Here is a 576,716-nt window from a genome sequence, read left to right on the forward strand (position 1 = left end):
GGCGTAATGGCTCGATCGAGGTATCGAATCGGGACCTAATCTGCCGGGCTTCCTCGCTGTTAGCCACTTTAGAAGATAAATTGGTAACTTAAAGAATTTATAAGAAATTGTAAAATTGTATAAGAACGTAGATAACGTTGATCGTTCTGATAAATCTGTCAATTTTCTATCCGTACGTAGTGTCTTATTTACCGATGATAAGATACAATTTTTCTCGCGAGTGAAAAGATTCGGTCTTCCGAAGGATTTAATAATTACATTCACATAAGAAAAGCACGCGACTATTCATATGTAGTCAATAACGAGACAAATCTTCTTCACGCCTGATACGTATAATTTATAACAAACTTCATTCTTCTCATTGCACTTGATAATTGGACAAATTTAATAAACCGTATTAACCCGCGAAATTCGAACTTCATAAAAACGGCACTTTGTAATACCATTGTAATATAACCAATTTACTATTACCTGAAAACGTAAACCTTCCCATCTTTTCGTACCAAATTATGATTAGACTAAATTCGAAAAATTTGATCAACTAACAGCAGTGACAAAAAATCCCTTTCATTCGAGCAACGGACCACCCGGAACCACGAGCACGTTCGAGAGGCGTTCCTCGCGCGCCGCTCAAATTATCCTCGAAAACATTTACGGGCTTCTACCTGCTGTTTCTTTTCCCTCGGCTGGATCCGCCATCGTCATCGTCTTAAGCTCCGAAAAGAGGCTTACGCTGATTGACGGGGAAGTTAGCAGAACTGCTGGATCGACGGTTTATACGGCCATTCTCCCGCGTATTAAGGCCGAGTGATTTTTTCTTTTGTCCAGATCTCCTCTTCCACCGTCGTCTCGCCAGCATTCGACGCGGACACGGAATCGCGTCGAGCTCCGAACACTGTATCGTGATGTTGACCGTGTAAGCCTTCTCTATTCGAAGATTTAGAAAGCGATCCCTCCATCTGCCAGTCTCGTTCCGAAAGAATCGAGACCGGTAAATCCGATCGATCGTCATCTCTCGTGGAATTAGAGATCTTAAACGGGGAATTAGAAGTCGACTCGAAGGTTGGATTTGAAGAAGTAAGAATTATACGGGTAGAGATTTTAGGCCGTCCATGTTTGTGACGTGTAAGGTCTTTCCTTGTTGGGTGAAGGTTCTCAGTCGGTGAGGTTCGGTGATTCTGTTGGAATTTTAAATGAGAGTGGATTTGTGTCATCGATCGGAACTCGCTTTCTAGGTTTAGGTGTGATGATTTATCTTTGATTTTAGTAGGATGCTTTTAAAAGCTAGGTGCCGCTGATAGTAAGCCTAATTTGCTTAATAAAAGTCTACAGATTAATGTATTAACTAATAGACATTCTGTGTAGCTACTTAAAGAAGATCGAGAGATAGAAATATTCAGTGCGATAAGCTTCTTAAGCGTTAGCCGTCAAAATTTTTTATTTTGAATCTTTACGTTTTCTATGTTACAATAATTTGCGTTATGGTTTTTTCTTTAAAAGTACATCAGTGAGCATTAGGTGTTTATTATCGTAACATCGTGTCAGATGAAAGAATATTGAAATCCTGAAATATATAACTTATATTTAATAGTTCTTAATTTAAAGGAACAAGACTGAAGAAACGATTCACCCTACATTTTGCTGTATAATCTCCGAATTATAGACCACATCTGTTGCTTGTCATTATAGAACGAGGTTAAGCACACCTCGTTTATCATATTTATACAATTACCTCTCATAATTACCTCATTAATACCTATATATCTACTAATTACCAACCATTATACATCATTTACAATTCAAAGTCAAATTAATTTGAACCCTAAGGTATAAGCAACCCTAGTCCTATCGCCCATCATACGATACCATCTTTCGCGTGTTAATTATCGCAATTATAAAACTCTAACCCTTTAACCTTACAATTAATTTCCAGGCGACAGTTGTCTGCGATCAGTTGACCCAAAATCAACAAGCAAAATTGTCCACGATCAAATTGACAATCAAGTTTCGAAAAAGCTTGTTCACCAGAAAAGGACGTTTTAATCAACGGCTTCTATTTAATGTTAAATGCCAGATTGGACATAGAACAATCGAGAACTGTCACGATTATCATGCTGGATATAACAGCCCCGCCATGTGACCCGATAACTTCCGCATCTCGCGATTCGTATCGCGAGAATCTCGGCTAGCTGATGCGAGATTAGAGATAACCAGCGTTTATGGCAGAGAGGATTTCAAGTTCGACTAGGCTCTAGACCAGAGCAAAGCGAGTAGCTCTCGTACCAGCCTCTGTTCACCTTCTCATCCTCCCTTAAAGCTCTTCTTCCATCGAGCCGCCTCCGACTCGCGGCTTGCAACCAGAAGCAATTATGCGACAGCTACCACTCTCGTTTCAACCGCATGCTTTGTGTCACACGATTCTTGTAATAAGTAGGGGATGAGAGAAGCTCTCTAGCGATACTGTGAATAACAAGGAAACCTTCCGAACCTGAACACGTCCATTTTCATGTGATTTGCACGGAAAGTAATTTTTGAAGAGATATTTGTCAAATATGTATTAGGTTGTCCGAAAAGTTCCTTTCGTTTCATAAGATGATAATAGATGAACAACAATTTCTGTTTTATATTATTTTATTGAATTAGGTATGATCCATTTCGTTCTATTTCTATTATTATGTTCGTGCATAATTCGATAAACTAATATAAAACAAAATACATTGTGCGTCTATTATTTCTTATAAAACGAAAGAAACTTTGCGGACAACCTAATATCTATTATTATTTGGTATTCCTTCTGTTCAGTAGTCCTAAACGGAGGGTGAAAACAGTCTTTAACCCTGGAAGGCGAAAATGTAATTTTGAAAATAACTTGCAATTAAAATTGTAAAACACTTGTCGTCGATGAAGTTTTACAACGAATAAATTTGGTGTTTTTTTTTTCTTCGACATATTTGTTGAGCATTGTGTGAAGAATAGTGTTTGTATGAATGAATATTGATTGTTTGGTTAATTAATTATAAAATTACGCGCTAGAATAAATGTATCTTAAGGTTACTCGAGAAAAAGAGTTTTGGATTAATTTGTCATATTTTGTATCGTTTTTATGTACATGTCACTTTTGTAACTGGTGACGAGAAGATAGGGGTGTAATGAGAAATACATCTACTGATTTGACCAGAATCAGTTATTGTTAATAGTATTCAAATTTGTTCTTGTTATTTTAAATACTCTTTTATATCTGTACATTTTAATTGTACAAAATATAGGTTATATCTCATAGTCTATACAAACTTCAGTAATAAAGTTTTATTAAAAAGAACCCTTCACAAGCATCGGTGGTTTAGTGGTAGAATGCTCGCCTGCCACGCGGGCGGCCCGGGTTCGATTCCCGGCCGATGCAATATGGAATTATTTTTGCATTTTTCTCATTAAAACAACCCTAATACTTAACCTATTTCAACTAATTTTTCGTATCCAATGAAAACGATTTTCCAAGTGAAATATAATAGAATTGTAGCAAAAGCATTACTTTTTACTGTTTCCAATACCTTCTTTCATTCCTTAAATATATAAATCAATAGTAATTGCTATAATATTTTACCCATATTTTCATAGTTCAACACAATTTTTGTATTACACAAATTATTCTATGAAATTGGTGGCTTAACAGATGATTGATCAATGAAAAATGAATATGGACAGATTGTACATTTCAACGAAATGGTATGGAATAGTAAGTAGCCGGCATTATAATAAAACAAAAATCTCCGGGGGAAAAGATAGAAAGAGAATGATAAATTTATGAATGCCCGACAGTAAGGTAGCCACATCTGGCGAAAACCAGAGGAAAATCCCACGTTCGATACGCTCCTACGGTAATACCGCAGAACATATGCTACGGATTCGAATATGTTTTATACATTGCATGCTCGATTCTATGTGACTTTAAAAATTTCACCAAAAACGTCCGGACAAAAAAATTGTTGCAACCCGAGAAACTTGAAATTTCTTATCACAGAGGTCTTCCACAAAATCAAAGAAAATTCACGTTCGATCGCATTCATTTTTGTACAGCCAGAATATTACATCAAAATTAATATAACACACTTAAGGTATGAAAATTTTTTAATTTCTATTTATGTTCATTGTTTATTTGTAAATTCGTTTCTTTAATATCTCATAAATGAAGGAGCTTTTCTACTGTATAACTAATTCAATTCATTATAATAACGCATATAAATCCTAACAGTTTCATATATTTATTAATCAAAATATATTTATAAAAATGTATTTATAAAAATCTCGGAATTTACAAGAGAGTTCTATATCTAGATACGAATCTTGTTACGTTTCCTGCAATTAACTCGTTTCTGGAAAAAGCACACATGTACTATTTTTCTACCGAGTCCCTCAAACGATCTTCCAGCTTAAAAATTACGAAACTACAAATAATCTTCGTCACACCAAAAATTAACGAATATGCATCAGAATCCTAAATTAGAAACAAGTTTCCACAACTACACCACATCCATGATATCGGTTGCACTAAATATCACAAGCTACTATCCACCAATCCTTAAACCAACATGCCTAAACTTTGTCAAATAGTAGTTACCAATGTTCAACCATGTATTCAGAGACCTAAACTTCGACCTATTTGTTCAACGGGCCAAAACATTACGGCACTTTCCAACTCTGTGAAACGTTCGCCAAGCGATCGTCAATGGAAACGCAATTGCACGAACGAGACCGCGACAAATATTTGCACATTTGCGCGTGACGAGGATCAGCGTGGTTCGCGCTTTATTGTACGCATACCGCGAAGAGGAAACGGCCAGATCGGCCATAAGGCGGCGTTTTAGCGTGACACGATTTGCCACGGCGTAATCAGCCGTGGAACCGGTCGAACGCACGCGAACAACGCGACGAACCACGATCCAATGCTTTACTCGCGAGTGTTTTTTCAAGCTTTCACCCTCTAGCCGCGCCTTTTAATCTCGCGACACGTGTCGTCAGACGTCAGGTTACTTTTGTCGCTGACGATTGTAAAGTGAGAAATTATGTGTATTTGTGATGTATTAAAAATATGGAGATTTGGGAATTTCAGACTCTTAGGACAAATTTTTAATTATCAGATTAATGATCGACAATTCTAGGTTTAAAGAGTTTCTTTTGGAATACGGAAATTTGCTATGTTTTTTTTTTCATTACAGTTGACACCATATCTGACAATAATTTCTTTCCTACTAACTTCTATATAATATAGTGATGCTAAGTAGGATAATCTGTATACAGATAAACGCAATAAACAGGATACAGAGTGTCGTTTATAAGAAAACGAGTGAGTTTATAACAAATTTAAGATAAAGAATATCCGAGATATTAGTATTACTGTAATTTTAGACATTAGAACGAGTATAATGTTTAGATAGCTTCGAGTAATTACATTGGTACGTATTCGTCATGTAATTTGCTTCCTTCATATCATTTATCTTATTTAAAACATATTTTCGATACGATACGCATACGAAATCATACATTGCACAAACATCCACTATCTCCTAACTAACCCATTCTCAAAAGAGACATAATTCTTGCCAACTATTTTAATCTCTTCTAATCTGTACCACTTGATATACCGTTTTATATTCGACATTTCAGATTACGATTTTCATACATCCATAGCAACGTAGATCTTTTTACATGTTCGATCAATTGCCAAAAGAGACTTGGAAGGATATTGCGTAAGTTCTCACCCGTTTAATAACATTCTAAGATGAATAGTAAGCGTACGACTGGCTTTGTAAGTCGCGGATCACCGTGTAACAAGGTTTGCCTTATGAATAAGTGATTGTTCGTTGCGAAAAAGTCGCATGAAGTTCCTTTCTGATGTTAAATTCGCGGAGACGGAACGGTTAACTCGACGATTACGCGATAATGAGAATGCGAAACGCTCGATAAGATTCATTCTGTGCAGGCAAAAACGGTCTTCCGTGATTAAATCGATCTTTTTACTGGCCTGGATGGTCGATGCCCTACATCTCGTAATTCTCTTAAAACGGACACTTCAGCTGCTCGAGTACTGCTTATCGAAGTATAATAAATACTTGAACGAAATTGATTATGAAACATGCAGGTGCGGTTAAAGAGCGAAACAGTTTTGTCCAAGGTAGATTATTGGTAAATCCATAATTTTCGTAATATTTGATACTCTCGGAAATCGAAGTTCCATTAACATAGTTTTGTGTGAAATATGAGAAGACCTTTTTGTCCGTAACAAAAATATTCATGAAGAATGAAAAGTTAATTATCACGATTTTAAAAAATTTTTTAATTTTAGTACAAGAACATATGATCGGTTTTTAATTTCTCAAAGAAACAAAACGATGAACATTGATGAAATTTGACTTCTACGTAGTTCGGCCGACTAACTATATTATCAGTAAAGTATAGTTTCCATTGGTACGGTTATTGAGAAATGGAAATATTTCTAACTTTAATTTGAAGTCGTATATTCAATATTGAAATATGGTAAATATTTGCAGCGTGAGAATTGAGTATAAAACAGATATATATATAGATAACCACTAACTGTTTTAAAGGCCAATTCAATTAGCAGATCCTTCGGCAATGCTCACTGAATCGAAACGAAACAAGAAAATCTGGTTTCGTTTCCTTTGTTTTTGCTATCAGTCTAATTATGAGCAATCCAGACCTCGTTTCAATGATACACGATCATTTATCTGTCAGCATTTTTAGCTTTACGTTGAAATATACAATATTTCGTAAATTAGAAATACGTGTATCTTTAGTTTTCACTTGAATACGAAAGTAGTTCCACTTTAGTTTTACTTCGTTCGCAGATCACAATTTGCAGAACCCAGTTCTTTACTTGTTTTCAAAGTAAAAGTCTCCAAACTCTGTTTCTAATAATCCAAATATAAATTTATAAATCCAGGCATATAAATTTATAGATCCAGATTTTAATAGCATGATGATTGAGATTAAAAGCGAATTTAGTAAATAGAATAGTCGTCTTCCTGTTTCCACTAATTTCATTCAACATTAAATACACAATTCATCGCAAAAACAATCGTAACGACGTGAAAAATACAATTTGCTCGTTATCGAGAAAGAAAGCTTCAGATAAGCCAATTTTTATGAAAAATCAGAAGAAAACTTCCTTGACGCAGGAAATCTTATGAGAGCACGATATCTTGAGGACGCGTCTATTTCAGAAAAGGTAACAATGCAACGTGTACCGGGTATGGAAGAATCGTAACGTCCACTCGAAGCAACCACTCACGAAACCGGTAATTCCGTAATCCACTTGGTGAGTTGCGACTCTTCAGGCTTGGATATCATCGGCCTACTTTCCAACAGCATCCAGAGAGCCACGTAAATCATTATGGTCGAACGTATAAACTGTTCCTTGAGCCGAGTGTTGCCAAAGACCAATGTAGCAGTGTTTGAGATTGAGAAATACGTAGATCAATTAGGTTTTGTAATACTTTGGAGGATAACTTGTCAATGCTCAACGGAACTTGTAGTAATTCGTTTAAGGAAAAGCGAGTTTAGAATTTCTTCGTCAAAAATTTATCGAAAGAAAAGAGGTTACTATTTTCGAATGTATCGATGTTACCAGCGTATCAAGATAACTGAAAGCGAAGTTTTGTCATTTCCATGTTGTATCTCGTCCCCTCGTAACTATGTCACTATCTTTTAGGTCTGTGTTCGAAATGCATTGACAAAGACGAGGTCAGAGCAAACAAACCGTAAACGAGTTTCGAGAGGACGAATCGTCTATGGCGAGGAAACCACTTCAGTTTCAGCTGGCGCTAATCGCAGGATTATATTTTACAGCGGCGTCAGCCTGTGTCATATGCACATTTGCATCTTTATTGTCACAACGTTCGTGCTGATGACAACGTTCGCGGCGAACAATAGACGGCGAGATCCACCAATCTTTCTTTCTTCGAATCATTACTTCCGCGTGATAATCGCGCTCGTACAATGGCAAGAAAAGATCGTTTGTGTAACAAAATTTTCTGATCGCTAATTTTTTGTATCGCTCTAGATGCAAATTATCTTAGTAAGATACTGAGGTTTATACATATAACGTATAAGATTCTTATTTAATGATCCGTATAATTAGATAAGATCTTATCGAAGATACCAAGAGAAAGTAGAAAACAAAAAAAAATTAATAACTAGTAAAATTTCAAGATCTGTCTTCGTCTAATATTAGATACTCTGACATAAGGCAATTTATCCAGACATAATATAAAATCTAAAAAATAACGATGTGATCCCGATACTGCCTGAACAAAATATAAACGAAATGCATATTGATCAAATTCGACTTGCTTAACACATATGCTTACACTATGGGATCTATTTTACAAGTCATAATCACGGCGAAACCGCAAAGCAACGAAAATACAAAAGACAGACCGCGTCTTTGATTTCTCTAGGCGTAAAGGATTATATTAAGTAATTAATTTTGATGGTAATTAAATTCATCTGTAATTACAAAATTCAATTATCCTAGGGCGATCCCGTCGGTATATCGGCGTTTACAAAAGCCAGGGAACAACGAGTGACCTGTGCACGCAGATCAAAGGAAACCGAAATGTGTTAGTTTATGAGCCGGTCACGGGATGCAGCCACAAGAGATGCAACAGAGCGCGTTACTTTGCATAAAGCCTGTATACCGGCTCGCATACGCATTTGCATCTTTATCATCGTATCATTTGCAAACAGCGGCCGCATTTCTAGTTGATGTCGATGTTTCATGACTTGTTGACAGAGAAATACGAGACTATGTCGCGTTCGTTTTCAACGATATTTTTCATTCGTTTCACATCACTTTTCTGTTCCCTACACGCCCGTTCAAAAGTATCACGACACTTATGGAAAAATAAAATACACCTAAAAGAATTATTACTTTCTCTGGAAATGCCATATATTTAATATTATAAGGGAACTCTCATCGATTATGTACGATAGAATTATATCATTTTATGCACAGTTGCTTACGAAAATATTCGATCATTTATAGAAACCTTTTATGAATATATTACGCGTGTGAAATATTTCGAAATTTCATTAACACTATGACGAGATTTATTATCACAATTACATTGGTAAAGTTTTTCCACAATGTTTAGACTGTAAATTGTAAGAGTGAACACATAATTTTTCATTAGTTTAGCTTTCGCATGTCTTTGTGGAACATTCCAAATTTTAATTTTACATGGATACAAAATTCAGACTGATCAATTATTTCTCTGACAATTTCGATTAATAATCATGTTTCTTTACGAGACAAGTAGATGTCTTAATACTTGTGAACGGGAGCGTGTACGTTCTTCTTTATCGGGAATGAGAGGATGGGTGATAAAGGTTGGAAGATATTTTTATAAGTACTTTCTCGAGGGTCTTCTTCTTTTTCTATTAGCCAATTCTGGAGGGAAACAAGCAACAGTACTTGGCCCGGTATTTTCATGCACAAGGAACGTACTTTACGTTGTACGAAGCACCACTCGAGACAACCCATGACCCGAGTGCCACCCCCTTGCGTTCTACAGTCGCTTTTAAGGCCCCTGAAAACCTTCAGTCACGATGAAAATGTCGGAAGAAAGGGCAAAGCTCTGCGCGAGAAAGAACTCGCGACACATGAGAACGTACAGAAAGTAAGTGTTCACATGAGAAAATGGAAAATTTTTTGGTATCGTGTTACGTATTTCTAAGTTTGTAATAGTACGGTGAAACTTTCGTCACGTTAGATGTTCCAGAGTTTTATGTCTGGATTTTAAGATGGAGAATTTAAAAAAACTGCAAACTAATTTTCAAATGCACAAAATTTATTTACTCTGTGCAAATTTTCAAACGTTCACATTTTTATATTTCAACACTTTTAAATGTCCAATCTTCCAAATTTTCAGATTTTTTTCACTTTGAAATATTTAGGATTACCTTTTCGAATCTTCGTATCTGTCGATTTTAAATATTAAACATTTTTAAGCTTTCAAACTCGCAAACTCTCAAGCGTTCAAACTTTCAACACTTCACGAACTCACAAATTTTACAATTTCCAAATATTTTCGGAACTTTTAACTTGCCGATTTTCAAATGCAGTTCAATTTTAAATAATTAAAATTACACGCGTGTAAAATTGCAGAGTTCCTACTTCGTACAATGTAATTATCCTGCGAATCTGCACAATTTCTATTTCTATTACTTATCTTGCTAATAACTCTTCCCTGCGAATTATATTATTATATTAAATTACACGTGAAACCGAGTAAATTTACAATAAAATTTCATACGTTTCCCATTGCCTTCCAACACTTCTCCGTATAATATATCCCAGGATGCATTTATCTTTTAATATCTTTGCGTGGACGTGGTTTGAAAATTTCCTTTAGTCTGAGGCTTGAAGCACATAGCTACACACGTATAAATATGTACGTATACTACGTTTCGAGCCAACTAAATGTGTGCGTGTCACAAGTTTCAAAAGCAATCATCATTTTGCAATAACGAATTCCAAGTAAAACTGCGTCGCTAATTGCAACGAAAGGCCAAGTATCACGAGCACAGAGAAACAGAAAGAGAGGAAAAGAAGGTAAAAAGAAAAGAAGGCAAAGAAATTGGTGAAATTCGGAGAAACGGCTGGATGTGCAAGCACTATAATTTCCTGAGGACGAAATCCAGGAGGAGACCGCAAAAACGAGCAGTCGAGGGGAAGAGGATCGAACGACGACGTTTCGAGTGATCGTGCGCTACATTCACTGAAGAAATCCTTGGAAAAAAGGAAGACGCGAGGCGTCCTTTATCTCGGTCGATTCGTTTTATCGGCGTCGTTCAGTCGAGCCGGATGATGAGTTTTCCTTTATTTGTTTTCATCCAGTAAGCGAAAGACACACTTTCCCGTTTCGTCGTTTACGGGAAATGTTCCTCAGGGACCTGTCCCACGAAACTGTACCAAACTCAAGCCTACACATTCGTTTCAGTCATCGTCGGCATATAGAAATTTGTCCATGCTTTTACGTACTTTTCAGACTTTATGGCAACATTGTCGGAGAACGAGGAAGCGATAAATGAAGGAATTGTCGCGAGACTGTCTCAAATTTAAGACTAGCTTCTTCGGTTTTAAACGTCATCAGTAACCAAAAATTCTGTCTATGCTATGCTTCTAGAAACTTTTCAATTTTCATGGAAAAATTGTTGGAGAATGAGGAAGTGGTTGTTGAAGGTTTCGTCGATGCATTATGTTTGGACAGGCAAGGCAGAAAAATGGGAATTTAGGAAATTGTTATTGAAAATCGTAGAGAAATTAATAATAGGATTGCGAAGCATAATAGAGATATTTTAAATTAAAGCGAAATTCAAATTATTGAGGACTACTAATTACAAACGAGAAAATAGGTAAGAGAAGAAAGATGACACGAGATCAAAAGCTATTCCGATCGAGAAGTTTCCAGCGAGTAATCGCGGAAGTCTCCTTAAGAAATGAGAATGAAACCTACACAGACCAACGAGTAGAGCGTAATTATCTCGTTAATTAACACTAACTTAAAAAAGAAAACTTAATTAGTTCAAGAGAATTCGTCGTGAAAGCGAGGAAACTGCTCTGACCGATTGATCCGACAAACCTGTTCACCTTATTTGAACAAGGATCGACCGATTGGAATTCGACAAATACGGCAACAAGGAAAATGCGGCTGCTCGTGATTAAATATAAAATGCAAAAAAGCAAGCAAGATTTTTGTTACATAAACTACAGTCGTTAATTTCTCATATGTCGCAAGAAAATAAATTCATTTTTCTTATGAAATTCATCTTTTCAAAAAATTAAACGGAGAAGTTCAAACATTAAAATAAATAAATAGATCAAATATTTAAATTACAATAAATTTTAATAAATTTAACGGAACCGAAATGGAATCGATTGTTTGATAAATCTGTTCGATTCGTTAAATATTAAATATTTATTAAATATATTTGTTTAATAAATATATTCGCGAGTACAAAAAGAAGCGTGTAAAATGGTTGATTCAATATCTGATATTTACCATCTACGAAGAAATTTGCCCACCATCACAGCAATGAAACGCCGTGCTCGGGGGATAATACTAAGTTTCCGCTCACGAATTGCATGCAGATTATGCAACGATATTCCAGCCAGTATCATTATTCGTCTACGCATCCAATGGAGGCGAGTAATAAACTTCGAACTTTAAATCCGCTTACGTAATAACGTTGCACAGGCAAGAACAAACTGCTTCAATTACCGCATATTTCCTTATAGAAAAATTATAACCCCGAATGCGTTAACCGTAGATACTTGATGTTTCGATTTTACGCATTAAAATTATTCTAACATGGCTTTAATATAGATATTATGGTTTAACATGTGAATTTTCGATTTCCAATAGGAAGAAAGCTCTCAATTTTTAAACGATCTACAGAAATAAAAATATTTATATTAAAAAGAAAAAGATTTAGAAAAACGCTACAATTTAGCGTAATTTTATATATATGAAAATTTCATTTTCAGTTTGTCAAATTTGATATTAAATAACATTAAAACACGTAGCTTAAAATGTTTAAATGTAAACAGCATTCACTGTCATACGTGTGTCGTGCACGTTATAACTCACGTCCCGCTTGTCACATGCATATGATGTAAATACTCAAATATTTGTTATAAAATTACCATACGAGAGTAAAAGTTTTGTAAAACATTGCTATAAATAATCAAATTTATTATTGTAATTTCTAAACCTATTATGATTATACTACGAACTTTTGTTGTCGAGAGGAGAAGAAGAAATTTGTGCAAAATCAAATAAAATCAAAATAAAACAGGTTAAATTAATTAGCACCTTTTCAACAAATTACCAATAATTCTTCTTGTTCCTAAAACATCTTTGTTTAATAAGTAGCTTAAGAATTTTTCGGAGTTAATTTACTTATTTATGAATTTATTTTAAGATAGTCCCATTAACAATAAAATCATTAGCGACCAAAAATATCAATTTTTGATTACATGTTTACCAACCTAAATAATACTTAGTTACTTACATGGAACCGACTAGATTTGTCCGTTTAAAAAACTCTAATGTATTACGAATGCTGAATCATTCAGACTTCATGTCGACTTCGACGTTGTAACTATTTTTTTCACATGAAAATTTGTAACAATTCAGTAAAATATGCTGTACGATAATAGGTGATCCATAAGATTGGCAATAAGGAGGTGGTTGTTTTGTTATTAGATGTTCATGGATTAGTTTAGAACGGCCGGACCTTAGCACAGTACTGCGGTGTATTTCGACGAATCTTTCACACGCAAAGAAGACGTAAGAAGATGTATACAATCGCGCAGAGCAGAAGAAAGTTGGTAAAATCTGCAACGATAAGGTGTCGAAACTTCATTTTTCGATCCTCTGCGAGAGCCAGCTTGCGTCTGCTCCTTCTTCCTATGCAAATGCCGAAGAAATCAGCGAGGCGTGAGCGAAGGAAAAAGAAAAGTGAACTGGCCGTGACATTGCAACGAAAGCATCGAACATGGGCTAAGATATCTCGTATGCGCCGTCTGTAATTCGTTTTGGCCTTTCCATTCGCGGTCAAGTCGGCCAGCGATGCGTAAAATTAGACTGCTCGCTGGAGACATCGACTGATACCGATCCTAAGATTTCCCACGTGACACTGACTCGTGATAGGCTTGCTACTTGCCGCGAATTTCTTTATTCACTACAGCAACACCTGATCATAAGTTGCCGTGAACGCGTGTATTGGCTGGCTTTAATTGAAGCAAATCGAGGATAAGCGGTTCAGAATTTCCATACGTGAGTCAGGAGGTTAATTAAATCGATTGTGAGTGTTCGTGACAGTACTGTCTCTGCTCCAAGAATCATCTAATTGTGTCACACGGACTCAACAAGACCCGATATGTTTAAAGACGTTTCAAAAATAAAGTTTAAATCAAATTGGCGGAGATCTTCTAATTCGTATTTCAAGTCGTAAAAGATTTTACGACATTTTTTCGGTCCCAATGCTTTCAGAAATTATAATCTCGAATTAAAAGTTTCAAATATTTGCAAAATTCCGAAACCTTCAAGTTTGAACATTTTTAAAGTTCTAAGTTTGTAAATCTTCAAAATCTTGAAATTTAAAAACCATAAGGAAGGATTATGTTTCTTATTCTGCAAGATGCGAAACATTAATTAATAGTTTATAAGACATATTATTAATTTCTTTTTGATCTTTCTATCCGTTTCGATTACTATTCAATAGATTTGGATGCACTTTAATCCTCTTGAAATTCTTTTAAACCTTTGATTTTCTTTAACGCTCTTCTAATTCTTTAGATTCTTTCAGCTCTTTTGAACTTCTTTCAAAGTATATCTCAATCTTCCCCAGCATCTTTTAATTTCTCCTTTACCTCCCATCAGTTCCTTTTAACGTTTCAAAATCTTTCTCACAATCTTTCTTCTATCTGCTTCAATATTTTCCAATCCTGCACGTTTTTCTTCAATATTTCTCACTATTTTTTGACTATCCATCTTCTTTGATCTTTACCGTTCCTCTCGAATCACCTTCAAACTGCTCCAACAATATTTCTCAGCGCCTTTTAATCTTCTTTATCTATCTATAATACTTTTCATCATTTTTTAAGCCCTAGAAGCCTCCATCTTTAATTTCAAGCAGGTTTAATTTTTATAACTCGTCTTATAAATCCCATTCAATCTTCCTCACGCCTTTTTAATCCTTTCAAAGTTCTTTAATCTGTATCAACTTAATCTTTCTTTTGGGCTGGAATTTTCCACATGGTACAACTTTTATTTACAAGACACAAATAGTATATATTTAACAGCTACATGAAAACTTCGATTTCAATATTTTTAAATAATTTCTCAAATAACATTCTTTAATCGTACTTTAATAACTCTCTAAGATTCTCTAAATATTTTTCAATCAATTTTTACGATTTTGACTTATTGAAGTTTTAAACTTACATAGATTCGAATTTCTTATTTTCCGAATCTCTAAAATTTCAAATGCTCAATGTTTACAATTTTTCAATTCGAGCGCTCAAACTTCGATTTCGGTATCTTCGATCTTCCAATGTTTATTTCCTAATAATTCTCTATGAATATAATTCTTGCGGTCGATCCTCGTGAATTTAGATTTCGGATCGGTATTTCCTATTTCGCGAAATGAACGCGGCGAACTCGAGGTCAGTGCATCGCTTTAATTAAGGCTCTCGTATCAGTCCGTCCATTTGCGTGCAATTTTCTCCGAGATAAGATAAGGAAATGAATTTCGGTGGCCTCAAGAACTTTCTCCACGCTTGTGCTTCTTGCAATTACAAGCGTAAAAGCTTTTAATGATCGAATCTCGAGTCACGTTGAATTTTCTCCAATTAGAGAGACCGATTTTCGTCAGATTACACATTATACACGTGCATATAGCGCGACAAATTATACGAGAATCAAGATATACTTATGTAATTCGATTGTCTGTCTGGGAAGCTTGCGGCTAATTCCATTCGCTTCGATTGCTATTAATAATTTCATCGAAACGCCTTTGATCAAATGATAATTCATTGTTTATGAGAATGTTGTTACCACAAGCTTTAGAAAGTCAGATATTATTCACGTATTATAGCATCGTTGATACACCCAATAATCTATTTTCAGTGAAAGATATATAAGCACAGGTTTGGCTTGATTGATTGACTGATGGTTTGATTAATATAAATAGAAACACAAGTACATCGCGATTGAATGGTTTCGATTAAACAATTGAATTTAAAAATTAAATAGAACGCTAATATAAATATTAGAGTAGTACTTTTTGGTTCAGAAAAGTATAATTTGTAATCAATTTTAGTTACTGTGATTGTGATTTTTATCAAACAGCTACTTTTTAAAGATCAAATTATAATTAAATAAAATGAAAATTAAATTTTGGATTATAATACCATAATATGTACTTCGTGTTTCTGGAGAGAATATTTTGAAGAGAATATGAAAGAGTTATGTTTAAACGTGCATACAATAGCTTGCTCGTATTTAATTCTAGTAATGAATATTCGTGGTGTTTCCAGTGATTTTAAATATTGACATTCAACGAAATGAAGTTGTAGAAACGAAGTAATAATACATAGGTTCGGTTTCAGTAATTCAATTTCTTCGAAATTATACATAAACTCGCTTCAATTTACACCTGCTATCTCAAATCAAACTTCGTACACCTGTCTCGGCTGAGGTTATTTAAGTAATTTTATCCATTGAATCGGAAATTAAATTGTATATTTGCATCTTTTCATGGGACACGTTCTATTACATTTATAAATTCGATGCATGAAATTTTCCTCGGAATAGATTTACACGAAAGAAATTCTATACAGTTTTACCAGAATTTAAGAATAGAAATGATTTTTATAACTAAATTTATATTATGTATATCCATAAATAAATTGGAATTTTATTAAAAAACGCATCAACGTACCTTTCATTTACGTTTCTAATATAAGAATTTTCTGGTATTTTTTGCTTGAAAGACTTAATATCATAGGTTATTCCTCGAAATAACGTCGAAACGTACTATCAAGCACTTGGATCAGTATTTGTCGTTGATTAGTATATTCCGACAATTTCCGCACGCATACGACATAAGCGTCCCGAATCGGTAAACGCGAGTCCAGGATTTTTCTTACGACAGTTTCGCCGCAGGGGAATGATCCTGCGTTTCCTCGAACTTCGTAACCATTTATTACTTGGAAATCGAGTATCGTGCGCGTAATTATTTCCACTTTATTGTCGTCGACTCCCAATCATAACATGCTAATGCGACAAAAGCTAGTACATAAATGACATCTATCATTCCTTATTGCTTTAAGATACAATTTAGATAACCGTTTTACATCTCAATATTTTATTAAATTCTGTGTTTGTAATTACGATATTTGTAATTACGGTTGAATTCAGAAAATTCTGTTAATTCACATATTGCGTATTAAAGGTAACAAAAAAGATTATGTTTAGAAAAAAAAAGTCATAATATAATGATAAAATCTAACGTCCGGTTGAATTTAGAAATCACAATTTCTATCAATAAATTTTCTTTTAATACTCTTGTTTAATTTATGTCTCAAGCAACGTGTCACAATGTGGCAAAACCTTTCCACAGCCAAAATAGTCCAACGACTCGCTTAAAAATGTCTATGTTCATTTTCTTTCATTTTTTCATACTGAACTATGATAAAGTCTAACGTTCGGTTGAATATACAAATCATAATTTCTATCAATAAATTTTCTTTGATAATAAAATACTCTTGTTTAATTTATATCTCCAGCAACGTGTCACAATGTGACAAAACCTTTCCAAAGCTAAAATGGTCCTACGACTTGCTTAAACATTTCTACGTTTATTTTCTTTTATTTTTTCATACCTAAGTGTCTCAATGGTATGGACCGAGGCGTATACACCATGAAGCGGTGCAACATAAGGACAGTTCGAAACAACCGAGAGTCCAACGCCACATTATAGAAGTTCGCGACATTCCTCAAACATTCTCTCGTCGAGGCAGCACGGCTACGAATCCCCAGTCTTTGGTATCCGACAAATGTAACGCCCGGCTAAAAACATAGTTTGGCGTTTCTTATTCACCCTCGTTCCTCTTTCTCTTCCTCTGATCTTCTGATCCCTGGTGTTCGTATACAGTTGCGAGCAAATTCCACCGGAGTCGTTTTCGCGAACTCTGCACCATCTGCTAATCGCATCCAGGTACGACATGTTACACAAACTCGTATACACAGGTATTTCTATCAAATACTCTGTTTAATTGCTTACACTTTTTTTAACTGACGATTGATAAGGCGAGGTATATGAAAATAATTTTTATAGCATTTATTGTATTACAAATTTTTGTGCAAATTCATATGTCTGAAAATGTAATTAAACAAGTAAAATTTCGACAGAAAAATTGTTTTATATACCAAGTATTACGAAAAGAATTATAACTTCGTAACTAACAGTGTGTATGAACCATAATATGCACCACCATAACTCAGAATTTGTGAGTTTCTGAACAGTTTCATTTATTTCTGTGATGAGATGACCATTAGCCCATTCAAAGAAAGCAGGTGAATTTATTGGAACGAATTTGAGCAATTGCGGTTGACCAGTGTTTCAATTTCTTTAATTAGATTGACTGAGAATATTTTAATTCGTTGTAAGCAGAGAGCCAATTGAGTGGATGCGTAGCGTTTCGCGATTACCGCAGGGTGGCGTTAGTTGGATCTGGTTTCGGGATGAATAAAGGGATTAATCACAGAGAATTATGAGGTGAATTTTGGTACAAATTATAGAACGCATGGTAAATGGGTAATCCTTGAATCAAGTTGTTTCGAAAGGATTATGTACTGGCCGAGAAATAATAGAAACTCATCCACTTGGAACTTGGTTGTAGTGTGTGTTCCAGGGATAGCCATCGCAAAAAGAAAGTTTTACGTGCTAGTAATTTATCTTTGGTTTCAAGTTGATTCATGTTGTTGCATTTTTGGAGACAATCACTGTTTAAATAACGATCGTTTTATACATTCTATACAATCGAGATAAGTAGTAGAAACAGGAAAATAATATAAACAATTTGAATCTCGTGTTTTCTAGAATCATTTTCATTGACCATTTCACTGAATAATTATAAAAGATATAGTTATATTTGACCATATTTTATTTAAATATTTTTCAAGGATCTAGAATAAAAGTTACGATAAAAAAACACGATTAAAGATTAAAGGATCAACGATTATAAGAAAAAATATTCTAATACTCCAAAAACAGTATCTACGTCTTACTTATCTCGATCTTATCACGATTAACACCACTAACACCGAAGATTAATTCCACTCTTCGTTACTCGTGTAATCTATCACATCTCGACCACCATCAAACCGTACTTTTAAAAGGTGGTCGAACAACGCGCCTTACATGCGCGCACCACACCCCATTACCCTCACCTTACACCGTGTCTCCTATCCCAGCCGTGTAAACTATCGCAAAGAATCCTGCTGACTGATCTTATCCCGCCAACGCAGCAGCCGAACATCAAAAAGACGATCGAACAAGTCCCTCGACACGGCGCGAACCAAGAAGAACGGAACGTTAAGACAGAAACAATTTCGAGCTACAAAGAGTCGAACGACCGTCGAACCTGGAATAGCCAGGGATCCAGAATCGTTGCGAGAGGGGGCCAAAAGGATAGCAAGAAGCGCAACAATGCAGCAGAGAAGCGTTCGTAAAAGCGACAGGAAGGTGGACAGACATCGAGAGTCCAGTACAGGTAATTATCTGAAGTTCCAGGTTTAATAGACGCCCGGTATTTCGGATTGGTCCTAATGACGGTGTTTACTGAATTTATATCGTCGTGCCACCGCTTAGGTCTCAAATTACCCCCCGGTCGGATTATTCTTCCCTCTCTTTCCAGTCACAGTCTTCGTGTTTTGTCTGTCCTTCTTCGCTCGGTTTTCGAGGTTATCCTTTTTCGCCGTGTCGTCGAGCCTCTTTTCCCCTTGATGTATGTTCAATTATCTGTCCACGTGGTCGTAGATGCTTGGAAACTGGCAGAGCTCGGCGGTACACGGTTCGGGTCAGACAAGACAGAGAAAGACATTTATTATCCTGGCTCTCCGGCAGACGGTCCAATAGGAATCTTAAAAAGGATCATCCCGAAAGGATCGCGATGATACGCGTTTTGGACAGCTAGGCCGGCATGCGACCGCTGGAAAAACGCGCGCGACCGGAACAAAGGGGGTAAGAGAAATAAGCACGCATAAGAAGACGCGGGTCGAAAGACGGGGTAGAGATCGGGGGACAAGCGGCCAAGCACAAGCGGACTTTGTTAGTGGAATTTTAACAGCGTCAACCGAACGCTGAACCATGGGCTACTAAGGTTTTTGTGTGTGGTTAAGGTGGTTATGGATGGAAGGGGGTTCACAGGGGGTGAACAGGGTGGATCTGGGAGACTGGGAAATTTGTGGTGAAATTCTTTAATAGATTTGTTTAGATCTTTACGTATACTTTGTCGATCGTAGATTTGCAAAAATTTAGGAAAGTGATGAAATTGTTTAGTACGTTTATTTGCATCTTTGAATACCAATAGTTTTTAATTGTGAAAGTTATAATAGGGGGAGATTCTTTAGATATAAGGTTTCGATTTTGCAGCTTTATTTTCGTACGTAGAACAGAATTACTTTCTAAAGGAATTCGATGGTTCTTCTTAATATCTTTGGTGCACGTTGTAAGACCGTAAAACTCTTTCAGTTTTCAGTTATCTTTTAAATAACTTCGATCGAAATCTAAATGGGAAATCTGAAAATTCTAAAAGTCTCCCACTGATATACGAAACAATGACATAACGAATCAAACAACCAATCAATCATTGAAAACCTACGACCTGGCAATTTGAAGCAATTACTCGGGCATTAAACTCGCATTATCCATTCTCCCACGCAAAACAGAAGCATTCTTCTCCCATAAACCTACTCGTTGGAAATCACCATATGGAAATGGTTTCCGGGGGCAATTTTCATTCCCCTGGTGGCAGGTTAGACCCTCCTATCTGTCGAATCGAATCTATCGAAGTTGCCGAATGGCTGAATGCTCGCGTCGTTCAATCTTGCCAAGACCGATAAACAGGGATCGCCGCGAAACGAAACGTGGAAACTCGACGAAACTCGTTTCTCCGTGCTCGCGAATTGCAAGAATCGCGGTGATACCCCCAACCACGATAAGGAACAGTACTCGTCTTCCTTCTCTTTTTTATAGCTTGTACGATATAGCACGAGGCAGACGATCTTACTTGCTGCATCCTGATACGCTCACGGAGAGAATAAAAGTAAGAGCAATAGCCCATTCGAGAGACGATATTACCGTCACCGTGAGAGCTCGATGGATAAGCATAAATTTCCTAGCCGACAATACAATCGGACGAATTACGGACCGATTCTCGAAAATAGATTCGACGTCTCACTGGAAAACATAATCGGATACGTTCGCTGAGCGGTCCAATAGATAAAAATGAAAATGTTTCGCTATAATGGGGCTTTGCGCGAATGTCGATCTTCTTTGGCCAACTGCTATTTTTCGAAGGGTTGCGTATATCTGTTCGACTTGAGGAAAAAGCAGAGTAATTTTTTAAATGGATCGTTTCTTGTGCAAGATGGAAATGTTATTCAGTAAGAACCATTCACAAACCAAAGTGGTTAACTTCAGTTTTTCAACTTTTGCCAATTCAATGCAAAAGCACTTGTGCGATTGATGCTTATCTTATACCATAATTATCTACTTTTAATTTTGTCGAATGCAAATTGAACTGAAAAATGAAAACAGATTATTTTCTACAATAACAGAAACATCTTATGTAATTTATTCGATGATGTGATAATATAAAATCCAAATACAGGAATTTACTGAAGGATTTTTATTTCCTTCTTGAATAATTCCTTTCGTAAAACCTTGATCTGCATGAAACTTTCACCTTACAGTATCAAAGTGGTAACGAAACGATTGTCATAACTGCTGGTACGATCCTGTTTACACTCAGTATAGTTGAAACCCATCAAACATTATTTCTTAATATTAAAGAAAATAACGTATTTTCCTACCTTCACAGAAAGATTCTTTCGAAATTACTCGTCAGTCACTGGTAAGGTGATTTCCAACACACGCATAAGCAGAATATATTGCGTGCTTAGCCAGCACATTCAAACCATTGGATCAAAGAATGTTTTAGGACGAAGGAACAATGTATTTGCCGCTTATATCCACTTCCTTTTCTCTTTCTCTATTTGCGTCTGCATCAGACCTTACTATCTTCTGAATTAAATTCACCGGAAACACTATTCGGTACCGTCGCGTCGTTTCAGCGGCAGCGATAAACAGAAATCGCGAAAAAACGAAAGAAACGTTTCCATCGTTTGCGATGTCGGTCCCGAGAAGATCAGAGGAGGAGAGAGACGATAAGAGACACTTCATACTTGACGCCTAGCAATAGTAGGAAAAACAGTGCAGAAAAAATGAGAGCAATGTTCCATTCGGGGGAAATCGCCGCGCTATTACGAGTTGAATAGTTAAATATAAATTGCAAAGTTTTCCGAAAAAACATTTTGTCCAATGGGCTTTTTATTCAAAAACTTTCTCAGCTGTCTCCACAAAATATTTTTTCCTTAAAAATCTTTTAGCAAAGATAGGGCTTTAATGTGAAGCAGATAATTGAAAATCTTCGTGCTTGTACTTTGGCTTCGAGTCATTGTTGGTATGATACAGAGGCGGATAGTCTGACAGCGATGCTCGTAGGGATAGCTATGATCAATGATCTACCGTCATCGGTCGTGATCTTTCGTTGTTTCTGAGTGAATTATTATTAGCTCCTTTTTACGATTGATTCTTGGTAGATACATGGAATGATTGTAAGCAAGATCATACATGGTATAAATTAATTTTATTTTATCCTGGCTTTGGTTTGAAATGGATTGTGTTATAAAGTATTATTGAATTATATCGCAATCTTTTCTACTATGAAGTTCCTTCTATACAACTGATCAGTAATTTCAGTATTCCTGTATCGTGAAGCTTTCTGAAAAATTAAATTGTTACGTCTTGAATAAAGAAGATTTTGTTTAAAATTCCACACACTCTTCATTTATTCATATATTAATTACATTTAATATACATAAAATTCCTCACGAAATCCGAGCAAGCCTCGCATCAACCACAAATGAATTAACAAAAATAGCAATTTGCACAGAAAATATCAGCAAATCCGATACCGCTAAAATAACAAATCGATATTTCCTCGTAAAATAGATCAAATCGTTGAACCTATTCTGTTCGTGTCGCCGGTAATCTAAAGGCGGCGTCGAAATGTTAATACACCCAGCGAAGAACATTATCCATGTGCAGAGAGAAAAACGGGCTAGGCACGAGTAAGCGTCCTCGTATCCAACCAAGGGATCGCGGTACACAAAGGCCGACCGAAGGATCTGTTCTCCGGCTTTGTTGGAATCCCGTGAAAGGGAGGCACCGTGTCAAGGGTGAGAGAACGAGCGGACCACGACGACACCGCGCGGTCATCGTGGTCACAGACAAGATCCGCAGGAAGTCTCTGGTTGTCACGAGTGAATCCCAGGAAAACGATCCGCGTGTGTAAACTGCTCTCGGTGGTTGGATGGGCTATGGCGGGCGATTCCCCCTTACCAATGGGGAAGGAAGAAGGATCTAGTAATTAACGAAGCTGTTGCGATTGCAATCTAGCGCACGAATCGCCTCAGGCAGAAGACAAGCCGCGGAGAAGCAGCCAGAGAGAAGAGGAAAGTGAGAACGAGAGAGGCCTGGCGCCGCATGCCACGAATATTAATGTGGCGTCCCTCATTGTCCTCGAGTTCTCTTTTTAGCCGGTCTCTATATCCTTTTCTAGCGATCATCCTGCCACTGACCCGCTTCCATCCTCCCTCGTCACACTTTCGAAGCCACCAATAACGATCTCGCGTATTTTTGTTTGCTTCTTTCTTTCTTTATCGAACCTGTACACCAGACTGCTTATTAACGGTTTCAATTCTTCAGAAACGAAAGTGGGATTGCAATCGAGGTGCTTGAAGAGGGAAGATAGAGATCTGGGTATGTTTCAATTGCCATCGAATTATGACTGTGAACCATTGTCATCGACAGGAAGATCATTCAAAACGGTTGACCTATATTAACAGTGATACCGTTCGGTTTTTAAAGGGATGGTTTGGTGAGGCATGGAATTAGGAATGCTAAATGGAAACGATATAGCGCGGTCGTAAATTGGCTTTAATCTTCTAAGCATAATTTCCAAATCGTTCCTCTCGATGAAAAGAAATGACAAAGCTAAATATAATATTATCAATGGAACATATGTCATCAGTTATTGACGACATCCGTGACGACGTCATCCTCATTGACGCGTCACACAGTATGTATCTTGTAGAAGTAATTTGAATCTTGGATTGCAAAATTATTCGTACATTAGTGTTAATTTACATACCACTTATGTAATCTTCTCGTAATAAATCAGTGTATGGAAATAAGTGATTTATTTTTCGAGAATTGCATATTAATCGCGTACCAATATAATAAAATAGAGAAATTGCTACAAAGTGGAGTTGATCAATTTTGCTTTTGGTAGGCTCATTTATTACATTATGTACATGATTTGACATTCGGAAGCGTGCGACCATGCTATGTCGTATCCACCTACAGTATCCTTCTTCCTGTCCACAGAGAGAATACCCTACTTTATTCGGTGAAAACTGAAGATAGAAATTAGAGGATGTATTCGTACAGGAGATACAAGAGAGAAACGATCTTTCATAAGCGCAGAGGGGATATTAACAATTCTAATGAGAATTTACTTGTTGAACAACGTACACCTATCAAACATCTGTCCAGCCTGCGCAACAGATAACACAGGGAATTAATGGTTAACGGAACACAGCGGCACGATGAAAAAGAGTTATCGCGAGCGATTCTCAGTCGACATATCCAACGCGTTAAAGACAGAAGAGCGCGGCGTCCCGAATATTAATGCGACATTCCGCCATTGTTAACGAGTACTCGGGCCCTTGTTTCGCGACGTTGATATATGTCCCGCGCGATCTAGACAATAGCCTACTTCTCCGCACCTCGTCATTACCTCCTTGCGATGCGGCAACCGGTGCTACGCTGCGGCGTGAAATAAACGTCAAGCCAGAGATTGGTATTCTTACGACAGGATAGGTATAATCCTTCGAGAAGCAGAATCAAAAAAGGAGTATTTCTTAATCAATTAGAATTTTGAAGAATCGGACAGTCCTAAAAAGAAGAGACATTTGTCGATATATTTTGAATCAATCACGAGGTGATCGATATAATTTCTTGCAAAGTTTGTAGAGTTTCAGAGACACATACCAGGATGGAATATAATTGTTTTAACAAAAACAATTAGAAAATAGATAATTCATAATCGTATAAAATTCAGAAGAATTTGACAATTCTGAGAGAAATGACGATTATCTACGTTCTAGATTTGTATTCGATCGTTATAAGATGATCAAATTTTCTCGCCAGAAGCAATCAAATTTCGGAGATACACGCCAAAGTAGAATAGGTTTAATCGTTTAATTAGTAGAAGAAGAATTAGGAAATAAATATCTCTTCGTTATTTAGAATTCTAGAGAATCGAATAGTTCTAGAAGAAGATACAGTCTTTGTCGTTAAGTCTCAATATATTTTGAACTCAGTCACGAGATAATCAAATTTTCCTTACAAAGTATACATTTTCAGAGAAATGCATAAATGTCCGCCGTCCAGTCACCACAGCTTGCTATACATAACGCAATTACGTGCCCAAAATCCATTTATTTCACGAAAAAAGGACTTGAAACTACCTGCATCGAACGATAAATACGCGACTAACCGAACAGGGAATTCCTCCATTATCTCCGGAAACCGCGTTACCTACCGCATCGTCGTCAGAATCTCTACACTTCCCTTGAATGCACCGATCGGACAGGTTTCTCTCGCGCGGCGAGCCAGCGTCGAACAGGTGTTGTTTCCACGCAGAAAAAAGCCGCTGGGATAAAAACAAAAAGTGGATACACGTCGAAGAGACCGTCTCTCGTCCTTTCCACGATTCCTTTTCGACCTGCCAGTTGAAAAAGAAACGACGGAGCTGTCTGTACAGATGAGGAGAATGAACTCACGCGTGCATGTATGTATATCGTTAGTTACTAATGGACGTCCTTTTAGAATCGCGACGATTCTAAGTTGAATGCGTCGAAACGCGTGCAGTGCCACTACGTCGCACTTCCGAGCACTTCTGGGTGCCTTGCACCGGCCGGATTAACGAGTTCCACCGGACTATTCCGACCTCTTGAACTCTTCTTTCGTTTACCTGGTACACAAACGTAATGACGTGCTGCGCGGCCTTTGACTGCTGATTTCGTGCCGTGTGCATGGGAAAACGTCTTTCATGCTCCCTAATAAAGTGGTGGACGCGATTCCGGACCAGGTTACGACTCGGGTACAGAAACGGGTGGCTCCTTCGTGTATACTGTGCTCCTATGGAACTTCGTGCCTGTACTTTGTAATTCCACGTAATGCGGCATATTTTTATTTTTATTTTCAACTTTTGCTACCTGACTGCGCTGCGGGATGAATGCACGATTTCTTTGAGACCCACCGAATGGAACTTCGTAACGTAATTTAGTTAGACATGTTTGAAAACTGATTTCCTTTGTGTTTGACGATTTTTTATTACCAAGTTCTTTGTGTGCTAGAGATATGCAGTTTGAATGCGTGCAAGTAGTCTAGTATTATGTATACCGGAGGTGAATAAGGGCTGATTAGTTCGGTCTCATTGAATATACCTATTTTCTGTTATTATGGTCGAAGGTTCACTTGGTAATAAATCAGAATTTGGTATTTCGATTGCTGCTCCCATGATATGTGCGATACAGGAAGATTCGTCGCCTTTCAAGTGGCAGATATTGTGACTGGTTGAGCCTTACGTTGAATGTAATCAGAAAAGTCATCAATCTAGTGAATGCGCAATTGCTCCTATGCATCTTGCGGACAAAGGTTTTATAATTCTGCTTACGGTTTTGATTTCCTTCAGATTTTTCAAATTATCGTTACTCTAGGTAAATACAATCACCATTTCGTTAAATATAATTACCATAAAGAAAGTAAAATACGCATAACGTTACTACAAACCGATATTTTATTAAAAATACCAACCCTTGGAAAAATTGATAAAATTTCGATACTATATTCATTTCTTTAACTGTGTGTCACTTCTCCCGTACTTGCCCTATGTTTTTAGGAATATTTTTTATAATCGTCGTTTGATATAAAAACAATACTAGCATTTTTACACTTAAAGTAAGGAAAAGGAATGATTTTATCTCTCCTTTTATAGAATTTTTGTGTTAAGAGCAGCACTAGTCTTTTATCGCTCAAAAAGGAGGGGAAGATTTTTCAAGCACGTACGATAGAATAGTACAATTAATCCGCCGGGAAGATCATAACTATCTGGAGCAGCGATTATGAACTCTCGAGAAAATTCTTTTTATTGAGTGTTAAGGGAAAACGTGATTGGAATCTGCACCAAAATTTAGTTGGCTCGTGTTTGTTGAAGACAACGCATTCCATTTAATTATTCGAAAACGTTGTTTAAAATTACTAATATTACACAGTATATTACAGTAATTTTAAAAGTGATTTTATTTTCTACGATTGTTCCAATCCCATCACCATTCGCGAGGTACTGTTTTGAAGTAAGCACCAACTCTATATCATTTTATCCGACAGTTTGAAAATACTTTTCAAATATAGAAAATTATCAATATTCTAATTGCAGATCATATTGCGTTGCGTTTGCACCAAAAATACCTTGCTCTGAAAAATTATTTTTTTCTTTCTTTACAAGACACGATTGTGAAAAATCTAGCAGTTTGGGCAGACACCCTTTAAATTCTCGAAGACACCAATATTCTATTACACCCACGGTTTTACACCAAGAGTATAGTTTGTAAAATTATTCTGATCCTCTTATCGTTCGCGAGACACGGTTAAGAATTTAACGGTAAATCGCGTTGCGCTAGCTACACGGCGAATCCGGGCGAGTTCTCATTAAAATTTATGTAGAACTCGGCCGAGGAGAGTCGCGTTATTAAGGCGGAAATAACGTCGTCGAGGAAATTTATTGTAATCGTGTAAGGAGGCGAGGACATCGTCGGGGAAATACGTTGAACGTCCCGCGGAAACTACCTTCTCCTCGAAACTTCTTTCCCGATCCGGCCACGGAGTCACGTACCGGAAAAATGGCTTAATCCCAGAAGTCCTCTCACCTAGTTCCATGTCTTTGACGGCCTGTGCTCCCGACATGTGCTCGTCCCTTGCATTCTCCTATCCTGTCGGTCCCGAATATTGGACGACCCGTGACCTTTGACCCTCCACTTTTCGCTCACATAGTAGTTAGAGTAATCGGAATTCGAAGGGAGTTGTAGGCTGATCGATCTGCATTGGAATTGAGGCGGTTTCATTTGAATTATTCGCCAAGTGGTAGAACTTGTAGTTCAGCCAATTAACACGCGCAATTATAACATAACACGAAATAACTTACAATACAAGATAGTTGCAGAAAATATTGTGGAAGTAAACGATGCATTCTAGAACATTTGTTCGAACACGTATACGTGTCTTTTCCCATGAATTGCATTAAGACGACAACGTCGTCTGTACCATTCTTTTATTAAAATAAGAAATACGTTAAAGATCAAATATTAGAAGGACAAGCATAATTTGAGAATACCTATACAAATACATAGATCTTTGTGACAGAAAAAATCATAAGTAGAGACTGAAGAAATATTTTTCCTTTTGGAAAATTCTAATTATTTAACCAATACACCAAACAGTCATAATTTCTCAAGCAAATTAGTTGTGCTTCTACGAATAGTAAATAGGATTTGCAAACAACACAGGATGGGAACAATACCGTTTCCCGTAATACCGCTCTCAGGTACTGAAGAAACCGTAAATCAGAGGAAAAACTCGCAGTTCGCTGCGCACGGCAGGGAAAAACCAGAACGCTGAGCGTCGCGTTTCCTTTTTCTATCCGGCTGGGGCAAGAAGGAAGACAAGTAACCGGTAATAACATCGGGACAGCATAATAATTCTTGCAAGCGAGCTGCGACAGAAGCGACGACCAGCCGGGAAGTATCTCTCGCGCGGACGAACCTCTGGGGCCAAAAGGGAAAGGAAAGAGGGTTCACCGCGGCAAAAGAAAAAACTTTTGCTCGGCTACGATGCAAACAATGCCTCCCCGTAGTTTATCTTCGCTGGTCCGCGTCACGAGCTCGAAGCGTCCGTCTTTTTCGACGTCGCCCCGCGATGAACCGCGCGGTTCCCCTTAGCGCCAAAGGACATTTTTAAACGATACTTGTCCCTCGACCCTTTTTTCCTCTCGCAAGGATTAAACAAACCATTTGAGCTCGATGCAGACTGAAGAGGTTGAGCCTCAAGTATGGATTGTCTTTTATGGTACTTGTCAATATCGGTAAGAGTGCTATGAGTTCGTTTGTGGTTTGGATCTCTTTTTCGTTTCTTTGTGGAGATTATGTATATATATATAATTTTAGTGTAGTAGCAATTTTGGGGGGTAGTGGATACGATATTTATGTAGTGTATATTGTTCTTTCTATATCGTTGAGGTATAAGAATGATATATTTAAATTCTGAATTCTTATAATTCTGAAAGTATAGCCAATGATAAGAAAAACATATTATATAATAGATATAATAATTCTTAGTATATATGTATAAAATGAAAAAGAAAGTAAATAATTCTTAAACGTGTTATAAAATAGTTATCAGATTTGTTGAACACTAATTAATGCCTTAACAATAGTAACCTATTATAATAGTCAAATCGAATGTCTTAACAACATTGGAAATGTGATTCAAACTATGCTGAAATATCTATAGTATTAATAAATTGAATTAATAAATTAATCTAGATTGAATTAGGAGCTAATGTACCTACAAATAAAAGAACTTTGTGTATCTATTTAAACTGTAGAACGTGGATTACTTCACTCTGTTTTATCTAGAGACGAATATAAAATGAATAGGAATATGTACTAACTTCTATAGAGCGCTATAAAAGCATTGTAGTCGTCCTAGAAGCGAAGCACATTGTTAAAATGAAGTTTAAAGTGTAAACTATCAAACAAACAATACAACAGTGCAGCAATATAACAGCATAATAACTATAAAATTATTTATCTCTCTTTCTATAGCACGCTCTATTTCGAAGAAAGCTCTAGTGTAACTTCATGTTCGTGACTTGCGTTATCTCTGTTCACGTGCAACACGTTTTACCCGTAAAATTTAACCATTTGACGCAAATAGATAATTATGAAATAAACCAAGAGCATTCGTTCTTTCCACGAAACGGTAAACATTCTTTTTGCTCCTTTAACAGGAAATGTAATAATATCACGGAATATCTTCTTTTTCCACTCTCTAATTACGTGTGTGGATTAACCTCTTTGCAAACGATTCGGCGAATCGTCATTTAAACTACTGTCTAGTTTAATTAAAGCCCGAGCAGAATTGCATGCGATAATACAGAAGCACATGATGTTTGCCTCTGAGACCGCCTCAGGTAAGTAAAGCGAGTTCTCGTATTTCGTAGATATGATAGCCGACTAGTTGATGGGTTAAAATTTAGTCTAAGCAAACAGGACCAAAAACAAGCTGCAGCGAACCTCGGCCAATCCATTACGCGATACCTAACCTGTTATTAGAGCATTGCTTGAAAAATCTTTGCAGAAATAATGGGAAAATTCGTGATTCTATCCAAATCTTTGGTTTAAATGATGAAATGTAAACACCAAGCATGAAGAGATAATTATTAATTCTAATGTTGTATTTTATCTGCCCGAAATATTTTCACGAATTTTCTCATGGATTTTCTTTTTGAATTAATGCGACAATTAAAAAGTTTTACCCAAGAAGAGGGTACACATTAACAAGAGCTTAACATTAAAGCATTTTGTAGGTTACATATAAAGATAAGAAGAGCAGAAAACAAAATAACATGTAAAGAAATTGTAAAAATAGCCACACAGAATGAGTCAGTCTTAACATACGGAGTTATTTTACGTTAAGATGACATAAATACATAATCGTAAATATAAAGAAACATTTCTTAGAAATAATATATGACATCATATAACATCATTGTTACTCTTTATCTTTCAATATAAGGAACTGATCATAATGACTGCCTATATCGCAGCAATAAAACCCAATCCCATTTAGTCCTCTAATACCTGAAATCCCCCATAACCTCTGAATGAACTCGGCGAACTTCTTTCACCCATCAACCTGATTAATTAAAACAACTAACAGAAAATCCCAGCTACCTCAGATGACGTAAGTTTGAAAAATGTTGCGGAAAATTCGTGGCGCGGTAGCGGAGGTGGCGGAACGAGATTTTAAGAAAGTTCCACGAAGAAGGAAACCCGCGGTTCGTACAGTGCAAAAGTGCTTCCGCTCGCTTATATCACGAGCATGCAATCCTACCAAGTGAAGTAATTTCTCCGACCGTCTCCGGAGAAATTCGGCCGTGTCAGATTTCTTTCGACGGAAGACGAGCTTCAGCCAGTCGCGTAATTGCATTTCCACGGAATCGACGGATGCCTCGCGTTATCGTCGGAGATTTCGTCCGGTAATCGGCGTGAAGAAAACGCCCGATTCAGCCGACGAGTTTAGGTAAATTAAGACAATTGTTCGACGAATCTCTTGCCATGCTAATCGCTTGGAAATCTTCCTTCGAAGATGTACCACTGTTACTATGTTTCTCAATGTATCCTTCCGAATAATTTGGATAATTAATGGCAAAATGAGAAAATTTGATAACGGACAATTTATACGACTTTTCCATGGCTGGTATCTGAGATTTTTCAGTGATGTGAATAATGAACGATAGAAGAGTGAGAAGTTGAACAACAGAGGAATGTTATATACAAATTCATATTTTTACGAACATTAGTAAAAAAATCTACATGAGAATCTACATGAGAATTTTTTTCACCTACTAAATATTATAATTGCACGAGTACTTTGCTTCAGACATTTCGTATATATTCATGACACATATCTCAAATTCGTACAAAAAATATTCACAGAAACGTGAATATTCATTCGCGTGTTCAAAACACGATATGTGTCAACCTATTTCAGAAAGAAAAAGATACATCTACGTGTGCTCCAACTCCCACTTAACTTTCTTTAGTTAACTTTCTCCCTCTACATTCCACCCACATTCTCGGACACTTACGCCACAAACAGAAATGCACAATACGTTTGCTAGACACGGGATCGTCGGTGGCCGGATTTTCCCCAGCAGCGAAATAATTTTTTGCGATAGGCGAGAAACGTCGAGGAAGGAGAAACAAGCGACATTCCTCGAGGAGTCTCTCGGATGCTTGATGGCGAGGTTACCAGGGGTCACGTCGCAGTCTTGCTCGTCCGCTTTTGGCCGCCATTTGTCACGTTGACGTTTGCAAGCGCGCCCCTCGCGCGTCCACCGACTTCGGATCGCAGTGTGCGCGAGGTAATCGCGCGAGGAGATGTAAAACGCATTCGTCAGGCTCCGGGGACTTCCGTGTGAAATCCTTCGACAGAAACCGCGACCGGTATCAGCATTGATCGCGGTAAAAATCGTCGATCCTTTTCTATCTGATAAATAGACGATCGTCACACCCTGTACTTGAATTGATGGAAAGATGGGGAATCGAAGATGCTTCTTCGTGAAAAGTGGGAAGAAGCATTATTGCGCATACCGTGGGATAAAACTTTTCTGTTTTATTTGCCCAAGGAAATTGAGAGAGTAGAAATAGTGGGAAGAATGAAATGATTATCTTAAGAAATTGGAGGAAAATAATAACTATACATGAATGAAGTAAATGTACTACATCCTACTCATAGAATTTTACAATCTGTAGAAATCAGATACAACAATAAAACTGGAGAATTTTATCTGTGAGAATAAATATCATGAAAATCTCTCAACAGTCCAATCGTATACAGCAGAATATAAATCAAAAAACACTACTCCGTTTAATATCAAATAGTACCATAAAATTTCCCATAAACGTTATTAAAACGTCTGATCGCCTAAATAACAGCTTAACATCGACTACACGTCCACGTAACGCTCCAAAGTCAAAACTTATTTCCCAATTTCCACAACCTATCAATATCAAACACGACAATAAAGCTGTCCACAAATATGACTGAACCTCTTAACAGCTCGATGATGCATAGCATTGAAGATTGAGCAATCAAGAAAAATAGTGGGCCCAGTCAGCAGATGTCCGGGAGATTCTTAGCCCTGGATCCGGTCGAGCGGTCCCGCGGACATTTATTCGAAAGGGGTTCGATCGAGTGGACCGGTGATTTCGGTGAAAGAGACAAGCGAAGTACGTGCAGGAATGCTCGGGTTACCTCGTCACAGGCACCGACTGTCTGTACATCACTCGGCCCGTGATTCAGGGCAGCACTTAGTCCACTCTTATTGGCCTTTCAGTCGGTACCATTAGCCTTCCACCATCGGATAGGCATCTTGTAATTTCTTGTATTCCCGAACAGCCTTCGATCGCAGCCCGTTTCGCCACCCCGTACGACGTACCAATCGGACATTGAAGAACGGCTTGGACATGGTTCCCCCCGGTGTTCTTCTGCCTCACCGAATACACGACGTTTCGAGCAGGTTCTGATGTACGAACACGGCCGCGCTTCGAAAAACCGTCAGCCGAACGCGGCTTCCCCGGATCCTGACAGGGTAGACGGACATCTGTTTCTAGCGTTCGATTATTTTGCAAGCATGGATAAACTTTACGCGATGCTACATGATATACGGTTCTAGCCGAGCGTATGGACAGATTCGCAATGCGTTTGGATGATGGCGAAAGATAAAAAAGGTTAGTAAAGATTCAGAGTAAAAAATATATGCTATGATATTCTGCATGCAGAGTGGAATTGAACGGTGGTGTAGTGGAACCTTGATTATCTTGATTAATAACGGCATACGATATTTAGGCAATCGAATATCTTCGCTTTTGCATGAAGGGAATTTTGCAAAGTTTTGCGAGTATTACCAAATGGAAAAAAATAAAAATGTAAGAATCTTTTTCATAACCATTTCAAGTTTTAAATCTTTCTTGCAAGGGTGATCGAAATTTTGGGTTAATTAATGTTTCAATAATTGACCGTTCCCGATCAAAATTCCTAAAGAACCTTCGATCGCAGGCCGAAATTTACAGCGTGTCTTTTTGTTCTTGATAATCATTTAATTGTTAAAACATTTCTAGATAATTAAAATGTTAGAGGAAGCACGATAACTTAAAAATCCATGAATTAATCAACTCTTTGTTACTCTATCAAAAAGATACTATTTGATACACTTTCCCTGTTTCTCTACTAAAAAGATACGGTTTCATAAATACCTACATAATAAAGTAACTCAAGTTCCATAATGTAAAACCAACAATGAAAGAAGTTTCAGTCTGACATATCTATGTTCTTAAAATTTAATAACCTCTTAAACGAATTTCTATAAAACGTTACATTTATCAGAACACCACAAAATTCATCTTCCAAAATCCCTCGTCTCCAAAATTCTCCCCGTTGTTTCATTTATTCCCAATTATTTCACGAAGCCAGAATACTCGTTAAGTTAATTTCCCACGGTTGACCAGAGCCATTTAAACGCGCTTATGGTCGGCACGTCGAGACTGTCCCTAAATATTCGGCGTGAATAGGAGTTCAAAGGGCGTCGACAGGCACGATATTCCGCCGGAAGGGATAACCAACCAAAATTCGTAAACGCGTTCTAAGCTACAGATGTCTGGTGTATATGAGGGTACGAAGGTATCCAACTACGAAGCGACGTGTCCGTAGGGTGAATGAAAAGCCAAAGGGCAGTCAGTGTAGCCCTATAACACGGTAACCCTTACGCTACTGCAGGATTACGCGGCGAAACGTGCCAGAGCCGCCGTAATCCAATAATGGCCGCCCCTCTACCCTTACGCAGCATCAAGCCAGACCTCTGCTGATTCGAGAGACCTCAAATTCCGCCCTTTCTCCTCCGAATCCTCCGCTTTTTCCCATTCGAACCAGTGCTTTGATTTTTGCTCCCATTCCAGTTCCTCCTCTTCCTTCTCTTTCTACCCATCACGCTAGCCACGCTTTTCTTTAGTTCGTTCTAGTCCCGGTTTCCTCTGAATTGCATCGTACCGCTTCTTCGAAATCGAAGAAAAGGAAGAATTCGAATTACAGAACACGGACACTCTGTGATTTCGACGTGGATTTTCGAGGCTCTCGTCGCTCGCTCGTGTAAAGATTTTCCGGATCTGCGGATTTCGAGCTGTTCTTAGGATCTTTGAAACGTGTTACGGTAGTGGGGATTTTGAGATAGAAGCGTGGAATAGAAATTTTTGTAAGAACCAGTGTGTTGTTGCGTTCAGTATGTTCCTTTATAATTCTGAATCAGTGTATCGTACACAATCGTAGATGTACATACACGTATCGTTCGTTTCTGTTGCGATAGTGGAGATGTTGAAATAAAAGTATAAAATTTAAATTGTTGGGAATTTCTTGTTAATTATTTCAATAGTTCTAAATCAGTGCATTGGAAGAAGAAACACGATATTTGCTTCTGGTACGGTAACGTGGATCTTGGAATAGAAATAAGAAATGAAAGTTATAGAGAAAGTTGCTAGGTTCCTAATAATTCTGAATCTGTGCGGAGTTAGTTCTCTCGAAAAATGTCTCTTTATTAATCTACAACGATATTTCCCAACCCTTTTTGATTATCCCTGACTTACCTTTTAAAATAATCAAATAACTATTTATTTTTATTTAATACGACAACACAGCAAATAATCACAGCAATTTTCCAGAAAATACTTCGCAACTTGAATCGAACATCCCGAAGGACGAAGATTCTAAATCCAATAACGTTATATACTCCTACTATGAAATATCTCGTAACTTTCTACGACTCATTTCCTATTTACATCGAAAATTGCGAAACTACCCTTCACTCAAGACATCCACTTTATACTTTATACGTCAACTTTGCTTACAAAATCTCATTGTACTCCAAAGGAAGGATAAAAAATCTAGCTGCGAGGAGCAGTTTCCATATAGAAAATGCTAAGCCGCCCACTCGATCTCGATCGCCGTGGTCATAGCACTGTTGGTTGCCCATTGAATAGTTATAATGCTTGCACTGGTCGTTCTTCGTCGCGCTTCTAGCATCGACCGATCGCTTTCCTGAATGCTTCAAGCTAGACGCTATATTTGTATAGCTCGGTTATGGACATTGCTCTATAAACTCGGTCAGGAACCTAACCTCGACGTCAGGCTAACGTTGGTCACTTCTCGTGCATATCTTCTGCCCTTCTCTACCACCTTTCGCCATACCGTCTCCATATCTAGAGCGAGTAAATCAAGTATATCGTGGCCAGTCGTACCACGAGACGTTTATTCATAAGCGCTGCCTCTTGAGATACGTTGATCCAGACCAGATTTCGTAGGTTTGCAATTTTCATAGGATTTCGTGAATTTCTCATGAACGTGGAAGGTTCTGGCATGGGAGAATCGAAATGGACTATATCGATGTTGTCAAAGAGTCAAAAGGGTGTGTTGTCAACACGAAATGGATTCATTAGACGTGGACAAGATTTTTAGTAACAAGTACCATTTCTTATCTCTTTAATCCAATTCTGAAGTATTGAATATAGAAATTAGGAATCATCCTTGAAGTACAATTGTAAGAGATATTATAGAGACAGTTTTCGAAACTTTTTATTAGATCATATTCTGAAATTGTTTTTCTATACCAACTCATTCATTACGTTAGTCCAACTCTTGCATTAATTTATGTAGAGAATATAACAATTCTTCAAATTTTTTACTGAATTATATTCTGCAGCCGGGTTTCTAAGAACGTAGAAGTATCTCGTCGACAAAATCTTCAATATTTTCATATTTAGGAATGTCAACTAAAAGACGTTAACGTCTAAAAATATAGAAATATAAAAATAGGAAATAATAACATACGACGAAACATACCTAATAGTCGAAATAAACCTGTATAAGAGTGGAAGAAAACACGAAGAGCAGAACACGAAGTGAACGGTACAATTTCCTATTTTTAACGTGCAGTCGACTAGCGTCCCGGATCCGATTAAAGTTAGAGGTACGAACGCGAGAAACGCGAGATCGAGTGTCGCGCGTGCAAGCTAAAATTGGTTGGATCGGTAGTTCGTTAACTCGCGTGGAAAATGGAATCGGTTCGAGGCGATAGCTCATAAAGTATCATTACGAATAGCCACTTAATCACGGGTTATCGAGCTCCGAAGTACTGCAGCAAATCCGCCACTTGGTCTGGACCAGTTGCCCTGCTTCTGTACTGCCCATTAGATTTGCCCCTTGCAGTTCCAAACTCGATAGCCCGTGATTAGGTCCGTTTAATGGTGTTTCTCTCTTCATAATTTACAATGGCAAACTGTCTCCGCTGTCGATACGTAAGAGAACTATTTTTTCTTCCTTTTCTTTACCCGATAAGAATACTCGTTTGTAGCGTATTTATTCCTACAAGTAAATTGATGACACAAAAGCAATAATTTAGATTTACCAGGAAATTCAACAATATGAGGAAGATTTGAAAAGTTTAAAGTTAATTAACATATACTTGGATATCTAAGGTATATTATCTAGTCATCCGTTTTCATACCATAGTGGATTATGAGAATTTCGAGGATGCAGAAACACCATGACTGGTTATTACCATTAGAAATTATTAATGCAATAATTAATCTGCGATATCCGTGTCGAACGAGAACACTGTTTTCGGTGATCAGATTGCAATCTCGGTATAAATTTATCCGCTTACGTAATTAACACCTATTTCGAATGATTTAGGTATTACGCACGCTGATATCGCGAGCAGCGGGAATCTAATTCAGACCATGACGAATCACTTGTTCGTGGTAACGAGTTCCCTTTTCTCGCGCCTTTCAAGAATCAATTAAATCTTGTCTGGCTATCGATCAAGTTTAATTAAAGCGATAGCTTCACCTTTTTTTATATTAATTTCATAGAGAAATAAAATAATATGCTTACACCGAGATAAAAATTGTCATTTTAAAATAAGTTACACTTATTAAAACATTTCACGTACTACGAAATCATTTTGCAACAAGATAAAAAAGTTCGCTAAAAGCTTAATATATTATCATCTGTTAAATCGCTTAAAACATTACATCGGAAAGGAGGATAATGGAAATGTTAATCCTACGAATTAATCGTGGGCAGAGAGACGTAACAGGAAATCAGTCCGCCGCAGCTCTTAACTCGTTCTAGGTTGTTCGGCTGTTTCGACATCAGTATAAAATGCAAATTAAAACATGTTTCCACAATTCTATCGACCTTAAGTCTGTGAGAAGCTGAATGTAATGAAGGCCTTGGCTCCATGGCCGAGACTTTCGTGACCGATGTGGAAATTGTTTGAAACATTAATTTGAACAATCTGTATTTATCAGACAGCTTCGTTTAAAAAATAACGTAACGACGAAGCAACCCGAAAAAAAATAAAAAAGGAAGGTGGGAGAACGAAAAGAAGAATTTCATGCTGACAGCATGATAAATTACAAGCCTCATTATTAACACCTTCGTTTTTCTCGTTCAAACATTTTCACCTCGCATCCAGCCATCGATTTTATCCTGTTGCTGTTCATTAAAAATAACTTCGTTGTTTTTCAACGTGTTCGTGAAAAAAACTACTGACCTGTTAACGCGAGATACTCTTCAAGGCTCTGGTAAATACGAAACGAAGCAGCTGTCTGACATTTAAATCCACGATCAAGCGATTTGATCCCACTATAGAGATCGTTATCTCTATAGACGAAATTGTTACTTTATTCTTCAATATTGTTATCTTTTCTATTGTTCGGTTCTATGAACTGAAGATATTGAATTCGTATTTTTCAAAAGTCACTGTGGTCTTTCAGTTACATTACTGTATCATATGAATCTGAATCAGATTCAGAGTGTTCGAATGTTCATAAATCTGTCAAGTCGTTTGATTCAGACACTATAATATTGCACGAGTATCTCTGTGCTTCTTGCTTCTTATTTTCTTACTTCTCTGGATTTCTTTTATTAATTGCTCTTTTTCCTTATTTTTTGCAGAAATAAATAAACGAAAATTAAGTACCAGATAAATTACGTAATAGAAAAAGTTTTGTTAATAAATGCAAAGGATATCTAAGCTAGAACTCTATAATATCAGACTCTGCGACATTTAACAAATAAAATAAAAGAATGCCTCTTTCATCTTTCCATCTTTTAATTCGTGATCTTTAAACGTACATCTCTTCGATGAAACTTTCATTTTTCATCTAGTTCTATAAGAGTTATATTACGTTCGCTATCGTAAATCATCGATAACTCCCGTGGTATAGAATTTGTCATCCAGTCAAGCCATCAAGGAACCAAAAAATATCATTTCAACCGTCCTGTACACCGTCTCGAATTTCCTCTGTTGCGGTTAATATAGAATTAATTGCCGTTAAATTACAAGCAGCCTCATAAAATGTCTCGACGAATTTCTAACAAGCCATGGCAATACTAGCGGACATGGAGAGAGAACAGCATGGCTTCAGTTTTCCCGAGTTGTCCCACGGCTCTCGCTTTATGTGTCCCCTTAGACCGCTTACAGCGGCAGGATATTAATATTCCAGTCAAAGAGGGAAGCTCGCGTGCCATCAAGTCGCTATAGAGTCCGTAGTCTCGGTGTCCCGGTGCCATCTTTGGAATATCCGGCGTCCCCATGGAATGGACAACCGTAGAATAACGGATGCACGGCGGACGCTGTGTCCAGAGATCGAAACTCTCGTAAGATTCAAAATGTTGGACGCATAAATTGCACGGAATCTGTTTTCGAACTACTCGATGGAAATGGGCTTTCCCGCGTGGCTGTGGCTGAGTCGTCGGAAGATTTAAGAGCTTGGACTATTTCACTTTTTGTATAACGATGGTGCGTATTTCTTATGTAACTTTCGAGAGTCGAGTAAGTTTATGGCACTGGTTTATTTAATTAGGATATTTAACCAAATCTGAAATTGATAGTTTTAATGGCTAGTTTTTCTGCAACGAAAATGTATGTATTTCTTATGAATAGTTGCCCTCAAGACTTGGAAGATTTATGGTTCTGGTTCTGGCGCAATTAACATTGTAGAGGTTAAATCAGAATATCTGATCGAAATAATGTCTTTCCTTTTCGGTCTCTTTCTCTCCTATCATCACAACTTCACAATATTTCAAAAAACATGGTACGAATTATGAATCATAAATTCGTAGTTATTATATTCTTCATTTTCATTCTAGAATTTCGCACAATAAACAAAGCTGGTGATTTATAACTAGCGATATTTCATTTAAAAGCAGAAAAAACTACGAATATTAATTGCTATTTCAATAAACTGAAAAACGACAAAGAGAAACTGTAATATAAATATAAATTTTCACTTTAATATACTGTTGCTCCTAAATTAAACATTTTTTCCATACGACCCTGGCTGAGATTACAGACGTCCGTATTTCAATTAATTTCTTTATTTCGACAGTCGGAACATGATTATTTTGATTTATCGATCAATCTTATCATTTAATTGTGTCATAGTTCGTAATATAATAATATCTTACAGCAAACTGACTTTAGTACCCAATTAATATTCTATATATCCTACTACCTTTCCATATTCATACCAGAACAATTAGAATAATAATTCACATTTATGAGTATCTTCCATAAGGAAGGTTTCATTTGCCAGGTAAGTACATCTCTAAACATATTCAGGAAATAATCCGTTAATCATGTAAAACCTCATTATTCATCAACCTTATCCACTCAGCTCTCCTAGACACAAATTTACACGCTACAAACTCCCTTAGACATCAGTTATACCCCAAAGTGCAGACTTCCATCGTGTTTAACCCACTCCACACACACCACTGCTGCCATTACTAAGTTACGTTTAACATAACGTGACCCGGAAGTGGTTGGTTCGCTCATCGTTGTTGAAACAACCTATTGAATAGCCTTGTAAAATTTCCTAATAAATAACAAACGTACTTCATCCTTTTTAATTATTCTCACCGAAGGGAGCTTTAAATTCATTCGCCAGAATTTACCTGTCTTCGTTAATTTGAACAGATCATCGTTGGAATGGCTGAAGAAAGATTTACACTTCCATCTATAAATCACGACAGATTTACTAATTTCAAACGTAAACTACATTAAAATATAGATTTATACTAAAATCTTCAAAAAACATACTTTAATTCTAATATCACATGTTTCGTTTTGTAACTATAACATTCATTTACGTCTATCTTAAATGTGCTAAGTACGCCCCCTAACATATGAAATTTATTTCGAATATGACTTACTCGAATACGACTGAATTTTGTAATAATAATATTCATTTATTTCTATCCGAGATATATCACGTATCTCATTCGCTACAGACATTAGCGTATCCTACTAACCTCTTAGACTTTCCTGGTAATTTCTTAAAATTCAATGATGAATTGCAACTGATAAACTCGTTATCCCATCAACTAAATATTCCTAGGCAAGATAACGAATTCGTTCGCCAGACATGCCATCTTTCGAAGATGCAGCGTCACACAGGAAATAAGTAAATACCATCAGCAATGGAAGACGCGTCCTTCGCGGTTCGCCACCAACAGTCGGTAAGAACTGGAGGCGAGAAAGGTCGCATCCTGAAGGCTCTTACGATACGATATTCTAGGTATGGAATCAACGGTGCGAGAGCGAAAGTACGAATGTACGGTACGTGGTATCGACAACGAGCGCCATCTTCGTGGATCGATCATTCCACGTTGCGGAGGCGGTAATCCGAGCCAACCTAACGGAATGTTCGCCTCCGAAAGCGAAAGTGTTGCATGAAACTTCCGGCTCCTCGACCAGAATTAGGTCACACGCAAAATGTTGTCGTGCTTAGCGATTGAACGAAAAAAGAAAAAAAGAAAAAGAAAAAAAAAAGAGGAACGAAGCGTCGATTCGGTTGCAAGAAAATCTCTGATAGAAAAAAATCCTTCCATATAGGATGAGTCATGAGTTGAATCATCGGTTCGTTCACGTTTTGTTAAATAAATGTGATAAAATCTATCTAATGGAGCAGTAAGTTATTTCCTTTCTCTATAAATACATATCTCCTATCAAAACATTCAGACAGGCGTATTTTGTGTTCTTCAAATAAGACATAAATAATCAAGCCAATATATAGCTTCGTTTCGTTTATGATTTTCTTCGACCAGCCTATGAGAGTCTAATGGAAATGTTTCGACATCTGCATTTGCTGCTTTTGTATTGACACTTGAATCTAATTTTCGTTGCATTTGATGCTGGCTCTGCTCTCTTTAAACGTGCTGGTGCCAAGTAAGAGAAAATTAAGAGGGCGTGACACGGCCGAGAGGTGATTACGCTGCTAATTAAGGGTAAATACGAAGATAATTCGTGACACTATTTTGGGTTTCTGAATAGGCTGAATAGAGGCTCTTGACTGAAGGTCTTTTGGGTCTTTGAATTATCTGTCTATAATCTACTGGTATATATGAAGCTTTCTTTTAGATATTTCTTGTTTGGATTAAGTAGAAGTTCTAATCGAACGTGCTACATAATACATGCATATGGTTAATTAACATTTCAATCTTTTCAAAACTATTATTAAGTAATTATAGAATTAATCAAACTATCAGGTTGTAAGATAACAGGATGTACGTTTGAATGCTTCAAATCGAGATATTCAAAATATGTTTCGTATATATCTAGTTCTAAATATTTATTTTAAATTCGGAAGATTCGGATTTCATTTTCAGTCCTTACATTTCGTTCCATTCGTTTCAATTTCAATAGGTTTTGCTGAATCATTCCTAGACTTTTACATGTATATCTCTTTTCTTAGTTCCAGAGGCCAACAAAAAAACCGTAAACATGTTAGACGTTTATTATCGCGTTCAAATATAAAATGCGTTGCTGACAATCATGATTAATGGAAGAAATATTTGATTAAAGCTTTGAAAATGTACGCAAGTGCAAATACCGTAGCATTCCATTTTAGTTCGCGGGTCGATCCGCTAGCCGAAGGAAATAAATGAATGACATAGGCATAATTGTGCGGTTGAGATTTCGGTTGCCAACATATTCATAGCCGACAGCAGGATAATAATACACGAGCTGAATGGACTCTGCGGATTCGGCCAGTTATTTTCACGGTGGCCACACGAAATGGATTCAGATCGTGTTGTGGTCCGGTCTAATTGCGCCTCGTAATATGATTTAACGACAGTTAATCTGTGCATAATTCTAGCGATCCGAGTAATCGTTGTAAAGTGACTTGAGCGTGTGCAGAGCTGAACAGCTGCAAATCATACCAATTCCAGTGGGCAATCTATGAACGCACGTATTCACACTGGATACGATCCTTGTCAAGTAAAATAAAATAAACATAGAAGTAAGCAATTTGAAGTCTCTCAAACTTATTAATTTCTTTTATTTTTATGTTTATTAAAAATTTGACAGAAGAACATCCATTGTTTTTTAGAAATTAAATATGTAAATGTCTTGGCCACCTTTCTAAATACTTCAGAAACATTAATTGTTACAAAATTAGCTACTACACCATTAGTTTTCATATAAAATTTCGTGGTCTTATATAACAAATTGTTGCTTTAATTCTAACTTTATACCAAAACCTACTTCCTTTCTTTCGCTATCACGTTTTTCTCACGTGAAATGATAAGTGTCCTCATACTTTTGAAAAGGAATATGCTTCCCCTTCATCTCATTTCTATTACTCTGCTAGACATCAAAGTATCTCCATCAACAGAAAAAGGAAGAGGCCATTCTAATTCCACGGCAAACAATTTCTGATGCTTTCGCTCGACAACGTTCGCAGCATAGCGATCTCGGTGCAAAGGTAATCTTCGATGTAATGTTCTTAACCGCAAATCTGCCCAGAGATAAACATCATACCGTCGAGTCGGGCTTCCGTGAAAAATGAGGGCTTTCTCCGTACAACAATATTCTAGCCGCGGAATACCTACCTAGCGCGGTGAAAGAAGATTCTAAACTGGCTACTTCAGGGAAGCCGAAAAATGCGAAATTCCTCGGCCAGACGACGAGCCGTAGCGAGTAAGAAAAAGACGAACTGAAAGGCTGCCTATTAACTGATAGTCAGGAGGAAGACTGAAAGATTGCCACTTACGAACGACGATGTTTGCGACTTGTTTGCGCTCGATCGCTTGTTTCTCTAGCTTTCTCGAGTCAAAGAGTTGAAATGCTAAATGATATCTTCTAATATATTACACACATGGTTAGTTAGGTTGGTTATTTTAGATATAAATAATCTTCTTTTCCCTGTCATTTCATTTTTGTCATAATTTTAATACCTATAAGTGACTATGTTTTGCATACACGATTGTATAGCCAATGTGCAAACTAATTCAAACTAGCATGAATCAGAATATTATGCACGTTATTTTAGCGTATAACGGATGATTGATAAGACGATATAAGCCACATTATTCGTTAAATAATTCTACATCACGACACTTACTATCCACTTACACAATTATAATGGAACTAAAATCCAATAGAATACTACAAGCAACTACCATAATTACGTTTATTACAGTTTCTTTTTAAATTAATTCAGGCATATCGCAACTAAACAAGCACCTACGAAAACTCAGAGGATAATAACAAGGGACGTAACGCATCGAAAGCTGTCCGGAGAATATTTGCATTTAACAGGCACGTGCCTCTGACCTGCCTCGCCTTTCCTTTGTTCACCCTAACTCTCCACGTTATTTAATATCGATCATTACTGACATTTCGTACGAACGTGACAACCATGGGAATGAATCGAGAATCGTGACGTATTCAACGTGAGAATTATAGTCAGCGATATTCATTCTTTTATCGGAAACTTGTAGCCTGTCCATAACGTCGCTTGATTATTCCGCCGTTGTTAGTGAATTTTTTCCACGTACAATTCCACGTTCATTAGCGACGTTACGTCTGTTGTTCGTTATTGTGCAATTATCAATACGCAAGATAAGGTTCGTTTTAAAATTCACAATGTGTTCGTATGGTAATCATAAAGCTTGTTACCGCAAATTTAGGCCAAAAAATGAGAACACGTATCCTGGTCGCTATTAGGTAATAAGTGTCTTTGAGAAATGTTTCTCTTTATTTAAAAAAGAAACAAGTACGAATGAAAATGTTCGATCGATCGATTCTTTCGATCGGAAATTCTATAGAAATATTTAGTTCAACAATATCTCAACAAAGTCCAAATTAATTTCTCGTGAAAAAAATTTAATTTGGATAAAAAGTAGAAACATTTCAGGAATATTTTAACAGTGATGCATTCATGAAAGAATCATTAAATGAACTTTAATGCAAAAATCATTTAAAGGATCATCAGTTTGCTTTGGATAAAATATGTTTTTTGACAAAATATATCAGACAAAAGATAATTTCTACATGGGAAAGAGACTTTTAATATTTACTGAGGCAACACAAGGTCTGTAGTTTTTACTAAAATAAGAAAACGCTTTATAAAATCCGATAAAATTCAGTAAACTGATTGTAACGCATTTATTCACCCTCACAAGCATATTCTACCAAAACTCACATACTTTCCTTTACATAATTTACAATCTCTACCACGGCTCTCCGATCATTTAAAATTTTAAGTACACCATATTTTACCATATTATACCATGAAAATACACGACGAAAGAAACAACGATACAATAAATATTAAAAAGCCTGCGAACGTTGTCAAACATCGCCAACGAACCGAATAAAACAAGAAAACACCAGCGTTTACGGAATTTTAAGCGAGGTCGACAAGAACCGATGCCGACGGAGAAAACGTCTGGCAATCAGTCGATAATTAACGCGGTCGAAAGCGAACGAGTTTCGTTGTAACATTGAAGGGAAATTTCGTTCGAATCGCAGACGCTTCGATGCAAATAATCGCGTGAGTTATTAAAACGCGGCCACGCCTCGTTAATACGAAATTCCGACGATGCGACGCGAAATTTTTCGCTCTATCCGTCCCATGTCGCCTGTTTACTTCCCTTCGATTGTTTGTACGTCGCCGACAGCATCGACGAAACGGCAACGATTGAACGAAAGCGGAATATTAAAAAGCGTAAAAATCAACGGGTTAAGGGATGGTGGAAAGAGTGCACTGTGTACAGTGGCGCGCGAAAGTATATGAATATTTCTCATAGCAAACTTTTATCATCAAACGTTATGAAATTTCATTAGTATTATAACGAAACACAACTATCACGATAGGTAATATTATATTGGTAAAATCTGAAACCAATCTGGAAGTGTATGCGAAAGTTACAAGATATTTATTGCAAGGTGTATGTTCAATAAAAAATTAGAATACGGTATGAATAGGCAACTACGTACAAGAGAAGTGACGCAACAAGTATTAAAGATAACATTAAATATTGAACTCCATCGATAATATGTAATATATAATGGATATTTGACTTTAAATACTTTTATGATGTCTGTGAAATATACATTTGCATTATATATCCGGTAAGCTTCTACCATACATTTTCAGGTTTGTTTCAAACTTTATCAGTACAATCCTCGCATTGGATATTTTGTAACTTTCGCGTACATATGTTCGAATTGATTTCAAACTTTACTAATATAATCACGATGGTCGGATTTCATAATAGAGTTAATGAAATTTCAAAATGTTTCGTGTACACGCGATATATTCGTAAAGGATGTCTGCAAATGTTCGGATACTTTCGTAAGCAACTGTACGTACCCGAAAACGTGCAGGAACGCGAAATATCTATCTGTCAATGATGACGCTAAAAAAAGAAACGAACTAGCCTCTGGTGGACGTAATAACTCGAAACGCTCGATATTCAAATTCGTTCGATGTACTTCGAGCAACCGAGCTTAATCAAAGAAGTTATGCATGCCGGCCGCGATGAAAAGAGCGCGCAATGCTCGTGCGAAACAGTCATAATCCACTTTTGTTTACGGATTTATTCACGCTACGTTACTTTACTGCTGGAGACAATATGAACGAGCAATACCAGAGAATAAACTCCTTTTTTCCAATCCATCATTCTTGCACCTCTTTTCGGGAGCATGGGGACGATTATTAAATCCTCTTAATTGTTACAGTGAGATGGAAATACAATACGAATTTTAATTCAATTTTATAAGTTGTAATTAGTTGAATAAGTCACGATTATAAGGTTTGACGTAATTGAAGATTACTGAGACACTTTGTGTCATATACTGAGACTTGAGAATTATGATAATATTCATATAATATCTAGCAAGATCAATTAAGAATTTAATTAATAATTTATTATGAAGGATAATTGTTATTTCATATCCTAGGAAGATATTTAATAAATTGTTCGTTGAATATATGTTTGAAGAATATGTAAAATCTAATAGAATTTATTGGCGATTTTCACAAGATATTTACAGACATTTCTTGTAATTAAATAGAGTTCTTATATTTCTGATTGAGACTGAAAATTTAGCTTATTTAGGAATTGCTACTTAGGTTAAATTACGTTCTTCGTGATAACTTGATGGGTCGTGTGTTTGCACTAGAGTTGCTTTGAGGAACTAATGATTAGAGACTCTCGTGATTAGATATCGAATAGCACACGTTTACGCAGTCACTATATTTACTAATACAAATTTGTAAAACGAATCTATACAATGTAAATTCATGACGCGATTGAAAATGCTTAGAGCACACTGCTGATATAAACACATAATATGTGAGCAGATATTATTCATAATAAAGTCCGGATTCTTTGACTCCTTCCTTTATTCCCTATATTAATATCAATATGTATAATAATTAATTCCCTATATCCCATCAAAACATACTTCAAATTTCTACAAAAAATGATATTTACTTTTAATTTAATCGATACGACATAAAGTACAACTAATACAATCCTTCCTAATCACAGCTGTCTGTTCCACCATGAAAAGGCGAACGATCGAATAGGGCGGAAAGCACACAAAAAATAGACAACAGAACAGACAACACGAAAGAATTCACTGGGAGCAGAAAAATCTGAATATATCTCGCTTGCTGGTCTCTCACACCTCACAGACCTTTCCATGCTTTCTCTTTTCCTCGATACCATGCTACTTGGACTTCCATTTTTCAAGTCCACGCGGCGCACGGCAGATCCTGCGAAATGATTACAAACGACCCAGGATAACGTCCAATAAAACGTCTCCATCTCGTGTTCCGTACACGTACAGATGATACGCGATGCTCGTCGAGCGAGTCGATATCGGAGAACGCGTATGTCTACGTGGGCTTCACTGCTGTTATATTGTAGTCACGACCACGTGTATATCGGTGCACGCGCGGAAGAAGAAACCATCGTAGCAAGCATTAAAATCGCTTTTATGCCCTTCCATCGACGCGATATCATCCGCGATAAATTCTTGCGAATCCGCTCGAGATTCGTCTCGCGCAGGATCTAATAAAAATTGACCTGGGTTTTATAGTGACGTTGCTGGAAAATTTATAACGCCTAACCCGTTTGTGGGCTGAGTTGTGGCTGTGGCGTATGAGTGTGATTTGAAAAAAATTTATGATTGATTTTCAACTGATTTATATTTCTCTATTGGAATAGGGAAATTGATTTGATTGTTTGATTGTTTCTATAAGGATGTTATTAAGGATTGTTAGGCATTGATTTTGATTGATAAATTGTCTTTTTAGCAATTAGTAATAATAAAAACAATTTATTGGATTATTTCGTAAAGAAAAGTGAAGGTGCAATCATTCGTGAGAGGATTAATATAATTATGACTAAAAAAGCGAAAAGGTTCGTTCTATTAATAACAGTTGAATTTTATAAATTCGTTAATACTAGAAAATTCAATGGAAAATGTATTTTATATCTCACAATAATTCGGTCACGTAAAATTGTAATGTTATGTAACGTTAATGTAAAAGATTGATATTTTGTACGAAGTGTTAATGGATCATAAGTAGGGTGTATAAAATTTCAATCAGGTTTTTACCTACCCCGAAAGGCACATTACAAAATATGAAAAATTTTTAAAAGTATAAATCTGACCGCATGTAATCACTTAAGAGTCGATAAAGTATAGGGTTTTAGCTTTCTCGAAACGCGGTCGACGAGTTCCGCTGGCAATGGATGCTCGTTTTTCTGTCACACTGCCAAATAAATCTTAACCGGTTTATACTTCAAGCATCGTAGCATCGAGAACACACGTGTACGTTATAGTATCTTTACGTTGTAAACGCGCACGAACATGAAGAATTACATAAATACTTGTATGATTGTTACAACACAGCCATCGTTTCGTACTTGAATCTCAAATACCACTTGATAGCTATCTTGTAACCCGTCGAACGGAATTTTTCTAATTACACATAAGACATTACTTACATGCTTGTCAATTAGCAAAGATATTTGATATTTTGCAGATTTTTAAAGAACATATCACAACATATAATTATTATAACTTACTGTATTATAATTCTTACTAGTTGCATCGTCTGAACAAATATTAGCTAAAATTTATAATATATGAAATATAAAAAGACACCATAAGTTTACAAAATGAATTTATATCTAATAAGAACAATGAATAGCTATAATAAGTACCACAACATAGATGACTGTCATCAACGTAATAAAAATCTACTAAAATTCATAGCCTCAATGTTAAACCTTCTTTTATCTGCCACTGTATATTGCATCGCAACCCTCCACGAATATTATGTCAAATTGTAATCGATGAATCGTTTCGTTAGTACTTTAAATTAATTGTCACGCTCCATGTGAAACCAGGAAATGTCCTAACACCTATGAAAGAGAATACATACAGCTTTAATCGTTTCACCCACTAACTATCGTAGATAAAAATCTGATTAAATTTTCGAAATTACCAAACATTATTTATCCATTACAACATCGTCAAGCTTCCATCTTAAGCATATCAAAAATTATATCTATTTACCATACGCCAAAAACCACGAGAGACAAATACCATCATTGCTCTAAAGTAAACTAACGACTAACAATAAAGTAAACGCATACTGACAGTATCAGAGCAGTGGTTATTTCGCCAAACAGGTTAGCGTGATCAAGACGCGTTCAGGGCCGTACAAAAATCAAACTACCCCGTTACGAGTTTCCAAAGTGAAAGTGGAAACGAGTGGTTGATCTATGACGCCCCGATGTGTCGTGACTGTGCTGCATTATAAGACACTGTTGCACGCGAATGAAGTGGCAAGAGGGCTTGATTACGAGGTAATAATCAAACCAAAATCGCGATTCAGCATTGTATAATCACAGGAAATATGCGTGGTGCGACGTAGTTTTACAGATTACATCGGACCTTCTTTTTCACTCTCACTAAAACGCATCGTCAAACGAGGTTTGCAGAGATTTCACGACGGTTGCCGCTTAGGCGATTGGTCGCGTGACGTGGAACGATTACGCGTTCGTGTATTGACGCGTGTCGTTAACAGATCCGTGAAATCCCGAAGGCAGACCGTGAAGAACGAGCGAGCGCGGTGAGATGGAAATCAATTGCCGACCATCACAATTCACGCCTTTCTAAGTAGCAGGGATTGAATAGACAGAAATGATGGATAAACGACACAGAAGAAAGACAGAGGAATGGTATTGGCGATTTCTTTGAATGGTTAACTCCCTGATCATATCGAAATGGATTTTTTTTAAGAGCAACCGAGATAATATTCTACTGAAAATAATCGATTACTTATAATCAAAATAAAAATAAAATAGATTCGAAATTGTCCTTTTATTTATAGTCCTTTGCAAACTAATTCAGAATACATTATTCTATATATTTGTTAATAATTAACTTAAATCAGGTATTTAAGAAATTCTGTATAATAGTTTGAGTAGACTTGCGCAAGATTCATAAGACTAATCAAATTAAATTAAAGAACGAATTAAATAGATTCTTTTTAGTAGTTGTATGTTACCTTGTACGAAATAGCACGTAACCTAGAAACGATTCTGCATTTTGTCACGCACACTTAAGACCAAGTTCGGCACGCGATGAATAGAAATGTATGTGAACACGTAGCACGATAATATGTGAAGTTACCTTCGGAACACATAACTGAAATGAAAGCTTAATTAAATCGAGTTTGCAATTTAACTTTATGACTAACATAATGTCTATGCTATTTTTAAATGAATTAATTTTGATGTTATTGAATTTATATTGAAATAATACGTTACAATCGACAAAACAACCGGCTAATCAGAAATACAATCGGTCTTCCAAACCATTACTTGAGTCATCATCTCCACCACCTTCCCTGCACGGCAATCAAACAATTCACCCAAGTTTACAGCGAAGCTTCAGCAATAACAGTTGCCCAATTACATCATCCCTACCATTTCCATCTATTATACTCTAATTGGAGCAGACATGCTCAACCATTTCGCTCAACCATTCGCAATTACGAAAACTTCCACCAAAACTCTCGTTCAGGCAACCGTAAAGAAAATTCATTTTGACAACTCGGATACTAATTCAATTCAAAGTTAGCGACTGGTAATTAATCACATAACCCGGCAGCTTGTATTTAATCTAAAATCGTGACAGATATACAACACGGTTATGGACACCGTGACGATCTAACTCGCAACAAAATCTCATAAACGTTTCTTACAAATATTTCTTTAAACATGTTTATAGTCATCTTCCGAAGATCCTAATCGTTCCGATAGTTTCAAGGAAAATCTTCTGCCCGATTTTCGTGCGTTTCATTTCCAAATTCCCATTTCAACGTTCCCATTTTCTCTAGGCCTTCCGAAATCCCAGAAAATAAGACGATCTAAGTTGCGCTTCGAATATTAAGAAACGCGCAATTAAAACACTACAAAAAAAAAAGTAAGAGTGGCGAAATATGCGAACAACGATCAGGAGAGCATACTGGCTCGTTTAGAACGAGACGCAACGTGGATGATAACGTGATTGTCGCATTTGGCTACGCGGCGATATTGTGTGTCGTTACAACGAAAGGATATCAATACACACCATACGCAGAGGGAAATTGCGGTATATTCAACGGGCGAAATATTCCAAAATAGGTTGTAGGTCGTGCACCGCTTGCCGGTGCGTGCACGAAACCGCGTGCAACCGGTGAACGGGGCTCTCCTCGCTCGGAATTAGATTGCGCTCACGTTACTCGCGGCAAAAGTTCACGGCACCGTGCGGTTAACGGTTCCGCCGTGTTCCACGGCTAGGTCAGGCATACGTGCCGCGAGCTCGCTCCGATGTCGAATCGAATTTACGTGTCACGCATCACGAGTACCCTCTAGCCGTTTGTTTCGAGTTATTCAGTCTCCGTTTCAACCCGTACGAGCATGCGACTCTTCCAACTGCGCACGATTCAATCACCGGCGGAGATAATCGAGATTCGATGAAACATGGAAATTATTAACACTTTATACGCAGCCGATAGAGAATATTCCGTGTTTACATTTGCAACGCTTAACTGTAGCCAAGGGGAATATTCCGGCAACTTCGTACATTATGTGAAGTTGTAACTATTACAGTCGAGATCTATAAAGGATATGTTGCGACAATTGTGGCTCAGATTAGACAGTTAAAGTTCAGAGTTCAGATTGATCGACAGAGTTCTCTTTTAGAGAAAGAGAATAAGAATGTATTTTTGTATCAGTTATTAAATACAGTATTATTTCATTCGACCTGAGGTTGAATGAGAGTGAGAATGAGAAAGCTATGTAAATCAATCTCATTTTGTAGCCGACAGGCAAAAATTAATGGAAAAAAAATATATATACATTACTTCATTTGACATTCTAAAAACCGAAACCCAACCCAACTGCCTGCAACTCGACGTTCCTACGAAACGTTGTTAACAGAGGTATTGTTGAATAACATATGATCGATCGAAGTTGCCAATTTTTATCTACATTGCATCGAAAGAGAGAACTACGTGTCGGGATCTAATTCCGAAAGGATAGTGAATCGGTTTTCCCGAGTTAGAAACTTGTCCGACGTTCCACGTTGCATGGCGCCACACCTAACGGTGTTCTTTATAGAACATCATGCTTGAACTTTCGTTTGTGATTGATCTTAATCTCTCGTACATTGCATTGTATTAACATTTCAAAGTGGCGTTACCATAAGATCATTATCAGCTGAAATCTTTGTGCAATCAGATATTAATGTTACATACTTGCATAATTGCTGCGAATATTTAAAGATCTATTCTTCCTTTCTCTGAAAACATTACTTTGTTCAGGATACATATCAAATAACCTATGGTAAAAAATGAACATCGGAAAGTATTTATTTGAAAATACATACGGATATCATTAATGAGCCTCCATTAAAGAGTATCAGAAACCGAGCACATAGAAACGAGAGACGCGTTCAACGAGCATATAAATCGAGGTTGCGTTCGAAAAATACACAAACCAATTTAAAAAGATCAGCGTCGAAACGATTCGGTGGTGTTTTTTTTTACGGTTTTGTTTCCAACTGAAAATACACATCTCCTCGGGGCAAGGTGAAAAGGCAAATTGATTCGTTCGATGGTACGTTACGAATATATGTATATTCAAGCGAGTGGCGTACGCGTTGTCGATACACCTTCCTCCCAATAAAAACATTAACGGCGAATTAACGATCCAGCAGCGGAAAATACGTGCGAATTTAACAAGCTGCACGGCCAAATGGATCGCAAATACGTGAACGTCCTGTTTACTGAGCGTATTTTTTAAGCTTTTCGCTCGAAAATCGAATATTCTTATTGGATTCTCCGCGGATAAGTCGTTCATTCTTTAAAGGGAATCGAGCGAAACCTGATTAAATCATCAGAATTTTCACTTCCTATTGTCACACTGAAATAAGTATATTGAATATTCAAGACAACAAACAGAATGTAAATGCGATTGAATCGCGGAATGTCTGGAACGATGTTTTGCGGTATATGGCATTGGAAATGTTCCACGTATTCAACGGAACTTAAATCTGAAGCATAAATAGATTCTTACGTGAAGAGGGAATAATTTATCATATATGGAGCTTAACAGATGCTCTTTTAGGTTTCTCAGTTGATAAAGTTCTTTAGTCTTCGTGTTTTAATTGATCATGGATGGATAATTACGAAAGACTCCAAATTAAAGATATCGTTATAATGAAGGATCGGAACAAAAAGGAATTTAAGAATAAAAATAATTAAAGGATCGATATTTCTTTCGTAATGTTAATTAGCAACTACTATTATTCGTAATTTATATCGTAACTTATAATTCTATGTAATTTATTATAACATTTATTATAACCTTTTACTTTTAATTCGACTTTGGTTGTTAAAGTCACGCGATGTAACGACGCTACTCGAAGACTAACTCATAATTTAATATTTCTAATATTTTTTAACAGACTTCAATCTTCAGCAGTAAATTTAATACCAAAGATGGAGAGGGAAGCATCAGTCATTATCCTTTAAGAAAAGAACGATTTCCTAGTACATCGAAGGCTTTGGTATCCTTCTTTTTCAAGAGGATGAGATTGGTCGATCTCTTATTTCCAATTACTCCTGACAATAATTCGCTAACAGCTAGCAAACCGGTCTCTATCGATCGGACAGCGATTCAACGCGTAAAACGCAACGAAACGCGCGTTTCAATCGCCACCACCGGGCCGATTAGGACACGAACATGATTAGCGTCATAAACTTTTCACAGGGCCGCGTTTAATTCCAACAAGCGGAAACGGTTCACCGGAATGGGAATCGGAATTGACGCGCCGATAGATTCGATGCCGCGGTTTACGTGTAACCGATTAAACTACACCGAGCGCCGACTCATCTGCTTCGAAAACCGGATATGTCTCTACGAAGAGAGAATTCCGCTGTCGTTGCAGCCGGAATTGAAACTGGAATTCCCTCCTGGTGGACTGTTGCAGCTTTACACAACCGCTCGTTTTTCCACATTTTCAACTTTACAGGTCTCCATACATTTTTAACCTACTACTGTTAAAATCTTTTCAGTTCGTCTATCGACAAAAACGTGATACGATAGCATCCTTTTAAAATGAATTTTGACACTTCGACCTAACACATGGTAAGATGAGTTTAGAAGGGTTGGCAAGTGACAGAAGTTAATCGTCAGATGTTTGCAACAAGTGAACTGTCGTCAAACGGTTAAAGTTTCTCTCTTCTTCTTCCAATTACATAAAGTAGAGAATTTAACAAATGTTAGATTTAGAAAAATATATTTTTGAAAAGCCTTATCGAGAGATAAAAGTCTGTTATCATTCACTCTTACAGACAAGCACATTAACGATATTTTTGCAGATGATCAATTTTCAGTTGGACTGTAACAGCAGCCGTTTTCATAAGTATCATGATAAAAACGATGTTATCCAAATAAAAAGGAGAAGAAAAGAATTCGAAACGTATTTCAGCAGTTTGATTACTCTGTCTTATGTAAAAGTAAATGTTCATTAAGCATTCATTCAGTTAGACCACCGAACTTCATCTTCCTGTAAGATCTTCTATATATTCTACATGCATATTCCAAAGATAGTTTCTTACTGTTACAGGAAGTACAACAGAGTTCGAATAGGCGCTTAATCGACTAGACGAATTTGTGACATGAAGTAACTGCCACTGACACTAACTAAGTACCAAGAACGTAGGTTTTGGTTATATATCTACATAATAGAGCATTTAACGAGGGCGCGGGTTGACCTCAGCTCTTAGTTACTAGATGAGTAAGTCAAACTTCGCGCGAGATTGAACTCTGGAATAGAGAGTGTAGGTACTTACTGGACGATGAATAATACCTTTGGAAAATCACCACTGTGGTGAGTTTATCATTCGATCAAATTTAATGAATCGTAATAGAGAAATGGTGGGACATTGGACGTTATTTATCAGACGCAACTATGCTGGTATAATCGATCTCAAATGCAACAATATCGCGCATTAATCTGAGGAGATCGTCATAGGATAGAAGAAACTGTAACTATTCTTGAACTTGAAATTAGTAAGAAAGAAATATAGAAATTTCATTCTTTTCAGGATACTTTCAAAGTACTACTTGAAATAATGTTTTATTTGAAAAACTACAAACATTAATATAAAAAATTGTAATACAAAGGCTAATTTCTTTATGAAAAAAATCCATACAAGAAGACGACGATACAAATTATTCTATTTTCTGCTCTCAAATTTTTCGTTCCGCTTTCAATCGTTATTTCCGACTTCAATTCAGTGAAAGTGAAATGCCATATGATATTTCTTCATTTTACTCGTTCAACGTTCGGAGTCCAAGAGTATGAGATATTTTACTCATTTTTAAAGGGACAAAAAACTTTCGACTTTCTATCGTTAAACGTGTAATTTATCTTTCGCGCGTCACCTGAATTTCTTGCTTCCGAAATATTGCATGCTGCTCACGTAAAAGTTTCCTGAATGAGAAAACGTTAGAAGAAATCCACTGAAAGTTTCTCGACTAAATAAACCGTAGACCGTGGCCTCCGGTTCAAAATTTTAATCCTTCCGCAAGAGCACGAACTCGAAACTGCAACTTCCACGTTTCTTAGAAAAGCTGGCTGTAACTATAAAAATGTAATCCACTCGGAAAATCAGCGAAAGTAACTCGCGAAAAACGATTTTCTTATATTATTAAGGAAAAAGAAATCGAATTAACAGAACTTTTTATACAGCTTATTGCTTTCTTTAAAATCCTAAGAAGCTTTCTATCAAAGTTCCTACCATAAAACAGTTTCCGGAATAATTAATAAATACATAGTAATAATTGAGGATCACAGAAGGAAGATCCAAGTCCGATTTTTTAATTTTTTTATTTGAATGTTATTTGTCCAGTTAAAAGATTGTACTTTATATATTCTTTGAAAAGAACCCATAATCTAAATTAATGAAAAGAACAATTTTTGTAATGTGTGATTTTTTGTCAAGGTATTGAATTCCAATTTAATTAATTTATTAGATTTAAATTTGTCTTTAATTGTCTTTAATTAGATATAATACTTATATTATATTATATGCGACAAATTATGGGAGGTTAATTTACTTTATTTTAATTTAAGTTTACATTTTAAAATGTTACGAATTTGTATTTAAAAAATTAAAAAATTAATCCATCGCAAAATTAAGAATTCAGTTCGAATTCTCTGCTGGCAAAATATTCTGTCAACAATTATGGGTATGGCTAGAGAATTTCAAGACGATTGCAGATCCATTGATGCGACAACGTTCGCATATTTCCACGTGTACAACAGTTCATTGAGCGATGAACAAGCAGCCGTAATGAAAGATAAAAGGAACAAAGCTAGATGCAACTGCGGCCTTGCATTAGCGAATATGTGTAGAACCGATTGAATTTAATTACCAGGCGAGAAAACGCCGCATTGTGTGCATGAAATCATTGAAACGAGCCTGTGCGCGACTAACTAACAAAAAATATCCCTTTCTACGGTATAACGAATTATTCGAGAGAAAGTAAAATCTTAGAATGATCTGTATGAGCTTTAAATTCATCGTATTTCTATACGTATACATAAATTCATAAGTTAGTCGGTTAAATATAATATTACGTATAAAATGTAAGTGAAATGAAATATGGGGAATATAATTAAAGGAAAGAATAACGAATATTAGTAATTGAAAAAAATTGTAGAGCACCAAATTTAATAAAGCGTGGCAATTTAATAAATTATACCAGAGTGTATGGCGATATGATGAATATGAAATTACCAAAGAGAGTTAAGTACATATAATTAAATAACTAAAATTTATCTTTAACTTGCCTACAAGTATATATCTAGAGTAAGTCGAATAAATCAAATATGTACTACAACACGGTAAGATTGCTATCTCAAAAGAAATATGCAAGATAAGAAGTTACAACTACTTATGGAATTATTTTATCGCGAAGCTCTTAGCTTTATCTTCATGATTCATCACTTCAATCATCACTGATTGATTTTTAAGCGATAAATGAGATAAGAAAGATTTTGTATGGTAATGAAAAAATAATTACAGTTTGTGTTCATAACGAATTATAAAATAATGATAATTTGCCATTACTTTATTACTGAAACATCTTCAAAGATATGATATGTATATAAATCATATAATCAGATTCGTAGCACGCCAATTTCAGTTTAAATTGAGAATCGACGAAGATATACCTAGTTATGTACTTAAACATCTCGCTTTAATATCTAATAAACATAGAATCATATATAAATAGTTCCTCGAATTGTCTTTAAATCTTCATACGTTACAAACATCTCAAATATCGCTTTACACAGAAAATACAAATTTTCCAAATGGCTCGCGTTACACATAAAAGTCAACTTTCAAAGGAAATAGATTCATCCCATAGTTTTAAAGCACAAAGTACGATCTCGCTTGAGGTATCGAATGAGAGCCTCCTATTGAATCGGATCAATTGGAAACGCGTCATCAATTTTAGAAAGTGAGTAGAAATGTGTAGCTCGTACAATCAAAAAGAGAGAGGGAAAAAGGGAATAAAAGAAAGAAAAATATTCGTGAAAAAAACAGGTTAACGAGCCGGTGGCAATGCACAAATCTGCGAAATCAATGATCCATGATATTTCTGCGATACGATGACGTTAAAAATCGACGATGAAACCCAAAGCGTTTATTTACACTGGAATGGCACGAAGCGTTTAATAGAGCGATAAATAGATAATAGCGCAGCAAGCCATTCATAAAGCATGAAAATGAGCGTCCTACCGGAAATTCGATGAATACGCGATCGATGAACAGACCTGATGCTTTGCAGAGACGAGAATCGTCGTGAAAAATTCACCGCTTAAAGCGGATCGGGGTTTGAATCGACGAAATGTCGTTTATTATAAAGAGGATTCGTTCGATGGAGCAGCAATTTAAAACCCGTTACGTGGACCAAAAACAAACCAATCGAAACGTTCGTTTTTCGTCGATTGAAAATATACAGGAACGATCGTTGTATTGAAAGCAACGAAAATCCTTTTAATATCGCGGATAACAATTTATAGAATGATTATTACACTATTCTAGAGAAAGTAATAGTATATTATTACATACTCCTATGTTTAAATAAGTTGTATATCAAGAATTAGAATATGAAATTTTGAATAGGACACGTTGACTACGTTAGTCTTTTGGTTTTATGGATAACATTTTACGATACTACGAAACTAATGAAAAATGCTCATAGTGATAAATAATCCCTCAAATGTTAACGCGTGTAAAATTAAAAGAAACTCGTATTAAAACAGCCACTGGTAACTTCCAGTTAAGATAAAATACTTAAAATTCTGTAACTAATACATCATTCAAAATACAATATGTTTCCACATTCAATAGCATGATGTATCTTCCGATTGTTTGTACGTTCCATTATTTGCTTCGGTTCGAAAAATAGACTTTGAAAACGCACTACGTTTTCCAGGACGACCTAATAAAAAAGAACAATTGAATTCGCTTGCAATACTCTGAATTCAGTCAGAGAAAAAAATAACTTCGGCCCGTTAAACGCTCGTTTCGGTGTACACGGGAGAATTATGCGAATTGCATGGCTGATGGATCAATCTCGATTCCACCATACAATTTCCCACGAAAACAAAAACAACCGACGAATTCATGCAAATTACAACGCGAAACGAGTTACATTGTCCGTTTCTGTTTTTCTGTTTCCTTGAAAATTTATGTCGCATTGAAAACACGTCGAAGTCTATTTTCCAACATATTCGCGTACCGCTTAACGCCTGGCACACGATGCGGTGTGCTAATTTTATTTACCGATTTTCCAACGCCAGTGACAAATATACTCGAACACTTGCAATCATCTTTCATGAGTACATTATGTGTGTTACACGGAACATTTTGACATTTAATTAGCACTGTTATGAGACGCAACTATCATGATTACATTGATAATATTCAGAACATATCTGAAAATATACCTAAGAGCTACAAGATATTTAGTGCAAGTACGTATTTTGTAAAGATCATAAAATAATTAAACAGTTAGATATACATTATATTAATAAGTCTTAATAATCAGTTGAACCATATTTAGCGCTCATTATACGTTTAAGATGGCTATTCATATTACACACATGTTATATGTACATATGTTTCCAATAGATATCTTGCAATTTCTACACACATTTTCAGATTGGTTTCACTTTTTATCAATATCGAAATTACTGCACATTTTGCAGAAATATGTAGATAACTAAATAATACAAAATTACTAAAAAAAAAAAACAAATAATACGAAATATATTTAAATCGGTCGCGTTGACATATATATATTTAATACCAGAAGTATTAATATTATTACCTCATATACCAGAAAAATTTAACAGATTATTCATCGAAGAATTGCGCATTTTTATGCACTTATAGAAAATTTGAAGATGCAGAAATGCACAAAATACACACAATATGTGAAAATATATAAAACACTAAAAATATAGTACTCGTTACAATATTTAACAGGTGGCACAAATTTCTGAGCCTACATTACATTTTTAATTATGTTTGTAAAAGTATAGCATAAATGTCCGCAGCCTATTATGGAACGAGCCAATGCCTTGTTATTAAATGAAAAAAAATACTCACCTCTTTCACCTTGTTCCTTCGTTCCCTGGCGATGGGGTCTTTGTCTTCTCCACCGACCGTCAAAGGAAGTTTACTCGCAGACGCAGGCGGCACGGTTTCCAGAACGTCATCCTTCCGGTGAAGCACTAAAGACGATGAACTACTCGCACGCACACGCGAATCACCATTCACTTCCGGTTTCTCCAGCGTCTTCTGTTGCTGATACTCCTCGTCGATTTTCGCCTAAAAATCCGGCCGGATCGAATTGCGACTCGAGATTTTTCGAACGACGGTTTTTTAATTGATCGAATGCGTGAATTTCGAGGACAAAAATCGAAAATCGATAGAAAACCGATGATCTCTCGTTGAGCTAGTCTCTTTATAGAATTCACCGATCGAAAGAGCTTGTCTTCTCGATATGAGATTCGATTGTTTTCGAGCGTATTTAAGGAAGAAACTGAATGTCTGATTTTCTAATTTATGAATTTGAAACGACCAACAGGGCGGAACGAATACAAAACAGGGAATGATGAATAGAGCGATAGAGGAGAAAATTGAGTGAAAAGATGTACTTCGGTTCAATGTTTGGAATAATTTGAGATTGCGTTTCTTATTTATGCAAGTAAATGATGTTTATCTTAATGGATCTTGCGTACAATTGATTGTTCTTGAAAGAATATTAATCAAAAATACTGTTCAAGCAGACATTCCATTCTTTTATTTCAAGCTACAAAAACTAATGAAACAAATTGTAAAATTGGTATTAGCCTGAGTTTCTCTATTAACGTGAATCTTCTTTTATGTAGAGAGCGTTCTATCATAATGTATCCAGATGTCTATTTTCCGAATATTCGAAAAAATATTTTCAGTGAAATTTATTCTGTTCCGAAAAAGATATTCGTTTTATATATTCAGAGAAATCTCATCCTTATATTTTTTGGGAGTACTTGTATTTAGGGAAATAATTGTATGACAAAATTATAATAAGATACCATGCATATCTTAAATAACGAATTGTTCAGTTACAAAGCTATTTGAACGGCTGATTCTCTAAACTCCAAAGGTATCAAACACAAGCGTAGTGTAAACATATTGAACATTAACTCGAAACGTAAAAGAAATAGGTATCTGATCAAGCGTGTAAAGAGATGAAAAAGCAAAGTTCCGAGAAATTCGTTCAATTTTCATAAATAATTAAATATATTCAGCATTAACTCGTAAGAAGAAAAGAGTGGATATCTGATCAAGAGTAAAAAAGTAAGGCAAATTTTCGAAACAACGATACAATGACTGGAAGAAATATTAGAAAATTTTCACGAAATGGAACATCGATGTCAATTATTCAAGGTACGGGATGCTTGAGTTGGAGAAGAGGTCAGTAACATGCGACACAGTCTCTTTGAATCATGAAACGTTCCCATTTATTCAACAAACGATTCCATTTATTTTCCCAGTCGTTTACAATACAGTTTATCAACGTGCGCTCGGTCAGATTACCCATTTTCCCGGTTTCGAGCGACGTTCACTTGTGGTTTATACAAAATTTTCGTCTTAAGAACGCGAAGAGCCGTGATACGCGCCGCTCCAATGAAAATCAAATTTTCCCAAACCGCTCGAATGAAAATCAAATTTTTCCAGACCGCACGAATGAAAATCAAATTTCCCCAGACAGCTCGAGAGATCTTGGACCGCGCATTTATTCGAATACCGCCATCCGAACGCAATCTCGGCTCGAACACGCTTCTTTCGCTTCGCTTCTCTCGGATAACGTTGCTCTCGACAGTCTCGAACGTCTAGTCGTCGTTATAACAGAACGAAAGGTGAAACGTTGCAATGTATAACGCGACACATTGTTTCGTTTTCGTTGCGTTCCGATTAAACGCTTCCAACGCTAACTGTATTGCACCGTTTGACGTGAAAAATGGTTTTAATTCAATTTGTCGTGGTGTTTAAACTGATGAAAAATTATCTTAGTTTCTGTTTGAAAAGTAGATGTAATTTTAAATAATTGTTACAACTTCGAATGATTTATAGATTGCTCATCTTCTGATTAATTGATGTTAATTTGACCCTCTTGCATTCGTTCCATCACTTTCTTTATCAAAGATTACGATCCTATCCACCATAAAAATAACATCGAATACATTCTATATTACACCGTGAAATTCTTTTACGTAGCGTAAAATCTGTAAAATTCTAGTATATTAAATATGAATTCTGCCTGTAAATATAGTTATACCTGGAACGTTATTCGTACGAGCACGTGAAACGATTACGAATCAAGATTTACCTTATCTAAGATACCATACTGTTTACAAATCCAGAAAAGTGTGTTTTTATCAAATGCCAAAAACACAACTTTTCCTCTACTATGCACTATGTAGGTACTCGTAACAGTCTATTAACAAAAATATCACAAACAGAACTAACACACGTGCATGCTTGTAACTTACGTTAAATAAAATTCCCTATCGTAATTCCATATTTCCATTAATTATACGTATAGCTTAACCACATTCATTACTTTGATTAATAGTTACTGTTCCTTTTAAATTCTCGCGTATCTGCGAAATAATTTACGTTATGTACAAGCATTGTAACTTTACGTCAGACGAAGTCAATATTTCTACTCTGTATTTTAAATAACAATAAATATCTAGCCTATTTATCATTTCTACCTTACTCGCCAATTTCTACTACTTCCTTATTTAAGTATTATTTTACCGAATTTCTTCTGTTATATATCATAGTTATGTGACAGTTATTTTATCAGGCCTCGGTTTCTCGCTCGATAATATCGAATCAATACAACGGATTTCATCGACTAGCGAACAAACACTCTTTATCTACTATCATCATTTAGAGAAAAATTACACTACGGCGATAATTTTCCTCCATTAAATTAAATTTGCACAATGTTTCGAGATACGAGATTCTTACATGAACATATCGAAACGTCAAGTATATTCACTGCGTTAAACTTGTTCGTTATCTGGAAAGTTACGTAAAAAGTTGGCATGCAAATCAACAAATCCTTGAAACACAGTGTAACTTATCTGACAAATATGGAAAATACAAAAAAAACCTAAATAATTTCATTTTATGAAACTAGAAGAAAGTTATTTTCCGAAGCGATAAAAAAACATTTCTTATTTCTTATCAAATTATTTAAGTTCATCGAATTTGTCCAATTTTGTACCTGGCTTTACCCATATAGATTCTATTTATTAATTTTATTGAATTTCGCAAATCTTAATCATATTTCATCTTTATGTAAGCAATTACTTTCAAGAAATGGCGAACACTATAATTTTCAATATATTTTCAATATATACACTGTAATTAAATACAAACGCCTAGCTCTATTGTCGTATTTATAAAATAAAAAATATCTATTTCAATATTACATTTAAAAAATGATAGACATCCTAATTTTCTAAATAGTTGAAAGGATACTTTTTTAATGCTCCACAATCCGTGGTAATTAAAGAACGTTCTTCATCTAATAGTGGTAACTTAACATTGCAATAAAACGTTTGTCATTTGATAATAATATCTAATATAATGTTAGAAAAGTTTTGAATTTTATATCTGACTACCTAATCAGATTACATCTTTACTAAACAAATCTTAAAGACCAGTTATAGGTCTTTTCGTTCTTACCAACTGACCTACATTGAATTCAGTTACTACGCTGTATCGTAACCGTGACCTTACTATATCGTAGCCAATTATTGCACAGGTAAAAACACACAGCAAGGCTTCATTATGCAAATTAGACTTCATAAACGACGCGTATTAATTGGAAAGATCGCATGTAGATAGCGAATCGATGTGAACCTTACATCTGTAACAGTAGCAGGGAATTGTCTGATTGAAAAGTACACGTCGATAACATAATACACAGGTGTTCGGTTTAAAATCCCGTATTTTTGCAATCATCAGATCGATCGAATTGAAAGCGACAAACAAACTTTCCAGAATAAACACATACATTTCTGACGAATCAATTTTAACGCTACCTATTGCTCGATCATCGATCATCAATAGTCACGTGTGACTATTAAACCTGTTAAACTGGCGAGCGACTGCTGAATTACAGTCGAATTACTCTAGTTCTACGATGAAATTATCATCAGAATCGCGCTTCAATTTCAATAAGTCCAACTCATGAACGACCGTTGGTCAAATATCCTGCGATTCGTGTTGATATTACATCCTGTATAACTATTTAACATAACATGAAATTTTCAACGACTAAGAGAAATTTTAAGAAAAAAATTTAACCATATTAATAATATCATATATCGCATAAGAAATTATTATTTTTAATTTATGGTTCATCATATAAAAATTAAACATACATTGATATTTATTATATACTGAATTGTGTTATAGCTCTAAAAATACTAATTTCTTACTTCATTTCTATAAGAACATTTTTCCTCCTTCCTGTTTAGCAGATGTTATTTATCCTTAAGATACTGAACTTTGGCTTTTTATATTACTTCTCTACGCAATTGCACATTTTATAAATAGATGGATATTTATGCAAAATTCATAGTCTTATCGATGCAATTAAGGAAATAACATCTGAATCAATTTTTCTCAGCTACTAGAAATTCTAACAAATCCACTATTCTAGACATTTATATATTTTCGCGTATTGCATGTATTTATGTGTATTTTTTCTCACATAAATTTCCCATAAATGCATAAAAGTCCACGATCTAGTTGTAGTAAAAGGTAATAACACACGAGCAATAATACGGCCATAATTTTATAATAATTCTAGCAATATAATAACCTGAAAACGATAAAGATATATTTTATAGAATAAATTTTCACAAAAAATTATTACGTTTGAAAACTTGACGTTCACGAACGGTCACGTCTGTAAAATTTCGTTCGCGAGGGAAAATTTACAATGAAAATCTGGCAACGGTTATCGAGAACGGTGCAAACAAAGTTTACACGGAGCAACGCGTTTCGCAACGTTAAACATTCGTCGAACGTATGTCCGCGACGCGATTGAACGCGAATCCCCGATAAATTCTATTATTTCACGGTAACAAGGGGCGTTGGCGTTTCAGGCAAATGCAAAAACGGGCACCGATTCGCGATCGGCTCGTAAATCAAGCTGCAATCTAACGCTCGTCAACTTTAATTAGCCGATAAAACGAGATATGTCTTTCGGTTTCTCTCGCACCGATTTTGATGTTTTTTCTTTTTTTAATATCGCTTTCACCGCGTTCTTCAACATTCTACATATGCCATGTAGATTTGTAACTCCCAAACGACTCCGCCCCCGATTTGTACTCCCAACGAGTAAATAAACACCGTGGGACGCTCTTGAAATGTTAAAGGTACACATGGGTATCGTAAACTGTGACAAAAGTTTGTTGTAAGCATAGTTTATATCAATATCAAGTTATTATACCGTGTTTAAGCTACAACTATGCTGAAATAATATATCGTATCTATTTAAACTATAATTTTGCTTAAAAAATGTATCATGTCTATTTATGTTACAATTTTTCTTAAAAAATGCACCGTGTTAAATATTAGTTGAAGGCAGAAAAAAGAGAAAAGAAGTAAATTAAAGAATATTTTTCTTGTTTGTTTCGTTACTCTACTTTCGATTTTCTATAATTTCAATCAATTGAATCGACAATGTTACTTTGTTCCTGTATTATCCTGTATATCATATAATTCAACTTCTCTCTAATTTTCTATGATCTGTAATTTTATTTCGCTACATATTAAAATCAATAACTATAACTTTAATATCAGTTTAATATTAATAAGAGATCTGTTTCTCCTATCTTAAACGAGTTGCGAAAGAAATGTGAAACAGAAGTCATCTTACGTCATTCGATATAAATAAATAGATATTCTGTAGTTTCTTGTATCAAGACTAATAATTATAATTCAATTATCACTCTCTTAATAGAAAACAATTTATCCTCCTACATTTAAAATTAATTGACTTACACGCTACTCTATCGCTTTAATGTCATCATACTTTAAAGTTACTTTATACACGTATATCGCGATGTTTTAAAGTAATAAACTAGAAGCAACATTCGGCCCTTAAGTACGATAATCAATAAACAGCTTATATCTTCATGTATGTTTTAAATGAGGTTAACCGTATTCCCTTCTTTTTTCTCTTTTTCGCTTCTGTTAGAAAATTTCTTAAGCTTGAGGAAAATAAGAAAGAATCGTTATCCATAAACGTGATATCTCGTTTTAACTTTACGCTTTGTTAACTCGATACAGACCCTTTAATCAATAAAAACGAAGATGAGATTAAGAAACAAAGAAATGGAGGATCGTAACAGGATTAAAAATAAACGACACAAACATTACCATTTTGTTACGCGTCATGTTACATATGTACGCGGCGATAGAAGCGAAGTGTCTCAACGAGGGTCGCGCCGATGCGTCGGAAATTGTGCTCAGAAATTTTAGGGCGAGAGTCTATTAACGTTGATAAAACTCGTTCTCGCGACCGCGGTACCGACCCGCAGCTCGACGAAAAATTAGATAATTCAATCCCGGCCAATGCGTTTCACACAGCCGTGTTTCACAATGCGCGTAATTTGCTCGCCGTTTAGTACACACGATGCACACATACACTCAAACTATACTGTAATAATATAATTTAATTTCCCTTGTAATATTCTATTTAATTTTAGATAATAGATATCAACTGTATTTTGCAATTGTAACATGCCTACAATGCCTACCTCGTAATAAGCGTTCCATGATTTATGAACCATAGTGTACATAAAACAGCGACATACGTTTCTCGGCTTAGCCCTGTTTCGTTCTTGCGGCCATTTTGAATAAATTTATTACTTTTCTAACATTAGAAAATATCTTCAGTTTGAACATAGTATGAAAAAATCTTATTAACATTCATGACTTCTCGATTTGATTTTATGTTAAATGTCTTTTTATAACATTACAAATCTTGTTTGTTTGGTAATGCAAAGAACAAGGCTGAGATATAAAAATTCAAAGACCGCTGCAGGGTTAAGAAATCCCGGGCGATAGAATACGATCGAGTCCATCGATTCGGACTTCAATATTCCACTGTACATAAATATCCGGCCACGCAAGACGTTTGACGCATTTCGCATGTTACGATACAGATTACAGCGCAAAAGGAACCAAAAAAGGAAATCACAAACGCGACACGCGGAACTTTAACGAAACGGAGCTCCAAACTCCATAATAATTGCGATTCTCGAAGTATCGACGTATCGATCATCGAGTAAAATGGACGATGCCTAGCATCATGATGGTTAATGAGTATATACCTCGAGATCGAAAACACGTTAACAGTTACCGTTATTACGGGAACCAGGTCGAATAAATAACGGAGAAAGACGAAGCTGTGAATCGATGGAAAATATCGGAAATCATGCACCGTGCGAACTTTTGCTCTGTTACGCGTGCTCACGTGTACCCGCGATACGTCATAGCAGCATGTAAACAAACGAATCGGGAAAGCGTGTAACAGCTGAAAGAACGGAGCACATGGAATAAAATTAAGAAACAAGAACAGCGTAGCAATAAAAGTCGTCGAGTTAATGTCAAGGAAGGTATCACTCGATTATAACCAAGGCGAACACGATGACAGACGAGAGACAGAGAGCGCGGCTAGGTTTCAAATAGGCTAGGTAATCGAAAGTCGAATGGAATCGAGAATCGAAAGAAGCGAAAGAAACGTCGAGGCATGGACACACGCGCGGACCTGCAGCTTTTGCTTGTCCTCGAGAAGATGTACATCCTGATGATCGATGCCCTCGTGTCCAGGTGGCACAGCATTCGGATGACCCATAGACCCCTTGAGGCCCCCTTGCAGACGAGGTGGCGCCGGTATTAGCAGCTCCGGTCCCGCTTTTTGCATGTGTTGGTACACACGGTAAACACTGTTCACTGCGACGCCGCCGGTGCCCGCACGGAAATCCGGCAGAAAGAAGAACGTACCGAAACACACGACACCGAACGTCAAAAACACCAACAAGATCACATACTTTTCACGCGGGCGGAACGACCGTCTCGAGAACAAGGGCACCGGCACACCATTCACGAACCGCTGATACGACGGCAGGATGCTCGACGCCGTTGTCATTTTCACGATACTGTCACGTCACGCACGCACCAACGCACTTCCCGTTTTTACAACAGACGAAAACTCGAACACTCGTGCGCGTTGTTGCCCTTTTCCTAGCCGTCGCACGCCATTACGAATGCGGTGGCACGCGAGCACCACCTGCTCGCCAAACTTGACACTTCGTCAAGGACCAAGCGCCAATCAGCTGGCGCGACACATGTGCCAACTACGTGCCGCGAGCCACGTGAAATCGATGCCCCAATTGGTCGGCACAATACCGACACGGTTTCGCGCACGCTTCCACGGTCGATAAAATGCGTGTTTCCTTTCGATGATAATTTTGAGTATAACAAATGACGATAAGAGGCTTGTAATAAAGATAATAATTAATTAATTGTTTAATATTTTTCGTAATTTACTTTGCATCTTTTATATAATATTTAACTTTCGTTTGACTACTTTTTATATGCAATTATTATATATCTCAACACCAATTTAGATTAATAATAGTCAGATAATAAAGTAATAAAAATTATGAGAAGATTGATGATTGACACTATTCTTCAATGATATTTTCTTATAATTTCTCATACTTTGATATGGAAAAAGATATAACAATATGAGCATATGATTTTACATGCGTAGTGCATCCTACATATTTAACTACCGCCAACAATGCCAGCATTGTTGATGAGAAATTATTGTAAATAAAATATATGATCCTATGGCTCAATTCCACTTCGTGCCTTTGGCACTTACGTGTCTTTAAAAGTTAAAAATATTTCAATTACGTATTATAAAAAGATATTGATCACGTGTATATAAGTAGATATTTTAATCAATATTTCAAACTAATAATCGTTTTTAAAATAGCCCATTTTCCAAATTATATGCTTGAAAATAATGTAGCACATACATTGGTGTATCAAATATGGTAATAATATGTAAATAGTATGGCAATTAATTGAAATTTGAGTAGAGAAAAATCTAGTGCACATATCATTTCTTCTGTATTATATGCAAATCGCGAATAAGAAACAAGTCATTGATATAATGTCAGGGACAGTCTGTTTCAACAACGTAAACATGTAAGTTTTTCTATTCTATGTAAAATAGAAAGAAAAGGCCAGCTTCCGCAGTATATCCTTATTCTACTAAAACTTGAAAGTAGAATAGGTTGGCAAAAAGTTTTTAGCCGATCCAGCATACACTCCCTCATCTTAAATGTAACCTTTTATTTTGAATTGTTACTGAATAACGTATGACCAGTAACAAATCATAAAAAAGTACAATCAATTTTTGTAACTGCAATTATAAACAAATACTTTAACGCTTACTCGTGTCATGAAATATATACATATCTTTTAATTACGTTATAATTCTAGAATATTAAGCTTACTTTTAATAAAATATATTTAGTTCAGGATTTCTAATTTTCCATTTAATATCTTTACATACCGTTAATTATGCGAATTTTACAATAATGTGGAAATCCAATAAATGGAAAGAATCCCTGTTTTAAAAAAGGTGACTCTAGAGTTATAAGGATTCATCTTAGAAAAAAATCCTAAATTGTGACAAATGATAAAGGAGCCCTCTGTCATAATTAATAGGTACTTAAACATATATGAAACAGAACGATTCATCGCAGGAGACGATAATAATCCAATAAATTAAAATTTTATGTACAACTATTTGATTCGGTTGAATCATTCCTATTTATTATCCGAATATCAATCCGTGACAATCATGAAATAAGTTATTTCTCACATATCTAACGATAGCTTATTTCCTGAAACGTAATTCATAAATTAGCATAGTGATTGGTGTCTGCGAATTCAAAAGGAGCGCACGAGGTGCTTCCACGGGAAAAAGCCAGCTGCTTTAGCGAGTTTTGGACAGCTTGTTACCACGACGGATACATCAGTCTAGTATTCCACTCTCTTGAAAACCATGCAGCTCCTGTGGCTAATGTAAGTAAGCAAGCGCGCAATAAACGAACAATTCATTTATCATCCTAACGAAATTACAAATCAAATCGCGTTTTAAACAACAATTACAAAAAAAAAAATTATGTGGCTATGTACGAGCTAAATAAATCATCTTCGTTTATTTGTCGGTCAAACGATAGAAATATAGTTCGGAAATGTCTGCATTTAAAAAGCAAATATCAGTCGTAGGTACCATCACTATGTTTCATCGAAATGAAACATCAGTCGGAACTACCTAATTTGAAGCTATAATATTATAATTATGATAATTGTAATTGTTGATACTATAATTTATATATTTTACTACAATGAACTGTAATATTATAGGAGTGCATCGCAAAGTAATATCAGCGGATCATGCAACAGACAGTAATCATCAATCGCATCAAAACATATTTTTCTAGACTCTGTCACGGCATCCTTTTTCAATCATTTATTACTGAATTGTTTATAAATTGTTTATCTTGTTTATCTGTTGCAGATGTCACTTGGCAGTCGTTACTGCGATACCACTGCTTCCTTCGTCGTCGTTCATTCGGACCCGAAGAACGGCGAATACGATGAATGACACGAAAGCAGATCCGGATGAAAATCAAAAGCCACAAATTTGTGAGACCGCGCACTGCCACGAGATCGGTACGTTCGTGCTTTCGAGACATAACATTTATATAAATAGTAATTTTCTTGTAAATGAGTTACATTATGTAAGTGAACAAGCTGTGTTCTCTACTGTCGATACGTTATCGAACGATAACGCAAGGAAAAGAGAAAACGAGAAATCTTTAAATCTGCAGATACTCTCGAGAAACGCGCAAGGCGTTATAAGAGTGAAAAATCATCTTATATCACGTTTTCCAAAGGTTTCTTGTAATTCTCTGTTATTTACGACATCTGTATGTTGGCGTATAGCTAAAGGAAGTTAATGTGTTTTGACGGTCATTTCTTTCTTGACTGTTTCTTTAATTTGACCGAGTAATTCCTTTGGTTGATTCGTTCGATTTCTTCTTTTAAATTATTGCACTTCCATAAAACTAATATTTAAAATACATTTTTTCTTTGTTTTCAATTTAATGAAAGTTCTCCTAATTAAAATCGTCTTATTGGTTTCATAAAATTCTGTAATAAATTTACAGTTGTAACGTTTGGGAATCAAATGTCATTAAGTAATTAATAAAAACTCGAACACGAATAATAATGGAGAATAGTGAAATTTTATTTATATTTTGCTTATTGATTGCTACTTAAGATAACGATATTCCGGTTCGTGTTTCTATTTTTCCTACGTTTTTATTACACAGCGAAGCGAATTCAGCAAAACATAGATACTACCGTGAATCCTTGCGAAAACTTCTACCAGTACGCTTGCGGCTCATGGGGCAAGAACAATCCTGTACCAGAGGGCAGGGACACGTGGTCTGACAATAACATTGTCTTCGACAAATCCAAAAAACGAATCAAAGGCAAGAAAATATTTTCTCGACTTATTTTAATGTTAGAAAAAGCAGATGGAGAAAATATGATTGCTTCGCTATTGTTTCAATCTACTGCTTTGTTTCATAATGCGCATATTCATATATTTTTAAATTTTCTCTTTGAAGAACTCCTTGAGGAACACATCAGTTCTACCGATATCCCGCCTGTTAGAATGGTTAAAGAATTTTATCGTTCCTGCATGAACGTAGGTAGGAAAATTGCAGTGCTGTTCGTTTGAAAATTTTCCTTAGCATGTGCGTAATTATTCGAAAGAATTCATAACGTATTTATACAAATAGTATCCTTGTTGATTTCAAAATTTGCTTCGTCATAAATAAATTCGACGAAATAGTTAAAATATTCGGAAAATTCGAATATCTTCAAGGTATAAAAATTGCAAAGAAACAAAGATGCGTAAAAAAATTCTAATTAACAATCAATAAATAAACTTCGAATAAATAATCGTTTTTCTAATGCTTGGATTTTTTACGATAGCAGAATTCTGAAGGATTTTTTAGCATTCCCTCCGGGAAATATAATTGCTTTAACACAAGGAATAACTAATTCATTGAACTACAAATTCGAATAATTATGAACATTATGGTATCGTATTGCATATAATAGCAAAGTAAAAGTAAATAAGTGAAAATAGTAACTTCCGCCTTCAAAATATAAGGAAAGTTTTTCTGAAAATATCCTGGTAGATGCAATTGAGAAAAGAGGCTTTGAGCCAATTCAAGGGATCCTGAATCGTACTGGAGGATGGCCAATGGCGATGCCAATAAACGAATGGGATGAAATGCCGTGGCAAAAGATTGATAAGGAATATATATCATCAATGGAATGCGAAGCTTTCTATTCTGTTGGATATGACATTGATCCGAATAATAGAAAACGCTACATATTGAGGGCAAGATATGAATATAATTACTTGCATTTTATAGCACATTCTTTAGATCATTTTCGAAGCAATAGCATTTTTCCAGTTGTAGAAAGTCTTAAGCTTGAAGAAAATACGAAAGACTCGTTGATATGTGATATTTTGCGTTTCAATCGTATATTAAAGTTTTCTTTTAAATATTAAATATCTTTTTCTTTTTTAGATAAGATTTAATTAATGTCTGAAGAAATCTGCATAATTAAAGAACTATTATAAACGAAAATTATTTATAAAACTTTCCAAATCAAAATTCATAAGAATACTTGGAATTAATATTTACCAAGAAACTTTGTATTGCAGATAGATCCAGTTATCGATAATCCTCCCTCCAAAAGAAGGGATCCTATCGAAGCATACATGGCTGATATAACATACATAGCTAACACTTCTGCAAGACAAAGTGGTTACACTCTAGATGAAAATCAATTAACTTCCGATGTAATAGAAATGGTTCACTTTGAACTTCTACTTACAGAAGTAATTATCTTTTTCACTTGGAGGAGCTATATAAATAATTTTATAGTTTGAAATAAGTACAAGAAGAATAAGGTATAATAATAATAATAATAACAAAGAATATACCTATTCTGTTTTTATAGATTACAGTTAAACAGCTAGACAGCGAGTATTTCAATAATAGCAAAAGAATGACGATCGAAGAATTGCAAAAGTATTATAATAATTTTAATATTACTGCATCTTCGACGAAGGTAAAATTGTTATTTTTTTTGTGATATCATTTAAGTTAAATTTATAACGAAAAGTAATTGAAATTAAACAGGCTTTCGAATTACAAAATGAGAATTTCCGAAAACATTTCAACAATAATACGAAATTCTTTTTAAGTCTTTTGTATTAAGTAATTTTTATATAAGTTATTATCCTATGTAAGTAAAAACAATAGGTTTCTAAAGCCGTCACCTCCTAATCCTTTCTGCTCTATTTAGTGTTAAAGTCAAGTGTCATTTTCTAAATCATCAATGTTGCACTGACATACTTCTTTACATAACGTAACTATTATTTTGTTTTAACCCTTAACGCTCCAAGTGTACCTCTCAAACACTACCGATGTGCGGCGCTTTACTCCAAGTGTACCTCCCAAGCATCACCGATGTGCGGCGCTCTATTCCAAGTGTGCCTCTCAAGCACCACCGATGTGCGGCGCTTTACTCTTTAAAATCTGATACTTAAAAACTTGCAAGTCGAAGTATGATGAGAATAAGTTAGAGTTACCGGTTGATATTCACAATTAAAAGTCGGAGCGTTAAAGGTTAATTTCAACTATACTACTCGTTTCCCGCATATCAATAACCATTCTTCAGTTGTAATTGTATTCAGCTACAAACATTAATAATTGATAATCGCAATTAAAATCCGCAATAAATGATATCGGATAACAATCTGGTATAAAATATTTGCAGATAGACTTTTTGGAAATAATACAACATATATGCAATGAAGCGAACATTCACGTAAACTCATCTGAACCCATTTTAGTGTACGATCCCAAATTCCTGCACCAACTGGCCACCTTACTTGGAAACACATCTCAACGTACGATAGGTAACTACAGAAACTTTATACGAATACGTGGTAATTTAAAATGTTGTTCGTTTTTATAATCACACTGTAATTACTTGATAACTTAAGATTTCCTTTGGACACGTGATCTCTCGAAATGTCACTTTTTACGTTTATCATTTCCTTTGTTTATAGTAAATTACGTTCAATGGAATATGGTGAAAAAATTCATGTTATATACCACGCAAGAGATGAGGAACATAAGGCTTGCCACGTCAGACAACTTTACCGACACTACTCCTCGGTATATTCTTTAGTCGTTTTACTTTTCTATGATGTTATATCATGTGGATAAACGAATATTGAAGTGTTTTCGAACTTTTTAGAATTCTGATAATTTGAATTTAACGATGGTATAATTATCCGAATTGATAATAATCGGATTTTTCACTTATCTTGTATCGTTTCCAAATTATTTATTTTGTATCATTTCGTAAATAAATTATTATTTGAGAAATATTATTTGAACAGGAACTTCAATGAAAATAAAATAATTATATATTAAAGATAAAAACTTCATTTAATGATATTAATCATCTTTTTCAGTTCCTAATTTTGTTTTTTAATCTTCCTTACAAAGTAGCAGCCCCAAACTTTTTATTAATCGATATTCTAATAATTCTGCTGTGCAAATATATGAAATGTTTATGTAAAAACTTGAATAGATTCTAGCGATTGAAAGATATTATATTTCGTCAATTTTCAGATGGAAAACTTGTTTGAACGATTTGGAAATGAAGACCGCAATTTCCTACATGTTCGTTAAAAGATATATGCCAGACGACGTTATTTATGAGGTAAAATCTGATTTACATCTCTGAGTAACACAAAAATAACGAATACCACAGACCTAAAAATTATTATTATTTTACTATATTTTTCGAAGGTAACGAAAATGGTTAAAAACATGAAAGAAGAATTAAGAAACCACCTAGAACAAACACATTGGCTCCCAAGTTCTATAAAATTGGACATGTTGCAAAAGACAAATGATTATGGGATAGAAATTGGATATCCAGAGTGGTACAAGAACGATGATGCAGTTACTCGATATTACGATGGGGTATCTCTTTGAAAATATTTAAAGTTGTAGGAAAACGCAAACTATTTGTACACACATAACACACATGTAATTATTCTATAAATTGTTCTCAGCTTTCCATTGGTTCGGATTACTTTCAAAATATCTTAAACGTATTAAAAAAGAAATCACAAAATGTGGGAATACTAAGGCAGGTTGTTAAGAAAAGCCAGTGAGTTTTTTCCATAGAGTTTTAATTATTTGGAAAATGCTTATAATTTTGTATTTACTCTTGATTGTATCATTTTTCAGTTGGGTGGATTATCCTACGTCATATAATGCATATTATAATGCAGAAACCAATACAATTTGTGAGTGTTATAAAAATAAAATATCTATTTTTCATATCCTTTTACTAATGAACTAAGCTTTACCGAAGAGAAATTAGAATTTTCTTGTTGAATATTAATTTTTTAGTTCTACTAGCGACTCAACTGCAAGATCCTTATTTCGCTCCACATTTACCAGAGTAAGCTCCACATTATTTGTAATTTAAATTTATCGCGGTAATGTATTTAAATTTAATTACATTTAAATCATATTAATTATATATCGATTTATATAACTAAGTTAAATTCTGTTTAAATTAATTTATTAATAAATGTATGAATTATCAGCGCTGTCAATTATGGTCGCGGATTTATATTTGGACATGAATTAGGCCATAGTTTCGATAGAACAGGTAGAAATTAAAATTATCTAAAATTATCTAAATTAATTGCATTATTATATTCACAACTATATCTACTACATATTATTTTAATTAGGAATAGAGTTTGATAAAGACGGCGAGAAAATTCCATGGAAATCTCATAACGCGTCAAAAGAATACGACAAAAGAGCGAAGTGCTTTGTCGATCAATATTCTAACTATATCCTGCATATCTCAAATGATACTAAGGAGGACATTAAGGTAAATTCTTTCGTCAAAACAGTTTTGAAAGCTTTTGATTAACTAAAATAATCTGAATTGTTTGGTGGAAAATTACTTACCTCGTACACTGCGTAACTACGCAAATTACGCAATTACTTTGAAGATTTTTATTGTTCCTATGACAGTCTGTAAAATACATGCAATATTCTGATTGCTTTTTATTCTCGTTTGAGTAAAAAAAACTATATACTAATAAAGCATAATTGGATTTAGTTAAATGGAACTAACACCAACAATGAAGACATAGCGGATTCAATTGGTGTGCGAATTGCGTACTCGGCGTATAAGAAAGTAGAGAAGGAGAAAATTCAGAGCAAATTACCAGGTTTTGAAAATATTTCCAACGACAAACTTTTCTTCTTATCTTTGGCAAATGTGAGTTACTGTATATATTATACATAATACGTCCATTAAATTCGTCGAATATTGACACCTGTAGGATTTTTAATTATTAAAAATATACATATTGGAAATTGTTGGCGAAAGAAACAGGCTTTGGTCTGTTGGAATAAAAAATTACCTAATTTCCAATATGGAAAATTTACTACAGTAATTAAGTCAGATTCGGACTTTGGTTTGGATTCCGGTGAAAAAGTGAAAATTGGAGGGGAAAAAAGGAAAAGAAAGATAAAGGGGAAAGAAGAAAGGAAAGAAAAGGGTGAAAGCACGAAGAGAGGGTATAAAAAGTATAAAAAAGTGACAAAGAAGACAGAGAAAGTGTGGAACAGAAAGTTAGGAAAGAAGAGGTTAGGTGGACGAAAGTATAAAAGGTAATTGGATAAGAAGAAGACAAATGGCGACAAGAAGCAGGCCGAGGATAACGGACAAGACGGGAGAGGAGGAGGAACGCAGAAACACGTTGGAAAGGTACAGCGTGACAGAGAAGGATGCAGTAGAGATAGAGAGAGGCAAAGAAGCATGGGCCGAGAGGACGGAGAAAATAAAGAGACGGTTGGAGGTGATAGTAAAGCTAGTAGAGGAGTTGAGGGGGGATAGGGAAGAGGAGAGAGAAAGATGGGAAAAGGAACAAGAAGAGGACAGGGAAAGGTGGAATAAGGAGAGGGAGGAAGAGAGGAAAAGATGGGAAAAGGAGAGAGATGAAGAGAGAGAGAGATGGAGGAAGGAGAGAGAGACAAAAAGAGAAAGATAGGATAGTGAGTGGGAAGATGGAAAAGAGAGATGAGAGTTAGAGAATAGAATCAGGAATCAGATTCGTTGAAGTATCGAGTATGAAAATTTTTACTGTTTCATAAGAATATTTTAAGTGTCAACAGTCGGTTAAAAACAAAGTTTTAGCCAAATATCATAAAACAATGTTTTGTCGTCTCTCTATTGTTGAATTTTAATTTTGTCTCTCAAGAAATACCACATAAATGTTTGACGACTAATTAACACAATTTCACTTTACAGTACTGGTGTTCCACGACGAAGTCAGGATATGACGAACATATAGAATTTGACAAACACAGTCCTGCCAAATATCGCGTCGTAGGAGCCCTGTCGAATATGGCCGCGTTCTCCGAAGTCTTCAATTGCCCACAAAACAGTTCCATGAATCGACAACACAAGTGCAACTTGTGGGACTAATTGTGAAGCACTTGTAGAATTTGTACAAAGTATGGATTCAAATGACATGTTATTTTTTAATGTTGGTTTGCAATACAAAGTAAAGGTATCCTTTTCATTATTTTACTATTTATAAGCAATAAAGTGAATGTTGTTTTAACGCAAAAAGATTTTAAAAATCTTCTCCTATCAGTGGAATTTTCTAGAGACTTTGAAGAATAACAAAAATTTTGTAGATATTTTTAAAAATCTAGAATATCCAGAAAGTCTTCACTAGATCTAAATGGTTATCGTTGCTGATAATATTAGTGAAAAATGATTACTGAGAGTTGACATGAAAATATATCAAATGCAAAAAATTGCTCATCTTCGTTTATTTTTTCAACTTTGCAGATTTTTCCTTTTAAAATTTTTCCCATTTTCATAAATAAATATTTAAAATCTCCTTTTCTGTTCCATCGTCACATTTTTCTAGTAATACTGGCTATTCAGGTGTCAAATGAATCCGATTGTGAAACACGTGTTGAAATATTTCGACAGCGCTTTATTCAATGTCATTCGGGAGGAAATCAAGTATTTTTAAAACAAAATACTTATACAAAACGTATAAAATCGAGGGAAGGGGGTGTGTGGATTTGTACATCGATCTAGTACACATAGACAACCGTTACAATACAACGTAACCGTTAAGTACACAATAATTATATATAACATCAACACCTATCAACATAAAATATAAACTTCACGCTTTCATCAGAGATCATGTTCCCTCCACGCTTCCTCTATTTCTCACGATTTTGTGCGACTATCCGTATCGTTTCGTCGTGATACGGTTCCTAAATGTTTAACGATAAGACTCTATGTAGCATGGCTAGTATCACAATTCTGACAAACTGTCTCCCGAACGAAAATACAATCGCAGCGTTTTCATACATGCGTATGCGTGAAAAACAGAAACGCTTCCTCGCAAAGCTAACCCTAAGAGAGTTACATCGACATTTTTTACAAGAAACTTAAAGACTACATAGAAATAATCTATGTACAACAGAATCACGAGGAATACGAATGATACAAGATTTGAGAAACATATCTGCTACGTTAGCCTAACGTACAAACCACGAAATGATGTTACATAAGAACACGACTGATACATATATGAGACCATGCCTCCTTCTACATATATGATTCACTATAAATTACAAACGTCGCTAAGTACACGGTCAGTGGTACATGAATACATCTAGTTAGTAGCTGCACGATGAAGGTCTTCCATTACATCAAATCTACGACTAACTTAACTTTGTACAAAAATGGAAGGGCGCGTTTCACCCCTATTATATCATTAACATATCAAAAAAGAAGTTTAGTTTAGACAGTACTATCCTACGCGTTAATTGTAGTTCGTCTATACATCTCCTAGAAAGAACATGCTACCAAATCGACTCGTCGATTCATTAATATGTTGTCTATTAACATGTATGATAGAGACCTCAATTTTTGGGCCGGAAACGAGACATGTAAAAGTCGCAGTCTGAACAGTAAATAGCAGGTTCAGACACCTGTTTCTTCCGGCAGAGATGACACGGTGCGGTTCTTGCAGTGCCACCAACCGTAGGCTTTTGTAACGGAGACGTAGATTGTGTCACTGTTGGGTTACCCTTTGACGTAGGCACAAAATGCATTTGTTTGCTCTGTTTAGACACAGGGGGATGTTGGTACGTGGGATACTTCATATTCGACTGAATCTGGCCATTTTGCAATGCATTAGGATACGTTTGATTTGGTGCCAAAATATTTTGTTGATCGGCCTTCTGCGGTGCTCTCTGATAATTATCGTGTCTTTGTTGATAATTCTGCATGCTCTGTTGTTGTTGATAGGAAGTTGGAGGATTGGGTGGTGGTTGATACTGTGGAAGAGGTTGGTTTATTCTATTCTGCTGAGGAACAGATTGGTAGGGATAGCCTTGATAGGAACTGTGGCTGTATTGGTTCTGATAAGGGCTTGGAGATTGAGTTGGTGGATATACAAATTGCTGCTGCGAATGCTGAACAGTTATGGGACTTGCATTGTGATTCGTAATCCTCTGGTTTATGTTAGGTTGCTGTTGCTGAGACATCTGCTTGTTCATCTGATTATGTTGTTGTTCTAACTGGTAATAAGTCTGATAGCTGCTCTTTTGGGACATTCCTTTCTGTTGCTGCACGTTGTTCTGTACATACTGAATTTGAGTGGGGTAAGGACTGGCTGGTTTCTGGGTTTGAGACAGAGGAATGCCTTGGTTTCTTAGATGAGACGTCTGTGCTTGGGGATACGTTGACTGAGACTGCAAATATGGCATGTATCCATTCTGAGAGTATCTTATCTGTTGCTGGAGTTGCGGAGAATACGATGTAGGTGGTTTGGATACATTGGGAAGTCCTGAGTAGGTATCCCTGACAACATCCTGCCCTTCATTACCATAAGAACTACATAATTTCTTGTCTGACAATGATCCCACCGACTCGTTTGAATTTTGCCTTCCAAAAGTAGGTTTAATCGTGTCTGGTATAGGTATAGGGTTCACGCTTCTCAACTGATCTTGATACGGAGTTGCAGGAACACTGTCCGCTTCGCTTTTCAATGGCAGCGTCTGCTGTTGGAATTTGGTGGCAGTGCAATTCTCTCTATTCATCTCCGCTTCCTGAAGACTTCTAATCTCTCGAAGGACTTGAGCAGTTTCTGGCTTGTTCATCGCTGATCGAAGAACCCTTTCCAGAATCGGATTAGGTATATAAGAATCTTTCTCGTCGTCCTCTGCAGTTGCAACGAGAACGACTTGGTCACAGAACGATACGCTCTTCTTTTTTCCTATTCGTCGTTTCACTTTCCTCGGCGCGATATCGTCCTCACTTGGTAGAATCGTCGTATTCTGTATGGTATTCTGCATAGCAACTTCGCTGATATCATCCTCTGGATAATCAATAGGCAAGCCGTTTTCGTGTGGCAGCGTAAGAGACATCGACATGATTGCTTGATTTAATCCGCTCTGCTGTATTTGCATGGGATTATTCGGGGCTGTAGTGGAAATAAAACTGTTCTGACTGGAACTAGATTCGAAGCTCGAATTCATGATCGACTGACTCGAGGAATTGTCAGTTTTAGTAAAGTTCGCCAGATTTTCTGTAGATAGCTTCATTGGCCTCGATTCTTCCACTTGTACATCCTGAGGAGCATCTAATAGTGGAGAAGGAGAAACACAGTTCACATTTTGCTTCATTAGAATTTTCTGGTCTGGTTCTGTTTTAGGCACTGGTTGCAACTTAATTTGCTCGAATCTAGCAGCCATGTCTTTAACAGAAGAAACGACCCTTGGACAATCGGGCACATCCCGACTGGACTGATCGTAACTTTGGCCAAGACTATTCATCATCAAATCGCTCGTTCTCCTGGCGATCGTTGGTCCTGAAATTGTTGGAGCAGACGATCTAACTTTTGGAATATCTTGTTCAAGAGGACCCTGCTTCTTCATCCTCCTCTCTGCCTGTTTTGCCTGCAATTCACGTAACCAAGTCTCTCCAGACGATTTCTCTTCTTCCTCCTGTTCTTCGGATCTCTTTTCCTCTCTTGAAGCTTCACAGGCTAAAATTTGATCCCTTTTCATCTGCAACTGGGACAATAAGCTACTAATATGCTGATTATCCAGCTGCTGTTGACGCTGCTGCATATGTACGATCTGTTGCTGGTGCTGGTGTTGTTGATACTGCTGATATTGTTGTTGCTGATACTGATGTTGGTACTGTTCCTGATACTGTTGTTGATCATGAACATGGTTAGAGCTTTCATCAATAGGAGGTGGCGGTGGTGGAAAGTCCTCGCTAGCTTGTCTCGAATGAGATACAGAATGAATAGAAGGATATGGCGGAGGGGGGAAGTCTTCGCTGGGTTGTCTCGAATGAGAAACATTTCCACTTTCAGGATATGGAGGCAGAGAATCCACTTGATTTTGCTGTTTTACAGGACTCTGTTCATTGTGCACATCCGCTCTGGTAACCACAAACGTGGGTTCATACAAGATTCCATTAGCATACTGTACCACGTCATCCTGAATTCTAGGTTTGCTGTTATAATTCGACGGACAGGACGTTGGTACATTCGCGCTATTTTGTTCTATACTATAAGAGGGTAAGAATGGAAGAGAATGAGACTCGGACGAGTAATCGGCGTAATTAGACGTTCTATTAGCTCCACCAGCTGAATTTGTCGCGTTTACATGATTCCAATATGTTCCATTCTGATCTTGAGGTGGATTAGAAGTACATTGACTTTCTGATGTTGGATAGACCGATTTTTCAGATTGCTGCTCGTTGTGCACTTCGCCCGAACACTTAGACTTGCTAAGTTGAGAAGTGGTCCTGAGCGGAGGAGGCGGAGGAACCTTCGCTACGTGTAACACTTTGCCGGCGCTGCCGTGGAAGCTCTTCCTCATTAGACGACTTCTCTCCAAATTTGGATTACTAGTACTGCCTGGGCTACCATTACTATTTCCAGTAAACTCTAGGTGTCCTTCTGATAAATAGCCGCTTAGAGATTGGCACACCTCGTTGCCCTTTAAACCAACGCTTGAATCGTCCACTGACTGCTTCGGTAAAGTGTTGGAGGTACCCTCCACGCTGGCATTTGCTTGTCCATCCTGGCCTTCTCGTAAATCTGGCATGCTCCTATTCTTCCTCTTGATCAACCCACTCATCAATAATTTTCTTCTAATTTTGTGTTGCTTTTTACCTTGTTTTTGTTCACCATTGGCGTTATTCGGTTGAGAATTTCGTACATTATTGGCAATCGTGTCATTTTCTTTAGATTTTTCCACTTTAGCTCCTTTCGGCGAGGGAGAAGAACGGGAGGGAGCAATGGAGAAGTCTTTAGAGACGTTCTTGTTTCTTTCTTCACTTCGAGCTCGCTTCTTGTCTTTCTTATCATCGTCACAACGTTTGGTACGACTGAATAATCCTGTCCTTTGCATTGGTCGATCGTACAACATGTACTCCTCATCCTCGATCACATTCACGGCTGTTGCCTTGCTGCGTAAGGTCTTCTTTTTTGGTAACGTGGCGTAGATCTCGATGCTCTTTGTGGCAGGTTTGTCGGTAGTTGTAGAGGGAGGATTTACTAGGAGTTCTCGGCTGTTTTGTCGAGAATGATTTCCTTTGTCCCTGGAACTCTGTCGAGAGTGTTGGCCAGATTTGCTGTTCTCTCGTGAATGTCTACCTTCTGGTGCTCCTTCTGAAACATATATATTTATCCATGTTATAAATAAATTCTCTAGATGATTTTGTATAAAATATAATATTCTATCATTTTTTTAATCCTAGCCTAGGATCAATGGTCTTTCTTACACTGCCGAGAAACTTTTCTTTGAATTTTTCTCTTAAAAGTTAATGATGATAAATCAATTTTCATTCAGTCAGCCGTTTAGTTCTTATAAATATTTAACAGAAATGAAACTAAATGCACAAAATAAAACGACTCACCTTCCTTTTCTCCATTCGCTGTTGCCTGCTCCTGCAACATTCTTCTGTGGAGACTCCTGGTCCTCATCACGCAAGTATTGTGCTTCATCCTTGCTGTTCTGATAGTGTGAGGATTGTTGTACGGTGCATCCATGGCGGCTCTGGCTTTGCTGCTGGCTGCACTGCACAAAGCGACCGCGGTGCTGAGGTCGCCCGCGTCCTCAGCAGCTCGAGATTTGTCCAAGAGTGCATCGGTTTCTTTGCAGAGGCGCTCGCAGTCGTCGCCTGAAGAAGCTTGGTAGCCTTCCGGAATCTGGGCAAGCTATGTTAAGTAAATCGATTTAACTCTAAGTTCCCTTCCGTTAATAATATTACGGTATTGGAAAAATATCAGATAAATTTGATAGAATAAAAAAATAGGAATTCGAAAACAAAGGAAAACGTGAAAAAATTCTACGAGTCGAGTTATTAAATAAAAATATCCTAGCAATCTTTTACCACAGTGTACAGAGTAATCTTAGAAAGAGTAATATACAATGTGAAAGAACAGATTTCTTATGAAAAACTAAATCAAAAGTGAAGATAGCATTTGCTACTAATATTATTTCAATATTGTTGAGAGTAACACGCACCTGCAGGTTATGCTTTAGCCCTTGTTGGAGCGGAAGGCTATCCGTGGACGACAAAGAATACGAGTCGTATCCAGCATCGTAATGGCCACTGCTACTACTTGAGAGTTCTCCAGATTTGCTGGTCGGGCTTTTTGGCACACCCGAGTTCCTCTGCATTTTATTGACGATGTACAAATACGGATTATCCATCGTGGTGGAGGAACTCGAGGAAGCGCTGTTCCGGTCACCAGACCAGTTTCCAGAATCTCGCCTCCGTGGTACGTTCAAGTGGTCAGGAATACTGATAGCATCCTGTGGTGTCGATCCTGCGCTTAGACTACGTGTCAGCTGCATTTGCTGTTTCTTCTGCTGTTGCATCACGTTTTCCACGGCACGTCGACTGATATACTTGGATTCCGCCTCTCCATCGACGGTATCAACACCCTTCAACAGAAAATAGAAATATATTTTTTTTATATCGCGAAAATACAATTAATATCTTTTACGTTTTAATATATTTTGGAATAGAGTCAAAATTTTATTGCAAAAGTAAGAATATCTTATTTGTACGAGTTCATACAATCGTTCCTTTTAATATCTGGAAGCATACAGATTCTATTATAAAATTTATTTGTATTTGTAGTGTTCTCAAATTAAGGATTCTTCTCAACTCCTTCATCTCAATCATTTAACATGCAAATGATTCATTAAATAATCTCGATCCAACATTTAGTCTTTGACTGTAGATCATTCGACTTTAGACCGTCATTCGAGTATCATAATGCAATAAAAATATTCCAAATATTCCAACATTTAAATATCTATATACTTCCAATTCTAAAAAAAAAGGAGGCTTTATCAAAATCTTTCCGTTGGTCAAAATTATTGAATAAGATAAATATATTACACCATTTTTCTACAACACTGTAATTTAATAAATAGACTATCCATCTCTAATTAAGGATAATTAATAATATAGCGATCGATATCGTATATCAAAGTAGAAAAGTTACCTGATTTCCAAAGATGTTGTTCTGAATGTCTGTCAGATTCTGATAATCACTATAAATCCTGCGTTGCGTGTAAGGGTGAGGAGGACTATCAGGATTTGGCGTGATGGCACGTCTGGCGGTACTGTTGATCGATGGTTTTTCCGGGCTGGGCGTGATCGATCGTCGAACATTATTCTTCGGGGGTGTCTTCAGTCCATTTCCGTTCGGAAAAGGCGTCACGGTTTTCGGGGCATTCTCTGTATTCACCGGAGTTCCTCCAGGAGTTGCGTACAGCAAAAGCAACGGCTGATATCTGCCTCTTCTGCACTTTTCTACCACCTGTTCCCACCGTGGTCCAATTTCTTTGACGGTTGCGTCGTCAAAGTAAATCCATACCTGAGGCAAAATGACCAAGTTTTTGTTATTGATCGAAGAAATCGCTAACAAATGACATTACTTATCTGTACCTTCGTTCGAAAATTAACATTATATACACATTTCATATGTATCAATATCAACGTTACTAATACTAATCGTTTCATGTTTCGTTAAAAAGCACACGTTAATTCTGATAATTATGCTCTATTTAAATTGCAAAATCACTTTATATGTACGGCATCAAAAATTAGTTCCTCCGTAAACGAGAATTAAGTTGATCCATTTGCATAATGAAGAGAGTGTATCGTGCAATCTATACTATTATTAACCTTCAGTTTAGTGTGAAAAAAGAAGGTGGAGTAGTGTTTCCCGTAATATGTGACGACTCCAACGAGATTGTGCACGGTCGAGGCACCCCATCGAGAGTCCACTACACTGTGGAAAACATCGCTCAATCTGAGGGACGTTCCCACGGTTGCGAAAACGTCCATGATATGCTCCAACGACGGCCGTTCGCTATCCCATACAACTCCGACGGAAACGATTTCCGGTCGGTTCATCAGGGTCCGACAGATTTGGATTTTCGCACCACAGGAGCTCTACAAATAGAAAATAAAATGTTTCATAATTCTGTTTGTAATTACAATCCTCATTTGTCATTGGATGGTAAAAAATTAAAATGACATATTATTACAATATCCTGGTTGAAAGTAATTTACGCGCTTTTATAGTTTTCAAAATGAAACTCTTTTTGATTGAAATTCTACATTTTGTTTGGTCAATATTAAAGTTTTAAAAGGAATAACTATCAAATTCTAGATCGATACGGTTAGTTAATAAATACAAAATTCGCTAATAAATAACTTGATAATTAATTTATGAGTGCTCCAACGCGGTAGTTGATTTGATTAATAAATACATAAATATCAAAACAGGCAGTGTGTCATAATATTAATTATAATATTATTTAACGATATCTTAATCCACCACAAAGCAGAAGAACTGCAGTAACTATTACTCAACAGCAATTATAAAAGTGAACGATTAATTGGTCTAATTTTTAAATCGTTCGTCCTATAATTATTAACCATGACCCATAGTATTTGTTAATTGCTTTGTCGTAAAAATCCCTGCAAATGACAGAGTTTCTCGGTAGCATCGGATTCCATCTGAATCCGCAGCTTCTCCATACGACCGACCAAATAGCCCACGGCGCTCGAACGATCCACTTCAAAGAGAAAGTCCGCGGCATATTATTTCCAAGAAAGGCCAAAGGAGAGTGTACCTGATCTCGTCAGACGGATGAATCAAACGCGAGTCACCGGAACTGTTTTAAGGTGCAAACTTGTGAATCGTTCGAGAGAAAATGATTCATAAAATTGTAAAAACGCGGATATAGGAAGAAAGTCGACTTTTAAGTGAAAATCGAAATTACTCACCGGACAGTCCCTGATGTCGCCCATGCCTCCGGCTTTTCGCAAGAGCTGACCGAAGAGATCCGGACTGTTTCGCGAATTCGGAGGTGTCTGTCGAGCTTGCGACGTCAGTGCCGACGCTGACACGTAATGAACCATCTGAAAACAAATTTCGATTCGTGATTGTGTGTATTAGGAAGACGAATGATTTGTTGGAATTAAATGAAAGGGAAAAAAGTAAACATTAGTATTATCGGATTTAAATGTCGAGTATTAGTAACTGAAATTAAATGTTGCATTTTGTTAATATTGAAATAAGAATATTCAACATGATCAATGTGAAAGTTTGCGCTAATGGATCAAATATTAAATCCTACAGTTAGTTCTAATGACTATTGAATTGATGATTTATTAATCAATGTGTTTTACGAATAAACCTTTATTTAAATAGATACACTTCTGTAACAATTTTCGTGATGGCATAAATACACGAATATCAATTTTGTTTTTGATTCATGCCATGATAACCTTTGATGGATAATATTGATTATAGAAACCAAAATTTGAATTAAACTTGATTGACGTATGATTATTAATCTGCATTAATATGCATTTATGCAAACTTGTATTTTTATGAACACAACCAAAAAAAGACCTAACCAGAGATTTCTTTCATCATATAGAAATTACTTTGGTTTAGATAGATACTTTAGATGTATCACGTATCACGTACATTTTGCCTATTTCTGTACATTAAAATTCTTCATAAATTCTCTATTCTGATGATTATACAACAAATGAAATTTTTCATTATTTTGTCGAATATTGTACAGAATATCTAATAGCAATTTCTGATCTATGCCACTCTTGTATCCATTATTCTCTAACAAAGTAAAGGTTTCGTATACATGCTCTCTCCTATGTTATACAACGTTCCATCGAGTTTGAATAGTAGCCAGCTGGTAAAAGCGATCGGCCATGACCGATACCAGATTGCAATGAGTTTTGCGTTTTTACAATTACAGCCGACAACAGCCGATACGAAGGGAGAACCAACTCCACCCACGTGAACTGTTCGTGGTCTGTGCTCGATTATGCTCACAATGCGCTCTGATCATGCTTTTGTTCCTACCCTGCATTAAGAAACGTCCACTTTTCATGTTATTCTGAACACAAGATTAAGAAACACGTTAATTCGATTTGTCCTGATATATTACGCAAATTTCAATCTTTCAATGAGTTTCGGATTTTATCTCCTGTAGCTCGATTTAGTATGGTTTGGATATGATTTTCGTTTGCAATGCCAGAGGAAAATTCTATCATAAATAACGTACGCGGTTAATGGTATTTGGCTAACAGTAAGTAGAATTTAGTTAACGTACACAAATATTTATTAATATATATTTAGTAGGAAATAAATTGGGGCAGTCGTTCAACAATTTCTTATTGTTGTTTTTATTCAAAAAATTATTGAAAAAATGCTTTTGAGATTAATTTTACTACGTTTCAAATTTGTAACATTTGCAACACTTTGATGAATGTAAATATATGAAATATATCGTGTATGAAATCGTAAATTAAAGTCTTGAAAATTTCGTAATCAAGTGCGACATAAGAGTATGAGTGTTATTGCAGGAAGTGTATTTAGTGAGTTAAGAACATGATTTTCATAAAGCGAAAAGCTCTATAGCTCGTGAAAGGAAACAGATTAAAGAATTTAATCACCCGGGTTGGTTTAATGAAAGGGAAAACAGGCGGCGTACGATGAAAGCACAACGAAGTGTGAAGTTCCCAGAAAATTATATAATTTTATCATAGAAACGGAGTAATTACGAAGTACCGTGAACGAAATACGACTTTCGTTATTGCATTTGTTCAGGACCGCGCTCTCGGTCTTCCCTTCTTATCGAAACTTTGCCACAACTAATTCCATGTTGCTAACTAGAAATTTAATTAACTCTTCCATACACCGTGAGATATATATTCACTCCCACGATAAAGAACTTTTTGTGTCCGCTTCTTCTACTGTTCTGTGTTAATTCATTTAATACATTCATAATCAATGAAGTCGTTTAAACTAGAAATTAATAAAATAATAATTTCTTATGAATTATCATTATATCGGGAATTTTTATATGTTTATGGGAAATTTAACGGTACGAAATGCATATAACGTTTAAAAACATATAGAATATTCGAAGTAAAGTTATTCGTAATTTACCAATTGTATTATTGTACATTTTGTATACAGAACAATAAATTTTAAGAAGAAAGTCTTCCCCGTATTAATTAAGATCAGCTTTTAGGCCTTTAAGGGAAATATATTGAAAGAAAAAATATGCTGCATGCATTATGCAACAGAAAATCTTATTTCAATCAATCTATGGAGATTATTTCCTTATCTAACCTGTCCTATACACCTGTCGCATAATGGAAACAATTTACCAACTATATTTCTTATTCCATAAATAAGCGGAAGCGTTTAACTCGAACACGTTTTCGAGTGAAGCAAAGGTTGCAAATAGCCCAGCGTAGAATGCGAGTGACAAGAACGGAGAGAGGAATAATCGAGAGTTTCACTTTCCTCGTCGAGGCGGAAATAATCAACCTCGTCGAACAAGGGGGCAGTTTATGAGAAACGCAATAACAGTTGCACGGGCATACGTTCACGGTGATTAAATCTGGCAAAACCGTGAAACTTAGGGCAAAAATTTTTCCCCTTCTCTTTGTTGTTCGACATTCTTCTCCGTAATTCATTTTTCTCATTAATTAACACTATCTTCGAACTTTTATGCCACAGTTTTCCTCTAGTTTAACCAAACAAAAAAATTCTTAATATTTAAAAAAAGAAGGTTATAATAAGATTGAAACAAGAAATCATACAGCGGTATCTGCTAATAGGTTCCTTGTAATCTCGCGGTTCTTCTCTTGTAATAAAAATTATCGTTTTGCGCATGCTGATCAAGCTGTTCGCGTAATGTTACGTTGGTTAAATTTGTTTCGATAGCGTAGCAGCTGTGCTCGTGCAACAGACAACTGACTTTGAATAAACATATAATATTAAAGATCATAAATAGTAGGAAATTTGAATAAAATGGAAGGAATTATTACAGTTTTCAACGGTTTTTATTCAAGTTTGTGAATTTTAAATAATTCTTGTTTCTCTTGTAAAATATTATGAAGATTTAATTATTTATAAAATTCTTCAAATAGGAGAAATATTATTACGAAACTCTCTATAAAAACCTTTTTTCTTCGTTCCCTAATTTTTGGTACCGCAGATTATAAATATAATTATTTATATGAAATTAAGCATTAATTCCCTTATTAACCCTTTCTCATATAAAGTAGTAGTTCCAACAATTAGTAATTAATTCCAATCTACGACAAATCCTCATTTCACATCAATTACAATCCCTTCGACTTATTGAACAGAACATTACCAACTCCAAATGTTCTTATACCCTTCCAATCATATTGCAAGTATACTGGGCGAAACATTATACTCTAATCCACCCCTAAAATCCATCCCTTTCCGTTCCTGTTCATCGTTCGTGACCAATGAGCCGCCAAATTCCGATCGGCTAATCCGTTTACACGGCGCGACTCGATCGTTCGTTCAGTTTCTCGACGCGCTAAGGTTTCTTAGCTAAGTCGCTTAAATCTCTTAAACCTAGCCAAAGAGGCCAACTTCCGCTTGCTTCCCCCGTTTATCAGCCTAAAATACCTGAACCACCCTCAAACTCATCGATTGCCTCGTTTTCACAGAAACACAATAAGTACGGACTGTATGGAATTCTACTATCAATAAGCCAATATCACCAATAAACTTATTCGAATTCTAAACCATCGCTGAGGGCATTTACGTATTTTTTGGAAAATTGGAAAGTTTAAAACTTTACAGAATGCGTATAACATGGAAAAATATAAAATATATCCAAAATAGAAGGTTAATTATAATATCTACAAGGTGAAACAAACTTCTATTTACGTTCCGTTATTTTACTTGAGTTTGTAATACAATAGAAATATAATAGAATTATTAAAACATTATAAAATTACTATTAAAAAAAATAATGATTAAAATTACTGAATATTACAAAATTCTAGAAATATCCGTAGTCTAGTAATCATAGTAATTCCAATTCTTACTACAAAAATTAAGAAACTAGAACCTAAATAAATAAAAATCCCACTCCACGTCTAAAATTCCAAATTCTCAACCTGATCCTCAAAAAACTTCTCATCCCCATCTATTTACCTTTAAATTTTCCTTCCTCTATTTACGAACCAACCCTAACCTGTCCCAAGCCCTCAATTTGAAAAATTCTACCTGAGCATATTTTTTCTCTGGGTCCTTTCTATGGGTCCACCTGCGTGGGCTACGTGAGAAAAGTAACGTTGAATGGTAAGAAAATATCGTACGGTCAGATGGATCGGACGGTTGAAGCGAAAGAGGAAACTGTTCTCTGGATTATCCTTGAAACGTAATGGAACGTTTCGCAAGAAACACGTTTTCCGCGAACTACACGCTATCGACAGATTCTGCGTTACGTATGTATATGAGTGTGCTTGTTATGAATGTCGTGTTTTTAAATGCGGAGAGAGAATTTTAGAGACGAGTGGTCGATGATAATGATCTAATGATCGAAGGGAAGTGATGATGGAGAAAATTGTTGTCGGTGATCTTGCGAATTATGATAAGAATGACTTGGAAATATAATTAGGATGTTGTGAAGACACTACTGTTGTAGTACTATTGTTGTTTGTGTTACGTATGTTTACGAGAATTCAACCTTTTTTTGTAGGTTTCTCTCCTGTTTTTGTAAATCGTGAAGATAAGATTACAATTGTAGAAAAGCGATCTTCATTACCTGGCCTGTAGAAAAATAGATCTTAACTATTGATGATACTTGATTTTAAATATCTTGCTCATTAAACATAAAAACTGTCAATGTTATTTCTATCTTATACCTTTCCATATATATTCGTAATTCTAGTTTATAATTACTTAAGATTAGAACTATCAAGCTCCTCAAGATAACAACGAATAACAAATTTTTTCTTTCTTATGCAATTACTAAAAATGTTGACTTTTGTTCTCACACAAGCATGATCACAATCAATTTATTTTCAGTATATGATTTTAATTCTGTATATATACTTTATATAATTAATATCCAGATACATATTAGAAATTAAAACATTCTAACATTGAAAAAGCATTTAACTCTAAATTCATCTACCAAAATCACTTCTCTGTTGAAGTTTTCTTCTACCTCCAACTCTATCCAATTATGTAAATCTCAGTTTAACTAAAAGTCCCTTGAAAGTTGATTAATTGCAACTAAAGCTTCGGTCGTTATTTGTTCAGTGGGCGGTTCACTGGAAACATCGATTCCCTTTGAGGAAAGTGTCAGCGATTAAACTGACCTGTGTAAAAGGCAGAGGCTCCGAGGTTGCGCCGCAAGCTCCGCAAACGCTTTGCTCGACCAACGTCATGGCGAACTTCTGATGTGGCACGCAGTGTCTCGCGCTGCACATGTCTTCCGCCTCTCCGCTGGCTATGTGAAGATGTATACGCAGAAGAATGTTTTCCTGAAACAACACGTTCCCCGTAAATATGTCTCCCGTTATTAGCGTATCCTCGATGATACACCGCTAGAAATAGAAGAGTCCTTGGTAATCAGCCATCGATTATTGTAATTTCAAAACGTAACTAGCAGGATGTGCATTTCTATACTTGCTTGATTTATCGCGCCTTTTTAATCGTTCTGTAAAAAATTGTAATTTTTTCTGTATAAAAAACTGGGTTTTTATGTAAAATCAATTTGTTGTCAGTAGCTTCTTGCGAATCTCTTAGAACAATGAATAAAGTGAATCTCTTAGAATAAACACCCACTCTATTTTCTGTGAATGTTCCAACTTGATTGGTTGAATAAATAGTTAGCGTTCATATTTCCCCAAAAAAAAGAAAAAAAAACAGAACAAAACTTTGTGAATATCTTTTTAAAAATAAATAAATTTATTTGTAGAAATAGAGATCAAATTTTCGACAGATAAATGATTTATATTTCGGTTCTGTTTATCGCAGATAAATAGCGTAAAATAACACCCGAATTAATGATATTGTATGCGTGACTATTAACAAATGAAAGCTAAATATATTATTCGAGAGGAAAATCAATATATCAAAACTCCAACCAAATGAAACCTAAAAAGCAGTGAGTCGAAATCATAAAAAGCAACCGCGCAAGCCCAGAACGTCGTATATTATATTCTTCTCTACGTCATTCTTCGAGGTACTGTTGCTGGAAGAGGTATAAAGCCAGTCGTAAATTTAGGCAAATGTCAAACGGCAGCAGGTCTTGAAACGTAAGCGCTCCGTATTGGAAATTTAAAGACATAGCCAGAGATATAAGTAATGGGATGATCAGTATGGTTAAAATTCATGCGGTTCTAAATCAGCCCTCAGACTCCATTTTGCAACATTTCTTATACACCGCTCGTATCGAGACTGTAAATAATAATTTTTTTTAATACCAGAATTTACAACTCGCTTTCTATTACACAAAAAGGCAATCTTAATCCTTTGGTAGAAGAAAATTAGCTAGTGAGTATTAATATTGTGAATTGCGAACAAGCAACAAGTGCATACATTTTGACGTAACTAAAATTTACACCTTTTCATTCGTCATATGACACAATTTATGGGGCTTGTAGCTTTTAGTCGATAGTTGTTTAGCATAATTACCATTTGCAGATCTACAAGTAGATTAGGAATGCACATCCCTTTCATATAATGATATACATCGACTAAGATCGATCTTTGTATTTTATTTAGTTTAGTGTGAAAAGTTAAAAAAAGTCATATAAAAATGTGCAATTTTTATCATTTTTGTGTATTTCCACTTCGAAACATATACTTTATCGATTGATATAATGAAAGAACTTGCATGTTATCAGTACTAACAGTACCAACAAGATCCTCTAAATGAATATGGATGTTATATATCTCTTTTTTATATTCGTCACGTTTGTAGGAAAAAGTGTACTTGTGGTACTTTTCTATTGACATTAATTCCCTCATGCATATGTTAACGGCTTTGGTTTCGTTCTCGCAATAGGCAGATAACCATCGTTTTAGTTATTTATTCTTTTAATAGTAGATCAACTGTTCGTGTTCAAATGACTGCAACAAAATAACTTTGCTAGATAGATAGAACTACCTAAGTGTACCTAAACTCGTTCTCCGCAAACTCTTCTATAGCATCCTTTAAACTCTGCATAAGTAAATTGGTTCATTTCTATGCAAGTATAATTTTATTTATTTTTCTAGTCTTTCAAAAAGATGTAAAAAATTCTAGCATACCTATCGATATATCTACTAGTCCTTTTTCAATTAATTCAGCTTAAGGGATTCTGTTCTTTATCACGAAAGACCCGATAATTTAGTGAAATTTGAAGAAATGGAAGTATTGAAATATTCAAAATTTATCGTGCGAATATTCGAAGGCCAGGGACTCTAAATCGTCAGTGTCACGATCGAATCGCTTAATTACCGCTGACCGCGAAACATAATCCAATCAGCATGGGTACTTGGAAGTCTAGAACGCTCCAGATAGCTAAGTAGCATGCTCGCCGAGTCTTTACATCTATTATACCCGAGGACTGCATTCGCGACGTTACATTCATTTTATCCAGCTCCAACTGCGTGTCGACATACGCACGCGTACAAACGGCAGCCGGCTAAACGTGACTCCGGTGTAAACGAGAAAGTGAACACTACCGAGTGTGTATTTGCTTAGGCTCACCTACGAACACGTTACGGCAATCCGCGATAGTTGGTCACTGCGTATAGTACGCAGACTACGCAGACGGAGGAGAAACAGAGAGGGAAAACTGGTTTGCAGGATGGAATATTCAGGATCGTAAACCACTTGGAAAATCGAAGGAAACCGCGACACACCGGCATGAATGTCGAAACGGAAAGATTAATGCGACTGCCATCGTTATAGTCGCTAGTAATGGCTAATCGTTCTTATGAATGGACAAAAACAACGTGAAAGGTTGCTGTAAGATTTGTAAGAAGTATCGAGACTTTGGTTATGATCATTGGTACTGGAACGTTTATAACTGGGCTGCGCATGTTTATGCGAACTTAGACTTTCTTGCATTTTCTTTCAAATTTTTTGTTAAAGAAGTAGAATCTAAAGAAGGATTTGATTCTTTAAATAGTATGTGCACATTCTATATGTTTCTACATTTTTAAATGTCCTACAGGTATGTAAATATCCGCTGTCTGTTTATCGCCAATAATCCTATTCGAAATTCATAATCTTCCAAAATCTCCATAATCGTATTACAAAAATTAAGACGCATAAGATTAAAAAACGCCTTTCCAACGATTCCAGATTTTAAAACTTCGAAAGTGCAACGTAATCACAGCTACTTTTACCTTTCGTTTCATCCCTTCATCCCTTAACTTTCCTTCTACATCCACCCTGAAATAAAATCCCTCCAAATCCACCCACCTTTTTTCGTTTTCTAATTCTTTCCATGATTTACCTCACAGACTTTCAACTACCCTCATCCCTCTACTACATGAAATTCACTTCAAAAAGCTACGAATAACAATGACAATTTTAGTAACATTTTTATTATTATTTAACAAGATACTGAATTTGAAAGTTGTTTCCGTATCAAAACTACGAAATATATGCTTATGCTCTTCCCTTTTGATCTTCGTACCGAAAGGATTCTCATCTCCAAAGGATTAAGATCGCAAAGCACCCGTGTACAAGTAAATTGCAAACTCGTTTCGCTTAGATTCAAACTCTCAACTCGGCTCATAGCTTGGCTGATCGCGCGCGTAACAGGCCAAAGGGAACTAGGTAATCGCCACTTACGAAACATTCCGCAGCGTCGTCCATGAATCCGAGCTGGAACCTTTGCTGGTCGAGAAAGCTCTCGGCCAGAGCGCGGCGCAGCGTGTCGGGCGGCAGCGCGCTCTCTTGCGAAAACTGCAGCTGCGAGAAAAGGTCCTGTAACAGACAAGATGACGAACGAATTTAATGCCAACCGATCGGAAAATAGGGGTTCGAGAAGGAGAGGGTGAGGGCGGCCGCTTTTGTCTTCGAGAAACACGCTCGAGAAATTGTTTAACGCGTTCAGTGATTAATGGCGTCTCTCCAATGTCTGTTTGGATCATATCGCCTTAGCCTTTCGCTAGGATATTACGCGGCACGAACTAACGAGATATTAGTATACATACGTTGCTATTGTGTCGTTGAAAAGAATTGTTTTATGGCTAGTCGTACTCCCATAGAGTTTTTGTGGTTGATTGTCGAAGTGGCTCAAGGTAACAGACGTTTCACTGCTTTGGAGGATTAGCGCGATGCGTGGAGGAAACGTTAGTGAATGGGTCGGAGCCATTAGAGGATCGGAGCTAAGATGATTTTGATGTTCAATGAAGAGTTTGATGATTTAGGAGTTTTTGTATGGCTAATAAATGTGCCATTTGTATCATCGTTTATATAATGCATCTGTTTGTGTATTTTATTGTTCATTGTGATGTTATTGTTAAATGTAATTAAATTTTGTTCGCTTGGCGAATGCTTGTTGATGTGATGATACGATAATTGAAAAGCTTAATTGAGACGAATGTGCACATCCGAGCAAGTCTATGATGTAATTACTTGTATGTTACTAATAAATTGTTGCATATGGGTATTGGAAAAGACCTACAAGTGAAATAAAAAATTACCAAAGAGAGCCTAGATGATGAGTAACGTGATCGCTTGACTAAAGTGTTACACTACATAATTTCTTTAAATTAAACCAAGAGACGTTCTCCTTTAGACTGTAAGTATTTCAACATATTATATGACGAAGTGTTTCACTACCATTAACTCGAGTATTCAATTCTCTGGTGACATGGCGTTAAACGATGGAACATTCTGATGAATAAGAACGTTCGAGACAGGAGACCAGTCGCTTCGTGGACAGAATAGGACATGAACAGTAGCAAAGAGCCTGGCATGTGTCGCGAAGACTGTGTAAATATCTCTGTTTGTAGGACACACGTATCGCGTTACCGATGCAGAAGATGCACTGGCCAGAAGGCATGAAGAAATATTGTGCAATATCGTATGAAACTTTTGCCCTGCAGCATCGGATAACAATTACGGCACAAATGTCATAAAAGTATAGGCAACGTTGTGCAACGTTATTTATAAAATTGATATCGCGACTGTGCGAACAGTACATAAATTTTATGCAAATTGATACTTTAGGGTCTGAATTGCTAGACTGATTATGATAAAAAATTGAAATCTGTATAAAATTATTATGTGCATAAAATTAACATTTTAACATCCGTTTGTTATCCAATGCGATTTATCTTTTACAAACGAGAGTTAAAAATAATACTTAATCGTTCGAGTTCAAAATAATTTTTTAAGGAAAGAGATAAACTGTTCGTGGGTAAAGTAGGCCCCGTCAAAGAAATAAATTTTCCGCTTTTTGGTAGCCATATAAAAGACTCATTTTTTTCAAGTCATTTATTATTATTCATGAATTCGGACCACAAATTTCCATACTAAAGTAGCTTCGTTTTGGCGACAGGTTCTCCTCGCCTTTCTTTCTTCCCTGTACCTTAATTTTCATACAACTTCACGGAACATTCGTATGCGTCAATTGACTGTATTCAATTATTCAAACAGACTATGTCGATTAATTACCCAAACAACATGTTCTAAAATATTCTAATGACACGCAATCGATCAATGTTGTTTTTCAAATGTCCGTATATCAAAATATATACGGTTGTGAATCCTAATTAGAAAGATGCTTCAATACAAATCTTAATGTACTTTCTTAAATATCCTGAATAATATTGAAATATGCCCTTGCAACAGGACAGGAAGTTTAAAATTGCTGCGAGAAAAATAACAAATTCTATACAGTTCTATACAGTTCTATAGGCAAATTCTAATCAATTTTACACTCTGCCTTAAAAAAAATAATTCTATTATCACAGAGAATATATTACATATTATACAAATACTTTACCTCACGAGAATAATTCTATTGCCACGCAGAAAACACAATACAAATACATTGTACAAATATTAATTCACGCCACCACTTTGTACTGTCAAATACTATATTACGTTCAACGCAACGTTACTGTTTCACCAGCAAAATACGTCACAAGTATCATGAGCAAACGCAGAATTGACGAAAGTACAGCACCAAGTTGTTCCACTGTGCATCAAGTCCCGAATGGCGAATGTAAAAGGAAACTCATAACGCCCACGCACTCTCAATTTCCCGTTACGTAAACGTATGCAAATCCCGTGTATGTAAATCAGATCGGCAACCTGAACGAAATCCTCGTACTTTTAAACGATCGTACGAGCGATCCGTTTCTTTACCCTAATCAGCATATCACCTCGACATGAATGAAGGAACGAGCTAGAACCGAATTTCGAAACGTTCGCTGCGAACGTCTTCGGTCATAGAGAGTCATCAATTGCCAATTTTGGCGAACTCTTTTCCACACTATGCTTGGGTATATACGATTGAACGCGTGCAAGCCAAATAGAGTATAAGTAGGAGTACATAGTTGTTTATGGACTAAGAACGTTTATGCAAATTCGTATTTTCATGAATGCAGCTAAAGAAACTTATACGAACTAAATGAAGACTCGTTTAGATTTCTAGATATTTTACTTTGGATATCTCATCTACTTTTGCATGTTACATGCATTCTATAAATTTCTGAACATTTAAATTCGCTAGAAATTTATTATGTATTTACTTGTTATCGTTTCTTCACGACTTTCAAACTTAATACCGCTTATTTATTAATCTTGATAAAGAAATGACATTTCTTAAAAATGTTGTAAATTGTAAATGATCGTGTTAAATTGTGAGTGCAATGTTGCATTGTGCGTTCGCTCGTGTTTCGAGAAATATCGTGGAAACAAAAATTTCGAAACGTTGAATATTCGAATTTTAATAAATTCGGGTAGTTTCTTATTTAACGTAACATTATGGCATAGTACACCATATCTTGCCACTTTTTTCATTATCTTAAAACGTAGCAACAGAAATTTCCAGATTCCGATACACAAGTCATTTCTATGCCACATGTGATATAAATTTTATAAATACGCGGTAAAAAGATTCTCATATTAGTAAACGAAGCTTTTTCTCTAGACGCGTCAGTAAGTACGTTACGAAAAATGTTTTAGCGCTGAATATGTTAATCGCCTTTTTTGTCGTGTATGTGTTGCGTATCCAAAGATGTGTTCTCTGAAAGATTGTGCAAAAATACCGCGAATAAATGGCGATTTCGCGCGAGACTATGGCAAACGAGTTAGTTTCGTAACTAATCCTCGACCGATTGGTGGTCATACGTAGAAAGTTGGCAGTACGCACCGCTTCGGGCTGCTTGCTCAACGCGTGCAGCACTTCCAGACGCAACGACGAGAAAAATGTTAACGAAAGGCAAAAAACAAAAAAGCAAACAGCGCTACGCAACCGTGTAATAGCTGCGTAGCGTAAGATTCTTTGTGAGGGATGTTTGTGATCGATCAGCCGATTGATCATTTGGTTTCGGATGGAAAACGATATCTGATATGTAATAGCATGAATCGTAAAGACTTCTCATTACGAAGTACGAAGATAAATATATTTATAAATTGGATAAAAAGTGTTACGATCTTGATGTGTTGTATTAATTGAAATGAAAATTAAGAAAATGCATCTATAGATTTTGTAAAAATATTTTGTAAGCTTGATTCATAAAAATAGCAGAATTTAATCTTTATATCTTTCTTTTATTTCACAAGAAACAATTTGATATATACATTAGGCTTTTTATCTAATAAATTTTACTTTAATTTTCCTAATCTTTGAATCGGTCCACTACATACCAGCAAACCAATGATTCTGTTACTTATATTTATGTAGTTATTTCATTCCAATTCTATTGCACCTAGTTGATAATAGAAACAAGAACGTAATCAACATTCTATTTCCCAGAATTTCCTCCCCTGTTCTTCTCACTATCTACTAAAGATCGAATAATTGTTACAACGACTAACATCCATTAGTATGAATTATTACAACTACATCAACCAAAAATGGTTACAAATGTAGAAATAAGGAATCTTTAATATACTTTCAATACATGATAGAAACCCAATCATCATCATAGAAATCTTATAGAAAATCGAGTTCCAATGAAATCTACTATTGCGGTTCAAGATATTAACTATCCAAGATCCGGCACAAAACTAGTTATTAATCAGGAGAAAGCAAACCTTGTCCTTTAACTGTCACTCCTACTCGCCCCAAGAAAACTCGATGCACGCGCTATCGTCAAACCCAAAGAACCGCAAATGCCTGGTGAAATTTTTCAATGAAAGTCGTTCAATGAGTATCGAGTGCCGCGAGAGGAAGACGGCGGTAATGGAAGTGACAGATATGGTACGACTCTGCTTACTTTGGTCGACATAAAGACGACGATAGTCTGTCTGGACGTCCACCACGTGCATCGACAAAGGTATCGTACCTGTTGGAAGCAGGTTACCTGTTAGTCTGGTACGTCGAAAAAAAACTAGCCCGCTCGCTGAAACTACTTTGCCGCGTCAGTGAAATCGATCAATGAAAGCGACACTGTTCTAAGATTTATCACGTAAATTTGATTTATAGCAAATAGATGGACTAATTTCATTCCCTGTATTTCTCGATATCTGAAAATTGTTTTAATTGTGATTGATCGCATAGTCTGGTGAAAACGAGTTGTTAGAGATTGACTTATAGGAAATCAATGGACTAATTTCGTTCGGAGTGCTTTTTGACACTTGAAAGTTGGTTTAATTGTGATTTATAGCTATGGGAATGAAAGAATATTGAAAATTCTTTCTGATGCAATTTCAAAGCAACTATTGATGAGTATAATTAATAGAGATCCAATGCGAGCTTGATTTACAGGAAAATGGCACACTAGTTTCATTTGATGTGCTTTTTGACACTTGAAAGTTGTTTCAATTGAAGTTCATAAGAGTACGAGTGGAAGAATGTTGAAAGTTATTTTGAGTCCGATTTGAAAGAAATTATCGATGAAGAAGTTGTTCGTTTAATTTTATGAAAAGATGGCATTCGTATTTAATACTGCGTTTAGAGAATTATTGTATCAAAAGTAGAAATAAATAAATGCTCCCTTTTGAGTTGAAAATTCTTACGAGTTGAGGTTTACTGATTATCCCATTTTAAATATTTCAGTTAGACATTGCCCAATCTCTACATCGAATCTTGACGAAAGAAGACAGAATTGTGAATGGTATGGGAAATCTGTTCAAGTGCTAGGAGCACAAGAAATCGAACGCTAACGACATTTTAAAGAGGAGCCATGTGTATTGCTTCGAATGCTTCCGTGCACAGAACCACTAATTCTTATCTTGCCAGTCTTAATGCATTTTAAAGAAAAAAAGACGTGTCCATTAACTTTCTTTAAGAAGGTACAAAAAATATTGACAGATCCAGACCTAAGTTACGTGACAACATTTCCAGAATATGTATCTGTGTCGTTGGTGCGATGAAAGAGTGATAATTTAAAACAAAGAGAATTTTTTCATGACTAGATGACTGAGTTATTAATCTTTTTCTATTTCCAACTTTCTATTTCAAATCGAATTCTTCAGAAATTTACATCTCCTAGTTGTGTCATCCTTCTGACAAATCGACGATGCATTAAGAAAATAACGATCATAAGGAAACGCAAGAGAATTGTGAGAAAATCAAAAATTTGTATGCTTTATCTTAACAAAGAAGTTTATAAATTTGCATATTTTGATCTGCAGCTATCAACAGGATAAAAGTTGAAGCCAATTTTAGTTTTTTCCAAGAAGTGGTGACAAAATAATGTACGGGATCTTTCAAGGAAATGTTGCGTTAATTATACGATTTAGCATACTTTTCGTAGATCGTTCAACTCGATGTTGGATGGCGTATCCTCCCTTTCCATTCCACTGTCTTCCTCCTCTTCTTTCGTCGCTTCTTCAACTTCGACCTTTGCCACTACCTCGTCTTTCTTTTCGTGATCGAGCGACGTCGGCGTCGCCGACGCGTCCTGGCGAACTTTTATCCACTTCAACATTTTCTTCCGCAATATCTCTCGACCGCAGAAACTGACTACAAGTGTCTCCGTTTCATCTTAAAACGTCACCTCTCAAAATCGTTTCGAGTCTACTCGTCTCATCTTTTACTAAACGATGCTCAAAGAGCACCCTCGTTTCGATATTCTTCCAGAAATCCTTTGAGATTAATTATACTTTCTTCTGTGATGATCAATCCGCAAAACGAAACGTGATCTTCGTCGTTTCATTTTAAAATCACCTTTTTAAAAATTTACTAAGTCTATTTTCTTTAGTCACTTCTTTAGAATGTTCACGCATTCTTTAGTCGAATATATTATACGTTCTTTAAATTGCTATTCGTTCAAACATTTAATAGTAATTTGTTTTTCTCTTTTAGTCACTTCTCATTTTTATTCCATTCATACAGTTTTTTAAATTGCTTTTCAATTATTATCTTCTTCTACAACGTTCAGGATAAGCAACTACATTTCTCACAGTAATTCTGACAAAAATCATTTCTAAGAATAAAATTCAGAAAATAATTCTCTCTAATTATCGTATGTGTCGTGTAAATAATGAATCTTCAAGGTATATCGAAATTAAAAAAGTTGTTTTTCTGCCAACAAAACCTATACGATTGTCTCTGGTAAAAATTTTTGCTGAAACTCAACGCACAGTCAACGAAATTCTTCTAGAGTTCGCAAAGCACACGGAATCACGTAACGGTGGAAACACACCCAGCGCGAAATTGCGTTTGAAAATCGAGATAAGAGCGACGTTCGGGCCGAGTGTCATGCCTCTACGACTGGTCACGAGCAAATACAAATTCTCACTCTGCCGAGTTCCTCTCTCTGATCCTCTCGCGGAGAGATAGTTCTGTTTGCAGTGTCTACACACGCGATTCGTTAGTCCGCTTAATCCGCTCGTTGCACTTGCCACGCAGGACCTTCTCTTCCTTTTGTGTCCCTCGTCGATCCCTTTTTTCCTCTCGATTCCAATAACACCTTGTAATTCTTCCTATTGACTTTCTACCTCTCTTCTAACGTTATTATAGTTTACAGCAACACAAGATATATATAAAAGTTTCATGTTGAAAATAAAATCCAAGTTTCATTAAAACTCACACTTTTTAAATATTCTTGATATCACTTTAGTAATCTTCTTTAGTAATCTTTAGTTTAGTATCGACTTACTGCAATTTTTCGCTCAATTTCATCAAGATTTCCACTTATGGTGGGTACTATCTTAATCTTTTTAATATTTCCTATTTTATAAATTGATATATTTAAATTAAAATCGATTTGATACAACTTAATTATATTTTTTATTCTTCAGATACTTTTAATACTATTTTAGCTTCTTCAGCGTCTCTCAATTAAAAATGACTTACTGCGACGTTTCGAGTAATTCAATTATTAATTCTCTACCTTTTTCAGATATTTCGAGTACTATTTTACTTTCCCTGATATTTCTTACTTTAGCATCGTTCCATAAATTAAGAATAATTTCGGGAAAACTTAATCAAAACTTCCACTTCTCGGCTATTCTCGACGCTACTCCTCGCTAGTAGCTCTCAATTTAGTATCATCCTATAAATCAATGTTCTTGCTGCAAAATTTGGAACGATTTAACCTTCTGCTACGTGTGGGCCAATGTATCAAGCGATATTTAAATTATCGGATACGATATTGACGAGAACCTCCGTAGTCGCTGAATGGCACGAGGCTGGTGCTTTTTTACGGAAGGAAAGGCAAGAAAGAAACGCGTTTACAGACGGGAAATAGGTGGCCACGTCGTGAAAGGGAGCCCGGTAGATGATCCTCCGCGAATACCCAAGGAGGATTCGTATCCAGCAATTGCATGCCGGATGTACCGAGGGAGAACCCGTTGCCAGACGAGTCGTAGACTCGATTAAAAACATAAACTCGTTTGGCAAGTGAAGTCACCGCTTCGATCTACGAAGCTTAGTGGTCTTTCACACTCTGAATAAATCCCGCATAGCTTCTTTCCCCTTTAGCTTGGGAACTTTTCTTCCAAGATAAATATTCTTCGAGGGAGCGTGGTAGATTCTCTTTGATAAAACTGTTTCTCCGCTCACGATAATACGATGTTTAATAATTTTGCATTTTTTTCTAATTGAATACAGAAAATCATCGAGTATTGTATTCGTAATAACGAGGAAGCGTTTTAGAATATTCTACCTGACTCGGTAGGAAACCTCTCTTCCGGGCGTTAACGACTCGTTGCGTCTCTCCCCCGATTCGTTCGTTCCACTTCAGCGTGCCACGTGCTCCGTTCCTTCCCCGACATGGTTTCTTTAAAATTCTCGCTGGCACGTCTCGATCGACACTCGAGAATTCATAGATTCATAAGAAAAACCTGTATTAAGTATCCAACTGTTTATGTTCTCTTCAAATGTAAATGCCCCTTGATGAAACTTAGGAACGATAGTAAACGTCTATAAATCGATTAATAATCTCAGATTCACAAATTCTTGAGAATAATTATTAACGTATTAGATATTTGTCTGTCGATCTTCTTTAAACACAAAGGACAATCTACATCTTTTTTCAGATACAAATTCTCTTTAATAGAAATTAGAGAAGTGGTAGATTATTCATTGAACGCTTCGTCCACGTCAATTTCGCTTTACAATCTTTATAAAAGATTTATAAATTGACGTACAAAGTCCAGGAGAGATTTTAAAAAGCCAGTTTCACGCTTAACGTTTCAATCCTACTGTCTCTTAGCTGCGACGCATCAGCCTCGCTCTAAACAATCTAAGACGCACTTGGCAGCGATCAAGCTACTTATTCAAGAGATCTCCAGCGTTTCCTTCGTCAAACCACAGAAAAATCGCTGCCTCCGTTAAATTGCAGCCGACTCAGCTCACGTAAACACTATGAAACCACGATCAACGGTAACTTGTTCCTTCGCCAACTTCCACAAAACATCCACTCTGCCATTACAAAGATCCATACAATAACATCAACTTCTCCGAAGACGTTTCTTTAAATTCAATAGTCTTTTGCACGTTGAAACTTCGTTTTTATCCTTCATCGAGGAGTATCCGAAGCAACCTCGCGATAGGATGAACGCACGGTATCAACATTCCACGCAACAACGCTCTTCCATGCAATGGATTTTTAAATTCTTAGATTCGCCAGTCTTTCACGCGTTGAAACTTCGTTTTTATACTTCATTGAAGAAAGTAGCCGAAACAGCCCGCGATACGAAGAAAGCACAATACCACCGTTTGACGCTTCAACACTCTTCTATTCGATGTTTTCAGTATATGGAGTATATGGAATATATATGGAATATGAAATATACATTTGGATATCGCGAGGGTTGACGTTAAAGACCGAGAAATCGTGTTGAATCGGGCGGAAAGGTTCGATCGCGTCGAGAAACGTGGAGGACGAACACGAGACTACCTGCACGCGGCGCCGTGCGCTCGTACCTGAAAGCAACGGCTCACACTGTGCCGGAGAACAACTCCCACCCTTCGTTTCGTCTTTCTTCCTCTTGTTTCTCGCCACGCTGGCCCCTCTTCTTTCCCCTACCGACGACACGGGCCCTACATAGATCCGAGAAGCCAATGACGTCACCTGGTTAGCTGTCCTACGTTCACCAACCTGGCCGACCGCCGGCCCAACCAGGACTGTATTCCTGAGGCTCTTCAGTGGCCTCATTTCTTCAGATTTGTGCTCCTTTCGAGAGATGGTTCGATGATTCGACAATTCTTGTTTGAGCGATTCCTTTCGTAATTATTATTTCGGCAAGAGATTTTGGAAAATTTGGTGGAATTGTTCGAGTGATAGTTTGATTATTAAAAAATTCTGTAAAAGGTGGTTCGATGACTGGATAATTTTTATTAAAAGCACTTTTGCTTTTTTTTGTTTGCTATGTGAAATATTTTAAAGATTTTGGCAGACTTCCGGATCGAGGAACTATTGACAATAGTTTTCACGTATCCGTTTTGAATTATTTAGTTTCTGAATTGGTTTAAAGATCGGAAGATTTTTAATTGGATGAAAGAAGGATTTTAGAGAGTTTGATAGAATTTTGAATAGATAAATTGGTGTTGAATTCAGCGATTATTTAAGTTTGGGTTTGTTTAAATTCGCGTTGAATAAGCAAAGAATTATTATCTCTCACTGTGTTTTATTGGCATTTCACTTAATCGAAGTTTTCAAAATGCGAAAAGCAGGTAGCAAAATTGTTTTGTCAAAGAAAAAAGTTGATAAAGGGAGAGTGAATTTGTAATAAAATTTTGTAGTAACCTGTGTCTGTACAACGATGATTCTTATCGAAGAATATTCTAGGGCCAGGACATATGTTTAAAAAGAGGGTTGGGAACAGGTGTTGCCGCGAAGGTTAGATTAAAGGATGAGCTCTAAAACACAGACAGAATCAAGCTAATTTTCAAAAATTCAAGCAAATACGCTTTATCTAACTGGTATATTAAATAGAAAATATACTGAGTATAAATTTTACAAAAATGAAAAGCAATCTAATTATTCACCAAGGAAATGTAGCAGCGAAGTGATTCTTGGCAAACGCGTACGATTTAGGTAACTTAAACTAAACCTGAAGAATTACATCATCGGAGAAAGTTCTAATCACCGAGGCGTTGTTATCAAAGCACATAAAACAGGCTGACACAATTCCTTATCTACCACACGTAACCTACACGTGCAAAGAACAAATAAATCCAGCTCTTGGACAATTAAGTAATCCCCTTTATAAATCTCTAAAACAACTATTCTGACCAACATGAACTATACTATCAAAGAGTACCTGTTCTTCCAAGAATTTTTAAACTACATTACCATTATCCACTTCGACATACTTGAAGTACAAAAAAAAAAAGACTTAATAGCCCGTAATCCTAACCAAAGAAAAAGAGGCCATCACGTTGAGAATTATCATCGTTATGTTCCTTTAAGTTTTATTCCTATTCCCCCATTTTTATGTCCAAATAACAAACTCTAATATTATTAACGCAAAAACTTTGTAACTCTCTGAACAGGGCAGAATATCGACCTATCAAATGTTCATACGTTCATAATCTAAAATTACTATATGTTTAAGAAAATCTGAACAGTTTGCTTGCAACATTTATGCAAATGTAATATGACATTTAGTTCTAGATAACGACACAGACGTGCAAAAAAGGAGACGACTCGCCCCGTTGGGTCAGGCAGTTTATTTGCATGAGAGAGCAAGCTCTGTGCTCCAGCTTCTACACGACCACGCGTTGAAATTACTCCGTACGCCCCTGCCTGCGGTCCACCGCTCCTCTCGTAGAACTACTCCAGTCACGAGGAACGGTTCCGTGTGGTCTTGAAGGTGTACGTGAATCGTACGAGAATACGAGAGACCCGTACTACGAGTACTGGGACAAAAGCCAGTTCTACGTATCCAGGCCCTGATGTACAAGATACGATTGGGCCCTGTGTCACCAACACACAAAGGAACGGGGCCTACGAGAGCCTCGACACGAAAAAGTATAGCGGACGGAAAAGGTGGTCGCAGCTACGCTTGAATATACCTGACCGAATCGCGTCCTCTCGTGGTGGTAGCATTATTCTGCCATTGATCGTTCATTCAATGATTTATAAATCTTTGAATTTTGAAATCTTCAGATCTCTGAATTCTTCAATTTTCAAACTTTGAAATTCTTAACATGTTGAATTTTCAAATATCGATATCTACAAAGTTTCAACTTTCCCAATATTTAAATTTCCACTGTCTTCAAATACTCGGATTTCTGAATATTCAAATTTCCAAGTATCCAAATTACAAGTTATCAAACTTGTACAAACTTCCGAATCTCCAAATATTTTAATTTTCGTCTACTTCGATTAAAAAATATCCGAGTATTCAAATTTTTAAATATTCAGACGTTCAAACCGCTTGCACTGAGCATTTTTCAAAATATTGAAAGCCTTTTTTATTCGCTGAGGCAAGAACAAAATTGGAACGTGAAAACTCGAAGATCAGGACAAGATTAAAGACCTAACGTTGTTATTAACGTCTGGAACAACGAATTTCGTGCATATAATAATAATAATAATCCACGAAAACAATAAATAACAACAATCCACGAAATCATCGTGAAGAAATTCTCGAGAAGCCGATAAAAGCGAGCGTGGTTTCCGGCGACGATCGTCGAGATTCGAAGCGTAGGAAGCATCGTTTCTGTTTAAATATTCATACAACAAGCGTTTCGTGCGGAGACTTCGTTTAATATGCTATTTTGTTTAGGAAGAAGGAAATACATACTACGAAACCTACGCGTCTCAAGCGACTACTTGAGTTACGCGTACGAGCGTGGCTACCCACGTTTCGTGGTTATTAAATAATAACGAGAAGTGAATAGAGCTGGATAAGGAGACTTTCATTGTAAGATACGAGTTTAAAATATTGGAACGAGCGAACTTGTTTGCGGAAAATGATACAACGCCTACGAGTACAACGTGCGCCTTAACAGCGGAAATTAATTATCAGGTTAGCGCAAAAAAGAAAATACCAAAAAAGGAAATTCATTTATACCGTTTGATTTTTCTTTGAATCATAAGTGGTTCCCTAACTTTATGAGTGAATAATACTTGCTTCTTGATAAATAGATTTACCAGTTTATTATGAAATGGAGCAAGTTATGAAATTTTCTCCTCCGTGTTATTCGCAGATATATTATCATGGTTATTATCAGTAATATACAGTCAGGAAATTGGTATGTTGTTTTAAATTTGCGAAATTTATTACGTATAATTACTAACATGATACTATTAATATCGTGATGTATAATTATATTCACGTACTCAAAATCAAGCTTATTTAATCATTATTAATGTATTATTCGAACCATGACGAAATTACAAAGCTAATAGGACGAATACCGGTATATGCCTGCAAAAGGACAAGATTTACACATGGAAGCCACGATTTTGACAATTGTGTGATGCTAGACCACGATCTTCGACCATGAACTTTCTAAAAACTGACCCACCTTTTACTCGCAGAACATCAAAAAACCATTAGCCACCGAAAACAGGAAGAATTTATGTGCTTCCTTGAGATAGAAAACACCTGTTCAAAAGCGTCCGTTAATAGCGACAAAAATCTCAGTAATACTTGATCATGTACCATGAAAACTGTGCCACTGTAATATCATCTGACCAGCGATAAAAACAAAAGTAATGTACTGCAACGACTAAGGCTCTTAATGATCTAAGGTTCTCTACGATAAGTTAATATTTACTAATATTAGTGACTTCGCAGAAGTTAGAAATTCATTTTCCGTGCAAAAGAATCTATTGATACTGATAACTCGTAACTCATAGAATTTTTCGAATAAAATTACTTCGATTGTGCAACGGCACCCGAAGCTGAAGAACCAAGTGGGGAGGATTTTCTGCAGAGTCAGAAGGTACAAGTTCAATCATTCGAGACGTCCGGAAATAAAGTTACACGGTGTTAGTAACCAGTGCGGCCGCAACGCCGCACGGCCACAAATCCCGAGGCTGGACAAAATGAGAGCAAATTCCATGGACTCTAGTGTTACGTACAAGGGTCTAGCAGAATATAACTGTTCATCTAATCGACTCTAAGAATGACCGTCTTTGATAATAGTTCCCAATGGCTGAAATGACTGGCCATTATCCTTGTCCTTGATGACAGTAACTGCCATAGCCCTTAATCGTTTTTCTCCCAGATAGCATCGATAACGGATCGCTCGTACTGGCATAATAAATAAATTCATTAGCATAATGCGATCTATGTATTTAGGTTGATATCGAATGTGATTCCACTTGCTTGATAAAAATGGTATGCGTTTAAGCATTATGTACCGTGATAAGTTTCAGAAGAAAGTTGACGTTTAATGGAAATATCTGTGTGGATAGTTGGAAAAATTTTAGACAGTGATATAACACCGACGTTAGGTTGGACTTTTTATTTAAAGGGTACGATATTTTTTTGAGATTAAATTGCAAATGAAAATGATAATTATACTGAAATCTTCTAAATTATTATTTTTTCCTATTTTTTAGTCATATTTTATTCTTCGTGAATTAGGAAATTTGTGTTAGTCTGAGATTAAAGTTTAGGAATCGAGAAACAAATAAAATGAAATAATATTTTACACGTGCACTCAATTTCGTTAGAATATGAGATTGTTTTGAATAAGTACCTCATAGCTTGAAGGCAAGCTGTGGTCTAATATCGTTAAATAATCGTTTGTTACAGTAATAATGTTTATGCCTTAGAGGGGTGAGATGTAAGTATGTGAGGTCTCGGAGTCGTAAAGTCAAAGAAGTAACGCAAATGTTGAGTAAAGGGTCGTCTCGGTTCGTATTAACCCTGAAGAAGTTTCGACCCTTCGAATACGTTTCTGGTGAATCATCGTGAGCTATGTCAGGTCAAATTCTTGGATGGTACACGTACCCCTTCTCTGGTATGCAGGGATACTTCCTCTTCTCAGAAGAAACTTTTATATTTGATGCTTGTGTACCATAACGTGACAGGACTGCATGACTTCCTTTTTAATTTTTTAACCTAGAAATTGTGGGTAGCTCGTGTGCCACACTATCAATACTCTAAATTAAAACCTTCGATACACCTTGGAGACTTATGATTTAAAAGAAGCATCTTGTTGCTGATTTCACCCTAACTTTTAGAGCATGTAGTAGGTGTCTTCCTCTATATAAATCATATGCGAGTAACGCATATACAAAACATTACAAATATTTATAAATTTATTTATAGTATTTACAGTAGCCCTCTATCCCTTTCCACTTTTTATCAATAGAATCAATAAGAGAAACAGTTATCAAATTATCAAATTATAAACAACACCAATGGGATATAAGCAGAGTAAATGGTAAAAACGAAAATTTTTGCACGAAAGTTCCATTAGTCCTAACCTTCACCTTAAACTCTCTCTAATATTAGTCCTATCTTCAGAACCCAATCATTAACTGTCCAATTCGCTATTTCTGTTGCCTAACGATCGCTTTCTAATCTTCTAACCCATCGTTTAAAGACTCCCAAAAAAGGACCAAGAAACGATATAATATATCAAACCTAGCTTCAACATGTTACTGGATTCAAAATCACACGGAACAAAAGAAAAAGAATATGGCAACAAAGAGACACACGAAACTATACAGCGCTGCCAAGCCGAGGATAGCCTACATGTTCTCGCGAACTTGCTTCGAAACACGGTACCCTCTGGCTGCCGGCAATTAACTCACGAGATTGCTAATTAACCCCGTGAGAACACTTGGGAGGTTCCAACGCTTTGGTTTTCACGTCCTAACATCGGACGCGACGTTTCGGTTCATGCATAGGACGAGGGTTTCCAAGAAGTGTTACTCGCTGTACGTTTACTACAATGAACCTGTAATGACGTGGAGGGGCACTTTCCGCTCTTTCGACCAATCACGGAACACCTGAGAACGTGTTTCTCGCAGGAGAAAGGTCTGAGAGCCCGTTACGATCGCTGCCTCTGTCGAAGTTCAATTGCACGGGACATGTGCAAATATCTTTCGATCACGTGAAGATTTTGACGATTTATTTGCGATTTATAGAGGCGGTTTGATACAGTTTGTTGGAAGTTTAATCCTTTCAGGGCAGTATGTTCTTTTGGCATGCGAGAAGAATAAAGTTTTATTCATTGTCGTTACAATGATGCAGGAACTGCTCAACAACTTTAAATCTTTCTTACAATTTCCTAGTAGAACTAACAATTACTCTTTAAAAGAACCAGTTTCAGTCTACCAGTTTCACCTTCGTACTAATGAACAAACAGGTTTCATCGGTGAGCCCAATGAGAGACTACAAAACCTAGAGAACCGCAACTCATTCGTGTTGAAACAGTGAATATACGTACGTATAGTAAGAGATTATTGTTATCCAAAAATAGAGAGTACGATCAAGAAAGGCTAATGTCACAGCACTTTACTTATAAAGTATTATATTTTCCCACATTGTGATGATCGTCGTCAAAATTCAATGCCTACGTATCGTTAGTAATACCTTTCCCATTTCTGCAAGTTTTCGCTGTAGAAACCTTTGAAAATCAATCTCGAATCAGCTATCATATTCTTTTTCAACTTGCATCGTGTCATCGGCCAATATCATTGAATTCTCTCTGACAAAACTAGAATAACAAGCGACACTACGGTCCTAAAAAAAAAATCTCGACGAAATCGATAATCAATTATTAAAAAATGCAACAACGTTATTAGTCGTCCTCCTCTCCATTCACTAAAGATTAAGATCTTGTTTGCAATCTTTTTAATCTTTTTTAACGAATTTTTTTGGTACAACGAACAATCTCAAAATTTTCCTTAAAACGTCTCTAAAAGCTTTTCTAAGAAATGCTACAATTATTTCCAAGATGTTTCGTGTTTTATGACAAATGCCACAATGTGTACGACGTAAACATCAACCTTCATTCTGCGGCAATAAAACCGAGAGAGGTACTCCTTTTCTTTAAGATTAGATTACCTACGGGAGATAGGTGCTGTAACATGAAGTGGACACGGTACACGGCAACCGTAAGGCAATCCTTATTCGTCTGAAGCTCTCGAGAGAGCTTCGGAGGCTATGCAGTATGCACTTTTATCTCGAGCGTCCCGTTTCCTCCCTCTCGGCGCTTTCATTATCGTCGTGGGAGCCAGGGAATCGCACGAGCGACATCACTCGATGCGACACAGTCTCTGACACGCCGTTGCACGCGAAAACCACTCAAGGCTGTCCGCTTTTGTTGGCGAACCATCGAAGCTCATCGATACGTAAAGATGTCAAGGCAGTTTTTAATGAAACCGAGATCTGCCTAGGATTATCATCGTCTTTGTTAGATTGATCTATGGATTGTGTGTCATTTTGAGGATTTTGAAAAGATCAATTAATATTTAATTGAATAGAAGAGTTTAGTTTGGATGAGTCAAAATTGAAATCTTGCTTCTGAGAATGTAGCTTTATAAGGAAGATTAATATTTGTGTCTATGTTTAGACCATTCATGTTTTAATTCGGTTCAAAGGATATACGTAAATAAAATCTTCAATTCGAGATAATTAGAGAGATAAGCTAAAGATAATTAATCTTTAGGAAAGATTAAAGCAAATGTGAAACTTATAAAAGAGACCTATGTATGCTTTCAAACATTAAAAACCTAGATATCATTATTATCACAAGATACCATGTGTACATTCGTTTTTGAAAACGTAGCACTTATGCAAGTATAATACTTGCTTCTTTATCGAGCCCTTCCTACTCCCCATTTTCTATATCTCTACTTAAGATTAGCAATAATAATTAGTAATTTCTCCTTGCGATATATAGAAATATTTTAGCTCCTACTTCAGACAAAAAAATTATTACAAAATTATAAATGAGCACCAGAGACATAAAATCTTGTATGACATTCAAAACTACTCGATCGCCTATTACAAGATATAATCACGATCGTTCCAATCTACGACTCAAAACATAATTATCAATCTCATAAATCTATCTTCGAAGAAAGCATTCATTAACACAAAACATTAAACGCAAGAATTTCTACGACTTGCAATTAACTTTCACATTAATATACAAAATATAGTTATCGATGCAAGATAACAACTTAAGGCACTAACAATATAAATTCAATTCGACGCATTCTTGCTACCAATTCTACAAATAGGCCAACGTAATTTTGTTCCATTGGAATAGATGCAAGGTAAATAAGGAACGTTCAGAAAAATACTTTTTTTCACGGACAATTTGTTCGTTTCATCACGGGCTTTAGTAAATAATATCCGGTGACGAGAGACAGCCTACTATCCAGGTTCTTTCACAAGGAACGCATTTAGCCATGTCCTACGATCTCGGTTCTTAATGAGATTCCCGCTCTTTTTCTCGTTTTAATGTTGGGAAAAGATCCATCTGGCTTACCTTGAGGGCGCAAAAGATGCAGGATTCTCGCATGCAGGCGTGCCCGGAAAGCTCCCTGAAACTGCGCCGGAAGATATCGAGGTGCCATAACACCTGAAACAAGAGAAAATGAATTTTTAAAGGCGTGTAAAATTGAGCCCGCGCCACGGCGATAACTCGTACACGCTGACAAAATATCGTAAAGCTCTGAGAAAATACCATAGCGAGGTTTTCGCTCTGAAAACTAGATATTTTATAGCTGTAAAGTATATTTTCGTGGATTTTCTCCTCGAGCATTGTAAACAACGGAAGTTTTATAGTTCCGTACGTTCTGCAATAACCTTTTTATAGTTCAATAGGAATACCGTTCTATGATTCAATTTATAGTATTTCTGTTTTATTGCAACCATATTGGAATTGAATTATTTTATTTTCTGTCATACTTTCTATATTTATTTATTAGTTGTATTATATGCGTACTTAATTTAATTTTAGTCATTTAGTACCTCTGTTTAAACAATTCAAATTGCAAGTCATCACCGATTTGATGATAATTAACATTTTGTATCTGCTAATTTCAAACAAAAGAGGTATTCTTTATATTTCATATACATCAAATTAAAACAGTTCAGATCTAATAATCTTTAATCAGTGTTGAAAAAACGAAGGTCGTGTATAATGGAAATTTTTCCTACGATTATAATATTATACATTTTTGTACAGAATTGTTTTCATACCATATCTCATACGCAGTTTTTGTACATCTTTGCAACTCCTTTTTATCGCGATTTAGTAACTAATAATAAATTTCTGGGATCCGGACATATCGAACAAATGAAAAATACAATGGTGTGGATGTCCATGCAATATAAGGAAGTAATATGTAAATACAACAGCATGCTGTGTGATATGCGACTCTGACCACGCACGATAGTAGTCCACAGTATCGTGAGCACATTATTATTCTGAGGGAAAGTAAATCACAATTTCCGCGGCCATGTCCTGCAGCATAGCGGAACATTATTTTCGCCTTTCCGGTCTGGGAGGCTAAAATATCCGGTATGCTCCTCAAAATCATACACCTTACGTTTGGTAAATTATCAAGCAATAAAATGATGAAATTAATATATCACCTGACTGTATCGTGTATCTGTTAAAATTAAAATTATTAAAATCAAAATCGAACTTCTAGTAATAATTCTCTGTGTAAAATCGTAAATGTACAAAAAAATCTAGTTCACTTTAGTTATAATATTCTTTCAACATTAATTAATTAAATAAAATACATTTCTATCTATACTATTTATATGATAAAAATAAAAGATGTTTCAAAATTATTAAGCAAGATTTTGTGCAACGTTAAAGTGAAATATAACAAAAACGAGGAAACATTGTGATGGCCTAATAACGCGATATTTTCGGCTAATAGCTTCAAATGATAATTTGTTGGACGAGCGAAAAACACGACGAAAGAAATTGCCTTTCATGCAATTAAGTTAATTGCAGAATTCGAGATCGCAATAAAGCGCGTTTATCGCGATATCATGGATCCGATTTAATTAGCTGTAATGTATTTTTGCGTGGAGGAAGAAACATGGGACTGGAACGCGGCTAGCTACCTACTTTTGTGAGTCGCGTTCCCTCCGAATTTATTGGAAGTTAATTCGATTCGAAGTTCATTTACGAAACTGTGCTAATTCAATTAAACACGGAGAATCGGCGCGTTGTAAATTCCAATTAATTTTTTCCTCAAACGTCTCGATGCTCTGGTTGAGTCGAGGACAAATGTTAAGCAAAATGTAGAAATGATTGAAAGTGTGCTTGCATAATTCTTTAAAAATATTTACTTAAGAACAAGTTTTGGTAACATCCTTGATTCCTTGAAATGAAGAGAAAAAGTTAATTCAGATTCTGAGATTTTAAACTCTTTAATCTGATCTTGTTCGTTTTACTGCAGAAATTTTTATGAGTGTGTCAGAGATAATGTGGCAAATTGAGAACATCAAATATTGGTTTATTCCGTGTATCTTGCGTTTCAACGTACGATATTTTTGGAAAATATTCTAAATTAATAATATTTAAGCTAGATAATATAAACAATGTTTATTTCATTCCTCATTTTAAATATTATAGCGATTCTACTTTGAATATTCTATTCTATATTGATATAACATTCTATTTGGAATATTTCATTATATCTGGATATTATATACCTTTAAATTTGTCAGAAATACATTAATATCCGCAATGTATTCATAAATAAATAATTCTAACAAATATATTTCAAATAAATATTTTATAAAGTCACAGATTAAATATAATATGGATAAATAATGAATAAAATATATAAGAGTAATGGCTGATATTATATTTTCAAAGGATCTGTATAACCTAAGAAATCCATTGAACCCGCCTCATTCATGTTCCGTATTACGAGATCCATGGCGTTCTCTTTTTTCTCCAGCGTTATCATAAAAGGAAGATCCAGAAGTGGTGTGCACGTATATGCGGGAAAGTGTTTTCATTGAATGGAAGTGTTTTGAAAGACTCGTGAGACCCAACAGGTGAATCAGGGTCCTTCCTCGGGTAGGAGCGTATTAACATGACTTCCAGGTCAAGTCAAAATACAGTGCTCGAGAGACAAGTGCACGATTTGGTTGTTATAAATCGTTTCCCTCTTCAATGCGCCTCTTCATTTTTTCCCCAGTCAAAGGAAGACGAGTATTTCGACGATGTAAAATACGAATGGCAATTTATCCGTAAAATTAATATTTAGATAAAAATTATATAGCAAAAGCTATTTAAGCAAATAGAATAGTTCTGTGAAACTTTTGTGACATTGCCATTATATCAATTTTATAAGATTATACATATACGTCCTCTTATGTTTAATTTTCTTTTTCACTTAAGAATACAAAAAGAAAATTATTTAGAATTTGTAGAGATAAATCGTTGAAAAATGAAATAACTATAGGTCCGTTGTTTATAAAACAACGGTAATATTTACTGGTCTCACCTCGATACATATTAATTGACAACTAATCAATGTGTGAAGCAATTAGTGAGGAAACGTTACGGTAACAGTTACTCATTCTGTTTGTAGAGATGACTGTCGTTCTGTTACAAAAAAATGGATAATTCATTGCGAAAGTCATCAATCAATATCCTCTTACTTAATGAAATCTGATGCGGTATCTTTTAACGTAGCGTAAAAGCGTCATAAAACCTTTATCTCAAAATTGTCCACTTTTACAATTTTCCAAATTTTCCATTTATGCCTTTCAACTGATCAATGAAACTTCTATTTATATCTTTATACTTTCCCAAATTTTTTCAAGTTGTTCTTAATTGAATCACGCGTTTCTTTTTATTAATTCGTTCCGGCAAAAGGAAGTCTCATAGAAATTACATTAACTCTTTACAATTGCAAACTGTGCTAAATACCTAATTATTGTTGCATGACTCCGAAGCATTCGTTCAGGACTGCTTCATGAAACGCACCGGTCTTGAGGAGAGAAACATGTATTCCTCTACAGACTTGCAAACTTGTTAAATTTTCTTTTTTCAAGTTATGCTATAATTCAATATATACCGTAAAATGGAATTTCATTGCATACAGATTAATCTAAAATAAAGATACAAGTAACTGGAAACTTGCATTCTTCATAAATTAAAAAGACACTCTTGTGCAAATTCAATCTTTGATTTTATCTCTTTATAAGAAAGCTTGTCTACCTTTCTATCGTTATCAATCATTTTCTTTATTAACTCTTCATAATCGTATTAGCCAATATAATGGATTATTAGTAACAACATAATATTAAATATCAGCAACACTATTAAAAATCGCAAAATAAATACAAAATTGTTTGTTTTCTTTTCTTAGATGAATTAAATGTTTTAATCAAGCTTTTAATTACTGCTTATTGTTCTTAACGTCTAGATAAAAGACTCGTATTAAACGAAACAAAATTATCTTGCAATCGTTCTTTTGAAAAAAGATGATAAATACTTCTGAATTAATATTAAAGCGTGATCTACTAGCGGAAAATTTTTCTAACAATACACTGATGCGATATAACAATGCAACAGCGATTTCATCTTTGTATCAATTATTATTGGTCATAAATCAATCCACGTGATGCCATGCGAATCATAAGCGACCCACAATATTTGTAAAATTGCTTCATTTTCGAGTCGCTGCTTACATTTAATTAATCGTCATAATATTACTCTTCTCACCCGATTCCCTTCACTTCTTCAGAATCCTACAAAAAAGTCTTTAACTTCACATAGCGGCGGTGAGCGTATTGTATATAAGTCATTGATTTCATCACGAAAGTGCCTCGTTTCCCACCGGCGTATCTGATTTGCATGCGTAACCGACAATTTCACGCGATTTCCATACGCGATCGACCCCATACACGCGATGGACTAATCGCTAAAGTATCTAAATAGAAAAGCTGTAGTGGCGCGGAAACGCGTTTGATCGCATTGCTCCAGAAACGCGTTCATTCACAGACGACGAGAGGAGTGACAGGAAAACGAGAGGAAAATCGATCGCGAGTCGCCGCATAGTTTCAAGTTTCTTGCGATTCCATGAACCGCTGCTGTTGCCCACCGCTTATGCTATTATCGACAAACCGCACGAATATTGGCCACTTCGAAGTTTTAATCGCTCATTTCGAAACAACCGCCGCTACCGGGCTCCATTAAATGTATGTCAACTCGAGTTTTCTCCATTTCGAGAGTTGTTCACACGTGACAACGCCTCGTTTGGATCGCGAGAAGTTGGGACACGGTGAAACTATTCGGAATTCTTGCATTGTTTAAGGTATTCGGCTGATTTGAATAAGCTGCTATTGCAAAATTGGGATATTTTGATAGCCAATTAAGACCTATGTTGAATACTTCGATAACACGTGTATAGATCGTTTGTTTATTAGTAGATTACAAATTAGGACCTACATAATTTTTGTCATGAAAAGTTCGGAAGTTTTGTCATGAAAAGGAATTAAGCGTAAGAGAAACTTTGTAAAGAAAGCTTCACGCATCCATAAATAGAAATTTCTAAAAGACAATATCATTTTTATGTGTATTAACGGCGATTCAACGATTTATTATCAAATATGAAATTTTATTGTTGATTTTGTAACTTTAGATACTTCCAGCTTAAACATTGAATATATCGATGGTAAAATAATGTCAATACTCGAACATTTTACGGACAAAAATAAATCCCAAAATACAACAAACATCTCGGCGATACTTGAAAGTTTGAATATATTATACCCCGAATTTTACCTGCCGTTTCATCTTACATTTCCACTCCTCTAAAAATCCATCACGGTCAGACCGCTGACCACAACCACAACCTGACCCTCTAGTTCCATCCCTCACGTGAAATTCCTGAAACCTTAAAGCCGCTACACTACAAAACGCATCTAGACAACAAATCCTCCGGGACGGAATACAAGCAAGCCCCGTATACACGGCGTGATTTAAACGAGCGCGACCAGACATCGAATCAACAGGTACACAGCCTCGGGATCGAGATACATGTAACGGTATATGCGTTATTCCAGCGTATCGAACTGCATCCGAGAAAAGTTGATCTTAACCACTCAGATATGTCTACACGATCTACGGTCTATGATTGCAAAATTAACGATAACGTAGTTACATAGATAGCTATAAATCGCCATTAGTAACGAATACGTTGTCTAGGTGTGCCGCAGGTTCTACATATCTTGATTTTGATAATTCACAGAAAGACGCAAACGTACTGTATAATAAATATACTTTAGGCAGCGTCCTCGAACTCAGTTTTTCTGTGTGTTTTATTCTCTTCGTCACAGTTATCGCATTACTTGGTACGACTTCTGGATTTTGTAATATTTAGACCGTGAATATTTACAATTGATATATTTACTATATTACCAAAAATACGCATCTTCTCGATTAAAAGAGAGCAAATATAGTATTTCTTATGGTATATAGCGGGTGAACCAAACGTCTACGAGCGTTATATTTCCCTAGCTGTTTTTATAAAGGTACCAATCTGCATAAACATGCGCAGTCTAATAACATTTTTCGGGAATCAAGGGCAAGTTAGCGAACAAACGATCTAATGCGATATTTTATGAAGTAACGTGAAAAAGGATCAAACCTTAGCGATCTGGAAAAGGGCTTGCCTCCTTGGTCTCTGCTCTTGCTTCATCCTCGTCCTTTCTCGGCACGGTGCCAATACGAATGATCCTTCTCTGGGCGTTGCGAGACGTCTCTTTCACTATCCACCGATAACAACTCCTTGAGATCATCCACGATCGATTTTCAATGGATTAAGGACGCTAGCACTGTACATGATTTAGCCGTTCTTTTTGTTTTTTGCTTCTTTGATGAACAACACGAGAGCACAGGACGATACACAAGGGTCGCGCGTGAAGCAACAAGTACTCTCTTAGCCGGGCGTCGGTGCAACAATGCCCGGATAGGGCTGGAACCGCACCGCGCCGACAGCAGCGCCCATGGGACTCCTGCGGACAGGTTGGGAAACGCGCCAAACCTGGTGATCACCACTACGGACCTGCGTTCGTGCTACGAAGCTACAGTCACTGTCGTACGAAGTATAGTAAGATCGTAGTACGCTATAGTATAAGAAGTTTCTGGATGGAGTTGGAGACTCCAGGGACGCAGGCTCCTTGAGTTCTGTTTGAGAGTCCCAGTTTACATATTGGGTGTACATTGAGCATTTTACGGTATGTTTTAGCATTATTTAGCACGTTGTATAATCGTTTCTTTTTTAGGGCGGAAGATTGGTTTGAGAATGTTTGAATGGGTTTGGAGATTTGTTTAGGGAATTACTGAGATAAAGATAAACGTGTATTGGATGTTTTTAGCGTGTTATGGAATCGTTTCATTCTTGAGGGTGGGAGATTGATCTTGGAACGTTTGAATAGGTTTGGACGTTTGTTCAGGGAATTATCAAAATAAAGGCGTGTCGTTGGTGATTTTAATTGATAATTTTGGTGGAGACAAATATTGTGTCTTTTATAATGTAACATTTATTGATATTTGTCTTCGCATAAAAGTCGGATATGCAATGTCCTTTGATATCCCTGTGCTTGCTTTTAAACGTAAAGAATTAGGTTTCCAGCGTATGGATAAGTTTGAGAACTGGCAATTAGAGAACGATAAATTACTTCTAGCTGTATGATATACTTAAAGCCCGCCATCGATGATCCTTGCTCGTTTTTTATATGCCAAAAACATCACACGCTATTAATACGTATAATAAAAATATGGATGCAATTTAAAGTTAATTTCTACAAAATATTAAATTTCATTTAAACTGTAGATATTCTAATACTTTAGACAGACTAATTCTTTCAACCTAAAAAACCATAAAAAATAAAACATCAACCTGAATAAAGGCCCTAGGAAGAATCTTAGCAAAAATATAGGAGGGTGCGCCCCTGTTGTTTACTACAGTCTACACACAGCCATCATTTTTACTACGAGGACTGCAGCGTGGGTGAGAGGGCCGGGGTCAGTTGTAACGTGAAAAAGAGAGGGAGAAAAGGGCGGTTGGGTAGGGAGAATCGGGTTTTCGAACGGACGGAAAGGGGAAGTGGCGAACAGGGCCACAGAAAAGACTCACAATGTGGTGGGGAACAGGGAGACGCCGATGAACGTATAGTCGTATAGTGACACAAAAGATGAAGGAAGGGGTGATAAAGGGGTAAAGGGGAAGGGAAGAAGAGTGAGCCCATCACGACACTGACAACGTTTTACGTTACGCTACGATGCTACGAGATTGTTACGCAACTTGATTCGGGAAAGAATGAGTAATTTTGGGAACTCTTTCTCCTTCGTTCGTTCCCTTCCTTTTTTTCCCTCGAGGGCTATGTCGATTCGTATCTACCTTCAATTTCTACGTTTAGCGTCCCGCGGCAATTTGCACCAGGGACTTGTTCCTTTGTGGGCGTGTGAATCGTGAACCAACTTTATTAATCGTGTATACGAGATTTTTCTGTGTTCGTTACGTCGGTGAATGGGCGTACTATTTGCGTACATGTTACTACATTAATATTAATCAGAAAGTGTGTTCTTCGGCGAAATGTTTTAACCATCAATGAAATTAAATTTCTTGGGATTTGGTACATGGTTTTTTATAGATGATATTAGTCAGAAATTGAAGTTTTGTTTTCACAATGATTTCAGTAGTTTAACTCTGTTATTATGTTTAAGTGTAGGCATACGTAACTCGAATTTTAAACAATTTCCCTTTATTTCCTTATTTGATGTGTATTTGAAAATGTACGTGTCTAGTAGATTGAAGATGAGCTTCAAAAGAATTTTCTTTTGTTCTTTTTTATTACAAGTGTACGATTATGTAACTTGAATATTTTCATCCCCATTTATTTAGAAATTAATTTTTATTATTTTTCAACGAATTTGATCAATTCGAATTATATTGTTTTTATGTAAGTTTTCTATAAAAAGTTTCCATGTCAAGAACGAGGCAAATTAACATCTGTTTTATAGAGAGCGCTTTCCTTACCACAGTAAAACACTGTAATTTTAACCCATTACCACAGTATTCATAAAAGGGTATCATTTCCAAAACACCGTTCATAATGTCCAAAAGACACAAATTTGTTCCATTTGTTCGTAACACATGACTATCCAAAGGACTCGCATTATTCTCTCTACAGGCCGTATGTAAATTCATGTGGCGAATCGATAAACGGCAGCAAATTTTTCTGAATACTCATAGAACGTAAGGAAGGCTAAGAATCATTGCGTTACTGATTCTTGCAACAGAGCTCATTCCATTTGTCCATAATCGTAAACCCTTCGGCGCGTGAAACGCTGGCACGTGTTCAATAGAAGACAAAATTGATATTTTTAAAAGTAGAGGATTGAAGACGTTGTTGTCATTCGCGTGATTCACGATCCATAAAGTGTTTGGAAAAATTTAAGACCTTAATTCGAATAAAGTGGTTAGTGGTTCAGAGAATAGAGAATGGAGTTGAGTTGCTTTCAAGCGTCCTTTCGTTTCAAACTGGAAATACAAAACAGATTTAGCTGACGCCCTCGCAACCGGTCTTTAGATTTGCATGGCGCCGAGCTTCAGATTCAGGATCGTTTCTGCGCGTATTTAGTCTCCAACAAAATAAAGCTAAGTTTAGAGTCTGAGAAGAATTTATATGAATCGAAAAAGACGGACAGCAATTTTGTTTCGTAACTTATTACGAAGCATTATAATTATTTAAATATGGAATCTAAGAATTACGACAATCACAATAGAAAGTTGAAGTGAAATGGAAAAATATTTGTCAAGAATAATTTACGAAATTCTGTGATATTCTATACAAATTTGAGAATCATATAGGAATTTATGATACCATATGTAAAAAGTTTAAAGGAATTTTTTATTCTAAACAGATTGGCAAATTTTGTTTTTTTAATGCAAATTATATGTATCTTCGATTTAATGAATTAGCATGTTACTTTTATTATATGATAAATCACACGTAATGTATATTGATATCTATAAAAAATGCATTGCATTAAATAGTTATTGCAAAACGTTTGATAAAGGTTTTAAGAACAATAACCACGTAAAAACTACAAGAATAATATCGAATAAATGCCCTGAAAAATTTCCAGTAATTGCTCTAATTTAATTTAATGGTCCACAATGTTATAAACTAGTGTACGAAGTAACGTATGAAATTGGAGATAATTGGTAGAGGTACCGTTTCGTACTTGGCGAAGTGAACGGATCCTTTACGGGAAACCTCGTTTCTAAATATCTTTACGTGAACAGGAAAGTAGTAAAACACATACTATCTAGATAAAAATAGAGTATAAAGATAAACAATCGAGTATAAATGAAATTCTAATACTTTCATGCCTAAATCCCGTTCTTTAGAAGTTTTCCCCTTTCGAATAAATATTATTATAGATAATATTCACGTGATAGTGGAATAGAAATAAAATTCAAATACTTCTGTATAAAATTCCTCTTTAGAAATTTGATTTCAAATCCAAATTCCTCCCACCACAATTAATATTAAAATATTAATACAATATTTATAGGGTACTAGAATAAAAATGGAGTTCTAATACCTTCGCATGAAAGTTCTCCAATTTCTTTCTTTTTTTATTATTATTTAATTTATACTTTACAATTTATCTAGCTGCACATTTGGTAAATTTTTCTAACAGTTCTCAAATCTCTTTAAAAATTCTACTTCCCATTCAAATTTTTGTCTAATATTATAATACATATATAATGGGATAAAATTTCTCGAGATAACAAAGTAGAAACGTAATTTCAATGTTGTAATTCCAACTTTCCTAAACTTCTTCAACAATTCTATTTTTAAATTCGAAAGTGCACATTTAAAACGCACCAAAATGCAACCACAACTGCGGCAGTATATTTCCAGTGATCTAACCGGAGGGTGGTCTTTTCAATTAGAAGATGATATTCCTAAGTACGTAGGACGCCGGCTTTTCACAGATCTGGCGCTGGGTTTGAGGATTTCCAGACACCACTTGTTGGGTCCAACAACAATGAAAGACTTTCTTTTCGGGAGAGTAAAAGGAAGAACGATAACAAAGAGACTGCCGGTCTCACGGTCGTGTCAGCCTCTCCTCTCCTTACTCGGATATTTTGCAGACCTCCAACGCTGGTCTTCCAGCATCATAACGATATCCAACGGACAATTGTCTTAAGTATTGGACGAACTTCTGAATGTTTTTTTTGTTTCCGTAGGATAACGTGTGTTCTGCTTTTCGTCACTAAAGTTCCGAGTTTTACGGGCAATGTACAAAAGAAGTTTCTCCAAAGAGAATATATAAAAGAATATATATGTCGGGTTAGGGTTGGAATTTTGGGCGTTTGATGAACCTTCACTCGAATTTACCATTGCAGTTATAGCTGATATTTATTGATACAAATGTGGTTATTACAAGAGGCTACAAGTAATAGCGGCGATCGGATGGTCGAGATGTTGATGACGACGAATTCAGGTTCGATAACGAATCCACGGTCAAGGGATGACAAATGCGATGTGATACACGCATGACTCAACGTACAAGTAAAACTTATCTGAATGAACTAACTTGCAGTCCAAGTGGAACTGCCCTTACATATTCTTCTTCCCACCTCTCGGGTCAATCTTAGTTTTTAAGGAGAGCTATATAATTATTCCATACCTCTGTCAGATACAAACTGGAGTCCTTTGACAAAATTTGTATTTTCATTCATTTAATTTTTATTTTAAGAATTAAACTTTTCATACTTGTAAATTAAATAGTAGGAAACCTTTAGATTTTGTCAAGATTCAATAAAATTTATCAAATGTCCAGCTGAACAAATTGTAAAGCACAAATTAAATAATGATAAAAAAAATTCAATAATACAAGGTATTTTATTTTATCAAGTTTGAATAATACAGAAAAGCTTTTATCGATTGAAATTGGATAGCAAAAAATCATTTATCTTCAAAAAAAGTTTTATGATTTGAAGTATATTATATAAATTTAGATAAACAAAGATCTTATTTAGATCTACGTCAATTTTACCAAATGTCCAAATCTAAAAGATTATAATAAAATTCAAGATTTTAGGTTGCCTGAAATCACAGTTTATCGCATTATAATACGAACACGTGGCTTCATCGAGCGTGTAATATTTTCCACGGGAAAGCAACGTGGGCGGTATGTGCAACAGCAATAGTCTTTGTTCGAGACGCGCGAATAGTTCGAAGCATAGATGATGGACCGATTGTAATGTCTGTTTGAGAATGTCATCGAGAACCGCGTGCTTACGAACTTTACGCGCAACCCACTATCCTACTTATCGACACTCCCCCAGATTCTTTGCAAATACATCCCAAAGTATTTACACACCTATGCCACTTAATGTTAATCTTAATTGTGTTTGCAACTATTGTATACATTCTTCTGTGTTACCGCATACTTTGGTGTGTTATGTGATTTGTTGTGTAATTATAGAACCTTAACGCACCCTAATCTGTAAAGAATAAATTTGAGTAGAGTACGATGCAATGTGTGCTTTATGAGGTATAAAGCTATAAAATTATAATTTCAGAATTTAAATTGAATTGCAGAAATGTATTATACAATCAGATAAAAAAGAGCAATATATGGAAAGATAGTTCTTCAGAGCTCAATAATACAAACTATTTCATCGCTTTAAAATTGAACAGTTTTTTTTTCTTTTATTATTTAATTTGTACTTTACAATTTGTCCAGCTGGACATTTGGTAAATACAAAATTCGAACAATGAAAGAATTTTTATTCTTTGAAGTTGAGAATAGCATAGAGTTTCTTCAATTAACAAAATTATAACTGTAGTATAGATATTTTTCAAAGATCTTGAGATATATACGAGAATTAGTTGTCAGTCTGCTGAAAATAATTTTCTACTTATTAATTCCAATCCTTGACTGGTCGTCAATAAATTCAGCAATAAATCAAATCCCTTGAATTTGTTCTCTCGTTCTAACAAATACAGATACACGATACGATTTTATAAAATGTCAGAAGTTAATCACAAAGGAACAAGTCCGATATCAATTGACCTCGGCTATCCATGGTGTATTATTCAATTTCGAATCAGTACGATTTGAAACGCATATTGCGGTTGTATCGCATTGCTAACAGCGCGTACGACGATCGTTTATTCATTAGCTCTTGGTACACAATGGTAATATTAAAACGCGATACGCAATAGTAAGAAGGTATAACAGTACTTTCTAACGCGAACGATATTACGATATCCGATGCGTGAAAGAATCGACGTGCAGGGGTGTGTTGATGAAACTAACAAGCTTCGAAATTTGATGAAGGAAATGTCATGTCATATGTATCAGCTGACACGATTAGTATTCCAAGTGTCACGACATTGAATTGTAAATGAACTTTTGATGATATTACATTTTTATATTTAATTCGCTCATTGACAATGTATGTCTTAGTGTACGTACATCAGAATAATGTGTGATATAAAATGTTGCATTTTACGCTACACTCTCACTTTATTGTATATTTTAACTTTGTGTAAACTGATATTTAAGCTTTGTGTAAACTATAGATTTGATAAATAATTATCGAATAATTATCAAAATGTTTTCTCATAAATATTTAATGATATTCAGAAGTCACTTTGAAATTTATATATAAAATAATACAGAAATTTATAAAATTTCTTTTTAAAATAATTTATTAATTTTCACTCAATTTTTTCATTTTCTCTCATTAGATTGTTCTCGAATAGATGACACAACAGCACGTTTTGCCAATAATAATAACCGGGGAAAAAATATATTTAATCAAATATGGTAGAAGAAGTCATTGAAGACCTCTAAAAGAGATCGAAATCTGTTCAAAATTCTTCACTCTGAAAAATACCATTCAAGCAACCAAATACCTTGTCACCGAGTTCCTCGCCAGTTGGTGTCTGTTTTGTACGAAACGCAGCCGCTCGCTCTTTTTTTTTTCTTTTTCATCGATATTATAGCTAAATACGTGGCACGCACGTTCCAGGCGGCAATTCAACTGGCTCTCGATATGTGCACCCCTTGCAGGGTTTCACTTGCGCATCTGTCGCCATGCAACACCCTTCGATACAATGCAGGTGGTAAGTGCGTGTCCTTCGATTGAAGTTTCGTCCCTTTCGCAACTTTAGCATTTCATTTTCCACGTAACGATAGCACGCGAATTGATACTATATTGTCTGTGATAGCAATTTCATGAATTTTTTACGAAACATTCGTGTGTTCTTGTAACATAAAAAAGATGGGTGGTGTAAAAAACGAAATATGCCCTAATTTACTAGAAAGCTACTTTTAAATTTAATATATGTCCTACGGAACGTAGAATCTATTTTTTAAAAATGGAAGAGCTGCTCGTATTATTAAATTGTACATTAGACCATCCTTTCTAGTGATTCTCGTTTCAACCTCGTTTCAATGATTAAATTTGCAATAAAGAATCACAGATACAGGTTAGATAGTGTTACAAGAGATGGATTTTACTTTTAGAGAATCCAAAGGTTACTCATGTCGCTGAATTACTCTAGCACACTCTTAGAATAACAAACTAAACTCAACGCAAGTAAAATTTCACAAGAATAACATCAGTCTTCTAAACAAACTGGCCTATTCAATCACTACACACTCTGCAGCAGTTGCAAACTTGTTTGCTGATACTTTCAATGATAGAGGCACTCTATATAATATAGCATAAGCTATAACGAAGAATTTGTTACGAATTGCAATTCTAGCTCTCAGAAATTTCCTGACTGACCTACCAATCAGACAACACTTGGAAGCGAATATTTCTATTTCAACTTCGTTTCAATAATTAAATTAAAATAAAAAGTATACCTCTCGTTCTGTCAAACGAATGAATATCTTTAAGAATATTCCTACAGTGATTTGTATTTCAATTTCATTTCAATAATTAGGTGTATAACTGAAACTGAAGCTAGAAAAATTTACCGAATGTCCACCTGGACAAATGGTAAAGTACAAATTAAATAATAACAAAAAAAAATATGTTCTGATCTAGGAAGTAGATTCTACCTTTGAAAAATGTAAACTAGAATTTTCTAAAAATTCTAATAATTCTAATTTCAATTTTATTTTAAATAAATTTACGATAAAAATTAAAGATGTAGCTAACAGATTGTCTCTATAAAAATCGATCAGGAATATTTTATTTTATATAAAAATTGGAGAAACGAAATTTTCTACAACCTGTGAGATCGACGAAACGCAGGTGCCATAGAAGCTTCGTCAGGTTCAGCAGTGCCAATGCATTGAATAAGGGGAGCACAGGTTCACCGTTGAGGTACAAAGGGAGACCGGTAAAAGTTTTTCAAGCCGGTGCATAGGTGCAAGGGTCGTATAATCTACCTAGAGCGTTTCAAAGCACGTCCCAGACGAATCATTCTAACGTTCAGGTATCTCGGCCGAGACTATCTTCCGTTCGTATCTACGATCTGTGACTTCTCGGTTGTGACGTTAATCCACATCTGAGGCCAGATATGTGGAGGTCCTCACCGCGTACCCTTAAGAACCTCAAGAACCCAAAATTTAAAAAAATTTAAAAAAAAATTTTAACTTTTAGTTCATTAATCCTGTAAGTGTAATTGGTTTATGGATGGTCCTTGGAACAGTCCTTAGATATATTATACGTCCCTACAAATTACGGGGGAAAAGCGGGTATTTACCTAAGAGGAAAGTTGGCTTTCGTCATGAACAATGTCACCAACGAGCTCACTTTTCCTAACGAAAAGTGTGAATAACGAATCCGCGTTGTTAGTTCAAAGGGCACACCCACACCGAGCTTTCCTCCGTAATAATACGAGAACACCTCGGGACTGAAATTACAAACTCTCATCAGTCAACATCTCTCAGATCAGTCGTCTAAACTGTGCTTATAAAGTTGTGTTATTTAATAAAGTTTGATAGAAAAGAAATATAAAGTTGTGCTACGGCTCAACCTTCTTGTCTTTAAAACCTAAGCCTTAATTTTACGTGACACGGTAGTGGTCATCTCGATTTCATCTTATGCGACCAACATTTACATTTGAAACGATATCCATGTAGCAGAGTGGAGATCCAGTTGCTTTCAGACGTTCGATGAGAACTGGAGATGTACTGGAAGCTAGACCTCTCGGTTGTCTGGTTAATGTTCGAGTTCTATGAAAAGCATCGTTCTCTGGATCCTCGTATAGCATCTCTAAAAGCGACTTTTATTCAGGGATCTTTCAAAGAGCTGCTGATATTATGAAACTAAACTTTCGTGAAGTATAAGACGTTTTTAAGTTGTAAAAAAATTTGTTCTTTTTTCAATTCTTGACTGATGAGCTCTTTCAGTTTGATTTGGATATAACTCAGTTACACTATCATCTATTCTACCTTTTATAACATTCTCTCGATCATGAAAACTGTATATTTTTCAAAAACGAATTTACTGCTAAGTAGTATGAAGAATTCTTCTAGAAAATACTTCGCTACTTTAATAATTATTATATTTCCAATTTTATAAAAATATATTTTCTTTCCTCCTTCTTAAATTTCGCCATGAACTTTCTTATCGACTCAGCATACACAGGAACCTAACTTCTTGTTCGATCTAATCTCTACAATCACGTAACGATACCTAAGAGGTTACAAAGACGTACAAGACGAAGGGATAGCGTATTTGGTTGGACACGTTGCATGCGAAACTCATTCCTTTCACCGTGATTCGACGACGAACACCGGGAATGCGTAGCGCTTCTGCTCCTACGTTGACATTTATTCCCGACTCGATGACCCGAGAACACCTGCAACGCGGCTGATTGACCTCGAGTCCGGCAACGAATCGCGTATCTGCTGGCATCGTAACGAAGACAAACTACACCGCTGCGTTAATCAAAGTTGCCGCATCAATGAGCCTGGTCGCGTGTTCGAAGTATGTACCTGTTAGCTCAGGTTTGTTGAATTATGATAATCAATTCAGAGGGGTTAGCCCAGTCAACGTGTTCAGATAAATGATAAGAACTGATAATAATATAGTTAACCTCATTGGTCTATTTAATTTTCTAATCGTAATAAATTTAGATTTCTTCACTGACTTTGTTCTAATAAAAATTACTCTACAGACTTCCAAGAATATCTATAAATTCGTTATTTGTCAAAACTTTGTATAATAAAGGAAGTTCTAGAACGTTTTTGTTGAAATTAGATGCTGTACAAATACTTTTTAGACTAACTATAAATTCATATCTGCATAGATAGTTCAATTGTTAAGTTATATTGTTTCTAGTTTTCATTTGTAATCTAATAGCTTCTTCACTCGCATCGTTAAAATTCGAATCAAGAAATATAAAATCTTGCTGTACGAATTCTCCTTCTCTCGATCGAAATTCTTTTTATATCATTTTATGTGTCCTTCGAGCAAAGAAAAAATTGAATGTATAAGGCCAAAGCGTTAAGATGAACCAATCGTTTGATCAAAAGATTTAATCGACGATTCGATAGATTAGAGGTGCGGCGACGCAGGCCACTGACATTTCGACTTCTTGGACGTGCGCACGTGCTGTTCGCTGGCGAACAGGAAGAAGCGGTAAACCGAGTGCATTGATATCAGCCTGGCCACCGTGGAGAGAGAAGTGCAATCGCTGGATCTGCGTGCACCTGCACCTGAATTGCTTTCAATAAAATTTTACCAACTCTGAGCAGCCATAGTGTCCTCCAGAAATACAGATAACTTTAAATCGAACGTTTGAACATTATCGTGGACAGTACTATCGTAGATTAATTCATTGACTTCTAATAGCGATATAAACGACTCGACTGACCTTTCGAAGTATTCTATCGTTGAATATACATATGTATATAGAGATGTTCACGATCTGCGTGCACGTTGCGTTGAATACGACGCGACGGCAGACATGATTTATCAGTATTAGTGATGCATATGATTCTTGAATTATGATGTTAGTAACCGTGGATTCTGTTGATTAAAATGTTAAATTAAAATGTTAATTAAGTGTTAGAGACGACGTTGAAAATAGAAAATGTTGATTTTCATGAGACGTTTAGTGTGTTATAATTTTACGGCATCTAATTGTTTTTTCGTTTCTCTCGATCTATTTTAGCAATATTTCTGCTCTATTTTTATTAACGGTACATGTTTCTTAAATTTATTTTACGATAATTAACTGCTCTTGAAAATATAAGTTAGAAATGCCAACAACAAAATACAATGTACATAAATATTCATAAATTATTAGAATAACTGGCATTCATATTGTACGTATAACTTAATCAAACATTTTTTAACAACATTCATCTTCCTCGAAGAAAGCTCTCCGGCGTTACAATCCACTATGCTAGCTTTATAAACGTAAATACTATGGCACCATACCTGTCAGACGTAGCATTCAGCAATGTAACATATAATCATCTGCAAACCTCTCTACCCATTAAACCAACGTCTGAGATTTCTGGAAACATTTGCCAAGCAGAAAGAGGAAAACCATCAACGATAAGCTTTTCTCCATATTGTTCTCTGAATTATCTACCATCAACTTTGACGTTCATTAGTCTAACATACAAGTTTCGTATCTAAATTTATCTACGTATTAAGCCGATTTTTTAAACTTCCTAGATATCTCCTAACGAGGAGAAGATGGATTTTGTTTCATATTTTCTTTTGAAGCAGCTATCATTAAATATTTAATATTCGTTAATCTAAGATAGAACTTACAGTATCGTTTCTAAGGTACTCTAAACATTAAATAAATCTTTCCACAAAATCTTCTGAAAATTTCTTAAATAAAGGAAAAGAAATTTTATGCGTTTTCTTAATTACCTAAAACTCAGTTGTTTGACTCTAAACGATAAACATTAGCGCAATTATCGTATTTTTGTTCATATCCGTTTTAACTCGGAGATTTAGAAAACAAGCAAAATGTTTGTCAATTTAATCGATTAAATCAAAGAAGTCTGCGATGGAAAAGACACACAGTAGCAGAACTGCAGTAGCTATATTTTGATGGTAACAAATACAATAAATCACTGTAGACATTCAAAGGACTTCTGAATCTTCTGAAACATTTCTTAAAAGAGAAGGAGGAAAACCACGTAAAATTCTTCTTATTTTTCTCAAAATCCAACGTTTCTCGTTGCTCGTTAATTTATATGATTACCGTTACGGTTGCGCAATCATGAGTAGACCTTTCACCGAACACACAGCACAAGCAGCGATCTCTGCTCTTTTCGCGATGTTTTCACGATTCTTCGTTCATCCTAACGCGATTCGTCGTTTATTCTGGCGCGATTCGCACGTGCGCCTCTCACCGATCGCAAAAAGCAAAAGGAACCAGGCGAAATACGACGCAGAAACAGCGCGTGGAGATAAATGATCGCCTTTCGAGGGGATAAGATTCGTTATAAATAGAGCAAACCGAAGCATCGTTTTATTTGAAACTGGCTACCATATCACGAGACCACGACGTTCTTCTTCCGACGGAGAACGTTCATTAATTATTTCGCGGATGCATTCGTCTGGTACTGCGAACGCGATTGAAAATATCGCGGCATTCCTCCTGGCTATTGAACGACCTTCAATGGATGACAAAGTGATTTCATAGAATTAGCATCGTCAATAGCATTAGTATTTGTATTATCAATGAAATAATTCTTTAAAATACTCTTACAATAATAAGTCTATTACTACAGATAACAGTTGACTATGAATTTGTAACATACTTCGGAAGATGAGTCGATTTTTATTGATTTTGAGTTATTTCTCGTCCATTGAAATTTCTGGAAGATACGCTTCAACTTCAGGTTACATCGGCATCTATCAATTTACCTAATCAAACGAAATTTCTGTGAAAAGTTCACCAAAACCGTTATGTTCATTTTCATTAACATAATTCAAGCCAATCTTTCAAGAGTGGAATCTTCCCAGAAAGCCTTCCAAATTTCCACATCCTAACATCTCTTCCTTACCCTAAGCGTCAAAACAGGTTCTAACAGAGGACTCGAATGCTTTCGATCTCGAACAGAAATCAGTCACAGCATCCCGCGCCTCGTCTTTCGCTTTCTTGTCCCTCTATCGGAGGCTTCTAACTCTCGGTTGATCGAGGTGCTGGTCGCACGTGCGCCGCTCGTCCCAGCAAAAGGAAGAAAAACGATGATGGAGAAAAGAGAAGGAGGCAGAAGCAGAAACAGGTTTCCCCCGAACGATGTTGCGGCTGCTGGTTCACGAAAAGCGTCAACTCGCGCACGTACGCGCCAAGATTACTATGGTAGATGTTGAAATATCATGGAACGAGCCCCCGTTCTCTACCATCGAGTAAATAAGCGTTAGTTACCCCCTTTGCGCTATAATATACAGTCACATTAATGACGTAAATTATGGCTCGGCTGTGACAAACATGAGTTGTGCTGTTGATGAAGCTTCATTTAAATTCCAAATTTAATTTTCATGTGTAAAATACATTTATAGAGACAGTGTGCATAAATTGTATTATAATCGATTCTATACTTGTTAAAGTTAATTATGGAAATTGATTGTTAAGGTTGATTATAATAGAGTTTATTAAAATAATTGTGTTCTTTCGATTAAATTTGTTGGTAACCAATTTTATTCCTTAAAAATCTTTATATTTACTTTAATTATATATTTCCAGAAGAGTATCTTTTAACCTTTACTTTTTCAATATTATATTGTCATTTATTAAACACACTAGTGCAAGCTTGCGTTTAGAAAACTATGAAAGTATGTAACGAATTAAAAAGACCATAAACGTATAAAAATGGGCGTCCATGATGACGTACATATATTCATCGCTGTCCCAGATATTTAAAACCTGAAGAAGAATAACTGTTTTCTGAAGAGTCATCATTGGATGATTCATAAAAAAATCTAAGAACCCTTTAAACGGTATTTGCAATACATTCTGAGATAAATTGTTTCTGGGTTAAATTATAAACGATATTTTCGTATCTACCACAGATTATCTATTTGATAATTTTATTTATTACAAATTTCTGCGTTATATAAATATTAACCTAATATAATTATTTGGTAAAATCTTCCTACAATTGAAATCGGTAGAAACATTTTCTACTGGATTGCAACGATAAAACAAAAATTCAGACTCGTCGTACACGTGGGTGGTCTCTAATTGGAGGTTAAAAGAAACTTTAAGTCGAAAAACTGTAAAAAAGATCATTCTTGGCACTCTAGAATCTAGTTACTTGTTGAAAAAGTGCATTGAATCATGTGGAAAATACTTTAACTAACCACACGATGTTATGAAGAAACTTCGTACGGTTAAAGTTTTAGTGGAAAGAAGAAACGACAAGAAACAAATGCTACGTAACAAAGTATGCAACAACCCATCAGGAGCAGCGTGTTCGTACACTCGTCCAGCATGCAACAATCGATTCATAAACGCAAGAAACGGTTCCGACCGAGCGAGCATAGTCGTGCAGAGCAGCGGAACTTGCGCAAATGAAAAGCTATTTTGCAATCCTGCCGACAGCTTGCAATGAATGCCCGGTGAACGTGTGTCCAGATCAGAAGAGATGGGATTCAGAGTATCGCGGGTAACGTCATGCACGATGGAGCCGATGATCTATGAGCACTGAAGGAAATGGTTGCTCTCGAGAGCCATCGAAGTGCAAGAAACTCGAAGAAGCGATGGTTCGATGATAGAACTGGGATTCAAGAAGTCGCAGGAGTCTTCAAAGCGTAAAAAAGTGAAATAATGGAGAGTGCATATATTATTCTGGAAAGCGGAACTAAAGACAACGAGAAAGCTTATGAATAGATTTGATTTTTAGATGAACAGCTTGTTTCGAATGTTCGAGATTTGATCGTAGATTTGGAGAAGAAATATATGCGTGAATATATATATATATATATTTTTTTTTTTTTTTTTTGAAGAAAAATTATGTTGCTCGTATGTAATAAAATATTAGAAATATATTGCTGTTATTTAGACACGAGATAACTTATATAAGCAAGGTACCAGAATTTTATTTTTAAGAACAGTTTATCCTTCGTGTTACATTGCGCAACTTTCTATGAATACCTCAAACGAGAAACGAGATCAATTGTTTACTCCTGAGCAGCTCTGCAAAGCACTGGAATGATAAATATATGCTGATTAAAGAGATATATTCAGTATACGTTAGACTAGATTCCATCGTTGCTAGATTCCATCTAGATATAATAAATCAGAACGTTGATCAAGAAACAGGTTTATACAAACACCACATTCGTATATTTTATTAATTATCAATCTCTAAGGACGCATTTCTTAAGCAGTGAGCTTCCGGAAGGAAAGAAAGAAAGGATGTCAGGGAAACATGTCAGCATTTCATAGCTGTACTTATGTATAAAGTTAATTAATTGGAAAATATAAGTTCTACAATTTATATACGTTCGCACTTAATTATTATTAAAAATAAAGGAAAATTATACATACGTATATTATTAAATTGCTACGAAACAAGAAAATATATGTTACTAATCCCTTGAATTCCCTCTATTCCTACAGAAAAAAAACAACTACATTCTCAAAAAATAAACGACCTAATAAATTAAAGATCCAATATAAACATCAAAGCGCTTCCAAAATGCACAGTCTAGCTAACTGCAAACTTTCAGAGTCATCAACGTTCATAAACCAATAGCACCATCTTCACCATCATCTTCCACCATCAACTGCCAACGATCATAACCCTAACTCCCTCGATCAATCTTCCGACAGGGCTTAATTGCATCTACCCGTCGTGTACCATGGAAAAGAAAATAGAGGACCAGGGGAATCCTTCGCGAAGAGAGTAAACGTAAGTATGACGCGTTTGGAAGACAGTCAAAAGGAGTTTGTCCGTGATTGGAGCCAGGGAAACCCGTTGGCGCGTTGTTTTCGTAGCTCGCAGGAGGCCATGGAACTTGAGAAAAATCGGGGAGACGGTGACGAAGAGAGGGAATTCGTTGAAGGAAGACCGAGACTTGAAACCGGTTCTCCAAGGAGCACGGTGACCACCACGCTGCTTACCAGAAGAGGAACGGTGTGTATCTGCTGCTAAAGGAGGCTAGCGTGGCCTGTTACGAGAGAGAAAACCGGTTCCACGATACAAACTGGAGTAAAAGTGTGCTGCATACGAGCCGAATCGGACCGCGTGCTTCCATGTTTATGACGCGGCCGATGTTGATATGAGCGGAGCCAGCGATTGATAGATGTGCCACATAGAAACGTAGAGCGTAACTCAGAGAAGGATACTACTTTTGGTAGAAAGTAGATACGCTATGTACACTGCAGACCGTAACTATTAAGATAGAAGATATAAATTGAAAGCTTTTCACTGCTTTTAGTTCCTAACTATTTTATTATAAATTTACTGTTCTATTTGCATCGTACGTCGTCGTATAATAAAATATTAAATAAAGTCAAGTTTGTTTGCTAATTGGAACTCTATAAATGAAAATCCTCGAGAAAGTTATTCGCGTATGTTTGAATTTATATTCACAAGTTATGATACGCGGAAAGCAATTTCTACACGGTACAGAGCATCCAGGCTATCGATACTCGCAATTTGCGTAGGTCGGAAGCTACATGTGGGAGTTTATCCTCCTTCGCATCCTTTGAAACGGAGCGAGTAATTCCTCGAAACAGGATTACGTCGAGAGATGTTTCTACAGACAACAAAAGCGACTCTTTGTCATCCATATCAAGAAACCTTTGTCTCCGCTAAGAATACCACTTAGACTCAACGCGCCACTAACCTCCGCGACAGAAATCTTATCGTACCGCAACTACTATTTTTCAAAAACCTTCTTCCTTCGACTTGCGCCATAATATCCTCGGTTACTAAACTCTTATTCTTTCACAGTGTCCGAAAAATAGTAAATGTATTTGAGAAAAATTACATAGTAAATATATAATAATAAAAATAATAAAGCCTCTATCGCTTGACAAAGCGTTCTATAACGTCAGTAACTAAGATAAGTCGGAATGATCACACACCTACGCGACAACTCGATTGGTATTTGCTCGCCGTTGGACGTTCTTGCACAAGATAAGAGTAAAAAGGAATTTAAATGCAGCGTTCAAGGGCGAACACAGTCAACGCGGGAAATGTTTCCATTGGCTCGTAGATGCCGCGATTTCTCGAAAGGTAAGTCCGGAGATTTCAATGCCGCGGATTATGGCGGGAAGCGACGAGGTACCGGCCATATTGAAACCTCGCCACGAGAATCAAATCTCCTTGCAAACATCCCTCTTCCCGGAACCTATATTCTCGAATGCCAACGATCCCTAAGGCGTAGCAAGAAACACTGAATTGTTATGCTATATAGTAAAACCAACCGTAAATACACGCAAGCTACGCGGTACGGAAGCGTGGTTTCTTCAGAAAGATAGGTTTCCTCAGAAGCAACCAATCGTGAAAATCATACGAGCTATAAAGTTCGCCGACCGTGTTTGTTCGCGTGTTCCTTGACTATTTAGTATCTTTTAGACAATTTTAATTCAGTATGCAAAATTAAAATTAAAGGGATTTTCTAAGTTCCTTGCAAACAGATCTGCGTGTTCCTTGAGTTTCATCTTAAATAAATATCTGTTAAAACTCACTGTAAGAACCGTTACAAGGATTTTCCCTCGATTTCGACTTATTATTTTGTCGTTGCAAAATTGTACACTTCGCCAAGGATATTTAACATTCTCCAAATCACTCCACAGATACATTTTCCGTTTACTGTTACAATCTCGCTAAGCAAAAGACTTTGACTTCGTTCCTACTGCTTCCATTCCATCGACCAATCCTATAACTTTTCCCTCGATCCAAATAACTAGATACTTATAGACAGTAGTACGTGTCTTATGTCTGTTCAATCAGCTGACTCAACCACCCCCACTTCCCATTCTATTCGTCAGCTTTTTATGTCTGTCGGAAAACACCTATTTTATCAACTCGTAGCTGTTTCTAAAGGGTCTCAAATGTTAAACAAAACCAAGTAGTTCCCGTGAACCGTGGAAACCAGTAGCAGCGTGGCCCTTTGTTCTTTCGACGACGGTTGAAGCCGAGGTCAAGCGAAACGCACGCGTGCGGTCCATGGTCGTGGCTGAAACCAGTTCCCATTAAAAAGGCTTTCAGTGGCGCCTTCCCGCGGTGTTTCCCCGAGACTTGGCGCAGGATCGACGGCGCCGTTCTCCAACTAGCCAGGATATTGACCCGACCGCCGGTGCCATCTTGGATCACGGTTTACGTGATCGTAGTACTACTCACAGCTGACACGTACGTGTTCCCGGTAGCCCCGGCAAACTCGCGATCGCTTTCGAAAGACTAAACTGTTCCTATCATGTTCGAGTTAAGTGACTGGTCTGAAACCTTGACTGGATATATCTTGATTTATTCGTAACTTGACTCCTCGTCGTTTATGGAAGATGGTAAAGACTGTGATCCTATTATTGCTTTCACGTGGTACAGTGATGTAAGATATTCTTCATTGTATTTGAAATTAGAAGCTGTAGTTGTTTTACGGTACTTAGTTCTTTGTAAATTAGATGATGTTATTATCGTTAATACGAGGATCTGTATATTTTAAACGTAGGAAAGGATGAAGTTCAGATTTTATGTTTCGGATTCATCTCCGCGACATCCGAAGTTTTATTAAAAGATACAGCGAATTAAAGTAGTTCATATTTAATCATATTTTTCGTCCAAATTCTCGATGACATTATACACACATTTTTCAGAATTTTGGTAGTTACGTCAACTATGATCTTGGTACAGAAGCGTATAATACGTTATAATGATCTTTCATCGATGCTATCTTTCGTTTACTGTATAATCATTTCTACCTCTGAATTATAGCTGTGACCCATGTTATCCACCGTAATAATTTTTCCCTAATTTATTAACCCGACTATTCCAATAATGAACTCTCAATAACAAACTGAACTGAACTCTTTTAAATTTCATTTTATCCATGAATAGACCAAAGGTTCGTTGTAATTGAACTTACTTAGGGTTACTACAGAGTGTGGGTACATAAACAAAGGAATATTAAGTGGCCACTGAAAAATACAATCGCTCATTTATCAGGATGATTTATGATCGTCAGGTATTGTTTACGCGTGCGGGGTGTGGTTACGTGCGTGCGTAGGCGTAAATCAGCATCGGCATTCTCTGTTTATTATTCTATCGCGGCTAGATCGCGTCGAACATCTTGAAAGCTACAATAGAAGAATATCTTCACCGATGGATCTCTCGACTGTCATCACAACTTTTCGATCGGAGATTCGATTCTTTCCTCCCACTGAACAATAATGGAAGGAAACAGTAATTGCAAGGCGGTTCGTAACGTAACGTGACTGATAGTGAGAAAAGTACGAATTATGAAGCTCATGCATTATTTATTCCAACAGAAGCTATGTTACTTCTGTTCTCTAACGTGCATTTAGTGTCTCTGGCTTTGTTCGACATGAGTTGAACGTTCGTATGTTGTTCGAGCAAATTTAAGAGGAGCTTTTATCGAGAGAGTCTGCTACTGACATTTCTCTTTATGAATGTAATAGTACTACGGAATAGTGTTATCGTTTATTCAACGGCGGTGAAAGGAAAGACGCCTGAAAAATTTACCGCGGCCCGCAAGCGTATGCGGTTTGCATTGCTACAGGCGCCTTTACGATCGATGCAATCGTGAATTTAGATACAAATATTAGCGCTTTCTCGTTGATTAAGATGCTAAGACATTTCGCGATTTGTTCAATTCGTTTCAACAATAAGTTACATCGTTTGAAATAAAAAATTTGTAGTTTGCGATATTTTACGTTCTGAATACGAGTATTATTGACCTGGATTTTTATTATTTATCGTCCTACGTATCTACATATTAATGTACCTGTATTATTTGTTATATTTATGTATGTTGTATGCTAATAAATAGTTTTCATACAAAATTTAGTTATATATGGTAAATCTCATATGTCCTATACATGTATAGTTACTATAGAAATAATTAAGTTATAATTATAGCGTTTCTTTTCAATTCCATGATTTTTAATTTTCAGTGTGTAACTTTGAGAATTTTAGTCCGAGGTTTTCTGTTACCGTTCGAATCGGTATCGTATGACGTATCGATATCATCAAAATGTATCCCTCTTAGACCCAAATCACACAATAAATTTATTAATTATTTGTTTTGAATCAAACGAATTGTTTGAAATTATCAAAGTAAAATTACAAATTTCTGTCGTAGCATTTAATTACCCTAAAGATAATTATCTTGAAATTATTTTAGTTCTAGACATTTTACAATTAGAATTCTAACGAGGTTCGGCTAATAGCGTAGTGGCAGAGATCGATACCGATCGACACACTCTAATTTATGTTTCCTTTGTTTTTCACCCAGTGATCTAGAAGTAAGAAGTAGCTTAATTTATTTCATTTAAAATCGTTCACTGGATTTAAAAGTATATGAATGAGTGAAATCTCTCCACGTGATTGAATCGAATGTACCCTCTAGCAACTATTACAAAACTACTCGTTGAACACCTGTCGCAACTCTATCGAATGTTCAACTCACACTCTTCCGCAAGATTCTTTTAAATGATTTCACTTAACCTATTTTATTCATTCATACCATTCTCGAACATTTTATAGAATAATTTTATATGAAATAATAATTCGTACAAGTAGACTTTGCTTGATATCACAATTGGCAGTATTTCGAGTAAAATTTTAATACAAATATGTTTTGCATAATTATTGTGCATAAAATTTGTTACAATATTAATTGAAAGTAATATATTTCTTACAGTTTTATCTAGGATAACAAGCAAAACAAACTTTTTAAAAATTTATTTAAATCCCCCAAAAATTTGTATGATTGAAATTAAATATAAATTAAATTTTTAATTGAAATCGGAATAATATTTCCCAAACCTATAATTCAGAATCTCGTCGAGAATCTTTCGACACGAAAAGAAAATAAACTATCGTATTACAAGCATTTAGAAACCTTTAGCAAATTATAGTTCAAAGAGTGTCACGCTTCAAAGGGAAGACCTTTACATCTCTGTAACCTTTCAACGCTCGACGAAACACACCTGAATTAATTCATGGCGTTTCCGATAGATATACGCGTAGTATACTTTTCATGGGCCATTACTTGCGAAATCTTCGATTCCTAAAGGGGTGTGTTCTCACGGGGTGGTGCACGCTCGATCACCGGAAAGGACGAAGGCGTAAAAATCGACAACACTATATAGGTAGGATCGGAAATCCTTTATGTCTACCTTAGATAAAGCCGAAGGAAATAAAAACTATCACTCTTAAAGCATAACGTTCAATTGGTCGCATACTACTCGTCTTCGAAGAACGCGTTCAAGGTCTTTTTAAACGCTTTAATGTCACTTAAGTGTCGGCCTGTCCATTGAAAGCGAAGGATGCACGAAGCGCATGACAAAGAAAAATATTTCTTAATAAGTAAATGTAAAACGAGACCGACGTTTCTTAAACTTAGTTCCTTCATAGGAGATCTTTTGAAATATGTCATCCGCAAAAATAACGATTACGTACTTTAGAAATTGCGCCACTTAACTGTTGTCCTTTAACATGACATTTGTACTTCGATTTAATCTGAATATTCCACAATATAATGCGATCAAAATATTACTATTTATTAATATTAATAAATATACATTTTTGTATTTCCCCGATTTTCCCATAAATGTACAAATATCCACAGTCCAATCATCACAGTACAAACTGAATGACAAAATTCAAGGAGGAATTGTTGATTATATTCTTCCATTTTCTCAATATTATTCTAAATTTCCACATGACCGATATCCAAGCAAAAAGTTCAAAGTTCAGAAACACCAAGAACATTACAATGTCGGTGCGAAAACGTTTTTTTATCTGATGCGAGCACCTGCACTGACACGAGGAAATTGCCGTGACCTCCAGCCCGGTGAACGTCGACCATGTGAATCTACGTAGTACATAGAAGTTGTTCCGGTGACGGCTTCCGGTTTAACCTATACCCTCCTTCGCCTTCCGTCCTGTGACTTCGCGGTCCCATTCAGCCGACATCGTTTCTATCTTGCGGCCACTTTACTATACTATTGCTCGCCACGTGGTCACGCTCGTTGAACCACGTGGGACCAGTAAGTTCACGTGTGTCTTCGTGATATCATTGCCCCCTCCCCTCAACCTCCTCCCAAGTTCCCGCTCGATTCTCCTTTCGCTTATTCGCCTTAATCCGACGAATAATAACCTTTGCTTCATTTTGTTCCACCTCTTGAACATTTTATTAATATTTAGTAGATGAATTACAATATTTCTGGTTTATTGTTAATTCATCATTTTAACTTTTGAGCGACATCTGTATCTGTATTTGTAAAAATTGTTGTAATTTCAGGTAGTATCGTAATATTCGAAAATGCAATTATTGCACGGACTGTTTGATGATTTGTGAAACTTACTTAACGTTCTGTTTTCTGGGCATTTTATAAAAATAGAAGTAACGAAACACCTAGTGGAGATTATTGTCTACAGTACTGATTCTGTTCTTTCACAAATATACCATATTACAGATGTATAAAAATAAACCTGTACAGGTAAAGTATTATAAATACGCGTTTAATGTAGAGCCATAAATGAAATGAAAGAGATTTTTTTACACACACGAACATTCTATTCTATTAAATTAACGTAAATTTCCTAATTGATGTACCTGCTTTTATTCGAGCCTTGTTAAACCGTATATCAAGACTTTCATTTTCACTTATCTAAAAATGAATCTATTCGCGTGCAAAGCTAAAAATAAGGTTTATTTTTTCATCCATTATGTTATCATTAAAGCAGATAACATTGGTTCTTCGTCTAGCGTGTAAAGAGTTCTAGCACGCTTATTTACTACGAACAGGGTTGTTGAACAACGTGGGATCTGGCGCTTCGTATACACGATGCAACTAATTAACATAATCTGAAGAACTATACTTTGGTTAACCTTTCTTTTTCCCTTTGCTTACTTACCATTTAATTGTCTAGATGCTCCACTTACGAGAAAACTGCAATTTACATTACCGTAATATGATTCCAACAGTAAGTATGTATAACCAATTATGTTATTTTAACGAGAAAATAGAATTTATCATTTCAACGAATGTCGATCTTTATATTTATATGTGCTAATCAAGTATTTAAGAAAATAAAAATCTATATTATTAAGGTTTTCGCCAACAAAACTTTATTACCTCGTCAGTTTATAATTAGAATGCATGTTGCGATAATATGAATTCTATGTAATTATGTGTACGTAACATATATGCATATGGAACTAAGTTCATTGCTTTTGTGAAAAACTGAATATCAATCACGTAACCAGATACAAAAATGAAGAAATTTACTGAAAGTAAAATTTCAAATATTACCAATACTTTAGCGGATAAAAGTCGATTATTCCAAAATTGATCAACCTAGATCAGGCTATCGTTAATCATCTCACTCAGTAGGAACGATACCAGTTGAAAGTTACATATGTTTCCATGTCAATTCAATAGTTCTTTTACACCATACAAACAACTATAGATATACTTCCTGTAGGCTAACAATCCACATACGCAACCAATGCCAAAATTGTATTACTGAATATCTTCTCGTCATTGAGCGCAACATCAGAATGGAAACATAGTTGGACATATAATCGTAAGCATTGAAACTTACAAAATATTTTTTAATCCATATAAAAATTTAATTGAATTATTTCATCTATATAAAAATATTCAGTCTTTACCACAGTATTTACCATAGTATTCTACCAGACAGGAAGATTTCTATCTCAACCTAATAACCCTTTTACAGCTCTAAACCCATATATAGCTCACAATCGCCTATGGATATACTCTCTGCATACTAAGAATCATTACGTACACATACATCTAATATCAAAATTATATTACTAAAAACTCAAACTCTTAATCAGAACAGGATGATGATCTGGTACATAACAAACGTATGTGTAATCAGACGCGTAAAAATGAAAAAAATATTCAGTCTACGTAAAAACATTCGATATTCGCCATACCAGAGTATTTTATCAGACTGAAAGGGTTAAACGAGGTTACAATCGAGACAAATTAAGCGGATTAAGTTGTGAGTTTAATGAACGCGTTGTACGAGAGTCGTGATCGAAGATCGACCTAGAGGCGCCAGACTTCTTCGAGACGACGCGCCGACTCCCACGTGACGCAGCTACCATGTCGGTGGCAGGGCTCGTTATTTCTGGGCTCGATTAATTTATAATCGCGTGTTTCCACACGTGAACATAACAGTGTATGAGAAACAACAAAGAGAGAAAGAGAGAAAGAGAGATCCGGTCGTCAAACTCAGGACTAGAAATGAACTTTCCATGTTTTGTATTAATCGATTCGTATCGAATAATAATTAGGAACATGTCGATGCTGTTTCGCCGTTTAATTGCGATTTAATTTCACTTTGATGGGCTTAAACAGGTCCCCTTGTTGCGTACCTCTGGCTCGCTAATTGGAAACATCGTTTGTTGAATGTTGCAAACTGTACGGAGGCGTATATGTGGGATGAGTGTGGCGATTAGGTATGTTTGCTCGAATGGCTCTTGAATTATAATCCATAGAGTAATAAGGTTTCTTGCAAGGCGTAATTGAAGATGCACGTAGCTTTACGATACAATTTTAGTTTATTGGGAAATTCTTTGGAACTTTTTAAAAATATTCTGCTGCTAACGATCACAGGGCTAATGATGTAATGCGTGAAAATTAGTTACATTTTATGTGTTTCTTGTACGTCGTTTTGGGACCTGCTTTATGACGAGATTATGTGTTACAATAATTTCATTTCTAGCTCTTACTGAATGCAACTAGGGGCAAAATGAAAACGTGTTGATTGCATTGTTTAGTGTTCGCTTTATGATGCATATAGATTCAATTTCTAATGAAAAGTGTATGATTTATAAAATTAAAACGAAGCTGACGAAGTGAAATATTGATAACACACTCGAGCATTCTGGTTATACCGACGGATCTAAATCTCTTTCTTTTTATTTCTGAACTAAAAGAACAAAGTGTAACGAGTCTAATCTAACTAAAAAATCTAACTTACAAAAAAGGAAAGAAAGAAGCTACTTAATACTGTGTTTACCTTTTATTTTACAAATGTGTCTTAGCGCGTACTTGTTTAATTTCGATTCGACAGAAACATTGTCCAGTGTCGATCGATATCAACATCCTTTGCATAAAAGGAAGACCATTTAAAAACCGTGCAATTTTCTTGCCACAAAACTCATCTTGTCTATCATCGTATCGAAACTCAAGAAAAGGAGAAGTTCGATTATCTCCTCTGTATGACAGCACGTTTTATCGGACGACCACACGCGATGACGCATCTTCATCCAGACGATTCATCCAGACAAACGAAACCGTTCATTCCACGGCGAGAATTCAGCGTGTAACTGGGAACAAGTATCGCCGCAATGAGCGAACCAAGAGAATAAGCGCGATAATCGACGAGTTAAAATTATTTCACGCTCAGTTTCAGACGAATTCGCAGAAAGGTTCGATAGCAATGCTTAGAAATAAAACTCATCGTTTGACGTGTCGACGTTGTTGCGAGTTTCTATTTGCGAGTGCGTGACTTGATTCATTTATGTTTGAAGATCATACGAGAAAAATATGGTTAAATTTGACTTATCAATTTGGATTATTGATTTCCTGATTTTAATATCTCGTGATTAAACAGAAGAACATTGATATAAAAACTGCAGGTAATAAACATAATAACACGGTACGAGAGATTTCCCGTATTTTATAGAAAGTTTCAAGATTTAACGATATCCTTCTCACGAAGATAATTTTAATTAAATTAAACTAGCATAACAACTAGACTGGATTTTTATCATTTATTTCTAAAACACTTATACCTTCGAATTTAATCGAGTTACCTTTCTTCGAGCAAATATTGTCCCAATTACGCGATACGCATCGTCGATACGAAATCGCAACGCTTTGAGCCAACGTTTCGTCGCTCGTCGTTCGACGGCACAAAATCCTACAAACCGAAGAATAACTTTCATCCTGCTTTCTGTTTGCGCAAAGTCGTGGACAAAACCGCGATGCAACTATGCAGTTAACGACGCTAAGATCGAAATCGCGGCACATTAGCTTACCAAATCGTCTCTGACGGCGAAATACGTCGCGCGAGCCGTGAGAGCAACAAAATTACAACAATCATTACTCGTCGAGCCGTTAATTCAGCCGCTAAAGGATTCTCTCAGCCCCGGCGATTCCCACGAAACTGTGCGTGTGTTCGCCTCGTATACGCGTGGATTGTGCGTTTGCACGCCCACGTGCAAAAGCGATCGTTCGCTAGCGTCGAGAAGATTTCGACCTTCCGTTCGCGCTTTTATTTTCTTTATCTCGCGATAATGAGACACGTCCGCGACGCAAGGTCTCTTCAGCTTTCAATACAAAGCGGCCGTAGTTACCGGAGACAGAGGGGAATTACAATGCGAACGAAAATGAGGAAAAAGAGTTTTAATGATTTCGAGAAACTTGGTGGTGAAGTAGCGCGAGTCAGAACACAGCGTGTTCTCACACTGACTGTAGGTTTTGAGAAGTAATTTTGAAAATCTGAGGAAGTCCATTGGTGTCGTCCGGGTTTATTACCGGCGTGAGAGAGTCAGGGTAAAATTGTTGTTAGAGATTAGGATTACGGCTCGTTCGAATATTTTCTATGTTATTACGGTAAATTTTGTTAATTCGAGGTTAAAAAGCATTTAATTGGGATCGTATCTCCGCTTAAAAATCTCGAGATAGTTATTGTATTTGAAAAAGCATCCTGGAATAATCTCTTATAAAATCGTTTCTTAATATACATGTATGTATCTCTTAGGAAGAGATCGTTCAGCTCGATGCTCTATATGATAAAGAAGATACATTAACAACTCCGCTGGAAAATTCATGCTATTTAAGATTTATAATCCATATCAAATATCAAAGTTGTATTAAGAGCGAAAGGTGTATTAAAACTTTTGAGCGAGAGCGTGAGTAGATATTGTTCGAACGCAAAGTGAAAGAGTAATTTAAAAGTAGCATATAACAGAAGTTTAAAGTTTACCGCGATAATTTTCATTTATGTATTTAAATTTACGCGAAGTCAATACGAAAAACAATCGCTATATATTCCAATATATATCCCAATTTCACGGTAAAGTAGTTTAAAAGCATCCAACCACTATTATTCATACAAAACTCTCCGTTTTAATCCAATCAAACCAAATTTCAAACGATCTTTCACTTAACACTCGAACTACTAAAATTAATTAAAAATGACCGGTCCATAACTTTTCATAGAAATTTTACAAGTTTCCAACGTTGCGTTTTTCCTTAAGAAGACCGAACGACTTGCTGTAAAGTGTATTTATAAAGTAAAAACTTGTTCTTCCCCTTATTATATATTTTTTCATACTCTTTCATTTTCATTTCGTTGCTCCAAATTTTATGCTTCACCCGGTAGTAACAATACTACGACAGCGAAATGTATATTTTGTTGCTCATTTCCTGGTAAAAGACACCGACACGCGAAACTGTCAGTGACGACTACACAAAAGCTTTGCGGAAGATCGGCAATGATACGGTCGCGCGAGGAAAAACAGGATTCTCCGTGTCAGAGGAATTACTGATGTCTCTTCGATGTTTCCCGGCCGGGGAACAAGCTGCCACTAATGACAACGGTTTCGAGCGTTCTTCTAAAGCTCTTAGCTCGTGCCAGCGATCCCTCGTTTGTAATTTCTGGTCGATGGATGCCGATTTTTTAGTACCGTCTCACAGAGCATCTATGCTCGTAAACCACGCAGGTAATGCGCACTGTCCAGCCGTTTCTTCGTAGGATCCCTTTAGTTGGAACGTCTCATCGTCTCACTGGTTGTTTTTTCTTCGTGTATAGGAAACGTTTTTCAGAGTCTTCCTGCCACAGTCATCGTTACGAATCTGGCCTACCTCGAAGAGCAACTGCGAAGATTTGTACGCGAGTCTGCTCCACGGAAATGGTAACGCGTTCGTTTCGTGGAAAGAAATTGCCAAGTCGATCTTATATATAGGACGATGTAGGTATCATGTATATGTTACGTTTGATGTTCTCGTAGAAGATGATGAGAGATCGAGGGGTGAGATTCTGACTGTGCAATATTCGAGATTGTGATTTTGTGATTGTACTTCATTTTGTTTCTGTAATCTCAGAGAGTGACTTTCTGCTTGTGATTGATCTTTTCCATGCAACTTTCCAAAGTGATTTCGTAATGTGGTCGGTTTTGTCTATACAATTTCGAGGGATAATTTCGTGAGTTTCTGAGATGTACGTGGTCTTTCGCAAACTTCATTCGTAGTGGTAACATTAAATCGATGGCGTCTTAATTGTGGAATACTATAGCTTTAATTTTTTTTTATCAAATGGACATTTCTTTGCTGGTATAGTAAACTACGAGTTAAGATAATTTTATGGAAATCCCAGCAGGATCCAGCTGAGTATTAATCAAGTTTGATTTCTAAAAGCCAAAATAGCAAAGACATATTTTTATTCTACATTTTATTTCTACATGCATATATACGAGCATTTAAAGATTCATAAATAAAGTTCGATCCACTGAATAAATTCTCCGACTCGATTTAACAAGTATAGTACATTCTACTCTCAACACACATCCTTTAGAACGAACAAGAAATTCCACTATTTCCGCGCACCATCTCTTCTAAGCTACGGCCAATTTAATCGAATTCGAAAGTTATAATCGTATTAGCGGAAGTGTACTAGGAGCGAATCGAAGGAAGAAACAAGTCGATGATCGATAAGTCAGAGTTTCACAAATCAGAGAGACTTGCGCTTGAGGATGAGATAGGTGAAATAACGTTCGTTGAAAAACAACGAGGCAAGCAACATCAGGATGCGTGCATCTGCGAGTGTAGAGCAAGAATATTGCTTTCGAATCCTAAAGGAATGCATCGAATAACCGTGAAACAAGAAGAACCGCAAGGGAACCGTGCTACGCCTATCAAGCAGCAACTAACTACTGGTTGCGCTATTTTTCTTTTTCTTCTTTCTACGACTCTACGCTCGAACACGCGACCGCACCCACAGTGTACACGGACGCGGATGAAAATACCGCGTAAACGTTAGCTCTCGTTGTTAAAAATCTACTTTTCGTCTCTTGCACGCTAATTACTTTGTTGCGGAAGTTGACCAAAAGAAGAGAAGAAAAAAACCTGTGGCATAAACGTCTTAAATAGAATGATTACAGAACGTCATTTCTTGAAATGAGATTCACGAAATCTCTGAAAGTTGTTCCATTGCGTTCAGCCGAACAATCTTTTCTTTATTTTGGTCTCAATCCAATAAAAGATTAAGATAAGCCTCTTTTTAGACATTTGTGAACCAGCAAGTAGTACATTTTAATTAGCATGTAGTTTTGGCAGCATATTATATTTTTTGAGAACAGAAAGAATATCATATTTAATTCGTCAAATGAAGGTAATTAAAATTTATTGATCTCTATGCAGATTTAGAAGGATATCTTTGTAATTTTCAGTAAAACAAAGAATTGAATTAAATTAAAAAGAAGACACTAAAACATTTCTGATTGATATCAACTTATTCCTTACCCTTCGCTGACATATTATCAAAAAAAAAATGTTTCTACCTTAATTAACTTTATTTTACGGAAGATTTATCAGAGCAATTACTTCAAAACTCAATCAAACAAAACAGGAATACAGTACTTGAAATATAACTATGTAAACCGATTATCCGAGTCTAATTATCAGTAAGGAAATACCTTGCATCGTTTTCATATCTTTTCGTTTCCATTTCGCTGCGAGATAATTTACACCTCAATCGTCGGCAGTTCTACTCTTAATTGCAGAGGCTCGCGGTTCTTCACTTTTATGTTTCGTTAAATCACCGGGTACAAAATGTGTTAAGAACAAGAACGTTTCGCGAACATTAGGGGTGATTGCAACTTCGAAACGAGCAACTCGGCGCACGTTTTCCAAGATTCAGCTCTCCGAACAAAGTGGGGCGATCCAGTTTCGCCAGGTCGAGATGCAATCCTCGTAAAACGTGACTCGATTCGACCACGTACAACCAGGTCTCTTCATAGAATGGCAAGGGCTTGCTAACAGCTTCTGGTAATCGGGTAGGCGTGGGCGTGGGATTACGCGGATACGATGACATCATTGGTAGCAGTCAGCGTGCATTGTACTTATATACAGGTATAACATCCACGGGAATGAGTTTGTTCAAGAGATACAAACTGAATTATCGATTAAAACGAAACGGGGCAGAACCTCGTTAGAAACGTGCGCTCTGACCTCGACACGTTTCACCATGAGTTCTTGTTAGGCCAAAGCGATCGGAGACCGTCGCACAATGGACTCGACAAACGTTTGTTACTTACATACTTTTGGAACTAGGCCGAACGAAACGAGTTTCGAGCGCATTAACCTTTCGATTCGTTCCGCTACACCCTTCGCTTGGTATTGCACGTGATGACGAAGTCTGATCTACACGATCGACGTGATGATTTATATGTTTGTTGAGTACTTTGCATGAATCATTTAGGAGAACGTACGTAGATGTGTAGTCGTAAATATGGGATTAGATTGAGTTGCTCGGTTTGAATTTATTTGATAGCGAAAGAAATATAGGCTGTTTAACGCTTTAACGAGTGAGCTATTTCAGTTTGCGAGAAACATCGTTTTGTATTAAATATCGTCTAACAGATATAATTTTTCTGGCTGATTTTAGGCGCGAATTTCTTCCAGCTTGCGAAGAAAATTATTTTGAATTGATTATCAACGGTAGAGATACATTTCGATAGGCGGTTTTGTAAAAAAAGAAACAAATTAATTTCTAATCGAAAGATAGTATTTATTAAATAACCAATTCGTGAAGAATTAATATAAACTTTTACAATTCCTTCAACACACTATGTTCTGCCATGTACAGGCAATAAGAGTACATTATTGACTTAAAAAAAAATATTATACCGTACTGCCTTTGTCCATTGAATCAAGAGGTAAAATCTCACAATTAAGTATTTATAGGCACAAAGAAATTCGTTTCACCCTTTCTTGCAGTTACTGCCTTTTTGTATAGGTAAGCAATATATCATTTGTCAGGAGGAATTACATGTATATACAACTTGATCGAATATAGTTGAGAATGGATAGAACATGTGTATATAATGAGAAGCAGAAATGAAATGTATGGAATATTCACGCACATGTGAATATTTTAAAGCAAAAAGTATCAAACCGCTCTTACAGGAAATAAGGTTTAGTGTTCTTTATTATACTTTCTCATAATCTTTCGTTATAATGAAACATATTTCCTTACGTTTGTATATTTCATATATTCTCAGACCGTTTCCTATATTTATATATACTGTACTGTACTTTGCCTCTAATATCATAATCTTTTAATATTTAATTGGCAGATAAACAATTTCGATTATGTTCCTCTGATAGAATTGCTCTAATGGATCTTAGATTGGCGATTTAATAAAATTCAAACAAGTACTATCGATTAAAGTGAAATCGACAAACAAATCAATAGCATTCGTATCAATTTATTTTAATTTCCGTTTAATATTAGTGTACCAATAAATAAAGATTTGATAGATTAAATCCAATTTCCAGTCGACTCTTTGCAAACAAATAAAATACTATGCCGCTTCGTTTACACGGCTTGTTAACTCGGCCAACTCAAGTAAATAATCCTCCAATTATTTCAAGCAGCGAATTAAATCCCGCAACCAGCCTTTAGCTATCTGCTGGATGACGTGAGATGACGCTAACTGCTTATTGTAAATATAAGCAAAACGCTGTTAGTAATCGTTCTTTTATGGAACTCTGATAAATAATAAAAATAATAAATAAATCTGATTAAAACATTTCGTTTTCAAGATTGGACAGTAAAGTTAAGAAATTCCTCTTCTGTCACGCTTTCGACACCCAAAATCAATTAGAATATGCCAGGTTACTTTCCCCTTGCTATTAAAAGCAGCTCTATCATCGTCAACTCTTTCAAGTTTCTTGTGTTTCTAACTTTTTCTAATTACCAGAAGAAGAGCACAGGCACAGTAATGAATCGATCGTTAGTCATCCGTCTAGATTACGTAATGCTGTTCTAAAAGTACGAAAGGCAACACAAACCACCTATAAGGAAGTACTTATTAATTAAGTATAATAAATTGTAACTACCTCGTACATCATAGCGAAAAAAATATAATAGAGGAGATAATGGAGCGTTGTGGAGGAAGAGTCTTGTTGCACGTTAAAGTGAAAATGGAAGTTGAACGAGCTTTAGTATCGATAATTTAACACTAGAATTATTGAACTTGATGAAGGATACTTTGATTAACGTTATTGTCGATAAAATCGAATAAAGAATAGAATTCAATAATACTATATAATTACAGATGTCGAGAGTTTGATGAACAATTTAGCCATTTAAACAACCAAATAAATTTTAAAAAGATACTCTCTATACCTCTACAGAATCGTAAAACAAAAGAAATATAATACTACAAGCTTGTATTATACTATTTATTTACCTATCTATTCATGCATTTCCCTAATTATATCGTATTCTTCAAACATTCAAAACAACTGTATGCCGCTAAACATGTCCAAACCATATTTTATTAGTTCTCGAAAGCTGCTGTCGAAAAATCGGTCACCGTAGATATCAATGATATACGAGGATTAGACGCGCGTATTACGTACACGATATACAAGATCATCGACGACATTCTCACAACCTGAGATCAGTGAGACAGTTCTGGTCCGCTAAGAAATGGAGGAAGGTGCGAAGACTCGCAGGAAAGATTCTCTGGGAGTCGTCGAAGCGTCGAGAGCGTTAGATTTCACTGGCTGATCCGCGCAAGAAAATTCGCTGAAGCAAGAAGATAGGAAGAGGGATTTTGTGAAAAGACAGTCGAATTAACGCGGCAAGCGTTGCGTGAGTTGCGACCTAGAAAATTTAGAGCTACGAGAAACGCAGCGAAGGAGCGAGGGTGGAATATCGAGTTGCTGAACCAAGTCTCTGTCAGCGAGACGACTATGAAAAGATAATACTGGTACATGATGCGTGAACTTGGAATTTTCTATGGGTTGCTTACAGTACGTTAGATAGAGGCTTGGCGTGAATGGACCTCGTCCGTGAGAAGATTAGCTGATACGCCGTGAAGAAGTGAAATTTGTCGGTACGGTAATCGTATCCGTGTTAAGGAATTAATGTCGAGGAAACTGCAGTAGAAGCGTTGACAAAGCGTAAGCGATAATAAGAATTGAAGTATACTTTTGTACTTATAAGTGAGAGATTAAAGGTCAGTTTAATTGCTACAATGTATGATTCAACGTATATATGTAACAGTTTCTATAAAATCAATGTCATTTACAGATTTACAAAGAGTTAAAGGAAATATGTCATGAGTTTTTTTTAATATAAAGTTGTACTGTAAACAATACATTTTACCATTGTACCAACTAATCTAACGAAAACTTTTAAATAAAAGATATAACATTTATGTATATATTTCATAATCATGAAATTGCAATCTATATTCCCAGTATTATCCCAGAAAACTATTAGTTATGGGAGAACAATGATCGAATTCAATTTAGTGTCAGTAATGACATCATTTAACAAAGATATGTATTATGATTTACATGACATGATGACATGGTGACCAACCAGTTTTAGATAGTTGAAATTAATAGCGGTAGCCTTTCTATCAGTTTAAAAGAACATTCTTTATCTCATTCGCAATTTGTAATTTAAATAACCCGAAGACAAAGAGCTCGCTGCTACGCAAATCCACAAGGTTTGATAACTGCGAACACTAACGTACAAAGAACGTATAAACAACGAATTCGTTGCGGATCCGTTCGTTCGCAATTCTGCAATTAAAAAATAAAATAAAGAATATAACCAAGGATTTCTATATATTTAAACAATCTTCTAAGTCACTAAAAGCAATAAAATATTTCTCCCAAAGGTTAACAAATACATATTTAAGAAATTTCAGAATCAACTGCGAAAATCTTAATCTCTAAAAGTCTTATCCTTAAAAAAAATATAAATATATATACACGTATAGTACGTATAAATATACAGTACATATGAGAAAAGCCCAACAAAACGTTCATAGCTGTAAACCTCGATTGAATTAAAAATCGTAACACGACTCATTCGACTGATTAGAAAAATCAATCAAGTGGCACGTTCACCGGCGACTGGTTGTCGGGGTCGCATAGGAAAACGAAGATAGGCGAACAACGATACGCATGCGACTCGCGTGGGTGTACAGTGTATAGTATACGGGATCACATCGACGAACACGCACTCACGCACGTGCGAATTCACGATCGAACGCACGCGTTTCTCAGTCTCGCATCGCGGAGTTTTCCCACACGCGGTTCGTAGACGAAGTCACGGTTATTCTTCTCCCTTTTGCCAGAGCACACCGTCTTAGCCCCCTTTCCACCACTTGTATATTCCTCTTTCAGCTCTTCCGCCTCCTCTTCTGCTTCTTCTTCTTATTTCTCTCCTTGTTCCCCTCCTAACACTCGAGTGGGCTACCGTTGTGCAATCGAGCCTCTCGAGTTTTATTGTTCGTACGTATCGAACGTACAAAATGTACGCTGCCAGAAAATTTATAATTTTTGCTGCTGACGATAGACGTAACGTAATCTACATGGGTTTGCGAGCTGTTGCGGAACGACAAATATAATAGGGAAATTTCGTATATAATTTTCGATACTTCCGTTTGATTTTTAGAGCGTTTAACGTATCATTGGATTTAATTGAATTACAGAGAAATAAAAAAAATCAGTTTTAGAGATCATGAAAAAATATAAAGCAATTTATAAAATATCTGATATCGAGTAACTCGGTCAAATAGATCAACAATCGAATCAAAATTCTAAGAAGGAAAGAAAGAAAAATAGGAAAATTACAGAATAATTAAGTTTGATTTATTAGCTGCAATTGTCTTCCTTTGGACAACGTACGATATACGATTGGAATTCTACGTATAGAAATTTCATAGTAATAATTAAAGTCTCCAAACCCATATATTTTATTATATATAAAACTGATCGAAATCTATAGAATTACACAAAAATTTTGGAAAAGGAGGCTGATGTGTAAAATATACATAAAAAGTCACCCAAACCCTTGCATTTATAAAATTTTTACGAAAAATTATGTATTAATCATTTGAAACACCGTTTAGTTTCAGCCTTAAAATTAGACCACAGAAGCTACAAAAGAAAAATATATAATGTAACAAATGGATGAATACAAAATAGAAACCACACAATCTAGAAGCTAATTAATCAATGCGATACAGTATCCAAATTAATTCGATTATAAAAAGATAACGACTGTTCCAATGGTTGTCTCGAGATCTAAAGCATGGATAACGAGGAAAGCACTACTTTCAGTCCCCATAACGTCTAGAAGGAACGGTTCGCCTTCTGTGCAGGAGCTTCCGGTTCCTTCCTCGCGCCGCGGTAGACATCACCTGGCGATGAGTCAGAGAAGTAATTCCCTTCCCAGACACCTGCTGCCCTGAGAGGCCGAATCGCGTACGGCAGGTTCCATCCGCCATTAACGATGCACGCGTTTTTTCCTCGAGGTCGGCAGCCACGGGTCGACAGAAACGCAACTTCTTCGCCTATTGTCCCCCGAAACGAGACCCGGATTCATGGGCCAGCGATTTGCGACATCAACGGGACCTTTCAGACCCCGACATTCACTGATTCGTTGTCACAAAAGGGTTCGTTTCGTACATCGAGTCACGAGCAATCAGATTTTCCTAAATCGTTTACGAAATACGTAGCTCACTTCTTAGAATAATTTAAGTGTTTATCAAAAGGTCTATCAGAAGGTTCTGCGGGCGGATTTTTCTCGAAATCCGAAACGAAGGACTATTTTACAGCGATTTACAGATGCCGTGATTTTTATATAGTTTGTACGCTATCTTATATACTTTAAAAATATCTGGATATTTGCTGATTTTCGACAAGGTGTACTTTAATTGCAGATTGTGTAATAGAATACTGTGATGTGGTTTTTAATTTATATTCTCATTGGGAAGATCACTGTGCCTATGCCTTTTCATAATGGAAGTACAAATTTAATTTCAACTTCAATATCGGTAACTTTTGATTAAATATACGAATTAAACCTGATCCAGACTACGTCGAAATATTTCATTAATTTTCATATTAAAGTTGACATACTACTAAAGATGAAAATTTTCAATGTTTAATACTTACCAAATAAAGATATATAATACAATCAGCAACAAATAAGGATTAACGAAGACAGCACATATCAAATAAAGGAGAAAACAAGAAAAAATTGCCCTAGTCTTTAATTAACAATGATTAATCGTATCACGGTACTTTGAAACATAAATCAGAGATGAGAAAAAATAACAAAGGACCCCGTCATGTAGACAATGATTAACAGACTTCACAATGAATACGAAATTGATCTCGTTTGCGTAACAATGATCGGGTGGGCGTAGTGGGAGTGCACGAATGGCACCGGGGACCATCCAAAATGCCAACAGATCGTCTCCGAGCGAATCTCGCTGCAGAACGAACATGTGCATGTGCATCTAACTAGGCAGATGTTTCAGAAAAGGCACGCGTCGTTATTACTGCTTACACCAATGTTTCACCAATCGCACGACTAAATCCTGAAGGAAGATTGGGTCAGGTGCAGATCGGCCACGTGCCACCAGATGGATAGCCAGGTCGTCTTTTGTTTCGAATATTTTCGAGAAACGTTTTCTTGATCACGAGGAACGTGTGGCTTGCAAAATTATTTCTGGTATTTGCTGGCCACCCTGATCGTAATTTTTGTGCTTTTGTTGTGTAATGTAATATATTGATGGGGTTTTGATGTAAGGATATAACAGAGGAATTGCGTTAATGATTTGAGGCAAACGCGGTTGCAATGTGTCCACCGTGATAATTAGAACAGGAAACCGAAGCGTAGGACTAATTGAAATTACGAGATTGCGTGGGATTTGTAACCAAACGGAAATAGGCCAACCAGTTCTCCGTTTCGGACGAGTGACTCACGATTTAACGCTAAAATTTCATGCTAATACAATTTGTATGGAAATCTTCTTTATGTTATACATGAAATCATAAGAGATCTACAACATATCTTAATAACTTTCACGTTAAATATATAATACGAACATATCAGACCACTTTTTTTCACAACTGTTCCATCTATAGAGTGATATTACTTTTCTATTCGATTGTTAATATCTTCTTACTTTGTGCAATCTTTTTGCAAAATAATTGAAACTAAACTGCTGGTACGTTCCCATTACTTCATTCAGTTACTTCACTAGTTACAAGTCCAATATTAATTAGAATTCAATATTATGTATAAATCGGAAAAATTTATATTATTTGACTTATACGTAAATTAACGTTATTATTATTAAAATATGTAGTTCTTTATCGCATAAAATTCAAATTACAGAGATGGAAAAAATAATATAATTAATTTTAACCGAAACTGTCTAAATTTATATATAACTTGTAATGAATTTCTACGTCTTATCAAACTTAGAGTTCTTCGCTCTCGAACTCGTTGCATTCAAGCAACAGCTGCAACAAAGGAAATCTACAGTGTCGCCCTTCGTCTCATGACGATCGCGTCAATTTCTCTGCTTAAAAACGCGCAGCTACACAAAACTACGATTCAGCCGACGAAGCAGTCGTGACAGACAGAAGAAAAGCGCATTGTGAGCCGTGCGATAGAGACGATTGCTTCACTAACGAGACACAAGAGCTTCATTTAAACGCGAGCATGCTCGTTTACGGAAGCAAAACGATTCTTTCCTGTTTCGTACACTTTAATCTGAAACTTTGCCCAACATAGTCAATCCGTATTCAGCAGCACACGATCGTTTGCACTCGCGAACTAGTTTGAAAATAAATAAATTTGTTGATTTTCTACATAATTTACAAAAAAAGATATGAGGAAGCTACCGTAAATCAATACGTCGAAATATGAATTAGCGATTCACGTAATATACGATAGCTAACGTCGAAAATTTACGACAATGAATATTATAGTTCCATACATTATGCGAATATAATAATTCCATCGAATATTCTATGAAGGAAGAATCAATTCGAAAAAATGAATAAATTCTCTAATTATTTGTTAATCGAAGGCGCGAACACGATGAAACAAATTTCTATTTAGGTTTTCATTGCCTTAATGACATTCATAAAAATATAAAGATGCAGAAAAATCCGCAGCCTGATCTCCACTGCGCTCCATCCTCATTTCGTGGCACGAAAAAAAAAAGAACGAGAGTAAAATCAGTGTCGTCGTAAGTTGAACAAAACACGAGGCGCAATTGAGAAATGCCCATTTAATTCGAACCACCGAGGTGTCGACTGGGGGGAAAGGGAAAAGTACATTGTACGGCGGTACGATGGGAGCGACAGTGTCAATAACACCCAGAAGACGAGCCTGTGAGCAGGTGTAAAGGGGTGTTGTAGCTACCCACTTCGTTCTTTCCGGCTTGCGGCTAATTATAATAGGAAACTGATTCATCTCGTGGCGCTAATTACGAGCAGACTGTGCCACAAACTAGCTCGACAACGCCCTCCCATCCCCCTCATCAGCACACTATGCTAGATTTCTGAAAGGTGGTGGGGATATCGATAGGAAAATCGCTACTGCAGTCGACTTTTTACGCCAGGATGAGAATGAAAGGGAATCCTCCGTGGTGTGCCGACACGAGGGAACCTTGAACCCTAAGGATCGACGTGACGCGAGTTGAAGAACCATGAATATACCGATGTCACCACCTCGGTCCTTCTAACCAGTCGAGACACTTTCTTTTTTCGTGTTTTTTTTTACCTGGCGTTAGCTTGGCGAGAACAGCGAGGTATTTTGTGCGGTGTATGGAAAGAAAAGACCGTTTTGTTTGTTTTACACGGTGTACGCTGTCGAAGGCGCTATTGTGTTCAATTTTTATTCTTCAAGGTAATTAACGAATACGGTAAGGTCGAGTGTGCACGGTTTTCTAAGTATGTATTTGTCAAATTTTTATTTTTCAAGGTAGTTTATGAATAGGGTGGAATTAAGCGTGCATGCTAATGAAAGTGGATGTTAACGAGAAGACAGAGAAGAGGATGAGAATTGAAATTAAAGTGGGAATGAAGAATTTAGTAACACTAAGAAGCATAATGCGCTTTGTACAGTGTATGTTTCACTGCGCGATTCTTGGAATTTTATCGTCTATTAACGAATTATCTTGAGAACTTCTGTAATGATATACTTTGTTAGTCATTTTTTCATTCATATTTTCTCAGAGCTTTAATGGAGTAGCTTTTTTTTATTGCGTTTTGAAGTATTGCGTAGCAGAAATAGCAGAAAGAATATTCTTATTGCACCGATACGGCGAAATGTTGCTTAGAGGTGAAATAAATCATTCCTCTTAACTTCCGCATTTTTCTTATTCCATATGATTAGTGAAACATCATAGTGATATACCATGCGCATAAAACGCAAACCCCTTTATTCATATTCAACTGCCTGCAGCAAGAATACATTATTTCACACAAATCATAAACATTAGGAGATCTAAATTTTGAATCTCATTCAGATCTTATGTTTCGTCAGCAATTAAATCATAGCATCTACCTAATTACACGACAATTTATCGACCAGTGGTATTAATGAATTAACGTGTTATAGTTTACATGTTTCTCTTTCACAATTTTACTACTTTATTACAAACAGAGTAATCATCTGACTTGTAGTTTACAAAATTTCCTAATAAAACCTCTTGCTATTATGCGAGAGAACTTATTCGATAATTTGCAACTTGTGACTTGTAAAATTTCAGGAATAACATTAGACCAGTTATGGGTGAGTTGCCTGGTCATTTCGACTACCCTGGAGATTTTCAAGAGTAATAAAAAATCCAATCCACTCTTTCGACACCATTAAACATGCTGAATATCCGCGTTTCCCTTCTTTAATCACTTTTGCCTTTCGTTGACTGTAAAATTACACGGTGCAAATTACAAGCTTCTCACGGCTAAGAAAGCATGTCTCGTGCGACTGGCCAGCTCTTTTTTAGTTCTCGAGTAACTTTAAAAAACGACGGCAAGCACACGAACGGAGATTAAGGTAAAGTAACGCGTTACCTAATCTTCGTCTTGGATACCACCAAGTACACGTTTGCTCTCAGCCTCATTTCGACGAAACGTTATCTCGTCACAAGCGGCAAATACGCGGACATCGCCGTTGTGTGTCTTTAGATAGCGCAAAACCTAGCTCCATTAACCGATACAAGTCACCAGATAGCGTTTTAACTGGCGATGGAACAATACAAAATACAATACGTTCCTTATTTTCGCTGGGCTAAAAACGTTGCTACATTTGTTCCCTGGTTCTTTGTTTATCTTCGAGTTCAGTTACGTTTCTAACAACGTTGACATAGTGTGATGAGATATGATGAAGATGCATTAGTAGAATAGATAATGAGATCTACGACGAAGTGGGCTAATTTTGCAGGTAAAAGTGGATACAGATTATATTAGTGTCAAGTTTAAGAATATAGGATTTTTTATATTAAATAAATTTTAAACATACCATTCTCACAAGCATGGACATCTACTTTGTAGCTATAAGAATTCAGAATTAAATATCGTTCAAACTTGATTTTATTTATATTACGGTATTCTAATTATTTGTACTTGTGACAGTCTAATTCTATCGAATGGCTCGATGAATAATCAGCAATAATACACCCTCGATAATTTTCCGTGCCTTTCAAATGACCCTGATTCTTCGTTCTTTCGTCTCTTTTAAAGCATCTTGAACCTTCTTTCAAATGACACGACCTCAATGGCCCCACATAGCTTCTATATGGCTTTAACCTTTAATTACACAACCTCGATGACCAATTCTAACCTTCAAATGGTTTTGAATGTCAAAGACATGATCTTAATGACCCCTCCCTCCCCCGCCACGCGACTAGAAATATAAGTTCTCTTCAATTATGATAATATATTATCCTAAATACATACATGCATACATGCATACCATCACTAAACATATTTTAGACTGTCATATTAATATCTTAAGACTGTTTCATATAAAGAACGAAATGGACGCGTCTGTTGCCGAGACAGATGAGTAAGATGATTGATCTAATGGTTCTGATTTGAAGTGTCATTGACTTTCATGTAGTCGTAGAGACCAGACAATGTCTATCGATCGTTATGGTATTTAAAAAGGAACATATATAGATTTGGACAATTTTTTATTATTCAGAAATGTTGTAGCTTGTTTCAAAATTTAATCGATCAGAATTTTTTTCTAGCAATCACAGTGAAGTAATGGGAATGGCTTTAATTATTTTCAGCCTTTTAATTTCCATTCGTTTGAGTTGCTTCAAATTCTTCGTTAACTGTATAGACACAGTCCCTCCGCGACGAACCAATCGCCCAGTGAAAAGTGTCTCCAATTAATGAAAAACCTAACAGGATAGGAATGAGAGGAAAAACAGTTAAAAAGAGACACTTAACTACCTTTACCCAATCGTTTCCAATTATCCAAAAAACTGGGTCGCAATTCCAGCTCCTTATCCGACTTACTTTGCTTTAATTGGATTTATCAATAAATTAACGGTGTACAACGAGTACCGTGCAGGTTCTAGCAAAATAAATCGTAAAATTAATGAGACTAAAAATTGATAAATACGTGATAAATTGAATAATGTTTAATACGGCAGTCTTCATTTGAATCAATTGATATTTTCATATTTAATTGTTGTATTCAATACGCAAGCATTATTTAGAATCTATTGAACGAATTTATAATGATTCTTTTAGATTATGAAATAATATGATTTAAATGATTATCATATTTTTACATTATTAATGTAGTAATCACCTGACAATTATTTGTTATATTTTGCAGCTACTTTTTCGTTAATGGAATTTTAAAAGAATAGGAACTATCCGTTGTGAAGGAAATATTAAAGGTTTTGTGTAACATCCGATACAATTTGCTTAAAACATTTCAATGCATGCTATTTCTATTACAACATAATTCCCATTAAATCACTACATTATTTTAATTATTACAACTATCTCTATTTCGCTCAACATTTTTTTTCAAAATATTCCAAAATCTCATTATCAAATAAAGAGATATTTTTTGTTCAAAATCTCATTATCGCTCCGTTCTCTCTCTCTCTCTCTCTCTCAACATGGACAAACTAATTCTGCTCATTTTATAATACATTAATTCTCGTTCAGAAACACATTTTCTCTGAAATCTCGAGCGTTTCCCTTCGATACCATTTTTATGGTAAAGAACAGGAAGAAGACACATAAACAGAACATAAAAAGGTATATATCGACGAGATATTACCTAAAATATAATTTATGCGATCCTGGTAGGGTAGAATGATAACGAGAACGTTTAACCATTTATCAGGATCGACGACGAAAGTGGTCGATGGACCGTTAGTCCCAAGGTGCCATTATAGCGGGCCGAAAACGAGTTTTATATCATTAATTCGTTCGTTAGCTCTGGCCGGCTAATGAAACAGTTTCGACGAACGAACCCTCCAGCGATACACTCCTGAGTTTCATTAATCCACGTTGCTAATTTATGGGACGATTAAATCGCACCGATAAAAATTACCATTTATCGAACGCTGCCCCTACAAATACAGACCGCGATTGTTTAATTTCATCGTTCACTGGTGAGCGAAATTGCAAAACATTAATAATATAAGAAACAATCGAACGAGAAAAGTCATTGCTGTAAAATTACAATGAAAACTTGAAAATAGAACGACGTGCCGGAACCGATTGAATGGTATGCTACTTGAAACACTTAGATAGAGCATCGTTTTCTTAGAAGAATCTTTTAAGGGCTTACCAAATTTACGGACTGTTTAAAACGTTTAAATTGCTTTTAGTTAATTATATATCGTTGCTCAAGAATTTTAGTATAAATATTACAGTATAAAAATTGCAGAAAAGTTCAGATAAATACAACTTTTTATGTTTGTGTGAATTAACGAAAACCATTAGTCTCGTAATGATTTAATGACGAGAAAAACCATCGAATATGCAGACAGCCATAATTCAAGCAAACTGAAACCAAATTAAGGTCGAAATTAAATTGAACCCAGATGAGGGGCGGCTGGTTTGGTGGAATGGAAAGTGGAAACCCGCGAAATGGAAATATGCGTAACTATGGGCAAAAAAAGAAAAGAGAGAAAGAGTAAATGTGAATAAGAATCTAAATATTAGGATATAGTAATGAATAAGCTGGTTTAAGTTAAAATGTTGTTTATGTAGATATATATTTGTGTACACATGTATACGTATGTTATTATATGTTGTATATTACATAGAAATTACTCTAAATCCTAATGCAATCAAGAATAAACAAATAACAAGTAGCACCATTCCTTAAAGAATTACTTAAAAAATCAAATTTTTTCTTCTAATGTTTCTATGTTACAAGACACGCAGTAACTTTCACTTAAACAATTCAGCAAAGAACTTGTACAGTCTATTGTATCGTAAAAAGATTCCGTAGGAAAACCAAACAATTTAATTTTTAAAAAGCAGCAGAAATTACTGCTACAATAAATTATATAAAACAACAAATATTTCCCAACTTATACACACATATAATCTAAAAATGTAAAAAGCATAGACCATTGATACTCTCTGCAACATCCCAATGTAGCTTATAATATATTTGACATAAATCTAATTACAAATTATAAAAACGCGCTAAAAAGAACGAACTTTCCAACTTATCCCGCAGCAAGATTAACTATGGAATACAAGCAAACTGGTTAAGTAGTTACATCAGCTAAATGATAATTTACATAGGATTTACACGGTGCTGTGAATCCAGCATATTCAAATTATGTACCGAGTAACCCATCGATCAACGGGAACAGGCGAACGTGGCTGGCTACGAAACAGATTAATTTTCAAGGCATAGGAATCAACGCTAGAGAAATACACACGAATACGTTACGAAGAAAACGACGGTTCTAATCTAATAAAATGATCGTACTATTAGCTATCGATAGTTCGTTCGGCATGAGGTACGCGTATCCAATACCTCGATTTACGTGACACGTGATACAAGTGTTTTAAGCGTAAAACGTGCACGCAGCCAGGGTGTGGTAACTCCTTTGTCTCGTGTCACGAATGAAAAGCGAACGTCACCAGGGAGAGACCAAAGTAGCGTCGTTGCAATGCGACACAATCGCTGCATTCGAGTCTCCTATTTCCTGACAACGATGAACATCATCTCGTACACCGTTTAATTGACGCGTGTTATACGATTGCATTTTGAGGTTTCGTTTCTTTTTTTTTTGAGATAGTTTTAGTTGGAGAATGGAGTTATTGGAAACGTGAGTTGTATTGCTTGGTTATAATCGTTGATTTTACTGCTTGGTGTATGTTATGCACTTATGCAATTTATGACACGAAAGCTTCAACTCGAAGTTACATGTATGTTACACATTTAATGCTCTTTATGAACATCAAAAATTATTTTATATCGAAAACCTATAACATATATTGACATTCCAATTAATGGCATTTAATTAACCTAAGAAATTCTAGAATTCTCAGACAATAGTCATTGTGACAGGAAACGAACTCATAAAAATCTAGAAAGTCAACCAGTTTCCAATAACGTTCTTACGGCAAGTAGTGCACTCCAATCACTATAATTGCCAAACATCCAAGCGACGAAAGCACATAAAATACTTTCAACACTCAAGGAATCCTATTCACACACAGTGTCTGTTGTACGGTCAGGGTTCTCTTTGTCACGAGATAACAATCGGTTCAAGAGCCTTCGAAAAAGAGTTACGGCGTTAACCAGAAGCAAACAAGATTCTGACCTTTCAGCAACGTAATCGTGAGCGAGAAAACAGCAGGATGTATTTTTGGAGCTGGATATTAAATAGGAACCGGTACAAAGCGAAAAAAAGATACGCGAAACGATAGGAAAGGAGTCGAAAGGGAAAAAGAAAACGAGCGTCGAACGAGGCGATGAAAGAGGTTGAGGAGAAGATTCTCCACGTGTCCTGTCGCTTATTAGGTATGAATATTTACGTCTGACTGGAAGGCTTTCGAAGATAGCACGTCTTCAAGATTTGGTGGCTACTCGTGGCTATAAACTATGAATGTACTAGCTCATAAGCGTCTCGCCGTTAAGCTGTTTCAGAAAAACTCACGAATTCGCGTTTCAAAGAGATTTAGAGACTGAAGGATAGAGATACGATATTGGCGTGGATTATACCTGCTCTATGTTGCTGCGTTCGTTTGAGATTTGCGAGCTTCCTAAATCGTGGTTGACAAATGGATTCCAGTAACGTATTACTTTGGATATATGCATGTACATATTTTAAATTGAGATTTCTAAAAAAAGGACAGAGACAAAACAGTGAATTTGGCAAATTACGTGACATGAAAGTTCTGGTTCTAGTTTTTCAATATTAGCTGTCGTTTAATTGATAATTATAATCTTAAAGAACTTCGTAATTTTTATTTAGAAAATGAATTAGGTTTCATGATTCGACTAAGGTCGACTGATACTAAATATTTTATAGCTTCTATTCTAAGATATTTTATAATATTTTATAATGCACGTAATATGTTTATGAAAGGTTTCAAGAAGTGCTCGAATCTTTTCATGAGCTACAGTACACTTTTACTACAAGCTTTTTTTCAAAAAGCTCAACTCCTTCTCAATTTATATCTACTGACTTTTGTGTGGATGATAAGGTTTGCTTTTCATATCGATCTTGGGTATCACAAACGTATTCATCTGTAGTTTTCGGTGCACTATTCTTTTTCCTTTACGGTAAATGTTTTGTTTTGGGCTTATCTGCATCGCTTCTAAATTTCTGATCAAACTGCTAACGGATAGAAGGGAATGTTTCGAAAATGCTGAAATGCACGCTCGGTTATCTGGTTGCATGCGGGAAGGTGCATAGCGGCCTTCGCCGAGGAATGCAGCTCGAGAAGTGCACAAGCGATATTGAAACGTAAACAGATTTCGGGGAAAAATGAAAAACAAACTTTGGTAGAAATATCGGGGATTCGATGGATAACGAAGTTGAAAGCTCTGCCACGAAAAAAATTCCTTTCGTCTGACGCTTGTTAAATTACTCTTGATTAAATGGTCGAAATTTGTTATAAAAGTAAGATAACCTTTCACAAAGTTATATAAAATATTTAACGTTCCCTTTTACATGAACTTCAAATCTATATTTGCCAATTTGCAGTAAAAAATTGAAATTAATAGAAATATGAATCCAAATATCCAATAATGCCTATACAAACATGCAAAAGTGCAGATGCTTTTGATATAATTAACATTGATTTTTATTCAGATAAAAGAGACATTATTATAATACCTATTTATATTTAACATTTCTTTACTTATCCATGATATTATTTCTTGAATTATTTCTTTAATTATCCATGAGTTGAATATTTATTTGCGTAGCATATTGCAGATCAATAATTTTAACTGTAAATGAAAATTAATGTTGCTTATATGATATCAAAATATTTAATTAACACTTTTCCTCCAAAAGAGAAAGTAATAATAAGATTCTTTAACTCCAGTGAATTTATCTTCTCAATCAATTTTACGTGTCAAGCGTATCAATTTTCAAACTCGTAACATTTCGACTATCAAATCACGGTTCCCAATGGTACGCAAAAGAAAACAATTTCAACCGTAGGACAAACAAAATGCGATCGTATTTTCGCACTTTAGACACGCGTACACCTCGAATCGAGCCACTACTCGAATTACTAAAGAGCGCTAGCCCGGTTTCTGAATCGAACGCGTTTCGCGCGATTAACGTTACGTAATCCCGTTGAAACGAGAAGCTAAAGCTTGATCGGGTCCTCCTTTGTCTCGGTCATCGAGCGTTTAGTCCAACCGCGGTTCCGATCGATTGTTCTAATCGAGACAGGCCGTGTGTAATTGCTTCCTGCGGATATTACGATTGCCGCCACGATCGAACACAGTCGTGGTCTGTACAAAAGCTGGGAAAAACAGTTTTGATCGACATCACAAATTCTAACGGTACGTGAGAAGACTCCTTTCCATCGCGCAGCCGAGAATTATTTCCATTCTTGAACCTTGCACCACCTTCGCGCGAGTCGCGATCGAGGCGCGCGAAATTCAATTTGTATTGATCACGTCGAAACTAGGAAAATTCAGTTTGATCGATGATGCGTGACAGACGACAGTGATGTGGGTAATTTCTGAAGCAGGATGTTGATCTTTTGTCGTAGTTTACATTATTCGAGGATCTTTTTCTTTCTTTTTTCTTTTTTATTTTTTGAATACGTGTTTTACGAGGGCAACGGAAATGTGTAATTTGTAAATGCAAAATTTTATCTTGTCAAAGTATAGAACTGTTTCAAATTAAATACTGGTTGAATCATTGTCCAAATTCATCATCTTTTCGTTGATTGTCTTTTTACACTAACTCCATAATTATATTATACGTAATATCTTTGATATAATCGTAGAAATTGTATAATATTTTTCGTTGTATAATTTTATCTATGCATTTAAGAATTACTCAGAAACAAATATATTTTCACCGCTTTAACACTTGGTTTCCTATGTTTTAGACAGCCAAGTACAAAAGAAATATCGTAAGAATGTGTCTCACAACAACTCTAAAAATTGTTAAAGAATCATATTCCGAGACTATGAAACATTCAAAGCAATCATTCTTCCATTCCATAAAAGAGATTCATCTTACCTGAACAGCGCTGTTGAGAAAACAGTTGTTTTGGCCAGGTCCATTGAGCAATCCTTTCGTGCTGGTAAAACTGGTATTATGATCATTGGACGGTGATTTCTGTGTAGATTGGATCTGTCCATTTGTCTGACTTCCATGGACTTGATGGCACTGCGTCGATTGCAAATACCCAGTATAATCCACGGTATCTTGGGATGCAGCTGGCTGCTGTAACCCCATGATGGAAGCCATCTTCGATCAGCTACGTCAGTGTCATCTGCATGAAAGGGAAATTGATATTTCATTACTCGATTCCTATCAAATACATTTTAGCGTTATTTAATATTTACGACGCTACGTATTTAATATATATGTCGGAGAAGGAGTCAGGAACAGGGTTGTGGGCGTTTGATGGACCTCCCTTGGAGTTGGCCATCGTTGTGTGATAACGAAGATACGGCCTAATGCTACGAGTATGGACACCACTGATTCGACAATCAACAGCGGTGGTTGGGCACTTGCGATGTTAGTGACGTTGGTCTTAGGTTCGATGACGAATCCACGGTCAACGGGATGAAAGATATACTTGCTCTAACTCAAACTTACTGATTGTCAGGCGCTGCTCCCTTCGTCGGTGGGATCTCAAGAAAGAATGAATTTTCGTCGCAATGATGCCACAGAGGAAAACTATGATGGGGTGTGTCCAAGGACACGAGATCATCGGATTCGTCGGGGATAGCCCTCGTTCCGAAAGTAAGGGAAATTGACGTCGCTGTCAATTGGTCAGTTTGGGACAAAGACTGTCTGTCCGTTTGGAAAATCTTAATTGCCGGAAAAACCCAGGTTTTATAGCGGGTCCTCGGGCTAACTGGACTTGTGCTGTGTACGTGCCTCAACATCAGGTATTCATTGTCCGAAGGAACCGTTGGAATGTTTTACTGTCAAGTACCTCTATTGGTATTTCTTTTAATGAGGGTCATACCATAATTCCACACCTTTGTTAGGCGAAGCGCCCGTCCCATTGACCGCAGCTACGTTCGGCGACTGATGGTCGCCTTAAGCCCAAGTTTATTATCACAAATCGCAAACAAGTACAATTGGGCAGGATGACAGCAAATTGTTTAATTACGACTGTAAACTTTAATTACAATTTTACGCATTTTCCCGAAGTTCCAGAGGGAAGGCTCCGGTGTCCTTTCATCTCCGACATATATATTAAAATTGAGAAGTGGAAATGGCAAACAATGTAAAGGATAAAATGTTTTCAACACGTTTCTGTTAATTTTACCATTTATATTACTTATCACTTAAACACTATGGAATTCCAGCGTTTAATAGTTTTAGAAATTTGAAGGAAGAATAAATGGTGAAACGTGCATTGAATCAGTTAAATTTATTTATTTGTGCATTATACTTTAAATTTTTCCAACTGAATTATAGTTAGCATTTGCAATTACAGTTAAAAGCTAAAACAAATTATTCTAGTAAAATATTTAATTAATTGTAGCAAATTATTCTGTAAATGTTTGTCGGAGGCAGGTTGGCAGTTTGGGGCGTTCGATGAACCTTTACCGTCTTACTTTACCGTCGCGAATGTAGCCGATATTTATCGGTACGAATGCGGACGCTACAAGAGGCTATGAGGAATGGTAATAGGATGGTCGAGATGAACGAATTCAGGTTCGGTAACGAATCCACGGGAAGACTCGTATCAACGTGCTACTCGATTCGAGTAACTTCCCGATAACTCAATCGGCAATTCGTCCAACGACTCACTAGCTAACTGACTAGCTCTAACTCTCACTCTAAGTCCGTCAATCCAAAAGAGTCTGCCCTTATATACTCCTGTCCCCGCTTCTCGGATTAATCTTTGTTTTAAGGAGAGCCATATAATCATTTCATACCTCTGTCAGGTATATGTCCCTCCCGTGACCGAGGCTACGTCCGGTGATCTGCCGTGTCACTTCGAGCCCAAACCCATCGTCATAAAGTCAGATTGGAACATTAAGACTATTTCTTATTTTTATTACTTAAGGGCGGCTATAGTAAAAGTCTGGATTAGTGTATTGGGGTTTGTCCCAACATTCCAGACGGGAAATCCCGCTGTCTTTCCTTCTCCGACATGTTAATGTAGTAAACTATTCTACCATCTATAATTGTTTCACTCTGTCCTTAGAATTCGTATTTATAGAATTTACATTCTTTTGCACTGAAAAAATTGTTTCTTACTTTTATGGCACTTATATGATTTACTATTTCAAATTTTCAATTAAAGAATCATAGCAGTAACTTCTTTAAAAGAAATAACTTAATTTCTTTGAATAAAATTTTTCGAAAACTCGTGGTATTTTTAAATACTCGTGGTATTCTACAGTCTGCTATTTTCATAAATTTGATTTATCATACGTATTTTGTAAACCGTGTAACGGTTCGTATTAATTTAAATGGGATAGAATAACATTGGCGGAAATAAGATATGGAAGATTCCCTTCCGAATTTCAGGAAGTTCTAGGCACATTTCATGGCAACGCGTCTCTTCAGTGGAGAAAATATTTTTTATACCTCCCGGCAGAATGTAGGTAAATTGCAGAGTAGAAAATGAGAGGCTCATAAAACCATGATCATACGGAAGTCTCGCTACATAATCGTGGAACAAATTTTGCGGAAACAATAAAGAGGACGACAATGGTCATGCTTTATGACCAATTTTCTTAGACGGATTAAGGCAAATTGCAGAAAAATGTGCGAATAGTGCCGAGGCTAAATTCAACGTGCATAATATTATTCGACAGTTAGCATGTAAGCTCACATTAAATGAACGTGCCATTTCATCTTAAAGCCCAATAACGAATAAACATCAAATTCATCACAACGTTCATGTTGTAACAATAATTATAAATAAATAAATAAATGGATCTACAACTATCTAGAAGAAATTAAATACACTTTGGTATTCTTCCTTTTAACATTCGATATGAATAATTAAAATCTAACAAAAATGTTTGCAAAAAGAGAAATTTATATTTTTTAGTATGGTCAAAATAATAAATTCATAATTTTTATTCAAAAGTTTCTAGACTTGCAATACTCGATTCGATTAATCGAATCATTTTTCATAAAGATTTGTTCTGTGCCTTGCCTTATGCATCTTTTCATGTACCTTTCAGTTTAGTCTCTGTGATACAACTGCTATACTCGAATCATCGTTATTGTCATCGTTAATTGCTTGCTACTAGAACAACGGTTTCTCGACTGCATTGAAAGAAACGTAATAACAGTATCAATGTCAACACCACAATTCATACGACTTCAGTTTCATACGTTTCATATGCATTTAGTGTATTACACGTGAGGGAACGTGATCGTGGGGCGAACAGTAGCGTAATACGACGCGTATCAAGCGATAGTAACAATACCAAGAAATCGTGTTCAACGAATTAATGAATATCGTATCGATATTCATCAGCCACTCTCCTCATTCCTTAACGTTATGCCGAGTAAAACACGGCCTTTACCCGGGATCTTCAAGGTAAACGGCATAGCAAGAACACGTTTCTAATTGATTGTAAGTAAGTAAGCATAATTTGAGGTATCTTTTATACTATGACTTCATTCGTGAAGAAAGCAAGCCTTGGAGTTTCATAAAGGAGTAGCAAGCTTTAATAAAACTTTACTTGGTTGTTTACTGTCTGATGACTTCTAGATACCATACAAATCCTTCTAGATCCTTCGTTACAAAATTTCAAAAAATTTTCAAATTTCAAGGTAATAAAATTTGATAACCTAGAAGCTTTTAAGTTCCAAATGTAAAAAATTGTTTAACTTTCTGGAAATAGTAGATTCAAATATTTAGAACTCGATATGTTGAAAATTTTAAATTTTTAAAGTCTGAAAAATTTAAATGTAAGAAATTTCAAAATTTTAAACGATAAAAATGAAAAAATTATCTAAGAGAAAATGTCAATATTTCATAATTTCTAGATTTCTATTCTTTAAAATTTCAAAATTATTATAGCGTCGTAACAATATTTTTTCAATATTATATCATCTATAGTTATTTAATATTTTTACTGTTATCAAGCGATAATCTATCATCAGTACATTGATTACAGATTATTTCACAATAAATTACCTACATGCAATTAACGAACGTTCAAGCAAGAAATCCCTAATCTATCTGGCAATATTAACATCCTATTCTAAAACAAATCAATCACCGCATACTGGTTAGGAATAATTTCCATAGAATCCTTTCACCAGAGTCTAGGTTTCACCGCAAATCTCGATTTCTAGAAACAACCACGACAATGACAACTGCGTATTTAACTCGACAACAGTTTCTCCTCGAAATATCATAAAGTAAACTAAAGTTTCACGAAACGTATAAAAATTCCGTACGAATTGCGAAGAAAAAGCGGGATACCACTTTTGCGTGAGGATTTACGCGAGTCACACGGGATCATGGTAACGGTAAACACGTAACACACGTATCGGCTCCGGTAATTTCTTTGCTTCGCACTCTCTATCACGTCCCCTTTTTGTCCACGAACGAACAATATTAGCTTACGCTTGTCTCGGCACCGTTATCCTATATGAATTTGAAATACGAAGAGGAAGAGAGAGAGAGACAGAGAACCGTCTCTGCTCATTTGCTTCGTAAGAAACAGGATGCAGGATGTAAACCATGTACTTTCCCGAGGTGTGTAATTGAAACAGGGTTCTTGAAAATGATTGCAATCCGATCGGAACGTTGTTTGCTTCCCTCTCGCTATATCAGTAGCTTTGTTTCATAAGCGTTGCCAATACAGATCGTTAAAATTTCATCGCCGAAGTATTGCGAGCATGTATACTGGCTGTTAGAAATAGTTACACGACATCGTATCTATTATAGCATTCAGAAACAACTTCACGCTATGAAAATGAATATGATACGTAGAATATGATAAGAAAAATGCTTCATTGTAGGGTAAGGATACACGCAAATAGTCTTTTACTTCTATGGGAGAAAAAACGCGAGCAGATTGCGGATTTTTATGTATTTAGGGGATTTTACTACGGATTTTTATAATACGCGAAAATTCACAATGTGTACGCGGTGCGCGAAAATAAATAAAATATGCAAAATGGAATAGAAATAGATAAAATATCCAAAATAAGATAAAAATGTATAAATTATCCAGGGTAGGATAGTTGTTACAAGATTCAGTAGATGAAACAAATTTCTGCCTCAGGTTCTATTTGTTTAGCCGTGTTTAAAGATTAAAATATAATTATGGAAATGTAAAGTCGTGGATAATTGAAGATATATATATATGTGCAAAGTAATTTAGGTTGCATGCATGAGCGTGAAGTCGATTAAAAGTAGATTATAATCGTAGATACTGGCGTTTGATACCGTTAACATTGCGCTACGATCACGTTGTTATTGGAAGATGTATATTCGATGTAGGAAACGTAAATTTAGAGATAGTGGAAATAACCGTAGTTTATTGGATGAGTATGAATACAGTTATATCAGTCAAAATCAATGAGATTGCTCGACTACAACTATCAGACCTGTCAAAATGACAGATTTCAGATTTTTTACTTCTGTGTTTTTGGAAAGATCAATGTTGACTTTTATTGAGGTTGAGACAATTTTATATAGTACATCGACTTATTTATAATAATCATACCAGCAGTTTCTTTTTTCAAACGATTCCTTTCATAATATATTTATATTTCATATATATTAATATATATATATCTATTTCTCTTATAGTTATTATTAGTTATCAAACACCATACATCAACAGATTCAACATTTATCTAGGTTTAGGATAAGCTGTATTATTTAAATTGAATTTGAGATACGACACAGAACCCGGGCGGTATTTCAGATCGAAGAATTTCTATTTCCTTTTGTTGCAATTTTGTAACAAATATTTATATTTATATAACATTTTATTCTCTTATTTATATCGACAGAATTAGATTGGAAAAATGGAACATTTTGCGCAATACATTTAGATATATAACAGATAGAACAAGGTTGTAGCATTAGGATTTTGTAGCTTTTGTAAAATAACGCGTGCTTTCTTGCTATAAGAATTCGTGGAAAATTGCAAAGAATCGAAAATGATATCGTGAATATTTATTTTCTTGAAAAGTCGGCCAACATTGTGACCTTTTCGCTGATTCCATTATAACTCCAAAAACAGCACAGAAATATCTTCCCGAACTCTACGTCGTAGAACGCCTCGTCATCTTCGACGATCATCAAAAATAGGCTTCTTCCATACCAGTAAAACGTCTTGCCGCCGTTCTCTTTCTCTCGGAGACTCGGAAATAAACTTCAACAGGCTACGCGTTGGTTACCATCTTTCCGACTAAAACCATCGTCAAATAAACTTCCACGATATATGTACGTCACAGATGCAGACATTCTTATTAACTCAATAAAAAATTTCCAGTTTTTTCAACAACCGTATGCTTGATGTCAGCAACAAAGAACAGGAGTCTTAAATTAAAAGTAAGAAGAGAAGGTTGCTCTTTTTACATGAAATCCTTTACGATATATCCCGCTGAACTAAGTTAAAGCACTTCAACAGCTCGCAAAAAATATTGTTAAGCCAATTTGTAATAAGAATATCCATTACTGCAAACGCTAATCATAAAGTTAATCTACCCTTGAAAAAGAGATAACCATCTAGCTAACGACTTCTAGAACCCGCAATCATCAAGATAAACATCTCTAAAAAGAATTTTATCTCCCAAGTCATCTCCTTCGATCATCGTGTTAGGTACATTTCAAAAGTGATACAAACGAGAGATTACACAATTATTCCGAAATTCCACGAACGAGCAGCAAAAAATACGTTTGCCATATATAGAAAAAGAGATTAAAGGGAAAGTAAAACAATGATAGTGAATACGATGTAACAAAGAAAAGGCTACGAATAATTCAAAGCTAAATATACGTACATGTATATAAACATTCTTCCTTGTGTAAAAAGGAGAATTAAAGAAGAAGAAAAGGTATATCAAAGACCTTATAAAAAATGAAGGATCACAAGTAATGCAAAGTTAAATAAGAAGAAACTTAGACCCCTTCCAAGCCACCCTTTCCATCATTCACTTGCAACGAGAACGGAAAGGCACATTTTTTCACGCGTCGAAAGGAGAATTACAAAGAGAAGAAAACGATTGTATTGAGAAAAGATGATATACCTATCGGTGGCGCAGAAAGGAAGGTGTAGGACGCAGAAAGAGTATGGCCGGACTGGCATAGCCCGACACGCTAAATGGTACCGGCTGAGTGGTCGGCGTTAATTTCGAGGGGCTAAGAAAAGTGGTTGGAGCGAGTACGTGCTCGAGTGCTAAAGCTGGCGTCGCTGTCTTCGTGGTCGCTTTCAGGGTTCGGTAACAATGCGACCACGATATTTTTCGCTTGTCAAGGGGACCCACGCTAACGTAGGCAACTCGATACGCGTTACGTTTCAGTATAGCCAAGGTTTTAGAGGGTCGTTTCTTCAACAGAGGGAGAGAGAAAGAAGTTGAATCGCAGGAAATCGGACTGGATTCACACGAGAGAGATTCAGGTCAATCAAGCGATTACGCGTTCATACACCAGCCTACCGGCTCTTTTATTCGTTGTTCGTGCTTATCGTTGCTGATGAAGAATCCAGTTCCAGCGATAACGAGTGGTTGAACGTTTTGCATCGAAGTGGAGGGTGGAGATTGGCGGGATTATGGTATGAATTTGTATAATTCTGAGGTTGCAAACTGATTGAGTAAGCTGAAGAGATTTTGCAATTATACGAGAACGAAAAGATGTAGGTAAAATTGTATGTGAGATGAAATTGAGTGGAAAAATTAGAAAAAAATATGATAGTACCTATTAGTGTGATGTATTTTCTGGTTGAAAATATGGATTCATACAAGTAGTATAAGCATTAAGCTACGTATATTGGAAATGCAATTTCAGTTGGAAGTTATTAGCGTGTATCATTTTCCGTTTGATTATATTGATACATAAAAATATAAATCTTATTTTGTATATATCGAAAGATGAAATTGAAACTCTCTAGGAATAAAAATTCACATATTTGAATCTCTTTGATATAAACGGTATTTATCTATAGTTATAATTACATATGATTTATGTACTTTGTGTACAAAATTAGTAAAAACTCCGTGCTTAATTAAGACAGGATCAGTAAACAGATGCAGTGTAGAAAGAAACAGGAACGTTATTGAGACAACAAGTCATAAGCAGCCAAGAACTACAATACACAGATGAGAACTATAGATAGCGCACTCCCGTCTTCTTCAGATTCGATTAAATGGTATTACACAACACCTCTTAACCAAGACTCATTCAGAAGCTTTTCACGTTTTCACTAATCAAGCGTGAACAGTATCGGAGCGACACGGAGCCTTGAAATTCACATTCACCAATTTTCCGCTCCCAAACTAACCATTGTGAGTCTCAGATTTAATTTCAGATTGCGTTATCATAGCGAGGCATCGTGGCGTGCATATCAATACGCTTAAAATCATTTCCATCCACTATGCAACAGATTTTGCAAATTCAAGGAAAACCTTCAAACAGTTTGTTCTTCAGAAATGGCAAAAGCCATACGGAATCTTATTTTATTGAAATGATACTGAATTTGGTACAGGAACAACTAACGTTTAATACTGACACCTGATTTTATCGCAAAAATTAGACCTGTATGAATGTTATCTCAGTGATATATTATATCGCAAGATGTATCTATGCGTAAAAACTAAACAAAAAAAATTAAATTCCGGTACCGGGAATCGAACCCGAGCCTCCTGGGTGAGAGCCAGGTATCCTAGCCACTAGACCATACCGGAGGACGAGAACTACTCTTATTCGATTTCCTTAAATACCAGAAAGAAAATTAATGTGTTAAATAAATATTTATTATAAGTATACTTAACAATATTATTATTATTAATATTAATATTATGAAATAACATTTTTTCATGAAGGTAATAATCCTAAATGTGGAATGAAATGATTTTTCGTGTAACGAAGATGAATTATTTTTAACATTTTTCATACATTAATAATTATATATTATATTATCGTTATTATCATATATTACGTTTACCATAACATCAGATGTATCTTAAAATCCCACAAAAAAAACCATAAAACATAATTAGTTCGATCGGGATTGTTGTACGTATTATTAGCTATTGGAACACCCGATCTGCTTTAATATACAATTGCACTGCTTTAACTTCTCTTTTATTAAAGCAACCTCTTTTTTTTATTATTACAACACCAGTCTGTGATTTATGTTGGACAAAAATTTTCAATTCCTTGTTTGAGAACCTCGGAAATTCGAAAAGTTTAAGCCTTCCTACCACCTCCGGCGCATTATTTTCCTTCCAAAACTATCTTGTACGTGTTATGCGTACCGACATAACGAGCCTTCCTCGTTCTGAATGACAATGTACGCAACCGTATTTATAGACGACCGCCATCTACACGACAGCCGAGTTTCTTTTCGTTCCTTCGCTTGCGTTAGCCGCTTTTTCAAGATTTCTACGGGACTCACAGCGACTCTAACGGTATAATGGGTAAGTTCTGCAATCAGACTGAACGCAAAACATACACATCCAATGTCGAGAAATATTTATCTTTCTCGAGCAAGAATTGACATTTCATCGTGGTGAACTTTTGTAATACTTCCAACTGTCTTTTCTAAATTTTTATTCCCCGTATACAGAACACGCAGTATTCAGTATAGTAATTATCATATTGACAATTATTTCAAATTTTATTGTTTCATGCATACCTATGTTTTAGATTTATTCTATTTTCAATATCCGCGAAGATTGTCTGACATTTTCTTTTCTTTCTATAATTTCAAGATTCCAAAAGATACAATAAAATAACACAACTTTTCTCAACGAAAAAGCTAAACCACAACACGGAAGAATTACAATTACCTGAAGCTAAAAAAGCTATACTGCCAACAGCGTTTAACACCATTCCATTTTTGGCGACTCTAAGATTCTCATAGAAAATCAAGTAGTTTAAAAAGAAGCGCCGAGGCCGCTTCCGGAGTCTGTATACGGTACCGGGAACGATTATCGTATTTTCTCGCAAAATACGCCTGAAGACGACGTCGCGATGGCCGAAAGGAGGAAAAGAAAGGAAGAAATCAGAGGGGACCGAGCGAAAAACGGAAACGACAGAAGGGGAGATCGTACGTTATGGCGTAAACGCGGACTGCTATCGCGAGGTTATTTCCGTTTCAACGCACAAGTTGACGCCCGCGAAGAATAGACCGCGGGAGGCGTCGCGACGCCGTAACTCGTTCAAATGAAAACTGAGAAATTGCTAGCTTCTGCTAATCATTGGTCCTGTCAATGAAAAACTTATCTCGCGTGTAAAATTCATCGCTTTTTGCAATAAAAAACGACGATATAATAGAAGCTAAGGACTATTAAGAAATCACCTATTTGGAATTCATAAAATTTTTTTACGTAAAAATTTATATATCTTGAATTGCCGAAATTGTGAATGTTTAGAGAATATTAAACATAAATTTCATAGAAATGTGCTTTGCTTCGCTATACAGATACATGAAAAAATACTTTTGTAATATAATTTATCTGTTACAGTATTATCAAAACATTGCGAAAGTATTACATTACTCAAGTTTAATATCATATTAAACTCAAATATAATTACTAGCAATTTTAAGAAACGTATATCCCATAATACACCATGTAATTTTTATTGTATATGCATACTAAATTCTAGTTAAATCTATGTTAGTCCATGCTACTTAAGTAAATCAATATTTCGATGGACATTAGGCGAGTAATGTTATTTACATGTTCCTACGTAATAATGCAGAGTTATTACAAATTGCTACTATCAGTATAATGATACTAGAATCTCACGCTGCTACAGCCATGAAAATAAAATTACTTTGCTATATAAACGGGCCATAGTACATACTTGCTACTGGTATAACCCCTGACAACGTAGTCATAAAGTTCATTAATAGCTACGTTTACTGTTCTTCGAACTATCTACTACCTACAGTTGTTAAAACAGCCATCCTTAGACGAAAGTCATTTATGCTACTTGGTTTCAAAGGATGCTCCTGTATATTTCGTTTAATATGCAAATTACAATAACTTAAGGTACCGATTCAATCAGTGAAAAGATAATGAGTGCTCTACTTGAGGACAGAATTAATTTATCTTTGCGTTAATGCCCTGCAAATTATTTTACCTAAATGATATAATGTTAATAACGAAAAATAAAAAAGTCCAAATTGTTGCATTTATATAGAAATCGAACTTTTTCCTATGAACAATACACAACAACTACTTGATAATTTATCGCATATTTTCAAATTCACCGATGCAAATTTAATCATCAATTACCATATCATTTTCGATTTAGCGTGACTTTTAAATGAATACTCGTAAAAGTGTTCCTAACTGAAAGTTGCATAATTTCTACCTCCCAAAGCCATCAGCCACATCTACATGACTCATCGACTATCATATCACTTTCACAATTATCAGTCGTTGCAAGTCCATTACCAACAGCGACACTTCCAAAGCCATGGTCCTCCATCAACCTCATTTATTCAACGTCGCACTAAAAGACCTTTTGCTCGATCGACCCTACCAATGAATAATACCAGGTTATATCAACACGAAGCTTGTTCATCGCCATATGCAGAGTTCCAATTTTACGCGTGGTTCGCGTACACGAAATTTTCGAGCATAATTAAAACACGTGCCGCGCGCGCGGATCGTTATCACGAACACGACGAGGAATGAAATGAAAAATAGTATTTCCTGGTCGAAGATATGGCGAACACGGGCACTGACGAATTTATACGCGTTTCGCCGCAATGCGGAGTTGCGCGGCCGTAGATGGTATTTCTTCTTTCGCGATATCGCAAACCGCAGCCGCTCGACACGAGCGTAAACAATTACACGAAGACGCAAGAAGAAAGTTGGCAATGCTCCTCACTGAGAGGAGAATCGTTGACGAAATGGAAAAAAAATTTAGCGCCTGCTGGCCGTCAGCGTAAGAGCGAGGATTCTTGGACGCGGTTCGAGAATGAAAAAGCGAAATTTTAAGAGAGTTGGAATGCATGCTCTGTGGAAGGTCATTCTCTTTTTTGATGCTGAGTGTTAAAAATTTATTTGGAATCTTAATCGTTCCTGCAACGAAGGCCAGGTAATTGTAGACACGAGAGAGTTGAGCGTTGAATGTTTTATTCTGTTACGATAAAACGAAAAGCCGTAGATAAACGCTATTTACTCTCAAGACCGAAGATAAAAGAACAATTCTAACAGTAACTCTAGTGTGGATTTTTATACATTTATATTGTAAGAAATTTGAAAGTGCAATTCTGCGAAAAATGCGCATAATATTAAAAGATATATAAAATACTCATGAAAAGTATAATGCCTTCTATAGTAGTTGGTGGGTAATTGACTCAGAAAGTTGTCCCAGTTTTCATTCATCGAGCATTAATTGAATACCGAGATTGTAGTAATATATTGGAGAAAATTTATTATCTATCATTTCTTAAGATGGTTGATACAGCTTGGTCTGAATTGAGAAAAAGGTAGAAGAAGCTTCCATTCGTTATCAGGGTAAAAGCGAGATTTCTTGGATACGTTTGGAAGGTAAGAAGATGAAAAAATGAAATTTTTATGCAAGCGTAGTTGAAAGAGATTCTGTGGGAGGTTATTTTTTATCTTGGTATTGAGCGTTAAAAGTTTAGTTTGAGTTCTAATTAAAATTGTTAAAATATGTTTGAAGAAGAGTATTTTCTATGCTTTTTCGAGGTGTATTCTGCCTTGAATTAAAGAATAGGACGAAAAAGCGACCAGAATATGAAAAGATGAAAGGGTAAAATTGTAAGAAAAATGTAGCCGAAAGAAGTTCTGTGAGAGACCGTTTCCTTCCTTAATAACGAGTATTAAAAATTTATCCTGAATCTTAATTGAAAATGTTTAATATATTTGAAGAAGATTATTGTTTATCATTTTGTAAGATGGTTAGTTGAATTTATTTTAGAATTAATAATTATTTGAGAACGATGATGGGAAGTAAAACTAATTAGATTCTAACTTGCACTGAATTCACGTATATCCATCATATTAGAGAATCTTTTGTGTAAAGCATCTTTAATATACAGTAGATTAAAAATTTCGCGAACATTATTCTTTAGAAACCAATTTCTTACTTATTAATTGCCTGTTTAAATCTCCAGTCTAATTAATTAAATTATTATGACTTAAAATATTAAATATGGACTTTCCTGATTAGTTTCAAATCTATATAATTCTATACAGCTTTCGTCAATTAATGAATTAAGTAATGAACGAATAAGAGAAGAAAAGCAAAGCTTGATTTGGATAACGAAATATGAGCCCATAAAAGGGAATATAAACGAGAATAAACTTAGGAAAATGTTATTTTCTCCTTACGTAAAGAGAAACCATCAGAAACTTAATATCGAACCTCGCTTTCGGTACATTGTCAACCAGTGGCATGAAAACACGATTAAGATGTGTAAGTAATTCGGACTGAGATCGGTCGAATGCTTCGCAACGAATGAATATAAAATGGAGATGACAGAAGCAGAGAAAGAAGATAGCGAAGTGTGAAAATCGGAGGTAAGGAGCTTAAAATTCGCGGCGTTCCTCCGATGAAATGGAGAGAATGAAAATCAGTGAAATAAATCATTATGAATGTATTTGTTCGACAGAAAGATCGCAATAATCAGAATACATACATTTTTATTTAATAAAATATAAGAAAAGAAAATGATAAATACCAATTAAATAAATAATAGATAACAATCTTTTGCTGTAAAACCACGATTATCAGAACGTCAATTAATGAAACAGTCTTTTGTTGAAATATTAACGGAAGGCTACATTTCTATCCGAAAGCTTTCGTTTCGTATCGGAGATACTCGATTATAGTGTGTACATTATTGTACATTCGCCGAGAAGAATTTCAATGCATCAAGTAAGATTTTAACCCTTCGTTCAGGAAAGGTGATCGACGTGGTAATTCCAGGTTTGGTGGAGCCATTTTTCGCCTCGGGGATTTAAGGATTTTCCACTTATATGAGCACGCCTCCGAAACTTTCCCCGCCGATAACACATTGAGTGGTTTGTAAGCTAAAAAGTTTTCGAGCATTCATCACGTTCCAGGGCCGTATCGATGGTTCCATTAAAGGGTAAGATTAAAAAATGTTTTCATTCCGATAAAACTGAAAGAGTTTGATCTTCCAGCGAAGAAACGTAAATCATCCATAACAAATATAGACTCAATGATTGTTATTGATTTTTACCTTATTTCTGCTAACACGGTGTTCGTTACTAAATTTTTATTATAATAAATATGGGATAAATTACCTTATAATGTCTACATTTTTATTTTAAAATAAATACATTACAATTGAAAAACTAAATGGAGGGACGAAATACTTTTTTATTTTTACGTATTTAATTAAGTAACGTAAGCTATATAGAAGCATCAATCATGAGATTTTCCTTTCTATACGACCATGAATTAGCAGGTTCCAGCTCTAATCTTTTAGCCTTTGTGACGCTTCTGTACGAGTTTACGTTCGAAAGCGTCGATTACTATAATTTTATCTACAGATGTTCTTTTATTAGAAGTAACGTTTTTCTGTCTACGAAACTTGCTAATCTCAGCTCAGGTAATAATTAACGTTCCGAGAAAAATAACAGACAATATCTATAGCCGCTTCCTTGTGGTTCTTGCGGTTTCAGAATTGCTAGATTATTAAACTAAATAATTCTATTACATAAGGTGTCTTCACAATAATCCTATATAATAATGCTAATCTATACACATAAATTTCATTTTGCAGATACTTTCGCTTTTACTTTTATGCACTTAAAGCTCTTTACTTTAAAATAATTAATACGTATATTTGTTTACCTACTAGTAAATTACTTTACGCATAAAAATAATACAAATATTAATAATATAAATCTCTATAAATTTATTTTCCTACTATAACCTTCAAGATAAGTTCATTTGCATCAAACGAAAAAGCTTCAACCACTAAATTATCATATTTGTCAAAATTGTTGCTAAAATTATGTAGCAACGATAATTAATCATTTCTTCTATTAATTGCCTCGTTATTCTTCATCTCTACATCACAACATAATTATCTAATACAAAAAAATACCTGTAAAACGATAAGAAGTATTCTACATCGCTATTATTAAGCTTCAACCCCTTCGATTTCTCAAGGGATAATAAATCTAACGCAAACACGTATCCCAATACACAAACAGTGGGCTAAAAGAGAATAGCAAAGAGGTGTCTGTAGGACACAGCCAGAGATGGCATAAGCTCTATCTTTTCTTGTGGGACATATCGTGTCTCGCGGGATTACGCGCGTTTTCAAGGGGGTGCGCTCGCGCGAATTTTTTGACGATGCACCTGTGCTCCGAGTATCGAATGTTGGCCAGTTGCGCATCGCGATTGCGATCTTCGGGAAAAACTCGCCGAACCGGTCACGCGTAAAATATTACGAGCTCTTCTGACAAGAGGACCAAGCGGCGGCAAAGTGGTCGCACCAGCATGAAGTTGCGGTGACGCGGTCCACTCGCGATCGATCTTTCTTTTGTGATATCGAATGCATAGAAACGTTTTGTGCTCGCGACCAACGCACGCCTCGCATTCCTCTAGCACGGATAAACAATTTCATTCGCGAGACAATGTTGATACTTTGTGACACTGGATCGTCTTATGGCGGTTCTTAGCATTCTGCGGTGTTTTTAGGAAATTTCAACGCTCTAGGTTGTAGGGAAATTAAAATTTTAGGCAAAATGTGTAGAGTATATACAGAGAAATATGTATTGTACATTTGATATAATATTATTATACATTTGATAAATATGTTTGATAAAAGAGATTGAGATTTTTTATTTCAATCTTCAACTCTAGCATCGTTGGGCCATAACGATAATTCGGACGTTTTTCTGTATTTGGGTCGAATTAGGATGTAATTTTGGGATACTTTGTTTATGTACATACTGACAATGATGCACATGCAAATTTTCATCCTTAAATTTCTTTGCTAAGAATTTTTATTTTTAGTGGAAAAAGTTTTGAATTTTCAATTCGATATCTTAATTTATCTTATATAAAATAGAGCGAATCAGATGATTGATTCATTCCGTTAACGTGTCTTATCGGTAATTGATATTCTTAGGTTCATATGTGTTATTATATTATCATAATTGACATATTAAATTTCGAAATTCGCTTTTCGTCGTTTTGGAAGCGAATTAGTTAAAATTAGATATTAGATACACCAAAAGACAAGCAAATGCGTGACAACTAAATGATTGACATGAAAAGTACTAAGTGATATTGCATTCGGTATGTCATCGTGCACGCAATAATTCAGCATCGCGTAGATTAACTTTGCACGAAACAGGTCAAACAGGTGGAATAAGTAGCTTCGAGCGTGCGTGATGTTTGAGTAAAGACCGCAATCAAGCTACGATTAAACCTACTTAGTGAAAATGAGCTTATATTCTCATTCTATAAATTACGAAACTTGTAAAAACAACAACGAACACTGATTTTTAATACGTTCGCGAGGATTTGGTTATTTAGTTATTTTCAACTTCATTCTACGTTCTTCTGACATAATATTTAATTAAGCCAAGTATTGCATCTTTTAATTAACTGGAGAATACATTAACGTATTTTAGTTCGATTAATGTTACCCTAAGTGTCATTATTAGGTAATATACATTTCATTCTATTGTTCGAGAACGTAGACCAAGCTAGCCTGTATCTTCCAGTTGATCATTCACAAAAAAAGAATAGAGCTAGTTTCTAAATACCAGGTTATTCTTCCGCAGTACCATACAATTTTCTGTCTTCTTATACTACTTTCCTTCCTACACGAAACAGTGAAAAAATAAAAAGTAAAAATAAGATCCAACAAATTGGACCAATCTTTAGAACATCCTTCTCGAGAAAAGAAACGCTACATTTTATTTAAAAATCTACATGATATTGATAAACGTATAATGGTGTACTTATAAATAGGGAAACACGTACATATAAATTCATTTAATTCTATTATGAAACACGTTACATTTTTTACATTTTGAAGCACTCTGAGTAGAGATATACTTTCAAATTTTTGTTTCGTGCAACTAAGTTAATGTGAATTTAAAATAAGGACTTTCCCTATTTGCATGCTCACCGTTGTTTATTATCTACAATCAACAGAAAAACATGCATCGAATGCTAATACAAAGGCGACGCCCAGTTTTGACTGTACAAACACATACAGACAACAAAATTCAGTCTAAATTCAACGCTGACCGTAACGTACTACGCTTTTATAAACCTGACGATGATAGTACGAAAGAATGCTGACGTTCGTGATGATAATACACAGCCTCCTGATTATCGTGCTGTCCGAAGGCTCCGCGAGGTCGCTTGAGTTACGTCGTAATGATGGCCAACCAACGAACCGGTTGTGGCCCTGGCCCTGGCCCTGCCACTGCACTTATTTGGCCCCTAACCCGATCCAACCAGACGAAAGCAAGGAGAAAAAAAACATGGAGGAACCCACAAAACTGAACCACACACCTGGTCCAAGGATGAAAGTGCGAAACGCGCGAGAGGCCAGGCATCGTGAACACAAGAACGCCAACACGAAATTCGTAATTTACGAAACGACCATGAAAGATTCTGTAATCGCCGACTATCGAGGGAAGGTTCGAGCGTTTTCTGGCGTGAAGCGAAAAGGTGAGAAGGGTCTTCCAAAAATCGACGACGAAATGATTGGTGTTTGATTTCGAAAAGACGAAGTGAGGTTAAAACGATCTCCTTTGAAGTAAATACGAAGTTGTAACGAGTCACGAAGTTGTTACTACATCGTGGATACTTACGCATTTATGGGAAATTTGAGGAAAAAATTCTTTACTTCTATCATACTTAATTATTGACAGAAAAGGCTGACAAAAATACAGCAAAACTACACGAGAAAATGTAATAAGCACTCGATGATCGAAGTAGGAAAGGTTTAAATGCTATATATTATACTTCAGAGTATAACATAAAACGTACCCTAAGTACGTCTACAAAAAAAGTAATTCGCAAAGTGCGGGGTACTTACTTGATAAAAAAAAAGGCAATGAGGTATTTCTCCTTACACTGCAGCTACTATAATTTTTATATCAGAAAATAAACATTCCTAACGATATCCTATAATTTACACCTGGTTATAAACGTAACGCAAGAAAAGATTAGCATTTACCTAACTCCTTTCTCTCACGTATCTTCCGACCTTGAATTCGACGTATCCTTTCACGAGTCGCGATTCAAGAAGAGCCTGAGCATCCCGCGAACTCTCCTTTCCTCGCGAAAATGCATCCATTGTTAACATACAATAGGTGAAACAGTCAAATCGTCCCACTTTCGAAGGAAAGATCGTCGCGAATGTTCTTCGTGTACAAATTCGACGACAAATCCATCAGGGCCAAATATTCACCGATATTACACACATGGCCATTTGCCAACAATGAGAGACAGCATCGGCTCTCCTCTCTTCTAAAGACATCTCTTATTGCAATATGCAGTCGAATGCGAGGCTATATTTTCTCTGTCCCGTTCTGTTCGGCTGTACGATTCTCTTTCTCTCAACGGATAAATGTGTCGGACGAGACATGATTTACTCGTGCAGAACTATTTTCGTCACTGGTTGTCGAGTCGTTACTGGCAGGAGAACGAATCTCCTCCAGTCGCGGTGTCAGGGTCAAGGGTTCCGCCGCGGTATATTCTGCGCGATGAACGCTAGAACGCAATGGACAAAGCCGACTCGATGATACACCGATCGATATTTTAACGAAACATACCGAGAAATGAACATTTTAAAATTAAACGAATTAATTTCATTTTCTAGAAATTACTCGATTTTAATTCATAGCATGCGATGAGCGCTAGACTTTTCAGAAACCACACTTCGATCAATATCGCGACGATATATACCGTGATACGAATCAGTTGGAAGTTAAACAGACGAATTCGATTTTTTGTAAATTTCCATTTTGAATAATAGTAAAACACGTAGCGTTTTATTAAGATCCTGTTACACGAGCACTATACGCTAGTAACTTAATGGCTTTTAAAAGAGCATAAAATTCTAGCTCTCAGATTGTATACCATTCAGCACGCAAGTCAACAGCAAAGGAATAATACCTACTCTTATGTATTGAAAGTGAAGCTGAAAAATAAGAAGAAGAAGGAGCTTTCTAAAAACCATGCAACTGAAGAACTGTGTTATACGAGGATCATCGCTGACTCTAATTTTCGACCACGTTATACGAATCTTCGTGTAATACGAGTAATTCGAAGAATATTCAAGAAATATATATAATGTTACCAGGATAACTGAATAAATTGCGACTATATGGCAATTTCTGGCCACGAATCTTCGCGTGATACAAGTCGATATAAGAAAACTGAATATATCAGATTTCTGGAAGTCAGTGTGAAAATTTAAATATATCAAAAGCTATAGAATAAACTATATCACAATTCACAGTGGACACTAAACGGTAATAATACCACGTTTAATTTCACCTCAGAAACAAGGAGCACTTAATAAAATGAGAATATCGCGTGTCAACCAACCTCATGGTCAATCCACAGCAGCTCTCCCATGTTGTCTCTGAATAGTAAATTCCCAAGTGGGAGTGGACGTGAAAAATATTAAAAACGAGACCTCTATCTACTGTTCTTCCTGTTCTTCAGTGTTAACTCGACTCGTGAATAGACGCATATCCGTTGATTTCATCCTCCAAACATCGTGTTCGAACAACTCGCGAGTGATGAAACTCGAAAAATCCCGCCATTTCTTAACAGGCACGTAATGACGTTGATCAAATTTTAACAAAGTCAAGTTAAGCCTTCAGTTTCAAGCAAGTTTCACGTACAAACGTCGAATGACAGAATAAATGGAAACACCAAATTTGTCGCATTTTCTAAACGTGGAAGTAATTCCTGTTATGACCACGAAGTCACCAAGGGGAAGCCCCACGAAAATCAATGTCATCACTCTAAGTATCCCGCTATCTGACGCACGACTGATAAATCTGATATTATTAATTCTGGGAACCAGTCTGAATGTTTTAATTATACTAGTGATCGTTTCTAAATCGTCCACGAGAACGTCTCCGAATTTTTACATCATAAGCTTTGCATGTTCAAACATGGTGATATTAATCGAACCACTGGAAGAGGTACTTAAATGGTTCTTCGACATAAACATGAAATTAAACATGGATTACGTGCTAATGATCAGCTTTGATGTTTCTATTATCACATTTTCGGTTTTGGTATTCATGTTGTATATTAGTATCTTTCAAGATCACGTCTATTTTGGACACGTGGTATTAAAGAAAAAAAATGCTATTAAAGGTATTGTGTTGATTTGGTGTTCGTGCATTATTTCACTTGCTATTGGGCTCCATATATATGACTTTTTTGAAGAGGATATGGCGGATATTTACGTGTGTTTCACGTTCATGTTTATCACTATGCCGTTGATCGTATCAATTGCTTTAGGCTCTCTAATTATTTACGAATTGTATATATTGAGAAAAATCGAGGGATGGTGGAGAATGAAGAAGCTAAAGCACTATATTATGTTAGGTCAGTAAATTGGGTGTCAGGTTATAATTCTATAAGTCAATGTAAAAATTGTGAGAGACGAAAGATTGAAATTTCAGTGTCTAATTAATCGTAAATTAATTTTTTTCACATATTTAAAAGTAAAAACAAATCTTTTCAGTGGTTATCGGAGTCGCTTTCCTGTTGATACGAACGCCATATCGACTGGCTAGAGCGATCAATTTCTTACTGCCTAAGGCATCATGCTGCACAGACGACAAGAGAGAGGGACTCTATTTCATGGCCAAGACGTACCCCACTATTTTCTCACTAATCTACATTGTATTATCGAATGAATTTCACGAAATCTTTGAGGTTTGTTTCGTTAACATGTTTAAAATTATAATTTATTAAACATCTAGATAAAAATTTGGAATATTTAACAATCTAAATATTTTTAATAACAGGCGATCCGAAAAAGTCGATGGCACAAATCATCCAGAGAAACTATTCATGAAGTTGTTGCTTAACTAACAGGAAGGTTATCATTATTATTATTATATCATGGTATTTAATTTGATAAAATTAAATAAATTTCAATACATGAACTTATATCTTTTACCATACTGTACGTATATATTCTCTCTTAATTCGAATAATAGATTCGTAAATAGGAGAGCGTAACGATCTATTTGTCGGAGCGAAGATTAATATAGAAACGTCGTGTTTGATATTTTCACCCGAGCTAAGTAACACTAGCATCAAAAAATTTATTTATAGTACACACAGTGCGTCATTCCTGCGTGAATTACTCAAAAGCTCAAAGTGCTGCTCTCAAATATGAAAGACGTGCTTTGTGTACAAAGTTGGACTTAAAACATACGCCACGAGATTGATACTCATAACACAGTGAGAACAAGAGTACCTCCAAACTCTTGAATATTAACTTACACCTAGCAAAAACATGCATCATGACCAAATTAAAAAAGAGTAAGGATCTTATAGCATCTTAAAACGTCTTAGAGAGCAAAGAAAAACTCGTAGTGACACTTAAGAAATTTGAAGATAATGATGATTCAAAACAAATAAAAGAAAACAATTCTTTTAACGATTAATTCCCTCAAGCAAGTGTTGCAAGCTTACAAGTGAAATTGAAGATTTCAGCAAACATGAAAAACGAAATCCTAACGGAACGAATAATACAATTATGGAATCATTACTTTTCTCCTATTAAATCTCATTTATTCAAATAGAATTCGAGAAAATTATAAATCTATTTCAACATTTAAGGATCCTAAACTTTTTCGATTGCATATTTTTCATCTGTAACCTTCATTGGCAAGGGCTAAAGCTCATATAGTTGAAATTAATGTGTCTTTAATGATTTTTCACTTCGTATTTATATGTGGAAGTTCCTGATTCCTAAAGGAAGATCCGATTAACAAGTTGAAGTAATTGACAAGACAACCATCGATTCTAAGAACATTTTCTACCTACTACGCAAAGGAGCAAGCAAGGGTAGACGAAATTTGCGCTCACGTTCTTCGACAGGACAAGAGAAGCTTTTGTGTCGCAGTCGCAAAGTCGTGAATTCATTGCGCTCTCTGTATGCAAATTCGCTTCCCTTTGGGCGCGTCGAGTGCATAAGTCGATGGAGAGTTGCACTTACGTGTTCGGCTCGAACAACTACATGCGCTTTGTATCTGCCAGATTGTCGAGAAAAAGACCCGCGAGTACCAACCATAATCTGTTGGTCGCGCGCAATCGTTTCGAACGTTTCGATTGTTAGCCAGTTACGATAGCGACACGTCCAAACTTACACGTTCTGTTCGTTTAAATGAACACGAGCAGACGGTTGAATGTGTATCACATTGTACGCTGTATCGAACATTCTGCGTCATTCCTTGTAAATTTGTGAACTTTTAGTGTACAAAATGAGTCACTTGAAATCGTATGTCTTTTATTAAAAGAAAGGTATTTCAAGAAGAATCAAGCAAGTGAAATTTTATTTACACCAAGGTGTTTTGGATATTGTTTCATGAAAGTGTACCACTTCCCTGTGTACATGTATACGTATCGCAAGTCAGTAAATTTGCTTGAAATAAGCTAAACGCTTAACTAAAGCAAAATGTATAGTTCCATTTATAAATACAAAGATCGCCTTGAAATCATGAAGATATTTCCATATAGACAAGACTTACGCCCATAATAAAATGTCCTCTTTGAAACAGAGCTTTTATAATTCATGTATCTTTTAACATACTACAGGAATAAAAAAGATGATTGTATAAAAAGATTTTAACGAGACATCGTTTGATATACATTGTACCGAATGCTGGCATTAAACGAATAATTATTTCTAATTTCCAATATGAAAATTTCAAGTAACTTATCTATTACGTATGTGATACACTATAACATTACTATCGGGAAACGAACTTTAATTGCAAAATAAAACCGCACTTGGAACAAATTATACAAATTATACAAGATATTAATTAGAAAGTATTACGATATAAAAATGCATCGTTGAAAAAATTGAACAATTTTTATTAATCTAATCAACAGTAATAAAATTTAACTTACATCAAGAAGGATGATCCTATATCACAAAATGCAAAGGCAATCATTTTATCTTTGGTGAAAAACTGCACGTTTTGTGAAAATCTTAAGCTTTTTCTCGTTTGTCGCTCATACCACGCAACAACTCGTGGAGAACACAGCAGACATTCTTGCAACATAACCAGATGCAACTTACTATAGTTAAATTCAATTAAGCGGAACGCGGTAAGTGTTTGAGAAAATAGGACATCGTTTGTCAAATCAAGGATAAATCCGATTTCGTAGCCACAGGATTCACCTTCTCACAGTCCCCCGATAATTAGAAATTCCTCTCACATCGCGTTTCCTATTCCAAGCTTTAGTGATTCTGCAGCTATATCGAGACAAGCACAGTCGGTGTTACACGTGTGTACGTGTGCAGTTATGTGTGTAGCAAATACACGATTATCGAACGCGAAAGAAACTACATACCTACGAATGGAGATGCAGCGTACGTGTCGTCGGTACCGAAGAAAAAGAAGACCTCGAAGAAACAGGAAATCAGTGGAGCGGAAAACCATCCTACCAGACGGCACTTCCGGCACGGTTTTTCGGTCAACTTAACGCCCCTTGCTAATCGATATTGATCGTTTGGCGTTGATTATAAGTCTCTCTTACTGGCAATGAAAATGTAGTTTAATAAAGAATTAATGTGCCTAATTTTGAGATTAGGTTGGAATAAAATATTTCAATATTTTGAAAATATGTTCTTTAAATTAATTTTATATTGGGTACTATGATTTTTGGTCCACGGATAATATTCAAGGCAAATATTTAATATTATCTTATGGAAATATGGAAATTTTGAAGAAGATTAATTTGTAAAACTAATCGCTTTGGGTGTATCATTTTAAAATATTTCATTGGAAAACATCCTATTAAATCAGAGAGAAGAAACAAAACGTGGATACGTAGATGTTTACTACGGTAACTCGAGATAAGAAACATAGAATTTAACAAATTTGAAAATTTTTTTAAATTAATATTACTTCAAGTGGCACAACTATGTTAAGTATATTCAAAGATAAAAGTTACGTGAAATATTTGATAGTATTTTTAGAAAACTTTAAAAAAGATGAATACGTAAACTCAGAGATCTGAAAATGTACTCGATGTTATTTTTTGATATTCGATACTCTGCCTTCATACGAAATTAATTTGCAAGGTTAGTCGTATGGAGCTCGTCATTCCAACTCCTCGCTTCATTGGTAAAAATTCCACTAGTCAAAGAAAAGGAACAGAACACAGACGAGTGTTTACAATGGACGGAATGCCGCGTGCGATGAAAAAATAACGACGAACGAAGCTAGCTGTTTGTCCCTTCAATGTTCAACGATAAACGTGTCTCGAAAGAACAACGTGGTGAAGCTTCGAAATTTATTTCTCAATAACGATAAGTTATATTCTCAATAATAATAAGTTCTATCTAAATTCCATTGTTCCAAACTTCATTTTTATGCAAGAGGGAAAACAATACATATCTATACACCGGTGACGAGAGAAAGATCGTTCTTAAGGAGTTACATTAGTAGCTAATTTCACCGAGTACTGTACGATCTCACAGTTGATATATTTGTGAAGATCCTACAAAGCGCATAATAAGAGAAGGCTAGGAAAAGAGTTCTCCATAACGTGAGATACTCGACCTAAAGAAAGTTACACTTTGTAATATAGGTCAGTATTTAACTTTCCCCTGTGGCTCTTCCTATTTACTGGCAGCGTTCGAAATTTTAAATTTGGCTCTGCCAAAATATTTTGAAAAAGTAGACATATCGAATGTTCATTGTGTAGAAAATAAGTGTTATTTATTTAACGTGACAATTTCTGTTGCTAATAATCGTACAATTTAATTTTTAAGAAAATATTATCAATCTTTTTGCAAGATTTCATTTAAAAAAAAATATATAATCTTGAAATAAAAAATTTAGGAACTTCTAACGTAAAAAATAATTCTATTAATATTTCTAATAATTCTATTTTTCAGCTAATCATAATTACGCTAAAAGTGGTACACGGTCGCATTCATTTTCTCTCGATAAGATCGTATCAGTACTATTTTACAAATACTTCTTTAAAGAAACTATTTCGCTGTAAAAATAACTTTATAACACCGATATTATTCTATAAAAAAAAATTTGAAATTATCTTGAAGAATTTTTACTGAAGTTGCTATATGGAACAAAGCGATATCACATAGGCGTTCCGACCTCGAGGAACACCATACGAAAGAAGTAATGACGCGTACGTTGCATACTTACGACGCGGCGATGCGGTATCATGAAACAAATGGTATATCGATACGACAGCGCGGTGAGTTAAACGCATCGCGTTAACGTGTGAATGAGATGGTCAAGTCGGTGAAACGCATACGGATAGAAACTTCATTCATGGCCTTCGACGGAAAAAGCATCGCCACCACGTCGATTACAATCGCAAGGAGAGAGCCTCGAGGGGATCGAAACACACGCATCTTTGTCGAACTTTTTACACCGCGAGAAAGTTGAAAAGTTACACGATACAAAATTCAAACGCTCCGCAATCTCCGTGATCGGAATTCAAACTTATTTTTCCATCCCACGTTTCATTTCCGACAGACGAAAGCATTTCGTCGACGTGGAAACTTTTATTATATATACGCCACTGATTTCTTCTCCTTATATCCGTTTCTTTTAACTCGAATACAGAGTTAACAATTTTTATAAAGTGAAAACATCGTGTATTATATAATGACTTGAAAAGAAAAATTCGATTCTGATATCCTGATATTAAGAACATAATTTGATTTACCTATATCGGAAGACTCTTTTAGCAAAGATTACAGCTTGTATCAAATATGAGGGACACAAATCCACTGTGCACACCTTCGTGCCGTAATTTAACCCACCCTTTGTTTGCATGCTGGCGCAGTTAAACAAGCATGCCTTGATGTATGCGGATCGTGAGAAAATATTTTGTCAAGTGCAAGTACCTATCGTCTCTTGAAAAACCGATAAACATTACATATATACAAACTTTCTAAATGAGTACATTCACATAGATTATATAGATTACATTAAAAAAAGAAAGAAACTGTAACAACATTTTCATCGATAAACTTGATAAAAAAAAGGTTCATTCGATTTAATCATACCGCGCAAAATAATAATAAATAATTAGCCCGTGGATATGTTTCGACGTGAAATGATGTTTTCCAATTCTTTCCCACACATCTAACTTTCGATTATCGTAAAAATGAGTATAAATTCATCGCCGATATAAACGATGAAGAGATTTCGTTCATAAATGTAAAACACCTTTCATATCTGCAATTTCAATCTACGATTCGTGATTACATAGCGGAAAATGAAAAGTCAACGCCTATGGGTTCGATTATCTCTTTTACCACATTCAAGGTTCATATTTCGCTATGTAAAACAGAAGACATCGATTGTCGGATCTCAAAACGAGCGTTTCAGTACCCGGGAAACGTGTTTCCCAAAAAAGTAATGTTTCTGATTGAAACGTTAATTCCTGTTCGAAGCACGAAGGATCGTAAATCGCGGTTGTCTCGCGAAGCGACGAGGAGATCGTGGAATACGAGAATGTTCTGAGTTAAATCGTGAAATGGTCGCGCTATGCTAAGCTCTATCGTGAAGAAGTTTGGACGAATCGGATTATCGTCGGTGGATGAAAAAAGGTGAATTAGTCTTCTTGCAACTTCTTAACCGTGTACGGTTGCTTTTATGTAAAACCAGATGAATCAAGCTGATCATATGACCGAATGAAGTTTGTCATTTGCCACTATCTCTATCTCGAATATCCATATTGCTGATTGTTGAAGCTTTAAAATGAACTATATTCCGGTTTATTTATGTATATATTTATAAAGAATAGCAGCTTTCCGTTTGTAGCTTAAAAAATTTGTAGCTTATTAATTGTCTCACTACATGTTATGAAATAAAAAAGGACTTGTTCACTTGTTCATAGCAAATGCGTTCTTTCCGGTAAGAACGTAGCAATAAACTCAAATAGAAGGAAATTGATCACTAGATAATCAAATTTTCTAATTTACTCAACACAACGAACACTTTTAAGTAATAAATCGACTCCTAGGTCAATTGGCAAAATCAATAAAGAATATCAAAATTAATAAACAAGATATTAATATCATTAGTATCCATATTCAATCACTCTATAACGCGAAACAATTAAAAGTTACTGATTTCTCCAGCAATGGGCGAACAACTAAAAAATCCATTCACGACAAGCACCAGCACGCAAGTTAATTTTTTACGAAATAACCGGCTTTTACGCGGTACTTCAATTAAAAACTAGTCACCCTTCCATCGGCGCGTACATAGAAAATAGGGTTGGTGAATGAGATCGAGGAGTATTCTGCTCGGTCGCTCGAAGGCGGTTGAATAATATCGCGTATTAAAATCACTCCAGACCTATCCCACGTGAAGGGTTCCAGAGGTCGTGTCTTCCACAAAGCTCTCGGTGCGACGATCGATGCACTTTCACGACACCCTATATGCAACGGCAGCCGGAGGCGATGCCGCGATGCGTGGGTGGGCGTCTCGCAACGAGGGAGCACAGGCGTCTCGACAAAGTCGGGGTGAACGTCGGTGGAGACCCTGCGCGGATTCTTTGCCCAAAACAATCTCGTCGTTGAGTCAGAGCCCTGTTTGGAAAGTAGAACGGACGGGCCTAGTTACCTCGACTATTTAAACACGACGGTGCGCCGTGGACGCTACGCGTAACCCTCTTTGTGTGCCCCATAAGCCGTACCACCGTGTATTCGACTGTGCTCGTGATTTATACGTCGTTGGGGATTTTATTTGGTCGAGTTTATTGCGTAGGCTTATAGAAAGCTAAAGGTTGAAGGCCATAAGTACGTGGTTCATATTTCAAATATCCTGGACTTTCCTTAGTGAAATGTTAATTCCGGGAACTCTTGATTGTAACTTTAACGCTTTACAGCGCCACGTATATAAGGTATGAAAGTTGTGTGAATTTCCCAGAAGCCGAAATGATCAACCTCACTTTCTATAAATTTCGCGATTTCATTGCTCGCATTAATGTTCAATTCTCAGAGAACTGACTTACTTCCACAAGACTGTTTATTACAATGTACGTAGCATCGATAATATTAAATTCTGAAATAAATTTTAAAATTAATATTGGTAATTTTAATAAACAGTATTATAGCATCATAAGGCATACAATCGACCTTCTCTGGAATTGAACAGTGTATTTTTCAAGGAATTATTTTATGTACTTGTTATCGTAATATTTTATCAGAGTAATATATCTTTTATTTATATTATTATATTATTGCCTGTACAACCCGTTTGTTACAACTATTAATTCCAATTCCTCTTATCAAAATCGAAAATGATAATTAGCAGTGATCTATTTTTGTCGAGTAAAAAATCCAGTTATAGAGGGTCAATGATAAGAAATTCGACCTACAAAGAGCGTATTCGTTATCAATGGTACTTGACAGGGATTAATATCTTCGTTATTGAGAAGATCAATAATAATAATGGATAAAAGAACAGGTTTGGCAGACTGGAGGTTTATAATACCAGCTATACTAGCTTTTTTATGGAAGATAAATCTCGCGATAATTATACCGTATGCAAAAGTGCAGAAATAAATCTGCGTTCAAAGCATTTAAGTATGACTATTTCTAACCATGTGCAAACTTCCAACAAGCCACGTAATCTTTTTCACATTTCACGGCGCCAATGTTGCAATAATTTGATTGCGCGTCTGTATTGGTACACCAATGGTCATTTTACCCGTGATCCAACTTGAAATAAATGAGAAATACAATTTTAAATCAAAATAACCTACGATATTGAAATACTCACATAATATTGAATTTAAGATAATCACGATAACATACATATACCTGCGATAAATACATATACTCTGGTAGGCCTACAAAGAAAGGAATTATACGTACAAGTCGTTTAATCTACATCTTAGTACGCGTGCTATCACACAGAGTATTCAACTTCTCCCAGAAGAGAATACAAACTTATCGTAATCTGAATCAAAACGTTCTCAAGGAAATTGCAAACCAGCTGTTCGCCATGCTATTTAATAATCAAACGCTAGTCAAGAAGGAATGTCCGCCACAAAATGTACGCTCTATCTCTAATAAGGAGAAATAACCAACATTTAAGTTATTCATACACTTGGAGAAACGTAACGTACGTTTACTACTTCGGTTCATTTATAATTGATTTGAACGGAAGTTGAAGTATTATTTCCATTTTTATATCGTGAGGTATAACCTTAGTATTAAGATGAGCAATTAAATAACAAACGATGAATTCGATAAAAAATCTGCCAACTAATATGTCCCAAGCAGATTACAGAAAACTGTAACCTTATTATACCAGACCCTCTTGCGCAATAACAAGTTTAGTAAATTAGTAAATTAAGAGATTATAAACTGCAGGTTATAGACCTTTCTATTATTGTACAATTTTACATGAAATAGGATAATCAGCCGATTGTAACTTTTACTATTTTTATTACTAGAAGTCCATTTATTATTACTATAACGCAAAATAATTTATTGATACTGAGTCGTAACTTCGGTCTTGTAAAACGCAAATGTTAATTTTGCCACCAACTCCCGCGATATAGTCGTAAATATAGAGAACGACCACGGCATACAAATTGGGGGTTGCCAAAAAAAAATGAGCACGATGTAAAATATGGGTCGCGTGGGTACAGAGCAAAAGGGCAAGAAGCAAAGTCGTGAAAATAGCGAACAAAGGTTGTACAGTCAAAACGGCGAAGATAAAGAGGAGGCAGAGGTCTGAGACAGACTAATAAGAAAAAATGCGACGAGGTAATGAGCAAGACAAAACTATGGTCGCTGTTATTAAAAGGGCAACAATGCGGAGGGCGCATAAATATTGATAGTAGAGTTTGCACGAGGGTCACGCAAAAAGAAAAAAAACGTGAACATCGTGAGTAAAAGGAAGAAGCTAGGACTGTTGGTAGCTAAACGAGAAAACATGGTCGTCGCAGCGTCGGAATTGAAACCAGAGCAAGGAGCAAATAAAGGGTAATGGTGGTGAAAATGATACGCGAGAAACGAGTATTAAAATGATTAATACATCACGGACAAATTTCGAGAGAAACAACACGGAATGAAGCAACGGGATATTCCGAACTGCTACGTGGGAGGACGAAGAGGACGAAAAAGAACTGCGATGAAAAATGATGGCTGTAAATAGGTTAAAGGTATAGGGCGTTGAGAAAGTTTTTTCGTGTCTTGTATCTTAAGGAGCATTCAACAGGACAGATCAATTTATTGTGTTATATCATGGAACGTTTCATAAGTAACGTTGCATATATGTAACGTTGATATATGTAACTTTGAAAAGTGTCAATTTTATCATATTTTTTTAATGAATATTGTGTATTATCTATCACTTTTTGAAACTACGTTCGTTAATATTAATCATTTCTGTATTAATGCTACTTGTAATTTTCCTAATTTTAATTGTAGTCCTAAAACCAAATAAAAATCCAAGTGACGTACTGAAGTTTAAAACTGCATCGCTATAAAAAATGAAGAATGCAACTTACTGTGTTCTTGTAATCTCTGATTGTTTTATCGAATATTGAGATAGAATAACGATTAAAGAAATTATTTTATCTTCTATAGTATATATAAAACCGAGAATTTTTATATCGAAGTATTTATATCATTATATTAATGTATTGAAAGCATTTCTTGTCGGAAATTTCAAAGTTTAATCTTGATTTCGGATCATATTCGGCTTTTTACTAACAGATAAAGAATGAGTGGATACATAAAATACGAGTGTAAAGCTTGAAACGAGCGCAAATATTGAAATATATTTTTCCCCGAAATTTTTCCCATGATGTATTTTATCATTTTGTATTAAACAAACAATATTTCGATTAATTTCCGTTTCATAAATTGAAAAACTTTCTTCATATGTTAAACGGCTGCAAATCTGTATCTCAGAGAAATATCATTTTTATTTCTTTCAAGAGTGCGCTCTATAAGTACCGAGAATTTCGAATACGTACTTCCTTTCGAATTTCTATTCCTTTGTACCTAATAAATATTATTTAACGTTACTGTCAATGGAATGTAATCTACGATATGACATTTACATTTTTCTTATTTGATAGAAAAATCTCGCTTGGAGTACGCTTTTTGTAATTTAAAAGTTTGCATATTGCCGATTTTCGTTTGCTTTAAGATAAGTTACCTGCATTATTATCGATATGATTCATACACATATAAACGTGTGCATCAGGGAATGTATAAACAGATGCATCGTATGCAGATAGAGGACGTTTTTCCCTTTCGCGTTTTGTATGCACGTGCAACAGAAAAAATGCAGTGTCGAACATGGCAAATGGTTCATTGTTCTCGCAAAGAGACAATAACGTGTGGGTCTTTCGGATCTCGTAGCTGACGAAATTCGTCGTTTAACAATGGAGTGGAAAAATTGAAAAACACTCGCGCCCAGAGAGATGATTAACGTTAATCTCCTTCTTTTTCGGAAGCATTCTCCTTCTACTTCGCATAATTGACACGAGTATTTATTAAGCGTGGCTTAATCATACGTTCGAGATACAATATCTTAAATAAATTTACTTCCACGTTCTTTGTTTACGATAAAAAAAATTTGCAAATATACTTGGGATTATTTCATTACTATTTACATTAGGTTTAACATTATTTATGTTGTATTAAGTTGATTCCTTATTATCGTATCAATAGAATTCCAAAGAAAAAATGAAGTTGGGGTTGAGTTTCTAACAAATACAAAGCTTTCCATACATTGCTCAACAGTAATTTAATAATTATTCTCTAGAAGGGCGCTCGAACATCGAATTGTCATTAAATCGATAAAGACTGTATGCGGGTAATGAACAAATTGAACAATGACAAACGAAGTTAATCAGCCTGTTAATTGCAGCGCGTGGACCAATGGTATTCTCTTCACTAGATATATAAATTCGTTACCAGTATGTATTTGTATTTGACTAACTTCGTCAAAGATTAATTGCACGCGCGTGTATCGACACATGAATCGACAAAATGATATTTACATACTTTGGAATAATTCAGTTGTAAATTTACGATATCTCAATCTAGAACGATGAAACAGTCATATGGCATAATTACATACAACTATTCTCAAAAGATTAAATAATAAACAATACGTATATAACAGAAGACGATACCTATAAAATTCGTGATCAATTAAATGATTTTATCATAAATTTTCAAGCCTTAATGATAACACGTTTTAATGTTTGAAAGCAGATTTTACAGATTCTTCTCTTAACTCTTTCGAAATAACTTTCAAAGAAGCTATCGCTTGTATAATTTTTCCTGCCATTTACTAAAACTAAAAGATTTATTGAAATATATAATCCTATTAAAAATATAATTCTACTGAATTACGTATTTCCTTTCCTTTACAAATCTGAATGTATATATATTATAGTGTACACTATCATCTCGTTGCTTCCAATACAATTACAATATGTTGTCCATTGTTTCAAAAAAGAGGGGACTGTGTGTGCGCGTATTAAAGTTTAATTTTACCCAAGTTTCTTCAAATCTCCTTTATAGCGTCTTTTCTCACAATCTTTCGTAATCAATGAAAACGATCAATATCAAATAATAATCATCTTATCCATAAATCAACGGCTAATTTTTACATAACAGCAAAAGCAAAGCGAATAAAAAAGTTGATAGTACTAGATGTAGTGCTGCAAGGTTCAGTGACCTATCCGACAAACAAATGATGCTGATAGCGTAATGTCAAGACTACTATCACTTCGAAAGTCGTAAAAAGTGAGATGTCAATTGCCGCTGAACAAGAGGCGCAATAAACGAACGACACGAAGGTACCTTGGCGAAAGTGCAAGGTTAAATCGAATAAGATCGTCCCGCTGCACCAAATACTAGACGCAATTACGCGTCGCTTGTACGACACGCTTTCTTTACTGCAAAGATGTCAGTGCCACGTACCGTAACGAAGGCCGTTTGTCAACGAGGAATACTCGCGCAATTTACAAACTGTTTGTGATGTAATCCCTCGAATGTTATTCAGATCTCAATCAATGACAAGAAATTGTACGTAATTTGATGATAAGTTCTTGTGGAACTTTTTAACAGGTTATACGGTGATTTAATATTCTATCGTATATGATATATTATATGAAATATATCATTATTCGAAACGTCGTATTATTTAAAAAAAAGTTAAGGTGTTGATTATCATTTTTCCTTATTTTGATGAAATAAATTTGCATAATGTGTAATATCATTATTATTGTCCACTGATTTGAAATTTTAATATTTTTACATGTGTTAGATTACATATTCTACGTGTTAATTTATTTTATTATATACGTCACATGAAAATGTATAGAATATTTTAATCATAAAAGGTTTCATAAACTATACGTAGGAATGACATAAAAAAGAAGCTAGCTCAATCTGGTTGATTGATTTTAATGTCACTAAGATAGCTGGAGATGGGGCAATTTGTATAATTCGAAGATATCTCCTAAAAATACACGAGAAATCTATAAAACTTCGTAAACAAACAAAAGTTTAATATCGTAATAGGTGACACCTTCGAAATGTTTAATATGCTGCAAAAATACATATCTACTGCTACAAGTAAGTAAAAAGACAGTTTTAGTAACGTGTAATTAATTAATTAATTAATATATGGTCTATCTATATCAATTATCTAAAATGAGTTAAATTAGACAATACAAAATACCTTTACATACAATGCAGCTTGAATCCAGCAAAATTCTTTCAAATCTCCTCTTCTAACACACACCTCAGTGTTTATTAACGTCAAACGTAGTCTGTATACAATCACAACGCGAATTAGATATTAACACGCGACACACGACTATTATCCACAATTTAGTAAACTCAGCCTTGAAAAAGACGGTTCAGCTAAATTCTTCTAATAAGGAAGTCGTGTGTATGTAAAAAAAACACGTTTGTCTTGTCATCCGACAACGAATGACAGTCACGCGGTCTGTTCTTGAAAAAAAAGGGACGAAGAGAAGCAGAAGGTAAACACACGCGTTGTTACGGAATTGACGATCGACTGTTGACAGTCGCAAAGTCGAGTCACATAAAAAACGATCGACTGGTTGGTCCCCGTGGAATGGTCGCGTTAATTTTTCAGCGATAAGAGAAAAGACACGGACCTGCGGTCACAATGGAAAGTCACGAGGGCCACGAGGCACAGAGTCAGTCACGGCTCGGCAGTCGGCGTACACTGCAAGCCGAACGTCGCCGCCACGCGACTCCGAACTCGAAAGCAGAGCCGCGCAAGATGGTCGACGCTGAACCAACTCTTTCATTGGCTGTTCGCGGCGCTCAGGTATACGCGCGCCTGTTATCGTGTGGCAAAACGCGTTGTGCCGTACTCGAAACCTACTGATAACAAACCGTGCGACTATTTTGCATTCAAACCTCAAAAAAATGGAAATTCGTTCGGTAGAATTGTTCAAGAATTCTTAGCGTTTTGTACAGTGGCTCGTAAAAACATTCGAATATTTATAGAAATCTTTTATGGATATATTACGTGTGAGTTTTAATTTTCTAAACCATTTACTTTCTTCAGTATATATATCTTTATTTTTGTAGATCATTTTATCATCTATTTTTAAATTGATTTAATTTTTTTAATTTAATTTTTTTAATTTTACGCACGAAACATTTGTTCTTTTTTTTTTAGATCTCGATGAAGTATAGGATCGTTAAAAATCGGAAATTTAATATGTTACGACTTATAAATGTAGAAATATTGTTTGTTAAATTTATTTTAGAACTTGCTATTGTTTATATCATCTCTTTATAACAAATAAAGTCGCAGGAGTAACCGGTTTTTTGAAAATCGATCGTTAATCATGTATTTGGGGGATTAAATTAGAAGGTGGAATTAATTAATTTGGATTTTGAGAAACTCGTATATATATATAATGATTCAACTCAAATTTGGTATTTTTGCAATTCAGAAGTCGATGAACGTTGGATGAATTCAAACGTAAGATACGTGCGATTGCAACCAGTGATATAATACAAATAGTTCATTGTTCTAATAAAGAATCATATCGCAGTCTTGCTTGACTTGAATAATTTAGATCTAAGATACGAATAATTGCAATCAATGATACAATAAAAACATCATTCATTTCCCAAGAATGAGTCATATAGCAAAGAATCTATAAGAAATCGTATCTGTACTAAGGAATTCTTACCGAGCTTTCATAATGTAAGTGAGGTATTGTTTGGACAAATACGAGTGGTACTATAATTATGATGACGCTCTACACGCAGTTGAGGAAACAGAAGATTTTTAGAAGAACTGGCCTTTTTGTCAGATTTTAGAATTTAATTTTTACATTGTAACATTGTAACATTTTATCATCTGATTGACAAGGTGTTATTCAACCAGATACAGATGTTCTACTTTGACGTGCTGCTTTCCAAACAGGGGGGAAAACTGGATTCTATAATTAAATTCCTGTCCGCCTTTCAATCAAGTTATATTTTTGTTCCAAAAAATGAAAGTCAGTTCCTCTGACATCAGAGAACACGAGATATAATTACAAACTTCGTAAATTTGTTAATCCTATTCTTCCCCCGTAATGAAAAATGTAATATGTGTAAACGTTCGCGTGACATCAAAAATCTATGATTGGAAAATCACAGAAAAAAATGGAAAATACTCAAATAAATGTCTAATAATCTTTCGATCTAATAAGAATAGACAAATCGTTAATATCACATTTATCTTAATCGCCCTCCTACATCGACTAAAACATTCATAATTAAAATCCAATTAGTCTTCGAATCGAAGCCAATCGGCGGCAGAGTGAAAATTACATTTTCATTTGGAAAGGGGAGCAATTAACGATCTAACGAACGAATAGAGTTATCCCTAGGTTAGTCGACCCTGCAAGGAATGCAACTAACTGCAAATTTCCGGTGGGTCACATTCTAGGTAAAATGAACGTACATATGTATGTACAAGCGAATAACATTTTATCAGACGTTCGTTTTCCAATTCCCTATCGTTACCTTCGTTTAACGCCTCTACTGAGGATCCTATCGCACACATAAGCCTCCACAAGGTCATTGCATGCCTCCCTTTCCCTTCCGCAGCATTGTGGTGCTATACGCGTGATTATGCAAATTCTCTTGGCCGGACGAGCAAACAAGGAAACGCTTAGGTACACGCGCCTTCGATACTATAGTAAGATTTTGGATTTCCACATTGGTTTTCTGCATTGGCGAAATATTTGACTGGATGTTGTATGAATTAAAAATTTAATCTTCTTTTACGATTTTGAATGTTCGTACTTTTAATGAAGATATCGCGAACTTGAGTAATTACAAATTGATAGCAAAAATTAGCGTTAAGTTAACACAAAATTTTACTTGCAATCTTTCCAGTCAATTTAGATCATCGAATTCTAGCTACCTCCGTACATACTTAAATTTTACGCATACTTCCAGACAATTCTCATAACTGTAACAGTATGTCTACCAATATGTCCAGCGCAGAGCGCTAAATATAACAATTTAACAATTACCGACTTGCATAAAGAATAGCATTAGATAGTGAGAAACTACGAAAATGTTAGTTGCCACGTCTTCCAAGGATACGAATAATTTTTCTCTCCTAATAGTGAGGAAATTTTGCATTCGTTAGCGGTCGTTTTCTGCCAGAGTTATGCGAGGATCATTAAACAAATTGCAAAAAGACCAACGATCCAGGATACGCGAGTTTACGAACGGCAGTGCGTGCGTGCCGCACACCGTGATTTGTAAATACAAGCACATCCTGCGCTCATGCTATCGTTCTACGTGCGTTCACATTTCGCGCTTACTACCCGTGTTCGAACGAACCTAACCAGGAGGCTGTAAATATATCAGCTGTTATCGTTAAACGTCCCCGAGAAGTAAGTTTCGTGTGTATTTGTTACAAGCCAAATCACGTTCATATCGGCTGATGAAAATTTACATTGTACAGTGGCGTGAATTGATGAAAGGAACGAATCTACATAATTAGTTACGATTTCTGATACATTGCATTAGATATGCAAATTAGATCAGTGATCTGTTCTTAGCTAATTGAACTGTCATTAAATTTCTTGTTTGCGTCAGAACCCGACTGTGATCTTGTATTTTATTCGTATCACGAATCGCAGTTGCGTTAACCGTTTTAAAATTTTCCTTCCACTTGCTTTCAAGGTTTTCACATATGGTAATAATCCCCTTGGCGTTCTTATATATAAATAGTATGATGATAAGAGAAATATAATTTCATGTTACACATAGATATTCCTAATGCCAAATGCCAACGAAAGTATAAGCTGCTCATTACGTGTGCTCATGAATTTAACTTGTAGCGAGCAATTGCCATTTTCAACACGCCTCGAGAATTGGCAAGCTCGATCTTCGCTTCGTGATTCAAGGAAAGAAGGTCTGGGGAGCATCAATACCTAACCACAAAAAAGGTATCGACATAGCGAAGGAGTTGACCACGAGATTGTGGTACATGGACGGATGACCCATGATCAGACAATGGATGCATTGCATTTACGTATTTACCAGTACGATGTTCGAAAAGTGAATAATACAACAATAGAACCAATTTTAATGGACGAATACAGATAAAAGGTTACGAATTATTTTGGGGAAAACCGTTATGAATAAAAAATTGATAAAAAATGAATAAAATATTATCACTACAGACTGATTTATAATGATGAAGACTGACATAATGATTTATGACCATATTGACAACACGAAAATTATTTCTTATATCGATGAAAAATGGAAGAGAGAAGAAAAATATTTGTAACTTTCCTCTTTTCGAAACGAAAGTTTTTGTTTCAAAAAACTTCATTGTGAAAACGTAAGAAATGTTTAGAATGGGAACGATTAATAAATATTAGAAATCACATGACTGACATTTTTGTGTTTAAATAGTGGAAATATGGAAATACCGATGAAATGATAGTCGCATCCCATTAAATCACATCGTTGTTGATATTTTATTTGTGACAATCTGCTCTAGCTCCAACGTGATACATAAGCGCGAATGAATGACATTCCATTGAATCGAGCTGCACACGCCTAAATACAGGGTTAAGTTCTAATCTAGCACGCAACCGGAAACACGAGTGCTTTGCCAAACAATGCTTTCGAAAAAAAAGAGCATAACAATGGAAAACAATAACGACAGACGGTGCGTGCAATATACATTCACGCAAGGGAAGCTTTGGTCAGTATTTCCCTGCTTTTGTTCTCATTGTGTCAATTTCCTAGATACATCTTTCGAAGAATTTAATTTTTGCACGAATATTTCAGCTCGTCTTCAAATCCTTTCATCTCGTATAAAAATATGAAATTCGAATCTCAATTGGAGGAGAATTTTTTGTATCGTTCTAAGAATAGCTAGCTGATGAAATTTATATTTAAATTTAATTAAAAGAATACTAAATTTAATTATAATTTAAAAGAGTACTAAATTTAGTCATTCGATATAATATACCTAAAAGATTGTAAAAAAAAGATTATAATTCGATAAGATAATTTCTTAGAAATATATACCTAACAAATTTTAAAATAGATAAGTTAAAAGATAAATTGACATATTTTCAATCACAAGATAGTCATCTATATATCAAGATCGTTACACGACTTAGCGCTTTCGACCAGAAAATATTTTTAATTAAAATGATCTCAATCGCTCGAATTATAAATGGAATTTGCCCACTCAATTTACTAATTTTTTTATGCTGTTATTATAACAAGATAAAGAAACACGTGTTCACTTTCAACCATCAGTAATCGTGGGTATACATACAAATACATATTTTCTGTAATTTACTCGCCACCGTTGAGGAAACGTATTTCTTTTATGCGATCCAACAACAAAGGCCGTTCCATACAAAGGTATGCACGCGACGTGAAAGCACCGTGAAAACGGATTGAACGTTTCGCGGTGTTACATATGCGTTAAGCTTTATACACCGCGCGTATATATATACTCAAAGGAAAATTAATCCGCGTTCTTACTCCGGTGGCAAGCAAGATTGCAACTTTCTTCCTTTTTCTCTTTTTCTTCCCCATGCTCGTGAAATTCGACGCGACTTTGAATATTAAACAGAGGCTCGATGAAGTCGAGAATTCGCAAACAGCGCGCGCGCTCGTTTAATCAGAATATTATATGCAAATTTTATTGATTGTAAACCTTACGCAACTTATTATATACCTCTCCTTGAAACAAAACAAAAAGCAATCAAGATGATATGTTTACGCGAGATTGCCTGTTCTTCGTTTTCGTTCATTTGAAATTTAAATGAGACTGGTTTTGTTAGTAACTCCTTGAAATTTTGGTGTAAAAAAACGCGAACAAATAATATAAAAAAGGGGAGAAAAAGGAAAAAGATGTAAACGAGAAATGATCTAATCTGCATAAACCTAAGCGTAAGCGTACAGCTTGATGCTAACGTTGTACCGTTACAGAAATTATTATTCCATATGCCTATAAATATTATCGAGGTGATGTCCCAAACTGGTTTTAGGTATTTGGTGCGGGACACAAAACATGGCCGTGGACCAGCACAGCTGCACGATCAACCGGTTTCTCTGATTACAGTCGACTGAATGTACAGTCATCGAATATAGGCGTAAATACGTAATAAGTATTGTATTCCATATAAGTGTTAATTGCATTAAAATGATATATCGAGTATACCACCATTTGCTATTTATTATTAAAGACAAAGGTGTATACATTTTTTACTATTGTAATTTTCTTAATTTTCTTTGCCTATTATTTCACTATTTTACATTATCGTATTTCATTCATAGCAGAATAAAATATATAGGTTCTTAGATTTGTCTAAAAATTAATTTATGGATTGCGCTAATAAAAAACTGAAATTTTGATAAATGAAATTAATAAATTGAGTTACATTAAATTTAAAATATGTTTTGGAACTTTAACATGCCACAGGAGCGCCACTGACTAATTGTATGGTTTTTAAATAGAATGAGATTCGAATGTGAATGCGTCATTGATGATACCATAAATGCACGTAAGTCAAGAACAAGAGTACAGTTGCGTAGCGTATCTCATTGTAGCGAAACGTGATCAGCTGTTAATCACAAGTATTCTAACATTAGAAGCGAAATCCATCACTTAACGATATTAACTCTATCAACCTGACAATTTGCATAGCGCAAATTAATTCTTTTGCACACGAAATAATATCTTAAAAAGAATCTTACATCATGGTAAGCACAGAAAAACTTTTTTAAATAGAGGTTATGTCATTTTGAACATTTCTGGTTCCTAATAAGGGATGCCATATATTGCAGAATAAAAATTAAAATAAATAATTAAATAAACTTGTAATGGTCGAAATGCAATAAAGCATAAGATAAAATATAAAAGATTTTCATATTATTTTTCAAGTTAGTTCTTAATATATAAACTAGTTAACCTAAATTTATTAACACAGCAAGATCCAAATGAAGATACAGAGTGGAATGACATTCTCAGAAGAAAAGGAATTATACCAGAGAAAGAGAAAGAAGTTACGGAAGATCAAATCGTTGACATTGTGGAAAATACTATAAATGAGAAAACTGGGCGTGGTAATTGAATGTTTATTTTATTTGTCTCATGTTGATACAATTCCAAACTAAAATTTATTAATCTAGATATTTCTTATTTCTTATAGCTGCCAATGATTTAGAAAATAAGACGCTAGATGAATTGGATGAACTAGAGGACGAAGAAGATGAAAAAGTTCTATTGGAATATCGAAGAAAGAGAATAGCAGAAATGAAAGAGTTAGCTAGCAAATCTAAATATGGTGAAGTTAATGAAATATCAGCAAAAGATTATGTTCAAGAAATAAATAAAGCAGGAGATGATGTTTGGGTTATACTTCATTTATATAAAGCTGGGTATATATAATACACCTCTATTCTTAGATATTACATACCAAAATTCTTAATAGAGATATTAAGAGAATCTTATCTCTTTACAATTTTTGTTTTAGCATTCCTCTCTGCTCATTAATAAATCAGTATTTAACTAACTTAGCAAAAAAATTTCCTGCAACAAAATTTTTGAAAAGTATTTCTACTACTTGCATTCCCAACTGGCCTGATAGCAATCTTCCTACAATTTTTATCTACCACAATGGAAATATGATAAAACAAATTATTGGCCCAATAGAATTAAGAGGCATGAAATTAACTGAAGCAGGTATATATAATTGGAAATTTAATGAAAAATCTATTCTGGTAATTTGTCACAATTCTATTGGTATTCATATAAACTTATTATATGTGTTATTATAGAACTGGAATGGATGTTAGGACAGGCAGAAGCTGTACCAACGAAAATTACCAAAGATCCCAAGCCAAAAGTCAGGGATGTCTTATTTTCTGTATTAAGGCATGAAAGTAATGACAAATATGACGATGTTGCTGATAGTAACGATTGGTAACCCTATTTATATTAGGTATTCACAGAAGCTGATCTACTGTTTGAATACCATTACTAAGCATGAAATATTTTATTTATTTCAATATCACACATATTTTATCACACACAACTCATCTTTAGTTACTTTTGAAATTTTATTATTATAAATAATCTTATTGTCACAATAAAATATTTTATTATCACATTATCAACTTAAAAATTATAATTTCTACCATTTTTCTACACCTTTATCACATTACACTTTTATAAAATAATCATTATTACAATATTGTAGAATATAACACACAATCTACCTCCAAACGAAAAATTGCAAATTTAACCTTGTTTGCATTTTGAAGATTTGAAGAAGATTCTCAACAAAGCAACATAATTCTACACTATCCAAATTTCTCTTTTAAATAATATATATATTTAATTTAACTTACAAGAACGTATGGTGTGTGCCATTGTCGATACAATCTGCATTTCATTTCATGATCATTGTTGTTTCGAATTTCGAAGCCTTTGTATTTTTAATTTCTTGATGAATTTCGATAAATCTATATCAAAGATATAAAAGAAATAATAAATCAAAAGATACGAAGACTTAAAAATTAATGGAAGCTTACTGAAAAAAATACTAACCACACGTACATATTTCTAATCCTCGGAAGTTTTAAGTTTTAATTTCTTAGGGATGTTTACATTCTATCGTTCAAGGACTTCTCAGGTTTCGTTCTTCTTATCTAAGCACAACTAAAGTTTCTTTATAGGATTTCATGGAGCGTAGTTTAGTTTCTGTCGCCAAACGGTACGGTTTGAAACGTTTCATATCTGTCACATTAGTTACATATATATTTTTTGTCGTAATAATCGGTATATAAGTGTTGGAAAGGTGATGGTGTTTGTATTTGTGATTACAGTGTTAAACATCGTTTGAACTATGGTCAGAAAAGCTAGGTAAGTTTTTTATGATATTCGGCTTATTAAAACAAAAAGCAACTATTTATCCTCTGACAGAAATATTTGCCATCGTTTTAATATTACAATTATCTTTTTATGCTTTCTTACTTATTTAATTAAAAAAAAATTTTATCTTATAATTTGTTCCTTTTCTATAATGCTTATTTTAAAAAATGTAATGAATTTATATCTTTTTTTGGTATTTATTTTCTATTACGAAACATAAAAACTATTTTGTTATAGAATTTCTGGTATATCTTTTTAATTGTTACTTTTTATTACATTTTTTAGCTATAATGAATAGTACAATATAGTCATAATATGTAAATGAAAGAGATGAAAAGATTCATTGGAATATCTAAACAATATTATTAAGAATGTACGAAGACCTAAGTAATTTTATCACATTTGACTATAATACCATTTGGAATATGCATAGTGAAAGTTCAGAAAATATGTACCAAAACACAGTTTTATTAGATATAATGCAGGATAATGAACCATCTAAAGAAATTAATACGAATGAAGAAAAAGATCATTTTGAGGAATTAAATAATTTTGAATCTGATAACATATTACATAATAAAATATCACATAATACTAGTACGAAACAAGACATATTAATATTGAATAAGACACATCGCACAGTTCCTAATATTTTAAAGAGTAGTTCAAGATCACATAGAATATCTGAAGTAGATGCAACAAAACCAAATTGCTTCTTTGAAGATATAGCAAAAACAGAGCAACAAGTTTTACTTGTTCCTGATGCAGCATCAAAGCATATTCAGTCTGAAAATACATTTGTTAAAGAAGCTAAATATAAAAAAGTATCAAGGAGAAGAAAACAAAAGTTTAGCTATGTGAACGCCTGGAACATTTGCTCCTTTGTTGACAAGGAGAAGGAAATATTGGATAAAAACGTTTGTATGTCAACAGAGATAGACAGTTCTGCACAAAAAAATAAGTTGAAGCATTACGCTAATAAGCAGGATAAAAGACAAGGAATATCTATTCTTAAAAGTGAACAAGAAAGACTTGTATCTTCAATGTCTGAGAACGTATTAACAGATTGTACCTCCAAAGGTCAGGCCCCTTCATCTTTGGAAGAAATTGAATCAGATAATTTTCAAGATTCAATTGATTTCTCAAGCAATGAAATATTTAATACATTTTATTATGAATCTTATGACAGCAATAAGTTAGATTGTTTTATAGGGTATACAGAGAATTCTGATGATGCATATAATTCTTTTAGTTCAAAACATAGTGATTATCAGGTAAAAGAACTTGATATGAATTATAATGAAATAGATACATATGAGACAATGGCAGATTGGTCCTTAACAGACAATGAACAAGATGAAATAGATATTTCAATAAGAAAACCTGTAATGTCTCCAGATTATTGGATCGAAGATCTCTTCAGTGATAGAAAATCAAAATGTTCATGCTGTGATTATTCTTGCCATGAGGATTATGCTCCAAATTTGATTACAACTAGTGAAATTAATACTTATACAAAAGACAGACTATCAACAGAAATTTTTAATGGTGATTCACAAGCTAATTTGGACAATACAGATTTATATACCTCTAATAGTACATGCGTAACTGATAATGTTTTAAGTGAGGACAGCAGTAGAACATGCTCACCGCTTATTGACATTGAGAGCTCTTTGCAAATTACTGATGATATTGACTCAACGTTAATAAAATTTTTTAATTATTCATGTCAAAAAGATATTGAAGAAGGAATATCTAAACAATTTACATGTACACAAGAACAACAAGAAACATTACAAATTCAAGACAGCAACGAATATAAACATATTACAAAAAAGAACGAGTAAGTTAATTTTTTCATGTTATTTCCAGTAAGTGTGAAAAATTAAAAAAATATTATTTTTCAAATTGCATTTTCAAAGCATTCATTGAATAAGCTGTATGGTATGAAGGAGTTTCGAAGATTTCTAGGTTGCCTTTATTTTTTTAAATGATATGTTATGCTTTTATATTCTTAATAGTAGAGCGGACATTTGAATTCGTTTGAATCAACGCGATATTACAATCGTTATATTTTTTACGTCTGTTCACTTATCATTCCGGATTGATTGTGTACATGCCACAAGACCACAATCATTCTTTGTTCCTTATCTCGCGCTTGGAATACACACTATAAGAATAAAAGAATTTCTAATAAATTTTTAATAACATAAGTGTAATAAAATGCAACAAATTGTATGTTACAAATGTATATATATATATTAAAAACCAGTAAAACTGTTTGAATATCTGCTATATCATTAGTAATAAAGAAATATAACAATTATTTTAAAAAATAAAGGTAATCTGGAAGTTTTCGAAAATCTTCAATCTATAAAGCAAAATTATCACTGTCTGATGTTACAGAAAATTATTATATGTTACGGTCTCCTCTGTATGACACAGTTTTTGCAAATAAAGTTTTTTCGTATTTCTAAAAATAACGAGCATTTAGGTTAATCAAACTTGGTAGAACATCTCGTCGCATATCGTATATCATACTATAGCGATAGTTTTGTAAAAGAGATTTTTACAATGCAAAGACGCATCTAAAATTTTTGTTGTTGTCTTAAATTTTGTATTTTATGAGATACACATGTAGGTTTCAGTGTTCATCATGTTTATTATCGTTCGCAAGCGCGCGTACAATGGCAATACATCAAGCTGCAGCGCATGGAGGTAAATGTACTATTTTATCCCCAATAAAGTATGGTGTTTGTCATCGAATTTCTTTTCAGGTATGTACATAATACTTTGCGAAAGTTGTGGTAGGCTTTTCAATCGAAAATATCATTTCAATAGGCATTTCATTCATTGCCACCGTATGAAAGAACCTTTCAATTGCGACATGTGCTTTAGAAAATATAGGTAAAAAAGGGAGATTAAGATGTATAAAGTTTCCGAATAAGAGCTTTCAAATCTCAGGATTTGTTAGATTTATTCATAGAAATTTGTTTTCAGACACAAGTCGTCTTTACTTCACCACTTAAAAGCAGTGCACCAGGTTCACTATACTCGTAGTCGTTCGTCAACATTCACTTGTGAAGTGTGCCAAAAAGTTTATAGCAAATTTGGTGCTTTTGAAAATCATGTGAAAACCCATAAAAACGCTTGGTAAGTTTATCTTACTGATATTTTCAAAAAAACAAATATATCTAGCAATTATATTACTATTTAAATATTTCAAAGTTATTAATCTAATTAAAGTAGATATTATTGAAATGTTATATTTATATTTATTTTTTATTTGCTGACGTTACCTTTTTGGAAATATTATTTTAATGCTGTTAGGATAGCGTTAGATATAACTATAAAATAATTCTTACTACGATCTAATATAAGATAGCAGAAAAAGTAACTCAGATTATTTATATACTTGGAAATATAATATTTTGTATCTTGGTTATTTTTATATTTTTTATTTGTTTATACATTTTTACTAGATTATATCCTGTTCTGTTATGTACTTATAATACCTTTATATGTATTCTTATTTATATCGACAAAAGAATAGCATCTTAAATTAACTACTTTTTTTACATGTAATCGGTACGAAGTGATACGTAAATTAAGATTATAGTATTATATAATCCAGATTTAACAGCCGTAAAAATAAAAATTTTCCTTTTTCATTTTTGAGGCTGTTATGAAATGTTGAAATGTTTTATTTTTGTATATGTATTTGATGAAATTGTAATACATGAGATGTAAAAAATGTGATTGTAAAATTTGTAATAAAATACTTAACGTGAAAATGTTTTACTTGATAATGTATGTTTAAGTATAACAATAAATTGAATTTTATTTTCAGAGATACTTTTATTTCATCCAAATAAATGTAGCTTTGTAAATTCTATCAGAGTGAAAAATAATCTATGTGCAATACACGAAAAACGTTAAAGAGAAACAAGTGATGACACATATATTATCAGATATTATAAAAAAGAAATTATTCTAAGTCAAATCTCTAATATTGTGTCACATAACATATACATGCATTAACATATATATTACATATATAGCATTTCAAACTCATTTTATTGAAGGGAAATGAATAAATTTTCGTTTTGTATTTATAAAAAATAAAATAAGAAATAAATGTCTAAATAATATAAATCGACTTAAAATATTTTTGTTCTTACCTTAATTCGGTAAGTAGAAACATTTCAATCAATTGTTGATCACAGTTTTCGCGATAATCATTTTGATATGTGAGAATTTTTACGTGAACCGACACGTTGATATGGATGTAATAGTCTATTACCCCATTATTAACTTTCCACCTAAGAGTGTTACCATGTATGCCATTAAAGAAAAGCAAAAAATTGACGTCGTAATAAAACCACAAATCATTTCGACGAAGAAAAGCATTTATTGAGTTACTATAAATCCAATGGTTTCAAGCTTCATTGATTTATCTTACATAATAAATAATGTAAGTAACAACATATATCTAATTAATTGACACAATTATTTAATAATTAAATTAGTTATGAGGTCATATTACAAATTAGGATGAAATAATTTTCACAAAAATATAAATTTCGATATAACAACGTAATACATTTATATAATAATAATAAAGTAATATATTTATTTCCAAGTTCAATAATAAAATTATAAATCTGCAAATTGTGAGAATTCAATACGTTATCATATGAATTATTAGATTACGTTGCATATGTTTTATTTAGTTTTTTCTCTTCAATGAAGAATAAGCAATACATATCTGCTTAATTTACATATAAATAATATCTTCTTACCAATAATAACAAAATAATATAAATAAATTGCATGGTATAACTGTTGCTACACATGATTAATGAAAGTATCTACTTCAAGATACTAAGAAATACCTTTTCATAACTACATACTGGAGATTAGAAGAAAGAAATAAAATAAAAACTAAAAGCAGCTCCTTGTGGCTCACGATTCTAGTCACGGCGTCGTTCCTCGAAATATCGACGATTCCTCGCTATTTATATGTTGGCTTTCCCTCGTAAATCGTAAAAAGGTTCTGTCTCGTATACCTTAGAATATACCGACGAACGTACCGGCATGGCGCAATGGATAAAATACAATTCTGTCGGTTTTACCGCCGCGCAATTTATGCAGTTCAATTGAAAAAATTTTACCTACCCATAAATTTTCTGCTTTCTTTAGTCATTTCAGGTCTTAGAATAAGAATAAGTTCTTACATCATTTCTAATACCTATGACTCTTGTTTAATACACTGTTAATTTTATCTTGTTGATTAACACGTTGACATTTTCGTTGAGAAGAGTAAGCGGAAATGTTAAAGGTCTAATGATAAAGTTCATGAAATATTCTTTATTCTATGTTAAATTGTAAAGATTATGCAGGATATAAAATACTGTTTTTTAAGTATTAATCCATTGCACATTTTTAAATGACAGTTTGTTGATATGATATTGAAATGAAGAATTAATAACGTGTCATTTTTTTAATAACTTATTTTATTACTTCGTATTGTTCATATGTAAAAAAGATGGCATATTAGCGCTCATAAGACGAACAGAATTATTCATAGAAATTATTCAAATACAAGAAACTGTAATACCAAAAGTAGGAGACATTAAAATTGCTTTTTATCATTTCCACAGATTTCTTTCAACTCTATGGAAAAGTTAGAGTTATTTTATCTTTCCTTAGTAATATAATAAAATTCTACTTCTTCCTCTATTCTTTATTAACGTAATATAAATAAGCGAGATTTTTATTAATTAAGTATTCTACGTTTAATACAGAATCACATCTTTTGATTTAGAACTAGTCAATTTTTTATTTTTTGAACAATCAAGTTGCCAAAATATATGTTTCCAAATCAATTAAAATTAAATTTCATAGATCAAAAAATAAAATGAACGATACACTATTAACAGACAATTCGTAAAAGAAGGGAACAATCATCCATAATCAGGAGGAGTGACAGCGGTAAATCGTGGAGGGTGGTGCGCACCATAGTGAACCCGTTAACGAAAAGGGATAATACCAGTAGTGGCGCCGCTGTCGGTCAAAATTCGAACGAATGGTTGTGCCGGAACCGCGCAGATCGTCCTCAGTAGTTGCCCAGACGCTGTCACGGGCGTAGCTGGATGCTGGATTGTCTCTCTCTCTCGTGCGCGCGCGTGTCGCAGGGAGGTGCTTCCTTTTCTTCTTCCTCTTCCTCCTAACCTCGTCCTACTCGTCGCTTGTATCGGTCGACGAACAACGCCGTGGACGTCACGATTTTTCGATGCTGCGGATATCGTGCGACTCGGTCACCGGTTCACCACCTTAACGAGAAGAAGAAAAGGTGCCGGAGAAAAGGGAGGCCGACGAGGTTTCCTGCCGGTCGGTGAGAGAGAGAGATAGAGGGTGAGATAGGGGTTAGATAGAAAGGTAGAGTGAGGCAGTGAAAGGGGATTCGACAAGGATAGGCAACCGAGAGAAACAACGAGAGACCGGTAAAATAGAGAAACAAAGATGGTGTGAGGGAAATAGACAAGTAACGAGGGGAATACGGGAGCAGCGAAAAAAGATTTCGGAAGGAAAGCTGTCCGGGAGGGGTAGAGATGTGTTGAAGTGTGTTCTTGTGTATATATATGGTGCAGTGCGGTGCTGTGCTCGAGAGAGAGAATGGCGTGGTCGGATTTCGCGTGTACCTCGCCGTGACGTGGAAAGGTAAGAATCCTGTCTAACCTTTATCTTTTTTCTTTTACGTTTATTTATAGACATCGTTTAATATTACGAATGTCACGATGTTTTGCGACCCCTATCGATTAGCCACAAAGATCGAGTTTCTTATTCAATTGACAGTGTACCCGCCGAAGCCGATAATTGAATTTGATTTGAACGATGATCTGTCTGTCGGTCAGTCGCCGGTACCGCGTGCGCCTCTATCGCCTGGCTTATCCTCTTTGCTACTACTATGGAGCTCGTTGGCATGCCAGACGGAATATCGTTCTTTCGTTCAATCATCTTTTTCTCGTGTGTGCCGCGTGACTTACAGATCGTCCACGTTATTTGTACAACGAGAAGTTTCGTTTTTGATTATGAACAGACTGCGGATATTTATGCATTTGTAAAACGTACATGATACAAGCATAGTACTCTTAATATTTTGTGAATGAAATAAAATATATTAGCAAAAATATGAAATTAGAGGCAAGAAGATAATTGACACTAACAATGAGTAATAAAATTTAGCGTGGTCGTATTGTATTATAAATGATTCGTATTCTGATTGGTACTTATCGTCTCTACCGGAAGTGTTATATTGTGTTTCGTATTTCGCGCGATATTAAACTTGTTAATTGAAAAATTGAAATATCTTTAGATCTTTAATGATTTTCTTTTTCTATTTGTTAATATAATATGTTAATGTATATATGTTAATATAATTTGTTAATATAATATGTTAATATAATGTTTAACATAATCATATACAATAAAGTCCATTCTATGTTTGTATTTAATGTATAATAATTTGTCGAAAATTGGAAACATTGTTCGATATTATGATCAGGGAAAATTGAGTTAAAAGTGTTCATATTTATATGCGCGTAGTATATTGAAAGATATCAGAAGTTTCATTTTGGATTATGCATTCCTCTTACACGTTGTTTCAAAATGGAAGATATATTGTTTAAGTTCGTTCTTGTCGCAGTAAAAACTTTTGTATTCAAATTTCACTTCGTCATATTACACTCGATGGGTTGGGTTGTGTTATTTTATGCGATGTGTTATTCTTAAGCAATAATGTTGTTACTTGTAATTATTAATTAGTTCAACATATTACAAGTTAAGAATTACAATTGCATTTATCAATCGAATATTTCAAATTGGAATACATCAAAGTTGAAATGAAAATAAAAACTGGATAAAAAACAGCTTATTTTTAAGAATAAATAAAATATTATTATAGGTTATAAGATGAATTACTATAAGATATTTTGCTTTGTATCATTATTAAAAATTACAATAACAAAACTGTTGGTATATTTAGAAATTGAGATTACTGACATAACTTGAGGTATACATACATAATATAAAAATTGTTCTGTTTTGACCATGAGATAAACTTCCATTTTAGTTGAACAAGGTGGAGATAGAAAGTAGTTTCAATGCTCCACGTGTGGTGTAACTCGATCCCATATGAGTCATATTGTGAAATGGTCTGCGATATTAAAGCTATCACATTGTATTACTTACAAAATGGTGAAAACACAGTAGCCTTGTTGGGAAGGAAAGTACTTGTCTGCTAGTTTTACGGGTTTAATTTCAGTGCATTATGATTAGTTTTCCAATAAAGTTTGGTGTTTATGATATTCTTTAATTTTTCTTTTCCATAATTGAGTAAATAATAGTGTAAATAAGGTTTTGTTTATTCCAACCTTTCTTCTTTTATTCTTCCAATTTAAACGTTTCTTTGTATAATTTGAAATTTTCCACGAGAAACATTAACATTTATTATAAATTCAATAGTTATAGCAATTAAAATTTTTTTTAAAAAGAGAATCAATGACAATCACTACTGTAGTATCTACTTTACTTCAAAATTGAAACAACCAATTAGTACACTATATCAAAAGGATGAAATCAAAATTGAGGGCTGAAATTATAGTTTTTGAAATATCCTTAAAAATCTAGAATACAAAGTAATATATTTTATATAGACTAATGGCTTATGAGAATTGACTTCATTATCAACGCTTCTTCAACTTATTTTAATGCGTTCCATCCGTAGTCCCTCTGATAACTCCATTACAGATGTCAACATCTCGGACGTATTCGCATATGTTCTAAACTACGTCCAGGGATGCACCCTAACTGCGTTATCACCATACGCTGACTGGCCGTTTGTGACGTTGATAAGGACGTGTCAAGCATAGGTTGTGGCACCGAATCGAGAAGCTTGTTAGACAGGTCTTCGTGAAGGATTCAAAGCATCTCATCGTTGATGCTTTTAGTGGGCCTGAACGAAATTGCGTGTCCCTTCAACCGAAGGAAAATCGAGTTCTGTTTAAAATTACATTGCACTTTGACATAGCCATTTACAAACACACGATAAACGAAATCTAAAGAGGTATGTTTGTCATGTACCAATTTACCTTTCGCTCTCATCGTATTGGTACGATGGGCACTTCATGTTCGAAATTGTTTCTTACATGGATATTTGGTTTTATCACTTGTTGTTTTATAATAATAGAAACGATATTTTCGGGAGATTTGTCTTAAGTAATTCTTTTGTACTGGAGGATTTATTTAAACATTATTTGAAATACATACGATAATTTACTTACTGTTTATATCGTTATGTTATGAACTCACATGCAGGAGAAGTTTGTTCTTAATATGTTCATAACATTAGCATGAACTTTTTTTAAACTTTGTTGTACGAGGGGATGTATCGAACCACGAAAAAAACAGCTTTGAACCTATTTTAATATTGCAAAGAAGGATATATTTTAAGAATCTTAAAATAAACCGATGGTGACCTTGGTTCTATATACATGTTAAGTTTGTTCAATAGAACTATTGAAATATTGTATTTGTTAACACGTTCGTTGTTTCGGGACTTAGTCGTGCGTTTCACTTGAAAGTCATGTGGAATTTGTTTCCAGAGTTTTGAGTTAAAATTCATTTCAAGAGAGAGGATAATATTCTAAGTGGTATCAGACTGCGTACGGCCAGACAGCAGTAGTTCGAGTCCAGTATACAGTAGCCAACTTTAATCGTTACAAAGTACTGTAAATAACACGCAGGAACAGGTTAATAAAAGTTTCAAACGTATCCATACGTATATTACATAGGTACAATACGTCGAGTTAGATTGATGGGAAAAATTCACGAAATAAAAATCACGTTTTGTCACATTTGCGGCGCTTCGCTGCGAAAAATTGAAAGAATGCTATCGAAATCGAAATTGTTTCTCGTTCACTTTAAATTCACTATTTCCCGTTTAATTCAGGGGGTTGTCGTTGAATCGCGTGGGTTAAATAAAATCGAAATTTTATTTGTCCACGACAAAATTGTATTTGAACAAAAAATCTACCATGCCTCTTGTAGCTACCTTGTTTTCGCTTTTCCACTTTCGAATTCGATCAACCGTTTCCCTCTTTATCCTTTCAAATCTACTGTTCGTTGCTTCGTATATACTTGAATATACTAATACTTGGAAGAACTTCGTGCATCGAAGTTTCACAAGGTCCTGTTTTAAAAAATGGATATAGACTCGTTCAGATTAGCTGAGTTACTTGAATTCGAGTAGCTCGAATTTTGTCTTAATATAAGTCACGTTGGTTGGTCTGAAGTCGTTCCTGTTGAAGTGACCTAAGTTCAAGTGGAGAGCTAATAAAAAATAGGCACAGTATAGTAAAATAGAAGCGCTCATAGTGAAAGTGATACAAGCGACGAAACTTATAATTCCAGACTTTTGGTTTGATAATGTATATTTTCCTACATTTATCTTGTTCTAGGAAAAAGATATTCTTCTACTATTCTCCTACTAATATATCTCACATATTTTAGAATGTCTGTAGACAAATTTAGTGATTTGTATAATATGAAGGAACATAAAATTTCGAGAAAGGTCGACTTCGTTTAATAAACCGATATATTTCAAGTACCTAACCCAAATATTATCATTGTAAATAATATTACGTTATCAAGAAACTGTTGTTTCTTTCAAGTCAAGAAATATTCGAAAATATTTCAACTTCACCTAAAACTTGGACAAATACTTCAAGTTTACATTGTAATAGAGTGTTTCGAATCATTCAAATTTAAGCTGTACGAAGTCAAGTAGTTTGACTAATGAGAACAAATGTAGAAACGTAGAAGGATGTTCCGGAGTAAATAACAGCTTCACGGTGTGCAGTAATAGAAGGGTATCAAATTGCTTGAATTTAGGTAACTTGACAAATGTAAGGCATTCCAATAAATTACGTAGGAGGCGGCGGTATGTTAGGCAAGACGATGAAAAATCTCGAAGATCGCTTTGAAATTAGCTCGTAGATCTTTCCTCCATCATGTGCCACTCTGGATTCCCTTGAATGGTAACCTCTCTTGATATCTCCGTCTTTATCAAAACTTTCTTTCTAAATGAGTACGCCCATATTTAGAGGCCACGTGACTACAGAGCTAAATTGCAAATTCTTAAGACGAAGGAAAAAGTAAGTAAAAGTTAGGAAAAAGTTTATATCGATTTTGATAAAAATGTTACACGAAAAAGTTTTGCTCGAGAAGTAGAAAAAATTATGAATATATAAGATGCTATCGAAAAGTGGCTTTCTTTCAATAACCAAACCGCTTAGTGTAAGTCTTAGTACCTTTTAAAATAAGGGGTTGCGTCTTACTGATGTATACATCTACATACTTGTACAAGATAAATCTAATTTTTGCGAGCTGCTTCTGTGTCCGTAATTTTTATTAGAGATATTATATCATTATCATGTGTATTTAAATTTTAAAAAAGTTTATTACTTAAATTAATCCAAAGTTTGATTATTCTTCTATATCGATGGACAGCTCGATTAAAAAAGAGACAATGTTGTAAAATGTTTGATCAACGTTTTCACGCGTAATCCTTTGTAATTTTGTTGTAACGTTTAGTCGTGGAGGGGAAATTAATTTTTAAGTCCTCTTTCCAGCGAGGCGACCGCGGCAGGTCACTGGTCTTATTGAAAAGAACTTACGTTAGAAAAATAGTTTGCAGAGATTATCGTGCGTTGTTGTAAAACTTTACTTTCGTTATCAAACTTTCTTTAACCGTGTTGAATTCAAAACGGCGGCTATCCTTTGAACATTATTTCCATTCCAAAAGTTTCGTCACTGTTGTTAACCAACACGGATGTTTAGCTTACCTCGAACATATTTTCCTTGGTAATCTTCTAAATTTTCAACTAACGCTCGCATTTTTTCTAATGATTCTGATAAAAAGTTGCAGTTTCTATTTATGTTGAAAGAGAGAAGATATACGTTTTACGTTTCTATTCTTTTTCATAACGTAAGCAACTATTTTTAATACATTTTTTTTTAATTACAATTAATTTTTCGTAATATAATATTTGTTGCGATAGTAGTATTTATTTAATTGTCACCTAGTATTGTTCAGTCATAGGTGACGCTTTGGATTAGATTTAAGGGATCCATTTCTTTCATTTTTAATATATAAAGTAGATTTTTTGTATGAAATATATTGACATAGACATACTATTAGTTACAAAAATGTATAGCCATTGCGAGGTTATGAATAACCTCCGAATTTAATCTATCAAGCGAGAACTAGTTGCGATAAAATGTTGAATGTGATGAAAGTCAAATATTGACATGTTTGTGAAATCAAATTTATGTTTTGATCATTTTTGACCTATGATGTTCGTCCAAAATTATGCGGTTTATCTTTCTAGGACATACTTACTTTAAGCTCCTTTGCTGCGTGAACATTAAAGAGGTTAAACCTCAACTAATGAGGTTACTGATCCATATGACTCTGTGTGCAAGAACATACTTAGTTTTTTACCTAAATACACAAGTTTCTTATCCTGTGCGGTTTAACAGTTATTTGTTGCTAATGATCATCTTTGTAACAATTAGTATAATATTTCGTGACGCAGACGAATAATTGAATATTATTATTCACTCATTTGATATCCTTTAAATTAATAATTTTATGTAGATATATATTCAGCTATAATTTGCACATATTTTAAACGAAGCAGATAGATGCAACATTGAGCTTTATGGATTATTGAACTAGAAAATTCTGATTGAATGTTATCGCGTATTTATCAGTTATAGTTGCGTTCTATCTGTATCAATATTGCATGGATCATACGTATATTCGGCACAATTGTATCTCGAATTTAATTACGAAATTCATATACAATGAGAGAACATTGTAGATATTGTACATATATAATATAAACTTGTCCTTTATTTTTTATTCCAAACAGCTGCAACTTTATTCTTCCCGTTTTTATCATACTTCAAAATTAAGAAACTTTTTCGATAGGACAGAATAGTAAAAATTTTGTTTATGGCATAAAACAGAATCGATGGATGAATTAACTTTTCTTTTTACTGAAAGCAATATCTGTGCTCATAATCAAATATCCGTTAGAGAATAGAGAAGCTTGCTGTTACCATGAAATATAAAATATAAATTTGGTTACTTGATGGATGCTATTTCGAAAATTGAAAAATGGCAAACAAAACTGAAGGCAACGTGGAATATACGTAAGACAGATTGATCGTTGACACAGCTTGTACCGTGTAAACTGGCAGTGAATTGATATTTACTGTCTACGAGACGGTAGCAATAGTGGAGTCATTCTGTTTGACGAGCACCTTTGTTCTATCGGTCCACAAACAGCCGAGCTATGTCGAAAAGGGGTAGAATTTATAAACGATGAAATAAGTGAAGCGCACGGACAGTCTCGAAATTCGTTGTTGAATTGTACTTAACACAGCTCGTCCAAATGAATGTAATTCTCAACTTGGCATCGTGCCTCGTTTGTATGCAGCCATAGCCGTGAAAATGAAAAAAAAGCGGTTGGATGTACGTTCGTCACATCGTCTCTTAAAGATGTCGAAATTTTATACGTCCGAATACTTACGCGATTAAGAATAATTTGCGCGACGAATACGTTCTTGTAGTTTCAGAAGCTTTCACGCAGATCGATCCATTCCCACGTTAAATGCGATTAATCGCTTGTTGAGAATCGTGCAGCTCTTTTGTTCCCTCTTTGAGTTGGTTTGACCTTTTAATTATGTAGTATAGCTTTTTATTACGTGAGCCAAACAATGTCAACCAGGAGAACATTTTAACAGGACGTAAAAAGAATATTAGTTGCACAAGGCCAAAAATTTTTAATTACGGAGGGCTAGGTCGCAACTTTTTGGGTTTATACATTTTTTACTATATCGTAACATAACTAATTCATTACCTTACGTCAAAATAAGTTACTTAAAAGAATTATTAATTTTAATTAAACATTTATTAAATAACTTACATTGTTTACAAATTTTTGTATAGTTTCCATGATAAAAATCACTGTTGGAGGTAATTTGTTTTAAGGAAATACTTTCTGTACTATTCTAATATTTACAAAATAGTTAAATATGATTGAAATGCATGGATATAAAGTTTCGTTACGGGTTACGAATAAATCCACTCGGTTAAAAAATCGTGTGGTTACAAATGGTGTGATAGGCGTCTATCAACAGACGTATTTGCTGTTTTTTTTCTATCTGAATAAAGCTGTTTCTCATTGGTATCCCTCTATTTCGAGCTTATTCTTCGCCATTCCTTTCGTTCTAACGTCATGTTTGCTTTTTGGGTCGTCAGGTGCATTCGTTATGTCGCTTGAACGACTTGTCGTTTCACAATCGATGGATCGATTCATACCAAACGTGATTAATGAACATTCGACATCGAATTTGTAGTGACCTATATTTTTAGCATTACGCCGAATGTATTATATAAAGTGCATTTTTCTTTGTTCTCTTGTTCTTCTACTATTTTTTAGTATATTCGTTCATTATTTTCAATATATGTGGTTACGATATTTCTTAAAAGACGTTAAGAAAAAGTGTGTTAATTGCTTATGCAATCTTTTATTCAAAATGCTGTGTGTTAAAGAATTTTTAATTACCAACTTTTAAAAATTCGTGAAATGATATTTTATCGATATTTTTGATCAGTTTCGTTCAACTAATTTTGTAGCGAATATTAGTTTCAGTAGAATATTTGCATCAGAAGTTAGTAGATGTGATTGGTCTAGCGAAAGCAATGTCTGATCAGATGCAGTCCGCTACCAGTTGTACCATTTGTCTCTTTCTCTTACAATCGACTATTTTGTTATCTCTTCCTCGTATTTCAATCGTGTAATCGCTTATAATATATTTTGTTCATACTTTTACGAATAAGAGCGTAAATTGATTAGAAAATTATTCCAAACAATTTTATACGAGAGCACAGATTCATCAAGTTACTTTATTGCTTGTTTTATGGAGGGATTAAAATTTTCCCTGCGATGAACTTTGAAAGCACTTTTAATACACCGGGGTTAAAAAACAAATTTATTCGTTGTTATGAATATATCAATAAGAAATTTCTTTTGTCACAGTAACGAAATCATTGTTTTATTACAATCCACAGAATAATTATCTCATTATATCATTTTTGATTAAATTAGATTCCGTGGACGATTTTAATATACTTTAACTCATAATTCGCATAATATTTTATATAAATTGCATATTATTTTGTACTTTTTTATTATAAGAGGTTCTAGAATAAACGACGTAATATATTTAAGTCAATCTCGTTCTCGCAGAATGTATGCTTTTAAATTTTCTTGAATCTCACATTTATAAATTCTGTCAGATCCTTCGAGCGAAAACAGATATGGAGGTTGTTGCAAATTAAAATAAGAAATAAAATTTCAAATCTTAATCACATTTTTAACTTGCAAGGACTAAAAGATCAACCTGTAGAATTGAAATTGATTTATCTATATTAATTTTTAATTGCGTGGTCACAGGAATCTCTGGTTAAAGTTAAATATTCATCGGACTAAGTGTATTAATGTAATTTTTGCAATTAACACGTTTTTGTTATTAAATAATATTCTCGAGAAATATTTTCGTGCGATTTTATCCTATAAAATTCTAAGATTTTATTCTATAAAATCTAGAATTCTTTTAGGCTAATATCGTTAAATAAAAATAAATAGTATCTACATGTAAAAAAATATACGAATGAAAAATGATGTTTAAATTCACAAGGGAAAAAGACTTGAATTTCGTGCATATTCATTGCACTGTTACAAAAACGAATACTAAAGGTTTTTCAAAATTGTTTGCAAAGAAAAATGCAAAGACCGACATTCCATTTTATGCGAACTGTATTAAAATGATATCACTACTAATAATATAACTAATGATATGTCTACTTCTTGATACAACCCAAGTAAAAGATCTAAAGTACTCGAATATTCCATATGTTATAAGTTAAGAAGAGTCTAAAGTTTCTGGTTCGATACTTCTAAATATTATGACATAAAAACATTTTATGTATAGTGGGTGCTGGTTGTACGAGTCTATTAAGGCTGTCTCACACAATATATTCATTCGTGTCTCTCTGAATTACCTTTTGGCAAGGCTTTGTACCTCCATGTAGGAAGGGTGTTATCGCGGTTGAAATCCTGCCAAAGACACGGTTTAGTCGATTCGGTTACAACGCCGTGACGGGATTCAATGTGATATTTTCGAAAATATGATATACAAGGAAGGAGGTATTCATTGGATACGGAAACTCAACCATTGAAATGGCTTGATTAACCATCTTACATTGCATTGCTTGGATTTTAACACGTCTAATAGCTCGTCTAATAGAATCGTCGATTTTCTCTTCTTGTTTCGCGTTCGTTCAATTAGGGACTCGTTCTTTTGACTTGCTATCAAGTCTACAATTATCGAGCGATGAGCTGCGGAGTCATTTGCATAAAATTTCTGGTAAAATTCTGTCGTAATCTCTATATGAATCGGGATCTTCTGTTAAAAAATTTCTATTAACAGACTTCAATTGTAGAATTTGATAACCTTTGTAGTAGAATTCCTCCAAACCCTTTAACGGTAAAATTCTCAAAAATAGAAAATTTGACTCGTTAAATAAAATAAATGATTTTTATGAATATAATCGGCGTTTGAATTAATATATCGGTAATCTAAAATTAAATTGAGAAAGAATCTTACATTCCACTCATTTTTATTCCTTGGAAACATCGAAATGCGGGAACAGAAATAAGAAAAACTAAAAAGGAGTCTAGAGAAGCTTTTCCGGATTACGTCGAACCATCCCCGTGAACCCGTGTTCCGAATAGAACTTATTCTGGGCACAAATTGAATGTTTGTCATGGTTTAATCGACTGTAAAAATCCTTGCATTGCTCGGACCACGGAAAAATCATTGCCAAATTATCCGCAATTCGTGCGTTATGTGATTGTAATTCCGTGCCAGCTTCTACTATTTCCACATTGAGGATATTATTACACATGTGTGTCGGCGCTTTCAATCTCGACACCTCGTTCTAGCATCAGCTACGTGCCTGCAATTCTGTCACTGAATCAGCTACTTCTAGTACATATACGTGTGTGTGTGTGTATGCGTGTGAATGAATTTGGTTGTTGATTAGGATAATAAATATTGAGACTGAAGACTTACGTTTCCTGTATATTGGATATAGATATTTCTGTATATGATATACGTATGAAGAAAATCTTTGGTTGTTCGTTTGACGAATAGAATTTGAGCAACATATGTTTTCCGGTATTAAATAACTTGTTTATTCATGTACTAACATAATGAAGGCCACCGTTGTACTATCTATTTGGCTTTTATTAATATAGTCTGGATCAAACACTATGGTGTATTTATAGTATGCAAGTAGGTTATGGTCAAATAGGTCAATTATTAATGATTATAAGGAAAGAAAAATTTTTTGTATTTATTTCAATTAATAATAGTTAATAATAATAACAGTTAATTAATAATGATATAAGGTATATTTAAAGGTAAACTCCTCATACTTTAATTCTGAATCTTGTGGATTTCTACGTTGAGATTTAATTTAGTCTTAAGGTCTTTTGTCACTTTTTAAGTAACATGCTTGTAATATAACTTTTGTCAAGTGCATCTCACAAGAGAAGGAACGTAAAATAATACACGATGCCAGATTGCTATAGAAGACTTGTTGGGAATCTACAGTTCCAATTGAGGGAATATTTTTTAAACTTTTTAAAATGTCTACCTTTCTCCTTTTTTAAACTTTTACTGTTTTTACTGTTAAAACCCCCCTATCATGAATTTTAAATACTGTTTAGTCAGTCCTCATCCGAATTGAAATTCCCGTATCAATTTCAGCGCTTCGAAAGTAGTAATTTAATTTCCTGCCCGTTCGCTGAAAATGCAGGGGAACATTCTTCTTCGCAATCAATTAATACAAAGCACGCTATGTTGCGGAGATCACTTTCGTGAAATATTCAAGAAACGCGTATTATCGTTCCCGAGACCGAATATCTGAGTACTATGGCACTGTTGCCTATAGACATGTATTCATGATGATTCTAGATGGTAAATCGAGCATATACTTGTCGAGGGATGGTAGAAGTAATACGAGCCAAGGATTTGTTTCTTTCATCGTGTATGCGTTTGGCATACGTGTGCATGATTATCGATACATTCGACTTCCGATATTATTGAAAATAGAACCGTACCAGTCTCTGCCTTATGATTCCTGCATCTTATATTTTCAGGACAAATTCAAACAGAAGTATATCTTATGAGACGTTCTTTTTATTATATGGAACGCGATCACATGCATGTTATGACTCGTGCAACTATCGATCCCTTTGTATCCTTTTATTTATTGTATTAGGTTAATCGGAAGTTCTGTTGGCTCTGTTCTTTCAAAGGAGGAGGTCGTTTGTTTGAACTTAAATTTTTATTAACTAGTCTTCCATATAATATTTCTACTTATTAGGCAATTCATTCATCTCATTGCCGTTGAATTTTTCATTTATATCATTTCAGTTCACTTTTAAAACACCGAAGCTTGAAAATAACCGAAAAAGGTGTCTATGATTTTTACAACTCGGATTTTTACGTGAACATATGCGTTCCAGATGCAGAAATTTTAATTTCTATTACATACGTATATTATTGTTTCATTAATTCGTCTCTAAATTCCTTTTACGATTGTTAATATATTTATACATGTAGTTGCCTCGTATATTACAGTTTTAAAATACGTTATATGAATACTTTTAGATAATACAATTCGCAGTTCAGTAATAAAACATGTTTTAATTAAATAACGTTAAAATAAATGAAAGTAAGGAAATTAAGGTATTCAAGCATAAATAACGTATGAAATATAATCCTGAAATTTACATGCAATGTAATAAATACATCTTTCTAAAATACTTCTTTCGAATCTCATTATTTTCTTCCTTATTTCGAATAAATACGAATTAAATGTTTAAAAATACAGCGTTTCGCGTTTTAAACAGATTTGCCAACTATCCCCTACATTTCGAGTTATTTTCATCGCACCTGTCTTACATTCAGCTTATCGCGAAAGTTCTCACGTTAGAACGAATCAGCGTAGATCGTTCTCACCCGCGAGAAGCGTTTCGCGAATTAACCACGAATTTCTCGGGAAAAGTGGAACGAGGATTTACTTGTCCGCCAGATAATATCAGCAGCGAATCGAGCGGGATTTATTTAGAGTCGACGTGTATGGTATAAGGAAAGAGGAAAATAGTGGAAATGGATGTTGGTTGAATTATGGATAAAATAATTTTGCCACGTTCTGTTGGTTCGTGGACCAATTATAATTGATGATAATATTGACAGAAATAAAGTTTCGAGTAAATAAATGCATTTACTGCTGTATCGTTTAAAATAGAAACAACGAGATATCAAAGTGGCAGAAATTTTACATGAATTTTTATTTGAAAGTAAAATTCTGACGAAAGATCTGTCTTTTTCGGGACACGAAATATTTTAAATAAATTGTTGGTCATTTCTCACGCGTAGTGTCACTATTTTTGGAAGAAAATTGTCTGTATTTTACCTTTATTACTATAATTCATTAGTTGTTTTCTCAAATGGAGATGAGATGGAAATGTAACGTAAGGAAAGCTCTAGGAAGGAAGTACAATTTATATAACGCAATAAGGTTCACTGTTCTTGTTTGAAGATAAATTAAAAATCATTCAGATGAAGGAAATGCCTTTTTCTTATTGGAAAGGAGACTGTCTGATGTTATTTTACATGAGAATAGGATTCCATACTATGAGAGGTGCTATCTCTTTTTCCAATCTCTTTGATTGAATATTCTAATATTGTAACTTCGTGTCGATATCTTGTGGAATTTAATGTTCTCGGTGGTTTGATCCTATGGCGAAAATGGAATAATACGTTTAAGAAGCTTGAACAAGTTTCGCAAAACATTCTTACAATATTTTTTCAAGGATATCTTAGGATTTTTAACACTATTTCTTTTGAATTATATTTCTCGCAGCTTGTTGAAATTACTTTATGGCTTAGATTACATTATATCAAGCTTTAAACAACTTAAAAAGATTTCTTTTATGTGTTTTCAAGAATTTGCGAAAATATTTCTATCATTTTTTTAATTAAATTTTTTAGAACATTGTCATTTTGCGTTTATAACTTTTTCGGAACGGGATTAAGGATTTACATAATATTGTTCTGTAATTATACCATTAAAAATTTTTCAAGAACTGAATTTATGGGAGGTTTTTTTTCTTTTAAGACTGAGAAGTTTATTAAAACGCCGGGTAAAGTGAACCAAGAGTCACCATTTTCTCAATATTCCTCAACTCTGTTTTGCCACAATATTTTAAAGTAACGATAAATATTTTCGTGGAAAAATACTATCTTGACTCTACCACCGCTTCTTACGAAAATGTATTATAGTGGAAACTTCCTTGGGTAAACTTGGAAAATAATCTCACTGTTTTGTTCAATAACTGGAACACTAACGAATTTGAATTGTTGGTAAAGCAAAGTTACTAGTTTCAGTTCTTTCCAGGTTAATGCCACGGAAACTTGGAATCCCCTTGCGTTTAGTTTGATGCGTGATTCCGAAGTTCGTAATTATGGGCAACTTACACTCTGCAATAACATTCCGGTATACTAACAACGACAGAGTCAATAACGTTTCACTATGGGCTGCATATCTTGATTTATACGTTTGTAATGTTACGTATAATTTACTTACATTTCTCTGAATATATGAATTTCTCAGTGGAATGCGGTTAAGCAAAGTTGTTTCAGCATTTCTTATATTTTCTACAGAGATAAAATTGTAATTTAAAAATCCTAAATAGGTTCTTCATCCTTCGAATAATTTATATTTAAAACGATATTTAAAATATTTCCATCTTTTTATTCTTATTTCTACTATGTTCTTTTTTTTCTTGTCGATAACGTACTTCGATACAAGAAAGTTTTGAAATTTTTATTTGGGGTAATGATTCCGAGCTAAATTTTGTTGGACTTTCCAGCTTGTCTGACCATGCACACCCCTTTTCACTTACGCTTTACTCTGCCTCTTGTTCTGTATATTTCGTTACGATTATTAATTCCGTTATTTTCCGTTACTATTTCTTTACATGAATGTCATTGCAGTTTTTGAATTACAGAGTGACGATCAAAGAGATTAAACACATTCAAATCAGTGTGTGAAAATAGGAAAATAAGTAAGACCAAGGTATTAAAGTAACTTCGCGGTATCCCATGTTATTAGAGAACAATTGTTAGATAAATCAAACACATATTTAGTGAAAACTAATCAAATGTTGAAGATGGTTAATTATTGAGTCTTATTTATATAATAATTGTTTGCTCAAATACTTCGATACTTTGAATATGTTTATTAACGAATCTTCATTTGGATTACACATTGTCCTTATGTAATAGAGAAGACATTGACTAGTGCAAATACGATTATTACAGAATTTGACAAGTAACCGTGGTAATTAGATACTCGAGAAGCTAATGACAATGATCCTAGGTTCAATAACGAATCCGCGGTCAACGGGATAACAGGATGCTCTTTCTTCCAAAGCCCAAATCGTACTCGACTTGCTTGGCTACTGTGGAAGTATAACTAAACTAACACTTTGTTAAAACGTGGAATATCCACCGAGCGTAAAGACGCCAAGTAACTTGCTAATACGACCTCACGAGAGAATGACTTTCCATCGCGATGATGCCGCAGAGGAAAACTATGATGGGGTGTGTCTAAGGACACGAGATCATCGGATTCGTCGAGGATAGCCTTCGTTCAGAAAGTGAGGGAAATTGACGTTGCTGTTAATTGGTCAATTTCCATGTTTGTGGCTATAAAAGGATGCTAGCCGTCCTTGAGGGAAGGTTGCTAGCGGGAAGCGTCGTTCGTTGAAAAATAGATCTCCCCTAACTTTCCGTAGTTGGGACAAAGACTGTTTGTCTGTTTGAAGGACTTTAGGTAACTAGATCTTAATGTTTATAACTGCCCTCCGGCTAGCTGAACATGTACTGTGGAGATGCGTCGGCATCTGGTAACCATCATATCCGAAGAATAAGGTCTGCGTATGGCGAACCACGGGACAGAAACCGTTGGAATGTTTACAGTCGCGTGTCGCTACAAATATTTCTTTTAAGGAGAGCTATAGAATTACTCCATACTTTTGTTAGACAAAGCGTTCATCCCCTGACCGCGGTTCGTCGACTGGTTGTCGCCTCGAGCCCAAGCTCATTATCACAAATCTCGAACAAATACAATCGGATCGAATGACGACAATTGTTTAATTACGCCTATGATAGAATCTAGATTACGGTGTTAAGGGATTTTCCCGAAGTTCCAAAGGGAAGGCTCCTTTCATCTCCGACATATATATATATATATATATATATATATATATATATATATATATGTATGTATGTATATACATATATAACTATATATATTTAACTATATATATATATATATATATATATATCTTGCACTAAATATCTCGTATATATTTTCAATTTGTTTCAAACCTTACCAATACAATCACGATAATCGAGCCTCGTTACAATGCTAATGTAATTTCAAAATGTTTCGTGCAATACCCATAATATATTTATTGAAGGTATTTAGCTACAAGCGCTCCAATAGAATTTGTGAACATCGAGATTCGATGAGACCAAATCCGGCGACACAAACGACCTCGACGGACGTCTTTCTGCTCTTCTATTTGTTATTCACGCACCCACGCTTATCTAATCGTCCCAGTCGATCTGATCGACTGCTTAATGCCGTAACAGCCACAATTAGCATCGGTAATTTCGAACAGAACCCTCTAACGGGTACAATTTCCCGGAACAGCGCACACGAAGGTGGCTTTCTCGGTGTCGAGTGGTTGCGCCGCGCCACTCGAATGGGAACAACCTAGCGGGAAATGGATAGCTGGCATCGATACCGTGATGACATTTCGACAGCCGACGAAACGAAGGTGTTCACTGTGCTCGACGCGCGAAATCTCTGCCACGGATTGAATGGCGGGTCGAACCGAATCACCGAAGATATCTCTGGCCGAGAAGGGCAATGATTTGCATAATGTATACGGGATGCAAATTTCACTGCATTCGCACTAGTCTGGGACCCGTCAAATTGCGTCCCGGACGCCTTGGGGCTAGCTGAAATTTTCCGTGGAAATTTCCAGACGCTGCGAGCGTATCCAGTCCTCGTTGAATGTGAACTAGACGCCTAAGGAGATATTTTACTGTAGATCCTTGAAAAAGATTTTTTCTTTCTTCAATTGTATTCTCATGAAAACTATCTTTTTGTTGAAATTTCAGAAATACGCAAGTGCAAAGTCCTATGTTTCAATTTCGAATATTAGATTTGTTTCGAGGATCGTTACTTCTAATTGTTTGCTAGAGTCGCAGCGATATAATAAATTATAATAATTATGTATCGATCCTAAATTTAGATTTAAATCCTACAGACCAAGTTTTAGTGTGAATTAGATACGAAGATGCAGAAAATCTGCCGAAGATCTAAATTTAAATCTGTAGTGTAAAAGAAAAAATACGGAAATAACGTGAATGCAAAGATTGATCAAAGTGATGATCGAAAGATGCAATATATATAATACATAGGTAAGAGGGGAATTAATTTCGTTGTACCAAATTGATGACATTATTATTACATCGAATATATGGGTCCTTTATAGCCTAACGTTTCAAATGAAAGAAGCATTTTTAAAGGTTTTGATAAATGAACTATATACACAATGTAAACGTACATACATATTATAACACATAGATTATTACATGCATACATATATTGTATAAATAAGAGTCATATATTTAAATATTTCTAATTTCATTAGCATATCTAACTGCAAGATGTAAGCGTTTCGTAGAACGCTAAGTTTAGCGCGATGAGTAACACGAGTGATAGAGAATTCAAAGCTAACTATACACATCAGCACCAATAGTAATTGTCTTATTCAAAATGCAAGCGTTGGTCAAGCCTAGTTGGCGGTCACAAAGGGCGTAATAGGATCAATTTTAATTACTCCAGCATTAACTCATGCGCTCCAATTGTACCCGACAATTCAAAATTATTAATCAGGCGACGATGTAAACGCGTAAGCGCGCCGCGATTCAAATTGTATTATTCAATTTAATAGTCCGCCAGGTCGAATGTTCATCCGTCTTCTCCGCGTATATGTATTATATTTCGATCTTTTCAATTTTTCATGTTCCAAGTTTCTAATTTTCTTTTCGTCTACAAAATTGTGGCTGATGTATATTTCCAGATATTTTAAATTACAAGTTGACGAAGATAATTTGAAAAATGTATCGAAGTCTTCCGAAATTTATTTCATAAGAAGTTAACATTCTCTTCCGTTCCATTTTTTATCATTTAAATAAGTAACTAAATACCGACAAATATTATAAAATATGCAACGTTTCATAATAAGAAATGAAATTACTAGAATATCGAATACGAAATTATTCAGCACAAAGATCTTTGGGTTGTAAAGGTAACCCGCAGTCTGGAAATTTAATATTACCTCTGATTCCCATAAGTGATCGTAAAGTGTAAATGCAGAAGAGGAAATGGTATATACACTGTCGACAGAATAATGAAATTTTCGCGAACAATAGAACACTCTCGACTTGCAGTAATTGGTCAATAGGATTTAGAAATTTCGAGAAACTACGGAATGTACGATGGTCAGGTGTTTCGGAAGCTACATCTAACTCAGTTCCACGATTCCTGTTGAACATCATCTATCCAATAAAAATCTGTCGAACTTTTGCTCTTTGCAAAATAACACGATTGCATCGCAATTTAACAAAATTTCATGAATACTAATGTCCCTACCGAACATCGAATTGTTATCCAAACATCTCTATGAACACCAATAAAAAAGTCCAAGTTCAACAGAGGTTTGTTTTATTAAATTTTAATATAATTGTTATACAAAAGGGTAAAAATAGTTATAATAAAGGGTATACAAATTGTTATAATAAAGGGTAAAATAAATATTACAACGAGTACTGTACTGTAGATATTTTATGTAGGAATTTTCGTCTATTGCATGCATTCTATGTATTTTCGCGCCTTGGAATTTCGCATAGATAGTAAATACATAATAATCGTTACACATCTTTCATTTCTCGCTCTTTGTTTCGTATCTGTTTAATAAAATTAATCAATTAAAAGTGGAACTAATCGAATCGTGAGAAACATGTCTCAAACGTACGATTGCCACTATTCAATCAGCGTTCGCGTAAACACACTAAAGTTCAAAGTGCAACTCGAAACTGTAACTTCAAATTATCACGTTTTATGTTACTTCCACGTAATGCAACGTAGGAGAGGATATTCGGTACGAATGTTTATAGGTAGCAGGTAGCGGAATTTAGAGTTACTTGGAATTACCAGGTTTCAAACAACTCTTATCTCATGCAACGCGAAAAAGGGAATTTGGTGCGCATGTTTATAGCGTGTGGCCGAGTTTCGGGAGATGCGAGGAAAAACCGAGCGAGGTTGGAATGCAAAAGAAGAGTCTATAGCTACCCAAGGTTTTAGTTATATATGCAGATGTGCTGTATCCTGCAAATGTCTGAGTAGTTTGCCTAGATCGAGTGAAAGAGATTGTAAACTAGAGAAAAGGAGAATGTGTAAGTGTACGTAGTTTTGCGTGCGTTGTGTGAGAGACAGAGTAGTTGGTTGCTGTTGAATGATACAGCCGTTTTGTTCTCTTCAAATGTATTGCTATATTGAGTTGTTGTATATTTGAGAATTATATTTTAACCCTTCGGCAGTATAATAAAATGACGAAGAATTTCAGAATCGTTCCTTTATGTTTAAGGTTTCCTGCGTCTTCTGGTATCAGGCACAATGAATACATAAAAATGTTCTACAATAGATGTTCGTACCTGTACTTACAAAAATTTTTTACCAGTATATCACGTGCGTTATATGATACACTTTTGTAGTTAGATAAATTATATTGGAAGATCTTGAAACAAATCTGAATATATACATGGAAGTTACAAAATGTTCAGTATTTTGTATATTTCGTAAAGATCACAAAAGTATTTAGTACCTATTTAATACTTTTCAATTCTCATATACATTGTTCGGTTAATGTTAAATTTCAATTTACAATTTTTACTCATTGTAATACTGATAAAATGCCAAAATGTTTTACGTAATCCGTACAATGTGTACATAAAAGTTTTTCATGATAGGTAAGTGTTCAAATACTTTCGTGTGTGCCACTGTAAACGCAAATCCAAATACGAACATAAATCGCAAACGTGACTGAAACACGCGTAAACGTTGCATGGCAAGAGTTTTCTATGAATCGACCGCGCGTGAATGCACCCTTAGCCGAGAAGATGCAGAAGATGGGTAACGATCAACACGTAAAGTTGTTCGGGCGCGTGCGCGTGCTCCGTGACGTCATCAACGCAACCCCCAAACGGACCGAAAGGGGGATGCTTTTCAATATCATTTTACGATAGCTATAAACCCGCGTCACACTCTCTTAGCTGGAACATTGGCGTGATATGCATTGACACGCGCGCCGGTACTTCCTGACGAGTGCTCCGCTTGTTTCGAGACACTTTGCCAGAAGAGTTTAGCCAAATCGTTGCATAAATATCTGCCCGGTAAAATTTTATGCAAAACCAGCCGCTCGCAAAGAGTTTCGCATGCATTTAGATTATGAAGCTCGATCGCTGCGACTCGCGGCTAAACCGAGAGCTTTTCTTTGTAATTTCGGAGCCACGTGAGTCGCCTTCGACGACTCTTCCTTTGAAAGACTCGCTTCCGAAAGTCAGTAACGAAAGTATGTCAATTAACGTGGAATTTTGTTGATTTCTTCCATGGAATATTCTTTTCGAAATGTCGATGAAAAGTTATAAATTATAGGGATTGTCTCGGAAGCGATATATAATTAAGGAAAAGGCACTCGGGCGTAGAAAAAGTAGTTCGAGGAAAAAAAGGAAGAAGTTTTTCCTGAGCTCGCAGATATTAGCAATGAATATCATCGTACGGTTACCAGACTTCCCCCTCATCGTTTACTTCGACGTCCCTCCGCATTTTTCCCTTGAATTATAGCTGTATTTCTCATACATCATCGCGATTCCTTTGGGATTGTGTATATTAGGAACATCGAACCAAAAGTCGGTCGAATATCTTTTGTTTGTTAGATGGAGCTAATACAGTGACAGGAACAAACGAAGATATATGTATTTTTGTCTCGTATATATGTATTTTATCCACTATTACATATTTTTGAATAAGTTTAGCTTCAACTTTACTTTTAAGTCGATAAGTAATTAGGGATAGATCGCAATTTTTAAGAACCTTTGTTTCTTTATTACGATTTAAAGTGGTTTAAACGTTGATCGAATACAGGGCTCTGATATTGTATGATTCTTATTCCTTACTGCATTTGTTATTAAATAATAATTTTACGCGAACATCTTACTTTTGACATTCTGCGTTTTTCAATTTTACCTTTTCAAATTCGCGAGGTCTTCAGACTTTCGCGCAGACGCGCAGCGATTGCGTTGGTAGGCGAAATCGTCCGAAAATGACCGAACGTCGCAACGCTTCTGCGATCGGAAACGCGCGTAAATACGCGAACGTTCAAACCTTTGCTTATGTCGTAAGTAATTTATTCGCAGTTAATTGTTGCTTCTTTCGTCGAGAATAAAAGACATTAAATTATTGGATGATAAAGAAGTAGGGATTCATGGAAATTTGTTGGTTTGGACTTAAAAGTGTTGCGGAAGTTTGTAGAATATTTAATTTTAATATGATTCTATCCATGTACGCGAGGATACACATTATTTTCAAAACGTATTGTTCAACTTCGTATTATCTCTATTTATAAAATATTTATCATATATGACAAAGGTTGTTATTACAGCAGTCAAAAATCAATTTGACATGTGGTTGATGAAGGTTATTATTTTCGCTACTAAATGTAATTATTTCTAATTTTTTCACATTTTTGACTAACAATCATGGACGATGGCAATGTATGTGCAAAGATCGAATGTATCGTTATATTTGATAACAACAGAAAGATATAATAATAGAGAAGTATAAAATTCATTACACGTTATATTTTGCGCAGTTTAATAGATAGTATGATATCAGTTACGCGTTATTATTATATATGCAATATAGCAATACGCTATATTGTCCATATTTCTGTAAAATTTAATTGGCGTGATTTACAGTCACGAGTGACTATAAATGTGTTTATAGGATTTAGCATGATAGCAAAGTAATTTCTAATAATTGTTTCTACTAGGAAGATGACGCATAAAAGACTTGGTATTCGTAGTATATATTAAACAGTTAATGCGTTTACGCGGACTGCGTTTTCGTGATGATAAAGGTCTTCGCGTTCGCGCTAAAAGGAAACAGGCCACTTGGCACGTAACAAGAGCTCGTTCTTTTAACAGCACTTTAAAAGAACAGACACTCACTGGGGCAGTAAACCAGCGGCTCCTGTTCAATCACACAAACACAATGTACACATCGATCTTCTTTGCTTCGATCACGCGTACATTTTCGACATAAAATTTATTTAATCAAAATAATTTCTACATGTGTAATTCTTTGCGTTTTTATCATACACTGCGTTATTAATTTCTTTATTCTAGATTTTTTAAATTTTCAATAAAAATTTTTCGAATGTTGAGTTTACAGTTACTTTAGTTTGAAATAATTTCTTTCTAAGAAAATTGTCCATTGTCTACCTAAATGTTGTAACAGGAATAAAAATATATAATAGCACATAAAATGTAAAATACAAAATAAATCATAAGATTATAAAACTCAAACATAAAACATATAGAATAAACAGAATATAGAAATATATTGATCATAGAGTTTGAGGAATGAACAAGGATATTTTTTTAAATATAAATTTTCCAGTGACTTGTTTCTGAATGAACTTTAATGCAAATGTTTTACTGTTGGCAATTATTCATGGCATAAGATGATAATTATAATCGATAGAGATACTGTAGGGAATATACACTGCACGTCGCGTCGTACAAGTGGTTAATTCGTCATCGTACGGATGCATAAGATTAGGTTTGAAGTGGATGGATGGATGGTTCATCGTGTTTAATAGATGGTCCTTTGAAGATCTAATATCTAGAGCCTCTATAAACCATCTTTTGAGGCTAAGTACTTAAGTTTTTATATTTCAATTTAACAAGGCAGATTAATTTGTCGTTGTGCATCAATTTCGATTACGTAATATTTCTATTTTTTTATAGATAATAAAAATCTTTCTTTGGAGACAATATAAAAAAAAAAACGTTTTCCAACAAGTAATATTTTGACGTTTGTTTAGAAATAACAAAAAAGTTCTTCTTTGAAGATATAATACAAGTGTAAAGTATATTCCTGGATAAGCAATATTGTAAAATATCCTTTTGGAACGTAGAATTAATAACAACATTGAAGACAGCAGTAAGAATAAGACTTTGAAACTTAAGAAAAGTGTTGAAATTTTCTAAAAAATTCACAATCGTAATGTAAAAATTCTAGAATGTCTTACTTATTTTCAAGTTCATTCACTGTTACCTTCCCTGTTTACATTTTGACACCTTGCCAAAAGTTCTTTCATCACCGGCTTAGCAAAGAGAAAAAAGGCAAAATCTGCAACCAATGTGATTTAATCAACGACCTAGAAGCAAGAAAAACGTGAGACTCGCGTGCTATCTCGCGCTGCAATTATCGCAGCTTTTCGCCATTGCAAAGAATAAATGCAGCCAAATAAATTTTCAAATGTCTCTCCGTGGCCATTAAGGTATTCTGTAGCGAACGATAACGGGCGTTAATATTAATCGCAGGTGCGTTTCCTCGATACGGTTTTATTGCCTGTGAAGGAGGCACACAGCGAAGTAAGAAACTCGATCTTACGTAATGAACAGTTGTTACATCGATGATAAATCTCGGTTCGTTGAAAATTATACGAGAGAGAAAAAGACGTCGCTTATGGCCCTCTCTCGTTGCCTCGGTGTAATTAATAATGCGTCTGGACGACGCCGCCTTCAAATAATTTATTCCACATTGCGGACGTTCTGATCGGACCTCACCAACGCTGCTCGGAAATTTTGATTTATGTTTTAGTTGAATCGAATCGATAGAAGGAAGAGAATGTATGAAGTAATTTGGCGAACGATTGTTGAATAGTGAGGCGGAATGGAAAAGGATATTTTAAGTTAAAATATTTATAGAAATATTGAAATGGGAAATTATAAAGAATTGCTTTGTTATAAAATCTTTATTATAAAGAAAGTCCTATTTATTTGGTCCAAAATTTATGGCTATGGATAGCCCGTGAAATTGCGTTGATGTAACTGAAATAGGAGAATTTGAGTTCATTATGTGGCCTAGGTTAGTACTATTTATAGCAAAAATTAAATTGTTATTGAAACACATTTTTATATTTTACGAAGAGTAGCGATAGTTAACTGTTTTACACTCTATCATTCTCTTGATAATTATCGTAAAGAAACTTAACAATTATTGAAACTCGAATACGAAATACTAACAAATTATTATAATAAATTATTTAATCGAAGGTAAATAATATGGTGATTTTTTCATTCAAAGACCATTAGTCACCATAGAATGGTAGAATATTTGTAAAATTAGTATTTTGCATGATTTATAATATTTATTTTTTGTACGCTAGGTAATTTTCGGCACTAAAGATGATAAATTTCACGTATGAAGCAGTTTCTGTGTTTTTCCAATCCACGACCTCGTTTCGAAATAGCCAGCCATTTAGCTTTGACAATTTACAATTTTTCATTCGGCATAGTATGGCTTTGATGGCACCAGTTAATGTTTTTACCTCGGTCATACTACGGCGATTTACCATACAAGTAGGTATATTTCACTGACATTTGAATGGAAACTTTGGTATAAATAGCGCCATACGAAATTACTCCTACCTACCTAAATCTATGCAGATTGCACTCTATTAATTGTCATTAAAGTAATCCAACATAATTTAACCCCACGATTATTCTATAAATCTCTAGAGACACGAACTCGAATTATTTAGCTTCTAGAACTTATATCGGTTAATTTAGATTATTGACCAATCAATTTCATTGCTGAAATTTCTAAAATTTCACGATTTGACTAAACACGAATTATTTATATTTCAAGACATATAATTAAATTAGTGAGTTTAGGTCACTGAATAATCGATCGCATTGATAAAATTTCGAAAAATTAAACGTATATCTGAACACAAATAATTTATATTTCAAAAACTCCTAATTAGATCAGTGAATTTAAAATTGGTTACTCGATCTCATTAGTGGAATATCTAAAATTTTACAATGTAGCTAATACGAATTATCTATTTTCAACCCAATAACTGTTCGATAAAGATAGCTCTCAACTATCTGGTTGCAAGCTCAAGCTAGAAATTTCCTAGTCGAAGGCTGAATAAAATTATCCGGACGAAACTGAAAAGCGAGTGTATCCGGGGAACTTCGTCGCAGTTGATAAACTCGCGTTAAACAGAAGCCGGCGTAGATTATTTCACGACAATTAAGAAGTTTTCCTCTTAGCAGAAACGAAAGTCTCGTTTCAAACAAGAAGTCTGGAGTTAGGTGTACAGTCACGGCGGAAGTTTGCGGATGCAAAGTGTCGGGGAAAAATAAATTCACCGCCGTGGACTGAACAAACGCGAGACATGGCTGCCGTGTATCGTGTGTACCTACCGCCAACTTTTAATAAATAATTCAGCAACATGGGACGTGTTTTTGCAACTCGTGTGCTTCTTACCGATTAACTATTTCGTTTATAAGTGGAGCTTGCCAAGTAGTTTCTCCCTCGTTTCTCTATTTTCTTTTTATTTTCTCTTTTTCTTTCTACGTCTAAGTACGTGAAGATTCGTGTTTGAAAACTTTTTATTGAATGGTTTTGTGAAAAGAGGTGTTTGAATGTTTGATTATTCTTAGAAGTAAATTCAGAAAAACTGTTATTAATACAACGTGTATTTCGTGATGCTCAATATTTGTTTGAACTTTTAAATTATATATTGTTCAAATTATTGATCCTTTAAAATCTGACAAGCTACTGTAGTATAATTCTCTGTAGTATAATCGGAATAAATGTTTCAATCCATTGATAATTATTTTTTTGACTGTTTATGCAAGAGCGCTTTGGAGTTGATAATTAGATCGCTTGTTAAATGTATAAAGAAATAAAACAACGCAATAATATGTGTAATCAAGCAAGAAATAAATTGCCAGTCAATATAAATTCATAATAAAATATATTACCAGTAAAGCATATACGCATGTATATATATGTTTATACACTGCTTTTAATTAAAATATCCTGTCTACCATTTCTACTAAAGTTTCGTCATTCTCTTTGCCCCATCTTCGTTGTTCTCCGTTCAATTAAAAATATTTGGTTGTAATCGTAGAATAGCCTGATCGTAAAAATTATCTTGCTTAAAATTTAGAAAGATCGAAGTAAAGATAAAAAATCTTCAAACGTATTAACATATTATGAAAAATGAAAAACCGTTAAATAGAACATTTTAATCAAACAGAACAGTACACTCCGAAGTTTTATTTACGACTTCAGCAGATTTTTATCTAGCAACCCCCGATATGTATTCAGAATATTGAACACATAACACGTATCTTTCTGGGAAATGGGGACGACGGATACGAGATATCCGCGGAATTCCAGAATTTCGTGTCGTGAAATATGAAATCTTAATTCCGTCGCTGGAAGAGAAACGATCCGTTGATCGTGACTTTTCGTTTTCCCCGGGTATCATACGACTGTTCCGAGATTACTCGTAGCTGGATCTCGTCTCTCAGTAAACACTCTTTCCTCCAGCTAGTCCTCCATTTCCGTTTCGGTGCTCCTGATGTTAATATTTTTCTCATTTCCGTTAACTCGCTACGAGGCAACAACTCGACTTATCATTCGCAATCTGCTAGATAGATTTTCCAAATAGTTTGCAGTTTCTCCTGTTTTTCGTTCGTTCTCGGTGTTTTCGTCCTTTTGGTCGCGATCGTTAAGCGAAGAAGGTGACATTTTGGTCGGCGAAGAAAGAAAGAAGATTGAAATTTGTCATTGTCCGTTTTGGATATATTTGTTGTGGTTATAAGTCTGGATATTTTGGAATTTTTCTTTTAGAATATTTTCTCCAAATAATTGTACCCTTTCTTAGGCGTTTTAGTCGAATGTACTGATTAAATTTTCTTATTGCTATTTATTGTTTATTCCAATCGTTTGATTCGATTATTCCAATTATGAATTATTCGTAATAAGAGAACAATTTTGGAACAATGTGATTAACCTAAGATGTATAGACATTTTTTGAAACATACATAGCAAAATAATGCAACGTGTTTCGTGAATCTGTCACAATGAAATATGTATCTAATGTAGCAATCTGTTTTCCACACACCACGCGTGTCGAATGCGGTAGAATTTTAATTGTATATTTTGACAAACTTATTGTACACTTAGAATTATCGAATTTCTTCAAGCTTCAGAACAATTCGAAACATTTCTTTTTCGATATGTCCAACAACATACTATTTTCAGAGATATTTCTAAAGCCCAGCTGCATCGTTCATCTCCATCTAATCCGATATATCAACAACACTTCGCAAAACCTCAAATCCCTCGTTCGCTAAGAACTACCGATTTTCCATAAAGCAAAACGAGGAAAAAACAATCGTAATCCCATTCGTTCCCCTTCGAAGCCAGCCAAGCTCGAGAGACGGGTTTCCTTTCCTTCTTTTTATTTTGCCGCAACAGGTGCCTTCGCGAATTCTCCGATTTGTTCCAGCAAATACCCAGCAACGCATGTAATTACATCATTCTATCTTGTTTATGTTAAGGTGGTAAACAGGAACTGCCTGTCCGTATAATTGCAAAGCACTAGCTCGTATCAAGAGAATTTATTTGCCGGAATTCAACGCGTTTTTTAAGTCTAAGCGTTTATACAATCAGTTTTAATGCTACAAGACTTTTGTGTTATATCTACCGTTTCAGACGTTTGCTGTGATTTGTAATTATTTCGAATAACGATTGTTAATAGCGGAGAAAAGAAATAAAGGTATGCGATCTTTATCTATTGATATTATGGAAGTTTCGTTCGAAAGAAAGAAATAACGATACTTTTGCGAGGATTTTCAACGTAACAGCTTAGGAATTCTAATTTGTGCGTTAACCCATGGTCACGATTCTGACTATCACTCGTGATACACGATTCTATTCGTGACGGATTCTGTTCTCTTCTGTAGAGAAGAAATTTCGATTGATCGTTGAACAGGCATTCCGTTTGACGAGTTGGTCGGCTCGAAATGGCCTTTGCCTATCTATCAAACCTAACTGGGAGTGTACGAATGTCAACAGGCCTCGCCCAGTGGAACAAACAGCGTTCAAGGCTTTGCCTTGCTTTACCCTGTTCCAGCTTCTCAGCTTTGGCTCGAGCTTGTTTGATTAGGGTCTTGTTAATGCTACTGCCCCCACTATAGCGTGGCATTTGAACGAGGATTTGGGATAAAAATCAAAATTCACGGGGCAGGTTCGCAGGTAAATGCCCACAAGTTCCCACATTCCACAGCGCAGCATTTGAACGAGGATTCAAGACAATGTTTTCTTGCTACCCGATATCAGGGGATTCGACGCGAGTAAAAGTCTGTTTATCAAGTCTTTATTAGCATTTTCTCGACTCCCTGGCGCGGTTTAAATATCTTGAATATTTATTTCTTTGTTTAACCGCATACGGTAACGTTTAACTAAGTTGTGCCGATGCCGAGAACGATCTTTCCATCGTTTCGTAATTGTCATGCAGAAACGATTTATGTCTTGACTTGAACTTTTAAAATTTTCTTGGAATAAGCGTGAACAATGAAGTTGGATGTAAAATGAAAATCAAACTTTCTTTAAACCACAAATGTACTAACAGACAAACGAAAAATCTAACTAACTATTTCTGAATTAAAAGAATTTCCAGCTATCAATGTAGAATTAACTAATTCCATACGTTAAAAGTAAAATTACCAGAAATTCTTTTTTTGTTTATGATGGAAGTCGAGTATTGTTTATATAAGCTCATATCAAATGTATAATCAGTTTATGTATAATTTTCAGATTTTAATAATCGTTCCACGGAAGTCATGTTTGAAAAAGTTGTTTGGCCAACGAATATGGGCAATTGCATTGAAAGCAGAATTCGGGTTTTATCGTTGCTAGGAAATATCATTTGTTATTTTTACATATTACGAATGTTATTTTCATGATAAAATTTTTATAATTTCTTTAATTACATTTACAAAAAAAAGACAGAAATCTGTAGAAATCATTAATTTCTGAAAATTATTTTCATCCATTTGATACAATTTTTACATGTATTAGGTTGTCCGAAAAGTGTCTTTCTTTCACAGACACGCCCTTTACAACGACGCATCTTTATACAAACATGAAACCTAATCTGTCTGATCTTTATTTTGATAGAACAAAGTGGATCATACGTAATTCGATAAAATAATATAAAACGGAAAATGTTGTGCATCCATTATTTCCTTACAAAACGAAAGAGACTTTTCGGACGACCTAATACTAGAAAACCAATAGTTGTACAGGATGGTTGGTAACTGGTGGTACAAGCGGAAAGGGGGTGATTCTACGCGAAAAAAGAAATCGAAAATATAGAATAAAAAAATTTTTTTTAATTTTTTTTTAATTTTTCCATTGAGACAACGATCTACAGTGAGATCCGTTATAACGAGACGTGGTAAAGTGCACGCGTACCGAGCGAAAATTCAAAGTCGATTTTCTCGAAAACAAAGCCTCAAACGAAAAATTTTTATTCTATATTTTCGACTTCTTTTTTCGCGTAGAATCACCCTCTTTCCGCTTGTACCACCAGTTACCAACCACTCTGTATATTCATGAAGAAATTACACTGTAATCGCTTCTCTTTAAAGCAACAACGTTTCAAAACATCCCGATTATAGACTTTTACAGCTGGGGAAATCAGAAAAAATGTCAAGTCTCGTAAAAGTTCGCTGGTAAGGACGAGACGATGAAAACAAATTTTTACTGCCACTCGGCTGCTGTTTCGTTGAAACGTAGGCAACTTTCGAACACAGAATTCACGGCCATTCACTCGAGACTTGTTTGTATTTTGTCACCATTCGCAGTGGTTACGAGCCCTCGTTTCCTTCACCCTAATGACACGCTTCGACAATCACTCGCACGAACGTCGAATTGTTATTGTACTTACTGTACGGTTTTCTGTATGGCATAATAGTTTATTCGATTTATGAAAGTTTACGCTTCTGTATTCAATTAACTTTTTCGCACAGACAGGTTTATTCGCATTTTCAATAATCTTTCCTAAAGATATTAAAGGAAATAACTGTTGAAAATGTATATTGTCGAGGAGTTGAAGATTGCGTAGAAAATATTCTTAAAAAAGATTAATTATATCGCTGATTATAATTAAAAGCTATTGTAAACGCAGATGGGAAGTGCTAATTATTTGATAATAAAAGAGCCCTTCAAAAGTAGAAAAATACGTAGAATATTACAAAAAGGAATATGATAACGCATTTATAAATTGGCAAGAATACGAACTTTGAGACAAAAAACAGCTAAAACCATGAAAACGATATCGTTAATAAAATAATAAAGATAAAGTGACGAAATAACAATAATAGAAGAAATTTAACATTGAAAGCGAAGAAATATCACTATCAAAGCGAAGCGCTGTTAATAAACTAACAAAAGTATGTATTTTTCTCGTATGTGCCTAGAAAAAGCAGCAGGAAACGTAAAGTAAAAAATTTATACATGTATATCGATGAACATTTCTTCCGAAATTTTCTTTCTGACGAACGCGCAACGAACGAAATTTTATTTATACAAGCATGATTCTGTCTGATTTACGTCATGCTGGAAATATCAACTTTTTACCATTGTTATTTATTCGCCCAGGTACACGAAAATTCAGGTATTCGTTGCATTACGGCTTATGGCTGTTATGACGAAGAACAGCTTGTCCCGTATAATGTGTTTGACGATGGTATTTATACAATAAAATATTCATGTAGGTAAACACGTACTCGAAGGTGTTTTGGAAAAGATAAAAATGGGAAACATAATTACGCTTTTTTCTCAGAATCGAGAGATATCGTTATTGAAAACACTGATGAAATAAATCAAGCGTCCCTTTAATTACAAAATTTGCACGCGCACCCGTGTGTACGTTTCCCGGAATATGTGTTTCCGGTTTAGAATATTGTACGTTGTTTCGCTGTGTAAAATGGTGAGGAATGTAGGTTAATGTTTACATTATTCTCGACGTGTAGAATGGTCTACAATCTTTTGTCATTTTTCACAAAATTGCGCAAGCTTTTAGGTCGAATGGCGTATGGAGGTCACACATGTTCGTCAATTTTATCTGTTTACCTTATTTAGATCTGAACTGTCGACACAAAAAAATTTTCGTTCATAAGTTTCATTCCACGAGTTGTATTTCAGTGATATTAATAGCGTAAAGGTGTGTTCTTTTTATTGTCTTCGTCGATATAAAATGGAAAAGGAGGTATTTACTGTGTAAGTTATTTTATAAACATTTACAATTTTCTGTGTATATCATAATTGTATTAATATATAATCGATAATTGTAGGAAATCGAATTGATCGAATTGAATATGCGCGGTAACAGTAAAAGATTGGAATAAGAGCACGAGGTAGTTTTAACAACTGTTACAACCTACGACGGTCAGGAAATTGAAAGAAAAATTTGTATGTATTCCTCTATTCTGTTTTATACACGCTCTTCGCTACATATTTCTTTATTCCTGTTTGTACCAAATAGAATCGAAGTACGACCGGATTCCGTGCTTCCGCATTCGAAGCCTGGAAAAATATTTTACATTTTCTGTTCGTCATGATTCTGCTTGGCATTAGCATATGTTTGCATAATGATCCTGCCGGTGCAATCCGTGACTCTCTACGTGTCCCCATTATATTCGTATCGTGGAATGTTACGCACATGCGAACGAGATCGAGCAAGTTCTCAACGCCGAAAGTAGTAAAACAGGAGAAAAACCGAGGATCAAAGGGTGACTAGAAAAAAGAAACAAGGGGAAAATTTATAAGTTCGTGTATTCCTGCCTTTTGTTCTTAGTTTTTTGCAGGCCAACATTCAAGATGAGACGTCTTGTTGAATTTATTTACCCTCTTTTCTTTTTATTATCTTTCAAGTATGAGAATTTTACGAGTAAATTTGCTTAGATTTAAGCTTAACTTGGATCTTTAAAGAACTAAATATTTTTCCTTTTGAAATCTTCCGCGATTTACGCGTTTTCGTAATTCTCCGTGTATCTTCTGACTGTGAGATGAAAGAGTTGAATACATCTTTATTATTACGTTAACTGTTATTTGTCACAATTTTCTTCCTTTTCCATATTATCACAAAAAGGCTTTATGTATTAAATACCGCTAATATTTAGATATATAAGATTATATACCAGATATACTGGGTGTACTACATATAAGCATCGAAATACGTAGAAAGTAGTACGAGTAAAAAATAATACAGCCCGTTAGAGAGAACGTTCTAAATACACGTTCGTCAACGAAACAACGGGAAACGTGTTGCTCATCTTCGAAAGTATCGGTCCCTTTTCAAAACTGTATCGAGAAGCTTCAGTCGACGAGCTCGACACTTGACTTCCCCGATCCTTCTTTTTTTCTCAGCATCACGGGCCTCGTGCCTGCCGCTCGCTTTCCGTCAAATAAAGATAGCTATCGACCCCGGAGTGTTGTGTTATCGAGTAGCATCCTCTCGAGCAGTTTGATCAGCTGCTTTTTTAATAATACGCGATACACCCGATGACGCGGCTGCGAGTAGAAAAGCGGGGCCATATCGTGGCCACTTTTACCATTTACTCGCTGCAATCCTTTTCTCGTATGCGGATTGATGGCCACCGTCGACGAATTTATTCGCCTTATGCTCCGATATTTCATTTTTGTGTAGAATAGTTAGTCGTATTTTATTTCTTATTCGCAAATTATTTTGTTTTGTAATTCATGAAATAATTGAGGAGATTTTCGATACAGGAATTTATAGATCGATGCCAAAGATGTAAATATTTCCAGTGAAATAAATTGTTGAATTATTATGAAATTTCTATTTATTTTATAAATGAATACTGCAAAGTAAACTACGTTTTTATCGTTGACATTTTGCAAAGCAAAATTCCATGGATTTATCTCCACTTTTGAGAGGCCTATTATTTTTAAATAGTCATAATTATTAACTGAAACGTAGTTAGTACGAAAAAAAACTAGGGCTAGAACTTGCAATACAATTTATTCGATTCACCATTTCGTCTTATGAGCTCTTCTTTCAGAAAGCAGCCCAGTTTCATGTACAATATCGTACTCGAAACAATCGGATACGAAACGGATAGAAACATTCAGTTAAAGTATGAAACAACAAATGAAATATTTATACTTTCTTTATACCGAGAAATTGATATTCGTTTTAGAAAATTTACCGAGTTATTTTACAGAAATGAGTGACAAAGGAGTCGACGTAGAACAAAGAAATCCGTTTTACCTCTCGTATAAGTCAATATCGAATGTTCGAAACGGAACAAAGTAATACGCAGCGAATGGAAATGATTTTCGTTTGTGCATTTAATATCGAAGTGTTCTTCGCGTTTAATATCAGCGAGATAAAGCATCGGAGACAAAGGAAGATTAACATTCGATAAGGGATCACAGGAATACGAGCTGTGCGAGTGGAAACTTTCTCTCTTCCAGTAAGGAAAAGTCAACCCGCGATATCTCCCGGCACTTCTTATATGTTGAGCGTGAAATGGGAAAAATATTCGGTGAAATCTCAGTTTCGGCGTTCGTCTCGACTTTCGTCGTTCGTTAACACCGCAAAAGGAGCCAACATCACGGTGTCGGTCGTTGGCATGATAGGTACATTTTATAGGATGACCATGCGGAAAATATTTATTGGTCCGCACCAGACCCGCCATTGAACGCGCCAGAAGGCTTTCTTTGTTCGTTGTATTTATTACTTCGCCAGCTATGCCACGTCGAAAGCCGATAAGGATTTATCGTTTGTCCTGCCGGATCGTACAACCTCCTTCGGCTTCCTATTTTCCTTAATAATTCTCTCCGCTTGGCACATTGTGAATAATGTTTTCTGACAGTACGGCGAAAGTGTTTCGAGTATATGGAACGACGATTACATGCAAATAAGGATAATGTTGTTGCTATGGGATGAAGTAAAATCGTAAAATAATGGGAGACTGAGGATAGAAGATGTTACACAAACATATGTGAACAAAGTTCTTTGTAATAGCGTTTCTCTGCCTCGATACTTGTTGCAAATCTACGGTACATTTTACGATACATTCGTATTAACGATACTCACATTTTGTGAATTCGTTGGCGTAAGTTCGGAATTGCTCTGTCAACTGTTGCGGTACTTTTTTACATAGCAAATTTACGAGGAATTTTTTTAATTGTAAGTACTTCGGCAAAAAGAGGAGGAGAAAAGAAATTTGCTGGGAAGACTACAATTTCTCGGAACATTAGTCTCTTTTTAGCCGAGAAAATCGAATTAGTTGACCGTTTATAAAAAATATTTACAAAACGAAGCTGCTTCGTAAAATTATCGACATCGTATTCCCGACGACGTATAAATAAAAAATTCTTTGTAAGTAAAAGTTTGGTATATGAAGTTTACGATTACGAGTAATTTGATTTCAAAAAAGTGCAGGGAGAAGAAATTGAAAGCCTTCGGACAATACATAGAAAGATAAGTTACCAGCAAATATGTGGGTACTTTGGAACGATTTAATTTTTTCATTCATGAATTGTCCACTGATTTCGACTGTTGTTCCACTGTTTTAATTGGTTCCATTCGCGTCATCGATCAGCATTCCACAGATGTAATTACCGGAAAACAGGAAGATAAGCTTCCGTGAAATTAGTGTGGTTTTACTGCAAGACTCGCCAGTATTGTTTGCTGCAAATATTCGATACACTGGCACTTTTGTAGAATTCCAAATTTTCATTGTGAAATATTACAATTTCCGAAAGTCGAAATGAAGAAAATACTTTCGATTCGTGAACTTTCGATTGAGTTTAACGAACAAATCTAGCATATAGAAATCCTAGTCCAGCATCAAAATATCCAGAAAATGTTGACAAATTCATACCGTAAAGACAACCGAATAGATGCTCTTGCTGGTAAGCATAATTAATTATTGTCACTGGCAAACTGGCTGTTCCAATGATTTCATTAATATTAATATATTCAATCTGTGCAACGATCCGTTTCCGTGAAATTGACCACTTGCTCGAAATTAATTACGGGCATCGTTAATTCGAGACTCTATTTTTTACGAGATTCACGAACTAGTTAACCGCGTATATCTTCTTCCTTCTTTAGCGTTGATTCTAAGAATTTTCGTATGAAATTTTTTAGCCGTCCTCTTTCATACTTAACTCTTTCTTGCGTTAAACTCTGACTGGAACTTGCAAAATGGCAATTATAAATTCGCTTCTCGATTCATCTCGATTCAAAATTATTGCGTTATGCTTTTATATCACACAAATTTTCATTGAAAATCCCACTTAAATCCTTCGAATTATGCAATTTAAATCGATGTTCCGTATTTCACACAGTTATACGATGTGTCTTCTATATTATTGATATACGTTACTTCCATTCGATACGAAATTTCCTCTGTAACTATCCAAGTTATTCGAGCTTCTAAGAGTATTTTCACTTCGTATTTGGAACTTTTGGTCGTCGATCTTTTAAATTTGTCAATTCTTTCGTTATAACGAAGTGGATATTCGGAGCGATATGTGTCCAAAGCGTACGTGAATTTTTTTCCCTCTGCTCGAGAGCAACGACAAAAGATGCAAAGAAGCGCCAAACCGGTACACAATTTTTAACGTTGTTGACCATCATCGAGGTAGATCAGACAGATATATCGGTTTGCGAGCGACTTGTCGTTTGAAAACGCGGCTTTCAGCTAAAAGCTTTGCTTTGCAGTTGCGTGCGCGGCATAAAATGCTTTTATCTAAAAAACTATATAAATACGGCGCGCATGAATAGAAGTCGATACTTCTGTCACTGGTGAAACGGTCTATTCGTTGTCGCTTTTCACGCTTTCCGTCGCGAATGCCGAAGACGAATGAGAATAGAGGCTAAGGCTGAGATTTTACCATTCGTGAATCATATTCGATTGAAATTCTGAAACATTCTTTAACGTTACGTCGATTTCCTAATTTTTCTCTTTCATTTCTATTCTATCTTCTGCTCTCTATTTGCTCAATTTTCAATTCTTATTCTTCTATGAAATTTTCATAATTGAACCTAAAGTCTACTTTAATTTATTTCTTTTTTTGATCTTACGCTTTCCGATGTTTTCTGATTTTCTCTAGTACCCTTTCGTGATCTTTCATAAAATAACATTTTACTGGACTATCTTTCTGGTAGAAATTGTATTTTCTCGAAATGTCGAGATACTAGCGATAATGTATGACATTGACTGTTGATCTGAATATGAAATAATCTCACTGTATAATTCATTGTAGGTAAATTGACCTTTTAATTCTTTTAGAATTTTTTAAGCATTTGAAACTGATTGTTTCATTTTCTCATTAGTCTGATTGTATTTGTTTTCTGTACGAATTAAGCACGTCACAATCGTGTTCAAAAGCTACCAGAATCTAGCACTCAAATAAACACGGATCAATGCACGCTCTTCCCTGGCCATCGCTAATCATCGTGTTGTATAAATAAACTGGAATACAGCAGTCGATGAATATTCATTAAAGCTAGATCGTTTATACCTCACGCTACTCTTATTTGCAATACTTATCCATATTTTCTCGCGATGTACCACTTCTTGCTAGAAAAAGAAAAAAAAAACACGATATTGAAGCGAGAGAAAAATAAAAAAAAAACTACCTCTAATAAACGAAATTGAACAAAATATGAGATTCCATAAAAGAAGTGTGTTTACTTAAACTTTCATTTACATTTTTATTTATTTTGACGAAGTAAAAAAACATTGTTTAATACTACGCTTTCTTAATAAAAGTATATTAGTCTCTCGACCAAAAAATATCTCAAAAATTTTAAATAATGTAACGAAGGAAACGAGAGATACTTACAATTATCGTAGTATTTATTTTTACATTTATTCAAGGTCTATTCGAACTTGGATGAAGATATTTGAACGAAAAATGAAAGTTAATGTACTTTTGGAAGACACGTTCTTCGCGAAGTTTTCGAAGTTGGCAGAGAAAAAAAGGCGGGCGGAAGGTGTGCGGAAACAATGCTTCCGGAGCGCTCCAAATTTTTTTCCTCTCGTTACCTCTCTCTCTCTCTCTCTCTCTCTCTCTAACGAAATTCATTTCGTTTCTGCAGAGTCGACTTCCCAGCGAGAAGAACGACCGTTTCGCCGAACGAGTTGTCGAAAGGTACGAGCGAATACGGATCGATAGTCGGGGATCCAACGCGACAAAAAATCCCTCGCTGAATCCGGTGGCCGGTACAGGAAATCGAATCGCTTGCTGCGAGGATACCGATCGCTATCCAATAGCTTTCCCGTCGAATCGAGTTATGCAACGAGCTTGCCATATCCGTAACTTGATACCCACTTTTATTGTTTGTTGAACATTTCAACAGCTGTTTAAAACGCGACATTATGATAATTTCGAATATTCTGGTTTATGCTTCTATTAGTCGAATTTAATGGATTATCGGCGATGATAGCGTTGCGTATTTTTAGTAAGAAGAATATCAGTAATTGAACGTTATAGAAGAGGAATATGATGAGTGTATATTTTTTGATTTTCTGATTTTAATACCATTTTATGATTAAACAGGGGAATTTGAATATGACATAATTATAATCGAAAACAATTTGCCAGATTCAAAGATGTACGTAGGTCTTTCGAAAATAACTGGTGAGTTGACACAGTTTTGTGGAAACCAAAGATATACTTAGTAAGATCAGTAATATTTTAATATCATCTGCTCTTGCGAGCATTAATTTCAAAGTTACGATTGACAAGATGTTCTTTAATAGTGTGTTAAAAAATACGTGTAATAATGAAGAGACGCATATATACATATGTTCGAGTATAAATATTTATTATTTGCATAATCACACATCATAAAACCAAGCTCTCATATTCTCACACTTCAAGATACCTTTTCAAAGACGAAAACAAGATCAATATAACGCAATGTTCCGCTATTCCAGCACCTATCTTCGTCAAATAAATCATTCTTTTTAAGCAAATATATATATCATTTCGTCGACACGAACTGAAATACAAATTTAGGCCGGTTAACGATTTTAGAACGAGGCAGGCGTTCCGACACGGAGATCAATTTTCGCCGTGGACTTTGATGTGAAAGCGGCGGAGAATTTCTGCATCGGTAAGGTTCAATTCGACGTTTCGTCGTCGATATTTTCTCCCACGTCGAGTAGTCGATGCCAAGGTTCGCTCGAACTTTAAAAAATGCCACAGGAAAAGGTCAACGATAGGTCTAAATCGATATACGGGTAGTATTTGTAGAGTTAGATGCGAGCGGATACGATCGCGTCGGCATGTTCAAGCAACGATGGGAATTCGCTCGATCTTCCGCAAGCGAGATCCAGTCGATGGAACAATAAGCGGTAAGATTTCATTTCGTAATACTTGCAGCACCTTCTTCCTACGTCTTCGTTTGCGTATAAATTTATTTGATTCTTCGTGGATATTCCTGACGGAGAACGGAGGAACTTGAAAATTCAAAGAAGAGACTATTTTGTTAAAAAAAATAGCAGAATGGTGCTACAAAAATTGGTAAGCTTAATATTTTAGATTTGAAAGCTTGACGAGTGCTCCAATTTCAATAGCCTTACTCGTACGTTACGTTTTCTTTCGACGTTTCGTAAACGTTCCAGGTTACTTCTTCAATGGTGTCGGTGTCAGCCGAGACGTTCATTTTCTCAACCTGCAAATTTCAGGTTTACCCGGAAGAAATAAAGTAGAATGTTCACGACGCGTCGGAACAAAGTACAACGTACTAATAACGCGACTGAGACGCAAGGGACCGCAAATAAATTGAATATACTTCATCGAACCACTGCATAGAAATTTAATAATGAACGTGACGGTATACTAGTACAGGCTATGATGCGTTCAAATTTAAGTTTCCACGGTATTAAATATTTCACGCGATTTCTTAAAACAAGGAACTTCTCTTGCAAGATTTTTTCGCGAAGGAGAAAAGGAGAAGAATTTTTGAAGAGACCCGCCTTTAAAAAGTAATAAACTACAGAGAGAATTTTTGAGCGAACTCTGTGGAGTGGAATTTTTTGCGAAGAAAGTTTCTGGAGGATGGAAGAAAGCTCGAAGAGTGGATAATTAATAAGGAAGAAAGGATCGGAAATTACGATTGGTAAAACGAGTGCCGGTGCTTCATTGATTCGTGTAACGACATAGCCAGCAATTGATTAACAAGGAATGACAGTTTCGTGTCAAAATACACGGAGCTGCGGTTAAAATAAATCAATGGCCTTGTAAGTGGGACGTATATCTCTCTGTTCCGCTCCGTTTGACAAACCTTTTTGTCATAAAACATCCAATGATTTCGGCGATGATAAATTAAAGTCTCGAAACTGCGGTGAAACTCGAACAGCAAATTCGAACGGCCTTTGGTATATCACTTATCGTTAATCGTTGAGAAATTAATTGCTCGAACGCGGGATGAATAGATCGAGCTATCTAGCTCGTGTGTGATAGTTGCAAAAATTTGACGTATCATGAAATATTCACGAAAATGGAAAGCAAAGATCGAGGTATATCGAATTGTTTCAAACGAAACACGCACAATGTGCAGTAACCTATTAATTGATTTGTTTAATTTTTATTTGCATATTTTGGATGATACACGAGTGTTTGGGAACAGTTAGATCGATGTTGCAATTATTCTATCGTATTAATATCGAAGAACGAATTGATACGAAGTTAAGGTAATTTGTGTTTATTATAAATTCTTTAATGCTATCGGTTATTATCTTCTCGACTAATGTGTAAAATTTCCTAAACGACTCATATCATTTATTCGTAAAGCTTCCTACTATTAAGGGATTGTTTTTCATTCTTTACAAAATTCTGTTTGATATTGACCAAGAATAACAAATTTTTGCATTGAATTTGAATGTTTGTCATTATTATCGCTGATGTAGTAGGTCGGACACTATGTAACGTGATGTAACAGAAAGTTTCAAAAAATGTTTAACTTAGAATTTTGTAGTCGAAGAATATAAAGAAAGCGATAGAAGATCGGAGAAACGAACAAATAACACTACATCACGCTTCGCTGTACTTGAGTGTATTTTAATTCTTCGACTCTTCAATCTTGTAGTTTACACTTAGCGAATTAAAGTCAATTATTTTTTTTAAGAGGACATCCCTCTGCAATTAATCTCGTAACAGATCTTCAAATTTTTTTAAACGAAATCAATCGATAGTCTCGAGTATTCTTCAACTTCCTATGCTTTCAAATATTTCTCCTAACAGGGAAAAGATTATTTTAAAAAGAAATTGCAATTAAATCATCGTGTAACTGTGATACGATAGTATAAGGCGTCGTAGATGATATAATAAGAAGCTATGCCACGATCAAAGATAAATCGAAGATGCAGAAGACAACCTTTTTTCGTTTGGAGCTTCGTTTTCCAGGAAATGGAGTTTAAAGATCTATCGAGTACACGCGTACTCAGCAAAATCAGACGATCGAAGGCGTTTGCTGCTGCTTTTGACGAAGTATATCGACAATTGCTGCTTCAAACTAGATTTTCTCGAAAACGAGACAAATCAAAAAATTTTATTGTACGTTTTCAATTTATCTTCGCTGGTAAAGTATATTTTCTTAAATCTTACTTCCCTTTCCAGCCGGAATTAACCAAATATACGTACATTCGATAGATTTCCACGTTCGACTTTATCGAAAACGAAGCACCATATTTGTATTCTATACTTTTATTCTATTAGATTGTTCGAAAAGTTTATTTCGTTTCATAAGGTGATAATAGATGAACGACAATTTCTGTTTTATATTATTTTATTGAATAAACGAAAGAAACATTTCGTACAACCTAATATATTTAAATTTTACATTTTCTAGTTCGTAGAATAATCTTCTGTGTGATTACAATAGCTTTATCCAGTCGAGAGTCAGTTAAGTACATGTACACTTAATAAATCTTTAAACTCATTTTTCTAAAAAAAAAGTGGCTCTAACTGGAAAAATTGTTGTTCTACATATTTCACTTAGCTTTGCTTTTGGAATAACACATACTGTTGTATGATGATACCAACTTTATTAAATTGCTAGTTAACCACCTGCGTGTGCCACATTTTCAAATTAGATTTTCTCAAAAATAAATAACGAAACGGAAAAATTTTATTCTGTATCTTCGTTTCATTTTTGCATGTAGAATTACATTCTATTCTATTATACGATTTTAATTTAAAGACAATCGTCGAAATTAACAAAAATGTAGATGTACAAATTACAGTGACATGGAAAATAATCTTCCGATCGTTTCAAACAACGTAGCATGCAAAAAGATCTTCAAGTGATACAGGTAGCACTGGCCTTTACGAGTTACATAATTGATTCCTGACAACCTCAAAAATAGTGCTATCATCGAGAATCATGTTCGTGAGAAGGAAGATATAATGCATAAAAATAGCCAAAGATTTACATGTAAGACAAACATGAACGCAATAATGTAAAATAAAAATTCGTAAAGCGAAAATTTATGAAGCGAGAACTAGCTGCATCCGAAAATTAAAATAGACCGTAAATAGCGTGAAGTCGCGAGAATAGTTAAGAAAGTACACACATTTGCATCGCAATAGCGGCTCGAGTTCGTCTATTTTCTTTGCGTCACACCGCGAAACGCCTTTTGACCGGTATATTCGGTTCGTGCCCGTTTTTTCAACAAACCTCAGTGGCCGCCTTCTTCTATGAAAAATGCAAAGTGGATTTTTCTGGTTTCACGGCACGCCGCGAACACATTGGAATATCAATCGATTTCTTTCTTCTTTTTTCCCTTTCTATCCGTCTTCGCTATCTTCTGATCTGAAGAAGCTGTGCGTGCGTGTGATGCGTACTCCTCCGCCACAGGTTGCCTGTAAAAATTGCAGAATGCCATCGGGAATTTTCTAAATCGAACCGCAAAGACGTCCAGACGGCGCTTCGATTATCAGATGGAATAGCGTGGAAAAAGTAGGATAAGAAATAGTGGAAGAAGAAATCGAGATAGCCTCGTTCCTGATCCAAATTGCGTTGTCTCTGTATTTCCGGTATTGTGAAATTTCCTATTGAACGTTGCCGCGGCTTCTTGTTAAAGGAAATATGCGGACCGCATGTGAAATGTCAAGACGTGATTTCTTCGTTATTTCTGGAATCAAGAATCTATACTATATTTCCTCGGGTTTGATTTTCTCGCGAATATTGTAATTTATCGAAGATTTCATTAAGATTTGAATTTAAATCAGGTACTGTTTGAAATTGCTTTAAGGTGATTGAACGGTGAGATTTAAGAGATCGTTGAAATATGAAATATTGAAAATATGAAATTGGAGATAGATATTTTTGGTAAATGTAGGAATCTCGACAGATAAAGATTAACGAACGTAAAAATAATTATGAGACGTGATTCGCGATTATGACGGGAAAGATTCAACTTTTCTCTTAAATTTTGTCCCATAAATTTAAAAATATAAAAACACACAACATACAGAATGCGCATAATTTATCAAAAAAATATATAAAATATTCAAAGTAAGAAATTCGTTTTAATATCTTGTGGATGGAACAGATCTCGAGATAATCAATTAGTTTTAATTACGTATTATGCATATACGTACGTGTATTGTATTAGCATTTTTATTCAAAGCTATGTATTACAAATTTCTAGCAGTTGCTCTAGTAAAACACTTAAAGCTAAAGTTCTCGTTCGAAATTCTTCTCACTATGGATTTCGTTGGCTGAATTACAGTGGCACGCGGTTCCGAACGAAGTAAATGAGCCAGTTGAATGTCTAATTAAGTAATATACTTCTGTACGCTAATTGGTCACTGCCAATTAATCGCACGTGACGTTCCTGGAATTTGTGTATATCAAACTCGCGATGTGTGGAAAATGCATGTAGAAATAATTATCACTCTACTCCTTCGTTTTAACGCCTGCACTTTTACCAATAACGTTTTTTAAATGGGAAACATATGCGATATTAATGTAAGAATTATATTTCATTTTCTTACTTTAAAAATCTTATCTTCTATAATAAGAAAAGCCTAGCTCCGTTTGAAATTATAATTATAAAATTGTATCTGATTATTCTTTTATCAAAGGGATTCTCAGAATCGAAACGTGCGCATTTGTTTAATTTTACAAATTTTGCATATCGCTGTTTGGCATTGTTAGGGGTACAATTTAAAAAGTTTCAAATTTTCTTTTATTGAATATCTTTATTCTTCGTGCATATTCCTCTATATATACATATACTTATATAGCTTTGTAGAGGATTATGTTTCTATTTTTATCATGTAAAACGGTATATCTATAATTTTACCAGTTTTGCGTCGAGATTGTTATTTATACCGCTGTCAACTTGGCCTTGGCTGTACAACACTGGATCATCTTCGATTGTTTTGTGACGCTATAAATGGATTAAAAAAAAAAAGGTTGTACTGCTTTCAGTGTCATATATTGTATTAAGTGAAGCTTATAACGTCGTTGAGACTACTCAAGAAAATTTCATTATAAATTTGTAAAAGTATCTCCTCCAAAAATTCACACTTTTTCACCACCAATTGCATCAATGGCAAACACCGACAAGTTTGGTATTTTTAATTGCGTATGATTCACGAAACCTCAATTTCTCTACTATTTATTTAAATTCCACTTAGTCGATGTGTGATCTTGAAACTTTCTACAAGGACAGGTACTCGACAAAATAACTTTTGATAGCTTCCTACGTTGTTTTAATTCTAGAACCAAATGCAAATGACTTCGACAGTACAGCAACAAATTCGCGCTATACTTGTATTAAGGAAAGCGTCAAGTTGGCGGTGTCATATCTCAGTTGCGTAATTCGATTCACTGACTGCCTAAGTGCTGTGTCGTAAGGTCAGTGCAAATGTCAAACGTCCACTATAGGATCCATACACGTGGCTTTTCAGGTAGCGTTTCCGTGTGCCACTGGAGCGTATCACTCTTCCTCTTTTCGGCTCTTCTAATTTAAGAAATTAGACGGTTGACCTATTCTTTGCTGACGGTGATCGAAATTGGAAAGAGCATTCAAGTTTATTATCGGACACTTTGATTTTATAAGCAGTGACACGAAGCGATGGGATAATGTGTATCTTTTCTAGGATTTAGGATAAGCGGTAAAAGAGAAACTAGGAGAAATTAGGTGGAAAATTTGCAATTGGCAAATATGTTGGTTATTCTATGGCCCATTTAAATGAGAATATGGAAATATTTAAATCTTTAAATCTAAAAGTTCCAAGATATTCCAAAATTGAAAAATTCCCAAGATCGAACATTCGGGAATTCGAATATATGAAAATTGACAAGTTCCAAAATTAAAATAGCTTGAATTTCTAAAGTTCAAGAATTCGGAAATTCCTCTGGCCTAACTTTGAACTCCGAAACTTCGAAAATTGAAAAGTTAAAGTTTATTCGAAACAACTACTCCCAGCCACATCTTTCTCCCTCCGTGTTTCTCAACTGTAACGTCGACATTGATCCTCGTCTTCTTTAAACCATGGCTTACCGAAACGTTCGGCGACAAATGCTTCTCGAAATTCATTTAAACTGGTGGGAGGACGCAAGATTGGAAAAGCACATCGGCATCGTAACGCCAAGGGTTAAATGAAAAGGCCGCCGGTTGTACGGAAAGAGGGAAGCTACATCCTCTGCTCGCTCCTCTACGCTACCGTAGAGTTCCCTGGTTCGGAGTTTCCTGTCGGCGCAAATGTCAGATGACCACGTTATGAGCCATACTCACGTCCTTTCTCTCAAAGAGGAACACTCGAGCGAAGAGTGAGAGACAGAGATAGACAGAAAAAGAGAGAGTGGGAACGAGTAGGTAGGGCGAGAGAGGCGTCTTTTCCTCGCAGCTTTCAAGCCGTCCTAGAAGGTTAGGGGAACGTTGGAAAAGGGGCGAAACGACGCAGTGAAAGAGGGCACAGAGTCGAGGCGTAGCTGTAGGAGGCCGAATGGCGCCCGTGTGGATGCTGCCTCTTCCCTGTGGCCTGATATCGACCCGAGCATAACCGACCAATACTAAAGGAAAGCTAAGGTCGCGGTTACGACCGTGCAGAAACGGTAAGATATCGAAGCCACGCTCGTAACTCGTCCGCTTCCTTCGTTCCACGTCGCGATCATCTGACCAAGGAACTTCGCTCTGGCCAATTTTCGCGTTACCTCCTTTTCCTATTTAGCTATCTTCGTATCTCTCCTCTTGGCATCTCTCCTTTCTGCACTGAATTGATACGAGCTTTCGGTGGATGTACGCTATCCATCCGCGTATCGAATGGACGTTGGGGAATTTTTTGATTAGTGCAACGATGGATGTTGAGTTATAGTTATAGAAATATGGATAGTGGGTTTGTAAACCGATTTATCTGGAAATATCGTAGATAGGTAGATCCAAAGAGAACATCGTACGATAGTAGATGAATTTTGTTATTGGAAGAATATAATCGAAGAAGAAGTATCGTGTTAGGATTTCTTAGATGTAGAGTGAAATGATATTATCCGCGATCATTGCGTTGTTTAAGACCATGGATGTGGACTTTCGTATCAATCTCTTTGACATTGCCTAAGAATAAAGGGATTCTTTAAGGGAATTTTCTTTGGCGACAGACTTTGTCGACATTGAAGAATAATTGTAATGTTTCACGCGTGACGTGAAATAGTATTGTGGATGATTATTGAATTATATTGGAGTATATATGCATGTGTTTTGACTTTGATTTGGTACTGTTCAGGTGTAATCAAGTTTTAAAAAAAAAGGTTTTCTGCGATAGCGATCAAAAGAGTAAAGGTTTGAAGGTTCATCGAGTAGATGATCATTAAGTTGTATATGTAGAAATACTTGGATCTTGTAGCCGATTCGTTTGGGGGCTAGATATAAAATATTTTGTAAAAGAGATATTTTAAATGTGAAATGACATTCTTGTCGTCATCAGACGGAAGCCTGTGATGAAAAAATTATAAATGTTTCTCGTAAGAATAATAAGATAACATTTTAGAGTTAAGAATAAGATTTTTTCTTAACTCGAAGTAGAATTAAATATTCTAGAAAAGAAGATCGAGTTTGAAAAAGTGTTTAATTTAATTCCTCGTCTGTGCTCGAATATTATTTACGTAAACATTTCTTTTTAATTTCTTCGTTGTTGTATGACGCTCGGCGTTAGCCTTTTATGCGCGATAATTGAATTGTTTAGCTAGGTTCGCGGTGAGTTGTTTTAATTAATGCACTAAAAAACCGAAACGCGGTTTCTTTGTTGTCGCGTTCAAGACGAAACTGTGGGAAGATGAAAGGAAGGAAGCGTGAAAAAAACGTAAAACCAGAAGAATGTAACTGTTCCACAAAGAAAAAGGAGGTCAGACTAGCGTTTATGCAAAGGGACTGTATGCAAGGTGAAATTCTTAGCTTAGAAAAAAGAGCCTTCGTTGAAACGGTAAAATCGCGATATTTCCAGACCTCCTTTGAGAACTCCTTCTCTCGGTACCGTGAAATCCCGAAATATTCAGACACGCTATGTACAACAATTCTACGAAGAATGTGAGACAAAATTAATATAGTACATCCTTTTCCTATTGCCAGTTCAATTTTCTTCAATCGCATCATCGTCAAAATATCTTCTTCCAATTTACTTACATTCTTCTTTCTCTTTTCATTTCGTTATTAAATTATATTAAATCATTTCCTACGTCAACAAGAATTAAACGGTTAATATTTAGATACAAAGAAACTAAATTTTTATTATAATTTCGTGATAAACGATTCATACTTTGATTATTATCATTGCGTTATCCAAATTTATCCACCGATCGCAATAAAAAAAATACATAAAAAATAAACCTCCGACTTTCCACTTTAAATAAAAAAAGTCAAATCACCGCTAAAGTAATCAGGGAGCAAACGAAGCTTCTTAAAAGCTTGAATTTTCTTAAATATTTACAATTGCCTATCTTCCTCATCGCGTCTCATTCCAATGCACCCTTCTAAGCGCCCAACCTGGCTCCACCCCCTAGCTATTTACTGTCAGACGGTCAATTTCAGACGAGAAACGCTTTCTTAATACATATTGCGGCGTCTTATTGTTGGTGGTGATTTAAAATCTACAGAGAGACGAAGGAGAAGTCGTGACGGAGGGAAAAAGGGTGGAAGGAAGACGATATGCCGGGACCTCGCAGAGGGTCTGTTTCCACTCTTGTTTCGATGTAAACGAAAGCAAGCGTATCCCATTCGTCGAATCGATCCCTTTTCCTTCTACCTCGTCGGAAGAGGCAACAGCGCGATGCCATAAAGATTTTTCACGACGATCTCGTTTTGTTTCACGGTCACCGGTACACTGTTCCGGAGTTGTTGGCGATTCCACGCATCCAAGTAAATTTATATACTCCTTTGAGAAGTTCTAGGAAACCTTCGGCCCTCCGCCGATTTTAGAAATTGAATATCCGCGTAAGTTAAAGATCGAGGATAGAAGAAAATCGAGTTTCGGTGAAGCATCGTGTGTGTTTTCAATGGAATTTTTGTTAGTTGTGTTGCCTTTTAATTGGATTGAGAAATTTGATCGAAAGGTTGGTTTGTATGATTTTCGTAGGATTTAGACAAATTATTTCGAAATTTTAGAAGCAATTTTGGAGAATTTTGTATTCAGGAAATTAGGAAATTTTAGAGAAAATACATAATCATGTTTACTCATACATATACATATATATGTATATACGATCTCGTTTGGTTCACAGTAACTAGAACTTTGTTCTAGGGATACCGGCAATTTAATTCCTCTATAATGCAAATTTATACATTTCATTACGAACCTTCTGCAAATTTTCATTTTTATAAGAGCAGAAATTAGATAATTCGTGAATTTCAAGCTAAAGAAAATGAGAAGTTGATATTCGTTGAAGAATTTGTAAAAAATTTTATTCTGTTTAATTGATAAATTTATTTATAATCAATAAAATTTATCTATAATAGTTATTTCACAAGAACATTGTTATTACAGAAATTGGATCATACATCAATATAATATTCAATATTTTTGTTTTGTATTGATTGTATTTTATTTAAAATTATAATTTCTATATAATTTGAATATAATATCCGACGTCTCTACATATAGAAACTCAAGAATCAGAAGAAAATCGGTAATTTTCGACAAGCAGCGTAATTCTAACCGTCCACTTTGTCAGTGAGACGCGGTGAAGATTTTTCACGACAGAATCGTTTGTTTCACGGTCAGTAGGGCTCCTTTAGGAGGAAGTTGACAAATTTCCTTCTCCTCTGGTCAGTAGAAGCTTGACGATTTTGGCGATTTGTAGCTAATGTCTTTGTCGTTGGACCCTAATCAAGTCAGTGAATAACGCAGACGTGCGAATTTGTAGAATATATTTCCTTTTAGTGAGACAAAATAATGGGTCGCGATAAATAACAGAATAAAATGATTACGTTACTTTCTGATCGAACGAACTTGTAGTTTATCGATTCGAAGTTTCTTGTCATTTCGTTAGGAAGTTTTAATACAGAAATGACGTTCGGGAATGAGTTGGGGAATATTTAAGAACTGTCAAACTTTACAAGCATTCCGAAGTTGTTTCCAACGAAGAAACGATCGAATACTACATTCTTGATACGTTTTAGAGTATTCTATCAAACTTTCATAAAACATACTTAATAGAATCGTGTAGTTTATATTGTATATTGTGTAGTTTATATTTTAATCTACAAAACATATAATATTTTATAATTTTCATTAATTTTTTCTTATTTCTCTCAGAATTTATTTTTTCCTCAATCAAATAAGTCTCAAAGTGACCATTTTTGGACACATCTTATAGATATCCAATACAAACATCCACCACAAGGTTTGCTAAAAGAGTAGTATACTTCAAAAATCATTAATTTTTATGCCTGTAAGAATTAACTGTAAATATAAACGTATTATTGCATGTAGCAAAATTACATTATTTAACAAAACGCGTCACAGATCACAAAAATTGTCTCATTCCATATCTAATAACAGGAAAACAGATAGGTAATAATTTATTAAAAATCTTAATTATTCCAAATAAAAGGTAAGGTCAGCTCAAAGTCAGCTGTAAAATTAGCTAAGTAGCAAAAAAGAATTTGTTCGCTAACGAATGTTCAATAACTTTCCATTCCATATCAATTTCCTAAAAACTCCTCTTAATTCTATCACCCTCCTAGCATATCAACCACATAATCTCGCAAACTTCCATAAAATCTCTTCCAAGAGACATCGTCCAAAAACGTAAGTCCTCGACAAAGCGAAATCCCCGAAAAAATAACTTCTCGTCTCGCGAGTAATCCACATGAAAACTGTTCGAAATCGCCGCAGAAACTGTGACAAAGTCCATCGGCTGAACTTATCAATCGGTAGATTCCCTTTCGTACTCAGTTACTTCCCGTGGTTAGGATTATGAAAGGCAGAACCGGGAGGAACGAGTTCTCGAGTTCTCGTCGTGAATTATCAAAGGGATGAGTGTATACGACGCCAGGCCAGTGGCCATTGTCACGAAACTCTCGATATTCCAGAGACTGAACTTCACCCTCTTCTTCAACCGATCTGTCCAGCCTCCCATTTCGATGGTGTTCATATTCCAGGGTCTGCCTCCTCCGAACCTCCCCCGTGTCATTTAAGCGAAACGAAACTCTCGCTGGTCGATGGCGCAAAGACATGTGCTTGATCTACGCACGCGTCAAACGCAACTGCTCCGGGGGTTGAAATAGATTTACGCAATTTAGGGGACCCGTGGCAATAGTAGACGTTATTAAAAGTAGGATTAATTGTTTTGATGATACACAGCGACTGTGGAAAGGGAGAGTCCTCCTTTTTTCTTTTCTTTTTTTTTTAAATTTGTGACGGAATATGAGTAAACTATGGACGTTCGTGAAAAGTTGTATTTTTAATGATTTGTTTGAAGATTTCGAAGAAATGGAATGGAAATAGTACTTTATTTTGAATACTTCGCTTCTGGCGATGGTGATCGTGGAAAGGTGTGGTTTTTTTTTGAACTCGGAGATTATGCGGCGGAGTATAAGTAAACTGTTAATGTTTATCAAAATCTGTATTTTTATGAACGTCGAATCAAAGCAGAGATTTATTTCGTTATTATTGTTAGTTTTCTATATTCATTGTTACTACTAACACGAATACCATCTTTATGGGGGTAGTAGTACTTTTGCAGTCAGTAAATTAAAATCTTAAAAATGTACGAAAAATTGATCGGGGTTTCGTGACGCTTTATCGCATACATAGTTGCTGGGTTTACCCAGTGCGATCGTAATTTGGAAGCAATGGTTGGTATTTCAATCAGTTGTGCAGGAATGTCGAGTTATAAACAGATTTTAATGTTACATACAACAATGAAATCAACAATGAACAACGTTTGAAGTATGGAGCAATTATATAATGAAAATGTCTTTGAAAATTTGTGTAAAACGTGCAGGTTTCCTACGATGGACAAGTATGTAAGAAGTTTCTGAATTGAAATTTATTAATCGATAATGCGTGAATTTTGACTATACCAGCTTTATGTCAATATGTTAAGTTCTTGTAATTACCGTCGAGTAAGCAGTAATGAAACATGTCATACTGAATACCACAATTTTGCTGGTTATATATTAGTTGGAAGAGTTAGGCTATTTAAGTTAGGAGCTCGGTAGATTGAAGATTTAATAGATATAGAAGATGGAATTTCCAGTGGTGAATTGGTTTCTAATTCGGTGCTCGGAACATCTCATAATGCTAAGATTTGGTAGATAAAAATAAAGACAGAAACTTCTACTACAATCTAATTTTTTAATCGGTATTTAATTGATAAGATTAAACTTTTAGAAAAATGTAAAGCTTTTCTGATAATTCGATATTAATGCTTGTTACGTAGTAGGTCTTTTTTCATCCAGAATCGTATAGTTGCATGCATGAAACGATTAGCTAGTGACAATTGTCTGAAAATGACGAATGGTATTGTGAACATTCATCGTTCCAAAATGCGAATTTAATCGTATTGTCCGATGCGTTGCTACAATGCTACAGAATGCAACAGTGGTAATGGCACCTTCTGTTGTAATCCATCGAATTTCTTTTTATTATTCCGCAAATTTTATAAAAATCCAGGAACATGTTCCTGATTTGGACAATAAAAAGTTTGATCGTATCTGTACCAGGAATATATCGAACCTTTCTCTTCTGCCATAAATCGTCGTTTAACGATTCTCGATTTAGAATTGCTACGTTTGATAAAGAAAATTTCAAACTTTTATCGATCGATGAAGATATACGTTAGAAACGAAACTCTACCTGTTATCGAACGCGAATTAAAATTAATCGCTAAAAACGCTTAAATTACCCAATTGCAATAAATTCAAATCGCAATATAACTTGGAGAAACTGTGGCAGAACTGTTCGTGACGTATTCGAAAGCGTCGAACTCTCGTTACGATGAATTTATTCGGCGCTGTTTTAGCGTTTTAAATAACCTGACGCGAAATAGGAAAAGTACATCTCACCGCGGCGGATTAATGTTCGCGTACACAAGTGGAGGGATAAACCACTTGGGAATTCAAATTCCTGCCACTCGGCACAGTGAAACGAAACGGTGCTCTTACGTTGATAATAGATACATAAATATTAACAGCGTTAATTGCATCGATTTTCACGGTGAAACCAAAAATACTCGAGCGAGATTGAATTTCTCGTCGAGATCGGTATTTAAATGGTGCCTACGGCTCAACGATGACAATGAATCTTTCTTTGAATTCTTTCGGCTAAACGACGTTGATGAAGCTTGGAAATAAAGCATTCAAGATTTACGTCGCTGAGCGAACCCTTAAAATTAAGTGGCACTCTTACCGAGAATGAATTCAGCCCTAACTTCATTAGCAACCCTGAGGGGGCAGGGGAGGGGGCAATTGGAGCTTAAGTTTCCATATAAGGTTAAACGGTGAATTTCTTCTTAACTTTCCCGTTAATGGGTTTGTCAATGGTAGTAGAAACGAATTACCTGGAACTCGAGTTTTCGCCGATTACAGTCGGACTAAATGTCTTACGAAAACGGCGAACGTTCCCCCTTGATCCTCCATGAAAGCCAGGAGATCAAGCCCACGCAGTTTTACCGAATTTTAATGCATAAAATGATTTATTTTTTTCTTCTTTTTTTATTTGAGATGAGAACGATTTTTCTTGCTGAATGAACAATTATATCGATGAAGGAAATTAATTTTTTGATAACTCGATTGATAGTTAGTTGTGCAATAATTTAATTTAAATAATAATTTAATGATTTAAGTTGTGAAATGATCGAGCGTGGTCTATGATCAACTATAAATGATCGGTTATAAAAGAAGCTGGAGATTTCGAAATTTCGTAGATTTTCTAGAATCCTGTAGAAATTTTTGGGATTATCAATTTCGTGATCCGTGCAGTTATAATTAGTTCTACTATCGAATGAGAATTATTTGAACTGAAAAGATCTCTTTTCAACGGAGACGAATAAAGAGAGTGATTCTAGCTTGGTGTACTAAGGATTAAGGTGACTTACAAAGATGGAAATTTTAGAATTCATTAATTTCGTTGACTCTACAATCGATAGCTTTCTAGTTGGAAGTTGTAATATCTTCTAGAACGAAAAATATTCCTTTTAACGAATCCTTTCTAAAGGATTAGAGGAATTTGCGAGGGTCGGAATTTAAAAATTCGTCGATATTGTTGGCTCTGAAATCTGTGGCTATTTCTGGCAGAGGATTGCAGAATTGTTTGGAATCGACGGAAGATTTATTTCTTCAAAAGGAGATATACCGAGGATTAAGGTGGCTTACAAGGGTAAAAATTTCAAAAGTCGTCAATATTGTTGGCTCTGAAATCCGTGTCCGTTTCGGATAAGAAATTGTACAATTTTTGGAATCGAAAAATGACATTCTTCCTCGGAGAAGAACGAAGTTTCTCCATCTTGATATACCGCGGATTAAAGTGACTTATAAGGACGAGAATTCTGACATTCCTCAATTTTATAGGCCATGTAATCCGTGGTTATTTCTGGTAGAAACCTGCAGGATTTTTTCGAACGAAGACAAATTCTTTTCAGCGAAGAGAAATAAACTGACCCTATCTTGATATGCTGAGGGTTAAGGTGACTTATGAGAATGGGAATCTTGGGGTTTGCCAATTTTCTAGGTTATGTAATCCGTGACCATTTCTAATAGCGATTTATAGGGTTCTTTAGAATAAACGGAAAAACTCTTCAACGTAGAAAAAAAGATCATTTTACTCTGTACTTCTATGTCTACATATAAAACTCTTAGATCGTTTAGAATGACGATCTTATAATAGTAACCATAACCTAATTCTTAGGAAATATTTCCACACTATATTATCATTAGAAACATATTTTTTAGAAATATGTCGTTAAAGAATCCCACATTAATTAATGTAAATTGTATAATAAAAGGACGTAGGACAAGTCACGAGAAGAAAAGAGATCAGAGTGGCGAACCAATTGTTCAAAATAACAAAATAGAAAATACTAAAAAAGAAAATATTAAAATCCAAAGCTCCTAATAATATATTAAAAACAAATGATATACTAATAGTTAAAAATATTAAAATACTAGATCGAAATTTCGTATGCAAATAAGTTCAATCAACGGAGGAAGAACTTAACACATACAGTCAGGAAGCGGTTTTGCTCCTATGTGTTTCCTGGTACTACAGATCTGCTTGATTCGAGGCCGATAAAATCTAAGTCGTCGAGGGTCTTCGATGACCTCGAGGGTCAAACGGAGCAGAAGCCATCTCAGGGTTAACTACTGTCGCCATAAATCGATGTAGAAGCGCCATACTCACCACCGTATACGTTCTCGTTGTTCGTCATTAAATTCTATACCATTTTCAATATGGTGAAAATTATTAAACAAATCTCTCGTAAAACTCATCGAGAGCTATTCAGAAGTTAATCATTTTTTTTTTTTTTTTTTTTTTTAACTTTTCACGAGTATCCTAACACCCGTGAACAGGAATATATGTCACTATTTCCTTTTCATTTTCTATCAGACATTTCTTTTAAAATCCAATTGTTCCAATTTAACTATTGTGAATTCAGGTAACTTGTAACTAATGTGGAAGATGCTTCACGACGATTTCCTTCATTGTCCCTACACTCATCGATAGAACGAATGATCTCGTAAAATTGACAAAGCGACAGAAATCGTTTCGTATGAATAAGGGTTGCGTCTGAAGATAACGTCGTATTGAAGATTTGCTGATTCAGAGATGAAAGAAGAGGAACGAGAATATTACAGGCTGGATACGTCAACTATTTTTCGTTGGGAAGGTAACAGTCAGCAGGAAAATTCACGTTGAAAGAAATTCGATCGGCCGAATAGGTGGCTTGTGAACATTTCTCTAGCCAGGAGAAAGATAATTCCACGATCTCTCTAGTTTGTCGTATGCACAGATTTTTGAGTGAGAAATACAACTGCCACGCGAACCATAAAGAATTACACTTTGAGAATTCGCTTGGTTTAACACTGCTCAACACGGGCTCCACGTTACTAATTGGCTCGGCTGCAGGTTATGTACTTTCTTTTAAAGCAATTCAGGGGAGTTTCTTCGTTATACGCCTTGTTCGATGAATTATAGCCAGTAGTATAGTTTTTCTCAGTATTATGAGAGAAATAGATTTTTCAAAGTTTTAAACAATATCGATGATTCTTTTGGCTATGAATTAATTAGTAATTAGGAGTCGAAGTAGAAAAGAAATTTTGATGTTGAAATTATCAATTTAATTGAATTATTTTAACAAGTTACGATAAGAATATTTGTAATGGAAGGAAACATCTTTTCTTTATAGTAAAATCTAATTATTATTAACGAATTGCTGCAACACAAATTTTGACCGTACGTTATGTATTTTTCTTTGAAAGCAATTCATAAATTATGGTCTGTGATATACGTAGTTATTCAGCACCGAGTACCTATAGTACAAACAAATCTGTTGTACAAATTTTTAAAATTATTTCCATTTGATGTTATGTACACTTTGTAAAAATGACGGACATTAATCGAAAAAATAATTGATAATTATTTCATTTTCACAGAATTAAAATTGGAAAATCAGTGCAATTATAAAACTTCTCTTAACAAGCTGAACCTTTAGTCAAAACGTTTTATCGAAACATACGTGAGTCTCACTAAGAAATAATATTAAATTTCGGTATTAAAACTTATAAAAAAATAATAGTATAGAAAGAAATCTCCTTATTTTTAATTCGCAATAGTATTCACAATAGTATTTCAAATATTCACTCCTCTGGCTAACATTTAACTTGAACAATTGTGACATTGAATCAATCTATGTCGTTGTTTGTCATTTACTTACGACATAACTATATATCATAATATTCTACAACGCGTAGTTGTAACGATCCTGAACAATAAAATCTACACGGATCCTTATGTAAATAATTTTCTACCGAAATTACATTCTTTCAGAAATAATTTATAAATAAAAAAAAAAAAATACTCGCATACCATTAAATGTGGTGACGAAGAAATTGCATAAAACCGGCGAGTGATCAATTCCACTGAAAACGCGAATCGAACGGATCGTCGAAAGGAGATTTCTCCGATATTAGGGTAAGTAATAATAGCAAAACGACGGTCGTCGTAACAATGGAGGCAGCAACGAGATATCGGAAGTAACCGATAATGGGGTGGAACTTAAATTTCCGCCGCCCCCTCGGTGCATAGCGCTTCGGGCGAAGGAAACCAATCCTTCGTGACTATTTGCAAATGAAACGGAAACGTTTAGACGAAGGCACGGCACTCGTGAGAGGGAAAGTGGATTATTAGCGGCATCCACGGAAAACGCATGCTCGATGTAACGGGCCACCGACTAATTGGAACTTTCCATTAACGTCGTAAACAACGAGGATATTCCATCGGACAGGAAACATGGCGTGTCTTAGAATTAATAAACGCACGCTTAATTGATTGATATATCGTGTGAAATAAGAGGAAACAGGGTAATACATGCTTGTGACAACGAGCTGTGTTATGCCGTAGTTCGATCGTGTACTAACGCATGATTTTACAAAGCAACGAAATTCTGTAATTTCAAACCTCGATGCAATGCCGCAGAGCTAAATTCTCATCGATCATTTACCGTTAGAACAATTCCACGAAAAATGTTTAATACTCGTAGTTTAAAAATAGAAAAAAAACGCAATTCATCGTTTCTATCAATCATTCGACTTCTGTGATTGATAGTTTGTATTTTTAAATACCACACGTTGATTGAGGAAGAAATCAGTCTTGTGAAAAAACAAATTGAGATTTCAGTAATTCGAAAATAATTGGAACTCGCAATAGCAAATACAATATTTTACGAAATTCTGCAAGAGTGCGAAGGATAAATATTGATGCGACGTTAAACGCTTGGCGTGTGAGTTATTAGAGAACATTATTGATTCCTTTATTAAAGAAATTGCTGTCCACAAAGCGTTATGGAATTAAACTCGATTAATATTTGCGTTTACAAGTCATACAAGAACAATGATAAAGCGATTACGACTCCACAGCTGTGCACGGCTAAGAAGATGAATTAATTTCATTAGATTATGCATGCAAAACCTCAGTGGGAATCAACGCACGATGTTCTTCCTGTATGTACTTGAATACCTTAAAATTAAGTTTCTAAGTGGAACATGACTGTGATGTATAATATTAAAAAGCAAAGCTCGCTTTTGAATTTAGAAATATCCTCTCCCTCTCTCTCTCTCTCTCTCTCTCTCTCTCTCTCTCTGCTTTTCATACTTTATTTGGAATTCTAATTACTTTAGTTTCTTAATTTGTATATGATAATTATATTTGTATTCTTCTGAACCCTGATTTTATTAAATTATGGAACTAGATTGAAAAAAGACAGGTAGATTGCATATATAGTTTTATTGTCATGTATTAAAAATACAAAAATTTGCAGGATGCATGTAATATGCAGAAATATATATAATATTTACAACATGGTATTTACAATGTGATACAGAAATTTTTATTGGTCGTTCAGATGTAAAAATGATTGTAACGAACGGTGTAAAGGAACGATGTTTCGATGAATGAGAATGGGAGGAATGTTTTAAACGATCGAAGGAAATCAGGATTTTTAATACGTACAGAGATAAAAATGGGAAGGAACAACGTGGTACAAAATGAGAAGTTGAAACAAAGGTGAGAAGTTGAAATTAAAAGGCTGGTGTCGGAAATCGGACTGTTACAAGTGAAATACATAAGTGAGAAACATACGTTTGAATGAAAGCACTCGTGGCTTTACAGCCACTGCATTTTACAATGAATCTTCACTCGATGCGAAAGCACTTATCGCTGTTGCTAACTTTATTGTCATTGTATTTCCCTAAATTCGAACGCGTTCGCACGACAACGAGCAAAAATACCAAAAAATACATTGTCGGTGGAAAAATGGTTGATCCAAACGTCGAGCACACGAGCTAAGCATCAGAATAAATAAAATGAGTTTGCTGCACCCGGGATCGAGAGGTCACTTGTTTTTCCTGCTTGTAAAATAGTTGTCCAGTTCATTATGGTAGCCGTTTTAGGTGTTTACCGTTTACGTTTCCCCGTTAAAATGTAAAAAGCTTTTTTAAATGTAAAAAGGTTTCTATAAAAAAAAAATTTTCTTGGCGGTTATCTGTGGGAGATTGCAAATGTTCATACATTTCCGGAAAATTTCAATGTGCAAAAGAACGACTATATAAAATATCCAAAGTAGGATACAGCAGGATAATTTTTCTTAATCCCGTTTTAATTTCTTAATTCCATTATTCAGCTACATTATTACGATAATGTTCAACTTGTTAAAAAACAAATGATTTATTTACATAAGTTCATCCACCGAAAGAATATGATTTAAACAATAGAGAATTTTTCTAATTCAAATATTTGTAATGTCATCGCAATATATAATTCTGACTCACAATCTCTTCTAATAAATAATTTCCACGCCTGCGTCACCAACGATAACGATTGTCCAAAAATTTCAGCAATACTATATTTCCTAAACGAAACAATGCAAAGAGAATAAAAATTCAGTTACAACGCGTCAACCGACAAAGAATGTAAAACTGTTAAAAAACCAAACGGAACGTCAAATGGAATTAACACACAGTAAAAGAACTAGAAAATGAAACAAATGGAATGAAAATATATACGCGAACACGTCAAGAAAAAAATATCATGAAAACTGAAACAAATACGAATCGTCTACCTTTACCGTTACAACGTTGCATCGTCGTTCGACTTTCTATCAGTCTCTTTCCACCTCTTGTCACGTTCACTGACAACACTTCCTTTCTCCGACGAGACGCGGAATTAATGAAACGCATTTGCATGGAAACATTCGCACTCTTAGTAAGAGAGTCATCGAGCTTTCTTTGAAGAAAAGTAGTTGAGTCAAGATCGATGAATTCATCGCGGTAACGAGACGAAAATCAGTCAAAAACTACGTGGATATCCTTTTCAAACCTTTAGTCCTTCGTCCAACAAAAATCAAGGACACGCCCTGTCGAAGATTTCCATTGACGTACACGTCGATACAGTACGGATGAAAGCAAATATTTTCTGGAGATTATACGAATGACGAATGAAAAACGTTGCTTTTTTAGAGTGTAATATACACAGTCGGTCATAAGTATTAGAGCACCTACTGATATTTAGTATAGATTAAATGCTTTTATTTTCTGGCTTTTTTATTCGCATTGTATATATACATATAATACTTTATAATAGCTAATGTTGTTGGTTTTTTCAATAAATATAACTAGTAGGTGTTTTAATATTTTCTAATAAGTGTATTAATATTATAGTGCACAGTGTATGAGTGTATGTTGAGATATAATGGATGAACGCAATTTTTTATTTATTTAAGAGTGGGTATTTTTGCTCCAAAGTATTTTGCTTTACATTGTGAAAAATAATTGCATTCGTCAATTATTGATATTATATAAGTTAAACACAGGTCTCATATAAGTTAAACACCAAGTAAATAAAAAAATAAATGTAGGAGGAAGTTTGATTAATAACGAAAGGGATTTTTATACTGAAATTGTTTTGTATCTTTTGTTGCACAATAGTAAATGCAAAAACCATTATTTTATTAACGATGTAATTAAAACGTCGAATCGCTTATTTTCCTTTACAACACAGAAAAAAGACGAAAAAATATTCACTAAGACGAATATTGAATTTCACTAAATCCGTCTATAATCGATATGTTCTTTTTTGTGAAATATCAAGAACAAATTTTTTAATTACTTTTAGCGAAATAAGACTCGTCTTTCACTTTGTTTTACCTTTCATCTCGTGTTTGAGCGAGTTACGAATTGCAGTATCGTCAAAGGCGATTTTAAATATTTTCGAACAGAGCGCATTCTTCGCCCCCAAAGAAGCAAAACGAGACAAAAAGCAAGGGAATTGGAAGCTTTCGGCAAAATAGAAATAGTTTCGGAAAGTTATTTAAACCTGTGGCAATATTGCGCGTTGCTAAAAATCGATGTATGAAATCTTTGTCTTCTTTTTATACTGCAACATTGATAAATCTCGTTACACCTTAAATTGAAGAATTTGTGTCAGAGTATTAGAAATAAACATAGACTTTGTTTGACAAGTTTTTATTACGGTTTTCTTTATTTTTGTTTAAAACAGTTTTCGAAAATGTTTGAAAAATTGAGCTAGAATTCATTGAAAATTAAAACGTATGCTACTTTTATATATAAATGATATCAAATTACAATAGGTATACTATTTCAAAGGAATTCTTCTCGACTCGAAATTGTTCCACGCATGTGTCGAAATTTTTTATTCATTTTTCAGAGCACTTTATTTTACTCAGCGTTTGAAAATCACAGTTTGGCGTGTGTTACTTGAAACTTCAGCTCAATCTGAAACCTAACCAGGATGGGTCGTTCGTTAACAACGTGTGTACGCCATGCGGCTTGCCATAGATCATATTCTTCACTGTCGGTCGCGGCACTATAATGTCACAGACGGATCGTCGCGGCTGCCCGGCAAAATAAACATTGTAGTGGCAAGCGCATGGTTCATTAAGCAGAGCGACCTCCAGAAACGTCGATTCGTGGCCGTTATTTGATCTGGTGTAAAAGACGGTGGCGTGATCCGAAGGTAGTGGGGGTCGCCTTCCAGAAAGAATCAGAACGTTTCGAGAAGCCAAACAGTCTACACATCTTTTGTATCGCGCATTCCATAGTCACATTTCTTTTTGTTATTCCATTTAGATTTTCTAGTTAATAAGTTGTGCAATAAACATTAATTTAGTTGTGTTGATTCTGTGAGATTTCATTGAACTACCCTTATTATCATAATCGAAATAAGGGAATCGATCAGTTCGTGGCGTCGATTGTTCAATCGTAACGAGAACTTACAACTCTCGTTGACGTGATATCTCGCGATCGCGTCTCTCCGCGAATGATCGAAACATTTTGGTCCTTCGAGCCGGATCACGTGCCAGTGAAGAGTGCACTTACCAGTGACCACACAGTGCCACGTGACTTTATCAAAACCAGCAGCGGAAGCAGGAGCATCCACTACAGCGAAACCAGTGACGTCAGGCGCGTCATCTTCGAAGAAGCACATCCCATTGGCAAGGGAACGCAACCACGCAGCCTTCCGTCGCAGCTGGACAATCATCAACGCAACGAATTTCACAACTTAACATACACGCGACCTCACGCCGCACGACAGTAAGGTAAGCTCGTTCCTTATTTCAACCATCTCCTATCCTCGGCAACGATGACGAGCGAAGACCAACTCATCTCCCTGCGTCGGAGACGAGGCTATTGTAGCGGCCGATTGACATATTTATCGAATCGACTGGACGAGTACGAGCAATCTGAGAGTCAGCAAAATTCCTTATTAAAGAATTACGAGAAACAACTGACCGAAGTTGCGAGTCAATTCGAAGCGATTCAACTCGAATTAGAAGTATTGGACGAGGAGGAACAAGCGCGCGGCTTCGAAATAAGGGATCAGTACGTCGCGGTAGACACAAGGCTACAAAATCTTCTGAGGAACGCGCAAACAGCTTCGCCGTCGACATCCATAAACCCTCCAACCTGTGCATCATCCGCAAGTTTAAATCCGATATCCATTAAATTACCAGATCTTCGGCTCCCTACCTTTGACGGAAGCTTAGAAAAATGGAACACGTTTTATGATACCTTTTCCTCCATAATCGATAAAAATCCTAGTCTCACTGACATACAGAAATTCCATTACCTGCAGTCCGCCCTGCAAGGAGAAGCAGCCGATTGTTTAAACGCGTTACCCCTTAGTAATGTAAACTACAGTCAGGCTATTGCCGTTCTCAAGGAAAGTTTCGAATGTCCACGATACACAGCGTTCAGTCACTGCATGGCAATAATTGATTATCCAAGGATAACCAAGGAATCTCCAACGGAATTAAGGCGCTTAGTCCACACATTTAAACAACACATATATGCATTGAACAAATTAGGAGAATCCTACCCCGATACCAGTGCTATGCTCAACAGCCTCATCCTCTCGAAAATACCACTAAGTATCCAAAAGCAATGGGAAATGACGCTGCCCAATAACGAGGTGCCTCCGTACATTCATTTACTAAACTTCCTAGAGAGATTAGCACGAAGCTCCAAACCGATCACCACAGTCAGACAAACAAGAGAATCACCGGAACAAACTACTCCTGTCCGTCAACGCGCATCACGAGGGCATGCACTTACGGCGACACAGGTTACTCCAGCATGCCCCACCTGTCAAGGACCACACCCCATTTGGAGATGTGACACCTTCAAAACCAAATCCCTTCGCGAACGCATTCGGGAGGTCAAAAGGGCATCACTATGCCTCAACTGCCTCGGGAAAGGGCACACAACGAAGCATTGTTTCGCAGGATCATGTCGCGTATGCGGAGAACGACATCATACAATGCTGCATAGGACAAAACGCCATTCAGGGTCTCGTTCCAGCACGTCCAGCCCGAAATCTTCCCCATCAAATAGCCGATCCACAACACCTTCTTCGCCACCCTACGTATCACCCACTCGTCGCAAAAGGCACACAACAGACCACAGATCGGAAACACCACGAACAGCCGCGTCTGCAAGTCCACCGCCCAGTGACAAACGAACACACAACCAATGACGCCGACGATCGACGACTCCGTTCATGACCGAACATATCAAACCAATAGCGTCCGAATTACTGTCCAATGATCTAGTCATCACAGCGCAGATTAATATTTTGAATGATAAACAGCAACCAATCCGTTGTCGAGCGTTGCTCGACACCGGATCCAGTATGAACTTCATTACCGAGGAATTAGCAAAATCGTTAAGGATAAGGCAAAACAAATGTTCGGTCCCGATCGGAGCTCTAGATACCTTGACAACGACCTCTAAGCGACACATCACGGCCACGATCACTTCCACTGACGGTACATACACGCGGACATTAACGTTCCTTATCATTCCAATCATATCAACCTTAATTCCCAGCGAACCCATCGATCGTTCGACACTTGAGATACCAAAAAATCTCAAATTGGCCGATCCACGATTTCATTTACCAGCTCCGATAGATGTACTATTAAGCTCAGGTTCAACACTCGCGTCGATGTGTGTGGGACAAGTCAACCTCACGCAGCCATACGAGCCTGGACTGCGTCTGCAAAAGACGCGATTCGGATGGGTAATCGGGGGGAGTCCAACTTCCCAAACCGCTACAAACATATTTCACACATCCACGACGACTTTACAAGCAGACCTCGCGCGGTTTTGGGAAATCGATGAAGGACCCTCAATTAAACATATCTCAGAGGCAGATCGACGATGCGAAGAACACTTCCAAGCTCACACCCGACGCACCAGCGAAGGACGATACATCGTCGCTCTACCTTTCAACGATCAGCTTCAGTCACTCGGATCCTCTAAAGCGCTGGCGAGTAAACAACTCGCCTCACTCAATCGCCGATTCCAGCACGACAAACGCTTCGAATCAGAATATCGAACGGTAATACAGGAATACCTGGCGTTGGGACACATGACGAAGGTCAATGACAACCACTCCGACGACAACGGATACTATTTACCCCATCATGGCGTGACCAAAGCATCGAGTCAAACCACCAAACTCCGTGTAGTTTTCGACGGATCGGCACCAAGCACTACCGGAACCTCCTTAAACGATACACTTCACACAGGACCCAAGTTACAGGAAGATTTATTTTATATATTAATTAGATTCCGCGCTCATCAATACGTACTCACCGGCGACATCGAGAAAATGTATCGGCAATTCCTCGTACGACCAGAGGATCGGAAATATCAAAGGATATTATGGCGCAGCGCGAGTGGAGAAACAGAAACATATGAGCTTAACACTGTAACGTTCGGTTTATCCGCAGCCCCGTATCTAGCTATTCGGTGCCTCAAGCAACTGGCAGAGGACGAAGGACATCGATTTCCACGTGCAGCACAGGTACTGCAGCGGGATTTCTACGTCGACGACGCTCTCACCGGAGCTGAAACGAAGGACGAAGCCCTCACGCTCAGAACAGAACTCACCAATTTACTTCAACTGGCCGGCTTAAACATACGAAAATGGGCGTCAAACGATAATGACTTATTACACGGACTCTCCTTAGAAGAAACAAATCACCAACATTTTTTGGGCGACTCGCAAACCTTGAAGACGCTGGGAGTGTTATGGAATTCATCCGACGACTCTATTCTTTACTCGGTCGAAGTCAAACCCACGCCGTCTCGAGTCACGAAACGAATCATCAGCTCGGAGATTGCAAAAATTTACGATCCGCTCGGTCTGCTCGCACCGGTGATTGTCCGGGCCAAGATGCTACTTCAACGAATATGGTCGTCGAAAATCGATTGGGATGAATCACTTCCGATCGAGTTACATACAGAGTGGGAAAGGTACTATGCCCAATTACCCTTATTAAACAACGTCAGGTTCCCACGCAAGGCAATAATCGAGTCCGCAATGGAAATTGAACTGCATGGTTTCTGCGATGCCAGCGAAAAGGCTTACGGAGCCTGTATTTATCTTCGAACCCTTAACACCAACGGCCGTGTTTCGACCCAACTTTTAACCGCAAAATCGAAAGTCGCCCCACTCAAGTGCCAGACCATTCCTCGGCTCGAGCTGAGCGGAGCACTCCTTCTTACGTCCCTGATGTCGACAATACAACAAGCCCTATCCCACAAAATTACTCGAACTATCTATTGGACCGATTCCACTATCGTCCTCCATTGGCTCAATACATCACCTCACACCCTTAAAACATTCGTCGCTAACAGAGTCTCCGAAATTCAAACAAAAACCAGCATCCGTGATTGGCGCCACGTTCCTACCGACGACAATCCCGCGGACTTAATATCACGCGGCCAAACACCCGAAGAGTTTCTGCGCCCAACCATCTGGCAGCACGGTCCTGCATGGCTCTACCAGTCGGAAGGCTATTGGCCGACATGGGCGCTAACACCGCAAATTGAAGTACCGGAGCAGAAGGGGGCGATTTGTCTGTCCACAAACCCCGCCGATTACTGTTTGTTGCAAAGGTATTCATCCTGGCCCAAGTTGATACGAATCATAGCTCGTTGCCTCCGTTGGAAACAGAAAAGGAACCGAGCGGCACCCCTAACCGTTACTGAATTACGCATAACGCACAATAAACTGATAAAATTGTTGCAAAACATCCATTTCTCCGAGGAAATTCGCACACTCCAAAAAGATCGGAACGCGGCGATAAAGGGTAAGCTCACGCGACTCAATCCGTTCATAGACAAGGAAGGAATATTGCGAGTCGGGGGTCGACTCAGTCATTCGTCGATGACCTTCGCCCAGAAACATCCCATAGTATTACCTAAGTCATCCGTTACAACACGCATCATAGACCACGAGCACAAGATCCACATGCATTCCGGAACGCAGGCTACGTTATACGCAGTAAGACAAAGATACTGGCCCGTTGACGGTCGAAGTCAAGTATGGCGGGCGATCAAAGGCTGCGTCCGCTGCTGCCGCGCTCAACCACCGCCGGTAGAATACGTGATGGGTAATCTGCCGGAGGCGCGAGTAACGGAATCTCGCCCATTTACAAACGTCGGCGTCGATTACTGCGGGCCGTTCCACATCAAGGAAAAACGAGATCGTAACCGTCGTCAGATAAAAGTATACGTAGCCATTTTCGTATGCCTAGCAATTAAAGCGGTACACATCGAGCTCGTTGACGATCTCACTAGCGAAGCCTTCATCGCCGCTCTTCGCAGATTTATCGCTCGACGAGGCTATTGCTCCACCATCCATTCTGATAACGGCACCAACTTCAGAGGAGCAAGCAACGAATTACGAGAGCTTCACGATTTATTACAATCGGACGATCACAAGGAAAAAGTAACCGCATTTTTAGCCGACAAACAAATCGAATGGCGCTTCATTCCCCCTCATTCGCCGCATTTCGGTGGGCTATGGGAAGCAGCGGTGAAGTCATTTAAACGCCACCTCAGGCGTGTAGCCGGCAACGAGTTACTCACCTCTGAACAATTGAATACTCTTATCATAGAAATAGAAGCAGTCCTCAATTCCCGCCCGCTAACTCCTATCTCCACCGATCCAAACGATCTCCTAGTCCTCACTCCCGGACATTTTCTCATTGGCGATTCACTAATGTGCTTACGTGATCGAGATTTCAGAGACATTCCATCGAACCGACTCTCCAGATGGCAGCATATCCAACAGCTTAAACAGCATTTTTGGAACCGCTGGCATAAGGAGTATTTGAACGAGTTAACCAACCGCAATAAGTGGAGCAAGGGTGGACACGGCATCCAAAAAGGCACAATCGTCATCCTCAGAGAGGACAACGTTCCCTCCATGCATTGGCCTCTGGGCCGAGTTATCAAGGTTCATCCAGGCGCCGATGGTGTCATCCGGACAGCTACAGTTCAGACGGCAAAGAGCGTTTTGGATCGGGCCGTCAAAAGGCTTGTCCCACTGCCAATTCAACCCGATCTCGAGAAACCCGAACAACTAGCCACCGAGACGAACTAAGATGGGAACTTCAACCACATCTCGCTAATTTGATCGGTACCCTCTCAACGGGGGGAGGATGTTACGCCATGCGGCTTGCCATAGATCATATTCTTCACTGTCGGTCGCGGCACTATAATGTCACAGACGGATCGTCGCGGCTGCCCGGCAAAATAAACATTGTAGTGGCAAGCGCATGGTTCATTAAGCAGAGCGACCTCCAGAAACGTCGATTCGTGGCCGTTATTTGATCTGGCGTAAAAGAAGGTGGCGTGATCCGAAGGTAGTGGGGGTCGCCTTCCAGAAAGAATCAGAACGTTTCGAGAAGCCAAACAGTCTACACATCTTTTGTATCGCGCATTCCATAGTCACATTTCTTTTGTTATTCCATTTAGATTTTCTAGTTAATAAGTTGTGCAATAAACATTAATTTAGTTGTGTTGATTCTGTGAGATTTCATTGAACTACCCTTATTATCATAATCGAAATAAGGGAATCGATCAGTTCGTGGCGTCGATTGTTCAATCGTAACGAGAACTTACAACTCTCGTTGACGTGATATCTCGCGATCGCGTCTCTCCGCGAATGATCGAAACAACGTGCAAAATCTGCACTCTAAAAAGGAAACGAAACATACAAACTAGTACTCGTCACGGTTTTTCGTAAGCGAAATAAATCACTACGTAGGTTCTATTTCTTTGATTCTCTTTATAAAAATGTAAAATAACATGAACATCTGCCGTCTACCTCTAAATAATCAATCATCAAAATTCCCGAGAAGTCGTCGATCGGCAATTATAAATCTGCGAGCGAGTAACGAATATTGCAGTCCGTGAGCGAGTCTGTCTACCCGTCATATTATTAATCAGGAAATAAATAATTTGTTTCGTGACGCATTTTTCTTCGATTGCCTGCCCACAGCATCAACACGAGAATAAGAAAAAAATCGATAAAGAGATTGTTAATCTCTACGACTACAAAAATCGTCCACCGTTCTCACCGAAAATTTTCTTTGATACGCGCAAGGATGGAGACGAATCGTGAGTGTCGCTCTTTGAAAAATACCAGTTCGCTCTTCCCCTTGCACCGTCCGATGGTCCTCAGCGACTATTCTTTGACGTGCCGTGGTTTCGTCTTTCCGTGTTCGTTCGCCTAACGAGCGCTTTCGCCCTTCTCCGTCACGTGTCTTTGCCGCCAGAAAACCATCATGTACAAGCATAATAAACTTTCTTTACCCTCGCGTACCCCCGTTTTCAAGTCTGTCGGACTATTTTCGGCGCTCCACTTTCTTTGTATCGCGAACACAGGGAAAAAACGCGGAAGCGTATGGACGAAAAAAGAGAAGAAAAAGTGGTCGGTTGAAAAAAGAGAGAGGAATTACGGTGAACGATGGCGAAGGGTAGCTGAATCACGAGGATAACATATAGTTGATATACTTTATGTGATAACGGTTGAGATATAAATAGAGAAAGTTATAAAGGTGGAAAGTGGATAATTCAGGGAAATAGGAAAGGAATGAGTAGAAATTGACGGGAAGGGAAAATGCTTCTGGGAAAGTTCTTTGTCTTTAATTTTATCTTCCTTTTTTTAATATTCTATGTTCGCTAGGTGATTGTAGTACGAGTGTATTCGCTGTTTCGCAATGAAACCTTACTGTTAGTCGTTTCATTTCTAAGATTATTTAGTAGCTACAAATATTTGTCTGTTGTTTTTGTTAGTTGTCTGCGATTGTCTATTACGAGGTATGAAAAAATGGTAATTGAAATTGGATATTTCGATACATTGCAAAAATATTCTAAAATTGTTGAAATAACCTTCTTTTCGTGATATTGAGCAATTGAGAAAATGAAAGTTTCCTGTACAAAGTTGTTTTTTAATTTCTAATTTTATTGCTACGGTCGTAATCAGTATCTCGTGGCAATAATTATAACAAACACTATTCTTCGTCTATAATTTTTATTCTTTTATTCATTTCTCTCGTCATTACAGAGCTTCCTTGTTCGTGAAATTCGTTCGTTTTACAGCTCTGATTCTTTATGCTTTCTTCGCTGTTCCTATTCAAGATTTCTCCCTGAGTGGCTCGTGATATGCTTTTTCTTAACTTTCTTATAATTATGCTGGAAAGAATACATTCTCACCACATAACGAGTATAGAATTTATAATGTACGTGAAACTTTAAGAGGATTGTTCACGAAGAATGTTGAGCTTCGGTTGAAAACTAATATACAATGTAAAAAGTAGGTAAAAAGAACGTGTCAAGCAAATTTACCCCAAAAAGCTGAAGATCACGCAAATTTCGCTACTTTCGTTTCCTTAGCACCTTGTTTCGGTGTTTTTCTTCACAACCTAACACCCTGTTGACACGTTAATACAGGTATAGGTAATATACGTTTCAATTTGACAGTTGGCTCATTTTACTCTTTTAATTAAATTATTTTTTTTTAATAGAACTTTGGTAGAAAATTGTTTACTTGTCAAATATTATAGAAAGCGCTATACTTTGGATATTTTATAATATAGTGCTTCTTAGTATGTGCGTTCCGTGCAATTTTACACTTCTTCAAGAAACTTTCTGGAATCCACTTAACAACGACAACAACATTTTCTACAAACACAAAAAAACCAACAGTCTAACCGTGACGAAGACGACAAAAAGGATGAGATCAGAAACGACGGGTGGAAACAACCAAACGGTTTAATAATCGTAGAGCTGAGCTAAGGAAAAAAGAGAAGAAGACGTAGAGCAATTAAACACGGCACCGCGAAGGGGTATTCTACGTAGAATGCGGTAAAAAGGAACAAGAGGAAGCCAGCGTCGCGACGCGCGAGGGATAGAGCAACGGGGTTTGGCACTTCAATTATGTCGTTAAGTGGTACAAGCCGCATTAATTTTCTTTCGTGCACGGATGCACGACTCGTCCGTTACCTCACTGTGCCTCTCTGTCTCCGCAAATTGGATCATGCAAGTGGCGAGCTTTTGTGTACGGAGAGAGAAAAGGACAGGAAGCGGCGTAAGTGAAAAGGGAGAAAGTAAGATAGGAACGCGTGGTATGAAGACGCGTTTGTAAAGCCACCTTTACGTCGGACAATTTCTCATCGAACAATTCGATCGAACCAAAGTTCTTCAATCGAAGGAAGGTTTATCTCAAGATGGAAAAGTTTTCGATAACGGAAGTTGTACATGGTATGCTATTGATATATTCTATTAATTTACCAATACGTTCTATTAATTCGTTAATAGCTATTTTTGTCTCCTTCACTTCAACTACATTGTAGTGCGAAATGTGTGACGATGGATGTATGTTAAAAGATCATCAATATTTTGTTAACATATCGCAAGATTAAACTACATTGGGAAATTACGAGACAACCTGCATAGTCATTTGATTCAATGTTATTCGATTACTGTTTATTCAGATCGTTGTAACAAAATTCAAAGCCCGTGTAAAAGTCGGTACGCAAAATAATTGTCGAAAATTATTTTACGTCGAAATAACGAAGTTCCTATAAGGAAAGGATTAGAAAGCTCATAGAGCGCCTGGAGATCGGCAACGCAACATGGACAATGAGAAAGATACGGTGCACTTAGATTCAGTTTATTATAAGATATATTACACACCTAACGTGTTACGATAAACATAATTGGACGTACACATAACGTAATCTGAATTGGCATTGTCTGCAGAGAAGCGTAACGTAATGATATACGTTTGTTAATTATGCTTTGTATTTTCGAATAAAAGGCGTGCACGCCTTCTAACAAAATAATATAAATAATTGTAAAATTCAAGTTTGAATCAAGAAATCACAGTTGTTCCCACTTGATTAAAATTTCGTTTGTACAATTTTGAACGACTTGATCGACCAACTAAAATTTGATCCGTCAAATGTAAACGTGCTTTGAGAAGAAAGATGTGAAAATCTCATGTTTCCCCTTGATTCCTAACTCAAAAAAGACGTGCGGTCTGGAAGGTCGAAGGTCTGATGGATCCCTAATCGTTTTCAAGGTACGTGTGGTGGGATTAACTCGAGATTTCCACGAGGCGATAACATTGATTGGATCAAAGTCTTTTAATTGGACGACGAGGATCGTGGCGTTCGAATACTCCAGTGTATTTTGGTAATTTTGCCGAGTCACGCTCGTTATCTACACTTGACATTGGGCCATATTTTTGCACGGAAGCGACGTGCTTTACTCGTACGATATTAATTGATCTTGATTAAATTTTTGGTCGATGGACAAGCGAGATTGATCGCCGCCGACCTATACCGGAACCTGCAGTTAACGGTGATGTTGATAATACATTTTTTCGCTCTGATTTATTCGATAAAAAGCAAGATCGATGGTCGCCAGTATGGAACATTTTCGGAGTCGAAAAATGAGGTTGATATGTAAACTGATATGTAAACTAGTGTAATGTAATATGGTTACAAATTGTAACCATATAATTGCGCTGAAAATTTACGTTTATTTAAAATCTTTTGAGAAATTCTGATTTTACTTAGGAGCGATTGATGGTCAAGGAATGGATGTTTTTGAAAAATTGAGACCTGAATAGGGACTTGTTTCTCTCTTGAAATACCAGAATGAATATTCGCATGTTATATACCTTTTGCAGATCTAAATTTCTCAGGAATGCGTAAATATCTACAGCTAATCAATTCACGTCATGAGACTTTTGTCGTTTTTAAATTTATTATGTTACACTCAATATTTGTTGATAATATCGTAGACTTTTCAATTGCATATAGAAATCGTTAAAATGTTCAAAAAAGGACGATGAGAAATAGTGAAGGGAACTAATAGAATGTACAAGTAGTATAAGTCAGTACATCATCAGACAAAACGTAATCCGTTATCGTTCCCCATTAACGCTACAATTTATGATTAAATATTGCCGAAAGAAGTTGTATCATTTTATGAGTGAACATTAAATTGATTATCATGTGCCAATTATTGTTTCCAAACATCATAAAAGAATATGATAATATACGAACCTGAAATCAATAACAGACGTAGTAAACACAAAGAAACATTAACTTACTTGTCTTTAATCATAGTCATAGATAACAAAAGATACTAATTATGTTACATCTGCTATATTAATTACAGCGATTATTATATAAATATAGTCATCTTCAATGAATTCTATGAATTATACTGTTCACTCTGTAAGTACTCTATTCTAAGTCCATATTTCTCTAAATTACAAAGCTCGGGATTTGAAGTGAAAAATAGAATTATAAATGAACTTTGATGACTACTTTTGATCATAATGAAAATTCGCCATGCATGATAATAAAAAAAAAAACGATCTTTTTCCGTCACAGGACATGGTTTCCACAGTTTCACACATTCGCATTTGCATTATTCAAACATACGCGGGTAGTGGAGATCAGTTTCCTCTTCAGCGACGATTTAAAATCTGAAAATGGACCACTCTGAAACGACGTTCGTAAGTTCTGGATAGGAATTAGAAGCGCTTCTCTAAACCGGCAGAGGTTTCGACTCGTTAGTTGGACGAAAATTTTTTAATAAGTAATACGACGGACATGCAGACATGCCGCGTTCGACCGAATTTTTCGAACGCCACGGTATTTTAACAGTCGCCTGGCTTCCGACATCCCTCGTTAGTTTCAGATAGTAATTCCTCTTGAACATCGATTCGATGTGCAATTGATCGTTTCCTTTTCGTGTGGTAAAACTAGAAATGAAAATTGAACTATAAATAAAATTCTGTGGTTATAGATCATTACAATATCGTTATAATAATAATAATAATAATTAAATAAGAAGAGATTGGAAGAGAATGATTTCATAGTAAAGAAAATTTCAATCTATATTTTATCCATTAACAAAATTAGTATCTTACCTGTGATTGATACTGTAATGTCAGTTACAAATTGATCATTAAGAGTAAAAACCTCTCTTGATTCTTCTATGGGGCGCTTTGAATCAGGCCAGAGCTATTCAGGTCAATGAATTAGCTACTCCAAGATCACGTCAAACTAAATTTCATCGCATTCGATGAAGCGTAATAGTCTCCGGATTATATTAGTCATCTATGAGCAACTATATGTTCTTTCCTACATATTAACCCCGTAATAAATAGAATAAAGAGATTCATAAATCAGAATCGCTGATAATATCACTATAATAAGGAGTAGACCTTTCAATAAAGTCAGTAAATTTATCTTTCTGATCTTTCCTTCGTCATCGCTTTTAGTATGGCAAAAATACTGTCACGTTTATTATTATTAACGTTATTCTATGAATATCGATTTCCAATTTTTGTTCATTTAATTTAATTAAACTTCACGATACTTGATATTAAATTACGTGAAACCGAGAAGAATATTGAATTACATTCTTTTTTATAAAACAAAGAAATTCATGTATCGTTTTCGCAGAACAGAAATTGGAGGAAGGAAGTAGCATCGCTTTATTCGTTTTTCCTTACAAAAACAGGACAATCGAATTTAATAAATTGCAAACATGTTGCAAAATGCAATCACATTTCAAATAGACGTCTATTTATATTCGAAATGCATATATTTCTGTAAAAATATTGAGTTTCAGACAAACTTTACGTGTAGAAAGGATAAGCTATTATGTTTTAATAACAATGTAAATGTTTCCCGGTGTTCAAATATCTTCCACGAGACTTCCATTTCGTCTTAGACAATTCTATTCTCTTAAAAACTCCCAATTGTCTCGTGCCCGCATTACTACAACCTCGAATTTTCTGTATATCTCCCTATTCTTATTCTCTCTCTTTCTATTTTATTCGAAAAATGATTATCATTCTTGTATTTTATGCAAGTTATAAAAGATATAAATAAACGCAATTATAAAAAAGAGCGAAGGGAAATATCTTCTTGACTAAAGGGGGAAACGAGATTTCACGAATAAAGAAGTTTACAGAATAGAAACGAGGGTGATTTTGTATTTGCATGTAAACAAAAATTCAGACCAGAGTCTGATGTAATTTTTACCAGTCCGTGGAGGCGGCGAAGGAAGTTGAAAAGCATAGACGAAGGGAAAGAATGGCCGGCGCTAGAAATTCCCCAGGGTCTAGTAACCGCTCAGTTGAAACTTAGTCGCAAGTCAAAGCCGGTTTGAAAACTGGAATTAACAAGGGAGATAATTAAAACGGGTTGAAAAGGAATTAGCGTCGATGATAGTCTCGAAACACTGTAAAGACCACGAAGATAGATAGTACTTTCGACGGGTCAAAGGCTTTCACTTCCGATTTAACGATGAACAGATGTCCCATGATTAAAGCGATCTTTGATATATCGCTCGCTTTTTGAGAATACAAGATAAAGAATTTTAACTTTCTCTATTTTTTTAATTAATTGTACAAAGAGGTTGACATTGGAAAATATTAAATTATATTCTAAAATGCAATAACATTAGATTTAGAAAGTTATACACAGTAGTCAGAGAATGGACGTTATTTACGTGTCATATTAAAATTGAAATATTTTTATAAAATTATTTCGGTATGATTATGCTTGATAACTCTGTGGCGCCAGATGATGTACGTGACATCGTTGTACATTCTAACACAGCAAACGTATGATGTACTACATGTCAAATAAAATAATTAAAGGAAGTTTAAAAGATACTTAGGTATTTCTTAAGAACAAGGTTGTATATATATAAAAGTATATTATATATTATAAAATATATTAAAAAATATAAAGAGATCAGATATCGCTGATAGTTATTTCTCTCGAGACATTGATATTCTTTTCGCTTGTTAACACGAGACTGAAGTTGAGATATCAAAATTCAAAGATCTTGTATTCATCGCAGAAATCGTTAAATTGTTGGAAAAATAACGGCAACAAGTAACAACGGAATGCAATGGAACGTATCAGTAGTATGAACTACGCATAGTCAGACACAGCGAGATTCGCTTTTATGTGTCATTAATTCGAAAAAGTATGAGCGAATGTTGCATGTCAAATATAATTAGACGACAACTTGCGTGAATTTGTGGTCCGTTGACCAGACGAAGAGATCATCCATAATGCAAAAACTCTATCGAATAACGAAAGATTCAAGTATAATTTATCAACGTAATGACTTAACTTATCAGTCACCAGGGAGACACCGTATGAAATGCAATTTAGTACGCGACCAAAAGTTTTATACAACCATCACGAAACACGTGGGGTAGTAGAAGTGAAATGTGCATTCACTGACAGGAGTTGGTGGTCGAGTTTATACTCGGAACAAGAGATCCATCCAAGTCTGGCGCTCTCATGATCTCTTTTTACGTTTTACATCGTCGATTTCTTTCTCGTCGACGTTCTTCCGTCTCTTTTTTTTCAATGGTAATTAGACTCGAACGTACGTCTTCATGGTAGTAAATTGTATTTTCTTATAAATCGTGAGTAATGGAAAGGAAAATGTATTACGGGAATATTAAAAGAAAACGTAATAAGCTTATCATAGTATGAAAAGTATCTTACAAGTTAAAACTTAGACGCAAATAATCATGAAATTATTAATTGGTGCACGAGAGCATTATGGAAACATTATACGTGTATACATACAAATACTTATACAAGGAAGAATGTGTTTTATTTTAATAGAATTAGCGTGTTCTAAATTAATACAATACGAATTGTATCCGACTATATTTCAGCTACATTTAATAACCAATAGTCAGCTATTAATATTCAATGATCAAAATACATACATAATTTTTACCATACTGTATCGCCAGTTTGACTAGAACGATTAATAACCTCAATTGGAATCTTGTTATTTATCGGCATAAATCCTGTTTATGTAATAATAACGATATCTCGATATTCAAATAAACCGACGACTAACAACGTTATACAACTGTTATTAAATCACAATAAAATGCATCTGTTATTAAATACATTTGTATCTTACATTTTTGTAAAACTATAAAGTAGACAAATTTCTCCTTTATAAATAATCATTTAATTTTCTTTTCAGCATGAATACACGCGCTTAAACATCAATGGTCAATAGAACATCTATCATACAACTTTCCCAACAAACTAAGACAGTCTCGCATTCCAGGGATTCAAATACCTTTCCAAAGATCCGAAATCGAAACTCGAACTCATAACTCGTCAGTCCAAACTTGTTAATCCTTCGCCAAGACACAAATTCCTTCTATCTACATGTTTTCGCTCAAAACTGTAACCAACCAACACCGCGCTATCCTCTGTCGTTTGTTTCAGGCCTTCCTTTTCGCTTTTATCACGTCAAAAGTGAGAAATAGACACGCGATCGCGAACCATCTTCGATCATCCCTTCGAACGCGTCGCGAGCATAAGAGAGACAAATAAAGAAGAAGACAAAGGAGTCGACGATGGAAAAACGGCGACAGCGAGAAGGAAAGTAGCTAGGGTTTTCAACGGGGCCGAGCAAGTTTCCATGCTTCTCTGGGCATTGTTCGTCACCTTAGCTGAACGCCTTTCGGCGTTACTCACCCCCTTTTTCTTTCCTTTTGCCCGCTTCACGGCCTTCTTCCGCGTGACAGGCCGAATATTTAAAGATGATAAGGAGGCCTGACTTCCTTTTCTACCGTCGTTCCCATTCTTCTTTTTTGCGTGCTCCTCATACACGCTTCACCGACGAATTGACATCGCTGGAATAATATTTCGACAGCCGGGCAATGTGATCTGCCGTGTTTGAATTTGGCGCGCGCCGGTGTCTTAGTTGTGTGTGTATCGGTTTATTCAACGATGAACATGTCGTTTCGTATATAAAATTAATACCTTTGTAGATGCTTTGAAAGTTTAAGAAAAGTTCAGGAACGTAATTGCCATTGAAGATCTCGAATGAAAAACACGGAGAATCAGGTTTCTCGCGTTTTATATATGGAAGAGCAATTTCCAAATTCAACGTAGTAGCAATCAATTTCACATGAATCCTATCTTCCCATTTCGTTTTGGGATTAAATATCTGATTTTGTACTTTTCCTGGAACATTTAAAAAATACTAATAACATTACTTACATGCAGACTTAACTCGGTTAAACTATCATAATCATTAGACTAATATTCGATCTGTCAGGTTATAAAGACATAGAAATCAGGAAATTAACGTGATCTTAAATTATCACATTCCTGTGTATATACTTGTATCATTCGACGATAAGACAGTTCCTTGTACCTGTTCTTTTTGCAAAAAGGCACAGCTTGTGGCCGTAGCTTTATTTTCTTTTTCTTGCAGACAGTCGAGAAGACGATGTTCACAGTCGTCTTGTTGTTCAAGATTTTAGTCATTCGTGAAATTCGAATCTTCCTTCAATATCGGCAAATGGGAATCAAACCGAAAGAAATAAGTTTGTGCTATCGAGAGTGTTCATTGCTTGTTTGCGATCGTCACGGTGGCTGATGCGAAATTGTTTTCGCTGGCAAAGGATCGATTTCGCTGGATAAAGAAGTGCCCGCAGTCGCTACGATGGACACTTGCTTCTGTGGTTTCGGTAGATATTCCGTAGGGATACTTGTTGAAAGAACAGTGGAGAAGTGTATTACATTACTGTTGGGATTTCTCAGACTATCTTTTTTTAAAGTTATTTTCCGAAGAAGTTACGGTATTACGTAGAAAAATAGACTAGATTTCAATTTGCATTATTTCTGTTTTTTATTATTTGTCAGTTGGGGACTTATTTTGTTCAGTGCGTGAAACAAACCGTTGTTCTGCATTTGTTCGTCTGTGATAATTATTCTATTCTCTCTTCTTAAGCTAGATTTAAAGAAATATCATTTAAATCTCTCACTCGTTCGATTTTTTTCTTATATTTTGTTAAACGAATTTTAAAACTCTAATGGACAAATCATTTATATTTAAGTGACATTGGTAATCGCGTATGTATCAAAAGATATATAGATCAGTACAGTAAATAAATTAGAATCTACATATATCTAAATTAGAATTTTCTGTTGTAAAGAAAAATCTGATAACTTTCAAACTGCGAAACAACAAATTTATTCAAAATTATAAGAAACTCCTCTGCGTTACAATAAATATAATATGACGTGAAATAACTACGTAAAATACAATATTCTAAAGAGAAGTCAGCTGCACGTCGTTAGTCTTATCTGATCTGGGACTGGGTAGAAAAGCATCTGTATGATCATTTCAAGTAATCACTGCAAAATTCTTCGTTGCTGTATACACACATTTATCTATACGATATTGCGCTTGAAATTTTCAGAAAGATTCACTGAGCACATTTGTTAAAATTCGATCGACAATTCGTTGCCAGAATCATGATTGGCATTGTTAGCTCGATCCACAATTTCCTAACTTCGTATGGAGCTGGTTCGAATCGAAGGAAAATCACGCCACGTCGATTCGATTGTTGAAGCGTGAACGCCAGGGCAGACATGGCGTTCAGCCGAGCAGAAGAGAAAGATAAGTCGTTCGTCTTTTCGTTCGTCTCATCCGGGTCCCTGGAGTGAACCCGAACGAACCAGTCCCTTAAGTGATGCGAGTTCGGTTAGGGTGTGGAGTAAACAGGAAATGAGACTGGTTTTGTTCTCTTTTGTACCGTCTCAGAACGAATTTCCACGGTAATACATTTTTAAAGACGATAGGAGGCCTATGAATCGAATTTTTAGGGAAGAATTATTTTTGAATTAGTTGAGATCATAAGTTGAGATTTCCTTTTATGAAGATTCGATAACGATTTAATAATTTGCTATTTTATAATGTATTTTAATTCATACAATATGACTTTTGAGTAAGGTAGTTATTTATAGAAAACTGTTGTTTCTGGTATATATCGTAGACCAAATATTTTAAATTTTCCTTGTACATATTTTTTACATATTCAAATCGTATTTTAATATTATTCCCCTAAAAAAACTAAGGTTTGTCCTTTCCGACACTATTAAATTATTCGAATAGATTTCCTCGGGGAAGCTTTCTCCTTGAAATGGGTCGGAGACGACGGTCTCGCCGTGTTTCGCGAAGCGACAACCCCGGAGGATTTTCGCAGATCGATAGATCGAAGATAAGAGACGTGGCGTTTTATTCATATTCGACGAGATAAGGTCGCGCTGCAAACTTGTGAGTTTCCGGGAATGACAGGAGAAAATGAGCGATGATTGCTCTCGTTAAGGCGCAATCGGCCGTAAGAAAAAGCGGCTAAAGACTTCCTTTGCTCCCTGAAATTCGTGCCAGTCAGCTAGCAGCTGAGAAATAACAACCTTCGCAAAGTTGCGCTTGAGTTTACTTACGAACGTTCCTCAGCCAGTTTTGTCCAGATCCACTGTTAAAAGAAATGGCCGTAGCTTCTCTTCAGACCTGTTAATGCGTTGCTTTCCCCTATTTCCTCTATATGAAGTGCCTATTTCTTCTATATGCTGTTTCATGTCAGTTGTAATCTCGTTCGAAGAGGTTTTATTCCTGGATGAATTGTTATATCTTAAGTATGTAGGTTTCGTTGTTTGAAATTGGGAGAATAATCGAGATATTCTAAAGATATTTTGATTTTTTAAAGTTGTTACACACGAAAGTTTCACAAGTCGTTTTAACCTTTCGTGGATATTAGTTAGTCAATGTTGGGATAATGCAGTACATACCTACATATCTACTTGAAAGATAATTTAATTTTATTTTTTATACAATAATTTGTGTTCGATATTGTCTAATAAAAAAGCTACGAAATTTAATAAATAAATTGTGTACTTTTTTGTCGTAGATATTATTAATACTTTCTTATAGGATATAAAGATATATCCGAGATAACGAAAGTTATTATTGCTCAGATAAAGACTGCTACAATCTATCAATTAGGACTACTGCAAAACGGATTTACTAGTTTATCGCTTCACTGGAAGCACTACTTACGATGGACTTATAATACGTTTTTCGAGGCGGAAAAAAGCAAAATTGCCGAGCTGTTATACAGCTGACGATGAACTTTGCCTAAAACGCGACAAATTTTGTCGAAGAATGTAGCAAAGTTGATAAGGAAAAAAAAAGAAAAAGAGGTAGTTTCCTGGTTCAGGCAGTAACTATCCTATCCTTTCCATAACACCGACGCAAGCGAGAATTTTAATTTCGTAAAATTTGCACCGGTATGCAACTTGACTGTTTTTCGCTACGATCATCAGAATAAATTCAACCGAGTAATATCATTACACCAGGACGTTAATTGCTAACATTAAATCAACGATATTTCCACCGGTTTACACGGCGAATTTCGTTTCGAAGCCGATCCACGTAATGCCCATAAATTACCATAAACTTGCCAGAAACAGTAAAAAATTGATCAGCCGAAATATCGTGTGTAGCATCGTCGAAATATACCGGGTGTTTCGGTGGGAGTAGTACAACCGGGCAATAGGTGAACTCCTTATGAAAAAGATAAGTAATAAGTGAAAAACATAGAATTTTTGTTTGCTGTTTCTGTTCTTGAGAACATCAAGGTATTTGTAGCATAAATTGACTTTGTTACAATTCCTTTGAAATTTTGACGATACGTTATTTGGTGTAGAATCTATCCTTACCGAAATGCAGATATTCATCTTCAAAGTTGAGTGTTTTGACGTGTAATCGTCACAGTAAGCCGCTGAAAAAAATGACTTTTCGATAAATTACAAAGTTGTCAAAAAACCAATATGTTAGGTAAAACGGCTAAGAGAATCGTTTTTTAAAAATCAATCCACCTCGTCATTTCCGAGCAAGAGTAATACGAAATATCCAACATCGAAGTCCTAATCGCCGTATACATTATGACGTGAAATAGCTGTTCTGTCCATTTCTCGATTATTTGTTGGTATGTGCTTGTAAAAAGTACAGGCAGCTGAGAGATCTTTCTTCCGAGAGATAGAATCTCAGACATGCGCCAATAATTTGGCTTTGGTGTCTCGGGGTGTTTTACTTTTGATGGATATCGTTGCGCTACAAATACGTTTACTTGGATAATCCTTCGTGTACGTACGACTGCAGGTCAGATGTACGTCTGATGTACTTTGTGTACGTGGTTTGACACATTGCATTACAATTAGTATCTTATTTAACGCCCTGTATAAATTGTCTTCGATGTCGCCACCCCCTTACACTCTCTCCCTTTCTCGAATTAATTTTCCTCCGGGAAATATTTCGGGACTGAATCAAAGGCATGACCCACTTGCAAGTTCACTCAATGTTTCCTCGACATCTGTGCGAGCAGTCATAATTAATTCAACGAGGAGTGCTTAACGGACGAGACCGACGCGCCGCGCCGGAACCAGTCAATCAATAGGATCACTTTGCAGAATTTAGTCTCATTCGATCGATTAAGCTCGTTTACTTGCATCTATCGTCGTTTTGTAAAAATAATGCATTTTAGATGGGACTCGCGAGGGATGTTTTCAGAGGAACCTTGTTTGTTGTTTTGGTAAAAATGGCCAGATCTTAGGTTCGAGAGACGAACGTATTGAACTATCTTGTGGATGCCGTACGATCAGACTGCGGATTTTTACATAAATTTATAGCCACGTAGGAACAATTGAGAAGATAAAACGTAAGCAAAGATTTCTTTCATTGTTCGCTATTAAATTCTACGAAGCATTTTACTTTGTATATTTTATATATTTTTATGCATTGTATGCATCCTGTGCAATTCTACACCTCGAAATGTTCTATAAATGCATAAACATTCGCGGTCTATCTATCACTTTGATCAAGTTACAAAGTATGTGTAATTATATACGGGTATATTTAAGAGGGGAGAAGATATACAATTTAGAAAGAAAAAGTTCTACAAAAGAAGCAAATACTTATCGTTAAAAAGTGGCGAAAAGTAGGAGAGAAAATGTGAAAGGGAAGAAGAGGATTCGGTTAATGCGTCATTGGGTAGAAGATCTTTCTTTTGGGGAGGATTGAAGAAAAGTGATAATTAATCGAGGATTTGCATGCCTTTGTGCCTCGCGTTCTTTCTGATTAAACGCAAACTACCAACGTAATTGGACAAAGAAAATTGATTTCTTTTCAAGGAAAATCGTATATAACGTTATACGTTAAGTGAATATTCAACTTTTATTTTAATTTTTGTAATAATATATAGAGTTTATCCAAAGACTTCATATTTTATGAAATACTGTGTTAGAAGGAACATTTCGTTAATTAATTTTAATTTAAATTTCGTTAATTAAATGAAAATTGCATTAAAACCAATATTACTATTATTTAATGAAAATAAAAATTTGCCGCGGAAAAGCTAAAACGAGTGGAACTTCTTTTTCTACGAACGTGTTTCAACTCCTCAGGCATAAAGCATAAAGTAGATATGTGCTTCAGACGTGCTTTCGTATGTTTTTGATCATTACTTTTATTATATTTCTGTCAGCTAGAGTTAGAGGATTTCATTTTATACCGATAATGATAACTTTCTGTGATACGAGTATTGATCAATCACCCACGTAGAAACGCATCAAGCAACACGATTAAAATGTAAATGAAAGCTTCTGTTGGCCGGAATAATAACGAATAGCGGAATAGGATGGTTATTTCGATAACGATGAAATTATGCACTGAATGATACTCGCGAATTTTCAATTGACTTCGGTAATAGTAGTAGTTTCGTATAAAGTGAAACACAATCTATACGTGACTGCAACTAGATCTCGTGATTAATAATAATATAAATAATAGTTTCTCAAAAGATGATTATTGATCTATTAACTTTCCACCGTTATTGTAAATATATCTATGTAGGAATGTTATATTATAAGTTTATAAAAAACAGTATGATAAATACAATATCGTTGCACTCACACGAAATCGAATATAATACCGCGTTTCGCGTATTCGTTTCTCACTAATTCTACGACACAACAACACAACGAACTTCACACGACCACGATAAATTCAACTCTCACAGCATTTTCCATGCTCATTTTTCCCTTAACATACCTTGGTAACGCTCACAATACTCCTTGACAACATTAACATATCTTGACAACGTTAATAAACAATTACCCCTCATGCCACGTCCTTCCCTGACGTCACACTATCCCACATCTATTCTTATTTAGATATCCAAATTTATTTGGAAAATATTTAATTAAGCTGCGAAATAAGGAAGCGAGTCACGAAGAAATTTTGTATAACTATGTAAGCAATGGAAGCTTCTGATCGTCTGTTTTTGATTTTTTTAAGTTTAATAAGTCAAAGATTATTTGACATTTCTGTAGCACAAAAATTCACAAGTGTAATTATTATACGTTATACCTAGAGATTCATAAGTACAATTACACATTATCAAGCAATTAGCATTTCATTTAATTAATCTCAATCTAATCCTCATTTTCATTAGGCGAACTGTTTCAAGCTTTTAAGAACCAAGTATGTTCTCTTAAAAGATTTGAAATTATAACTTTGAAGATTAAATTTAGATACAAGAAACTTTACGAGGAAAGATTTATAAATTTGTCTTATCTCTTATAATTTTCAAGAAAAAAAAGAAATATAAGTATACACAGAAAACTGTCTTGTCACTGTAAAAAAAATAGTCTTTCAAGAGTATCGTTTCAATCCCTTTTTAAATATTTCTTGAAATATATCTGTAAACAATGTTTAAGTAAATAACAAATCAATTTTCTTAAGTCATCTTCTATCAAAGAGGAATTAATAATAAAGTATGATTTAGTAACAGAAAATTTGTTACGTAATATAAGATGGTCCGTATTATTAAAAAGTTTCTAATAACTAGATTATAACCAACTAACTAATAACTAATTAAATTATAATATCTCAAAAATATCTAAAAAGTTAGATGTCACGTAATAGGTTCCTTTGAAGGGAGCCGAATTCAATACGAGGCTTTGCGGTTTTTCATGGGAGATTGCGAACCGCGATAACGTAAGGCAAAGAATTTTATTTTTATATTTTTTTATTATTTTATATTCTTATATTTACTATTTTATATTATATTAAATATTTTAAATTTTATTTTTCATGATCATTTCTCTCGTGATATTTTATATTAATTTATCTACGTACATTAACTATTTGAAATCTTCTTAATAAATAATAAAATTAATTCTTATTCGAATGTAATGATTTATTTCAGACATATTTGTAACATATTAGTGAAACGAATCAGACATTTTTTAATACAATGACACATTTGCTGTACGTGCCACGAAAAATTATTTTTCTGTTACACTTCCTGACGATTTATGGACCGTAAAAGTATTAACTATATAATAATTTATCACAACAATAAATTTGAAACAAATTGTCATTTTTTTCAAGTCAAATCTGTATTTCTTTACGAAGATCGTGCTAATATCAATGAGAAGCGAGAATACACAAGTACGTGTACATAGAAACAAAATTCCAGTTTATGAAAAATTGAAATATAATTTCCAAATCTTCATCTGCAAAGAATAAATACGTCTACAGAATTCCTGTAAACTTTTATAAACATCTAGATTCCGCAAATTCATGTACCCTAACTTCAATTAAATTCAAAATCTACGAGCTGTAGAAATTTTCTGATATTTGTTAGCTACGTTCCGCACAATGTAAAAGTAGATTTGCAAGTTAGTTTAGAAATGAATAAAATTAATTTTATTATTAACTCAAAATTAACGTTACAATTATCAATAACAATATCTCTTACTTCTACAAAATATTTTACTAAAGAATTTTCTCAGATTACGAAATTCTAAACGATCGATTTGATCAAATTTTTAATTTCTGCAGAATGCGTAGCGAACTAAACTCTTGATTTGTAAACCACTAACCATAAGACTTACTATCATTCGCCACATTTCTATCATTCCCACTAGGTTTCACGTCACCGTTCACGCTGGTCGAAAATCTCTACCCTCGAATTGGCTGGAAATCGAAGGTGCGACCATAGAAGAGAACCGACAGGAGAAAGACGAAATCGGGCATCGACTAACCGGAACGAGTCACGCTTCCGCGAATATTGGGTTTACGTTGCAGATCCGATTTTAACGATGTATCTCGGCCATCGGGGCGGCGGGAACCGTGTATCGTGCTGCGAAATAAATGGAACTCGGAGAAATAGAGGATGACCCACGCAACTGAGTATTTTTTTCCTTTCTTTTACTCTTTTTATATTTTTCGTTGTTTTTTCTTTTTTTTTTTTATTGGCTATCCTTTCTATTATTCGAGACCTGCGAGTAAAAGTGACATGGTACCTGGAAATTAACTTTGGAACTATCGATGACAAAAGTGGAAAAAGTAACACAAAGTAGAATGGAGGGTATCTATCAAAATATCATACAATTCAAGAGAAACAATTATGTATTTTACAAAAATTTCTTTATTTGCTTTACGAAAGGATGCCAAATTTCCAAACCAAATTTCAACATCGAGTCCCCGAAAAATGTATTGTTGTAAATTTATAAAATTTCGGGAAGTTATAATATTAATCGTTATTTATCTCACAAATCTATATTTAGTTATTTTAGAGAAAAATCAATCAAATTAGTAAAAGCTCAATACTGATCGCAAATCTCTGAAATTTTTAACGATTTAATTGGTCAGTGTTTCTAATTTTAACTACAGAGATAACAAAAGTCTAGCGATAATACTAAAAAAGATCAAATATCGGACAATTTTGGTGCGCAAATTTGTGTGACATTATGGGATTGAGTCATCTGAATATGTGCGGTAAGGTGCCTTTGACTGATTAACACTGGAATAGGTAATTGAAGACAAACATGTGTATCAGCTGATTGCAGAGGTAAATGTTAGAATAGTAGCCAAGTGGACAATCAAACATTTTTACACCGTATAAATGTCATCTACTTGAAGTTATTAAGTGCGATGCTTAATATCTTTGAAACTTCTCTACCGCTATGACTATTTCCTTAATCTTGCGAAACTTCGCTGTATTATTATACAGTATATGCGATTCCCTAATAAAAGGAGAATAAGATGAAGATTTAACATATAACACCAAGATGGGTTTACGAATAAAAGTTTTTAACTCTTTAGGGACTTATTCTTTATAGAGAAATGTAAAATTAAATCCGGATAAGACAGGATGAAAAAAAATATTTTTATACCAAAGACAGCTCTGTTATTTCAATAATAAATCCTCTTTAATAATGGCGAACAAATTAAGTAGTTAAGAAGAGATTATTAAAATTAATTTCATTTTCTACTAGCTTAATTTTTTCATCCTCAAATGTAATATAATTTTACTGTTAAAATTGACTAGCTTATATTAGTAGAACAATATTATCAAAATAGTGTTCGAATCTATCGAAATTCTTTATTTAAATAATCAATGTGTATTTAAATATATTTTCCATAAATTGCATATTACTACGCAAAATCGCAAGATTTACCTGTAATTTTTATGGCCAACATAATGACATTTTCGCACGCGTACGAACGAATGACCTCGGCTTAACTGAATAACTTCGCTGCACGTAGTTGACTTACTTCATCAAACGCGCTATTTATGCGAAAATAAAGCAGGTTAATCACCGAACGTTTGTTATACTGGAAATGTATCGTTGGAAACAGTTGGGCTAAAAATTGCCTCAAATGAATTATATTTTCTTATAATCGTATTTTCCGTACAATGTAACCAGTTGGTAGTATTGAATCATTAAAACAATAACTTCATCGTGTCATCAAAAAATAATACATCGTATATCTTTAATTTTTATTTCACCATCTATCTTTTCCTATTTATTAAGGAATAACGAAACTTTAAAGCATTTCGCAGAATGTTTAATCTATAAATCAGTGTTTGTCTCATGACAAAATCCTATGTACCGGGTCTCGTTCATTGTGACTTTCCTCAGCTTGTAAAATCAAAATTTCAGAACGCCATAAATGACAAAGCGAGACGATATTGCAGGCGGAAAGCATTCTTCTGAATAACTGCATAAAATGTTTCTTGCCTTGGGAACAAGTAGCGAAGTAATGACTTTAACCTTCTCAGGAACATGTTATATTTATCGTTAGATTCAAATTTATCGCCACAGAGCAGCATATTCGCGAATCTGTTATTACAGAAATTTATTTATACGACAAAGATTACTGCCATTTACCATATAGCAAAAAAAGAAATAAAATTAAAAGAGATAAAGAAGAAATAATTAAATATCCTGCAACTAAATAAATCATTTGAAGAATTAAACCTATAGTATCGTAATCACTGAATTACAGATTTTTATGTGCATATTGTAATATTCTATATACCTATGCAATATTTTACGCGTTAATGAAAAATTTAAACGTACAATATACACAGCATACAGAAATATATGAAAATAAATAAATTACCCAAACTACAGCACTCGTTACGATATTTACTAAATGAGAGAAATCTCTGCATAGATTCCGTTTCTTTGCTTATCAACCCAAAAAGCATCAAATTTACATAAACATCCACGATCTAGTTTATCACCTATAAAGATACCAATCGAGGGTGAACAACCTATCATTTTAAAAACATCTATTTCTACAATCTCTCAGGGACCATTTTAGCACGCATATCCTCGTCAGCAACAAGCACGTGTACACAGCAGACAAAAATGAAAGGAGGGAAAAACTTGCCGTTCGACGTCCCGGAAGATCGAACGAAAAACGAAAGACCACGCGGGATCTCGCAGGGAAATCTCGATTATACACCCGGACGAGTTCTCTTTCCTCGATGCACGATTTCACAAACCCCAACGGCTGCCGCCCGTGGGACGTCCTTTCACTTTTACTCGGCGATCGATCCGACCTACGCCCCTGCGAACAGCCTATTCACAGGCCACGCCGAAGGCGGGATAAAAAGACGAGAAAGATGTATCGACTCTCTCGTGACATTTGCAAGTTTATATAGCTGGCTCGAGGGGCGGCGGAGAACCCGGTTGACGAGAGCTCGACTTTTAACCGAGCCTCGTTGCACGCCTCTGTCGCTCCATCGAAAGCTTGTTCGCTTGGTGAAAAAATTAGCACAACTACTGAAACGTGCATTCAGCTATTAACATTCGACGTTTCCTACGTCAGTTTCTGGATTGCAACGTGCACATCGTTGGTCATGAAAGTCCCTTTTTTGAAAATCATCCTGTACATCGTTTGATATTTGTCGCTGTTAGAAGAGAGGAGTTGACACGATTCGGGTATTCTTCAAGATTGGATGTGGTTTTTAGAGTTAGAAATTAGGTACGATGATTAGCGACTTGAGCGACGATTTAAATATTTTTTCAGACGAGATACTTATCTAGTCGAGGTTGACAATTACACACGATGGATTTGACTTGAATGACAATTTGATATATTTTTTGACATGGCATACTTTGTGATTGACTTTGGAAATTAGGCACGATGAATTCGACTCGAATTTGATATTTTACTTTGGATCGGATGTTTGTGTCGTGGATGTTAGAAATTGGAGACGACGATTTCGATATTTTTTCAAATCGAATACTTACGTAATCGTAGTTGGAAATTAGACTGTTTAGTTGGAATTTTTCGGGTGTCCGTTAATGTCATTATTTTTAGGAATGCGATATTGATGTAATTCAATTTCATGCATCATACTCTCACATTCTGGAGTATATCATCGAACGAAATTCTCCCTCTTTTTTTCTACTGTCGCGTCGTTCTTTTGTGCACGTGAGCCGATAAAGAACGATTCAATTAAAATGCGAAACAGTTATCGACGGTAGCGCGTCTATCCGGTTTCGGCTTCCCGTTAATCTAGGTATTTTCGGAGTTCCGCGCGCCGATAGAACCGAAAACGGGAAACGGCCGACAGGGAAAATTATTACTGATGACTTCGAACAGCCTGAGAACTGTCGATTGTTTGAAAAGCGTGGGATAAAGCTCACGTAACAATGAATTCCTTCGTTTCTTAAAATTGATCCAGTTTAAAGCATTTAATTGGGAATTACGAATAACAGTATTTTGTACATGATTTTGGTACGTGATTAACGCTTAATCTCTTTAAAAAGATATGGCTTACTTGCATAAGCATATATGTATATTATAAACAGATAAGCAATCTTAGATTCAAAGATGAATTTTAAAAAGTAATGTTTTATTACTTTCCTCTATTTTTCAATATAGTTGGTTAGTGTAAATTCTGAGCAATTCCTATGTTAACCATGTCGCGTACTTTTTTTTGCTATATCGAGTATCTTTAAAGAAAATTAGTTTATAGAAGAATGAAAATCAATCGGTTTGTCAGTGAGAGCGTATCTGAGACAAAGAATCGTTAATGAACTGAATTTTGTATTGTATTCGACTTATAACAACTTCTTAACGTTCAACGAGGGGTTACGATCATTCATTGTCAGGCGAAGCTGGCGGTTGTAAAAACGGTAGGAAAAACTTTCTATGTAAATATTATGCATAAATGAATCGATGAGCTAAACAAACTTCTCGATTAACGAGATTGTTTATTAATTATTCATCACAAATCGCTTGTTGCGAAAGAAGAGGACATTAATAATAATGTGATTGACAGTTGACTAATGAGAGCCACTTGTACCAACATACGCGTACACAATTTTGTATATTAAATTACAATTACCGATCGGTCCATACTTTTACGATACACGTATACACATGCAAGTTATAAAATAGGAATTTTTCAATTATAATTGTAATTTTCATATTTACATATTGAAGCTTTTTAATTTAAAACAATTAATATATCGAAAAATAAAATTTCGCTTTAATTGAGAATAATTTATTTCTGGATATTTGTTTGAATTTCAAATTGTTTAAGAGCAATTGTAGAATAATTTATCTGTAATAATAATTTATTTCTTTCAATATTATTCAATTTTGAAGAAAATCGAAATTAATAGTGGGAGCAAATCTCTCAGATCCATTTTCAGTTTCTGCCGCACATACCTTCTATATCCATGATTTCGTGAATTTCAAACTTTCGGGCACTTCGTTCCTCTTGTTAGGTTAAAATTTCTCTACTGGCGTAATAGCAAACTGGAATTATTAACCCAGGCGGTGAATGTTTTCGCGTTTGTCGTATTTCGAGATAGAGCGTCGTTCGACATGCATGGATTTCACGAAATCTCGCAGCAAGAGTCGAATAATGAATCAGAACATTTTCAAAAATATATGCGCTTGTACAGCAGAATTAAAAATGTTCTAAACGTACATCTCTATTTCCATTTTTAAAATACCTTTAATATTCTACATACATATGTAGATTTGAATACTGGGACATTTCCGAAATATTAATATTATTTTGTACATAGAAAAGGGGGAAAGTATTATTAGCGATCAATTAACCGATTTATTCTCACGCGCTTAAAAATGGATTCTAAACCTTTCAAGCCTCATTTACAATCTCGTATATGACCTAACTATTATAATTAATGTGAAAATGTCAAATGTCAAAATGTAAAAAAAAAAAAAGAAATTTTAGGTTAGATGAAATATTTATCGAGCAGCTTGGGATTCTAATTGTAATAGAAGAATAAACAATGTAATAGAATAAGAAACAAGTACTGGTTGATTTATATTGATAAATTGGTCATGTAGTCAATGTGTCATTTTATAACGAAACATCTTGTAGAATGACATAACGAATATAATTAAAATTAGAATTCTAAATTAAAGACATCCAAGACTTCTATTTCTAAAGTGAATGAAATACCAGCTTGAAATATAAATAACATTTTCAGTAAAATTCTGAAGAAGTATTTAATAATTCATATATATACGTAGAAGCCGGAAGAGTAGGAAAAGATATTCTACCGTGATCGATGAAGTATCTTAAATGACTATTACAGTATAAAATGTGGAATGGCAAATGCTGCTTCCAAAATCAATAAAATCATGCAACATCTCCTTACTCCCCTATCTATCATCTCTGAACACATTCACCGTTGACCAACACACAACTTTCCAATCAAGCAAAGTGTACAATATAGTGATACTTGCATTTACCAGATTATAACTATATCTATAATATTAATAAATCATGATAGTACAGGAACGTGATACTAGAACGAAATATACGACCTACCACATTTTGTGTAGTTTAACGTAACAGATTCTCTAGCTTCTACTTCATCAATTATTTCAATGTAGAATGTAATTGCAAAGTAGTACGAAGGAAAAACGGTATATGTCAAAAAATCTTTAATTGAAAAATAATCAGAATTTTACAGAAATCTTGCAAATACGTATAACAATATTCATCCGAATATATTTTAAATATACTTCACAATTTATTTCACATACTTAAGAATTAGCCAAGTCAAATGCTCTAACCAACGTAAATGAAAAATTGATTAGAACACGATCGACAGTGCAATTAAATAAAAAATATTAAATTCCTAAGAGGGGAACTTAATCAACGAACGAGTCTAGCAATAAATCGAGGCACTACGGTGACATCGTTCGTCTCCGTGACCGCGCAGAAGAAGAGCAGAACAGAGGAAGTGAGATACATAGCGAGAAAAATAGAGTAAAAGAGAGAGAAGAAAAAAAAGCATCGCCTATTTATAAAGCATTAGTGGAGAGTGAAGTTTAATCAGGCTCACGGCTTGCCCCGCGGTGCCTCTATTTATTGCTTCTTCGTTGATCAATACGTTAAATGTTGGGATACAGGCGGAGCCAGTCGATATATTCGAGAGCAGATATTTTCGGGTCGAGTGCCGATAAAAGTACAGTTTGGACTACCGATGTTATTCACGGCACACCACTATTCTTTCGTCGTCGAGACGAGACGCATCGTCCCATGTTCAGTTTCGCCGAATCATTCTGTTGCGAACTTTTTGAAACATAAAACGCCCAGGTACATATGTAGGCACTCACGAAAGTATTCGAACAATTGCAGGTATATGACTAAAATTTCCTGCAAAGATATATAGTGGCTGACAAAAGCGTTCAAGTACTCGTAACACAGCCACTTATGGATATATTATGAGCGTTATAAGTTTATTTTGAAATTTCATTTTGACATATACAGTATGAATAGTCATCTTAGGCGTATAATAGATGTCAAATATGGTCCATTGAATAATTGACTCTTTTGAATACAATACAATATTTTTGCGACCTCGTCGAAGTATGCACCTGAGCTTAATATCTCGTAGTTTCTATATATATTGCCATATTTGTTTCAAATATTACGAATATAATAATGCGATGGTCGAGTCAAAATGTTTTATACAAACCATACAAATGTGGACACAACGTTTTTCAATGGTACGTATATACAAATATTTTTGCGAGTTCCAGTGTAGGTACCGAGTCGAAGTGAGATGAAATCAGAATCCTTAACGGAAATATCGATCCAGCTGGGAGATGCTTTTAGTGATGCTCGTTAGAAATGCTTTCAGAGATATTCCTAGACTTCCTACGATAAATTTATAGAACAGTAGCTTTGAAGTTGCGAAGTGTATGGAGAATTGGCGAATTGAGAGTTCCGTGCTGGTATTATGAATTTGGTGGATGAAATCGTATGAATGTTAATTATATGGATAGAGGTAGAAAGTTTCGAATCTGCAATAAGCGAGATTATAGATGTTAATATATCTGGAGGAATATTTAAATTCGGAAAAATGTACATAATATGCTAAAATATCCGAAGTATTCAAAGTAAAATATTGTTATGACACGTATTTAGAGGATGTATAGGCAGTATAGGTATTTAACCAAGGAATTCTTTTGTGAATTTTTTAAATTTTATGAAATACTTTTTTCGTTATTATTCTTTACCCTATCTAGGTCCAAAAATTTTATTTCTATTATTTACAGTACTTTTTGTGCCGGAAAAGTGTTTTATTTTAAATTACAGCAATTTCTTTCTCTCTGGTTTGTATAATAGAAGTGAATAAAGAAACTATTATTTTAACATATTAAGATTCTTAAATGAATTAATTAAACGAATAATGTCATGTTATGTTACTTTCACTTATTACTTCACTGTTTATCCATAAATGGCGTTATTTTAATCTTAAAAGGATGCAATATACGTATAGAGAGAGCAAATATAGAGAGCAAAATACACATTCGATATTATTGATATTATTGGATACAAACATAACAGTAATCCATTAAAATTTATCAAGGGAAATTAAAGCTGCAATTTCTTAATGCTATGTGTAACCTAAAAATTTGTTCTACATATTACTCAATTAAATAATCGTATCGTATAAAGTAAATAAATTAAAATACGATTAGGTATGTGTATCGTTCACGTGTTTGAATATACGTACGTGAATTAATGGCTCCTAATATCCCATGTATCTATTAACGTTTGAAGTCGATTATGGATGAAGTTAATTAATGAAAATTAAATTTACATGTATCGGAAATATGATAGATATGTACAAGTTGAAATATGGATTTTTCCTTTGTAACATAGTGTAACTCGCTCAAGTACCGCGTGCCTTCTTAATAGATGTTGAACTCAAAATAAGGAAACCTAAAATAAAAATACGTTTGATCGATACACACCAGGAAAAAAGTCGAAAGATCTGTCCATCGTGTAAATCGTTCGCTCGCTTCCTACGAAAATCGTATTAGCTGAAAGAAAATTCACGTGCTAAAGAATGACGTTCGCCACAGATTAGCCTCAAACTTGAAGACTGTTCAGAGTATGGTAAATAATAGGCAGGATGACGAAGAGGGAGCATTTTGATGGCATCATCACGATCGAACGCCAGTAACAAATTACCGGTGTCGTCGGTTCTTTACAAAAGAACTTACTTGCAACGCGAGAAAATTGAAAATCGATCCCGAAGCAAGCCCAAGGTTACTTTTTCCCAATACTTCCCTCTCATACGGGTCACGCTCCGCTAAACAACTTTGGTAACTTCTAACACCTACGAACGATTGCATGTCACGGAGAAAATGTAATTTCTCAAGGATGAATTAAATCCAATTTTTATTTCTTCTCGTTTTCTTTTCATCGTATTTCTTAGAAATAATTTTCACCTTGATTTGAGAATAAATTTTTGTAGGATATTTTAAGGTGGTACCATTTACCGGAGGGTAGAATTTTAATCGCGAGATATTTGTAAATCTCTAGTTTGAATTTTGGAATTTTACTTCTATAATTGTTTCGGCATATTGTGATCCTCGTTGCTATTAAAATTTCAATTTTGTTTTCAAGATACAGCTCTTTAGCATATTCTAAGACAATACTTACATTAGAGGATTGAATCTTGAGGTTGCGATCTCTGTAATTACTTTGCAGATCAGTTGAAGACATTGAATTATTTTATTTCGTCGTTTGACGTCCTACGTTAATTTGTACAACGTCGGTTGAACATTAAAAATATGATGAATATTAAAAGATATATCTGTTATTGTATCTCCTGGAAAATTGAATGCCTTGATAGTACGTTAATTATACAATTATTATTTGAATTATAAAAACAATGATTTTACATTGAATTATTTAAAAAATGATTTCCTTTCTGTTTCAGGTAAGATCATCTACTATCTACCGATCACTAATATTTTCGTCAACGATGGTCACTAACGTAAGTTTGTACGCGAGAAAAAATTCTTTTAACGAAAACCTTAGGTAATGTATAACTCTAGCAATCTGTAATGATTAAAACGACAAAGTTATACGGTATGAAAGTGTTTTGTTTTAATCAGGCTTTAATTAAAAATTCAGATCCCCGGAGGAGACTCTTGTTCAATTAAACTGAAAGTACACTTTTGTTTTAAGAGTCGTTGTGGAAAACAAATTCGCGTTCCGCTAATTGGTAACGATTAATCTCCGCTGTTCGTATAGCAATTCTCGTCAATTAATGGTAACTCATAATGATCTGTCTTCTTTATCTCTGATAAATATCGCTAATTAAATAAATCAGCATAAGGCAGAAACTAATTCAAAAAGTAATGCGTTTGAAAATTTCTTCAGTTAATGAATGCTTCTAAATTGAAAAAATATTAAAACTTATAGATGAGTTTAATATGTATAACGCGGAAATAACAAGGAGCTAAATATCGTCCAACATTTTACAAAAAGGTAACGTACTATTTTTCGTATGAAACATATTTGGTTAAATAAAAAACACGCATATTATAAATAAAGGAATGTACTATAGAAATATATTTTCGATTAATTTTCCAATTGTAACTAATTAATTATTTATCTTTATCAAATGATATACAATTTTTACAATCCTTGATCGTTGATGTATAATTATTTCAGATACGTAAATTAGCATAAAATATTTAGATAAGCGAATTGATGAAGCATTTTAATCACAATTTTCTCGCAAAATTTTGAATAATAAATCACGTGTATTTACATACAATTATATAGAATTATACGTATAGAAGTATAATCGGTAATTGAAAATCGTACGCAGCACATTTGAAATACTTCGGGATTGTGTTACAAAAATTGTAGACATGCACAGATATATCTATTTCAATTTGTAACAAAACATCGATTGGATATGTCCAGTCTATTTCAATAAAAGTCTGTTATTTTGATAACAGCGTAATTATGTGATTTTGAGAAATTGTCGGCTTATATTAAACTGTTACAATTTCCGTTTCTATTCGTTTCTGTAAATCGTTTAAACCATTCGTTTTACGCGTGTCTAAGTATTGAAGCTGACTTGCATAAATTAGATAAATTTCTTGTAATTCCGATTGATTTGCCAGTTTCTATCGTCTGTCTACCGCTCATTGTCTATGTTTATTTCAATGATCTATTTGTTCGGTCGACAATGCACAGAATTTTTCATTAATTCTTCTGTCAGTAAAGAAAAGTCGTTCTGCCAGAGAAAATCAACCGAAAATATAAAATAAAATTGTCTCGCCTAAAAATCCACTACATAAGTACGTATGTATATATCGTGTACATACAAGATGTTTCAGAATAAATGATACAATAGTCTACAAGTTATTCTACGCACAAAATAAATAAGAAAAAAAAAGATAAAGATTATTCGTCTGAGATTTCTTCTTGGAAAAAATCAACTGAAATATTTGACCAGCCACGTGCATTTGACTATCCAGATTGAATGAGTCTGAAGTAATTGGGTTATTCTATGAACAAAGATAAATCAAAGACGTAGAATAAAATTTTATCGTTTGAGGCTTCATTATCGAGAAAATTAAATTCGAAAAGTCGTCGAGTACACGTGCATTTGACTAACTGGCGAATAAAAGTGATATAACGTAATAAGAGGTTATTCTATAGGTAAAGACAAATCGAAGGTGTAGAATCAAATTTTTCCATTTGTGGTCTCGTTTTTGTGAAAATCGAGTTTGAAATACGAGTCGTCGACACTTCGTCGACAACCCCAATGCGTTCAGTTGCGAGTGCACACGTACTAGACGGATTTTCAAACTCAATTTTCTCGAAATCGAAGTCTCAACTGTCACAAGCGAGGAAATTTCATTCCTATTGTCCACTGTTCTCTGATTGTAGAAACACTCTGAGACATCCTGTATACGATAAAATGTGATTTATGTTATACTTGACCCTTTCAGAATCAAACTTTATTTTAGCCTGTGAGAAAAATTCTTTTTTTATCAACTATTTATAGTATAATAGAAGCGGTCTTACGGTTTCACTACTACGATACATTGTTTTACCACAATCGTTTTTCAACAATGTTATGAATGATATACAATCAAATTTTTTGAACGATACCTAACAATCGAACTCTAAGCTTTGGAAAATTATAACAATTTTTCTATAGCTCTAATAAACGAGAACTCGAATATTATATTATCTTATCGATAATTATTCTTACTTATTATAAATTATCTAATTTGTTAATGATATCTAGTAACAGAAATCTAAATTCACTCGTAACACGAATGCTACATTATTCCACAATTAATTATTATTTCAGTTATTCACAATTTCGTAAGTTATCCAGAATCAACGTTCTCGAATGATGCATAGTAAGGGAACTATAAGTTTTTATTAGTACCTACTTCAATGCTATATTGTTCCAACATTAAATTCTTGCCTACAATTTTGTAACTAATCTCGATTCAACTTTTCCCATTGAAACCTATATAGCAATCGAATTGCCAGTAGTTCTTATTTACTGCTCTGTTCCTCGACAATGTCTCAACAATCGGTATTTATGGAAATCGTAGCTTGGAAATTTGCCTGGTATTGTGTTTTCTATTCGCTAATGAACTTGATTCTTTGGCGAGTTCGTCTGCGAATCCCTGCACTTATTGCTTGAGATTCAATTACTTGACACGACGAGGCGGCTCGATGTGGAAAATACCGAAATTCGTATTCGAACGATCGCATAGTCGTATCTTCGCGGATTAATTGGTTTCTTCGCGCAACACCGTGCAATCAACATTCCTCGCGTTCTTCGTGAAATCGAAACTCACCGAACCAGCCAATTACATGCATTATCGACCACGATATTCGTTAATGCGAGTCGATGATGGAGTAAAAGAAAGAAGAAAAAATGGATTAGGTGGTTAGGATGCGCGAGTAGATTTGGAAACGATTTCGGGGTCAATCTCGTGCGCGAGTGGCGAATTCATGGCGGATCGTTTAATACGAATATGTGACGCGTGTTGAAATTAGACCGCCATGACGATGAAAATACCGAGTCCACCGCGTTTTTCGAACTCGCCGCTTTGATACCTTGAACGTCGATTTAGCGACCAGTCATTGATGGTAATTAATGAATTGACTGACACGCGATCCATTTTTGTGTGAAATTATTCGACAATTGTATTTTTGGACCTTGATTTTAAAATCCTTCGGAACGAGTAAAGACGACGAAAGAAAAGACGAACTACATTTATGATAAATTATAAATACTTCTTGCTTTTTGTACTAGGATAATTTCTAATTCAAGACACAATCAGTTGACAATTATGTCTTTGATATAACACGTTGTTCTCCTTCTATTTGTCTATGTCATATTAAAGTAGTCTTTTTCAGCTACGCTGTGACATCAAAATCAGGAAATCGATAAAAATGTTTTAAGAAACTCTAGTACGTGGAAAGTGTGTCGTCGCCAAGAACTCTGTATCGAGAAATATGTTAAGAAAGTCATGATAATATCCGTTTATTCGAATGATGTAATAACCGTATTATTCTTTTCTGTACTGGTTCACGAGGCAGGAAGGAGAAAAAATTAGGTTGTACCGAATTTAGAATTACGATCTTTCGCAAACGTACATGTATAAAGATCACCCGACAATATTCCAACTCTAACCACGCAACTATAACCGGCTACTTCTAAAAAATAAAGACAAACATAAATAAATACGTGAATAGATAAGCAATTCCTTTGAAGCAGCCCAAGATAATCACGCAAGATCATAATCATCTCCGACAGAATTCCCGAGCAACCTTCGCTGTGTCCAAGGGTCCACGTACGCTCTTTTCCAAGAAGTCCATTATCACTGAAAGAACGAGGCGTATTCACGCGAAAAGAGAGCTCAAACGGAGCTGCGGATACAGCTAAGTGCTCCGGAAAAAAACACACGTGTGAAACAAAGCGAAGCCTAAAAACCCAATAGCCAACGAGTATACTCGGAGCGGAACGACGCGGCGGTTCGTTGAGAAAGGATGGATAAAAAAGAGGAGGGGAGAAAATGAGAAAAAAAGAAAGAGAAAGAAGTCGGCGGCCCATTAATACGCAGGCGAGCAAGTAAAAAGTATTTTGCGTCGCATGCAAGTCGATCCGCAGTGGTGGAAGGTAAAATGGTAGAAGGTGTAGCGGGGCCACAGGTGACGACGAAGTAGCAGCAGTCGGGAAGGGATTGAGCCGATGGAAAAGGAATGGCTGAACGAGAGATGGCTGTATATTTAGCCGTAAAGTTTTACAGCGGCTCTCGTGGTCGCGAAGCGTGGTGACTCGCGGGACCGTTTCCTTCTATCCGTTTACCTATCTATCTGAAAGAAAACGAGACGAAATGAGATGAAACAAGACGAGCGTTACCCTCCATCACACATTTAGCCAGCAAATTGCCATCGCGCTTTACCGGAAATTCGCCGTCGCCTTCTTTTTTCCCCCGCCTTTCTTTTTCCTCTCTATATTACCTTTTGTCTTTTTCCGCCTTCCATTCCTTCTATTCTTGCCTCTCCCTTTACTTTCTCTCCCTCTCTCTCTCTCTCCATATTTCTCCCCATCTCTCGGCTACCCCTACCCTCTGTCTCCCCTGGTTTTTATTTCCCCTCTTTCGGGTGCATCTTCAACTGTATGCGTGCGCGTACATGACGTTTCCCTCTCGGTCGCTAGTATCTTGGTGGGGGCGGTCTGAGTTCTATTTATAGAAAGCACGACCTATATATAGACGTCGCGGGCTATGCATAGCCTCACCCCGGTCACCCCACCGACCACCGACCTCCCTGCACTGCGAACACACCGCCGCGAGGGGCGAGAGGGTTGACTGCGGCCGGTCGAGGTGTACGCGGTGCAGGTTCAATGAAACCAGGCCAGCATCCCCTCCTTTAACCGGCGGCGCCCGGCTCTTATGTGAAAATACAGCACCCATTCAGCCGCTTTTAAGGTACGTTCACACACGCCGGCCCGGACAATGACGCACGTTGTGCTCCGGCTGCTGCCACCACCACCGTCGCAGCTACCTCTGTCAGGGGGTTGGTCGCGAGCGAACGAGCATCGCCGCGCTTGCATCTCGACTAACGTCATCGAGCTCCGGTTTCGCGACCGAAGGCCGCCGATGGGACGCCGCTCGACGCTATGCGGCTGCCGTCAAGGATGTGGGACGGGGTGAAATCAGAATTTTCGTGAATGAGTTTCGAGAGAATGGAAGGAGATCTCTTTTAACGATAGTTTTCTTAATGAAGATCAGGAGGTTGGATTTAAGAGGTGGAAATGGGGATCATGGGAGATGGTATAAGGGTTTCGGGTAAAGGATATTTGCTACGTTAATTCGAGAGGAAATAGTTTTGCGAGCTCTATTTTTTCTATGTTTAGGAACTTTAGCGTTAGAGTAGCGTAGTTACGGCTTGATTTTTAAAAAATTACAGGATCGATCTCGATAATTACTTTGTCTTGCGCGTGATTCGTACGTTATACTGCTATATATGTAGTATTTTCTGCAAGTATATTCTATACTTGTAACCTACATTTATGTAGCTACACATCTGGACATAGGAACAGAACGATTTGCAAACGCTTTTTGTAACGAGGAACTAATTTGTAAATTTCTATTTCGAAAAATTAGTACTTTACGTTCCAAAAGCATTTGAAACTATTATTTTAGAGGACAATCGTTTTTCTACTAAATATTCCGCGTGTTTATTCGTTGTAACTGTTCATAAACATTTTTCTTGCTTGTATGCTAAAATGTAAGAAATTACCAACTTCTTTCTAAAAAGAAGAAAATACGAGGACACGTCGCAACTTCGGTTTTGCGAACATCGTTTTTATTTAAGGGATAATTTATTCTCTGCAAGTTCTCAAGTAATTTTAACAATCCTGTCTTCCTCCAATTAATTCGTTCTTCTCTTTTATATTAACGAATATAGGATTGGTTTATAAGTTATACGGATTATTTACTGAAATTCGTAACCATCGATATTCCGTCGAAGTCGATATACTTAACTCCAACTTGGTTCCAGGCACAACCTTAAGAACTTGTTTCTTCAGGATCAGGATAAGTTTTCCTATCTAACTTTGGAGCTATGGACAGATCCATTTAATTTTATCCGTCTAGCTTGATTCGTCAGACTCGTGTATGCAAATCGAAGCCAATTGTTTCTTATTTAAATGTACGAATAGCTCAAAATCCCTTGTGGATTTGAAAAAGCATCTTTACGAACATATTTGCAAACGAAAGAAGTCGTCGGAATTTCCATTAGGTCATTTTCTTTTAAATATGTACAGTTCTATTATCACTTACAAAGCGATTCTTACAACGCGAAAAAAAGAGAATAAATCTTTGAATATATCCTGTATCTGTGAATAATAATTTCACGTTTATCGTGTATACAGAAATTTAACGAAGCTTCATATGCCATGCAAATATTTACTCGATCATTCTGTTGAATAACGGTCTTCCATCATGTTTTCCCATCACACGTCATTGCGAATGTAATGTATCTGTTTTTTGATTGCACGATGTATACATATTCTAAAGTAATTATGATTGTCGGGTTCGACACCGATCAGTAGAATGATACTTTACGATGGAATTTTGAATAAAATAAACATTAAACATTTTTTAAATATATTTTAAATTAGATTTTTCTCTCTTCGGAAATATTTAACAGAAAACTTAACGTAATTAACGAAAAAGAGACTCTTGTGAATAATTTGCCTGTAATTTTATTATATTTATTTTTATTGTCCTGTGAAATATTTTACCACATTTATATATATGACAAAAAATGGATTGTTATTTCCCAAAGCAGATAAAGAAGGTAATTTCACAAAGTTCCTTAGCTTAGTTTCTAGGTTTATCTAAGACATGGATTTGAGAAAAAGTGAAAAGGTCACTTCAGACTGTAGTATTTGTAGTCTTGGCTTTAAAGCAGATCTCTTGTTTTAGATCTCTTGTACATACAGAAGAAACGAAAACGTTCTCTATGCAATAAAAATAGAAATTGGATCAAGATCTGCAAGAAAAGCAGATGGAGGGAAATGTGTTCTATAATTCTTGTATTTTATCTGTATTTTACTTGCATTTTATAATCCTAAAATATTGTCAGCTTATGATATAAATGAAAAGAGTGATTGAATAACGTAGCACCAGAATATTTACATAACTTTTAGCTGAAAACTGGTTGTTTAGTTGCTCTCTTGTTGAGTATTTCATCTTGGAGAATGCGTGACGTGCTACGGACAGTGAATATCGATAATCAAGTAGAATAAACCTATGTGTGATGAACCATATGTGTGTGCACGTACTTCGACGATAAAATAATATTTTTTAGTTTCAGTTTAGTTTGATCATTTTGATGTATTAATGGACTAATAAAAATTATTGGTTTGACTAACAATTACGGTTATACGAAAGTTTTGCGCTTGCAAGCGAGATTAGTGTGTTTATGTTTTCTGTTTAAAATAAATAAAATTTGAAGTGTAAGAATGGTATATCTAAAAAAAGTAGCAAAAAGGAGTAACTTTAATATTTCTAATGACCCATTTTTTTATTCTTAGTACGTTTTATTCTTTAATATTTTTAAGTAATTTATATTTTAAGATTTAAAAATTTCTTCTATGCCTAAAAGCATATTCTATAAGATCAAATGAAGTAGAATGCGGAAATGGATTAGGTACACTTGAAAAGGACTCGTTTCGTGGTATGTAACTTGGAAAAAGCATAAAGCATATACGCATCAAGAGAAATCCTATGGTGATCCTCGAAGACAACTTGGTTAACAGTCTCGTTTAAACGATCTAGAAAGTTTGATATCCAACAGGCGGTTCTCGTGATCAAGCTTTGAGTCCAATGAACCAGAGAAGTGCAAGGCATAAATTTACCAGTTCGTTTCGCGTGAGCGATTTTAGTGCTTCAACTTTCGTGTCTAATACGCGATTTATCGGGTAATCTCATTTCTGCCTGGACTTCGATTAACTTCAGGAATAAATAAAATTATATCCGCGCAACAGAGTTAGAGTAGCTTGCACGGAATTTCGCAATAAATCGTGAAACGATGTATTCCAGGGGCATACATTTCCAACATAGCGAACGTAATTTAAAAAGGGAAAAAATTGTTATGCACGTTTTGTGTATTCAATTTTGTTTAATTACTAAATTGAAATTATTATTGGAAATTTATACTTCAGAAAAATATTATACAGTATATTTGCTTTTTGTTACATTCTAAAAGACACGATGTTTAATTTTAAAATCATTTTCAAGAGCGCAAATTATAATATTTATCGTCTATATATTTTATCACCTATTCGATTACCAATGTCAAGACACGGAATTATGGATTTGTGTTATATATATATATAAATATCTAAAAATGTTGTATCTGTACGTGTGATCATTAAACACATTTTACGCAGAAGTAAATCAATCAAAATGATTGTTGGTTTTATAATAGATATTACTATTTCAATTAGTCGCGATTTAGAACAATTTTTCGTACATAACTTATATTTCAAAAACAAGAACTATCCTGAAGATAGAAATGTTTTATATTTTCATAAGATTTTGCGAGTACGTTCAAATATAGGAGAAACAAATCTCCAAAGGAAATTTTAGGAAGAAAAGAAAGTAAGAAGGCAAAGCACGGAAAAAGGTAAGGAAGAGCAACTGAACAGGAAGCACGGTTACACGATTTGTCCGAATGATGTAATATATTGTCCTGTTTTTGTATTTTATATTTTACGTAAGTACTTCTGGGAATATTATGAGACTATACTATATCCCATGGAGAAAACATTGAACAATATACGAATGTTGCAATAAACGATACTACTACCTCTACTAGTATTATACTTTCATAAGATTTGGCATCAATATGCACGCGAATTTCATAACTATCGTTATATTCATTTTCACAGATCGGTATTAAAGAATATTAATTTCTAAAAATGAATTTCACCATGTAGCGATATTCTACAATAAACTGTTACAATAATAATTGGAAATAGAACTAGTACAAAACCTTATGTTCTAATAATTTCGTTTCTTATCTATTCTATCTACAATTGAAAAATGTTATCTTTTAATTATAACTTTATAATTAAGTGACATTATGCAAAGTACGAGTAATGCATATTCAGTATGAATTATCGAACTGAATATGTATAACAGTTCTTCGAACGTGTTACCTTGATACACGGAAATGTGCTTTAAAAAAACCATTAAGTGCACGTCTGCATCGATCAATCACTCCTCGTTTCTCAAGCACCGACGAAAAAACTTCTTGCTCGCATCGATTATGCAACAAGTACATTGATTATACTTCCAGATTGTGTAAGTGATTCGCGACCATAGCAGCATACCGTTGGACTTCAATTACAAAACAGATACCTCTCTTAATAACTGTCAGTATCCAACTGCAGGTAAAATGAGAGAACACAGCCGCGTAACAATTTAAGGACAACCGAGTTTTACTGCGTCGATAATTATTTAATATTTGTACGTTAAATGATGACGATTTTATAGTAACGAAAATTAAGAAGTACTTTAATACTTTACAAATCATTTACATCGTTCCAGAATAGAATTATTATATTATATTACATCATATAAGGTTTATGAGAATAATTATTATTTTGAAAAATGTAGCAATTTTTGTCACAGTAGTTTCAAAAGTGTGAGAAGGTAACGGTGTAGCACAGGTAGTATATTTTATAATATATAACAATCAGTCATATGTTACAGCATGTAAATCGATTCTTAAATGTAAATCTTTTCAAAAAAGCTGATAACGTGGAAAAGTTTTATGGGATCCAAAGATATAATTACAAAGACGAGCGATATTTTAATATTTTCAACATCGTCATATAGTAAGGAGCAGTATTTTTAGAATTTTCGAGGGGATGAAAAATATCTAACTTTGAAACCAAATATAAGATCGATTTTAGTAATGTGGGATTGATCGACAATGTACTGAATCTTAAAACTGCTTCCATCAAAATTTTTCAAAAATTTACCAAAAATTACCAAAAATTTGCCAGAAGAATTTTTTCAAACTGTATAACTTTATCGTTAAATCACGTAAACGACCGATGGATCAGGCACAAAGTGTAGTTCCGTCTCATTCTCCAAAAGGACAATTCATTTGGATAGAATAGAGAGACAAGTTCTCTAACCGCGAAAGCTAGGCTTGCTCGACAAACAGCGAGAGTACTCCATTTCTAAAAGAGTAACTGAGGTCGTCGAGCAGCTGTATTGTACACGGAATATATTTAGCGTCTTGAAGGAAAAACAAACTTGACGGAAGTTAATTAAAAATCCGCTATTTGGAGAATCTCCCATTCAACCATTTAGGGGAACTAGTATTTTTTAAGGATGCTGGTAATAATAATTATTATTATATTTCTTTCTCTTAGAAATTTCAATTCTTCGTTAACTCCTATCCCATCGTCTATTGTTCTGATGAAATATAAAACAAAATATTCTTTTAGTCGCAATAATTATGCAATGTATTATACAACAACGACATAAATAAAAAGAAGCGATGATAATAGGCGAGGAAAATCGTAAAAAGAAAGAAAGGACTAGGAATTATTAAAATATTGAACATTACCGTAATCTTCGGGATCTATTGAACCTAATTGTTTAATTAATTACCCACATTTCCTGGATTTCGATATTGAACATCATAATGAATAGAACAATACACGATACAGATTGCATTTGAACCGCGTTTATTGAAACGACACGTTAGTTAATGAGTTGTTGCCCATTGACGCCACTTACCACGATGTGAACTATTATTACCTATGAACTTCAATTACACCAACTGTTTTCTCACGAGTTGAGGTAAATGGAATTCTACCGTACTATTTCTAATTATAATTTAACAGATCACAGCGAAACCAACTCATGCTCGTGATTATCTTTCTCCAAGGGAGCAAAAACATAGTCTGGCACTTTCCATTTCTTTTTCAGTACATATCAATTTTTTTAAACTGAACTGTAAGCATATCTATTCTTATATCGTAGAAGACCAATGCCTAATTAGATCACAAAGTTGCGAATCTTACGACAAAGATTTTTATAAATGTTAATATCAATACGCGAAGATGTAGAATATTTTTCATAATATCGATTTCATCGTGTTGCGAGCCAATTATTCAATTAAAAAATCAGAATTTCTACATAATCTCGCTTCTTCTCCGCAACTTTTCAATCCTCGTCGAATCGTTCCATCGATTGCTGGCCGCTACTCTACTTTCACAAGAGAAAACGCGTCAAATAACGACATGTCGACTATTCTGTGACTATATGAACCCAGTGCACCTACACCTGTGCACTAATTACCTACTAATTATGCGCGTGTAGCAACGGGTGATCCTGATTAATCGCATCGCGTAGACTTAGGCTGTAGCGAGATTGCAAATGCTTGGAAAAGTGATTAGGGTTTGCGCGGCCGACCTGTGGTAAGGTATATCGATAATCTAATACGAAACAATCCGAGACTAATTCAATTTATATCGGCCAACTCGCCGAACGTGAGATAAGGGTTATCGCAAAGCAAGCGCCGCTTTATTACGTTTATCTGCGTTCCTCGTACTGGCTGCCACTCCGCAACGGCACGATGGAATACGGATCTGGATATGAATTTGCCCATTGGATCGAAAATCGTCGTGGAACTGCGTTGATCGTAAAATTGGAACGACGAAATGGAACAAGCGTGCCATTTGAGATATTTTGGTGCTTTACGCCTAATAGTCGTCTATATAAACCGGTATTGTTGCCTTTAGATTACTTTCTATTGGACCTCTTCGAATTCTTTGTTTAAAAGAAAATTGATAAATAAAATAATGTAAGAGCTGGGAGAAATAAAAGACGTTTTTTTACAGAGAAAGATATAAATCCCATTTGGAATACGATGGAAAAGATATAAGTGCTAGATAGTGCTATATGAAATTTATGCGTATGAATCGACACAAAAATCAATCACTTTTTAGTTTTTTAGTTTCAAGAAACGGATAAGAAGAATTTGTTTGAAAACCATTGTTTGAATAGAATAAGTCTATCGATTCCGATAGAAGTTAATAAAAATAACAATAGAATAAACGGTGTTATTTGTAATAATTTTCGTTTAAAATATTTAATTCCAGATATATTTATCTGAACTCTGATTCTATCTAAGATATATCTATCGTTTCTCTTCCAATATAATATATCTATTGTCACGACGTTCACGGAAAGCTGCGTAGGTATTTATTTATTTATAAATGTACATCTAGAAATAATACAACTACACAAATAGTCCGTGAAGTAAATAAGGAGTATGTAGAGGAGCTGTTTGTTACCAACGGAAGCGTTATGCAACGTTATGCAAGCTTCTTCGTGTCATGGAGAGCAATTATTCACATGTTTATTAACGCAAACAACAAAACGATGTTTGAGCATATTACACGCTTCAAATGCATGCAAAACCATGTGAACCGACAATGCATACATAGACAAACTTCAATGCATACATAAATATACACCTTAGGTGTGTTTACATTGATCCAACATCATTCGCAGCGATATCCAGCTGCATTACATTTATAACATCGCTGCTATCGGTTGCGACATTACTCACGGTTCCCATTACTCGTGATTTTAAAGAGTATACACTTAACGCAAGATCATAGATTTTCAAGAGATTAGATTTCTTCAATTTATAAAACCGGAGAATACTTTTTATTTGAAATATGAATTTTTTATCTAGTAGTTGCGATCACTCGCTTTAGCGCTGTTCTGTATTCTCTTTTCAATTTCTATCTAACGAACAGGTTTGTTACGAAGAGTGAAATAAACGTGAAATATTCTGAAATCTGATGTCAGTCGTTCAGAAATCGTATTGATCAATTCTATAACTTGAAAAGGAAAAAAATCGGCAAAGAAACATTGCTTTGGCATTTATTATTATTCATTCCGTTTACGTGCTACAATTGAATTCACGAAGCGAAGTGAACCGTTTGCTCCTTAAGAAATAAATATCAGCCGGTTTGGTCAGTGAAATTAAGAGAGAAATTGAGATATTTTTCAGAGAATGGAATTGATCATTTTGGCTTTTGAGAGACTCGTATATCCATGCTATGCTATCCTATGTTGTTTACCAAGAATGAAAAATTACCTCTATAAATGTACGTTGGCGATTAAACGAATGATCAGCGAGTAACGCGACTGGTCCCAGCCTATTCGAAATTCCCAGCCAGCCATAGGTAGCAGAGCTATCAGCCAACAGCTCTCACAAAGGACGGTCGATTAATTTTACAGGAATATATCCGCGACATTCGGGACGGGAAATCGAATTCGGCGATCAGCTAGGGAAATTTATTGGTCCGCGAAAGCGGACTAGTCGATTTCACTCTACGTTTTAGTAGCGAAAAAATGAAAGGTTCGTTTTCTCCCAGCGACATTTTCAAACGAGATTAGGTAGCAAACTGTTCGTTAGCGGAAATTTCATTAACGATGACGGCGATACGTATATTCACACGCTACTCGCGTTTATAATTATTCGAACGAAAGTCAATGAACATTGCTAGAATAATTGAAATTTAACGTAGCTTAGTCTATATGATTTAACGTGAAAGTTGCAACTCGCTAGATGTTATTACAACATAACTGCTGGTAACTCATCTTAACGATCCTTCAAATATGTCGTTGCCTATACGCGAGAATCATAATATCATAATAAATCAACTATTGTATATTCATACTTTAAATCTCATTAATCATACGTTAAACGAACGAAGAAACTCAGAGAAGTCTGACTCTGAACCAGAAATACAGCGCAGCATTTAATAACGCGAGAGCCAAATATAGAAGGAGAAGAGCGTGGATAAGAAAAAACTATAATCTTGTTATTTAGAATCGATAAAATCTTGATTTTAACATGGGATATATAAATTCTTTACATCACAAGATCTCGAATAAGATAATATTCCCATGAAGTTTAATAAATTCCTGATCCTTTTGCTCTCAACATGCAGTACGTACATGCCAAATTGTACTTTCATAAATTAGTAATCAACTAAACGACGAATATCACTAGTACCGTACTGTCTTCCATACTATATTGCTCTATTTTCTATATTTAGCACGTTACATCTTCTTTACAAAACCATCGAAAAATCTATCTCTGTTCCTACCGTTAATAATAAATAGAAGATTATTTTTCTCACAGTCTAAAAAACGAATTCTATTCCAAAAGTGCTTTTTATATTTTCTAAATGTATTTTAGTTTCCATAAACGTCTAATCCTTATATATGTACCGCATCGTGGATGACGCGAAAAGGTTACACACACGTGGCCTATGGCCTGTGGCTATGCTCGCTTAGAACACAGTCGAGCGCGGTTAATTCGGCAAGTAACGATCGATAGCCAGCATGAGATCGTTTAATTACGAGAGATAACGATGTCCATCCTCTTCTACCCCGTCGTTCCATCGCGATTTCTCCCGTACCATCGTCGTTTCGTGTACTATCACGTCGTACCGATCCCCTTTCTACTGCGAGGGACGCGTACTAGGAGATTCGATCCGTCGTAGATCCGGCTACTCGTGTTTCACCAATTGAGTCCGTGGGATTGTTGACGGACCATGAATCATCGATGGCGGGCATACGTTTGTTTTTTCAGCGACGTGATCTATGGGCAACCGTATTTTTAATGGAAACGGGAAAGCTGTTTTTATTATGGAGATTAGGGTACGCAACGTTTGTGTAACCTAAAGCGAAAAGTATAAAATATAGGGTTTGTAGAAATCGCTAAGATTTATTTACCACCCTCCAGACACGGCCGATATAGAAATAAAATACGAATGCGTTAAAAGCCTTGTTGAAAATGACAATGTGAGTTCGCACTCGCCATCCATATGTAGATGCGCTAGTTATAATAAATAGTAACTAGAAGATAGTTCTAAATATAATCGATAGATTTAAGATATTCTTTTGTTTTTATCCCTAGTCCATGTAAAAAAGTTCAATAAAGGTTTTTCGGCTTAGAACGGTGTGATAGATTTATCCAAGGAATAAAATAATAGGTATTGTGATCCTACCTCTAAATACAGAAATAACAACAAGTCTCCTAATGATAAACCTATACGAGATATAAATTTCGATTATATTAACAATTAGGAGTAGTAAATACAATAATATTTTGTAGAGAAAAAATATTAGATTCAAATTAGAGAAAAATATTAGAAAGATTAAAAATTTGAAATACGCGGAGAATTCTCTTTGACGTTCGTGCGCAAAGAATGACGGAATATTCTAAATCAGGGCATCGCTAAACTGTTGAAGTGGTCACCACTTTTAAGAAAACTCTACATCTGATCTTTTTAGTTTTCTCAAGCACTGATGCCATCGACAGCGTATAGACAAAAGACTGAGACGAAGGCAGACCATAAACAGTAGACAGGCAACGTTGGCTTCGGGGTTTTCAGTTATAGGGTAACACTGTTAGCGTGCGGATCTGGACCAGCTCAAATTATATTCCTACTTGTACTTACACTTCTGTATTAAAATATATTTTCTACCTTACAATTTATCCACGCGTTTCTCTGTTTACACATCTAATAACCTCAACATAAACAATTAGGGTTCGCTAGTTCAAAATGCAATACGTGAGAGATCTTAATAAAATTTATTGCACTCTGCGTTTTCGCTTTCTCCTAGTAGACCCGAGAGGCGACCTCTCCAACGTTCGAAGTTTCCCGTTTCCTTACACTTACGAGACATTAACCTAATTTGAGTTATGAGAAACTTGTACAAAACCGTATATATTTAAAGTTTTACATTTATAATTCCCGAATTTAAAAAACAAACATTGAATAAAAATTGTATTTATTAGATACCTTCGCGATATGCAGAAATTGTTGGTTTCAGTAACTATGCTATCGCTAATTAATATCTCATTTCGAATCGCAATCGGACGTAACATAAACTTTCAGCTTATTCGCATATTGTTCTCTTTCCATAGTATTCTAGTTACATTAAATCACGATGATACCATATATCACGCTAGCGTATGCTCTAATTAATTGCTGATCAAGTGTTGATATAATTAATATTAATTCCTTTCGTTACGTATCGTGTGTCTATATATTTCAACTCAAATAAATGGAAGTATTTGTTAATTAACACGTTAGCTCTTGCTTTAACGACATTTATTCTCTCAATTTTGTTCTCTCCTTCTCCTTTTTTAAATATAAAAGCATAAAAAATGAATTATCGCGTTCATCACAATCTCGTTTCTCTTTGTCCCTGTTTAATAATTCGCGTTCCGGGCTGATGATGTTATTTTGACACAGGGAAATAAACAGCGAATTACCCACTAATAATTAATTAGTCAAACATTCGAACAATAAATCGATTTTAATTACCGCACCTGGACGAACCAGTTTTTCTCTATGAATTTATTTGCAATCGCGGAGTTTCTCTACACGTGTACGCGCACTTTGTCGGGTGCAAGAATTATAATGAGCTTTCGCATCTCTTCACATGCGTTCCCTCGATTCGCTTTAATTAGAAACTAGAAATAATTAATATTCCACTGTGTTTGTTATGTTGACTTCAATGCAATATCCATACAGCATTTAGTTTTCGACGTGGAGATACCGGTAGTTTTGTTTTGAAGTCTTTTAATATTAATAATAAGTAATATTAATAATAAGTAATTGGTCGTGCTTCTGTTACGTGGTTATGACATATATTTATGAAGATAAATTGTATTTGATTTAATAATAAAATGATGTTTATACAGTGGCTCAGAGGAAATATTTGAGTATTTACCATAGAAAAATTTTATGTGTATATCGTATTTATTGTTAATATATGTAGTATCGGGAAGAAGGGCCCAAGAAACGTCGAGCTAACTACAGACAATGTCGCGAGAGCCGAGGCGCTGTCGGCTCCATCGATGCATTACCGGGTCCTTCAGGTAAATAGGTAAATAGCCGAAAGGACCTACGTGACCCTGGCTACGAGCATCTGTAGAACACGTGTGCGGTGGGCCCAGCAATAGACAATAGAGTGCTACAACGGCCCGAGAGTCAGTCGAGAAGCAGAGTGCGAGTTGAGTGGACACGGAGTGTGAGTCGGCGTGCGAAGATATCGTAGTCTGTCCTTTGTTATTGAATATCACTCATTAAAATACCTTAAACTTTAAACTCTACCAGCAATCACTTGTCCTTACTCTAAGAATCCACAAGTTACTACATATATTTATGTATTTTCCACTTTTTATTACTAATTGACTTTTTAAATACCTTCGATATCTCTGCGGAGTACGAACTTGTATCAAATATCTTGTAATTTATATATATCTTTTCAGTTTTGTATCAAACTCGACCGGCAGTGCAGTCTTACTACAGTACTAATACATTTTCAAAATGTTCCATATAATACGCATAATACGTTGGTAAAAAGTATGTACAAGTATAATTCAGAAATAGCAAATTCGAATATAGGCAAATGTAATTAGTTTGAGAATGAGTTTAGGTTTTATATGTATTTTGATTCAAACACTTTCCAAAATAACCGTGGTTCGATGCGTCTAAACAGGTTTCTGAGAGTAAAATTATCTACACTGGGAACTTGCAAACTACTCCAATTTCTATGTTTGTACATGAACTTTCGTCAAACTTTGGCAAACGAATTGTAAAAGTAGCATATTCCAAACTGCAGTCGAACACCTAGTTCAGGCACGAAATTCGAGCCTTCTAGCTTCTAATCTTAACTTCGCAATTTAATTAATCCGTCTTCAACCTCTTTCTCTCTCTCTCTCTCTCTCTCTCTCCCTCTCTCTCTCTCTCTCTCTCTCTCTGATTCTGACAAGTAAAACTTTTATATCGAAATAATCTACGTCGCCTCTATAACTCCGTCAGAAACAACGATCACGCTTTTGTTGAATCTCTTATCGCGCTGATTTGCCACCAATTTTAACGTGTTCCGAAATTTTAACATTTTAGCGCATTCAAACTCGTTTCCCTGAAAATCATGATTTTTCAGCTAAACGATATCTTTAAATTCGCAATAATCAGTCAATTTCACCGTCACCACCAAACACTCTGCAGCTTCAACTAAGAAACTCTGTGTTATTCATAATGACCAAAAACTAGCTGTACCCCGAACGATCAATAATAACTGACCCATATATTTTCGCGAATTATAACAGTCATTTGGTCCGATCTCTCGTTCATTAACTGCACACTGCTGCCGCATACTACGTCGCTCAATTTATCGCCATCGTTCCATCGAACCGGCTCTTTTAACCATCGTTTCGCAGGCGTGCAACTCTCCTCGATCCCTCGGGGTAGAACGGATGTATCGCAAAAAAGAAGTGGCAGGAATACGGAGCAGCCGTTACACGGATGGGCTGACGCCAGAGCTGGTGGAAAAACTCTTTCAGCGGTTCGCGTACGCGCGTTATTCGTTGTTTTCCACGGAATCCTCCGGTTCGTACAGTTGCTCCGTAGAAGCGTAACGACCTACGAGCAGGCTGGTTAATTGCTTGAAACCGTCGGCGAACTGAGCCTCTTCAGTCTCGTACGCTCGTTAAACGCGAGTGGCGATTCCACGAGCGTAAACGAGGCGACAAACCGCGCGATAAACATCGGCGAATCCTTCTGTATCGTAACAACGCGAATTGCAAACGTACGACAATTGTCGAAATCGATAAGATAGAATAGGAATTGTAGATGTTTAAGGTACGAATGATACCGATAGGTCACTGGTGACTAGAATAACTTTGCTCGATAATTGGATTTGATTTGGATTATGTTGTTCATTTTTAATTTACAAGAAAGATACAAATTGACGATATAAAAGTAAAAATAAAAGAAACTTTTGTGCTAAAAAAGAAAAACAGCAAAAAAAGGGAAGAAAAATACAATTGTCTCGAAATACCGGTTATGGTCGCTATAACGGGTGGGAGTTAATCCTTTGAGTATTTAATGCGTACATATAATAGCTACGTAGAGAAGGAATGTATTTTTAGTTTGTTCCATTCTGCGTTTAGTGGGTAGACATTTTATAGAAATTTTATCTGTAACTCGAACAAAACGAATTACACAAAATGTAACGTATTATTATCTAAAAATTGTAAAAAGAATCGCGTTATACACGAGCCACGCGTATTCAAATTTAAGCCACTAAAGCCACTGAACCACTAATTTTTCGATGTTTGATTATTTTAGTAGGCACTCTATGCTCCTAAAGAATGTAAATTTGCAAAAACACCCGTAATCTTAGTAGCTGATAGATCGTTGATATAAGTCATCAACATAGTTCATTAAAAAGAATCTTTGGAACGTTTCTCATTTTCTTGAATATCGAAGGAAAGATTTTTAGCTTCTTTTTACAGGTCTTCACCTTTCTTTCTCATTTTTCATTTTTTTCCAATTGTCTCTTAGATACCTCAGGCCGGCGATGAAGACATTAACCTGAAATTCACGAGCAGGAGAACACGTTCCATTCAAAGCGACCTTATCAAAGATCTTAAACCATGTCGTACAATATCCTTCTTCGTGTCGAAGGATAAATTCTTTTGACGTTTCAATCGTTCCTTGAATAATAGCCGACCATGCGTGATGCACGTTGTATCGCGAGATGCATTGATGCGACGTAGTTGCATTGCTGGTTAAAGGAGAACGTTGGTGTGTCGAAAGAGCGGGGAGCCAGTGGAAATTTATACAGCCGCTTCGGGCTACGCTGTGTGCTTCAGACATGGTGGTTGTGTGCCGCAATGCGGCTGTGTTATCACACCATCGAGCTCCATCCTCAACGTACCCCTTCGTTTTTTTTTTCTTTTTTAATCCGGGATCTGGTTCTAGGGATAATCGAACTAAAGAAACTCGGCTCTTGTCTGCAGTCGTTCGCCATTTCGAACTACGAGATTGGACAGGAATCTTAACGGCTGAATTACACGATTGTTAAATGATACTTCTATGGCTTTTTGGTTTTTCGTTGATACGTTTAATATTTTTAATTGTGAACTAAAAAATTCCTCGGTAGGAATGAAATGAGATATATGTATCAATAATATGATAATACGTCGAAATAATAAATAATGTAATTCAAATGAAATAGGAAAAATTAAAGCGCGAGAATGATTTTGGTAAAGGCAGTGTAAGAAATTGGCCATAATCGCGTAATTAGAAAAATTTGGAATTAGATTGGAGGGCAGCATAACGATGAAAATGTATGTAACAATTTTGTAACTATTATTTTCTACGGAAGATTTAAGACAATCACGGTAACTTTTTTACACAAGAAACATTAAATAACGTAGGTAAATATGTTGGAAAATCATGACGACTTATAAATGTAATACTACTTATCGCAAAGTAGTACATCAGATATTTCATTCCAGTTCGGATGAGTTTATCCGAATTTGGTCGCTTAAAAGAGATCGATGAAATTAAAATTTAATTAAATGGAACCGTAAAGATTGGATGTATTCGATTGAAAATTGAGTATCATTCTATTTCAATGCGTCACGAACGACGGTAAAGTTTCCAATAGCGAGACCGAATTCGCCGAGAATTTTAATACGGTTTTTCATCGTAATATGATGCTATTTGATCAGAATTGCGAATTGACCAGAACATGGTGACCTAATCGCGAGATCGTCTGATGTAACAAAGTTAAAATTAAGTTAACCATCTTCTGGCGCTATGTTAAAAGTAACCGAACACAGATCGCTTTAATGTGAATAAAACAAAGTTAATAATAAAACAAAATTGTACATATAACTCAAATTTGTAAAATTATAGTTCGTGACTGTTATAGTTAGTTATTTATAGATTCGTTATCTAATATGTGTTTAAATGAATTTGTCACGATCTACAAAAGAACCGCTCGTTTAACGATATTATCTCTTACAAGTACCGCTTTTATTAGAGCTTAAAGCACTACTGATAATGAGCTGCTCGCATGAGAGATCTGATAAATCGTGCAAACTAATAGCAATTTTTTAAACACGTACATAAGTGCGGATTAAGTGTGTTAAGGAAGTTAAACCTTCTATGGATATTTGAAGACAGTTTGCTGTCATTCAATTTCATCTACTTACGTAATTTGTTGTGTGAAAAATAAAGCATCGAGTATAATTGAGAAATTGCGTTTGAAAAGCTGTACGCTATATACATATTTTCAAATAACAGAGCATTAGGGTAGTTTCATTCTTCGTTTCATATTTGAAACTTCGTTGCAATTGCTGCTTGGTTTAGCAAGCAATAAATACTGTTGATTGTTAGGAGAAAAATTTAGCATTCGTAGTTATTCGTAGTTTCGTCGAGCTTAAAAAATTTGTTAACGATAAAAGACACGATTGAGTCTAAAATGATTCAAAGGGACGGATATTATATAACGTATACTATATAATGTTATTCTAAGGTATTTTCAAATTATAGATAAAAGTCATATAGGTACATGCCTGTGACTATTTTTTAAAATCGTGTTTGGATCGAACGAGAACTAAGATTCAGAGTTAAGATTCAAAAATAACCATTTTAAGATACTGAATATTATTGCACTTGCCAGTTTTATACTGTAAACTATCTTTTGTAGAACGTGAAATTGTCATTTAAATATTTACAGATAATTACGAAAATAAGTGGATAAAAGTTTAGATTAAAGTAGGGTTGTAATTCACCTGTAAATAAACCAACGTAAAAAATTAATTATCCGATAAATTTTCATCGGACGGAAAAAGAAGAGGTAAAAGGGAATAGCAAAGAACGCAAGGAATACTGTGAAAGAAAATTGCGCGTTGCGTGGAAAATTTGATCCACGGTAACAATAAAATTTTATTCGGCTCGTATCGTCGCAACTTTTCCGTTTCTCGCCGTTGAACATTGTATTTCACAATTTCCATGTGTCATCTAGTCGAGTGTAATTTCTGCGCGCCAACTTTAAAGCTTCACGAAGTGCACAAAGCATTCCAGTGAACGTTATTCCGCTACTTGTTACATGTTTTCTGGTTATAACTTGTCCTATCTCATCGCGTTTACGATTTTCACCTGTTTGAAAATCGCGAAAGCGTTCGTAATTGTATCTTCTTCTTTCTCCGTTTCTTTCTCCTTTTTGTTCTTTCTAATGCTTCTCCGTAACTGGACAAAACAAAAAGCAAACGGGTCTCTCAGCCAGTTGCATTTTCTCTGAAATTCAACCAAATTTACGCTTACACTATCGGCATGGACGCTGAATGCCATCTGTTTATGACCAGTGGCGAGCGTTTTTTTGAAAATGTCGCTGAAAGTAAATTAATTCGCTTCAGGTGATAATTTTATCAGTGACAGATTTACGAGCCGCATTAATCCTCATCTGTGATTTCAACTAGAAACGATAAGTATTTTTTCATGCAGCAATTTTTGTTAATATTAAAGTACCATTATTTAAGCAATTGTAAAGATATAAAACTATGTAGCAGTAAATAATATAATAGACAAAATGCATTTTTTAAACGAAGATTCTATATTGGATAACCAGTCGTTTTTAATCCAATGCATCGCTTATATATTTTATTAACTTATATTTGCCGAATAAAAGATTGAAACGATGCAGATATCTCTGTTTTTGTCCAAATAGCTTCCAGCAAATAATATATTTTATATCGTTATATCTGGAAACTATTTTGATCACCAAATTGCTTTTATTCCAAATACGAACATTTTATTTACTTACGCCCCTAGATTTGAAAACAGCTATTATTGTTGTATGAAAGATCGATGCAGATATTATCTCTATTTTTCTCGAACATGATTTCCAACGAATAATATATATTTTTATATCCGGAGACTACGAGAAACGTATGTTGCTACAAGAAACAACTTTAAAGAAAGCTTTTTATTAAGTTTCTTAAACGAAAATATAACTCGAATCATTTACGACCGTCACTGGAGCCATCCGTTATGGCTGTCCTTGTTCCAGAAATATCTGTTGTATCTCATGGCTTTCCTTTTAGAATCTATCAAAAGTAAGAACCTTATGGCATCGATACTCTTACAGGAAGAATCTCTGTAAGAGTCTATTATTTCTTATGTAGGAGGATCACTGTACTACACGCGGAGGACATTTATTGTAAAATATATTTTTTTATTAGAATTAATTAAATTTTTAGTAAAAGAATATCTCTTTGAATAAAAAGACTAGCCTGTTAATTCGAGATGGTTAAAATATTATATCATAAATAACAGGGACGAGAAACGAACGATTTTGGATGATGTTATCATTCTCTTCGAATGATTTGGACCCGTTTATTTCCAAGGGAAACCTACTGCCTTTCCCTCTTAAAGCCTTCAACATAGTACAGAAGACGTGGACATCGATCTTGGAGTATCAGTTCTTACGTAGCTGTTGAGCTCAAAATATTGCTATTTCCAACAAAACAGTTATGTATGCTCTCAGCAATGCAACATCACGTTATGCAACTGCTGTAATATATTTCGTATTTTCCTAGCCTGGCTTTTTCCGGTCCAAATATATATTTATGCGAAGTCAAGATTTATCGACAAGATATTATACTGTCTTTTTTATAAATATTTCTTTTTAATGAATGGCAATGTTCTACTTCATAAAACAGCAAAGTTTCAATTTTGAAAACAATAGAATTTTTAATGGGAATGGTTCTATTGTACAATGATATAATCTTTGAAAACGTTTATTTAAAAAATTGCTTAGGAAATTGTTTTCAATGTATTGAATAACTTTCAATAATTTCTGATGGTGAGGTCCATCGTTCTTTATTGCATTAGGTCACAATAAACAATGTCTCATTTTCATCTCATGCTTCGTTGCAGTCGGAAGAAATTTTGTGCTACGATTCCGTTAGAGAAATGTAGTAAACTTTATTTGGAATTTGAAAGAATTCAGTCCTGAAAGTGTCAACAACTTTTAAGATTCTTTCACAAACATTTATTCAAATATTCGTTAAACAGATAAAGAAAGACCTAGGTAAGGAAAAAATTAAATTAGATTCTCAAATGACCAAAAGTTTATTTCGTCGAAACAAAATGTTCGTGTAGATCGCACGATAATTTTCGATGATCTTCACCTCGAAAATAACATTCTTCTTGACGAACATCGTCGAAACAATGTACGCCCGTAACCAAAGGGATGCGTATGCTTTCGAACGAACGACTGTAATTGTCCACGGAAAACAATAGACGCTCGATATTTAAACACAACCGATTCGTCGAATGGACGATGAGAATAATTCGATTAAAATCGAAGATCGGTCGAACGTTTCTTGTTCCGATCTCCCAGGCTGTTGCAACGCATTTATGGACATTCTGTAACTTAGGAACATTATTACGCTGCATTTATAGTAGTGTATAGCGGTGCTTAAATTATCTTTTAAATCTTTTTTAAACTAAAGTTCATGAATGAATATATACGTATACATGTATATAGATACTCTGTACTATCTTGTAGTTATTTCTCAATCGTACAAATTGCTTTCTTGGCATCATTTTCAATCCGAGTCTGTTTGCACTTAGGTTAAAAAATTTCTTAGGTTTAAAAAAATATATAAAAGAACCATCGTTAATATCTGCGATTTCTTCATTTAATTTTACGTTAATGTCTTTACTTAAAATAGTAATAATCCTTTTGATATGTTAGAGTCCTCCTCAGACTATCGATATATACTGTCGATATTTCAAGGTTTTCGACTAAAAGGATCAATAGGTATTGTGAATATTTATTGGCAAACAGCAATGATTGAGAAATATTAACGATATTGTTGGTTGTATGGGTTCACTCTTAGGTTAAGGCATAATTGATACGTTGTAGATATTATTATTAATATCATGAAGTAACTTTACAACTAGTCTCATTTCACGCTAATTCTGAAAGTTAGTTTTTATGTCCGATTTATATTTTCGTTCTTACTCGTTTCAAATACTCTAATGCATATTCTATCACATTTGAGTTACACAAATAGAATGTCTAAAAATTCCGTAAATTCATTTCTACATAACAGCATGTTGAAATAAATTCTCTAAAAATATATTTGATTGTTAAACAACGTAGATGGTACTAAAGTGACTGTGCATATTTATGTATGCTGTGTATATTACAATAATTGCGGTCAATTTTGCGTTCAATTTTGATAGATTGTGGATGCAATTACATATGATCGACCGAACAATCGATCGGCCGTTGATTTTGCGCATCGTCTATGTTGCTCGACCAATGTTATCCCGTGAGTCAATTAAGCGCCTCAGGCTACTTTCGTTGATTGCAAACGATATCGTAAGTGATTTCTGATTTTTGCAATTTCCAACATATTCCAAGATGGAGGATATAGATTGCTTAAAAGACTGGCAATGAAATTATAACGAATTGATCACGGTTTGAAAGCTCTTGCTTTTTCGATCACCTAGGCCAATCAATGAAGAGAAACGTCAAACGAGTGATTTAAAAAAATGGGTAAAAAGTTATTAAAGAACCACTAATGTTTATGAATTTATGAAAAATTTCACGTTGGTAAAATGTACAAAGTATATGTAATATGTAAAGTTATATAAAGTATCTGAGGTATTTAGACAACTGCGTTTAGAATTTCCGATATGATTACATTTAATTTGCATTGTATATTTTGATACACTGTGGAATTTTTATTGCAATATTTTTGTATAAAACAACAATTTTTTAATAGTATTTTAAGATTTTCGTATTTAGCAAGCGTCCCAACGCGTATGGTCTGTCTCGTAAGGACGTATCTACTTACGTACGCATATTCCACTATCTGGTACTGTCTCGTTGTCGCTTGAAACGTGTAATAACCAAAGGATAATTTGTAATAAATGTACCGAAAATTCAATCTAAAAACGAAAAACAAGGACGAGGAAAAAAATTGCAACAAAAATATTTGTAATAAAAAATATAAAAATTCCGTGAAGATGACGAATATATTTACGTAATAAAAAGATTTCCTCTCTCGTGTGATATTCGAATTACATTAAGAAAAAGATAACAGATAAAGAATAAGAAAATTAAGTAGAATCATAAATTTAAAATAATCATTTCGAACTTCGATTAAATTTTCGATTCAATGCAGAGACATACCTGTTCAAATATTAAAAGTAAGGCTGGTCAGTGTAGGTAGACGATTCCTTGATTAAATTGCGACAGAGGAAAGCAGATGCATGAAATAGTTCATCGTCATCGGCGTGTTGCGTTAACAACTTCGGATAACCTTTCATCCAGAAATTTCTGGGGCACTTGCCGAATATTACACCTGCTTTCGATTCCAGGAAATTCCTGTGCCATGGACTACCGTATCACGGTGTGTATTCCTGTTGAATATTCTATATGCGATCAGGGACAGCCGACAGATGCGAGCCGATCGCATTTACATGGAAACGATAATCAAACCATGGCATCGAATCCCCTAGTTAAATTCACAATTAGATCGCTGAATGGTAGCCGCCTACGGTAAATGGTGTCTAATATTAATTATTAATTAAGAAGAGGTACGCTCTAAACAACAATTTTCCATCAGCTCCTTTCCTCCTATCCTTTTTATTTTCTATTTCATGGATTACGTCGATGGAAATATAATTGCATTATGACGTGAATTTTCTATCGAAAGCGGAAGCTCTTCAAATAACGCATCCCGTAACTGTCTTTTACTCTTCCTCTATTTTTTTTTAAATTTCCTACTTTATATGTTAAATCGATAGAGGAATAGTTATACCTAGCAGTGTTAATTATAAATTGGAAATAGTAATCTTTAAAATAAAAGATACCTTAACATTCAATTCTTGTGTTTTTCTTTTCTATTTTAATTTCGGTATTACTCGTTAAAATCGATAGAATTCTAATTGCGTACTGGCTTTAATCTTCAATTCAAAGCAGAAATCCTTCACAGTGACAAAATTCATCGACTCCCTTTTTTATTCTTTTCGTTTTATTCTCTATTCTATGCTATATGATGTTATATTGCCTACGATATATCGTAATTGAATTGAATTTAAAGAAACTACTGATAATGCGTTAACGATTCACGCGATGAAGAAGGAAAAGTTTTTGAAAGAATGAATTACAGAAAGAAGTAGAAACAGATAATGACGAACAAATTGATGTAGATGGTGTAGAGTGGAAAAGCTCCTCGATATAGGAAAAGATCATTTTCTATCGAAGAAAGTAAGGAACTAGTTAAAGAACATTTCACTTTCAGTTACATTTTACTTGGCGGTTTTCTCTGAATATTCTTTTTCTCTCTTACATTGTAGCAGTATATTGATTTGAACTAGAGTTAAGATTAAAGATACCCTTCAAATCGACCATGAAATATCAAACGATTATTTAAAAGAGTATAAAATTCTTCAATGATATATTTAGAAAGCTTCATAAAAATAACTATACAAAAGTTTGAAATAGAAGAGAATTAAAACGAAATATCCAAAAGTAGACCATCCATCACGAGTCACAAACAAACATCGATATCCCCCAGGCGCACATGACAAATTTCCTGCAATCCATTCTACTGTTGTTAAACTCACCTCGTCAATCGTCCACCCTATTCCCATAAACCATACACCAATCGACTTCTAGCTTATCCATCGTAGCTTATTTTAATCTTGAGAAAGCAGGAAAGATCACGATGTAATTTTGTAAAGCAGTTTTTTCTTTTTTTTTTTTTTTTCTAACATTTTCTGAGTCGTTCTATACACTTTTATAATAATCAAATAACCCACAACATCCCTTGTCCCTATATTTTAGTTTTACTGGGTGAATCAGGATCCATTGTAGCAGAAATTTAAAAAATATATTAAACACATATTATTTACAGCGAATGATGACGTGAATGATAAAATGTTTGATACGCGTCGACGTGTGTTTTTAATATTTTTAAAGTATTCCGACGAACTTCAATATGTAACTGTATCTGCACCAATAAAACAAATAGAACGTTACAACGTAATTATATCGAAATAAATAAATAAACGTGAGTGAAAATCTTCGTGATAAAAATTTCTGCAAAAATAACTGCGACTAAAAATAATAACAACTACCCTCTAGAAAACGTTCTACAAACTCCTTACAGAAATGTCAGTAAAAAATCAATGTTACAATCACCGATAGAATTCTTCGATGTTGCTATTTTTTTACGATAAAAAAGAAAGATATTATAAACTAATCTTCGTGAAAAATTTGTGATAACCTAAAAATAACCCCTTTGTCGTCCCTTGCAAAATACTTCTTAAAGTTTGCAGCCTGGGAATAGAAAACTACTGGCCAAAAATCAATATTACAACCATTAGCAAAGTATTCTATCCTAACCACGTTCGAATAATCAACTATGGAAACCTTTGTGATAAAATTTCCTATAGAAATAATCACCTTCGCAAAATCAATCATCGCAACAACAACCTTACGAATCCCTTAAGGATCACTCCAAGGATATGTTTCGTTCCACAGATAGAAAACGCTATCGGTAGATTCTCACGTGGTTCAGCGTAGACTCCATTTGGAACGCATTGAAACGAGCCGATCGCATGGAACGGTCCCCCATGGTGGGTAAAACCTAACACATTTACCGGATCCGGTGACGTATCCGGGGATATGGGTTGACGTCACTGCGTGGAAATGGGCCACGGCCTCGTAAACCGCCACCCCGCCACCCACTGATCCTCCTCGTCGCTCTCAGTTCTCTCGCAAACCACCTCTCGATTGCTCGTCATCCTTCGTCCTGTTATTCGCCGCGGGATCCGAGAACGACGCGACGGGAAACGGAGTGCCGGATACGCGTGCGATTGTATCTTTCGACGAGAAGATCAAGCGGATTGGTCTGGCCACAGGTCACGCGGAAATTAATGTCTTTACAGGGGGTTGTATCCGACTGCCGCGACATCAGACAACGTGAGGCATTATCGAATAAATTTTCATCGTTTTGTTATTTGAGATTTCAAACAAAAGGTAGAAATAAATTATTGATTATTGGATCAAGTGTAAACACATTATTTAATTATTTTAATTTATTATTCATCGTTCGTCGGATTTATTTTTACGAAAATATCTAAGAGGTATTGATACTGCAAATTACAATTCGTCATTTTTAAAATGTTTGTTAGCTATGACAAATATGCGAAAAATGAAATGGACTTTTGGACAACTTGTTCGAGAAACGAGCGTAGCTTTAAAAGCAAGTGCGAATGCGAACTGCGATCTGTCTATCGAGAGATAATCATATTAATTTCACGGTTTTTCCAATTAAATCCAAATAAAATAGGAAATAAATTATTCTTAGCATCATTCAAATGACTTTTATTTTTATTTAGATGAGAAATTTAATTCTTATTCACGACTAGAATATTATTTTAATATTCAACTTTGATTTGTTGTTTATTATTTAAAACCTATATAAAATGTTTCCGAACGTTCACGTCGGACTAGATTTATACCGGAATCAGGCTGGTTTAGACGAATCATTGTAGACACAATGGCCCTCGAAAGTAATTTGAAAAGACTGTTTTTTTTTCTACCTTTAATCTTGCACGTAAATAATCTCGCTGTTAAGACCTTTCAATATTATACACTATATTAAACACTCAGAACGTATCACCACTTCTTCGTTTCAACCACAACTTCCAGCTAAAATCGAGCTCACCTGACTACCCAGCTATCCAACTCACCGCTACGTCTACCTAATCCCAAACAAAATCACTATGAAAACCTCAAACCGTTCCAAAACAAACCACTTACTTTTCAACCACGCCGTTCTCATTTAATTTCCACCATCTCAACTTAATTTCGTCTCTAACCATCCATTTTTAGTAATCGCAGAAAATCTGATATCTATCAGTCTCACTGATTTAATGTCATTTCTAAATACTACTAAATACTACTTTCCATACGGAAACATCGTATATTCCGATAAATTTAGAAAATTTCTGCGAAGTAAATTCAGCGGTGAACTACGTCTCACGATAAGAATAATCTAAAAAAATATTCAGAATTAATGCAGAAGCAATCGTATAAATAGCACTGTAAATCTTAATCTTTTAACGAGCATAGGAATCACTTTTAATCAGGATTTGATGAATTAAATGCGGTGCTCCGGTTGCAACATTGACCTTTGATATTAATTTTCTACATTTGGAAAACGCGGTTGAATGAAAAAGGAAGAAGAAAGTTCGATGATATATCAGGTCTCTTTGACACGTTTTCGAAGTCTGTGTTATACGATACGAAAAGTGTGGATACAAGCGACCGCACGTACCATAGGCCACAGAGACACGTCCACATGAAGCGTGTTATAGAACAGAGACGAACTAAATTATCGTCGTGGTTGGTACATTTAGCCAGGATATCGAAGAGCAGCGCAAATCGAAGAGTTGACGAAACACGGTATCGACATCGTCGTCGAAATTTCAGTTTGAACTCGATTTGCACGTGAATTTCCAATCGATGTCTATTTTCATTTATTTAATGCAATAGAGATATAACATTTGGAAAATTCATAACTTTGGAACGACGTACTAAGAAAATATATTTTTATATATAGATACTGAAAATAAGCGAGGCTTCTCCTGAAACTAGATCTACTCTAAATATTATAGATACATAGACGTCGAGAGTATTTTCTAATCAAATAGTTAAATTATTATGATATTTTCATTTATCTTATAAATATAAAAAGAAGAATATTCTTCAAAAATCATCACAGCTACGAATGTAAAATTAGCTAATAGCAGGAAACTAGAATTAAAACTTTCGGAAGCGATTTATCCAATTTACAATTTTGTCTTCTGGGTGATTTTTTCGGAAAAATTTTCAATTTCAATTTCTTTAGCGTCTGATTTATAAATAATTGAAATATAATTCTTTTTGGCTCTTTTATTTTACGAACTCGGAGAATTTTTCAGCGAATTTCTATAACGTTGGCAAAACACAATGGTTGTGTATCTACGTAAGTACTTAATGCGTGAAACTTTAAAATAAGCAAAATGTATGGGAATAAGGGCAAGTACCACCCTGTGACGCTGTTTGAATAAAGTGGAAGTGGGCAGGGTAGAAATAACCACGATGAAACGTAGACGTGTGACGTATGATTTAATTAATTTAAACTTAAAATTCTATTCTTTGTTTGTAGCCAAACGATTTTTTCGCGAAACAATTTTAGAATAATCGCTCGGGTGGTACGCAAATAACATTTAATAATATCTCATTTCATGTATTAGAAAATTAACAAGAAGCATCTCTGTACTCATTGACCAAAATGATTAATTAAATTTCATCTATGACGCACTTGATGTTCGATAAATGGGGCAGATGTTGGAATGATGCATCAACAAGAATGGATACATGCATTATGTATACCCAATATATACGTAACGTTACAAAATCAATCCTTTAATTATTATCTAATTACGATATTAGTCGAGATAAAAATTGATCAGTACGTAAATTAATAGTAGATTGAATCATTTTAAGTAACTATCGAATAACTTTAATTTTTCGTTTAAAAAAAAACCTTTCACGTCGAAAATTTTGTCATCTATTTTTTTTAATATTTAAAAATATTATTCGTAAGTTATACATGCAATTGTTTAATGTTTCATCTAGTAATTCTAATCTTTCTCCTATAAGGTGTATAAAATTACTGAAGCATGAACAAGATAATAAAACGTTAACGAAACGATAATGACGATGAAATCATGCACTTAAAATACCAAATATTATCGATATAATTAATAGAATTTCTATTATGGAAAATGGAGAGTTTCCGTTTTACAAACATTTTGCTAATAAACATTATAAATTTTCAGTTGCGTTAAATCGAACTATGTTTGCCATCAGTCGTAATCGGAAATGTAAATTATTTAAATCATTGCAATGTTGTAATAAATAAACAGAAGTAAATGGAGAAGGAAAAATCACGTTGGAAATATTTAATATCCGATATTCGAGCTACGATGTACCATGAAACTCCCCGCCGCACGTATAACTAATATTTACCGTCGAAGCCATGTTCAATATGATCATACTTTTTAACTTACAGTGTATCCTAACTTTTGAAAGTTTATTCGACGAAAATTTACCCGGCTAACATAAGCAGTTTCCTCGATAAGATTCTCACCTACTTCATTTTCTTCCTGTGAAGATTCAATTCAAATTCTTTATTCCATTGTATATTTATGTATAATAATAAAAAATGAATATCACAGATGAGAAACAGTACATTACATTATGTTACATTTCCTACTTTTTAGATTCGATATATTGTCAAAACGGCAACAAAACTCATCTAAAAGATATTAATAACATTACACATACACAGATTAACGAACATGGACTTGTTATATCTTTTGTATTCGAATAACCTTCAAACATACCTGCTAATTATACATATTATGTAAATTACATAAAAATTATATAATCTTCCAATAATTACTTTCATTCAGACAAAGTAACAAATTACATTATATCGACGACATGTGTTTGGTGTATTATATATATGTACTATGTGCTCTTACGTATTAATTTCTACTACGTGTAATCACTAAAAATTTGGATCGAAACACTGGTAATTTTTGTCCGAAATTTTGTTCTTCAGTGGTGTAGCAACACGATAATTCCACGACTTTGAATATTGATTAAATTCACGAATCGGTTTACCATCAATTTCCATGCATTCTAATTAAACTCGGTCAAGTGCGAATATATTTTAAGTTCGATCAAGTTTAACGGCGATAACGCACGCGTACATTGTGATTACGCGAATCCTATGGCAAATTCCCCAAAGTAATCGTACATGGACATTGCGAGAGTTTGCCAGCGTGCGCCTGTAAACGGCTTAATATAAACATTATATGGGTTCCAAATAATTCGACTTTGATCAGTGTAATTGAATCCCATGAAACCCAGAGCGAAAACACGTGTTCCCTCGATGTATTCAGAAAACTAAACTTTCCGACATTTTATTTGCCTTGATAGCGCGATACTTTCCCTTTACGAGTTAAGCGCGAAGATCGTTAAAAGTATGCGTAAGTTTGTTTTCACATCTAAGAGAAAGTTCAGTTTATCCTGTTGATAGAAAGCGGAAGTTGTATTTCATTCCACGGAATCTGACAATTGTTTTATTTGATTAAATTCTAGTTTCTCTTTATTAATTTATCGCAAAGTTTAAATTGTAATAGAATTGCAGTTGTGTCCAGGGTTTCTTATTCCTTTTACTTTTTTCTTTTTCCCAATTTTATCATTAAATTCCCTTTCCTTCCCCCTTTCCCTATTCCTAAGTTTTCGACATCTTAAATATTTATTTTTCTTGAATAAATTCTAGTTTTCTAATATTTTGTATCTACTGCTACAATCTGATACTATTGAGTTGGCAACTAAGTGATTGCGGATTTTTTCATTAGGTGGTAATCACAAAATCCGCAATCACTTAGATACCAACCCAATACTTGGACAAAGTAACACGGTGAGTGCAAAAAGTATTTCCTCACAAATGTATTCACAGTATATTACATCCCATATCGTCTGGTGGTATTTCCGTGCGATTACAAAAATTTGATACTGAATACGAAATGCAGAACCTTGAAAGAACGGTTCATTGGAAAATAAAAACATGTGCCAATACTTTTTGTAGCGGCTACACGTGTGTGTGTTGATGAATATGATACAAAAAAAATTGATAAAATAATCCCATGTTTTATGTCGGCAATATTATCTGCCCGAATAAAAGAAAAAAGACTGTTTTCAGAAAATATACTGTGAATCGTTAAAGGAAGCTTAGTGGTAGCTTTTATGAAAGTCACGTATAATCTTGGCAATTTTTACACGTAATTAAATGAGATTTGGAGAAAACAAACAGGAATTTCTTATGGTTACCAGTGGAGCAAAGCGTTCCAAAGGGAATGCTGAAGCATGAAATAAGATACGAATTTCGTGGTTCTTTCACGCAGGAAGGAATTAAGCCGATCAAACTGTAATTAGTTGAAGTTTGCGGAGTTTGACTGCGAGAGGTTCCTGTGGTATTTTCCGACGTGGTTATAGCAAATGTTTCTGGCCGTTCATTTAGGTTTGTTACCTACTTGACGCCGTTTATTCGATGTAAAAGTAATTTCAGGCAATTTGTAGAAGCAATTTAGACCGGTTTAATATTTAAACGAAAAAGTTTCATGAACAAAATTTCTCCTCATTTTTATATAATAGAGTTTTTCCAACAATAAATAAACTCATTATTTTGACAAGTATAGCATAAAGATAAATAGACTATATAAAATGCTTCAGTTTGTTATACAAGTAATAATGATATATTTTCTCATTAAATAATTTATCGAGACGCTCAACTTAACAACAACTTAACAACGATATATAAATTTCGAGAGACCAAAATGAGATATCAAATATTTTTCGGCAATATTTCCTGTTCCTGTAACGAGTACAACTTTTTGCTATTTCCAAGGTAATTTAGCTTAAGACAGAATTCAATTGTTACATAACGCTATCGAATTTCTGTATAATAAATAGCTAGGAACCACGAAATCTTGTGCACGATAAGTTAAGCTGAAACAGCCAAAATGAGAGCCGATTATTAATTTCAGAAAGTAGCTATAGTTCTATGCGGTCACGAAACAGTGTACTAAATAGGATAGGGAACCGGCCATAAAGATACGTTTACAATATAAATTGATTCACCCTCGAAGCAATTGTTCGTGAAACTAAGACTTAACGACTAATATCGATATTGATTGTTCGACTAAAATGTCGTGAAATATTTCTTCGACTACAAGAATTTGCATTTCAAACACCTTCAAGCATCGAACATGAAACAAAGGTTAATTTTAATAATATCATATTCCTCTATCAAGGTCAATATTTCTAAAGTACCCTTTTTATCACACAAATTTATATTATAAAAATTAAAATATACTATGTTATAGAAGACACTGATAAAAATGATAATTAACAACTACAGAAATTGCTAATAACGATAAATGTATATTATAGATAATATTACAAATAATATTAATTAACGTTCACGGGAACCACTGATAATAATAAAATCAGTAGGTGTATTGGAAAAAATATTAATCGACAATCATAGTAAGCGTTAATAATCCAAAAGGCTTACATTATATTTTTGACGAGGAAAGAAGTAAATCGGTGGAACAAAGAAAGAAAGGACTCTTTTGAAAATCGCGAACAATAGACAAATTCACGCGTCTAAAAATTAGGTTATTGTTTCGTTAGCTGCGTGCAGATATTTCAACGAAATGGTAAAACACATCCGAGCATTTCGTACGAAGTAATTCGCGCTTGCAACGGACATTACCGATAATGCTATCCTTTTTGTCAAGCTTTGTGGCGTAAGCAGCGCCGGTAAAGCAAGACAACGATAGGTTGGACGAACAAAGGACCATTGTTATCGCTGCCAAGTTGCTGGATATGCCAGCTAATATATACGGAATCGGTCTTGGTGGACATTAAATACCTAGAAACGACTCTTTATTCTACTGCTGATTCCAGCACTGTCTGTATTATTTACCAATGAAAACTGCCATTAAAAATATTTCTATCATAATACACCTTTTTGTAGAAACACGAATATCTATATAAATCTTCTTATGATATCAAAGGATGACGTATGAGTTTTATAATGTTAAAAAATGAGTCGATATGTGATTCTAATTGAATCTTCACTATTTGAAGGTATTATAATGGAAAAGAGTATGCGTGCATTTGATGAAATTATTAATTTCTTTTATATTAGATACACGAAAGAAGCTTCGTTATGAAATATCTTATATCATTAAATGCAAAACATTTTACAATGCCTGTTAGACACGACGATGGTGCAGAATGAATTATTTTAAATTCCAAGTCACTTTTCTCAGTTTTGTTTTTATGTGAATCCATTGACTTCAAGCTTTTAGAAAGATTACAAAGATCGTAACAAATTCTTCTTAAAATCTAAATTAAATTTATTCCTTCTATGAATATGCAGCAGACGAAAAAGATCGTCGGAGAAACGGATTTCTTTGGAAGCGTCGTTTGGAGTCGTAATCAGCTCGAACGATAGGTACACCACCGTAAATCGCGACGGAACCATCCATTACAAAAGTCGGGAACTCCTCCTACGTAGTACGTAACTCTTTCCAACTTCGATCGTCTCTACGAAATAGCTGGAAAACTTTTCTCAGCCTTGAAGTCGAGAACCCTCAACAACACTACGTTTCAGCATGGTCCCTCGACCAATGATGTTACAATTAACGAGATCATCGTGCTGCTATCAAAGCATGGATATTCAACAGCTAAAAATCTCTTCCATCGAAAAATGAAAATTATTTAAAGAACAAGTTGCCATAAGATGAGAGCAAAAAATCCTGTGTATAGAATAATTTTTGTGTATTCCTCACGAATCGGAGAGGTTTTTTAACGATAGAAAATTTCCTAATAACTAAGTTGGAAATGGTCCAAACGAGGTAAAACAAGATTAAGATATAAAGTCTCAGACGAAAATTAATCTTCCGCGCATTCTCCAAATATACTCTTTTTTTTTTATCAAAGTATATGCATGAAAATGAATTAACTTTCGTATTTGACAGGGGCAAGTTTCCTCGCCAAAGGAATAATTTATTCTCCTTTTTGTTAAGTCGCAAATAAAACCCATCCACTTTCGAATTCGCCTTTCTCACTGCTACGTCAAGCCTTTTATTCACCGCAAGCGTACTAATTAAAGCCGCGACGCAACCGAGCATGAACCGACCATGGGAAAAAAAGAAGTCTCTTATCCGTGAAAATGAGCGATTTCCCTTCGATACGCGACTGGTGTCTCGTCGATCGATTACCATACGCCTTTGAAGGATCTCCACTCTTGAACAGCTCGATTTACGAGTGGCATTTCGCACTCGACGAATCAGTCCGTCGGCTTCATTCGCAGATGACGCTGGCTAACAAAGATTTTGTCATGAAGAATATCTGAATTACAGCGCGAATATTGACTTACATCGAACACGGTTACGTTGAATTTTGAAACTGCGATCAGAGAGTCTTGTTGTCAATCATAGCTGATAATAATCAAATTTGTAGTTATTTTGTCGATAATAATACTTTTATCAATAATACTTAGGGTGAATTCAATCTGTATTTAACGTAATCACAGAAATGAGGTTCTAATAGTAGGAATTTCATTTCAAATAGCTCAGTGATGGAAATGAACAAACAGTAAGGGATAAGCAGACAGCAAAAGGCAAGTTCATGTAACGTGTCGGAATATGAGCTGCGTTGGCTGCTCAGTCAACTTTTCCACTACTGCTAGTTCCAAGTTTATGATCTTTTGTCAGCCATTGGTAGTTTATATTATAATTCCAATCTAATTATAATTTTAAGATTATATATACACCATGGTGACACATTTTGTTACATATACAAGGTTTCTCTTTAAGAAAATTGACTGTAAACTTTGTTGTATATATGGTACGATGAGCTGACTTTTGAATCTCATCAACGAAAGTTTACCCTGTTAATTCAAAAATGTCAAGTATGGTTTAACTAAAGCTATCAATTTTAATTAGAAACTTCTTTCTAAACTATGTTCTACAACTATGTCGGCCATTGAAAAATCTCGCATCTCGGGATCGAACTTACTACATATTTGAATTTACTTTAAAAAATACAATTAAAATCGAGTATTAAATACGTGATAAGAAGATAACAAATATTTTACGGAGCAGTGTAATTTGCGCGGATTCTTGACTTCTTTCAACAATCTGTCGTCGTATGAGATATTATTCCAAGTCCAAAACGAGTAAGTTTATTATTTCCGCTCAACTGAATTGGCACTTTTATTTACACGATGAATACGATTTGGAAGATTTCGTGATGAAACGATTCACTGATGCCGTATTCCATAGAGAAATATAATTTCATTAGTCAATGTATATATTATAAATACAGAAATCTGTTTCTTTATTGAATTCCAGACATAAAGGACAGTTTCTTGTTGAAATCAGAAACTTAAGATTATATTAAAATATCATTTTATAACAGTTATATTTTATGAGTCATAGTAAAATTAAACAATACCAGCAGTTGTAGAAGAATTTAATGGAAGCTAACAACACAGAGGCCATGGATAATTACATTTGGCCACAGATTAATTTATCATAATGTCGTTTTATGAGTTATGATATAACGCAATTTATTAAACAGTTTCATTGGATAGAGAAAGATTTCATGAAAATTAACCCAGATAAGAATAAAACAACAAGGCTCATAGATATATTTGGTCACAGACCGATTTATCGTAGATACTGTTTCTGCAAATTACGCTATGGAGTAATTTATTAAACAGCATGTGTTTAGAAAAACACTTAATGGATTTAGTGTGATACTTCTATAGTACGTGATACGAACATATCAAATCCAAAAAGAAGTTAATAATCACGACTTTTTCTTTTCTGGTACTGTTTTACTTTCAAACGAAAAAGAAGGTCAAAGAAATTCAATAGAAAGAAGTAATGCGTGATCGTGTTTTCAAGATAAAATCAAATTATTCATAAGACGGAAATTAAAACAATTACAGAGAAAGTTCTCTGACATTATTTGCTTTGCAAAAACAAAGAGACCTAATAGATTCAATAAAGCAAACATCGTAAATTGTTACACAACTTTACCAACAATGTAGTTTTCACCTCGAGAAATATTCTGAAAGGTAAATTCGAAAAAAAAAATATGCATATCGAATTGAGATGCGTTCGTTTTTTTCCTAAATCGGCATAATTATTTGAAGAATTCTGCTGGTGTCTTATATTACGAATAGCAACATTCGTTATTGGAAACCAAGGATATAAATAACAGACAGGTCGTCGGTTGATTCGGTGATAGTGTGCTAGGTGCGGATGCACCGTGAAGTCGATGAAGTGCAGAACAGTGACCATAATTGAGGGCATTATTTGAATGATGAAGGTTCTTGAAGGAACGAAGAAAACCGAGACAGTCGTTCGTCGAAGACGGCGGCCCTATTACGCGTAATTGGTTCATTAGCTCCCATATCGGTCGAGCTATATTCGGCCGTTGTTGTCTGGAGGGGTTAGAAGGAGAGCGCCGTGGCGCCCGGCGTCCCTTCACCCTATGGTCCAATCGATATATCTACACGTGTATATAGGGTGGTCCGCGCCAGATATAAATCCCATCTTCCAAGGCAACTTCCTTGCCCAACTTTCTTAAATATAATCTCTCTAAGTATACGTATTAGGGTGAAACGACAAAATCAAAATTATGTGTCTATTTCTTAATAGGGGAAAAAGCTTGAAAGGTTAGTTTGATTAGATTAGATTTCTTTTGAAACGAAGAAACGATTCGAAATGAGTGGATCTCGTTAAGTTTTTTAGAATTGCGTAATATAACGTTTTCATGAAAACTTTGTGTACATTAACATAACTGGCGAAAACACGGGATTAAGCAGGCACTGTATTAAGTGAAATTTACGTTTCATTGCCAAGAGATTTCTAGTATCACCAAGGTGGAAACCTGTATGCTGTGCACACATTGCCTCGTGGATCACCCTGTATAGGTGTTAGTGTCGTTCATATTGGTGTAACATAGCCAAGGTCTGTTTTATCGAGCACCAACAAACGCCCAGCGCCGGTAAGTCTTGTAATTACATCGTCGCCGAGTATCTATGACGAGGGTGAATGCTTGCAGAACATCAAGGACACGTCCAGAGGATCGTCTGAATCCTGAAAGACGTATGCACATAGCACGAATCCTCGATCAACCTTCGAGATGCTGAAAGTTTCACGATTAAGACTAAGGTTTTTATATCCTGGTGTTGATACAGGATTGTGTTATATTATATCATATACGTAGTGGATAAAGTAAATTTGCATATAGATGAAGAGGGTTACATAACACTAAGAGATCGAATTAGGTGCTCGATTTTTGGTAAAAGTTTTGAAAATGGGTCATTTGATGATCGAACATTTTTATTGGAATTGATAGAACTACGAACGTTAAGATGAAAAATAAATAAGTAATACAAAAAATATCTTGTTTCGAAAATTAAAAATTTCAAATTTTAGTTGAAATTTGCAGAACTATAAAAGCTGAAGATACGACATAAATAATATAAGAAATATATATTTTATATTAAATTCTATGAAAAATTAAAATAGAATAATTTCTCGTTATAAACGATTTTTATAAATTTTATATAAAAACTTGAATGATCACGTATTAATAATACACGTGAAATGCATTTTCGATTTTGTAAATCCGTAACGACGTTTCTTTCAAAAGTTGCATAAAAGTTCTAAAAAAAATAGCTTGAGAGCTAGGGAATTGCTGGTCTTAACAAAGAAAACATAAATCGATTGTGGATACATCGGGTTGCTTCTTCTTGGCGACTATTCAACATCGATATTACGACAATAAACAGCGACATATGTGTCCCAGCGTCACACATTTCTCAAGTGTTTCGCTCGAGAAACTATATACAATACCTATATTCAGAACTCTCTTCGGAGACATATAGAAATCCCTACACGCTACAGAGCAGCGGATATTGCTTTTAAAAACATTTCTTTACATAATTACAGATGTTTCCTGTATCTTTCAGGAATTATTACTTCTTTTCTAAAATCGTTTAATTTTTCTAAATATGAAAGAATTTTACTATCTCAAAATTAAGTTCGGACGCTATGTACAATACATTATATTTACCATCGCTGTGAAAACTTGCGTTCACGGTCATAAATATCGTTCCACTGAAAATTTCTTAGTACGAGAAGATAAGATATTTCAGCATCTTTCAGGCGTGTGTACGCGATATTTTTTTTAGATGCAATAAAAATTGTACGACAAAGAGATTGCGTAAATTCTTGTAAGAAATGGAAAAAATTCACGAAGTTTCTAAAACTTGGAAGTACTAGCGTGCTTCGAAATAACTGTGTCTGAATTGCAACGTTACATCGTAAAGTGAGTCTATGGGCAATACTTCGACCACTTCTTTAGGTATTATGGAAATTTATTACTACGCTTGGCAACATAAAATACTCGTTATTAGTGCAACCTGACTAATCATTCATAAGAGGAAAGCATTCTAATTAACTAGCTCTCGCAAGCCCCGCAAGGTATAGTTATGTTCTTTGGGCTATTTGTAAATGCTATAAATAGAAATTTCAAGGAACAAAGTCTAACTAAATAATTTTCTTAAAATTGCTTCAACAAGATCGTTCACGTTTTCAATCGTCGTAAGTATCAAACTTACATTATCAAATACTCGTGTGTAATGTAAATTAATCTATATAAACGAACTATTTGTATCGTTAATGATATGTAATGAATATTTTCAACATCATAAATATATAAATTTAATTATACATTTAAATTACACATATAAAGTAGCTGAATTTAATAAAAAGATAAATCTACTTTCACTTACCTTTTATGCTTTTCGTAGATAACGAAACATACAATTATGCTAACGAATAGTTTGCGAAAGACGTAATCTTAAAGTTCTTTGATAATTCTGATGTTTAACTTCACTTTCACATTGAATCTTTAATCGATAAAGCTGGACAGATGTTTCGACAGAAGTCTTTCTTCTTGACGATGTTGTTAAAGACTAGCCAAATTAAAAATTAAATGTAAAACACAATACGTTCGTTAGTAATTAGAAGATAGGTGAGATGTTTGATCTCTATTTGATACAAGTTGTACGACGAGTTTCGTTGTAGCTCCATGGAAAATACATTCTGCACCATGGCAGCTGACACGTGGAAAGCGTGCGCGATAGCCAACAGATGTTTCAACCCTGGGAAAGATCTCCGTTAAAGTCGAACAAAACGTTCGGTACATATGTACGGAATTCGTTTCTCTCAATGGACGCACGAATAAATCAGAAGAAAAATTAACTTCACCTTTCGATTCGAACATTCTCATTGGCAGTTTATCGTGATCACTTCTAATATTTATTTTGTTTAACAGAATATTTAATAGAAGATAATACGCGATAAATTTCGTACAAATATAATGATACATTTTAGATCTTAACTTTTAAAGCCTGTCGTGAACGAAATTTAATCTTATACGCGCTTTAACGTCGTCCTATGATAATATGGCAAGATTACTCTAGTGAAATTTTACAAGTCACAGTTACTAGTTATCTACGTTGATATCTATGCTCTTGCATTATAGTAACAAATTCCTTGATAAAATAAACAAAGTTGTAGATGTAAATTTTATAAATTACAAGTCAGCTGCAATTCGTAACTTTTCAATTGACTAATATTATCAGTTGATAAATTATTACGCAAAGAAAGTTCTGTTTGTCTTTCTAACGAAAAGAGTTCGATAAACAATCGCTAATTATTCAACTTGTAATTATCGTCAAAACATTTACTGCGATAATTCTCAGACAGGCAACGGAAAGAGAAAGAAAACATTGAATGAAAATAATTTATAAACCCTTTCGATTACTTATCTACTGGTGGGGGAAGATTCGAACAAAGCGTTTCCGACTCGCGAAGTCGTCGAAGTTATTAAAACAAAAGGCACGCTCTTGCTCTGCATTCTTTTTACCTGTTACAGCTGTTCCAATCTTAACATCTCCATTTAACTTGAAGCAGTTTACCTTTACCTCGTTCTGAAATCGGACAGAAACGAAATTACGCAGAAAGCGAGGGAGAGAGAAAGAGAGAAAAAAAGAAAGAAACACCAGAGAATTGCCTTTGTTTCAAAGCTACTCGCACCACCGAAGACGAAATCTTTCTCAGTGGTATTCTCGGACTCGGGAGTTGCGTTATTAAGACGAAACACATTTTCTACACTACGTTTATTTTACCAACCAGCTATTCCAACGAACTTGCTACGCTCCTAATCTGAACGTCTTCGTTCATTCTTAACAAGTTGGCTACCGCAACAATCTTTCCCACCGAACGCGATACAATTGTTCTTTTTAAGAACTGGAATGCGAAATCGTTGAAGATTTCAGAGTTTCTTATGAATAAATCAAACGCAAGTGGATTATTTAATTATTAGGTCGTTTCGTAATTTTTGTCGTATTTCTTCCAGGAGTTTCACATGAAATTATAAAACAGCATTACGAACTTGGTCCTTTTTACCCTCTTTCTCACTTGGAAACTTATACAATTTTTGTGATTTATGATCTGATCAGAACATTTTGATAAAAGTCCCCTTTCCAGAACTTTAGAGATCATCGTTATCACGTTGTTGCAATCTAGAATTTGTCGTTTATCCGCAATACCGATAAATCCTGGAGAAATCCTTCTTGAGATACACATCTGGAAATATCGACAATACATGTGTACAACAATAATATTTAAGAAAGATCCTCATTCTGATGTCACAAAAATTAAAATTGCAGAAAATCTCAATATTTTCTGGATACAGCAAATACATCTGTACACGTTGATAATCAATAATTGTATTAAAACAATAATTGTAAAAAATAAGTATACGTACGCTAACTTTTTCTAACCCTATTGTCAATCCCGTTCCCCCCTCTTAACCCGTAACCCGTTTGTATATACTTTGACTAGGAAAACCTGCATACTACGCTCCCTAAAAAATGACTAAAACATTTTCTGAAAACAGTTGAACGTTTTTGTACATCTACGTTTACTGAAAAGGTTGATCTCAAAAGTTTTCGCTAAAACCTCACCTTTAACATACCATTAACACCGTGAAAGCACGCGTTTACTAAATTTTTTCTCGCTTGTGCACAAAAGTCCGGGATAAGAATCCAATCGTTTATCACTCGTGGTTAAATGAAATTTCCAAGAATAAAAAGCAAAGAACGAGGCGGAAGAGAACGGGAAAAGCGGATAACAAAAGGAAGCAACGGAGGAGAAACGAGAAAGTAGAAGAAAAACATCGGAAAGAGTACAGTGGAAACACCGCAGACCAAGAGTAGCCGTTTTCTCGTGATTGGGTGCAGCCGTATGGAAGATACGCGAAGACAACGCGTGTCTCTTACATCCCTGTTGCATCCCTCGTTCTCATTTCAGGCAACAACTCGTCGCAATTTCTGCCCCACTCTTCTGTCCAGTCACTCACGGCACCAGCGTGACTACACTGTGTTCTATCCTTCTCTATCCTTCGTCCCATACATTCCTCACCCCCCTTCCCACCCTTTCAAACCCGCACAGTTCACCATTCTAGACAGCCGGCTGCTGGCGTGACCAACTTCGCTCGCACGTTGTCGGGGGTGGCGTGGCTGCTTATTAATGGGAAGACTTGTTGCACTCGCGTATCGCCGCATCGTATCGCGATATTCCATAGACTTCAACGTTAGATTAGACCGCGGAGACGATTACGACAGCCGCCATTGAAATGAACGCGAGTAACAGCCGTGACGGAACAGAGCAATCTCGATAAGATATCGAGGGTATTCGTTGGATAATTTTGCGCTTGAAGGAACTGCGTGTAGATGAATTGCTATTTATAAAAACGAAATTTTATATGCGCCAAACTTACGCATCGTAGAGACTCGATATTCAAAGTTCCAACAATCCTTTAATTTACGAATTTGCAGACATCTAACCGAAAGCTTATCTAGAAAGAGTCTCGAATTATTTTAGATTCTAATCTTTCACGGATATTAAGATAGATGTTTGTGGTGGATCCTCGGGTTTCGTGCTTTTTAGTTTTTTAGTCAGATGCTGAGTAGAAAAAGTAAGTTTGCGAGTCTAAGGTATAGCTGAGAGTTTTTGTGGATTTCTAATTTTAGGGCTTTAGGATCAATTAAGTTAATGCCTATGATATTTTATTTCTACGAGTTATATCTTATCTGTGTGTAATTTCTTCAGAACGTCATATGTGAAACCGAAACAATTTTCATACGACTCGAATGACTAAGAAGTTTCATTGTCATAGATTTATAAAAATGATCAGAATACAGCTGCTACAGATTTGATATTTTTGACACTGAATATACCTGTTAGACGATTCTCACATTTATTTAATAAACTAAAAAAAGAAAAATAAGGAAACGTAGATGTCATTTGATAGAAAATATTTAACGTTACGATATCGATGCTACATGTACTGCAATGCGGCACTGTTATATTGTAAAAGATTTATATAATATACAATAGTTTCTATTAGAAACGTATACCGTGCTTCGAAAAATGTGTTTCGTGCTCGTGGATGAAAATGTTACACACCTATGTACGTTTTGGGCGTAATACGTTTAGTACATTACCGCTATTGTTCGAGTAGAATGCATTCGAAAAAAAACCATCGGGGCAATTTCAGACATTGAAATTTCGGAAAAACACGAAACAAGCTTTAGAGATGGTAAGACCATGATTGCAGCAATTTATAATAATCGAACTCCCATATGAAAATCATTTTGTATTCAATCAAAATAAACAGAAGTGAAATTTATTTTCCAGCAAGAGACAAACTTACGTTAAAGTATTCATTCTACTAATTTCACTAATAACGCATTTAAAAAATAATAAGTAATACCAATGTGTGTGTTATTCGAACACTAACGTTATTTAAAATCAACTAAAATCAATATTGAAAATTATTCGTGTGATCTCTAGATATACGAAATGCAAAACATTAGAAACGATCTCAAAGAAACACGAGGCTGTCATATTTAAAACGCGGCTGTTACTGGCTCCGTTGAGCTACTCTCTTTTACATTAATTAATTGCTCGTCTCGCAGGCAAAGCGGTTTCATGGAAATGGGCCTTGGCACCGATTATATTCTTTTGGGGATTAAGTCGGTGTTTTCAAATGCATGCGAAGTAATTAACAAGTGGCTTCTACCGATTCCTCTGTTACTATATGCACCGAGTAATATCCACTATCTTGGAATCATTCCAAAGATCCAAACAGTAATTCTCTCCTTATCTTTGGCCTGATTTTGGCTGGAGATTTTGCTAATCTCCAGAACGACAAGTACGAGTTCTTACTACAAAATATGATTATCGAGTCTACGTTTAATAATTTTTAGTTTTACCCTTAATCCTATTTTTATTATATTTTTAATATACGATGTTACATTTAATTAGCAGTAGAAATATATGAATGGAATTATACTCTATGCGACGTTTAATAATGTTGAAAATTTAATCATTAACGAATCTAACTAAATGACGTCAGAAGTGAATGAAAATAATAAATATTTTTTTACTACAAATTTGTCCAATTATTACAAATTCGATGATTTCAGTAAAATTATTCTAACTCGTAATAAATCCCGCAATCAGATCGAGTAGTATTTCACATTTTTAACTCTCCAATGAACCCTCTTCGCATGAGAACGCATTAAATAGATTCGTACATTAATCGTCTGGTTCAGACTCCTATTTTTATCACAGTTCGCAAATACACGAAATTATATCCTGTACAATATTTAATAAAACTAAAAAATAAACCTAGAACGAGCACGATTGAATAATCCTGCGAACAGATAGAAATATCTAATATTCTTCGATCCGAATTTTGTGTCGATTTTTTGAAGATTTCACAACTATTTCAATCTTTATAATTAAAAATTTCATTCGGTCGCTGAAATTCTCCTCATTAATCCATGAAAAATTATCTTTGCCGTTAAAACGATCTATAAACGCGTATCGCTTTATACATATTTCATTTTTACCTCTCCCATTAACCTTCCCCTCACGAAAGTGCATTAAACTGACTCGAACATCAAGCAATTCACCGTCAGCAGGTAACGAAGTCTAATCCCATCTCAACCTGGATCTCCTACCGAACTTTCGCCCTTTTTATACTTCGTCGCAATCGCTCCCGTAATTCGATCTTGGAAAAAAGCGAAGAACATATGGCGGACGAACACACGAGGTGGGGAAGAAAGGTGTAGTAGCAGGGAGAAAGTAACAAACACTAAAAACTCGAAAGCTTTTTATACTGTCTGACCATTAATCGTTAGAACAGTGAGGGTTCGAAGTGCTTTCAACCGGCTGGACGAGGTTAGTTATCTTCTCCTCTTCGTCTTTCTCTCTTAAGCTTTCACCCCCGCGACAAAAATTGTCCCACACGGAAACGCGACGAGTGATATATAAAATTTCCAAACGTTTAGACACCACTTCACCGTGTTTTTATAACGAGCCAAAGCTCGAGAGAGCAATTTTATTTCGGACAGGCTGCTCGAGTCATTAACGTTGTCTATCCTCGAGTGTCCTTCATATGCACGCTTTTTCCCCTCTGCTTAGCGATCGAGAGGGGAAAAAAAGAAGGAGAAATGTTCGATATTTTCGCTAGACCTTTTTACGTATAACGCATTAATATCGACTCTTTTAATCGAATCTGATGTTTATTCGTTGAATAAGTAGGTTCCCCGTCACGATGCTTGGTTAATATCAGATTTCAGATGAAATTAATTTACCTCGATAAATAGAATGTTTTTTTATAAAATTTGTTATTCCATAGTATAATCATTTTTGCGATTAAACAATCGTGCGTCAGTGGAAACGTGAGCGTTTCAAGCCATTAAGAACAAAGCGTTGTCATGCGTAAATCCATAAATAATAAAAATATTTCAAGCCCTATCTTACTATTATATTAATATTAAAAGTAATATTAAAAGAAAAAATAATGTAAATTGACGTATTAAGAAAGATATTAACATACTGTGTTATAAATAAAAAATAAGAAAGATTATAAATAAAATAGTCTTTAATGGATTAATAGCAACAGATGGAACTATACTGTGCAAGTGGTTTACAGCATGTTTCATTTATCCCCATTATCAAAGTGCAAAGAAATGAAATGAAAAAACAAGTGACATTGCTTATTCTCTTGCACATGTGTATGAGGAAGGAATGGCAATGTTCTAGGATTCCAGTGGCAGAAAGATCCTTGGCATCGTCTAATGTAATTGAATCGAAAAAGGGAAAGAGGAGCAACCTTTCTCTATTCTTGCACCTAGAAATGCGTCAACGTGTAGCGAACGTATCTAGCGAAATGGCCATAAAGGAAAATCCATGGTGGAATGCGAATTTCATCTCATTTAGTCTCATTCCATTAGTCACGTTCCACAAACTGTGCCCAATGAATGAGAAAGGGAAGAGTAAGAGTCTTAATAAACTCTCACTTACATTCGATTAAATAAAACAAACTGTGCGCACTAGTTGAATTTTCTTTTCTATTTTGAGAATGGATATCGTACTTCTACGCTGCGTTATCATCTTGTTAAAAGAAACATCGTGATCGATAATTCAAACATTTGCTTTCTTGTTTCCATTAAAAAATTTGGAAACTATTAAGCTGTTTCATAACTATCTCGAAACAACATGTATTGTGCAAGAAATCGATAGTTAAATAAGTAGCTTCTTCGCAAAATTTAACATTTTATTTTTTCTGATTCTACGCACGATTGTTAAAAGTTCCGTTAAAACGACAAAATTTCCACGACACAAGCTCTCATTATTTTATTCCAAACTATACTATATTACAAGCATAAAACACGTATTTATGGGAAGGTATTACAATTATCCTAAGTATAATGTTAAGCCATTCACAATAGCGTAGTCCTCTCGAGTTTCTCGACTGTTTTAAACAAACTAAACGTATCATTGAGAGGAGATTACTTACTGAAAACAGACGTTTTGCAATTAGAGAGCTGGAGAAGCGACGTATTCTATAGTAGTCGGATTCACGCGACAGTTACGCCGAGCCGGTAAGAACGATTCGCGTAGCAATTCTGCGGCGAAATGGGCACGTAAAATACGGTCGACCCTCATAAGCTACCATCTATCTCGATCGTCTCGCGTATCAGTTGACGCGACTGCGTTCGCATAATACCGTGCTGTTCATCAGCCGTTTCTGCCACTATTCAACCCGACAGTGCACGTTCAAGCAACTGAAATTGATTTCGGTGAAAGTTACTTCTCCTTCTTCCTTTAGCTTGATGGGAGACAATTTCCAGATATTAGGTTGGGTAATAAATTCGTTTATTTTAAAAGCAAACATCGAGCGTCGCTAGTCTTAAAATCTATAAAATCTATCCAATCAAGAAGTAACTTGTTCATCTCGTTTCCTCAGAAGTGTAGAGGCGGAGACAAAAATATGAGAACAGTCAGTGGAAGTGGAGATCAATGAAGTTTTATTAAACACGGCTCGTCTACAAAAGAAATGTAAATATTAATTTCAATTATTATCAGTAAAATGAAAAATTGTAAGAAAGTGTGTAATATAACGAATATTCTAAAACGGTGACGCTTCCGCTCGACTTATTTGACGGATTAACAGAAATTCGGGAGAAATTATAATTTATACTCGGTCGACCAGCAATCTGCTGCTGTCAGATAATGCAAGAACTGTATGTATACGAGGTATATAGTACTTCTGATGCACGCGCGATCCTTCCGTCTGTCCGTGTCTGCTGAACAAGTAGTATAAGCCGATTATGCGCAGACAGTAGACGGTATCGAAGAAAATTCAGCAAACTCTGTTATTTACCTTATGAAAGAACAAACGAAAACAATGCTGATAGTAAATCGTATTCTTGTTAAATATTAGTAACAGTAAATTATGCACTTAGTTATTTGAGAATTCCAATACTTTTTAGTTGACGTAGATAATTCGTTACTTATTTTATTTTAACATAGTAGTTATTTGTATCTAGCTATGCTACTTTTATCACAATTGTCTTTCCATGTAAAAAAATCGGTAGTTATTTATCTAGCAACCCTGAAGAATTAAAAGATCGATTTATCCTTCAATTGGCGTTGCAGTTCATTGTTATCGCTAATTCAGTGGAACTAATAACTATCGGAAAGAAACAAGTTCCCGGAGGGCACAATCAAAGAAATAATAACCAATATTATTGAATGATGCGGCAACGTAATAATTGGCCCCATTAAACTAGCTGCCCAACTAAGGTTGTGACACTAGACCACTCGAATAGAAGGAAACGAGCTACAGTTTCGATATTCATGCGATTTCGCTTTAAAATAGATTCATAATTGTGGATGTTATATTTCTACTTAATAAAATTTTCGCTTTTTTCCACACCTACTCTTCGTAGTTCTAATTGGCGAATGAAAAAAGTCAATTTTTCACAGATCAGAAAATACGCCAAAATCACATTTCCTCTTCTTTATAGATCGCAAAATTTCAAAGTATTTTGTCGATAAATATTTGACCGTGTTGCAAAACGAATTTCAAATATTTTCAAACTTCTTCGTCTCTTTGATCAAAAATAAACATGATATAATATGTGTCTAAGATTTAAAATATCTAAAGAAAATTCAATTTGTCAAAGTTTTTCCTTTCTGATATTTTAACTCTCTTCCTCGGTATTTACGATCTAAATCTAAATGAACCAACGCAATCAATTTTACGGTCTTCGTCGTATTAAACGCAATGAAAAGTAGTAATTTCAAGTGACAAACGTACGAAACATCTGGCGCATAGATAACAGAAATTCCGTGCTTAAAAAACGTGTTATACGCAGATTTTCACGCGTCGTAATAGCACTTCTCCAAACAGACAGATTTACGATATGCACTACAACTTGTGCACACCGCAATACGGTCATTCGATTCTACGAAGCATTCAGTGCTGTCTACGTATCCCTTTTCGTTCCTCCGAAATAGCACTGACGAAAAACCCATCAACCACTAATTGTAATACTGGCGACTAGATTAAATCGTATTAAACGAAAGCAAAAAGTATGCAAATGAAACGATAAACCAATGTTTTCTGTAGTAGATACGTGTATCCCGATTATTATTATTATATATACTATTTGTATCGCTTTTTGCGCTCGTTACCATATACTTTCAATTTCCGTTTAGCGATAAAATGTAGATATACAATTTAAGTAGCTCTCGGATTTGATAGGAAGTAACAGTATTAAAGTAAAATTATTTTAAGTTAGTCCTCGATGAACAGATTTTGGAAGTATTAAAATAATTTTAAATCAAAATGGATTTAACCCTTGGTTGTTAAATAAAAATTAGTATATATATATAATCCTTAGACACTAGAACACACTATTTGTATATTTGCTAATTATATAATATTGGGTATAAAAATATGATAAGATTGCATGGAAAAAGATACAAATGCTCTATTGATGAAAATTAGTAATAATCTTTCTCTTAGAATGTATTAATTCGTTCGTTAATTACTTCTGCCTAGAAATGATACTCGTAACATTTTCATAATTTACCATTTCTAAAATCAATAAAAATAATGTATAAAGTAATCAATAAAAACAGTATCCGGAGGACGTCTACTAGATTCATCGATTCCCCTTGTATTTTCATTATTTATACGTCTCGCGTATTAACGTCCCGAGATTCCGATCGCTTTCCCCTTTGTCGAGGTGAAAAAACGTTCCTCTGATAGCAATCGCGATCGTTGGATTGATTTACGCGACCGCGAAATTTCCATGGCAATTCGACCGGAGAAATAAGGGCTGCCACATCTTTCCACACATCTACCGGAAGAAAGGCAACGACAGAGACGAATTCTCCCGAAGAAAAAAAGAAGGGAAAGAGAAACAGGCCGTGGATGAGAGCTATAAAAGCAATTTATCCTAAATTCAATAAGACACGGAGTGGCCAATCTAGGCTCGAGCGTTAATTTAAACCGCGGTAGGAAACGATTTGATTTTCCTAGCTAGAGTTCGTCGCTCGCGAAATTGCCTAAACTCATCTCACCAATTGTCGAGGATGACGTTTCGGTCCATCGTACTTCCATATATTTTCTAGCTTTTTTTATTTCAATCCGTATTCCATTCTGTATTTCATCCAAGTAAAAAGTGTGTTTTTACTCGTTCTTTTTTGAAAAATCAAAAAAACAAGAACGTTCGTCGGCGAATCCGTGCTTCGAATCTCGGATTAAGCCGGTTCTTTGAAAAGTCACAAACCTCGGAACCAAAAAAAAGGCGAAACTGATACTGTTGTTCTGAAACGATGCCGCGATGATTCGAAAGCGTTGAACTTGTCACTCGTGCAGTACTTATATATTATACAAAATACTATTATAACAATGTTATAGGGTTGTAACATAAATATTTTTATTTTTATTTGCCAACGCACAAAGCGAGATAAATGTCTCGTTATCTTTTCTGAATGTTTGCTCTGAATTTTTGTGATTGCGGCAAACATTCCTTTTCTACTCAATTACTGATACTAGAAAGAAATTTTAAGGAAAATGTACTAAAACTCAAGAGCAACTTTAAAAAAAGTAAGTACATTTACCTTTAGTACATTGACCAATTCAAGTACGGTATTGCAGGTAGGTAATGTAGAAGAGTTAAAAAAATGCATGGAAATCTTAAAAATTGTCAGTGATTCGACAATTAAAAATAAAACAGGAGTGGTTTTTAAAAAAAAAATTTAAAAAAGTTCCGTCAAATAACATTTCTTTTGTGTCTCGATTTTTTCCCCAGAATAACGGACACAGCAGTTGCACTAGAGCGTAGCAATGTATTAAAAATCATGCGTTCCAAGAGACAAACTAATGGAAGTATGTTTCAGTGAAGTACGAGAAACGTAACCGTTACCATTACATAAATATTATGTAGCGCAGGGAAATGCGAATGCCATGCGGTATGAATGAACAAGCATGAATATATATTTAACATGAATGAGCTTACACGTGGAGTGATAAGTGTTTCAATCGGACGAATCAGATGAAATTGAATTTTGAATGATTTTAAATGTTAAATAAATGTTGAATAATAAATTATCGAATTTTCGTTCCTCTAACTTTCAACAAACTTTTAAAAGTACGATCTTCTAAAATGGCTCCATTATTTTGCCATGTATCTTAGATAGCATGAATCAAATATAATTGTTCAAAAATTAATTAGTTATTGTTAATACTAAAAATACCAGATATTTTCATTTCACATTTTTTGAAAGATATTTTATATCTTAAAAATAATTTGAAGTGACAATTTGCTATTATTTTAAACAAAAATATACCATCGTGAATTTACAAAATTTCCATGGAGAAATTACAAATTGGTTTATTTCAATCACTCTGGTGGTTCTACTCCGTCGTAAAGTGATCAGAGATTAATTCTCTGCTACAAAAGATGAGACAGACAGACTTCCTTAATTCCTTCATCACTATTTCGTTAACCGTATTATAAAATTCATGACGATAAATCCCCTGGCTGAATAAGACTCAATTGCTACAAGTAACTGCTAGTTTCACCTGAACGAGTGGAAAATCGTCAAAAGAGGAAAAGAAAGTCAGTGGGAAGTAAAAACACGAATTAAATGGTAAAACAAAGAAGAGAAAGGAAGAGGAAAAAGAAAAAAATAGAGACGGTAAGACGAAGATCCTAATCTTAAGTCACGCGATCGCCTACCATTGCAAATTCCCTTGGCAGCGGATTTTCAAAGCTTTCTTGCATTTACCCGAGGCCAGGGTAATTTCGGCCAGGACAGAGAAACAGAAGACGGGAAACGAAATAAGCAGGATAAGCGGAAGGGAAACGAGACGACGAAGAAATATGAGACGCTGTAGGAGGAAACAGACAAACGGAAACGAAGCGGAAAAAATGGAGGAGCAAAATGTATCCGAAGAAGCAGCGACGAAAAAATACATCGCGTTTATCGAAGAAGGACAATCTATCATCTACGATGAAATGAAATAACGAGTAAACGTTGGAAAAGCGGTGTAAAAAGCGGAATAAAGGTATGAGAACACGGAAATATTCCTAGTTACTCGTGAAAACTGGTGGAAAACAATTGATCCAAACGATAATTCGTATGGATGAGATGAAATAAACGAAATTTAATTTAAAAAATACAGAAGTACATATACAGATTTTTTACATATCGATATATTTTATTAAAAAGATATTTGTTCGATAATGGAAGTAGCGTGATGTTTTATACAACGGGCGATGAAGCGACTCATCTACAAAAAAAAAAAATAAAATAAAATAAAATCGTTTTCAACAGAGGACATAGAAAATTAAACGGAAGCGAAGGAATAAAAATTCATGGAAAACAATAGGCTGTTGAATGTTCGAACTGAGCAACACCTAGCAGCGCCCACTGAGACGAAGAAGCGAAGTTTTGAAGTAGGAAAATTAAACGAGAGATGAGACGGCGATAGGAAATGAAGGAGAATGATGTCGAAGATAAAACGAAATGAAAATAACCGTTCCTCGTAGTATGATAATAAAACGAGAAAGAAAGATCTTTATAATGCGATGATTTTATCTGAAACTCGTCGAAACACAGGAAGATACGAGAATGGGAAAATATTGGGAAAAAAAGAAAAAAAAGACGAGCTTCAAACATTTATCGAAAAAGAGAATACAGAAATACGTTCGAAATTCGATCAGTTTCAGTAATCATCCCAAAAATACGAAATGGAAAGAAAGGAGCATAAAAGTTCCGAAAGAAATGGTAACAGCTATCGTAATATTGGTAATCAACTAGTACGAAAAACTGATCTATAATGGAAATAATGGCCTAAAAGAAGATATTGAAACGCTTAAATAAAGGTGACAACGGGATTTCTGTGAGCTATTTTATTTAATATTCATTTATATTCTTAATATCATTGTTTACTGATTATTATTATCTTTTAATATGCTCTAAATGAATAAGATTATCTATTTATATGTATTACTTAATAATTAACTAAAATTAATTAATATTATTTAATCAAGCATTATTATAATTTATCTATTGAAGCTATTACTATATTTTATTAAATGAAGTGAAGTTTAAGGACAAATATACTTCATTTTCAAATATTTATTTCTACATAAAATAAAAGTACTTTACCCTTAATGAAACAACTTTATTAATTAAAAAAGAAAAGAAATGTAACATAAAAATGAAACGTTTGTAGCTAATTCTGTAATGAACTGGCTAACGGCAGGCAAATAGCTTCATGAAACCTATACTTTATGTAATGTTTCATGACATAAAGTGAAAATAATTTGGATTACCTCCATTTTGCGAATCAAGTTGGATTTTTATATCGCCGAATGAGATACATGCTATAATATTAAAAGTTCCTAACGAGCACACGGTACTAGTCGTCACTGAAATTTTACAGCGTAGCATTTCGTCCGCTTATAAGGTTTAAACTTGATTAATTATAAAAATGTAAGCCTCACTGAAGATTATTTTCAAACAGATTATTTAAAATATATAGTTAAAGATTATATAGCTCAAACGTATAGTCATTTTAAAATATATTGACATGTCATTCCTATAATATATATAATAATTATATAATATATATAATTATATAATATATATAATTATATAATATATAATAATTATATAATATATATAATAATTATATAATATATATAATAATTATATAATATATATATGTCGGATCACGATTCGAATTTTGGACGCGCGACGCCGCTATTAGCAATGTTTGAGTTCAAACGAATCCATGGTCACCGGGATAACTCCTTACTAAGCGAAACTAACTTAGACGCAAATGCGATCGTCAAAAATGCTCGATGTATTACTCTCCAAGGCAATCGCAAGAATGCCAGCCTCGTGGAGATTTTTCTCCCTGTACGATTGCATTTTGTTTTCTATACCCGTTTGGAAGCATCGAGAAGGTTCCAAACGCCGTTGCTAGGCACACTCGTTGGAAGCATCGAGAAAGTTCCAAACGCCGTTGCTAGGCAGTTTCTGCCTGGAGTTTTGATTACTAATACAATGTATGTCCCATTGCATCGGCACCTCCGAGGCAACATCACACGTGGCTAGGCCCGCTCTCGAGGCCGCATGCCGCCACAACCACATTTCTCGGAAAACACATACAACCACTCCAGACCTCCGTTAGATAAAACATCCATCCCGTGACCGTGGCTACGTTCAGCGACCGATTGTCACCTCGAACCCAATCTCGCTTATTACAAATCTTAAGCAATTGCAACTATAATAAAATCTAGGCTAAGGTACTAGAGGATGTTCCCAAAATTTCCAAGGAAAGGCTTCGGCTTTCCTTTCATCTCCGACATATAATATATATAATAATTCCTATACACTGCGACGAAGATTTGCTTTAAGATAATAATTAATAGAGATTTATAAACAAAAAAAAAGCTTCTAAATTTAAAAGTCAAAATAACACATGAAAACTATCGTCCGATTGTATCAAGCAATGTATCAAATTAACAGCCTATTATGAAATATCAAACAAGATAAATAAAACAGAAAACTGAAACTAGTAAATATTTATAATTGGCAAAGTGAATTTATGACGAAATGTTTCGTGTATTAAATTTGCTTCATAGAACAGCTGGAGATGGACTTCTTATAACTTGTAACGAAGTTTCCGGAGGAAAGTGTCGTCGTCGTGGTTACGTGTCGCTTTTCATTTTGAAGTTACAGGGCCAGCATAATACACTCTTAATGTTAAAGCTGGAACTTTGATTATAAACTAACTTTAGCACGATCGGTTGTGTTAACGTTAATGTCAGTTGCATGATTGTGATATCGTAGTCGCATTGTAAACGATAGTCGTAAATCCGGTCATTATTCCATGCTCTCCTACTGATTCCTAGTTATATGACGCGAAATTCAACTCATTAGTGGTAACGAGGTTTCAATTTCAGTCCCCTGGTGTCCTTTAATAACGAAGATGACAGAAACTCGAATAAATTACAACAAGCAATCTGAGTTTCTAATAAACCCGATGAAATTCTTCCTAAGAAAAGTGTACAAGATAATAGTTAGAATGTTCAGGATAGCAATATTTTCAACCTATTAACTATTTTTTATAACACATATGTATGATATGAGCCAAAATTTTGGAATCACTCCATCAATTAAATTTTTGTTGAATCTCTTGCCAATTTTATTAATGCTAGGGATATCAATAAGAATTTTTAAGCGTGGATGCGAAATAAACTTAAAATCAAACCTTCTTTGCTTTGAATATTCATAACCCTTGCAACTTGTAAAATAGGGTATCGACTTTAATGCATGCAAACCAAATAACATAGTACCTAATATAGAGTAATAAAATAATAAAAAATAAAATAGGAGAAACCAAGTCAATGGCCAATTTTAGACGAGATAGAATGGACACAGAAATTAGTATTACTACAAGATAGAAACCCAGAGAATGAAATTCTGTGTACTCTTGCCGTTCCCTGTTGCAAATTTTATGAAGCAGTCGAGATTTCGTGCCACTAACCGGAAATTCAGCAGACTAAATTCTGTCAGGAGAACGAATTAGCTAGCAGTGGGATTATACGAGCAATCACGAATCGTCCTTGCAAAATTAACCTTAGAAGTTACCAACCAGATGGTCCCAGGCTTTTGGCTCTCGTGCAGTTAGCCTCGAATGCAGTTACAAAATTTACTATCACACTAGTCACTTTCCAAAAATATACGTACTTTACCAGCAAGTCCTTGTGTTTTACAACGGAGCGTCAAACATTTCAAAATGTCAGTCACTTATTAATAGATTAATTTTTCAGAAAATCTTGGTGCCATCGAAACTGCCGAAGATAAAAGTTAGCTTTGTATTCCAAGTTGATTTGCAAAATAAATATATATAAAGAGATAATAAAGATAATACTGAAAATGAGATATATTTTATACTCGATGCTGGACATTTCTTAACTGTTCCTTTTTTATTTTTATTGTAAAAATAAAATACAGATGCATTAGTGTTAAAATTAGAACTATCGATAACACCAGTGTAAGTAATAAAAAATTCAGAAAGGAAGGTGCGAAAAGAAAATCAAACTTTTATTTCAATCAATAATAGACAAAATACAGACAGCAAGGAGACAAATGCATTGACTAACAAGTCGAAAATCCAAATTAAGCATAGAAAATAAATTAAAAGTATACAAAACGATCATGAAACCAATCTGGACGTACGGAATACCACTATGGAGAACAGCAGCAATGAGCCATATAAGCAAAATAGAGACAATGCAAGCTAAAATTCTTAGAACAATAGTAAACGCCCTATGATACGTTAGAAACGAGGACATTCGGAAAGACCTGGGAATACCAACGGTCAAGGAGGAGATTAGCAGATGCGCAAGAAGATACAGAGAAAGAATAGCAACGCACCCAAACCGGAAACGATCAACACAAGCATAGAAAGAAACTAAAAAGGAAATACCCAGCAGATCTCATAAAGGATACACGAAATTGGTACCCTGCTGGGGGTAGCCACCCACATGATAATCAAACAGCTAAAAAATTCTACCAAATGTCCAAATTGAACAAATTGTGAATGTGAAATATTAAATAAAAAAAAACTTTTATTTCGGTTGTTTCCCTCAAAATACATAAAAAATAATTGTATACAATTTCTATAAGAATTAGATTAAATTTATGGAACGATAAATTATATTCTTTCATTCATTATTTTCTTTTACGAAATTCCCAACTAGTACGTTACCTTACAACATTATGTAACTCAAAAATTACGTATTCGTATGTCCACGTTCTGAAAATATATTTTCTGCCTGTCATTTCACTATTGTATGTTATTAGTAGACCACTAGAAAATATCAAATGATTTATTTGTAACAATTATTAATTCCCCGATTTTAAATTGAACTAAATATTACTATGATTTTTTTCTCTTGTAAATAAACAACATTCTGTTTACGGAAGGATACGGAAGGATACGGAAGGATAAAAAAAGACGAAAGCATCAAGAAAGTAGATGAAAGACGTAAAGAAAAGGTAGCTATCAGTAGTGAAAGATACATATCCACCAATTACACGAAAAGCAAGTGGATTCGATTTAAACACAAAGGATCGCCATTGCATCTTGCGTTTCATTTATTTTAACTCGAGTTACTTCGCGGCAGTTCTATCTAAGTACTTGTTCGTGAAATTCTCGTTTAGTCGTTTCCTGTGTACAGTAAATACTTTCAGATAAAAGCTCACTCTGATAAACTTCGATTAAGTTCAACCCTTGATACCCTCAATGCGGTTTGGCGTCCAGATAATTAAGGATTATAATAGGATGTCATTAAAATACCAGAAGATTAAACATTTGCCCAATGAACTTTTTATCTGTGTTCTTAAAGTAATAGTATTATCTTAATTCTTAACTACCCTCTCTGATATTCTTTAACATTTATCATTCATTTCTTTATTATTTGTTATCAAGGAGATTTTAAATATATGTAAATAGCACAGCAACCAGAATGAATACAAAGGATTCCTATAAAACGCAAGTCGACTTATTGGAAATGCTCTGGTCGTATCCTAAATGGCGTAATCAAGAGCTTCTAGATCCCAAGGGCTCTTTTACAGCACTTTCCTGAAGAGACACTGTGAGCCAAGATTGAAAACCTTAGTCATGACGTATAGATGAAGTTTGCTCGTACGTTGCCTAGTTCAATTTTCGTTTCATCAAAGGCTCCGACCCTTTGTACTCCACTGATAACGATACAACAAGATTGATAATGTGAAAATTGTTTTTCATATCGTTACCATCGATAAAAAATTGAGAAACGAATAAACACGTTAACGTATAAATAAATTTACAAATATTTATAATCATTTACTTTTTCAAATTAAAGTTTGATCTTAAAAAATTTCGATTCAAAAGCGTGCCAAAGTTGATGATCAATTGTAGCATTCAAATTTTTTAAGAACAAAAAATTAATGGTATATGGTTTTTTTATAAAGATATATCTACTTAGATACGTTTTGCTAAGAAAAGCACGTAAAGTATAAACTGGAGAACTAAAGTGATGTCATTCTATACTTAGTAATAACGTTGTTAACAGCGAAATAATCTCACAGTAATATTTTTAAATTTTTCGTTTCTATCAGGAACGGAATGATGGTAAAATTAAATAAAAATCGTGTTAATTATCCATGAGCGTCGCTTTCGCTCTCGTAGTGTAAAATATCCAGGCTCGAACGATAGGAGACAGATCACGGTGTGCACAAGAGGAATATAATTAAACACGTGACAACGGCACATGATGCTGCGACCACGTTTATGCGAACGTCCGGCGTTGACTTTTGCCGATAAACGCGCGTCGACACAAAGTAAAACGTGGCTCATCGTGGCTGACAAACGTGACATGGTCCTCGTTACAAAGCGCGGACCATTAGCGTAAATCCAGATTTAATAGGCTGAGGGAACAATAATGAGTACTCGCCGGACTCCTGTTACGCAGGAATATGTATTATTCATGTATTCATGGTAGCCTAGAAAATCCATTGGCAAATGGACGACGTCGCTCGATTATATTCAAGATGCGTCTTTTTTCATGAACAAAAAAAAATTCACGATCCGATAACTCTAAGGTTATTGCACTTACAAGATTAATTCATAAATTTCAGCTTAACGCGTTTTTGAAAATTCTCCATTAAAATTTAATTAACATGGATGCTATTATTAATCGTGAAATTACTAATTAATGAAAGTTTTATAATTATATTGCATCCTCTCGAACATAAACAGGTGTCTGGCTACTTAAAAGCAATTCACCTATATTATAGCAATTTTCTAAGATTGCACGGTCACAGCCATTATTCTTCGCATAAAATACACGCGTTTATTTTTATCCTTACTTAACTTCCTGTACGACAGCGTTATGATTCTTTGATGTATCGTTCTCACGTCGTTAATCGATATCCATTAAGATGAGAGTTCGTGGAACCGATGCGGGCAGAGAACGCGGCGGTCCGAGCAGGAAAGGCCGACGTGAAACAGATTAAAGGTGCACCGACTTGTAATTCTTGCTCGATTTCCTATCTAGGCCACAGTCTTTGACATTTAAAGAAATAATCGCGATAAGTCCGACAGGAGCGCACTTTTCTGCTCCCCTCTTTGAACGATTCGTTTTACATTTAATAACATGAAATATTTAATTCCTTTATTCTAGAAACGATTAAGCAATCACAAATATTAAAGAATTCTTCGAGGACGAATACAATGTTGGAAATGAAACAAGCAACTGTATTTCACGTTGTTCCATTACTGTGGAACTTTTATCTCAAAATAATATTTCTCTCCTTGAAAGACAGACGAACGTAAGATAACTTTTTTTTCATAATCTAATTATTGCATATTATATAATCAAAACAATCTATCTACGTTATATAATAAATAAAGAAGATTTAATAATGTTTGAACGTTTCTCTAGACCCAGACGAACCTAAGCTTTTCTGTTTTTCAATGACAATTGTATTCTAAACAAGCCATTTCAAATCTTGCTTTCAATTAAAAGATTAACAAATATGGATTTATCACTTTCTCTCGTGCGACCCTTATATTAAATAGTTCACGCTGTTACATCTGTAACTGAAACAATTATTCCAATCTTCCCAAGAAGCGAAGAGCAAAAACTTATGAAAATTCAATTGCTCGGTTTTAGTCGGCACTGAAAACGTTGGGTGCTAAGCTGAGGAATGGAGGGAACGTGGCAGTGGGAGCAGCGAAAGCACTGCCATATCATTCTGCTCAACCCTTTGTCGTACGTAAAAGAGAACCCGGAACAGGCTGCAGGTGAGTTCTTCTACATCAGCAGATTTTTTGCTCGACCTAGCCTCCTCACGGATATCTCTCGGTTGAAGTCACTCGAAGGAGAAAAGGACGATTCTCAAAAGAACCCCGTTTTAGCGGCAAGGACGCGATTATGCCTTTTTATATCTTCGGAACCCCTAACGTCGTACCGCGACTAACGTTCAGGGGACGTTTGAAAAGAGATCCTCCGGTAGCCCTCGAACTGCATTATCAATACGAATATCCGGAGTTCATGCGAAAAAGGCTCCTCTGCCTCAACTTATTTTCCTTGTTCGCGTGTCCATTCGTTTCGCTTATCGTATCGTTCTATCACTGTACAAATTTGATTTTTATCGTCGCTGAAGAAAATTGTCCTGACAAAATTTTACTTTGGTTTAAGTTATCTCGAAATAATCGTTTCTAATGATTTACGGACTTCTGTTCCATGAAATGATGTAATCCGTGAAATTACATTAGTAGTTAAATATTGTATATTTAATCTTTTAATAAGATTAAAAGAAAGGTGAATATTTTAATTTTATTGCGAGAGAATACAACCAACCAAACGGAATATCATTCGAATCTCCTCAAAAATACTACGATTAATTTAAACAACAATTTGATAGGGATATGAACACGTTTTTTAGATGAACGAAAGCAGCTACAAGGTAGTCTCTGCAAGGAAGAAAACACCCTGAAGAAGAGGAGTCGCGTGCCGGGTCTGTAGCGCTCGGTAAAGAGAAGAAGGGCCCCCCGAACATCATCAGAAAGGAGAAGGGGTCGTCATGGGCCCGGCACACCAAATCGTACCCCACTGAGCGATGCAAGTAGTTAGGGCCGGGGCCCTGCTAGTGAGCATGTGGCTCACTAGAGAATGAAGAAGCAAAACGTCCGGACCCTATCGTTGATCGTCTTCACGTTCACCTACCTCCTCGTCGGCGCTGCAATCTTCGACGTTCTCGAGTCCGAGACGGAGAAACGACGCAAGGAAGCATTGGACGGTACATTTCTTGTCGATAAATATAGATTAAAGAAGACAACAATTGAACCTTTTTATAAGAAATGTTTTCTATTTGGAATATTTTTTTATTGAAATATTTGTTCTATTGGAACATTTGTCCTACTGGAATTGTTCTCTATGGAATATCCTGTGAATTCGATAAATTCATCGATGTTAGAATCCTTTCGTTGGCGAAATTTTAGTAATGTCGATGAATAAAAGAAAAACTCGAAAAGCTTAGTCAATTGAATAATGACGGTGATTATTAATTATTAGATGATGAAACAGAATAAAAGATTTCCTATATATAATTCCTATATAATTATATATTCATATATATATTCCTATATTTCCTATATTCATCATTCGAGGCAAATAAGATTTAGTTCTTTGGAATTGTCTAATTAACTACGTTCGCCGTGAGTTACATAATATGCGAAGTAATATAATTTATATTTTGACTTGTATTTTTATATTCGTATCTATCGTAAATGTTTTATAGATGAATGAGGTAATCGGTCCGGTTTTAAAATTGTATGATCTATCAATGTGTAGACTTAGGAATCGTATCAAGGAACTTGGTGGAATAATTGATACGACATCTAAATTATGTTATTGCAAGCTTTGACGCAATAATACTATAATTTAATTTTATTAAATATTTGTAATATTTGATTCATTAGGAAAGAAAAGGAAAGTAGCGATGTTTTTGAAAGTTTCATGACTCAAACTGGATTTTGTTACATTCAGGAAGTTTAGATTAGATCAGACGCTTAAAATGTAATTTTATTTAAAGTATCGACTTTCCGTCGCTTTACATAAATAAAATAAACTTCCCAATTGCTTCTCTGTCATTTGTTCGTATTTCATACCGTTAATCTCGAATTCCGAATTTGGAAATCTGCAAACTAATTTATAATTTTCATGGAACTATAATTAAAAAATTCGTTTAAGGTATAATTATAACTATAATCTGTAATCTGCTAACTATAACTATATTAAAAAATATTGAATATTAGACAGAAATATGTTATACGTATGCAAATATACATGTAAGTATTAATAAAAACAACTTGCTGCAATTAAAAAGTGCAACACGTAATAAAATGTGAAGAAATATATATTTTCCATCTTTTGTTAACAGACATTGAAAAGATGGTTATACGCAAGTACAATATAAGCGAGGACGACTTCAAGATCATGGAAACAGTGGTGCTGAAGACGGAACCTCATAAAGCTGGTCAGCAGTGGAAATTCGCCGGAGCGTTTTATTATGCGATCACGGTCCTCACCACTATCGGTACGTTTTAATTAATTACATTTTTCTATAATACTATCTAGAATGATCTAATAGATGTATCCTGACATACTCATTCCTAAAATCTTGTCTGATTTAGAACATATTCTCGTTGAACAATTATTTCATGCAATGAATCATTAACCCTTCCGCTACTAAAATATAAAACAATCATTTATTAAGAGTGTATGGTATATATTCTCTGGAACATAGAATCATTTTTATTTTCATTTCTATGTGTTATACTATATATAATACAATTAATATTAATAAATAGTAATAATAGAAATAAAGAATAAAATTATACAAACTGTTTTAATACGCATCGGCATCGACAAAAATTGCTTTGATTTGCACGCAAAAAATATTTCCAATATCAGCGATGTTGTAACAAAAGGGCTAACTGCATCAGGTCCCCTGTCAAAATAAATATTTCAAAAAATTGGATATTCATTAACGTCAAATGCATCCTGATTTCGTTCTATTACAATGTACTTCGTTTGAAACATTTGCTCTTTGATATTGCATTTTTACTACTACATATGGCGAGAAAATTCGTTTATTACATTTATCGAATTATACCGTATATTTATCCATTGATTTTTAGGTTACGGACATTCGACGCCGAACACCATTAGCGGCAAGCTGTTCACGATGTTCTACGCGATCGTCGGTATCCCGTTAGGACTCGTAATGTTCCAGAGCATAGGAGAGCGTCTGAATAAATTCTCATCCGTCGTAATACGAAACGTAAAGAAGCTTCTTAACTGTAAGGATGTCCAGGTAAAACTATAAACACCACCTGCTCTTGCATACTTCATGTCGAGAACAATCGATACAAAAGATCGTTCCAGCCTGATGAAATTGGATTCAAAATTTAGATGCTGGAATAGGTGATATTCCATTGAGGAACGAAAAATGCTACTATTGGTGCCGATCGTTTAATTTTACAATAAAATTACATATATCAAAATAATTTTAACTTCTCATAAACTTTCCAAGATATATTTTTTAATTCATCAGTATACAATTGTTTTCTGAAATTTGCAAGTTTCGTTACTACAATTTATCTCGCTACAAAATTTTCTTTTTCTATTCAAAAAAGAACAAATTTAATTTAATTGTACCAGTCGAATGCTTTTACGATACAATTACCTATAATAAAATCAATATCGATATTACCGAAACATAGTTTTCTGCCAATCCTAATGCTCATTATAACTTAGTCAAGAAAAAGAAGTTCAATCTGATTCGATTATAAAATATTCTTCTTTGCAACAACAAAGTTTCATAATAATAAATCAGACTACTGCGAACGTAAGCTGCTGGTAAGAGTATCTTACAATTAGAGCGAAATTAATAAAGTACTATGAAACGTTTCGACGCAGTTAAAACGGCCGTTTATCTGAGAACGAGTAAAGCAATAGCGAAAATTGTGTAATTTTCAGGCCTCAGAAATAAATCTTATCTGCGTGGTGACGACCTTGTCTTGCTTAACGATTGCGGGAGGTGCCGCGGCGTTCTCTCGGTACGAAGGATGGTCATATTTCGACTCCATCTACTATTGTTTCATCACCCTGACAACCATTGGCTTCGGCGACATGGTCGCGCTACAAAAGGATAATGCGCTGAACAACAAGCCTGAGTACGTGATGTTCGCCTTGATATTCATTTTATTCGGCTTAGCCATCGTCGCCGCCTCCCTCAATTTATTGGTGCTGAGATTTGTCACAATGAATACGGAGGACGAAAGGCGAGACGAGGCCGAAGCTCTACAGGTAAGGAAACATCGCACCAGCTTTTACGTCGTCCATCAAAGTATTGATCTTTTAGAAAATATTTTAGATCCGGGAAAATATCTCCGTCGTTTTCTTATAATAACTTGAAACACCTTTTTAATGATTAATTGATTCTTTTTCCCTGCTTTTGATCATTAAATTCATCGGATCATTTTCCAATAGTAGTTCGATATATATTTTTTAAATGAATAAATAATTTATTTTCTGTCGCATTCCTCTTTAATAATCTGTGTAAAAATAGTTATTTTTGCATGAAGCACAAAATTAATAATTGAAATATTATAAAACGGAACAACGTGTTCCTTAATCCTTTTATATGCAAAGTTATGCGAAAGATACGTTCGATGTGAATGAAATCTAGTAATTTAAAATCGACACGGTATAATATCTGCTTCTTATGTCCTTGATAAAGAAATTTTAGTAACCCTCTGCGGTCTGTGTTCATCGAGTAATACTCTATTAAACAAAACGCAATTTTCTTTCGTTGTTGATAAAGAATAGACACGTCATTTTGTCTTTTAAACATTCGATGCAAAGTAAATGTGGTAAAACTTGAATTTTTAATTTGGTTGCATAAAACAACAATCCCGATATACGACGAGAGCATAATGTACAAAAATGAAACAGATTAAAATTTTGTTTACTTAATCTTTTGCATTAAAACATCGAGTCGCGGCCGTAGCAAGACTTATAATCTGAGTTCAATGAAGTCAAACTATATCTGTTACAAAATGTAGTTTGAACTATAACTTCAAATTATACAACTTATAGACAGAAAATTACGTACAATATTTCAATATTATTACATATACATACGTATCAGCCTTTCAGAAGTAGAACCTACCAACTCAATTTTTATCAATTTCTCAATTTCATTATGTAAATACGTTTTGACAAATTACATTACGATTAACGTTCAATTCTCAAAACATAAATTTCTTACTCCCATAAATAATAGCAAATTCCAAAACAAATTTAAAAAATACCGTTTGCAACATCGTCACTTTTCTCTGTATTTCAATTTATGGAGTTGATCACTATGGCTTCCGAATGGCTCATATAAGATTTGCCATTGTCTCATTGAAAGAAAGAAACCTGTTATAGAAACGAATATTTATTTATATTTCTCAGTTTCCCTTTCTGCGTTTCTCCTTAACTCAATATCCAACTAAAAGCAGTATTTGTTCGAACGTTTCACCACTTACGACGTATCCATAATAAGATCGCCATGATATTTTCGAACGACCAAGTAATACATGGCGTTTTAACGGTTACACGTGACGCCGGACCGCAAAGGGTTGGTACCCAACCTCCGCGTACTTTGAACCCCGCCAGCTATACCAAATCAATACAAGAAAAGCATCCAACAAAATGCCTCATTCCACTCTCTCAACCTCCCTTTCACAAAATCAAACCTGACCCAGTCGAAATCCACGCGAACACGTTTCGATGGTAGAATTCGTCGAATCAACAACCGAACGTGTTCGCGGCATAACGATTCCGGATGATGACAGAGACACAAAAAAGAAAATTGTTATGACGCAGGCTGCGCAAGGAGCAGTGCGCCTGGAGGGCGACGTAATAACGGCGAACGGCTCGATACTGTCGGGCCAAGTAGGCAACCACGGTGACACGATATCGCTGGACGACGAGACGTCGGTCTGCAGCTGCTGCTGCAGCGGTTTTCAGAAGAAACGGCGGAGACCACGGTTCACGGTTCGTCGCTCGCCCGGTAAGATCTCACATCTGCTGCCGATGCAGCAGCTGCCGTTGAATATACGCAGTGACCTACACCCGCCACCGTTGACGCCGTTGTTGCAACTGCCGCCGTTGCATCAACATCGAGCCAGCATCTGACGACCATCAACCGCTGTCAGTACGTTATCTCAACAACAACTGCCGCGACGGGTGTCTGTCTGAGACTCTTTCCCTCGTGCAACAAAAGGGGACAGATCATATGCAGGGGAATGAGATAGAGAGAAAGAAAGAGCTTTTACCGGTGACCGCTTCAACGAATTTAATCCTAGGAATCGGTCTCGCCGCCTCGCCGTTTCAAACATCGCGGGAACCATACCATAAATAGGATGAATTGGGGAAAGTTAAGCTGTTTAGCTATTGGATGAATCGTATTTTATGGTATATCAAGTTGTTTGAAAGGATCGTAGATAATGGAGATTGAAAAAAAGTTGAGAGGCAATGTATTTTCAGAGATAATACTTTTTCAATTAGATTTTCTTTTGCGCATGGCTCGTTTCTTTCGACAACTTTTCGTCGTGTATGGAATAGTATAGGATTCGAGATGTTCAGTATGAATTTCTTTCGAACCTTTACAAATATTCAACTTTTCGTCAATGAAAAAATTAGGTAGAAACGAGAATAAATGATTGCGAAATCGTGTTATGTACATTGATAGAAAGATTAAAATTTAATGTTGAAACTGGCCTTCAGTATCGTCTTGTTATAAAATGAAACCATATTAATTAATAAATTACAGTCTCTTTTTCGAATCAGGTATTTGCCTTTGAAGTATCGAAGTTAAGTATTGAAATACTTGGCAGAAGTTTATGGTGGCTAATGTGTTCTTCCGATTCCATTAAATATAATACAAACTATGTATGTATATCCATTAACAAAAACGCTACGAACTTTCAAAACAACCTAATATTTGGATTGAAAAGAATAAGTAGGTGATTGTTAGATAATATTTTTTAAATTCAATCGATGTGATATTACGTTTGATTAATTTTAATATAGGATAAAAATGTTGAAATTGTATTTTAGGAAATTATCTATCGGTAGGAGGCGAAAATAAGATATGTACCTTAGATTTGATTTTCTGTCCAAGGTATTGAGACAAAGATTTTGATAATACTTCTGATACGATTCTATATACAATACTTTACTAATGGTATGGTTATTGCGAAATTGCCGCAAAGATGACGAAATTCTAGTCAGTCATTTTTCAATTAATTGAAACTCCACTAACGATATCGGAATACGTAGCATAAGAAAATGATTATTATTAGAAAAATTGGTGATTTCGTGAAAGAATCTGTTTCCTTGAAACTTGAAATAAAAGTTTCAAAAAAATAATTCTGAAAGATCAGCAATTGAATAAAAATTTATTTTAAAAATTGCAAGCTAATTGTATTCCCTCGAGGACGGAATTCGAGTGCTTCCTATTATGTCTATGCTCTTCCACTATTTTAACAATCACGTGTTTTTCTCACAAGCTCGGCAGAGATATATTTCCTACACTACAAAATTGTTGATAATACGAAGTTCTTCCATTGAGTTGTTTCTATGCAAAAAGAAAGAAGACAGAATCTCGTCACGAATGCGATCAGGCGGTGAATTGATTCTCAGAAGCAAGTGTTGTGCATGTACAAAGAAAAATAACGGGATGTGCTAGTGATTATGTGTTCCATAGCCAAGAAGCATTAACAAACAAACCAAAAAAACGAAAACAGAAAAAAAGAACAAAAAAAAACAAAAAAATAAGCACGTGAGAGAGGGACAGAAGAGAAGAAAGAAGAAACTATATATATCTGCGTTCACACTGCTACAAGGAAGAAAAAGAGAAATATATATTATGAACAAAATATATACACACCAAAAGACATATACACAGAATAAACACGACTTTTTTCATTAAGAAGGCATTTTACAATTTGTATATAATGAACTATAGATATTACACGTACGAATCTAGGTGTACGGAATTATGGCGTTTCGATCTTACGATGTGTATAAGTACATACTTGCGAGACAACATTATATTATTTATCATGTGAGTGCGCGGATACATGACAAAAATCCCATTCTCGATTTTCCATTTAAACTACCGTTTAATTAAATGATCCAGATCGTTGAATGATCGTGACCGTAAACTACGTAGAACTCTAGCTACTGTAGATCTCGTCACGCACGGATGCTCGATCGGGAGAAATTAAATTTAATCCAAAATAAATAAATAACATATATATATACATACATACATACATACATACATACATATATACATATATACATACATACATACATACATACATACATATGTATGTATATACATATATACGTATATATACATATACATATATATATATATACGTATATACATATATGTGTATATATATGTATATATATATATATACACATACATATTATCTAACGAAGATAACCAATCCAAAAAGCCGTAGAACACGAGAATTAAATATCGTCCCTTGATCTTTATTGGTTACAGTTTACCTACGAAAAGTCAATCCATCGAGACACGAAGCACGTATTTCCGAATAGATAAACGCGTCATACTATAGTCGAACACGAGCGGAACAATTCTCTTGCCTTTTATCGACAAGTAGAACGTATTCGAGTATTTTTAAGACGTACACACTGGATTGCACACACACGCGTAGCGTAAGTAGTGAAACTTCGTTTGCCCTCGCTCGGTCTACCGAGTGAATTTCAAAACGGCCGGCAAAAAGGAACCCAATGTGACAGGCACTTTTAAAGGACGTTCTTTATTTTCATCCGTACACTTCGTTTCATTCTATCGTCCCTTTAGTTGTCGTATCGCGTCACTTTCGTTACGTATCGAGGCGCAAGTTCTTCGTCAACCTTTAGACTCATACTAGATTTATCAACCCTTCAAACGCTGCAAGAATAAATAACACGCGATATCATTTCCTTTCTAAGAGAATCACAAACATACTATGTGGTATAGACGTTCCATGGAACGCTGTGAAATTTGCAGAAAAATTACGCTATTTTGTGACAAGAGGGTTGAAAAAATTATGCCGTTTCAACTCTCTTCGATGTTTATTATCTCACATCCAACAGATATATCCTTTCGAAATCGACGTACTTAAATCATACTAACAGTTCATAAGTTATAACGTGTTTACGAAGCTTAGGGGTTAAAGAAAACGATGAACCGTAATTGAGGCTAAAAGCGTCAATGACCACGTAACCGGAAGTACACGCGATTCAACGAATCAATCATAATTATTAAATGTTTTGTTTAACCACGTGCATCCCAAACTTATCGACAACAGTTGTGTTTAAAAGAGGTAACGAGAAAAAACTCGATGAATCGATACACTTGCTGTGTCTTCGCTAACACTCGCTACGACAGAACGAACAAACGAATTCCATTTGTAACATACTAGGGTAGGAACAAACAATGATCACGTTGATTGGAATAAGAGTTCGCACGATTCATTTAAAAGAGCAAACGCGAACATGTGAGCATCATATGGAAACGAATTTGAAAAATCTTATGGATGAAAGTCTCATTTCACATTCTTTCGATCGAGGAGAATTTCATTTTATACGCTCCTCCCAATCGAAGAAAATGATTTTTGATCGTTTACACTAATTAGCAGTAAAGAACGGTAGCCTTTTCGGAATTATAAATACCAATTACTGACCTCTCTCCCTCTGGCCCCGAATCTAAGGTCATTCATCAACACCCGCTCCCACTTTCCTTTCATCCAATTATCATTAAATTAGAAATTTATTACATAAACGTTTAAAATGAAATATTTCCCAGCGAGAATAAAGTTTCTAATAATCAGATATACATTTTTTTATTCTCAAATGGACGTTATAACGTGTTAAGATAATACAAGGATCATATAGACTTTCATATAATATTATACTTTATACTTGTAGCAGGATTTCATAAAAAATAAGTGAGCTTGTATTAACCCTTTAACACCTTCGAGTCTGTAGCAAGGTTACGAATATTTATTTCGTCTTTATCGTTGATTTTTAGTGTTGTAAAAGACATGTTTACGATACATAATGGAAACGCTTATGCAAGAAAAAGAGAAAGGAGAACATTCGTTTAACGATAAATACCGACAGTTTGTCACTAAATTAATAAGTAATATTGCATATCTGTCTGTTTCACGTCTTAACTTGTGGCGATCATGACGAGAACAGTTAGAATGTAAAAAGTGTTCCGAAGGTAGCTGATTATTGAATTAAACAATAACAAAATGGCAAGAAGGATAAAAAATACATTCTGTTTGCCATTAATAGATAAATATCGATGAAGGACAGACGAGTATGGAAAGAGCTTGTTTATATTACCGATCGATTTTGAGTGGCTTACTAGAAAACGTGTACTGGTATAATTAACGAAAAAAAAGAAGAGAAAACACAAAAAAATTAATCAATCCAAAATGTTCCCACAAAATGCAAGCTCAAAATATTATAATGTCACGAATTATATTCAAGTGCCATTGTTTTCTTATGCATGTTCGAATCCTTGTATTACTTTGGTAAAATGTATTATTAAAAAGCAAGTAAAGAATATATCTTGAAGTCGATGAATAACGAGTTCTAGATAGTGTTCATTAACGAAGTTTCATTAATAGGCTATAGTCTATAGCATACGATCTGTAATAACATCGGTTTGCCACTTTTTAAGCCTTCAAAATGCTTGAAGAGTTTGCAGGAGGAGTTCCCTTTTTTAATTTGTAAAATTCATCATATTAATCATAAAGAATAATCAGAAAAGTAAATAGTACATAAACATGTTCTTAGACAACTTTAGTAAATCAACGGTGTCAATACGTCATTCACCTTTTTTTACGTACGATATACAATTTTTGAAGATTACTGCAGTACAAATGGCCATAAACCCAAACAGAATTCACTGATAATTGCAACTCATCGCGAAGGTTTATCTTCGGCGTGGAACATTCTCTTTTTATCGATTAATCCCTTCTGTGTAAACAGTTAGCTATAAATTTACGTGTTCACAACCCCTGTTGGTTTCGTATCCGACTTGAATACAAAAGAAACTACATTTTCACTGGTAGAACCTAACGGATACGAGTAATTGCAAAACTGACGAAATTTTACTAATGTAAACAATATCTTGCATACGATAGATATCCGGCTCCTCGTTTAAAAAGGGAACTATATATAAATGACTAATTTAAAAAAAAAACGATTTTCCAAGTGGTAGCTCATACTATGAATCGTTAAAGTGTATCGAAATTTAGGAGATGCGTAGCCGGTGTGAAAAAAGATTATACCGTTCAAAGTCAGACATATGCTTCGTTCAGATCGCGATAGAATATTGCGTTTTCCTATCATCCTTCTCCCATCGATGTTTGATCATTTTAGCTTATTAAAAAAACGAGGTCTTATATCGATATGGTGTGAAATGTATTAAATATGCATAAATTGTCAACGATCTTCGACCAACGCTAGCTTAATTAGTCCCAGTATTGCTGGATAAGCGAAACGACGTTAAGACTTAACCAACAAAAAAAGAACAAAAAAAAAAAAGAAAAGCGAAGTTTAAAAAATCATCAGTCGTTCTGATCCCTAATAAAGAGAAAAGCGGTTGAGAAATTTTTGCATGGTGTCTGACGTTTTTCGATATATAATGGCTCAAAGAATCACGAAGGTTACTTATCATTTATACCTCTTTAGCATAACGTAGGATTGAATCAATCGAACATTTAAAAAAAAAATTCGTATTATTCGATATGTAGTAAGAAATGAGACGGTAATGTATAGTGTTTAAATGATTTAATAGGCATCGATTAACAGACACCATTGTGAAGGAAATGGGAAGAACGCAAGAATTTTCATTCCGCTTGTTTCCCAAATTCGAAGATTCGATCAGTTGAATTAACGTGTTAAGTACGTTGATTGGCTTAAAAATTCAACGAATCATTAATCGGCATTTGAAATTTGAGAATAAAAATTGAAATTAAGAGGACGTGTTATGTTTGGTATTTCAACAATTAATTGAATAGTATGATAAATCCATTTCTTCGATCTCTTTTACATAAAATCCATGGTAGATATATAAAACTTACTTTTTCTGGCCTTTATACCGATATTTTTGAATCTTATAATCATAGCAATGACATGTTCTATTAATTTCAATTTAGTACGAGCGATAAACTCGAACTCTAAAATGCATGTACGTATGATATACACGAATATATTCTGCGGTGCGGCGAGCCCGCAAAATTTCAACTTCCCGCATTTTTAACTTTGTATTAGTAGATAACGAACACGATGATTAATGTTACCTTACACGAATATAAACAATAATATTTGTAATAGCTGTAAATTTACATTACGACAACTTGGAGAGGTATGAGATTAAACGAGAAAATTTAGACACACATTCACGCAATTTTTGCTATTATTGTTATAGCATAAAGTGTAAGTAAAATAGTTACGAATTTAACAAATTAATTAACAACTAATTAATTAACTATATATGAGCATCGAAATAATACAGTTTTATCGCGGTTTCATTGACAACGCAGATTATAAGCTGCGAGAGAATTAAAAATCGAGCAAAAAAAAAAATGAAAAAGAACATTAAAAGCTGAACGCGAGAGAAAAAAAGAACAACAAAATCTGGCGTGTTGCATTTTCGAGGTTCTTTTAATAATTAGTCCTCCTATTAATATTTCGACTATGACTTTATTAATTTTTTCTAATCGTATCACCAAGGAAACTATAGTAAAAAATTTGATATCCAATATGTAGATGCATCTATCTATTCATAAAATAGTTTGATATTTTTAAGACCGTTAATTTCATCTGTATCCTTCGCCAATTGAATTCAAAAATTAGTTCCTTTCTCTACAAATTTGTACTGTATATAAATAACGAATGAGAAATTTTATTAGAAGCGTTCACAATTCGAAGAAGAATACCAAATGCCATCTATAAAAGAAATCAATAAAAAAAATTTCAATAAATTTAAACTCAAAACTCTTTAAGATGTATATAATAATAGGAGGATTAACGAAAGCTTTCTTCAGATCGAATCGTGTTCCAAAGAAATATCTTATTATGCAGATATGCAAGGCTTTCACTTCGGTTTTCATTCTCTCTTAAAATTAATGAAATAAAATATGCAAATCTGTTTATAGAGAAGAAGGAGGAAAAATGCCTGGAAATACTGTCACTTGCGATAATCACGATTTACTTGTAAGATGCGAAACAAGGTCCTTGTTGAAAAAGAAAGAGAGATTACGGAAATAGAAATCCTAATGGCTTGTACGGGTACAATTTTCTCGAAAAAAAAAAATCGAAAGGAAGAAGACCACATATCCCTCGTTTTCATGTATTATAAATAATGCACCGTCGTTGCAAGGATCTTTAGAAGATCTTCCTTCCCTTCCCCATCCGATAAAAAAAAAAAGTATCGAGAGAAAAGAAAATTAATGTTAAACGAAATAATAAAAAGCAGAACGATCGAAGAGATAATGCGAAGAAAATAAACACGGTAACAGCATGCGTGTGATCGAAATCGATTCCCAAATCTGCCTGCATACACCGCCACGTGTACCGACGTTTAAGTGGATCGTAATTTGTAAATTACTATGGACTTCCTAATTATATGCTGGTATATGATAATACATGTGCTCTGCCACAATAAAGCAGTTTTTTTTATCTAATATGAATGCCGTCATTTTTCTCCCAATATACCTAAAAGAACTTATCTCAATACATTTAAAATACGAATAAAACAAAATAAAGTAAAAAGATACAATTGTCAAAAAATTAAGGAAATTGTGCCATTAAAATTTTATATAACCTTTTCATCGTCACCATATGATTTCCATCAATGCATTATTTAAAGAATAACGCAAAATAGATTTTTAATTTAATGCAAAAATATGATATAAAAATATGGTTGTAGATATTCGTTCAGTGTCGTTTTAGCAATCCAAAATGTTTCTGCGTATATTGCGAAGATACTCTATCGGAGAAACGGGTTGTAATTTAAATCAGGTTGTCATATCAAGTTCACACAACCAAGGGAAAAGGCAAGGCAGGTCATTGATATCTTTAACAGCGTGAGGGTAAGTTACACAATTTCAACGACAGAGGAACGTGGCAGCACTGTACTGTTTCTGTTATTTTTTGCATGGATATGTCGCTTTTATTTAGTAACATCAAAAATTCATGTCAATTCCTCGTTGGATAAATTTAAATATCTGTCGATAACGTAAGATGCATTACATAACTACCTAGTTTACAAATATTTTTCGAATATATTAGTATTTTACCAAAATTAAAAAATTAAAATTCATGCAACGAAACACATGTAAATTAGTATACCAAGCCTAATTAACATTTGCACTATACAATTTGTTACATCCGTAATAATAATTATGGACTTACTACACTTTTTAAAAATAAGCAATTTCATTATATATAATTAATGAAGATAAGAATATTTAAACATTTCCTCGTGTAAATTCTTTTTTCTTATAGCTAGTTGTCCAAAGAGCAACCTCATTTTGCGTAAATAAAATCGTCAACAAAACATGTTTCCTACTATTTCCGAATAAGTCACGTGACTATTACCGAATACTTACAAAAAAAATTTGTAATTCGAAAAGACATGAAATACACTTAATTTTTGAAGCAATGAACGTAAATTCATTGTGAATTCATGAAGTTTTAATATAATGTTAACGTAACTAACAATGAGTTTCGATATATTCTTCATAAAGCTCCGATTTATTCTTACTGTTCATCGACAAGCGTACGCTGTCTGTTTGATCATGCGTGATTGTATCCGCGCGTAGAAGTGGGAGTAATTGTGCATGAAAATTTGATAGGTTTGCATTAACTTGGCCGACCTCTTAAACACCTGGGCGATCAATCAGTATATATCAGAGGCAAGTCTAACATACACAATACTCTGTACACTTTATACTTTCATTATTTAAAATGAAACATAAGATCGACCAGAGATTGTAGCCATCTTGCGATGTAATTTAATTATATAGTAAAAATTTGATAAAAAGATAAAATCAACTAAAAAACATAATAAGTACCGTGAAAATTTCAATTTCTCCGATCTGGCAATAAATTTACGGTGATGGTGCAGTCCGTCCATATTAAATAACAATGAATTCGAAAGGAAGGAATCTCCGTAATGTTCGAAACTGTCGTGTGTAAAAGCTGTTGGCTTCGAGTGCGACGTGATCGATACGCAATCATTCCGCCGAGTATCTCCGAAGTTAGCCGAGAGAGTCGAAGATAACCGAACAGCCACGAAGTTGGCCGAGTTACAGTGAGCAAACGACGCGTACCGAAGAACGCGGGGTCTTCTCCGGCTTGGATTGAAACAGCGTTCGCGTCTACGGGCGCGGTTTTGCGTCTCGAGCTGGCGTTTTACATGGTAAAATGTCCTCCCTCGACTATCTGGACCTGTGTCGATTATGTCTTGTGAAGGATCGTGTTTCGGTGCCAATTTTCGAGGGTGAGGGAGACGTACGGCAAATATTTCTCAAGATCGCCGCTTGCCTGCCGGTCAAGGTAAGCCAACTACGCCATCGCTTCGACAATGGCGATCCGCCATCTTGTGCATTTTCATAGATACACCGCATTTCCTTAATCGTCCACGACTTTTCGACCTCCCAGTAGATGTATTTGCCTCCGATCATTTTAGAGATCGCCCTATAGACAAGAAATTTCATACAGTTCCAGACCATCAATATCCAAATAGCCTTATTTCTGGTGCTGTACTGTTTATCTTTTCTTTTCTGTTCATTCTCTCCAACTCATCCACGACGCTACGAATTATTTAATAGAATTTTGCCGCGCTTTTTTCCGTACCTTAATGTATTGCGGATCTACCCAAATTTTTTCATCATCGTCTGAATAACAGCCCGTTGTTATTTTCATTCGAAAGTGACAATTCACAGTATTTCTTTATTCACAGCAACTATAACCGAATAATCTTCCTTTTCGACATCTTGCTTTCGACATCATTGTTTCTATTATAAAATAAGTACCTATAATTGACTATTCGTACTTTTTGAAGTCGTTCCATTAATAGTTGTTTTCAATGTTGCGACATAATACTTTGAAATTGCTTTTGTGAAAAAGTTCGATTAATTTAATTCTTATATTTATTGTTGCAATTATTTATTTACAGATTTTGAATTTGGTAAATGATTCAATGTATAATAAATAAATAATAATTATTTAGAATCTGTTTTGGTTGAATATTTTCTGGATATTATTTAAATGAAATATGAATCATTTACATTGATTTATTCTTTAAATATTCCCAACAAATGTTTTAAATTTGTTATGCAGTATTACTATGATTACTAATTTATCTTATGACTTATGATTTGTGTCATTCATAATATTCATGGAATATTAAATTCGCTATAGAAAACTACTTTCATTATGTACATAAACATAAAATTCATTATAAATTGTTTTTTTTTTACATATGATTTCAGCTTACAAGAGAAGATAAGTTACCCAAAAAAATATGCGATGATTGTGTGTATAAAGTAGAATTATTTTATCAATTTTGGAATACTACTGCAAACGCAGAGAAACAACTATTACAATGGCTGGGAGAAGTCAGTTTAGAAGACAAACAGGGTTATGTTACCAATGTTCTCAATACGGTAATTTTTTTTCCATATAATATTTGTTATTATATTCGATTCATAACAAAATCTAAAAGCATAGATAGTCTTTTATTTTTTTTGGCATTCAGTTCCATGTTTACCTTAGTTACTGTTACTGTTACTGATAAAAATATTTAAATATTATTAATCTTTACTTTCGTAAGTTTTTTAATTGTTCAATTTATTGAACTTTGCTATTTCTAATTGACATTCATACTTAAAATGTCCGTTAGTAATTTTATTATACTTTAAAGTAACAGTGCATTTGAAGGTTATATTTTATTTGTAGTCATAAAAGATGAAAAATATTTTTATTTACTTATATGAAATATAAAATATTTGAAAATAATAAATAAATTTTGTTTCTTATGTTCAATTACAGAGTGTAATGAAACAAGAACAGAATTCAGAGAACAGGTTAGATGGCAATGTGATGCAGCAAGTGGGAGAGCATCAAAACAATATGGGGATGGCTATGATGGACAACATGGGTTTGGGTATACCCATGATGATATCAAGTGCTAATCAACAACAAATCACCTCAGTTCCTATGGACACAAGCAGTAATACTGTACAAACCGTTCAGGCAGTACCTGGTCCAAGTTCACAAACCACACATAACCAAATACCGCAGAATCAAACAAGCACTACGCAACAAGAAGATGAAGAGGAAAGTAGTGAAGATGATGAAAACTCTGATGAAGATTGCGACGGAGATGAAGGTAGGTTTTATAACAAAATCTTTGTATTTTTCTCCTTTCCTTTCCAAATTTTGAACATCTGTATAAAAGAAATGAATTTATATATGTTTCTATCCTCTTCCATTAGGTCTACCTGTAAAAGAAGAAAGTGAAGAGGATCCCAGCAATAGAACCATAGAGCCCACAACCTTTGTAAATGTTTCCCTGGCTTGCGACGAGGCAGGTCCTTCTGGGCTACAGCAACAAAAAATATCAGATATGCCTGAGATGCCAATTCCACAACCAACTGACGGGGATCCCAAATCTGGGTGAGTCTTTTATCCGTATGTTACATCTCAAGAGCCAAAGATGCTATTTTGTTGTGGTAATCGCAAACATTTACACAGACATTTTAATGTTCATTTACATGTACATTAAAACATGTATATGTAATTTACATGTTAATAGCTTTTTTCTTTTAACAAACTTCAAACTTGTATAATTTGAGCCAAGTTACGTGTTTTGATTTGTGATTACTTGATTCCGATTACTTGTACAGTGACTTTTATTGAAAACATCAGAAACTTGTATATTTATAATATTTCACGTAATTTGAGTCTGAATCACTTTTCTTTCTTTTGTATTTAGGAGTTAAATATTACTATCTAAAAAACATTTTATGTGTCCAAATTAATCATTTTTCAATGTATATAATATTTTAAATAATAGTTTATTCACATTATTTTTATTCTTATTATGATTGCATGTACTCTGTATAGTTTTAATTTTTGACTTTAAGATAAAAGACACTTTTAATTTTTGGTTTTGAAATAAGATACATAAGAGTTAGCCACCTAATTGAAATAAATAAGGTGCAGTGGGATGATAAGGTAAGTTAATACACACCCCACAACCATCTTTGGCTCTCTGTATTTTGCAATTTGATGTTTTCTTCAATATTTCAATAATTGACTTTGTATTTCATTTCAACAGAACTATTTAATTATGCGTATAGCATATTCACATTTAGGTAAAATATCAGTCTTTTTGTACAAGGGTGTGTTCACTTTAAAAAACAAATTGCAAAATACCTGAATATTCTTACATGTGATAGCATGTACTTAGAGTTCATTTCAATAAGAATAAGTGAAACATAACATTTGAAATTCTGATATCGCACACATTGTTTAGATTCGACTTTGTTACAACTTTCCTATTTAAATGAACTCTGTCCTAGTTATTATTGATACATGTACAATAAATGGACAGAGGGATTCTACTAATTACGATCCAGTCTATTAACACCTGTACGACCTGTTTTTTAACATGTACGTAAGTGAATCAATTGTTGTGTAGCACTTAACGCACAACAGGTATTTAATCCCTCTGTTCAATTGAGAACCAGATGTTTACATGTTGTCAGTATCAATATCCCACGCTTACGTGAAGGCACAAAATGCCGCACACGGCTAACAATAGGCCGACCAAAAATCACAAACTAATATTTCGTAAGCTAACGTCACGATATAATAGACGCTTGGTGCATAATAAAAGTGTCACCAAACCGTTATGATTCGTAAAAAGAGAAAAAAGAAAAGAGAATCAAATACCGTTTCTTGTCGTCTTCGTGCTTTCCAATGCCTACGCTTTTACATTATCGTCAGGACCACAGTAACATTTAGTATATCGGTTAGTCTGTAAGTGCTATCGTTCTGTTAATTGCGCACAACACCCGCTGATAAGTCGTGTGGTGTTCTTGCCACGAGTTCGGTTTCAATCAATACCACTTGTGGCTGGCATTCATGTTAGGTGCCGGTCCAAAACAATCGAGTGTTTTACGAGCAAAAATAAGTTCATTTAAAACGAAAAAAATAAATTAATTAGAGTAATAATTAATCGAGATGTGACGAAGAATCGAAGAATAATCATCGTATTGAGAAACATGAAGAGGACTTCAGACAAAATTTTATTGAAGGCGAGTATCAAGTTTTTGTATATTTTCGGGCTCTTATTTAATAGTATATAAGTATGATTTCTACAAAATTTATTGCTTTCCATTTACATTTACGCGATGTTTCCAAAGAATTCGTGATTTTATTCTTTGGAGCTTCCCAGCGCGCGTCTCAGCATATTTTTTGCTGAAAATTCGCTGCGCTTGTGTTATAGAAATTTTGATCGCGCACTATTATGTCGCGCGAATTATTTTGTTTATGACATGGTTCAAAAAGCAATCGATACGTTATGCAAAATTTTGCATTTTTCGATGCTTAATAAAACCAGGCTGCGTTTACGCGCCGGTGAGAATGCAATTGTTTGCGTTTCGTTTTGTATATTTGTGGCGCAGTGTATTTGCATCGGTACACTGAAGGTAATACGGATGCACGCAATGTTATATTTGCGCAATGTATTTTCCGATTACGAGTTACGATTTGAGAACAGTGTGGAATTTGAAACATTTCTTGTTTCCGTTTAAAATTGTTACTGTATATTTATCATATTTTATCGTAATTTATAGATACCATTAAAACTTTTGACGTTTTTATATTATAACGTGAGTGAACATTTTTTTGCAAAGACTGTTAATTAGAAGTTTGTGGTGAAAGAAAATAAGAAGAGACTGCATGGATGTTGGACAATCGACATAAAGGTGAGGATCCAATTTTCATTTAATATTACAATAATCTGATCTTTAAAAGTACTGTATCTTAGTAAAGATGACGACTTTTTAGCAAGGGTTTGCTTTCTTCTAACTTTTTTGCCAAATTTTGTAGCTTAACTTTTCTTCTTCTGCTGGTTTGCTGTAGAAACCTTTAATTTCTTTCTCGGTTTATGCCAATTACTTCATCATGAGTCTAGAGACGTGGAAAAGCGAGAGATAGTTCAAGATAGAATTAAAACGCGCGAATTTTTTCCATCTTCTTTAATTAGATTCATTACTAATTAATTTAATATAAATAAAATCGTGAAAAATGTCAAGTATAACTTCCTTGTTTAATATCTTATTTATACATAAAAATAATACGTTTAAATTTTCAAAGGACGAGACAACTATATCGTATAAACTGCAAAGGTAAAGTGAAAATACAAAGAATAATTTCTTTACGATCTTCCGAAACGAATATACTCTTATCTGAGGAATATAATATAGTCTTGTAATATATAATATTCTTCGTACTAATAAAGAAGATCGTGAAGATGTTCGACGGAGAACGATGACGACACAAAACTCTCTAAGCTCGATTTGCACTTACGCTCTCGTCGCACTCTCTTTACTGCTGTGTCTTTAGAAGGGAAACCACAATGCCCAAGCACCTTGCACGGTCACTATGCAGAAATTATCACGCAGCGTAAATTCTCTATTTCTCCGCTTTCGTATCTTTTCTCACCGCCGCCTATTGCAAGAAAGAAAGTAAGATCACAGGAACGAATCAAAAGACAATGCCTATGTGTATCGTACGGTGCTATTCGCCGCTGCATTGTCCTTGGGTTTTGTCGATTTCAGGGAAGGAAGCGAGACGTTCGGCGGATTGTCGGGGATGCTACGTCAAATACTTTCGCCATCGCCCGAGACGGGAGATACCGGTTTACCGGTCACTTGTACCTTGCTTCAGAACAACTCTATGTTCTCCAATCAGTCGTCGATGATGCCCTCAACGTATCAAACCGTCCCATCCCATTTGCCGTCCATTTGTACCGATCAGATTCTCTTGGATCATGTGCAGATCGTCACTGAATCCTATCCGTGTCCCACCTGTGGCCTTGAGTTTCGAAGCGCTCTGAAACTGAATTACCATATAAGAACGAGTCATCCGACTCTGCCGGAGTTCGAGCACAATATAGAGAATCCAATGAGGTACTCGTGCGCCATTTGTTCACGAAGTTTCTACGCTCTGAGTCACTTGAGGATGCACGAGGTGACGCATTCCGCGCCAGTGGCAACCTCCTGCGCACCGATCCCGACCATATCGACGTCGGTGAACGTAGAGAAGACGTTCGCCTGCGATCGTTGCCAAGCTAGTTTCCGGTATCGTACGCTTCTCGAGCGGCACAGGAGGATGCACGAGGTTGGCCAGGAAAAGCCTTATTCCTGCCCTAGGTGCTTAATGCGTTTCGAGACGCGAAACTTGTACAATCATCACGCGAAAACACACAAACCGATCCTGACAGCCAACGATAGGATAACTGACACCGTAGTGTCTTCCGGTGATCCGGTCACTAGCAGTATTAGCGGTACCATGGCATCGTCAAACAAATCGGTAGTCTCGTATCCGTGCGATTCATGCTCGAAACAATTCGCAAGCATCGAGTCATTGACTACCCATAAGGCTGTACATAGGTCCAGGCCGCTCGTATGCGACGTATGCGGCAAGGGTTTTACACATCGCAAGTATTACGTGGTGCATCAACGTATCCATACAGGAGAGAGACCGTATCTTTGTGCTATGTGTGGCAAATCATTTACACAAGCATCCACGCTTACCGTCCATCGTCGATATCATACTGGAGAACGTCCTTATACCTGCACATTGTGCGGTAAAGGATTCGTTACCAGAACGATCATGCTGAATCACATGAAAAAGCATTGAACTCGATCGTCGTGATCGTACGATAAGAAACGTTTGTCAACCGGGTGTACGTTAAAAAAAAGTATAAATTTAATTATTTCGTAAATAACGAAAATATGCAAGATATATCGATATTCGAGTTGTGTTACGGAAGTTTACGATTTTTTTCACGTTATTGTTTAATTGTTGGTTAAATTTTAGTCTGTTATAATGATGGTGCAAGAGCAGTTGCGTATTTGCACTCGTTTCTAATCGCGATAGAAATAGGTATATGTGTATTAGTTAGGAAATTAAATTTCTTTCTACTTTTGAGAAAATTCGGTTCGAAATTGTTATTTTGCTTAACAAAGGTGGTTTCTTTCTAGAAAATCATTCTCGAAGTGCCTTAAATCGCTTAAAAAATAGAAGATCAATTATAACGCGTATTGCGCGAATTCGTCACAACGATCGTGTAAACATCTTTACAAAATTCAACCATAGTAATAATCTATCGTATTTTTAAATTCGTTGAATTCGACGAATTTGTTAATTAGTACCAGGGGTACATAAACGAAATTATTAACTAATAATTATTATTAATAATTATTAACTAATCTTATGTGTAATATGCATGTCGTCACTGTGATACTGTTTGTTCGTGTATATTCGAAATATTTTAAGCGCTCTAGTATACCTTTTTCGATTTCTTTGACTTTTAGAATCGCGAAATTTTGTTCGAAAATGTCGATTTCAAACACGAAATTTGCTTCAACTAAAATTAGTACCTGTTTAACGAACTAACTTTTTAATGTGCCTAAAAGATAGAGTTTTTGAGAAGTTTTAATCGACGAAATATGAAAAAGACGTTCTACATAGGAAGAGCTAATTGTAATAATTGCGTATAAAGTGTTAAAAATTATTTGATGTTAAAATATCGTTATAATAGATAGAAAAGCATTAGCATACGATTAATGTACGAGTATACGATTATTTTAAGCATTTTTAGTTAAACTGGTAGATCGAGGTGATATAGTTAGCGTTTCAGCATTAACAATGAATTCATGTGCCTCTAATTAATGTAAGTACAGGGTCACTACATATGAATATCGTAAAACGTAAGTATGAAGACGCTTAAATATTTCTATGTAATCTCGTGAAAAACAAGATCTCTGCTATTGATATTCTGAATAACATAGTTATAATTAATCGTTGGACGTAATCGTTGCTAAAAGATTTCTAAGAATTTTATCACTCCTGAATGTAATTTTTCGTCTAATTAAAGTTTTCAATGTTACTAGAGAGTTGTATATCCATTTTGGAGAATAGTATTTCTTTTTTTTACTACTAATAATTTATATTGAATTATATTGAGAGAGAATGGTATGGTGGTTCGAGCATTTATAATAAATTTTAATTTTCATCGTCGAATTTAGCAACTTATATTGGATAAAGAATATTTTGTGACAATAGTGCTAAATCACTGTGTAACTTTTATATTGAACAAAATTTTGTATACATTTTTTTTTTAATTCTGTTAACTCAACAATAGTAAATTTTAATATTTAAACCAGACTTATGTGATATACATAAATAAGCGGTTCGACAAATTTCCTCTTGAGTTTCATTTTCTTTAATATTAGTTACTGAATGTCCTTAAAATTAAATACACATATTCGATTAGAAACTCGAACATAAATTCAAGATGGTGGATGTATCACGTGATTGGATCGTCGGTAATATAGAGCAGCATGTGGTAAGTGTACGGCAGAGACTTTACGTTTAAAAAAAATACAATCATATTTTCAATTACAAATTATTGTATACTTTTTTTAATATTTACCGGTATTATTGATACGGTAAATATATAATGCAACAATAAGTATTTATTTTGTATAATTATTGCCTACATACATAGGCAAGCAATTATCGCAGCAACATTTTTAACCATTCTTTTTATTTATTAATTTGTATAAGCATCAAATATATTGAATAATTGAATATGGTAAAAAAAATTATCGTTAAATCGAAAACTCGATCGCATTAAATAAAATCGAGTATTGGAAAGACCGTGTGGGAGTATGTTATAATTTCATTGAGTAATATATTTACAAATTAGGCATTCTCGTTCGTATTAAGATAAACGCGTTTTAACAATACACTGTGTAAATTTACGAGCTCCGAAGAAGTTTAAACGTAAGAACGCGATGAAGGAAAAAATACTGGAAAGCACCGAGGCACTTTATGAAGTACTTAATCTCGTAAAGGCGTACACTTGTCCCCGAAAAAATCTGACAAAATAAGACCATTATTAAACCCCCTAAAAGGAAAGAGTACAGTATATCGATCGCATAGAAATAATACGTTGATTGATCTACGTTTTGTGTCTCTCTTCTTTCCAGATATTTTGTGTCAAAGCTTCAGATGGTACCTCAGGATGAGCAAGAATGCGGCCCGAACGATGAGATGTTTGATCACGAAGATACAGAGCAGCTGCTCGTCGCGAATCGTATGCATGTTCCGAACGTGGGGAAAGCGGAGATAATCATCGCTGATGATATCGTGCAGTGCAATCTCTGCGGAGATGGTTTCGTTTCCGAGCATGCTCTCGCTCTACATTTAAAAATGCACGAACAGGACGAAGCACAATTACAAGAGGATCAGTTTGTTTGCGAGCACTGTGGTCGCAGTTTCACAACAATCTCCGAATTTAAAGAGCACCAATCAGAGCATGAAACGGATGAGAGATACGCTTGCGAAATGTGCGACTATGTTACAGAGCATAGAGAGAATCTAATCCTCCATCAGAAACGTCACAATAACGAGTACGAATGCGACATTTGTGGTGCCAATTTCGTTTCTTCCAGGAGCTACGAAGAGCATCAATCCATGCATTCTGATGAAAAACCGTTTCAATGCGAAATATGTAGTGCTCCTTTTCGATATCGTCAAGGTTTGAGATTGCACGCGAAGCTGCATCAGCCCGATTACGTGCCACCTCAGAGAAAACACCATTGCGAGCTCTGCAACAAGCGTTTCTCCAGGAAGCAGGTATTATTGGTACACATGAAGACGCACGGAAACGCAGGCTCCCAGAACGAATATATTTGCCCAGTTTGTGGCAAAGCTGTCTCTAGTAAGACATACTTGACCGTACATTTGCGCAAGCATACAGGAGAGAAACCGCATGTCTGCGACCTCTGTGGTAAAGGGTTTATCTCGCAGAACTATCTGAGCGTTCATCGACGCACACATACTGGAGAAAAACCGCATAAGTGCACCCACTGCGAGAAACGGTTTACTCAACGAACCACTCTGGTGGTGCACCTCAGGGGACACACCGGAGATCGGCCATATCCTTGCACCTGTTGTCATAAATCTTTTGCCTCGAAAACGATGTTGAATTCACATTTAAAGACGCATGCTAAGCAGAGTGCACGACAGCAACAAGAACAGCAGCAACAGCAGTTGCAGCAAGAACAGGATGTTCAACAAGAACAGCCTCTTGATACAATTACTATATTGTTACCTAGTTAGGATATTTCGAATAATCGATTATCTATTGTGAAATCAAGGCCTTGTAGAAGAGTTATTAATTCGTTAAGGAAAATGTTACTTATGCTTAACTAGATAGAGTGGAGTATTTGTATTATTTGTGATGAAGAGAAAGGTAGTTATTTAGTCAGCGATTATTATTCAAATGCTCATTTATTTTTATACGATGATAGAAATCGTGGAACAAGAAAAATCGAAACGTTGAGAGAGATATTTCACGTTACTGTTTTGAGCATTTATTCTACGCACATTTGGTTCCATGTTGAACCGCTGTTAACTATTTCCATACTTATTTTATACATTGGAATAGTATTTGACGAGATACTGAAAGTTTTAAGAACGAATCATGATGCCAGTTTGAATTTATCGAATAAAAGAGTGCTATATGAGTTCCTCGCTAACATGACTATTAATCATTCATTAAACTGGTGAAAATTCTAGTTAGAATCTCGGCTTAAGAATATTTTTGAGTTTCTTTTTTACATTTGCATTTAACTGTTTTATATATTACAATCTTGTACGAGGGTTACATTTACGTAATAATCATATGTACGTACATTCTAGCAAGTATTCCATTTTATTAACACGTTTAGGTAAGATTAATTGTAAATTAACAGTTTCCTTTTTCTTTTTAACTTTACGTATAGAATACGAAAAATCGTAAATGTATAGAATAATAACTCTTATCAATTATTACATATTTTAAAGTCTCATGTTGGATACTGTATTCATGTACGAGCGTCGAACGAAACTTTTTACATGTAATTTTATGTTAATACAACCGTCCACGCTTCTAAACATTTTTTACTATTATATTACTTCAATACTCAACTTTTCTTTTACACGCGTATGTGATTTACCATAGAATAGAATTTTGCGAGGGGTGCTTTAAATTAGTGTACAACAATATACTTATACGATTACTATACGATAGTGCCTTAGTTATTGCGCGGTGTGTTTTCCGCAGGAAAAGACACATGCATTTAAGATATCCGAATTAATGAATTATAATGCATATACAATAGGCATTAGTTACGGAGTTAACAGATATAATTCACTGTTTTGACTTCTAAGGGAGCCTTAATCGTTGGTAGTTATGCTTGGCGAATGCAAATAAATTAAGCGGAGAAACAATCACATAAATTGCACTACTATAAACGATTAGGATTATGTGAAAAACAGTACTTTAATTTGTGATAATGCTTTTTCTGATAAATGTATGAAATGATTACGATATATAGTGATTACCCTAAAAAATAATTTTTTTTTCTAGTTAAACGTTTTCATTCGTGGCATCGCACTTCTCTTAATTTATAAAGCTAGCGTCATTGCGTTCAATATTATACTGAACTTCTTATTTATCGTGTGGCTTTTGTTATACTTGGTGCATAGTAACTGGGAAAATAGTTCTTTTATATCCTATCATTAAAGCTAGTAGTCGTAGTGTGATATGTCGTTTTAGTGTATCATTAAATGTAGATAGTATTAATTACATGAGTTAAAATGTTTATAGGGTTTAAGATCATCGTTTATGATTGAGAAGAAGGATGAAATTTGATGCCTAAATTTCTAATGATTCAACTCATTAATTTCGCAGATGTATATAAATCACAGAGTGTATGAAACAAATGAATGCATGAAACCGTTGAAGCCTGATTATTTCTACAAGATATCTAATCATTGTTTATTGTCCAACTCAGATAGAACAATAGTCTTTTTTTGTAAACAAATTCATAAAAATAAACAATACAGTAAATATTTTGTTTTATATTTACACACATAAAACTTCGTTCATTATTCTATGTAAATTAGTAGCGTTATTTAAATTGCGAATACTCTTTATTTTTCATTTTTATCGCGAATATCGTTGTTTATCAGTTCTGATGATCGGAAGTTCCTAACGATGCTTTTAGCGACGCGAATATTACAGAAATCTGACATCGAGCTTTTTTCCAAGTTACATTCCTTCGGCATGCTTTTCATGGCTGTGTGCATTTTGTGCAACGTGTCCACGATACAATTGTCTGTCTCATATCATTTATCCAAACGATTCCTCGAAGAAATTGTCTCTCACGAATCATTGATCGCTGTTTGACTGGCTTTGTGCAGTAAGTAGCTTCATCTTCTTTCAATTGTGTTAACTGTATAGTTATTCTCGATTCATATGATTAATATTTTTATCATAAAAAGAAACATAATCTGCTATCGACAAAGAAAACAGATTTAGCTTTGAAGATAAAGTAAAGCAAAATTGGAATCAAGTTCCACTTCCAGACATCTTTCCTTGACTCGACGTTTCATGAAAACTGAATTAACTACTTAAGTAACGTCCTCGTTCTGTGCGTGCAAGCGTCCGATTTATAAGGCAGCTCACGCTTTGTTGTCTTTTTGCAGACCGAAAAGCGTGAAGACGATACCAGCCAAACGGAATCAGTCTCGCACCGCTAAATCGTCCAACGAGGAAGCTCGATCGTTTGTGAACAAAGTGATCGATAACTCTCACGTCGTCCAGGAAGCATCGTATCGATGCGAATCCTGTGATGAGGAGTTCGACACGGAGGCTGCTCTGTTGGTACACAGAACCGAGCAATCGATCCTTCGAACTCGGGAGGCATTGAAAAAAGCTGAAAAGAAATACACGTGTGACGCGTGCTGCGAAAGTTTCACGAAGAAGGTACAACTGTTCAAGCATCGACGAGGTCGATGCAAAGAGTTGACAATAGCTGAGAGCAAACAGCATAAAGCGAAGGACAAAACGATAAAAACGAAACGGAAGGAACCAAATGTTTCTACTGATCCGATCGAGTGCAACGTGTGTCATAAAGTTTTTAAGAAGAAGAAATATCTAAATGTTCATAAAACATTGCATGGAGCGCCTCATATTTGTCACGTATGCGGTGCCAAATTGACTTCTGAATATTATTTGAAGATTCACATTAGGAGGCACAATAAAGAATTCACTGAATTTTGCGAGGTGTGTAACAAGGGATTTTACTTAAAGGCAACGTTGAAAACGCACATGAGCGTGCATAGTAATGATAAACCATGTATTTGTGAGGTTTGTCACAAGTCTTTCGGTAATAGAGTTTATTTGAGAAGTCACATGAAGATTCACAGTCAGCCTGAGAATAGGAGGAAGTACAGATGCGAGATTTGTGGGTTCGAGACATTCTACAGTTACTGTTATAAGGAACATCTGTGGACGCATACGGGAGAAAGTCAGGTGGCTTGTGAGGTTTGCGGTAAATTGATCAGGAGACAGTATATGAAGATTCATATTAGAATACACACTGGTGAGAAGCCGGAGATCTGTGAATTTTGCGGGAAAGCATTTAGTTCGAGGAAGTATCTGATTAAGCATCGAAGAACTCATACAGGGGAAAGGCCTTATAAATGTAAAATCTGTGAGAAACGATTCACGCAACGAGGCACCCTGAGCGCTCATCTGCGTCGACACGAGGTCGCTAAATGAAGGGTGCCTTGAATTTTCATCGAGTTCTGTAATTGTTATTCTATGTTTTATTGTTAATAAGCAGACTAATTTAAAGATTGTAATTGTATTATTTTATTTTAGTTCGTAGACTTAACATTATTGATCTTTTTAACGGTATTGGAAATTGTGGATTCTTACATAGTATTATACATACGTACAGTTCGTCTTAAATATTGAGAGTTTAATAATTATTAATAAGAATATGTGATTTGTGAAAATTGTTTTACAATTGTGTTTATTTGTATAGCTCACAGATGTTAAAAATAATAACGATTTAAAGACTAACGGAGTTGGAAAATATCTTTCTTTTTTAATATAGAAAAAATTATATGATTCTTCCATGATTTTAATTTGTATTATGGAAGAATAATGTGTTATGTTAATTGTTTTAAACAGACAAGTTGCGTAAATTGTATATAATGTAATAAGATTAATGATACATGGACATAAATTATCACATCGCTTGTAATATTTTAATATCTTAGTAAGGATATGAAAATATTAAAAAGTTCATTTTAATAAAAAGTCAAATACTTTTAAATTTAATCCAGATCGGCCTCCTTAGGTTAGTATATTTTGTATCTTCGAATGGTTTGCACGACAGCTGGTAAGTAAATGATAAATGATTCTTGAGCTGGAAGAAATATTAAAAAAAATAGCTACACTTTGCAACAAATTGGTTGGCAATAAATACCAAATTAACAGACTATTGCGAATTTACTGTTAGATAGCCTTTAACAAACATTAAAATTGAAGTATATTTTAAAATATATAACTTCCACGAAATATCAATTTTCGATATGATTTCTTCAAAAACTTTGACATGAAAATTAGAAATGTGTACGAATATAGAATACTGAATATGAAAATAATTTCAAACATGAAAGTCTAACAATATTAAATTTCAAAAGTTTCCTAAAAATTGTATACATATTATAATAACTTTTTATAAATATATTCTATAAGCTATTTAATCTATTGTATCTACAATTTTACATCTCATTTTTATTTTACTCTACGTAAAAGCTTCATGACATTTTCTACAAATTTTCTCTTCGAAGTATATTACATCTTTATCGATGTTAAACCACCAACAGCAGAAGAAATACCGTGATCGGTTCGTATCTAAGCGGAAGATAATTTCTTATTCGAGAACAAGTATATTACCATGTTAATTGCGTCTCATTACATTCCATACATTGACGAGTCTTGTCCATTGCAGGTGTCAGGAGATCAGCATGGAGGAAGCGAAAATAGAGCAGATAGAAACGCTCGAGGATATGGAACTGGTCAAGTATCAGAATGACGTTTGCACGGTTGAAGAGTTCGAACAGATCAGTCATCAAGAGATAGTAACGGACACGTTAGAAGAAAGTAACGACACGGAGATGAAACTGATTCTAGAAGAAGAAGAAGAAGAAGAAGAAACAGAGGGGAACGTTAACATAGATTATAACAATAAATACGAGAGCAGAAAATGCTCGGTCATTTATGAATGCGACGTCTGTAACAAAAAAATGCGTAAGAAGCTTCAATTTCTAAAACATAGGCAGGATCATGAAAGGAATTACAAAGAAACTGGTGGTCATTGCGAGGAATGTGATAAAAGTTTCGCGGATGAAGAGAAATTGAAGAAACACATGATCAAAGTGCACCAAAAGGAGAAGCCTTTTCAATGTGTTCTCTGTAATAAATGCTTCAAAACGGAAGAATTCTTAAAGACACATCTGAAGCAACACAACAAACGTTTTACGTGCGATATCTGCGGTATCTCGAAGGTGTCTGGCTACGATCTTCGTTTACATAAAAAGAAACATAACGAGGAATATGTGACGCACTGTGAAATCTGCGGCAAAGGCTTCTACACGAACCAAACCCTGGAAAGACACTTACTCACACATACCGGAGAGAAACCATTCGTTTGCAAGGTGTGCAACACCCCTTATGCGAGTGCTGCGTATCTGAATACGCACATGAAGTCTCACGGCGAACGAGAGAAACACAAGTGCAATATTTGTAATTTCGAAAGTTACTGGAAGGCGGCTCTAAAGGTGCACCTTAAGATACACACTGGAGAGAACCTGATCACGTGTGAGATATGCGGGAAATCAGTCTCGAGTAAAGCTTATCTGCAGATCCATATGCGTATACATTCTGGCGAGAAACCACACGTTTGCGAAGTATGTGGCAAAGCCTTCAGCGTTCGAAAATATCTGATTGTACATTTGAGAACGCATACAGGTGAAAGACCGTATGAATGTAAGGTATGTCAGAAAAGGTTCACGCAGCAGGGTTCACTGAATTCGCATATGAAGTCGCATAACGAAAGGAAGTGAACCAAAAAGAGATGTGTGTTTGTATAAAATTACTGGCAGGTATTGTATTTTGAGAACAAGAGATACATGTACCAATCTCTGAGGTTTTTGGTACGTAGAATGGTAAAGAGCATGAGGCATTTGGTTAGAGGATATATTGCTGTAGAAAATTAGGTATGTTAGGCGCTATGAGATCTTTGTGTGCTGATTGTCATTATGAATTTTAAAACTTAAATTAAGGATGAAAAATATTTTAATTGTTTTTTATCTAATTTATTTTCGTATGTTTAGAACAGAATTATTTTTAGAAACTGTGATTAAAAAGGATTTTACTAAAAATCTTTCTAAATATATTGTTATTAACATTATAGAAAAGTTCAATATGACAGTCAACACGCTATTAGGACAAATTTTTGTAATAGCTATTTTTTATTCAAGACCAACCTGTACTTTCCAAATCTTTTTTACAAAAAAAAATCACAGTAAGATATTTATAATCGTGGCGAAATATTTCTCCACTGAAAACAAGTGTAAGTGCAAATACTAAATACTCCAAATATAAATCTATTATGCTAATGTTAGAGGATAACGATAAAACCGTTGATAAATTGTATCAAGCATTATTGCAATGAGGATCAATTAAGTTAGGAATTGATTAAATTGAACATATTTGAATTAGAAAAATAGAATATCAGAAGATTCTGTAGCAAATAGGCTTTTGATAGCAATATTTGAGTATATATATATGTAACAATAAAAAATTGTTGTTACCAACGAAAAGTAATAGTACTGTAGAATCTTGCAATTTAAAATGTGCCATAATATTCAAAAATCTTTAATTTCAAAAATGACATTATATAAACCTAATCCCAATCTACTTTGCATATATACGTCTTTCTTTTTTTTCCAATAACGAGATTATTCTTGGCCTAACTTAGTGATAAAATACAACAAATTGCAATAAATATGCAATTAGCAATATCAAAGAAAACGCGAATATAACAGAAGTGTAATTACTGAAAGTATAAATACCACATGCAAGACCAGTTTGTATTTAAGAGTTATAAAACACTATACTTAATATTTATAAAAAAAAGGATCAGAGACATTAATTATATTGTAATTAGGAGATTGTATATTTTACTAACATAATTTTACGAATTATATCTTAACACTCGTGGATGTCTTATCTTTGTATTAAGTGCAAAACTTTTAATACATTCATATAACTTTCCATGTAAATACACATTCTCGAAGCTAACAACGCACATGTGCAAATAAGTGAATACTTATTTCTTTATTTCAATAAATTTATTTTTTTTTGTATATTATACGTGATATATGTACTTTATGTTCATTTTTTATGTTTTTATTTTGTAAACGAGCATTTTAAGATGTATACGAGAAGTAAGTGCAAAGAGAAATAAGAATTATACACAGAAGATTAAGAACAATGTTCTGTTATTATTTATTTCATATAATTTTTAAGAATGAAGTATGCAATAGTCACTAATTTTTCCTCGAAATGTATGAATATCATTTTTGTAAAAATCACAGATATGTAAATTTTTACTTTCGTTAATTTTATTAAGGGTTGAAGTATATTTGTATTTATCACAAATATTTTTTTTAAAAACTGTAAACTTTTTTCAAAAAGGGAGAATAACGAACGAAATATAAATGATTTTTATTCAATCATACGAGAAACAATTTTAATTTACCATAAAAAATTACATATTCTGTATATTCATACGAGCAACGGAATACAAGAATATTTTATCCTTGTAATAACTGTTATTAATCGAAGAACGAATTTCATTCCATTTCATAAATATATTCGAATACTTTCATTTTATAAATACGCTATTAACAGTATTACGGTCTTATATAAAACAAGTCCCCGAAACACACGAAATATAAAACATACAAGAGCCGAACGAAGAAGAAAGAAGAGAAGAAAACGTAAAAAGTAATTCGAAGCCTAACACCACAATATTCCTACTATACATCCAGTGTATTCTGTCAGATGTAAATCAACCTAAATGTTTATTAATAAAATACCAGTTCCTCTCATAAAATCGAAATTGCCGCTAGATCTAAACTAATAAAGTAAAAATCGCTATTGACGACACTCTTTTTTTCATTTTCTTCGCAGGTCACTGTCGAACTCGAGGATCGAACCAACAACTCAACAACAAGTGATTACGGAAAGATCGATAATTTTATATTCAGTCATAAAAGAAGAGGACGATTATTCAACGTACCAATGTGAAAATACATTGCCAAAAATTCGTTGCGCAAAGATTGAAAGTCTGACCAGAAACGATTCAAACGGCGAAGAAGAATCCAAAGAAACAATGAAAGAGGAAGCGGTCTCTGATATTAAGCATCCTGATGCCTTGGCACAGACGTTCTATCAGTGTGATATGTGTAAAAAGCTTTTCAGGACAAAGAATCTTTACGAAGGCCATCGAGTGTCTCACAGCGACGCTCGACCTTATCAGTGTGATATCTGCGAGAAATCCTTCAAGAGGACCAATACACTAGCCGTCCATAGAAGAATCCACACTCGAGAGAGGAATTTCGTGTGCGACGTGTGCGGGCACGCGTTTGTCCAGGCTTTCCAATTGACTACTCATCAGAGGCGCCATTTCGACAAGTATACAAGATACTGCGAAGTATGCAAGAAAGGATTCTTCACGAACGCCGAATTACACGGTCACATGAACGTGAAACACGGAGCTAAAGAACACGTTTGTGACTCTTGCAATAAGTCTTTCCCGAATAATCATACTTTGGTGAAGCATCTGAAGGTTCACGATCCGAATTTCAAGCCTGTGAAGCACCAGTGTGAATTCTGTGGCAAGACGTTTGTTTATAAGAATTCTTTGGTGTTCCACGTAAAGTCCCATATGGGTGAAAATAAATACGATTGTCATCTTTGCGGTAAATCAGTATCTTCTAAAGGATCTCTTCAGGATCATCTTCGACTTCATAGCGGGGAAAAATTGTTGATCTGTGATGTCTGCGGCAAAGCTTTTCGCAAGAGAAGCACCCTGGTTGTTCACAAAAGAACTCATACCGGAGAGAAACCGTATACTTGTGACACGTGTGGAAAATCGTTCACGCAGCACTCGACGTTGGTTATTCACAAACGATATCACACAGGACAGAGACCGTACCAGTGCGAGATTTGCAGCAAATCGTTCGTTTCCAGGTCGTCGTTGAACGCTCACAACAAAGTGCACACGGTGAACGTTGCTGTGGACCAAATGGAGTGATCTTTAAAACTTTGAAAGTTTCTAAAAAATTAGTGACAATAAAAGATAACGTTTTTACAAAAAGAGTCACAGAAAATGAACTTTTGGTTTAAAGGGATATTTTCCAGGTTTTCCGAAGAAAGGTTGAAATTTTAAACGCTACTTTCATACCTGATGATACATTTATCATACTTGAAATTTTTCATTGCATATTATCGATTCTAATTCTCAAGTGCGATGAATTAAAGACGTAATTGTATGAAAAGGAATGTTCATTGGTGCCAAAGTTATAAGTTGCACAACATCAATTATATTTTTGTACCTCTCCTTTTTTTTTTTTTTTTTTGTTTCTAATCTGCCGAGAATACCTTTTTAATTTCATCATTCGGGTAATGTATCGAAACATATCACTTTCGTATATTATATTTCCTACAGTATTATGTTAATTTACGTTATGATATTGTACATAACGAATTTAGAATAAGAGAGTCTGTGGGCAAAGAGCAAGCAACTCTCGGCCGATCTCTAAAAAATTTGTAAATCGATCATGTGGAACATGGTATTTTTTCAAGTTAATTAAGACATACTATTGCATGTACAATTTTGTTAAATAAAACAACTATTTGACATCGTCCAAACAAGATCGCTTTTATTATTAGAAACGCAATTTCGAAATACCATATTCGCAACTTATTGTTTCTTTTCACACAACTCACTTACGTGTAACTAACTTTAATAATGCGATTGTCTACGACTTGTTAATCTATTCAGGGACTTCACATTGAAAGCAAACCGTAGAGCGTGCTGGATATCTCTTCCAGGTATACGATTTGAGAAAACGCGTTCCGGGCGCGGAAAGACTCCGACTATTCAACGAGGACATCTGATACTGATGTGTCCCTTCGAATTTTTATATTTCAGATACAACCAGTTATCCTTCTCCGAAGAGTATTACCCGATGGCGATGTTGACGAAGCTCGACCTGGTGAAGAAGGACGCGAATCCAGAGAGTTCGACGCCTGCTAAATGCGCGGACGCGGCTGGTGGCAACAACGCGACCATTCTGCCGATAAACCAGGAGCAAAACTTTATCAAGCAAGAAGTGAATGACGAGGACGATGAAGAGGATCTGCCATTGGCTTATCATTGCAAACTGTGTGGCGTGTTTTTTGCCTCTCAGGCGCTGTTGGACAGTCACGAGATCGAGCACAAGGGTAAACGCAAGAACACTTGTGCCCAGTGTGGAAGAGTCTTTAGAACGTATGTAAATCTACGTAAACACATGAAGAAGCATACAGGTCGCAAGGGTGGACGCAAAGCGAGCAGTACTTCAACAGTAGCCAATCGTTCGACCACGCTAAAAGTAAAGAAAGAGAAACCAGAGTTGGAGTTCCTGTGTAAAACGTGCAACAAGGTATTCCGACATAAGAGTAATTACCAGAAGCATCTAATGCGACACACGGTTGGCGATCTAACTTGCAAGCACTGCCCTAAGAAGTTCCGTCTGTTCCGTGATCTGACCAGGCACGAGAAGACTCACTTCTATCCCAGCTATATGTGCAAAGAATGCGACTACGAGACTACCGTATTAGCAGCATTGAGCATTCACATGTTGCGACACACGGATAAAGCGGACCTTCCTTTTAAATGCAACGACTGTGACAAACGTTTCCGTAAAGCGATAGATCTACAGGAGCATTACAATATACATTCTGGCGACAAGCCTTTCGTTTGTCAGTTATGTGGTAGTGCCTTCTACCTGAGACGACAACTCTCTGCTCACTGCAGACGTATGCATCCTGAAATGAAGGCTAATAAAGTAACCAGCACGGCCTGTGACATTTGCGGCCGTGTCTTGGCTACCAAAAGATCCTTGTTCCGTCACAAGGAGAGCCACAATCCTACGAAACTGTATTTGTGCGATTATTGTGGCAAAAGTCTTAGCAGCGCCGAGCATTTGAAGAAACACAGACGCATCCATACTGGCGAGAAACCATATGTCTGTGACATCTGTGGTAAAGGTTTCACCGATTCAGAGAATCTCAGAATGCACAGGAGGGTGCATACTGGTGAAAAACCGTATAAGTGTGACCAGTGTCCAAAAGCATTTTCTCAGAGATCCACGTTGACTATACATAGGCGAGGTCATACTGGAGAACGACCGTACGTGTGCCAGATCTGCAACCGTGGCTTCTCATGCCAGGGAAACTTAACAGCTCACCAGAAGTCGACCTGCGTTTAAATTTGAGTGCCTTCTTCGTCGAGGGTAGAACTTTGAAAGAAGTGCAGCCACTCTCGGTACCATCGTGTCGTCGTCATCGAGATTGGTCACTTTGTTGGTGCTGACATCACGAAAACTGTAACTCGTTGACGACCGTGCAGCTTGTTGTAGTCGATGACGAACCAAATGTGCATGGCCGTGTGGACTAGCTTCGACCAACGAAGAATGAAAGAAACTGATCAAATTTTTGTTTCTTTTTGTTTTAACGATTTATCATATTCTTTTTTCAATTGACTACTATACAATTGTGACTGAAATTATATTATTTGCTCGTTCAATTATTATGTTCGATGTTTCTTGCAGTTTCTTTCGCTCATTTTGTTTGTCGTTTTAATAAGCTGATAGCGAGTTCTTTATTGAGAGATAGTGTTATTTTATCGAACAAGTTTTATTTCGTTTACGCGTTCCGATTCGCTGTGTAACGAGTCGAAGGAATTCGTGGTTTACAGCAGACAATTCGAGGCAATTCAATTACGAGAGTATACCGACTGCAAGTTCCATGTTAGTATAAATATTGATACTCGTTATTATATGTTTAATAAAAGAACAATAATTCATTGAAAATTAAAAAATTGTGCGTAACGACTTTCCGCTCCGATCGACCAACGTCTTATGTCTTTCTTCGTTTCTCGCGAGTCAACGATTGTTTCCCTTTATATCCTCTTTAAAGAAAGAGAATTAGAGACACGTCCTGTGTATGTCATTACTAAAGAAACGACCAGCGATCTGGAAGATGTTTCGACGAACGATGCGAACACGTATAACATGTTGAAAAATCACGTTGTTGATTGCAGAACTCTCGGGGTCGTACAGTGGGACGCGAAATCCAAAGACTGCGGCGACCAGGCCATCAAGATCTTCGAATCAAGATCATCCATATCGTCAGAACCATCGCCAGAGCAAGTGAATCCTTCGTCTGATAGAAAAGATCATACCTCGAAGGAGCCAAATTACGTTACAAATTCTGACAACGATTCACTGACAAATTCATCTACAAAGAGGAGGAAGAATAAAAGATTCGAAGATCAAGAACAATACATCTGCTCCACCTGTAAGTTACATTTTGACAGACAAGGAGACTACAAGCGTCACATGATCAAGCACAGCGATCTTCGTCCTTACAAATGCGAAATCTGCGACAAGGCGTTTAAACGTTCCTCAGAGGTGTCCAACCACACTCAGATCCACCGTGGTATCGAATACGCGTGCGAAGTATGCGGTTTCACCACGATAAATAAATTCTCATTAAGAATGCATCATCGTCGAGTTCACCAGCGTGATTTTCGTTATCGTTGTGATCAATGTGACAAGGGTTTCATGTCTAATTACGATCTGGAGGACCATAAGGCCAGTCATCTAGGCAGAAAGACCTTCATCTGCGAATTCTGTGGCAACGCCTACTCCCAAAAATCCTACTTGGTAGCACACAAACGGGTAATTCATAGAATTCAAAAAAGCGCGCCGAAGGAGTTCCAGTGCAGTATCTGCAACAAGAGTTTCGCTACCGAGCAGAATCTTCGTAATCACGTTGATCTACACTCGCAGATGTTCCTGTGCGCCCAGTGCGGTAAAAAATTCGCAACCAATCACGCTTTGAAGCTTCACGGTCGAAAACACACAGGGGAGAGACCTTACGAGTGTATGGTTTGCTCGAAATCTTTCGCCAGGTCGGCCGCGCTCAGAGTGCATAAATTAACACACACGGGCGAGAGGCCGTACGTGTGTGATCTATGCGGGCAGAGCTTTACTCAGAGAAGTAGTATGATGGTGCATCGACGAAAACACCCCGGAAGTCATCCTCCGCCTCCTCCTCTACTTCTTAGCAGACTCGAGAGCGATGGACATAAGTTATAGCGTTTTCTGGGCATTGAAGATTGTTTGGTGGAAATTAGAATACACAGAAAGATGGAAAGTTCAGTGAATTTTGAAAAATTTGAATTATATCATGGAAGACATATGTGAAGACTTAAGATTTCGCTTTCAAGAGTTTGAACTCTTTGTTTACGTAACGCTTCGCAGTGCGCTTCTAAGTTTCTTCTTTCGTTTGCTATTCCAGCATAGTAAATCTTACGGTATAACTACAGTCCCTTGTCATTGAAATAGGACCACATTTTATTAATTTCGCTGATATATACAATCTAAATTAATGAAGGTATTATGATGAAAGATCTGATATTTGTGTAGCTCCTCTTTTGCTTCCATTACAATATAAATTCTTTTCAATTTGTTTCGTATGCACTAACGTTTCAGCAACATTTTACGTTATAAATTATGATTTAGTAAATATGTTTTACGAATTTATACAGAATTCTACAAGAAAGTTTGATCTGTGTCAATATTTTTGCTCGTCTCTGTAATTATTAACAATTTGGATATACAGAGACGGTCGTTTAACTGACATAGTTCATAAAGCGGAAATGAATTTGAGAAAAACGTGAAATTTCTGCAAGTGGTTCTAACTTGATGACTAGGAACTGTATTTCTCGTTCGCTTGACAAGTGGTGAAATTATTTATAATAACGGTACTTTTTATAATTGAATGAAAGCTGCTTTACCTAATGTCAAAGTTTTGCAGAGGGAGATTGTACGCCGTTCGTATTACAATATTCCTTTTCTGTTAAGCCTCTAGCGTTATTTTGTATCGTTAAGTCTCGAATTAGAAAATATATTGTGAAATATACGCAGGGATAAACGAAGCTTTTACAGAACCGTATAAAAATGATAGTTCAAAAACCGACTGCAAGAACTGCTTTGTTAGCGATAAATATTCGAATTAGTTACTAATAAGACTTGAATATGTACATAAGATAATGTACTTAAACAAACGGTTTGTGTAAAGTACAGTGAATGATAGAAGGATTACAGAGGGAGCAGTGCAAATACACGGCGGTATAGATCGTTAAATATGAATCGAGCCTTACGAATTTCATGATGATTTTGAAAAAACAGAATGAAAGAGAGGGAGAGAGAGAGAGAGAGAGAAAGCGAGAGAATGGGAGCGAGTTTAATAAACGTCGGTTGTTCTAGAAGCTGTGAATTTTACTGATGTAAGTAGTGATACTGAGTGTAAATTCACGATCAATCCGAAAACCGAATTGTTTCAGTGCAATGTTCGACGACATTCATTGCTTGTACTGAATTCTTTGTTCCTTTAATTAAATCCTTTTCAGAAATCGCTCGATCGTTCTCACTATGTGGTACATACTCACACCGTTGTTTTTATCCATATCACGCTCCTCACCATTTTCGTTTAAGACATATAGAACCCTGAAAGCTCAGAACACAGGGATCATGCGAATAAATGTGGCATCGAACTCGACGAAGACCAATCTGCAACTCTGATCCTCTCGATCCTCCTTCCTGTCTTTCTTATTTTTCCTTTGCACCAAATTAGCATACTGGTCGCTTTCTTACGATTGACTAAACGAATGGATGTTTCAGGAGGTCCACGATCGCAGAAACGTCCCTGGGCCAGGGTAGAAATGATCGAGTGCAGTTCCAAGTTACTGTTCCAGCTTCCAGTCCCACGATACAGAATTCCATGTCCTTGAAAGATGAAATATATCACGACGAGAACAGTCAGACGACAGTTAGAGACATTGAAGATGAAGTTAACAATAGTAGTTCCACTTTAGGAAGAGGAGTAGTTGATGATTCGATCGTGGACGCGGTGAAAACTGTTTTGGTGCCTGTTAGAGATCCAGTGACGAAGGAAATTAAGAATATATTGGTACCTGTTGAAGTGAGGGACGAGTCTGGATTAAACATAATCAAAAGTGTATTAATTCCTTTTTCAGCAGAGGATGGATTGATGTCTTACGAAATTAAAAAGGTCATGGTACCTATCAAGTCGGAATTGAGTTTATCGCCAAAAAAGAAAACTGAGAAAAAGACTTTATTAACAAATAAAACTAGAAGGAAGCAGGTGAATTGTAAAAAAAAAGAGAAGAAAAAAAACGAAGAGAAACAGGAGACGTCATTGGAAAAAAGGACGAGGAGCCCAGAAAGGAAAAAGGAGCCCAGGAAGAAACAAAAGAAAAAGAAAGTAGAAAAGAAAACAGAGAAAGTATTAGAGTTAGAACTGGACAGTATATCGACAGATGTATCCAAGGAAGAAGTGGATCAAATATTGGACACTTTAAAGAACATTTGCCCATTCTGTCAGAAGTGTTTCAGAGACGAGGACCAAATGCAAAAGCACGTCCTCAAGACACATAAGAAACCATATAGCTGCGACAAGTGTCATAAAGGCTACTTCTCCGACTTTGCTCTAGAAGAACACCAGAAAACACACGATGTGGTTCCGTTTTATCAGTGTTCCATCTGTCAGATGCAGTACAAAACCGTGACAGGATTAAAGAATCATCAGACCCGTGAACATAGTGACATAGATCCCAAATTTACGTGTTATTACTGTGAGAAGCGATTCAAATTAAAATTAGACCTAAACCTTCACATCCACAGATCGCACATGAACATAACTAACATTTGCAGATTCTGTGGCGTGGCAGTGAAGAATATCGTGCATCACGAACTAAAACACGAAAAGAACAAGAAAACCAGTTATCTGCATCGTTGCAGTATCTGTTCTAGGAAATTCAAAGCGTGGAACAGCTTGGAGAATCATTTATTAATGAAGCACAAAGCTCCTAAGGAAGGATTGGACATGTTAAGGACGCTGTGTGAAAAGAAATTTCAATCCAGAAATGATTTTTATCATCATGTGCTTAACCAATCGAAGGCCAAGCAGCACAAGTGTGTCATTTGCGACAAAACATTTGCTTCTGAGTATAATCTTCGTAATCACGTCGCTCTACACTCGCATACTTACCTGTGTTCCCACTGTGGCAAGAATTTTACCACGAACTACTCGTTGAAGCTGCATCTTCGAAAACACACTGGAGAACGGCCGTATCAGTGTAAAATATGTTTAAAGACATTTGCCAGATCAACCTCGCTTAAACTACATACTTTAACTCACACTGGTGAAAGACCATATGTGTGTGATTTATGTGGTCAAAGTTTCACTCAGAGAGGAAGCATGATGACGCATCGTCGTAAGCATCCTGGAAGTCATCTGCCGCCTCCTCCTTTGATACTAAATAAACTCGAAAATAACGAACATTAATTTTTGTTAAGATGTCAGATATTATGCAGATTAAAATACTGACACATACAATTTTATACAATACTTGATGTAAAGTTGATGGTGGAATTTTGGGATACAAATACTTTTTGATAAAAGGTGGAATTATGGAAGAATAGCCAAGATTAATTTCTTTTTTTTTTCAGAATCTAGGAACGATGCTCGCTTAAATTCTAATAAATTGGACGTTTTCGTTGCAAGTCTTGGGAAATAAGCACTTTGTTTTCTGTTTATTGTTTGTTGCCTGTTTATTGAAAAGCATATTCGATCGCGATCTATCAACTTACAAGATAAGCTATCGTCTATGTTGGCAATGAAAAATACAGTGAACAAAAATAGATCTAATTTATTCCAATTGCCAATAACATTTTTTTAAAAATATTTTTATGAATTTTATAGTTTTAATATAATGTTAATATATTCTTTTGTTTCTTGTTAAAATATCTATGTGAAACACGAGACGAGTCTCTAGATATTGACTAACGGGAAGCGGTATATCTCACTTGAATTTAAGTGCAATAATTATACTAGAATTTAAGCAAGCATTATTATATTCATATTTTATTTCATCCGATTGCATTACACTTCAAAGTTCATTATTTCTTTTATCACTTAGATAATCGTGTTCATAAAGTGTTATCTCCATTCTTCATTTTTTAATGAATCTTGTTCACTTAAAACTTATCGCAGTTTTACAGTGAAGTAAAAAAGTTATCTCTCAAGGTGTTTTCGATTCGATGATTTTCAGAAAAAAGTTTCTACTATGCGTATTGATCCTATACGTGTTAATCCTTCTGTTATCAAAAAGTGCGTAAGACAAACTTCAACGTGACTGTTTTTTTTTTTTATCAGACGAAATTTGATGATTCGACTTAATGTCGATTTGACTTAATGATGTATATAGTTCATCGTAAAGAGGATAAATACTGTAAAATAAAAGAGTAAATAGGAAATGTAAAAAATCAGATCGTTAGAAAGTACAATTCTTACAAAGAAAGGACGAAGAGAGTAAATAGAAGAGCAAAATGACGCATTGTTAAGCATTCATTTGTAAGTTCTACCGTGATTGTAAGAGTGGATAAAGAATGAGCTTTACCTATCCAATTTAGATGTTTTCGAGAAATTATGAAATTTTGTTGATTTAAAATACGACGAACTACAGGTTCACATTAATTTCATTATTAACATTCGAGGCGTTTATTGTTTGTACTGGATCATTTGTTCCTTTAATTAAATCCTTTTTAATAATTGTTAAACATTCGTTATATAATTCTTATTTGTCCATTTATCTTCCCAAACTAACATTTACAAGATCCACAGGAAAAATTTAATATAAATAAACAAGGTCATCGATTGTTACAGACTTGAAACCGTATTTTGTAACCAGATCCACCCAATTTCTAAGTGTTTTTTGTTCTCGTTGTGCACCGTTGATTCTTTCCTGTGACTAACTGAACGAATCGGTGTTTCAGGAATTCACGGATGGCGGAAAAATCGAAGCCACCAAACCCGACGCAACAACTCGTTTTATTGTGTCGCAGAATCCCGGACCAAAAAAATATTAATCGAGTGCCTCTCGATCTAAAAGCTAATTCAATTTCCGAACGAAACGCGAAGAAACGTAGAAGATTTGTAAGAAGTTCTAAGAAAATGAATAAATCACGAACGTTGAAGAAAAGTGAAAGCAATTTAACTGATAGTACAACACAGAATGGAACGAACGTGGATTTAATTTCGAACGAGAATATTATGAGTACTAGCGATTGTTCAAATCTAGTTAACAGTGATTCATCGTTGATAGAAACGAATAACGATACGGTTGGAAAAATTCCAGATGATCAGAAAATAAATACGGTGAAACGAGCGTTGATTTCAGTTAAAAATCCGGTGACTAACGAGATTAAGAAAATGTTGATGCCGACCGAGAGCACAAACACTGGCAGATTAAGCGTGATTAAAAATATTTTGATACCGGTTTATGATAAAAGTGGTGTTATATCGAACATGAAAAAGGTCGTGCTGCCTATCAAGCAAAAATCCAATTTATATGAAACGTCAAAGGAAAACAGTAAAATGTTAATAATTGATAATACAATGCAACAGATGGGAAATGTGCAAAAAGAGGACACGTCGACGATATCGATCGAAAACGAATTGAAAGGATTAGAAAACAGCAAAAATCCAGTGGCGCAAGTAGCATTAAATGAAAGTAGAGTACAATGTACTGAGTACATTAAAGATCAAAGTGAAATGGAGGAAGATAAACACGCAAAAGAGGTCCTATTTGACTTTTTGAAGGGCGAAATAGAAGAGGAAAAGGAAAGACAAGACGAGACAGAATCACAAAAGTTTCCCATCCTAGAAATATCAAATTCATCATTCATCAAATTTATTCTTGTGACAAATGTAACAAATGGTATCCATCGAAATTGCTCCTGGAAAAGCACAAGATAACTCATGAAGACTATCCGTATTTACAATGTCCTACATGCCATTTAAAATACAAGCGTAAAGCGGGACTAAAGTATCATCATATTCGCATGCACAGCAACGTGGAGCCAAAGTTTATGTGCGATCACTGTGGGAAACGTTTAAAATTGAAGATCGATTTGGTCGATCACATTGAAAAAACGCATCTAAACGCTCGTCACGTCTGTAAAATTTGTGGTAAGATTGTCGAGAACATCACGCACCATGAATGGCAGCACGACAAAACTGCGAAAAGAAACGCTTTCAAGTATAGTTGCGATGTTTGCCGTAAAAAATTCTCGACTCGTAACCACTTGGACAATCATTTGCTTATGCATAAGGATGGTTTCAAGTGCACTTTATGCGACGTTTTCTCTTCGCCGTATTCTCTTTCTAGTCACAAGATCATGAAACATAGACGTAGCTCGACGTGTACCATTTGCGAGAGATCATTCCCTAGTATGACCAATTTTTATCAACACATGCTCACTCACGAAGGTATTAGACCTTATAAATGCGATATTTGTGGGGAAGATTTCACGCAGAGATCTAGTGTCTTGAGATATCGAAATACTCATTCTGGGCCTCTTCCTCCGTTTAGAGAAACCACGTTCATAGCAGATATTGCGAAGAATATATTGATGAGACTTTCTAACGCTTGAAACGTGAAATATCGTAATGTGACTACATTGTGGGTTTTATCGTAGAGAAATAACTTAAGAAAAATTCAACTAAAAGAAGACTACTGAGAGTATAGAAATGCTTGTGAAGAAATATACGCGAGAAACACTGTATAGAATCTTGTTCTATATGGTAATTAAAGATAAATATGAACCACAAAAATTATTACATTTACGAATTGATTTTATCGCTTCATTCTAACGATGTTTATAGTAAGTCTATAGTAAGTGTTATTGAGACTGATTGTAATCGAAACGAATATTTTAACATTGTATAGAGAACACAACAGAAAGATTTGTTGACAAGCATGAATTTTAGAAGAAATTATGATAGATGCGTGCATTTAAAGCATGCCCATGTTTTAATGCCCTTTATTGTTAATTGCTGTGAGACGTCACTTTATCTGAATAAAGTTAAGCTACCTAAAGTATTCACAGAAAACTTATTGTTTTTATAATAAAATCTACAGAAAATAATCTGTTCTAAATGATTGAAACACATTTATAAAAAGATATCATTTTTAATTAATATTTTTAGTTACAAACAATCAGTATATAAACACGATTTGTTGAACTTAATAAATAGCAAAATTTATTCATTATGTGTAGAAATTTAAAAGTGTTTCGAAAACTGATAGTTTCATGTATTTTATGTGAAAATACTGACATTTAAATATCACAGTTTATACAATAAAGTGTATATTAAACGACGCAAAAGTAAGTTACATTTTTAATATATTTCAGATGTTAATCATGAACATATATTATACTCTATATTATATATTTATATTATAAATCGTTCCTATCGAAGAAAGCATCTCATCAAGTAGTATTCGTATATGAAATAATTTTTTACGAATATTCAAAACTTTACTTTGTAGATTGAAATATTCTCACTTCTTACATATACATATACAATTATTTTTGTAAAAAATATGAATAAACCACATATAATTCTCATGCACTGACACACAGACTATCCTTGTTTCAGAGAAGAACCTGTCCTACGACAGCAAAGAAACCCAGAAAGAAATTCGTCTTACTGTTTAATAGCGGCCGATAAGCCGTCAGGAAAAGGATCGACACAAACCACAACATCAAATCTCAAGCACACAGAATCAGAAAAAATAAAAGAATCGCAGCAACGCAATTCATCCACCGACTCGGAATACGATTCTGAAAATTCACGAAATGCCAGAAGAAATTCAAGAAAATCAAAAATAAATGTGCAAACATCCTCGCGGAAGAGAGAAGCCGAATCCATCGCTTCAGGGAAAGACGAAGTCGAAGTGGATCAAGTTTTGGATAAAATCAAAAACACTTGTCCCTTCTGTGAGAAGCATTTCGATAACGCAAAGAAAGTGGAGAACCACGTAACGTATGTTCACAGGAAACCGTATAAATGCGATATGTGCAAAAGGGCGTGTCACACAGCTCGAGCCTTAGAAGAACACAAGATGATCCATCGACCGGATTACTTCTTCGAATGCAAGATTTGCCACGTGAAATATAAAAGCGAAGACAGCTTAAAGAGACATAATATGCGTACTCACAGCGATTACGAGTCGAAATACGTGTGTGAACACTGCGGTCGCAGCTACAAGCTGAAAATAGATCTGACGCATCACATGAAGAGATCACACGCTTCAGAATTGCAGATTTGTCGATTCTGCGGCAAGGAAGTGAAAAACGTGAAAGGCCACGAATGGAGGCATCAGAAACGTACGAAGGAAGTAAAATACGAGCATACTTGCCACTTGTGTCGCAAGAAGTTTCTTCACAGGAGTAGATTGGATAATCATTTGAGGCTCCACGAGAAAGGCTTCAAATGCGAGGAGTGTGGGAAAGAGTATCGCGGAACTCGTGAATTAATGAGTCACAGAAGATTCAAACATGGCCAGGCGAAGATTTTGACCTGTGTCTTGTGTCAGAAAGCGTTTCCTTCGAGCAGTAATTTTTATCAACACGTTTTGACGCATGCTGGAATTAGGCCTTATAAATGTGACGTTTGTGAAGAGGATTTCACGCAACGTTCTAGCCTATTGAGACACAGGAGGCATCATCCTGGACCGCTTCCGCCATTACACTCGACTCATCCGCAAATTGCTGAATTGGCTAGGAGTTATCTGCAGAAACTGCAGAATAACCAGATCGATAAAAGTTGCGTTTTGGACGCGAGATTATGATCGATTTGAAATCACGTTCTTCGTGAGTGGAGAATTGTGATTTTGTATATTTGATATACTACAGGGAGGGGTGGTTTCTATATTTTGAGCAGTAATTAAAATTTTTAATATTGGTGATAGAGTTTATGCCAAGTGGTTGAGATGGTTGACCATTTGAGATTTTTCATTAAAAAACTAAGTGGCAACTGTGAGAATGAAAATTCTGATTTTTTGTAATTTTATGGAGATCCTATGGCATCTAGTAGGTAATTTCCAAAGAGGAAAATTGATAGGTTATCTGATACCATGATATATTAGGTATCTTAATCTATATGTGATATTCTATAGACTAATATATGTGATGATATTCTTTTTTGTAAAAATATTACAATCAATTTTATTACACGTATCTTTTCTTTAAAGAAAAGCTGTAAATTACAAGCTATACTTTTTTTTACAACAGGTTTTTATAACAAACTACAACCATCATATATATATAAGGCAAATAATATTTTTTGAAACGACAGTTTATCTTAAGATGTTATTTTTATAAAAATGCTGAATTCCATTGTCAACAGCAATATATGTACATGTGCATAATTGTAATAAGTAGTCGCATTTATCATTTCTACTGATTACTAAGATCTGAAGATAGATAGATCATTTTTGTATATTTGTATATATTTAGATTACTATCTTTAAAAACAAAATCATAACTATTGTAAATTTTATAATGTTTGAAATATAACAATAACTTATCCTACATAAGCTCTAATTTTTTTATATTTTTGTATTACTGAATAGGAAATAAAAAATTATTTATAGCACCAGACATTAAATGAGGTTGCAAAATTAAAATTGCTTGTGACTTGCCGCATTAAACAATTATTATACTTACGATTGACATTTTATCTTATTTTTAATATTATACATTTGTAATAAAAGAATTTTAATCGTTTTCTACATAGTATCGTTGGAAGAGAAAGATCTGTTAAATTTGTCAAGATCAAGTTATATTGTCGTACTTATAAAATTATATTAAACCAATATATATATATAGAAAACAACTGTTGCATATTTCCTAAAAATACCCCAATTTTGTAATATAATTGTACCATATGTAATGTACATGATTATTGTTATCTTGTTCTTCCATTATTTTCTACCAATTATTACACTAAAATAACTTAATACTCTTTCTTCTACAGAATAACTATACGTAAGTTGCGTAAAACACACAGTGACTATAATCGAAACACATACCAAAAAATCTTATACGCATTCGAGGCTTCTAGAGGAAGAGCATAACAAATTTTACTGAAAAATTACTGAAGTGACAAGTTTCTTAAAACGACTACTGATCTTATACACATACCAGGTGCATGCTCTCGTGCGCGGTTTAACAAAACTGAAAGAAACAGAACAAAACAAAAAATTATACGATCCTCTCACTCATCCAATCACAAGAGTGACTATCTTTATCGCAATCGACTGACTAGCTTTATGGTTTTTTAGGTACAATGCGCTAGATCCACTCGCCCCAACTTTTCTGATAGTAAAACTAGAAGATAATTACTTTCGGATACCGACGTCGCTGAGTGTGTTCATGATGAAGGAACCGCCACCGGGTTCCACCGAAGAAAAGAAGGCTCAACCAGCAAAAGAAGATGGTGTTCATTCAACAAAGACAAATCAGATAGAAGAAAAAATAAAAGACGATTCAAGTAGCAACGATTCCTTCGAAGATCTCGACGACGCTCCCTTGGACTTCCGAAAGAGAGAACAGGAGCAAGAACAGGAGAAAAATAAATCTGTGAAACCAATACTCCCTAAGAAGAAAGTACACACGTGTGAGATCTGTTACGCGACTTTCGATCGTAAAAGTAAACATACACGGCACATGTTCAAGCACAGTAACTCCAGACCTCATAAGTGTCCTATTTGTGCGAAAGGATTCAAAACCACAGCTCATCTAAGCAGGCACATGGAGGTTCACGATGAACCGGTAAACCTACACGCATGTAGTCTGTGTGACTTCAAAGCACGCACCAAGCCTTACCTGAAGATCCATTATATTAGAAAGCACACAGAAGACTATAACTATAAATGTGAACAATGTGGAAAGATGTTTAAGGTACAATCAGATTATACGACACACGTGAAAGATCATGATACAGAGTCTTGCGTGTGTGATATCTGTGGCTCGTCTTATCCCAGCAAAAGCTCACTGTACTTCCATAAGCATTACAAACACAAGACGAAGGTGAAAAAATTCCCCTGTCAGACATGTAAGAAGAAATTCAAGACGCAGAAAAATTTAGATAACCATATGGAGCTGCACAAGATTAAATACGTTTGTGAACAATGCGGGATGGAATTTAAGACAAAATATGGCCTCACCAAGCATCTGAGGACTCATTCCGGGGAAAAGTCTTATTTGTGCGCGATTTGTGGGAAAACTTTTGGATGTCTCAGCTCACAGAAGATTCATCTGTTGACGCACGTTGGCGAAAGGCCTTACGTATGCGACATTTGCGGTCAGAGTTTCACCCAGAGGTCACCCATGATGTTGCATCGCAGGAAGCACCCTGGGGTGCACCCACCACCTCCTCCAATTAAAATAACAAACCTGCTACACGGTGTACAAGACAAAATAATCGTGAACAAGAGTAGCAAGTAATTGCAAGACGAACAGACAACGTGTGATGAGACACTTTTGTATATTTCCATTTTACATGTAACGTTAGGACGTGAAAAGCATGTGATCGATGGCATCGATTTCTCGAATGATTAATTGATTTGGAGACTGTTACGGTGAAACTTCCTTTGATGCATTCTGTGAAGTAGTTAAGTGTTTCATTGAGTCACTGAATTTCTGTGAGTTTCGAATTACAAGTACGCGATCGATATGGCTGCACTATACTCACCAGGCTACGTAATACGTAAGTCTTTTACCTGTTTTGAAAAAATGAGTTTTGGTTGAATGCGATAAATACTTGCAGTTATTATATGAGGTAGTTAAGTTTAAATTATTCTTTTCCTACTAATGTTTTATTTAAAATACCATTTCTGTGTCCTATAGTCAGTTTCTCCCCTGTTCTCTTTTTTATCTTTCGTAATACGGTCATTGTATAACCGTAATTTGTAATACTAATATTAAATTGTTCCTATCGATACATTTTCATTGAATAATAAAAAACTGCAGGCGAATAGTTAATTATTAATTTTAAAGATCTTGAATGTTAATTCAAGCGAAGTGAAATTTTATGAAATCTTTTATATCTATAAAAGTTTGTTTCGTTGAAAAGGTATTCATTTCGCTTGGAAGATACGTATTATATATTTGTGGAAATAGACATTAGTGTTGATTAATTAAAGAAATTGGTTTTCATAAAAATTTCGATCGCGATGTTTGATGCTGGATTCGTTCAACAAGCTAATGTAAGTACTCTGTACAGCGTAGATGTACATTTAATGTAACATAAGAAATGAAAATCATTCTCTGACATAAAACTCTTTTTAGTCGTATATCGTATTGAGATTTAACAGAAATTCAGACTTTGTAAATCAAAAAAATTTTACACGAAAATGTCTTATATATATATATATATAAGATATATATTATTACTTATATATATATGAATATGACAGTAATACAAGGAATGTAATATAGATACAGATATTCTTACGAGAGAATAATCTCATTATTACATGAGAATATCTCATGTAAATTTGAAAAAAAGAGACGAAAATATATAAGTATATAAGATCATGTAAAATACCTTAGTTCTCATGGTCTGTATTACTGATATACTGTACAGAAGAATAATTTTTTCAATCAAAAATAATCCTTTTTGTTAGTGTTTAGCATACTACTGATCTAGTGTACTTTTTTTAGTGGAGAAGAGACACCATATTCGTATACAACAATGTACGGTCTTCTTCATTCTTTTTTCCACATTTATAGATGATTATTTTTGATATTCAATACTCATGTATAAAATATTGAATTTAATATTATCGTATATGTGAAATAAAACGAAACCAACGTAATTAATTATAAGAAGAATCTTTTCATGTGTAACGAGCTTGGTTTAATTTTTTATTTAGTTTCCTTTCAGTATCATACACGAATATAATGTACATACTTGAAACATTTTTCAGCAACTACGTAAGGCGTCCCTCGGAAGAAGGAAACACATGTGTTTATTTCTATCGTAACGAATCTGCTAGGATCATAAATACATTGTCGATCATAAGTATCAGAAATATGTACCGATATTTAATGCAAATATCTTTTATCTCTTTTATTTTCCATCTATTCCATTAATTTGTTACTGATGTTACTTCATTCGTATCATATATATATATATATATATATATATATATATATATATATATATATATCATATATATACATATGTCGTATAAAAAACAAAATTTGTTAGAGTTTTCCAGCGAATATAACGAATAGTCCTGGTACACATGGTCAGCAACGTAAAAACTTTATACGTCCTCCATGAAATAAATATATATAGCAAAATCAGGCCTCCAATTAATGCAACTTTGTTTTTCGCTTTTAGGTCGACACAGCGTGATCCGCTCGAGCAAACGTACCTCGTGGTGCAAAACGTCGACAAATACTTCCTCCTTCCCATGGAGCACAAAACATCGGCACAGAAACACGAAGAAGAGTGCATTACGGGAGATATTACCATCAAGTTGGAGGAAAAAGACATACCTGAAGACACGACTGAACGACAGCTAATCGATCCTCAAATTAACGAAACTGCTCAGGTACATACGAATCTATTTGTTCAGACGCCTGTACAATTTTCTCATTGGTTGGATCAATGTTCCAATGGTTCTGAAAGTATGACGAGCAACGAGGAAATGTTTACTTGCGACTGTTGTTCGAAGATCTTCAAGAAGAAGTACGCATTGCAGAGGCATTTAGAGACTCATAGTAACATACGGGTGGAATGTTCGGTATGCCATCGACTCCTAAAGACCAAGAAGACGCTGAAGCTTCATATGATGCTGCACGAAGATACCGGTAAAATATTCGAGTGCTCGGAATGCGGCTTTATGTCGAAACAAAAGCAAAGTATGACTCGTCATCAGATCAGGATGCACTCGAAATTCGCCGATTACCAATGTCCACTTTGCCCGAAGACGTTTAAATTTAACGGTGATCTTAAAAGACATCATGAAGCAAAACATGTGGTCGACCCATGTTATTGCGAGATTTGTGGAAAAACGTATCGAAATAGTCATTTTCTTCGAAAGCACCGGCGCATATCCAAGTCACATAGAAACGCTTACACTCGTGTATGTTACGGGGCAATTAGGGGTAATCAGAACATAGAGTGTGCGACCTCGCAAAACAAGGGTAAAGTGAAGCGAGTATTCAATTGCTCCAAGTGCAAACGGCAATTCAGCAGCTTGAGGTTACTAAATAAGCACATGCAAAGACATCTCCTCATCTTTAACTGTGACATTTGTGGAGCCGTGTTTAAATATAAGGCTTCGTTTTTGAAGCATCAAGAATCGCACAAACAATCTGAACAGTTTTAAATTGTGCAATGGAAACTAATTTGTTTCTTTTGTGTGTGATTACTGAGGTTTGTTATTTTATCTATCATTCTTTGATTTTCTTCTTTTGATATTATAGGATGATGTTATTTTTCAAATAATTAAATTTATGTATAAATAATATTATATTAATTAAAATATTATGTATAAATAATATATTAATTAGAATATTATGTATAAATCTTTATGAGAGAGAGAAGACATTGATCGATTGTACAGCTTTACATACAGATCGTTCCCAATTTAAATATCAAAACATTGGGAGCGTGTAGGGGACCGATACTTTAAAGCGATACAAAAAGTCCTTTGGAGATTCATTTGTTCGTTTCTACTATATTTTGAAGATCGCGAAGAAGGTCAAATGAAAAAGTTCGTTTTTTTGATTGTTTATTAACATTTATTTATTCTGATAGCTGTAATTAGCGTAGCCAATGTTAAATGTAAAAAAATATTCTTTAAACATTATTTTTATAAAATAGATGATAACGTGAATGAATAAGTGAAAAACGAACTTTTCTGCTTCTTCTTTTTCTTTTCGTTTTTCTCCAAAATGAAGCAAATCTCTAAAGGTCCTTTTTTTTTAACGTATTGGTACTTTACACGATCCCGAAATTTTGACATTTAAATTGGGTACACTCTGTATATCCACTTACATAGTATATAAATTTGCAATGTTGACGTGATATTAATGTTAAATATTAATTTCTGTTACGCGCAGATATGTAAGTATTGTTTATATTCTTTGGCTGTAAACGGAAAAGGGTGTTCATATTAGTTTCAAATATATATGCGTTGATATACTGTAAGTATAAAATAAACGAATATCGTTTCTCTTAAAACGCATATTGTTTTTATTTATTTTTTCGTATCGTTAAAAAATTTTACAGAATAAAGGCAAATATTTTAATGTTATGATAATTTGTGAAATTCGGGAGTGTAAAAAGTAAGTATTATAATTTAAAGTAACTTTTTATATTGTACTTTCACACGTTGCATATTTTCTAGGTCAACACGTTGATTAAAAAGTGTCAATAGTGTTTCAAAAATATCTAAAACCGAATAATGAGTTTCGTTGAAAACGAAGATACATGTAGGTATGACAGATATCAGAATTAAATTGTACATTAGTGAATAAGAGAAAAAAATTAAACTCTCTAACAACCTTTTTGCTTTTTAAGAATACAAGACGAAGGCTATTCTTTCTTGTAGGTGAGTCTTTCAGTTATCACTGCGGCAACCTTTTTATTAATGGTCTTTCCAGTCTGTAAATTTCACTTTTTATAATAGCAAAAAATAGATCGAATGTCTAATTAATAGAAGCTTTTCTGCAATCGATTAAATTCCACTCTCTTTCCTCAGAAAATCGAACTACAGCAAATACCTGTGTTGGAATTTAATTAATCGCATGCCGTCTTTAAATATTTACTATACTGTATACATATCTTGCTACATTACACAAGATGATTATAAACTATGTTTGATACAAGTGTTACTGCTTTTATGTTCATAAAATCTATGTTTCATCTGAATCATTATTCGTATAATTTAAATCATTGCGCTATGAAAATAATTTATTCCCTGTAATTATATTCATTGGAATATGTATACATATTGTGTTTCTAATGATATCTTTTCAGAGTTTTAATTTACAAATCTTTCAGGTAAATATAATTTCTATTCTAGGTACACATTATGCATAAGCAGTATCGTCGAACAAACAAATGATAAAAAATCCGCAGAAAGATGAATTATTCTTCCTTTGTATAATCACAAAAATTGCAATTATACGATGAAGATCATTGGATTTCATTCTCCCATACACGTCGATATTTGCAGTAAAATTTTCGTCTGCACCGGTGGTAGAATTTATTTTTTAACACACTTAAGTGTTGGGCCACGTGTTTGCATACAAGAGAAGAAAACTTTCAGTCTATTTCATTATTAACGCCATTGCTAAGCAATAATCAAGAATAAATATGTAGATCATTGCATGATGAATGGAAAGTATATGCTAATATCGTTAAAAAACATGACTCTTTTGTTTTTCTTTAATGAAATGTTGAGGATTTATGCATCTCACTAAATATTCATTAGATATTGGGGCATAAGGTTTATTGGTTTACTTGTATTATTAATATTTAATGATTTTATTTAGATGATTTAATAAAATTCAGGTTCTCCAATCATGCTTTTGTAATTAATAAATATGTCTGCGATTATATTTATTATATACGATAACTTATACATACATAAGTATTTTAAAAAGCAAATACTGCAAGAATTCATTTCAACGCATTTGATAATATGTACAATTATTTTCAATATCTAATAAATGGAAAGAAATAAATAATCTCATGTGAAAATATAAATGTGCATCAAAGAAATATCATCAACTTTTGCTAATACGGAGTACAAGAAGAAAAAATAAATGCTCCATAAATTTCTTCACCAAAGAGTAAGAATAATTTTTACTGACTCGTTTCATTCATGTTTTAGGAAACCAACGCAGCACTTAACCCCGAAGAATAAAGCCATCGCTCCTAAACAACCGAAAGACCAATTAAGAGCTTCTCGCAAACCATCGAGCATTCTTCAAAGAAGAATCGCGTTGCGAGCTTCGAAGAACCGCAAACGTAGAAGCAACGGGCGTTTGAATAACTCTTCTAGTCGCACAGAAACGAAAAGTATTTCAACCAATAACACAAACTCCAAACATAGAAAAATAAACGACGACGAAACGACTTCGTCGAAAAATCCTACAAAGAAAAAGTTATCTTTAAATTTCAACAATTGTTCGAATCAGTTACAAAATAACGAGAAACAAAGTACACAGCAAGAAGATCTATATAAGAAACTCAACGACGGTACTTATACCTGTGATATCTGCCAAACGACCTTCGAACAGAAGAGCAAGATCCTCCGTCATATTATCAGCAAGCACAGCTTCCACCGACCCTTCAAATGTTCAACTTGCGACAAAACCTTCAAGTACAAATGCGACTTGAAAGCTCATCGTCTAATCCATCAAGACGTCGACTCCAGTTTATTACATTGCTGCGACAAATGTGATTATCGTACGAAGACGAAAAACAATCTCAAGTCTCATTACATTAGAAGACACACGGACGATTATAAATTCGCGTGTGAACACTGTGGGAAGCGTTTCAAAATGGAGTGGGACTTGAAATTCCACATTGGAACTCACAGCAATTCGCAGCACATGTGTGACATCTGTGGAAAATTTTACACGAGCAACTATTCTTTGTATAAGCACAGGAAAGTAGCTCATTTGAACGAATATAAGTTCCAATGTAACGTTTGTAATAAAAGGCTCTTGACACAGGAGAACTTAGACAATCATATGCAACAACACAGTAGAACGTACGAGTGTAAAGACTGTGGAAAGGTATTTGCATCAAAAAGGTATCTAGCGACTCATATAACTACACATACAGGCGTAAAACCGTATACTTGTCATATTTGCAAGAAAAACTTTAGAACGTCGCATATGAGAAATACGCATCTTTTAACGCATTCTACGGAAAGGCCACATATCTGTGATCTTTGTGGACAATCCTTTAAGAGGAGATATTATATGATAGAGCATAGAAGGAAACATCCTGACGCTCATTTATCTTCGCCTCCTGTGCCTCTTGGGAAAAAGAAAAGCGTTACCGACACTGTGACTGAACGTCAAGCAGAGATTTCGCTGTAACATAACAATACATATAGTATTTTAGAAATCGTGATTAGACTGCGTTTTTTATGCATTTATGAGAAAAGACCATTCGGATTAGTTACGTTACTTGAATTCAAGCAACTTGAGACCAATTTGTCAATATGAGCTCGTTATTTACTTTTTTCCTTTTAAAAATTCTTTCCAATTTCTACACTTATTCTCATTAGTCAACTCTCTTGAATTCGTGTAACTGAATTAATCCGAAAGACACGAAAATCCAGAGATTACAAATAATAAATAAAAATATATAAAGCATTTAAAATACTAGTTTTAATATTTAACAAAAACGAAACATATCTCTGCTTGGATCCAATTTTTTCACTTGTATCTATAAAACTATGAATTTCTATAAATATCCGTGATATTTACTGATAATACTTGTAATGATTTTAGCTATACTTATTTACACTTTCGTACTTATCTGTGAATGCTTTGACAGCATTTCTTTTTCGAAAAATATTTTGTGGCATTTTAATTTATATTATGGAGCGTCTGTGTGAATCGATCTGAGATCGAAGCGTAAAGCGCAGTATGAATGAAAAGAGAGAGATTACGATGAAGTATAATAGTATATAACATCGTACTTTACGATATATAAAATAATTAGCATTAAGTACGTAAAACAATGTAAAACAGCTTGTATATACAGGATGAAGTTCATAAAACGAGTGAGTATTTTCTTGGAAATACCAAAAGTTTGATAATATTTTTAATATTTTTGAAAATATATACTCATCATGACTTGAACACTTTATCCTGTAAATATATGTCATTATTTTCTTATTTATTTATCTCCGTGTGTTTGACACATTCCTCGCGTCTCTCTGCAATTTTTTAATTTTGTACGTTCGTCATACGCGAGTTCGTACGTTTTAGAATCGAATACGAAGATATCAATAAAATCAATGTAATCGCCCAAAAAAACAGAATAGTGCGGAATAAAAAACAAATCACTCCCAATCTCGCAAACCTCATATACCATACATTTCTATTCAGATAAAATCGCATAGAAATCTGTAAAGACGACTTAGATCAGCAGTAAGTAATGCTTATGTACCAAAATGGCAAATAAAATCCTTCGAAAGTAATCATTCCTTTTCAATTGTGTTTTAGGGACCGATCTTGTGGAAAGCTCCTCACCACGGATTCTTCCGGTCGATTCATCGTTGGGGAGGACTCTGTACCCATGCAATTATGGCAGCACGTCGATCCTGATGGTAAATTGCACTACTCGTTGGTGCCTGTATTGGACGACAAGAAAATGTTAGAACTTTCGAAAGAAATTATCGAAGAAAATCCCAACATCTCCCTAACATGCGTAAAAATGGAGACCGATGAAGAAGAGAATAACGTAAAAACCTACGTCGGCAGTTTGGTGCACTTATACAACTTTTACACGTGTGACAAGTGCAATATGAAGTTCCCTATGGAAAGTATGTTAAACAGGCACAAGATGTCCAACAAGTTGAACTCGTGGCTTCGTAGAAAACGACTGAACTCTAGACATCGACCGAAGGTATCTTCGGGAAAACAGATTAAACCGATGCAATCGCAGAAACCAAGGAAGAAAAGGAGATACGGTTGCACATCCTGTGAGTTTATCTGTAGCGAGAGGTCCATGTTAAACGTTCATATTAGAAAGAAACACAAGTCTGTAGTCAAAAAAGATTTAAAAATCTTGTGCATCATTTGTAACAGAAAATGTGGTACTCGGTCTAATTTGAAAAAACACATGGAGGAACACAGAGACCGGAAGACGACTTACTTCACGTGCAATAGTTGCAACTTCTTGTGTAAAAGAAGCGGCACTCTGATTTCTCATATAACGCTGAATCATCAGACGCTCAATAGCGAGGAAATCTCAAAGAGATGCAACGATAAACCTTCAGAGAAGGAAGAATCTAGAAGAACCTGTTTAAAGGAGCAAGATAAGGACAGTTTGACTGTCTCAAGCACGCCGTTCGAGTTCGAATGCAAGAATGAACCTTCAGTGGCCACTCGTGCAAGCAAGAAACAAAGTAAAAAGTCTGTCGAGGAACAATGCAATCTGTGTGACTTTAAATGTGCAAAGAAAAGTACGCTATACTCGCATAAGCGACAGCATAAGATGGACATCGGCGAAGAATACTCGTGTAACGAATGTTCATTTAAGACTTATAAAAAATCGTCTTTATACTCGCATATAAAAAGGAAGCATAAGGTACCAAAATCTTGCACGTCCGATGGTCAACCGCAATTATTTTATTGCACTCAATGTGACTATAAGAATAAGAATAAATACGAACTAAAAGTACACGTGGCCAGGAAGCATACGGATGATTTTAAATTTTCTTGCGAGACTTGTGGAAAGAAATTCAAAGTAAAAGGCGATTTAACGAATCACATACGTTTCAGTCATAAAGAACAACCGGTTATCTGTGATGTTTGCGGAAAAACGTGCCTGAACAGCAACTCGTTGTACGTACACCAGAAATTTGCGCATTATAAAGCAAAATACGAGTGTCAAGTATGTAAAAGGAGAATGGTCACTCAAGAAAATTTGAACGAGCATATGATCCGACAGCACGAGAAGAGGGAGAACGTGGTTTGCGAAGAATGTGGCAAGACGTTCTCCAGAAACAGTAGATTAAAGGTACACATGAGGATCCACACTGGTGACAAACCGTACACTTGTACCATATGCAACAAATCGTTTGCACGCAGAACAGCGTTGAAGCAACATTTGTTAATTCATACTGGCATCAGGCCATACGTTTGCGATATTTGCGGCAAAGCGTTCACGCAGAAGCCTGGATTGATCAGTCATAGAAAATCTCATCCTGGATCGCATCCTCCGCTTCCAAGAGTGTTGATCGACCATATATTAAACGATGTGATGAATAATTGAGACTGTTAATTGTATAAACAATTGAAGTGGATCGTTTAAGGGCGAAGCCTGGATTGAGAACTGATTTACAGCGAACAGTCTCGTGCAATTAACGCTTTATGATTTATGTTATTATTAGAGATTATACCTTTGCGATCTTTCACGTTGAATTGGATTTCACATTCTGTTTTGTTGGATATTTTTCATTTCTAAGAGAGGAGTAGCAGAAAGTGTGTTTTTCGCTTCTTTCCGATCATAGAGTCAGTATTTATCTAAAGAGAAAATGGTACAGGTATTTATATAATGGCGTAAAATATATAAAAATTTTTCTATTAAAGATTAAAGTAAAATTTTTCTATTAAAAAGATAAAAATTAACATTGCTAAAAATTTTCTCAAACTAAAGATTTCATCTCTTGTACCATTTTATCCTCGTGTAAAACATTCTATTTTATTACTATTCAATTTAATGGAAACACAGTAGAACATTCCTTATGGAAACACCCGTTATCCTCCACGTTATCTCTCAACTGTATTATTCAAAAATTGATCGGTTTGATCGAACACTTTTGTCCCCCAATTAGTTCATACAGTGAAGATTCTACTGTATTTCAACAACAGTACACGTTACTTTTTATAAAAGTATGAAAATAAATTAAATTTATTTTAAATGCGAGGCAAACCAGTGGACCGCAAAGAGTCAAAGAACAATGTCAAAAGTTAAGTTACTCGTAAGATATTACGCGTATACGATAGCTTACCGCCTATGTTATTTTTATAATTTGCTAGCGTTATTATGACACGCTATGGAGATTTAAAATTTCCAGAAAGAGAATCTCTATGAAATTAACTGTTTTTGTATGCAGCGCATACAATTCATCTTCTCTTGCGTTTGTAGTACGCACTGCGTTGCATCCTCATTTTTGAAAGATTATATGTTTGGAATATTGGAATTATCTCCACTCCTATTTAACATATCGAGACATTTAAAAACGCATTTCCAAACGATTGTTTAAATTTTTGTTTAAATTCTAATCATCTGAATTAAATTATTTGTAAAAAAATACTATTTTATATTAAAATTGTTATTGGGCAATTTCGTTCATTTGTAACACTCCGAATATATATATATATACCTTGCATATCTGTAAAATACATCATACTGCAAGATCTTTTTTTATATATATATATATAATATATCCGACATTGAATCGAGTCTCTCATAGTGTTATATTCAACAATGATATTCATTAATCTTCATTACAGTTTCATTACAGCGAAATATTTACTAACTGACCAATGAAGTTCTTCTATTTTCGCTTGACTAATTTCCTGTAATTTAACGATAATTACACAGCAATTGGACAATTTGTCTGCAATTGTAAGTCTGACACGTTTCTTCTTCCTTCGTTTGTGAGAACTTTATCTTAGATTCATGTATGTGGACAAGTATAATTTCCAGTTATTTAACTGCAATGACAAAAATCCTCACATGTTCTCGTGTGTTGAAGTTTCACTTGTAATAATGTAAAAAGCAGGCGAATATTTCCGAGTTGTCGACAAAATAATTCGTTTGTCAAGTAACTGACTGTTCTGTAATTTTCAGGATTCTGAATGGGGATGGACGTTTTATATACGGCAAGGAATCAATTCCGATGCAAGCGTGGCAAGTAGTCGACGTTGAGGGTTGCCTGTACTATGCCTTCCTTCCAGCAAATCCATCAAAACTCTCAGAATGTGAAAAAACAGACGCAAAACCAACAGATGATACCCTAAAGAACAATGATGACGCGGAAGAAATTTTTATGATTCCAGCTGATAACGAGGCAAGCGACAATCTATCCCCTATTAAAATAAAAAAGGAAGATATGGACGATGTTTCATCGACGAACGAAGATCACTATGACGACACCAATGTCTATGCTTGCGAAGAGTGTAACATCTGTTTTCCGGTGATGCAGATGCTAAAACGACACAGAAACGCTGTTCACGAACAAGCCCAGCGCTACAAGTGCAAAGTCTGTTTCAAAATATGTCGCAGTCTGGTCGCCTTCAAGATGCATGTCGCTTTGGAGCACAAAACTGAAGAGGAAGAAGCAAAGGATGTCGAAAGTCTAACGTATGCCTGCAACTTCTGCAACTACGAAAGTACAAACAAATCTACGCTTCATTCTCACATTAGTAGAAAACACTCGACCAAACGTATAGGTAGAAGACAAAATAGCTATAGGTACTCCACAGAACCTGAAGAGTACTCTTGCGACGTATGCGAATTTAAATGCCAGAATAGACGTAGATTAAAGGAACATTTAGAACGTAAGCACGCGTCAGAATATAAATACGATTGCGAATATTGTGGCAAAAAGTTCAAAGTCAAAGGTGACATGAGGTTACACATACGTTTTAAACACAAAGAAGGACCCATAGTTTGCGACGTGTGTGGGAAAACGTGCTCGAATAGTAACTCTCTGTATGTGCACCAGAAGTGGGCACATTTCAAACCAAAGTACGAGTGTGAAATTTGCAAAAGACGTATGGTTACTCAAGAGAATCTCGATCAACACATTTTGCTGCAACACGAGAGACGGGAGAGTTTCGTGTGTGAAGAATGTGGAAAATCATTCACAGAGAATCATCGATTAAAACAACACATGATGACGCATACTGGGGACAGACCTTACGATTGCCACATATGTGGTAAAGCTTTTGCGCGTCGCACGGCTTACAGGCAACACTTGCTTATTCATACGGGTAAACGACCATATCTCTGTGATATTTGCGGTAAAACGTTCACGCAGAAGCCTGGCCTGATTTGTCACCGAAAATCACATCCTGGAGTGCATCCTCCATTGCCAGTGGTGCATATAGAACATATTCTTAGCGACTTTATGAAGAAAGAATGATTTTATCGTGGGAATAGACGCGTGTGTCGTGCACATTTAATGATGAACTGACGTTATAAAACATGGAAGTTGATCTTCTTAATCCAGCTATTTTTAAACTTCCTACATACTTGATATTTCTTTGGAATGATCTAATTCGTTCCTCGTTCAAAGTCTAACATTACTCTCAGTGACTGAGTAATTTCTAAAGCTACAATTTGTATTTCCATGAATTGCAGATATCAAGTTACTTAATGCTTTATCAATTAATAATATTAGCGAGTGATTTATGATTTCTAATTTCAACTTCGTGTTAGAGTTTTTCCTATTTTCCTAATATTCCTAATATTCAAACCCGATTGAAATGGAAACTCTGAATTCAATTGAAATGGGGACCAGATTGAGGCATTAAAAATTCGACGGTTGTGGCAGAGTCAAATGGACTGGAAAAATGACTTTCTTGCAGAAGGATGTGAAGCAGTATGAATACCTGCTGTCAGAAATAGACTTTCCTCATGATCATCCTTCTGGAGGAATTATATACATATCTGGATTAAGAAAAAGATTCTCGTGTTCATCATACCAGAAGATTTTATATTAGTTAATTAAATTAACTTCAATTTGTTGAATCAATTGTAAGATCAGTATAAAGCAAAAATCGATCTTGCTCGATTCGTTATTAACACGCTGTGTCATTAATTGTATTACATTCTTATTAATCGAGATGGAAAATTACGAAGGGGAAATCTTAAATTCTTAATTCCCAGTTAATTTTTCACTTAATTTCAATTATCTAATTTTTATGGTTATGATTTTATTATAATCCGAACGTGAACGTCGATGTTTGTATTTTAATATTTTCAAACATTTATTTTCCCATGCTTTCATTCATTTTCGTGTACATACTCCATCCGTAAAAAAAAATATATAGTTTTATACGATTCGTTTCTACCAGATTATGTGATTATTGTAGAAACGAATCATTTGGGGGAATGAATAACAAGATGCATTGTGAAATATATTGTATACAAGATGAGATTATAAAAATTTATTTTGAGCACAATCTCGTGGAAAATATATATTTTTCTTAACTATCGTACAAAGTTCTCCATAATTGTCTATCATTACCTAAAATAAAATAACAATTAATTTTTATTTTATTTGATTTATTTAAATAGAAAATAGATTCTATTTTCTTTCTTTAAATGAAATTATCTTTTACGCAGTGAACAGTGCGCGATTTCTATTATATGGAAATGTAAATGAACGTTGATTTACGTTGTTGGAGTTTTGGAAAATGTGAAACGATTGGCATGCCATCTTATCTCAGGTGAAATGAATTAAATTGCAGATAAGTATTGTATAAAATTTATTACAAGTATTAAACAATTTAACGTTGATTTAATTAAAGTTCATAAAATAGTTATAGGTAACTATATAAATAAGTCTCAAGGTACACGATGCTTTGACCAGTGAGCTAATTTTAAATTTAATCGTACTTACGATTTTATGTTTCAGGAAATTCAGTACAACTATTTCGGGAAGCGGCAAGTTCATCTCTAACAATTAATCAATAATTGTGCATCCTTGAAGTGCCATAAAGAGAAATAATTGCCTCTATTATGGATTTTTGCCACTTGATTACACCATCAATAATATAGTTAAAAATACATTGCATAATATCTTTGAAACATCTTCAACATGCGTTCAAACTATAAATTTCTTGAAATTTTTCTAACATCCTTCGTTCTATTGATACAAAAACTGAATATCTCACAATGAATACAACGTTCAATAATGAATTCAATTTTTTTATATCAATGAAAATTTATTAGACATCTTTCTATTTGTTGGTTGAATCGCAATTTACATTCTTCGTGTTTACTATTTTATAAATCCTAAATGACGTTTCAAGAATTACAATGAAATTGAAAAGTGTAATTATATCTCACGAATTATTGTCAGCCATTTATAATCAACTATTTGTACCATTTTCCTGCTACATCGAATAAAAACATGAATCATCGTTATCATTATCCCCAAACAATAGAATAAATACCTACTACTGCTAATTTTACTATTTTCACATCAAACTCGTCGTGACTATTAACTTCGACTGTAAGTAATCATCGTCAGTAAGTACCATCCTTGTAGGACTCTAATAAACTTTAGCAATTTTCCTGTTTTAGGGACGGACTATCCCAATCAAATTCCATCTGCGTTTCAAAATTACCTACACCCGCCGGAAGAACCAAACAAGAAACAAACTCATCTCAAGAGGAGGACTCTAGGATCTTACCAGCCTGTGATATCTGTCAAAAACAATTCAAAAAGAAGTACTTATTAAAAAGGCACAAACTTACTCACGAAAATCGAAAGAAGAAGGACGTATCCTCAAAAGACGATTCTTTCATGGAACTAGTATCTCAAAAACAGGAAGCTTTATCATGCACAATCTGCGACTTCCGCTGTAACAAAAGATCCACAATGATTGCTCACTTGGTACAGAATCACGAAGATTCAGGCGAGAATAGATCAACCAGTAACAGGAAATTCGCCTGCATTATTTGTGGTCTTATCTGTTCTCGAAAGGAAACTTTGAGATCTCACTTTGTACGAAAACACACACAGCTTTATGAGTTCTCCTGTGAGCAATGCGGCAAGGAATTCAAGATCAAAGGTGATTTAACGACTCACATGAGACTGAATCACAAAGAACCTCCTGTGATATGCGACGTTTGTGGCAAAACTTGTAAAAACAGTCACAGCCTGTATACTCATCAGAAACACGCTCACTATAAAGCGAAATACGAGTGCCCGGTATGTCACAAGAGATTGGTGACCAAAGAGAACCTAGATCAGCATGTGTTGACTCAGCACGAAAAGAAAGAGAAGTCTGTCTGCGAAGAATGTGGGAAAACATTCTTTGAAAATCACGATTTCAGAAAACACATGAGGATACATACTGGGGATAAACCGTATAGCTGTTCTGTTTGTGCCAGAGCGTTTACCACTCATAGCAGTTTGAGTCAGCATTTACTGTTGCACACAGGAGAAAGGATTTATGTCTGCGACGTGTGTGGAAAATCGTTTGCTCAGAAGGCTGGTCTTATATGTCATAGAAAGATCCATTCTGGATCATTGCCTCCTCTTCCTGTCATGCATATCGATCACATCCTAAAAGATTTCATGAAGAAATGAAGAAAACTGTGTGTTAGATTTAACAAAGATTTTATGGGCTTCTTTATTTCACCGGGAATTACGTCGAAGATTCACATCTTGAAGAAGTTGGTGAAGAAGCGAAGAAATCTTGTTATCCGAAAGCTGTGTTTTAGATTTAACCAAGACTTTATAGTTTTCCTTCTCTTCTTCTTTTATCGAGAATTGCACTTATTTCGAAGAAATGTCTCGAAGACTGATCTTGTTTTGTCAGCGAATAAGATTTAAGAGATTTACCACTGTTCAACGGTTTGATAATTTCTTACGAATGTTTTTTACTGCAAGTTGTTTATCGAAGTTTCTCGAAAATTGTATGCATCGCACGATTTTTAACGTAGATGATACTGAAAAGAAAAAATGCTTAGCTTTAAGTTTTTAAGGCGATCTCGACTTTTTATGGAATTCAATCGTGTTCCTAATAGAGGATCTTATTACTGGACTGCGGAGTTTTACGCAAATTTATATTTTTTCGCACACTTGATTTATATTTCAACGAACTGGAAGAAAAATAGAACTTAAACAGAATTTTGTTCTACCTATTAAATATTACAACAAATACTCTATCTCGGATATTTTATGTATTATTATTGTACATACTTTTTTTTCTATAAAATTACCTATAAGTGCATAAAAATCTGCTATAACTACTATATAAAACGCTCAAAATTTTATTGTATTTTCTTACGTATTCTGCAACGTATCTCCGCGTACCCGAAATAAAGTAAATATAATTTCCCCACTGACGACGCGTATCGATTGTCGATTAATCCTCTCATGCTCTGCTTTACTCTGATCTCACTCTCTAACATTCTTCACGACTAATCTCCGAGTAGTACCTAAGCCAAACTGCAAAAACCTCTTTTTTTAAGTTTAATTATCTCTTTTACAAGCAATCTAACTCAAACCTTTTATCAGCGTTTTAAAAGTAACAAACGCGTGATGAACCTTTTAATTTGGAAATTTGGCATACACTGTCATAAACGATAAGAATGAACGAACGAAACGCTTTTCAAAAGCTTGCAGTCCAACAAGCGACCGAGGTAGCCCGTTAATAACGCCACTGATCGATGATGTTTCAGGTACGAGCTCGACCACCTCAACTCGCGCGGTATCTTTATCTACGACAAGGAATCGGTTGTGATGAAAAAATGGCAGATCCTGGAGTTCGACGGCAAGCCGTACTACGCGTTTGTACCTGAAGACGACACGCCACTAGCTGACGAAGATATTCCTGAACAGATAGACGAGATAGGACACGAGGATGAGAAACAGGACCTCGTCAAAGTCGAATGTCTTTACAACGAAGATGAACTACAGTACGATTCGACGGACGAAAAATTATACGAGGATGAAGATCTTTTAAACAGGAGTGCAGAGCAGAAGGAAGAAGAAGATGTGAAACCGATAATTCTAAATGGCACGATTGACGAAGAGAACGATAAAACGATTGGAGATATTTATCAGGTCAAAGTTCAAGGTAGTATGGTCACTATAGAGAAGCTGACATCCGGTGACATTGAAGAGGCGAAGGAAGTGGTGGAGTATCAAGAAGTGGAACACGAGGAGCAAGAGGAGCAAGAGATGCAAGAAGTCTATAACGATCAAGAGCAGTTGGAACAGATAGATCAAGTAGATCCGGATGATCCAGATCAGATAGAACAAGTGGAATACTTGGAGGAAGAGATCTTGGAGTTGCCAAATAATCATGTGACACCAGTGAAGATGCGTAGGAAAATTTCCAGAAGTCCGAGCAGTGCACTGAAATGCAAACTTTGCTCGGAGATGTTCAGCTCGGCCATTTCGTTCAGGAAACACGTGGCATGGACGCACAAGAAGAAGGTGTGCATACAGGAAGATGGCGCGTATATCTGCGCGGTTTGCGATTACAGGACGCTTAAGAAGAGTCTTTTCGCGGCTCACTTGGAAAGGAAGCACGAAACTTGGTCTAGGAAACGACCCAATAGCATGTTATTCCCTTGCGCTGCCTGTGGCTTTGTGTGCAGATCGAAGCACTCGTTGCAATCGCACTTTATTAGAAAACACACCGATCGGTACGAGCATCAGTGCAAGTTTTGTCCAAAGAAGTTCAAAGTGAAAGGCGATCTGACCAACCACATACGGTTCCACCATAAAGAAAAACCGATTAACTGTCCCGTGTGTGGAAAACTATGTCAGAATACTGGCTCTCTTTACGTACACCAGAAATGGGCACATTTTAAACCTAAGTACGAGTGTCATATATGCAAACGACGCATGGTCACACAGGAAAATCTCGACCAACATCTGCTAACGCAGCACGAGAAAAGGGAGAAGATAGTATGCGCCGAATGCGGAAAAACGTTCACCAAAAAAGATTCTTTTAAAAGGCACATGGCAGTGCACACAGGATGCAAGCCACATTCCTGTCTAATCTGTAATAAACCATTCGCGAGGAGATCTCAGCTGCGCCAACATTTGCTCATCCACACTGGGAAGAGGCCTTTTGTCTGCGACATTTGCGGGAAAGCGTTCACGCAGAAGCCTGGTCTGATCTGTCATAGGAAAACTCATCCTGGACCTCATCCTCCTTTACCTGTGATGCCAATTGCGGATATCGTGAAAGAGTTCACCGAAGGTTACGTACAGGAGATAAACGCACGCGAAAACGAGGAGAGGATTGAGGAGGAAGCGTAGAATTGTTTCAAATTTGTTGATCTTTTGACTTAAGCAAGCGTTTCCTTTGATACTTAATCAACAAACGTTTCGGTCGCTAGGAAGATTGTGCGATTCTGTTGAATTTCGCATATCGAGACAAATATTGCATAAGAGAATTTTGATTTTATTGATTTTTATTAGACGAATAAGCTTCGATCGTAGAGGGTCGTAGAATGTACGACGAAGTTTTCGTTTCTGCTCGTCGTTGAAGGATAAATTGCAAGTACGTTAATTAATTGCACATTTTCTAGCGAATATTCGTTATATTATCGATAAACTAGCGCTGATGATTCTGCAGTAATACTCGTGTTCCTACGAATTGTATCGCGTTTCTTTGGAACCTCGGAAAATATTAATAATATTTCAAATATTAAAATAATCTTAATGCAGGATATCAGTGATTTTTGATTTCCTGGTAATTCTTTGATATTCGTACCACAATTTAAAATTATGAGTTTTTGAAAAAGTAATTATTAAGATAGGCATACTACTTTTCTTATTCGTGGATTATAAAATTTGTAAATTTTCGAATATGATTATCGATAACTAATCCTATATCATAATCGTTATTTCAGCGATTTTTAAAACGTAAAGATTTATCAAACACTTTCATTCCCATATGTTATTAACCTTTCGTTGCTCCCTATTCTGTTCTCTATTAACATCGTGGTACTTTTGGATACACTTTCTCCATCCCGAAATTTTGTTCATGTCCTTGATTTTTAAAAATTCAAAGTTGACGAATAGTCGAAACGGACAGATTTTTTTATATAATATATAATTTTTTACATAAATTTTATATAATAGCAATTTGAACACTGTCGGGACATTCGAACGAAAGTGAAATTTCGTTTGCATCTAAAAGGACTAAAAGGAGGGTTAATATTATTAATGAAAAAATTAGTACAGAGTTAACTGTATAAGTTATATAAAATTGTAATCATTGTTTGCGATCAACTGTATGCTTCAACAACGAGTAAGAGCAATATTTTCTCACCCTTGTTGTTCGACCCGATTGATCGAAACAACTGCAAAGTGCGAATGATAGAATGCTAGAATACTTTGTACACCATCGAGATTGGAAGATTAAAGACACTAGATCGATTAATAATTATTTTTAGACGTATCGCGTGTAACTATAAGTATAGAGTTGTAAGATGTATAATATAATAACAGTCTTGTAAATTGAAGATTTACGTGAACAAAAATGAAACGGAAGAGTATAAGATTCCATTCTGAGTTTTCCTTTCAGTTTATTAAAAAGTCTAGAAGTCAGTCTTAATCGGCTTCTAACCATCAATATCATACTATATTTTAACTTAATTTTTAGTTGAACGAATATTTAATTGATTCAATTGTTTGAGAAAAATTATAACTCGTATTATTATTATTATTTGCATAAACATGCAATAACGGAATAAACGTTTCCTGAGCTGGGTGTAAGAGAAATAAAATATTAAATTTCCAATTAGCGAGCAGATAAAATGGCGTTACTTCGTCATTAACGATATCGAATAAAATTAAAAACTAACTACGCAAGAAGCGCTAGTTTCCTTTTGTTAATTATAATATACTATGATTACGCTGAATTATAGCTTGCGTTATTTCAATACAGTGTGATAAATCGGTCAAATAAAAAAAGAAACTCGATCATGTTCCATCTCGTTGAAAGCTTTTTTCTTACGCATCGTATTAAAAACGAAGATATTTCACAATTCCTCGATGAACATCCTCGTGTTGTTTTAATGTATATCGTGAACCTTCGGTCGTCATTCACGCGATATCATTGATACGTTCGCGTTGTGATATGTCATAATGACACTAATTCTATTCGCGAGAGCTAGTCCTCCTAAGAATAACTGTAATATAACGTAACACGGTAATATGCTCCGTTTCACTCGATATGTAAACGTAGTAACGTCCCTGCCCTCGCCGACCAGGTTGCTAGTAATTGTCCAAGGGACAAGCGTAAAATCCGTGAAAGAAAGGAAGCTCGCGCAGTAGAAAGCATGCCTACGACAGCTATTTTTCTAAAAATCAATAGCTTAGTCTAATACTTAAGGATGCGTATGCACTGTGTATAGCTTTGAGTTTGAAATAAATATTTTTACTGAACCTGATCTCTTCGACTATCCCCGTAATAACGTTGGACGAGAAAAAAGAAATAAGCTTGGATAAGCTTGGATGAAGAAAAACTGTTATATCGTTCGATGTTCTTGTATCTAACAATTAACGATATTACGTAAAGCTTATAATATTGCTTTTTATACGTAAAATTTGTCAAAGCAGAGAAGAGAGTAAAAATATGGTATTCAAGTATACAAGATAAGTATATCTGATGTATTAAACGATCGCGTTGAAACGGTGAAATAATTTATATTATCTTTATACGTTTCCAGGCTACGACTGTTCTGGATCGCATTAGAAGAGCGAGAAGGTATGACGAATACAGATACTAGAATTATCTTCTAAGATTTTTATTTTTATAAAGAATATTCACAGAAAATTACGTTTAGGTTTCAGCGATTACTAAATCAATAAAATATGGTTGCTAAATATATAACACGTTTGAAAATAATGTTTCAGTGAAAACAATATATTCCAAAAATAAATAAGTTTTCAGAACGTATACATTTCTTGATTTACTCGGAAGAAAACATAATTTCAGAATTTTTAACGATAAGTTTCTAGCCATACGATATCCTACGGTTTCCTAGACCAAAGATAACACGATCTACTTAATTTTCTGTTTTAGAATCTTGGATCCTTTGAGCGAAGAATTCAAGACCGACTCGCAGGCTCACTTACCGTTAGAGCTCCCCGAGGTATACGAGAATTGGATCGACAAAGAAAACTTCGAGATTATGTCCGCTAGCCAAGAGGAAACCGCAGTATCTCTTCAAAACAATCCTGGCCAACGATCCAAAAAGAAAACCTTGACTCGTCTAGAATGCGACCACTGTCGACGGAAGTTCTTGAAGAAGAGTAACTTGGCGGAGCATTTGAAGAAACACAGACACAAGTGTTCAGACTGTCCGAAGACTTTCAGACTTCGTCGATACCTAGCTTCTCACATAGAGAAGATCCATCGACGTCAAGTGTACGATTGCAGTGTTTGCGAATACAAAAGCAATAACAAGGGAACACTGAAGAATCACTACATTCGTCTACATACGACTAATTACAATTTCGCTTGCGACACTTGTGGCAAACAATTCAAGATAAAGAAAGCATTGAACCATCACGTGAAACAAAATCATAGCGACGCGCCACCGATAGTGTGCGACGTTTGTGGCCACTTCAGCAAGAATCTTCATGCTCTCAAGGCTCATATGAAGTACAGACACTATAAGCCTGAGTTTATCTGCAGAATCTGCAGAAGAGGGATGACGACTCAAGAGAATTTGGAGCAACACTTAACCTGGCACGAGACCAGGGAAAAGGTACTGTGCCCCACGTGTGGAAAGAGATTTCGAGGTCGGGATTTGGACTCTCATATGCGAGTGCATACAGGAGTCAAGCCTTTTCCTTGTCCTGTTTGTGGAAAGACATTCAGAAGGCAGACTGCCCAAGAGCAGCATGTTCTCATTCATACGGGAAAGAGACCGTATATTTGCGATATCTGTGGGCAAGCGTTTGCTCAGAAACCTGGGCTGATTTGCCATAGGAAGCGCCATCCTGGACCTCTGCCTCCATTGCCTGTCGTATCCATCAAGAATATCGTCACGGAGTTCACTAAGGAATACACTATGAAGAATACGATTATTAAAATAGAATAAATGGGTAATTCGAATGAGCGAGGTTGTAAGAGGTTTGGGATTGACGTAAAGAAAAGCTGTGAATAACTACGTTAAATCATTCAGGGTCAAACGATGAAATAATACGCAAAAAATGCGTAGATCAGCATCGTTGGAATAGTAGCAAGTCGCAAGCACGCAATAAATTTCTATGATTTAAAGAAATTATAGTTTAATATAGTATCACAAATTCTCAATTTCTTTAAATTTCAGGAAATTATAGATCTAGGGTCCAGGTGCAATATTGCAATCCTTCCTCGCAAACAGTATTCTTACAAAAGCAGAATTTTACATTTTATCGTGAATGGATTGAATTTTACTGGTCCTTAATGAGTTAATAGGATAGCGAATGGATTATTGAAGAGTTTATCGATACGTCTGAAAAATCTATTTTTGTTTCGAAGAAATATATGTAATTTGAATATTGAAGCGGCGTACTTCACTCTTTTCATATATTTCATGTCGCTGATTGTTGGATATTATCGAATAAGCGAGGAATTTTATTCGTTTCGTTTTACTTATGTACAGAGCTTGAATTTACCTATTAATTCACGGTTTCTACGAATTTTTCACTATAAAACAGTGCATTTGTAATTTTACAAATTAAGCGTAACGTACAATTTTACGGCATTTTTTTATAAGACACTTTAATATTGCTTTTTAGGCTACCACTTTTGGATTGATATTTTTGTACTAAGAACGAGTATTTGGGTTTTTATAAATATTTTTAAGATTTTTAAACAATACAGTTGTTTCTATCGTTTCTTTATCGATGAAGCATGAATTTTTATATTTTAAAAATGTTTTCTACGAATGTTGTTTGTATTTCTTATTGTATTCCAAACTTTTTAATAAAACTGTGGTTAAATAAAACTTGTAAATTATAAATATCGTAGTATACTTCCTATAATATTATTTTATATTGAGAAAAATGTTAAGGAAAAAGTAAGTATGAAAAAATTTCCATTATAACAAATAAATATTTTTATCTTCGAACAACATATGATACAAAGAAAACTGACGAATTTTCATCAAAAATATTTCGAAAATACTTTACATTGAAATTCATATCGTGAGAAATCGAACGGTGTGATGAAAATTACACATTAATTACGATTGAATTACCTACAAAATACCTATCTTAGTATACACAAAATATTCCATTGCTTCATACAAAGATCTCTGCTCCTACGCAAAAATATTTCTAATCGAAACTTCGTGAAACGTTCATCTGCTAAAGATGTTTCAAGTAAGTAAGCTCTCCATATAGCAGCATTGTCAAAACCACCCTGTAGATACCAAAACCTAACAACTTTACTTCAATCTGTTTTAGTTCTCCTGCACTGGACCCTCTTAATGGTAGCGACACGAATCCTCTGGAAGAACCTTGTTTCATCAAAATAGAAAACTCGTACTCCTTGGCAAAAACGGAACGAAGGCGACAAAGGGAAAGAATCAGAAGAATGAACTTAAAAATTCGCACTGTAACATCCGTAGGTTGTACAACAAAAATGTTGAAAATCGAACCAAGTCGAACCAATAAAATTGAAGCAAGAATCTCGAAAAAGCAAACTGAACCTCTACTGGAGTGTGACTTCTGTGGCAAACAGTTCAACCGGAAGTCGTTTCTAGCGTCGCACATGAAGCAACACAGACATCGCTGTAAAACTTGCAACCAAACATTCGGGCTAAGAAAAGACTTGAAACAGCACTCGGAGCAAGTTCATGGTCCTGTACTATATCCGTGCAGTATCTGTGAATATAAAAGCAACAACAGGTGGACGTTGAAGGATCATTTCATTCGAAAGCACACCAGCAGGTTCGACTATTCGTGTGCAGTCTGTGGGAAACAATTCAAGATCAAGAACGACATGGTGCAGCACGCGAAGCAAATGCATAGCAACGCATCTCCAATTATTTGCACAGTTTGCGGTCACGCTTGCAAGAGCGTGCCTTCCTTGAAGTCTCACATGAAATACAAGCACTACAAGACTGCGTACCAGTGTAATTTGTGCAAACGTTGTATGACGACCCAGAAGAACTTGGAGCAACATCTGTTGTGGCACAAGAGGAAGGAGAAAGTGGTTTGCCAGACTTGTGGTAAGACTTTTGGTCAAAAGAGGGATCTGGACCTTCATTTGAGGATCCACGAAGGTATCAGGCCGTTCTCTTGCCCGGTTTGTGGCAAGAAGTTCCCGAGAAGAACTGCTCAGGAGCAACATATTCTGATACACACAGGTCAAAGACCGTATACTTGTGATATTTGTGGACAGAAGTTTGCGCAAAAACCGGGACTGATCTGTCACAGGAAGCGACATCCTGGACCTCTGCCACAGCTCCCTGTGATCTCCGTTAGAAAGATCATCGCAGATTTTACTCAGGGACTGAACGATGCCGCGATGGAGAAGAAGGAGAATTAGGTGAAGTGAGTGGAGTAACTGGAACGTTCGTGTGTTTTTGAACTTTGTGAATCTGTTCTTATGGTTTTGAAGTTTATGTTGTCTGGTGCTTCTAAGCGTAAATAGTGTTAATTTTCTGTTATTTCTAGGTATAATGTGACTTGTTTTGATATTGATCATCATTACGTCTAGACTGTGAATGTCTATGAAATTTGTAAATGTAAAGAAATTTATTCCGTGTGTTAAATATTATGATGATTATTTTACTTTAAATATTTTACATATAAAGATATATATGCAAAAGCATATCGTGTATGTTTTGTATACATTTTGTAGATTTTTATATCCTTAAATTTACCAAAAATGTAGCAACATCCGCGATCTAATAGTAATGGTACTTATAACGACTAAGTAGTGTAATTTGATTCTCGTTATGTTTGTATCCTTATATTTATTAAAATTCAACAAAGATAAGGAAAAGAAATATGCTTTTCCTTTTTCTTTCGAAGAGTAAATCTATTGACAAGTAGCAAAATATTTTATTTGCTTCTGTGAGTATTTTAATTTTATTAGAAAGATATAATTTACATTTAGAAGCTACAGACAATATAAGTTTCTAAAGCATTAGTGTTAGATCGAAAGACAGTTATATAAGGGTGAAACGATCAATTAAAGTTTATATTGCGTCGAATAAGATGTTATAGAGAAATTTTCACGAGACATTGTTTCAGAGAAGATTTAATTATTCGTTGTTTATTTTATTAATATTGATAGCACAATTTGTGTTAGATAATTTGACATTTAAAGTACTTCGTTCATAATGCAGACTTCAGTCTGTTTGTTCTCTACGTTGCGTACGAGTAACATTGTATTCTTAAATGTTATTAAGTGAGTAAACAATAGGTGTATTTGTTTATAGTAAATTTGTATACATTATAACTATGTCTTCCTTACAAGAAAAAAGACCGGAGCAAATTTATTTGTATTATCGATAACTACAAAAAAGTTCTTTTACCACGATTTAAACAATATTTGGTCACGAAAGAGTTGATTATAATTACATATTAAAACTATACTGTTTCTCAGATCATCTCGAATATTTATCACCTATAACTAAAAATCAAACTCAAAAATTAAGACGTAAAAGAGTTTTGTAATTTTGAGGCGAAAACGTTCCACAAAGAATCAACATTAAAAAAACATTATCTTCTACGAAAAAAATGAATAATTCTCCGAGACTTAAATATTAAATGAATATTAATCACATATATTTATACGTTACAAAACTTTTGTAACAGAAAGTGTATGAAGCTTTATGTACATTTAATAATTGGTTATAAAACATTTAAAAACGATACGCATATATATCGTCTATTATTTCTTCTAATAAATTCCTACTTCAACTTACTAAAATTTGATTTTCTTAAAATAATATTCACATTTCATTTCCACAAAAAAAACAATTTTTCATATGTATAACATGTACGAGATTCTCATAAAATTTCATTGCACGCCATCGTATATCGGTAGGTATATAGTAAAACTTAACGAAGAACAACAAAAATCATCACAGAAGAACGTTCATTCTAAACAAATAAGTACTATAATAATTCCACGTAGTTGCACATTTATTCCTTCATTATCTAAATTACTTCGTGCACTTTATCGTTGTTTCTGTTTCAGATCGCGAAGAGCAATTTCTCGAGCAATTCACGAATGCATCAAATGTGGAGCCTGCTTCTGTCACATGAGGAAGCTGGTAGAACACCTGAAGAACCTCCATGGTATCGACAGAGCCTTCAGTTGCGACGAGTGCGGCAAAACTTTCAGAAGTCCCATGAACATAGCTCGTCACAAATTAATTCACACTGGTTTCAAAAGATTCGCTTGCGACTTATGCAACTATAGATCAAACCAAAAGTCAAACCTCGAGAGCCATCGTCGAAGACACACCAAAGACTATTCCTTTAAATGCGAACAATGTGAAAAAGGCTTCTTTCTGAGAACAGAATACTTAGAACATATAAATGTTCATACTAGGAAGCAATTGTACAAATGTGATCACTGTAGCAAGTCATACCCTTACAAGAAGAACCTGACAAATCACTTAAGAACGCATCATGCGAGTGTCTCGCAGTTAGAATTAAGAAATGACGTGACAAAGAAGCACGTGTGCACAATTTGCCTGGAGGGTTTCACGCGAAAATTGTTCTTGGAAAGGCACTTGAAGCAACGACACGGTTTGTACGAGAAAATGAAGCATTTATGCGATCTATGCGGGGCAGTGTTGTCTTCCAAGAGGAGATTGATGGTGCATAGGCGGGGCCACGTTAACGAGAAGATCGTAAAATGCGGTTTATGCGACAAACAGTTCTCTAGCAAAGAAAACCTCGCTGTTCATCGGCGAGTGCACACTGGAGAGAAACCATACGGTTGCTCGCAGTGTGGAAGAAGGTTTACACAGAGGACTTCTTTGATATTACATCTTAGGTACCATTCCGGGGAAAGACCGTATCAATGCGCGGATTGTGGGAAGGGATTCGTTTCTGCGAGTTTCCTGAAGAAACATCGAAAGATTCACGAGAAAACTACGCAGCTCGAAACTTAATTGCGAACGAGATCGTCTAATAAAGAGATACGTGTGTGAGTTCGTAATTCTTTTTGTTATCAATGAAATTTGTTCGTTTTTAATAAAAGGATGATGATTCATACGAATAGAATCTTGTATTTTATTGAAAATCGTACTAGATGGTGATGGTGGATTTAGGTACGCGCATTTACAAAAGCATCGGAAGCTTCGTATTTTAATGTATGAATTTCAGTGTTGATTCTGATTATGAAACCATACATGATGCTTTCTGTAAATGTGTAGCTTTGTCAATGAAGGTTCCCTCATTCCAGCCACTGGGACAACGATCACGACGTGCTTAGCAGCTGCGAAGATTTCAGAATCAAGAACGAGGATATTCTTCTCGATCCTGGACAAAAGTGAGTTTTGTTAGATATTTTCTATGATCAGAATTAAATAAAGTAGTCTACGTTGTTACGCGTACATATATAAATTTCACACAATCATTTCGGTTACACGCAAGCAATTCAAATTGAAATAAAGGTTCATACACACAAATTCGAATAAAATCCATTTAAAAGACAAGAATCTTTTCCGATGACTTATTACAAAACTGGTCCATAAATAATTTCCTTAAACGTAAAGATAAAAGAAATAACAATTGAATGATCATCGATTTTGATAAAATTCCTTGATGAATAAGAATAAATAAAAAAATGGAACGATTTTCAATGATCCCACGGAGACGATTTCGATTCTAAACTAAACCTTTCAGGTTCGAGGGGAACGAGAAAGTCTGCGAGCTTTGTCAAGAAAAATTCCACTTCGTAACCAGATTAGTAGCTCATCTGAGGATCGTTCACGGTATCCATAGACCCTTCAAATGTGTCACGTGTGGGAAGACATATCCGCAGCAGTTTATGCTAAACGCCCATGTGAAAAAATCTCACACTCCTAAAACGATCCCCTGCACTGAATGCAGTTTCATGGGGGTGAATGCGACTGATGTGGAAAGACATACGAAACGACACCATCGAGAAATGAAGTTCACCTGTGAAATCTGTAGCGAGAACTTCGTAGACAAGGATTCCTTGATGACACACACAACTATGCATAACTTTATGCAGTTTCAACAATGTAACGCTTGTGGTACTACGTTCAACGACGCGTACAGGTATGATAATATTGTCCTATGACTTCATTCTAATATACAATCATTTTAATTCATAGTCACGCGAAGGCAACACTGTGGCGAGAATATATGAAGGCTACACATAGAGGATACGATAAGTTTATGTTGCAAGTCACTTGATGACTAATTAATTATGATTAGTCGAGAAGAGAGAAATATATTTATTTTAATTATAGATGATAAACTGAAAAAGTTTTATATAAAACCAAGAGAATAGCTAATCTCACGGTAATCGATATTTGCAAATTATATAAAAATAGATAGATAGCAAAAATATCGTGTTTCTCTCCTGTACCCTTCATACCTAAGTGGGGAGAGTCCTTGTGCCAAATTCTCAACAAATCTGACTCTTCTCGAATTACGAAACACGTCATATATCTCAATACCTTAAATCATTAAAAGAATTTCGCAAAATCCTAATCTTTCAATTAATTAAATTAGAAAATGTTAGATAATCTCAATCTTTCGATTATCATGTAGAAAATTTCACAAAATCCTAATCTCTCAAATTAACGTAGCCTAAAGGAGCATAACCGTTTGTACCACTACGATCCAACAACGTTGATTCAAGAGAAGCTCGAAGCTGACAGTCCGCAGAACACCACGGAGCACAAATGCGACGTCTGTGGGAAGGTTTACAAGTACAAATCGGTCTTGAAACAACACAAAGTGAAAGCTCACGGTGATATGCCAAATTACGAAAGACGTCGATATTTATGCGCTCTTTGCGGGAAAGAATTAAAAACCGCAAAAGGTCTCGAAATTCACAATCGATCGCACACCGGCGAAAAGCCTTATACCTGCGAGGTGTGTGGCAAGTGTTTCGCCTGTGAAACATTGCTCAGGACTCATAATGTCACACACACTGGCGAGAGAAAGTATTCTTGCGACCAGTGTGGCAAAGCTTTCACGCAGAGATCCACGTTGGTCGTGCATAAACGTTATCATACCGGTGAACGACCGTATGTTTGTCCTCGATGTGGAAAAGGTTTCGTCACCAGGACTGTCCTGAACACTCACATGAAGTCCTGTCGTTGAGGCCGACCAGACGATTGTTCGATATGTGAGAAACATGTTTGAGACAGAATAGGGGCTTCCGGTTTTGTTGGAAAGAATCCGGTGCTCAAGGTAAGACTGGGACTATTTCTACAACTTTTATAAGGCGAAAGTGTCATTCTAATTATACAGGGTGGTTGGTAACTGGTGGTACAAGCGGAAAGGGGGTGATTCTACGCGAAAAAAAAAGTCGAAAATATAGAATAAAAATTTTTCGTTTGAGGCTTTGTTTTCGAGAAAATCGACTTTGAATTTTCGCTCGGTACGCGTGCACTTTATCACGCCTTGTTATAACGGATCTCACTGTAGATTGTTGCCTAGATAGAAAAATTAAAAAAAAATTTTTTTTAAATGTTTATTCTATATTTTCGACTTCTTTTTTCGCGTAGAATCACCCCCTTTCCGCTTCTACCACCAATTACCAACCACCCTGTATATACTGCAGAGCAATAAGTATTAGGACTAATAGGTATTGGTACTTAATATCTGCTGATATTTATGATGCATTTGAATGTTTTTCTAGTTATCTTATTTTAAATTATTTACCTCATTTGCGTCATTTGTGTTTCGTAATGTAGAGCAAAGTAAGACTTTCTATGACTTTCTCGATGAATGTTATGCGTAGATGTCCTATTCGAGAATTTTAGCTTTACTGAAGGCTCATTCTTATTCCGTATTTACGATATTAAAAAGATGGTATTTTTTATAGTTTAAATGCCAGCAATTTGAAGTTACGGTTATTCAAGATTGAGTCTTGGAGATGTTCCTCAAACAGCTTACGTGAGAAAAGCCATTGTTCAAACATAAAATCGAAAATGTATTCGTATATTGTTTTTAAACTCGAAATTATATATAAATCTACAACGATGGTAAAATTCTCGTAGTATATGTATTACTTGAAATACTACAAGTATTATACGTATTTCCACACACAATATTTAAATGTTCAAAATCGATTTTAATAGACCCAGTCTTAAATTGAAATATTTTAATTCCAAGATAATACGAATGGGGATTGCAGTATTAATTAAACAGAAAAGAAAAAAAACTACATTAGATGTTGAAAAGTCATAGTTCACAAGGAACTTTAAAAGAACTCGTACAAAATAAAAATCAGTGCATGACAATAAATAATAAAAGAATCCAATATGATAGCGTCTAAGTGTACAAGAAACAGACCTGCGATCCCTAAAATATTAAATTCAATTTTGAAACTGTGTCAGGCATTCTATCAATAAGAATAGCCGACATGTATCGTATTCCCGTTGTTTCTTATTTCTATTCATCGAGCAGATTGACACAGCTCGATCGTTTAATACTGGGAGACCCTTGTGCAATTTATGACCCTTGAGGTACTTTTAGAAAACTCTTGTGAAATCAGGCCACCGTTTAAGGATATAGTCACCATTCATCTCAAGCGGATTAGCATCGAAATCGATCGCTTTTAAAGAAGGCAGCTTTTATCGTAGGTTCTTCTTATCGATGTAATTTACGTATATGTATATGCGTTCTCTTCTTTTATGTAAAAATTATGAAGGCAAATGTTCACGAAACAACGAAAATAACGATACGAATGATATTTGTATTTCTTAAGAAATTTTTACTCTTTTTAAGAGATGCTACTCTTAAGAAAATTTTAGAAACTTTTCTTTATAGATACATACACGTGTGTTTTTTAATGTGCAGAGTTAGCAAATACTTGGAATCTCTGCGACCATAAAGCCGTCCTTGATACTAGTATTAAGGTGTAACAAGCCGTTTTTAACCTAGTTGCACTAGCAAAAGTATCGTGCTATATCGTGGATGTAAAGTATATCGATTGAAGGTCACAGGGAAAAATATGAAAGATCCTTTTTGTTTTGTTTCTTTACAGGGGAACAATTTTCGAATTTAAGAGCACTGCAAAAGGATATATTACACATCACTAGATCTCGTTTTATTTTGTTTTGGTGTTAAATATGTATTTTTGTTGCATATCTGAATGTTTGAAAAATATATTTCCTTTCAACCACCGAGCACGATTTAAAAATCAGCTAAAATGGATTTGTCATATTTTTTCCTGCGTCCTCGATTAACATCATGCAAGGTACGATTTTACGATGATTGTAAGAAAAATATTTTCTTCGTCGATAGTAAAACTCGTAGAATTCTTACTTAAAAGAAACACTTGGTTTAATCGATCGGAAGTCAATCATATAACAATCGATTTTTATCAATCGAAAAACAATAAAAATTCTCCAGCTATTAGTTACGACTTACTCATCGATTATTAGCTGTACAAAAAAAGACCATCATGAAATTATGTGATATATTTAACATCAATTTAAACTTGTACTTTTTTATACACTTTTTTAAATACTTTTTATACATGTGCTGATTACGACCATTCATGCTGTACAAACAGCGAGACAATTTTTCCTAAATCCCGTTTATTAAAAGCTCTGGGATAATGCTAGCGAATACGAATTTTTTATTATTATTGACTGCTTCTAGATATTTCTATAAATTGTTACTGCCAGACTATTTTACAATGTCATATTTATTATTAAATTAACTCACCCGATAATACTGTCAATGTTTTTGTATCGACAATAATAAAGCGAAAAAAATGATTTCACAACAGCGTAAGTTTATTATTGGATTCTCTGTTTCAGTTATTATTTAATAATTAATAATCCTTCGACATTGAAAGATTCAATAGTGTAGCACATATTATTTTACATAATAATAAAAGGTAAATTTAGTAATGAAAAGGAAATTCTGTGTACTGTAAAAATATTTAACAAACGACAAATGTCTATCGAAATAAATGCCAAAGATCAAAATAGAATCAAAAGGACAAAAAGAATAAATCGCAGAGAGATAGAGGGCATTGTTTTATTTTTTGGCTGTAATAATCAGAGATATGAGTGGGACAGATACCGGTGGACAGGTGGGAAATTAACATTTTAATAGAACACCAAAACCGAGGCTGGATCTTCGATACGAAAATCTACTCCTTGTTCCATCATTTTGTGATCGTAATGGTAGTTTATGTCGTTCAATATGGCACGATTTCGGGCATTAACATTACGTGGCTTCACGTGGATCGTACGAAAAACTATTTTATTTTTTTTTTAAACATGAATAATATTTTAATGCTGTGTTAACTCTTAAATGAAAATATACGATTTTAAAACTGAAATTGATTCTATTGAATAAATGTTTGGATTCTTACGCGTCTTGCTTTCAGCTTGAAGCTGACAGATGTCCCGCAGGGTATCAAGACTTCTTATTATACCGTCGTACTGTAATCTCGTTAGATGTTTACAACGTATCAGCATGGAGACCAACAAATCGTCGAGCATCTCACGATTGTTTCTGAGTTGTAACATTACTTCAGCTGTAACGATATGGCCATTAATCGTAATTATTCTTATAACCAACAAATATCATATAAAATCGAGTAATTAAAAATATTTTTTTGGAATCCTTAATTTCCTAATTCGGATTGAAAAATTACAGTAATAAAATTTAATGAAATTTACTAAGATATTTAATTTAATGGTTTATTTAATTTAGTAGATATTTAATTCGGTTTAATAAAATATAATTAAATTGTGGACATTTATGCAAATTCATATTTCTGCAAATATAATTAAGGAAACGGCCTTATAAACCACCTTGTATCTACATTTTCATATATTTTATATGTCATACGCTTTTTTGCGTCTTCGAATTTTCAACAAATGCATAAACATTCACAATCTAGTTGTAATCGTTCTATTTTTAATACAAGAGCTGCTGAACGATACTTTTGACATTTTCAAACCATTAAACACAGAAACAGTGGTTCGTTTCAATAATGTGTAGAGTTACACAATTGGAAGGGGACAATGGCCAAAGTACCGAGATTCAGCGAGCTTTATTGCGACAGTTACCGCGTCAAGAAATAGACCATGCGAGATCCGCATGAGGAAACGTCTCGTGGACAGTGTTCAAAGCGTGTAGGATTTGGAAGAATTTATAATACCGAGCGTGTTGGTATAATGGGTAATAAGCAGTCCGACGGTGCTTCTGAAATTGCGAGATCTACTCTGATCCCACACGTGACCGCTGAACATTTGAAACCTAGCCAATGGCACACTGGGCAGCAGGAAGTAGCACATATCTTCGTAATGGGATATGTTAACTGAAAATCAAACTTAACAAGCTAAATTATGCATAGGATCACTCATTCTCGTCGATACATTGAGCGATTCTTTTAACATGATTTGTGTCTATATCGAAGCGTTTAATTACTTTTCAGAGCCGATCTTACCGATTCTTTTCCATTAAATATCCTTTTGCTATAGATATCTTCGTGCTTTCTAATATTTTATTTACATCTGACACTCAATTCATTTTTACTTTTTACCATATCAATCGTCATTCTTTAGTAATGCAACAGAGTATCGATTTATTATCGGAACATCTATTACTGGAAGGAGCAATTATCAAAAAATTGATTAGTAGAAAATTCGTGAACGATCTCTTGTAAGGAAGATAGAAGAATAAAAATACAAATATAAAAGACTGTTTGATTTTTAGTAAAAAAGAAAACTTTTGTTCTTATGCAATATTCATGTTTATAAAATATTTTGAGATAAATGATCTTCTCTCGGCTAAAAACATATAGCGGTTTCATTATCTGAACAGCGTATGATTAATCTAAATAATCAAGACTCTATTGTATTTTATTTACTTGAAACTCATTAACAAAATACATTTTCAAAGTCGTTGAAATTTCTATAATAGCTAATTGAATTAATTTAAAAATCTGATATTGGTTGCTTGATCGATCATTCATGTAAAGAAATCAATTCTGGAAATTTTCTTCGCGATAATATCAGAAAATCATAAGAATCGCTTAATGCGAACAAAAGTATATAAAATATGGACGACGAAATGTTTTAAAAAAACTTCAATAGCTAGGTAGAGTGACGTAAAAGCAATCATCTATTTTTAAATCGAATTTTTTCAAGCATAGTTGTACTTGATTTTAAATTGCTCGAAGCACAATGGAAGCCTTCGCAAATTACAAAATGTAATAACCGTGAAGCACCAGCTCGATATTGCCTCGATGTAGGCGGAAGGAAATCAATGATTACTTTTACGTCATTCTGTATCATATTGTACCTATAGTATAAGACACTGTGAGCTCAGGGCATACAAGCACTAAATTGTGCCAGGCTGTGTCAGTGATCGTGTGATGTCTGGAATCCGAATCTCTCACTGATATATGCAATGTCTTCAACACTCTCGGAGCTGCATTGGTCAATGCGTTTAGAGTTTGGTCGGATAGAGCTGGATAATCGAGCCTGAGTATCGTCAACGCGCGAAATCGGCCCAACAGACGCAGATATCTGTAAAATTTGGTTTATGACAAAGATTATATTTGTCAAAGTTAATGTTTTCTTTAAATCATTTCGAAACTAGTAATAGTGTAACAGTATGACTCAAGATAATGTTTATGTACCAAGGTAAAGATAAGATCACCGAATTATTAGAATTTTTCTGATAACAATGAGATATACTGAGATACAGGATCTTATTAGAAATAGAATGAGATTAGCCATTTTTAATACTATCAGAGTGACAAGAAAAGAACACTTAAAGTTTGTCGTGGAAATTTTATAAATTTATAATAGCATAGATATATATTGTTTTATCAGGATATCATGATTAATTATTCTTATAAAATAACACGTCGACGTGATTACAGCTGATAACAGCAGTAGAGAAAATAATGATATTTTTAAATATTATTCACAAAGTATAAAAATTCATGACTTCATTCAATACAGTACTTCGGCGATGTAATTGACGTGGCACTGTCAGAAATTGTGTAATATAATAAATATCTGTGTTAATCTGTTTAAATTGAGACTAAGAAAATAATATGTCTCAAGGCAACTTTTATCTTAACTTCTTAGAAAGAAACTGGGTTCAAAGAAAATTTCATTTCGAAGAAATGAATGATATCAGAGTATCTTTTTATACTTTCTGGAAGAAACAATAATCGACAAGGATTATTTTTGTTATGAAACTTTCAATTCCTTTGAATAAAATGATAATTGCGAAGACATAGGTCGATCGATGGAGCTGCTTCACGTGCCTTGGATTACTATGGGGCGCCTGCCATTCCCGAAACGCACCCCGAAGATCTAAATACGCCAGATGCTCGGTCGACCCTTTGGAAGCACTTGCGAGAAGTCGCAACACGTCGCTCACTCCTAGAGTCGCATTCAGCAGGCTTAGCGTTTCCAGATTGTGCTGACAGCTACATACGTAAATGTTGATTACGTTAGTGAGGATCGATTAAGAAAAGTTGAGCAACCATGGCAATGGTTAGTGTAACATGGCAATGGTGCATCAGAACTTAAATAAGGAATAAACCCAGCTTAGAACGTGAAAAAAATATGTTTCAAATTTATGTAAATTAACCTTTTGTAGGTAAATATACCTTTTCACAGTGCATAGACAAATTGGATCATTTATATCCAAGAAAACTGTTCTTTTTTACTCTCCTAAGCTCTCATCGAATACAGTAAAATTCAATAAAAACAAAGACTTGGAATTAAGAATACGAATGAAATGTTGCAGTTTGCTTACGGAAGTTTACAATTATATTAATTCGAGTAAATTTTATAGAATAAAATCTATCAAGCTTCTAAGAAATAGGAAGGTAATTACAGTTTTTTTGGAAATTTTTAAACTCTTTTTGTTCTATAATATTTCATTTTTGAAAGATGCGACATTGAATCTTTGTTTTCTGGAGAAAAACAATTCTTACACCTAGTAAGTGATTTATTTTTAGTATCTATCTAGATTTCTGATTAAATCCTCAGATGCAAGGCTGATTAATTACCCTAAAAAGTTTGCAAGAGCATACAACAGTTTGCTTCTATTTCCCCATTTACAAATGAAGATCCAATCGGTGAGTATCAGTTTCTTCAATTGGACGTTCTTGGCTCGTACAATCGTAAGAAAATCAGCGCCTGCCTCAGCTTGAATATTACGAGTTATGCGAGCTTCTCTTGGCAAGAGATACGGTCGTGACCAGGCTAGTTCTAAACTTCGCATATGCTGTCCATATTGTGCCTAAGCGAAACGTAATTATCATCGAATTTCGATAGATTAGATGCGATAAAACAAATTTCGTAATCGTATTTTTCTGTATATCTGATTTTAGTACTACTGTCGATTCCTTTTAGGGTAAAAAGAATGTCAGATACGCAAATATAACCAAAAATTGTTATCGTTTTATCAAAAATAATCTTTATCTGTATTTTTAATTCTGTTTAACCCTTTCTAGGTCGATTTTCCTTTTAATTATGAATACAACAACATAATAATAAATAGAGCCTATAATACATTAAAATTTGAAAAAACGAATAGAATTTTTTAATTTATTAGTTCATTTAATTTTGTATTATTATTAACGCAATTATCAAAATGATCAAAATGATCAATGTGTAATTTCTCACAGAAATTTTGTAAATTCACAACGATGCATTTTTGTGGATTTGAATGATTATTTTTGTAAAATATATGGATAGGAAATCGTTCTTCTCCTTGCATTACATACTTTCTCGTTTACGATAGAATCCTATGTTGCAAAAGATGTCAATGATTCCGAAAAGAATTAAAACAATTTAACGATCGTTTTGAAAGTCTCATTAATTATTTGAAATGTATTGTTTCGTTAATTTTGAAAGGGTTAAACACCGACGATTACTCTTCAAAAAACTCAAAATTTCAATTTCACACGTTCCATTAATGAATCGTGTGACTGTAGTATAAGAGAATGGATATTAGATATTTTATTTTTCACAAATGTTTGCGTACGGCTAATTCTCCCGCCAAAGGGAAGTCACCACGCAGATCACGGTCGATGAAGACTGTGATGGAACGCCAAAGAACTGGCGATGAAAGTGCACGGTTCCATGGCCGACAGACTTGTGCAACATTGGCACGGTCTCCATGACCGAGGTGACTGAATATCTGCGTCAGTATCAGCTCCGGCAGCTGATCCCACATCTCCCAGTATCAGCTTGGCCCGTCTTCATCGCTACGTAGCTGGGGCAGCTGTCGCAACCTCGTCAAGTTCTCTTGTCCTGCTTCGCGATATCGATTCGATCGTCATTGAAAATTGTACGATCGATTAAGTCGAATTCATGAGATACTAAACGCTTGAATTTACATTCAAATAGATCTCGATTGTTATTAAAAATCGTACGATCAATTGAATCAAATTCGCGTGATATGAAACGCTTGAATTTGCATTCAAATCGAACTTGATTATTTCTAAAAATCGTGAGATCCATTTATAGAGTGAAATATACGAAACATTAAATGGTTGAATTCAGGTTCAAATCGAATTAAATTGTTATTGAGCGCTCGAATTAGCATTTAAGTTGATCGTCTATTTTCAATAAATTTTGATTTAAAGTTGCTTGGGATTATGAAAGGAGAAAAAATGATAAAAAAAGTGTAGTAATATATATTTTAATAATCATAGAAATATTATGTGACCATGTTGCCGAGGTCCTCGATGCAGAATATAATAAGAGGTATGACCAGTCCCAATTGAACTTTGCATTCTATAGATGAAATTAATAAATGTACGTGAGCTTCGTTACAATGATATCACGTTTCTTTTGTAGCTATTGAGCAACTGCTAAACGAGGACATTGAACAAGGATAAAATTCTTTTCTTGCTGCTACCTTATATTTTTTTAATTTATCAAAACTTGGAATTTTAAAAAGCTGTCTTAAAAAGCTATTAATAGCTTACCACTTTGACATAATTGAATTGAATTGAATTAAAAAATCTTTTAATGCTTGCTAGCGCTCTGCTCGTAGATCAACAGGAACATAGTAACTTTATGTAAGATCAAGGATCATTTAAATCTGCTTTATAGGATAATATTTTATCTGCTCTATAGGATAGTAAATTTTCCCGCTTATTCGTTGCGGTAAATTTAGTATCAGAGAACGTCATGAGATGGCGTTGCGATAAGCGAGAAGTTGCATACGCAGTATGATACATAATTAGTACAGGTCTATAGTGCATTCAGTGCACATGTACCGAGAAATATGTGGGATTGAATGTACAACATAAATTTACAACTACGCAGTGTCAAGGTCTAAACTGATGACAGATCGTAGTCACTGTCGTCACTGAAAAGCGATATTATATATCCCTTAAGAGAGAAATAAGTTCGCCAAATAGTTACATAATCGTATAATCTTGGTCTTTGACCCTCGGTTCTCGGTTCTAACCTGTCCACGTGCCGTCTTATTGTTAGCACGAATAAGACGAACTTTGTTCAACGTAACAAATTGTGAATTTGTTCCAACATTGACGAAAGGTTGATTAGTAACGTTGAACTATAATATCATCAGTTTGTTTAGAATATTACATGCGTCCGTAAAAAGACGGTTATTGACGCTGTTAAAACGCGAGAATGAAGGAAGAGGTAAATAACAAAGAGCTGGACAAGGATCACTGGAAGCTTGAGGCGCAAACCATTATCAACGACGTAAAACAGCATGTAACGGACATCAAAATATCAGAAAAATTACGAAATAACAATCATTTCCTCTACTTAAATTTGATTACATTAGAGGGCTTGAAGTTTTGCATAGAACTATCAAGTGTTGGTTTTACCATCGTTGGTAACGAACACGACGACACATCAAAGAGAGAAAGCGAGCACTACGAAACGCCCTACAGCTTGTTGAATTTCGTTAGCCCGCAATATAGAGATTCCTTTGGAAATTCGCTTGTTCATAAGCTTAAACAATTAAGTAACTCACAGTGAACAAATTTAATCAGAATTTTTTAATAGTGAAATGAAACACAGTTAAATATAGATGAAAATAAAGTGCTAATTCCAATTGTTTGAATACACACACATACACACATCTTTCAACAATAAGCGTTTAAAATCTAAAATAAATTATGATTCTCGTCAAATGCGTTTTCTCTTTGCACAGCACTCATTCAATCCGAATCTAGCCGAAGATATCCGAGTGCACGGTAATTTGCAAGCAAAGTGTCGTACTCGATACATAATACCAAATCTTGGAACTTCCTTTTGGCATTATATGCGCATACATATACTACCAAGAAAGTTTTCTCTAGCTGACAAAATTGCATCCAATTATCTACTATTGTTGAATATAATACATTAAACAGAATTTGTAACATATACGATATATTATTCCTATTTTTAACTATTGGTACATAATTTCATTTAATATATAAATTACTTTCATTTGTCTTCAGTAAATATAAATACATTAATATAAATACATATCTAACACAACGAAAGAATCGGTACGAAAACAAGAATCTGATATAAAATAGACAAATTCATCATGTGATATTTAAATGAACTAAAGTAACTAGTGAAATTTATTTGATTACACTGTAATTAAAAACATATGTAAATAAAATCCATCAAACTTATATAAATGCGGTGACACGTATACTGCTAGATACGGTAGTGCAATACCAATCGCATCTCCATAGAAAATATCCCTAGGAGTCGAAAGATCAGTCGGTGCAAGTGGTAATATATCGGTTTTGTTTACCCCCTCCTCTACGTTCGTTGCTCTGTGTTCCGTTTGGCGTATTCCACTGTCGAGTTGTGAAGTAACGAAGCGGTTTCGCCGAATGTGTCGCACCGTGTGCGTGTTCCGTCATGCTCCTGAATGAGTTTACTGTCGATTAAGTGCCTAAAGACGAAAGAATGTATCACGTTTGTTGATATTAGAGTGGCTAGTGCTACGATGTCGAATGGTGCACGATGACACGCCCGTGAAAAACGATAACAGAGCCTATTATTTGATTGACCAAAGAGACAATTGAGAAAAACGCAATACGCGAAAAGGAGCCCTGCTTTGTGTATTCCCAGTGTGACATTCGTTGAAATAAAAACCATGCTTCAACCAAGAGCTACATACATCAGGCGATAAAGAAGGTGAGGGACGAAATATATTTCGGTAAATCGAATGTCGAAGAACCGCGGAAGAGCTTTGACAGGTCGTTTGTTTTTATTCGATAGTCGTACCCCGTTTCTCAATATCAGCATGAAAGGGGTGGGACAATTACTTCCCATATCTCTTTTCAACCTATATAACCATGGACGATATCGTATGTGTGGAAATGAGTCGCGATAGTAACGTAATATCACAGGTCGCTAAATATTCGTCGATTCTTCTCTGACGTACATACATGCGTATTTTAAATCTTTACATGTTTCCACATTTTCTTTTCGTTCTAAATAAATATTGTATTTTTTCAATGAAGCTGTATTTGTTAAATAGGAAAATTTAACGAGACTCTCTGTGTTTCACGTATTTGACAATTACGCGAGGTGACATTGTTATTTTTGTCAGAAATTCTTAGTTTATATAAGAACCGTTGTGTATCGGAATTTGTGTTATTCGGTTCAGAAGATTTTAGTCGACATTTTCTTATTTTTGTTGCATTAGTTTTCCGCTATCTTACGATTTCCCTGAAAATTAAAGTATGCAATGTATGCATTTAAATTTTGATAGTATTTACCACTACATAAAATATGCATTCTTGTAGAATTAAAATAAAATAAAAGATCCTGTAATGGCTGCAACGTTTAATTTGTTTATAACATGATTTAATATAAAATTCTACATTTAATGTCTAATTATGTACACTTATGTATATCATGTTGTTTTGCGCTTTAATTATTACAAAGTACCATGAATAACTTTTTTTAATGAATAGAATGAATATTTGTGCTAGATTGAATATGATTGATATTTATGAAATGGATAATGTGCCGATATTTTTTATTGTTTTACATTGCACGTGTTTTTCCGCGTAATATGTTCGTCATACTTCGAAAGCAATGCCGATGTTCTAATTATGATAATCAAAATGATTCATCAGTTAAAGGATTGGATTAAAGGTGATAGAATGTGAAAGAAGTAACTGCATGTAATTTTTTTTCAGATGTTTTCTTAATCTCAAAATGAGTTTTGATGCTAGACAATGTTATTTTCTTCAAAATACATATTTTTGGTAACATTGTTAAAGTACAATATCAATATTTGATAATAACGTTTTTTTGATATTCAATAGTCATGCAGTTTTATTTAGTATGTGCTTACTGTCAGAAAAGTAGGCCAGCAAATTTGTTACAAATGTTAATTAGATATGGGTGACCTCTGTAATGACATGAATAAATTATAGCAAATATGAACTGCATCAGTGTTTGAACTAAACTTCCTATATATGTACTATTTTTGGATAACACATATAATTGACTGTACATACAGGATTTAGATTAGATAATATCACTCTTAGAGAAAATTGTAGCTCAAAATAGGTATATAGGGGTCAAGTAAAATAGAACTATTCTGTGGTGTATTCTTTCATTTTCTTCTAACATTGTGAATTTTTTTTTATTAATTTTCTATTTCAATAAACATCGTTAGTTTCATGTAATTTTGTATTATATTGATTTATTAATTTACTTTGCCATATTTTCTTCGTATACATTTCATTTTGCTAGATCATATCATGAGAAATCTTATGATTAATATTGATAACATTTGATAAACATAGCTTTTCTTGATAATGAGAACATACTATATTTATTTGAACGATAATAATGATTTCAGAATGAATGATGCACCCAGTCTTTTAGAGATTAATATATTTTAATTTCTTCATTTATTATATCTTTATTTACTGTTTAATAGTAATAATATTGAAAGTATCACTTATATTGATAAAGAGGAGATATATTTATTGATAGAGATATATTTTTACATATATATAGATTACATATACAACAAATTATTTAAGCTCATATATTAAGAAGATTTACAGTCTTACTAACACAGCTAGGTAATCATTTTTTCAGCAAAAGGAATGGCTAATTTGATGATAACTACGTCAAGTAAGAATAGTTCACGCAGTACATCACCTAACAGAGGAAATACATTGACCTCACCTCAACAATTTTCAGCTACTTTGGAACATATTTCAAAAGCACGTAATGCTTCACTGTAAGACCCAATTTTTTGTAGATATTAATATGTATGCTTACATAAATTAAGATTAAAACTTCTTATTTTTTTGTAGTATTTTACATGAAACTGAAACATTAAGCTTATGCTTCAATATGATATAATTAATGATACAATATTTTGTACTTACAAATAAGAAAAATAAGTTCCTAAAAAAAATAAATGAAAAATAAATAAAAGGAGCACAGTACAAAATTAATTTGACTTCGCAGTTCCCAAACAGGGGAGGGTAGTACAGGCAGTGGAAGTAGTGGTGGTGGAGGCAGCTTCAGCATGAAAGGTAGTAGGCAAAAATCACCAGGAACTGTGATTCGAGTAGATGCTATGGATGAACCAAATACCAATTTAATCACTGCCGAACAAGACGAGTTTGTGCCAAATATTCACCTACCAGCCGATGACGAAGGAGTATGTGTTTTAATATTATAAAATAATAATAATTAATAAATAAAAATAATTTCAGTTTCAGAATGTTTGATACTTTTTAATGTACTGTAATGTAATTAATATTTTCATTTTTAAATAACACATTCATATTCATTTAAGTTCTAATAATTTATAACTCTAATAGTGATATGTTATTATATTTAAAATTATTGTTAAAGTATTTAGATCAACAAAATCGATACCATTGTGTTTTTAAATGTTTATTACAGTAGTAAATATGATTGTATATGCTTATATAAAGTTACTTATGTAATGTGAAGTTACGGCATGTAATTACACTGTACTGTACTACAAGGTCATCAATCACTACTGTATAATCAGGGTTATAGGTTAAGAAATTAAATACCTACTTGCATAATATTGTAAGTGGCATCAAAGTTAGACTATCTCCACAGTTTCAGAGTGCAACCAAAGTACAAGTTAACAAACAATGTGCTCAAGGAAATGTGTTTTGTTAGTCATAATTTGTTTCTCTCTTAGGTTTGTGTATTTTAATATAACACTACATTTGTTTATAGGAACAATATCATGCAACACAATCGTTCCTATCAAATGGCTCCTCTGAATTAATAACTGATGATGTTGACTCTAACTCTGCTCGTGTTTGTCAAGCTATTGAGCATATCCAAAGTAAAATTGCTAAAACACGAGAACTTATAAGAATAGAACAAACCACACGTGATGGTAATTTTCAGCAATTATCAGTTAATTAGTATAGTGCTGAAGTGTTAAAACAATTATATGAATTATATGAAGTCCTTTATATAATCGCAATTTATGTCAGAGTATGTATTATAAATGTGAAATTTATCTAATGTCCTTTTTATTCCAGAAAATGTAAATGAATATCTAAAATTAGCTGCCAATGCAGACAAGCAGCAGCTTACTCGAATCAAAGCAGTATTTGAAAAGAAAAATCAAAAATCAGCGCACAGTATTTCTCAACTCCAAAAAAAATTGGATAGTTATACAAAAAAATTAAAACATTATGAATTAAATGGTGCACCTACAAGTCACAGACAACCCAGAGAAGTGCTTCGGGATATGGGACAAGGACTTAAGTAAGTATATTTTATCTTTTATCAACTGTCTGTACTGTATTTTAATTGTGCAATAAGCAATCAAATCAGAAGTAGATATATATATATATATATGGATTTTTTATTAGTGTGGCTGATATATTTAAATAATCATTAATAGATCTAAATCTGAATTAATTGATATAGATTTTTATTTATTTTTATTTTAGATATTTATTAAAATGTATATATTATATTAATAGTTTATAAAGCATATTTTGATTGTACGTATTATAATGTATATTTTATAAAAATATGATGTATGTTATTCCTGTTGTTGCTGTATGTGCTTATGTGCTTATTTGAAAAAGTAAAAGTATTAAATTAAATTAAAAAACTAGTATTGCGTATTATAATTAATATGCTAAAATAAAAATTTTACACTGTAGTGACAAACGTGAAGAAGTGTTCCTTTAGTGTAATTTCTTTGTGTTCTTTTCTTCTTTTTATCCAATTTCTGTTTTGTTATCCTAAATATAGGGTATGACACTTTCATCTAATTTAAGATTCACTTCCAGAAACGTGGGTGGCAATATTAGGGTTGGAATCAGTGGTTTTTCAGGGTGAGTGTTGGTGTGAAAATAGACTGCAATGGTTTTTTAATCATTTCATCATAACATTTATTATTATAATTAAGTTTTGACTACATTATCATTTTATAAAATAAATATGCAATGAATGAAGTACAACATTTATATATAGGTATATATTTATATATTTAAGCCAAGCACATTCAAATTTTAGTATGTTCATAAATATAAAACACAAATTTACATGTTTTAATGTATAAGATATTTTTATATAAATATAATAATTTTCCAAAGCCAATTTTTATAAAATTGGAATATTAAAGCTATTCCTGATTTTTATTTTTCTTATATGTTTCAGAAGTGTAATGTCCAAACCAAGAGAATTTGCACATTTAATAAAAAACAAATTTGGCAGTGCAGATAACATAAATACTTTATCTCGTGAGTAATTTTTATTACAAATTATTTTTTTAATTAATTAACACAATTTTGTCCAGATCTTATTTATTGTTTAATTTTTTAATAATATTTACTATGGAAAGTGTTAATTAAATCTTTGTGTTTTAAAAGCTATCACTAAGCACATATTGACCTATGCTAATAAATTGTGATACTACAAGCAATAGTATGCACGTTTCTTTTATTTAAAATACATATACATATATATGTAAATACACTATTAAAATCGTTATATTATTACTTTAGTTGCTAATATGTTCATTATCCCAGAAATATAAATTTTTATTTATCTGGAATAAGATGATAGTATATATATATATATATAGTAATTTATAATGTATTGTAGTAATAGTACAATATCTTCTTACTCATTTCAACATTAAACAATAAATAATGTTTAATATTTTGCTGTCATGGCAGTTGAAAGTAGTAAGTAACATTTGGGCTAATTTTCTTACTATATCTGTTTTTTTATATGTAAATATATCATACGTGTCTTACTTCGTAAAATCTTAATAATTTTTAACACTATATCCTTTTTTGTTGTATATGATAAGGTACATAAATCTTATATATTTACACATTTGATGAATACCTACCAGATAAGCAAATTTGATGTGAGAATGTTGTGTTTACATATTGTAAGCTTTATATTTTTATTACTACTTTGTGTTACTTAATAATTTTGCCTTGTCTTTAGTGGCTTTCACATATTCAGATGTTTGCTATTTTATATATTAGTTATCCAATACATCAGCAAAGTATATTAAACACATATGTGGACATGAATTCAAAGAACAAAAATTATAAAGAAAGAACAATTTTTGTATTAGTTTACAAAACATTTTGTGACACATTATTGATGCATTTATATACAACAAAAATGTTTTTGAATTATCATTAACTGTATTTGAAAGATAGGAGTGTTGCAATACAAAAAAGCATACAAATTGATTAGTTATTAACAGAGGCAGAATAGTTTGGTATTGGATAACATTCTAACTTGCGACGTCTGTGTCCCTGCAGATGGCTCAACTTTTTATGTAAACGATACACCGCGTGCAGGTAATGGAGATAACGCTAGTGTTGAAGATGAAAAGGCTCATCATGGATCAGCGACGCTGCCTGGTGGGTGTAGTTTGGGATCAACTCATAGTGCTGCGGCAATGAAATTTCCATCCGAAGAAGGATCCGAATGCTCTAGTGTTACAAGTGAAAGTGGACCTGGTAGTAGGGGGCAAGCACACACATGTCACAGTAGTAATAATGCTGCACTTAGTCTTAAATCTATTTTCTCTGAACTACAAGAACATAGAGAAAATTTGGAGAGAATGAAAGATAAATTAGAAGGTTTGAAGGTTTGTTTCTGATGATTTAAGAAATAAGTAATGAAACAGAACAAATAAAGAACAATAACATGTTTGTATACATCATAATTTTAAAATTAATTTTTTCCTTAAACAATTTTAGAGTTTGCAACAAGAAGTGACATATCTTTCCCATGCTTTGCAAGAGGAACGTTTTAGAAGCGAGCGTCTGGAGGAACAAATTAACGATTTAACTGAACTGCACCAAAATGAAGTAGAAAACTTGAAACAAACTATAACAGATATGGAAGAAAAAGTGCAATATCAAAGTGAAGATCGATTAAGGGACATACACGAAATGTTGGAGAGTTGTCAAACTAAAATTTGTAAAATGGAACATCAACAACAACAACATCAACAATATGTCACTTTAGAGGGTCTGGATAATAGCAATGCAAGGGCGTTGGTTGTAAAGCTCATAAACGTAGTATTAACTGTGTTGCAAGTTATTCTACTTCTTGTTGCAACAGGTGCTGGTATAATGATGCCTTTCCTTAGGACCAGGTACAGTTATTTCATATTGTAAAGTTATGTTTGAGTTTTATTTTTACAGGAAAATAATCTATTAAAACCAAAACAAAATATTGTACATTCCAGCTTAATTGCATAAGCTTTTTGAAGTAAATTTTGTTTACTTCAATATATATCATCTTTTTTTCTTTTTTTCATTTATAGTAAACAGATAACCATTACATTTTTTATCAGTTTATATTTCTGTTCCATCATCCTTGTTCCGTTTTCATTCACATACATTTCAATTCATACTTCATCACGTACATCGCCATCTGATTTTACTTTTGCGCACTCATTGTTTTATTTTGTTTTCGCATCTCTGTTGCAGTTGTACTAAGCCTCATTGTTTCATGTGCAGGGTGCGCATATTAACAACTACGTTTGTTGTATTGGGCATAGTATTTGTGCTCAAACAATGGCCTGAGGTTCACGACGTCGGCAGTCACCTCATGCGCCATCTTAAACAGACTCTCGCCGTCAAGTAGCATCGTAAGTAAAACATTATTATTTTTATGAAAATTTTACAAATTATAAACGTACTAGTAAAAAATATGGAACAATATTTTATGTCCTTTAAGAAATCTATTTCATATAAAAAATTTAATGTTCTATTAATTTAGAGTATAAAAAATAACTTATTTTAGGGTGGTATACTTAAATTTACCATACCCTGTGATGAAGAAAAATTGTACACAATGATCAACATTTTGGACCCATTTATCAGTGCTGTAGTTTTGGAGCAATAATAGTAGGTATATGCGTAAATGACTTCATTTATATTTTAAATTTGATCATGTTCACTACTATTATATTGAATCAGACGAGTAATTAAATCTATTTGATACTGTTAATAGAATTACAATACACAAAACATATTTTGCTGTGCAAAGTGTTTCACTTAGGAAGAAGAGATTTAGTAGAAATAATAAACATAAAAATGTCTTTTGTCCCTTATGCAAATGTTATAAATTTATTTTGCGATATTTTTATCTTTATTTGACTAATTTTGCTAAAAAATAATACGTAATGATTATGATTTATGATAAGAAAATAAAAATTTCCATGAAACATGAAAGAGGCAGTAAATATGTAACGCTGTACACTGATATTGCTTGATTACATACGGCACATTGTTAGAAGAATTTACTCTAATGTCATGCGATTAAGTTCATTTTTACACGAATCATCAATTAGCATGAAATTTAAAAAAAAAAATATTGAACAAGCGAAAGTACTGATTAAAAGATAGAAAAGAAAATTGTTCTATCATTAGTGTCTGTGGGAGGTGTTACCACCATTTTTGGAATTATAGTTCGTACATTTGATATTCTAGTAAATTTAAATTTGTGTAAATTTATCAAAATGCACATTTTGAAATAAAATATTTATAATTACAATCGTCCAATTGCTAAACAATGATATAAATTAAGAAAGCAAGAGAACACTTAAATAACTGTAGATATTCTTCATGTCAAAATGTATAAAATATGTGATATATTCCTTAGTGTTGGCAATGAGGTGGGGTAATTTGATTCTTATATGTAAGTTACAAATTATACATTCATGAGAATACAAAAATGTAAAGGTGAATAGAAGTACTTTTAGAACACTTAACATCAAAAGAGGACCAACATGTTTCATTCCTCTTATTCTACATATAACGTTAATTTGTTTCACATACGACGTAAGAAGGATACACCTTTTGAAATAAATAGCATTAACTGTTATTTGTACTCTCACGAATGTTTTAAACCACCACAGACACAAGAATGCATACATATTATATTGAATATAAAGAAATGAACCATGACAGATGTTGAAATGAGAGAAAGACTGATGGACTACATCGCTGTTACAGTTGTGAGTAATTTAATATTTGTGGCAATTTTGTGTTGTTATTCATTTAAAAAAATGTTAAAACAGTAAAATGATTGCGAAAAAATTTTTTTTAAAGTGCAACGGTAATTACAAAATGGTACAATTATACAAAAAGAGATAATTCTTAAATTAACATAGGTGCTCAAATCTGTGAGTGTATAAAATATTTTGGTCTACATAATTTTTTGATTCTATTATCGCTACTTAATGGCGAAATATCATTTATTTCACTAATTTTCTAATTTTCATCTTTCTGCAAGCACAGTATCACGAAATATAAAGTTTCATAGCCTAATATTATTTTGTGAATATGTGACAAGTAAAGAAAGAAATTATTTTTCGATAATTATAATCTTTTTTTATTGCTTAATACGTAAAATTCTCTTTATGTTTTATATAAATGCGTAGTTTCTAATTTGTATTAAGTTCATGCATTAAGATTTTTGTTATATGTTGGATTATGTACCGTTATCGTTTAGTTGACCTTGATAAGATATGAGAAATTGTTTTTAATTGACAAACAAAATCTGTAAATAAAATAATGTTTATGTAGCAATGTATTTTCTTTTTTTCTAGCCTGTTATTCATGAGTACAACATCAAATTTCCGAACTTTTTTATTTAACGCCATAATTCTTTGAACTGCTATTTATATATGTATTATTGTCGCACCTCGTATTTTATTGTTATAATCACTGCTTTTGTAATATTTGTTCAACACAATTTTTATAGCTTTTATATATGTTCAATGCAAATACTGCCAAAAAATTTAACATGAAAGAAATTGATAATTTACGAGGGATATAAAAATTAAGTTAATTAAAATTTTATGTTTATATTAAAAATCGAAAAGATAAGGAAGTTTGATCGTGTATTTATAACTTGATCAGGCAAAATTTTGTATTTTAACGGACTGCGTATATTTTTTTCTTCAGATTCATTTTCTTTACAATTGTATTATAAAAAATTATTCAATTAAATTTATTCATAATTATAATAATGTTTCCTTCGAATAATCCTCTTGCGTTCCTAAAAATAACCGTTTCTTATGTCTATAAATTTATAAATACGTCGCTGTGACTATACTAAGTTTACATATAAGCGTAAAAGTTAAAAATCAGTTTTGGGATCAATATAATGATATATACAAAATTATAAAACAATTTTGTGTCTCCGTATTCTTGTACTAACTCTACATTTGCAAAAAGGAGTAAACAATTGCAACAATGATACATTACTGATATATTAAGTCTATTAGATTCGATGTTATATTGATTCTGCAAAAAGATTTCTAATTTTTTACGTTGTTTAAATCAGATTTTGACTAAAAATATATGTTTGTTATTGTATAAGTGACAACTAGACAAAATATATAGGGTGTTAGTGCGCTTATATATTACTATAATTACCACTATTGCGTAAATTTTCTTTCGAAGATTGTATGCTACTTATTATTAATTATCAATATTTATCTTTATAGTAAAAAGTTCTGCCTATATGGATAAGCAAACGATCGAGAAACATAAAGTGCAAGAATTGTACGTCCGATTCCCTGTTTGTAGTTTCGTATTCAGTAAACGACACCCTATATGTATTGTATAGCTTTAGATCGTGGTGCTTTGTAAGATACACATATAATCCAATATTAGAGAACTTGTTGATATCATCGACCACTGATTTAACGAGGGCCCCTACCTGCACGCTTAATAAGGACATTTACATAATAATGTGTGGACGTAGCAGAAAAAAGAAGCGATTAAATTAATACAAAAGAAAGAAAAAATAAGGAAAGAAATTATAAATATTTGTATAAATAAAAAATTGCACACATGTCAAACAACGACGGACGTATTTTGTATCTTACAATGTTACATTTTTCTATGAGTTTTTCTTTTTACCGCGGCTATTTACAATTTTATATGTATTTTGTATCAAAAAGCTTCATGGAGGATCGTAAAGCATATGCTTAAATAAGTTGCGTAAAATGTTAATGTAATCCTGGAACTTGATAATCATTACTCACACTTCCCATATTTTAGGGGCCCCCTATATATAGTATAGAAAGGAAAAAATAACGAAACAAATATATTGTCATCGATGCCTTGCATAGGTAGTTAATGTCAAATTATAGATTAAATATTTGTTGTCAATTGTAGGACGATGTAGGAAATAGGAACAGCGATTGTAATGGAAATTGTTAACACGCTAGACACATACACATGCATATATATGTATATTATGCATACACACGAGTGTACGTATGTAATAGCTGCATAACAGGTCAGTGTAATAATGTAGTTAAAGACAAAAATAAGTTTATGTCCATTTAAAAAAAAAGATCAACGTACGCGCGTAATGCTCGTATTATGTTATTGCTGCTAAATTTTAAGCCCAATATTAATTTAGCAGCTCTTGTCATTAATATTATTATTTAATACCGTTTCGAAATAAAAAGAATTTTTAATAAAATTCATTTTTTTTATTACTTGGTTTAACCTTATTATTAACTAGATATTTAGAGGGTAAAAAGCAGATGACATGTTACTACTTACAATATGTTACAACTAAAACAGTAATAAATAAAGAATATTAGTCACGTGTATAGGTTTATAAAATTTAAAAATAAATTTTAAATCTGGTTGTAGAATTTTTTATATTTTTTCTGATAGGATTTGTCAATAATATTACAATCATCACAATTTTACAAATGTAATCATTTTATTGTTACATATCACAATTTCTACTATGTGTAGTGCTGAAAGCTTTTTTATTTAAAAGAAAACCGCAGAGATGCCACAGAAATATGCATGTGTTAAAGGTGATTATATATAACTTTACACTTTTGTTAAATTTAAGAAACTACATTGTTAATATGATATAACCACCATTCTATAGCATTTCCTTGCAGTAAAAATAGCTATCAGCCTTTAATTCGATAAATAATATTTTAATGTTTTACTAGTATCAATAAGAAAATATTTGACTTTCTTTATGATAATCATGTTTTATGTTATATAGCTAGTAAATGTGTCATTTTATCTTCTTTTTTTCATGACATTTATAACAATTTATAATGCACACACAATATAAAGAAAATTCTTATGTAATGATTCAAACGAGCCATTTTTCAATTTAGTATATCTTTAAATAAATAACATTTGTGTTATTTCATTAACAATGCATTGCATTTCTTAAAAATATGCTAAAAAATAAATTATAAATTAATTCATTTCAATTTTATATCATATGTCCATAATTTGAGCTTTGTTAGAATAAATGTAGATATTTAATCTTGGTATCATTTGATCGGAATTTGAGAAACTACATACTATACTATATAACCTTTTTAACATATGTCATTGAAAAAATGTATTATCACAAGCTAAAAATCAAGTCCTATAATGCATATACATTAACTGTAGAAGCTTGAAAATAATATTTATCTTTTACATGACTTAAACCTGACAGTATTTTATGGCTTGATTAACAATAATTATTAATCTTTGAAAGATTCCAGAGCAAAACAAACTGCAAATAAAAAAGTAGACAATTTGAAAACAGCAACATACTTCGGCAAAATACCAATATCGATATTTTAATGATAATGAAAATCATTTAATTTTTTCTTTACTTTCTATAGGTATACATGATTTTAGAAAACATTGTTATCCCTTGCAAAGAATCCTCGAAAATATATTCTTTGTATACAATTTTAACATATATGCTATAGTAAAGGAATACATTGTGGTGACTAATGCCGCTTCTTATAAAATGCAGACTCGATATTTCATTTTTTATCATGCATTGTTTGTATCTATTTACTTTAACGTTTCCCGATTTTTAATCATGCGTTTCAATCTGCGGTAATTTGAATTCCTTCCTGAGAATCTCGGAGTACAATTTCTGCTGGTAAGATATTTTTTATTTCGTTTTGACGAGGAACTGGTTCATCTTTTTGCACGGGTGCTGTACCATGGTGTTTTTTTTTATGACACATCATGGTTGATCTCGATACAAATGTTTTGCCACATGCATCACATTCATACGGTCGCTCTCCGGTATGTAATCTTTTATGAATGGCCATAGGAGTGAACTGTGTGAATGTTTTACCACATACATCACATCTGTAAGGCCGTTCTCCGGTGTGCAATCTCCTATGACACCTTAACGCTGCCCTTCTGGCGAATACTTTTCCGCACATATCGCATTTAAAGCTTTTTTCTCCCGTGTGCATTGTTGAATGAATTTTAAGATCGACTCTTGTTAAAAATCCTTTACCACAAACTTCACACAAATACGGCTTTTCACCTGTGTGAATGCGTAAATGAGTGTTCAGATAACTTTTACTAACAAACATTTTATTGCATACCACACATGGATACTGACGATTATCCATACCCGAGTGTATTTTTTGATGACTTTTACAGAGTCCTTTGGTTATAAAACCTTTGCCACAAATTTCACATACATATGGTTTGACCCCAAGATGTCTATTTTGATGATCTAATAATGATTGTTTCGTTTTAAAATGTTGTCCACAAGTGTTGCATGGAAAAGGCTTTAAATCTGAATGTACTCTTTGGTGAAGAACAAGATAACTTTTAGATTGAAAACCTTTACCACATGTGGAGCAATTATAATCATATTGCCCTGTATGTGTAGCCGCATGTTGTGCAAGCCCAATTTTACTACGAAATGCTTTTTCACAAGTCACACACTGAAAAGGCTTTTCACCCGTATGTTTCCGCATATGTTCTTGTAATTTATAATTCGTCCTATACTGTTTACCACATTGAGTGCAAACTTTTGGAGTCCATTTCTGCCTTACTGTTGTTTGTTTTTTTTCTTCTATATTTACTTCATCTTGAGAAGACACTAATTCAGGTTCTGTGATTTGTTTTTCTTTGTCGATTGTTTTACTTTTATATACATCACATCTTTCCTTATGTACATTTAAGGCATCTACACTTGTAAAATATAAACCACAAGGACAACAGCAAAAATATTGTTCAAAATGTGCTATCATATTATTTGAACCTAATGTTGCTTCATTACAAAATGGACACACATACCAATGTGAACCTGTTTCATCAACTGTAGGATTATTTAATGCTGTTTCTAATAATGCATGTTTGGCTCTTTTTGTATATTCTACTAAAATTTCTGGACTTCCAGTTGTTATTTGACTCGTTGATGCCATAGTATTTGTTTGAGAAGTTGTATGCCTAGGAGTTTCACTTTCAACTACACGTGTTTCTTCTATATCACTACCAGTCTCTGGTTGAGCAGGAGCAAAATTCTCATGTGGTACCTATAGATTAAAATTATTTATCAAAGAAATTTGTATATTATTTATATTTCACTTCTATTTAAATAACTTACATTATCTTCAAGTACATTTGCAGGATCTTCTGTGGTTAATCTATCTCGCAACCTATGATATTCTTGTTTTATTGGTACTGATTCATACTTTACATTATCACAATAATGTACAATTGATTCTCGATTTTGATCTTCAGGATTTATTGAAGTAACATAATTTATTCCTAATTGACTCAAATGACCACTAACTGTTAAATTTCCAACTACAGTCATATCACCCTCCAAATGCATTGCTATTTGATGATTAGAAACCTGCAATATAAAAATATACACATTTAAGTTACATTTGAAGCATTATTGCATTCAGAAATAATTTTAAATGAAAATATTGTTGTAATAGATATAGTACAATTTATTTCAGCAAGCATATTAGGTTTATTTGTTCATTTACTTCTCGTATATGTTCATCCACCATTCTAGCTGTATCCCCATCTAAACAGTCGATACCAGTAACCTCAATATCTGTATCTTGTTGTCCTATTTCTTCTTGTGTAACAACTTGTTCGCCAGCTGCCAAATCTATTTCATCTATAACTTGCATAGTATGTATAGTAGGCTCTGCTGTTTCTTGGGGATTTACATGATTTTGTACGTTTTCCATATTATTTTGTATTCTGTCAATATTCCTCTGAATCCTCTTCATTTCTTCTACTTCTTCCAAGTCCCTTTTTGATATACGAACAATCTCTTGCTTGGCAATTTCTTTTAACATTTCCATGAATACTGCCTCAGTATGTAAACATTTTTCACGAAAATCAAACAGCTGATCCAATTTATAAGCACACTCTTCGCATACCACTTTTGGTAATTGATCAGTCATAGACACCTAAAAATAATCAATTAACTGACAACACTAATATATTTATTTTTTAAAGAGTATACGAAATGCCATCACAATCTTCAATTTTTTAAAGCAACTATCCAGTTAATTAAAGTTAATATATAGATTTCCCCTTATCATGAGGAGTTTGTGAAACCTTGCACCAATTTTCTTCCTCTATTTATAGTTAAATTAGAAAGAGGGGGTGAAGACAGAGCACTGAAGATTGCAGTGAAATTGCTACTGTTTGTGCATGATTTTACCTGCACTGGCAAACATGCGGCTATTTTCTTGTCAATGTTGCGCATCTGATCGCCGGCTTCGAAGATCGGTAATCCCATTAGAATACCCGTTTTGGTCGCACATAAACGACATAAATAATCAAATTCCTCGACGACGGCCATATCAACAGAATGAAGAGGATCGTTTTTTTGCCAGATTAAACGAAGGTACTTGAAGGACCGATCGGAACGATTTTACTTTAAGAAACCCAACAGCCAAGGTCTTTTACGTGATTTAAAAAACTTATGCCGTGCATTACGACATTCCCTAATTCGCCTCCTGCTGATCTTCAGTTGAAAACTTCTCTACTTTATAGATATGCATTATCCGGGGATATTTGTCAAGCGAGTCTGCGTTCACACCATCGGAGACAATCAGTCGTGGCATCCGTAGCGGGGGAATTAACTTGCGTTGCTCTCTTTTCATCTAAAAAGAATTTGTTTCGTAGGTGGCGCACTAAACAGCCAAAGACTGAAGCTTTTTTCAATCGACTAACGAGCTATCGAATATCGAGTTCATTTGCTATTGCATTTTTGAATGATGCTTATTTCAATAAATTTAACTAATTTACAGGCATCTGCAATAATACTAAAAACAAGAATCTTTATACATATCGCATTTTAAAAAATTGTTATATAGTTGATAATTCATTAAATTATACATAACCTTATTAATACTGCTTCGTTATAGAAAAAGTTTCTATTTCAAATTTGATTTCAAATATATACTTTTATTAATTTATTAAAACTAAGATATACTAATAATCTTTTAAATGAGGGAGAATATATTAAATGTTTTTTTTAAATATTATATTAAATATTGAAATATTTTGCAAAGAGAAATAAAGGAAATATATTAACATAGTTATATGTATGATATAAATCTATGTTTTTATTAACTCTTTATTTAATTAATTAAAGTAAAATTATCAACGCCATTTTATTTTTTAATTACGTTGTAGGTTAAATATATGTCAGTTTCTATAATATTTGCAAACGTTAGTTTTTATTAATGATTTTTACATACTAGTATTTATTCATTACTCATTTACGAATGTATCGCTATATAAAAATGATTTACCTGAACTGCTAACAAAAATGGCGACAAGTAAATCAGGGAATCAACAGAAAATAAAATTAGTGATAGAACGAAATAATTTAGATGAAAGCATTGCCAGTGAGTATTTTTAATTATTTCTTGCATGAATTAATTATTATTCACTTTAAATACTTATTATAAAATGTCACGAGTTTATTGTTTACATACTTGAATTTTAAGGTTAGGTGATGATTCCTTTATTTTAATCACCTTGATTAACCTATTCTAAGTAAAAATATACATTATTTTGGCATTTATGGACTTGACCTTACGTTAAATAAATTTAATCCTTTCAAAATATGTAATTTTTTTTAAACATAGTTTCTAACTTAAAAATAATTAAAATACATTACGATTATTTTTTCTAATTACAGAAAAAGCTAAAATTATAAAAACAAATTCAGAAGCTCCACGATTGTGCCCTTATTTAGATACAATAAATCGCCAATTTTTAGACTTTGATTTTGAAAAACTATGTTCAGTATCATTGTCAAAAATTAATGTATATGCTTGTCTTGTATGTGGAAAGTACTTCCAAGGTAGAGGTACAAACACTCATGCATATACACATAGTGTAGCTGAAAGTCATCATGTTTTCTTAAATTTACATACATTAAAATTTTATTGTCTACCTGACAATTATGAAATAATTGGTAAGAAAATATTATATGACTATTTTGTTTATATCAAAAGATAATGATATTTCTTAATAAATAACTGTTACTCAGATTCATCATTGGATGACATAAAATATGTTTTAAATCCAACATTTGATAAAGCACAAATTGCACAATTAGATAAAAGTGATAAATTATCAAGAGCCATAGATGGATCGCTATATTCTCCTGGTATTGTGGGAATGAATAATATTAAAGCAAATGATTATTGTAATGTTATTTTACAAGTGAGTCAGTTTGAAATATTTAAATTTCTTTAATTCTATCTTATGAGATAATTATAAGAGTTCAATATTTTAGGCACTTTCTCATGTTACACCTTTAAGAGATTTTTTCTTAAGAGAATCTAATTATTCTCATGTCAAGAGGCCACCTGGAGACTCTTCTTATCTTTTAGTTCAACGATTTGGTGAATTAATGAGAAAATTATGGAATCCCCGTAATTTCAAAGCTCATGTCAGTCCACATGAAATGTTACAAGCTGTTGTTTTATGGAGTAAAAAGAGATTTCAATTTACTGAACAGGGTACAAATAAAATTATATTACAACAAGTAAATCACTTTTTTATTAATAACTTTTATATATTGAAAATTCAATTTTCAGGCGATCCAATCGATTTTCTTTCATGGTTTTTAAATGCCCTTCATTTAGCATTAAATGGTACAAAAAAGCGTGATTCTAGTATAGTGTATAAAACGTTTTTGGGTCATATGCGGATATATACACGAAAAATACCGCCACTTGAATTGGATGAAAGTCAAAGAAGTGAATTACTTCATACGGTAGAATATGGCGAAACTGTAACAGAAAGCCCATTTTTGTATTTGACATGTGATCTTCCACCACCACCTCTTTTCAAAGACCAATTTACTGAAAATATTATTCCTCAAGTAAGTATCGAACCACAAGCTTTGATCATCACAGTATCAGAAAACTTATCTTTTTTTTTTTTATTATAGGTCAATTTGTACACATTATTGAATAAATTTAATGCTGTAACTGAAAAAGAGTATAAAACATATAAAGAAAATTTTATGAAGAGATTTGAAATAACAGAACTTCCTCCTTATCTCATACTTTATATAAAAGTAAGTATATAATGGCGTATTAATATTATGTGTTTATCTTTTATTTTATCTTTTTACAGAGGTTTACAAAGAACACATTCTTTGTGGAAAAAAATCCCACCATAGTTAATTTTCCAGTTAAGTACGTAACTTTTAATAATATTATTATATGACAATGTGAAAGAACTTAAAAATATATACTGCTTTCAGAAATGTAGATTTTGGAGATATTTTAACACCTGAAGTAAAACAAAGACATCCATTTACAACATATGATTTGGTAGCAAATATAGTTCACGATGGTGAACCTGGTCAAGGAACATATAGAGTTCACATTCTACATAGAGCAACTGGTCAGTGGTACGAGTTGCAGGATTTACACGTAACTCAAATTTTGCCACAAATGATAACATTAACTGAAGCATATATACAAGTATGTATTAACAACGAACATTTTGAATAATAGAGGGAAAATATACATATGTTTTTCTCTTTTTTCAGATTTATGAACTAAAAAATGATGTATATTCGGAAAATGGCAACAATTAAAGAAGAAGAACGATGTGATAGACGTAATTTTATAAATAAAATGTTTCAATTTTTCACTTTACCTTATTTTTTATTTCATAATATCCCTAATAAATCAAAGATAATAAATAATATAATAAGTTTAAAAACTGACGTAAAGATACAGCACATGAAATAATTCACTACAATTTGTAATAATTTCTATATTTCAAAATCGCAGATAGTTTGTTAAAAGTTATACCTAAATTAAACATTTATCAGATTTTCTCGTGTCAATCATTTTATTAATAAGATTATCGTAAATTCGAATTTAGTAAAAAGAAAATTGTGATTGCTAAATCCTTTTTACATGTATATGTATAGCATCTAACCCTACGGACCGCCGATCGTGTCGAAAGCTGCCGAACTTTGCCGAGAAGATCGGAAATACAAACTGGAAGTACAGTCGTGACGATCGGTGGGGAGAATCGGGTTTGGTGGGGATCGGAGTGTCGCGCCGAAGCCAAAGCGAACCGGAGTAGAGTCACAGCCGGCCACGCGAGACGGTCATGAGCGAACGTTTTCTACGGTTCGCGGTTTTTCCATCGTTCTTTCGGTTGTGCTTTTTTTCCTTTTATTCGTAGTGTACCGGGACAACGTTTTTCGTATATCGTATCCAATCGCGTTAGTGATACTGACGTTTTTCTGTTCCTAGTCATATAGTCGATTGTCGCGAGTGATTTTTTTCTGTGTGTACATACATTGTGTTGGCTAGTGTGTTCTCAGCACGTGGATTATTGCTGGTGGGATCGACGTTTGCTTGAACGGTGAGTATTCTTTCTTGTTTCCATAAAAACTTTAAAAAAGTTCTTTAAGTTTCCTCGCGCATGAGTTATAGCTTACAAGATACATAGATTTACAAATATTCGTGAGACATAATCATTGGAAGATAGGATGTATGTTTAAGAACTTTCGAAAATTATAATAGTTTGTTAGCGGTAACGGTTTTGTAATATTTTGTGTGACCGACACTTGAGAATCTCTATTACCTTTAAAGCGTTCCCGCGTAAGGTTATATAGTGGATGCGTATTTGAAGAAACTGTTGTGGTGTTCTGACGAGTGGAACATCTACAAACCGAAATGCATACACTAGAAAAAATTTACTGTGGCTACTTTTATTTTCCAATGCAGTGTCTTTTTTTATCAGATTCTACATTTCATTTTCATAGTATGAAATTCTTATAGTCATATGAAAGTGCTAATAAATGATACGTACATAAATGGTATAATAAGTAAAATAGTACGAATACTCTTTATAGCTACTGTTTATACATATGTGATTGTTTTGATGTACTGAGTTAATTCGAATACGCATTCATTGTAACCATAGCCTAAGATTGTTTTGTATACAAACGCGTAGAAACTTATTTCACTATCAAGATGTGGAAGACTCGAAAAATTGAAGCGGGATAAAAACGCGGGACCCACGTTTCGATGCTAATTCTCTTATGGCTCGGTTATTCTTGTACACATTGACCACGATTATTCCGATTTGTGTCGGCGTGTTGGCAATACACGCTACCTTCCAGTAACCGCCCCGAATACCTGTTTCATGCGAACCTCAAAAAAACTGTCTGATTGCGTGGCCTCCGTGGCGGAGGAGCGAGTTTGAACGTTCCTCGGTTAAAAAGAGGGGAGGTACGTTGACTCTCGAAGAAGCTGCGAGTTTCGGATTCCTAGCATCTCGCTTGGTAATCGTTGCATCGCGTAAACCAGTTTCCGCGTGCGAGAGGATCTTCGATGACATATTGAACGTACGTCATCGGCGTCGCGTATTATGTATGTGAGATTGCCGTTTTTCTCAACTTTGCGTTTTTACATACCATAGGTAGTATCTATGTATGTTACTACGGACATAAAATATGTTAAATGTTGATTATTTTTTGTGTATTTGTAAATTAGGTAGAGTTTTATGATAAAGAGATTAATGTGGACGCGAAAGAAATATGGCGTCCGAGATCTTTGTACACATTGATGATTAATACCTAGATATTTTAAAATATTTTATATTTTGAAGGAATTTTACGATATAGCGAGTATGTCTACTGTAAATATGATCTTGGATTTCGTTGTTAGAAAACGATATTTATTTTACGAATTAAAAATTTAATCAATATTCGAATTTGGTACAGAAAAGGAGATAAGAAACGTTTATATGAACCCTTAGTAATAATTTTATCGTGGAATGTTGTTAATCTACCAATTAAAAAATGGATTGTTATATCGAATACAAATACAACCAATTAGAGTAGGTAAAGAAATTCGTACGAAGAATACCAGATAGTGTCATTCATCGTCACAAAGATGGGGTATATTTCGAAAAATGAACGACAAGTCAAAAGAAGGGGCAAAAATCGCGACGATAATTAGGAGTTGGTAACAAAGGGCAGGAATTGCGCGATTTTCCTCGCGTATATGTAAACCAAAGGGCTGGATGGGAAATTCTGGAACTGCAGAGGATGTCAACGACATGACTGTGGAATGTTTTAAGCGTGGGTAGTGTATTAAGCAGAAATACATATCGTATGATGCACCGTTTCGCTTTAAGATCTTCCCCTGACGCTCACGTTCTGCTATGCCTAATATTTCAACGTCTCCGTATTTTGTTAGAGCCGCGTATGTAGAGAGAAGAGCAAGAAACGCGCCCGTTCTTCTCTCATGTCGCTTTTTAAGTTCGTGTACTTCCCGCGATCCGCTCATGGACGTAAAAACGTGTCAAGGATGGAGATCATGGTTGTATTCATCTACGAGAAACATCCTTGAGGCACTTAAATATCGATTGAGGATACAGGAGTGCGTTGTCAAATGCTTCCTGTCGAAGCTGTTCGAATATGCGTACTCGTAACACACCTAGTTCTTTGTTTCTTCCACGCACTATTTTATTCAGTTTGAAAATGTAATGATATTTGAAGCATTTCTTTCTTCTCTCTCTCTCTCTCTCTCTTTTAAGGAGCGTATATCAGTTTACTACTCTTATAGGAAATTTTATTGATATTTTTGAGAAGAGTTTATAAATTTAATTTATTGTTTCTGTAGTAGTTAATAGTACGATATTGAAAATAAATTGGATTTAGATGGTTTTTACGAGGGTGGATTTATATATAAATATCACTTACACTAAATATTTTTGCGTTTGTATTAATTAATATTAACAAAAATTGTTAATGATTACTAGTGATAGCGAAGAGGAAATATTAGCTTTTTAATGAAACTAGTTTTAATTTATTTCCCTCCAAACTGGATTTACATCACCTTTTGGAAAAGGAATATTATTACATTTGTCCATCGATATTCTGTAGCATTCTGATGCAAAACAAGGTGATAGTTCTAATTTGGAAGCATTGATGGCTAATCTATGAATACATAATTGGAATGGTATTTAGTGACTTTTTTCTGAGTTTTTAAGTCCATAATGAAGTCGATTAGATAAAGGTATCTTCTCGTTTCTGGATAATTAAGCAGAACGATCGTATTTTTGGTAGTGATGGAAGATGTGGAGTATGCAGCTTAGCATGTTTTTACCGACTTGAATCTTAAGCTTATTAGGATACTGACATTACTGTCGAGTATTCAGTCGCCTAAGGGCATATAGTCTTTTTTCTTCTGTAAGTTAGGTGAGACCGTTTAACACGTTTCCATACACGCGTATCGAGATACGTACGCGTAATCCATTCAGTATCGAAGAACAGGAAATATCGTGTATTTTACTCTGTATTAGTAGACTGTGGATATGGCTCTTGAAGCACATTATATAATACGTTAATTCGAAATAATGAATTATTGAACGTATAAAATTCCAAGGAAAACAGGATACTTCTTCTCGATACGATGTTTCTTAAATCTAAATTATATTTATCCTATTCCTTCCTAACTCTTTCAAGATTAAATTCTTTTTATCCTATGAGAAAAATTGTTTTTTCATCAATTATACATCATAGAAACATATATCTCGTGATTTTGTAAAGAAGGCATAGTGTACTACAACTCGAGATCAGTTTCGATCAGATCGAAAACAAATACATTCATCGGTTAGTTAATTAGTAATTTATTAAAGTTCAATGTTTCGTACGCGTAACATTCCCAGTTTAATTATACGTGTATAAGAGCGTAAAATATTATACAAGAATATTTGATACACATGTTGAACCGAGTTAGACAAAGATCCACAAGAGCAAGTGCAATACGAAACCGTGAAAGTTAAAGATTTGCAATCCAAGTGTGTGTAAGGTTCAAGACTATAACAGCGTAAAATAGTCCGTGAAAATATTTAGTTCGACATATATGAAAGTATAAATCGCTATTTTCAGTCTACAAAATTGTAAAATATTATACTTCGACTCTTATATCGAACCTGATCCAAGAAGAATCAACAACCGAAAACTTTCTATATCGTGGCGGAAAACTCGGGTGATAAGAGAGTCGCAATTACAGAAAGAAAGTTGGTGCCCGTAGGTATTAAACGAGGGATCTCTTCTTTTCCTCCATTCATCGACGGTTCACTACGAGAGGAGGCTACGATTGTTTTCCCTCGGTGCAGGAAGTCGCTCGCACGCGAAATAAATCTGCAAGTCGGAGAAAGTTGTGGGTTTTGTCGTTGCCTTCATCGTGGCATCCTGGTTCTCCGTTGGTCGTTGAATGTGGAGTATAATGTGACACAAAGAACGTAGCCCTCGTCGTTGCGTGCAGCTAGATAGAAGGGAGAAGAAACTGCACGAGGAACAGCAGGTGCCCAGCTGTTACGTTGTAACATCTATACGCATCTGCCTATAGGCGAACGATTAAGGCTACGATGGAGTTTGTCGTCGGTGAATTGGGTTACACTGGTCACGTCGCGCGAAGATTATGAGGTTCTGAGCCGCGGAGTACCCAGCAACTCCTCCGTATCTCGGAACAGTTAGAAGTCGATGGTCCGATTAGAATTCCACGCAGAACCCCGTATTATCGCCTGCCTGACCGTGACTCGAACGGAGTCTGCCTTTTGTGTTTTTACTATATCGTTATTTCATGGTGATTCTGTTACGCGTTTGTAGATTCCACGAGGTATTAAATATCCGTGCTAGATATAGTTTCGTAAAGGAGAATGACTGCTTAATCGAAGGAATTTTCGCAGATTTTCGTACAACAGGTGTGACGCTATAGTAGAGTCTTTGGAGTTTTATAGGGAAGTTTTTAGTAATTTTGTTATGAAGTTGTGCCAATGTTTGCGCTAAGTATTATTTTACCATGCCGTAGATAACTGTTTAATTGAAGGAATTTTTCTTTTGTTTTTACACAATGGAGATGATGCTATAGTAGAGTTTTCAGGTTTTTTTAGGAAATTCTTAGTAGTTTCGCCACGAAAGAAATGTTTTTTCCTTTATTCACGAAGAAAGCTTTCACAGTTTTATTGGAATTAAAGAATTTTTGGTAATTATGTTATTATACCATCTGAATGTAAAGGAGTTACTTATTCGATGAGGGAAATATTAAATAGATGTGAAACTTTGCTCCTCTGAACGAAAATTTTCGTTAGTACTTTATTCACTGGACAAGAAATAGCAGTTCCAACCAAAAGTTGCCTATTAAGAACGTTAATTTGCACGCTTTGTGACGTAATCACGTTACGTGTATGCGGTACGTAAACGTTGAAAACGCTTTGATTCTCGTGAAAAGATACGAATACGTATTGTAGGAAGCACATGTTATCGTACCTAATATCTAGAGAATCTTCCATGCATAAATACCAAAGTCACACACGCGTATTGCACTGTTAAATGTTGCAAAATTATAACAAATAATCGCAGAACTATTTTTTGAACCAATGATTTAAGCGATTTTAATGAACGATTCTTCTTCAGAATTTGTGAAGAAGACTCTGATCTATTTAGCAGTTGACCAGTCTTTAATTAGAAATACTTACACTTATTTTAAACGTATGATTAGTTTCTTTACGATATATTTATGGAAATGTTAGGACATTCTCATCAGCTGCCGCTGCATTAGACTGCGTTAATCGTCGTTGAAACTCGTTTTGCCAGCTTTAAATCCGCAAATCTAAGGATGGCCGGTGTTTTCTGATACAACAGACGTGGAACAGCTTGTAATGGTCGACTGCTTCCTGATCTTTTGACACTTTCTTTTTGCGAGAAGAAAGTAATATTTGCCAAAGGATTTACGTCTTCCTTAATAGCGAATTGAAGCTGTGCAAAAGTAACCAGGAAATCATTTCATTAATCCCCCTTGAGAAATGCGCGTCGCTTAATGTACCATATAATAAATCGAAGTTCAATTAAACGAAGGCGAACATGCTTGTAAAGGGTAGTCAAAGATAAAAACTCTTAGAACTTCGTGAAAAACTTTATAAGCATTCTTGTAAGATTTCATTTCATCTTATAAGAAATCCATAGAGAAACTGAAGATAAATTCCAATCTAGTCAATTGCAAAGAAACAAATACATTTTTCATGACTGTTGGTCCATCGATAGCGTGAAACTTCTGTCTCAAAGGAAACAAAAAGAATGAGAAATGAAGAGAAACAGGTTCAAAGCCACTGTATAACGAAATAACGCGTTTGCGAGCGTCTCATTCGTTTCTTTCCAAGTTACACAGCTTTATTTCCTCTCGAATGATCGAGATCGAAGTTTGTTAGATAGTTTGCTATACACGAAGAGAATAGAGATTGCAACTTTGGAACGTCGTGGATAGATTTTCGAACGAAAGAATGTCGCTCGAAGGCAGTTTCGTTTTTCCGTATAGCTATCTGCGAATTCATTTGGAATTCGCGTATGTTACCTGCACGACGCTTCTCGCCCAGTTGACTAGCGTCCTAGAATCGCCCACAAACTGGGACAAACAAGCGCCTTTCGCAAATTTTGAAATCTAGGACGGCCGTCTAAAAGGAAAACTTCTTCTTTGATGGAGACCTCGCGCTGTTTTTGCATAAGAGAGAAACTGATTGGTTTTCGTTCGGGTAATAGCGACGTTAAACGAGCCAGACTCTTTGAACAGATGTTTTGGTATGCGAACAAGTGACGATAGAAACAACGGGGAAAGGTTGTTAGTGAAATTCGAAAAGCGAAGTGTGAATATTTACGGTTCTTCGATGCTACGTCATGCTAATTGTGTTATAGATGAATCTTAATCCACGCTATAATCCTTATTATCTCTTCAAATAATTGTAAACTATCTTTTCTAAATAATATTAATTTTAAATAATTACATCAAGCTATCGAGGAGTCGTGAATAAATTTCTGACGAAGATAATTTTCTATTTTGCTGAAAATGGGAATGCACGATAGGATGAATAATAGAGTTTAACGGCACCTTGAATCAAGAAACTGAGATCGTATCAAGTACGTTAGGCCTGCGGGTCGCTTGTTTGCGTAATCTCTAAGTCGACGTTAGGATTCTGTAACAAGTTGTACAGGTGTTGAAAACATAGTGTTTATCCTAGTTTATACGTATAAAGTAGGATGTTGCAATTATACAATTCGAGGAAAAATCTCTTTGGTAACATCTTTCTTCTTTACGCACGTAATATTTAAAATAGTATAGATATACAATATGAGATAAATTAAAAAGATTATGTAGAATATGAGAAAATTGGGCAGAGCGAGAACACGTATAAATTTTCGGGCGAAGAACAATTTTTAATTAATAGTTGTAAAAATTTCGAGGACGGAAGCACTGCATATTATTTTTTTTTGAAGCGATATTACGTCTCTTTTTTAGCTCGACAGCAAACAGCGTATATTGCAGTGATTCATTCAGTTTTAACGATTGTCACTGATTAACCTCATTTAAGCTAATGACTTAATCATATGTATTTGAACGATGTATTGTAGCTGCACCTTCTTCGCTATCCGACAACTTCAAACAGTCATTTTTTCCAAGAAACAATGTCGCTGAAAAAATAGTGGTTTCAAGCTTCGATTAAATTCTTCAACGTTCGCTTCGGGAGAAATATACGATGTAGAAACAATACGAACAATAGATCTCGTATTTTACCCTTAAAATAATATAGACAAATAAACAGAGAAACAAATATAAAAATTTCGTAGAATTTTATTCTTTGCGTAAGCTTTATCGGAAAATAGCAAGTACATCATTCATAACTTATATTTATTCGGAACTATTGTTACTTTCGAAATTTCTAGAATATCAACTTTTTCGAATAATCTATTCCAAAACTGCATGAAAATAGGAAAAGACGCGTTGTATTTTTTATTATCCTAATAGATCGCATACAAAAATAAGGAGACACAAAGAAGGATCGAATATTTCGCGTGCATTGTAAAACAATTACACGACACGCAAAGTACGTACCCCAACCTATATATATACATATTCACTGAAACGATAAAAAAGATAAGATCATTCAATAGCCTAAAAGGAATTGATTCTAAAAGCAAAAAAAAAAAAAAACAAAAAGAAACTAAAACTGTACGCAATCACGACTTCTGCCAAGAAAGTCGTGGCAAAGCGTGTCGACAAAAAAGACACTCGAGCGAGAACAACAGAACGATGCGAATAAACAGTCGACAGGTGGAAAAGCTGTAAGGGCGTTGTTGGCCCTGCCGGCGCGACGTGACGCGCACACTTTCGGCGCTCTTCTTTACGCGATGATTAGAAGCGGAAGGACACCGTCGTGACACGTGCAGATTGAATACAATGGTCACGGTGTACCCTCATTTACGTAATGCACTACGAGAAAGAGACAATGCCGTCTGGCGCTTCTCTCGTTTATGATTCGTTGCCCGGGAGACACGAAAAGAAAAATTACAGGGTGGTTCGTTGCCGTGTCGTTACCGCCTTTCGGACGTGAGATCTCGAGAGTTTCTCCATTTCTCTCGGTCCTTTGCCTCGTATACATATCCTTCCTCTCTTCTTTCAACGTGTTAACGCGTATTTGCCTTTTACAGAGTGCAAGAGATGGAAAGAGATTTAAATGCATCCTCGTAGTCGAGCGTGTAGGTGCAACCGCCAATGACTCGATTTCTCTGGAGACTGTTTTTCTTTTTCTAGCTTCTTTCTCGTCGTTTTCTTTTTTCTGTGGTCGTCTGATGCGTTGCTACGCCACCGACAAGCGGAAATCTGGTCGGCGGAATTGCAATTAATTAAAAAGTTAAACGGCTCTGATGATCGCACGCCGCTTCTAGCGCGCCTCTTTCGTGATAGTTATTACGATTTCTTTCTCTTTTACTTCTTCTTTTAACGAGCTCGCGTTGCCGGCTTCGGTAGACTTCCTTTTATTTTTCTACTTACGATTAAGTAGCTGCCGAACAATTAATCTTATTGCGATGAAATGGATGACAAGAATCACGCGATGTTGGAAGAATATTTGAACGAACGCTCTTTTTTAGCGAGATTTACCTTTTCTTTTTTTTTGCAAGAGTAGTGGATTAGATATTATTGGTTTGTTACACGCTAAAAATATCGTTAGTTTTGGGATATCTTTAGAAATTAATCGTTTAATTAATTAATGACGAGCTAACATGAGAGTATACTCTTTCGTCTAATAAAATTATACTATAATATTTATTAAGAATAATATCACAGTTAAAAATTGTATTAATCTCTTTTCTTCTTTTTAACAGTAAGGAATTTCTATAAACGGTACCTTATCGAAATGCTTTTATCGAAATGTAAATAATAAGACACGCTATTTTGATGTCTTTTAATACGCGTAATTTAAATTTATAAGCCGCTAATTTCACAAACCAATAACGGATCCTGCTTTTAATTATATTATTAATTTATTATTAATTTGTACATTTTCGTCAAATTCAAATTCATTATTACTATCTATAATCGATCAAAGTAAGTAACCTAATATTTATAAACGGTAGTGTATTATTTAATTGATCATTAATTTTTATTATGACGTCTGTGAATATTAGCAATAATAGATCCGTAAATGGAAGCAGAACTTGATTTTTATTAATGTTTGACCTTAACGTTTAATGAAATTACGGCGTTAAAGCTAGTCTTAAAATAAACGCGTATCGTGTTGAGCATTTTGAATCAATGGTAATAACAAATTCTCTTCCATAAATGATGCGCGAGATGATGCTATTAGACGTTTGACGGGTGCACATTGCAGATGTATCGATTTTCTCTAAAATTGCTTTGCACCTGTACGATCGATAAATGACACTACATCCACGTGAGGTTACGAGGAAGTGCTTCCTCGAAGAAGAAAGGCGGAAGATTGGCTTCTTCTTTCGTGACAGAAAATGGTCTGAATGAGACATCACGGAATGGAAAGGTCTGAGTGGCAAGGAATAAGAGACTTGTATGCGTGTGTATATGTAGTTTCAGCTATCGAAAAAGCGATCGTGCTTATTCTTTGGAACGAAAATCTCGTGATACAGTCAAATTTCCTGTCTCTGGTTATTATGTAAAGGAACAATCGGAAGTGAATTTGCGCGAGTAGATATATGTTAGAATTTTTTAAAATAACCAAAGTAACATCTAATTAGAATTCATGCGATATTTTTTTTTTTAGTACAATAAAGAATGTCTCTCTTTTTTGGAGTGTTTGTGAGCTTTTTAATAATTTTTTAATTTAGTTCGACGAAATTCTGATTTCGTCTAAAAGCCCATCTATATCTATTTTTTATCATTGTTTAATTAATTGCGATTTGGAAAATTTTAGAGCGAATGATACTATCTATCAGGTTATTTCACGAGTAACATCGATTCGTCTAATTAATTCGATTAAAAAATTACCAAAAAGTGGAAGAAATAGTTCTCGTTATTCTTCAAAATAATATTTTTGTGTTTTAAAGTTTTAGATATAAGCATGACGTTACTTACGAAATGATTTAATATTATCCGATTTTCATTAGAAATTTTACTTTCGTTAAAAAAAACCCATCTGGCAAACGTTTGATAATAATAATTACGCGTTATCTTTCAATTGTTACGTATGTTTAAACGATTTGAGTGAAACGCAATTGCGCTGGTTCGAAATACGAAACTCATAGTCTGGAAACTCTGGAGTGTTGATACTACGTCGTTTCTAGAAGCTATGTGTAATAGTTGGTCGAACAGTTTTTAATTTCGCTGAAACAGAAAAAAACTTGCCGTCTCTGCTTGCTTTTACTATAAAAACATCTAATAATACGACTTCCTTTCATCTTTTCGTTATATTTGAGAACGTATCTTGTTCATCTGTCGGTAGTCTCTTTGCTATGTGTAGCAAATAACAGGAAGGCGTACGTAGGGTTTCATATAGAATATGTATGTACGTAGTTTCCCATTGTGAATATAAATCTTTGTTACGAATTTATACGATGTCGGATCTCTTAGTATTTCTAGGTAACTAAATTTTCTTCATAAATATACATCGCTAGACAGCGTATAAATAACAGGAGAGACATAGCAGCAGGTGGAATGTTCTGTAAGGATTTTATTGTAAAAGTTTTGTAGGGAGATATTATGCTTGTAACATTGGATTAGTGGCGAGTTATGAAATGTTAAATAGCTAGGATTCACTAATGTTTAACCATTTGTATTGTTGCCAGAAAATTAAACAGTCATTTTTATTTCGAATATTTCCTCCAGTATCTTCGAAGGAGATTAGCGACTTTTTAACAATTAGAATGCTTAATCTACGTTAAACTTGTACTTATTAAAATACAGTGCAAAGATGTCTGACAGATATCGAATAGCAGATACGAATACATAAAATTAGAAAAATCTCTTTTCTAACGATTTCATCGTTATGCTGATTGCTCTGTTAAATATACGATATTTTCAATTGTGACAATATTCAGTGCACTTTCATTTTTTAAAATTTAAAAATTGCATGCCTGATGTATGCATCTTTGAGAAGATGTATCTGGATTTATGTAGTTCAAAACGATTTGGACTTTATGAGGTACAAATTTAAATAGATTTGATTAGAGGCAACGCGTGAAATAAAAAAATTGTATCTATAAATTCAAATTATTTAAAGATTAAGCGTACATTCACGTTACTACAGGTTTATTATTTTAATGAGCGTTCAAAGTGTTAAGTATGCGGTTATTATGCGATTTCGTATATGAAGAACAAAACGCATAAATATTAAGAATAGATAGAGTTTTGATAGCATGCTCGATAAATTATGTATCTGACTTATGTGTGCCACCTGGGAGTAAAAAAGAGACGAGTTATTCGAAGAAACGGTTGATGGAACGAAAGGAAAGGTAGTGAATCGATTGGCTGTCGGTGATGGCGTGCACCGGCCCTTCAGGCCGCCCTCCGTGAATCCGATATAAAGGCTTCTCAGTGCACGTGTATGCACACGTCATAATGTATGCAAGTGTACAGATGCAAGGAAGGAACTACGTGTATGGGTGGTTCGTCATATGGGTTACCTCGAAGCAAGATCGCGGCTAGAGGGGCAGGCTAACGGAAGTGGGAATTTTTCTACAGTCGCGTTTCAGTAATTTCTTGCGAAAAATAGGGAACTTGAAATATTCCATCGTGGTAATTGGCGTCTTGATAACGTTCTAGCCCTTGGGACCCACGGTCTTTTGTTTGAGAAGCAAAGATTGTGATCGGGGTCCACTTTCTATAGCTTCATTTTTTTCCCTTCTTACCTGCGTTCCTTACATAATTATTCAAACCTATTTATTATGGAAATCGATGCGTTAATTTCTTTCTTTTCGTTTAGTCGTGGCAAGCTATTTCCGTAGAAAATCGAGCAATTTCCTGGAGAAAAGAATTACAAGGCAATGAATTTCAGAGATATTTGAATCTATTTAATTTTGTAAGATACAAAAAAAAGTAAATTTTGGACGAATAAAGCGAAGAATTTCGTATTTTAGAACTTGAATTGTATTTATGATGGGCCAGTTTGACCTTTATTGAAATTGATAACGTAGTCACGATCTAGTTGATGTTCGTTCAGGCGTTTTGTCTCTATCAAATGGTCTAATACATCATCAGTGTTCACGCTTCGTGCACGCTGCGCTATATTAAGTAATCCTTGAGTATAGTGTCACTGGACTGTGATCATCTTGTAACGAAATCGTCAGTGAAAGCTTGATGGTAGCAATTTTCTCCAGAATAAATGATATACAATGAGCTAATGAGCTATTGACACTATCATGATAGTTAATTATTTATTCACAGAAAGAAAAACTCGTAAATTTCGAGAAGCAACCTATCCTTTTGTACTTTAAGTTTCTTCCTCGTTAAACTTTATACGGTCTACTCTAATAGTAGATTATTAGATGAAATTTTACCTCTGAAAAACCTGCTATAATAATTGCATTAATTCGTAATTAACAAGTAACCTAACAAATACTTAATCAAGTTTCAGATGTACACACATGTACATCTATTTATTCTTTTTAAATAATTAATAAAATGCATCTACCTTAAATGAGCTATGTATTACATTTAATAATAACTATTACCGACAGTAATGATACCAATAGTAATTTTAAAACAGGTAATCAAGCTATATAATTAATTTTTAAATAATAATTAATACTACGTCCATATACATGTATACCAATCATGTGTAGCTCTTCAAAAAATAAATTAACTATGTGTAATAGTAGCCATTAATAACGCTAATAATGGTAATTCAACTGTTATTAACTTAAAATTAATATATGTATCTATGTCCCTAAGAATTTTTCCCAACGTCTGCTCTAATATTAGTTCCCCGTGCATACCTAAAGCGGTACGTGTTTTCAGCTCGTAAATTACCTTCTTTTTGGCCCAGATGCAACATTTCCAGTTGAAACCTTCAAAACTGGACCAGTCGTTTCTGAGTCATCGTGTATAAGTCACGATGACAAACTGTAGCTGCATACAGAGGGGACTATTGTGACCCACAGCCTACGTTTTCCGTTAGACGTTATTATCCGCACCACCTGTCTTAACGTGTGCTCTTCCCCTTCTTCCGTTATCTCTCTCCTCGTATCTAGTCGCTCACCGTCTCTTACCTACGTCCGTCCTTCGTATCCGAGCGTCCTCCTTTTTCCTTCTCTCACTTTTTCTTACGTACCGGTAGCTAATGTTACTTCCTTACGATCCTCCTCCCTCTTTCGTTCTATCTGCTACCATATTCGTTTGCGTTGTTACACCTGCGACTTTAAAGGCTCGGTGAACTGTTTTATTTAAATTGCACACGTTGACCGTCGCTGTCAGGTGGTTGCCTGACCAAAATCGGGAACGCTGTTTGCGCTCTCTGATGAGTTTCCAACGTGTTTCGCCGGTTAGATACGTCACACTGACGCCTACCCAGGGGTGGGAAGCCTGGATCTAGGTCTAGGTGGTTTGGAAACGATTTAGAGTTTCTGAACTATTTAAATGAGTTTGCGTACGACTTGCTTTTCTCTGTCCTCTTTTTTAAACCTTTCAGGTAGTTCCTTTTTAATTAGTGATACACCGAGAAATAATATTTGGCGAATGAAACAATGTAGGTATGTGAGGGGTTGATTGATAATCAAAGAGAGAGAAAGAGAGAGAGAGAGAGAGAACAATATAGAATCTTCGTTGGTGGATGGAAGGACTGTTTAAACAAGTTTATATATGTCTGGTTTTATTACTTTATCTTTTCTTGTTCAAGTAGTTTCTTTCGATCGGTGATGCAATGTTAGGTGATGAAATAACACTGGTATTGAAAGAACTGATCAATCATTCTGTCTTTAATAATCATTAAAGATAGAAAAACATAGAGTTTTTTTAAATTGCTGAATGGTATAAGTTGCGGATCGATGTTAATTGTATCTCTTTTTCGATATTTCTTCTACCACTTTGTGCAATTATTTTTATTATGCAATTTCGCGCGTGGAGAACGAAGCAGATATAAAGAATAAGTAGGATTTCGATAGTGTACTATAAAATACATATCTTGTGGTTTGAATGCAAATTGAAATTATTCAATTAGGGCATTTTAATTGCACTTTTTTTTGCATCTGTTCTCGACTCGTGCAATAATTGGATGATCTCGTGTGTGAAGAATGAACCACATACTTACTTACAACACAAAAATGCATAATTTAAATTTCCTTGTTTATTTAAATTACATAATACATTGAATAACTTTAAAGAATATACAGATGTAAAACAATTCATGACACAATTTATGGAAAATTTTATAACAACAGAGTTATACTAGAAATAATTGCTTCTACGATCAGTCGTCATGATCGATACATAGATAGAAAGCGTTCGTGTTCTTTAAGGAGAGCTTTTAGAAATTCAACCTTCGAATTTTTCCACCCACCATTCAGCTTCGTTACGAAAACGGAACGAGTCCTACGCGTGCTACGTTTAAGTACGTGTCACAATCTCGTTCGCATAAATCACTCGTTGAAACGTATTTTAATTACGGGGCCATGTGCGACAACTGTAATAAATACACGCGTATGCTGATTTGCAGAAGTATCGCTAAGAAAATTACGATTAAGACTTTCAAATAAACATATTATTCAACATATTGAATACGATACATCGTAATTTTCTTTTTAAATTGTAATTTTTAATTGTCCATATTTATACAATATGATAGAAGAAAAATATTTTAATAATTAATCCTTAAATCTATGATTTTTTTTAATGTAATGAAACATTTAAAGCCAGTCAATTTATGTAATTAAAAAACAATGGAAGGAATAAATAGAAACAATACTGGCGTGAAAGAATATTCTTCGTAAACTTTTTAAATTTCCGAAATCAATTTTTCTAAAAACAAAAGGGATCAATACTATACGTAAATTCTACTTTATTTCAAACTTTTAACTTAATTTTGCAAGAATTTATTACTATGGATAATTTCTGTTTATCGATTTTAATACACCTATACGCAAAGTCAAACTTTCCTCCATTCCACGAGAAGTTTTATTTTTAGAATTTATATAATTCTTCTAACAAGTTACCTAGCTCACCGAGACGTTGTTTACGCTGGCCAGTGGAACCGTGCTAAATCCTCGCGAAAGTAGCAGAACGTCGTATGCCACGGAGTACAATGGCGAGGCGATGTTGCAAAACCCTAGGGCCCTACTGTCGTTGAGCAGTCTCTGGAACTGGGAGACCACTTAGCAACCTGTGAAATTGTGCTTTCAAATGAATATCCAGGGTGTTAATAGATATATGGGACACCTTTTAAGAATCGAGTCTAAACACAGAAACAAACATAGAAGTTGATATACAAAAAACTGCACGTTACACAGAAATAATCGAAGGTAATTAAATATATCGTGGCGCGTTATAAAATACCACATAAATCACAACTATATTTTGGATTCATTACCCAGATAAAATCTAATTTAATCCTACTCAAACCTAATCCGAACGTTGAAAAATACTAACGCCGAGTGGCGATTCTACATAGAAGTGAAATTACTTGGAACATCGATCATGGCAACGAAATCGGTGTGGTGTACCCTTTCCTGTATAAGTAATCAATCGAACTTTGCTTGGAACTGAATGGAAACATCCGTACCCATGTCCGGAAGTTTCAAACACCTGACGTGCTTCTTGCGTTCGACATTACGTCGCCTTGTGGCGAAATATCCGTACCCTGTGCGCTGTGCTAAAATGATTAACCGTAGAACCATACTTTACCGTTAATTAAACTTTGACTAAAATGCGCTGTAGACTGTTACTCGACGTTTCCATTCAATTCAATGGCGATGTTTATCGACAACTCGTGGAAAAACCTCGAAACCAGTTCAACCTTCGGTCTGTACATCACCTTCGAGAGGTCCTTGCTTCCGGCCAATTGTACCGCTCGATCGCTTCCGGTCTCACGCTTCGCATAACTTCTCGTCGCTCGCATCATCTCCTTCGTTTCTTCTGTCGCGTTTCACTGCTCGGAGATTGCACGGAATTTCTCTGGCTTTTAACCGCTGCCGGTAATTCAGACCCGAAATGCCTCTGTGGAATTTCTGCGGGGTCCTTCGACCGGTTGTAGGAACGCAAAGTAGCCCGAGGAGCGACAAAGAGACCATCATTGTATTTTCACTGTCGTTGGATTAATTCGCTGCTCTGTTAGGCGGAAAATTAGTCAGAGAGCATTGTTTTAGATAGTTGAAGGAGTTGAACGGGGAATAGGAGGTATTGAAGTAATTCAGAGTCGGTTTGGAGCTTCGAAATGTATAGCTCTTCGTTTGAAGAGACTTCAGCCCCTTGCAATTGAGAAGCGTTTCAATGCTTCTTTTCATCGACATGATAATTAACAAATAATTTCATATAAATTCATGAGAAGAACTTCGCAATTTTTTTATTTTCAAGTTTCTTGTAGTTGGAGACATTAGTTTTTATCATATATATATAATGCTAAAAAGTTTAAAGGGTTAAGGGTTTAATATAATTTTAGATTCAGATACAGTTTCAAGATTCTAAGGAAATAGATCTGTAATAAAATATTCAAAATCTTATCGAACACACAATTAATAACTAGCTGTCAACTTCATTTTCTAATTACAAGATTGTGTCTATTCTAAGCGCTCTATGTTTTATGGATAATACAAATAAACTTAAAGTATAAAATAATATCAGCTTCAGAATCTAATATAAAGATTTTCTGCGAAGATTTAATACAAACTTTCTCTTTGATCCCGCATCTATGTCTATGTTAATATTTGTATCTCAATAATCTTCATTCTTCTTCAGTCTGCTATAATTGATTCCACCTTGAGATTGCGGATTGCGAGGCAAAGCTTAACATCTCTTTTACGTAGTCCACCCAATAACCTAACTGATCGTTCGCTACTATTTTCACAATATTGACGAATCATTTCAGTATCTTTGATAAGAAAAGACACAATTTAATAAATTCACGGTTAAGTCAAAGCATCAAAGAAAATCTGATAAAGTTGAAACTCGAGAGAGCAAGATCTAGATATAACAAATACATCTGCCACGTCTAAATGATATAAAAATTTCCAATTTAATCTTCCATCTAGATTTCATTACCTCGCGATCGTATCACGTGAAAATTTCTCGTTTATTCGATTTATTCAATTTTTATGGGCAAACCAGCGAAAAAATTTCTACGCAGATCGAAGAAATTCAATCGAGACTTTCATTATAGATGGTTAGCCGCTAGATGGTTAGCTGTATGCTCGAATTACGTCAGCGTATGAAAATGCCGGATGGCTATATTGCTTCAAAAAAAAAAAAAAAAAAGAAAAAAAGAGTTAGAAAATGATGGAGAAAAGCTCGAAGATTCGTCGACGAAGCGGATATGATAACGCGTTCACGCATTAAGGGCATGTTGCATCAATTTTCGAGTAATTTCATGGCAATTTTCCGATCCCTTGCTAAATCTTGTCACGGGGGGAGGAAAAGGCTTGAGGGAAGCTCGCATCTTCGAATTTATCAACCCTTACTATCGACGCGTGAATTGGCCAAGCAAGGAAAAAATTCGTATCGATTTCTGTCGGGCGAAATTCCAAACGTTCTTGAAAATTGAACGAAATTGAATTTATTGAAGATTTTCTCCAAAATTGTTTATATATAGGAAGAAACGTGCTAATGAACAAAAAGTAATGGAACGTGTAATCCGAACGTAGAAAATTTTTATGAATATACGTATCGTATACGGTAGATAGAACATTTTCAAATTTCGTTATAGGTCGCGTTTCTCGTTAAGGCAATATTTGCTCAGGGATTCTCGCGTTCCCTGGTATTCAATAATTTCGACGACGCGGATTTGGCGGAGATTCGTTAAATAAAATGTTTATGAAAATACGCTTTCCACGGGATTTTCGGTCATGGTTCATTTAATCCTCGTTATCGTACGACTGGAAAATCGTAGGCGTAACCACAGAGTGAAATCTTAATTATGCACTTGTAGTTCCGCCGTACGCCACCTTTGACATAAAAAGAGGGGGTGGAAGCTTAATTACGAGACGGTGCAACCGTGCCATACCTGTGTCTGCGACACGCTTGCTCTACGTATATTGCTTGTCGTTCTTGCGACAGATGTCCTTTTTAAATTCATATGTGTATAAGTAGATTCGATGCTTCATGCCCCTTACGTTTCTTATATATGCTGTTTCGTGTGAACCTTATGGAAGAAACGCTTGATAAGTTGTATATTTTGCTCCTTATAAGGGTGCAGTTTTAAAATTCATTATATCGTTAACCAGTCTTATGGTATTAAACGTATCTCCATATTTAATATCTATCTTAATTTTAGTAATAAATATTTATTTTTGTCAGCCAATTGAACATTTCAAAGACATGGGTCGTTGGTTATTTTATCTTTGAATCGAACGAGTGATTTTCGTTTTTAACTACGTTACGTTAAAAAATTATTGCTAGATATTAATGTTGCACTTATTACAAACGAATAAACGAAACAAGCGAATAATATTCTGTTCCTTGGTTTTGTCAGTATTTCCAGGCACTTAATATTGACATTCCGTAGTTGGAGAATTATTTCTCAGAATTGATTCCTCGTTTCTCAGTTAATTAAATAACATCGTCTTCTTATGAGTACACCGTCTTTAGATTGCAAACATTTTTATATCTTCTTATCGATACTATCTATCGATCACATATCTATCCAATTTTAGATATAAAATAAAATATAAGTTCAACCAACGATAAGAAACAATTATGAATTTTTATATTACATCATACGAAAATAAATGTCACGCGATATCCCCATTCGCATAACGAAAAAGACGCGGAGGAGGGATAACGCTCTTTCCCTGGCGGTTCTTGAAGCACGTAGCACGCAACGTGTTTTCGTAGGGACGGGTCCCTGTCGGTGGCACGAGGAACCGGAAGTGGTCGGCTAAATATGCACGACCACGTATCGCCACGGTTCATTGTCGTTCGAACAACGGTCGTCGAAGAGTCTCTGGAGTGCCATTAAATCTCGGTGGCTCGTGCACGACATTCAGCCGTGATCGAGCGTGGAAGGATCGATTGTGAGCAACATCAGGGTCCCTTCCAAACGAAATCATCGTCGGTATATGCAACGAGAGGGGGAGGGGAAATGTCATCGCTGATGAAATTCTTCAAAGGACACGCGCGGCGGATACAGGTGCAGCGGGAAAAATCGAGTCACCTCGCTATGTTTGAAATTTCTCTGCCTTCTGTCTGTATCGTTGTCCCGTGCAAATGTGCCATCAACGTTTTAATCACTTTGTTTGTTAATGGACTTTTTCGGTGGGAACTTTGATCTTCTGTTTTTAATTGAGTCGACGACACGCAGCAACTTGTAATTACAATTATCGAATTCGAGGAAAATCGAACGTGATTTATTAATTATCGGCGGAATTTGTTCGACGATGGGGGTTGAATTTTCTTCTCTTTTTTTTTTTTGTCTGGTAATTTATTTTTTCTTATTGGATGGCGATTTAATTCTCATTTTCCCAGCTTAATTTGGCTCTTGAACTGAAATTTTAATTTCACAGTGGAGAATTAATGGAACGAAGATTAATATAAATTTGGAAATTCCTTATTCCTAAGGTAAAAAATTTCCAAACGTTACTCCCTTCCCCTCGCCACTACCTTACCGCCAAGAAAATGGTTGGGTTAGGCTTGTAGATTTTATTTATTGTAAGCAGTTGATGACAATTGATTGCGTGGGTAAAACACCTAACCTCTGTTTTCGGCTATGTTGGCAGAAATGGTAATACCCTAGACACAATTTATCGTGGCCCAAAAAGTATACGGGAGACGATCCTATAAATTTTCGGCGACACCTTTATTGCACACTTCACTTTGTTTCTTCGCACGCTCGTAGTTATAAATGGAGCACGTTTGGTTCATTTACTGTATATGGTTGCTAATATTAATCAATAAGATACGTAATAATATCAGAATGATCGTGATTCTCAAGTTAACAACATAAAATAGATTTAATTAAAATACATTCCTAAGGAAGCGAAGGATCTAATCTAGTGGAGGATATTCTCGTTGATCGCTTGTTTCATATTTCTCGATGAGGTTCTGAAAGGTTTAACGTTGAACTTTATTCAAGTAAATTTCCTAATGGTTCCCTAACTGTTGGAATAATTGTATAATTATCATTTCGCTGGTCGCTCGTTTGGTCACGCTATTTTTCGGTCTCTATACGCATCGTTGAACATTCCACGCATGAATCTTTCATTTTGCTGTTTTATTTAATTATCTATCTAATAATCCAATGATCGTCTCAATTATAACTAAAATACAATTTTATTTACATTTCTGCCAGCTTTCAATTTTCTTTACGATTTACGGCTTAACGTTTATGCATTGTCTTACGATTGATCGACGTTAATAGCTATTTTAATGCGGAGAGGAAGAAGAACAATTTATGTATGCGTATAATACCAATAGAGAACTTACACAGTGAAGTTGTAGCGATTTAAGGGAGAATCAATTATAAACTACGTTACAATTAAAAGCATTAATTATACGAAACGTACAGATATAGCACTACCGTGCAATAAGATTTTTATCGAATATTAAAGTTCTTGGTTTTAATTCAGTACTAAAATTTTCTTGACTGTAACAACATTCGAGAGTACGTATTTTAATTCCAAACCCTAATAAAACAATAATTCTGACAATGCTTGGTAATTCATTAATAATTTTGAGATACAAGATTACATGCAATTCCGATAACGTTTCTACCTTACTAACGAAGAAAACTCTCACCTTCCTCCAACAGTAACGTTATCCGAAAGCCAGAGCACGACACAGGAAGTGGAAGCGTTCACCGGTCTAAATTTATTCAGAATGTTACATTAGTAACGAACGGGGGTCGAGAAGCAAGTTCGGGCCCCAGGCTCGACGTACAATGGTCAGTGAACCTCCCTTAACACGAATCGATAACGCGTCGCTTTCGATAGAAGCACGCGAGGTCGTCGAGAGTAGCACGCGAGCGGCTCACCTGCTCTGCGATCGAATTCCAGGCTCGCGCACCTGCCACTTTGTAGGGAAAAGTTAATTGTCTCTGTGTTGCGTCGCCAGACGAATCGACGTAGGTGTAGCGACGACGCTGAGGGTGCAGAAGAAGAGGGGATGTAACATACGACGGAGGAAAGTTGGCGCCGAGACGTTTTCGTTAGTCGCTGCGCGCCAATGTCTTCGGCGAAATAATGACGCTCCGAGCCTGGAAGTAATTAAAGGAAGAGGTATCTACACAGGCGTCAGACTGTATGTACGTCTGTTCCGCATTCGAATGCGTATTTTTCGCGAAAGAAAGCCGCGTTTATATTTTTTTCGTACCTCGCTTTTCGTGGTTGAAAAGTACGGAAAGCTTCAGACGATTCCGCTGTTGCGTCTCTTTCAACGATTTTAATTCTTTTTGAAGGTTGAAGATGGTGTTTTTCGTTGATTGATGGAGCGTGGGACGGGTTATGAAGGTTTCAGTGGGATTTTAGACTAATTGGATGTAATTGGTATTGATTTTGGGGAATATAGTTTGCTCGGAATATCATACTTCGTAGCAGAGTTTGTAGAAATGATAGGAGAAATTGTAGAGTGTGTCATGATATTTCTGAGTTTCGAGCTTATCTCGAGCTGTGAATTGTGTGTGTGTTTGTGTTTAGGTGGAAATTGTATGGAAAAGTAATAGAATACCGCAGATATTAATGGTAGCTTTATTTCGACTTTTAGGGGAAAAGAAATCTAAGCTGACTCTCTTTTTAAGCCATTCTAGATCTACATAGATGTGGAGAAATAAAGATATCGTAGGTATTTCTTGATTCCGTGATACGAAGTTATTTCGGTACTGTCGTAAAGTTGAGTTGAGCTGATGGAAGAAAGTAGGGTATCGTAAGTTTCGTTAAAGTAAGTCGATTGAGTTGTTCACGAAGCTTCGCGGTTGAATTGGAAACAGAATTGATTTTCTCCGTTCCATCACAGTGATTGGCTTAGATATACCTGATTTTACCTGAATGTTTGAAGAACGACGAGATCGGAAGTATTCGGCAAAGTAAATCGATTGAATTGTTCGCAAAGTTTACCGAACGGCTAACACGAGGACAAAATTCTGACTGATTTTTTATTGTTGCACGATGTCGATCGCTTTGCTGTTAGTATCACGTTCCAGTTGCTTGATTAAGAAAAACGGAGTTCAGGATTTTTGATGAAACGAAGATTATTGAACTAACGAGTTCAAAGCAGCGTTATTGACTTACTTGGTTCGATGATATCGATTGGTCTATCTTTATTTAGATTTTATTTATTTATCATTTTATTTTATTTTTATATAGCTAATTTTTTATTAAAGCAATTCAGATCTCTATGAAGAGTTAATCTTAAAGTATATCGTGTATGATATATTATTGGTTTAGAGAATAAAATACTAAATGACGATAGGAATTTGTTAATTTCAGATCGTGGAAAAGATTGCGTTGGAAATGAGGATGCATATGTAACATTGAATAGATGGAAATGAAATCAAAAGTCAGTTAGTTTGTTTGAAAATGCAGCCGTTCCATTTTGATTCCCTGATTTCGTTGATAATATTCAATTTTCTTCTAATTCGCTTCTTTTTAAATCACTTTCGTAGCCTTATCGCATAAACATTGATGTATTCTCCACTTTTTAACGTCTCGGGTGTACTCGTGTGGTAGAAGCTAGAAGAATTTTAATTAAAAGATTTTCAGCCTTCGATGAATCTTAATTACTTAAATTCAACTGTTAATTCCTATTCTCATTTTAGTTAAATCGATTTTTTCTAACACACCTGTACTAACGCAAAGAAAAGATGTTTTACTTAATGTTTGGTTAAGTTGATTCAATAACTGCAAAAGCTATGTCTGTTTTTACGCTAAAAGTTTATAGCCTTTATCAATTTTTTATTTTTCGTAGCTGTTTAAAGACAAATAATAGAGAACGAACATACGGACTTGGATGTAAAATTTTTTACGATATATTTCATTGTAATGAAGTATAAAAGAACGAACGGAGTAAAAGGAACTACACGAAAAACTTCATTACATGCTACTACTTCCCAAAGAATAGAACAGAAGCGGATAGCATAGAGAGAAAGTAGTTTTATTGATCGTTGTCCAGAATTCAAATTATCTTCATAGCTAGACATGGTATCGAAAATATGAAACTCTTTGTCTTAAAATAGTCGACGGTGAAAAAGTGACAAAGTATGCATTTTTAATTAAGTACATCACTGAGGGGAACGTGAGCAAAGAGCATTGTCTATCATACATTCCTCTGTTATGAACATTCACTAAATACTTTCGATTCCTCCGATACTTTCCAAATAATCGACGTAACTCGAATTGTTGCATAAATTGTAATAATCCATGCAAATAATCTCCTTTTCCTCTAAGCCGTCAATCTCGATTGTACTTATATTCAATTCGTTATTAACTTTTATTAATTCCAAAATCAATGCTACTTTAGTTCGATAAATTCAAAGGAATTCTAATTTAACTGCCTTTGAAATTTCATAATCTTATTAGTAGCATAGCGATTCCAAGCGTTTATGCTTAGTTTCTTTAGACAAATTTAATTTCAATTTTATCAGAGTACAAATGAAATACAAACAGGAAGACAGCTTGTTTCATTACGTTTAACACAGACGTTTTGATAGATACATGGCATCTAGTTAGTAGGATTTAAATTTTATCGGTGCTTCCGTGACAGATGATTAATCGAAGCTCAAGATGACTAATGATTTGGCTTGTGGAAATGAAAAGACGATGGATAGTAAAACACGGTGGAAAGTATATGGTTCGGTGTAATTGCTTCTTGAGGAGGACTCGTGAATCGAGGTAAATACGCTGTCGATCGATTGTATTGTTTTTGTGTCGTATCGCTAAACACGATTTCTTAGGTCGGTAAATTGATATCACGGCGAAAGCTTGTGTAAATTTTTGTGAAAGCATCGTTCTCTGACAGGACAAATATATCTGTTACTCGATACTACTGAAAGGATCTCAAAAGAGGTCATTGTTACTTTAACAGACAAGAAAGAAATATGTGGAGAAATGTCGCGAAATTACAGATATTTTCTACTAAACTTTTCCTTGCAAATTTAATATCGAAAAATTGTATTATTTGAGTAAAACACGATGAATTTAAAAATTGTCACGTTATTTACTGAAAATGCAAGGCTTATTTATGAATTTAAAGGCTCAAAAATTTATAAAATTTGCGAAGTAACTACATATTAACATTTTGCAAAAGGTTCGACTTGTTTTTCTAGTTGTACTAGGTTGTAACATATTAAATGTTCAATTACGTTGTACCAATTTTCTAAATTTTGTTATCTTCAGAGATGTATCGTTTTATGCAGTATTTTGAAGTTGAGAATTTTCTTTTTCATATATGATTTCAATCTTTCAACATTTACGTATACAAATATATCTTTTTTAGAATTCAACGAAGTATGAATCGTTAAAAACTGGGCATCTCATACATTGCAACTTAATATTTCTAAAATTTGAATTTCCATAGTCGACATTTTTGCTTAATACTTGCGGTCTACTAACGAGTAACATAATGTATACTTCAAAGTTTCAAAATGAACGTATTTCGCGTGTATTTTTAATTCGCACAATCTCGATTTCAGACCTGAAATTTCTCCCTTTTAAAGGAATAAATTAAAAATATGTTTTTATTTTCCAATTAAAAATATTCGCATTAAAGGTATTAATTCACATTAAAAGGTATAATTCTTTTTTTAATTCAATGCATTAAATATTCTAACGATAATAAGTGAAATAACGGTTCGTAATTTTGTAATCCTTTAACGAAAGAGAACAGAGGAAGGCAAAAGCAGCATAGAAAAAGCAAAGCGAATTGATAAGGCTGATTTTCATGCTGTCTCCAAACGGAAGACATGCATCACGCATTCACGATTCCGAGCTTAATGAATACTCATTACGCTTGTGCTTTACGTATTTATACCGTTTTTTCTTCTTCGCCTTCTATAGCTATCTCCATAACATTTTTTCTATGCCTTCGTGTACAACAGTTTGTTATCTCTTTTTAACGTACGACGTGTAATCGAAGGAAACGTGCTACGCGACTCGTAATCCTTTGCGTTTACGATAAAATCATGCTAACTAAGCAGACTAAAGATTCGCGATGCCGTATAATGATGATAAATGCGCGTTACGTGCGAGCCTTCTATATCTTTCGTGAAAATTTCAACGTTCACAACAATTTTAAAGGTTCATTATGAATTTAATTGTTTTATTATACTTCAAAGGCAACTTTTGGTAATTGATTCCCTCGCATTTTGGAGAAGATGAGTTTCAGCGAGCAAATAAAAAATTCTGTCTGTAAAATAATTACTTAGCTTTGTTCTTTTATAAAGCGGGAGATATTTTTTTTAGATGAGGTTTGTCTGTTAGATTGTAAGTGTTTCCATAGAGATCAGAAAGTATTTATAGAAATTTAGTTTGGTTTCATTGAATTTAAAAGGTATGTGTAAGGTATATATACTTAATAACAAATGATTAAAATAATAAAATACCAGATATTTAAAAATATAAAATATACGAATGGTATACAATGATGAGCAAACATGAAAATATAGAAAGCATCAAAGGTAAAATACATTTTACAAAATTTAAAAGCCATATTCTTTGTTCTATAGGTGCCTACAAAAATATCAACTACATAAGAATCTACAGTCTAGGTAACTACTTTTTACTTTTTTTGGAAAACTGGTTATGTTAGACATCCTAGACGCCAGTTAACAGTTATTGGTACAGTTATTGCTACTACTACAATTCCTTACAGCGAGTATTTTATTACGTTTTCAAAAAGTTTCTGTAAGAATTGAAATACTTTCGTAAGTCATTAATAGAATCAAGTTTAGAAGAATAAAAAAGAAATGTTTCCGAGAAGTGTATTAAAATCAGATTTTTCCATGAATATGTACGCAATGGTATCTGATTACCATGAAACGTTGCAACGTAAACGTTAAAATAATCCATTTTCATTTTTCAGATTTCTTTTTTAATGTATCTTAATGTATATTTAATATATATATAATTACTTAATATATACTAAATAACAATTATAAACTGGATCAACAATTTATTTTTCTACTTGAAATTCAAATTACGCACACATTTAAAGAACACGATATACTATGTAGCACAGACAAGAAATAATATACAGTTTTCTAGCTATTGGAGAAAAATAAAGGGAACTAGTCGTGCCATTTCTTGGCAGAAGCCGTGCATCATATGGTTCTTCATTCGTCGCAATCGCATAAGCCAGCACACAGGGGCACAATTGAAACGTGAAACTTAACCGCGAAGCTTTAGTCATGCTCGTCGATTATCCGGACGTAATATTGATTGCACAGCCATGTACTATGCCTGATTATTGCTTGCCGTCTACTAGACCATCCTTCTTGTCATCGACCTTCTTGTGTATTTAGGACGCCGAACTTCTCAAGTTGATTCCGAAGATCATTGAAGGGATTGTGTAATCCCTTTCAGTAGGATCAAGTACCATGGATCCAATAAAATATAATAATATATATATAATAAATATAATAGATGATAATAATATAAATTCAAACTATAATATGTGCAATAAATTGATCGCGGGTATTTATGCAAATTTATATCGATATGAATTTCATTGAAAAATTGGATCGTACGTAGAGATCAGTTTCGCTTCATAAGAAGTATTCTATTTTGAATAACATGTACATTGCGTTAATATTGGGAAAAATTCGTAGCGTGTTTGAAAGTCGGTGTAATTATTATATGTTATATATTATAAGGGGATTCAGCTCTGAATCATAGGTTAGGAATCTCATGAATAATTTATTGTAATAACCAGGCTATTTAATGGTTAATTTATCCTGTTCACGTTAAACATTAATTTACCGAAATATAGATACATATTCGATTTAATGATAGTGCTTTAGGATTTCGTGTTTATTTAATAACGTTAATATTGGCATTTGATTCGATATGTAAATTATTTTATTTATGGATCGTATAGATCTGATTAATTACGTATTATTTAGTGATCTGTGCAAGTGTTCGTGAAAATACATATAGCGCTGTCGGATTAAAAACCTTGGAATTATAGAAACAGGTCAAACATTTTACAATAGCTACTCAATTATGTATCGAGTTAATATGTAATGGGAAACTATCGGTCGTGTAATATTGTACAAAAGTATGTATCTGAGAATGAAAATACTTCTATGAAATTTACATTTTATTATTATTGTATCGTTTATACATAATTTAACGTCGTTCAGATGAAATATTATTTGGAGCATCTATATTGCACATATACATATTGCAATATGCTTATTTTACATAAACTGCTAATTGGCACGTTCCATCGCTGAAACATTAACGTCGTGTTTACAGAAATAGAAACTACTTCTACATTATTTAAATTAGATATCAGTTGAACTCTATGTATTTCATATTTATACATTATAATATGATCATTTCACATATTGCAGCAATAATTGGACTACTTCCATTAATATTACTTACATCATTTTTATTTTGAATCGCAAGCGAACGTTTCATTTCAAAAGACATCACATAATTATTGTTCGATACCGCGCCACGGCATATAAATAAAAACTACCATAAATATCAAAAACTATGTTTCAACCCGGGAAATATACCCATGTATATGCCGCTTCCCTGCATCTATAAGAAAATATAAGCGTCGCACGTCTAAATTTATCGCGGCTCGATCGTACTACTATAAAACATAACGATCCTCTGTGATGCTCCATTCTTTCTACGCTTCTCGTCTTTGGTTTTCACAGTTCGACGGCAACTGTCGATGAAATTTCTACGTGGATACTTTCGAGAGATTCGCCACGAAGCGATGACGCTTTTCTCTTTAGAATTCACGTCTTTGTCTACTTGTCGCGATGGAAGGAAAACCACGCGACGATGAGCTGTTCGCATGGCTCGCACGATGATCCAGACGTAGATAATTTATTCAAACTGCGGCTTAGCAGTGGTGAATTTCCTGTATATGTCATCAAATTACATACAATACTGGTCGTAAGGATTCGAACGAGTTTAGAATTTTAGACGAGCCTGATGATGACTCGATGAAAATGCACGTTTAATTGAGCATCATTAGGTAGTTACGTTATACAATGTCTCGAAGATCTAGTTACATTGCTTTAATCAGTGATACAAGCGAAATGTTCATTCCATTATAGTTGAGATTTTAGAATCCCTTCAAATAATTGTAGTAATCTCGAAGAACTATCCTTTCAAAGATATCTCCTTTTTCTTTGACAGATTGGATATATCTGATATGGTCTAGACGCGTTTTTGAAGTCACTGCCCTGTTGAGAGTACGCGTTTGATCCATTGTCTGTTCCTTCTGAAGAGGTGAGATGACTTGGTTTGCCAAGATCTCTTTGATCATCCTCTCTTCTATTTTAATCAAATCTCCTTTCCTACCGTCTACGTAGGTTTCTAACTTCGTTTGATTAGTAATTTAACATTAATTGGTAATTCTATATACGTGTATCCATTAGAATCACTGAATTATATACAGTGGACATATATTATTATTATATACAGTGTATTATTATTATATACAGGGTATTATATACAGTGGAATTATATACAAGGATCGATCTAGAGCCTTTAAAATTTTATAAATTTTAGATAGAAACTGATGCAAATGTACAACGGTGCATTCTTGAGATTCGAATGATCTTTGGTAAAGGCTTAGTTTTTCTTCGGTATTATATATTTTACGCCAATGTTCACAAGCACGTCTAGTATACTAAGACATCTGCTAATCTCACGCAAAACGTAGTAATCAACCCAGATGATCAGGAATATAATTAATCAATCAGAATTATGTATTCGTGCAAAACAGTGATTCAGAATATGTAAAAAGAATATGCAAAAATTATTTAGAAGCGTTATAGAAGATAACCAATAGAAAATTGTATGTCAGTGCCTACAATTTTTAATTTAAACTTCAACTTGAGAAAATTTTCGATGAATTAGGTAGGAAAAAGATTTCAGAGGAATCTGTTGAAAATCCGGATCTGATTCACAGGCTTATTTATAAAATGTACGATAAATATACCAAAGAGCGACGATTTGTACGAAAAATGCCGAGGTTCATCAATGGTGAAGAGAAGAAACTCTAATTATATCATTTATGATCGATAAGATTTTTGTATCATAAGATATAACAAAGTATAAATTCTTTAAATATCAAGGTTTCAAACAAGATAGTAACCGCATAAATTATAACAAGTTTCTAAGTTTTTTTTTTTACATCATGTATCTACTATTTTCATTACTTTACCACAGGTTTCATACTTTAATCATCGGCAGATCTAGTGTTAACAAAACGATTATCTAAATCTTCTATCGAAAACAAGAATGAAACATTCGTTGGAATAATTGTTACACTACCAGCATGCGTTTCAGATATTCGTGCTCGTAGTAAAGAAGAGACGCCGAGGCAAGAGGCGTCCCTGAGGATTGTCCGCAATCCTGCGAAGATTGCACGAAGGTCGCTTTTGCTCGAAGTAAAATGAATTATGCGACCTCCTATGAGGGTAACGGAGGCGGGAACGTTTCCCTTCTGAAATCGGCAGATGGTCAAACGGAAACGACTTTTTACCTCGGCACTTGGTGCCGACTGATGCGTGAGTGTACAAAGGGTGTCCTATTTTTACGTTTGCTTCTTCCCATCGTTTAAGTAGCCAGCATTGTTCGAACGTTTGGCTTCCGGAGTGAGGTGAAATTTAAAGACGATCTGAAAAAAAATGCAACGTTTAATTTTTTTACAGAAAACCATTAAATTTGGATATATATTAAAACAAGCAAAAGAGATGGAATAAACCTTTTGAATTGGTTTATTTCGTGGGTAATGTCATGATGTATACTTAATAATATAATCAATCGTATAATCAATCAAATACACGTATTATTTTCAAGGAAACAGTCCCATATAAAACAATTTTATTCCATATATAGAGAGTAGCTTACTTCGTGTAAAGTGTAAAGCAATATTTAAACATATCAGTTGACTTATTCGTGGAATTGAGTCGGCGCCAGTGAAATTTCATACAATATGCGTCGGATGACAGGCAACAGTGCTATGAAATTACGCAAATATTGTAATAGAGGGAAATTAGCGGTTTCGTATCGTGGGTAAAGTAAAGTAGCGCGTTACAGTATGACCGTTCGAAGGCGCGGTAATATTCGTGTGAACGGTACATTACAGCTACTACGGCGGATAGCTCAATTATGTCAAAATTGCAAATACGATACACCGGCTGCGTATCTTGAACCAGTTGATCGTGTAATAATAAAAAAGAAGCGGTACCGCCGGAAGTTACAGATCGCCTCGTTATAAAATGGCGTTGCCATGGCGAATAAAAGCAACGCGCGTTACATTGATGTAAAAATGATGGGAATCTTATCTCGGATGCAAACGCTTTCGATAAAGAAACTCTCGTCTCTGTGCTTTTAGAAAGAAATACACGTTACGTCACGTTATTGTACCATGTTCCGATGTATTGTATTTTTCTGGTCGATATTTCATCTTGCTATGGTCTCATAGAAACGAGATGTGCACCTTAATATCCTCTTTTATCTCGTTATTATCATTCGGAAAGGAAAACGATAAGGATGGAGAATGCTGGAGGTTTTCGAAGAACGAACATGGTACGACAAAGAATTTTATTGTAAGAAGAGAAGTCATTATTTCAGTGAAGAATTATAATTGGTATGAAGTATTGATAGAATATTAGAATTAATATAGAATTATAGGCTGAGATACCTATAGTCGCTAGCTGTAGTCGACTGACGAATATGTTTTCTTGTTGAAACCGTTAACGTTTCTGTTTCCTTCTAACAAATGATAAATTATCTACTACCGATGTAACGCATGATCTTACATTATAAGGTTTTTAGGAAGAATTCTTTCTCGTGTACTTCATTTTTACATGAAACGTGAAACAGAACGAAACTAAAAACCTCGCAACCACTCATCATACTTTATCTTCCTCAAGAACCTTCAACCTTCGATGACGCGATATTTATAACGAACCACCTTGTACATATTATCTTCAACTGGATCATAAATTACGGAACTATGATTTCCCACATAGCTCGAGTAATATTTTGAGAAATAAAAAAATCCACCCAACGACTATAACACACACACACACACAAAAGAAAAAAGTGAAAGAAACAGGCTACCCTATATACGTGCACGCAATTCGTACGCGTGTGTTTGGGCGTTTGCAGGAGGAATGCGTGCGTACGCCATGAGCGACGATAATAACACGATGAGAATTATCCCACGCATCGTGGTTAGGCGTACGAAGATAGCGGCCGGGTGTTTTCTAGTTCGAGACCCGTTTTCAACTCGATTTTTCCCTTCCTCCCCTAAGAGACGAGCGTCGCGGAGGCCAGTAAGAAATAGTTATTACGGTAGGTTCGATGCCCACGGGAAGACGAGGAATATTCCGCGTTTCCTTTTGATCATCATCGCGTGATCCGCAAGCAAACACGGTCTTCTTCTCACCGTTATTTACAGCCCCCGGATATGAATCGTCCGCGGGGCGAAAATATTGCTTTCCGACTTGGAAAATGTATTTGCTTTGCGTTCGATCAAATATCCATAAGTTTTTTCTCCTGATTTTACTACCTCTACGGAGGATTTTATGGAACGCGGCGGAGATTCGTTTAGATGATTTCGGCTGATAGCCGTGTAATTAGTTCCAATCACTGTCTTATCTTTGGTTTGTGCAAATGTAGGAAAACACGACGCACGATCTTGTTTGTTGGCTTTTTAGATGAATATAATCCTGATTATGAAAGTTGGAATATAACAACCGGGTATTTTTAAGCATTTAGATTTAACGAACGGATACTATTCCTTAAAGATAAATACATTTTCGTGGTTGTTATGATCAGATGTCCAGATGCGAATTGTATTTTGTTCGAGCAAACGTAGGAAGTAGTATTCGCTCTCTTAGTGACACGACGATGCCTTTACATTCGAAACTTCGCTCAGACCGGATGGTTAAATGTTTTTCATCGAACTAATCAGGAGTTTTGGACGGTTGTTCGTTATTATAAAAAAATGTCTTTGTTACATACTTTATTTTATGAAGTATTTCGTGATCACATATTAACTCAGGATAGAATAAAAATAATGAAATCGCTATTATATCCTGCAAAAATGTGAAGACGACTAACAATTTTCTTGTAAATATATTAAAAATCATTGTACAGTGATAATGTACGGTCCTGGGCGTCGACTCAAGTGTACACGAAGTGACGTTCTCCACACGAACGAAGTACCTGTCGCAGGTGCCCTCCCCAGTTGGAGGACTCGACGTAGCTTGAAGAGGAAAGGGAAAAAGAGAATGTTGGAGATCAGAGGGTCGCCACCCTTATTCACTCTTTGCGCTTGCTCTCGAGTCGTGTTCCATGGTTTTGATCCTCTGAATTCGCCAGCCGAAAAAGTCGCGCATAGCTTCGGGTTGTTTTAGTTTTGTCAAGTATTAAAAATGTCTGTCGACGACCATGCTCTCGTTTCCGTAAATATTGAAAGTGGCCACAGTTTTTTCCATTTTTGAAAATTTGTGCGTGCGAAACTAAATCCTCAAATATGTTTCGATCTGCATCATTATTGTTTCAAATGATATTTCTATTTTGCGCATTCACCTATTCATATTATAAATATGTAAAATAAATTAAGTTTGTTTAGAATTTGTTCAAGGATTGTTAAACGATACCTAATACTGGGAGGAAGATTTTGTTTTCGTTGCCCAACGCTCTGTATTCGAATTTTTCTTTACACATAAGAAAAAGAACCGACGGTTGATTACATCTCATCGTCTTAATTGGAAAAGTAGAAAGTAGTAATTGGTATGGTATGAAGGAAACTGTTTGATGATAATGAACCTCCTTTAGACAGTATTTTTGCATAAAAAGCCATAAAATTACGCAATTAATTATCAGAACGTAGTTCCTTCGCGTGTAAAACACACGGAAGAGTAATAATTGGGTAGCTTCTATAATTTTATTTAAAACAGAAAGAAAATTGCTCGTAACTGTATCAGTTGCGGGAGGCAGCCGTACCAAATAAGTTTCACGTTACTCGGTTAGACATTGTCTATTGTTGGGTAGTTTCTAGGAGGCATTAGTACTCGCAGAATTGCACAGGATTCACAGAGAAGTATGGCAACGAGCTTCTCTAGCGATTATCACGAATTTTCCCAACTATACCCGATTACCACGTTTTCCATCCGCGAAGCCTGCTTTTCCTTCTCGGTTCGCACGCATACAACTACGAAATAAATATAGTTGGACCTCGGTAACTTATGGTTCTGATAATCAAATTTTGAGTTACAGTAAGGTACAGTTACTTGAATTACCTAAACTTCGATGTTTTAAAGTTCAAACTTGTAATTAGTGTAGAAGAATCAAGCTTGTTGTATATGAGAAACCATTGATTTTTGATATAATAATAATAATAGAATGACAAAATATGTCTATATACACAGACTGTAAAAGAAACAACAATATAATTTGCAAAAATAAAGTAATATATACGCGATATCGAACTATGATGCTTACAACTAAAGATTGCAAGAAAAAATATTCCCAATGTTGATACATTAATCTAATAAACTTCCTTTTTGGTAAGTAGATTTTATTTAATAAGTTTTTATTTAATATTATTTAATAATAAATAGTTTTATCTTCTTAGGAAATAGGATAGCCAAGTTGTCAATGCACACGATATTTAATTATCTGTCGCGTCACTAATAACGAATTAAATAGTCTGTCTGTAGATGTAGGTAAGGAAAATTGCTCATAACCGAATTTGACGAATTACAAGACTAATCACATAGCTGACTGTCATAACCATATCTTACCTTCCACAGAGGTAAACAACTTGCAAAGGTTGGACTTCTTTGAATTGGAGTAACACATACAGACGCACGTGTAGCAAGTAATTTGAGATAAAATAAGCTCGTATTTCGACTAATACAGGTTTACACAAGGAAGAAGAAGGGAATGTGTAAAATTGTGACGTGATCTTGGAAGGATTTTCGAATCGTCGAGAGTCGATTGCACCCTCCACGTAGGTAACTTTGCCTCTGTCCGCGAAAATCTAATTACAAATCGTGGCTGACAATTTTTGCTGTTTCCGTTTGTTCCGTTAACTTCTGTGGAATAATTGACTTTTTCGGTGTAATTAACACGATAACGAAATAAACGAGACGGAAATAAAGCGCTACGCAATTGGGTTACGAGCAAGCTTCTCTGCTATTTTAGCGAAAACGAGCGTAACTTTTAGATCTTAATCGGGTTGGTTAAATAGCTGTCGGAGCAATCCTTCCTCGACTAACTTTTACTATAGTAGATACGTTTGTTTGCAGAGTAATTAGCCATTTCGAGGAAAGATGAGAGATTTTTGAGAGAGAGAGAGAGAGAGAGAAAATATAACGATGTAAATTGTGCAATACGTGCGCGTACGAGTCGTAACACGAAAAAGACGAGAGATAATGTATACCGATATTAATATTAGAGATATTAACTTATTTCGAGGTGTTTATAATTTGTTTCGGAAGTTTATCCGGATGTTTATACTTTTCTTAATTGAACAGCGAATAAAGTCCAGACTGGAAAGAATTTTGGACGAGTAAACTGTTGGTTAAAAAAGTGTCTGCAAGTTTTCTTGCTGAACAATCCCGAACAACCTTCGAACATATCTAAGAAACTTTGGTAACAGTGAAACTTCAGTTTTCTTCAATATGGAAGTGGTACATAAACTAAGGAGGGCAGAGTAACTTTTCAAAAACTAATTTTATCACGTAACTATACTGTTTACAAGGAACTGCAACCAATGCAAATATTTTTATCTATAATTTCGTAAAATTGCATGCTGTCCAACCATGCAAAACAAACAAAATGTCCAGACGAAACAGCGTAGTTTAAGAACGAACGAGGATTGGATTCAGACAGTACTTATATTAATTAGTCCTAGTTTTTTAACTAGTTTAACCATAATAATACTACGTAGCGAAATAGCTACGATGGAAAAAAGTGTTCGTTAATAAAAAATATCATAAGAGAACAAATCGAATAGATTAATGTATAAGAGACATGGACCATATCCATATTAACTTATCTTGTGATAATTGTTCGCATAGCGACATAGTAGCTAGGGCTGGGGCAAAGTCGAATTCATAAAATGTTATAAAAGAAAAAGGCGCGTAGATTAGCGGGAGGGACAGAGCGTACCCGTTAATGAGGATGTACGCGTATTATGATGGCGTAGGTCGGTCGTTGCGTTTCTAATCGTTGCGTGTGGGGTATGTTGGCAGTGCTAATGGTAACGGTAGCGTCGGCTTATTACGTTGACAGCGATGCAGACGCGGTGGTAGTAGGCCAAGGATCTCTCCAGAGGTCGGCCCCCGTTTAACAGACAATCAAAGACGTTCGATAGCCGCGTTTCAACGTCGTGGAGGCGATTAACACTTGGAAGCGGGTGTCCTAGAAATCTAGGATAATTCAGGTAACGGGATTCTTTCGTAATCGCGTTAGGAAAGAATTTGCAAAAAAAAAAAAGGACGAGAGGCCGACAATGTCGGACGAACAACGTACCGTTCGTTCGAGCGTGTTTTTTTACCGATTTTTCAAGTCACGCTGAATTTGGAGCATTCGTGTGCGCTGAAATGAAAATTTGTCTAAAAAGTTGTCATGGCCAGTTCGGTGTAACGTTTGGATTATCTGTTTTGGAGAATTTGGGTTAGTTTATCGGTGCTTGAAGTAGTTTGTTATTTTGTTAAAAGTTTGGTGTTTCTAGGTGGATCGTTTGCGATTTTTGTAACATTGATCTTTTTTGCGGCGGTGTGCTGTGAAGTATAGAGAACACAAAGTATGTATTAGCTTACCCTTGCTTCAGTAAGCAAGGAACCTACGTAATAATATATTTTCAGAAAAACTTTAACATAAAATTCGAACAGAAATATAAAGCAGATCTGAAATATCAAATATGAAAAATTTGTTAACAGAAAAATATAATTCATATTAAAATGGGATAGAGAACGCAATGGGGTTAGGATCAAAAATATTATTTCTGACATATTGATCGACTCTAAAATTCCACATTGCCATCTTCTCCTCTATACGTAGTCGTAATAATAGCACATCTGTTGTTCACAATTTTAATAAAAAAGAAAGAAAGTTTTCAGCACTGTTTTTCGATCGAGTCTCTAATTCCTCGATTCAGGTTAATAATGAAGTAGCCGTATACCACCGTTAGCTACTTTCTTTATAGGGTTTCATAATGATTGACAGTGCGAAGCGGGACAGTCCGTGTTTGTCAGCAGTTTGTCGCTACTTCTATACCGTAGGGAGCTGAACGAACGATCTAGATTGAATCCAGAGATGCTGTCAACGATATTGCGGACACCGTTTGGTGTCACAAAGAACCGTTTGTGTGCGGCTGCACACCGCACTACGATATGCCCCCTCGTTTCGTGCACCGTTCCAATCCGTGCCACGTTTTATAACCCTTTTTCTCCCTTGATGTCCTCGCGTAACGCGATCGAAGCATGGAATACCTGTTACGATTACGTATTCCACCGTCTTTTCGTTGGTCGATTTAAAGGATTTACTTTGAGAGGTAGCATCAATATTTCTCGTATCAAACTGATTTAAGAGGTCGTGGATATTTCATCGAATGCATAAAGCAGGACACGCTCGGATATTTATTCCAGATTTATGAGAAACGAAATTGAACCGAGGAACAGATTAAACTACCATTGGCATTACCACTGATAAATGTCGAAGATACTGTCTACTTGAAAAGCAATTGCAAGTAGTAGAAGCGATGTAAAGTAATATATTGAAGTTTGTGATGTAATCGACGATAGTGATATAAGTAATATAAGGTAAAGTGATATAGATGACGATTAACCTGGGAGACATTATTGAAATTGTGTTGGAAATAGGTCTATAGTATTTGAGAAAGTCTTTCTAACGGAATCGTTAAAGAAATAAAGAAGAAGATGTGATTAGATGGTTAGCAAATTATCATTAATGGGATTCAAAAATAGCATAATTAAATAGAGTGAATAAACGAATAAAAGAACCAAAGGCGGGAATTCAAATTTGTAATGTATTTAATAAAGTGATATTAAACGTGCTGTTAGAGCGTAACGATTAAGTATGTCGAAACTGAACGCAGCAAAAGAAAGATGGTACAAAGAAAATGATAAAACTTCGGTTTTTTCGATTACGAAATGGTACAATACATTGGACGTTTAGCTAAGGAGGGCAGAATAACTTTGTAAAAGCCAATTTTAGCGTATAATAATATACTATGCATAACTGTACCGGTCACAAAAGTTTTAAAGCGACGGAAATATTTTTATTTGTAATTTTATAAAATTACATCCGGCCCAAAATAAACGAATGCCCAAGCGAGATAGTATAGCTAAAACGGAACGAGCTAGGATCAGATTAAGGCAGTATTTTTATTAATCAGTCTTAGTTTTTGAACCAGTTTTCAAATAATTATTCAAAAACAAACTAGAATTCCATATTATTACCATTTTCTCTATGCTTCATTGGATTTTCATGCTACGCAGGGTTTCATGCTACGCAAGTACCAAAGTTATCCGATGCAACGCTTAATGCCGCTAATAAAGGAATGTGAAATATTGAAATGCGATCCTACCCGTTAGGGATTAAAATAGATACGATCTTGGATTAAGGTAATTAATGAGTTTGTCGTTGAAAACAACGAATTTACGGGACAATCTATGTATAATTTCCGCGAGAAATTAATAATATCAGGCATTTTGTCCGCTGATTCATTTGTAAAATATTCGCATTGTTAAATGGCTAAGTTCTTTATGATTCCTGTGATTCATCTGATGAAATAAACGTCCAACTCTACAAAAAATATCGATAAAAACATTTATTGTTATATCCAATTGTTATGCGCGAATAAGTTTGATCTGTGTTTTGCCAAAAATAAAATTTACCAAAAATTCTTTGGAAACCTGTTGAAAGTTGTTACGAATCGGTTGAATTTACCGCCTATTAAATATTCATTATTTAACAATAAACCGACGTAGTTTCGCGCAAACGCAGTACAAACGATCATGCACGGACATCTCTGTATCCTCGAGCGAATTTATGCGAACGATTAATCTTTCGGAATTGTAAATTGTTTTTCACGTTTTACGGTTCATGTACGAACGATGATGTACCCCTAGAGTCGTTACTCCGCAACGATAAGCGTAATAATTCGTTTTACGCTCGCTGTTACGTTTCTGCTTTACGTTCACGGAATACTTTTTTCTGTGACCGTCATGCTATGATTACGTCTCTATTTATTATAATTTGCGGGTCATCAAAATGATCAGCCAATCGTTTCTGGTTTTTCTGAATTCACGGCATTCGTACGAAGTAAACTGGCACTGTCTTTCAATCAAAGTTTAATCATAAAATCTTTTTGGTACATAATAAAACAATATTGTATTGTGACATAAATTTCGTCCTATTTTTATATTTATTATGTAAATAGGACGAATATTTGTTGCAATGTAATATTTTCTTTTATGAATTTTGTTCATTGGCTCGTATTTTAAGTCGACTCGTAACTTGGAAATTTATGCTATCGTTATAGTCAGCTTCGATAATATTTATAAAATTAATTCTTATTTTCACTAATTGAATATTAATTTGTGATATTAGGCGACTAATTAATTTACAATAATTACATTATTTTATCGGTATAATCTTAACCCAATTTATGTAACAAAAATAATAAATGTGATTGATGGTACACTGGCCATGCAAATCGTGTATCTTAACATAATTGAAATACATCTACGCCCATAATAAATGATTCACAGCATGATGAAACGTAATATCTAGCAAATGGTAAGTGGAACGTAACATCGTATATAGAATTGCTCTAAAAGAGCGAACTATGTACTACATGTATGTAACATCTTCTTTATCAAACTTATAATGTCAAATGTTATCGATACGTTCCTGAAAACCTTTCTGTAGATAATCAAACGTAGTGAAATGTAATTGTCGCTGTAAAATAGCGAAATAGATTAATCAAATATAGGAGTAAATCGTGATAATTGATAAATATCGGAAATTACATGATTCTTTTAATGTACGTTGATCATTTTAAAAAATTGTCATGCTTGATTTAAAAGTATTTAGCTACAATAAAATTATGAACGATGTATGTTCTATTTTACATTGTTCTACTAATAAATATATAGTGCAATGTAGGTTAACAAAATTTATTGGTTTACACGGTGTCCGACTGTTAACTCAGGATTGTAATATTCAGAGCTATGTCTAGCACATACTATTCAATCACGATTATCTTCAACTTAAATATCAATCATTATTATTATTATATGCGCTCGGGAAATGACAGAACTTTTATTGTATTTTGATCTTTCTAATTTTGTATTTTAATACTTCAGGGATTCGCTAAATTTTAGGAGAATGTATTAAGATAAAACATTTTATTTTATTTCGCTGCTGTACCGTATAAATGTTTGCAAAATCGTATCAAAGTTTCCTCCGAAAAGAAACTTTTTTAATAATTTTATAATAATAGACTAAACCAGAAATAAGTTTTTTAAATGTACGTTTGATATTAAGCGTATAAAATATCAAATATGCGGGATATCGCGGGAACGTATTTTTAAATTAACACACGACGAATGCAATATTAAAAAGATAGGCTTTCAAGGATAAATTAAATTCACGGAATAATTAAACGTATGAAGTTTTCATCGTAACATTATAAAAGTAACATTTCGAGTAAATTATGCATGAGAAACTTAATGTAAAAGTAAATCTAATATTTGTGGGGATCTTAAAGGATTAGTTTTAAATTCTTTCCTAAAATAGTTATTAGACAATGAACTCATTGTTCCGATGAAATCAACAAATTCCTTTTCTCAATATTTCGTCGTGGATTCATTTCGATTATACGAGACTAAACAAACGAGACACGACAGCGGGCCGAAAATGTTACGACCGGTAATTCCTCATGTTAGCTTCGCGTTGGTCCGGTGCACTGTGCCTTTAACGAGACGCGTTAACCAGTCACCGGTAAAAATATCTCTGTATATAGGCCATGTACCGAAAGTTCATCCCGTATAGTGAAAATGGGAACTGCAAGCTAGATAGACCGGCTCTAATATCGAATGCATCAGCGAGCTTGCATAATTACCATCTCTAATTTCGTGGAATGGCGCGTCGAGGTGCGCGGACATCGCTGACGTTCTACGAATGAAATTAATCGACTGGACAGGTGTATATTTAATATTTTTTCCTTTCTTTTAATATCTTTCATGCAGAATAAAAAAAAGGAAAGAAACAAAAAGGAAGACACGTGGAAGATAAGTTGCAGTACAGACTAGATATTAGAGAACGTTAAAATGATTTTTTTTTAATGAATTGCACGATGTAATCAGGGTGAATGACGTTAGTGGATAATGTAAAAAAAAAAAAAAAAGAAATAAAGAAACTTGCGAGGAATATCTCGACTCGAGATATGTGTAGTCCTTTTTTTCACGATCATCTAAATAGGTGTAATTAATTACGTAATCTCTGTATCATTCTTCGAACACGAAATCCTGTAATTAACGCTGAGCACAGCGATAGTATCTCGAAGCAGAGAAATTTCCTCACGTGTATTCCTGCGTGTCTTCCTATGCAATAATAGTGAAAAATCAACGCGTTTACGTACAATGATAATAAATCGCGTTTTGATGGTGAACTTCCTGATTTAAGAAGAAGACTTTAATCTTCGATTATCGGTGGAAAAATGTTCATAAATAAATTACGCAGATATAAATATTATTTTATCTTAGCCTTTGTTCAGTAAGTAGGTTTTCTATCACGTATTATTAAAGCGCGGATATTTATGCGAATTCATATTTTTACGAAGTTCGTGAAAAAAATGGAACGTAGATAGAAAATTGTTTTACTTTTTAGACATTATAACGTGTACTATACTTTGGATATTTTATGTATCTTATGCATTACGTGTGTTTTGTGTATTCTTTGCAATTCTAATTTTCCACAAATACATAAAAATCTATAATCTACGTATTATCAATTTTATTTACATTATCTAAATATCGTTTTAGACCTTCGTATTGATATTCGCTCTCTTCCCCAATTACTTCTTTGTCTTCTTTCGCTCGTTCGTTCCTTGCCTTCGCGTCTGTTTGTTTCTATTTGCAATTTAGATCATCTTCTTTTCTCTTTTTCTGTCTCGTCTCTCTTAGCCTTCTAGCTAATTCAGACTTTTGGTTGACCTGTTCTCGTCTATCAGCTCTTTCTTTTACACTGGTCCATTGTACAAATACATTACCATTTGAAAGACTAAAATTCTTTTTAATTTTGAGTTATCGTTTACAGGGGAGAACAAAATAAAGAATTATGCTTCGCTATTTCTTGTTTTCAGTAAATTCATAAGTTTTCCTTCTATAGTACGAATATTACGAATACGGTAATGTTTTATTGGTTTCTATTCTAATTAATGAACCTTAAACGATTTGATGAATTATAAAATTTTCCAATTTGAGATTATTTTGGTGCATCGTGCGACTCGCATAAATAATTCATTTCTTCAAAGATAATTAAATTTTTCCAATACAAGTATCGAATTGTTAAAAACATCTCCTGAAAGATTTTTCTGTTATAGTTGTACGAATTAATTAAAAGTATTGTATAAATTCAAGCATCCGGCCATTGGAAAATCTAAATTTACTTTTCACTGAATATATGATTCCTAATATTTTAGCAACAATACATATCAAAATTAATTCAGCACAATAATAAAAGTAATATAATAAAAACAAAATCAACGAGAATGATAAGTAATAGATTAAATTCTGATATCGAATTTTCGATATCAACGCAGATCAAATTTCAATTTCATTTTATGATCAAATTTCATTGCTATGTACTTATCAAAATAATAGCTTTTATTTGCAATCGAAAATAAATGTGTAGATTAAATTTTTACATTCCCATTTTAAATCAAAATTCTCGAAATATAATAAATTTATAATCGATTTTTTGGTATTTATTAAAAATATTTCCTTCTTTTCGAAGATTGATAAATACGCATTAATTAAAGAGTACTTGTCAATATTTGTTTGGTAGATCCATATAAACGAGTCTGCACAAATTCAATATCTTCATCCAAATTATAAACGTCCATAGGTGAGCCACGAAACCGATAGTCACTGTTGGTAATCGATGAGACAGAGAGAGGGAGAGGGAGAGAGAGAGGGGAGAGGGAGAGAGAGAGAGAGAAAGAGAAAGAAAGAGAAAGAGAGGTGATCTCGACGGTCGGGATCCTGAGGACGTTCCTGGCTGCGCGTACGCGCTGTTTTCTTCCTTGACATTCCGTTTCACGCGAGACCATAGTACCTATACGGGCACGGACGAGTTGTGAACGAGACGCCGGCTCAGCAAGTTTCTTTTTGAAAGGAAGAAAGAGTCAGGCGGACTACGCAAAGATGAAGAAGCAGGGGAAGGATAAAACGAGTAATAGGAATCCAAACAGAAACGATCCGCAAGGTCGATGCAGCCCGTTCCTCTCTTGGCCTCTCTTCGGCTTTGCTGCTGTTGCTGATGCTTCTTCTGCCTCTTCACCACGTTTCCCGACGCGATCCTCTTCTCATTTTTATCGATTACACGATTTAATTTTCTGCCACGACTAAAACGACGGAAACTTTTTTCGTATGATACTTTCCGACTACTTTTGAAATTAGAAACTGATCTCTCGAATCTTAAATCGCTTTTGCTGATTTAACGCGAAGATATGTCTCCGTGATTGGAATTTTTAATCTGGATCTTTTTTGGAAGAAATTATTAATCGAAGGCGGGAGGAGTGTTTCATTGGAAAAATTGATTGGAATTGATTTTCATTGGATCGATTAAAGTGCAGCTATAGATATATTACTGTTTAGGTATGTAAGTAAGTATGAGGATAAATCGAAATTCTGGTAAAATGAGATTGAGATGATCTTAATTACAATCCTAAATATAGATTTTATGAGTTCTAAGGAATGAAAAACTTATAATAGCTATAATAAATACTATAATATAATAATCTATAATAAATAATAAATAATAAAAGCTGTGTATTTTTAATTGACATAATCATCCATTTATATGGAAATGCTTGAAGCATTGAAACTCTAAATAAGTAATACACGTGAAGCTTCCCATAGCAAAAGAGGGGAAAAATATATTTTAAAAACGAATCGTTGGATTGTTAAGAAGACTGATAATTTCAATCAGCAAGGTTAATTACACCACGGATGTCAACTAGAGCTCGTATAAAAGTTTACTAGGCAGCATATCAAAGATTGAAATTGTCTCACCGAAGAACCATTGTTGCGAAAGTCCGCTCTGGCACAGCTTATTATCAGCCTCTGCTTCTTCTGTCTCCGTTTTCTGCAAGGATAGAAAGGCCAGATCCCGTAGGCCCTTGTTATATACGCGGTTCACCATTTTAGATCCCGCAAAATTGCGTCCCGTTGATAGAATAGCTGGAGTCGGCCGGAAAAAATCGTCGCCCCGTCGTCGTCGATTACTCCAGCAACATTTTGCGGACTATCGGCCACCATTCAATTCGAAAATCACTGCTCAGCAGCTGTGTATCGTCGAATATCGTCTGGCATAAAAGAGTAGATTTTAATCTGAAGTTTAATATCTGCCTTCACTGTGCTGTTTCACGAAAAAAACGACGCTTGCTCTTCTACGTTAAATTTGTCAATATCCAAATGAAATTGAATTTACGATCTTTTAAAACTTGGAATTTTTAGATCCTTGAATTTATGAAATGTAGAATTTTCTAAAATTTAGAGCTTCTATAATTTGACGGTTTTAATATTTGAAACTTTCTAATTTTAAAATCTTTGAAACGTTGAACTCCAAACTTTTTGCTAGGTGAGTTGTTAAATTTTTAGATAGTTGGATTCCTAAATTTTGCAATTATTTAATTTTTACCTCTTTGAGCTCTTGAGTTTCCTTAATTTCAACGCTTTTCGTTTCGAACGGGGATTGTAATATACGACGTAAAATTTTCTAGCAAAGAATAGGAAGAATAATGCATATTTACAGAATGAAATGGGAAACTGTTAAATGTATGTTTTGTTACGTTACTGCGATTTATGATAGATATTTTATATAGGCGTAAAGATGTATAATGGCTACGATGAATTTCAGCGTTTGAAGGAAGTATGCTCGATATTTCAAATGTTTATACTAAAATGAAGGAAAAATGCAGATCCGCTGTTGGAGGAGAAGACGAAAGAAAAAGGACAAAAGAATCGAACGGAGCTTGGACACGTCTTATGAATCGATCGGTCTTCGTTTTAACCGGAGCAACTTATTTTTACGCCTTTCAGCGAGAAATGCAGTGCCTTTAATTATGTAGAGAAATGTTCATCATCGGAAATTTTATGCACTATTGACGTCAAACAGAAATGTAAATAAAAGGCAAGGCAGCTACTATTTTCCTATACTATCGTAATTTGATTGCAACACATTTCAAAATCTGTTCCAGAAACTCAACATTCACTTTGTATTTCTCTTACTAAAACCATATACTTAAACGTCGGTCTAAATACTGACAGTTTAATATCATATACTGTTCAGTTTAATTGCACAATCTCGGATTTCAAATTTTTAGAAGGTTGAATATTTTTACACTTAAGGAATATATTCACACAAAATATACATAGTTCTTGTATAAATCTGTCAAATGTCGGGTATTTAGATCTATCGGTTTCTTAATTTAATTACATAGATGCACGAGGTACGACGATCGACTTCAGTCTCAAACGTTTTCTTTTCGACTCATCAAAATTCGATTTCCATTCATTGAAAGTTTAAGGCAATATTATATTTTTACACCTCTAATATTCACAATCGCATACACACATATAGAGTCTTTTAAACCAATTACGCAGCTGCGTTATACGAGGGCGCGGCGGCAATTTTCTTATCGCGTCAAACGAGTACCGCGTGAGATGGGGTTCTACTGTAATGTAAAATACTAAATAAATAAAGATTTGCTAGAATCTTCCAATAAATATAATAAGTAGGTGCAGATAATCGCAGCAACCGTGTATGTTTTATATGATATGAAAATCACGAGGGCGCAGCAGCAATTTTCTGAGTCCTGTTATAACCAAGCGTTCTCAATAAAGCAAGATTTATCAGAGTTTTCGGTAATTATACAGAAAAAGGGCGCACCTCGTCCATTTTAACGATTTCGAAATATATTGCCGAGATCAACATTCTGAACAACTTTTTCCTATTCGCAAAATCGCGTGAAGCAAAAATTACGTGAGGTTCGCGCGAAGCAGCCGGATATTAATCTAACTTTTTTATTTATATTACTGATGATCAGCATCAACGAGTTAAGTTCAAATTGGGCTATGTAAAAATATGTCAGAGTGAAGCATACGGAAGCTAAGTGTAATTGAAGTTTTTTGCGAATATCTGCGAGGACGAAGCGGGCCGGTTACATAGGAAATAGCTTGCTCAGAATATCGAGCTTGATAACATATTTCAAGCTCATCGAAATCTGTGAACTGTGCTCTTTTCTATATAATTACCGAGTTTTCCAAAAAATGTAACAAGTAGATGCAGATGATCTCGGCAACTGTATCTACACCCATATGGAAACCACGTCAAACAGACGAACTTCTCGGTGGCCTGGCTTGTTCGCAATGTTCATCCTATCTGCGCCACGCGTCTGGCTGTTTATCAAGTTGATTTGCGGGATCGACGCATCGCGGCATCAGATCGCGATACATCCGCGACCCGGTCTCGTTCTGCGCGGTTCAAATGCCTCCGGATCGGTCGTTACGTTTCATGGTTGGTCGGTTGTGGCAGTGGGTACCCGCGTCTCTGGCACGGCCTCCCATCCAAAGGTTGTTAGGTATGTGGCTCGCGTGACGTTACATACACCAAGGTCGGAGAATAAACCGAGAAATCGATGCTTCTCGTTCCCTATATTCGTTTTCGACGTTTGTTAGTCGCCGTCTGTTCTCCAACTGGCAGTCACGTTGTTGCGTCGCACAGGAATAATAATTCCTGTTTCGATTGTGATGTGTAAACTTTATCACAACCGTTGGTTGGGACACGAGTACGATCCTCGAGTTGCATTTTGGAAGAAGTATGGCAATAACTGTCGCAGAATTAGGACTAACTTATACATGTATAGTTAACTATATGTAACTACAGATATATACAAAAGATATAACTAAAACTTGCTTATGCACATACATAAATTATACATTATATATACACATGATTCATAAAATACATGTACTAAATTCGTGATACAAGTAAAAGCAAGGTAGATTCTATGCCATACGAAATAGAATGAAAATTAAGAATATTAAAATTGTATTAGAAGCCTCGTGTTGAGAAAATCGAATTTAAAGACCTGTAAAGTATACACCTACGTGTTTCTTATATATCAACGATCAAAGGGGACTGGAATATCAAAGAGTAATTTTCGAGATTGTCGACAAATTCACGCCAAGAATAAGATCAATTCGTACGAAGAATAGCATCTCGATTGTTGTTTCCTTTCTTAAGTGGTCAATACTTGTAACACTGCATCGATGAAACGTCTTACAACTACGAAGCGAGTATTAAATCGTACGCTGTTGAAGTTTAGCCATAATTTTTTCAAACAACTTGCACAGTGCTCTAACTAAAGAAAGGCCCTTCGATTCTCGACCAAAGAAGCACCTTCATGACGACACGCTACGATCAAATATCCATGCCTCTGACAACGTTTCATTTTCGCAGCTCAAATCCGTTCCACTCTTCACAATCCGATCGCGAAAAGGTCGACGAGCCTATTTCCAGTTTAGCCGCCTATCGTTTCACCGCATCTATCCGCAGGTGCAGCATGCCTTAACGAGCGACTTCCGTCGCGTTTATAATTCATCCTGCAACGTTGTTTCGCGATTCATTCATAATTCGTAACGGTACCTGTTTCTTTTCCTTTCGAACGATCGTTTCTTGACTCGATCGGTTCTCGTCGTGAACGACGTTCGTTTGGCGTTTGAGATCTGCCTTTGAGATCTTCATATACACATTCTATGCCTCGGTGCTTGCGTTTCAAGTTCGATCTCCATCGTCGTTTGGAAACAAGCTTGAATTACGATTAGTTTAGTTTGGATGGGACGGAAACGAAGGTGCACCGACGCTGCAAGTTGCTTCGCTTCTAAGTTTGCGTTCGATGGCTTCGAGATGCGCGTTCATTCACTGTTTCGAGATACCGTGAATATTCAGCCATTTGAATATGCAACAGAGTATAATTTTCTCCGATTGATTTAGCCGCGATAGAGAAGTCGTGCGTTGGTGTACGTGTGACTTGGTCGAACAGCGAGTTTGTCGCGTTCGGTGAAAGAGAACCTGAATTAAATGCGAGGAGATTAATAGGAGGCGATTCCGGGCACCTTAATTGATCTTTGTGGAAGAGAGAAAGTAGGAAAAGGCTCTCGGTAAATAAACCGAGATTCACCTTTAATGAGAAGATAAATTTAAGAATGGTAACGGGAATTGATTAACGAGTCTTAGATCGACAATGGAATCGTTTGTTATTTTTATAGGAGTTTCTTTCGTTCGTCTGTAAATTATCTAGAAAATTTCGCGTTTATCGTTTCATGCTTTATGAGGATAATACAATTTTTATAATTCTCGCGTAACAAATATTAACGCTGTAGGAATACTGACAGCTGTAATATAAAGCTTGTACCAAAGAAATCGAAATGCAAGGTACGTGAAAAGCAAGTATACTTCATAAAAAAGTCATTCAAGTATCAAGGAATTTACAGCAGTAAATTTATACAATTTTTTATAAAATATCATGCATATTATATACCTTACGTAATTTTAGCATTAATAATGACGATATTTCGTATTTGAATTCGTACAATTATTAAAATGTAATTTGCTTGTCGCAAAATGGTTACTCTAATTCTTTTTTAATATTTCTCCTATTTATGCTTACAGAATTCGTCACTTTGAACCAGCACATTCAACAAGAATCATCATGGATTTTGGAAAACAGAAGATTCAATCTGCGTTAAAATTTCTCGTATTATGCCGCGCATGATTAAATGCAGCTGTAGTTCCGAACGTATATTAGATTTTTGATCGATACAAAAAGAAAAAAAGGGAAAAAGAGAAAAATATAGTGGAAAGAAAAATGAAAATGGAAGTGAAATATTTTGCTAATTGTAAGACTATTACGAAAGGATCGGTCTATTTAATGGCTTAAAAGAGGTCATTGGGCCCTTGAGAATCGAACGTTGCGACCATTTTGGTGGCGATGTCCAGGAAGAAGTGCTCCAACAGGACACAGGAGCACGTAGGAAAAAGGATCGCAGAGTAGTCTATAGATAGGCTACTATGACGGACTATTTGGATCCACATTTCGTCAGGGCTCTCTGCCGCGATCCTGAACGACGAACGCTTCAAGTGAGTTAATGCAATTGCATGATTATATTTTTCTAATAAATGGCATATAGTTTATGTAGAAGTTTGGTAGTTTACGTTACTAAACAGGTAAAAAGGAAAAATATAAAAGGATAATAATTCAAGAATTCGAGGGTTAATAACGTGAATCATAATCATCAAATCATAATCTCTTGAATTAAAAATTCACGTGAGTTAAACTTTTTAATGTTCGAGTATCAAAATTGTTTCATTTCTGGATCTTTGAATTCTAATATTTTTATATTCTACGATTTAAAAATCTTTGAATTTCTATTCTTTATAATTAACGTTAACGAACCTTGAAGCACTGTCCAAGCTATTAGTACATTATTATTTGTCGCACGATTACTGTCCATTCGTGATCGTTGATCGAGGTGAACTTTCAAGGATGGTTAAAGTATGAAAGTAAATTGTCTCTGGTTACGTCTAACTTTCACCGTGCTGCACGTATAAAACAAATAAAACATGCACACGTGAAATCTCCAAAGAAATCTCTGACAGAAACAAGAAATTCTATCGTTTCATCTCCCTGCCCCCTCCTCTCCTACACACACAGATACTATATTATTATAAAAAGAATTATTCACCGAGAGTTTCGAATCTTTGTTTTTTTTAATGTTGTGCCCATATTTACTACCTATTATACTTGTTAATGTTTTACGAATAAAACAAAATTACCTGTCTATATCATCGTTAAAAAATTTTTCATTTATAACTATAAATTTCTCTTTGTCCCATATTTACGATCGTGTTTGTCAATTTTATACGAATAAAAATCATTCAGAATGATCTATTGTGCACGCTTGTCGTCTCTATAATGCGCGATTTTACGCGCCAGTGTACACGCACAAAGACGCATTCGTGACTACGTTTTACGATGGTCGAGAAAGGTTAAAGGGCGTCGTCAATATCCACGAACAGGAGAACTGCTCGAACTTTCCAAACGAATAATCCGCTGCTTCTTATCTTCGCATAATCGCATTGGACTTGAGCGCGCAGCGTCCTGGAATTTCGACGGAAAAAATTCCCATTTCTTGCGCGGGAAATTACTTCTGGGCCCGAGTTTCGCCTTCTCAATACCAATTAAGTAGTTCGAAGGTTAAAAGGGTTCCCAAATCTTTCGATAAAGATCGTTTATTAAAACACGGATAATGAGATTGAAGATCTTTAGAAACTTTTCTTTGAGAATGGACCATCAGGAATATTTTTTTAATAAGGATTTTTAATTCAAATTCTTCACACAGTCTGCACAATGCATTAAAAACCGGGTGGTTATATCGTTTTGAAAAGAAAATATCTTCCATATTTTGTAGAATCTTGACCGTGGTAATTTTTATGTCTTTGATGACGTCTTCCTTCATACATTAACTTTTAGAGATAGTTCGTTAAGATGAAACTCGATATGCAAGTATTCAAGATGTTTTTGCAATGATGTTCAAAATGGTTAATACTTAATGCGTTATAAACTTCTAGCTATGTGCTATTATTTCTATTTCCTCAAATACATAGTAATTTGAATATTTTTTAACAGCTTTCTTTTTTACTCATTATATTTGAGAAGTTTGAACACCCTGATGGCTAACAATCGATACGAATCAATACGATTGATTTGTGTTTTAACAGATATGTACCGAATCAGAAAAGGTCCTTTAGCGAGTTAGTTTCAAGAGGAAGTTTCGCGAAAAGATTCTGTCACGTTGCCTTGATGGCTTTTTTCAAAAGTAATATCGTTAAAACTTCTTCCTAGGATTCTGTGTGTTCTTTATCGGATAAACCAGCGAACAAATACTTTTCCTTTATCGGAAAGGAATAAAGAATTTTCGGCGAAAAGGATTCTCGCGTTAAACGACGCGGAAAAACTAATCAATATTGAAATCTCAAGATAAGTGGCGAAACATTTTCAACTTGAGATAAAAGATGATAGTTACGCATACTTCTAGTGTTACAAACTGTTTATTGATCATAACATTTTGTAATCCGCCATCGCGTAAAATTTCAAACAAGCCAATAATTCTTTTTAATCATTGTTCAAACATTTTTTCAATTTACTTTGATTTCCATAGGTGTCCTAACAGTTAGGGATAGTGATGTATATCGAGATAGTCGAATGTTTCGTGATAGCGCCCTTTTTACCCTTTAACTGCCTTTGCTCCCCTTTGTTCTATCGGGACTTGGACTAACTACCAATCGTACGTTTCTAATTCGAACGTCGTACGGTTGATTGCGATCGGAAAAACTAGCTCGCTTTGTTCTATCGTGATGTCCCTTTCCCATCGTGCGACATATCAACGATCGAACGATTTTTGCAATAAAATGCTCTGTCACGTGTATGTTGCGACCGAGACGAAAAAAAGAAAAAAATTGGCAACGAGCCAATACAAATCGTTACATCGACAAAGAAGTAATCGAATTTAAATGACTGCCTTTTAGGCTTGTAAATGTCTTTTATGTCATTTTCCATCGAATATAAACTCGTACGCGCAATACATCGTTTGGAAACATAACCACGGGTAGTTCGTTTTTCTCTGATTGTTAATCAAGTGTTCTCTTTGTTCGAACGTTTCCTGCTTGAGATGGAAGGGAATTTTTGTACAATGTTTTGGTGGAGGATAGAGAATATTTACAGATGAGTTATACGATGTGGAACGCGTTATGTTACACGATACGGAACTTGCACGGAAATTCTGTTATATAGAAAATATCCAGTAAGATGATTTTAAACATACAGTGAGAAAGGTATGAATATTGTTATGATCTGCCTGTGTGCGCAAAATTTTATTTTTGAAGAATGTTTATGAAATCTAAAATTTTTGTAGAACATGGTGCGTTCTATGTGTACACACGAGAGTTCTGGACAAGAATATTATGCTAGAGTTAATGAAAAACCTACGAAATTTTATTACACGCGGCTTCATTTTCTACCAAGCGTACGTACAAATTTTTATCTTTTGGAGGATTTTTGTAAAGCATAAAATTTCCTAGGACAGGTGAAATGAGAGAAAATCCATGACAAGAATTTCACTTTAATTTAAAAGAAGCGGACATTGACGACAAAAATTGTACTGTAGAACCAATAAAAAAATCTACGGAGTTTTATTATGCGTATAAAATTTTATTTTTGGAGAATTCAGAACTGCCAAGTTGCAGAATTGTACTATAGGTACGAGCGGGAAAGAATTTCGCCCTAAACAACGTATACTTTGGCATCAGAAAGTAGTGTCTCTAAGCAGTCACAACGGCGTTTCTATTTTCACCCAAAGGACCTACTTTACTCTCGGGTAAATTTATCCAACTAATTTCCATAGTGAAATAGTTTAAATTTCTTCGAATATCTCTTCAACATCTCGGTTGCACTGTGGTCTCCTTATCTCCTAGTGTATCAGGACTTATCTTTAATGGGCGAAACATAATATTGAGGAATGGCTTGTTCTCAAAATATTTAACTTTCCTTCTATTAATCTTTCTTATCACTGGACCATAGTTCTCATTTAAACAGATAAAAGATGACTATGAAAGATTACGTGTTCTCAAATATTTAATCACTTTCCATTTAATTTCTTTTATTTGCTGTCGTACCGAAGCTTCGCTCAAACAATAAAAAAGACAACCGCAACTATTTAATTATTTAATTCTTTTTGCCCATTATTATCCCGACATTTTCCTTAATTCCCCAAAACGCGTTAAAATTATATTTACAAGAAACCATCTATTTCCAAGCGTTTAGATTGAAGTTAGAGACTCCAATCAACAACAATCTCTCTTTTCATAAAGAAACAAAATTCCGCTTACGAAATCCTCGTCGATTGTTTAAATAATGAAATTAGAAAGAAATTCGTAGAATAGCGAGTCCCTCTGAATATTTAATCACCTTTCATCTCCGGTCGCGTGACCGGCATAATATCGATCGTTGTCGTCAGGGGCCAATTAAGAAAAATCCCTGAGTCACGGATTTTCATGAAAAACTTGTCGAATTCCATGGCGCGAACGCTTCCCAGATGTCCTTCTGCGCCCTTCGTTATTTTCGTACTAATTTGCGAACCGCACGATCTGCGAGGCGAGCGTAGAATGACGGCCGTGTGCAGAGTCGCGCGTGTACCAAGGCAAAGCATGGCTAAATAGGGAAACGTCGAAAATTCAGGGAAACGACCGCGATTTCCAATACAATGAAAGTCTCAGATATTGTGCGAGATATCGATCCGGACCGTAGCCGCGCAGTAGTTTTAAACAAATAATGGCGTCTCTACCGACGTCCTCGATCGCTGAGGATATAATTGACAGGTTTTTCTCTTTTTCTCTGTTCTTTTCTTCTTTCTCGCTTCTTCTTTATATTTGTATATTTTCTTTTTTCATTGCATTCAACTTGTTTTATTCGCGGAAACAGCGGGAACGAGTCTTTGAAATTTCATTCTTGCGGAAACGATTGACGCGATGGAAGCGTTTCGCGCTTCTCGATGCGTGCTCTCTATTATACACAGATGTCTGTCGTTAACAAAACTGTCCAACTTTATTATCTTTCTTCGTGCGTTTGTTCTGTTCGGTTGTAAATACCATCGATCGCGTCCACGTAGAAAAAGAAGCGTGGAACGTTCCACGATGAGTTATGGATGAGCTGAGTTTTCATTGTCTCGCGTTTTATTTCGGTGAAAGCATCGTTTCTTCTTGTTTCCGTGGTGGGTTCCACGATCGTTGATTTTATCACCGTAGGTATTTAGCATTTGGAGGGAAAGAAGAGTTTGTGCTTTTGTTGAAAATTCACAAGGATCCACATTTTTTTAAACGTTACGCTTGATACATATACTGTTATGTTTTTTGGATCATCTTTAATTTACTCGAGTTCTTGTAAGTTCGAAGAAATATCAATGACAAGAATCGTTGTTAGTACGCGTGGTTTTTTATATTAATATACAAATTAGTTACAGAAATAGCAAATATAGCAAACACAGGAAATACGATAAAACATAAAGAATTTTCCTCGATGCATTTGCTCCTACTTTATAATGCAGAAGAATCGTATCCTTCCAGATCAAATTCCCTTGAGAGATCCTTATCGGTGTCACAAATCAAAATCATATGATAAAATAAAATTTACGTTATAACATTTTTTTTTTTGAGGGGGGAATGCAGCCATCATTTAAATATTACGTATCATCTAAAGTTTACGATGGTAGCCAATAAAGTATTATCCAATAAAATTCAAGGAACTTTCGTCCAAATACCAAAACACGTGTAAACATATATTTCTTTTTTCTCCGTGATGGTTGAAATTTTTTATTTCGATAGACTGGTCGCGGTTAGTTCGTTTTTGGTACGTGCATGTTCGATTTCAAGCATATGTATGTAGCTATACCGGATCATGGGAAGGAGAGAAAAAACAAACGAGAATATGAGTTCAGTAGCTGGTAACAAATATTTAGAAAGTTGAAGAGCAATATTCCGAAGCGACCGTGCGTACGACGTATGAGCGATTAAAAGAATGAGTGTACTGTGTTTTGTCCCTAGAACAATTCATTCGCGTTGAAACGTGTACACAGATCGTCTGAGAACGTTTTCTCCCTTTTTTTTTCTAGCATTATTCCACGAGCCAAGCGTACGATCGACATTTTTCCTGAAACGAAAGGCTTATTCATGACAGCGAGTGTAAAGATGAGTTTCGAATAATATCTAGGTTATTTGCCCTTTCATTTACCTCGCAAACTCCCTTTGAAAATATTTTGTTATTATTTTTTAAGGTCCATTATCTTCCGGGAAATTTTAGATACAAAAGCATGTTACGTACGTTAATGATGTCTGCTTCCCACATTTATACTTTGAAATTAGGTTTGGCTATTGTTCCCAATAATTTATTTCTGTGGATATTTTAGTTGTTCCTGTTTGTATAAAAATGATAATTTACGCTATAATTTTTTCATCAGCATATATTTTTTTAAATAGAAAGATCAGTTCTACGACCAGTTCTTTCTTAAATGATAATGTACGTGGAATTTTTTCTATCCAGTTTTCCACATAGAGTTTCACCCTTTTCAGTAATTTGTCGAAAAACTCGTATCACGCATATAATATAATGCATATGGTAATTAGGGAAGTTCGTTATAATTACTACTTTATTGTAATTACTTGCTATTAGTTAATGTGCATTTAAATAAACTATTACGAAGAAAATAATTCAACAGTTTTCCGTGCTGCATTTAAATGATCGTTAGAGCAATTTGACAGACCTTCCCTCCTTTTAAATTGAGCTTAATTAAATGTTCCTTGATTCAGATTGTCGATTTGTTCCGTAATAGTGCTACAGATCTACATCTTTAGCCATACATAGTATACTACTGCTTCTACAAAAATTCTAATCTATGAAATGGAAGTACATGTTTCTTAATAAAACTACTCCCTCAGTGTTTTTTTTTCTATATCTACCGTGCGACGATTAACTTACCATAACACGTTCACTGTGTACCTTTTGGACGAAATACGCTCGGATAAATTCAGAGGTAAACGTCTGAGATTAAACGCATAATTCTGAATTAGGGTCTAGTGATCTCGTAGCGTTAACAGCAAAACATAATATGTACTCCTACGAAAGAACCATAAATATCCTGCAATTGCAATGTCGTATGGTGTCATATGATGGGTGACACAATTTTTTACTAGATCATCATAAATATATTATTTGTTATTTATACAAATTGTTATTCGAAGGTTATCTCGTGTGCTGAGTCGACACACATTTTCACGTAATACACATAATATCGTCGACAATTTAAAAATCACGAGAAAGAATTTTGTAATAATCGTTTACATAACACATTCTGCAAAATCCTATGATATAGAAATGATAAATTCACTTTCGTTTATTACATTTGACATCGTTTAATGAAAATATTAATAAAAGAACATATTACGAAATTTATATAGTACGTTGTATAACACTGTATCTATTTACGATATTATCATTTAATATCCATGACATTTCAAATTTCATCGTTAAATAATTTTCCGATCGATCGAGAAATTCAAGTCAAACTCGTCCCTCGGCTTTCCTTTCGAAAACAGGTTCGAATGCACATATCACGTTCGCGATATCACGAAGCAACTTTTTCAGTAGCAAAAACCACTTTCAACTCGACTCATTTTCCGATTAATATCGAACGAAGCAATGGAATCGATAGGAGGCCGATCACGCCAGGACCCGTAGTACGTGTCTACAGTTTCGAACGAATAAAAAACACATACAAAAAAACAACCCTCGTTGGTCAGATGGAGCAGTCCTAATCCATCTTCATACAGGGAACTGCTCCGTTCCATAATAGATAGAAATTTTGTTTCACCGTTACGATGCTCCCGGAGGGTTGAAATAATTGATATTTACGCGGCTACACGAGGAACCCCTTTTAAAATCTTACGAGACGTCTCGCAACGTGGGTTCATACGATCCGTACGTGAAGGTCGTCCAGTGTTCGCTCCACTTTTCGTAGGAAAGGCGAGCAAAAAAAGAGCGAGCCAACGGATCGAGAGGCGAAACGTGGTCGAAACCGCTTCGGAGACCGACAGGCGCCGTACAAAACCTTGATTCGCAAGTTTTCGTGGTTTACAAAGGTATTTACCCTTTGTCAGAACGAGAAACTTCCACCTGACGCTCGTCACGTTGTTATTATTTTCCTGCGTTTAAGGGAGTGTTCTACCATTAGACGCGTTTCTTCGAACCGTTTGTACTTAAAGAACTTAGGCATTTTGTATGCGTACAATTATTTTTGTCCGTGTTTCATTGTAACATACACAAATTTGAAAAGAAAAAGAGAAGAAGAATTTTAGAAAGGCGTACGTTTGTCAAGAATATTTTAGTTACAGGTATTTTCTGTAAGTATTTAATCATGTTTTAGTAAGATGTACAAAATTCAAACGAAAGATAAATGAAAATGGTTTTGAGAAAACAACATTGAAAAATAACCATGTTTTCCAAGTTACCGATATTTGTATTCACAATTTCAAGTAGCCGTTAACACGAAAACTATGAAAGTGGTCAAAATAACTAAGACGAAATTTTTCATAGAAACTTTGTAGGTTTACAACGATACAACGTTTTTGGAGATTTGAGTAATGTAAGAGAAGATGTATGGATAAAAGTTTCTCTTCTTTCATGACACTTTCGTGATTGATTTCTTTGATGCAAGTTATGTATACACTTTAGTTATTGGTAATTTTAACTTTGGAAGTCCGAATACAAAGTTTCTTATGTATATTTTTGAAACTGTATGCTTGAGAAGAATGCGAAAAGACCTATACTATGTCCCGTCTGTGTTAAACAACTTTTATAACATTTGTCTGATGTCTTCTTCTTCTCATGAGGTATTCCATTGTATGATGATATACGCAGATAGAACATAACAACTGTATATCTCACGCGTGCTAGTAGTTAACGCACACAGCACATCGTCCAAATTAAAATAAAATACTCAGCAGTTACACCTAATTCAGTCCATTTGATTTATAGTTAATTTACAATTCAGTGATTCGATATAACGATATCAACGAAGTGTTAAAATCTGTCACGTTCGCAATTTTCGACAGAGCGAACTTTGGAAATTCGAAAAATTTGCGATATTCCTCGTGGTGCGATCGATACCACGCTCAACTCGAAACAATTGGCGGATCGCGCTTTTTTTGATTGATTAAAAGAGTAAATTGCATTCCTAGTTTCGCGTAAAATTTTTTGTATATTTGAGATAGAACCTGATTTGTTATCTGGAAAGCTCGTGGAATTAATCGAGCAACGACTAAACGAAGATAAAGAAAATGAGATTTTTTATTTTGTAATACGATTTCAGTGGTTAAGAATATAGATGCTTGAATTAGAATTTGTAAAAATTTGTACAAACGTCTGCAATCTGTCTGCCACAAATATAAAAATTTGAATCAAATTGTAAATTTAGTGGGCTGACGTTTACGTTAAAAGAATATCGAGTATCTCTGCCCCAATGTTAAAATTGGAATCAGCGAATTTTCCATCCTTATTTTATCATCTAATTCTCATTGATTTATTCCTAAACGTAGCCGGTTATAATTCACCTAAACTATCTCTCCCTGCAGACTTTACACGATATACTAAGCGGAAAGGAAGTTGAAACGAAAGGAGAGCAGCTTTGTTTTAAATTCAAATGATCTAAATCCTCGACTCGAGGGGAAGTTAAACGCTCTTATCGCGTTTAAGAGCAACTTCTTTATTCCTGGTCACCTGTTTCCGTCCGATTATCTGTCTACCAAGAAACAGTACGATAGTCTGGTAAGAAAAAGTGTCTGTGCAGCATATTTTCTCCCATTGTCTTCCATTTTAACTCGTCCAATCGTCCCAAACCGGGAGTTTGGTTTAGGATTTTCCTGAAATACGCATTTATCTTGTCTTAGGTTGCAGCAAGAACGATAACGTACAAGCCCTCTATGGGGCCCCTTATCTCGACTGGCACCATGGCCAGCGTAGCCGTTACGATACATTAGGAAAGTCGATTTTATGATATTTTTGGAACGGTAATTTTGGGGATTACATAAATCGACGGGCATTACGTTCGATAACCCAGCGTTCTGCAATCTTGCTTTTACAATACACGCGAGACAGAATCAATATTGCTATTCTTGCAATAAGGATTGGTTCGATGGGAAGGTCTTCGAAGAACCGCAGAAAATGCTCAAGTAATTTGTTGTTTGGGATGAAACCTTTCTCGTGATTGGATTTTTAGTAAATTTGTCGATGTTTGACTTTTTTAACGTGTTGCTGATGTTATCGTAGATATCGACGTTTAAGTGATTTTGTAACGAAACTTTTTGTAGTGGAATTTATTATCTTCGTGTATGAACGAATTCTAGCTTCGTTTGGATTAGTCAGGTTATCCGAGTTCAAGGTAATTCGTTTACAGCGTGAACCTGTTGTTTATTTCACTTGAAATATCTTTTTCAGGTTTCTACGCTTGTTCTTATTACTCGAGTCACTTGAATTAAGTAAAGTATGCTAATTGAGTAAGCCAAAAGGGTGTTCACAAAAGTATACTAACAATAAGAATCTTATATAGATATTTTATTGAAAGGTTTTCATATCGTAAATGGTCACACTCATATCGTAAATTATTGCATAGTATGTCAATAATTCTTGTTCGTTAATCAACGCGTGTTTAAAATATGTTCAAACCAATGTTTGAAAGGTAATTTATTTATTAAAAAATACTAGCGAAGATATTTCTACTGCAAATGAATCGACACGATCAGTACATTGAACACGCTTCGAAGCTAAAAATCAAGCAAGCATTCGCTTCCATTTCGTTTCGTCTAAACTGTAAACGATCCACGAGTTTGCCTATATTTCATTGAACTATTAACGATGATTGTGGCCTGCGTTGCAAACAATCCAGACGAAACGGCGCCACGAAGTTTGCAAGTTGGGATTAAACATGCGTTAGAACAGACGGATCAGTTCGATTAGGGATCTGACGTGATGTTATCACAACATATGTACGTAGAAAACAAGACGAGTAACGTCTGAGCCAGCCTGTGTTATTAAACTCGAAAATGTTAGGGTTGAAGTTGTATGGGATAAAAATTTCAAATTTCACTCATTGAATTTTAAATCTGAAATTTTGTATTTCAAATTTCAATTTTCCAACTTTCAATTTCTCATCCCTAACGCTAGTTATCGGGTTCTACATTTCAAAATAGTACTATTTACTACGAAATTCTTATCTACTTAACGTTAGACGAATCAGCAAGCTTCTAAAAGATCGTTTTATGAAAACGCATTAAGTCGCATACTCGTTTGCGATACAATTAGCACGAACTCCATCCAATTACGCTGCCATAGTTAAACGATTCGGCTGTGTATCCTATCCAAGTTGAGCAACAGAAGTGACGTAACAACATTCAGCGTAAAATCCCACGAGTGTTTGTATCGATTGTAACATCGTACAATAAAGTTATACGAGAGAAATAGACGGTTTATTGCCCAAGAGTAAAATTGTAAAAAATTACAAAAACGTGAGAGCTTTGTTCACAGTAATTAATTAAGCTCTCTATTTAAAGTATATACAGTAAACAGGATAAACAGGATAAGCACTGCCGTATTATCAGCATCGCAGAATTAAACTCTGCATTAAATCATAGTTTATATTACATACTTTAATTAAACTGTATATTAATACCATAGAATTTTTATTAATCCCTATATTAATATGTGATATTAAAAGTGAGCTATAGATGTGAGATATTAAAAGTGAGCTATAGATTTCCGTAGAGATCCCTATCTCATTCGGTACATGACAATTTTATTTATTAAAAATTGAAATTACCAAACTCCTTTTAAGTTTTCTTTTATATGAATATGATTCTACCTGTTTTATTATCATCGTGCAATTTTAATTATAATTATTTATATATAGTATATACGTGGAAAAATATATTACGCAGGCTATTTATTTTAATGTTATATCACTAATTCTTTATATGTTGTTTATATGTCAAATGCTGGAAATTGTAAGATTCTTCGCTACGCTGTAACAATCAAATGAAAATTCAAAATTCTGCTCTCGAAGTCGAGTTAAGAGTTAACTTCAACGATAATGTCACGGAATTCTTACTAAACTCAACACTAATATCAGAAAGAAAATTCTTACTGAACTCTGTTACATACTCGTGTCAAACAATTGTTATGAAACCCTATAGCAATATGAATTAATATCGAAAAATTCTTTCTAAATTTATTAAATATCAGTATGTCAGAATTCTTGCAGAACTTTCATTCATGATATATCGTAAACAACGAGTAATCGCATTACGATCGAAATACACGGAAGATTGTCTAAAGGTTAGAAGGAGAACCTTGGAATATTCCCAGTTCACCAAGGGGATGATCTGAAACTAACGATCTGAGAAGTTGTCTAAATTGCTCGTTCGTTAAATTGCGTTCGTAGAAGAGGATGCAACCTTCTCGGCCCTGATAAGACGCCGCGCGGCCTTAATCACGTAACATCGATTATCGCGAAAGTCGATGCACGTTATAATACACGTCGCGCGTTGCGGCTCTAATTATCGTAACGACCACCGCCCTCTTCCACAAATCAACTACGGAATATTGTTAGTAAAATTATACACGCGTAAAACGTACAAAATTATAGGGTTGTTTGAAAAATTCGTAGCATTTTTTCTTTTCTTTTTCTTTTTACCGAAGCAATTGGAATTTCTATATGAATATTATTTTGCAGTACATGGTACGTTATATGTCGTCAAACAAATTACGATTACAATTAGAATATGTTTCACGTTTTACGAATTATGTATTATCCAATTGTCTTATTCAATGTAAAATTGTAAAATTATAACAGAGAAATCTATGATCTACGACTCGTCGTTCGTCGATTTATTAATATTATTGGTTCGAGTAATAAATTCGTCCTATACTAGCATATACATTTAGAAGGGTATCATAAAAATTGTTTGAAAAACGTGAAGACACGTATATCGTCTTTGCTAAAAGATATGCATACACGTACTATTTATAGAATAAATATTTTCCTTTTGGTTAAATATGTATAAAAGAAGCCAATTCGCTAATTCACCTTCGTTGTTCGAATTTGAAAGTCACATCGATGAAAGTTTCTCGGCTCTTGCTTATGGAAAGTCGATCGACCAGTCTCCTCTGCTCGTCTCATCAGCAAATCAAGCGTGGAAATTGAATCCTTGCTCCTTTTCGATCCCTTGCATCGTCGATCCACGCTTCGTCTCCTTCTATGTTCAATTATCGAACAAGAGGATTCTTTTTGTACTCGATCATTACATTTTGCGAATGTTACTTTTCTGATAATTTCAAGGACACGAAATATAAGCCAGTTGTAATTTATTTTTCGTTTTTGTCGTCTGTTTCCGAGAACAATACACGGACCCCACAATACGCTCGGCTATTACGCCCTCACCGGAAGTACATTCAACTATATTAACTTTTCGGCCGACTTTAATTACGCCCCGTTGAATGCAACTCGTGGGAAACGTATTACGCGAATAGAAAATCGCCTGAAATCTGGACTTTTGATGGAATTTGTCGTCGCACACTGTACCTCGTGCAATTGAGACAAACTGCGACACGCTTGCATTGCCATATTCTAAACGGTTAGATTTGGAGGAAATGTACGGAAAGATGGAAACATACGAAACGAAACACGTTATAGAATGAATATTGGCGCAGGCTCGCGAAAGCGTTCGAACGCTTGTGGATATCTTTTATGATTATATTATGCGTGTTACACGAAATAGTTTGAAATTTCATTAGCACTGTTATGAGACTGGATTATCATGATTACATGCATAAAGTTTTGTACAAGTCTGAAAATACATATAGAAATTATAAAATATTAAGAATCATATTAACAAACCTGAGTATTTAGTGAAACTATACTAACGCTTGTTGTACAATTTAAGATGATTATTCATTCTGTATACTAACTTCTTACTAAATTATGTTTGCAATAAATTTGTTGTAATTTCTATGTACATTTTAGAATTGTTTTCAATTTTGATTAATATAACGATGGCAGTCGTGTCTCGTGATAATGCTTAGGAAATTCCAAAATGTTTTATATGATAAAGATGCGTAAATGTCTTAATACGTTCCAATGTCTATAGAAAAATATAGTTGTCTAATTAATCCAAATATATCCTACGTAGAATTTCACTAATTTAAGCATGGGATAAAAAACTAAAAGTACAGGTTTCCATAAAAAAAATCATGCTACTGGTCTTTCAAACGCTCCGTTGCATAAAATTAATTCCAGTTGCATATGGCACCTTGTACACGAAGCTACAGAGTGAATTAGTTTACCTTCAAAATGGTTGAATGCACAGTACAAGTTTTTCCAAGCGTTTTGTAAAATTTATATTTTCTATCAGAGCAATGATATAAAATAATAGTAAAGAGCAATATAAAATAATAATAATAAATAATAATAATAAATAATAATAATAATAATAATAAAATAATAATAAAATAAATAAAGAGCAATAATGATAAAATGCACTGTTTTTTCTTTTAAAGTTGGAGCGCAAAAAATTATAAACAATTTACATTTTTCCAATTCTTTTCTAATGTCAGTAAATCTACTTTGAGTAAAAATATCTACGTTGCACATTCATAAACAAAGATGATTTAAAAAAGACAAATATATATAATCAATCTATGTATGTTAAATAATTTTGATCTGGACGTTGCCAGTGTAAATAATTATCTACAAAAGCATATAAAGAATAAAACAAATAAATATATTTAATTGATATTTAGTATAAAAAAAAAGGAGAAAAAGGAAGAGAAGAACGTTGAGGAAAAAAGATCACTTTATTGAATTTGCTCCGTCGTGTCAACGCGGTTAATAAGCACTGTTCGGATGATCAATTTGGATAACGATAGCATAGAGATCATAGTATACGATAACAGGGCACATTAGGGTCGCATTAGAGGCAATTGCGTTGGCGCGCGCCTCGTTCGAGTTTGTAAATTGCTTCGCTCCTACCACCGATAGGTTGATCACGACCTGTAAATTCAAATGCTACACTTCTGACAAGTACGCTTGCGCGAGAACTTTATAAACACGGTAATTCAGCTTGGAAGAAGCTCTTTCACAGTTTCTGAATGTGAAATGCTTCGAGTTTGTACTGCAAACATTGTTCGAATAAATATGATATTTCAATCCGTTCAGAGGTTTTCCGGTGATAAGCATTTAAAAGGTTGAGATTGTAAAAAGTTTCGAAATATTGATTTATAAACCTTTTTAGAATTGTTTTTTTATGTATAGTGTATTTTATGATCGAAGTATATCTAATGTTTTTTTCCTTGATACGTAGTATTTATGTTTTATTTCATAAAATTCGCTACACGTAATAAAACAGTCAAGGAAAAAGATCGGACAACTCATATTTTTGCTCAAATTTTTTACAGTTTTATAAGTGTTTTACATGTTGATATTTTTTATATCGGATCAATTTGTTTAATAAAAATTTATCGTAATTATCTGTTAAATAAAATTGTTATTTATACTTTCGTATATAACACAATTCTATTTGTTTCTTGTACTTTATATATTGCTATTTTTTCTATTTTAGGATCTGCAGATCATATACTATGGTCTGCTGGGTCTGGAAGCGTTACGGCCGTGCAGAGATTCCATTCTCCGTGGGCTTTGCAAAATTGTACGATACGAACGACACCATGCGAATCACGTACTCTATTAGTAAGTTCTATTTCATTCTGTATGTCGTTACGTTTCACATCGAGACTATTTTCGAATTCAGTACATACCTACGTGTGATAGTAATAACAATTTTTTGAATTGGCGCTCGTACTGATCTCGCGGAATTATTTTGTACTTTTGTCGTAGAAAAGTTCTCTACGTTATCTGAAATACGTATACATATCTCGTGATAAAAATGTAGTAGAAAATTTCATTATCGACAGCTTTTTTATACATACATGCTCGATACTGTTTTATCGACGGGTTTCTTTCTTACCTCTGGTAGTAAACTAGAGTACCGTAGAAACAGATCAGAGATGTCACTAGATATTGCGACGTTTAGTTATTTCCCGCGGTTTTAATGAACGACCTGGACGTGTTGGTTAGTGAAAGGGAAACATATTTTGCCTTTGAGGGAAAAGAATATAATGCAACAAGATTTTCTAGTAAGTAGACCGAGCGTCTCACTTAGATCTTGAATTTGTATTAAGATAAAGTTAAAAAATATAAAACACTGGTATTAATAATACTTTGAAACGCAGATATCTTACGAATCCATCGTATTGAGTGCTCCACCATATTTCATTTCAATATAACGACAAAAGTACATGCAAATTATATATTTAATTCTTAATTCGGTTAGTCATAGTATAATTTTTTAAATATTTGTTCAGTAAACTGCTGTTCCTATAAATATACGTATAATCTTGGGAAGTTGTACGGTTTATGTTTCATAAGAAAATTTGTTTACTTGACTGTCAAGATGGTGGTAGCGTACGTTTGATATTTCCGCAATTTATAAATGGTAATATGTTTCTTGTTTTGCTTAAATCTAACTTATTTCTGTATAAAAAAATTATCGAAAACAAGTTCTATGAATAAATTTGTAGTTTAGATAAATTAATTATTATTATGTGACATAAACATTTTATCGATATATAATAATCCATCTTCACTTATGCACTTCATCCATACACTTATGAATGCGAGGAATGCATTTACCACGAATAACGATGTATTTTATGATTACGAATAACAAGTCTAGTTTTTGCATTTGTAAAGTTAGCTACCTGATACTTTCTGAGTCGCGAACTTCCGGTACGTGCAGTCACTTACAGAAACGAGAATTTCACGACTAATTGATGATTATTATTGTCTCGTTATTGCAAAAAGAAACTTTTTCACTTCTCGATTACTTAATACACTCAAATTTTACGTGTATTTTCAACTTTGAAATATATTCATATACAGTTTTTTTCAACTTTTATTTCTTCGCGATTTACAATAAATTTCCTTTAGATGAAGACATACGGTAGATGTAATGACAAATAATTTTAGCGATTTAGAGTGTATTTAGGGTGGATTATCTAATTTTACTGTATATCTTATATTCTACGCAATAAAGATCGTTAACGGTATTTATCGTGTAAAGTATAGAATATAAAATAAATTCAAGTAATCTACCTTAAATTTAATCCAAACTATAACGATATGCTTATGTACGACTTAAATCTACATTTGATTAAAATAAATTCTGATAGTAGCAAGTGAGTAAAATAAAATATAATTCGAACCATTTTCAGTACCGGCGAATTGGCCACAAGCTGGTACATACTACTGTCCGGTTCTGTGTTCATCGATGGCTCGATGTTCCTGCCTCGTTCAAGGTAAGAAAATCTCCATCATCATCATTTTTAACTTGCTTTCCAGTCTCTCGTACACAATCTCGAACCTCGTACAATAATATCTTCCCTTTTATTTATTATTCTTCGATATTTGCTCGTCAATTTTATCCCTTATAATCACACGCAAAACGAAATAGAAAAGTAGTGAAATTCGTGTCGAACAAACGACTATGCTTGATTTATTTAAACGGCTTCCGGCTCGGTTGATTTGCCTTAATTTCACATAAGATTTACATTGCAAATGCAACACTCGTAACTCTCGGTACGCGATAAATTCACGTGACTGTGTTTTGGAACGCACCGACGACGACGACCATAAATCTCTGTTATTGTAATCATAATTCAACATTTGTAATTTCATCCGTGGACTTCATCGCGCGTCCATAATAAATCGCCCCTGAAAATCACCTCGTAGATCCAGTCATCAACCGATCGTCTGGCTTATAGCAATTAGGTGGGATTTCCATTGTAATACACGATTGATCGTATACTTTGATATTTTTCGTGCCAATTTCTTTATTCTTGTTGGATCTATTCAATTTGTTTTACAATTGGTAAATCAACAAGATTTATTAAGAAAATTATTAGAAATATCTCGTACAACCTTCTATCTTTTTTTCCTGTACTAAATTTAAGTATCGATTAAATTTTATATTTATAAAAAGAATATCATTATTTAACAATGTTATAAATCTAACGTTATAATAATACGATATAGTTTTATGGTACGATGATAAGGTATAACAACTGGACTAAGATACTACGTGTGTATTTCACGTGATATCCCTCCAGTCACGTTTATTTCTTTCCTATTTCTGTTTTCTCTTGTTTTCAATATCATAGCCATACCGAATTCGTTTTACGCGAAGAAGCTGCCGAGATAGAAATCGATCGTGGCACGTATATCTATGGAGACTTTGTACGTGTACCGGGTGTACGAAAAATATATACGATTTTTATGGAATTTTTCATGTCGTTTACATTAATAATCGTTCGAAAACATTCATAGTGTAAGAGGTATTATGCTAGTGCTGATAATTTTAGATATTTAGAGTTTGGGTTATTATTGAATTATTGATTCTATTACAGCAAGTGTATAATTAATAGCACTCAATTTTGTGAACTTATATTGTCGCCGATTAAATTTATGCGTATTAATTTCTTTCTTACATTAGGTTGAACCTTTTTTTATGAAACTGTGTAAGAAGATGGCAAAAGTTGTAGGATACGAAGAAAGATATATCACTGATTATTTACTGATAATTATTACTAGATAGTTGTTCATTTTTATCCAATTTTACGAAAAGAAGATTGGAAGCATGATATAATATGTAGATTACATGGAGTAACCGATTACATTGCAATCTGTTATTTTCAATATTAATCCGTATTTCGTAAATATTTGGAAGAACATCTTCTAACTCTAAGTATCTCACGCGTGTATACATCTATGTAATGTTATCTGCTATAAAATCCACGTAATTAATATAAAATAACGTAATTATCTCATCCAGCATGATACACAGCATGTATGAAAAAAATTGCAGAACTAGTAGTAACCTCAATCCTCTGCAACCCAGTTTTCATTTGCTTGTTTCGCAGAGAAGTTATCTGCAATTAATTACTATTTTCCACTTTTAATGGAAGAAATAACAACTGATAATTATTATAAATGCATCGCGTGACAACATAGCAATGGTAGATTTCACGATAACGAAGATATAAAATGATATTTAAAAAACATAGACGAATGAATGTATGAGCTTGTAGTCATACGGTGGTACAGAGGATTGATACGAGATATTTGTAGGACGCAAATATGGGTTGCAATACGAGACAGATTTTGCAACTTCGCGATCACAGTGTATATCACACATACGCGAGGCAAGCTCATAAATCGTTCTGTACCAGGGTTACGGTCGCAGTTTTCTCTCTTTGTGTCCCTCGAACCACGGAAATTCTCATTAATCGTGTAACCTCGTTCTTTCATGGTGTAGGTACGTCGGGACATATTATTGCGGCGAATGTATTAGATAATCTACTTTTAATGAAATTCAATCACTGTGAGAAGAAAAAGCAAATTTTCACTGCGTTAGTTTAACGCGTGCCTCTTCTATTTGTTTGCCTTGGATGCACTTCGGGGATCTAGGTTTGCTTACTTTCTTCGAATAATTGACGTTAAGAGAACAAAAGGATTGCTTATAAAAATTTTAAAGAATATCGTATCGTTTAAAAATAAATTTTAATTTTTGTACCAGTTTTCATATAGAGAGATACATTATAATAATGATAAATACGTTATTATAAAACAAAGAACATTATATATTTAGGTATTCTCGTTCAACCGAGACTCTATGCCCAAGATCTATTGCATCGTGAATTTCATCATCCTCCATTTCTCTTGTTTTACTCCGATATAAGAATCATCAGAGTGTGCTCAATTTTTTACCATTTCTTTTTACACCAAACTTGTCCAATTCTCACCGCTGGCATCGATACCCGAGTGGAAACATTCTCTTTCGTACTCATTCTACCTCGAACATTTTCGCGCTAGATTTCGTATTCCGTCTACTCGTCGAGACACTTTTACAAAACGTCGACGCGAAGCCCACGTGCGATTGCGAGTTCGCGCTTCACGGTTTCTGCTCTCCCATGGACGTAAACAGAAAAATTTGCCCACTAACCACGGGTGTGGCTACGTTTTAAGTATTCCGTCTCTCTGTACTCTCGCCGCCTCTCTGCAGCTACCTCTCTTTATTTCCTTCTGCCTCGTGTTCCTCTTTTGTTACTCTTTAATGTACTCCTATTCTGTCTTCCCCTCCATATGTCATCCGTCTCACTTTGCCCTGCCCCCTTTCTCTCCACGTTAAAGTACTTTTACCAGTACGCTACCTTCCCTTCTAACTCTTTGCTCCGATTCTTTCTCCTATCTCCGTTCTTCTTCCTTGCTCATCGAATATACATGCATCTTCCTTCTTCCTTATTTTTCGTACGCTCCTCTCGCGCCCATTCACTTGCTCACTTTCTCTCGTGTCATTCGTCTCACTCGCGCCAACGTCACCTAGCGTACATTTACTCACTCCACATTCTTTCTCGTACGCTTACTCACTCGCTCCGTTTCTTTCATGGCGCTACCGTCTTTATTCGACTCACTCGATAAGCGTGTTCTCTCGCTCCACGCAATCTTCCCTCCTCTACTCGGCTCTGCCATCTCGTAATCGTGCCGAGAATTTACGAACCAAGCCGAGTTGAGCGCTGTCTAAGTGTATCGAAGGACAGCGATATAGGAAGATGCGTGCAGGCGAGAAGGATAGCTATAGAAGTTAGCGAACAGAGAGTGATTCTCTGGAGCGACAAGGAGGAATATAGAGAGTAACGTAGAGTGCAGTGGAGAAAGACGGAGTAAAATAGAGAGAGAGAGAGAGACACTTCGATCGCAGGGCTGTAGCAAGCATCGAAACTTTTGACTCCCTTGGTAGATAGATTTTCATTATTTCGTTCCAAAGGGATTACGAGAAGTTTGATTCACAATGGAAAATGTCATTAATCTTTGAATATATAAGAGAATTTCGTATTAAGAAGGAAATTATTTTGAAAAGAAGAATTCATTTAATCAAACGGAAATTTGTATCTGTATAATTATCGATTTTTAGGTTGCTTTTAACGATACAATTGCGGCAGCGAAGATTGTTTCGAGTAATTTTCGTTATTACAATCGTCCGAAGCAACGAAGAAACAAATCTTAACACAGAAACGTGCGAACTTCCTCCCGATTCACAAAGAAAATATCCACTCTTAAACATTCTCCAGTCGAAACATCTAGTTCACCGTATAAATTAATTCTTAACAAGAATCTCTGTCAAAGAGAAATCTAAAGGAAATGTTCTTCCGATTATCTCGTCGCTAAATATTTCATTCTTAGTTCTTGATATTCGATAAACATCGAAACCATCTCTTTACGCGGTTTCAAATTTCCCTCTCGTTTGAATCTCGTCGCATAAATCATCCGCCAGTCAACCCTTCTTCCGCACGATACGATCGAAGTCACAGTTACCTCTCGATAACTAGATTTTTTAGAAGATCCGCCATCCCTGCACGTTTTACCATAACAAGAAACATGAACGGGACAAATAAAACTGAAAACGAACCCCCATCGATTTTCACGCCGGGGAACCCCCTCTATAGGCCGGCTCGCGTGGCACGCTCACGAGGGACACACCGGTGGCCACGAGACACTGGGTACAACACTGAAAGCGTACAAGAGAGAAAGAAGGGGGGCCTCACCTACCGAGAGAGACTCCAGTTCCAGTCTTCTCGAGTATATCGTGGTGGCTGGCGAGTGTTGCGATTAATACCGACTGCACCCGCGAATCGCATTCCAATCCCGGCGATTCCCATCCGCGTTTCCAGAAGAACTACGTTACCACACATGGACATGTAGCGTGTGTTGGTTAAAAATCATAAACGGAACCGTATACGAAACGATATAAAAAAGAGAGGGAAAATGAAAAAGAAAGAATAACAGAACGATTCTGGTAAAGTAAATGGAAAGTCGCGAGGTGTTGAATAACCGCACATGATCAACGTATAAAGCGCTATAAAAGGAAGAAAAATAAACGACGTTAAAGATTTTGATAAAATTAATCGAGAATCGAGAGGAATTGCGTTATCGCTCGTAGACGTGTAGCGCGTGTTCGTTAGAAATCGATATTTAAAAGGAAAAATAGGGAAGAGTAAAAGATAAAAGGATTCGGCTAAAATAAATTCAGATCCGAGAGGTACCATGTACTGCACGTGTAGCGTATGTCGTTATAAATTGTCGTATACGAAACTTTATAAGAATTAGGAAAATACGGAACGTCCGAGAAAAGAAGAAGAATAAGAAGAGATAAAAAGTAAGAAGGTAAATCGAAAAAATAAACGGAATCGAAGTACGCGTCAAAATTGTCGCGTACAAGCTCGAGAAGAGTGTGTTTATACAGCGTCTGTCCGACGGTCAGTAGTGCACGCGTGTTCACCGGTGTCTGTCATCCGATGCAGCATGTCTTAACGATCGATTTTCGGGATAAGAAAGAAAAGAGCGTGGCCTTTCCGACACTGCACGTGCGCGCCGCCTTCTCTCTCGCTCTTCTGGCGGATCCTCTTTTCACAGCATTCGAGAGGCGTGAGTAAAACAACAGCGGCGAGCGCGTACCCTTGGACCTCTGTACACGCACGTCGGATGCACTGGCTTCCTCGCACCTCGTCGCACTGACGCAATTGCCCTCCCGCTGGGCGAATCGTCGTCGATCTCGAAAGGCCGTCGTGTCTGCGTAAAGATCACGCACTGTTGTCCGTGAACCAGACAAGTCTTCTCCTCTGTATTCTTCCGAGTCGAGTTGATCTTTTAGTCTACGAAGACAGATTTGAGGAAATTTCCTTGGATTCCTTGAATCTTTGGACATCGTGGAAAATCGTTGACTACGTCGTATAGAAAGAAGGAAGATAACGTAAAGAATTTGTGGACTATCGATAGATTCTTCGAACTCTGCCGAATTGTGTGTGACCGATAGATTCTTCGAATTCCTCGAATCTTTGGATTATTGAGAAATGATTGTTCCCGACAAGATATAGTGGAGCGTCGTTCATAATTCCGTTTGATCCAGAGACATTCGATCGGCGAGAAGGTTTTACGTGCAGGACTCACCCTCCGGTCCATGAATCATCAGCACCGTGGAAAATAAGAAAAGAGACGGATATCGATAGATTCTCTCTTCTCGTTTCTATTGAAAGATATCGCACAATCTAAACCGAGGACGATTATCCAAATTATCGAACAATTCTCGTAAACAATTTACGGTGGAAAAGTCATTCGCGGCCCGTTCTTAATTCGAGAGAAGATCGTTCGACGGTAGAAAATCAATCCATCGATCTTGACAACAAACTCTACGTCCATCTTATAGTGCAAAATCATTCCTTCTCCTACCCAATTATAGAAAGTCAAATGATTCGTTGTATTGGGTAAAAAGATCGAAATTACCAATGCACAGTGGATCGCCATTGAACAATTCGATCGGATAGGAACGACCGAGAATCGAATAATCGCGTACATCGATCTTAAGGAGGATTTCATCGCTCGCCAAAAAGTGGCACGTAGATCACTCCTTGAAGCGAGCTGGCCGTGGAACTCGTTTGGAGTGGAACGCGAGCTACGCATACCGAAATCCTGGGGGACCAGTGACCCGTGTGCAAAGGAAAACCGGAGCCAAGACGGGAGCACCCGAGCCTGTCCGTGGCACCCAAGCCTCTCGCCACAGCGCACCCAAGTCTGTCGCTGACCGCTCTGCCTACTTACGAACCTCGAGTGTGGCATCGATGATTGCTTTTCGATCCACGACACGAGAACGAGTCTCACAGAAGGCTTCTGCCTGCTCTTCATCCGTGTTTACAAGAGCTCACGATCCACTATATACACGGCAAACTTACCTATATCGCCTTTGAATAATTACCTGTTCGCTTTCACCTAAGAAGCGAGTCGAACTTTGCTCAGAGGGAGCCGAAGGTATTCCATAATAAATCTAATAATCGAGCTAACGGCCCGTAGCTGATCGACGAGGGTGCGTCACACGAAGGGATCGTTCGTTTGCCAAAAGGAAACGTGTCTTCGTAGTTAACATTCCAAAGGGACCTTGAAGAGGATCGAACATTCGATTTGTACGGCAGATTGGATTGACGTAAACTGCCGGAGGATCGTCTTTCCAGGATAAAGTTGTCTGGGGATCAGACGCTGTAAAGTGGTACGGAATTTCGCGAAGTTGATACGCTTTCAACGAAAATCCAGAGTACGCAGAGGATTATCGGGAAGTATCGGAAAATTGGAGACGGTGAAAGAGGCGTTGGAATGGTTGAAAGTATCGTGAAAGATCGAGGATCTTGAAAACGAGTAATAGTGGAGAGAATATTGTAAGCAACGGTAGTGAAAAAGATTCGGTGAGAAGAATTATGCGTATGGATTCCAGTGACTTGCCGTTGGATTTTGTTTATGAGGATTAAATTTCGAATCTTAAATATCAAATAGTCGGATCTACGTAGAATACAAAAATCGTGGGTCATTTGTACGAATCGTGAGAGTCTGGTGGTTATTCGAGTTTGTTGGTAATTGAGACAAAAAGTAAGAAGGGTAGAGGGTTAGAACAAGTGGATAAACGTGACGATGTCGTTGGTGTGAAGAATTATTTAACTGATCAGTACGATCGCGTGATTCTCCAGCGTTTCGTTGGACCGTTTTAAAGACAAGGGAACAGCGAGGGAAAAAGCCGGCAAACTGGATGCTCCAGACGGTGCCTCGCCTTCCGCGCCCCCGCCTGACATTACTGTCACCCAGGATGACCGGTGAGAAGCCTTTAATTTAACTTTAACCATATTCTTTATCTCGCCACAATGCGAGACGTTGATGGGCCACCATCGTGTCGCTGCTGTGTTGAATTCTCGTGGTTTTACTCTGTCCGGTGTTTCGCTCGTGTTTCAACTTTTTGTGAATAGCCACGTCGTTGTAAATAATTGGGCAAGCTTTTGTGTGAACTGCTTAGTCACCTATAATTTCCAATTTTAAATTCTTCTTCACACTCCTAATGTTTAAATTGGTTATCATCCGTTATTACGTGTATAATGTTTTAGTTTATTTTCTTAATTCTCTTACGGTCTTCAAATTCGATATCCCTATTCGACTAGATCGCGCTGTGCGTATTTCTTTCATTTATACGATTCGCATCAGGATTCGATGGTAATTGCGTTATATAAAAGGAATTGATATATCTGTCTTCTTAAGTGGTAAATTAAAATAAAATTCTCTTAATTTTTACTTACTTTCCATTTACGTTTTGTTTACATTTCTGAACAAGAAACGAATCGAACGTCTATTCGGCCTGTTATGTTAATACACAGAAACAGTTCGTAGAACAATTGGAATTAGTAAATTCTAAAGCGCTAATTGTGTTCTATGGTTATGCAAAACTACAGATCGTAATATAGATCCTTAGAAGATCATTCACATCCGTTCCCTCATAAATTATCATATATTTAAAGCTAACTTCCTGGAAAGAAGCTAATTCAGCGTCGTATAGATTTTAGATCGCCAGATAGATTATTATTCTGAAATAAGCTATTATTTTTTATCCTCTTAACGTATTCATTTCGTACGACACGGATCCGACACGTATTCTTAGATTATGTAACTATCGCAAAACTGTGAAAAATTTCGTAATAATTTTTCTAATATAAGATATTTTGTGAACATTTTTTACTGATATACGGTAGTAATTAACGTGCAGGAAATAGACATGGGATCAGTAGCGAGCTTAAATATTCTTTACCATCATGGTTCAAATAACGTTAGGATAAAATCACCGATGTGCATCCATAATTCAGAAAATGTCAGAAATATTTTCGATACAGTAGATTGACTTACCGTATTAATTTTATGGGTAACGATATTTCGATGACCTAGTTTATCCAATATTTGAACGCCCACGTATTTTTAGTATTAAATCATATCGCTTTATAAAAAATTTTAATCACTACGTTTTAATTTACTCGTTCGAACTGACTGAAGTAATTAGAAATTTCATACGAAGTAGCTTTTATTTTTGCTTTTCGATATTGCTACCTCGTAATCAAACTCGAGCGCATTCTCTACGAATCCTAAAATAATTATTTATTTTAATAAGGGCGCGCAGGCCTTTAATTTACGCTTCCAGTGAAATCCAAGAGTGCCAAATATGTATAATAATCACGGCGGAGAGTGGCAGATTATTAAAGTGAAAAGTAATAACCGTGTCAAGCGTAGGCTTTAATTCAGAAAGAAACGTGTTAGGTGATAGGGAAACGAGCAAAAACTTCTCGTTCGTGAACTGGTGCGTAATGGTAGAAAAGCAAAAAGCCCCTAGATCATTTTCCTCCCCGGTGATCGGATGGAAATATTTGCAAAGGAATTCTTGTGCAATTATTAAGGCTCGTATTTCATCCGGATCAAAGTGAAAGTCGCCTCGAAACATGTTAGTTTTATAAATCATCCCGAGTTTCATAAACTGACTTCTTTTGGCCTCGTATTTCATTCTTCTTTCCTATTGTTTCCTTTTCTGTCCATTTTAACATTGTTCTTGATGTTAAATTATATAGATATTTGCTAGTTTCTTCTTCATCTATCAATTTTAAGTAGAAATTTCATATTTCTTACATTTTCCATATAAAAATCTTTGCTTTTCGTGTACAATTATTGCCAAAAAGTTTCGACCACGATACAGTATCGTTATATTGTGCAGAATTTGTGTGTGTATAGAAATTTACCATCTTCCTTACCTATAATCACTCAGTATGCAATCGGTGTTCACGAAAGAAACCTAAAAAATGTTTAAAATTTTTACATTTTCTTTTATCTTCGTTCTCCGTCATCAATAATTTCTCTCATCATTAGTTTCATCAAATTGTCAATAATTAATCACACAGGCCTTGACACAATATTAATAATCTCACAATCAATAATAATCGCGCAGAAAGGTCATCAAAAATGAACCAGACCTAACAAGAATTGCTACATCGTCCTCTATTTTTCATTTCTTTCGAATTACGCGTAGTCGATATCATAATTATTAATACGACATTACGCAGTCAACGATGATCGCACAAAAAAAATTCTCAGAAATTGACTACATCTTAACGAAAATATATGTAAGGAAAGGTTGAACGAAGGAAACAAGAGAGTCGGTAATAATTAAGCCAAAACAATATAAGTACGCCCACGGCTCGTATTCACGGGGCAAAGTTATACGAACGCAACGTGGTGCAATGCACGCGCATCCATTCATCAGAACAAACTGTACAAAACAACGTGCAGGGAGAACGCAATGGAATGTCGAAGCATTTCATGAATATTCAGGCACGTCGAAGCTTCGTGTGGAGTCGTCATCGAGCCTCGATCGGTCTCGATCAATCTTCTCGCATCGAACACAATTGACCTCCACGAGCTTTTGCAGTATTATCGATTGTCGAGGTTTTCGGCTGGCATTGTTGTTCCACGGCTGTCACGGGTGCGTGCACGTGACACGGCATTGTCAATAATACGCGTCACGTTTCAATCCCTGCTCCGATAAACAAACGAGTCGATCCCATTACGAGGGAGCTTTGAGATCCGCTGAAAATCCAGTTCCAATGTCAATGTGTCCCGAAATCGAGGATGATCAAGCTTTCTGTCGTTTGTGATTGAAGCTCCAGACTGTTCGATGATCGCGAATGCAAGATCCGTCCAAGCTTTTCCCTTTTTTCAATTCTCGAAGTAAAATTTGTTTGTCAACTTCTATGACAAGAAGAATAAAATACAGCGGCTAAGAAATAGGTCCAAAAAATTAGATCCAGTTATATTAGATCTCTTATCATTTAATAAATTTTGTAAAACTTGATAAAATATAGAACTTGATAAAAGAAAAAAAATGCTTCATTGGAAAATACGACAGTGTACCAATATCATTTGCAATTTTTCGTATGAAGATATGAGTTATAATATATCTTGTAATAAGAGTATTTATTTAACAAAATTTGTTCCATTTTTGCACATAATGAAAACAAAGATGAATAATATATGTTTATGCGCAACATATATTTATAAACGTATGTCTGTCACTCGAGATGGCAGTATTTTAATACTAATTTAATAACAGAACTTTCGTGCAACTACGAAATTTCACGAATAATACATATACTACAAAACAGTACATTAAGGATTAATTTAATTTTGATTATTTTCGAGTTAGATGCGCCATCTCGATGATACCGGGAAGATTTTTCCGTGCGCATTTAATGCATCGAGACATCGTGTCGGTTCAATTTGAGTTTCTTCGCTGTGTTACGTAATCAGTTTTCACTCTGTTCTGCTGACACTTTGATGCAACTGTTTTCAAAGGAAGCTTTTATATAAAAGATTCACGTAATTCTTGAAGAAGAGAACAGGGCTGATTGTGCAACCTATTACAAGTTGACGCGAGCAATCGATCGTCACCGTTTTGAAATCTTTTTGTCCATCTCGGGTTATTGCCTCGTCGTCGACTGTTTTTATCAAAAGGTTTTCAATGAATCAGACAAATATTTGAGCATCTCATTCGTTAAAACCAACGATTAAATAATCATGTTTCGTTCACAATAATATCTGTACAAAAAGATGTATTACACAATTTTACTATGGATTACGGTTGTTTGCGTGTCCATGTAATTTAAGTGCACCACAGAATGTACATAATACGCAGAAAAATACAAAGCATCCAGAGTGAAATGCTTGTTATGGCAGAAAACGAAACAATTTTTCATTTAAGCTTAATTATATTTCTTTAGCGTGTTTGGAAAAATGTGAATTTGTATAAACCCTCACAGTCTGTATATCACCGTACACATTTAAATTAATACAAATAAGTTTTTCAGATTTTTTAAAAATATTCTCACTGCGGCTACGAAATCTACCAAAATTTCATACACGTGCGTATCTACTTGTTTTCATTATATCATATTAATTAAAAGCACGAATACAGTATAACCCAACGAAGTTTAATATGAGTTTCGAAGCATCCTCGTTTATTTTTTCAAAGATACACCACACCCTCGTGACGAAATGAAGAGCGATTTTTAATTACACGAATAAATACAGAAGAAAAGAACTCCCGTGGACGACGTTCTCAAATTGCAGGAAGAAATTGAATGTAGGTGGGGCCAATTCTATTTTCATTATTTCCACGTGGCATCCTTGATTTCCTATTTCGATAAAGGGTGCTGGCACCCTGTCGAGGGTTCCTGTCAGTTTTTATAATTAAATTTCTCTCGGGGAGGAAAGTTGGTCATGGAAGATACACCCTTGAGTGTTTCAACATCAGAATCCACGTTGCTTTTGACTGTATTTTAATGGCACCAATCTATCGACCATTCCTTTGATAACGTTTATAGAATAACTTATCGATTTCCTATTGGTCTCCAGAGCCGCCGTGTGTTTTACTTTATATCAACGTTTCGTGGCGACTTTAAAAAAAGAAAAAATATAATTAAAAAAAATGTCGAAGCACGTGTTGCGCCGTGCACGAAAGAGAAAGGCCAGAGTGTTTCATTTGCACAAGCGCAAGCTCTTTTTTCTCTCTTGGGCGTTGAACAACGAATAAATTTAGCACGGACAATAATTAATAAGAAGATTTTGTTTCGCGCACGAGCACTTCCGTCACTGTTAACCTTGTTTCATGTGTAATAGTCGCGTTACGCTTAATATCACGGTAATTAAGAAAATTTCCGCTAATTGTGAAAATGTGCTCCGGAAGGAAACGCACAGTGTTCGTTTGATAACAGGTTTTGTTAAACGAAAACATAGATGCTGACTGTTTCTCATAATTAAACGACTGTACGTGTATTTTTAATAACAGTTGTGTACATGTGTTTTTATCGTAGCAAAATTTTTGCGCTAAAAGGAAATACCCAACGTAGATTGGTTTTTCCGCAGTCGAGAGACTTGACATTAAATATTTTTCTCGACAGATATAATCTCGTGACGAAGGGACGCGATATATGTGTAGACGTGGCATAAAATGGAAGAACGGAAAAACTGTAATATTGCATAATAAATTATGCGTCAAATAAAAATACTGTTACGTTTGGAACGATCGTTTCGAGTCACTGGATTCTTACTTTTATAAAATAACTAGTAGACACGGTGCACTGAAAATTATCGGTATGATCGTCGTTAGTGTAAGCGAAGAACGTCGTAAACGTTAAACATAGTGTTGTCTCGATGTTTCATTATTTTGCTTAAAGCATTTACGAAGGAATGTGATTACGTAATGCGAGAAACATTTGTCAGATCCGACACGTAAATGAAGAAAGATCCGACAAGAAGGAGAAGAAATACATATGTTGGATTAACAACAATCGAGTATTTTATTACCAGTCCACTTATTATGAATTATTACAAAAAGCTTGAAAAATCGTACTTTATGTCTTTTTTCGTGGCAGAGATAGCTGCCTAATCAATTGTAATAATTGTTTGATATGTTTAATAGTATATTTCATTTGTTTATCTAAATTGACGAGTTTCCAGCAATCTTTAAATCCCATACCATCTTTTTCTTATTGTAAATCCAAAAGGAATTAAAGTAGTCTTCTAACTACATTTTGATTGGTAATCCTTTCACTATCAACGCTATTTACACGTGAATCCAGAAATTATACAGGCATTTCCTCTCTAAAAGGATGCATGTACCTTCTCTACTCTGTGTATTTACAGGAAATTAAAAAAAAAACAAGATACATAAAATATATGTAGTAAAATAAGATAGATGGTATATCGAAAATATAGTACGCGCTGTAACATTTAATAGATAAAGCAATTTTCTATTGAAATTCTACTTATTCATAAAAATATGAATTTGCATAAATATTCAAATAATAGTGTGGCCACCGTATCAAAGCAAGATCGTAAAGATGAACACAGTAGAACGATCTGTGGTGCAGCAGGCGAAACTCGTGCCTTTAATTATTATCGGCCAACCCGGCGGCAATTATGCTTCGACGTCCTGACCAGTCTTTCAGTCACCCCGACGCGACGGCGCTGATAAATTTTTAATCGGGCAAGCAAAGAAACGAATGGGGCTGCGACGCATCGGCTGTAGTCTCAGTCACCAATTTAGATTATGATCTTCGGCATTATACTGATAAAACGATAGGGTTCTCTGGATTCTCTAATAATAGTTGCGCGCGTTGTTGATCACACTGTATAAGGGGGTTCGTGGATACGTAGTGCCGCGTAAATGCGAAGGAGGGTTGTCGAGAAAACCTTGTTTGCCGTCAGCACGTGCTGTTCCACACCCTATCGATCTCTAACTAAATTAAATGGCTGGCGTACTATTGCTTAGACATCGAACGAGAAACGACATTCTCGCTCTATTCGCTACAGACGAAATCTTCAGCGAGAAAGATCCTCGTCCGTTACTGTTCTGGTTGCGATGCGATTTTGTCGATTTCTTGTCGATGATTGGATAACTCGTGGGTTTTTATGGAATTTTATACTGTTATGAACAGAAGTACAGAAATGGGAACTATATACAAAATTTATTTCTGTCGTTAAAAATTATTCAAAGTATTTGAATATTTTATATGTTATTATTTTATATATTATTTTATATATTGTAATCTGTGAACTTTTGCGTCTTTAAATATATTAAAGAACAAACGAATTCTTATTATAAGATTTTATGCTTTACGAAGATGCCCAGAATTTCTTATCCATAAAATACAAAGAAAATTCTCCTAAAACGAGCGCCTTCTGTCACATATAACCGAATACAGAAGACAAATATTTCAATATGTTAAGGATAGACGCATTATGCCACCCTCCTCGTTCAGCCTTCACCCCAAACGGGAAACCTTAACCTTCTATAACATCATATGCCTTGGATGTTACGTATGTAACCTCATCCATATTTGACAAGACTTCTTCTGTTTACTTGTCAACGTCCCATCGCATTATGTAATCTGTCTGTTCACTTATTAATATCTATTAACTTATAAACTATAACAAACTATATCGTACCATAGAAAGGAGCCAGCGATGCTTTCTACAAGTACAAAATAAGCTACGTTCTCTTGTGAAACTCTGAGAAACTCTAACCGATTCCTTGCCAAACTCAATTTTTTTACATTGACAAACCTAAAATAAGTTTCGATTTATAAATCGACGACACCACCGAACAAACGTCCACCAGCAGTTACAAGAGCAAGTCAAGTTAGCTCGTAGCTCCAGCATTCCAGCGAGTCTGGAAACGCGGAAAATACCGTTGCCAGGAAACTCGAGGGGAGAGAAAGAAAGAAAGGAGAGCTCGATTCCGCGAAGCCGCGTCGTAAAACGATCGAATCTCGAAAATTAGAAGCTTAGAAGAAATCGTTCGACGAGCGGCGTGCACCAGCACGGAATGTACTCGCTAGCCTTGGCTCGTAAGACGGGTTTCAGTATGCTCGCCACTGCATTTCGCTGGATGTACGCGGCTAACACGGTACGTGCTGCGAAATCCTGACCGAGATGCACGAGCATCGTCGATCCTGCGTTTCCTTTCTCGATGTATGTATACGCTATCGTTCATCAGCGGATATCGGAATATTTTGGTAGGTTTATAGCAACAACGTGTGAATTGTACGAAAACGTACGAATTAATGGGAGATTGATAATTGAAAGAAACATTTATAAGAATTTTCATGGAATCATTGGATCGTACGTTTAAATGGGATATTAAAGGCACATCAATAATATGTTCTATTAGTTATTATACAGGATGATTCCAGTAACTGAGAAGTGTTACTTTTGCCGATTTGCAGCAACGATATATGAATTGTACCAAAGTGTACGAATTAATGGGAAATTAACGATTGAAGAAATATTTATAACATTTTTTGTTGAACCACCAGATTATATTAATATACAACGCTCTGTATGGAACCATTAGACTATACATTTAAATTAGCTGTTAAAGGAAATGGCAACAATACACGTTATTACTTATTGTACGGAATGATTTCGAAATCATGGTACAAGCAGAAAGGACACGATTTCTCGTGTAAAAATAAATCGAAAATGTGCTTCGTGCTCGACAAAGAAAAGTTCGAAAACATGTACGTTTTATGTAAACGAAGTTGTCTAATTTGTTCATTCGAAGCTTCGTTTTTGAGAACATGAAGCTCGACCATGTTTAGTTAAGGTACACGCGAGCTGGGTACTCGACAAACTTTGAAATCCGATTTTTTCGAATACAAGGGCGTATTATAGCAACTTGGGGTAAGAACAAGAGTTCGAATACTTCTGAACGATAGTGTATTTCGCTATACCTTTCTCCTTTTGCCACCCATATGAAATTCCTTCCTTCTTCTCAGCGCCGTACTCGCGTTTCGACTTTTCGTGGTAACTTTGTTTCGCGACAGTAGGTCGAACTGTCGAAACACCGTCAACTATGAATAATGCATGTCACGGGACATAGTCTCCGTCGAAAATTCGATTCCGTCGTTGCGGTGGAATAAATTGCTTCTCCTTCTCTTTCTTTTTGCCTTAATCAACGGGTAATTTGCTCTCTTTTTACGAAGATACTGTTAAAACGCTGGATAATGGAATTTGACGAAAAGAATTTTAAACTGTCTTACTCTTACTCTTGTATATTCGTGTGATTGTCGCGGAATATGTGATGATTTAGGAGAAGCGAGAATACGCGTAGCACATGGTAGTTAACCGACGTGTAGATAGCAAAATCGCAAAGTACTTATCTTTGAAATTGAAACTAAAGCAAGCGGAAACAGACGAAACGTTAAAAATTATTTGTATATTTCATTAATTATTTATATACAAAATAGACATGCGATGTATTTTGAAGCAAGAAATGCATAACACGTATATGCTTCCTTTTTCTTCTAATTCTCTCGCCATGTTCATTCCTTTTGGGACGCGAACTTGACGTGACAGCTATCGTATAAAGCATCAATATCTGTTAATAGCAATTTCTATAGTACTTGACAGTACTTGAAAACTTAATTACTACATCCAATATAAATTCCTAATAAAGTGAAAATTATATTATAATGAGAAATATTACGAATAAATGGACTATTTAACTAACATTTAATCATGAAAATAATCTACTTCTCATTGAACCAATTATAAAGTATCCATTGCGCCAATCCAGATATCATAACAGCCGAAACTCACGTAACATTTCGAACCAAGTACGGTCTATCCGCAATGCAGAAACATTAGCTATCCGCATAAATCACACACACTATTGTACCACACTAAAAGCTGTAGAGAGAGGGACAGGGGTAATCGTGATTTCTGTACCGATATAATACCGTCGTCAAGATTCGATTTTTATTTAATTCCGTGGTGAGGTTAAGGTTACGTGGATCTCTTCCGGAAAATTCTATATCGGCTTTCAACAAGTGCGGCTGAATGAGATTTTAAAGGCGAGTAAAACGGGTGCACGTGGCCGCGTTCATTTCCGCGTGATGCCAATCCATTGGCACGTGAATCTCGTTTTCGCGACTGCGTACAATAGTAAAGCTAAATGCACGGGTCAGAATTCCATAATTAAACAGGACGAGGCAAGCGATATCCCTCGTTTCCACGCAGAATGTTCCATCGAATTAGTTTGTTACAATTTATTGCCGGTAACGTTATCGGTTACGCGGGTGCCTCAGTATTATTAATATTTTCGGATAACGTGTATCTGTCCGACCAATAATTCCATGCTGGAGATTAGCGAATTTGGATATACGGTTTGTACGTTCCACTTTTGACCTCGTTTTGAATTTAGTTTTCGGAGAGAATCTGATTCAACGTGTTTACCTCTGATTAGGTTTTGATCATTATTTACAGCGCTATGTTTTAACGAATATTTTTCATGGAAAATCTGTCTGTTTCTGTATCGTAAAACGCTACTTGTATAAATGATTACATAAATTGTTACGAAAGTTTTTTCTTCAAAATTTCCTGCCTCTTATTTTGGTACCGTAAAAAGAAATGTGCATAAATTTCGTACTAAACGTAGTCACTAAATGGGATGTCATTAAATAACTTGATCACCCGAGGAAGGCAGTGTACTACTGCTTATTAATATTAAACGCGTGGTATACGTTTTTTTAACAAGCACTTATTTTCGAATAAAAAAATTCTAAAACGAATTTAAAAAATAAAATAAGATTTAAATAGATCTGTTTAAATTAGATCATCGTTCGAATAAATGAATCAAAATAAATAAAATTTAAAGTCTAGTAAGTATCTCATCATATAGAGAAACAGAACATTATAGTTAAACAAAAAAATCCCAATCATAGCATTCTAACTTCGATCGAATTCCTGCAACAAAGCTTCTCATCGCGTGCATTAACCCGCGAGCAAAACCGCCACCGGCATCCTCCCATTCTCGGTCAAAGATAGTCATAGCTGTAGGGCTTGTCCATTTTCAACCGCTATCGATACCTTATATAAATCCCGCAAAGACTTCTCTTTTTCCTCTCAGCGTTGGAATTCCAAGGAGCTGCAAATGTCTCGTGGAATCGATTCGAGTTCTCGTATAGTAGGTGGAAGTGATATAGCGAAGCCGTAAAATCGGTCAGTAGTTAAAGTTTACGAATTTGCTGATGTCACCAATTAATATTTACCTAGAGTTTCGCTCAGGATCCTACGATGTCAATTCGAAACAGTTCTTGCTTCCTAGTACATCTACAAAAATTGTCTCCTTGTGGAAGAAAATAATTATAATCCATTTCTAATTTACATTCTGAAAATTTCGATTTTATGAAAGTAGAAATAAGAACCGACTAAAGTACCTGCGTACGTGCGAGTTAACTCTCAAATCGTACCGTTGGATCCTAGATAACTATACTAATTTACATCAGATTATTAAAATTTAAGGTATCTAAATTCATTTTGTATTTTACATTCTCCGCGATAGAGATTAGCGATACAAATAAATTGAATTAAGAATTCTAAAATTACGTAATCTCAGACTGTTACAGTCTCCAACAGCCTAACGATATCATTTGAGTATTAATACAAGTTGCAAACTTAATCCACTTCGACCTTCGCGATTTTACAACCTCGCTATATCGCTTCCACCTACTATGTATATATATATATATGTGTGTGTGTGTGTATGTGTGTGTCTTGATTCGATTTACTCTCTGGTAGCCACGTGGCCGAACGTCCTCGCGGTTTGCCAGCACGCAAGACACGAGGCTGCTCGCACGTGCCACGATTAACAGATGCAAGAACTCGTCTGATCGTCTTTCGGTATAACGGGGAGAAAAAATAAAAACGCCGGTTAAAGGGGGTGGGGGGGGGGGGGGAATAAAAGTTGGCGGAGAAGAAGGGTCTTTAGACTCTATTGTTCGACGTGATCGCGCCATTGCCGCGTTTATTATCCTTTGTACCGTGTCGAGGCTCGTTGCCAGAAGGCCCTCGGGATCGCCAAATTCGATGAACTGTTTGCAGCCACTTAGATCTGTAGCCTGTGTGCGATAGCACCCTTTCATCAAGGGAGATCTTTTGTAGGACCAGAGTGGCCTGCAACCGATTGCAAACATTCGTAGTTCCGCTCCAACCGGAAGGATTACATTGTTCTCGAGTGATACGTGTCTGTCCTACCACCCTCTCAAATTCGCTGTTTCTTTGTTTCTTACTTTTGTTGTGGTTAATTCCAGTGCGATTTCACGCCGCATACGGAGATTCTCTTTCGTTGTCGAATGAGAGGGACGCAGAAGAGATTAGAGTTATAGATATGCGGATTTTTCTGCGAACTCATAATTTTGAGAATATAATTGAAAAAATAGAACCTTCGTAGAAAATTGTTTTACCCGTTGACGTCTGGACATTTTATGTATTTTTTCATATTACGCGCATTCTCTGTAATTTTGCATTTTCAAATTTCCTATAAAAGCATAAAGGTCTACAGTTTATTCATAGGTATATTAGGACAGTTACTGGTTGGATAGTTACAAGTTTGGTTTTGAATAATTGCTCGAAGATTATTACTGCATCCGACATCTTATATAGCGGAGAATCTACTTACTCTAATATTAAAATAAAATAACACAATATAACATATATAAAATATACGTCCTCTTTCCTTCACCGCGATCGTAGGTCGCAATCTCGAAAGTTGGATCGGCAGCATTTAACGAGCAAGATCGTATCTTTCCGGGAAAACGCGGTGGTTACTTTCGCTCATGAATAGATCGCGGATGTTTACACATTTATGGAAAATTTAAAGATGAAAAAATTCGCGGAATGCATACAACGTGCTAAGCTATATAAAATATTCAAAGTAGAGTGCTCACTGCAATATCTACCGACTGCACTGAATTATCATTTAAGATTCGTTTCTTTATTTATGTTCATAGAAATATGGATTTGCATAAACATCTGCAGTCTAGTCATGAATAATTGATCAGTAAATGCAATTATGCGATGTTTATTCTCGTTGATCCTCGTGTTTACTGTAGATATTTGTTAATAAATTTTATGCGGAAATGGTGAATCGTAACGGATGCGTAATGAATTCTTCTTCGTGAATGGAAAATTCATTTCATTGAAATTCATTCCATTAGAAATCTGCTGAATTACAATCGACGAGACGGTTAATTATTTTTATTATTTTTGGCGACATAAAAATCTTTTCTATACATAGCGAATAGCATTTTATACATATCTATACTGAAACCGAGCGATCATTTTTCCCAACCACTTTTCACGAAGTGATATGTTCTATTCACGTATGTGCTCAAAATAGAAAATTCGCCAAGAGTGGCTCTTTGAAAACCGCGAAGAAAAATCACGGAGTGCAGCGAATTATACGTCAAAGTGACACTAGCTGTTCCGAAAGCGGGGTCATCATGTGGAAACCCCGTTTTCGCGGTCGTGCAGAAACTTTTTCACGGCAATTTGTCCACGGGGGTGGAAAACGAGCCGCGAGTCGAGTTCGTGAGGACTGTGGAAACTTTTTTAATATAAGGATTCGGCCGAGGATTCTCCTCGTGGCATCTGCACGAGGCTCGTTCACTTTTCGTCTAGTTATTTTGCATTCGAGCGAAACTTTCGTCGTCGTCGAATAAAACAACCGTCGGATTCTGGATCCATTTCAGAAGTCACCGGCCAAACGACGTAAAGTCGGGACAAACTTTTCAATGGTCACTTAATGGATTCTTTCTCTCTGGTTCGAAAGGACCATTCAGTTGCTCGACGTTAATTGTAATACGGATATATACAGGGTGTCTAAAAAGGAAGACGATATTTATATGGCGTGATTCTAGATAGTAGGGCAGCGAAGAAAATCTATGTACAAAAATTGTTTGAGGCTTATTTTGTAAATTAAAAGCAATTTTATTTTACTCTGAAAATACATTTTTTTCTTCTTCTGTTCGTAAGTATCGAAACGCTTGTAAAAGTGGAGTAGATATAAGGAATTATTAGGTGTTACGTATTAAGACGTTTAGATATTATAAAGATAAGATCTTACGTAAACGATGAATTTATATATTAAATGTTATAATAAGAGATAAACTGCATATATTTTTAGGAAATTATCAACAGCTTTAAGAAGTTAATTTATTTTCGTATCTTAGATTAAGGTAGATAAGGATTGTAGAATCTAAAATACGTAAAGGATGTCTAACGTCGTAATAAAAATCTTAGATATCTTTATGATGCTGGGATTAAATCTTTTCTTGTACATTTCTTGTTATTTGATTTCAGATTTTATTTTAGATTTTATATCACGTATGAAGTTTCTCGAGCTTTGTGTTTAATTCACTCAAGACTTTTACAATAAGATTTAAGGAGTCGAAAGAGGCATCATTTGATCCTTAACCTATCACGTACTTCTTGTAACTTGTACAAATGGCTTTCGCAAATTCTTAGCTCGTTATCTCACGTAAACGTACAATTCGGTCAATTAATTATTTGCTTAATAATTTGATCCAAGCATTACATCGTGTACGAAATCAAGGTATATCCTGATACTAACGAATCGTAGCGTTATATCAAGCTATCCAAGCTACTTGGTTGCTGCTTCTTAATTGAGAAGGGTATGGCTTTCTAGGGAGAGGGAAAATACGCGACGGTAAAAAAAATGAAAAGATTTCGTATTCAAAGAGCTCTTTGTCGGAACAGTCTACCCTGAGCCGTGCATTTTACCTTTGGCAAGAACGCGAATACCACCAGTTGGACGAAAGTTTGCGTTTTTAATTAACCGGCTGCGGTACCGCGCCCTTCTTCCACGGCTGGTATTAGCGAAATGGAATCTGTTAATCGAAATGCTGTATACTTCCGTGCAATTCCGCAAAAATGTGTTTTTAATAGCCCACTGATATATTTTAATACAAAGTCTTCTATGAGTTGGAAAACTCGTTATATTCTTAAATAATGTTCTTCTCTGAAGCGAATTTTCGCGTAAGAAAATCAATGTAGAGTGACGATAAAAATATAAATTTGAATTTTGATTTTCAAAGTAACATTCATGAGGAAACAAAGGGTCAATGTCTCCCTCAATGAACACTCTAAAAATCAAGCATACAATACATCCAAGTAATTTCTCAAAAAAAGAAGTAATCGCTGCTATTAACGAAAGTATTTGGAGAAAAATTTAGTGAATTTTTTGGAGAAAGATCATATCCAATAAAATGGCACTCTTCCTTCATTCTCTTTTTCGAGTACTATTTCCAATGGCACATTCAAATTACAATACTTATCCCACGAATGCACCGTATCTTCGTTTCTGATGGCCAGCTTTCAGAATTCAAAAATTACCCTCATAATGCACCCGGGATTGCAGTAATTCGTTTCATTCGGAAAATTATACCTCTACTTTACTTCCTTCAGCGGAATATCCGTTAGCCCGTGGACGTAGTAACACGTTGTTTTACTACATTCCTGCTATTTCATTACACGTCAATGCACTTCTTGCGGGATGAACGACGACAGTAACGATTCAACTGAATTTACCGATATTGGATATGAGGTTGTTCGTTTGAATTTTATGAAACATCATGTATTTCTGTGTTGGATGTAATTAGCGTGTTCTATGAAATAAAAAATGCGAGGAAAATAAAGTAAAAATTCAATTTCAAGTTTTCACCACACTGCTGATTTTTTTGTAAAATCATACTTTCATGGGTATTCTATAATTAATTATTTATAAATCGCGTTGTATCTGTCTTCATAGAATTCTTTTTATTCATCTATTTTAATGTTATCGCTAGACAAATTGATCTTTTTACTATCTTATTTCTAAAATTTAAGATCCTTTCTTAATTGTTTTTACTCATGTAAACGATTCCCAATTTATTCCTCAAAATTTTTATTAAATGTCATCCAACGATATTATATTTTCTTAATAAAATATATACTTCTATAAATGCTTACATGCGTTTTATGTTTGTAACATACACATCTTCATAAAAAAATTATTTAATTTTTTTTTAGATACACGTATGCGCCCCATGTAGTGACAAAATTAACATCACCTAAAATAGAAGGTTGCCCACATGAGTGACACTGTCGCTCAATAAACCACCCATTACTTCAGACCCACATACTATACATTCAGTAAAATTATCACCATCAACTCCCACAGTTTTATTTTTCAATGTGACCAAGTAGTTACAATCTACTTCAACTCGTATTTTCTATCCCACTTGCAATTTAATTCTCTTTTATCCTTTTAACAAAGGCTTTGTGACACTGTTTAGTCGGTATTAAAAGATGAATTAGTTTATTTTGTCCATGGAAGATGCGAAGCTATCTCAATATCATTTACAGCGTAAATGCTCAAGTATATTTCATGCCAGTACACGATATCTTTCGAAACTAAATGAGATTCAGTGACGAAGGAATTATATTAATAATTACATTAATTGATGAATTTTAAAGGCAAAAAAATTTTTAATCGATGAATTAATTCGACTTCATGAATTCAGAGACTACATAAAATAAAGCAGATATGTAGATATGTCGACAATGTAATATTTATAGCTTCTCATAAATTTAGTATATGCAGTTTCAATCGATGTTTAACTAACTTTCCGGCAATAATCTTTAACTCTCAAATCTCCAATTAAAAGAAATCTCACTAACTACGATTTTTCACGTTCACAAGGATCTAGTAGACTAGTTAGAAGAAATTAAGACACGAAGGTACAGATCCGATATAAATTAATTCTCAAAGTTCCAATAAAGATAAAAATCTCTAATCAGTTATAATGTCTCGTTGTTACAAAGGACCGACTACAAGCTTAATTCAAAATTCGCACGTCATTACCGTGATAGCACTAATCCTCGAAATTCCCAAAGCGGCTTGTCAATTTCACGATAACGAGAGCACAATGTAGCGGCGCACAAAGCAAAAGTGCATCGAGGTGCAGCGAAACGGCCGATTGGCTCCAGAACCATCGCGAACGTTTTATAGCATATACATGCTGTATCTCGCAAGTACATACTATCTTGGTTGTTCTTCCACGCCTTGGCGTTGCCACGGTGCCTTTTACTTACCATCCGCTCGCCATTAGCATGAAACTCGCAAACCAACGGAAAACCATCGTCCAAGTGTCACACTTGCACTGATCGCGCTATTAATCCTGCTTTTCACTTTGTTTCACGTTCATCTTTGTCCATCCTTTTTCTCCTTTTTCTTTGTTGCACGATGGTTTCGTTGCACGAGAACGACCATCGTGAATGAGACTGGAAAATCGCTCGGTTCACGGAGGACACTAGAGAAAAGTCGGGGTCACTCGGTTTCAGGATCGATCATACGCGCCTTTAATGACGTGTTCTGGTAAAAGGAAGTTAACGTGTGAAAACTCGTCGAGATAAACGCGTTTAAAGCTTTGCGTTCTCTACTGGGATTGTCTGTGTTTGCTTTTCAACTGTTTTAGGTTCCAAAAAACAGCAAAACAAAAGAAGATACACGCACATTCTACCTCTTCGACGAAATAAAATGGTCTATCTTTTTATCTTTTTAATGGTGTTTTCTTTTTAAAGGTCATTTCTATCAATGTAATAAATAATAGACTTCTTTCGCTCGTTTTTCGAAGATGTTTTGTAATATTTATTGACGTATCGCATAATTGCTTATTTCTATTGCTAAATACATAATTTTAATTGCGATTTGTGAAATCAATATCTATTTTATGAAATCTATTTCGTAATTAGGAGAATATCTAATTTAGATTGGTCTCATTGGAAAGAGCATGCTTCTGTCTATAGAGACACATGAAAAAGTGAAAATCGATTCTTTCCCACCTTAACCCCTCTTTACTTGAGCACGTCACACATAAATATGTCCTGTACCTTGGGAACTGTAACGCGTGTTCGATTAAGTTGCAATACTTTGTTTTTTCGTTCGAGTGTTACGGGGTGTGACAAAGAATCGAAAAAGCTTTATTTTAACACATATCCGACCGGAAGACGAAGTTTCGTCAATTCATCGCCAATCGACAACGATCAAATGACGAATATTCGTTGATAAATAAATAACTCTGGTTTCCTTCGATCGAAATAAATTAAAACGAGATCTCTGCTATATGGTTTCTATATGAAACATAGCGAATCCGCAAATTGTATCAAAAAACGCCAGCCTTTGGTGGGATATGTGTTAAGGTTGAAGGGATTAAAGGGAGAAGGTGAAGGGCAAGGGTGATCGCGAAGTGGAGGGTAGATCGAGGGTTGAAAGCTGTGATATTTAATTTGTGTGGTTATTTTTACGGTTGGTGTATTTTTATAGACCAATTTTATTTTAATCACGCGCGGATTCTGATATTTGATATTTGGTTGGATATCTGATTTTTGATTGAACATCCGCAGTTTATTCTTCGTGTAAGGCTAACACCGTAATTTTGCATATAACTGGAAGATTTATAATAACAAGTAGCCTGTGAATTTTTATGCAAATCCATATTTTAATGAACGTAGATGAATCGACGGTTTAATCGTCCAGAGTCTAATAAGTATTTCTATAACTCATGTACAAGTTCTTCGTTGTCCATGGCTATGCGACTTAGCCTCACTCGCTGATATTCTTCGAGCATATTACGAATAGATATTCATTTGGATTTCGTGGAAGTGTCAGGCTGCGAGCGATTAGCATCCTTTCGTTATAATGCTACACGCTGCATAGAAATGTACTTCGTTCTATGAATAATTCTAGAATGTTAGACTAGCGCTCCTCTTTGTGATCAGCAATAAAATTTCAATGAAACGAGCCTGTCTTGTTTGAAAAAATACTCTTATAGGGTATTTTTAGACTTCTTATAGACATAATTTTTGCCAAGATACAAATGTTTAATGATATAATTTTTTAGATACGTTATACTGGTTGTGAGCATTTTCGAACTGGAGATTTTCCTCAATCTTATTTGCTTGTCCGAAGGCATTTACGTTTTAAGATTAGAATTTTAAATTTTCAATTTTTCGTAAACGCATAAAAATTCGCAGTCGATTAATAAGTTATAGTCCTTACATCTTTGTATCGGTTTAATTCAAATTCTATATTAATTATATTTTAAAGTAAAGCTTAACGCACACAGGTGATTTCGTTATTGATCTAGCAAAACGGTACCCGTTTCACGTTCAGTCGTTCTCCCCCGATTGGAAAAATTCCCATTACTTTTGCATCAACAATGGCGTAATCGTATTAGGCGTTTTATCGCGGCCAGAGGGAGTCCCAGCATCAAATATGCATTCGGGATCGTGGCGAGCAGTCACGTTTCAACCGACTACCGTTCTTTTCTTTCGTTTTTCACCGCACGTTTCTGTCGTAGGCCATACGAAAGTAGGATGAATGACGCCCCTAATTTCGTTTCACACACAGCTCGTACAACATGCTTCTCCTACGCTTTTCATAAACTGCCTTTTGTAAACGTTAAAGCCCGTCTGCTGTTATGTATATGTATACTGGTATACTGGGTGTACCAGTAATCATGGTAATATCGGCAAGTGGACGATTCTACGTGGTAAGATAAGTGAAAAATATAGAATTTTATTCATAATTCAAAATTCAATGATTTATCGACTACGCGTGCGACAAATCAATTAATTTCTAAGTAAGTACGTTAAAACTTCATTTTTCTGAAAACGAAGCCTGAAATGGGCAAATCTTATTCTACGTTTTTCACAGTTTAATTTCACGCTTTAGTAGAGTAACAAATTTTGCATATACTGAACGAATTTCTAAATTCGATTTTATCAAAAAACAAAGCGCTATATGAACAAACGTTACTCCTCTATATTTTCGATCTATGTTCTCACCTAGAAACACTACCTTGTCGTGTGTACTGTAATTATTGAAATACTCTGCATATATTACAAATACGAAAACGAATAACTAGCCGAGTTTCTGTCTGTTCTACGTTTGTAGTATGATACGAGGTATTTAATTTGAAATAAGTTGACAGCACGATTGATAACGTTTCCTGATTCTATAGAAATAGTTGATTTGCTGTATGGATAGTCGAGCCAGTTTCATTCTGATGAATAGTCTTTGTTAATGAAGTTACGGCCAAGCTCGGTGCTCGGTTAATTGCGTTAAATTAGTAGAGAACATCCAGACCCAAGAATAATGCTCGTTGTTCGCCGATTTATCGGCGTGCATTGATTTTGTTCGTTCGGTTGCGTGTGCCTATGCAACTCGTGAGAAATTGTTGGAAAAATGCACATGGAATTCTGATATTTAGGTCAGGTTACGGTTCTATTCTTAAGCGAAGGTTTGGGTGGATGATGTTGCGTCGTTTTGTTTGAAATGAATGCCAAACTGTAACAAATGTACAAGTGCATTTTGCATTTGTTGACGAGAAAAAGACAATGAGGCTGATTTAAACTTAAAAGGAATATAGATAGCTTCGATATATCGATAAAAATTAAAATATCAAATCAAAAATAGAAATTACACACAGTTTAAAGAAATTAACGGAATGATGAATTATATTATCTTCAACTCATTGTAATCTTTTATGAAATTGCGAATTTTTAGGTTAATTGTTTTGGCTTTTACGTACATTTTGTAAATTTACAATATGTATATCGTTATACTAATAAGAAATTATTTATTAGATATGACAATTAATTCGGTGTTTTTGTTTAAACTAAATTGAAGTTTTATTTATGAATCATATAACATAAACATAAACGTGAAACCTGCAATTAATTATGGTTTCTCTCACTAGTACGCAAAATTCTAGTGCTTATGGGAAATTAAACAGTAACATTATTAGCATGCAGAAGCTTGAAAATAATTTCAAATTCTTTAATGCGAAGATACGGAACATATCGGTTGATAAATGCAGTCTATCATCCGCGTTTAAAGTCCTTGATTGGATTAAAACGATAGGTCTAAAAGAGGACACCAGAAGAACACACCACGCAATTTAGATCGTACCTACGTATCGAGAGTAAGCGTATCAATTTGCATATATAAGAATTAAATGCATATGTTATAAAGAGGCGCGAGTTATTAAATTAATGGAAATTTTTCTCTTATCAGGTATTAGCCCAGATATTAGAATTATCTTACTATGTTGTTAACATCAATTATACCCATAAATAGAAATCGCATAAATTACGTCTCTTGCCAATAAAGATTATTTGCAGTGCAACGGAAAGTTGAATATTTAATACAACGTATTCGTATGGAGTAAAATTTTGTATTTCACAATTTTCTTATAAGAAACTTAAATGTCAAGGGGTGCACGTGGGTGTATTGAATTATCATCTTGAAAAAATTAGCAGAACCATTGAGAAAGTGCTCTCCATCGCACTAATTAAAATAATTGGATTAACCACTGAGTCTATTTTAACTACGTAGATAATTAATATTTTAAAACACGAACTCCACTCGTCTCGTTATCATTACGTACTATAAAATATTTTCAACTCCAAAAAAAAAAAAAAGAAAAAAATCACATCGTTCTTTTACTCGCGTAACGTTTCTGCTTCGTACATGTTTATATTAAACCAGAAAAATAAAATATTACGAAAAATAAATAAGAGGGATGCAGAGAAGAATTTTCAAGAAGCTTTTTCTCTCTATTTTAACATTGTATTTCAAATTATTTCTCTTGGAAGTCGTGATCGTTTCGAATCAGTTTTCTTTCTCGCTCGTTTTCTTTTTCTTTCTCTGATTTTCATAAAAAAGCGATCATACCCTAGTGATTAAAGATGCCGACATGAGTGACAGCTTAGAGACAAGGATATAATTACGATCCTCGGTGGTTGATACTTTGTCGCGGTTTTTTATAAC

At 35.0% G+C, this 576,716-nt stretch overlaps 14 protein-coding genes and 2 non-coding genes across 46 annotated transcripts; 11 read left to right on the top strand and 5 right to left on the bottom strand.

Moving 5' to 3' along the window:
* The first annotated feature begins 3,329 nt into the window (after window positions 1-3,329).
* Window positions 3,330-3,400, top strand: Trnag-gcc. Its single transcript has one exon. It is a non-coding gene; the product is annotated as a tRNA-Gly (tRNA).
* Window positions 3,401-60,416: 57,016 nt separating this feature from the next.
* LOC117237092 (mannosyl-oligosaccharide alpha-1,2-mannosidase IA-like) lies at window positions 60,417-68,725 on the bottom strand. The gene is made up of 2 exons (XM_033500718.1): window positions 68,209-68,725; window positions 60,417-60,686 (listed from the first exon to the last, which is right to left on the bottom strand). Exons 1-2 carry the CDS (start codon window positions 68,587-68,589, stop codon window positions 60,417-60,419), a joined length of 651 nt encoding a protein of 216 aa, XP_033356609.1. The 5' UTR covers window positions 68,590-68,725.
* A 1,739-nt stretch (window positions 68,726-70,464) lies between these two features.
* On the top strand, window positions 70,465-78,470 carry LOC117237088 (neprilysin-like). The gene is made up of 18 exons (XM_033500702.1): window positions 70,465-70,544; window positions 71,044-71,198; window positions 71,861-72,022; window positions 72,161-72,244; window positions 72,740-72,945; window positions 73,276-73,452; window positions 73,575-73,685; window positions 74,397-74,538; window positions 74,692-74,800; window positions 75,263-75,353; window positions 75,443-75,619; window positions 75,712-75,809; window positions 75,890-75,948; window positions 76,055-76,106; window positions 76,255-76,319; window positions 76,405-76,550; window positions 76,785-76,946; window positions 77,982-78,470. The coding sequence occupies exons 1-18, from the start codon at window positions 70,525-70,527 to the stop codon at window positions 78,156-78,158; spliced, it is 2,193 nt and encodes a 730-aa protein (XP_033356593.1). The 5' UTR covers window positions 70,465-70,524; the 3' UTR covers window positions 78,159-78,470.
* Window positions 78,471-78,660: 190 nt separating this feature from the next.
* LOC117237089 lies at window positions 78,661-211,388 on the bottom strand. Of its 5 annotated transcripts, XM_033500704.1 has the most exons (12): window positions 211,117-211,388; window positions 210,918-211,031; window positions 168,628-168,883; window positions 114,126-114,218; window positions 95,930-96,064; window positions 92,454-92,618; window positions 87,045-87,179; window positions 85,935-86,204; window positions 85,249-85,623; window positions 84,257-84,679; window positions 83,646-83,946; window positions 78,661-83,397 (listed from the first exon to the last, which is right to left on the bottom strand). In XM_033500704.1, the coding sequence occupies exons 3-12, from the start codon at window positions 168,856-168,858 to the stop codon at window positions 79,628-79,630; spliced, it is 5,898 nt and encodes a 1,965-aa protein (XP_033356595.1). In that variant the 5' UTR covers window positions 168,859-168,883; window positions 210,918-211,031; window positions 211,117-211,388; the 3' UTR covers window positions 78,661-79,627. The 5 variants fall into 5 exon arrangements, with proteins under 5 accessions (XP_033356595.1, XP_033356597.1, XP_033356594.1 ...); XM_033500706.1 differs by lacking the exons at window positions 210,918-211,031; window positions 211,117-211,388 and adding an exon at window positions 202,711-203,247 and having other exon boundaries at window positions 83,646-83,937; XM_033500703.1 differs by lacking the exons at window positions 210,918-211,031; window positions 211,117-211,388 and adding an exon at window positions 202,711-203,247.
* On the bottom strand, window positions 177,397-177,468 carry Trnae-cuc. Its single transcript has one exon. It is a non-coding gene; the product is annotated as a tRNA-Glu (tRNA).
* Window positions 187,896-189,918, top strand: LOC117237091. The gene is made up of 3 exons (XM_033500717.1): window positions 187,896-189,352; window positions 189,492-189,685; window positions 189,778-189,918. The coding sequence occupies exons 1-3, from the start codon at window positions 188,656-188,658 to the stop codon at window positions 189,838-189,840; spliced, it is 954 nt and encodes a 317-aa protein (XP_033356608.1). The 5' UTR covers window positions 187,896-188,655; the 3' UTR covers window positions 189,841-189,918.
* On the top strand, window positions 209,048-215,417 carry LOC117237090 (viral IAP-associated factor homolog). 11 transcript variants are annotated; one of them, XR_004493949.1, is made up of 7 exons: window positions 209,048-209,068; window positions 209,495-209,630; window positions 209,717-209,945; window positions 210,041-210,249; window positions 210,345-210,508; window positions 211,395-211,431; window positions 211,726-211,826. XR_004493949.1 is itself a non-coding variant. In XM_033500710.1 (7 exons), coding segments are annotated over exons 3-7 (1,833 nt in total). In that variant the 5' UTR covers window positions 210,406-210,508; window positions 211,395-211,431; window positions 211,726-211,811; the 3' UTR covers window positions 215,292-215,417. The 11 variants fall into 11 exon arrangements, 7 of the variants coding, with proteins under 7 accessions (XP_033356607.1, XP_033356601.1, XP_033356600.1 ...); XR_004493950.1 differs by having other exon boundaries at window positions 209,053-209,267; XR_004493947.1 differs by lacking the exons at window positions 209,048-209,068; window positions 209,495-209,630; window positions 209,717-209,945; window positions 210,041-210,249 and adding exons at window positions 214,082-214,158; window positions 214,218-214,347; window positions 214,427-214,593; window positions 215,291-215,417 and having other exon boundaries at window positions 210,406-210,508; window positions 211,726-213,283.
* A 2,132-nt stretch (window positions 215,418-217,549) lies between these two features.
* LOC117237093 (two pore potassium channel protein sup-9) lies at window positions 217,550-381,141 on the top strand. Its single transcript, XM_033500719.1, has 7 exons — window positions 217,550-218,163; window positions 372,959-373,089; window positions 373,734-374,087; window positions 375,231-375,386; window positions 375,991-376,166; window positions 376,832-377,161; window positions 378,728-381,141. The coding sequence occupies exons 3-7, from the start codon at window positions 373,961-373,963 to the stop codon at window positions 379,037-379,039; spliced, it is 1,101 nt and encodes a 366-aa protein (XP_033356610.1). The 5' UTR covers window positions 217,550-218,163; window positions 372,959-373,089; window positions 373,734-373,960; the 3' UTR covers window positions 379,040-381,141.
* On the top strand, window positions 280,247-283,664 carry LOC117237094. Its single transcript, XM_033500720.1, has 3 exons — window positions 280,247-280,514; window positions 281,484-283,576; window positions 283,659-283,664. The coding sequence occupies exons 1-3, from the start codon at window positions 280,247-280,249 to the stop codon at window positions 283,662-283,664; spliced, it is 2,367 nt and encodes a 788-aa protein (XP_033356611.1).
* A 6,650-nt stretch (window positions 381,142-387,791) lies between the features above and the next one.
* On the top strand, window positions 387,792-454,837 carry LOC117237095. The gene is made up of 14 exons (XM_033500721.1): window positions 387,792-388,507; window positions 389,446-389,619; window positions 390,005-390,344; window positions 390,451-390,631; window positions 437,478-438,430; window positions 439,604-441,176; window positions 443,957-444,931; window positions 446,332-447,368; window positions 449,059-450,002; window positions 450,103-450,206; window positions 450,299-450,385; window positions 450,742-451,140; window positions 451,677-452,286; window positions 452,924-454,837. The coding sequence occupies exons 1-13, from the start codon at window positions 388,376-388,378 to the stop codon at window positions 452,194-452,196; spliced, it is 7,419 nt and encodes a 2,472-aa protein (XP_033356612.1). The 5' UTR covers window positions 387,792-388,375; the 3' UTR covers window positions 452,197-452,286; window positions 452,924-454,837.
* Window positions 422,902-433,541, top strand: LOC117237103 (zinc finger protein 26-like). Of its 3 annotated transcripts, none has more exons than XM_033500747.1 (2): window positions 422,902-423,149; window positions 430,655-433,541. In XM_033500747.1, the coding sequence occupies exon 2, from the start codon at window positions 430,728-430,730 to the stop codon at window positions 432,426-432,428; it is 1,701 nt and encodes a 566-aa protein (XP_033356638.1). In that variant the 5' UTR covers window positions 422,902-423,149; window positions 430,655-430,727; the 3' UTR covers window positions 432,429-433,541. The 3 variants fall into 3 exon arrangements, with proteins under 3 accessions (XP_033356638.1, XP_033356636.1, XP_033356637.1); XM_033500745.1 differs by lacking the exon at window positions 422,902-423,149 and adding an exon at window positions 425,717-425,831; XM_033500746.1 differs by lacking the exon at window positions 422,902-423,149 and adding an exon at window positions 429,533-430,579.
* A 240-nt stretch (window positions 454,838-455,077) lies between the features above and the next one.
* Window positions 455,078-461,214, bottom strand: LOC117237106 (F-box only protein 39-like). Its single transcript, XM_033500750.1, has 7 exons — window positions 460,084-461,214; window positions 459,104-459,336; window positions 458,351-458,515; window positions 457,372-457,598; window positions 456,227-456,385; window positions 455,432-455,596; window positions 455,078-455,314 (listed from the first exon to the last, which is right to left on the bottom strand). Exons 1-7 carry the CDS (start codon window positions 460,273-460,275, stop codon window positions 455,163-455,165), a joined length of 1,293 nt encoding a protein of 430 aa, XP_033356641.1. The 5' UTR covers window positions 460,276-461,214; the 3' UTR covers window positions 455,078-455,162.
* A 65-nt stretch (window positions 461,215-461,279) lies between these two features.
* On the top strand, window positions 461,280-462,217 carry LOC117237105 (GSK3-beta interaction protein). Its single transcript, XM_033500749.1, has one exon. The coding sequence runs from the start codon at window positions 461,706-461,708 to the stop codon at window positions 462,060-462,062; it is 357 nt and encodes a 118-aa protein (XP_033356640.1). The 5' UTR covers window positions 461,280-461,705; the 3' UTR covers window positions 462,063-462,217.
* A 331-nt stretch (window positions 462,218-462,548) lies between these two features.
* On the top strand, window positions 462,549-471,694 carry LOC117237101 (transmembrane and coiled-coil domains protein 2). 13 transcript variants are annotated; one of them, XM_033500731.1, is made up of 13 exons: window positions 462,549-463,226; window positions 464,240-464,308; window positions 465,156-465,300; window positions 465,534-465,729; window positions 466,287-466,452; window positions 466,601-466,829; window positions 467,366-467,410; window positions 467,736-467,818; window positions 468,257-468,265; window positions 468,863-469,194; window positions 469,307-469,707; window positions 470,045-470,205; window positions 470,361-471,694. In XM_033500731.1, exons 2-12 carry the CDS (start codon window positions 464,269-464,271, stop codon window positions 470,199-470,201), a joined length of 1,803 nt encoding a protein of 600 aa, XP_033356622.1. In that variant the 5' UTR covers window positions 462,549-463,226; window positions 464,240-464,268; the 3' UTR covers window positions 470,202-470,205; window positions 470,361-471,694. The 13 variants fall into 13 exon arrangements, with proteins under 13 accessions (XP_033356622.1, XP_033356625.1, XP_033356626.1 ...); XM_033500734.1 differs by having other exon boundaries at window positions 468,902-469,194; XM_033500733.1 differs by having other exon boundaries at window positions 462,550-463,226; window positions 470,075-470,205.
* Window positions 471,695-474,227: 2,533 nt separating this feature from the next.
* On the bottom strand, window positions 474,228-479,361 carry LOC117237100 (zinc finger protein 157-like). 3 transcript variants are annotated; one of them, XM_033500730.1, is made up of 6 exons: window positions 479,344-479,361; window positions 478,059-478,503; window positions 477,367-477,801; window positions 476,976-477,227; window positions 475,992-476,904; window positions 474,228-475,901 (listed from the first exon to the last, which is right to left on the bottom strand). In XM_033500730.1, exons 2-6 carry the CDS (start codon window positions 478,197-478,199, stop codon window positions 475,447-475,449), a joined length of 2,196 nt encoding a protein of 731 aa, XP_033356621.1. In that variant the 5' UTR covers window positions 478,200-478,503; window positions 479,344-479,361; the 3' UTR covers window positions 474,228-475,446. The 3 variants fall into 3 exon arrangements, with proteins under 3 accessions (XP_033356621.1, XP_033356619.1, XP_033356618.1); XM_033500728.1 differs by having other exon boundaries at window positions 475,980-476,904; XM_033500727.1 differs by having other exon boundaries at window positions 474,228-476,904; window positions 479,344-479,360.
* Window positions 479,055-481,530, top strand: LOC117237104 (U4/U6.U5 tri-snRNP-associated protein 2). The gene is made up of 9 exons (XM_033500748.1): window positions 479,055-479,253; window positions 479,550-479,828; window positions 479,904-480,079; window positions 480,153-480,378; window positions 480,457-480,743; window positions 480,813-480,941; window positions 481,001-481,062; window positions 481,131-481,353; window positions 481,422-481,530. Exons 1-9 carry the CDS (start codon window positions 479,175-479,177, stop codon window positions 481,467-481,469), a joined length of 1,509 nt encoding a protein of 502 aa, XP_033356639.1. The 5' UTR covers window positions 479,055-479,174; the 3' UTR covers window positions 481,470-481,530.
* Window positions 481,531-576,716: the final 95,186 nt, after the last annotated feature.

Source organism: Bombus vosnesenskii, unplaced genomic scaffold (assembly GCF_011952255.1).
Source record: "Bombus vosnesenskii isolate JDL3184/JDL3185 unplaced genomic scaffold, Bvos_JDL3184-5_v1.1 scf7180000013357, whole genome shotgun sequence".
Taxonomy (NCBI): Eukaryota; Metazoa; Arthropoda; class Insecta; order Hymenoptera; family Apidae; genus Bombus; species Bombus vosnesenskii.

What these genes read in the sequence shown, in the direction of transcription:
- LOC117237106 (XM_033500750.1), bottom strand. Translation starts at nt 460,275, where the DNA reads ATGTGGGATCAGCTGCCGGAGCTGATACTGACGCAGATATTCAGTCAC. An exon ending in GCTCTTGCAAACTTTTTAGG is followed by an intron (nt 458,516 to 459,103) that starts GTAATTAATCAG and finishes TTACGTATGTAG; the next exon opens with CTGTCAGCACAATCTGGAAA. An exon ending in TCAAGCTGAAAGCAAGACGC is followed by an intron (nt 455,315 to 455,431) that starts GTAAGAATCCAA and finishes AAAATAAAATAG; the next exon opens with TTTTTCGTACGATCCACGTG.
- LOC117237090 (XM_033500709.1), top strand. Translation starts at nt 211,812, where the DNA reads ATGTACGAAGACCTAAGTAATTTTATCACATTTGACTATAATACCATT. An exon ending in TCAAGCTGCAGCGCATGGAG is followed by an intron (nt 214,159 to 214,217) that starts GTAAATGTACTA and finishes ATTTCTTTTCAG; the next exon opens with GTATGTACATAATACTTTGC. An exon ending in ATGTGCTTTAGAAAATATAG is followed by an intron (nt 214,348 to 214,440) that starts GTAAAAAAGGGA and finishes ATTTGTTTTCAG; the next exon opens with ACACAAGTCGTCTTTACTTC.
- LOC117237104 (XM_033500748.1), top strand. Translation starts at nt 479,175, where the DNA reads ATGGCGACAAGTAAATCAGGGAATCAACAGAAAATAAAATTAGTGATA. An exon ending in ATCTCATACTTTATATAAAA is followed by an intron (nt 480,942 to 481,000) that starts GTAAGTATATAA and finishes ATCTTTTTACAG; the next exon opens with AGGTTTACAAAGAACACATT. An exon ending in TAACTGAAGCATATATACAA is followed by an intron (nt 481,354 to 481,421) that starts GTATGTATTAAC and finishes CTCTTTTTTCAG; the next exon opens with ATTTATGAACTAAAAAATGA.
- LOC117237105 (XM_033500749.1), top strand. Translation starts at nt 461,706, where the DNA reads ATGAAGGAAGAGGTAAATAACAAAGAGCTGGACAAGGATCACTGGAAG.
- LOC117237091 (XM_033500717.1), top strand. Translation starts at nt 188,656, where the DNA reads ATGGAAACACCAAATTTGTCGCATTTTCTAAACGTGGAAGTAATTCCT. An exon ending in AAAGCACTATATTATGTTAG is followed by an intron (nt 189,353 to 189,491) that starts GTCAGTAAATTG and finishes AAATCTTTTCAG; the next exon opens with TGGTTATCGGAGTCGCTTTC. An exon ending in AATTTCACGAAATCTTTGAG is followed by an intron (nt 189,686 to 189,777) that starts GTTTGTTTCGTT and finishes TTTTAATAACAG; the next exon opens with GCGATCCGAAAAAGTCGATG.
- LOC117237095 (XM_033500721.1), top strand. Translation starts at nt 388,376, where the DNA reads ATGTCCTCCCTCGACTATCTGGACCTGTGTCGATTATGTCTTGTGAAG. An exon ending in CCGCTTGCCTGCCGGTCAAG is followed by an intron (nt 388,508 to 389,445) that starts GTAAGCCAACTA and finishes ATATGATTTCAG; the next exon opens with CTTACAAGAGAAGATAAGTT. An exon ending in GACGGGGATCCCAAATCTGG is followed by an intron (nt 390,632 to 437,477) that starts GTGAGTCTTTTA and finishes TTCCTGTTTTAG; the next exon opens with GGACGGACTATCCCAATCAA.
- LOC117237088 (XM_033500702.1), top strand. Translation starts at nt 70,525, where the DNA reads ATGCAGCTCCTGTGGCTAAT. An exon ending in TTACTGCATCTTCGACGAAG is followed by an intron (nt 73,686 to 74,396) that starts GTAAAATTGTTA and finishes AAATATTTGCAG; the next exon opens with ATAGACTTTTTGGAAATAAT. An exon ending in CAGGTTGTTAAGAAAAGCCA is followed by an intron (nt 75,810 to 75,889) that starts GTGAGTTTTTTC and finishes ATCATTTTTCAG; the next exon opens with TTGGGTGGATTATCCTACGT.
- LOC117237094 (XM_033500720.1), top strand. Translation starts at nt 280,247, where the DNA reads ATGACCGAACATATCAAACCAATAGCGTCCGAATTACTGTCCAATGAT. An exon ending in CACGATCACTTCCACTGACG is followed by an intron (nt 280,515 to 281,483) that starts GTACATACACGC and finishes GTTTATCCGCAG; the next exon opens with CCCCGTATCTAGCTATTCGG.
- LOC117237103 (XM_033500747.1), top strand. Translation starts at nt 430,728, where the DNA reads ATGCAATTATGGCAGCACGTCGATCCTGATGGTAAATTGCACTACTCG.
- LOC117237100 (XM_033500727.1), bottom strand. Translation starts at nt 478,199, where the DNA reads ATGGCCGTCGTCGAGGAATTTGATTATTTATGTCGTTTATGTGCGACC. An exon ending in CCGCATGTTTGCCAGTGCAG is followed by an intron (nt 477,802 to 478,058) that starts GTAAAATCATGC and finishes GATTATTTTTAG; the next exon opens with GTGTCTATGACTGATCAATT. An exon ending in CAAATGTACTTGAAGATAAT is followed by an intron (nt 476,905 to 476,975) that starts GTAAGTTATTTA and finishes TTTAATCTATAG; the next exon opens with GTACCACATGAGAATTTTGC.
- LOC117237092 (XM_033500718.1), bottom strand. Translation starts at nt 68,589, where the DNA reads ATGACAACGGCGTCGAGCATCCTGCCGTCGTATCAGCGGTTCGTGAAT. An exon ending in AGGACAAGCAAAAGCTGCAG is followed by an intron (nt 60,687 to 68,208) that starts GTCCGCGCGTGT and finishes CCGGATTTTTAG; the next exon opens with GCGAAAATCGACGAGGAGTA.
- LOC117237093 (XM_033500719.1), top strand. Translation starts at nt 373,961, where the DNA reads ATGAAGAAGCAAAACGTCCGGACCCTATCGTTGATCGTCTTCACGTTC. An exon ending in CACGGTCCTCACCACTATCG is followed by an intron (nt 375,387 to 375,990) that starts GTACGTTTTAAT and finishes ATTGATTTTTAG; the next exon opens with GTTACGGACATTCGACGCCG. An exon ending in TTAACTGTAAGGATGTCCAG is followed by an intron (nt 376,167 to 376,831) that starts GTAAAACTATAA and finishes TGTAATTTTCAG; the next exon opens with GCCTCAGAAATAAATCTTAT.
- LOC117237101 (XM_033500731.1), top strand. Translation starts at nt 464,269, where the DNA reads ATGCTAGACAATGTTATTTTCTTCAAAATACATATTTTTG. An exon ending in CTTCAAAATACATATTTTTG is followed by an intron (nt 464,309 to 465,155) that starts GTAACATTGTTA and finishes TCATTTTTTCAG; the next exon opens with CAAAAGGAATGGCTAATTTG. An exon ending in GATATGGGACAAGGACTTAA is followed by an intron (nt 466,830 to 467,365) that starts GTAAGTATATTT and finishes ATTCACTTCCAG; the next exon opens with AAACGTGGGTGGCAATATTA.
- LOC117237089 (XM_033500704.1), bottom strand. Translation starts at nt 168,858, where the DNA reads ATGGCTTCCATCATGGGGTTACAGCAGCCAGCTGCATCCCAAGATACC. An exon ending in TTTTTCACACTAAACTGAAG is followed by an intron (nt 85,624 to 85,934) that starts GTTAATAATAGT and finishes ATTTTGCCTCAG; the next exon opens with GTATGGATTTACTTTGACGA. An exon ending in ACAACATCTTTGGAAATCAG is followed by an intron (nt 84,680 to 85,248) that starts GTAACTTTTCTA and finishes TTTCTGTTGAAG; the next exon opens with GGTGTTGATACCGTCGATGG.